Consider the following 576716-nt stretch of genomic DNA (forward strand, 5'->3'; position numbering starts at 1 on the left):
GAAAGAGAGTGAGTCTGGATCTAAATGCCTTACACACTTTTGCTTTTTAAAAAATTTATTTAAATTCAACTAATTAACATATAGTGTATTATTAGTTTCAGCGGTAGAGTTCAGTGATTCATCAGTTATATACAACAATTAGTGCTCATTACATCACATGCCCTCCTTAATGCCCATTGTCCTGTTACCCTGTTTCTCTACCCTTCTCCCCTCCTGCGACCCTCAGTTTGTTTCCTATGGTTAAGAGTCTTTCATGGTTTGTCTCCCTCTCTGATTATGTCTTGTCTTGTTTTTTCCTCCTTTCCTCTATATTCCTCTGTTTTGTTTCTTAAACTCCACATATGAGGGACACCTGGGTGGCTCAGCAGTTGAGCATCTGCCTTTGGCCCAGGGCATGACCCCAGAGTCATGGGATCAAGTCCCACATCAGGCTCCCTGCGTGGAGCCTGCTTCTCCCTCTGCCTATGTCTCTACCTTTCTTTATCTCTCTCTCTGTCTCTCATGAATAAATAAATAAAATCTTTTTAAAAAATTCCACATATGAATAAAATCATATGATAATTGTCTCCTTTGGTTAACTTATTTCACTTAGCATAATACCCTGTAGTTCCATCCATGTCATTGCACACAGTAAGATTTCATTTTTTTTGATGGCTGAGTGATATTCAATTATAAATATATACATATATATATGTATATATTTATACCACATCTTCTTTATCCATTCATCTGTTGATGGAAATCGCAGCTCATTCCATAGTTTGGCTATTGTGGACATTACTACTATAAACATTGAAGTGTGGTGCTGCTTTGGATCACTACATTTGTGTCTCTGGGGTAAATACCTAGCAGTGCAATTGCTAGGTTGTAGGGTAGTTCTGTTTTGAACTTTTTGAAGAAGCTCCATACTGTTATTTCCAGAGTGGCGGCACCAGCTTGCATTCCCACCAGAAGTGTAAGAAGGTTCCCCCTCCCCTTTCTCCACAACCTCACCAACATTTGTTGTCTCTTGACTTGTTAATTTGAGCCATTCTGACTGGTGTGAGGTGGTATCTCATTATGTTTTCTATTTATATTTCCCTTATGCTGAGTGATGTTGAGCATTTTTTTCATGTGTCTGTTAGCCATTTTTGTGTCTTCTTTGGAGGACTGTCTGTTCATGTCTTCTGCTCATTTCTTGACTGGTTTATTTGTTTTTTGGATGTTGAGTTTGGTAAGTTTTTTAATAAATTTTGGTTACTAACCCTTTATCTGATAAAACATTTGCAAAAATCGTCTCCCATTCTGTAGGTTGTCTTTTGGTTTTGTTCACTGTTTCCTTTGCTATGCAAAAGTTTTTGTCTTGATGAAGTTACAATAGCTCATTTTTGCCTTTGTTTCAAACCTTGTCTTTGGAGATATGTCTAGCCAGAAGATGCTGTGGCCGAGGTCAAAGAGGTTGCTGACCTCTTCTAGGATTTTGAATGATCCCTGTCTCACATTTACGTCTTTCATCCATTTGAGTTTATTTTTGTGTATGGTGTGAGAAAATGGTCCAGTTTCATTCTTTTGTAGGTGTCTGTCCAATTTTCCCGAAACCATTTGTTGAAGAGACTTTTTCCCATTGGATATTCTTTCTTTCTTTTCAAAGATTAGTTGACCATAGAGTTGAGAGACCATTTCTGAGTTCTCTATTCTGTTTAATGGAACAGAATAGAGAATATGTGTTTGTTTTCATGCCAGTACATACTGTCTTGATGTTGTACACTCTTTCAATGAATTGCCAGTTTTGCTTTATCCAGAAGTTGGTAGTTTAGATAACAATGTAAGAAACTTTTGCAACATCATACTTACAATGATGGTGTACATAAATATGCATGTTGCAGTTCCATAGTAGAAATTAAATCCAGAAAAAAAAAAAGAAATTAAATCCAGGAGCTAAATTCTTTGTGAATTTGCCTAGTAAAAGAGATTGGGGAGAAAAGGCCAGCTTATCAAAAAAATTGCACCACAAGGCTATGGCTCTTAAGTAGTCCCAGAGTTAAGATTATTTCTTTGAAAATGTCTAGTTGCATGTCTAGGTCCTTTCTTAGAACACCTTAAACCAATATAATAGAGAGAAAAATAACTTCTAACTTATGCTGGTAAAATACAATCAATAGCCATGAGTCCTAATATGCCTGCTAGATGCTTTCCTGAAAGCAGGGAGTAGGTATAACAACAGGCTAAGACTCAAGTTGATACCAAGATAGAACTTGACTGTGTCTAAACAGGAAGATGGGCCAGGTTCAATGTGCAACATTGTTTAAAGTTGTGCTGTCCAATATGGTAGCCACTAGCTGCATTTGGTTATTTCAATTTAAGTTAATTAAAATTAAAGATAATTGAAAAAAATAGATCCTCCCTTACACCAGCACAGTTCAAATGGTCAATAGCCACATGTGGCTAGTAGATACCACACTGAGTAGTGCAGACATAGATCAGCCTATCATTGCAGAAAGTTCTTTTGGATAGGAATGGTTTAGAGTCAGAGCTTTAACTATTAGAAAGTGGAGTTATTATACTCTAACTCATTAGAAAGTAAAGGATCATCTGGGGCATTGCTTAATTAGACTGCAGGCCAATAACTAACATTTGGCTAGGGCCACAAGAAAGAAAACCAGAACATGTTCTGGAGGATTGCTCCATCCTGCTTAGTTGTTGCCCCAAAACTGGCAGCATGTGACTTTTTGTAGCAGAAGTGGAAAGAGCTTTTTTGTTTGTTTGTTTTTTTCTAAGATTTTCTTTATTCACGATAGACACAGAGAGAGAGAAAGAGGCAGAAACAGAGACAGAGGGAGAAGAAGGCTCCATGCAGGGAGCCTGACGTGGGACTCAATCCCGGGTCTCCAGGATCAGGCCCTGGGCTGAAGGTGGTGCTAAACTGCTGAGCCACCGGGCTGCCCATGGACAGAGCTTTGATTTGTCTTTCATCTTCATTTGGAGAACCCCCCTCCTGGCTGATGTAAAGTTTAAAAATTTGCTCCCTTCTTTGGTCTTCTGCATTCTATTTTGATATGCTACCACTGATTCTAGAAATTCTCATACATAGGTTTTGTGAAAAATGGTGTGCTGCCACAAAGATCTTACGAGGAAATTTAATGCTACATGCCTCAGGCTTTTTTTGCCTGATATATCCTTTGTAGCACCTTCTGTCTGCCTCTAGTTAACTGTTTTTCAGAGAGAGAGAGAGAGTCCCCCTGAAGTCCTATACTACTTCAGTTTAGGAGACCAAGAATTGTCTTTATAGTATAAAATACCACACAATGGTTATAATGTCTATAGAAGACAAGATTTGGATGAAATGACTGCAGAAATATACATTCAGTTACTTGAATAAAAACCAAGGCAATGGGGTGGGCTTGAATTATAGGAAGGAAGATGTAGAGTGGGTTTCTTTCTTTCCTTTTTTTTTTTTTTTAAGATTTTATATATTTATTCATGAGACACACAGAGAGAGAGGCAGAGACACAGGCAGAGGGAGAAGCAGGCTCCGTGCAGGGAGCCCGATGTGGGACTTGATCCTGGATCCCAGGATCACTCCCTGAGCCCAAGGCAGACACTCAACCGCTGAGCCACCCACGCGTCCCAAGAATGGGTTTCTAAAAAGCTTATGTGGCTTGTGGGATTTTTGCCCTGGAAAATTTTTAATCAGAAAAGTTGAATACTTGTTCAATATCTCTTACCTGGCTAATTGCAATCATCTTCTAAATAGTCTCCCGACTTTAACATTGATCATGGTGGCCCCCCCAAAAGATATACTCATGTCTTGCCCCTTAGAACCTGTGAATGTGACCTTATTTGGAAAAATGACTTTTGCTGATGTAATTAAGTTGAAGATCTTGAGATGAGTTCATCCTGGATTATCTAGGTGAGCCCTAAATCCAGTGAAAACTATTCTTATGAAAAAAGAAGAGAAGACACAGACACAAAGGGGAGAAGTCATGTAAAAAGGAAGGCAGAAACTGGAGTGGCCATAGCCAAGGAAGCTGGCAACCACCAATAGCTGCAAGAGGCAAAGAATAGATTCTTCTCTGGAGCTTCCAGAGGAAATGTGGCCCTGCTGACACCTTGATTTTGGTCTTCTGGCTCAGATTTCTGGCTTCCACAACCGTGAGAGAATAAATTTCTGTTGTTTTAAGCCAACAAGTTTGTGACAATTTGTTACAACAGCCACAGGAAATGAGAATACAGATCTCTTCTGATAGATATGCCCTCGAAATCACTTTTAGAATGATAAATTTGAGACCTAAGCCTCATGCGAAATATAAAGTGCAAGTTGCGTAGGAGAGCTTCCAAGAACCCCTTGATCTGGTCACTGCCTGCCTTTCTCACCAGGTTGCTCTCCGTAGCCCTGGTACATTTAATAAGACCAGACTCCTTTGTTCCCTGGATGTACTGCCAGTTTCATCCCACTGTGTTCTTTGAACACAGTTCCTACTATCAGTAATGTCCTTCTGAAGCTTGTCCGTTTATTTTAACTCTTGATCTTTCTTTCAAAATCCTGCTCAGTGTCTGTTCCCATGAAGACATGTAAGCTGACATTACTGTGTCTTTCCCTCCTTCCCCATTGTCACCTCTGTATCATGAATAGAAACCCATTATGACAGTGCTTTTTTACATCCATCCATTCAAAAATTTTAAAAAATAATGTTAGTAGGTAATACATCTATAGGTTTTGAAAACATAAATGATTAAAGAAAATATTCCTGGAGAAGACTTGCTCCCATGCTTCTCCCCACTGGTTTTTCTCCATTCCCTAGAGGTAACCATTTTAAAATACTTTGTTTCTTTATACAAATACATAAATTTTCCTTAAAGGATGGCAGCAACTATATATGTTGTTCTGAACACTGCTTTTTTCTGCTTAGTATTATATCTTGGAGTATTTTTGCATATCATTTATGGAGCTCTTCCTCACCCCTCTCCCCTTTGGATACACGGTATTTCGCTGAATAGATGTCCCTAGGTAACTTAAGTGGACCCCAAATTCTGGACCCTTGATTTGACTCCATTATGTTTTATAATAAATATTGCTTTAATGAAAACTTATATACATATAACATTTTATATGTATGCAAGTGTAGAGTAGATTTTCAGAAGTGAGATTGCTGGGCCAAAGGTCGAGTATAAACATAATTGTGCTAGACATCACCAGATATTCCCCCACTGGCATAGAACCATCTTGTATCCTACGGACAAGGTGTAAGTGGGCTGTAGGCATGTATTAGCAAAACAGAGTGTTGCACACTTTTACATTTTTTGCCAACATGATGAGTGAATGTAATAGTTTCCTATTGTATAATAAATTACCACAAACTTAGGGTCTTGACACAATACATATTTATTATCTCACAGTTTCTGTGATCAGCAGCCCAAGTATGGTTTAGCTTGGTCCTCTGATCAAAATCTCACAAGCTGAGTGTCAGCAGGAACTGCAGTCCTATCTGAGACTCAAAGTCTTCTTCCAAATTTATGTGGTGGTTGGAAGAAGTCAGTTCCTTTGGGTTGTACAACTAAGACTCTCAGCATTTAGATGCTGCCTCTGGTTCCCAGCCATGTGACCCTCCCCACAGTTTACATACATCCGCTTGCTTCTTCAAGATCAGCAGGAGAGTCTCTTGTGATAGCCTGCTCAGATGGAGTCTTATTTTAGGTAACACAATCACAGAATGTCATCCAACCCATCTGGCATATAACATAACCTAATTAAAGGAGCGACGTCCATTAAGATTGCTGCCATAGTCTACTGGTTAGAAGTAAGTCATAGGTCTTAGCCACACTCAAAGGAAGGTTTCACACTTGGGGATGAAGATCTTTGGGGCGTCAAAGAATTCTGCCCATTGGGGTGAGAAATGTAGTTTCAGTATGAATTCCTTTTATTATGAGTATTTTTGTATGTTTAATGGCAACTTGTATTTTTTTCTTTGTGTACTATCCATTTTCCTATTCCACATTTCTCCTAGGCTTTTGTTGTTTTATTTTCCCCCCTAAATTCCTAGGAGCCCTTTTTATATTAGTAAGTGTAACTCTTTGACTGTGATATAAATTTCAAGTATTTCCCTCCAGTTGTTCTTATGCTGTTTTTTTTTTTCTTATGCTGTTTTGAATGAAAATTTATGAATTTTATGTGGTTGAACTTATGAAGTTTTTCTTTTCAGTTCTTTTTTTCTGAATCATAGCTATAAAGGCTGCTTTAATTTTGTGGCTTTAAAGGAATACAGCTTTCGATCTTATTATGACTTTGTTTTTGACACCTTAATCCTAAATGCATTTGAAATTGTCTTTGAATATGTTGTGATTGATGAATACAATAATATTTTCTAGGTGGCTATTAGGTTTTCCCTAACATCATATACTAAAGGTCATGTTTACCACCACAGATTTGAACATCACTTATATCATATACCAAATTCCCATGTAAATTAAAACTATTTCTGGAATTCTCTTCTCTTTTTTGGTCTATTGTATATGTTCCAATACCACACTGTTTTAATTATTGAAGTTTTATAATGTATTTTTGGGTTTGTAAGACTTTTCTATTTGGTAGATTTTCTGGTTATTATTATTAGTTTATTTTCCCATAAGAACTTTCAAATTAACTTATCTAGTTTCAGAACAAAGCTTATTTTTTAATATTCTTGTTGAGATTGTTAAATTTATAAATTAACTTAGGAAGAGTTGAAATTTTTATAACATTAGGGTATTTTTTTTTAATTTAAAAACTTGATATGTCTTCCAATTATTCATTTTTTTCTGTCTGGAATATATCCAGTTTTTTCTTCATATTGTTTTTGCTCATGTCTTGTTAGATTTATTACTGTGCCTGGGTGGCTCAGTTGGTCACAATCTTGGGGTCCTAGAATTGGGCCCTGCATTGGGCTCTCTGCTCAGTGGGGAGTTTGCTTCTTCCTCTCCCTCTGTGCTTTCTATCCCTCTCTCACTCTCTCTCAAATAAATAAAGTCTTTAAAAAAAAGATTTATTCCTGGGTATTTTATCCTTTTCAGAATTATTGCTCCATTTGAAATGGATCTTTTCCATTATATCTTCTAAGTGTTGCTTGTGTACATGAAAACTGTTGATTTCTATTAATGTTACATATGACTACATTACTATTTAGAAAAGATTTCTTGAGTGCCTAACATATGAAGAGATTCTGTACAAAAACTGAACACAATACACATATTGCCCTCACTGAGGAAACATAAAGTAAACAGGTAAACAAACAAATAAATATATAATGACTACTTGTGATCAATGCAATAAAGAGTTGTTTACTAATGTAGAATAATTATTTAAGTGGGTCTTACCCAATTATACAAACATTGAGGATTTGGTCCATACTTTATTTATCCTGGGTCTCTAGAGACTAGCACAATGATCAGGAGACAAAAGGCAGCAAATATTCATTGAACTGAAAAGAACTAATTTACTTTGAGTTTAGGGACAATGATGTTTAAAGTCTGTTAGCATGGTGACTGCACAGCCCGTATTTTTCAAACAATTTCATGTTTTAAATTCACTGTTTCTACAAATATATTATCACACAATGGCTCTTAAGGTTTGTTTGGGAATTGTCAACCATAGTAAAGCTTTTATCCAAAGAGTCTTTACATGTCTCAAGTCTATGATCAGAGAGGACTTTCAGTTATTGGCATCAGCATTTGGAAGATTTGAAGATAGGGATATCCTCTTTTTAAAGTTTTAATTGAGATGTCAAAGTTAAATAAGTTTATTGAGCCACATTGGAGCTTGTGTGTTCTTCCAAGCCTAGGAGTTAAGATCTACATCGTTATACTATTTGGAAAGAAACAGAATGCTATAATGAAGAAAATTCTACTTATATGTAAAAGGTTTTCATTATTTTTTTATTTTTCTTTTCCAAACATTAATAAAAGGCAAGTAAGGGGTCTAGGGTTTAGTCTGTTAGTTTTTATTTATTTATAACTTTCATAGCTCTGAAAAGGAATGCAGACAAGCTTAAAGGAATATATGGAATGCATCAAATTTACATATATTGAAAAAGTGTGAGAAAGAAATTGGGTACCAAAAAAACCCGGAGACATATGATAGACTTGCTGTCAGAAGGCTCCAGCTCATGCTCTTATCTGTTAGAAAACATATTGAGCATTAACACAATTTACAGCCCAATTAAAATTTTAAAAATTCCTAATAATAGAAAAAATATGTTTCATATTTACTCTCTTCCAGGCATCATTTTAAGCTTTTTAAAATGCACTACTTAACTTAATCCTCGCAACAAGAACCTGATGGGATATGTACTAATACTATCCTATTTTACAGGAGAGGAACAACTATTACTGATATTAAGACAAGAAAGGAAATTACTGAGAGGATTCTTATAAAGAGGATGCTGTGAAGTATAATGAGCAATATTCCCCAGAATATCTGTACAGTGGATACTGCAGTGAATTTCCTGTGTGTCTCTTGTAGCCTCCCTTGATCTCATGGCCTCATGATAAGCACAGAATGATTCTGCAAGGTGGCCAGTGCAAGCATAGCTCTGCTGATAGGGCTTCATTCAGGGGTGAATTAAGGAATATCTAGGGTTATACATTGTTTGAATATCATGTAGACAATTCTTTAAACATGTTATATCTTCTAATTAAGTGGTGGGTGGAAATAGGAAGTGTTGGCTTTGAGGTATTTTTAAAGTTGCATTAGAAACTGTAAGAGATGTGAATGTCTAAGTCTGATGGCCTTTGACCTATAAACATGACTAGCAAACTTCCTTTTTTGATTAATGGCTGTACCAGACAGGTGAAATAAGGTGTATCAGGTAGGTTATGCTATGCTATACTGTGGTAACAAATAAGTCCCTTAACTGCAGTGGCTTTGTACACAACTTTCTTTTTTTCTAAAAAAAAATATTTTATTTATTTATTAATGAGAGACACACACACACAGAGAGAGAGAGAGAGAGAGAGAGAGAGGCAGAGACATAGGCAGAGGGAGAAGCAGGCTCCCTTCAGGGAGCCTGATGCAGGACTCGATCTCCGGACCCTGGGATCACACCCCCAGCCAAAGGAAGACACTCAACCACTGAGCCACCCAGGTGCCCCTGTATACAACATTCTTATTTATCCTCATATAATGTCTAGTTTGTGTCTGACAGCTCTTCCACCTTGTAGTAATACCTCCTAGACAAAATCGCTGCCAAGAGTCAATGTAGCAGGAGAAGAGAGCAATCTCAGAAAAGGAACCATTACTACCATTACCTTTCTCATATAGAAACTAGCATATTGTTTCTATTCTTGTTCCACTGATACGAATTAATCAGATGACACCACTCTGATGTATGGGACTGGGAAACATGGAGAAGCACATGGATATTTACTGAGCATTGACCATTTACGTCACATAAGGAGCAAGTGTTTTCTTTTTTTTTCTACTAGGAACTTCTCTCCTGCTATCTTTCTTCTTACCCTTTCATATGTCTTGTTTCATGAAACCATATCCTCATGATTGCAGATTCCTTTTCTTTAAGCACTCTGTCCTGGTTGAAGGAGGTGTCTATGAGGGTGGGCAAAGAGGCTGAACAGTAGGAAGGAGAGAGACAAAGGAGGAGACATCCCTTCAACTGTCTTTCTTTCTTTCTTTCTTTCTTTCTTTCTTTCTTTCTTTCTTTCTTTCTTTCTGCTTGTACCCATTTACTTCCCTTACATCCTAGCTCTGGCTGATGGTTACAAGATTAAAATGAAGATAGAGAATCCCATTCTGCTGCCCATAAGACCTTGAGGCCTTTTATTTCTCCTCCTTTTAATCTCTTTCTTTTCAATTAATTTAATAAACACTTATCATTTTATCCCAATAAGTGAGCCAGTGATAAAAGGGCATTTGATATCCAAAAATGCACAATACATGGCATCTGTGATCCAGGGGCTCTTGGCTCACTGATGAACATCAAGAGCTCTAAAGTGGTAGAGATAGAGTGCAAAGTAGAAATAAAATAAAAAATAAAACACAAGTGAACAAATAAATGAATGATTTAATGCTCAACTGAATGGATACTCAGGATTTTCACCTTATGTGTAAAGGAGGCTTGCTGCTCATGGCACTCCTTGAGTGGAAGACCGGCACGACAAAGGGAGATATAGAAGTTACAAATCTCACTGGTGCATGGCCTCCAGTCTCTTCCTTACCTCCTCTCTAACCCTTAGCCCATTTTTCTCTTACCCCACAACATAAACCCTGACCTGGACCTCACAACCTGCTCTAGCTTCTTGTCCTCAACCCTTGGGTGACTGCACATGGGGTGGAGACAGGGAATGTCACTGTTTTTGAGTCTTGGAGATGTAGGAAATGTGTCTGTGAAGGTGGTTCCCCAAATTGGAACTATAATCTGATCCTATTTTTCCCATATAAACATTACAGCACAGTTTGGAAAGATGTGGCACCACTATGTGTTTATTGTATGTGCTAGGGTGCTTTATGATATAAACTCAAGTGTGTACTATAATCTAGAGACTTAATTGCCATTTACAGCAGTATTTGCTTGGCAGGGGTGATGTAAGAGGTGATTAAATCTCTAAGCAGTGCTTGACCTAAATGATCTTTGAGGCTCTTTCCAACCCATAGACTCTCTGATTGTGCGGGAATATGTGCCCTAAATTCTAAACAAGTGATTTCGAAATGAGCCTTTGGAATATGAATCAATGATTAAGAGAGAAATTGCCTGGAATGTAGCAAGTTCTCATTCCTCCGATTTCACTTCATTCTTAAGTTTTTACCTATAAATTATTCTCATATTTTTTCTACTCTTTCTGCATATCAACACAGAATTCCTCCTTAATCCCAAATTGCTGCTTTTTGATTATAAACATCTCTGAATCTTCATTGGTTGTTTCAATAAGTAAAAAAAATAATAAATCTCCAACAAAAGAATATACTTTCAAATGAATAGCAAGGGAATATTTCATTAATTTGTTTCTCAGTCTTTGCAATCATGTACATTAAAATGTTTAACGGATTCTTTTCCTCTAATGAAATGAGAAGTGGTTGTTAATTTTTTATCACTGCCCTAAATAAACTGTACCATTCCTAATGGATGTATAACCAGAATTAATCTCAAACAGAAATCACCAGTGACATGCAAAGAGGATTATATGAGTTTCTTACAGCATTTTATCAAGAGCTATATTTTCCTGAAGTTAATTTACATTTGCATTCAATTTTTGTGCTTTCTGCCCCATGTTTTGAATGTTTAAAAGAAAGAAAACTTGTACACAACTTGGGCACAGTAATATTGGATAAAATTAGACTTACAGAGGTCATTAACATCATTCCCTGCTTCCTTCCAGGCAAATGAGAATTCATTTTGAAATTTCATCCACTCAGGAGTAGGAACTTTGCCATCTCATTTGGTAACTAATTTTAATATCTAACGACATTTTTGGTCAGGCTTTTTTTCTCACAGACTATGGAACTGAAATGCTTCTTGTCATTTGCTACTTTTCCAAACCTGAAGGAAAAAGATAAACAACCAGTTACAGTTTTCATACAGTCATGAGTTTACAGTAAAATCATGAGTCTTATGAAAGTCATCAAACTAGTGTTGCCTTTTTCATTATTTCATCAGTTTCTTTAACCTTTTAAAGTCACTTCAAGTTTTATCATCAAGGCCATATTTATTAATATTTATATAACAAATATTTATAAAATGTTTAGGACAGATGCCATCCCAAGGGGTGAACGCAGAAGTTTAAAGCAAGGAACGTTTGAGAGTCTTACTGAAGATAATTTTATCCAGAGCTGCTATTGGGAGAAGGAGAAGGATGTCATGGATCCAGGGAAGAGACCAATAAAAAGGCCCCTGACTGAAGGTTCTAAAGTTAAGAAAAACCCATATCCCAAGATCATTGTCATTCAGAAGGGATGCATATGAGAAGTGGACTACAATACCAAAGGGAGTTTTACCCTTGTGAGTAAAGGGAAGTGTGTGGAGGTAGAAAGCAAAATAGAAAACAGCCTGTGGATGGATGACCCATTCTTGGGTGAGGGACATGAAAAAGGCCAGCCCAAGTCAGTGAGCTCAAGAATTTCTCTAATGAGCTGAATTTATGGCAGTGTGCAAGGCTGAGGGCAGTTATTAGTAAATAAACAGGGAGAGAGTAGTAGTGTCCCAATCACTGGTCCATAATCAATCAGAGCTTGGTCTCTGCATGTAATTCTCCTAGGGGATTGTTAGGAGGAAAACACTGGTAAGGCCAGGGAGAGAGTAGTAGTGTCCCAATCACTGGTCCATAATCAATCAGAGCTTGGTCTCTGCATGTAATTCTCCTAGGGGATTGTTAGGAGAAAAACACTGGTAAGGCCAGACGCTGACTCATGGGGGCCCCATTAGTTGCTTACTGGGAACGGATATCCTATTTCTGTACACGTAGAAGTTCTGTTTATTAGGGACGCAGGAGAAAGAACTGAGAGACTGTGTGTCTTTCTTTTGTGGCCTGTTTTCTAAAAGTAAATATCTCAGTGCAACTTGGTTTAATTGCAAATATTTGGAGGAGGCTAATGAGATGATATATTCTTATGTGAAAGATTTTGATGAGCACAATGCATAATAAAAGCAGGCTCCATCTGATGCATTTACAAAAATATGCATAAGGCCCTGTGTATAGAAACAGAACAATAGATTTATATATTATGAGTGGGTGGGTGGTGGGGGCTTATTTCCCAGTGTGTTAAAAAATATGAAATCATGATTTCTTCTAGCCTTGTAGCCTTAATATTTGCAATCTATTTCTGGTATCTGTTACTTATGATTTCTTTTCTTTTAATACAAAATTTAAGATATTGATAACTGATTGGCATCCAATACAGGGCAGATTTGGGCTAAATATCTGCTGCTTTCTCTACATTAAGTGAGTCTCATCTGGTTCATTGAACTTTGCATCTAGGAGACCTGTGCTTTTTGTAGTTGTTGTGGGAATCTTATTTTTTTATGCTTCTTATTCAACTCATAATGTGACAAATGCAATAAATAGAATTCAAGATACTTTGACAAACTCAGTAGTTTCTGTGGTAATTGTGTTTTTTTCTCTCTACTGTTAGCCTTTATCTTTTTTAAAGTTTTTTTTTTAATTAACTTATTTATTTTAGAGAAAGAGAGCATAAGTGGGAGAGGTAGAGGGAGAAGAAGATGGAAACTCAAGTTGACTCTGTGATGAGCTGAGTGCAGAGCCTGATGTGGGCAGGGCTCAATGAGCTCACAATCCTGAGACTGGGACCTGAGCAGAAACCAGGAGTTGGATGCTCAACTGCCTATGAGGCACCCTTTTTAAAAGTTTTCATTTAGGGCAGCTCAGGTTGCTCAGCGGTTTAGCACTGCCTTCGGCCCAGGACTTAATCCTGGAGACCTGGGATCGGGTCCCACATCAGGCTCCCTGCCTGGAGCCTGCTTCTCCCTCTGCCTGTGTTTCTGTCTCTGTCTCTGTCTCTGTCTCTGTCTCTGTCTCTCTCTCTCTCTCTCTCCTTTCTGTGTATTCTCATGAATAAATAAATAAAATCTTAAAAAAAGTTTTAAGTTCCAGTTATCTAACATACAGTGTGATATTAGTTTCAGGTGTACAATACAGTGATTCAACACTTCCATATAATACCAGGTGCTCATCACACAACAGGTACACTTGTTAATCCCCATCACCTCTTTCACTCATCCCCCTTACCTACCTCCCCTCTCGTAACTATCAGTTTGTTCTGTATAGTTAAGAGTCTGTTTTATGGTTTCTGTCTCTCTTTTTTTCCCCTTTGTTTTGTTTCTTAAAGTCCACATATGAGTGAAATCATGGTACTTGTCTTTCTCTGACAGACTTATTTCACTTAGCATTATAGTAGCTCCATCCTTGTTGCTGTAAATGGCAAGGCTTTTGCGGCTGCAAACTCAGTAGTTTGGATCAAGAGAATGCTATTGGTAGAAGTGACTCATTGAGGGGACAGCCACAAGGCTTGCTCTCATTGATCCATAGAAGTAGGAGAATCTCTATTTGTCATATAAAGGCTGACCTAGTAGGATCAATACACAATGCATGAAAGTGAAGGTTAAAAGAGAGTCTAATATATAGAAGTCAGGAGCTGCCAATATATGAATCTTCAGTCCTAGCAAAACCAGATTTCCCATGATCCATTGTGTTAATAAAATAAGCTCCTAAGTACTTTCAGGACATTGAGGATCTTTGTAACTCATGATCTAGTAGTACTTTTCTCCCTCATTATTATTTGTGTGATTGTTTGGTGTTTTGCTACACCTTCCTTCTTTTTCTAATATTAAAATATCAGCAAGTTCATGAGTTGCAAATGATAATTTAGCACCTCCTTCCGGTCATGTAGAAATGCCTGCATTAAAGAGTATTAAAAAAAAAGAGTATTTGAGGCTAAAATATATACTAAGTTGTCTACTATGTCTCTCCATCGGGAGTCAAGATGGGATGGAGGATTCTAAGAAGAGTGGCCAGAAACATGGCAAACAATGGGGCCTGCAGGTGGCTCTTTTTCTTTAGTGTCAAGATGGAGCTTGAAGGTAGTTGGTGGCGTATTTTTTGTTTCATGGCATATCATAGCTTGTTCTTTTCAATACATGAGAATGCACTCCCCTGTCAGCAACTGAAAATCTGATTGATTGGATATATATTATCTCTGGTAACAATTAATCTAGACAGATGCTTCAAGCTGTGGGCTGCAGCTCAGAAATGTCAGAAAGCTCAGAGATCGTGTTGATCCTTCTTGTTCTTCATCTCCAGTCTCCAGGCTTTTAGACCTACTGCCATCCTGCTGCAGTATTCTAGGCATTGAGATAGTAATGAAGAAAAAAGGCAGGGAAGGGTGAAATCTCCATACAGTTCTCTCTCGTTTCATCAGGGATGAGACATCTCAATGGCTAGAACAGTGTGACATGGCCACCTCTTCCTCCCAACTGCAAGAGAGGCTGGAAAAAGGAGTGTATGAATGAAGGAGACAAGACAGTCATGGCCGGTCTGACCAATTGCACTGGATTCTGATTATGTAGTGCTGCAGCTCTGTGCACCGGCTGTGCTATTTGTCAGAGTGGCTTGCACTTCTCCCGCTGGTGTGAAGTGGGTCCCTCATGCAAATGCCACAGCTCCTGCATGCCAAGCAGCTTGCCACAGTGGGCAAGACAATCCAATAGGATGGATTGTCCCAGATACAATTTGCCAGCATCTTCATATACACTATGCTTCTCACCACAGGCCCTGGTGCCAGTAGAGTAACCATGGGGGATGCTTCCTTTTTCATTTCAAACCATGAGAGAGGGTGTATTAATCAGGGCTCTCCAGAGAAATAGAACCAATAGGAGACATAAATGGAGAAAGAAAGAGAGAGAGAGAGAGAGAGACTGATTTTAGGTAATCGGCTTATTCTGTTCTGGAGGCTGAAAAGTCCAAAATCTATAGGGCAGGCTGGTAGACTAGAGACCCAAGGAATACTTGATACCCTACTCATTCTTAGGGCAGAAGTAAGAAGAGATCACAGTTGCTTTGGGATTGGCCTCTACCCCTTTTTCTTAGGACAATGAAAGCAGGAGTACTTTTCATGGAGCAGCTGTGGTCATGTCAGTGAAGACAGGCATGCTGATCTTTTCAGTCTCATCTGAGAAGGCTACCTGGAGAGCCAGAGAGATCTTTGCAGGTAGGAGCTACTAGGTAATACTGCATTCCTGGTGCTGGAGAAGGAGTATGAGACCAACCCAAATAAAGACACATTCAGCCAATGACAGTCTGCTCAGGCCCCCATACCGAAGTATCATAGACAGGGAGCTTAAACAACAGAATTTATTTTCTCACACCTCTGGAGGCTGGAAGTCTGAGATCAGTGTGCCAGCATGGTTGGGTTCTGATGAGGATCCTCTTCCTGGTTTGTAGACGGTGCCTTCCTGCTGTGTACTCACGTGGCCTGTCCTCCGGTGAACAAGCTCTCGGTCTCTCTCTCTCTCTCTTTTTACGATTTTATTTATTTATTCATGAGAGACACAGAAAGAGAGAGACAGGCAGAGACATAGGCAGAGAGAGAAGCAGGCTCCATGCAGGGAGCCTGATGTGGGACTTGGGACTCCAAGATCACACCCTGGGCTGAAGGCAGGTGCTCAACCGCTGAGCCACCCAGACATCCGTCAGGTGTCTCTTCTGATAAGGCCTCCAATCCTAGCACAAAGCCATGATCTCATCTCACCCGAATTGTCTCCCAAAGCTCCCATCTCCAAAATCATAATATTAGGGGTTAGGATTTTGAAGGGACCCAGCTCAGGATGAAGCACTCAGTCTGAGCAAATATAGGTGAGAACTCTCTGGGGGCAGTCTCTCAAGAATCCATGAAAACACCCAGGAGAGAGGCTGCTAACCAAGTTAGGACTTCTTTGACTTTGTCTTCCTTCTTGGAATCTCAGCCTTGGAGGGGTTGGAAACTAAAGTGAGAAGAATGGGGGGAAAAAACCCCCTAGAGAACACATCCTCTCCTTCCCAGTGTGTTAGCCAGCCCAACCCTGCCCAAGCTAAGGTTGGCTCACCTTTAATGATGGATAGAAATTCTGGGGGCCAACAATTTTAATGATTGAATTGCAACAATGTTTCATGTAACCGGAAGAGTCTTGGGCAGCCTGAATTTTCATCCTGGAGCAGGGAAAGAACCAGGCTCATTCAATAAATTTTAAGGGAGAGTAGGGGAACAAAAAGTTATATTTTAGGAGGCGTGCTTGTTCAACATAACTAGTAGCTTTATTTGGCCTCCAGATCAATTTTTAGGAGACAAAAAGTATAATTTGTTAGGATGATGGTTTGATAGAGTGATTAAAGAATCTTGGGGCATGACCTTCAGATTTGATGATTTTTACATTTGGTTTTTCCTGGCGCAAAATCTTGGGATTAAAACCTTTCAAGTAGCTGTACTACCCGCAGGGGCCACTCGGTGGCAGCAGTGTACGGAACTGCGTCCTGCTCGGAGACCCGGGAAATCCTGGGTTTCTGTGTGAACAGCATTTTTTGTCTTAGGCCGCCCCAGAACAGTGCCTGTTCCTACTTTCCATCGAAGCACACAGCATTTTGTGGTTGAGGCCTCGCTGGCCAACTTTTGTGATGCTTTCTGAATAGCCTATATTCTGGTTCTGTTGATAAATGCTGCAGCAGTTTGGTGGAAATTTAGCAGTTTGAAATCTCTGTTGGTTTGGAGTTTTTTCTTTGGTTCTTTCATTTAATCCAAACATGGATTGACACATTGAAAATGAAAAGCTGCTCTTACTTTTCCCTACTCAGATTTTCTCAAATAATGCATACTTCCTAAAAATCCTTATACACATCAAAAGAGAAGACCATTTTCATGCCACCGTTGTGTCTTCATTTTTCATTTTGCACATGTCATTAACAGAGTGAGTTTCCTCTAGATTTGTACGAGATGGTGATATATATATATATATAGGAAGCGGGTGTAGATAGTTCCTTCATTAAAATCTACCTAACCTTAATATCATCTAATTGGTGCATTTCTTTAATAACAAAATCTCATTTGCAAGGATCCAGAAGCCAACTGAGTCTTCAGCAGCCAGGGGGGAAAATGTGATTTTTGCAAATCAATTACCTTCCTATGGTTCTTTAGAAATGAAAGTCAACTATTGTCTGGAGGCAGGTGGTGATGTGGGGAGCTAGAAAACCATGCTGCTTGGGGTTTGAGCCAGCTGGTGTCTAAAGCTGGCCCCAATGTTTGTGGATACATTTGCTGTGTGTCCTCAGGCACAACAATGAGGTTTTCAGTGAATTTTAGATGAAATCATTCTTTCAGGCAATGGATGCTTGCCTGTCGGGCAGGCCCTGTGCTGTGGGAACCCAGTGACATGATGAGCACAAGATGTGGTTTCTGAGCTCATGGCGCATGCAATGACCAAGCATGGCTTCGAAAGAAACATGCCAAGAAGTGTATGTGTAATCACAGACTGAGGTTGGTGCTTAGTAGGTAAAGAACACATTGTAGAAATACGACAAACAACTAACAGCACAGCCGGATCCAGGCTGGAAGGTCAGGTAAGACCTCCCTAAGAAGTCAGACTTAAGGTAAAAGTTGAAAGGTACTTAACATTGACTAGGGGAAAGGTTGGGGGTGGAGAGGGAGACAGTATGGGTACAAAAGAGTATCATCCATCCATCATCAGTATGGGTGATATAATAATTGTGCTTTTCTAATGAGTGCTTTGGAGGATTAAATGAGTGAAAAGCTTGTGAAGTGCAGAAGGCAGAGGTGGGAATGAGCATGTTGTGTTCAAGGAATGGAAGGAAAGTTCTGGAAGTTGAAGCACAGAGAGTTGACGGGGAGGAAGAGGAGAGAAACAAAGGCTGACCCCGGGAGCTGGGCTGGGGTGCAGAGCTGTTGGCCATGGTGGTGACTGTGATGCACGTGGACATGAAAGCGGCCTCCTGGCTGCAGCCGCGGAGCAGGGAAGTGACGTGTGCCAGGACCCCACGGGAGCCAAAGGGCAGCCCTGCTCATCGTGCCACAGGAAGGGGCATGCAGAGCAGGGGAGAGAGGGCCAGGAGGCGAGGGACAGGTGGGGGGGCCTGGAGGGGGCTGACCGCTGAAGTGAAGTGAATGGGGAGAGAGGTTAAGGAACAGGAGAGCCCCAGGTGTTTCAGACTTGAGTAACTGAACACTTGGTGTGTCTTTGTCACTGGGGGAGGACTCACAGGCTGATGTGAGGTTGAGATAAAGCATAACCTGGACCCCTAAATGCAGGGAGTGGGAAAGGCTGAGATCTTGCTAGATCGGTATAATGGAAAGAGAAAGAGAAAGGCAATGGAGTTGTGGGGCTAGTAAGTCATGCGAGTCCAGTGTTCCTGAGAGGACACGTGGCACGTCAGAAGGACTCTTTTCATGGTCACCTCCCTGCCCTGCCTGGTGCTCTCTCCTCTGTCTCTCACTCCCTCCTTCTTCTTTGTTTCCTTTCTTCCTTTGCAGAATTATATCTAAATTTGTTCATGTTGAACTGTAGAAAGTCTCAAATTTTTCTTTCTTTTTAAAAAAAATTTATTTATTTGAGAGAGAGAGTGCGCTCAAGAGAGAACTTGAGCTGAGCGGAGGGGTAGAGGCGGGGAGGGGCAGAGGGAGGGGGAGAAGCTGACTCCCTGCTGAGCAGGGAACCTCATGCCTGCTGGATCCCAGGACCCTGAGACCATGAGCTGAGCCCAAGGCAGATGCTTAACCGACTGAGCCACCCAGGCGCCCCAAAAGTCTCAAATTTTTCTATCTTACAGATCCCGATGATCTTTTCCAGAATTTCTGGAAAAAAGTTTGTACATATTTTGGTATAACTGAGTAATTTTTCTGACCGGCTAGTCGTTGGCCAGTTTAATAACATTTTTATTTTCATATATCTTTCACTCTGTTTTGTATTTTATTGCATCTTTTAACTCTAGATAATGTATAGTGTGATTTTCAACAAGTTGCTAAACTTCCCTTCGTTTTAGTTTCTAACTCTGAAAAACAGATTAATAATCTCATGATATAATAATTGTGCTTTTCTATTGAGTGCTTTGGAGGACTGAATAAGTGAAAAGCTTGTGAAGTGCATTATGAGCTCACAATAAATGTTAGCTGTTATTCCACGCTGCCGTCATGGGATGGGGAGGAGTAATAGATTGTGAGACCCAGAGATAGAGCTAGAACTTAAGCAGGGGAGGTTGTAACTATATTTAATATACGCATGACGTGAAAGCCAGTGTTTCCTGGAGTTTACGATACACGCTGTATCATACAAAAGAAGTTTGGAAGGTTTTCCTTAGCCAGTGGAGGGTAGGGAATGGGGTTTCTTGAGCCTGTATGGTGCTGCGGAATGCTATCCTCTTGTCTCTACCCCTTTATGTCTCTGTGGATAGGCCTTCTCTTAGTGATATGAACAACATGGATGTAGCTCTCGAATAATAGTAGTAAGAACCAACATCGGTGCCGTCACAGTGTTTATCATAAGAGCCCTATCAGGTGGAGTATATTCTCATCTCTGACTTGGCAATGAGAAAACTGAGATTACACAGTGTAACACAAGGTCACACTGATCAATAAGTGGCAAAGCTGGGTTTGAATTCTAGCTTCAGAGCCAGGCAGTGCGTGAACAATCTGCATTTCTCCAGTTTCACCTCTACTCTCAAAATGTTTCCAAAGCTCCAAAGTTTTACACTCTCTTTAAGAAGAAGGCCATCATGCACACTATCCTTTCGTTCCTTTGAAAAAGAGGAATTTTAATCGGGGAAGTTGCATGTTGGTTGAAACAGTCTTTAAGGACATGCTTAATCCTGACTTTACATAGTTTCACAAATAAAGAAATGGATGAATTCAAAGAAGTTGCTATTGATGGAGGGATTAAGTCCAACTGGATCACTGACTGGTGGCTGGTCACTGGGAGTAGGGGAGACACCTGAAGGAAGGAGGACGGAATAATCAGATTCCCACCTTCCATATTTGAAAATTTATTTATTCATTCAGTATAAACATATTAAGTACCTCCTCCAATCCAGGGACTTTATCACAACAGAATCCCCATCTTTATGATGCTTACAGCTTCATGGAGGAGGGATGTAGGGGAAAAAAAAGGGCTTTTAAAGTACACTGATAATAGAGCTTTCTTCATAGAGACAGTGTATTATGGGAACAGAGAGAACTCATAGCTAGTGAAGTTCCATTAGTACAAAAAGGTGGGCCAACTGTGGTGAGGAACATGAGATGGTAGAGGTGGATTTCTGGAGCAAATAAATTATAAATGGTAGAAGTAGAGGGACCAGTTCCTGAGAAGAACGATGAGAAGGCAAATTCTGAGGGGAACGGAAGAATGGAGCCGAGCGAGTTCTGAGTGCATTGGATTGGAGATGGATGCTCAAATTTCCTCTCCTGGGTCTCTTAAGATAGAACAGATGTAGAATCATGGCAAAAACCTTGTTGCTAGACCTAACAGGGAAGACCAAGGCAGAGTTACAGACAAGAGTCATCAGGGGATGGAGACAAGAGGACGGAGGTGATGTATTTCTCACTGCTGGTGTGGGCAGCGTTCTACTGGCAACCTCTAACTCCACTTTGATTCTGCAGCCACCACAGCTGCTTCCTTTTTATTTATCCCTTTTATAACTACAGTGCTTGATGCAGAAATGTGAGCAAGATATGTCCATAAATAGACAATCGCAGGGAAGATGGTGGGGAGAGTGGGAGCCTTGGGTTGGTCACCAAGAAGGAATTCATATATCTCATGCTCAAATAGGAGAACAAAATGTCACCAAAGTCTCATATTTGTTTTCCCACGGAGTTTTGTTTGCTCATTTGTTTCAATTTACTGTGTTCCTTTGGCTGTATGAGTTTTACACTGTCTCCACGGTAAAACTCAGGACTCTGTCTTTCATTCATCAGCACTTCTGAAAATGGGCATGTTGATGAGCAACGTCTGGGTTTTCCTGCCCTCGCCTGGTGTCTGAGATGAATCTTTGGAGCCAGTTCATTTGGGCTCTATGAAGGACACTTGCTTGATAATGAGACAACTGTCCTAATCATCTAAGCTTTAAGAAGTAATTATCTCAGCCCACAGAGTGGCTACCTTTGCCCTCATTCAGAGGATGGGGCAGATGGTGGGCTCTGGGAGATTTGAGGCTGATTTTCTTTGGAGTTTCAAACAATGTTTATTGAAAGTAAAGGGTTAGCTCTAGGAAGTTCGTCCCTGTGCTTACCAAGAAGTGGGCTGCGTGGGTCATTCAGAGTAGTGGCACCCCAAGGCAGGAGAAGGTGCTGTGTTTGAGAGGGTAGGTACAGTCCTCCATTACTTGGTTTATACTCACTTGACCATCTAATGCTACTATATTGAGGAAATGAATATTCTCCTCAAGGTGATTGCTGCTTCCTGGCCTCCTCTGTGCCCCTGTGACCTCTTGGGGGTGCCTCACCATTTCCTCCTCTCTTGGCCCCCGACCCTCCATCTATTCCTGGTTGACTGCCACTGCTTTGTTGAGATTCGCAGGAAGATCCTGCACAGAGGGCAGACTCTGGAACTTTGGCATAATGGTGTTTCTCCAAACTCATTATCATTCCAGTGAAAGTTTAAATAAAAAAAAAAGTACAAACACATCTGCTGACAATCCATCGAATGTGTCTGATATGGCCTTAATACACCCGTATACATAAGATATATATAAGTGTGTACACATAAAATATGCCAGCCTGCTTTTCAGGCAAAAGTTTGGTAGATTGTAACATAAATAAAATCAAATGGCTCTAATAATCTTCTGGAATAAATTGATTTTCTCTCCCTTTGGCAAGTGGCTCTGTGTACAGCGGCCTGCCTGTGAAATAGCCACTTGGTAGGTCATTGGCCGCAAGGGCCAGCATCACTGTCTCCAGAGACCCCTTTTGCTCACTGACATATAAGAAGGGAAATGTAATAGATGCTTCAAAGCTGGTGTAATGAGGGCGACCTAGTTGGGAGAAGTGCTAAAGTATCTCCAGTGTAAAACCTTTTTAATTCTCACCAATAAGACAAATCATGTGGAGTCCTGAGTACTTCCAATTAGTAAGTGAGAGACTGATAGAAAAATCAGGCTCACTGCATGGCAGGGCGTGTTTTGGCTCTTAATTTTGATAAGTGGTTTTAAGTATTTATTATAATAATCCACAGTCTACAGACTAATGGGCTGTAGGATGTCTTTTAACAGCGATAGAGACTCGAGAGAATGGGGCCTCATTGTAAGCGCTTGCAGTTAAATCTTGCTTGGGACGCAAAATGAGTCCCCTTTTTGATCACAATGATCATGTTTTCTGATTAATGAAGTGAAAAAGTAGATCATTTTCCTATAGAGAAATTACAATACCCTGTATATCACAGTACGAACAAAAGGCATTAATTGCTATTAATGGCCTTGATGTCTATCCTGCAGCATCACATTTAATTGCTTTCTTCAGTCGCCTTATTCAATTATTTGGATTTCTCTTTCATTATGGAAGAACAATTCTCTGAATTTTATGGCTCCGTCTTCTCATGTCAGAACTGGAGTTGGATGCTCGGGGCTTCATCTTTGCTTTCATGTTTTATAATGTCAGAATTTTGTCTGCCTCCCACTCCTCTGGTGTTCCCTTCTCCACACCTCATGACTGGCTGGCTGTTGAAGCTGGCAGGGCAACGTGCTGGTGTGTTCGTGGGTTCGTACCAATCAGTGTCCCCTTGGCTAGTTTTATTTAACCTGTTGCCCTGGCACGGACTCAATACAGCAGGTGGAGGAAAGCTCTCATGTGGCAGGTGGTGAGAACTCCTCAAAGGTGTTAATAATCCACTAATGATCTTCTTAATTGGTAGACCTCGGCAGAATGAACAGGAAGGCAAATCTCTTGGCCTAGAGTTTCCTCAGACTCTACAAGGGCCTTTGTAATTGATGCTATTCGCTCCTTGTTTGGGACACCAGGGAAGTTAAAAATATCTCTGCCTTTCAGAAGTTTGCCAATTACTTGAGCCATTCTGGATGCAGCAGGTTCCTAAGTGATATTCTGCTATTATCCTTAGCTATTAAGATCCTTCCAGAATTTCTTGAGTTCCCATAAATTACTACTGGCTCTGCAAGCACTGGAGGGCCAGTTTTATTAATAGATTTTTGGGTAGAGTGTTGCTGGGAATAACAATGCCCTCTTTAGCTACAGTTGGGTCTTTGAGTATAAACTGCTTCCTTGGTTTCTGGTCCCCACTAGCATGCAGGCAGTCCTGGATTTAAGAGCCTCTTGGAACAATTTCTCTTAGTTACCTGTTTTTGCCTTCCATGCTCAACTCCCAGGTTTGTATAGCCCCTTACCTTTGAAGACACTGAAGGTAATGTAGTCTCCTGTAATCTACCAAATTGGTGAGGCTCTTACCTATCCACAGGTTCACTAGGATATAGTCAGAGGTGCCCTCCGAGACACAGCCAGCTTTCCTTTTCCCCCTATGCTGGACTCCCACCCTGTCCTCTAGCTATTTCTAGAGAAATTCACTCTAAGGGACATTCTTTGTTCCTGACTAAGACTTCTTACCTCATATTCCTCTCACTGTCCTCCTCAGTAAAGGCGACCACATCACACACAGGCTCAAACCATCTCTCTCTGATCCTATCACTTAAAGCCCACAGAGAGTCCAGCCAGGGCTTTTCTACTTTTCCATTTGGGCTTCTTTTGATCCTCTTAAGCTGAGAACTTTCTAATCTGAAAATCTAACCTGCATTGAGCTGAGAACTTTCTAATCTTAAAATCTAACCAACCTGCATTCTAAACCCTAGAGGGAGAAGACACAGGAAGTTTCCAGAATGTCTTTTATCCCAGCTTTGAGACCCACCCCACAACATTTTCCTCTGGTTGATTTTTTAATTATCAAAGCCACAGGTACTTCTTTAAGTCACACTTCATGTCTTGGGTAGACATGCTTGCAAATGAAAATGCTGCCTGCCCAAATAGGCCTTTTAATTTACCTTCAGTGGGTCCCAGGATGCCATCCTTTGCTCTTAGTCACATGGATGGTTTGTACTGTTTTGCCAGTAGTTTCTCGCCTGCTTCATCTTAGAACTCATTCTCTGCCTCTAGAACTTGGATAACTAGAGATAAGGGTGTAAAAAAGTGGTTCTGAGAACAATTCCAGCATGTGTGGAGGTGGGGGTGAGGGTGGTTCCCCACACTAACAAGAAGCAATTCTTGGCCACCAGTTGGGTGCCCTATAATTCAACTCAGCCCTGAAACTATCTATTCAGAGATAACCTCAGATTATCCAGGTAAAGAGCTTAGTCCTGCAAGACTCTCCTTCACTTCAGACAACAATCACAAGTCCAGGTTGTCACCTATGCTTCTGAATAACTGGCTATGGATTTGATGTCCCTCTCTACCCACCTTAGAGTTTAATTTGCTAGAGTGGCTCATAGAACTCAGAAAAATATTTTGCTTACTAGATCACCAGCTATTAGAAAAGGATACAGTTCAGGAACAACCAGATGGAAGAAATGCATGGGGCAAAGTATGGGGAAAGCTCAGAGCTTCCATGCCTTCTTTCCATATTTCCATGTGTTCAGTAACCCGGAGGCCATCTCACTCTCATCCTTTTTAGGGATCTTATGGAGGCTTCATGAATAGACATGATTGATTAAATTATTGGCCATTGAACTCAACCTCTGAAGCCTCTTCACTCCCCAGAGATTATGGTGGACAGGAAGGAAAGTTCCAACTCTCTAATCACAAGGTTGGTTTTCCTGGCAGTAAGCTCCACCCTTAGGTCACCTAGGGTTTTTTCAAAAGCCTCATTAACAAAACAAATGACACCTTTATTTGCTGTCATCACTTAGGATATTCCAAGGGTTTTAAGAGCTCTGTGCCAAAAGAACAAAGACCAAATAACTATTTCTTATAATAAGTCACAATATCACAGGGTGCCATTCCTGTCTGGCCAGGGAGTAGAGTGGGAGTCCTGACATTGGACTCAGAACAGGGCTCTAATCAGTTGAACCCACTAGCCATAATAAATAAATAAATAAATAAATAAATAAATAAATAAATAAAGGATTTATATATATCCTATGTAAATATCTATCTATACATATATACACACACTTGATGTGTGTGCATACACTGGAGTTTCAAAGAACAGGAATAGAAAACCAAATGCATATGATGATTAATGAAACCAGAATTTTAAGTGGCTCCTCATTATACATTTGCTGATGACATAAAATTTTCCTTTCTGGAGTAGAGTGTAAACCTCTGGACAGAGAACAACCATGAATTATTATTTTCCTTCTAACTACATAAATGAGAGATTCTAAAACTGTGCTTTCATAAGTTTACCATTCAAATGGTCACCAGAGATAGAATTGTTATAGACCCAGAATATTTATTTAATAGCAGCTGCCGCAGGACACCTGCTTTCTGAATTCAGTGGACCAGAATCTTCTCACCCTGACCACCCCCTCTCCCTCAAGGTTCATTTATGGAGAGTAGCCTACCATCTGCCTCAGAAGCATGTAAAAGGATTTATTTCAATTATGAGACATTTCACATCTCTTTCCTGCTTCTTTTAGGGACTTCTTAGAAAATTAAAAATACTCCATCTGGACTAGAGATAATAGGTATAAGTTTATGCATTATTATCTGGATGTCTTTTCATTTTTTTCCGATGGTAATATTATCAGTGTAGATTTACTTTTTTTTTTTTTTTTTAGATAAAAATGTATCCAACAGGCCCTCGCTTTCCTTTCCCTGGAGAGTTTTGTGTCATTATAGGATCTTATTTCCTAAATAAAGCACAAAGAAAAGAAAGAAAGCTTTAGCTGGTTTCCTTATCTACTAGACTCTATCCCCCTCCCACCCATAACATTTAGCTGGAACCCTGTCTGTGTCATTCGTGACCCTTCCCTTTGTTAGTCCTTTGTTACTAGAAAACGTGTAGACAAGTTAATAGACAATTTACTTTTTGTTTACAAAAACAATTCAGTTGCCCAACATAGGACTGTGTTGTAGCCGTGGTGATTAGCAGGCAGGATGGATAAAGCTTAGAACATTATTCAATGCCTAAATGAAGGTCACATTCCCCGTGCTAGTTTAAGTGTGCATGCAAATGATGGCAATTGCCTTGCTCTTTTACTCTCACAGAACAAGGCTTTGTTAAATATGATAATGAGTCAGTTGGGAAGGTAAAGTTTCCTACAAATAATATTGAAATATTTAAAATAAGTATTGTTATGGAAAAAGGGTCCACTATCATTTAGTCAAGTAGTATTTAACTAGAGACAAAATAAAACTGATTATAAAAGCTGGTGCAAATAGAAATCAGGATGAAATTCTTGATATTAATGATACTAATGAAGGACCCACTTACTGAGCTCCCTGATTTACCAAAGAAGAGCTTCCAGGTTTCCACAGCAAACTAAAGAGTTTAAAAAAGAAAATAGGTTTATGGCGATGTATTCATTCCCATGAAAGAATGTTTTAATAGCACTGAACCGTGAGATGAGGGGGAGTGGTCAGAGTTTTAACAGTCAGTTGGTTGCTTTTTTAAATCATAATGATGAATCTCTCCCTTTGTCAACATATGGCTAGTCATCTTCAGTTATCCTAATGATATCAGGCAGAGTGTGCAGTTGGTTTGTGCTTGAAAAGGAAAAACAGTTAAACAGTCAAACTGATTGAATCCTGAATTCCAGCAGCGATGGAGAGACTGCTTTCCCTACAGAAAACTGGGTGGTTTTCACATCTTGCAAAAGACTGCAATAATCCTTTATGTTTGCATTATTGCATGTATTAGTTACACCAAAAAAGTTGAACAAATAATTGCAATGTTAAAACACAAAGATTTAACTGAGTAAATGTAGAGATCTAATTGGTTTTATTCAATGATTCATGAATAGCATTCCACCTAGGAAGTAGAAAGGAGCTCCAAAGGGCTGGGCAGAAAGGCTATAGGCAGAAGGAGGTGGGACAAGGAAGTTACTCTAGCAAAGAACTGATTGTTTCAGGCAAGGTCACCTTCCATCAGGGGACAGCTGGAGTTTATCAGACAGGTTACCTCACCAGTGTTGACTAAGTAATTCCAGGCTGACTGGGTGAGATTGCATTCTTGGGAGAGGCTGAAATTGCAGTTAGGTTAGGTATTAAGTTGGGTGAAGTGAGTTTAGCACAGGTGACTCCATTTTGGGCTTGTTGTATCTTTTAAAATAGTATTTAAATTAACCCTCTAAGGATAATTCTTATGAACTCTCTATTAAACAGTGTGGAAACTTCTGGAAGAGAGCTATTTATACTCTAGTGAATGTGAGGTAAATGCCCGCACAATCTCTCACACTTTCCCAAACATATAAACACCTAAAGACCACTAACCAAAGGTCAGCAAACCAAAATTAAATCCCAAATATTTCACAGATAACATAGCTCTTTATAAGGATCCAAGTAGCTGAATCAACAGGAGGTTGATTTAAATCCTCATCATGAGTTTAGCAGCAGATTGTTAACAACTTGTGGACAGAGATGCTTCCCCCCACCCCTTCTCATTATATTTCCAGAGCCTACTAGAGTATCTTTCTTAAGATAAGAAAGTTAAGGTACACATGAATGATTGCATGAATACATGAGTGAAGCTATTCTGGGAGGATCTAGGGTTGAGGACACATCTCAAAGGAAGCCTTAGTATTTTTATGTGGGTGGGATGTGATTCTAAGGAAATATCAAATGCTCTCTCTAAAATGGAGCTAATAATAGCATCTCCACAGGGTTCTGTGAAGAATGTATATAAAGCTCTGAAAACCATGCCTTTGCATATGGTGGAAATGTAAGTACTGATGTAAGTATTGATTGGTACTATTTTATTAAACTGAAGAGGGAAAATTAATCCAAATGTAATTTGTGGCCTGATGGGATTTAGAAAGGCAGACCACACAGTTCTTACTGTCAAAGAGATGGTGTCCACCGTGCTTTGACACCTTTGGATCTGGGACACTTTTGCCCCAGAAGACCCCTTCTTCCATTAGAAGAATTATATTATATGATTATGTTGGTATAAAGGGGAACACAATCCAGGCTGGATTCATTATTATATATGTATTATTATTATATTCATATTTTTCTTCTGATTAAAAAAAATAAAACTAAAACATTTTTGTCAGCCCCTAAAATGTCATGGTCCTTAGGCATTGTGTGTACTGTATCCGATGGATTAGTGGGCCCTGTGATCAGGGTATGGCTGAGAGTGAGGTTGCTGAACCGAGTAAGGCAGACTAGGAAGACGGTCCTTACATTGTGGTGGCTCAGACCCCAGGATCTGGGATCATTTCCAGGATTTGCCATGTACTAATTTAGTGACTTTGTATAATTTATTTAATCTCTCTAAACTTTAGTTTCCTCATTATAAAATAGTTTAAAAATAATACAAGGGCACCTGGGTGGCTCAGTCAGTTAAGCTTCTGCCTTCAGCTCAGGTTGTGATCTCAGGGTCTTGGAATTGAGTTCTATGTTAGGATGCCAGTTCACTGCTCCCTCTTTCTCCCTCTGCTGCTCCCCTTGCTTGTGCTCTCTCTCTCTCTTTCTCAAATAAATAAATAAAATCTTTTTAAAAAATAAAATAAATAAAAACAATAATACATACTCAGAGGATTGTTTATAAAAATTAAAATGAGATTATTAATAGTGTAGTTGCTAGAACCTAGTGAGCATTCAATATATGTGAGCCATTTTATTTTTAGATAATGCGTTGGTATATTTTCAGCATCAGTGTCTCCTCTCTGTTCTACTCTCACTGTACCCTTTTTGAGTGATTTTCAGCCTTCTGTAGATTTGAGGTCATGGCTGAGGTTCTCAATACCCTAGTAATGGTTTTTATCATTATTTTAAAGTTTTAGAAAGTTCAAAGACATTGATGGTTTGATTCCAGAGTCCATAGGGCCTCACCCTTCTCTTCAGGCTTATAGATCTTCTTATCAATCACAAAAGTCTGACCTGTGCTTTGTACCCAAAGAATGCTTATTACATGTTTGTTTGAAAAGGCTCAGGTCAAGAAGACATTTGAATCTAAGGACAGTGTCGCCTCACAAAATCCTAGGGCAATATGGAGCAGAGCACACTTGACTAAACTAGGTAAACATTATATAGAAATAACGACCATTATTGAGATTTTGAATTCAAACCCATGATTGTGAAAGAACAGAAGAAGAATATTCCTATGATACCTCATCTTGGGGCAGAACCTCCTCTGTCAATAGGTGCAAAATGTAGAAGTTGTCTAGAGATTTTGTTCCTCATTTGCTCTTCTTAGAAGAACAGTCTTCTTTCTGGAAATGTCCATTCAAGCCATGGTTAAACTACACATGGAGGGGGAAGAAAGGAGCAATCATATAAAGTAGCTCTGGTGAAATGCAGCTGAGGGTGATTTGCCATGTTGAAATAACCTTGGAAGAGGAGTGAAGCAACTGTTCTCTTATTTCTGATGTTTTTAAAGGGAAAAATGAATGGTTCTGTCTACTAACCAGGCAAATCAACCCTGGTGGCAAATGGAGTGACAGGCATCACAGACAAGCTATTCTTTCATTCTATAGAAGATCATCTCATTGGCAAGAAGACAAATTCCCGCTGCAGGTTCATGTGAAAAAAAACAAAAAACAGAGATAATTTTAAAACATTTAATTCAATTTCACTCTTCTCTTTTGCTGAGATTTTAGCCAGAACTAGTTACAAGGAGCATAATCTCATTGGAATCATATGGTGACATGATTTACTTTCTTGAGTGAAATTGCCTAAATTAGCAAGTGTTAAAACAAAGGGTATCTATGATGATCAAACCCAAGAGTCAACTTCAGAGTAATGGAGAGTTCTTTGCAATCCTCCAGTTTTTTTTTTTTTTTTTTTTTTTTTTTTAATAAAGAGTTATATTTGTGGTCAGTGTCTTGCAATGAACCTTGTACATTTTGCTAATAGTTAAAAAATAGAGATCAACATAATCAGGATTTTACTGCAAGATGAGGCCCTATAACCACCATGTGATATTCTTTCTCTCATGACAGATTCTATCTTGCCAAAGATACAGAAATTTAGATGATTAAGGTTGATTTAAAAAGACTGTCATTATTGTGACCATGCTGTTGCGAGCATCCATGCCACCACATTGATCTTGATTTTCTCTTCCCTTCTTATGGCTTCTCCTCATCCTCTGTTGTCACTCATTCCTACAAAACTCTTATTTACTGGATTTCCCAGTCTAGGCTCTCTTATCCCCTTACTCCATATACTTTTCTCTGAGGTCTCATTCTCTTTCGTGCTTATGCTTCTGAAACTTCACCTCTAGTGCTCTCTTTGGAGTTCCGGTGAGAATATCCAATTGTCTACTTGACATCTCCATTTAGTTATTCTTTTATTTTTTAAAGTACACTCCATGTCCATTGTGGAGCCCAATGCAGGGCTTGAACTCATGACTCTGAGATCAAGATCTGAGCTGAGATCAACAGTCAGATGCTTAACTGACGGAGCCACCCAGGTGCCCCAGCATTTCCATTTGGGTTCCAGACAACTGAAATTTAACTCAGTCTAAACTTGATTAATTATCTTCTTTCCTCCCCTCCCCCTTCAAAACCTACTCACTTTCCTATTATTCCTGTCTTAGGGAATGACAATCAACATCCTTCCTAGTCAGACAGTAGGGTGTCAACATTCCCTGTCATTCATCCACATCCAAATACTACTGGGCTCTTAGCTCCCCTTCCAGATATCTCTGCCATCCATCTTATTGTCTTTCTCTTCACCACACCTTCCTGCTCCATGCTACCATTGATTCTGTCCTGGATTACTGCAATGGCCTCCTGGAAACATAGCTAGACTCCTGGTATCGTTTTTTCCTGCCCTCCTTCTCTGTCAAGGAGACCACGCTGAAGTAGAGTGATCTTTTTTTCCCCAGAACTCAGTTCTAATCACATCCTTTCCTGAACAAAGAACTTACAGTTTCTCATTACTTTTAGGAAAAGGAACAAGTTCTTGCCATAGCTCATGAGAACCGTCTACCTAATTAGACTCACTTCCTGTGGAACTTGGAATGGATAGCTTCTGTGACACTCAGCAATGTTGGGTGCTTAGTAGTCCTGCCTCACCACAACATCTACCTTCATCAAATGTTCTTCTTTTCTTTGTTCATTTGCATTAGCCATCAATCTTTTTTCAATTTTCTGAACATGCTATGGTGTTTTGCTCAAGCATAGATGCTCCCAATTAAACTACTGGTCACCTTTCACATTTTAACTTAAAGGGGATTTGGCTGGTAGAGCTTTTCTGAACTCCTTTGTTGACTTCCTGTAATATCCTGTATTTCTCTACTATGTAGAATTGTAATTGTGATTATTTGTTTGATGTAGTCTCCACAAGGAGAGAGATCATTTCTATACCCAGAACTTAGAATCAGGTGAGGCATGTTGCAGTAGCTCAGTAACTTTGTGACATGAATGAAGGAATAAATGAATATCTAACAGAAAGAAGATATATGGCATGAGTTTTGTCAAAGGCAGTTGAGCATTCTGCATTTAAATATAAGGTCATCTATCTAGCTACATATTTCTGCAGTTTATGGATGCCAAAATAACAATTTCCATTTAGGGCAAGGATATTATTGCAGTTATATTGAGTGGAATAGGTGTTTTTTAGTTATCAGGGGACCAGGGTTGTGTTTGCCTTATTATTAGGAGACATTAACTAGCTGTGATTTTGGTTAAGACACAAAACACTTTTATACTGCAATATTCTAAATATTGGAAATAGAAATAAAATAGTTAACCACCTTACTATCTGAAATAAAATTACGATTATGACAGCACTTCAAAAATGTAAAGGCATATATTAATAAAATTATCTTGGGGCAAGCCTTTCTCAACTCACAGCTGCTCTTTGAATTCCATGTTGTAAAGGATAGTAGGAAAGTCTTGCTTTTAGGCCAACATTTTTCAAAGTGTGGCTTGAGGACCATCTCTCCATTTGAGTTGTGTGAGGAATAATTTGTTAGAAATTCAGATTTCTGGAATGCACCTGAAAATTTTCTGAATTAGAATCTCTAGCAGTGGGTACCAGGGTAATCCATCCGTCCATCCATCCATCCATCCATCCATCCATCCATCCATCCTTTTATTCTCTCTCGCTCTCTCATCTATCATCTATCTTCCTCCACCCTCTATCTAATTATCTACTATTTCTATAAAAGTTCCCAAAGCAATACTTAGGCATACTAAAATTTGAGAATCACTGTTTGCCTTCCTGCATCGTGCTCCCTTTAGTTGGGAAATTCTGTTTTCCTAAGGATCAAGAACTTCTACATCTTTCAAGACTCATCTTAAGTTATTCCCTTCATCTTGAGGCTCTTCCAGATAATTCCAGGTGTTCCATGAACTTCCTTTTGATGATATTTTAAGGCCCTTGAAATTCACCAAATTTAGCACTTAACTATGCATACTGGTATGTTTTCCAGTATGCAAACTAATCGTTCCTGTGCTAGTCTTACTCCTTCAAATAGATTTGAAGTTTCCCGAAGTGCAGAAATCTGGTTTATTCCATTTCCATATGCCTCTGAGTATCTGGCAAATGTTGAGCTCAGAGTAGGTACACCAAAAATTGGAGGGAGATGCCTGGAAGAGACAGACCTTTCATAGATGTAGAATCTAGAAAATCCTTTCGTCCATTCTCCTCTCTGTTGTGGTGGTTCTTGTTTTCACTTGCATTTCTTTAGACATCCACATCATATGTAAAACTCCCTGCTTAGCTCTTTATAAATCTAAAAAAACATTAAAGAGAACACAAATTTAGCTCTTGGTGGAGGGTCTGCAAATGCAGATTTCCGGCACTTAGGAAGATTTCCAGGAGCTTTAGCAGAAGGTGCCACATCTTGGGCATCAGTTTTAGAGACTGATTACAAAAGTCATTTTCCGGTTGTGATTTTGTAATCTTACTTTCAGGAGAAGTGTGGTCATTTCTGATGGGCCTGTGTCCCACAGCCACATCGTAGTGTCTTTCTTCATCAATCATGATTTATTTTTCTTTGCTGTGAGTTTTTAAAAACACATTGAACAAGGAGGTAAAATAGGATTTGTGCTGACTTGAGAAACAGATAAAAGAATACTTTCAAAAATCTGCTCAGAAGGGATTACAAGAGGACAAAAAGTTTTCTCTTTTCTTGTTTTGAATATACTAAAATGTACCAAGGTGTTCTGTTTAGAGTTCTATAGTCTGTAATTAAACAGATGAACTGGTGACACCTATAGTGTGTGTGTGTGTGTGTGTGTGTGTGTGTGTGAATTGGCAGTATTTTGAAGGAACACAAACACTGCAATGAGGAAGTCTGGAAATCAGCAGAACCCAACTACTCTTGCCATTTGTTGTTTTGCTCTTGCAAAATCTCCACCAAGTAATAACCTGGTTATTAAAATTTTAATCAGAAACTTTCTGTGTACCTGAGGGCCAGGTCACAGAATTTGCAGCCCAAGTGTGTAGTTCCCACATAAGTTACTTTGAATTAAAAATAATAATGATAGTGTTACTTTCAATTTGTGAGATCCTGATCGTGTTTTGCTTTTTCTGATCTCATTTTGATTTTAATCCTCATAACACTCCTGGGAAGCCAGGAAGCAAGGGTTACTATCCTCAGGTAAAACCGTAATCCATGCTATCACTCACAATTTCTCCTGGGTGATTTGTTTCATAATACCTTGCTAGTGCCATCTCCTCTTTTTTATGCTACCTGGAAATATCAACAATATATATAAAATACACATCTTTCCAACTGTACTGTTATAAGTTTAATTAATATACACAAATATGTATTATGTGCATCCTATGCAATTATGTATATGATCTCTCTTGCCAGCATTGACTGATACTCATCCATGAAACTCACAGGGCCTCTAAAGATCTGGCCCAGGGCAGCCTTCTGTCCCAGATGAGTCATCTCCTATAGGGCACACAATTATGCAAATGTGATATCTATGTACTCTATGGGGCCCTTGAGAATTCTCAAGGAATCTTTGTTTGCAAACCTATTCATATCCTGCCCAGGGAGCCTTGAGGGTGTTAGCTGCTTTCCGTAGCAATCTTCCTGTTATTGTCAAGTATTCTTCATGCACCACCTTGGATTCTCTCCCAAATACACTCTGGACAACCATACATGGATCCATCTCTCTTGTCCTTGGACATCGTGTGCTCCGCTCCCTGGATGCAGGAAGAAAACTGTCCTGGATCTGCTGTGTCTCTGGCACTGCCAACAGTATTTTAGAGGCTGGTGCTGTGTTCTGTGACAAACATAGACACTACATGTGAGGCCAGTAGCAGTGGCTGCCCAGTCAGCCTCTGTCAACTCCTGATGCCTCAGCAACAAGCACTCACTGGCTCAGCCAGAGGGCAGGGGTCCTTCAGGTGCTTCCTTGGATTCCAAATCCTTCTCTCCTTTCCCTTTTCCCGGGCTTCACAGAGACTAATTTCTGCATTTATATATCTATTTTTTAAAATGAGGTATGATTGACACAGGACATATTAATTTCAGGTGTACAACATAATGAGTTGAGAGGTGTAAACGTTGTAGAATGAGCACCACAATTCACAGAGACTCATTTCTAGTCCCCAGGTGTCCCCTAAAGGCCTACCTGCCCACTCAGTCCCCCAGCCTGTCTCATCTCATTGTAGTCCTGTGCTGTAACTCTGTGACTCTTACACTTACAGAAGCAGCAAGACCTGGAGACAGCAGCATGTTAAATTGTGGAGCTGGAATTCTACTCAGGTCTATCTAAAGCCAACATCTATGCTTTTAACCATGGCCCAGAAGATTATTTTTCTTTTAAAAAGATTATCTCTTCAGGATGTGGCAGGGGGAGCGATAACTTGGGCAGGGGGGGGGGAACGTGGCGGAGGGAGAGGGTTTTGTTGTTGCTGTTCGTGTTTTAGGTTGGAAGGAATTTAAATATGTTATTGCTCCAGAGAAGAGCCTGAGAACAAAGGCTTGGTGTCAGAATGCTGAATGAATGAGGAATTCCAGGATTCTGGAAAGACCCAATGATTCTTGCTTTGGGGACTCAAACATAAGCTAGAAGGATGTGCCCTGTTCTTCTCACCTTACAGATGGTTTGTTTTGTGTGTCAGCGGGATAGAGTAAATTAAGTTGCAAAATGAGTAGTGAAATAAAAAATCTATTAATTTTGAGTAAAATCAAAGATTATCTAGCTAATTTCTATAATATTGGCAAGCAGACTCCTAAATAGTAGTCTTTAACTTTCAGGTACGTAAACAAAATGGTCATGCAAAAGCAACCAGCTCAATCCTGGGATTGTGCTTTGATAGCACTCAGACATTTGTGACTAGCGGTAATGTATTTTTACCATCCCTCACCTCCATTTCCGTTTGCCCGAGCTTTTATTTTATTTTATTATTTTATTTTATTTTATTTTATTTTATTTCATTATTTATTTATTTATTATCATTTTAATTAATTAATTAATTAATTAATTTTTGGATAAATGAGTGGAAGAACAAGTTGAGGATTCAGGAGTGGGTTGGGAACTGTATTAGTTTCCTAGGGGACCACAATAACTGCCACCTTTGTGGCTTAAGACAATAGAAATTTATTCTCTCACAGTTCTGGAATCCAGAAATCCTAACTCAAAGGGCAGGGCTCACCTCCTTCAGCTGCTGGTGGAAGCACCACTCAAATCTCTGACTGTGTTTTCACATGGACTTCTCTTCTCTCTCATCTGCAAAGACCTACAGAAGATCCATGTCTGGGATGCCTGGGTGGCTCAGTGGTTGAGCTTCTGCCTTTGGCTCAGGGCGTGATCCCAGGATCTGGGATCGAATCTCACATTGGGCTCCCTGCATGGAACCTGCTTCTCCCTCTGCCTCTGTCTCTGACTCTCTTTCTCTGTGTCTCTCATGAATAAATAAATAAAATATCTTTAAAAAAAGCAAAAATCCAGAAAATCCATGTCTAGTTCAGTTCTTTTGCATGCACACATGGAGGTAAAGACCTGGACATATCTTCTGAGGAAGACATCATTCATCCCCTTATAGGGTAAAGCCATTGGAGAGGAGAGAAGTGAGAGAGTAGGTATATGTAAGGCAGTGGTGGTGTATCCCACCCCTTTGCTAGAGTTTGTCAAAGCCAGTTCTTAACTGTTATAAGGGAACAGTTTAAGCCAGAAGGTTAAGGACTTTTTTGTGATCTGAGCATCAGCAGAGCAACTTCATGGCTCCCACAGAAAAGGCGACTGAGACATCACCCTAGTAACCTAGGCAGACTGGGACCTCAGGTGGAGGGTGTGGCACCCGGTGTTACAATGAGAGTATCTTCAACCTCTGTTCTCTCAGAGAGTCTGCAAGCCATGGAGCCATAACTCCTTAAGATACCACCTTCAGCACAGGCCGTGGATGGCAAGTGGGGCTGAAATGGGAACCCAAAGCAGATTTGTCCTTTGTGGTCATGGGAGGCAATCCTGGCATCCCTGAAAAAACTGAGGGAGTTTAAGGGGTTCTCCTTGGTCCTGCCATTAAGCAGGTGGGAACTAAGAGCTATTGTGATTTAGACATTTACTTTGATAAAGCCCCATTGCTTCTCCCATGCCTGCTGCAGCCTGGGAAGGTCAGTTTACAAGGTACAAGAAGGATTAAAAGTGCATCTTCATGAGTCTGGAAGCATGCAGTGGGTTGCTGCTGCTTGTGAACTTGAGGCTTCGTTTGCCTCATGTGAAAAATCAGGAAGAAACAGCCATGGTCCAGGCAGAGCTGTCAGGAGTCCTGGAAGAACTAAATGTTGGGAGAAGCTGGGACATTGATTGGGGGAAGAGAGGGGGGGAAAAAAGTAGTGAGAAATAATAAAAAAGAAAATGATTTTAGAAATAGTAGTATTATGTGGTCTAGAAAAAGCACACATTCCTGCAAATGATTATGCTAATGAGTTGACAGGGACCTCAGGGAGCACAGTTGGGAGGAAACACTGTGGGCTCTGTGTTCTCTGAGCTGGCACTGCCAGGAGAAAGAGAACCAGCCACAGTCTATGGCTGAGCAGCAAGTATGGCTTTGTGTGCAGCTCTTCTCAAGACAGCGATGCAGAGGTGATGACTGAGGGGAAGCCTTCCCAAACTGGGGACTAACACCCCTTATCAGGGCTCATCCTCCCTGAAGGCTATCCTCCAATTCCCCAGCATCTTTCGAGCAGGAAAGAGACAAAGGAGTAATTGGTTTTGTTCAGTAGAGAAAATAGGAAGCACCAGGACAGTGCTCTTTAAAAAAAAAAAAAAAAAAAAAAACAAAAAAACAAACAAACACTGCTCTTACTTTTCAGAAGAGATGAACAAAGGGTCTGTAGGTCCCAGTGGGGTTCAGAAAAACGTTTTGTGGGACACATGAAATGTAGGTGGTCACTTGTCAACAACCCCTGCTCAGGCCCTAGGCATAGAGGTTAGGACACACTCACGACTGGTTCACCGAGCCATTTAGGGCCCCTGCAGATCATGACTTGGGGTTACAGTCTCTGCTTCCCTCCTGTGACAGATGGATGAGTTCAGGAATTGCCTTTTAAATAATGAAGGATGTGGTGCCTGATTTTCAAGAAAATGGCCCTGGGATAAATGAGGCCATTCACAGCAGACCCTGCAGGGAGGGCAGCAGAAGCAGGCAGCGGGTAGGGCTGTCTGGGCAGCTCTGGGCCATTGCATTCCCCATCCTTGCTCACAGTGCAGGGAACATGGGCATCCATCAAAGTTGACAGTGGAGAGCAGAGCAAAGAAGCTCGGACCGACAGAGACATTGAGGTCCCTCTGTCTTTGTAGCTATTTGAAGCTACCTTCTGCCTTCTAGAGGCTCTGAGAAGTCCCGAACTCCAAAAGCACCTACGACATTTATCACAATAGTAATCACGATAATCATCATCATCATCACAAGATGTCTCATCCATCTTACTATGAGCCACCCAAAGGCAAGACCTTATTCCCCATCGTTATGTCTCCAGCTCCAAACACAATTCCAGGTATGCAGTAAGTGCTCAATAACAAGTATTTGTGGAATGAAAACAGGGCCATTTTAGCTTCTCCTGATATTTCTCTATCATTCATGATCAAAAATGCAAATATCAATTGTACAGTTAAATTGGATAGAAGGAATAAAATTGACCAACTCTAGCTATTCTGAGAAAAATGAAGTTAGACCTGAGCATTTCGATGCCTTCTCACATCTAGGTAACTGAGCAACGGTATCATATTCTGTGATACTATTGAGCAGAGAAGACCTCAGTGTGGGAAATGGGGAGAAGTTATAATAATGATATCTCATAACTTTGCTAGCCCATGTTCCTGGGGTATTGCTGATAACTGATCAAATTTTGCCCATTTAAAATGTACCCAATACATCCATGTCAGAAAGGGTTCTTTGCAAAGCTGTCAATGCCATTATTCCTTATGGAGACGAGTGGAAGATGCTGTTCCAGTGAATGTAATATTGGCTCATTACGGATTTTCACATATGGGGAGATATACCGGCAAAGATGCTAAAATATCCTACTGCAAACAAGGCTTGAATGTGAGTATGGTGAAGGTTTGTTTGGGGATGAACAATATGAGACTGTCAACTTTATATTCCATATAAAGGGTTAAACTTCATATTCCTTCCAGCAACCACGGACTTCTTCTGAGTTTTCTCTTTGTGCTGCCCTATGTGGGAGAAACACTGCATTTTGCGGAGAGAATGAGCATAAGTTATTTGAAACATCTCTCTATCTCTCATCTCTATCTCTCCAGGATAACATTAACTTAATATCCACACTGCCCTTTTGAAATTTTTATTAAATCATCAATATTTCTCCATGAAAGTAAGTTCTTCGATTCTTCATCGTTCACGAGATGATGTGACTCTTGGTGTTAAACTTTTCTTATTTTCCTATAGTTTTCTTTCCCTGAGAAAATCTATTGGCACAGAAATATTTTCTGTTACACTTGTCATTTGCAATCATCCTCCTGCACATATCTGCCTCATAGTTGCTTCATTAACTCTGCATTTCTTTTGAGAACTCAGCTTGAGATTATCTTTTGCTCTCTTGCCTAATACCAGTTTATTTTTTTCTCTGATCACTGATATTATTTGTTTAACCCAGAGTCATATTTTTAGATGCATTTTGTAGGAAAGATACTGCACTAGATGAAATATCTACTACCGTATTCAGAAATCCCAGGAAAGCAACTCTCTAGGTGATGGGTAAAACTGGAGATGCTCTTGACTTAATGTCCTCAAGGTAGAACAATAATGGGTGTGTTACACAATGCAGCCAGTTTTGCGAAGAAAATGGTGATAGCAAAATTAGACATAATGTTCTTAATAGTCTTCCAACAACGTTGAAAAGGAGAGACTGTGGCATATCCCAAGCTGTTAACATCTCTTGCTTGTAGGCTTTCTTCATTAGTCATTTATTATGTCTGTTTATCTAGGTCCCTTATTATTTATTTATTTTATGCTTTGTAATACAGCAACTGGAACCACCAAAGATTCTGTTCTTTAGAACACCAGCTGGGTTTCTTTTCTACTAAATGGGCATAGTGTTCTGGGAGATAAGGCATCTAGCATGGAAATGTGCCCTCTTTCTTTGTAGGAACTGTCTAAATTTGAAAATGACTTTTTCAAGTAGTAATTTGTCGTAGCAGGAGCAAAAGTTCACCACTGCTTACTGAGGATTGGGAGTGGGGAAAATTGTAGAGTGTTACTTAGTTAAGAGAACAGAAGACAGTAAACCTTCCTGAAGATTTGCTATGTTCTTTCTCTCTTTCATTTTCAAAGGAAGAAGGCAACTTTGTTTAGTGGATGAAGGACCACAGTGATGTCATTCCTGAAGCCTGTGGGTATCCCATACAGGCTCTTGGGGGCTTCTCAGCAATCACTTCGGATTTTCTACTCCTCAGTGAAGAAACTGAGAAGTGCGTGCTTCTTTTCTCATTAATTGGTAAGGTTGTAATACCTATCTTCTTCAGTGGAGAATCCATGCTGACAATATTCAACGTGTGGCCAGAATTGCAAGACCAGAGAGCAATATAACATAGTTTGAAGGCGGAACAACCCTTCCACCATCAGAAAGAAATAACTGCATCTTCTATTTAAAGATTAAGAAAAAGCAAATGCCATAGTGGGTTGCCCAAGAAGGGAGGAATATCACTTAAAAATCTACACACACAGACATACAGGACTATTACTCGGTCATCAAAAAGGATGACATCTTAACATTTACAATGATTTGGATGGAACTGGAGGGTATTACACCGAGTGAAAGTAGTCAGTCAGAAAAAGACAATTATCATATGGTTTCACTCATATGTAGAACTTAAGAAACAGAAGGGACAATCACGGGCGAAGGGAGAAAAATATAAAATAAGATGAAATGAGAGAAGGGGAAAACCATAAGAGACTCTTAACAATAGGAAACAAACTGAGGGTTGCTAGAGAGGACATGGGTAGGGGATGGGGTAACTGGGTGATGGGCATGAAAGAGGGCATGTGATGTACTGAGCACTGGGTGTTATATGCAATGGATGAATACTGATATCTACACCTAAAACTAATGACAAGCTGTATGTTAATTAATTGAATTTAAATAAATTAATTTAATAAATTAATAATTTATTAAATAAATTTAAATAAAATAAGTCAATAAAAATTTTTAGCCAGAGAATTGAGTTTTTATTTTTTAAAGGTTTTATTTATTTATTCATGAGAGAAAGAGAGAGAGAGGGAGAGACAGAGACATAGGCAGGGGAAAAAACAAGCTCCATGCAGGGAGCCTGATGTGGAACTTGATCCCGAGTCTCCAGGATCAGGCTCTGGGCTGAAGGCGGCGCTAAACTGAGCTACCCCAGTTAGCTCTGAGCTACCCCGGCTGCCCAGAAAATTGTGTTTTTAGGGTGGAGGTTTCTAGTGCATTTAGTTTCTGGAAATAGAAACCTGCTATCCCTTGGAGTCAAAAGCCCTTTTTGAGGCACCCTCCTAGGATGGGAGGCTTAATTCTATGAATAAGAGACTAGTGGCCATCTAGGATTCTTGGGGAAAACCTTGATGTTCCCCTTGTCTCCATCCACATTCTGCCGTTTTGCTCATGTAAATTATTTTTATTTTGTTTATGTGGTAAAGAAGACTTTTAATAGTTTTCTCCTAAAGAACAATTAACTTATTTAGTTATTACCTCCCACATGGGAATATGGATGGTAGGACAACTCACATTTTTTGATGATGGGCTCACGAAATTGAGCTGTAGTATAGAAAGTGAAGTATATTTCTTGACTGAATGGAGGGACTGGGATTGAGCCATTCCCTGTAAGGAAGGAAAGGCCCTGGGTATTCCAGCAGAGAGAATTAGGAGAGAGAGGTGGGTCTAAGCATGGAGAAAATGAAGGGGAGAGGTTTGGTTCTGGGCTCAATGTGTAGAAATGCTGACCCAGCACCAGGAACTCTGAAATGCGGTCTGGGTGATACTGGGAGTGTGTATATGTATGTGTCTACGTGTTTGCATGTATATGTATGTATATCATGTATTTGTGTGTATATGTATGATGTGTATGTATGTATCTGTGTTTGCATGTGTACATGTGCATGCATATGATGTCTATGTGCATGCGTGTAGGTGTGTATGTGTATATATGCATATGTCTACGTATGGATGTGTATATGTATCATGCATGTGTGTTTGTTTGTATGTAGATGCCTATGTGTGTATGTGTATTATGCATATATGTGTTTGTGTGTGTGTGTGTACATGTGTGTTTAGAAAGCACAGTTATTGGTTGAAATCAGTGGTAGACAATGACGGTTTGGGAAACTGATCACAGTTCCTGGTAATATTAACCAAAATGTACCCATTGGATTAGGTCAGCCAATGTGAATGCTCCTTAGAGATATCTGAGGAGAAGCAACTTTCCAAAATTTACTAAATGGTGACTCAGGATCAAAACTCACTGATGGGGCAGCCCGGGTGGCTCAGCGGTTTAGCACCTCCTTTGGCCCAGGGTGTGATCCTGGAGACCTGGGATCGAGTCCTGTGTCGGGCTCCCTGCATGGAGCCTGCTTCTCCCTCTGCCTGTGTCTCTGCCTCTCTCTCTCTGTGTCTCTCATGAATAAATAAATAAAATCTTAAAATAAAAACAAAACCAAAAACTCACTGATGTCTGGGGCCATGGCTATGACCAAGTTACATGACTGTACACACGCAAGACTAGGAATTTTTCAAAAATCATATCTGATTTTGGCTACAGAGGTAAACTGTGATGAGATGGAGATTGACAGGCTGTCAAAGTCTGTGGTCCTAAATCCTGGGCAGACAGCACATATACTTTGCAAAATCTTTTGCTTAAGGTAACAACTTTTCTTTGCTTGTTTTTTCTCTGGATACTTCATCTTCTATCTGCCACTCCCTGTAATCCAATCAGATCACTTATTGCCTGAGGGGATAGGAGGAGAGCTAAATGTTTCAAAAGCTTAATACTTTAGGGAAATTTGGAGGATTTGAAGCAAAATGTTATGAAAAACACTATCGGTTAGCCTTTGCTGCATGACAAACTGCTCCAAAATTTAATGAGTAACACAAAAAGCATTTGTTGTTGGCCTAGTTCTGCTGATCTGAGCCAGGTTGGGTTGATTGTGGCTGGGCTTGCTGATGACTTTGTAGTCAGTTGCAGTGATGGTTGTGGTGGGCTGGGGTTCCAAGAGACTTGGCTCTTTGTCTCCCGTCATCCAGTAGGCTGGCATGACAGTGGGGCACCAACAGGGAGGAGAGACATGTGCAACACCCTCTTAAACCTGCGTCACAGCTGACACAACCTCACTTTGGCCGCATTCTGTGGGCCAAAAGCAAGTCACGAGGGCATCCCAGAATCAAAGAGTGGAGAAAGAGCCTCCTCTCTTGATGGAAGGAGCCACACAGACACTTTGCAAAGGGGCTGCCTCCAGAGAGGGGGGCAGGATTGAAGCCGCCTTTGCAATTTGCCATACATGATGAAGGACTGGGGAACACTTTGACCAAAAGCAGGGTCTCACCTTTCTCTGCACCAGCTCACACAATAAAATACAGGTTTTTCTTCTCCCATTCTGGGAAAAGTAAGAAGCTAGGGTTAAGTAATGATGGTAGTGCTTGGAAAAATGCTTTTAGGGCAGAGTCCTAGGAAATCTGCAAAATCTTAGATGGATTTGTGGGACTGGAGAGGGAAAGGTGCCCTGGGGTGGAAGGTCCTAGAGAGAGGATGACTAAAATATGAGGCTAGGCTGGTGGGCTACAGATATCTAAGAAAGATCCCTAGTTCCCAGCCAGCCACATAGAGCAATGGAGTTGTGCCTGCAAATGTGGCAGGGAACCAGCACTGACTGAGCCTGAGTGAGGCATGTGGATAGGAATGAAGACATCTTGGAAGCTCCCAGATGGACTTACTACTGAAGACAGAGAGACTTCCTCTCCTGCTTTGTCCATCCCAACACTTTAGCACTAAGTAAGCCAACCCTCTCTACGTGAACATCCACAAGTAAGAGATATCCTGACATTACATTTTTGCCATTCCCAACAGAGTAGGAGCTCAAAAGAACTAAAATTAATTATAGAAAACTTTTTTTTAAAGTATGTATTTTTTCAGTAGTTGAATTTGGAGGCTGAAATTCAGCTCATTTCCTGTATAGATGAAAATGCATACGGAAGTTCCCATTAAGACATTAGGAAAAGACAATCCATGGCTAACCCTCATCTGGGGCTCTGGAGTGGTAGGAGTGGACATTCCAATATAACCACATTCTTTGGACATAATAAAAACTTCAAGGACGCATCTGATCGTTCTTCTATAGGTTAATACTTTGTGGCCAGCTACATAGAAGGCTTTCATCTTATGGTAGAAATAATGAGGTGTTTGTCATGGTTAGTTTTATGTGACTTGTTTGGGCTAAGGGATGTCTGGATAGCTGGTAAAACATTGTTTCTGGGTGTTTCTGTGAGGGTGTTTTCAAAGGAGATTAGACCCTGTTAAGTAGTAGACCCTGTAAAGAAGATACACCTTCATCAACTTGGCCAAGCGATCTAATTCACTGGGTGCCCAAATACAACAAAAAGGTGGAGGAAGGGGAAGCTCTTTTTCCTCTTCTATGCTGAGACATCCATTTCTTCTGCCCTTGGACATCAGAGCTCCTGGATCTTGAACCTTTTCACAGTGGGATTTATACTAGAAGCCCCAGCGTTCTCAGGCCTTTGTACTCAGACTGAACTTTAGCACTGGCTTTTCTGGTTCTGTAGCTTGCAGATGGTATATAGTGGCATATCTCAGCCTCTATAATTGCATGAGCCAATTCCTATAATAAGTCTCCTCTTACACATTTATATACACCCTATTGGTTCTGTTTCTCTGGAGAACTCTAAAGCTATATACAACACTGACCTTAAATACAGTTGAAGTTATTCCAACTTTGGAAAGAGGTCGTGGAATCATGGCTGAGGTCAACTATTGCAATGGGGCAGGAATGGTGAGTACCAAATGGAATTGAAGAAGGTTTTGATGAAGACTCTTGGAGGCACCATGTTTGAAGAGATTTGTACTCTCAAAATGACAAAGTTTCTCATCCGGAGGCCAAGGATTTACAGAATGTAAAACTATCACTGGAAATGTCAAGAATTTCTTGCTATTTTTCTTTGAGTGGGAGCCAAAGTGTCTGTGTTTATGTTAAGGCCTGAAATAGTGCTGCTGAAAATGGAGTAGTAGATCGAGGAAGCATTGATCAGACACTGTACAGTAGGTGTAAGATGGGGATGCACTGAAAGAAATGCTTCTGAAGGACCCCAAGACTTCCTAAAACTTTCCAGTTATTGAGTCCGATAAAGGGAGATGGTGGCTTGAATTAATGAGAAGCAGTTATTGAGTCAAATGGAATTCTTTGGCTTAGTATAAATTAAGAGTTGGTGAAAAATTGAATGCCTTACGAGGGCCCTGAAAGAATTAATGAAAGAGAGCAAAGAGGAAGAGTGGGGGAAAAGTCTAAAATAAGCACTCTTACAGATGTGGGGTGAATGGGCACATGGGGACAGTGTGTACACACAGAGAAAAATCAGCTTTAGTGTTTCATTGTCTAGTTATGAATTATTTCATCTCTTTAGGTCTCAGTTTCATTGTTTGTGTAATGGGGGTAATAATAGTACCAACCTCTCAGAGTGTTGGAGTCACACACAAAGAATTTCACATTGCACCAAGTATTTCATATATGTGATCTCTCATTGTTATTACGTGCCACACTGAATAATATCAGAAAATAGGGAAGGAGCTGGAGATTCAAGTCATCTTCCCTTCTTCCCTCTGTTGAAAATCTTCTAACTAGTTTAAGGATCTAGCCCCTACTGATGTCACAGTGGAGAGAAATAAAAGAGAAGGGGTTTGGTGCTCAGTGGTGCTAGACTGAGAATTAAACTCCCCATTGTAAAAACAGGATGTGGGACCCTAGGTAGCTCAGTCAGTTAAAGGACTGACTCTTGATTTCAGCTCAGGTTGTGATCTCAGGATCATGAGATTGAACCCCAAGTAGGGCCCCACCCTGGACATGGAGCCTGCTTGGGATTTTCTTTCTTCCTCTGTCCCTCCCCCCACTAATGCTCCCTCTCTTTTTCAAATAAATAAGTAAATAAATAAATAAATAAATAAATAAATAAATAAATAAATAAATATTTAAAAAATAAATAAAATTTAAAAAGTAAAAAATAACGGACTAGATGGTGGGGGCTCATTTTGTTGGAGATTTCTGTTCATATATCTGTTAGGTGACTGTAAGCTAGATTTCTTAGGCTGGTGGAGGTCTTGGGAGAAGTAGGTAGTAAAAATAGCTAAAGTTTGCTGAAGCACTTGGTAGGTGCTGGGCACTGCTCTAAGTACTTAGTGTGGGTTGGGGTGAATTAATACTAAGATCCACACACAAAAAAAATGCATGGTGAACAAAATACCAAAATTTTAAATGATGACAGGATCAATAAAAGTGCCATGCTGAGCCATGTTGGAACCTGAGGCAAAGGAAAAAAAATTAGTAATACTGATCTTGTCTTTATTTAAAATTGTGATATGGAGCACCCAGGTACCTCAGGTGAAGCACCTGACTACGATACAGGTCATGATCTCAGGGTCCTGGGATCAAGCTCCACCTCCGGCTCCTTCCTCAACATGGAGTCTACTTCTCCCTCTCCCCCTGCCCCTCCACTCCCCCTATCATATTCTCTGTGTCTCTCTCATATAAATAAATAAAGTCTTTTAAAAATTTTGTGGTAGTTCACTAAAGATTTTTTCTTTTTAAGAGAGAGAGAGAGAAAAAAAGCAGGAGAGCACACAGAGGCAGGAGTGAAGAGGCAGAGGGAAGGGAGAGAGAGAATCCCAAGCAGGCTCCATGTCCAGTGCGGACCCCAACTTGGGCCAGATCCCATGACCCTGAGATCATGACCTGAGCCGAAATCACAAGTTGGTTGCTTAATGAACTGAGACCCCCCAGGTGTCCTTAGTAAGGACTTTTTATATTAATTGTGATTTTTTTTTGACATCTGGTGCACTTGAATATTACTTATAGCAATTACTGACTTTCTGGCCCCCTTTAAATTTTGTGCCTCACATTCTCTCCTTCCCCCTGCTGCTCCTGTGTGTAAGAACTTATGTAACCATTCTCAAACCCACTGTGGCAGATCCTGTCATTACCACATTTTTACTTGTGAAAGAAAACGAAGCCTAAGGAAGGTGCATATTGGTTTCCTATGATTGCTTTAATGAACTACCGTAAACTTGGTGGTTTAAAACAGCACATGTTTGTTGTCTTATGCTCCTGAAGATTGGAAATCCAACATCAGTTTCACTGGCTAAAGTCAAGGCACCGCTCTGCCTCTGGAGGCTCTAAGGGAAAAGCCCTTCTCTTGTTTTGTCATATTCTAGAGCTATATTCATTGCCTTCCATAGCTCAGTGCTCCTTCTTTGGACTTCAGAGCCAATGGCACAGCACTTGCCTCGGCTGACACATGGCCTTCTTCCATTGTAGTCAAACCTTCTGCCTCCCTGTTATGAGAACTTGTGATTCCATGGAGAACCCACCCAGATAATCCAGGATCCCCACCATCCCAAGGTCTGTCCCCTTATTCACATCCATAAGTCCCTTTTGCCATATAATGTGACATTAGCAGGTTCTGATGATTAGGATGTGGACCTCTTTGAGGGCCATTAATCAGCCTCCCATGGGCTGGAGGGTAAGTGGCAATGTTCAGATCAAACTGAAGTGGACTGGCTTCTGTGCCCTTTGGCTGGAGGCAGTTGATGTGTCCACAGGTCCAGGGGGTAGTTAAGGAGGAGGCTGCATGAATGAGGATCAGTTTCAATCTCTTTAGGGGGCTGCCTTTATAGTCAGCACTAGGGGCAAGATAGTGGGAGTCCTCCTCATCCCCATTCTACACACTTAATCCTACCTGGAGTACAGAGATGGTGTTTGGAGCCATATTTATTTGATTCTTCCAGGTGATAAGACCTTATTTTACATCCTGAGCTGGAGAGGCAGGAACTTTTAATAACAAAGAGAAAATGGATGCCCAATCTTATTTCATCTCATGTTCTTTATATCTGTCAGGAAATTCTTTAATGCAACCTAAATCTTTACTGATTAAGTCCCATTTTCTTTGTTCTCTTGATGGGAAGATGGAAAAGAATCATCTTTTCTATCTGAAAGGTAACACTTATGATTTCAGTGACTAGTGGTGTTTTAGGCTATTTTGTCTTATTGTACACAAAATTAAAAGTAGCGGATCTGTGGGATAGACACTGTGATTTATTTGCTGTTGGATCTCAACATATATAGTGAGGATTATCTTTATTTTCTGCCACCAACTTTTTATTAAGTTATACACGGACATTTGAGGACTTTACCATTTAGGGCAGGGTTGGACAAATTTCTCCCGTAAAGGGTGAAATGGTAAATATTATTTAGGCTTTCCTGGTCATACTGTGCATTACAACTATTCATCTCTGCTCTTGTATCATATAAGCAGCTATAAACAATATGTAAAGGAATTTGTGTAACTGTGTTCCAATTCAACTTTATTTACAGACACTGAACTTTGAGTTTCGTATCATTTGTATGAGTCAGTAAATATTTTTAAAGATATTTTTCACCATTTACAAACCATTCTTTGTACATGGGCCATACAAAAACAGGTGGTGGGCTATAGTTTGCTGATCTGAGACCTGGCAATCCTCAATTTTTGTAGCTAATTTCTGGGTGATATCTTGAAGATAAAATGAAGTCGGCTGGCATGACATTACTCTACTTAAAGGGCCAGGTATGTATAGTGTCTCATCTGTGATCTTGCCTAATCTCCTATCCTAAAATCTGCCAGTGAATTTAAAATAATCTACTGAGAAATGCCTAGGTGGTCATGATCCCAGAGTCCTGGGGTGGAGCCCCATGTTGGGATCCTGGCTCACCCAGGAGTCTGTTTCTCCCTCTTTCTTCTGGTCTCACCCCAACTCATGTTCTTTCTCTCTCTCTCTCAAATAAATAAATAAATAAATAAATAAATAAATAATACGTCTTTATTTTTTTTTAATTTTTATTTATTTATGATAGTCACAGAGAGAGAGAGAGAGACAGAGACACAGGCAGAGGGAGAAGCAGGCTCCATGCACCGGGAGCCCGACGTGGGATTCGATCCCGGGTCTCCAGGATCGTGCCCTGGGCCAAAGGCAGGCGCCAAACTGCTGTGCCACCCAGGGATCCCAATAAATACGTCTTTAAAAGAATAAAATAAACTACCTAGATGAAATTTTTTTTTAAAAGATTTATTTATTTATTCTAGAGAGTGAGAGAGAGCAGGAGGGAGGGACAGCGGAAAAGGGGGAGAGAAACTCAACCAGGGCACTGGGTGTTATTCTGTATGTTGGTAAATTGAACACCAATAAAAAATAAATTTATTAAAAAAAAAAAAAAAGAAACTCAACCAGTCTCTGCTGAGTGCAGAGATTGATGTTGAGGCTTGATCCAATAACTCTGAGATCATGACCTGAGCTGAAACCAAGTTAGGCACTTAACTGACTGCACTAGTCAGGCACCCCAAGATAAGATTTTAAAACAGCCCTTCTTCCACCTAGTTAATCCTTCTGCTTTCAAAGGTTGATTCAACTCTGACTTCCACGCTGTTCTCAGGCCCTTCCCCCCTTTCTCCATTTATTTCATTAACCTCTATTATTTGTGTACATTTCTGCCTCTCTGTCTTCCCCATTGGAATGTAAACTCCTTGAAATGTAAGAGCAAGGACTTAATTTTTGCTTTTTTAAAAAATTTTTATTTATTTATGATAGTCACAGAGAGAGAGAGAGAGGGAGAGAGAGGCAGAGACATAGGCAGAGAGAGAAGCAGGCTCCATGCACTGGGAGCCAGACATGGGATTCGATCCCGGGTCTCCAGGATCGCACCCTGGGCCAAAGGCAGGTGCTAAGCCCCTGCGCCACCCAGGGATCCCAATTTTTGCTTTTTGAATACACTTATTACAGTGATAGCTGGAGATTCTTATTTGTTTCTTACATATAAATTCTCCAAAATGACATGTTGAAGTGGAGAGCCACTGGGAAAAAAAAAAAAAAGATAGTATGTCCTTTGTTGTGTTTTCATATGTCACACACCTTTGACCCTATTAATGATAAAAGGCAACAGAGAGAATGCCTGCATTTGCAGATACTCCTTTTGGGAAACAAGTCTTCCTTCTTTCGGCTCTGAATCACCCATCACGCTGGCTCTATACTCTGCTAATCTGAAAATAAAATAAAACAAAACAGTCAGTCTGGAGACAAACCAGAGTATAAGAGAACACACAATCAGATGGTAAAGGAAAGGTGAATCACTGTCAGGCTGCTTCATGCACTGGTGAGTTAATGGTGCCATTACATTCTGATTATAAAGATCTACTTCCGAAGAAACTACTCTTGATAAAAGATCCCCAGTCCATTGAGAAGGAAAAGATGTCTCTGAATACTTAAAATGACTTCCTTATTATTGGAAAATATTTCCCCACAATGAAGAGTCCTAGTATCAGCAAAGAATTTATTCGTTAGTGTAAGAGGATTTAGAATTTCTTTGGTGCTCCCTTTCATTCTGTTTAAGATGTCTTTGAACAATTACTGTCTGTAGGTTGTTATGGGGTTGGTTAACAATGTAAGAGCAGTTGCTACACTATTGATGGACCCAAATGTCATAAAAGTCTGGTTCGCATGGATGTAGCAATAAGACAGCTATACAGGACATTGTGTCGATGTTAGGCCAAAGATATCAATGAACAATTTAAAAATTCGGCTGCTGTGCTAAGGGCAGTCACCCTGCCATGTGAGCAGTAGTGCATGAGGGCCGGGAAATTAAAAGGCTTAACCACATGCCCAAAACTGTCCAAGGTACTTTATTGTTCAAGTGAAGTGAAAATACAAACACAAATAGCCAGAAGGGTGAAATTTAAATTAAACTTCAAAGTCATTTTGTGTTTTAACCATCTACGATGTCCTCAGCACTGCAAATAAGTCTACTTTCTTTGGAAGCCTAGAAAAATAGTTCAATATAAAAAACTCCTTCTGGCTCTACCTTCTTCCTTTGCATGCTCTGCACATGTTCACTTTGAAACAAAAGTTTGACCAGCATTCAAAGGAATGCGACATAACTACATAGGAAGAGTTGCTAAACTGTGATGGCCATTGCTGATGGCTTTCTCCAGAATGAGGTCTGGTGGGCAGCAAGATTTCAGGCCAGGATTGTGGTGCTTTCCCTTGTTAGGTGGCTGCATTGAGAATTGCTTTGCAAAACAGATGTCTGCAAGGGAATCATTAGGAATCCATTTCACTGCTTTCTGGCTTTGTGTGTTGGATAAACATTTCTGGAGACTGTTTTTTTCTTGGCTCAGTTGTGCCCCTAATCTCCAATCAGGAGATGGATGTAAATGGGCAGGATGTTTCTCTGAACAGTACAGCTTTTATCCTTCGAGTCAGAGAACACCTGCAGAAATTCTCCTCTATGGATGGAGGGAGGTTGGGACCCGTATTGGAGCCAGGCAAGAGGCTGACTGGATTGGTAATTCCATGCTTTCTCTCTGGGGCCAAGAATCTTTCTGAAAGGTTTGGGGTCATTCTCAGGATGGAAAATTCAGTTTCTAAGAGTCTGAAACTAGGGTAGTGAGCTAAATGTAAAAAGTGGAATGGGATGAGTAAAAATCAATTTTTCATGGTGGGGAATAACCAGGTCATAAATGTCATGGGCTGTGAAGTAAAGGTCTCACGTCTCTCTTCCCCAATAATCCATGTAAAAACAAGCATTTTCTTGTAAAGACATCTATCATGTTTGTTATATAGGTATTGCTTTTTTTTTATTTTATAAAAAAGGACTGATGGCACTTAAGAAAGATATTTTACAAAATTCTATACATAGGGTTTGAAGCAGGGGAAAAAAAAAAAAAAAACATGAAAAAGGAAAGAAGGGAGTCCAGTCAGTAGGTTTTACGAACAGATGAAATTCTTTCAGGCAAATCTGGTAAAAGCGACTAAGGTGGCTTCATGCCCTCCTGGGGAGCTTTCTGGTATGCCTTGTCCACACCAGGCAGCTGTGCTACATCACTCAAATAAAGCTTCTCCTCAGGCCAAGAGAAGTTTCTGTGTTTGAGCATAGACTGCATTTTTGCCTCGAAAGAAGAATTCTCTGTGTTTATTTCTTTTGACTTGAAAGCGCTTTTTCCTTAGGCAGAGGCAAAAAAGAAAAAAAGTTCTTATTAGTAGTCAGGAGAGACAGGAAGAACTTTCCCTGTGACTTTGTGGCTGAGTGGTTTTAAAATCCACCTACAAATGCTTTGATATTCCTCCCATCCTGAGGTGGAGTCTATGTCCCAACCACTTGAACATGGGCAGGCCCTCATGACTGACTTAGTGAAGAGGATGGAGCAACAGGGTTTTGCTGTATGGCTTCCACGCCTACGTTACACAGTGCCATGTGGATTCTGTGGTTTCTCTTTGAGATAGTTGTTCTGGGAGCTTCAGCCACCATGTTTAAAGTCTGGCTATTTGGAGACAATGTGGAGAGACACTGGGTAGTAAAGGATTAACTTAGCAGGTGTAGGTTGTCCAAAATCACGTTCAAAAGAAAAGTTTGACCTTTGCTTAGTTCTTGAGAGGTAAACTCTAAGCCCTTGGATTATCCCACCTGGTAAGAGTGTCTTTGCTTATCTCAGCCTTGGGCTATGCCACATAGTAAATGCTAAAAACATGATTTATGGTGGGGGCTTTGGGCTGTGGTACCAGCTTAAACTCTGAAGAGCTGTCGTCAGTCACGTAGATGGTAGGCTATGCCTACATGACCGATCCTCAATAAAACCACTGCACACCAGGGGTTAGGTGAGCTTCCCTGGTTGGCAATACTTTGCATGTATTGCCAGATGTTATTGCTGGAATTAAGTGCTGTCCACATGACTCCGCTTGTGGACGACACCTGGAAGCTTGTGTCTAATGCCTTCTGGATTCTTTTCTACACACCTTTTTCATTGTTGATTTTAGCCTACATCTCTTTGCTATAATATACCATCATTAGGGGTGTAACAGCTTTACTAAGTTCTATGAGTCCTTCCGGGAGATGCCTGAACTCTACTGGATGTAAAAGTTGGTCACAACTGCTGAAATTATTCGGTCCAAACTTCTCACCAGGGAACTGATTTAAGCCCAACAATACATTTTATAGACAAGGATACTGAGGTTTCAAACTCAGACTAGTCATTGTCTCCTCATAGGACTGTATTTGAACCTCTGCAGGAAGTCATGTGCAATGCTATTCCGATGGAGCATTTATGGGATCATCATTTTGTTCGATGCTGTGTTCAAGTGACCGGCTGGCTAATAATGAAACCAAGTAAGTTTTCAGATTTTCAGTGTAACTTTGAGACCAACATTTCCCCTCATTTTGTGGCTCTGTGATGTCAGCAAGTGCAACCGTGATATGTTGTAACTTTTCATTCTGCCCTGATGGTCAGGCATGTCATTCATTCATTCATTCATTCATTCATTCATTCATCTGTGTTTCTGACAAGGTACACTGCAAATGATTTTTTTTTGCAAATTATTTTTTTTAAAGCTACAAATGACTATGTGTGGCCCATTCTGGATACTGTGGCTCCTGCTCTTTTTCTCTATGTTCCTCAATCTGCTGTTGCCCCATCCAAGGGTCTGCCCCACAAGGGGCAGAGAGTTGTTTCTGAGAGTTTTTGAGGGGCAGCTGTGGCTTCAAAGGAACAATTAATATTTGATTTAAGAGATTTAGAACTACTTTGGTTAGTAAGTGACTCCATTCATCAGAGAAAGGGGAAGGTTTGCTGTTGAATGGATAAATGCACAGGGAGAAATTTCAGAGGCTGACAATTTTCCCCAACTCCCCTTTTCCCTTTATATAAAGTATAAAACCTCCCATATAAATTAGGAATCTAATCAGAATGGTATGCTCCACTCAACTGGGACAGGCTTAATTGGGAAATCCGCTTAATCAGGACATCTCCCAGGGAACTGATTTAAGCCCGATGATACATAATGGCTATGATTGCGGCTTAAAGGGGGTGGTAATTCTCTTTAATTGAGACACTTTCAGGTAATTTAGTGCTGCTTGAAACTAGGTGTGTGAGTGTGTATGTGCTGTGGCCTCTCGGATTTGGTTTGTTTTTTCCACAGTAAGGTGTGTAGGATTGATTCAGACAACAGTATACATCAGTTCAGCACTGCCCCATGTAGTCATTCCTACCTACGAGGTGAAGGAGGGTGGACTCCTTGGGAAAGAACTGCCATGGTTCTTTTCAGCATCTTGGAATTGGCACTTCAGTCTATTTTGGGGGTGTAATTATGGGCTAATTAGCATTTTTCCTTTTGCTGAGTTTCAGGGGGGAGTTTGTTCAGGCAGCAGAAGATACTTCCGTTCCACTATTTGATTTCTGTTCCTCCTTTTCCCCTGAGTGGCCTTCCTGCTGGGACCTTATACAAAGTCCTGGAAGTTGACCTAACTTTCGTGAAGTTGAGCTGCATTGGAGAATAATCTTTTGCAAGAAGCTATGGCCTGAATTGTGTCCCTTCAAATTCATATGTTGGAGCCCTAATCTTCAATATGATAGAGTTTGGAGACGAAGAAGCGTTTAGGTTTCAATAAAGTCATGAGAGTGGAGAGCCCATGATAGAAGTGGTGGCCTTTATAAGAAGAGACACCATGAGTGATGTCAGCATCATCACTTGCATTTGACATCAAGAAGACCTCACTCATTTTCATCTCTCCTGCAACAACAGGAGAGATTTTTGCCGTATTTCGGCATCTATCCTTAACACTGAAGTGAGTCTCTTGTCTTGACTTCCAAGCTGCAGAACTGTGAGAAAGAAATATCTGTTGCTTCAGACACTCTGTCTATGGTATTTTGTTGTGGCAGCTGGATCTAATACATGGGGCAATGGCACATGCATCAAATTATTTTTTTAAAGATGCATCTGCATAAGCGATGAAAATTGGATTGAGGGATCCCTGGGTGGCTCAGTGGTTTGGCGCCTGCCTTCGGCTCAGAGAGTGAACTGGGGTCCCTGGATTGAGTCCCGCATCGAGCTTCCTGCATGGAGCCTGCTTCTTCCTCTGCCTATGTCTCTGCCTCTCTCTTTCTCTGTGTCTCTCATGAATAAATAAATAAAATTAAAAAAAAAAAAAAAGAAAATTGGATTGAGGAAATAGGATGGTCATTATCAACATTGATCAGAGTTTTCTTCAGTTCTTTTTATTCTTATAGGAACTGTTTATTGATCACAGTCCTTACTTCATGTCATCCTGTCACTATTGGTCTATGCATAAACCCTACATTTAGGCATTTACTTATTCAGTTACACATTTACTTATTCCCTTTTATCTCATACACTCTCTCATTTTTCTGCTCTTTCTCGCCTCTATAGCCAACATTACATCAAGCTTAATATGTAAATTTGCTGGTTCATAGGCAGCCATCTTTCTGTGTTCTCACATGGTGGAAGGGACGAGAAAGCTCTCTGGGATATCTTTTATAAGGTGGTTAATCCCATTCTGACCAGTTTGCTCTCATGATATCATCACCTCCCCAAAGCACTTCCAAATACCTTCACTGGTATTTTGGGATCAGGTTTCAACCCTTGAATTCTTCAGGAGATACACATTTGGTCTATTGTATACTCAGTGGTATGTCTACCACATTTTATCTATTATATCAGTTAAGGTAACACTCTACATGTAACTGGTAAATCTAAATTTCAGAGGCTTTATAGAATATCAGGTTAGTTAATGAAGCTGAAACTAAATTAACAGTCTGAAGTGGGCGCTCCAAGTTGAGTAGTTTTCTATCAAGGAATGATTCAAGAACCCACACACCATCCATCTTGTGATTTCACAACCTTGAATACATGGATCCCATTCTGCTCCAGTGATTACTTCCACTCAAGCCTGGGCGGAAGGAAGAAAGAGCAAGGAGGTTTGCACTGGAGAAGTTCTTACAGTCAAGTCCGCAAGTGGTTTACTAAATGTCAGCCAAACATTCCTTTTTCTGGAATTCAGCCATGGGTTTACCCTAATCTCAAGAGGATTCTAAGAAATGTGTTTCTTTCCTCCTGGAAGAGGTGGGAAAAGGGGTGATGATAAGGTGACAGTTTCTTGTACATATATATCCTTTCTCAGGAATTGACAGCTGGATTGCCTCCGACTTCCTGCCACCTTAAATAATTTTGCCATTAATACCCTCTTTCTTACACTCTGTGGACCTGTGTGAAAATGTCTTTAGTTCATAACCTCAGGGAGGGAATGGCTTGGTCTTAGGATATGCACATGCTCATTGTGAGTCTTGATTGGCAACACTTGTCTGTCCTAGTCAACAGTGTGGAAGGATGCCTCTATCCCCAAATCTCCATGTATACTTCTTGCTTTGGCTTTCTTTTTGGTAGACTAGTGTGTATACAGAAATATATCATTGTAGTTTTTTTTTTTTTAGATTTTTATTTATTTATTCATGAGAGAGAGAGAGAGAGAGAGAGAGAGAGAAAGGCAGAGACACAGGCAAACGATAGAGGCAGGCTCCATGCCAGGAGCCCGACGCGGAACTTGATCCTGGGACTCCAGGATCGGGCCCCGGGCCAAAGGCAGGCACCAAACCATTGAGCCACCCAGGTATCCCCATATCATTGTAGTTTTAATTTTCATGTTTCCAATGGCTAATTTTGGATATCTCATCATGTTCCTGTTAACCCTTGGGTTCCTACCTCTGTAATTTGCCTACCTGTATTCTTTGCTCATTTTCCCATTGTGGTTCGTATCCTTTCCTTGATTTGAAGAATATTTTTGAAATTGAATTTATTTGTTTATTCTTTTTAAAAATACTTATTAAGGAGTCTTTCCTGCTCCCAAGGTCATATCTGTCACATTTAAAGTTCACTCTGGCAGTGTTGTTGGACAGGAATTCACTTTTATTTTTTCCATGCAATGAATTAATTTTGATTATATCATTTTTTTTTAGATTTTTCTTTTTTAAAAATATGTCTATTTTTTATTGGAATTCGATTTGCCAGCATAATACCCAGTGCCCATCACCCAGTCACCCCATCCCCCCCCACCTCCCCTTCCACTACCCTTTGTTCATTTCCCAGAGTTAGGAGTCTCTCATGTTTTGTCACCCTCTCTAATTTTTCCCACTCATTTTCTCTCCTTTCCCCTATAATCCCTTTCACTGTTTTTTATATTCCCCATATGCATGAAACCGTATAATGATTGTCCTTCTCCAATTGACTTACTTCGATATCCACGTCGAAGCAAATGGTGGGTATTCATCCTTTCTAATGGCTGAGTAATATTCCATTGTATACATAGACCACATCTTCTTTATCCATTCATCTTTTTTTTTTTTTTAATCCATTCATCTTTTGATGGACACTGAGGCTCCTTCCACAGTTTGGCTATTGTGGACATTGCTGCTATAAACATTGGGGTGCAGGTGTCTTGGCATTTCACTGCATCTGTATCTTTGGGGTAAATCCCCAGTAATGCAATTGCTGGGTCATAGGGTAGCTCTGTTTTTAACTCTTTGAGGAACCTCCACATAGTTTTCCAGAGTGACTGTACCAGCTCACATTCCCACCAACAGTGTAAGAGGGCTCCCCTTTCTCCACATCCTCTCCAACATTTGTTGTTTCCTGTCTTGTTAATTTTCCCCATTCTCACTGGTGTGAGGTGGTGTCTCATTGTGGTTTTGATTTGTATTTCCCTGATGGCCAGTGATGCGGATCATTTCCTCATGTACTTGTTGGCCATGTGTATGTCTTCTTTGGTGAAATTTCTGTTCATGTCTTTTGCCCATTTCATGATTGGATTGTTTGTTTTCATGCTGTTGAGTTTGATAAGTTCTTTATAGATCTTGGATACTAGCCCTCTATCTGATATGTCGTTTGCAAATATCTTCTCCTATTCTGTAGGTTGTCTTTTAGTTTTGTTGACTGTTTCCTTTGCTGTGCAGAAGCTTTTAATCTTGATTAAGTCCCAATAGTTCATTTTTGCTTTTGTTTCCCTTGACTTCATAGATGAATCTTGCAAGAAGTTGCTGTGGCCAACTTCAAAAAGGGTGTCGCCTGTGTTCTCCTCTAGGATTTTGATAGATTCTTTTCTCACATTTAGATCTTTCAACTATTTTGAGTTTATCTTTGCGTATGGTGTAAGAGAATGGTCCAGTTTCATTCTTCTAAATGTGGCTCTTCAATTGACTACATCATTTATTAAACAACTTTACCCACTAATTTATGGTTTCAGCCTTATATATCAACTTCCCACATATATTTACATTTGTCTGTGAGTTCTGTTCTGCTCTATTGGTCTTTTGTTTGTTTGTCTGTTTAAATAGGTTTCACACCCAGCATGTATCCCAATGTGAGGCTTAAACTCACAATCCTGAGATCAAGACTTGACCTGAAATCAAGAGTTGGACGCTTAACTGACTGAGCTACCCTAGAGCTCATCATTTATTTGTTTTTGTGTCAGTATCATTTTGTCTTTTTTTTTTTTTTTTTACTGTGACTGAAATATGTCAATATCAGGCATATTAGGTTTCTTCTTCCTATTTATTTATTTATTTTTAATAAGTTTTTTATTTTTAATTATTTTTATATATTTTTAAGATTTTATTTATTCATGAGAGACACAGAGAGAGGCAGAGACACAGGCAGAGGGAGAAGCAGGCTCCATGCAGGGAGCCCGATGTGGGACTCGATCCTTGGTCCCCAGGATCATGCCCTGGGCCAAAGGCAGGCACTTAACTGCTGAGCCACCCAGCAATCCCCTCTTCTTCCTTTTTAAAAGTTGATTTTGCTACATGTTGATTTTTATTCTATGTAAATACTGATGTATTTTTATTCAATTCATCAAAGAAATCTAATTTAGATTGGGATGCTTTATGTAGATTAATTCGAGGACCATTAACATCTTTATAATAATGAGTCTTCCCACTCAGAAACCTGGCTTACCTCTCCATCTATTCAACCCACTTTATATGTCCTTTATTAGCATTTTATTAACTTAGTTTGAGGGATACTTTATAGTTTTTTATTATTATTATGAATAAGATCCCATTTGATTACATGTTCTAAGTAGTTATTTCTCGTACAGGACAATGAGTTGATTTTTGTAGTTTAGCCCTGTATTTAGCAGCCATCATGAACTCACTCTAATTACTTTTAATAGTTTGTCTGTTGAGATTGCTGATTTTTCTAGGTAGATGATTACAACATTTACAAATAACATTTTATCTCTTTTCATAATACTCTATATAATTTTTACTCTCTGGTACTAAATTATATAGTAAATCTACTAGTAAACATCCTTGTTTTGTTCTTATTCTTTTTTTGTTGTTGTTGTTCTTATTCTTATAAGAAATAGACCTAAAGATTCTTATTAAGCACAATGTTTTATGCCTTTGGTTTTGGTTTTTAATCTTTATTAAACATACATTTCCTTCTATTTATCTCATATAAAAGACTCTTAAAAATATCATAATAGAAATAGAATCTTACTCAATGTTTTTATCTTGCATTACTTGGGATAATAATATATCTTTTTTTCACTAGTGTACTAATGTGGTAAGTTGTATTGATTTATTTTATATTTGAAAACTCCTTGCATTTCTGAGATAAACCCAGCTTGTTTGTGATATATTATCAACTTAAAAGATAAAGCAAGTGTTCTTGCTGCTGGATGCAGGGCTAGTATTGAAAATCAGGCTGTATAAAAAAGAAGCTTTAGTTCATCCCAAACTTTCATTTTATCCTCCATCTCCCTCCTCACACAAACACGTTTTTCTTTTTAGGCACTTACATAAACAGGTTTTGCCATTAAGAAACTTTTAAAAACACTAAGGCTCAGTTTAAAAAAATATTTTTTTTTTCATTCTGGAATATCAGAAAATTTGGAAAATATACTGAAGCAGGAAGAGAAACAATTACTTTAACCATTGTATCCAAAGAAAACCTCTTCTAACATGTGAAACCAAGTAGCTACAGCATGAAATGCTTTTACAGAACTGCATTCAGACAGCAGGTCTACTAAATACAAAAAAGCAGCCAGATCCCTATACTCACTGCATCAATGAACACTGCAGGGAAGAGGCTATTCACTGAAATCCTGCGGAAGGTGTGGGTATTACTTTAGAAAAAATAAGGTTATTTTTTATTGTACTTTATGAATGTTGCCTATACAATCTAATATTTATAAAACTCAGGCAAGAATTATAAATGACCAAGAAAGGCACAGACTAATAATCACATTTCATACCTTTGTAGTACTTTATAATTCCACATATAATCTCTTATTTGATCTTAAATTTCCTGGAGATAAGACAGAAATAATTTTCTTGATTTTACAGAAGAACAATCTGAAGATCAGTTTAATATATGGTATATCTAAGATATTAGACAGGTTGGAGTAGGTTTTGAAGCTAGGAACAGAATCCAGATATACTTTCTCTAGATATTTTTTTAATTGAGGTATAATTTGACATTATATTCATTTCAGGTGTGCAACATCATGATTTGATATTTGTATACACTGTGAAATGATCACCGCAGTAAGTCTAGTTACCATCTGTCACCATATAAAATTATAACTTTTTCGTCATGCTGAGAACTTTTAAGATTTACTCTCTTGGCAACTTTCAAGTTTGCCCTATGATGCTATTGACTATGATCACCATGCTGTTCATTACATCCTGTGGGTATCACTTTGTGTCTATTGCATGATAGAAGCAGTGAGCAGTCCTAGTTATTGGGCCAAGTGGCTAGAGAGGTTTGGGCTGAACTTCAAGTCATATATCTCTCAAGTACTTTAGTAGGAAATAAAAGAGACTTGAACCAGCTGGTGAGGCCTGGAGTGAGCTGGGGCTCTGGAATGGGCATTAAAGCTAGGCGCAGAATTTTCTGAAATATCTGCTAATGAGACAGAAGATTATGAAGTTCTTGCGGCTGGTTGGCCATGGGCTTCAACCAGCTGTATTATTATTATTTTTTTTAAGTTTTTTTTATTTATTTATGATAGTCACAGAGAGAGAGAGAGGCAGAGACACAGGCAGAGGGAGAAGCAGGCTCCATGCACCGGGAGCCCGATGTGGGATTCGATCCGGGGTCTCCAGGATCGCGCCCTGGGCCAAAGGCAGGCGCCAAACCGCTGTGCCACCCAGGGATCCCCAACCAGCTGTATTAACACATGATGGTATCTTAGTTTCTTTGTGTTCTGTCAAGAATGGGAAATAATTGTCTGGGTTTGGACATGACCTTCATCTTTTTCTTATGGACAATTTTGCATTTGGTCTTAGTTTTAGTTTGATTTCACAGACCTTGTGCTATGATGGTTATTCTTCACTATCCCTGTAGAACTGCTCTGTACAGTTCTCTGCCCTGCTCTGTGTGCTGGAAGGAGACTGTACCACTTACTCTGGCTCCATGGCTATGTGGCTTCTAGTTGGATCTATCCAAGGGGAGGTTCTGTTGCATAATATTCCATAGTACCCACGCTCCTCTACTCACAGTGGCTTATGATTGTCAACAGAGGGCTGTGCTCTTTTACTTACAGCCATAGTTCTCATTAGGTGATTTCTTTTTGTGGCCAACGCCCTGCTTGGGTTCTGGTAACATAACTCATTCTCATATCCCTTCTGGCTTAAGGATGATAATGCCGGGCCTTATCAGTTTTCCTCATTCTTGCTTTCAACCTCTATAAACAGTCCCTTTAATAGAAGCTCCTTTATTAATTCCTTGAATGTACCATCTGTTTCATACTGGGACCTTGACTAAGGCCAGTCATGTCCCACAGACTGGTATATTTCAGAGTCTGGAGGATACTACAGGTTTGGGATAAAACCTTCCTGTTCTTTGTAAGCTCTACACCCAACACGAGGCTCAAAATCATGACCCCAAGATCAAAAGTCACATGCTCTACCAACTGAACCAATCAGATATGCCATAAAACCTTCCTGTTCTTTGGAGTTGAGTCACAGCCTCTTTGGCTTTGATATGCCCCAGCAATGAATGTTGCAATTTATAGATGACAATGATCATAAGGAGTCCCTACATGAGCTTGCAGAAGCACCACTTTATGATTCTGAAATGCAGGTCCTTTGGCCATTGAATACTGCAGTTTAACTGTGAGCTGCACATGGAATCTCATGGTTGCTCATTAAATTCTCTATGATTTTGATAGAGATTTTCTAACAGAGTTTTGTTTTCCTCATCTTAACTTCAGATTTTAATAACAATAATAAAAAATAATCTAATTCTTTGTGTCAGGCATGATGTACCCACTGTTAATGGTCTCACTGCTGATATGAGGAAACTGAAGTCCATAGAAAAGCGAAGTAACTTACTCAAGCTCACACGCATAGTAAGCAGCTGAGCAGAGACTTACCCTGTCTACCTAACTCCAAATCCTGAGCCTTGAACTTATTTGTTTCCTTCCACTTCTAGAATTCCTTAGATTAATTTTATTCCACTCTCTTTTTTTTTTCTCTCCCAGAAGCAATTTGTGACATCAGATTTCCCCATGAGTAGATTTCAGGAGACATATTGAATTTCACTTTGAAATGTCTAATGATAATAATCTAGTTTGAGCGGTACTTATTACTTACTGATCTACATAAATCCAAGTATAGAAAAAAAATATTATACTGAGTAGTTTCTGTACCTCCACATCCAGGTTTCAATTTGTTCTCTAGTCTAGGAGAGTGATCAGAATCACTAGACCATCTTAGCCAGTAGGTCAAGTATGGGTTCTGGCTGATTTGAGCTAATATGAGGCATGATCAGAAGATCAGTCTTGAAAAAGAGTGAAATTCACGGTCCCATTGTCTTTGGCCCTTCTAGATCTCAGGTTTGCAGTGAATGAATTTCTCCCCTTGAGGCCACAGCCCTTATTGTATGGCCTTCTTTAAAGGGAACCTATGGGTTCTGGTAACTGCTCCTTTCCCTTATTCCCTCATACTTGGTGGTTGGAACAGCTCCCTATCATTGCTATCCTTATCTCTGCTCACTACCCAGGAAATAGACCCTCATTAAACTGCCTTCTATGCCCCCTTTGCTAGGGGGGTTCTTGTCATGATCCTCAGGTAAGAAACTTTTGAGATTTACTCAAAGCTAAGCCGGAGTATGTCAAAGAATAAAACTCGGCTTCAACATTCATCTTGGGCCCTTGAAAGAAAATTGGAAGGATCTAGTCAACCAGAAAGAAAGAATCTTGTTAGGAGGAATAAAAACAAAAATTCCACCTGAGGACCTACAGCAATTCTGTGGTGCCCTCATCAGCTTCTGAAGCATCTCCCCTCCAGTTCCTCTGAAGATGGAGAAGAAGCACCAATGTAAGCTGAGCTGATGATCTTGGAGCTCCTTTAGATAGTTACCTGTAAGGGTAACACCAAATCTTAACTATAGGAAAAAGAGAGTTTTAATACTATTTTGATAAAAAATTAGTTCCTCCTTTTCCTCTGTTCTCACTAAAACTCTCCAATGTCCTAACTATACCGTCAGTAAGACAAACAAACCAAAACAACAACAAGAAAAACAACCCAAACCCAAACCCAAAAACCAAAACTATCTTTGATTTAACAAAATTACAACCTTTTCATAATTCATAGCTATATAAATAATTTTTCACTATAAAAGCAATGGGATTTGGAATGAAAATTTTAGGGCACTGTTCAAGAGTGACAAACACATTGTCTTAGGGCCATGCTTTAGCCCTGGAACAAATATGAGGTAGAAAATGCCACTGTGTATTCTACTGATGCTGTAGTTAAAGCTAATAAATTATCTTTTGAAAGATCTAAGAGGAGAATAATATAATAAAAAATGATAGTTTGAGAGACTGTACTCATGATGAACTGTAGTCTTTCTCTGACTAAGCTCTTCATTTTGTGCATATTGCAAAATTTATCTGGTGTATCCCCATACTAAGAGTAGCAAGTTCAGAGACAGGCCCCTCTGTAGTTTTCTACTTTATCGGCTCAGAAGAGCATAGGTCATCTCAGTTAGTAACCTGCAGAAGTATCTGACAGAGGAGTGAAATGCCTGTCCTTCTTGCTTGAAGTCATCCCATCCTCTCAGATGGGTTTGCTTGGAGCCCGCTTCATGTGACATGGTCATGGCAGTGGGGACCACGTCTCTCTCTCATAGGGAAAAGGTACCACTTTCCAAGATGGATAATTTGAAACATCTCTCATGCTTTGTCCTTTGTAGATCTCTGCTTTCATAGGTTGGAGAGTAGGAAGGGGCAGCAAGAGCATGACTGGAGTGATAACTAATAGGACCCAAAAAGGATAGAAGCCCACAGGTTTTGTGGCATTGGTTATAAGGTGGACTATTTGGTGCTTTTTTTGTTCTCAGCTTTCAGCCTTAGGTGCTAATTTAGGTGTAAAAGGAGCAATCATATTTGATACATTTTAAATAGCTTTTAGTGTCATATAAAGCAATAGAACAAGCTTGCCAGTTCTGGTAGATCTTATAGCTGATCTTTCTGCTTTAAAGAACCATAGTCTGTAAAACATCTCAAACAAATTAGAACCTCTGAAATCCTTTCTGAGAGCCAGCATTTGTGTTCTTTGGTGATTGATGCTAGCATTTTATCACCTCTATTATGAGTGTCCAACTCACTTATGACCGATCTCCTTTAGATTATTAGCATAAGCCCCTCTCTGTTTTCCTCAGTGGAGGAGTAAAACCATTCATCTTCATATCCCAGTCCAACACTTTATAAATGTGAAAGTAGTTGCTCTTTAACTGAACCCAGGGACCCACCCACCTTTCTTTCTTTCTTTCTTTCTTTCTTTCTTTCTTTCTTTCTTTCTTTCTTTCTTTCCTTTCCTTTCCTTTCCTTTCCTTTCCTTTCCTTTCCTTTCCTTTCCTTTCCTTTCCTTTCCTTTCCTTTCTTTCCTTTCCTTCTTTCCTTCCTCCCCTTTCATCTATTAGTCTTAAATTTTTGAGTAAATGCATTTTATGGGTGTATAGTCAGCCTTGCTAACATGCTACATGCTTTTAGGGTCTAGGTTATACTTGTATATTTTATTTTCACAAATGACTTCTAAGGATTGCTGAGACAAATGCAAATATTTTCACCTAGGATGAATCTTTTCAACAAGGATACTTGCTTGAAAGATCTGATGTATCTTGTGAGTGTCTGGGAACCCCAATATTTTATTATATATGTGGGGACAAAATAAGATCTGGAAAACATAAAGAGAGAGGTAAGGAGAGAAAATGTGAATCCAAGTTCTCTCTAGGAAAGCTTAGGAATGGAAGAGATGAGTAAAGTTTTATATTTTGGTGGACAATGTAATGGCCTTGATGAGATTCACTTGCACATTTATTATGTACAATACCCTGTATTGTGTGAGCCAGTCCCTGGGAATGGTAATGAGAAGGCTGATTTAGGCATGAAATAAAGTGTTACACAAGTGACCAGCATGGACCAAATAATGTTAAGGTCAAATTGTTCAAGTGCAGATAAAGGTCACAGGAGAGAGATGCTAAAAAATCTGGGGAAGTTTCATGTATCTGTGGCATTTGACCTGAGTCTTTAAGTCAAGTTTGGACAGGAAGAGATGGAGGTGGAGAGAGAGGAGGAAAGTAAAAGCTTCCATATAAATGGAAAAACATGAGCCAGGCACAGGTTGTAGATGTTGGTTGGTTTTGGTTTGACGAAATTAACCTGGTGTGTGGCTTCTCTAATAGCATCATTTTCTGGAGGAAGTCAGAAGGAAATCATCCAAGAAATCTATGATGAGATCATTAAACATTTCAGTGAAAGATACCCTTGTAATTAATTTCATTTGCAATATGCATGCTTATGAATCATTATATTTGTTGGGATGTTGTGAAAAGGTCAAAACTAATTATATATTTGTTATGATGAGCTTAAAATTCTAGCTGTCATTTGTTATCTTGGTTCCCTTGAGACAATGTAGACTCAATTCCATCCCTACATTGGAGTTTTGAGTGTCATTTTATAAAGCTTTAATGAAAATGTTTCTTTCATCACTATAATTTGGTTTATTATGCTTAATGCCACCAAATTACTTTTAAATCTTGGCATGGCTTTATTAAAAATGGTCTCATTTTAATTTGTTGCTCTTGGTACAGAATTCATCATGAAGACAAGGAAAAGCAGCCTGCCTCTTCAGAAATACTCTGGAAGTAGCTTAATGACAGATCTACAAGTACTGAAGACATTATCATTGCATTTAAAATTCTCTGTGATGTTTGTTACTTGAAAATCTTTATCCTGTATGTGTGGATGTTTCCTGAAATTGTTGTATTTCTTGATCTCTTACTGAAGAATTTGCCAGCATATGTTCATTGTGGGTATATGGGAATGTAAATCCTAGAGAACTCAATGGCATTCATAGTTGCAGTCACTAAAAATCAAGTGAACCAACGAAATTTCACCTTTGAAATCTGACCTACTCAACTCTAATAGTCTCAAAGGCAAGGACTATATATTTGAAATTTGACCTGTTCATTTCTAATATTCTCAAAGGCAATGACTGTATCTTCTTTAAAATTTGTGGCAGGTGTCTCCATGGCATATGCTCAAAAGGTTGCCATTCATTATTCAGCAAGTCTTTGTTTATTCCCCACAATATGTGAGAAGATAAACAACTTCTATAGAGAGATTAATATTTAAAAGAAATAGTCCGATTCACCTTCGAGAAGTTTGTAATCAACTGGGAGTTTATGATCTAATGGTCTCCTGTGAGATTGCCGGAACATGATAAGGCTTTAGATGTTTACAGGAACTAACACATTACACCATTCATATGTTTTAATTATGACTTGAATGACTTGCCATAGGAACAAGCAATGTTCAAAGAGTTACTTCAAATCAGTAATACAACTAGTTTGCACATGTGGTGGAGAGTTCATTTTATTAACTATTAAGGGTTATTAACAATTAAGGGTTAAAATGACATTTTGCTATTTAAGTGCCTTAGCAAGGCATTAGTATCCCTAGATATTGCTTTTTGGAAAAAGTAATAGCTATCTCTCTATTTATTCTATTAAATTATAATGGAAGATGACTAATTGGCCTATGACACTCCTTTAAAAATTGAGTCAAGAATTTGTTTTTATACAAAACAAATATTTGTTTAACTGTGAATAAAACAAAAATATTAAATACATAATTCTACTTAGTGCTGTGGTTAAGAGACTCTGGACTTTGAGACTGAAATTAGAATCTTGGTTTTTCAATCCACAGACAGTTGACTTTGGGGAGCTACTTACTTTTTTTTTCTTGCAATTTCCTTTTCTAAAATAGCAATAATAATAATAGAAGTAATAATAATAATAATAATAATAATAATAATAAGAGTGCCAGCCTCATAAGGCTGCAGAGGGGATACTGTGAGATCAGGTATGTTTGGGGTGAAGCCCAAGTTTGGCCAATAGTATTCAGAGTTAGGAAGGAATGGAGTGTGGTTGTGTTGATGTGGCTGGGGTTATATTACATCATTTGCCACTTTATAGTTAAGTGACCTTGGGAAAGCTGTTTAACCCCTTTGAACTTCAGTTTTTAACTCTGTAAAAAACAATGTTTGCTTTAGGTTGCTATGACTATTTTATGAGCAACTGTTGTGAAGTACATATAGTACACCTGGATTTAGCACATCCTTATTAAATGATAGCTATTATTACAATTGTTAATATCTGATAGCATGGCCTTGATATATACTAGGAGCATAATCCAGATCAGACTAAGACAATGGGATCAATCTATAATCTCTTATATATTATCTATCTATTATATATATATATTGTCTACCATCTTTCTATCGTTTATGTATTTTTTAAAAATTTATTCATGAGAGACACAGAGAGAGGCAAAGACATAGGCAAAAGGAGAAGCAGGCTCCCTGTGAGGAGCTCGATGTGGGACTTGAGCCAAAGGCAGACACTCAACTATTGAGCCACCCAGGTGCCCCCATTTATCTATTTCTATATGTACATCTATCTATATATATGTATAATCTTTCTTATAATGTTCAAATGAAATATCAAAGTTAATCGGACTCCTTCCAGATTCCTAGATTACTTTGATGGTGGATGAGAGTCCCTTGTTTTCTATTTGGATGAGACTTCTCTATTGCCATCAGTAGAAATTTCAACTTTGTTAGTGGAACTCTATGGCTGCCAAGAAGATGAAGTCTGAGGACCAATGAGCAAAATATCCTATGATTTACTGTCCATATTGGGATGCTTTTATGAAGGCAAGAGGGCTACTTAACCTTTAAAACTTTCTGATTTCAGGCTTCATGCAGAGTTGTTTGGGGCAAACGAGGGATCTGGACATTCTATGAATGAAGAAAAAGGGATGGGAAATGATGGGGGAAAAGGGATGAAAAGGTGTATGAAATAAATAAGCAAACCAGACAATACACGCCCACAAATCCTTTTTGGAGTCTCAGTTAACTGACTAGGCTGCATAAAAATGAAGTAACTTTGCTAATTGGTTATCTTGTGGCAAAGGCAAAGCTTAGAAAGCAACTTGTCTGGTGCACTTGTGACATGGTTTGAAGCTGCTCATCTGCAAAGCCAGCCCACGTGTTTCTGGGTTTCTTTTTTTTTTTTTTTTTTTTTTTGTTTCTGGGTTTCTAAGTGTCAATTTGCCAGTATGGTTTAATGTTGGTCATTTTTCTTCCCAAGTTCTTATGGGACTTTGAGGTACTATTTGTAAATACAGCATATATGTCTCTACTCTGGTGGATTTACTGTTCCTATTTTATCCTGCTTTTTCTCTTTACACAACCACTTCTTAAGAAATGTAACTGGCAAAAATTTTGCTTCATATACAGGACTAGACATGAATGAAACTGAGACCTGGTTGTGCCTTTGAAGTTTTAGCCTTACTTTTTATTACCTCTTCCCCACCCTGACAGGCTTCTTCTCCAAGCACTCCACTATTTTAGGTGGAATGGCTTGTTTGTCCTAACCCTGTACACTCCTCTGGACATCCTTGATAGGTGAATAACTGTTCCTTTCTCCTTGCTACAAGCTGAAGGAGTCAACTAATAAATGCCTCAGGCAAGTGGATTGTAACTTGGGTCTCTTTTAGACAATGCTTCAGTTTGTTACCAAACACATTGGCCACTCTGATGTTGGAGAGAATCTGGTGGACCATATCTTTTGGGACAGGTAGACTTTATGTTTCTTGAAAAAAATCACACTACATGGAGAGCTCCTAGAAATATCTCTCCCGGAAGTCACTCTTACATTATTCCTCCTTTGAAATACAATCCGAGGAGCTTCTTGATTGAGAGAGGGAAGCAAACCATAAGAGACTCTTAACTACAGAGAACAAACTGAGGGTTCCTAGAGGGGAGGGGGGTGCGGGATGGGCTGAATGGGTGATGGGCATCAAGGAAGGCACTTGTGATGAGCACTGGGTGTTCTATGTAAGCTATGAATCACTAAAGTCTATGCCTGAAACAAAAATTTTACTGTATATTTAACTAACTAGAATTAAAGTAAAGACTTGACATGAAAAAAAACATGTTTAGTGTCTTGGTCAGGCAAAGGGTTAAATTAAAGCAGGAATTGCTGAAACAGGAAACAGAAAATGCTGGTCACATCTATTTGATCTTCCTCCAGTTTTTTGATCCACTTCCTCCTTATTTCTTTCTCTCCAGCTTCTTTTAGGCTAAGAATTGAAAACTCTGAACTCTTAGATGTGTCAACAACCCCATGAGGTCAATGCAAACAAGGAATTGTCTCTTTTTTCTCTGTACTAAAGGCAAGATGGGCTCAGATTGGAAACTTGAAAAGGGAAAATAAATCTTAGCCATGAACATTGTCTTTCAATCAACACTGACCTCCCTCTTTCTGGTTGAATATTTCACCTGGGCAATCTTTTTCTATTAGCATCAAGAAATTGCTGAAGGAAGAAATGTAAGATCCAGTTTTTAATTAACTTTCCCATTGATTTCCACATAACTGTGTATGAGTCACTGTTCTTTAGTGAAGGGGATGAGAATTTCCAAGATTAATGGTTGTTCTCAGAGATTTTTCTGGAGCAAGTTCCAGATATTCCACAATTTCTTCTTTTTATCTCCTCTGAACTCATTATTTTACTCTATGTTTTGCCCTAACACATACAGGCACACAGAAGCGTATGTATATGCATTTACTCCAAATGTGCTTACAGAATGAAAATATTGAGGGTGGGGGAAAGGAAGGTGATCATGCACATTTAGTAGTTGCCATAAAAGTCATATTCTGCATTTTTGCCTAGTTCAATATATTTTTTAACCAACTTACTCATAGCAAGTATTACATGCCTTGAATGAAAATGCAGTTATGGCTAAGTGAAAAGGAAAGTGGTTAGTGGACCCTAAAGTATCTATAAACCAGACTGAAACACAATATATTTTAGATATTAGAAGTTCAAATACTTCTTTTCCCACGAATTACTGCAACAGCCTATGAAAAGATACAGTAATATTTTCTGAAATGAAAGAAAAGTATCATACTGTCACAGTGGACAATGGAGAATAGAATACACTTGGTATAATTTTTAGTGAACTAAATAAAGTAAATGTTTCCCCTCTAACTTATTATCATTCTAGTCCATCTTCAGATGTTGCATTCACCATATTTCTGTGCTTTTCTATCTGTTCCTATCTATAAGCATATTGTTTTTAATATAAGCATCTTCATGGTTTTTATGTAAGCATCTTAATGCATTTTTTAATGAAATACATTGTCTTCTAATTCTGATTGATCCCAAATCTGAGAATTGATCATAGTCACAGTAAAATAACTGTCCAACATCTGTTATTGCTATTTAAAGGTGACTTTTTTCTTTTTATGTCCAGAATTATTTTTGTACTTAAGCTCTACAGGGACTAAATTAAATGATTCTTTTCATTATAGAATAATCCCATAGAAACTAATGGGATCTAAACCTATGACATATTGATCCAGTGCCTTCTCCTTTCTCATTGGTTCCCAAGATAATGAATGATAACTCGACTCTTCCAGTAAAGCCTCCCTCTATCCTTACGTCAATTCTTTTTAACCCTGTTCTTCTCTCTGACATGACCACTGTTTGAATCACTGGCCACGAGTGTGCCTCTAAGCCACCTCCATCATCCAGTGGTCTGTCTGTCTGCTGCTGCTCTTGGTCTGGCTGCAACGGCCTTCCCCTGGATTCCCAAAAGAGTCTTCAGGTGACCCTATCTCTTCCTCCTCAGTCTCCTTGCCTTCAATCTTTTCTTGACATTCAGCCATGATTGTTACCTGGCAAGCCCATTGCATCCCCTTGGATTTTAGCCACATCAGACTCCTTTCCCTTCACCATTCTGGCCCCATTGGCTCTTCTCTCAGGCCTTCAGATATGCTGTTTCCTCAGCCAGGAATGCTTGCCTCTCCATCTTAGGTCTCTCCCTTCACTTGATTAACTTGTCATTCTAGTTGAGCTATACTTCCTTCAGAAAGATTTCCTTGAATACTTCTGCATGTTCCTTCAGCTTCTGGCTTCCACTGAGGAAGTACTAAACCCTCTTGGAGTAATAGAATGTTTTTCTTTTTTGTTTAACTATAAACTGTGTGAGGGCAGAGACTGTATCTGTCTTCCTCACCACAGTATTCCCAGAGCTTAGAATGGTCCCCAGAATGTGGTAGACACTTATTTTTAAATGGACCCCTCCTTCTTTTTTAGAATCCTTTTATCTCACACTCATCGATGTTCCAAGTGCTATTTTAAAGTATTTATGAAATTAGTTTTTAAAGCACAAAGATGAATAGTGTTACTTTACTGTAAAACCATGTATTTGGTATGAATTAAAAGTATTTCTTTTAACTTAGCCAGAAATGATTCTGTCTGTCTGAACAGGTAAGAAGAGTCATCAAAATAGCAAACTGACAACAAATGACAGTTGGCAACCAAACATTGTGAGTGGGAGCCAAGTAAAGGGGAACAAACTGACACTTAAACTTGTTCTGGAAAAAAAAAAAACCCTGTTGTTTTATTATTATTTAGAAAGCACACACAGCAATTTATCGAGAAGAGAGAAAAGGCAAAATAAGTGAGCATACAAATTCATTTCAAAAGAACCAGTGCCACTTCCCAAGCACTATCTGTCTATGTGAGCTTCTTAAATTTTTGTATTTCTTATATCTGTATACATAACCAGAGTTATGTATATAGATACATGGAAACACATCACACACTTGTCAGGAATACTTTCTCTCAAAACCTGTAGTGAGCATATCATTTTTCTTCCTGAAAGTTGCCTGCGGGTGTTTTTTTGGATCAGGCCACAGTCTCTTTCCTCTGAGTTCGTCTCTGATGACAAGTAAGGATACTTGTGAAGGGAGATTTCCCCTTAGTTCTTGACTTTTTCTTTAGCTTTTTCTGATTTTTGAGTGAGATTCCCAGTTCTTCCATGATGGCATTGAAAGAGAGACACTAGAGAACATGAAATAATAGAGCATCAGGTTAACCAAATTAGCTCCCTCCTCCACTGATCTGTCTCTCACCTAGGTTTTTATGAATACAAGAGATTGGTCTAAGGCAATTCTGTCACAGAGTAAATTCCCGGCCAGTTCCCACACCTCCTCCTCCACCCACTGGCCATCCGCCTTTTCTATTTGGGGAAACGGAGGCAGCAAGCTAGCTGGGTCAACTTTGGGGTTTCATTCACAGATGCAATAGTATAAAACTACCCAGTTAGGCTCTCGAAATAGGCAACTTACCTTTGCTGAGACACCAAAATAGAGTTAAGTTAAATCATTTCCCCCATTGAGATGATCCAAACATTGATAGGTTTATCAAGGCATACGGACACTTCAGTAATGCTATAGAAAATGAACAAACCTTCTCTACACCAAGGCTTTGTTTTTTTCTCCCATGAAACCTTACTTTGTTCCTAAAATAAAATCTAATTCTTGATGACTTTCCTTTCTGATAAAAAAAAAGAAAAAAAACAATTTTAAATTGTATATTTTCTCCAAAAAACAGAGATCTGGCAGCAGCAATGATGCAGCTGTGGTTGAAATGAAAATAATATGGTACTGAACTGCACAGCAAAGATGATGGCATAAGACAAGGAGAAAATGGAGCAATGATTATGAAACATCACACATGTGCAGATGGCATATATACGTACAGATCTATTACAATTACACTGTATGGATTCACATGCACAGTATACAAATGCTGTAATAAAACATAATTTGCTGTCATTTCTTCCAGCCAAGATAAGATCTTTAAATGACAAATTCCTGCTTAGAGATATCTCTATAAAGTAGTATTGTTTTTGATGAGATCACCCTTAAAATATCCTTCAAACCCCAAAGCCTTTGGTAAAGTGTGTGACTACTTTGTGATTAACTCGCAATATGGATATGTTAAAAGTCAAACGACAATATGCCACCAGATGATTTCTTCAAGTTGTAAGTGCCCGATAGGAAGAAATTGGTGTTCCATGTGTGCGAAGAATGAAATCTCTCCTGTGGTCCTTGCATATCAACATGCAACATGTATTTTTGAAAATTTATTACTCCATTTTTGTTCTTTAAAAGAGTTGGTGTAGTTTAAATGAGCAATATTTTTTAAAGATTCATTTACTTATGTATTTGAGAGAAAGAGAGAGAGAGAGAAAGAGAGAGGGACAGGGAAAGAGAGAGGAAGCACCACAGGAGGAGGAGCAAAGGGAGAGGGAGAGGGAGAAAATCTCCAGTAGACTCCACGCTGAGCATGGAATGGGATGCGGGGCTCGATCTCACAACCCTGCGATCATGGACCTGAGCTGAAACCAAGAGTTGGACGCTTAACTGACTGAGCTACCCAAGAGCCCCTAAATAAACAATATTTTTAATTTTTCTACTTGATTTGAAAACTGGACAAATTTAGATCCTAGATGTAAATTACTGGCCTATCAGACATGTACTTCTAAAACAAGTAGTAGTTTTCATATGACTTTTTGGCTCTTTTACACATAAGTGTTTATAGAATTTTTTATTTCCATTTTCTTATAGTGCTGAAAATTCATGTCATGCATGTTAATTTTCTTTCAAATAGTAAGTTTTGGCTTCAGTGAATTGAGAGGGGAATCATGCCACACAAAGTAAAACTTCAGAGACGTTTTCTATGAATTACAATTCCAAAAAATGTTATAGTAAGTGTGTCACAAATGAAATTTAATGTTTTTTTTGTAGCATTATGTGATGTGAAATTTATGTGTTGCTACTAAGATGAACTGAATATTTTATAGTGCCATTGTGGTAGATGGTGTTGCACGAGGGTTTTGCAAATTTTGCTCAGGTATTTATTTCAGTGGTAGGTTACTCTTTTTTTTTTCTGCAGGACATTTTTAATTTCAGGAAGACCATTAAAATGGAAGGAAGAGAGGGAGAGAAGGAAGGAGTGCCAAAGATTTTATATATACACACAAATCTCACAGCAATCTTATAAGGTAGAAATTATTATGCCCATTATGTAGATGGGGAAATTTATTATTGGAGATATTAAGTAATTTGCCCAGGAAATGTGGTTCATAAGAGGAAGATCTTGCATTTGAACTCAGTCCATCTGAGTTCTCAGACTCAATTGCTTTCACTTAGAATCTCCAACACCTAGATTAATTAATTTTTATTAAAACACTATAAAAAGCTTTCTGTATATTCTTTTCCTATAAATATATGTTAAGAAATTGCAATGTTTTATTCGAACTCTCAACATTTGATTTCAGACATTTCTCTTTATTTTGCACTAAAACTACCAAAGCAAGTGTCCAAATGTGGCTCACCTAGAAAATACAACCAGGAGGGGATTTGAAACTCTCTCCCTTATTTTGGGTAGAGGGGCAGTCACAGATCTTACCTTGACAATATGTTTCAATTATGTTTCTCTTTAAGAACACAATCTTCTTTCAAATTTTGTATTGCCTTAAAATACAACAAATGTCTATTCTTTTGATTAACCTCAAGTATTTATTTCTTGCTGCCAGCATGAAAGTGAATATAACTTTATGAGTGGTCTGGCTTCTCTGTCTTTGGTCACAAACACTGATTTCTTTTTGATTCTCACTTTGTCTCCAACTGTCAAAAAGAAAATGGCAAGATATTGGGGCTGACCTTTCTGCTTCCAAGTTTTTGCTGTAGTCATAAGGCAAGATGACCTTTAAGGTCCCTACCAGCCATGAGCTCAAGCAAACCACACACTCTTGTATCCACAGGAAATGAAACTGTGAAGGTCATCTCTCAGCACAGAGTGGCATGGGGGGTCTCCTATTCATACATCAGTTTGCTGTTTATAATCTCAGAATTAAGGATATAGCTACATATAGATACTATATCTATATATAATAAAAATAAAAATTTAAGTAGCTTTCCAAAGCTTCTATTTCTGGACTTGGTTTTCATGAACTCCTTTGTGTTCACGGGGCCGTAGAAAAATTATGTTTACTCATGGAAGTTTAAGTTTCTAAACTAATTTCATTAGAAAGTATCAGATATATTGATGACCACCTAGCTGCCTTGTTCAGGAAGCAGGGAAATTAGGGGTAGGATGGATACCCCAGCAGTATCCTCTTGTGTTTGCAGACTGGAAATTTCCCTGTAGGTCCTCCTATTTTTCTCTGGTGGGTGGAGTTCACATTTTCAATGGATCTATATATGTGACCACGAATTAGAGATGTGAGTTGGCCTGGTCTTAGAATGCTAGAGTTTAAATTTCAGCTATGGTGCCTAGTTGCTAGGTTACACTGGGCAGAATGTTTAGTTTGTCTTTGATTTGGTTTCCTTATCTATAAAATGGAAACAATAGTAGAAGCTTTATTCATAGAGTTATTTTGTGAATGGTTGAGTGGGTACATGTAAAACACTTAGCACAATGCCTGACACATGATTAGTACTCTATTCCTTTAGAATAATATTGTATATATATCAGTGAAAATATCTTAAGTCTATGGAACTCGCTAATATGTATTTTGGTTTTGTTTTGTTTTGTTTTTGGAGGGCAGGGAGGAACAGTGAAATATTGATTCTCCCTTAATTTTAGCCATTGTATGCCCTTCTATGCACAAATTCCTCGTTTATGCCAGTGTTTTAGTTAAAGTAGGTTCTATACATGTTTAATACACAGAATTTTCAATGCTTGTTTTACTTGTTTTACCTAGTTCATAATATATTTTAGTGTTTATGTAGTGATAGGTTTTTTGACTGCTTGTGTCTTGCCTGTGAAGGATAGGTACTCAAGCATAAGAAGGAAATGAAAATTAACTGCAGTCTTTTGCCATTAAAAAAAAAAAAAAATATATATATATATATATATATATATATATATATATATATATATATCTGCTTCTGAACCCATTGACAATGAATCCCTATGATGATAAGTCCGATATGAAAATTCACATATAGGGATCCCTGGGTGGCACAGCGGTTTGGGGCCTGCCTTTGGCCCAGGGCGTGATCCTGGAGACCCGGGATCGAATCCCACGTCGGGCTCCTGGTGCATGGAGCCTGCTTCTCCCTCTGCCTGTGTCTTTGCCTCCCTCTCTCTCTCTGTGTGTGTGACTATCATAAAAAAAATAAAAATAAAAAAAAAGAAAATTCACTTATAAATAAGTGGGTTTGTAGTAATAAATTATGCTAGAGCCATTTATGCTGCTCTGGACATCGTCCAAAGATAACGTGATGTGTGTGTGTATGTGTGTGTGTGCACACATGTGTATGTGTGTGTACAAGTGCAAGTCTGTGTGCATATGTGCACACACCTATGTGCGCATGTGACTTCTCTTGTAGAGGGAAGAAAACTGACAAGTAGTCTTCTAGAAACCACAAGTGAAGCTTCAACTAGAACTGTAGCTTTTCTGGTTTTACAAGGATAGAGATTTGCTTGTTTATTTTGCAGAAAGCCATTCCTCTTCTTTTCTTCTGTGCCTGTGGTGTGTCCCTAGTGAGCCTCCTCATCCCTCTCTTCTCTTGCCTTCTTTTGCTTTCTTTTACCTTCCTCTTTGGCTTTTTTTTTTTTTTTTTTTAAATAATTGCCAACATCATGGCACCTTCTTTGGATTAATCCCCAATACTTGTTTTCTTGGTACTAGTGTGAACCTGAACATATATTATTCCTCTTTCCTGACACCTTTATCCTTATGCTACAAATATTCCTCTGAGGAGGGTGGGAGGAGCTAATCCAGTTCTTGTACTGTACTTAAAATAAACTGCCTCAAAAAAAAAGTCTAGGTTTTTTTTTTTTTTGTGAGATTTTATATTTGTGTCATTTTACAGACATAAAATCTTTCATTTTATAAAGATCTACTTTAACTTGAAAGCAAGCTCTAATCTGAGGCCTTTTTGTAAAGACAATTTTTAGTAAAATGGACCAAATTGTAGTGAAATATAGAAATCAAGGAATAGATTACTGAAAAATAATGAGATTATCATTGCTGTTATTTTCTTGATTTGGTCAAATTACTGTCATAGTTCTGTGGAGGCAGTGTCAATGATTTTTTTCGTTTTTGACAAAAAGATCTAAGCATTCACATCCTTAACATTTTTAAACTCTGAGGTTCAATGTGGGAGCAAACCTGGAATGTGCAAAATGTCAGGAAACTTTTTAGGGAATAAGGACGGAAGGATTCTATTCATACGTTTGCTACATTAAGGCTTCGGAAAGTCTGGTCACCTATCTGCATACATGTTTTATATCTTCCCAGGGTAATTGATGATCTAAGAACAGAGATCAGACTTCAATGATCTCTTACTAATTATGTTAAAAAAAGAGGGAGGGAGAGTATTGGAGATTATTGGAAGCCATGTATCTACGCTATCTTTGTGTGAAGTTCTTACATCCTAGAACTCAGGATTTGGCTGCCATTTGCTCTCATTTTATGAATTTTCTGAGTTTATTCAGAATCCTTGGGGCATTTCTCATGCCACCATCCTTGGACATAAAAAAAAGAAAAAAGAATCTGAGAGGTTGGGAGTTGGCCTTCATATTAGCTTCCAGAATAGGGGTTATGATTATTGTGCCTGAAAGCTAATGAGGAAGCTGATTCTCATCTCCTGAGTTTGTGCCCAAAATTTGAGGGTAGAGGAAATCTAGACACTGAACTAGAACTTCAAAGTATGGTCCCCTTATCCCCACCTGTGATCCAAAAAGCCACTCCTTGCCCAGCCCATTTTCTTGCAACTTCAATGTTTAAACTGGATCTCCTCTCCCTTCACTCCTGTGTTCCCTTTGGCTGCAGTTCATCAACCCCACTAACACATTTTCCTATCTCCTTTTAATTTCATGTTTTCACTATCTCTATGTCCTTTTTCCTTGCATCTCTTCTATTTTATCTTTTTTTGCACCCATACTTCGGGCTTGATGCCAACATCTTTGCTCTCTCAGATCCTCAATATAAGCTAATTCTTTGCATGGATGCATACTCCAGAATTACCCATTTTTCAACCTTCGAACCATAAACATACATCTGTGGCGGACAAAGGGTTACTCAGTGACGCCAGATACATAAGGATCATCTTCCTTGGGTTCATATTTATTAGAGATTGTATTTAGAATACTTTTATTCCATTAAAATAAATATAAGTATATAGTGGAATGGATTTATTTATTTATTTATTTATTTATTTATTTATTTATTTTTATTATTATTTTTAAGAATTCTTAAAGAAATTTTTCACTTGGGTTGGCTGCTCTGGCTCTGCATCCAAACTGTTGGAGTACCAGTTCATTCTCCTCTAACATTAGGTATAATTTCATGGAAAACTTTGAAAAGTGAGGTTAACACAGGAGCAGTGCTCCATTCTGATATTAATCCATGTGCTTTTTCCAAATCTTCTGAATCTGAACCCTTTTCCCACTTTTAAAGTTATAGCAAGAGCTTTTATATGCATTGCCCTCAGGGTAGGGATGACATAGAAAGGAAAAAAAAGTAAAATTTGCAGCTTTGAGTTCTTAAATAGATTTTTGTGGATCTATAGAAGCCACTGCAGTCTTTGAAGCTATTAATTACAACAGCCCAGGTGTTTGAAAGAAGGAAAAAGAAGGCACTTTGAATTGTAAACGTTTGCCTTGGAGCCTTCAAGGCCCAGCCAGTGAAGGGACTGGGGGTAGGGAATGAAGCTAGGATAATTCTGTGTTTTCAAGGAGAATCAGCTGTCCAGGGTCTGGGAAAGCCTAGATGCTGAGGAATACCAGAGAAGGGGCCCCCTCACTTGCCACTTTTGGAGTTAAACTCCCATGGGGTGAGATAAAGCAAGTATATGGGACAGCTTAATAGAGGGGGGATCTGAAACCACAGGGAAATAGTACCAACTCTCTGTCCCAGACTCAGAGGAAGCAGTCACTAGAGCGTAGAAATGTCATCAAAGTTGATCATCAGGCTATTTAGAGACTGTCCTCTATTTTTATGGTCTCTGAAAGGTGCTCAAGAGCAGCTGAAACTCTCCACTGCCCTAAAGTGGGCATGAACATGGCTGATAGGTATGGAGAGGTGGCTGCCAAGTGGCCCACCCAAGCATTATGACCATAGAGAAGGAAGTGTTTCTGTTATGAGAATAAGTCTAAGGTGGGCTGGACATATACAGAAGTAAGCAACTCTCCTTGCTTAAAAATGGCAGAAATGTGGGTTTGCAGTGCCAATCCAAAGTACCTTTCTCCTATCTGGAGACATCATCAGAAGACAGTGTGACTATCTCCTTTGTCCTTCTGGCTACTTTCTGGCTTCCCTACATCTTCTGAGCCTGACTCCATTCTTCTTGTAAGCTTGGAGCCTACACATTTCCTCTGAATATTGGTCTTATATGTACCTGACCAGGCCTCCATGTTGAAGGCCTGAGATTATCCTATGAGTATTGACTTTCCATTACCATACAGACAAGAGGGGACTGGTCCTTTCAGCAAATCAGAGGCTAAGTTAGGGCCATAAATAAAAGAAATTTTTTGTATGCCTCTTCTCATATAGAGAATGACCTTGGCCCTGAGGTAAATTGAGCCTGATAGACGATTTTAGTTGTTCACAGTCCATGTGTGTGCTATCATGAAGTCCTTGCAGTACCAGCTTATGCCTACATGTAGTGGACATACATTTTTCTCTAGCTATAAACTTAGATGTGCAAGAAAACTATGTGATACCATAATAAATAATAACAGATCTCATCTTAGCTTAGAGGTCCTCATCTCCCCATCTGCTAGTGGATATTATCAATTCAAAGTAATTCACTTTTGGTTTAAAACTAAATTTCCTTTGGTTAATAGCTCAGTTAAAATGAGCCTCTCCCCATCTTCCTTCTTTCCCAGGTGCATCTTGGTGTAGGAGAATTTAATAGAGGGCCTGGGCATTGGTGATAGTGGGAGCAGCTAGTCTAAGGCTGCCCTCTGTCTTTTGGCTTCCACTAGGGCATGGCATCCTGGGAACTCATGGATGCTGCTCTCTCTGTCTCTCTCTCTCTCTCTCTCTCTCTCTGTCTCTCTCTCTCTCTTTCTGATGTGTCCTCTGAGATGCTTATGGCCCCACTATGGTCTCCATGTCAGGTGCACACACTGAGTTTTTTCTACTCCAACCTCAATTCTTTCAGTCCACTGGTTTTCTCAGCTCTTCCACAGGGTTCTATTGGGAAACACCATGGAGTTTTGGGTGCTTTCCCTGAGATGCTCTGGGACTGAGCGGGACTATGAAGCTGTTCAAGGTTCATGGCCTACATGTTGTTATTCCACCATTCTGAAGACAGTTGGATGTAAAATTTCTCTCAAGTTTTGCTACCTCCTGGGCTATATATACCTTGTGAATCCCAAAATAGCATTTTCTGTTTAGGATCTCCCCAGAACTTTTCTGAGGTTTCTTTTCTCCTGTCCTCAGATGGGGACTTGGCTCAGGGATGGTCATAAGGCCTTCTCTCCATGATTTTGGTACCATGAAGCTTTAATGACTTCCTTCCCATTCTTCCTTTCTTTCCTAGTGGTCAAAAGCTGGTCAAGGATTGGAACATGAGGGAAAAAAGCATCATTTTGTGCATTTCCTCAACTTCGGGCCTCTGGGTTTTGGCTCCTGCTTATTAGAGATAAACTATTTGAGCTACAAAAACTAGCAACTAATTATAAAAACTAAACACCTGGTTCTTGAGCCTGAAAGCCATGGTTTTCAAGATTTTTGTCTATGCTATTTATATGTAAAGTCTACTTAAAACGCAAAACATGAGAATTTGATTCAAGTCTGGATTGGAAGCAATACATATAAAAACCTTGATGCTTAAGGGTGGAGGGGGGTAGGAGTAAAATCAATAGACAATAAAAGCACATCATTTTTGTTTCCCTTTGCTTTTAGCACAATTTAAGTTCCACTTACAGAATAGTTTTCCATGTGCTCCAGTCCCGTTGATCTCCCCCTTTCTTGAATTGTGATTGAGAATGGAATCAGTTCCATAGCTTCAAAAAACTTCTAGCTACATGTCTTTGTTTGGCTTGTTTGTTTTATTTTGTTTTTGTTTTTACCTACTCTGTAGGCTCATCAAAGTCAGGAATGATTCTACTTCTATAGCCGGCTTTCCTTGTGCTTGTAGTGCTTTGCTTATGATTGGTGAGAACTGCTTCACTCTTTGATGCCATGATGGCTGGTTTTCTCTACATCCAGAGCAGATCATTCCATCCTGCAGCATGGGCAGGAGAAGGCAATTCTGCTTATGGCAATAAGAATTTAATATGTTCAAAATAACTGCACAATCTTATTTAAATTTGTATTTGGCCAAGCTTCTTTTTTTGGTCTTGTTTCTATATTTTTATTTCTTTCCCACTTCTTATCAAACTTAAAAACTATTGTGGCTGTAAGAGAATTTTAAATATCACCCCCTAATTCCACAGATGGAGACTGAGAATGAGGGAAGAATAATGACTTATGCAAAGTCACGTACCCATTCAGTAACAGCAGCACAGCAACCTGCATTCTTGGCGTGTGATTCCCAGGTTACATTTCCATAAGAGCCTTTTATATCTTTTAGAGTTTGCTTGGTTTAGAAGACATTGCCATTGTACACTTGAAAAGTTATTTCTAAATGGATATTAATTGCTTCCTGGCCTATCTGTGTTTTGATGAATGTTTGGGTTTCCAGGCAAAAGAAAGCCTCTTTGCACAATTACAGAAATAACCTATTGAGACTTCTCCAAATCACTTGCTAAATAAAGTGATCAGACTACAGAAGAAATGAAGCTGAGGACACTTGGAGGCATCTGATAATGTGCCAAGCGACACTTAGGACTTAAGATAAATGCAAAATTAGGGTGGCTTATCTGTGGATGGTAGTTTCTTAGTTCTTATGGTTGATAATGACTAAGTGATCAGGGCACTATCCTTTATTTCCCAGTTGAAAAATCCAAATATTTGAAGTCTAAACACTTCAGTTAAAAAATTGTGGAAAAAGAAAATTCTAATGCTACTAGTTTAAATTTAGAGGATAAATGGAATCACAGTAACTTCATTATGTCACTCAAGTCTTACTCATTATTTTTGTTATGTATCTGGATGCGTACATTGTAACATGGAAACATGGCAGTATTTTGCAGTTTGGCCAATTAGCTCTATTTGGGTTGTCGATTACAAAGCTCAGATTCTACAGTGTGTGAAACCACACAGAACATTTGGTTTTCTATCACAAAAAAATGTTCTTATTTGTGCAAATAGAATTTCTTTGAAAATTTAAAGGAGAATCCCATTTTCCATGATATCAGTCTCTGTGGAGAGGATTTTGAAACAAAAATGATTTTAATATGCTTGTGCATCTGTGCATATAAAATTCCATAACTGTGGGAAGCATAATGAGATGGTTCCTAAAGGCAAGTTAAAACTGCAGCATCAAGCAGAAATTTTTCATTATCTATAAGAGTTAATTAATAATGCCATTTGGCACAGTCAGATGTGCAGAAAATAGTGCAAGAAGTAAGAATGCTTTGCTTTCCTTTTGCTTTTCCAGGCTGTTCAGGCTACTTTTAAATTGCTTACTGGGAAAAAGACCTTATAGTATAAAGGGTCATGGGCTTGGATACTAATTGGGATTCATTGTTGTGCTGCTTTGCCATAAATGGCTTATACAGAACATAAAATAATACTCATCAAATGCAGTAAGGTATTTGGAAATAATTTTTGGGGAAAGGTTTAACTAGATGATCCAGCTGATTTTCCTAAGGGCATGATCTATACCCACCATGTGTTGCTAGGTAATTGCAATTTTGCTAGAAAAACTCTAAAATAATTCAGCTTATAATTTTAGTCTAAGACAAAATAAGCTTAATTTTTTCCTTATTTCATTGGGTTATAAACAGGCTATCAGGAGCCAGATTAGACAACATTATGGTGCTCCATAGTTCTTGATGTACTTGTTCAATCTTTTCATATCTCTCTGCTCTCTCGCTAACTTTAAACCGTGTTCCTTATAGTATAATCCACAGATAAACTGCCAATGTTAATAAAAATCTCACTCTTACCTCTTCTGACAATAGAATACAGATTGCTGTATTCCATCTAACTTTAAAGAAAACTCATGCTTACCAACAGTTTTAAACAGCTGTATTTAAGGTTGTTGGGAAAAAACTCATTTAGGAAAAGCTATTTTAAAAACCTCTTGTACTGAAGATAGTTTTAATAGAAACTCATGTACATGATCTAATTTGAGAGAAAGCTTGTACTTAGGCTAATTTTTATGAAAACTAATCTGCACAACTGGTTTTTAAGCATTCATTTTCAGATTTTGTTAAAAATGCCAGTCCATGGATTACACTCACTGAGAGGGAATCTATGGAGGTAAAACTTTTAATGTGTATTGCAAGTAATTTCCCTGGGTGATTCTGAGGTCCACCAAAAAGTCTGAGAACTAATGATGTAAAAATCAAGTTTGGAAAACTTTCTTTCATGTTCAAGCCCTCTCCCCTTTTTTTCTAAATTTCACTTAAAATCCAATGGCTCCCAGTGGGGTCACTGTGGTGTGAGTGATCATTTACTTGACTCAAGAATTGGTTGTTTAGGGCATGTATAAAGTGAGAAAGAAGAGAGTGTAAGGGACTTACATTTCTGAAATGTATGGAGTTCCTTCAAGGGAAAAAAGGGTGCAGAGACCAATTCAACTTCTGATTTGATCATTTTGAGTAGGCCTAGCAGCTGTAACTAAATATGAAGGTTATCAATTGAATATAATGAAATATTTATAACAAAGATGTGCAGTTTCTTTTTGAATTCTCTCTAGAAAAGGTCTACTGAACATTGAATGCTAAATATGTGCTGTATCTCTTGCTTACAATTAGTGTCATACCTCTAGAATCAAGTAATATCAGTGATTTATTGAATGCCAACTATATGCATAAGGTTATGCTTTAGATCACTACTAAACAATAGAATCAACTGGTTATCTTAAAAAACAAAACAAAACAAAACTATTGTCCTGCTCCCACTTCAGACTAATCAAATTAGAATTTCTAGAGATGAGGTTCATAACTTCTAGATCCTCATGTATTGGTGGTTTGGGTCCTTCCCTTGGAGGCAATGAAATTGCCCTTGATTTTTAATGCTTGTATGAGGAAATGTGGTTTTAGAGCTAGTTTGAACTAGCATTATAGCTTTATATTGGAAAACCTCTTTTCCAAACTGATTCTGTATTAAGATGCATGATAAATTGTACTTACCATCCACTTGATTAGAGAACAATACTTAATTTCTCTATGAGGAACTGTTAACCAGTATCTGTTAACAGGATTCTTATAAATGATCTCATTTTCTATGCCATTATATTATTTCATTCAATTCTCATAGCAAATAGAGGTCAACAGATTATCTTCATTTTACAATTGAAGACACTAAATCTCAGAGAAATTAAAAAATTACCCCCAGTAATAAGAACTATGTGCCAGGCATGGCTAATGTGTTTTGTATATTATCACTGGATGAGATAAACATTATTAGGCCAGTGTTCCCTGGAGTATGATCTATAGAACAATGGTCTGTCAAGATGTTTTTGGGGAAAAATAGATTCTGTTATCTAGTAAGTTTGAGAAATACTGAATACTTTCCAATCTTGTTGAAAATTTCCAATGCATCATAGCATGTTAAACACACTGAGATATCATGCAGTAAAGGAATGTTTAGAGTAATGCTCTATAGGTCACTTACACCAGGAAAATCTTACTTGAGTAACATTTGCCGATGGGATCCATTATGAAAGAGATTCCTTCAGTACAACCTTATGACCTAGACATAATGCCCTAGTATTACATATTAAGAAACTGAGGCTCTGAGAAATGAAGTCACTTGTCTATAGTTATTCGGTATGTGAAGGTACTAGAACTTGCACCTAAGTTTGGTTGATTTTGAAAAATATCTTCTGATTCTAAAATCTAGGATTCCAGGCTGCTAACTAATATCTATTTATCTGTTAGTAAAGCTGAAATAAAATTGTTGAAAGGATTAAATGTAATACTATCATTTCAAACATTTTGAAAACTGTAAAGTAATTTATAAATATGAGAAATAGGTAGTATACAGCTTAAAGTGGCATACAAATATTAATTTTATTCAATCTCTGAATTACACTTTTAAAGGTTAGTCTCTGTAGAAAAGTGAATTTTGTTATTGCTAGCCTTGATTATCTAAACTTCATCAATCACCCTTATATTTTTTTGGTAGCATCTTTGATTTATTAAATAGCCCTTGGGAATATAAACTTAGGTAATTTGTGATTTCTGTATATAGAATCAATGAATTATGAATAATAAAATATTTATCCCAACATTGTCTCTATTGATTATGAAGATGCAACTCTGAACCAGGACAAAGTATGTTGCTTTCACTTCAATAATAATAAATCAATGTTGGTGTAATTTATAGATGTTTTCTTAAAAGTACATTTATTTAAAGAAGAAAGCAAGACTGAGAAACAATCAGGGCAAGAGTGAACTTTCCTAAACGTGCTTTACTGAAGAAATATAGTGTTGATTAAAGAGACCTGTGTTCAAAATTTGGAACCCATTTAAAGCTAAGCAAGAGAAGACAAAATGTTACATGATTGCACAGATGGCTTATCTCTACTTCTGAGAACTATGTTTTGGGGGCTAACTTCATATGTCAAAAGGTAATCCCATTAAGGAGAACAAAAACCAACTGATCCCATATTGAGGAAAGATGAAAGGCATCTTCAATTCCCCTACTCACTGCAAAGAGGAAAGAAGCTCAGAGGGACAGCAGACATCCTCCATCACAACCAATTAAGTATGCAGTTGGTTTTCTATATCACCAAGCTGAGTTAGAGTGGGAATTATTTACAGCATTTTGAATGCAGGTGGAAAATAAATCTACAGAGATCTGTAACTAATGTGCATGGAAATTCTTTCCTCTACTTATTTTCTCCTCCTTGCCCTTCTCCCCAATATACTTGGAATGAATTGATAAATGATGAAGGGTCCAGAGAAATGAGTGTGAAAGTGGTGATGCTCAGAAAGGATTGCTATGAGAACAACCACTCTATCCTGGGTGAGTAGGAAGGGAATAAAATAACATCTTGTGAAAAGATGTTCATCAGTGCGGAGTGAGAGTGAGTAAGTGGAAAATAGAAGATGTTATGCATTAGTTCCTAGTTTAGGACTTTGTCTGGAGTTTGCAAGAAATAATCTATAGCATGAAAAAAAAATAGCAGTTCCTTAGAGACTCTGAGCATACTATGATCTGAACCTACAGAGGACTGTCAAGTAAATGTTATGTGAGAACTTGATGATAATGAATTTCTACCCAGGAATCATTCTCGACTGTGTTGTGCCTTTCTGAGTGATGTTCAATTTAGCTAATGCTCTTTTGTGACGCCAGAGGTTTCAAGTTTAGTTTTCATTTTCTGGATCACATTTATCAATTTTTAAATCTAAGACATCTTTGAGTCTTTGTGTAAGTAATACATTTTAAATAGCGGAATCAATTTGAGTTGAACATCAACATTGTTACAGAGTTGCTACAAAAAGACAGGGCTTCGGGTAATTTGAACGTGTGTGGATATACAGAACATAAGGGACAGGGAGAGAGAAAGAGGAGAAAAAAGGTCCACAAAGATGAAAAGAATTCCACAATATTAGTATTTTGTTTTTATGGTTTGCACTGTTGAAAATCTGGATCTACTTTTTCATGAAGAAAGATTTATTTTTAATGCATGCATATAGAATTAAGATAACCATTGTCTTGATAATATAGCAGATTCTGGAAAATACACATATCTTGGAGTTTATATACCCTTAATAAACCTCAGTTTCAACACAGAATGCACATCTGTTCTCAGTGCATTGAATTCAATGTCTAAAGTACATGAGTTTTGCTATCTTAAAAGGATAGGGAATATGGCTATTTATGCTTAGTAGATACAGATATCATCAACAACACCAATTAGCAGAAACAATTTCTACTGGGCACACTTTTTTTTTCTTTAACTGATTACACAGTATGAACTGAGGACTGTGTCCGAATCCCTCTCTCCTCTCGAATTAATTTGCCACATTCTAAATCCGTAGATAAAGTGGTTCCAGAAGTGGAGTTGGTTGGATGGGTTTGCTTACACTGCAGTCCATAAAAGAAACAAAAAGCCTTGCATGCAAAAGAAATGAGAAAAAAATATAGAAAAAAATGAATAAATCAGAAGCAAAAATGAGTGTTTAAATGAAAATTTAAATAAAATGAAGCTGGCAATTATGAGAAGCACATTAAAGCATAACATATACAAGCTTTTATTTTTCAAATTAGTTGCATAAAACAAGACACCTCAAGAGCAAATTGAAAGTTAAAACAAAGCAGAACAGTCCATTTTCCCTTTTAAATAGATAGTTTTCTCTAACAAAATCTAAGAAAGGGGTGCTTAATGTTCTCACAATTGCCTTGTAATTGTGGGAAAATTTTCATGATAAAGCCAGGTTATAATCAACCATTCCCAGCTTTGGGAGCTTAAGGAAATGAGACTGGTATGGGATTATTAATCAGAACTGGTTGCATAATTTGTGGGATCCAGTGCACAGTGAAAATGTGGAACCCCTTGTTTAAAATAATTAATAATTTCAAGAGAGTAACAGCTGAGTATTCAACTAGCCCTGTTATTAATTGTTGTTAGTCTCAAAATTCTACTAATAATTTTAATTTGAATGGGTGGCCTAATGCACGGCAATGGGCATGAGCTTTGTACTTTGTTTATTCTAGCATGCTTATGAAGGAATAATACAATCATCTTATTCAGAATGGTGTAAGTTCCTGGTGCGATTTCTATCAAAAATAAAAGTGACATAAAAATGGTTGACTGTTAAAATCAACTATAATTCTAAATACAATTTGGAAAAATAAAGTGTCTAATAAATTTCATTGTCATTCTGTATAATTTATCATATTCCTGGTCCCCCCAAATTGGTGAATTATCCTTTTACAAATCATATTTTGAGAGAGCTAAATGCTCAGTTTCAAAATACTATATTTATATCTTTATGTAAATTGTTTTGCATTAGTACATGCGCTCAGCATCTAGACTTAAAGAAAGGATGGTAACATTTTTCTCAAAGATCTTTTTATATCTTTTCCAATTTTGGATTTATTTCTTGCTTGCTTTATCTAGGGTTTCTATCTTAAGAGCAAATAACTGTTCAAGAAATTAACTGAGTTTGGAATTTCTGCACTGCCATTCCAAATAGTGCTAATTGGATTTAGTATATAAGGCGCTTCCTTCTTCTCATTAATAAATGATGGGGTTGCAGTGCCAGCAGCACCTGGCACGGATTCAATAGCTCTTTGCTCTAACTCAGAAATGGCTCTTCTGGGCATCTAATTCAATAGACTGTTACAAAAAAAGGGCAGGCATCATTTAAACCCTCAAACTTAAGACAGATAACACAAACTAAAAACTACCTCGTCCTAGAAAGAGATGACTCACCTGTTCAACATCATTGTTCTTCCGTGATTTGTATATAAATTCTCCAATGGCTACAAATACAGAAAGGACCAGTCCAGCAGCCAGAACAATGAAGATGCCCCCAATATTTTCTACTCCCAGAGCACTGGCCTCTTTGCTGTCTTCCTCGGGGCAGCCATTCCCCCGCCACCACTTCTCTTTCATCATATGCAGTTTGCCCTCTTCTTGTAACTGAAGAATAGCAATAGTGATTTTATCCCGGTAAGGAGAACCTGTAAGTAAGATCATTTGGATATTGGTCACCAAAAGATTGAAGATGTCAAGAAGGATCATTGTCTTAAAGGTAACGCCTTCATGGCTGTTGGGCAACCCCAATGCACAAATGGACTGGCAAAGGTCATGGAAGTTGAAGTCTTTATTTTGAAGGTTCTAAATAATTGGAAACTGGATAGCTGACATTCAAGATTAACTCTTGCCAGACTGTCTGTTCCTTTTCAATAAGGAAAAGCTGAGCTGGAAATTCTACTGTATACTCCGTTTCAGGTGAGGCTTTCATAAATCCCATGTTGGGGGATTTCATTGTTTGGATTCTATTTCTTCTCAATTGTCTAATATTGTGACAGCCTGGCTAGATGATCATCAGTGTCATCTTGTCTTCTTCCTAGGGCAGAGATAGACATTTCCCAATCCCCCTCACAATTAATTCCGTGTAGTAATGTGACCAGTTTCTAGCCATTCAGGGCTAACGTGACATGACTATTTCCAGTCCTGTCTCACATTCTCCCAACATGATCTTCTACTTTCTCTCTCCATTTCCCCAAATACGCAGTAGGAAGGAAACGACTTTGAGTCACGAGGGATAGTGGAACCTTCAGTTGGGAGGAGTTTGGGTCCCTGGATGACTGCATGATGCAATCCCTCTTTCGATCCACACTGGACTATGGCAAGGTCAAGAAACAAACGTTTATGATGTAAGCCACTTGAAAATAGCAGATGTTGGGAAGTCTGGGTGGCTCAGTGGTTCAGCATCTGCCTTCAGCTCAGGTCGTGATCCCAGGATCCTGAGATCAAGTCCCCTACTTATCCCTCTGCCTATGTCTCTGCCTCTCTCTGTGTGTGTGTGTCTCATGAATAAATAAATAAACTCTTTAAAAAAAATCTCAAAATAGCAGATGTTGGTTATAGTAATTAGTCCATACTGAGTAATATACCATTAGATTAGAATTTAAATACTTCAAAGGTTCTAAAAATTCAGCTAAGTTTGGAAGATGTGCAAGGACTTCATCGATATTTTTCTATACTCAATCTTTTAGTAATGTTATTAAGCTTTTAATTATGTTACGGTTAGACAGTACTGACAAGCGTCTATAGCCATAGCTTGCTCAGTACTGGCTTTCTATGCCAATTAATGCAAAGGGAGATATTAAAAGATGGTAAGATGCATTTACACAATTTTTCATTGGATGCTGAAAATTTTTGTTAGTATTTCTTTTACTCAGTAGGGAAGTAGTATACCTTCATTCTGTTTGTAAACTTTAAAGTTCTTCTTGGTAGAAATAAAAAGGAATGCAAAAATCAAACAGCAGGTGGAAAAACGGGCCATCTTAGAACCAGAAGACATCTTAGAAATCATATACTCCAGTCCATGTATTTTAGCCTTGAAGAAATTTAGGATGTGAAAGTATGAGTAAAAGTACTAGTTACTGGCTGAGGCAAGGACTTAACTCATTTCTTCTTACTTCTCACCTAGTGTTATTTCCATGAAAGCTGCTTCCTCTACCCCACAGCCTACCTCTCTTCCTGTCTTCAGCCTCCACATACACAAACCTCATGTTCCATGGCATGTTTTATGTTGGAAAAGCAGAAGGTTAACATTGTGGCATTTGTCATTTTTCTCTTTTTCCTCCCCAAACTTCCTAAAGTCATTGTCAGTACCCAAAATCAAGTTTAAAAGAAGAGCCAAATGTTTTGGAGTTAGATTGTGGCTTGTCAATTAGAAGAATGGATTTTTGGTGAGAAAATAGCTCTTTTAAGCCAAATTAAAAGATATTGGCTGCTTCCTTAAATACCCTCAGAATAATGGTTAGTGTCAAAATTAGCACCATTAACATACACATGGCATGTGAGCAATTAGGTGAACCAGGAGAGCTTCGCTTTAATGCACAAGAAAATGCTTTCAAGAGCGTGAGAATTGTTCTTACGGTAGCGGTTGCCGCTGTAATCATAGCAGTATACACAGTGGGCACTCAATAAATGTTGACTGACGCTCTCCTTGTGCCTTCAGGCTGCACAATACCTAAAACATTTCAGACAGACGGGAATCGGATCTCTGTTTAAAGTTGTTCTCTAAGGAAGGTAATTTCCAGCCTTCTAGTAACCTGTTTAAGCTGTAACTGCTCTCATTCTTTTGAAGTTTTATTTTAAATCCCTCAGGAGGTGCATTTCCAGAGCTTCTGTCCTGAGAGTCTCAAAGAAGCAAAGTCTTCAATTTTGTGTTGTGACTGAGCCGACTTTGCCAATTTTTGACCATGGCAAAGACTTTGAAGCCTTCAGGGAGTCAGTAAGGGCAAGACCAGAATTGTGTGGAGAATTTTTGGTATCTAAATATATTTTAGCTTCAGCCTTGTTGTTGTTGCTTAAGTGGAGTGAGTGACATCGGAAGTGATTTATTACAAGTCACTTGAAAAAATATATATGTATACACACAGATCTTCCTGAATAGCAACTGAGCTTTCTTAAAGAGTCAATTCATCATAGAAGAAACATCTCACAAATTTATCCAACAGCTGTATTCCCAATGGATGTCGTCTTTCTGAGGTCTGCCATCTGTTCCAATTATTCCTTCATTGTTTTTGGTTTAAAAGCTTGACAGGTTTATAACCAGTATGAAAAATTCCTGGAGTGTAGTTCTTTTTATCTAGGGAGGGGGAAGAGCTCTTCAACTTTGGAACTTGTGTGTCAGAGTATGAATGAGGTTGGAAAAGGTAGACTGCGTTGGATCACTCATGTCCCTATGTCACATTATATATGATACAGTGGTACTCATCAGAGCCTCATTTACATGAAGGCAAAGTCATTTTCAAATTGCTGCATTGATTCAAGACTGTTGCAGAAAGAAGCCCCTTGCTTCCTTTCCATTTTCCCTACCCCCAAATTTTATCTTTAGTGTTAAATTCATTCATTAGAAGAAGTGCCCATTAAAAGTCTCCTAGTAAAACACATATATTCTCAGGAGTGATACACAGTGTTATTTTCTTTCATTATTACCAGATAAGAAACTGGGTGAGCAAGAAGTAGTGTTGAAGGTGGTCAAGATGGGCTTATGAGGTGGAAGATAAAATGAGGAAAGTACAGGATTCAACTCTATAATTTAATCTAAACATAGTTCTACTAAGAAACCAGAGTTGCTCCTCCAAGTAGATGCAGAATATAACACAATCTTAAGGTCTTGATTTTGGAAAGATTCAGGTAAAAGTACCCACTCCTGCTATTTTTGTCTAACTTAGGGCCCTTTTAAATAAATCAGCAATTGGGGGATATAAAAAAAATAGCATCTGTCTAACTCCCTCCACCTCTATTATGGAAAATGAGGTGACAAAGCTTGGTTAGGAAGATATTAGATTGTTTTACAAAAAGAATCATAGCATTTTTTAAAATTAGTGTCTAACAATCCCACTGAGCCCCCTGCAGAACATGTTCATTTAATTATAGGAGAGTTCACCATCTGGGAAAAAAATAGACACTTTGCTAGCAAAACTGGTATTTCGTCAGGGAAAGTTGTTGAAAATCAAGGGACAAGAAAGTAGTTACAGGGTTCTCTAGCTCAATCACTCTACAGATTTATTTATAATGCATTCTTGATAACAACAATAATAATAAAGTTAATTTCTCCATAGCATATATTCCTAGCACCAGATGGACAGCAGGGAGTCAAATTGATTGTGTATTCACAGTAAAAGGTAAAGGAAGATGATCTTCATCTGGTTAATTAAATTAATATTTATCAAAAGCTGAACATGGGATACATAGCCTTTTTTAAAAATGAATTTGTGGCTAAATGTCCTAACGTTGGACAGTCCACCTAAAATCTGATTTTTTAAAATGAAAGAATGGAACATCTAACAAATTTTTGTTCAAAATCCCACATGTGCAATTGACTAACCTGTCAAGCAGTTGCCCCCTTTAGATGAGTCATGTGTTCTCTAATTTTCCATAGTTGCTACCATTCCCTATTGCTTCCACAAGCAAACAAGTTTATTCAGTTATGATATCTGCTTGACCTCTGGAAGCATTTGAGTTTGTGATCTCAGGCTAATGTTGAGGGTTGGACCGAACAATCCCTTTCAAACAACAAAAATAATAATATAAGCAAGCAAATCTAATCTACCTTGAATCCCTAATGATATAATGTGTCTGTAACCAAGATTTCTGCCTTTTGGACTACTCAGTGATCTAAAGTTGCTTCTGATTCCTCTCCTTTAGAATGCCTATCACAAAATTACTAATGACTCACTTAAGAAGAGCAGATTACCACCATGCCAAACCTTATATGGTACATTTTTCTATATACAGAGAATCCATAATTGTCCCTTAAATATAGAATTTAGTTTTATATGTTAGACATGCAAGAAAACCTTGTTATATGGGTCTGTACACCTACAAGACAATAATATCTCTAGGGAAAACGGTAGCATAAAAGTAAAGAATTAAGAATATTTGGATATTTTAGATAGTTATCCTTGATGTATTTCTAGCATATTGCTAGAAAAAATTATAATTTAATCTTTATCTTTCTTCTTTTATAGATATAGTTTTGGTTTTACTTCTATTGACATGGAATTCTGACCTTTCAACTTTTATCATCCATAAGCATAATTAATTTTGTTATATTCCAATGTAATTTGAGATAGAAAAACTAGATATGCATGTAAAGGTACTGAAGAGAATAATGTCAAGAGGATTAATCAAGAAGATATTCTTTAAAGATAATTTTTGAGGGTAAAATAATAAAATTGGTTTCTTCAAACAGACACTTGGTGGTAGATCTTGAAAGAAAAAGTGGGTTGAAAGTTCATTAAGTTAAATATCTGGGAATCGTCCATTCAAAACATGGCTCTGACCTACACAGATATTTCCCTTATTGATTAGTCCACTAAAGGCATTGTAGAACTTCTCAGAGTGTGGAGTAGATATCACTGCATTCACTCTCTTTGATCCTGCATAATTGACATTGCCCATAACAGTCTTGGTTCATGCCTTGCCTCTCTTACCGATAGGTGTTCCCACTCCATAACCTTTGGAGTCAATGAGGCCCCCAATCTGAGTGAGGTTGCAGTTTCTCTGCGTCACATACTCAATGCTGGTGGACTCCATTAGCAGGGCGTAGTCAGTGGTGAGTACCCGTTGGATCCCTTCATCACTGTTTTTTACCAGGGCAGTCTGCTGCCTGCTGCTCATAAAAGCCCACATCTTCTCGTAGGTGGATATCTTTGATTTCTGCAGGGAAAGAAAGCACACCCACCAGCAGAAGAGTGCTGAGAAAATGTGTCCTAAAGCTATTCAAAATCCCAGTGGTCCAAACAGTATGGGGATTCTTTCTTTCAGGTAGGAAATCAGAAAGGATGATCCTTGGCTTTCAGTTTGGTAGTTGAGAGGAGCCCAATTTACTACAGGAAAACATTGGAAGCCCTGAGGCAGCTATTGAGGAAAAAGAGATTGTAAGACATTGGCTCAAAGTCCTGATATCAATGACAGCATCTGCCTAATGAATTGTGGCCACTAAGACTAAATTTTCAAGGCATGCTGGGCCAAGGAATAACTACCTCACTCCAGGACTCCGCTCATCGACTCCATTCCCCTTCATCCACTTAACTTCATCTGGCATCGTTGTACTGTTTCCTGCTTTGTACTTCTTGCCTGTTACAGCATGCCTTTGCTGGGGACAGCCCTGAACTAAATCACATGCTTTGGTAGCTTTGTTTATGAAAGAACTGCTATTTGCTCTTATCTTTTATGGAAAACTAAGAATACAAATGTTCTTTTCAAGTTAAAATTCAGATCAGAAAGCTCTTGTACTGTATATGCTTTTTTATGTACGTATTCAATTTTAATTACAAATATATTTTAGAGGATGAGGATGGAATATTACATTTCAAAGTGTTCTATGATGTTGTCTTTTCCCTTATTCTTCAGCTTTTTGATAGATTCAATAATAAACCATAAATATGATGCATAGGATATATGCATCTATACATTCCATTATCTCATTATCTTTCTTTGTTAAAATATACTGCCTTAGTTTTCATATTGCTTGGATATGAATTTTCTATTCTTTTGAATAATGATCTATAATTAGACATTTTACACTTTACTCTGTAATTTCCATATTTTTCCAATTTTTTTTTCTGAATTCGTCTTCATTTGCATCAACACTCCCCTCCATTTATTTTGAAAATGAAAGACATTATGGGAATTACTGATAATTCTGAGCTAACTCCAGCTCCCACACATGAGACAGCTTCTTTGGCAGGCATAGGGTGTATCATCTCAGGAGTGCAGAGAAGCTTAAAACATGATTTGGGGCCATAAGCAATAAATGGAATACCTGTGGAATCAACTCTGGTGTGGTTATTCATGCTCAAGTGTTCCTGCGGGCTCAGTTAATTCCTAACTCTATTTAGGACCTGGGTTAATGCTGTAGGCTTTATGAGTTAAGGGAGGACAGATGGCTTTATTTTGGATTGTTAGGCATTTGAAGATCCCCCTGAGAAAGGTCTTGTGAGACAAACAACAATTCAATAAACAGTACCTTATAGATACTGGTATTTTATGGAAGCCATTCTATCATGATTAGGCCCCTGTGAATTACTCCTCAACCCCAGAGATATCTGTAAATAGGAGCTCATGTCTCCATGACAAAGGCATGTTTTTTTTTGTGATCAGGGTCAATGCCTCATTTGTTGTGTGATTTCAATCTCTAAGAGATGTATAATGATAAATTTGTAATAAAGAACCACTCGAAGGAATACAAAGAGGTCAGTCTGTCTTTTGGTAGTAAATGCACAGCTGGCAAAATTATTCTTCTATCAGGAAACTAGATTCAGGGAAAATAGTTTTCTTACAAATAGGAAGTTTTAAAATTGTCATAGACATTAGAAATTGACTCATTCAAACCTCTGTTTTCACAGAGGAGGGAATATTGGTATAGAAGATTTGGAGACTTCATGCAAGTCACAGAACTCATATCAGATTTAATACCGGACCCCAGGACTCCCAACACCTAATTCACTGCTCTTTCCATTGGACCATTATGATCTTGGGGGAGTGGATGTCATTGCCAAATTTTTTCTGAGAATGATTTTTAATCTTATTTGCTTTACCTATGACAATATAGCTTAAAGTCATGGACTCATAATATTCCCTGAAGGAGTTTTCTATTTTGTGTCATGTTATCACAAACTTAGAGTCAACCATCACATAAAGAAAGTCCCATGAAACATCTATTTTTTACCATACTTAACTTTTATTAAAAATGAATGTTGTAAATAGCTAGAGAACTGGATTTTTAGTTTAGGGAAGTTGAGGACAAAACAAGGTAAATGATCAGTTCATTGATGGTAATGGACAAGTGTGGGGGGTCCAGGAATTGAAGGACCTGCAGGAAGATGAAAAGATCAACTCAAAACCTACAAGCCTATTATTGATCCCTACCAGGTAGGTTCTCAAATTATCTCAATACACGGCAGACCTATTTGTGGTCTTACCACATGTGACTAACATACAGCTTGTATAACATGTAGCTCACCAAGAGCACTCAACAATCCTCAAAGTTGTCTACACTCAAGGAGAAGTATCCACTGATCATGTACTTGGTGCTACCACAATATCCATGAACTACAAAAATTCTCAACTCCTAACTTTCAACTTCTTTTGTCTCATCATAGCTTAGTAATACAGTGTTCCCGGGGTTAGCATATTCTTTACACCACAATTTGAGTAGCACTGCTCTATAGAGCTGGAGGTTGTGGATTAATTCAATCACATCTACTTCTTTCTTTTCAGAACTCCCTGTGGTGCTAAAGGGGAAGTCTAGCTGGCATGCACTCCTTTGAAGCATGGAGGGCAGAAATGTTTCTCAGTAAGAAAACTACCACTTGGTCATGTTGAAGGTACAGAAACATTCTCAATTCCTTTGACCTCCCCCGCCCCCGCTATTCCTGATGGTGCTTAATGATGGTAAACAAAATGGAACAGGGAATGGCACCCTTCTGCTCCCATATAGAGTTCTCTTTCATCATTTAGAAATTTGCTCTTATGGGGCTCTGCTGTACTCCACATTTGGAATTATAGACTATTTGAGAAGCTAGGGAGTTTAGATATACTGGAAGACCCAAATGCGGCTATAGAATAACTTTTTATTTTATTTTTTTATTTTTTATTTTTTTTTAGAATAACTTTTTAACTGTTAGAAATACCTGTATGTGGCTCAAGCACCTTAGGACATGGTTTTCCACTATTAGAAACCTACAGGAAGAACTCCATGGTTGGGAGAGTTTCCCTTAAGGATTCTTCAACCTCTATGTTCTACTCTTTACACCAACTCCTTCATATTACTTATGTAGGTCCTGACTTTGAAGACACACAGAAGGTCACATTTGGTTAGTGAAGGTGCTAGTACAGAATTAGTATCTTTTTCTTCTTTACTCCTGAGTTCTGTCCATTGTCATGCCCTGGTCTATAACGTTTATTTTTTTTAGATCAAAAAGTCCTACTTTGGTATTAGTTAGATTTATTCCTTTTTAATAGATTTTCCATTTTTAAGACCCAAATTTTAATAATTCTTAAACAGAACTGTTTGAATGACAGATATTTTTGCACTTCTAAATCCTCTGTAGTCTCAGCCTGCTAAATCGCTTTAAATAATATATATTTAAAAAATAGAAACAGTGAATGCCTCTTATTTCAATGAATATGTCAAAGGTTAATTAGAATATTTGTAAAGTACTCCAAGCTTCTTAGCAAAAGTTACTAAAGCTGAAAAGGCTTCATTTATTAAATCTGAAATCGTCTAGGTTTTTTTTTTTTTTTTTTTCCCAAAATACCGCAGGAGAATCAGGTATAGATAATTTCATTTTGCCTGGTTAAATCTGATTACGTGGCTATTCTGTTGCTGATGAAACATTGTTGGCAAAGATTAAGCATTTTTTCATCTAAAAATCTGTTATAAGGAAGCGTTACTGTAGCTCCATTGGAGGATCATCATTTATTTCTTTTTTCTCCCCCCATAGTGCTTGCAAGTTAAATACTCACTGGGAAATGATTTATAATGTATCTGTGTGCAGTTAAAAACTACTTATTGAAAATAGTAATAATAACTAGAACATGCAGTGTTTACTGCTTGCCAAGCACTGCTCTAAGTGCTTTGCATATATTAATTCATTTAATCTTCACAGTGATCATATGAGAAAGATGCCATTATTATGCCTCTTTTATAGGTGAGGAATCAGAACACCACATGAGGAAATGATGAAGCCAGGATTTGATTCCCGCAATCTGGCTCCAGGCTCTGTGTTCTTAACCAACGGGGAATCAGCTAATTGTTTTAATACACTGAACAACAAACTCATGATTTGGTTGTTTTAACAGCTAAATTTTCTAAAGAACCAGTGGTAGTAAGTAGTGGTGGTATTTTTCTATAATAATCAGAGCTGTTGTACTTCTTTCAGTTGTCATATAATGCATGGAACTATTTACATGAACTTAGGCAGCTTACATTGGTTTAAACAAAAATTAGTAGTATTTTCAGAAGTGTGACAGTTGGAACTTAAAAGGAAGTGTGGATATTGTTTATATTTTTTCCTTTAACAGTATTTTATATTTCATATAATCCTGTTGTTTGCAGTTGCCGGGTTTCTGTAAAACAGGTGTAAATTCTGTAGTGTAAGAGGGTCTTAAGACTAATAGAACCTCTATTTTATAGACATAGCCCAGGTTATAGGGCTCCTACACTGGAGATAAAAATATTATTATTTTGTAGGATGAACAACTTTGCAATTCTACTTAAGAACAATATGTCTGAAGACTTTACGTATAGATCCATGTTTATACATGATTATTTATATATATATATATATATATATATATATATATCCATCGCCCCACATGCATATATACACACTGGGGATAAATTATATTTGATCTTTGTTATCTAATAAAAAATTCTATTTGAATGTGAATTCACTATCATCAATACAGTGACTATATGTATATTGAACAAAGAAAATGCCAAAAAACAGTTATATTTTAAAATCTTCAATTTACTTTTTCTTTAGATAAATCCTGATTTCAGATACGTCTTAAAAATCAGTCAAAGACCCGGAAATCATCTATGTAGAAATTCAAGCTTTTGAAGCAGATGTATCAGAGGTAAATAGTTTGTCTTTAAAACAATCATTTTCTTTAACTCACAATTAAATAAATTACTTAATTAAATAATATATTCTCAGGGAATTTAAAAAATATGATTAATTTACAAAAATCACTTTGAAAGAAGATCTCAGAAGAAGGCATTTATACTTATAGTGAGGGCCTCTGTCTTTCAAATGTATATAATATGATCATTGCAGTTGATCATGCTCTTATCTTGAATTGATAGAAAGTTATGACATTTGCAGAATCTCCAAGGTTTTAAAAATTCATGTGCTCCCTTTATAAAATTCCCTGAGTGGGATTTAAACACCTTTGCTAAAACATTTTTCATGTTTTTCTCCTGTCTAGAGTTAAAGATTGGTCCATTATAGGCAATATACTGGGATTTGAAAAAGGTTCACTGTAATTGACCTCATGGATTTCTTTCCAAATACATTTTTAACATATGGGAACTTAACATTTTAGGTACTGATGGTAAAATTAGCTGAATTTTTCAAACAAAAGCTAATATCTTTTTATGCAGAGAAATTTGAGAAATGTCTTTCATTTTATGTGTCCTTATATGACTATTTCTGTCTGAAACCTGTCTCTCATAATGGCTCATTGCTACAGTTCCATTGGTGTGGTGCTCAACAACTTCTCTGAAATGTCTTTAGGGTTGATGACAGCTCCTAACCACTCCCTGGAAAGAGATTATAAAGGTTAGAGAGTCCCTTATTCCCATAGCCAGTCCAAAGTCCCTAGACCATGAAAGCCAGAAATGACAAGCCTGTTATGATTTTTTTAAACCTATTTTATCCAAGTCATTTTAGACTGAATCATGATCTAATCTGTGTAATCCTCTGGCTTGGGTCTGAGAGGATAGTGATTAGTTACAAGGCAAGCTTCTACTGAGAAACATTTCTTACGTGAGTATTTTCTACCCTTTTGGCTCACGAGGACTTCTGATATTCACACCACTTCCTGTCTGCACAAGATATGCTACTAAATCACATGTTGCATTGTGTTTAACAGGTCTGTGTGTATATTGTCACTTTATTGCCATTCAGGTCTTCAAGCTTTGCACAAAATTTTATACCTGACCCCCTCCTGTCTCTTATAGTGCCAACTTCAAGTGCTAGTCATACTGGAGATCCTGGAAAACATAAATTGAATTGAATCCTTCTGAACTACCTTACTCCGCTTCTCAGTTGAATTCTAAGGGCTGCCTTACTATCTGTTGCCTATCTACCACCTGGAAATGGTTCTTCTGCAAACACCACATATGTACCTAGCAAAGCTGGCTAAAACTAAGGTTTTTGTCAGGTCTGGCTTCTGAAAGTCTTTGAGATCTTGGACATTGGCACTCCCTCTGGACTTCTCTGTCAATTAGCAGAAGGCACATCTTCCAGAGATCACTGACAGTAAGAAAGTTGAGCAAAGAGCAAAAACAGTTTTCTAAAAATTCCCAGGGACTGAAAAAGTAGGACTATTAGCTAGGGGTAAGTGTTGGATGCTAATGGTGATGATGTTGCTGGTGAAAATGATAATATCTAACTTCCTAATTGTTTACAATTTGCCAAGTAGCACTGTGAGCACATGACCTATTAAGTCATTTATTCTTTAAAATAATCTTATGAGCTAATTATTATCTTCAATAAACAGGAAGGGAAATCAAGACATGGAGTTCAAAGAATTATTAGTTCATAGCTAATAAGCAGTAAAGTCAGATTTTGAAGCTATGCTATCTGGCTCCAATATATGCAATCTGAAGCATTTCACTATAAATTGTAAATTATATCTCAGCAACTGGAGTTAGGTATATCTCCTGAGAAGACTGGTTGGTGTTCTCTGTCTCTGAACAAGGACTAGCCCCATTATCCTGTTTAGATGTTGGTATGCAAGGGGCATTGGAAAATCCTCCTTTTTCAGGCCTCAAAATGTTCTTAGATTTTTTATGACTATGCTTTCTTCAATTGGAAAAAAAAAATGTGACTTGCTAAACAGGCATCATGAGACCAAAGTTTGGGCTATTCCATTTATCCTGAAAGGTAATTAATAGAATTACCTCAAGGAGAAAGAAGATAATTTTTGCACTTTCCTTACCTTCTATGAGAGAGGGAGAAAAACAGTGTCTTAGTGTTCTATTATGAAAGGGGAAACTGTAGCTAGATGCCTTTGCTGTCAACTTTCTTGAGTATAAAAGTGAAAATTGGTCATGTCGATCTTGGGGAAGATACACCCAAGTTGTGTCCACAGCTTGGTCACGAACTGAATGATCTTTGTATTTCCTAAGATGCTGGTGGTAGTCTTAGGAGCTTGGAAGGACAAGGAAAACCTTTATTGTTCAGGCTTTGAAACAGTAGAAAGAAGCAGGTAATTCTGCAGTGGAGAGCTGAGAAACCAATGTAGTTAACATCATATTATTAATTGGTATTATCCTAGTGGAGAATAAATGGGAGTTTGTTGAAAAGTTCTCTAAAATGAAATCTCTTGAAGTTCTGAAATAGTAAGACTCTGACATAAAAAGAGTCCATTTATTAATTGACAGCCTGACAAGGAGAAATAAAAGATCCCCTTATATTTGGAGAATTTCCTTAAACATCTTCCACAGTTCCTGGATGGTTGATAAAATACTCTGCCTCTCCTTAACCTTGTCTTGATAATTGGCCTAGTGGTAAATGACACCCCTTGACCAAATGGGCATTATATCACTCGTAGTGCTTAAGACTTTAAGACTCCAAGTGCTGATGACCTTGAGAAAATGTAAAGTTTAATAAGCATTATTAACTGGGTCTCCTTGGCCACAGAACTTAGAGTTGTTCCTTTTTTTTATGGACAATATCAAATTCTAGCTCTCCATCTAGCCTAGTGAATGTATGTGGAATTCATGATTTAATTCTAGTTCTCTTGTGTAAATACAGTTCTGATGATCAATGTAATTATTCTATACACAAATGACTCAGTGAAGAAAAACTGCTTTGGCCTCTCCTGTCTCAGACACATGCTTTGATCAACACTTGTTTAATAAATGTCACTTTATTTCCTTAGCCTTATCTGAATTCACAGGTAGGTAGTGCAATTTCACCTGAGCTACTTTAAAAAATTAAATTTTGGGTTTTTTTTTTTCATGTTGAAAATCAAATAAGCCAAATATGAAATCTGGGCTTGTGCTGTCTGCAAAAATAGAAAAAGGGGAAAAAAGCCAATGGATTTTGATTGAAATTTTAGTGAGCCACTTTTGGCCACACATTTCAGAAAGAAGCTTCTTTAAAAGCTTGTGGCCCAGAGACCACGTTGAGGGATTAGGTATTTTGTGTCTTCACAGATTTTGGTGATTTCTATAGTTTTTTCCTTTTTGCAACTTCCTATTCCATACCTGTAAAAACAATTTAGAATCAACTTGAAAGCAAAGAGACAGATTTCTAATATTTGGATGCTGCCAAAGGGAAATATATATATATATATATTTTTTTCTCTGCTCCTAGGAACAAAAAAACTTTAAATTACACTGCATATGATAAGAAAATGCTTCTTATTAGAAGTTTCCTTGTGATTGCGTGAAAATGAGACCCATCTGAGAAAATGGCTTATTACCCAACAATGGATCAGAACATGCTAGATTAGACTGGGCGAAGGTGATTTTCCTTATTCATTCAACAGCCCAAGAGACAATATTGTCTTTGATTAAGAGAGAAGGGGAGGGAGGTCTGATGGCACAGCAAAGGTGAAATATTAATGAAGGCCTGGCTCAGGACTGAGTTTTTTTTTTTTACCATTAACTACTGTCACTCAGTGACTCAAGGTGGAAATACCTTGAGCGCTGAAAGCCTGGAATGTTTCTTTCCCTTGCGGAATAATCCAGTTTAAAAACCCTGAGTGTGTATCCCTCTGAAGCTTTCTGACAGCTTGCCTCCCTCAAGGGGAAAACTAAATCGGATTTAGTCCTTGTTCTCTTTTTTGCAAATAAATTCCTTCTTGATAATAGGGTTGCCAGGCTGCAAGCTAACTTGTAAATCGAGGAATATGGCAACAGTGTCTCTTCCTGTGTGGGTCTCCATTATCCCTCCCGCTGTGGTCTGGATGTGTCCCTCTCACATTCAGATGTTGGAACCTTTAACCCCAAGATACTGGTATTAGGAAGTGAGGTCTTTGGGAGGTGTTTAAGTCATGAGGATGGAGCCATTACAAATGGGATTAGTGCCTTTTTAAAGAGGCTCCAGAGAGATCACTTGCCCCTTCCTCCATGTGAGGATATAACGAAGTCTGTGACCTGAAATAGGGCCCTCACTCAACCATGCTGACACCCTGATCTAAGACTACCAGCCTCACAGAGTGTGAGAAACACATTTCTGTTTTTTTATAAGCTACCCAGTCTTTGGTATTTCACGAAAGTAGCCTGAATTGACAAAGACACGCTGTTTACCTCACTCCCTTTGTCCCTCCCTCCTCTGATGGAATTCCATCTTTCTTAGAATTCATCTGTACATTTGTTCATCTTTTAAAAACATATTTTCTGAGTGTCTACCATGTTGCAGGCATTGCTTTAGGTTCTGGAGATGTAATGGCAAACAAAACAGAGCAATTCTCTACCCTCAAGGAGCTTACCTCAAAGCACTCTCTGATATTTGGGTGAACCCCAGGTCTTCTACTCACAGATTTGCAAATTTGGGGTAAGTCATTTAACTGAGCTGTGCCTCATTTTCTTCATATAATGGGGACAATATTAATACTTGCCTCAACCAGTTTTGATAAGGAACAAATGAGATAATATATGTAGAGCATTTATAGAGTGTGTGGCTATGAGCTAGTGTCTTGTGCCTGCTGCTCTTCTCATTGCTGTTGTTGGTCCTATCCTCACGTTCTTTCTCCCTGGGATGCTTTTTGACTCATCATTTGCCTGGTGACCTGAGAGACCACTTTAATTTGGTGCCTCGTTTTCGGGGCCAAGGAGCAAGCAGGAGCCCTCTCTGAAAAGGCCTAGGAAGCAGAAGGTGTGAGTAGAACATGACTACTTTAGGGAAATGCACCATCCAACATGCTTGTAATGGGTCCTGCTGGAAAAATGGGGACCAGCACCCTTTGTATACAAGAAGCATGTGGGAAGCAGAATCAGATGAAAATGAGGCTAAGGGGTGCTTTGTGAATACACAGGCTGGTTGCATAGTAGCAAAGTCAGGTCCATTGCTTGTGCAAAGGGTAGCATCTTACTCTTCTATATTTGTTGTATACATCCAGAAGGTAGTAGACTCTTCTCTGCCTCTACTTATCTACTTCTCGAAACTTTAAAACTTTTTGACACTGGTAAGAGAGGCAAATCATTTCAGATATTTTTTCAGACATACCCAATTCTACTTTGGCAGTATCCCTTGGTCCTCTATGCCTTGCAGGTAACTTTCCTGGTTTCTGACAAGTATCGTGATGAATCACTAGCTTGAGGTAAGCTCTGTCTTTTCACACTATTGATTTTACAAAAATCCAAGCTTTCATAAACTTGGATAGCCATATATTTAATGTCATTTGTCCTTAAAACAACACTTGTCTAGGGAAGAAATAATCACCACACGTTATACATTTACTAAATCAATGATGTATTTCTTAAAGTGAAAATAATGTTTAAGAATCACCTTTTTCTAACATAGAGGATAAGCAAATCCTAACTTTTCATGTTACTCTGTTTCGGGTAAACCTCTGGGTAGACTTTACTCTTAAAATAAAGTAATTTTTATTTATCAATTGTTATTGTTAATTGGTACATAAAATTTACTGCATAAGTAGAACCTATTTTGGTGAACCAATACTGGTATACAAAGAAATGTTCCCTTTTTTTTCACCCTTAGTTTTTTTTTTTTTTTTTTTTTTTTTTTTTTTGGGGTTCTAAATTAATATTCTTCAGCAGTCTTTGTCTACTCAATCCTGGGGTGACAACTTCATTTTTGGTATCTAGGTATGAAACATTGACACAGTGTTTTTTTAGAGTTTATTTTGGTTGCACAGCTGTTTTTCTTTTTTTTCTTCACATGAACAGTTATCTTTCAAAAGAAGGCTCTAGCTTATCCCTGTCTAACTTCAAGTCTGTGACTTTGAAAGATAATTTAGCTTCTGGAGATATTGTTTTCTTCATTAGTAAAGTGAAGGGCCGACCGTCATGATCTCTAAGGTGTTTTCGCTATCTCTACAACTCCCTGGATCTATTGAAATCCATTCTCCGCACCCCCTCACCCTAACCCATGAGAGCTACTGTATCTGGGATTTCATAATAGAAATTATAGAGGCTTATTCCATAAGCAAGGCAGAAATCAGTTGCTTTATTTTAAGTAAGTAATTAAAAAGAGTTGAACAATGAAATGCACTTGACAATAAAACTGTATCACTCTAACTTAATTCTTCTTTGGTGCTTTGGAAGGCACTCTGGCTATTGGAAAGCTTCAGGCCACAATGAGGGGCACTGTCCTTACTGGTGCAAATACAATATTTGACTGATATCCCCTGGGAATTCTTTTTCATTCTAAATCTCCAAATAAATTCCCATATCAACACATTTGTTATCTTCTTCTATCTCATTAAATACAGAATATAAGAACAAAATAATGATATTCAAGTATTCTGTATTCTGATTATCAGAATTTAGATTAAGGAATCTTTATTTTATGGGTTCCATGCATGAGTGGTTAGTTAATGGTGGTTGGGCTGTGTTCAGAAAACAGCATTTTTTTCTAGTATAAAGGGAGAAGATATTGATCTGTAGATCTGAGTGTACTAAATTGGGGATAAAGGGAGCAGAGAAATTGCTTTATGCTGACTGCTGAGGGCACATGGGTTCCTTGTAATGGGAGTGTGTCATTATAAGTCTTATTTAAAAAAAAAAACAAAAAACCAAACCTGCCCACTTTCTTTTTCTTTTCTTTTTTCTTTTCTTTTCTTTTTTCTTTTTTCTTTTCTTTCATTCTTTTTTTTTTTTTGAGAGACTTTTATTCCACATTCCCCTCTCCTCAATATGAGATAACCTTTGAGAATTGTCAGTTTCTTACCTTGAAGAAGGTCATTGTCGATCCATCTCTGACTGCCCCATATTCTATCTTGGTTTGCTTTGCCAGATCATCTGCTGAATCTATGGGAGATTCCATTCTCTCTACTGTCAGGAAGGCAGCCAGATTGGCAGTGTAGGATGAAATGATGATTAAGGTGAAAAACCACCAAATCCCTCCAACTATTCTGGTCGATAGAGCTTTGGGCATCAGCTCTGATCCTGTGATGTTATCACCAGAGTAAGAGTGTTAAACAGAGTTAAGAGAAGAGGGAAGACTCATGATTTGACAGTAGTCTAGGGAGATAATGCATTTTTATGACATAAAAGTTAGAAAGCCATTAAGGACTTACTCTTTTGTGTGTAGGTAAAATAGAAGTATGTTTTTAAGAAAAAAGATCAAAATCTAAATGATCTTTTATTACTAATTGCAACTATTGCTTGAAATATAATTTATCAACATTTGATGGCATTAAAAGTTTTAACCCTGAGATATTCCATGTCTAAAATTTATAGAGTTAGTTTAATTGCTTAGATTTGGGTTTGTTTGCTTGCTTTTGTTAAAAAGTCAATTGCAAGACTACTTTGGGGGCTTTATTAAACCATATGATACAAATCTTATTGTGTGAAATAAAATTTTACAGTCTTTGTACAACTATGGAAGCTTTGAAACACTAAGTTATTTTTGTTTAGGATTAAAGAATGTGAGAAACTTTTAAAAGATTAATATTATGCCATTTGTCACGTGTGCTTTAATACAACTTTAGGATTTTACAATCAAATTAAATAAGAGAAAGCCACACTTGACAATAGATGAATAATTTTTTCATTGTTTTATGTTACTTTTAAAGTCAAAATTATTTTTTCCTAATGTATATTCTTGTGTGATTGGGAAGAATATATTTACTGAAAAGCATACTTGTGTCCTTTGAAGTGCTCATTTTTAATTATACTTCACAGACTGGCCATTTCTCAGGTGGAAAGGGGCCCTTCCTGGTAAACTACATTTTTAGATGCCATCTGATGACTATTATTTGTGAATGATAACATGGGGAAGCACTTAACCTGTTTATCAAAAGACTCTTTCTCTATAAAAGAAAGGGTATATGGGTCAAGTTTATTTACACAAAGGGTAAACATTTGTGATAACTCTCTAGCTCAAAGATGTTGGTCAGTCTGAGCTGTAGATGTCTATGAATCCAGTAGTAGGATTATAAAGGGGCAGAAGTGAGTATGCAATTCTACTTCTACTTCTACCCAATTCTACTGATTCATGGGTGGATTTTGGCTACTCTGATTGCCTGAAATTCACGAAGGATGCTGTACTTAGAATTTCCTCCATGAACTTAGAGGCATAGTGAGTTTAGATGATCAATTAAAAAGCGGAAAGTATAAAAATCCTAAAGGTGAAATATCTGGTTTCAAGGACTCTTTCACTACTCTTATTGGGTGTTTTGAAGTTTCGGAGTTAATGGCTTAAGATGGAACAGAGAATTGGAGTTTACCAGTCTACAGATAAATGAGTTTATACTCAAATTTAATCTATAAACAGACACACATATTGCTTATGAAATCAAAGCCAGCTCAGGGCTCATGATAAGCAGATCAAGGTTGGCAGAATTTCTGGGCTTTGAATTAACAGATACATTTTCCTAATGCTCTTAGGTATCTAGGAGCTTTATTCTCTTTTAATGAGGTAATTGTTTCATTGCAATTTCTATTTCCTTCTTTGGTTTGTTTGTTTGAATTTGGGTGTGTAATATTACACAGATTTATAATAGTTTCCATTAAATTGCCTCCAAGGATTTAGTGGGATAGTTTGTTGCTGTTGTTTTAATCTTGTGATTTAATGGGATTTATGTGCCTGTGGGTGTCTGTGTGTGCTTAATGCCCAAGGTTGTTTCATATCTTTGTACTTAATTGATCTAGCAGCCTTTTGGCAGTGTGATATTATTTAGATCTTTAGTCAGTTATCATTAAAATACCATTTATTTCATAAAATAGCCATGGGAAATAAGTAATACAGTTAATAGATATATTTTTGTAGCTTATAGGTATAGATTTTCTGCTGTAAATTTATCCTTATGTTATTTGGTTGCATTTGTGAAGAGATAAGGTAATATTTTATTATTTGTGTAATTATGTAGTATGTGGCAGCAAAACTAGACAGATGCATGGATAACCAACCTCTGACAGGTAGTAAGAAATAATATAAACTCACACCTATCATACTTTAAAGTAAATATACTTTTGAATGAAATTTTCTTGGAAACTAAAAAATAACAAGTAGAAATCTACTCAGATTACATTTTAAACCCTTGGTATATGGTATGAATTAGATTTCTTGACATTTCACTGTGTTTTTTATTTTCACACAGTTTTATGACTTTCCTGACTTTCAGCATTAATTGAAATATTTGGAAATGGCTTTCCTCAAATAGAGATGATTTGTTTAAGTTCAGAACCAGAGAGAATGAAGTTATGAGAGCAATAAAAGTCGAGTGAAACATCATTAGAAAATATTTGGGATGAGAGACAATACTTGCTGAAGTCTCTTTAGTGCCTTTTATGGCAGACATGACAGCCAATCCTGATCCAGACTTTGCTCACGCTCTGTAGAAAAGAGAAAGTCTGATCATCACATTAAAAAAGAAATGAAACAAAATGGTTTCCAATTGAGCACAGTGACAAGCTTCTGCTAACAAGAGAGAGCACAACATTTGATACAGAAGTTAGCTACCTGGTCCAATGCCACATGCTAAGGACAGATGCACTAAGCAGTCATCACTACCACCAATTTGTATATGACAATATTTGTCTCAGCTGACAAGTATTTTTAAACTTCTTGAAAAACAAGCAGAGTCTGGTTGGGGCTGACTGTCATGTACCCAAGGTAGTGGTAATTAGCAGACACTGCATCCCACAGTTTGCTGTGGATGATGGTAAACTCCAAACAGAATATGAAAGAAAGTTTGGGGAGGTGGGTACACTCATATGACACAAGGCAGTCATGGACGTATATACCTGCATGGATTTGCTGTATACTCTGCGAAACCCACGTCTATATCTTTCTATTTTAATGGTGCAGAGAAGCAAGCTATAGGGAAGGTGTGTGTTGAGGGGACAAGTTGATCTCCTTATTCTTTGATAGGAGTTGCTCACAAGATAAATGCTCTCAAAATTAAATGCACTGGTAAAGCACTACCTGGATTCTAGTGGGTTTTCCTGCACGACTTATAGTTCTATGCTACACTCTAAACTTATGGAGTTATTTCTAGTAAACTTGGTGCTATGTCTATACCTATTTAGCAATGACTGCATAAACTGCTGAACTGCCTAATGAACTGCCACTTTTCTCAAATATTTGGTATTTTTATTTCTCCCTCTCATTTATAGACACAGAATATAAACATTTCAAGTAGTATGATAAAAACTCCCTCATGAGAAGCTTTGGGTTCACCCCCAAGTAACAAACATGTTTAATATATATATCTTCATTGAATTTTACTTTGCCAATCTATTCTGCATCTTATTGTCAAATGAACAGATTATTCTAAATATGACAGCATCTGTGACTTATGGTTTTCTTAAATTAATGCATTTAATCTTGGGAAGTCTCTTCTAGACCATACGCCTAGAATCAAATCTGAGGAAAGTCCACAAAATACCTGGATCTCTTCCAAAGGTTAAAACAACTCCATCTTCCCTCTCCAACAAAATAACCCCCTCCCATCATAGGAAAGATATAAAATACATTACATTTCTATGGTTTGAATTTTATTTCCTCAACCTTTACAGTTTACTGTTGCTATGGCTACCAATTGAGGGATATTGTAAAAAATTACAAGCTAGGATGGGTCCCATTAGGGTCTGTCAGGGTGGTAATTAGGTGGCAATTTTAGGTACTGTCAGCTATTGGAAAAATGTAAGCTGACTTAGTTTTCAAAGAACGCAAATTCCACTCCTTTCAAACCCCTGACTTGCAGAGTTATGGCTGACAAGGAAAAGTCTGATACTTAATCTATGCAAATTTGTAAACAATTTCTAAGTTCTTTTAACCATTACTTTCTTCTAGGAAAATTTGTATTGCTTGATAGAAGTCCTATTTTAGAAATATAGGAAAGAGGTTTCATTCAGGTCACATTTTTATCTTTGCTATTTTTAGAACTGACTACGAAATCAGGTTCTATTGTTTAATTCCTGAGATGGTTTTTCAGTCTATCCTCTAGCTTTATGGTGGAGTTTACCAGCAACAAAGCTTGTCAGCAGACTGTGGGATGCACGTGACAAAGATGGGCAACCGATGTACCTTGCTGCATGAGAGCTCCAACTCCAAACCAGAAACTGTTTAGTAAAGTAAAATTGTTTTCCACCACGTCTGAGTCAGGGTTGCATGGGTGGGGGTTATACCACTCGTAGGGTGTAAACCTGCAGTAGTTAACAAAAACAGTCTGTAAACATCAGATAAATACACGTAGCACCAGCAAAACCTGCTGAACAACACAGAAAACCCAACAATTAATGGTGAAAGCATCAAACCCAAACAGTAAAGGCCATATTCAACTTACACCTTTGGTGGGCAAGGTTCAAAGGAGACATGAGACATTATATTTACCAGACTTCTTATTTCTAGGCAAAGTGCTTTGGCCGGCTGGAATTGTACTTCTCTGACCTATGTGTACTGAATTCTTCTGAACTTATTTCAGTAGGCTCCAAGCCCGACTCAGCCAACCAGGTATCCTGAAGACTTGAAGTTTAAACTTAGAAGTATCCTGGCCCAGAGACAGGCATCAATGTCAACTCCATAGTATGTCTCACTGGGGAGTTTTACACTCAAAATTCCCTTTGATTTGTTTTTAACTTATTTATAGAATGATGGACTATATTGTCATTTGATCAGCAGCCCTAATGAGTTAGGAAGTCGATCTTGAACAAGTTCCTTAAACTTTCTGGCCTCAATTTCCTTATTTGTAAACAAGAGGGAATCCAGATATCTCTGGGATGTGTGAAAAGAAAAATCTGGGAAACTGAACCCATTTTTGGTCCCTTCTGTGTTTCTAAACATCTATCTGATCTCTATAGCCCCAGGAGACACTCGCTCTGTGGTTATTTTGTAGGGCTATCTTGCCAAGGGGCACTTATTTCCCCAAAGAGACATTAGCAGATGCTCTGCAAAGTGATCTGGAAATGATTTAAAATGTAGTAGTTCTCAGCACCGCAAGCTTTGCCATTTGCCATTGGGTTCTTTTAATGCAAGCAGGAGCGTCAGGGTAATGTTAAAACCCCATAAAACCGATGGGAACATACGGAAGACTCTCCAGCCATAAGGTTTCAGCAGTAAACAATAGCAGGTTGCTGACACAATGGGGAGAATCGGGATTAAGGTGAATATATTATCTATAGCGAGAAGCAGGGCGCACTGAATCATGCACAAAGAACTGGGCAGACAGCTCCTCTTAATGAAAAAGCATTGTCTAACCCTCCCCCCCCAGACACCTTCTGGAAAGTGTACAGTGTCTCCTCATCAAGTCTTAGGGGTACCGGGATAATAGCCTCATAGTTTCCCCCACAGTAATGGTATCTAACTCATTACTGCGCCTCCTCCACAGCTGCAGGGCACATGGTGCAGCTTCCTGTGAAGCTTATGAATATAGCTGTAATCGACAATGCCATGCCAATATTTTAATTACCGTTTCAACAATATAATTAAATTTTGAATTTATACACTCTTCTAACCATAGTGGTTTGCTGAGCTGAAGAAACGAATACCAATATTAATGAACCCACTAATTGAAACAGTACGCACAGTAAAGATGCCGTTACTTAAACAATATCGTTGTCACTTGTACAATAATCCTGAAATATTAACTGCAATAAGTTAGGAGGCTCTTGCACTCAAAAGAAGGAGTTTTTCTCAACGGACTGTAAAACCGGGCAACCACTAACCCCCCCTGATGTGCAGGTATTTCTTTCTCATCTCTCCTCTGATCGGTGAGCTCCGCACTTGCCTCTCTGAAATGCTGCTTGTGGTCTTGTGTCAGTGTTTCATACTTTGCAGTTCTAAGTGAACAATTAATCTAATTTTCTAAGGCAAAAAGGAAACCCGTCTAAACAGCAACGTGATTCTTACTGCTTTGCAAAGATATTTTAGGTTCTTTCTTTCCAGGATTCTGAGTGATTTGGCGTTGGACTGAAAAATATTAAGGGTCAGTATGATGCTGTGCTGTAAGACACTGGTTTTCATAATGCAATAGACCTACCTGTTGACTGGATGTAGCTATTTCAGCTCGAATTGCCCAATGCCTGTTTAAAGATGGTCAGTGTGACAGCAGAGTCAGCATCGGGAAGGCTGGGGGAGAATTAATATATGACCTACACCGATGATGTTCTGAAGCTGCTATTCCCAATTGATACTGAACTTTAGTAAAATGATGGAGAAAGGGACAAATGTGCTTAGAATCTGTGTTAAAATTTGCATATAATAGAGTAGCATTATATTGAAATGTAAAGATTCATTTTGGGTTTATGTTTATCTATGCCAAGCTTTTACTTGAATGGAGATATAAAACAATCCTCAGACTGAAGATCTCTAATTAAGGGATTCTCTTTATGACCAAGAATGGATATTGGGCTGCCTCAAGGAGAGGGAGATCCGTTCATCTTTTAAAGGACAGCACTCTGTTGGAATTTGCGATATAGCTGTTGGGTTTGTATTATTGCTTTAGAGTTACAGTCAAAGGTTTTCTTGATTTTTTTTTTTTTTTTTTGCCAAATGCTGACTTAAAAATATTCATTTTTAACAAGACAAACATAAATCATATAATGTAAGCAGGTGTGATATCTAGATATTTTTTATTTAATTGTGCATTCATGATGGACATAATTCTTGGAAGTTATTTTTTTTTTTTTTAATTCTTGGAAGTTAAATGTTTTTCAAAAAGTAATTTAAAAAATGTTAACCACAGAACAAAAACCCTGACATGCACATTTGTAGCATTGTAACTAAACAAGTCACAGTAACTTAAATGTTTATATAGTTTTCCTTAGTTTGTCTAACTGTATGAATTCAATTCAGTTTAGCAAATGATTTTTAAACATCTATCTAGTGAAAACATTAGGCTAAATGCAGTGATGGGCTTTATTTTTTTTTTCCCTTTAAAAGAACATAAAAGGATACACTGCAAAACAAATTCAAAAGCTTCTCTAGAGCTAACAATGAGATTAACTTTTTTATTACTGCTTCACTAACTCTGAAGGCAAACCACTAATGTGGCAACAGAAAGCCGCTTCACATCTTTGCTTCTTGGTACAAAGTGACCAAGTGCATGGTCTGAACTATGATGGTGGGAAGTAAAAGTGAATTGGCACATTTATTCAACAAGGATTTTGTCTTTGGGAACCACCTCCAAAATATATTTAGGGGTTTTATAAAGTAGAAGTAGAAATGGATTCAAGGGTATAGAGATGAATGTAGTTGAACGTATGATTCCCATGACGATGCACCTGTATACTGCAGGGAGTTGTTTTCCACATTCCAGCACCTTGCTGTTTGCAAGTGTGTACTTGATGCACAGCAATTCCACTTTCCTGAGACTCAGAATGAGAGGAAAGGCAATGAGAAGGAGGCGGCAAGGAGAAAAAGCTAAATAAAGAGCTTGTTTATAAATGGTCCTGTTGGTGAGTAGGAATTTTGAGTGGATAGTATTGATTGGGGGGGGGGGGGCTGCTTTCTTAATAGAATGAGTAGAAATAGAATGAATAGAAATAGAATGAAGTCAGAAAATACAGAGCTCTGGGTCACTAAGAACTGAGAAAAACAGTCAAAATAAGGAGGGAAAAAAGCCTGAATGTCACACTATTCTGATATAGCCTGATGACAAAAAGAAAGGCAGTTTAAAGGCACAATTAGGGTCAAGTGTATAGGGGTACTTTCACCCTGTATGTTTGTGAGAACTTTTGGATGCTGCTGACATGTTTTGTCTCCCATTGGCTGTGATCAAATCAGTAGGATAAATAACCTATTTGGTCATCAACATTATCTTATTCTACTCATCAGCATCACTGCCTAGACAGACCAACAGACCCAGGGATATGGAAATTCACTTCCCTCTGCTGCTTAGATTGCTCTGCTGTCTCCAATATCACCCAACAGATGTGTGCCCCAGAGCAGAGGAATGGAACAATTTTCTTATTCGTTGTTAGAATGACAAGTAGTCATTTATTAAATAGCCATTCTACCGAGGTATTCATTTCACTTAGTGACCAGTAATAAGAAATGCACCTCCAAAGGTGAGCAACTTATCTTTTAAAACTTGATACCCCAAGCAACATCTTCTTTAGTTTTTTAAACCATGGTCTCCATCCTGGTGCTATTGACATTTTGAGGTAACTCTTGTTAGAACTGTCTGCATACTGTAGGATGTTTAGTGGCATCCATGAACTCTACCCACTTTACATTAACAGTATTTTCCACCCTCGGTTGTGGCAACCAAAATATCCAAATGTTACCTGAAAGATAAAATCTCTCCTAGTTGAGAATCACTGATTTAGAGCACTAAAGTGTCAAAGCATAATATTACTTCACATACTGTTAATATACTATCTTCTGTGGTAGGACATATGGAAAGAGAGCCTTGGCCATTATTTGAAATAGCTTAATACTTGGCCAAACTTTGGAAAATAATCTGGGATCTGGTAATGATACACTTTATAAGGTGTGAAGTATGGAGAAAATATTTATTTCATAACGAATGTATAAATACCCACATGTGAGAGAATCCATTCATTCAGTTTGACTATATGGGTGTGCCTCATGGATCTTTGAGTCTTTTCTAGCTTGGGTTATTTTCCCAAGCTTGCTTTATAATTATGACAGGGAAAGAGTCACCTGGCATTAATCAAAACCAGAGTGGACAAGGACAGAGAGCTGGCATGAAGAAATATTTCCTATAGAAATTCCTGGAGGGAAAACAAAAATTGATCAGGGGAAAAAGTTCACTGAGTTTTGTTGAAAGATGAAAAAGATTGAAAACAAGTGGGGGACATACAAAAGCAATTATTTTTTTACATGGTCTATCTAGGGATATCAAATGTTTAAGCCAACAGAAAGATAAAATAGCTGCGTTTCAAATTCAGCATCAAAGGTATTTAGAAAATATAATCTACTGAAAGGTATAAAAAGCCTTTGAAGAATTGTGTAAAGTGGAATGGTTAAATATAGAGTTATCTCAGAAAATAAAACCTAAGCTGAATCATCAGTGGTAGTATAAATATTTCATGCCTCTAGACTCTACATGTTAGTAATCTTTCTTTTCATAGTTATTTCTAGAATGTTTTTTAACTCTCTAAAGTTTTTTAAAATAAATTTTATCAAATTTTCGAAGTATTTTTCTTTGTTCCTGAGGATTACGCAATCTTGTTTCACCCCAGTATTTATTATTTGCTACAATAGTTCCTAGCTAACTTTGTTCTGTTTTGCATAATGGAATATTCCAAGAGTCAAGTATCTGGACACCATTTTACTCTTCCTGTTGAAGCATTTTAGATTTACTAGCTGAGCTGTTGCTTTTGTTGTAATATAATTCAGGAAAAACAGGTAAACAAACATTTTATGTTGTCTGAAATACTAGGAAAATTAATATAAAAATTATCTTGTTGTCTTTTAAAAGTACCTTTATAAAAAATTAGAAGATATTCGTTTGCAGTGGCTTTTTGAGGAAGAGCTCGACAGAATGGAGCACTAGGCAAAACTAAAATAATACTTTGAAGTTCTTAACCTATGTTTACCTCTAGAGCATACATGTCAATCTGAGACTGACCTAGATCTGTTGTGAATTCAGTAGTTCTCAAACTTACCTTGCAATCACAAAGAGTACACAACTGACTCCCAAGCAGGCTAAGAGCACATACATCCAAATGTCAGGAGACAGGGGGTTGAGGAAGGAGAAGACTCCTGGATTGGTACCATTGGGCTTCCTGTAGAGAATGCTGATGCCCAGTGTCATGAAGGGCTTGGAGAAGTCAATGACCTTCTCCCGAACGTAGGTAATGGTAAGAGGAGCCACTGCCAGGTCAGCCTTCTGCAAAATCAAGTTCAAAATCATTGTCTTAGTAGTCTCGCTTCTCAGCAAATGTCTGGACTATATTTCTGGTCCTTCTGATCTATATTTCTCAATTCCAAATGTTTCTCATGCAAGAAGCTTCTGTGATAATTGGCTCTAGTATGAAAACAGTTGACTTCCACAGTTATGCTTGTGAGATAGTATTTATTAGCAAAGAGAAACCAGAAAGTATGAAAACACACACACACACAGACAGATGTATATATATTCTGGCACTGAATGAAGGAAGAAATTAGAGGAAGATGTCTTTAAAAAGGGCACGTGAGCAGAACAAGGAAGGAACCATTTGGTCATAAAATCAGCTGAGAAGATGCGGCTTTTGCTCTGAGCTGCAAACTGTAGAAGTGTTTATCGAATTAAAGAATTATTCAGGTTTATTCTTCAGCTTGATGGATGGACCCATAAATTTTTGTCCTCAATTTGTGTCCTTACTTGCCCTTCTATGTAAGCAAACTCCATTTCCTTGTTGTTTTCTCAGACTTTTTAGGCCATTATTAGAATTCATAAAAAAGGTAACATTTCTTCTGACATTGACTCAATCATTTTTTTCTCTTTTACTTCTTGCTAAGCATTTTGTCAGACACTTAAAACCCATATATGAGATATATTTTTGCTTACGTGATCTATAAGTTCTTTGACCATTCCATTCCACTCTCCTTTGTCATTCTGGGCTCCGTATTTGCCATCGGGGACGAGTTTGACATCATAAATGAACCCCAAGATGTTTGACAATTCCTTCAACAGATCCAGGCAATACCCTTCAAATCTGTCATTTCCATATAAGGGCTTATCAGATTTCCTATACATAACATAGGGCTCTTCCTACAGGAAACAAACCAAATACAAAAACCCTGTTATAATGGAAGGTAGAATTTACTTATATAAGCTCCATCCAAAGTCAGAAGGTGCAAAATATTTGAAAATGATTATTAAGATTTCAGAGAAAGGAAGTTAGTTCCTCACCTTCCTGCCTTCCCTAAACTCATTTTCCCTATGCCCTCTACCAATACAGAACATTTCCTGTATTAATTTCTCTCCCTCTTCAGTGTTTTGATAAGAATGTTTTCCTCTGCTGCTAAGGGCAAGGCTGTGAGTGACTAGTATGACAGAGACACAGTCACATTTGAACTTGAGGTCCAGCAATAAAGGACCAGAAATCTGGTTTTCATCTGTCTCTACACCCAGACTTTCTTTGCATGACCTGCCACCCTCCCTCTTGGCTTTTACATAAGGGCTTTGTCTACTAAGAAAAAGGAAATTTAAATCAGCAAATATACCCTCTTGCTTTTCAAACTTCCTGTCTACTAAATATTCTCATTTCCTCATCTCACGGTTAAATTTCATCTCAGTTTCACTATTCACTTTTATCTAGATATTTTGGTTGGTTTCCTTCAGGGTATCTTATTCAAAGACTATTTCTATGTCTTCTTATATTACAAGTTCCATTTTCTTATTTGAACTCACCTCACATTTCATATTTGGTAATTCTTTGCTTATACTTTTACATAATAAATCCCTATTCTATGAATAATGGACATTTCCTTACAACCATGTATCTTTAACCTTATTCTCATTTGGCTAAATGAAAATTTATTTTATTTTATAACATTATAATAGTTACTGCATTACTGATATGTTCTTTTACTTCTCATTATACATTTTCTTCAGACATTTAAGACCCATTTAGGTTTACCCTCAAACAAACTAATAGAAATAGAAAACTCTACCTTTCTATGAGATAGTTGCTGAGGAAGTAGTCACCAGAAAAACAAAACCATTTTTATTATGGATGAACAATTCTCAAAAGTTAATGGACTGAATCAAATAAAGCAGGAATGTCTGAAAGTGAAGATTTTAGAGGTGGCCTCTCCTGTTCTTGATTCCTTGGGTTAGGATTGGAAAAGGGAAAGAATGCACAATCTGGGGATATACCATGTCTGGATAGGGATATTATCAGGGCTCTAATAGGAAGGAGGAAGTACCCTTAACTGGCCTTTTGAAAAACTTCTTAGTAAAGGCGTTATTTATAAAGGAGTGATCAGGGCAAAGGGAGCCAATAGGAATGAAGGTGGGAGGAACGGTGGGGTATAAACATCCAGGGACCAACATAATCAGGAAACTTATAGCACTTAGGGCTAAATCAGGTAGGAGGAAAGAGTGCTCCTGGAGTCCAGGACAGCAGAACTCTGGAAGCAAGATCATGGACAGAATAGGAGCTGTGGTTATGAAGGACAGAGGTTCTGAGAAAACCATTGGAGGCAGGGGAAGTAATGTTCTTATTTCTCTTTTTCTACTTCTTTAGTCCCTTGCCAGAATCTCTCCTCAGTTGAAACCAACCAGCAGCCAGTTGAAACCAACCAGCAGCCAGAGAGCAAGGGAGACTAGCTGAGTGGGGCCAGAGAGTGGGAGCAAGACAGAGCTGAGAATGGATTGAAGGTGGGAGATATTCAGAACATTGATGGAAGCTTCTAATTCAACGCAATTATGGACATATACAAACATAAATTTTTCGTGTCCTAATTAAAAATAAACATTTGCAGACAAAGTTGTTGGCATGAAAAAGATGCTGAAGAATTCTTCAAACTCTAGGGTGGGAATCTGGATAAGATACCCTGAGTTCCACATAGTCAACTTACCAAAATGGTGGTGACGATGAGCGTTCGGTTGGCTAGTGAATCAGTGATATTGTTGGACCTGTCTTTGTTGCCATCAGTCATGTTAAGCCCACTGTTGGAGTTCCAAATCCCAATCTATACAGAACACAATACATCAGAGGCTGCTGGTTGTCAGTGACCCCATTTACATTAAGGAGTAGCCCCTTCTATACCAGGAATGGACATAAAAGCTTAGAGTCTGGGGAGAAGACACCAGGGAATCACACTGAAGCTACTCACTGTGGGAAAATGAACAATGAAGGAATGAGTGTGCCCACGGGACAGGGAAAATTAGTGTCATTTGAGATACAGTAGGGAGAGGTCTTTTTCTTTGTTAATTTATTAAACTCACTATTCTTTTTTAAATTAAGAATTCTTAAATGCAGATTTTTCTTCCAATATGTGTTTGTTGAGCACCTATGCTATGCCATACCTTGCTTGAGGCCTTGGATGACATAACAATGAATAAAAGAGAAAATTTTCTTCTCTAGTGGAGCTTACATTCTAGTGATACAAAACTTATGTTGCCAAAGTGGTACCATTGGTGTTTCTAAAATTGATAAGGAATGGGACGAAAGGAGCAAGGTGGATGATGGAGAGATGGGGCATATATAAGGGAAAAAATAAATGGAAGAAAAAAAGTGTGAATAAATAGTAGACTAAGTTCTGATCCTGTCTTCATTGAGGAGCCAGTGCTGGGCAGGCGTGCCTGCCATGAACTGTAGTAGCACTGCTCAGACCTCTGTTATGGGCTTATCCTCTGTTAATCTTCTGTTTACTTGTTATGTCTGTGCACTTGACTATGAACTCCTTTAGTGAGGGTATTCTTTTTTATTGTTTATTGATCTATCACAGAACCACTCATGGTGATTAGTAGTCAGTGAAACCCAACGATATTTTAAAAAGTAATGATTTACGGTTTTCTCCAGTGGCCAAGTCACTCCTGGGTTAGATGGCCCTAAAGAAGTACATTGATTTGTTTAGCTTTTGGAGGAACTCAGGAGAAAAGCCTCAGGGAAATGAACTATTTATCTGAAGCCTTCTATAGGCATTTATTGCCAGCCTGGTGAGACAAACGGAATGCAGACATATTTCAGAGCCAGGCAAAGCCAACAACTATGTGACCTTGGGCAAGCTGGTAACCTTTCTGAGCTTTGGTTCTCTAACCATAAAGTACATCATCTGGATATTGAGAAGACCAAATGAGAAGATCCACATGAAAGTGTTGGTAATTGTTAAAAGCTACACATTGATAATAAAGGGCATTCAAATAACTGGCCCAGTAACTTCTTCAAGCTTGCCCTGTTGTGAAGGATTTTGGATTGTGAGGGAGTTATTTATTTATTTATTTATTTATTATTTATTTATTTAAATTTAGAGGCAGATGAAGTATAGGATCCATGAAGGACAGGGACAGTTGAGGAACACTAACACTTGGACAGACTCTGGGATGGATGAAGTAGACCTATACTTGATCCCTGACCACATTTTCCCAATGGGAGGAATGGGAAGAACACATTGCCCGCCTGGGCAGAAAGTCTTGCAGACAGACTTTTGTCCAGATCCTAGCTTTGCAATGTCTCAGCAATGTGATCTTGGGTAAGTTCATTAACCCTGCTGTGCCTCAATTCCTCATCAGAAAAATGGAGATAGGAGGGCTTTTTTGATGATTAAATAACACCAGTGGGAATGTTAGACCTCTTTCCTTTTCTGTTTCTTTACTTAGATTTATTGCTTAAATACAGCAGCTGGAAATTCATTTAGCTTGACAAATACTCTTTTAAGACATGTAAATTTTTTGAGGAAGTTTCAAGGACTATCACACATTCACACATCAGTGCGAACTATTTCAATGTCACTCTTTCCTTTCTATACTTAGTAAGAGTTAGTTGGCCAATGAAATAAGGAGACAGATCTAGGTAAATGGGGGCTTTGGAAGTATTTTGAGCCTGACTGTAATGAGGTTACTAGATGTAGGCTTGGGTTGTAGGACAAAAGCTCTAAGAACCATTCAGTCTTTCTACTGTCAAGGGTGATGCCTGTCATAGAACACACACAATGCACATAACATCTTTATGTTGAAGAATCTTCAGATTTCCTTGGTTGTCTTTAAACCCAGGAGAGGACAACTTTTTCTCCTCTCTCTTCTCAACCTGTACCTCTTTTTCCACTTTTTTGAGGCAAATACCCTTGTTTCTAGGAAATATAACTCAGGCTAAACACACTTGGAGTCTATTGGTTTTCATCCAAAGCTATGCTTTAGGTTGTAAGCAATTGACTTCGAACTCAATGAAGGCTGTAAGTTGGGCTCTGGCTATACTTCTAATTAAAACTTGACTTAGGCACTGGGGAGAATGGAACCTAACTTTTAATTAAGTAGAAAAGTGGAGAAAATAACTGTGTTTATAGCTAATTTGTTAAGTAATGGAAGGTGTTTTCTTTAACTAATTTCTATTAATGTCAAGGGTGTATTTAAAGGAACTCTACTAATATTTGAAAATGGCAGTGTTGTACAGCCTCACAATATCATTCTCTTTTAACATACAAACTTGAAACTGTAGACAAATGCACTCCACAGCTCAATGTCTGGCTTTTATTTCTTTTGCCAGCCCTGCCAAAAGTAAGGAGGTCAGATACCATTGCTGCAGCATTTCCGGTCAACTGAGTCCTAGAGTCCCATTTAATGTGAACTTTCTTTCATAAGAGGAGAAAATGGAGAATATTTTTTCCTACTATTTGTGTAATAGAGCTCCCTTCAAATCTGGACTAAAAGAGTATCAAACTACAGTCTTGACTGTAGTCAAGGTTATTCCCACGTTATTCCTAGGAAGTGGACAGTATACATATGCAGTTTGAATGACCACAGCCTTCGGTTTCAAATTGTTTAATTAGCAAAACAGAATTCGTGTGTGTGTGTGTGTGTGTGTGTGTGTGTGCATGTTTTGAAGCTAGTCAACTTGCTTTACCTGTTATTCAAATAGACACATCAGCTTTTCAGAAGAAGCAAGATCTTATGAGTCATGTGCGTTGGGGGACGAGGGATACAGTTTTCCAGATGCCTAGACATCTAGCATTTCAGTCTTGTTCTCTGACCTTGGAGGAGTGCCTCCAGGAAGCAGAGCCTCAATTTTCAAACCATAGAGCAAAAGCAGACAGCAGTAATTTACCAGTGAGAAGTAGCAGAGGGTGGATCAATTATTCGTGGGGAGGAACACTCAAGAGCTAAATTGTCTGGTCCTGCCTTCTTTCACTTTGTAAACGGGCATGTGGGAGCAGCCATTTATTATCTAGGACAACTAAGGGAAGCCTCTGAAAATGAGTGGCCAAATGACAGTAAGCAAACTTTTTAAAAAAAAAAGCGACACAAGAGGGTGTTCAGAGGGTGACTAGTATCCATTTTCCAAACCTACCGAGTGATTCACATAAAGTCAAAATCCAACATTGCTGAGTGAAATATCAAGTATTTAGGAAAGAAAATAAGACTCGTCTGTTTTTTGTATCATGAGACTTATGAACACATATTCACAGACTTTGCAAAGATCGCTACATCCTCTTTTGGAAAAAAATTCTGGTGGACTCTTCCACCCTCAATACGGTCAGCATGCAAAGAGCTTTCCGAATTTGAATGTGAGTCTTGTTGGAAAGGGACAGTAGGTCTTACGTGCTAGAGCTCAGGTTACTGTAAATTGTTGATAAGAAGTCATAACACAAAACAGCACATCACAGTATATGCAACTTACAGTGTGGGCAATGATAGGTCTGCAGGAAGGAAGAGGCACAAAGGCATGGAGCTGTATCCCAAGGAAGTGTGTGCGGGTAATTATTGCAGTTTAGTGACAAATAGAGGACATTCCCCTCCCCTGCATGTGATTTCAGAGCTTGGATTCCATTCCCTAGGATATTTGGTTTGAATTAATTCAACATTGCATAAAGTGCCTGGAGTCTCAAGCTGGATTAGTGGAATAAGCTTCTTTCTGGGCACCAGTTAGGTTCATCTATTTATTAGCAGTGAGGAAATGAGATTGCCTTCTTTCTCTCTGCCTTTGGTAGCCTGATTCATTGAAGATTAAATCAAGGTTATTAAACCTATGTATTTTAAACTTAAAAGGACATTTTTGAAATCATCGACTGAGTACTACCAAGAGAGAGACAAGCTTTTGGACCACAGGAACGACTGTTTACACTCTCCATGACTTACGTGATAATTTGCAAGATAAAAGTGAACCTGACAAAACCGCTCAAGTCAAACAACCTGAAATTATTCAAGGTGCATCTGTCAATCAGATATTTTAGCAATTAGGTTGAGAGAGTGAGAGAGAGAGAAAATGAAAGACAATGTTTGCGTATCACTGGGACGTTTTCCTGAACCAAATGTTTTTAATGCCTAACATTTGCTTATACAATAAATCTGTGCACATTCATTGACAACATGATACTGTACAATAAGCTATGAAATAGGAGGTGTTAGAATTTACAAGATCATCTCATTTCCCTTCCAACATCTCTAATGTTTTTGTCCTCTGGAAACTGGTTCTGAAACGAATTGCCAGACAATATGCACTGACAAAGATCCTACGCAAAACAAAGCTAGCTCCTAAGAGAATGGAATTTCTGAAAATGGCTCCTGTTTTATGGTGGTGACATTGAGGGAGATGTCTTATCCTGGCCTTTTGAGCCTTAGCCTATCTGACTAGTGTGATGGATCAAATCTACTGCTGTTTTCATGCCCCGTAGGGAAAATATTTAGTGATTTGAGAAGAAATATAAATGGACCAGTGTCTGCCTCTATTGCAGTAACCTGCTTTCAGCCCTTACTGGGATTGAGCCTGCTTGGGAGAAACAAAAATAACCGAGGGGGAAATATTTAATCCATCACTACTTAATCCATCTCAGGCTGTTTTCAATTCTTGGGTCATGTGGTTGCAAGACAACATATTCAATCACCCCGTTCTCCTTTCATATCGACTGTATCACCTCTAAACTGCAATTAGGAGATCTACAGGTCTGGCAAAACTGCAGAGGCCCAGGCCTCTTCTCTGACATTCCCCACCCCACCCCCAGGGGGCCTGCAGTTTTTGTCCGAGTACAAACCTTCTTCCACACTTTATATAAGTGTTTAGACACTTCTCCAGCAGCCTTGGTTTTCAGAGGGAAAAATAAAAATAGCACTTAATTAACATGGAGCATGGAACCCAGAAGGTATCACGGTGTGTGAGTGCTCAGCGTATGACATTCCCCACCCACCGTTTGGAACCTCACACGGTCATTCAACATGAAGCCTGAACAGAGACACAGCAAAGGGATGTACTAAGCACTTGGGTCTCACAGAAGCTACTTCCACTTGGTAGTACAGCCTGATGTTCACTTTTCCTTTCCCATACCAAAAAGAAAAAAAAAAAAAGATATAAAGATCTTTTGAATATGCACAGCTCTGCTGCAGAGTGAAAGGGTCTTCATCATTCTTTAGAAAGGCCTGTTCAAGGTATTCATAAACAGAATCAATCCTCACACGCACGCAGGCACACACACGTTATTCCTAAGCAAGAAGAAAGCACGCTACGCTTGATGACATGGTCTTTGATTATGGGCCTCCAGGCAGTAGGAACTTGAGTGGAAGTGAAAAGTGGGCTTTTTCTAACAATTTTCTCTGTGGACCCCGTGAGAGGCTGACATGAAAAGATTGGGCATCTCCTCCCGTGGCTCCTGAGAGAGATGGGCTGGCTTCCCCAATGCCTTAAGGCCCAGTCATTCCTTCCAGGAATGGAGCCCAAGTCACCTGAAGAAAGAAAAGTTATTGCAAACAATGAAGAGATAAGAAACAAATCGAGAAAACACTTTCATCTAATTTGATTTTGCCTTTGATGGAAAAACACCAATGGAGTGTGCATAATATTGCTGCGTATAAAATAGCTCTGAAGGCGGAACGATCGCTCCATCTCTTTCATCACACGTTGGAGCCAGAATGATGTTTCCTTAACAGCTTTTCTTCCCCCTTCAGTTCTATACATTAACAGGGTGGAGGGGGGAGAGAGGCATGCACAGGGGAGCAGACTTTTTTTTTTTTTTTTTAAACAGCCTTTAGAGGCTTTCAGTTCCTAAAAGTATTCTTTTCTTTGGTGGCCACAGCCAGGATGGAGGTGAGATGGGGGCCCTGTGCTTGGCCAGACACGTTAAACTAACAAACCAGCAAATCTAAGTAAAGAGAACCCAGAGAGATAGAGAGAGACAAAGAAATAGAGAGACAGGGACAGAGAGAAATACAGAGTGATGGGTAGAGAGAGCCAGGGAGAGCCAGAGAGAGACAAGTAGAGACAAGTAGAGAGAGAGAGAGAGACAGAGAACAGAGAGACAGAGAGCCAGGGAGAGACAGAGAGAGACAAAGACAGGTAGAGAGAGAGAGAGAGAAATACAGAGAGACAGAGAGCCAGGGAGAGAGAGACAAATAGAGAGAGAAGGAGAGAGAGAAGGACAGAGAAAAATTCAGAGAGACAGAGAGAGACAAAGAGAGAGAGAAAGAGAGAGACAGGAAGAGAGAGGGCATTTTCAAAAAATGGGAACCTGCTCAGATAATGTGTACCCTCAAAGCCACAAACTAATTATTTTCCTCAAACATTTCCACACCAGTGGTCACCATCTATTACATTTGGCCTAATTAATCTTTGTTTTAATTAGGCTATTTGGGGATGGGACATAGTCAGGACCTTTAAAAAAAAAATGTCTCAGTTAACAAAAGCAACAGAACAGAAATGGAAATCTTATCTCATTTTAAAAATCAACCCAACGTTTCAGTGAAGTGACTGGTTGCCAAACCCACTCTTCTATAGGAAACATACCTTCTTGTGCACTACAGTGAAAAAAAAATGTTGGATTACAGAGTTTGGATTTCAGATGATTGTTTTGGGTGTTTCAAAACCCTTTTTTTCTTTAACGTCCTAAAGGGCAAAATCTTCACAATATAAGTGTTAATTAATTCCAGCACATAACTGTGAATAATAAAATTAGTATAGTAAAATACACTGTGGAGCCAAATTCTATTATTATTATTATTATTATTATTATCATCATTATTTAAATAGTCCACATTTGCATTACTCTAAATTAGCTAACATGGAACTTAGAACTTTGAGAGATTAAGAATTGCAACTAAAATAATCCTAAAATCAGAACTCAGCTTGAAAATGCTTTTTTTTTGGTGTATTTCTTCCTAAAATCAAGGACCCAGTAAGCCCTTTCTCTTCTACTTTAGTCTATCCCTCTATCAACCTCAAGCACAAATGAAAATTCATTTCTGAGTAAACCTGGACACCATTCCATAGATAAGTCGTTGGCAAACTCTTTGTTTTCTAAGTCTGAACTCAATTTCCAAAAACCTTTGAGAGGTGGGGCTAATGACACCTCACCCATAGGGCCAGATGCCTTAATTATGCCTGCTTTATAAACCAAGCACTAGATAAATGTTAGCATTGCTATCAATGACATACAATTTCAGAATCTAGTGTGTCAGCATCTATCAGCAGAGCAGGGGGCGAGAGAGCTAGAAAACTGGAAGTAAATGGACATGCTGAGAGAATCATTTTGTCCGTCTGCTCCTTGTAGGTGCAATTAAAATGCTTGTACAGTGCTCTTTATTTTATTCTTAAATTTATTATTGAGCAGGTTACCTTTTCAGTTCCTTCCTCTTTGAGGCTAATAATGTCCAAATCAAAATCCTTCCTCAAACCATCGGTTTTATTGAAAGTGATACGCCCAGTCAGGCCATCCCAGCGAGCCTATGGACAAAAGGAACGTGGCATTACTGTTTCACACTTATCATAATCCTCGCACCATCAAAATGGTAATACCTCAAATTCATCACGGTATCCAATTATTTGGTTTCATCGTGGTGTTAGAAAGCATTGCATTGCTTCAGCAGCTCGATGGCAGGACACGTCCCCATTTTATTAGCACTCATTTATTTTGTGAGTCCAAATGTCTAAAAATCAGTCAAATCTGTGACAGTGACAGTTTAAATGGGCAGTGTGGAAGGAAAGACTGTAAAACAGTCTGCACGAGGAGTAAACAAAGTCTGGGAAGCCTAGTATTCTGTTCTCCAAGGTCAAGTCAAATCCCTTTCAAGGTATTGCCCAGGGGAAGCATCCTGTCCCCCACTTTTTTTTCACTGTGAAAAGGGTATAAATAATCCAGGGATGTATTAACGAATTTTTAGAACGTTCAGGATTTAGGTCTTCCGATGTCATTTGGCTTAGTTTCCTGTCACTGCTGTCGCAAATTATCACAAACTGGGTGACTTAAAACAACAGAAATTTATTCCAAAATCAGCAACACTGGACAAAACCAAAGTGTCAGCAGGGCCATGCTCCCTCATGGAGACTCACGGGACACTCTGTTCTTGACTCTTCATATTTCTGGTGGCTGCCAGCAGTCCTGGTCCTGTGGCTCTATCTCTCCAGTCTCTGCCTCTGTGGTCACATTGCCTTCTCTTCTCTGCAGTCTTTCTACTTGTCTCTTATACATGTGATGACACTTAGGGCTCACGTAGATAATTTAGGATAGTCGTCGTATCTCAAAACTCCTTAATTTAATTATATATGCAGGTTTTTGTTTTTGTTTTTGTTTTTGGTTTTTGCCATGAAAGATAACATTTACACATTCTAGGGATTAGGACATGGATATCTTTTTAGGGAGTCATTATTCTGCCTACCACATACATCCACATCATTTAAAAACTAAAAATCACAGCAGTCTCCCCTTCACAGAACTCACACTGGACATCTTTGGTGGTTTCATTAAATAAAAACTAGTGGCCCCGGAATTTCTTGAGCTTCGATCTCTAGGTGATTTTTGGCAATCTTGACTAATTTGAGTTGGCTTACAAATGAGGATAGAGGGGGACTCAGTCTTTTGTATCTACCTAGCTGTTTTTTTTTTTTTTTTCTCCTGACTTTACCAAAATCACTGGACATTGGTAAAATGTGAAGAAAATCCTGAAAGATATACTCTAACTGCTATGTTCACACCATGTGCACTGTTGACTCTATTTACCCATTTGGCCAAGAGTCAGAGCAAAGAGCATGAGTTTATTGCAGAGCTGGGTTTGAATTCAGGCAAGCCACTTAACCTGAACCTGGGTTGTCTCAAATCTGAGACACAAATCTGAGTGTCTGATGGGTTTCTGTGAGATTTAAGTGGCACTTCACACAATTCTTAACTCACTGAAAGCATAGAAAATGTAAACAATGATTATTTTGACAACTATCCCTTATTATACTTCCCACATTCCTCACAAACTCCAGGGTTTGACTTTTATTACCTCACCTGTGTAGTCTTTTCTGATCTCTTCGGTATTACATTTTACAAACCGACATCAGATTCATTGTCCCAAAATACAATTCTCATACTCATGCTATTTCCCCAGCATGTAAGGTACAATAACGGATTCATGCCGCCTATAAATTAGTCTACACCTTGACTTTACATTTGAGGTTGTGATGGTTAATTTTATGTGTCAACTTGACTGAGTCATGGGATATTCAGTTATCTGGCTAAATGTTATCTCTGGATATGTCTATGAGAGAGTTTCCATTTGAATCAGTAGATTGAATAAAGCAGATGTCCTCCCTAATGTGAGTGGGCATTATCTAATCCATTGAGGGCTTGACTAGAACAAAGAGGCATAGGAAGAGGAAATGTGCTCTCTCTGTCTGACTGATTGAAGCTGAGACATTGGTCTGCTATCAGGCAAGGATTTAACACCACTGGCACGGCTGGTTCTCGTCTTCTCTGTGCCAGAAACTATCTCAGAATATAGCACCTTGCAGTTTCCAGTTTAGTTGGAACCAGAACATTAATGTACTTCAATGAAGCAAAGATTAGCACATAGTGATTGAGGGAAGAAGTATGGGGAAGTAGTACTGATCCTAACTGCTCAGAAAGACAGACTCACCAAAAGACTCCTGTAGGAAAGAATGCCTAAGATCTCAAAGGATGAGAAATTGGCCGAGCAAAGATTTACAGCCTGAATAATAAAGCATGAAATACAGAAAAAGTTATGCCTGCCATGGATGGATCCATAATGCAAGGTAAGGAATGGTGAGAAATGGGCCAAGGAAAGAGGTGGGTGGAGACGACTTCTTCTTCTTCTTCTTCTTCTTCTTCTTCTTCTTCTTCTTCTTCTTCTTCTTCTTCTTCTTTTTTAAAGATTTTACTTATTTAATTGAGAGAGAGACAGAGAGGGAACATGAGCAGGGGGAGGGACAATGGGAGGAGAAGCAGGCACCCTGGTAAGCAGGGAGCCCGATGCAGGACTCGATCCCAGGACCCCGGGAGCATGACTTGAGGTGAAGGCAGACAGTTAACCAACTGAGCCACCCAGGTGGCCTGAGAAATTGCTCTTAAGGGGTCATGAATCATGTTACTTTGCTTGGACTTCGCTCAATAGACATGTGGGAATCATCAGTATGCTTTAAGCTTAGGAGTGTCATGGGCAGATCTCTAGAGAGATCATTTTAGCAGAACTAGGGGAAGATGACTCAAAGATCACAAGCAGAGGATTGACTAGCAGGTAGTTCTCACAGAACAAAATGAAGCATATTCACATACCCACATATGAACATAGGGACAGCACAGCACAATTCCTTCATCTCCCTGTCTCACCATCTTGCACACCCTTAAGTATTAATGTAAATACTTCCCTAGCAGAGTGGCCAGGTTCATGAAGAAAGTATTGCCATTAAAGTTCCTACAGAAAGAATAGTGAATGGAATCAACAAAATTATCAGGGTCCATCTTAACCCAGATGTATTTTCTGGCTACCATGCAGATGGGATGGAAATCATGTCAGAGGTAAGTTTTATCACTTGATAATGCTGGAAGTTAAATTCCTATCAGGAAATGATACATGGGCACAAGAAGCCTTCAGCTCTCATCTAAGCCATCTCTATAGCCAAACTAGATGTCAGTTAGTCAAATGCAGTATCACATAAATACTTCAGATCCTTGAACTTTGCCTCCAGAGTTTATTGCCAAGGGAGGTAATAACGCCAAACGCTAGCCCCAGCTTTGAAAAAGAAATGGCATATTTTTACAGTTGACAGTAATACCTGTTGTTGTTACACTTGCTAAAATACAGGTAATCACATTCTCTGCACTGGGACAAGAAAAAAAATCAATATTGAATGTAAGTAGAGAGAGTTCTCTCCTGTGTATATTTAGGTACACCTCCTGGCATTGCAATCTCCTTTACCGCCTCACCATATCCCAATCCTACTTTTTGTTCTCTGGTCACTTATTATTTTGCAATTCAAAGGCTTGTTTCGTGGACTGGTGAGTTAAATGAGTGTCACTAAGACGAACTACTGCATTAGTGTCATAGCATCTGTCTGAGAGTGGAAGATAATTTGTCCAAGACTTTGGTTGGGTGGAGATCTGTACTGTGTTAGGGGTTTGGACTCAATCATTTTTCAGGCCCACCCTTCACGCTTCTCAAATGTGCAGTTTAAACTCTCCTCCTGATCTGTGTGGAAGGAGGCAGTTTTCTTCATTAAAGTTCTACAGGATTTTCAGAAAGCTTTTTCCTACAGGCAACTTTTCCTTCTTGGGGGTCATGCTGTGAGTCAATTCGATACATTGTCCAGAGTTTAGGGAGCTCTCTGAAAATGGGCAGAATTGGTAGCATTTATCTCTTGATGTAGCATATTGCTCATAGCACGGTCTTAAAATCCAGTTCAGAAATCCAATTTCATTTCCACTAAATGTGTCTATTGTGTCCCTTTGTTTGGATTCTGTTGCATTGGTTTTATTCTTGAATTTAGTGTTCCAGTCACTGGTGCAGTGTAATTCCCACTTCTCGCTTCTCCTCCCTGCTCATCCAAGTGGCAAAAAAGTTCCTTTTTCATGCTCTAACAATGCTTCCTTCCTTGCCTCAAATATCTACAAAGACTCCCTGCCCGATTCTTTACTGAACTGAAATGCCTTTTGACCTTCAAAGTCAACCTTCTCTTACTGACATAATTGCCTTGTCTTTCTGCCCTTATCCCTAATGAGCATTTCTATATATGTTCTTTGTTTTGTTTTTCAAAGTAATGTTGATTAACATTTATTGATCACCAATGTATTATTGATTAGGGTGAACAGATAGTGACTAACTCCTGGGTATGAGGAATAAGATCCATAAGGAATCCATTTCCTGGGGCAAGGCTGAAGCATATACAATTTAGATAATGATATATAATTATATTAGTCATAATTACAATTTGTTTGCCTTATGTAGAAGCATTTGCACAGGGGACAATTACAGTATACTTAACTGAAAACAATACTTAAACTATTGTCCCTATTTTGGGAAATAGCTTTAATTTCTACCCTGCATAAGACTTCTTGACAACAATTGTCTAATAGCAAGTGAACCAAATGGTGTGACTTTTTTCTTTTCTCTTATCAAGCATGTTATCTGATGGCCAAGAGACAGAAATCAAGAGCTGAAAGAAGAAAAACAAAAGTTTTCATTAATGTCTTACTTTTATGCTCTTTCTCGAGATGATCTTTACTATCCAAATAAAAAATATATATATTTTAGTTTTGAGGAAGTAAGTGGCTAGTAGCTGCCTAACAATAGGCTCTTGTAATAGTCAATTTTAACTTCATTTTCTTAAAATGATTGTTATTGCTCTTTTTTTTTCCTGAAGGGGACTCAAATATATAGAAGCACATAAAGCCCCCTTTCTTAGAATTTTCCCTGATGCAGCCATTCCTGTTTACCATGGGGAATAAATTCTTTCTTATTGAAAGAGACTTCCTTTTTGAGAGCAGGAGAAAATGAGCTTTTCTAGTAGATATGATCTTTTAAGGACAATGGTTTCTAGCATTTTCATTTATGTATTAAGATATTATTCTTGTAAGAGCATTGTAAATAGAAGGTTCACAGCAAACCCAAATTCCTTTGGAATTAGATTAAGATGAGAAAGAAATTTTTAAATGACTATTCTATGTGTTATTGAAACTTATCAAAATTTGAAAATAAAGGAAAAAAATTAAAAAGACTGCATGGCCTTTGTTTGTCATAGTGGCCATTGTCTAAGAGGCTCATCCAAGGATGACTTGATTCTCTAGGGAAATGTATCTTAATTCCCAGACTCTGTAAAGTGTAAATCTCTAAGATATAAGTGATTTCTGTCTAATAGAAAAGATAACCCCTGAATTACAATTTTATTGCTCTGGTACATTAACCAGTTTGGATTTTCCAGGTACCTCTATAATTACTTTTCCTCTGCATCTTCTTGGAATGAGCTTTACCCTCAAAAATTAAATATGTCTTCAACAGTTGCTCACTTTATATTTGTATTATTTACATTTGTAACTATTTTAAAAATTATACTTTGATCACTTAGCAGATAGTTCTATCAAGATGCCCAAATAAACTCATCTGCCAGAGCCAACCTTATGGGTCATTTAGTTCTCTACCCCAGTCCTAGAGCAAATCTCAAGTAGTAATGGATTTTACCTTTGCTGACATTTAGTTTCTCTTGTTCTTTTCTGTTCATTTCTTTTCTTTTGGTTCTATATTTGATACTGATTTTGCCCAAGCCTCTCAGTCTGTAAGTATCTAACCTAACTCATAGGTTGAGCTCTTTCTATTTTTAAACTGGGTGCAAGGACCAGTAGATCTGTGTCTGGTCTCTGACCACTAGGCCATCTCTACTGCATAGTCAAGGGAACACTTTGTGTCTCAGAAGATCTTGGTTTTGGCCATGACCAAGTCTAGGAATTAGTGGTTATTTGAATGCTAGTCTAGTCTCAAGCACATAGTCAGGAGACATACTGTGTACATGCGAATCTGATTTGTATATGGCCACTAAGTCATTCTCCATTGGTGGCAAAATTGAATGGGAATCTGGCATTTTGTTCTGATTACCTGGTGGTCTGTCATATAGAGAAAGTAATCTAATTCTTTGTCAGTAGTGTGACAGATGACTGAAAATCTGGCTTATTAGCCTTTTTCTTTTTTTTTTAAGATTTTATTTATTCATTCATTATAGACACACACACACACACACACAGAGGCAGAGACACAGGCAGAGGGAGAAGCAGGCTCCATGCAGGGAGCCCAATGTGGGACATGATCCCAGGACTCCAGGATCATGCCCTGGGCTGAAGGCAGGTGCTAAACCACTGAGCCACCCAGGGATTCCCCTATTATTCTTTTTCTTTTGTCTGAGAAAGAATATAGCTCAGGTTCACTGGAAAGGAAAAATACTCCCTAGAATTCCATGCCCAAGATTTTTGGTGTTCTATATTTACTTTCAACCCATTGGCTAATATTGTGGCACTCAGGCAACCCTCAGTGACTATATCTTATGTCTAGAAATGAGAAAAGCCTATTTATCTCATTGTGTGAGTATGAAATTTATTCCCATCTCCAGAAAGTATGAATAAATTAGATTATAAAACCTTACAAATCAAAGGATCTTTTTTTTTTTTGGTTATCTCTTTGATTGCTTATATTAATATACCCAGGATTCCCATTATATAGAGAAACTAAAGTTTTGCTATATTTTATGTGTTACCCTTTAAAAAAAATCTCAAAAATTACTAGCTCAGAAGCAATTTTATGTAAAAACCCAATTTCATATAATCAAAGTGCACCTTTAATCACATTTAAGGATTTTTTTTTAAATTAGCTGAAAGAATCAATATGTGTCTTTTCCCTAATTTTATCAGTATTGAGTTATAGTTTATGTCTACCTTTTTACCCATTTGTTTCTTAACAAAGAGGCTAGTTAATGAATATGCTCTATGGGGCTGCATTATGCATGCTCATCTGTACAGGGTAAGACAAGCTAAAGAAAAAATACATACCAAATTATGATAAAAGCATAGTGAACAAAATAGCACGAATGTGTATACTATTTGAAGGAACTGAATTTTGTTTGCCTTGATGCAAACATGGTAAGTCTGAATAAAAGCAAAGATGTGCATTAAAATTTTGGCAAAGGTTGTTCAGTTTGATGGCTTTATTAATAAAATATATATTTTAAGTTTGTGAAACCTGTTGTATCAAATACTATATGCATGTGAAACTGGAGGGTTTTTTTCCCCCCTCTCTTTTAAGATGACAATAGGTCTTGGAGTACTTAGTCTGTTCCTAAGACATAAAGTTTTAAATTTTCTTTCTATGTAATATGATCAGATAGACTTTTGTACCAGCATCAGCAAGTGGTTACTTTATCCTCATGTTTATCTGAAATTTTTGCTATAAGCTATGTTCTGGAAAATGGGCCTTTGTCAAAGAATGACAGTCTCAGAGCCTCATGGGAAAATGGTGTCAGAGTCTCTTCCTATTGTTACTTTAAGAAATAGAGTTTAGGGTACAGATTTCAGAATTCAAAGTGACATCACTTAGACGACTGTGTGACTGTACTAGAGCACTGAATTGGGGCTTCTAGAAACCTTTTTAGTAGGTTCAGAGGAGACCTTATGAAAGCAGAATGCTGACCCAACATCCAGATATAAAAGACTTAAGATCAGATGAATGATGAAGAGAAACCTAAGTGTGATTATTTGGTTTTGAGTATTGCTAATATTGTTTTAAATGTTCTATTAAGGGAGTAAAGAGGTCCTTTCTTTATCTTCAAACCTCAACATGACACATTCTTTATAGGTATTTTATTCTCCTTGAAGCCTCAGAATTCAGTAACAACTCACTAGATTTTATGGTAAAGTAGTCATTTGCATAAAACAACAAATTTCTGTCTTCTGTTTCACCAGGATATAGTTTGACAAATTGGTTGTGTACATGAGGTCATAGCAGGAATGTTACATCTGAGAATAAATCCCATTTAATCAGATATATGAAACCCACCATTAAGGAACAAATGCTATCCGTTATGTGTAGACCAAGATCCAGAAACCCTTTCAGGAAACTGGTCTCTTATTTGTTCTGTGGTTTATGGAATCTCACACTTACAAATGATAAGGAAGGCCACTGCCTGACAGGTCAGGAAATCTACTAGCTATTGGACACTTCAAAGAGAAATTCACCACAATATAGATAGGTATTATAGGAATGCTGTGCAGATGAATCTCTCAGATTTAGTTTCTTATCCTTGAATGGTAGGGTGAAAAACACCCCTAACCCACCAAATGTTCCTGGTTTAATTCTCATAGTTTAAAATACTCAAAAGGGACTTTGTAGATGTGATCAAGTTAGGGATTATAAAATGGGGAGATCATATTGAATCATCTGAGTGGGCCCAATGTAATTGCAAGGGTCTTTGTAAGAGAATCCCAGGAGAAGTCAGACAGGCAGAAGCAGAGGGAAAGAAAGAAAGGGACTGAAAAATACAAAGCCATGGCTGGTTTTGAAAATAGAGATAAAGGTACATAAGACCTATTAGAGGTCTCCAGAAACTGGAAAAAACAAGGAACTGATTTTCCTATAGAGCTTCCAGGAGGAACCAGTCCTGCCAATGCCTTGATATTAGCCTACTATGTCGGACTTCAGAATACATTTTTTTAAAAAAAGATTTTATTTATTTATTCATGAGAGACAGAGAGGGAGGCAGAGGGAGAAGCAGACTCCATGCAGGGAGCCCGATGTGGGGCTTGATCCCAGGACCCCAGGATCACTCCCTGGCCTGAAGGCAGGTGCTAAACCACTGAGCCACCTGGGAATCCCCCATTTTTGTTTTTTTAAACCACCAAATTTGTGGTGATTCATTTAAGTGGCAATAATAGAAAATGAATAGACCTTGGAATAAAAGAGCCCCTAAGAGCAACAAAAACATGTCTGAAACAACAAATGTTTTTGAAATGTAATTAGAGTTTCCATAGAAATTTCCATCTAAAAGTTATTTTTCTGGCCTGAGTAGTTGCTTAAAAACAGTAGCTCTAAATTTGCTGGCCATATTCAAAGAGGCTTATGTAGTTGACTAGCACCTTACTGTATGTAAACTAATCAGGTCCAAACACAATGACAACCAGATTTTTTGTAAAATGAACAATCTCTGGAAAAGGAGACTTCTCAATAAATGATCTAAAACTTGGAAATAAAGCAAAAGGATGACTGCATATCCTTTAAAGTCCTATGGAATCATTGTCTAACAGGCCCACTCAAGAATGATTTAATTCTCCAGGTTATTGTACTTTTGCTTGTTTCACTATTTTCCATTGATTAGGGTCAAGACTATAAAATTGTATGTTAACTTGTAGATTTTTGTCCAAGGGAGATGCAAATAATTCATGTCTGGTATGAAGGATAACCTCAAAGGTTGTGGTTTTATTGTTCTGTAGGAAAATAATCAGTTTTGTCTGTAACTCAGCCTCTCCCCGTGGATTATATAATCATTGTTTTTTATAATTCTTTAAACCATCTTTACCATCCTGTTAGTTTCATCATGAAGGTAAGTGCATTTTTAAAAAAAAAGATTTATTTATTTAGTAGAGAGAGAGAGAGAGAAAGAGAGACATAGAGTGAGTGGGGAGAGGGGCAGAGGGAGAAAGAGAATCTTGGAGCAGACTCCCGGGTAGCCTAATGCAGGGCTCCATCCCAGGACCCAGAGATCATTACCTGAGCTGAAATCAAGAGTCAGATGCTTACCTGCCTGAGCCACTCAGGCACCCCAAGGGAAGTGTATTTTTGGCACATGCTTTCTTTATATTTGTATGAAAGTCATGTTGATAACTTTATAAAGTTATATGTTGACAAATGCCAAGTGGTATACGTCTATTATCTCATTTGAGCCTGAGAACAGCCAGATAAGGCAACAAGTGTTTCTACTTTACTGAAGAGGCCTGACAGTTAGTAAAATGCACTGGAGGGGTCCAGAACCAATTCTACCTCATATTCTCTCTCCTTCACCACACTGTATTCTGATGGATAAGGTCATGAGAAAGAAAAGAGGCGGGGGCCCAATTTAAATCATCATTTGCACGGTCATGAGGAATGGACATTCTCAAGCCAAGACATAAAAGGGAAAGATAAGTGAAATTTAAAATCAGCACTAAAATCTTGACTTCCCACTAACTCAGTGGCACGTCTGAAGCTCGAATCGCCCAAATTGACCCATCTTGGATCTCCTGGGTTCAGTTAGAAGGACAAAAATCTATGACCTGGGTCTAATATCCTAACTTCTCAGTTTCTTCATGGAGCTGAAGAAGGTTCCAGAGCAGCCTCTCCTGAAGACCAACATCTCATGGCCGGAAAGTGCTGTTATCTTGACTAAGACCAAAAGAAGCCATCAGGCTTTATCATGCAATCTCTCTATTAGAAGTCCTGGGGCAACTGGAATCTACCCACAGTATTCCAATGGCTGTCAGGGTGCAGAAAAAGGGGAACATCTAGAAAATGTTGAACTCATGGTATTAATGCTAGTTTGGTTGAAATGTCTCTAATTTTCCTGTCATTACATCCCTTTCCTGCCCTTCAGAACTCCATTCCACCTGCTGACCAGTGGATTGAATGGGTCCCAGGATGGTCCTACTTTCTAGGGTTTCCATTTTTGATGTACTTGGTGTGGCTGTTCATTGACTTTATACCATAAATGTTGGTAACTTTTGCTGACTTAAAATGTAACTGTAAGACTGAGGAGCATGTTTAAAGTCTTTTATCTCCAGTCACAACGAATCTCCTTTGAACCTTCTTCCTGGATTTCCCCTGGATTCCCCTCTCTTCAGTACATTGTCTTCCTCATTTTTTATCAAGCTAAAAATACCTCCTTTTCTGTTATTCTGAGATGTCATTGATGCTTTGACTTTTATAATGCACATCACATGGCAACATGACAGAACAAATTTGTAATTCAGAAAGCTGTATGGAAAATATAAAGTTTTCAAGTAAAAGAGAAAGATTTAATAAAATCATAAATTAATGTGCTTTTATGAGCCTAACCAAAAAAAAAAAAAAAAAATCACAAATTGTACTTAAAAAAAAAAAAACCCAAAACATACTGCTAATAGGCTCTTCGTTGGCCTTCACATATTGTTCACAAAAAAATTTTAGTCATAAACCTCACATTGTAAACAAGATATTTTCAGACATAATGATAGTTAATTTTAATTGTTATCTAGTTTTAACATGGTGAATTAGGAAGAGTTTGACTTTAGAATCAAATGACATAGGTTTGAATCCTGGCTTTATCTTTGATTAGCTGGGTGATTCTGGGCAAGTTACTTAAGTTCTTCAAACTCCATTTGCAGAAATCAATACTGTCTTTACCTAGTTGTTGTAAAGATTAAAAGAGATAATGCTTCAAAGCATCTAACAGTACTGTCAGATGGAAGCTCAATAAAAATTCAGTTCTTTTATTATCTTGACCTAGTTAAGAATTCCTTAACTCTTCTTACAGATACATGATTACTCACAGAGTATTTTGCGATGAAACTTACTCCATCTGAGAGCCTTTCTTTTGTTAAAAAGAAAACCACAGCCCCAAAATGCTGTTACAGGCCAAGTCACCAAACCAGAGCTCTGTGTCTAACCTAATTGTAGTTTCAACCTCTCATAAACCTTAAATGGACACTCAGGAATTTTCTGATGGATGCCAATGAATTTATAACATGGGCCCTGACCCTCCCCTAAAGGAAGATGAGGTAATTGGCATGATAAACCGCCCCTCTGCACGATCCCCCAAATGGAAAGTGACCTTGCCTGGAACAATATTTTCTTTTCTTTTGCTTATAACTTTCTTGTCCCACCCTCCTTCCTATAAAAACCATGCATTTTGTACAACTTCTTGGAGCACTCTTCTACCTGCTAGACGGGATGTTGCCTGATTCATGAATCGTTTAACAAAGCCAATTAAATCCCCAAATTTACTCTGTTAAATTTTGTATCTTAACAATATATGCTGCTTGTCAGAAAGAAAACAACTGCCTTTCTACATCATCAATTATATTAACGTAGTGGCTCTCAAGTTGTAATGAGTGCAAAATCATCAGGACACATGTTTGAAGTGGGAGCCAGGGATCAGCATTTTATTTATAAGCACTCCACTTGGTTTTGATGAAGATGGTCTTCAAACTATAATTTAAGAATTATTGATATAGGAGTCAAAGCTAGTCTACCCTACATTGCCCATGTTTGCTAAATAATCCCACCAAGCAGTATCAGTGAACCATCAATCATGAAGTTTGATTACTGTTCCAAAGGAGCTCAAATTTGTATGATTAAGGTCTCCCTCTCTCTCTCTTTTAGGGAATATATAATTAAAAAGTAAATAGGCGTGCTTTGGTGGCTCAGTTGGTTGAGTGGCTGACTCTTGATTTCAATTCAGGTCATGATCTCAGGGTCCTAGGATGGAGCCCTGCATGGAGCTACTCACTCGGTGGGGCATCTTCTTGTCTCCTCCTCCTTGTGCCCCTCTTCTGCTCTCTCTCTCTCTCTCTTAAATAAGTAAATCTTTAAAAAAAGTAAATGAGTGGCACTGATAACAGTTTCACATAATTGGGAAAAGCGAGCTGTTGATGGTATGGTCAGTACAGTCTTTAGGAGAAGATGAGGATTGAAGTCATAGGAGACAAGTAGGGTTTGAAAAACTATATTTTTACAACACTCAGTGTAGTATTGGTTTAGGAAACACAGTCATCATGTGACTAGGCATATAGTGGTTGGATCCTATACTCCTATATTCTAGGAAATTTTTGGAAATAATACAGACCCATTTGCGAGAATGCTTTTCAGTGTCTTGTGGGCAAAAGAGTTCTACTGAGTCTCTTCAATGCCTGTCTTTGCCCTGAAATAATAGATTTGCTCCCAAAGATCCTAGTTGCTAAAATTATTCTTGGGGTCACACTGATCTCATAGTTCCTCTTTTGGGATCTATGCATCAATCCCTAGAATGTCCCCAAACCAAGTTTTTAGGAATTGTTATTTGTTTGTTTGTTTTGGGCTTCTCTGAGTTTTTCTTTTTTTCCTAGTGTTTCCTCAGTAAAACACTATTCTGGTGATAGATGAGATTCCTTGGCATGACCATAGCAATCCAAAGCTCACATAGCTGTGTGGATCTGAAAGAGGCCTGGAAGTTTCAGGGCTATGCTCAGAGTCCAGGAACCCTTTCTTCCTGCCAGTCCTGGAAGCATTTACACTGATGTTCAGGTGTTTTCAAGTGCTCCTTCACAGCAACAATCATAGCAGTTATAGTCTATACTATAGTATTTCAGATTTCTCATTAGGACACTTTCCTAAAACAGTATTTTTGATTACCTAGAGAATAAAAATCCACCTTTCTAAATGTACTATTTATGGCTGTTCTCTACTGCCCTTTCCACCTCACCTTGCCATTGAAGGGGAACAGAATTTGTCACCCCAGAACATGTCTCTGTGGCATAAGGATTATTTTATGCTATTTTTTTTTTAAATAGCAGATACAGAAACCAAACGCAAAACCAAACAGAAATTACCCTTTTGTGAGAACAATTTACATTTATAAGGAAAATCTCCAAATTTGTAAGCAGATCTCCTCTATATCAGGAAGAGGAGAATGACTAAATCTGTAGAAACTTATCAACGGAGAAGACATGAATTTAACTCTGCATAACAAACCATATCCTTGCTTACTGTGTGCTTTGCTGGAAAACCTTGCTTCTTCACTCCCTCCAGAGTTACTAAGGTGTTCTGGGAATTTTCCATGTATACAGTAGGTATACATGTTACTAAACCTGTTTGTTTTTCTCTTGTTAACCTGTTGTTTTTGTTGTTTTTATTTATTTTTTATTACAAGGGCATCTCAGTCAAGAACCTAGTGAGGTAGAAAGAAATTATTCCCCCCCCCCCCATTCCACGTTTCACCCCAATTACTGCATATGAACCTTGTCTTTTAACCATGTGCATTCTTCCCCAGACTCCATGCATATTCAAAACTCATGAATTTGTTTTCTGTTACTCCCTTTACCTGGAATTCTCTCCCTGATATGTTCTTAGATATCCTGCTCATTGATAAAAGGTTAGCATCTCAAGGGTAGGGATGGTTACTTATTTTGTTCACTGATGTATCCTAATTACCAAGAATAGGGTCTGCATCTAGTACTCACTAAATACTTATTGAATGAGTAAAAGAATCAAGGTCAATTCAAATACTGTCTCCTCTCTGAAGCCATTCCCAATCCCTTCAGTTAGAATGTATGGCTTTTTCCCTGGAATTTAATGGTATTGTATTTATATTCTATGACAGCCTAGATCATAGCAGTTTTGTATTGCTATTATTGTCTTTCCCTCCAGATTATAGCTTCCTTAAGGTCAGGAGCAGTGTTGAATTCATCTTTTACTTTCACTGTTCACTATCCTCTTGGACCTAACAGTGCTACATGCATAGAATATACCTACTATGTGCTAATAAATTGCATATCTGGCTAAAATCTGTCATGAAAAAATGTTTAATAGTAAACTTTAGAAGATGCAAACATGACATACTTTGATTGGAAATTATTTTGAGATGACATGAGTGCTTTGTTAAACTTTCTAATGTCAGAGACTTTTGTGGCCCTATCTGGATTCCAAGAGGACAGCCCTATTTTTCTCAACCTCAGTCTCCTGTAACTTTGGAAAATTAAACCAGAAAAATGGCCTAATCTAAGAAGGGATGTCCAGCCCAGTTCTCTAGTGAATCCATTAAAATGTCATGCTTAGAAATCCTAACATGAAGCAAATCCCATCCTTTGTTTCTGTCCTTACTCTGTCATTCGGCTCTGGGATACTTGCTGAACTCATTTTTTTTTTTTTCTTTGAATGATATACCACTCTCTTGTCCATCAAGCAAATAAACTTAGCTTTAACAAATTATCTTGTATTTTAGGTCTCAGGGGTCTTTTGTTATTCTGTGACAGGTTCGTAGGCTCTAAATCCCAAGTGCTCATCTTCCTACAACTTCCTAACTAACCCTTTTGCAGCAGTACCCACCAGTGCACAGAGAAGCGAGTAGGACTTGCCTAAAGCAATATCATGATATTTTGGAAGAACTGCTGAGTAAGTCCGTCAGTTGTGTTTTTCTCACATCACATTAAACAATACTTTTTCAGCCCAAATACTTTGCAGCATTTGTTTCCTCGGGACTAGAATTCTGAGGTTTAGATTCTCTCAGCCTCTCAAGAACTTTCAGTCAAGTGAAGAAAAGAGTCAAATAAATCCAGTGGCATCGCATGAAATTGCCTTAAAACCACAAAAGACTTAATTAGACTATGGTTATTTGACTTAATGGGGTTTTAAAACAATATTCACAAATTGCGGGTGAGAAAAAAATCGCTGGGTGCCATACTTCAAAGATGTCGCCTTCAAAATTGCTTTAAGGGGGGAAGCAGCATACATTTTTCTGCCTATTGTAGAATAATTAAGTTGGAATGGTAAAAGTCAATTGTTTCGATACCATTACAGTTCAGTTGAATCATGTTAATTAAAATAGGTTGCATTTGTTCTCATTTAGATCAGCTTCCATTCTCTCTCTTGGTATGGAGCAAAATTTACCATCAGCCATCAGTGAATAAAACGTTTTAAAATTAAAAAAAAACCAATTATAAAAGATGGGTTTTCCTGATCTCTAATTAGCAAACTACAACTGAAAGCATAGTAATGAAAGAACACCTCTGGTTTAATTTTTAATAATCTTATTACTGCTACATTAAAAATACATAAAACACCTTTCTGAGAAGAGAACACAGTGACATAGCAATGATGGAAGTGTTGCTGTTCCTTAGCGAGAATGTAGTAGGTGAACTTGGTTCTGAACAGTGTGAAGCCTCCTCCAACCATAATGTAGCTGCCCAAAGTCCGTTTCTCTGTCGTCTGACATTTGTGACACCAGTAGAGGTACTCCTTAAGTTCTTGCCAGATTGTACCCCCAGGCAAGTTTGAGCAACTGATACTGAATCTGACTGATTTTGTGTAAAAGGCATTACACAATCAAATGGTTAATAAAGATACTCTTTAGAGGTGTGTGCCAGGTACTACCACTCTCACCTCTGCATAGCTTCTACTCACCAGCCACCCATCCTGCAGTCACCCTGGGGCAATGGCCTTACAAGCACTCCTGGACAGGCGTGCTGCCTGAAGTGGCTTGCAGAGGGGTCACACTCCAATTACTAAGACAGGCTGCTTATTTCCATTTAATGTAAATTCACTGAGCCTGGGGAATAAAAAATCATCTTACATCTGCTACCCATATTTTGCTTAGTATTAAAAGAATTACAGATAGGCAGAGGCTTGGAGTGTGGCATCAAATTCACATATTTCCTCTTGTATCCTTAACATGCTTCAAGCCAAAGTGCCTTCAGAGGAGTCTTCAGGGGCTGCTATTGGATAATCCGGTGTTGGAGAATTTGCAGCAGCTTACTTATTTTAGAATATATTTATTCAAAATCTGTTTCTTCTCTATTGCTTCATGATCATTTGAATTTGCAATTCTTCTTTATTTGAACTATGACTATTGACTCGATTCTAATGCAATTAACCAGTTAGTTCCAGTTTATTACATTTACCATATCTGGAAGTCTTGGGGTAGCCTAGTATCCTAGTATCATCTTGATAATCTCAAATTGCCCTTCAGATTTCATCCTTGATGTTCTTTCCTCCAAGAAGCCCTGAATCTTAAAGACCAGGTTAAGTATTCTTCCTAAGTGTTCCATTATTTTCCCAATAAATGTATGCATCACTCTGTATTGGATTGATTGCTTACTTGTCTGCCTCTCCTACTTAATTATTGCTTCATTGAGGACAGGGTATTAGTGCTTCAAATAACTTGTAATAATGTTCTTACTGTACCTCTTGTGAGACTGTCTGTTAAACATGCCGAGAAGAAATTTCTTCAGTGGAGGCCGTTTCAGTATATAACAAAGTAGCATGGACTTTGGCATCACAGAGCCCCAGAGTCAAATTCTCTCAGCACTATACAAGTTGGACAAGTTGATCAAACCAACTGAGTTCCATTTTTCTCATTTATCAAATGGGAATACAAAAATCTACTTTGCAGGAGGGTTATGAGGATGAGAGCTAAAATATGCTTCATATCTAAGCATCAAAGGATTGGCCAGAAAGGGTCATGATTCTCCTTATTTCTTAAAGATTTCTGTTACGTACAGAGGTTGAATTCAACCTCTGTCCTTGGGGATGCCATGTTGTCTGTAAAGACATGTGTATGAAGCATGTGTAAAGCATTTGATGTTAAGTTACCTGCCACTCTATTTCATGTGTGTCTACCTGCAAACGTGCTGGCTTGGATGTGGATAAGGACCCCAACAATAATGAGTAGACCAGTGGATAAAAGCAAGCATCACCTCTATGGTTTTCAAGCGTTGGGTATTAACTAAGAGGTAACAGGTACTTCTTCTGTTCTGAGTGGACTTTTTCTTGCGGCCAATTGCTAAGTGATCTTGTGTAAGGTTTACAGCAGTTTTAATGGGACGAGGCATCATATGTGAAACTGTTACAAGGTACAGAATTGGAACTCAATCAAGCAATTTGTTGAAAGAGATGGCTTGCTTCCACCATGGCCTTTCTTTAAACTCCCTTGAAATAGAGGACATGCTCCAGCCTTTGAGGGCAAGCACTTTGTCAGACTTGCTCTAGAGAGATCATCACCTATTCTCATTCTCTTAGGAATAGTCTAGTCTTTTCTGAACTTAAATTTTACTTGTGCTTTACTCTGAGGTCAGAGGGTTGCTGGCAGTTGCTTGGATCAGAAAAGTCTGTGAAATAAGAACCTCACTGCCCTGTGATCCAGACCCTGGGCTGGGGCTAGAAATTGGCAGTGGTCTAGAGAAACACTGAAGTTAACATAAAACCAGATGTGTTCCTTTCCTTCTTTGGTCTTAGCATAAATTACTTAAATGGTGTGAAAGTTAGCACATCATTTAAAATTCTGAGTATTTACTCCTGGCACCACACAACTATAAGCTTCATGAGGAAATCTAATTATAAATTGATTCAATCAACAATGTGGCTTCCTTGAAATTTTAGAAAGTAGAAAGCCAGCATTCAAGTTGATAGAGGATAAAATTCTAGCCTCCCAATGGCCCCAAACAGAAATTAATAGGAATAAATTTAAAAAATCACTTCTGAATCAAGATAAAGCTTTGCTCAAAAAAAAAAAAAAAAAAAAAAAAGCTTTGCTCAGTACCTGCTGAGAAAAACCAGAAATGACCTATGAATTTTTGGTTTCTGCCTCAGAATAATCAAGTGTGATACCTGACAGAAATTCTCTCACTAACTAGGAACTTGTATAAAAACAACTTTTTAAGCATTGGGCATGGGTAGGGATCAGTGAGAAGGATATAAAACCTACTACTGTTAGTTTCATCTTCAATTTAAAACGTAGAGGGAAAATATTAGGTATTTACATAATCTAAAACTAAAAAGCCAAACACACTAATTTCTCAGTTCACAGGTGTAAGGAATATTCTTGCTATAACCAGGTAGGCTGACCAGCCAGTGTTGGTTTACCCTGGATTGGGATTGTCTGGGTTTTAAAACTGAACTCTCACATCCTGAGGATACTGTTGGTACCTGGGAAACTCAGGTTGGTCAACCTAATTCCTGGATAATTCCAACACTGAATGTTTTTTTGTTTGTTTGTTTTTTGAATCTCAATAAGTGTCTTCATGGTATTAGTCAAGGCATCCTAATTTCTTTTTCCATTTTTTCCCCCTGGAAGTTGCATACACAACTCAACTAAGAAAGATTTGTCGGGTCATGTGTTTCAATAAATTTTGTTCATTTTGAAAGCTTTTTGAACAGTAATGGCAATTAAGAATTGTAAATACTTGAGGTGTACAACTTGATGATTTGATAATATGCAACATAAGGTGTCCTAATTTCTGAGTCAGTAAAATACAGTGTCCCACAATATAGCTGCAACAGTCACTCTGTGCACTTGATGGATTCACAAGACTATAGTTTTGGAGATCTTGAGAACATTAATTCTTAAAATTAGCAGGCAAATCGAATATATGTAAATCAAATGCAACGTGAAATATTCTGAGAAAACTTCCTGTTCAAAGAATCCTGCAGTAAATTTTTTCTTAAAAGTAATTGTCCTCAGTTGGTCTTGAAAAGCTGAACTGGGGCACCTGGATGGTTCAGTGGTTGAGTGTCTGTCTTTGGCTCCTTTTTTTTTTTAAGACTTTATTTATTTATTCATAGAGACACACATACACACACAGAGAGAGAGAGAGAGAGAGAGAGAAGCAGAGACACAGGCAGAGGGAGAAGCAGGCTTTATGCAGGGAGCCCGATGTGGGACTCGATTCCGGGTCTCCAGGATCAGCCCCTGGGCCGAAGGCGATGCTAAACCGCTGAGCCACCCGGGCTGCCCTGGCTCAGGTCTTAATCCCAGGGTCCAGGGAGAGTCCCTCCCCTGCAGGGAGCCTGCTTCTCCCTCTGCCTGTATCTCTGCCTCTCTCTGTGTGTCTCTCATGAATAAATAAATAAAATACTAAAAAAAAAAGGAAAACTGAATTGTCATACTGGTCCTGTTTAAGTTGGCAGTACTCTATGCTGGAGTGTGTAATTTAGAATAAAATTTATGTGATTGAAATCAGTCTTCTTCCTCCTATCTGTGGCAGTTTCAGTTGGTGCCACACTCAACCCCCCTTTACCCGCCTGGTGTACTGGATACAGGGAGTGTTGGCTGCCCTTGGCCTACAGGAGCCTGCTAGCTTGGAGATGCCTGAGGACAATGCCCCACATTCCCAGTGTGTGTGGGGGGTGGTAGCTTACAGCCAATGATGGACTAATATTGGGATGTGTTAGTCTCCTAGGGAGTGCATGCATGGTGGGGTGGAAAACATTCCAAAATCTCCTGGTGGGATAAGACTGAGGCCAGATTTCTCCTAGTTCCTTTCTCTGTCCTATTGAACTTCTCTCATTTCAACTGTGTCTTCTGAGAGCTCTCTCTCAATAAATAAACTGGTACAACAGTCTGCACCTTAGACTAAGCATTTATGGATCCTGACCTATACTATATATTATAATATATGAATACATAATTTATTAAAGCTTTATTTCAAACTGGCACCTTTGCTACTGTTTATTTGGCTTACATGTTAATAATGATAATATCTTCAAGACAACATGGAAACTTTCCATAAAGCCACAGAGGGTAGAAAGATGGGAACTAGAATATTGACTACATATTACATTACATGTCATCCCATTTAATCATGATTAAAGCCCTTCAGGGCTGGTAGTTTTAGCTCCTTTCTTTATCAATAGGAAGCTGAGTCTCAGAAAGGTTAAAGTAAGATCATTAGTTATTGGTGAAGTCAAACTTAATGGTCTCATTCCAAATATTTTGTTATTTTTGTTTGTTTTTGTATTTTACTTCTCTGCCCTCCTTTACTTCTTCCTTTTATCTTCAATTTCTCATTTTTTCATATCAACCTAAAAATGATGAAAATACCTTTATTTCACCAGCACCCAATAATCTTATCAGTAGTCAAAGTGAAAATTGTCGGATTTGAGTTTTTCAGAAAACATAGTTAATTTTAGGAGTTCATATCTAAAAAAAAAATACAACGAATAAAGAGCACTTGTATAATTTGGTGGATAAATTTGACCCTATGTAAGTCAACATACTATGCACTAGAATCTGAAATATGAATTAAATGCTAAATATATGCAGAATAATTGTTGAATGCCTAGGTAACCTTTCAGAGAAAGAATTTCATTTATTGTCTTTATTTCCAAAATGTTTTATTGGCAAATCTTGTTGACAAAACGTGGGGGCTGTGAGGATAATTGCAATTCTTGGCTAGATGTGTTGCTTGGTGTAAAGATGCTCTGGTTCCATTTCGAATAATAGCAAGATGAAAAGAAAGTGTGTTAACTCGTTGAATGGAGCAAACTTAGCTAAGTTTCAAAATTAGGTCAACAGTTTGTCACATTTACAAATCTTCATTACTTCTCTAAAACTAAGTTCCTTGCAGTTGTTAGAATTGTCTTTTAAAATATTTGACAATGACCACACACACTCCTCACCTATACTTTTTGGGAAAATGTTTATTTTTTTAATTCCTTTCTCAAAAGAATTTTAATCACAAATATTGTCATTCTCTGATGAGATACTTTTTTATGTGTTATAAATCTTGACTAGATTATTTAAGTCTTCATTATTTAGGTAATCAGATAATGTTGTTACCAGCCTGTTTGCCATTGGTTCAGAATATTTACTTTAAACAAGTATAAGATATTCAGAAGGGGAAAAGAATATGGCCCCTTTAAAAAACATTGCCTTTACTCTCATTATGCCACATAAACTTTAGCGCTGTGTTTATCATGCAATCAATAAAAAAAGGAATGAGTAAAAAAAATCTCTAACATTTATACTCCAAAGGTCAGCTCAAGTCATTAGTGTCAAAACCTGACCTTCCAAGGCAAATCTTAGGATCATTGATTTACATAAAAGCCAACAATGAACATTTTCATGCTTTTCTCTGAGTATTCCTTCACAGGCTGCACACAAAGGGAGTCAGCATTCAAATATTATTTTCAAGCTATAATTATCTTGACGTTCAAATGACTGGTTTGTAATTTCAATAATGTAGACAACTAAAGCCCTGGCCGTGGGCTGAACTTGCTGGTTGGCCCACATAGGACCAAGAAGGAAAGGTGGAAGGATGGAGCAGAGGCTTGCCCTCCTCCTCTGCAACTCCGCATTTTCCCCTCATATCCCTAACTCCCCTGCTGTTCTGAAAATTAGGGAAAAAGAAAGGCTTGATCCAGGCCTTTCTTCTTTTCTTCCTACTCCTTCCTATTCCTCAGCATGAGTTCACTGCTGCTCTGTGTTGCTCTGTTAGATCTTCACTTAGATCTGACATCTTGAGGGCAAGAGGCCATACTTATTTTGGCTAATGTCTCTTATAGCATCTTCCATATTATGAACACTGATGAAAGGAATAATGGTACAATAGAAGGCATGAATATACCTCATATCCTTGATTAGGATGAATTATACAATACACAGAGGACAGAGGATAGGCAACATAATTTAACTTCATCCGTTACCTAAAATGCAATCTTTCTCAAACTGGAACAAACATCACCTAAATTTCCGGAGGTTGACTGTGGGAAATAATTGCTTGTTTTATTTGTTTTTAGCAATTTCTTCAGATGATTTTGGCACACACTACATTTTGGCTTACAGAATTGTTCCTAACCATTAACACAGTGTAGAAAGTCCTTTGTGAACTGACCTCAGCTCATCGCCTACCATTTTGTCTCCTACCATAATTCATTTTCAGCCACCAACTAGTCTCCAAATATGGAATGCCTTTCCCCACCATGCTGCCGCCTATGTTCCAACTCACTCTTTAAAGTGTAGGCCAACATTCATTTTCTCTGAGAAGGCTTTTAAAGCAACTCACATGAAGAACACTGTTGCCCTTGTGACCCCCTCTATATCTTAAAGATGCTTCTAGCATGCCACTCAGCCCAAAGGAAGACGCATATTTGCCTTCATGTTTATCTTTATATATAAATCTACTTTCTCTGAAGTCAGGGACATCGTCCCACCTGTCTGATGGGCAGAGTTCTTGTCACAGTTCCCAGCACATAGTACACCTTGCTCAATACTGATTGCAGGATAAATGTTTCAGAGTAACCTTGGTAAATAGTATGTATGAGTATTTGTTCCTTCATCAAACAGTTCTACTCTGGAAGAATTTTCACATCTAGGTGATGCGGCTAACATCGACTTTTTTCCTGGTTATAAGGAATTCTGACTCACCCAAACTGTCACCTGAAGATCTTGCTTTCTAGCTTACTGAGAAAGCAGAAGCAACAGGTCCCACCACCATGTCCAACCCCCACATTACCAGCATGTCTGCCTGTCTTCTCCCATTTCCCTCCTATTACTAGGATGCATTGTGCTCCTACCCCATGGGTGCGCTAAACTCTCTCACCTCCACAAGGATGTTGTTTCTGCGGTTTCCCTGTCTGGCATTATCGATTTGTCCCTCTCTGACTGATCATTCTGATCAGCAGACAGATGTGCTACAAAATATCTCACTTTGGAAAACACTCTCTGAGTTCCCTATCTGATTTACTAGACATTTTGGCAAATGCTATTTTCTTTCATTGTCACTTTTGTGTGAAGAGAAGGAACTATTGGGCTCATTTTAGGAGACAAGGGTGTGTCATGCACAGACCCATATTTTCTGACTCTGAAGAAGCACTTGGCAGAAAAAATGATCAAGTATATTAGAGCAGTATCCAAAGAACACACACCAGTGCATGAGCACCCAGAAGGTTCTCTGCCATCTGTTTGTGATGCTTAGAGACTGTTACACCTACTCCTTGATTTCCGTTTCCCCAACTGGAATATGAGAGGATTGGGAAATTTGCCATATTACCATGAAACTTTAACTAACATGCTACCCTTCTACAATGCCATTTGAAGAGTAAAAAATAATTCTTCCAGAGAGGTGAAGTTGCTGAAAACTGAACTTCAGAGGAGTTATATGTTACTATATTTATAGTTTAGACATTTCAATTCTTTTGCATATGGTAAGTACAAATGAATGGAATAGGAACTATAGTGGGCACAGCCATATTTTGCATCAAAGAAGCATGAATAGAGCCAGGTGCAGTAAACCTCTGAGCATTTCATTCAACAGGGCAGATGAAAACTCTGGGTCATTGGCATCTGTGACTTTTCAGGCTGTCATGGGGTAGGAAGCACAGTTATGCCCCAGATGTCTGTGGGGAATCTTGCTGAATGTTCTGAATTCCACAAGGTAATTAGACATATTTATTAAATAAATAAAAGCAATTACAGAAAGAAGCATATTCAAGTGTTTGGGAGCATGCTGATTGTATACCACTAGGTAGAGATTAAAGCTTTAGACATTTTAATATTCTGGAATCTTAGAAAGGCAGTTGAGTACAGAGATGAAGACAATTAGCAGTGTAAGAGTGTAGCTGGCTTGTGATCGAGTGTGTTATCTTGGGCCAGTTATCCAACCTTACTAAGCCTCAAGTTCCTTATATAAAGTGAAGTAACACTTCAAGGGGTCTTGTGAAGCGAAGTGGAAAAATAGTTCTCAACCTTCCTTCCACTTGTTAGAATATTTACTATAAGGGCACAGACTCCTAGAATTTTGAGGTCACTGAGATATGTGACTTGCCTAGTAACATAGTTCATAAGTAAGAGAACCAAGATGACATTGGTCTTTTTCTTAAATTCGAGACTCACATATACATGAGTACATGTGTACACATACGTGTATTAGAAGCATACTACCTTAACACATTATGAGAAATGGTTAATGGAAAGTTGTTATATATACATACTTATGCACAATAATAAGCTTTTCCTTCTTTAGATGAATTGGTCCACTCCCAAGTCGTGGAAAGCAACTCACTTGCTTATCCAAACACACAAATATAATAATAAAGGAAAATAGTACTCCTGACTTTTGATTATCTATGTTAAAACAAATCTGAATTTAAAGTTTATTGTCAGAACCTTCTAGTCTAAAACTATCACTGCTTTAGACCGACTGCTGAGTTGTAAGTGTGAAAACTTGGCAGGCCTGAACACAACTGGAAATTGTCACCTCTTCATTTATTTGTATTTTAAATAGAATTTTTATTAGTAGGGCAATGTTTGACGATTCTCTCTTTAGTTTTGTTAATTGATTCATATACTCTGGTCATAATTTTATTGATTGATATCAATGTTTAGCACCATCAATTTTTTTAGGCATTGGTGAGCACACTATTTCTAGTCTGGGAATTCTGAAGAATAATCAAATATGCTAAATGAATCACCAAGCACATTTTCAATATGAACCTTTGGCAAGGAGTCTCCCTTTTTGCCCTGAGAGCCTGAAGAATGGGTTCCATTAGCAATGCAGTACTGTAAAAAATAAGTGCTGCATATTGAAATGGCTACTGAGTCACTTTGCAGGAGTTTTACAGCCAGAAGAGGAGTTATTCCAAAATTTATTGCTCAAATTGAAAAAAAGCAGAGTTATGGGAGGCAAATTTTTAAGAGGGAAAAACACGATCACCGATTCTGTGTTCTTGTAGGGTGCTCCATGCTAACTCTCTGGTACTTCATTAGGTCTTACATTATGTTAATTATGTAAACTATTCCCTTAACTATTTGTATTATGTCAACTATGTATTTATTATGTATTTATGCATAATAATTATATATTAACTATGTTAGCTATCTTCTCTATTGATTATTGATTCCTTGCTGGCAGGCAATGTTTTACTTCTCTTTGAATTCTATTGCTTGTATTTGATAGATATCCAAAATATTTGTAGAAAGTATGATTGAGTAAAATAGCAATGCCAAAGGTTGCTCACTTAGTAGTGGGAGAAAGTTAGAGGGAAGGTAGCAAGATCTGGGAATTAGGATCTTCTTCCACTGACCATGATACCAAGGAAAGTCTACAGGATTATGTTGAGGAGCGACAAACATCTGTGCCCTAGTCCATTCCTCTGTCCCCTTTCCTCCTCTCCTCAGAAGAGCTGGACAAACAGGCTTTACAACATGCACATCAAAAAAGTGAAGTCATTTGACTTCCTTAAGGCCATGATGCCTATGGTGGTGGGATTGAAAGGGCAGACAGATTTAGTTTATTTTCACTCCCCAAATCAGTCTTATACCTCAATCTAACTCTAAAGAGATTTTTCTTTGAATTTTGAAGGTTTACTAGTTTAGAAGTTCTCAACTGACCTGTGAATAAGAAAGGAATCGTACCTTTAAGTATTTAACTCCTTAATTACAGCCACTCATTCATTTAGCGAACTTTTGTGTTGCTAACACTTTCTCATGGAATTATTACTAACAGTAAATCCAAGAGAGAAGGGTAACTTGATGAGGAAGCAAGTGGTATTGAGAAAAGAGAACAGAGACAGAATTTTATAGATTTCAAAAATTAATCTACACTTCGTCTCCTGAATAGAAGTGTTAACGAGAGCAGTTTATTGAGGTGTTATTTCACTTGTTTTTAATTAAAGGAGGCTCACTCAGTATCTATTGTATAAACACAGCCTTGATGGACTAACTGTACAATTACTGTCCTACTCAGGTCTCCAGAATATGATATGATGACAAATCTCTGAAATTCACTCTCCATCTAAGCAATGTAAGCTCCACATAGTCACCCACAATTTTAAGCCAGTTCTCAGAAAAGCTATTTAAAAACAAATCTGAAGTATACATAATAATGGTGATGAAAATAAACATTAAGCAAAGGAAGAAATGATAAACATAACCTTTAGACCACATAACTTCCTTGGATGTCAGCTATTTCAGGAACTAAAATGATGCATTTATCATATTCTCATCTGTTCAATATATAATTATTTTAACTATTATGTGTGTTGTTTATAACCCATTATCTTGCAATAACAGCTTGCATGGATCACTGCATAATTTAAAAATATAATGGCTTTTCTTGCCAATATTTGATTTTCAACTCTAAATCTGCTGACTTTAACTATATCTAGTCCATGCACTTTGGGTAAACAAGTTTTTATTTCCTAAGGATTTATCTTAGAATATGCACCTGGATTTTTCTTTTTTCATAAACTAGATTCCTTTGGCACTGGTTCATGTGGTGGCTTATTTTCCGAAATGGAGTGAATTGGCTCTGTACTTGCAAATCAACTAACTGGGCAAGAATACAAATCTGAGGCCCAGCCGGTGTGAAGTGGGTGGGAATAGGGCACTTGTCTAATTATTTAGATAATATGATCAATAAAACCTGGAAATAAAGTCCTTCAGTCTTGAATTACTCAAATTGCTCTGGTCATATTAATAGATTATTATCTTTTTTGGATAAATACTTTTGTTATAGTTAATCAATATGTTCCTTGCCTATCAAGATAAAAATATGGATCCCATATATGTTGAAATTTCATATCTTTACCTAGTTAGCTTGGTTGGATGAGATATATTATTAAGAAAAAATTTATTTATTGAGTCACCAAGATTTATTGAGCACTTGAAATGTGGGTAATCCAAACTGAGTGCTATAAGTTTAAAATAGAAACTGAATTTAAAAGACTTACTATGAGAAAAAGTTAAATAATAATTTTTATATTGATTACATGCTGAAATGATAATATTTTGGATATACTGTATTAAATATATTATTAAAACTAATCTCACCTGTTTCTTTTAATTTCTTAATGTAGCTACTAGAAAATCTAACATCTATGTGACTCACATAATATTTCTACTGGACAGTGCTGCTTTAGGGAAAATCCTGGATTTATTTATAAAAAACTATTAGATGCTCATCATACCACTGTTTTTATATGCCAAGAATAAAAGAAAAAAGAAGAATTCAATATATCCATTCATAAGGGAATGGATAAGCCCACTGAAGTATAGTTGACCCTTGAATAAAGCAGGGGATAGAGTCACTGATTCCCTGCACAAAAATCTGCATATAATTTTTGACTCCCTCAAAACTTAGCTACTAATAGCCTACTATTGACCAGAAGCCTTACTAATAACAAAATCAGTCAAGTCATACATATTTTGTATGTTATATGTTTATGTAGCATATTCTTACAATAAAGTCAGCAAGAGAAAGGAAAATGTTGTTAAGAAAATGAGAAGGACGAGAAAATACATTTATAGTATTGTATTTATTGAAAATAATCCTCATATAAAAATCCTCCACAGTGGGCTGGGGGTGGGGGTGACTGGGTGATGGGCACTGAGGTGGGCACTTGACGGGATGAGCACTGGGTGTTATTTTATATGTTGGCAAATTGAAAACCAATAAAGAATAAATTTATAATAAAAAAAGTCCTCCACACTGTTCAAATCATGTTGTTCAATGGTCAACTGTATTTTCAATAACTGAATTTTCCCGTACTTGGTTCTTTACTCTTAGTATTTTCATGTCTGGTTCCCTCTTTTCTTTCAAGGCTTTACTCAAGTTTCATATTATCTGTGAGATGCTTTCTAACTACCCTGTATAATATAGCAATGGAAATTTTTTTTCTCTGTGGACCCTTATACACCCTACTCTCTTCTGAACTTGCTTTTCTGATACTCCTTGTCATCATTTGAAGTACTATATTTCCTTTTACATATGTCTGATTTCCCCACTATTCCATTCTTGATGTCCAAGATAGTGTCTGCCATATGCTAAGTAGATATTTGCTGAATGAATGAATGATGGAGTAGTAGATTTCAATGAAAAGGAATAAACTGGAAAAGTAATAAACATGCATTAACTTAGGTATATTTCAAAACTTATATAAGGTTGATTAGAAAAGTAAATTGCTGAGTGGAATATATAGACACACACCCCCACATCATCATATATATATATAATATTATATATATATCATTATATATATTATATCATTATATATATCATTATTATAATCATATATAATATCATTATATATATCATTATATATATGTGTATATATATATACATCATTATATATATATATAATATTCCTTTAAGTAAATTAAACACCGACATATGCATGTACCGACATGCACATATACACATACATGCAGACTGTGGTGCCAAAACAAATTCTTCAATCATTGCTGTGTAGAAGCAGGACATTGGTAGCTGAATGAGAGAAGGTGTGTAGTTAATATGAGTCTCTGAAAGAAACTCTTTGATAAATATCAATGTTATTTAGAATCATATGAACTAAGGGGAGTTTGGTAAAACTTCCTATCTTATTCCAATACCCCCTTTTCTCATTTCTGACAGGTGATTATTCACCTAGCCACTGATTGCCAATTTCAGAGATAGTTATCTTAGAACCTTAGTTATACATAAGACAGTGTACATAATTGGTAAAAACTATAAATTATGAATATTTAGGAACTGATCTCATTTCACTGTCCTAAGTTGTGTGGGAATGGAGGAAAGGACCTGGAAGATCCACTCTTTCTTTAGGTCTAAATATCTTCACTGTGAGGGGGAACCAGGGTAAAGGGCTTTCATTTACACAGTGCAAAACTAGGTGGTGGTGCTGAAGACTGAGTTGGAACGCAGGTGCTTTTCAATAGATGCAGAATGGGAACTACAAATGTAGCTTTTCCAAACAATAGAGATTTGAGTGAGTTTGCTGCCAGGTCCAATGTCGTCTAATTAATCCAAGGGACAGCTTGTCCTGGCAATCAAAATCAAATGGCATGCAATAATGGGAAGTGTTACTCAGTGGAGCCACAGCAGGATGAAAACATGTCAGAATTTTGCTTCTCCAGGGGCTTTCATTTTTTTCAACTCTGTAATTTTTCACCTAGATCCCATAAAAACAAACCAACCAAACACTCAGTACTGAACTATTAAGTAAAAATCAAAATAAATATCAAAACAAATATATAAGTGGCCTCAGTGGAGAATTTTATCTTCTATGCTTTGATTTTTAAAAGCTTAAATTCAATGATCTCATTGATAATCCCAATTAATAGTCTTCATTTCATCAAAATAGAACAAATAAATTACTATTTCATAGAGAAACAGTGACAGAAAACCATCCATATTTTCACTGGAATCCCATATATGCAGGCATTTGGAAATAGTTTTCATTCCTATATAATAAATCTATTTTGGGCCAGATCAATTAGGAACTATTTATATAGTTTAAGCATTAGCTCAGCAAAATTTATTAAGAGTTTGGTGTATTTTAACTTCCTGGGTTCTGTTCAATAGGCATCTTTTAAATGCCTGCCATGTACAGGCACAGTGTTCTGAGGACACAAAGATAAATTGACTTTGTCCTTGTTCAAGGGAAAGGTCTTACAGTGAGGGTCTGGATGAAGCACATTAAGTGCTAACATAGAGATGTAAAGTAACTATGGAGTTCAGGGGGGGCCCATCCCCAAATAGAGGTTTGGGAGAGGATCACTAGAGAAAATGAGTTCTGAATAAGAGTTAGCCCAGGTAAACAATGGGAGGTAGTGCTTTCCAGGCTGAAAGACTATGACAAAAGATGTGTCATAAGGCAGGTTTTAGTCTGGAAAAGAGAAGCCCATCTGTCTCATTGTATGAAAAAAGCATGGTGAATGAAGAAAACTACAAGTTTATGTTTGTAGAGGGTGGAATACCGACTATATGTTTAGTAGTACATCACACTTTATATGTAGATTTTATATGTGAATTTTATATGCCCATTTTATATGTGGACAATAGTTATATAAGAGTTGATCCAGGTGAGAAATGATGAGGTCAGTGGGCAAGGAAGGTTGCAAAACATTAAGGACAGGAAGTTAACAGGATTTAATTAATTAGATGAGTGTGCTGAGGTGGACAGAGAAGTTTAGACAACCTGTAGAAGTCTGGTTTGAGTGTCAAATTGTATTTTACTGTAATGTTTCAACCCAGTTACCAAAATGATAGATATCAGGATGCCAGAGTGGGTACATAAACACTTCCAAGTTGCCTATGCATAGATATAAAGGAAGTGACCCTCAGATTTTGTCCTAGATTTTTGGGCCTGACCATGAGATTTATAAAAGGGATCACGCGCATGGTAGAAATAGTTGCTGGAGAGATTTCTTTGGAGAGAGCTATTACTTCTCTTTGAGTCTATGGTCTTCTGCTTTCAGGATGCTGTTTTTCAGTCCCAGTAAGTAGGATTTCAGGGGGCCATTCAGAGAAATCTGAAACAAGTTGGCTGCAGTTGCAGAAGCAGAAGAAAAATGGCTGGCTCAAACATGAGGAAGTCAAGGTAGACTGTGGACCATGGTGTGGCTTCTAGCTGACAAAAGAGGACTATACAAGAGCTGATGCACTGAGGTGAGGGCCAACCAAGATGCACTGCCTCAAGATCAGAGGTACTCCCAGGATACCCAAGGAATGAATGAGTGGGTGCCAGATTTAGATCTAGAGTGCCCCAGGGAGAGTATAGTCAATAGGACCATCTACATGGATGAAGAGGTCTTGCTTTTTTCTGACACCCACCACTGGGTGTCATGAAGCTGTGGAAGCATGATACACTTCCATCTAAAAGAGATCCATTAGTTGGGTCAAAGAAACATCAAGAGAGACCGCCCAACAGAAAATCATAAAGAGTCAAAGAAAATTCTTCAAGAAAAAGAGTTAGGTTTAAAAATTCCCCAGGCCCACCCAGGGACACTAGCTTAGACTATTTTCTGATCCCAGAGAACAGTTCCACCAAGCAAAAGTATCCTCACTCTTTTTGAACCTGGTAGGAGGTGCAACAGCTACCGGTACAGTGAGTAAGTAAACAAGGAGAGGAGAAAGAGGGAAAACCAACCACAAACCACATTCCTTCACTTCTCTAGTCTTCCAGTGGATTGGAGCTCAAAGGGAAGGTTAATTTAATGTTAAATCAAGTTGGACTTCTGATTAATATTAGAATAGAAATTCTAATTACTAAGTTGAGATTCAACTTAAAGAGACTCTAGGATTGTCTTTGCCTTAAGTAAACACAAAAGTCATGGAAAATCTGCCCAGATTTTCACTGGGTAATTTTAAGTGGACAGTAGGAACAAAATTAAATCAGTTTTGTTGTCCTACTAGTTGTTTGTTAGACAGCCTAGTTAACATTGTTATTTGTTGACATTGGGCTTATGTACAATAACAGATTTAATAGATAAAACAGTTCTTCCTATTGGGATATTTATTGACATGAGGGTGGCAGCAGGACATCCAAGTGAATTTTTCCAACAGTTGCATGAATATAGACAGAAGGGAGAAGTCAGGGTTGTACTCAAGAAATACTTGTTTATTTCTCTTGAGCAATTTTTTCCCCTTTTAGCTCTTTATGAACGATGATTACTTCCAAACCAAGATATCTATAACTCCTCAATAACCTTTGTGGGTTTACCTGCTTTGATCAAACCTACAACAGGCTACCAAGATAAACCATCTGAAGTATATTTTTGTGCCTCAAGTACAATGCCTACCAATCAATCATCAATCAAATCTGAATTTCTCAGCTCAACAGGCAATTTTCACCAATTGTTTCTCCATATTTACTAAAAATCATTTCTCATCACTTCCACATAGGACCACTTCTTCTGACCCCAACAGAACTCTTTATGCTTCATTTATACTGTCGCTGTTCATCATACTGGAACAATCTTTCAACCAAATTCTATTTTCAACACCCAATTCAGATACTCTTACCATGGATTTCAGGGAAACCAGGGTGTTTGTAAGATCCCTAAGATAACAGATAAATTTGTATGCCTTTCATGGGAACAATGCAGCCATGATTTAAGATGGCTTTAATATAGAGTTAGTAACCCAGAAAATAGATAATTCATTTCACTATTCACTGTCCTTCCCAGCATCTGTGATTACAGACCCTCTTCTCAGATGCGTCACTGTGTTTGCTGTTGCTGCAGTTGCTCCCATCAATTGCCCCACAGTCATCTGGAACTTAACTTTGGGTCCAGAGTAATTCTGACCATAGATGGGAAGTACTTCAGCTTCCTCAGCACTCACACTCAGCTATCATTTCTCAGACTAACCTGAGATGTGATTTGCCAGCATTTTCTGGTAGCTCTATCTGGTTGCTATTTACCTAATGTTTGGGGTCTCTCTTAAACATTATGTGCTCTATGTATGTGCTGTATGTATGTATATGCTCTATGATGGAAAGTTACCTCATTCCTTGGCATCACTGGAATTGGCCTCCTGTGCCATGTCTATCTCCATGGAACTCCTGATTTTCCACTACTAGGTCCTGTCTTCCTTTCTACAAATATTGCTACTTCATCTTGGGCTCCAATGACAATAATGTTGATGCCAATAAGAACAATGATAGCAAGCATGCAGGCTTACTTATGCTAGGCAATATATTTAATGTTTTATATGAATTGCTTCATTTCTTCCTGACAATCCCCTTTCCTGATAGACATTTTTAGAAGGACATTCCACTTATGGTAGCTACTCTTTATAGAGCAACCACCACATGCCACACATTTTGCTAGGCTGTACATATGTGTAATTCCCCACAAACATAAGGAATGGGCATTTTTATCAGCAGTTTTTAGAAGAGGAAACTGAGAACAACGAGCCTCAATGACTAAGTTCTCATGGATAGCAAATTGCAGTTAAGTCCTAGGGTCTGTGCTCCCAATGCCAGAATTAAAGAGGCTGGCTTATTCCTCAGATCCCTATCTCATGGTCCCATCAGAACCTATAGTCCTAATAGACTAGTCTAGCTGGCTCTGGTTTTTGCCTCATCGGATTGTTTCTGGATATGATATTCAGGTGCCGAGTGTGTCCTACAGTACTTGCTTATAGATTACTGGGGTTCTTCAGGTCCTTTGCTTGTTCATTGAATCATTTATTGGTTCATTCACTTGTTTGGCATCTACTTATTGGGTGTTCATTCTATACTGAATCTTATGTAAGAATTAGAGAAAGGAGATGGGAAAAGCGCAGCTTGGAAATAGACCTGTAAATAGATATGATGGTCTAACAACTATAAGGAAGGTAAGGAATCAAAGTTTATGGATCAAGGGAAGCGCATAGAAGCCGGTGCTTGAGTTGAGACATACAGGCCTTTCAGTCAGAGGTAAGAGAATCTGGTAGGGGCATATGGCAAGTTCAGGGAGTCCTAGTAGGTTCAGCAAGTGCTGGAGTTGGGGCATGAGATGAGAGGGATGGCATAGGAGATCAGGAACTGGATCACTGAAGAGCCTGCAGATCCTGCTGATGAGCATAGTTTTTATCCCAGACATAGGATAGCTTCAAAGGAAACCTGCCACTCCTCTACTATGTAGAATTTATATTAGTAGATAGTAGAAACCCCATATTACTTGTGTAATGGAGTCCCGGTATACTGCTTGCTGGGCGGGAATTTATAATTTCCTAATACATTTGTTTAGCAAATGCCTGGAGACATGACACTATAACACACTCTACCAGATTTAAAATATTCTTTAATTCTTCCCCCTTGGTAGTCAGCCTGAAACACTCAAGGATGGTTAACTTGAAACACTTGTCTGAAAGGCTTCCTGATTCTAAATGATGTGTGAAGTTATCAGGGATTAGTGCACACACAACCGCCTCTGAGCTCGGAAAGTTTACCTCCTGTGACAAATTTGATCTTCACCCCATAAATTCAATCTGCTGACTTGCACTTTTACATGATTTCTGATTAGAATTTGAAAATCCTTTAGAAAGTGATAGTTACTAAAAGAAAGGACCTTGGTAAGTTTTAGGACCACATGCCTTATTTCATGTTTCTTAATCAAACCCTGATGCCTGCAAAGTTTTGTCAAATTATATACTCCTTGAAAGAAGCACCTACATTCTCTCACTTTCGCAGGTTTTAGCCTGTCTCAGAATTCCCTCTGTGCAATCTTTCAACAGTCTAAGACACTGCTCCTGGTCACCTCCTAACCCTATCCCATCTCTGCAGGTACCTGTACCCTGCCAAGAGTGGCATAAGGCATCGTGATTCAGAAGACAAAAAAGATGAGCACAACAGTGATAAAAGTTTTTAATCTATGACCCGCATCTCCTTTCAACCCCCAACTGTGGAGCCTGAGAATGGGGAATTTGCTCTTCGGAGTAAACGATCATAAAATGCTTTCTTGCTTTCAGTGTGGTCCCTCATCTTGGAGTTCATTATTTCTTTAAACATCCCTAACTGTGGCTTGGTAATTTTACCTTCTTATGCAACCTAAGTATAAGCAAAAAGGTGCTTGGGGTGCTCTGAGTGTTTGATCCTAAGCTTTCATGTGGCCTCCTGCCTCTCCCTGCACTGGCAGGAGATGAAAGGAAACCAGCTGTTTTCTTGTTAAAGATCAAGGTGATCAGGATGGCAATTCAGGACCTAACCATGATCGCTGCGGGGAGAGCAGAGACTGGGCGGTTTTTACACTAGGCACAGTATGTCAGATTTATGTAGCTGTCAGAAAGAGTATTTCATTTCATGCCTATTTGTGATTTCTTTGTTGTTGTTGTTGTTGTTGCTACCAGATTTAAATTCCTGGCATCACACTCAGTAAACTGAATGAGGCTATTATTAGTAGTCTCTCCCAATAGTAAGAGAATAGCTAATATCTAAGATTCTTACTGTGTTTTTGTGTTGTTCTTCATACTTTTATTTTTATCCTTACAATAATGCTATGAGATACAAGGTGTTATTCCCATTTTACAGAAGAGAAAATTGAGATGCAAGTATTTATGTAACTTGTGTAGATTATATTGCTCGTAAGTGTTTGTGGAGCTGCGATTTAAACCCAAGGAACCATGCCAGGACCACAGTGAGATCAGAGAGGTTCCCAGGGGCACAAAATTTAAGGAAGTACTCCCTCACAGTCTCCTGTTCAAACCTGAGAGTGAGTGCCTCCTTAAATCATACGCCCAGGATAGTCTTTGCTACTTGCCATACCCTAGATCCAGCCTTACTTTGGAGCTTGGGTGGTGCCAAGCCTCATACATACTGTCCCTCTGTTTCTCTGAGTGGTGTCAAACCTCATACATACTGTCTCTCTGGTTCATACAGACTGTTGATCAGACTCTCTGAGGAATTAGAGTCAGCTGTCAATGGGGAATTAGATGAACAACCCTTGTGAGAGTTTGTAGGTGCCAAAGAGACCAACAAAGATGATGCCCAATGTAGGATTTCTCCCTTGCTCTTGGCTAGGCATTCTTCTCTTGCACTATGTCCCTCCCATTCTTCTCTTTTATGGCTTTGTCTCATCTCAACCATCTCCAATACAGAAGGCAATAAAGATACTCTTCATTTGAGAGGCAAATTTCTGCATCCTATAGAGAAAACATTAGAGCAGCGCCATAGAGTAGGGTGTGTACTCAGTTAAGCATTATTTCACTTTGTCAAGTCCAGACACACCCTGGATGTATGTTGATGTAAAAGAAAATCCAAGGATGCATATCTATAAAGAATCTTGAGATCTTAGAATAGGATCTGATCAAGACAAGTCAAATTGCATCAGAGAAAAGGAAATTGTAGGGGACAGTCCGAGATTGTAGGGTAATCATGAAAAACTCACCTTTACCAAATACCCTGTATTCTTGAAAACCTTTAGTACACTTGGTAAGTTTTGAATAGACTAGAATTTTCTGGTTTGCTCACAAATGGTGAAATAATTATTATATCATTAGGACAACGTGGCCCTACTCAGTCCTATACCACCTGATATTTAAGAAACAACTGGGATTGTGGGCTGCTAAGGTTGGAACTATCTCTGGTAACCTTCGGTGATGCGCTAACCCACTCCCTGACTCAATGGAGCATAGAATAAGCACCTACAAACACTTATGAATGTATGTGGAAAAGAACCAGCAGCAACTGAGACATAGTTGAGATGAAGGAAGATGAGTGTTTTGATCTGATAACTTATTTGAACTTCTCAACATCAGACTGGAAAATTCCTGGTAGTTTTTCCAGACAAACTTTTACCAGTGAAATCCTAGCAGATCGGATGATGGTGGTTTCTCCTCTTTTATAGATATCATGCCAACAAAGCCATGTGGGAAGACCACATTAAATGAACAAGTCAAACAGCACTATGGCTAGGAAAGAACTGGGCCATGAATGAGTAGCACTTGCCTCTTTGATTAGGTTCATAAATCTGGGTCCAAGGCGCCACGGCTTGTGTCGATGACACTGTAAGGAGCTGACAGTCAACTGCGAAGCCCGGTGGGAGGCAATGGCCACCATGTACACAGCATCATACATCAGAGCTGCTTCAGTCTGTGGAGGAAAACACACATCACATCTTTGATTCCATCTTTGTTTCCCTTCCTTTACCTGCATAATCATTCTGCCTGTTTCCTTATCTCCTATTTGTCTGATCTCAACAGCTATTTATTCGCCAGCTGAACAGTCTTCACTCTCTGATAGCTATTTTTCTCTAAAATAATACTTCATACTCCACAGTACATTGGAATGATAGCTCTGCTTTGTTTTGAGGTTTTTCTTTAAAGATTTTATTTATTTATTCATGAGAGCCATATATATATATATATATAGAGAGAGAGAGAGAGAGAGAGAGGCAGAGACACAGGCAGAGGGAGAAGCAGGCTCCATGCAGGGAGCCTGACGTGGGACTCGATCTCGGGTCTCTAGGATCAGGTCCTGGGCTGAAGGCAATGCTAGACTGCTGAGCCACGCGGGCTGCCCTGTTTTGAGTTCTTAAAACAAAAAACAAAACAAAACAAAACAAAAAACTAAAACAAAACCAACCCTCATCTCAGCCACAAAAAACTTGATTCAGGGAACAAATATTTTTGGAGCATCTATGTTAAGCACAGTGTTAAGATCAGCTATGTTGAGTTAGAAGCTACTAAACCTCAAAATTTCAGTATCAGATTTTGTTTCTCAGGACATATATCTATTAAAATATTTACTTATTCCTATTTGGCAGAAAGAAACAGCTTCAAGCAAAACTTATAGGCAATTTCCAAATAGGGGTATTTGTGTCGGTCACTTCTATTTGCTGGAGTCAGGAAGGTTTAAGTTGTGGAATCAAATCCAATAGCAGGTTGTGGAAGACTTTTTGAAAAACACACTCATGTAAGTTGCTTGGAATATCCTACTCTTGTCAGCATTTGCTTTTTGATAGACAGTTTAAGGTAGTCCTTGCTTTTGGGGGTTGCCATCTCATTCTTCCCTTCCTTATGAAATCTCTCTCATTTGCAAAATTTCACACAAAACTGCTAGTATTTTATAAAAATATTGTCCTGTTGTTTTCTTTAAGGATAAAATTGTATAGTACTTTCACATTTTAGTTGAGAGTTTTCATCAGAACTTCATCTGAAATTCTCAACAAGCTCCCCAAATCAACAGAACAGATAGATAGAACTACTTATGTAGAAAAAATGACTCCTAGAAGAAATAACCCCTAGAGGCCTATATGTGTAGGGTCCTACGTATAGCAAATAATTGGTAGAGTTAAATCTAGAATCTAGGTCATAGATCAAAGATTATCATGTTTTTTTTTTTTTTTTTCCCCAGAAATCTGTTGATGAGCTCAACATTTACTGTGCACTTATTGAGAGCATGTCTTAATGGAAGAGGAAAGAGAGGGTTCCTACATCTCACACTTTATCCATCTACAAGTCCAAAGAATATCCCCCCTTTAAATGCTTCCTGTGCAATCTCTATCATTGCATTTTCCATTTGCATTTCCATTTCCATATTGCACTTATAGTGACATTGGTTTCTCAGTAAGAATGTGGGTTTTGTGAATGAAGAAATGTTTGACTTTAGTGTCTTTAGTGTGTAGGACAGTTACTGGCACATAAACGTTATTTAAAGTTGTTTAATAAATGATTGCTGAAGGAATTAATGTTATTTCATGCCTTAAAATAAAATACAAAAAATAAAATACATTTTTATGAGAACTGTATAATCCCAAGGTTTTAAGATGTACTTGTAAAATAAGTTGTTTTACTTATATCATTGACATATAGAAGTTAGATCAGTAGTGGTGGTGGTAGTGATTGTTAAAGCTTAAAAATGTTTTGATTATTTCAGTTCAAAACTGGTGTAATCAATTTCATAGATAAGAAAATTGAGGCTCAGAAAAATTAGTCCAAGGCTACTCTGTTAATCAGCTGCATGGCCAGAGTGTGAACCCATGACAGTCTGATTCTAGCACCCATGTTCTTCACCACTCTGCTATCCTAATTTGGTATAATTGAAGGAGAGTAATCAATTGGCAGAATGAGACTTTTTGAAATTCAATTAATAGTAGCTGACTTTTATCAAGTACTTATTGTATGTTAGGTGCTGCTCTAAATGCTTTGCAAACACTGAATCTTCATCATAACCTTTACTCTTTTATGGGTAAAGATATGACCAGGTTAAATGGCTTCCCCAAAGTAGTAGTGGGCAAACCAAGATTCAAACCCAGGAATTTGGAGCTAGGGTTTATGTTCTCAACCACGAAGTTGAGCTGCCTCTAAAACAAATATTTAATGCTGATTTAATAATTACAATAATAGCTCAATTATGGTGAATGTTCACGGACAACTTACTACACACAAGGCACTATAAGCATCCTACACATGCTGTCACCTTAAATTATTGAAACGATGACTTTGAAATAGGTATTGTCACCATTTTACCAACAGGGAAATGGAGACTTAGAGAAGTAACTTCAGGAAGTAACTAACTTACTAGGCAAGTGAGAATTTCAACTTAGGATGTAAACTTAGATTTTGGAACTCACCCCCTTAACCACTATGCTCTTGGGACCTGGACCATTTTAGCAGTGGAGTATATTTTTTTGCAAATTTGTATGCGTATTCACTAATTGACTAATTGAAAGAGTTGGTAGAGAAGTGTGAGGAGTGAAGTTTTGATCTAACTCTTCCATAAGCTGGGCTAAGGAAGGATTTTGACTTTCTTTGTCAAGGCTGCCTCCACACTGGGTTGGGTAATAACACAGCTCAAAACCATGGGCCTGATCAGTGCTTTTCAAATTCAAAGAAGAAAACCATTTATTCTAAAACCACACTTCCCTTTGATGCGCAATGCTTTCTTAGATGGAGGAGACGTGTGTCTACCTATTTTATAACACTAATAAACCACCCCTGAATTTTCTTCCCTTTTCAGTTCTGTGCTGGAGGCCAGCTTACCGAGTAGCAACTCTCGAGTTATTTTAGATAAATGTAAAAGAAATTGGCCTGTGTTTCAGATTTTATTTTTCCGAATGTGTTTATTTTCACATTTTATTTATATCGAAAGACTGAATGAGACCACATTACTCAGTGCCCCTAAGAAAATCTCTTTACCACAACATGGATCATGAAACAAGCATACAAAAAGCAGTCTCACACTGTGTTTTGGTTATCACAACAGTGTGCAATAAAGATTCAACTCAGCAGGACCGAGGTGCCCACGCTCTACACATATTTCCAAGAAAGGACTGGCTTTTGACTGGGTTCTGGGAGATAATGTCCAAAACCTGGGAATATGGGATCCCTGGGTGGCGCAGCGGTTTGGCGCCTGCCTTTGGCCCAGGGCGCGATCCTGGAGACCCGGGATCGAATCCCACATCAGGCTCCCGGTGCATGGAGCCTGCTTCTCCCTCTGCCTATGTCTCTGCCTCTCTCTCTCTCTCTCTCTCTCTCTCTCTGTGACTATCATAAATAAATAAAAATTAAAAAAAAACAAAAAACAAAACAAAAAAAAAAACAAAACAAAACCTGGGAATATCCTGCCTGACCATTGTGTTTTTGTATATTTGGCGTCTTGGGCAGTTTCAGGCAGTTTAGCAGTATGATTTATGGTGAATGCCTATTTTTGTTCATCTGGAGCCCTGGGCCATGCTGTATCTATCAGTTTGCGCTCTGGAATGGCTGGAGACTGAGCAGATGGGATCAGCTATGAGGATGCTCGATGCCTATGTGACTGACTCCCAGTAAAAACCCTGCACATCAAGGCCTGAAGGAGCTTCCCTGGTTGGCAACACTCTGTACATGTTGCCTTATGTCATTGCTGTAGAGAATGAAGCACTTGTCAAAGCAACTTTCCTGGGAGAGGACCACTAGTAGTCCCCATATAGTTTCTCCTGGACTTTGCCCTTTGCAACTTTTCCTTTGCTGATTTTAATCTGTATCCCTTTGCTGTAATAAACTGTTATCTCTGAGTTAACAGCCCTTCCGATTTCTGTGCGTTCTCCTGCCAAATGAAACCTGAATGTGGTCTTGGGGATCCCAACAAAATCCAGGGAGATGCTACTCTTTGGAAATGAGGAGTAACAACAGGATATGGCTTTATAGATTCCTTGCATTTTGCTGTCTTCCTTGTATGGCGTTATTGGAAAAAGAAAACTGCAGGAGATGGGAGTGCTGAAGGAAGACTTAGTCTTTGTGAAACAAATGGGCAAAAAGTATAGATTTCCCATCTTCTCTGCAAATTCAGAAATATTCACTGGCCTGACATGGATGGACAAGGCAGTTTTCTGTAAGAGAAGTTCTCCCAAATGACACCCTTCTCCCTCATTTCCTAAATTTATTCTCTCACTGATTCCTCTATTAAAATCCAAATATCTCACCCACAGCATAGAGCTAGCAGGAATTTGTCTCTTAGTATGAATGAGCTAGTTTCCCTTGCGGGGGCAGATGCTACTGAACAGCCAAAGTGGTGGGAGAGGCAGTGCACATCCTGAGCGTTCAGGATGCTGAGAAGAGCGACCCGCAAGTGAACTGGGGTTTGGAAATGGCCTGGAGAAGGTAGCAAAGATATAATCATATACTCACAATCTAGAAATTCAGTAATTAGGGCAGAAGTCCAGCAGATCCAGTGAGACCTGGTGCAGAGGTTGGCATATTCTAATTTCAATAAACATTTTCCAGCTTTTGGGAGAGACATGAGAAATTGGGAAAAGAGGACCATATGTGGACTTTGGAAAACACACCTGGGTGATTCCTATGGTCGGTCACACAAGGTCACACAGGTCCCAGGTAAGGGGCTATCTTGGGCTACCTGTGCAGGCCAAGAAACACATCTCCTGTAAACAAGTAAGGATTTGGTCTCTGCATTTCAGAATGTCTTTTGTTCCTATATTGACTACAAACTGGCATAATAGCAGGTACCATCAAGTAAATCCAATTCTATGTCCTGGAGGTTTTATATATATTATCTAATTTAATCTATAGAGTAACACTGTAAAATATTATTACACAGATTGACAGGTAAGCAAGCAGACTCAGAGATGCCACATAACCTAGTCAGGTCATTTAGTTATTCAGGGGACATAGCCAGTACTTAATCTAGGCTTTCCTCATCTGGAAAGATCTTGGTTTTTCCATTGAATTTCATAGCCCATTGTCTTTTGTTGCTGGAGCAGCAGCTGACATTTAGGTGACACTCAAAGGTACCTCCCTCCTGGATCACGATTACAGGAAATGCACACACGTAACATAAGGCTACTGACATAACTATATTGTGAATGCTTTTGAAGAACTGGGAAGGCCAAAGACGGATCAACATTCTTGTTTCTATGATTACTAAGCACTATTGAATCATGCACAGTTTTGGTTCACAATCAGAGAGGACTCTACCTGAAAATGGGTCACTCCATTATCTCAGTCTATTCAGAAGCCAATAGACTGAATCACCCCAAGTGCTAAGAAAAATTTAAGCGCCATAAAAGGGAATGAAGTAGATTTTGTAAAATTACTCCAAACTTCTATTGAGTTAATCAACACTTCGGTTGAGAAAACACTTTCTTTTTTTAATCTCAAGATGTTTTAAATAACGAGTTTCACTATTTTTGAACTCTATTGACTCAGTAACAGGTTTCTTAATTAACACAATTTTAACCTTATTTTCAAAGTCAATATTTTTTTTCTTTAATTACATCTATGGCTGTTAAGTCTGGAGTCAAAATTTTTCATTGGACATGATTTTCAGATTTGGATGTGTTTTGTCATATATAATAATATTCTTTGAAGATATTTTTGGTGTATGATATTCTAAGAAATTTTTAAGTTTAAAAATATTAAAGAGAAAATCAGACAAGTAGGTGGGAAGTAAAAACACATGGATATTTTTAAACATATTTTTAAAAATTTCTATATTATATATTCCTACAGGCATCTGTATATGAATGCAGCACACACAAAAATAAAACTATAAAGGCAATAGGGAAATTTGCCTTGGAGAGTAGTGGTATAATGCATATGATTTCAGTGAATGCAACTCTCTTCTAGTAATGGCATTACTTAAATATAGATAGTGGTTAGTCTAGGCTAATTTTTAAAATATTATTATTACTTTAGAATAATCACTATCTTCACTACACATGCCTAGTTCTTACTTGTAGGAACTCTCTTTGGGCTTTTACAGATTTATTTAAGGGGTATATGAATATTTTTCATTTAACATGTTGGTCTTAGCAGAAGCCCAATTTTTATTTATTTAGCATTAGCTCCCTTATTAAAGACATATTTATTGAAGGCCTGCTTTGTGCCAGACCTTTTCTATTTCTGGGCATAAAGGACATCACAAAAAGACAAAGCCTCTCTGTCCTCATGGAGTTTGTATTCTTGTAGAGGAAGGCACTGAACAAACGAATCAAAATATAGTGTGTGAAGTTGTAGGGCTACACAGCGAAAGAAAACAGGCCATGGAAGAAAGAATAACAGGCCTCTCTGGTGAAGTGGATTTGACAGGGGAAGAAGGTTTTAGGCAGTGAGAGTCACAAATGCTACAGATGTAAGAAAGAATGAACCATGAGATCTGAGGAATACAGACCCAGTGGAACTGAAACCATAGGGCTTTTTTTTTATCAGGAAGGTGGGGAAGAAAATGGTTTGAGTACAGAGGCAACATGAGAACAAAGATTTGTTAGATCTGGGCCCTGGCTTGGGGACATGAGTTTCTGCTCTCTCAACTCAGAGATTAGTCCATTGGGCTTCAAACCTGTAAATCTACTCTTTAAACTCACTGTGACTCAGTTTCCACATCCCCAAATTGGCCTCCATTACTAGAAGCCAAAATGGAGTCTTCAGGTGAATAAATGTCACTATTATACTTCATGGGATTAATTTCAAAACTATATCTAACCATTTTTTTTCTTTTTATTGTAGCTATATGAGATGATGCATGCTAATTAAACTTATTGCAATAATCATTTCACAATATATGTAAGTCAATCTGTTATGCTGTATACCTTACACTTATACGATGAAGTATATCACTTCTATTTCAGTGAAACCAGGGGAAAACCGATCTGTATGACTATGGGATCCAACTTCTAGTGGGTGCTGTGTTCTACCACTTTTTTAGACTAGTATAGACATGACTGATATATCTACTCTCCCCACTTTTGGTACCCAGGGAACCCTTCTCTTCCTTTCTGAAGATAAATTCTGATAAATCCCCTTTCTCCCCTTTCTCTTTTTTTATAGTTTCTAATAATAACAGGAGCAATAACAGAGCCTAGAAATCCCTTTCTTAAGTGAGATGACAGTAGTAAACTTTAGGCAAAACAGGACCTCTTCCATCCACTGGGACTTGGCTGCACCATGCTTCCTGCCCATGGAACTGCCATTTGCCCAGGCCACTGGCAGCAGTCCTAGCGGAATAGCTGCATCCCCTGCCTGGCCTGAGTTGGTGTGACTTGCACGGTTCTATCCTCCTTGTTCAATGATTTTCTTCATCTCAGTCAATATGTACAAACTGTCCTGTATAATTGAATGCAACAGATGCTTTTTTTTTTTTTTTGTAAATTAAGCCATACTTGTGATGAATATTTAATGTTTGGCCTGAATCCACAAGCTGTGATAACATAGCTCCAAACTGTAACTTTTTTAGTGGAATACACTGAGTGTAGGTAACAATTATTGGAGATCTCAGCCTGTGGATAGAAATCTCATTGGGAGGCAAGGTGCGAGGGCAGGGGATTTGAGACATTTGAACTCACTGGAATTATAAATCCAAGAGGAAGAAGAAAAAAGCTGTTGTATTAGCATACCCCTCTGTCTCCCTCTGTCTCTAACTCTTTTTCTCTCTAGCTTGCCCTCTTCCCTCTCAGAAGGTCTAGTACTTCCCTGGATAGTCTCTACTTGTTCCTATTCAAAGCAATGTTTCAAATCACCGAAGGCTCATTTGTATTAAAATGCTTTCTATCATTATCTCTCCGATCACTTTGTATATTTTAAGAGTTATTTCAGGTTTGAAAAACAATCAGGAAAAAAAAAAAAAAAAGAAAAAAGAAAAACAATCAGGGAGCTTGAACAAGGAATCATCCAGAACCATTTCATTTATTAATTCATTTTCCTTGGTATTCATTTGTTTCTCATGGAAAAAAAAAATGGTAGAAAAGGAAAAGAAATCCCAAGTTCATTTCTCTGCAAGATGATACCTTTCGGTTATCGGTAAATTGCATCTTAAAAGCAAGAGTGCTTCTCCCGATGATGGGAACAGAGAATGAAATACGATGCCAATTTCAAATGCTATTACCTGCCCGCATTCCTAGTATCTTTCCCTTTAGATGACATGATTCCTACATAGAAAGCTTTTTAAAAAATGTCCTGCTATTTTCTTCATCACGTAGGGAGCTTCATTAGAGAAATAAAGCTAAGGTAGGTGCATTTGACAACGAAAGACAAATGCTGTTAGCGAGGAGCTCTCTGATGAGGCAGTTTGCAATTTATCTGTTCAGCAGAGTACCTCTCCTTGTCAGGAGGTGGGCCTGGCATCTGCTTCAAGAGCAACATATGGCTGGTGTGAATCACTGTCAGTGTCTGCAGAGGTGTTCCTGTACACATCCAGGCAGGAAGAATGTGAACACACCAACTGTATGCAAATCTGGTGTCTTTCCACGTGTGCCACCGTTTGCTGAGATGTGGCAAGAAAGGAGGGCCGCATGCATGAGCACTGGGTGTTATTCTATATGTTGGCAAATTGAACACCAATAAAAAATAAATTTATTAATAAAAAAAAAAGAAAGGAGGGCCGCAAACTTGCTCTGCATCACTTTTGTAGGCAACTTGCTCTTCCTTTCCTCCCCCCTTCCCAAGGCCACATTTCCAAGGGTAAAACTCACTCTACTCACCCTCACTTTGGCTTCTGCTTTGGCTCCATTTGGCTGGCAATGGTGGCTACTCATTTAACTCTTTTTTTTTTTTTTTTTTTAAATCAGAGGGACGTACAGTCCAGAAAGCTGAAAATAGCAATTTTCGATAGTAGCCGTGCATAGACGTTCAAAATACCTAAAAATTTTACTCCTTCTCTCATTCAAGTCAAGGCACAAGTTATAATACTTTTACTTCCACTAGAGGAGGCATAGGTGATTCTTTACCTAACCCCTAAGGAGGCAAACGTCATCTCAAATGATTTTTATTTTAAGACTACTTACTGTCATCATGCCATCCAAGAGGCCAGTCTCGGGCCTGGGGGGTGCCTGCAATCTCTCCATGGACCACTTCTCAATGATGGAGGACACATGAGGGTTGTCAATATTAAGCAGCCGAAATCCAGTCATGTTTACCCCACTGTACCTATAGAGTTCCAGATCTAAAGCAAATAAGTCCTGCGCAGTATTAAAAATGATAAAAGTAGAAAGAGTTAACATTTTCAATGTCCTTTATGCAAAACAGAATAATGACTGCTGAAGCAACAGGTAGATTAAAATTAAAATAACTGCCATCCTCACTGCTTCATCAAAGAATTTCCCGTTGTTCTTTGCTTGCACGCTGCCTGAGAAACTCTAGGCAGTGAGCAGTTTTCATTTTCCACTATTTTTTGCAATGCTATTAGAATTTGGATAAACCAAGAAGAGGAATTAGTATGCCCTTGGGCACAGGATACAATATTCTGAGAAGTTAAAGTTCTGTTTCTAGAATATAGGGTTTGGGGAATTGGAAGGGATCTTTGTGCCCATTTGGTCCAATGCTCTTATTTTATAGATGAGGACACTGAAGTTCTGAGTGGTGATGTGACTAGTCCAAGGATGACCCATCACTTCCTGCTGCCTTAGATCTGGTAAAGGAGATGAAATTTGGAATTTTCTTATGCATTTGATAGGAAGATCACTTCCAGAGGAAAAAATACCATTCTCTGGTTCATTGACCCATGCCCCATACAATGAGAGCATGAAGAATTTTCACTGGATGCAAGCTCTGAGTGTTCTCCTTGGAGAACGAACCAAAGCATAGGGTTGTGTGAACATGGGTATCATAGCACTGGAACTAATTCCCTTTCAGACAATGTTTCAGGAAGAAAAGTTTAACCCACTTAAGTTTTCTCTTACAGATGAGGCTGAGTATAAACCAGATGTTTATGTTGATCCATATTTATTTTTTTAAGATTTTATTTATTTATTTATCCATTTATTTATTTATTTATGAAAGAGAGAGCACAAACAATAGGGAGGAGCAAAGGGAGACAGACTCCCCACTGAGTAGGGAGCCTGAGATGGGGCTTGATCCCAGGACCCTGAGATCATGACCTGAGCTGAAGGCAAACGGAGCCCAAGGCAAATGCTTAACTGTCTGAGCCATGCAGGTGCCCCTGTTGATTCATATTTAAAACAATACAAAAATTTCAGCTTGCTTCTTGTGAAGAAAGGTTTAACTCTATCATATGTCATTAAAGATATCTTGCATTTGGAATAAACCAAACATTCAAAATAACACTTAACAAGGAAAGAAAAAGAGAAAAATTTCCTAACAGTGTAACTGCTTTATGGAAGTGCAATGCAAGATGATCAGTGATGACCGTGGTTCCTAAGGAGAGGCAGCTTCAGAAACACCTCATGATCTGTATTTGCAGAAGAGGCACACGGATTTGTTCTTCTGAATAATTCTTCTTTATGCAGCTACCCTTTCCCAAGATAATGTTGAATTAGACCGTAGAGTTTTAAGAGGGCAGTTCTGTCCTCCTGGCTCAGTATCAGAAAAAGAGTACCGCCTTCTAAAGTGTTATATTTTTCCCCCCTTGTACTACATAACTTTCTTCTGTAAGTTTTACCAATAGTCATGGGCAAGAATGGTTAAGAATACAAAAAGCAAAGCATGGCAAATGCAGATAAAACAAGAGGGAAATGCTTAAGGAAGCAAATTTAAAGAATAAGACCTAGAAAGAAAGATTTCCTTTAGCGCGCTCAATGAATGGAAGGAAAGTTACTCAAACTACAAGACGTCAGACAGAAAATTCTAGAATGCATATGGAATCCCTCACAAACTCCACAGTAAGCAACGTGATGTGCTAAAATGAATACATTACACAAAGTTAGGTTGGCCTATAAATTGAGGATCCTATGCAATATAGAATATGGAAAGTCCAGGGTCTGATTTGTAATATCTGCTTGTGAGCAAAGGATGAAAAAAGCAAGACCGTGAGGGCAAATTGGTCCTGAAGGGTCTCTGTAAATCCCATAGGATCAAAAAAGCTAAGATACATTTTAGTGTGCCTTCTAATGTATCTAGAAAATGTAGATGATTCTTTATGACTAGTTTGCTCTTTGACGGTTTCTATTTAATGGAACTATCATTTTAATCCCTTTCCAGATGCACAGGCATTGATGCTAATTTTTTAAAAAAAGAAAGAACCTGCTGTTCAGCATTTCTGGATTTAAAGGATTCTTAGGAAAGTAAGACAAATCTCCATGACAATACCCTGCTTCTGACACTGGTGGGGCTGACTTTTGAAATAACTGGAGATGTTTTCCTACAGCACGGAATACATTTCCACTGGAAGTGCTTACCAGGGTTGTGAAAAAGTAGTGATAGTACTCAGTCATCATGCCCATGAAAAGAATCTGCAAAAGAGAAATAAGGGGAAAGAATCAGAAACAGAATTATAATAAGAAATAGATCATTAGCAGGGCAATTGCAATAGTTTGAGGATATAGAGCAGGAAGGGGCTTTGGAAATCTACATATTCAGCAGAACAGAGACCTGAGACAGATCAGTGGCTGATGGGGAGCTGATGTGGGCAGCTGAGGACCCAGGCCATTAGCCTCCATCCAATGTTTTCTCATCAGACTATGTTCAATCTTCATTGAAATGGTAGGTATAATTTAAATTAAAAAAATTTAAAGGTAGTGTATGCACAACAAATTTAGTATTTGGAACTGTTCTTAATAACAGTGTTTTGCTCTCCTCATTGCCTAGGTGTCTGAGTAACCCCATGCTTAGAAAGATATTTTATTGATCTCCTTAGCTTTAATACTTATCGTACTGCCTCAGAGTAGAACTCATTAAATGTTGAATTGCAATACTGGTATGTAGATATATTTAAATGAGGGCTTATACATATGCATATCTCTGAAGCCTTTCTCTCTGCTGCTTTCCTATCTTGTCCCACAGTATGTATGAATAGGGGAAAAGAGGATTTGTTTATAGATTGAAGGATGGGGACTGTTCTTGTACAAATGTCTCACTGTCTCTTAATTCTGATCCTGTTACCTGCATGGGATCTTGACAGTTCCAGACATCCTGTGTGCATTGTTTTTACCAGGTAGGGAAGGGGGAAAAGAGGTGAACAGAAAAGGCAAGGGTTCTAGGTAAAGGCAGTTGATTAAAATGTGATCTTACTTTTAGATTCCTGGAAATGGTGTCCATTGAGAAGAAACCAGTGCAAATGATTTGGATACCTTTCTAAATCAAGGGTATCACCTTCCTTGGGTGGGGGGAGGTCAGCAAAGGACCTTTGGGTGCCATTTTTTGGCCTTTGTATAGAAATGAATGGAGAAGACTCAGAACTCAAATTTCCAAGGCAATTTTTTCCCACAGCTCTGATAAATTCTGAATGCAAATGAGAATCCTCTCTGAAAGTTTTAGAATTAGATATTCTTAGACTCCATCACAGAGACATCCCAAGCTGGAATTCCCCAGAGCAGAGCCTTAGTTTCTGTATTTCACAGCAGTGGTTGAAAACATGTCCATTCACACCAGAGAACAGGCTTTCATAACTTCAACTGAAGAGATGGATTGACACGATCTTAGGGAAGGCAATGTGTGTTATCAGAGGTCAGAAAGTGCCTAAAATACATAAACTCAAATGATTTTACATGAGAAGGGATAAAGAATGAAGAGGGTATTCATTGACAGCACAAAACACACCAATTGATGCTTCTTTTGCCCTCTCTGTTAATTTTCCCAGAGGAAAATTTAGTGAAATCGTAACGCCATGAAGGTAAGACAAATGACAGGAAACTCGCTCTCTGAATCATGAGCCCACTGTGTATAAGTCACTCCCGGGGTGATAACAAGACCAGATGCACAAAAGAATTTTAAAAAGGGTAGAATTGCTTTAAGGCCATCAATAACATTTAAAGCCATGCATGGTGAGGTCTTATTAGCTGGTCTCTTATATCATTGGAGCATAAAGAGCTAACCTGCCGGGGTCAGTCAGGAATCCAATTTTTCACTTTCGTCATTAGATAGCATAATTGCAGCCAAGACTACCTCTTCAAAGAGGCCTGGGCAAGTTTTATGTAAAGATATGGAGCTGGACACTGAGATTTAAAATATCATTTCTGAAACTGAAAAATAAACAAAAAGGCACCCGAGGTTTTTAGCTTTTCACTTGGGTTGACTTTCCTTTTAAAATTGTATTATGGAGACATTTAAGACATTTTAAGCACTCATTCAACTAATCCTTTTTATTATTTTTTAATTCTTGGAGGCAAATATTCATTTGATATACCTCTTATTTAATGTTAGAAAAAAGTTATGAAGATGCAGTTAATATTCAGCCAACAGGTCTACTTTTATTGCAGAAAGAACCCTTGGGTCCTCCCTTCCGGGATGCCTTTTACTTGGCACACTGGAAAAATCTCCGTTTTTGACTTTCCTACCTAGTGCCTGGGTTAGTGCCTCGTGGTTTCTTCCCTTGAACATCTTAGAAATGGGAATTAAGAAATATAGTCATGAGTGAAGTCTCTGCTTCCACCTCTGTGGACTCTCTAGGACACAGGTGAATGAGAAGCTTCTGGGAAAGAAGAAGGCCAGTAGCACCGAAGGTGGTGCTTTTTAAACAAGTGTCCGTGTGAGAGTCTGTGGGACTGGTCAGGACCAGCAGCTCTGTCGTCTAATAGCAGTATACTTCATAAATAAAAGTATTGTATTCACATGACGATTTTCTCTCTGCACGTTGGTATTTCAACTAAAAGTCATTAAGGGATTAGGAAAATGTCACATCAAGATAAATGTCAGTTTTTCAAATAAAAAAGCATAATCATGATATGGGGAGTTTTCTAATCTTTGCAAAACTGACTTTTTCCTTGGAAACGCTACCTTCTTTGAATTTTGATAGTGTACTTGTCTGCTAGACTAGCCGAGTGGTGCTGACCTAGGCCGTGTATACTGTACCAAGGTAGTATTGCTAGAAACTAGTTCTGGCTATCTTTAAATCATTTCTAACAGCACAGAACACACCACATCACAAACGTAATGTGTAATAAATGTGGCTGTCTATACTATTCATATTGATGGCATATTATCCTTCATTGTTTCCACTAATATGTTCTTTTAATAGTGGTTGTTTCCTAACAGAATTATTCTTATTAAATAACCTTGACATCACATCACTGACTTAGATTGACGGCAAAATATCCAGCCCTTTCAATAACATTGTATATCTATGGAAGGGATAATACTGAGTATCTACTACTTGTCTTGTTGTTAGAAGGCCGATAGTTTAGACATCATGGGTGCCATTGCCAATTTTCCATCTGGAAGGGCAAATTGCAGGACTGCATTTCTTGCCCTCTTGTGATTGGGTGGGGCCGTGTGCTGGTTTTGGTCACCCTGACATGGGTCACCCTCCAGAGATTTCACCCTGATAGGTGCCTAACATGGTTATGAGGGCCATAGCAAGCTGTTTTTCTTCTGAATAAATGCAATGTTCTGTTTCGTGAGTACTGTAAGGCATACAAGTGCTCTTTTTTGTGACTATGTTTTGAGTGCTAGGGAATTTAGGGTGAAAATTGTGAGTTCCTCTTTAGCAGTAGATAGGAACACAAGGTATATATTCTGTGTGTGCCAATGCCATTCATCTTTGTTTTCCTTATCTAATTTCCCCCTTCATTCCAACTCCTCTCCCTTTAAAAACAAAGTATATATCACTTTGTCTCAAATGTATTTTCTAGGCTGATTTAACTTCTTATGTAATAAATATATAGCACATAATAAGTAATCATGGTTGGGACAAGCTGAAAGATTTTTTTTTCTCATAAAGAGGAATGAACTATCCAGATCTGATGCAGATGGTTTGGGTTAGAGTGAAAAAAAAAAGGCCCTCAACAAAATATTATTCATAGTTAATCATACTCTATGTCCCTGCAGAATCAATTATAAGAACTCAAAAAAGACTGTGATGGTTAATTTTTTTGTGTCAACTTGGCCAGGCCAATGCGTGCCCAGATTAAACATTGTTTCTGGGTGTGTCTGTGAGGGTGTTTCCAGATCAGAGAAACTTTTGAGTTGGTGACTCAGACCCAGCAAAGCAGATGACCCTCTCAGTGTGGTGACACCATCAAATCCACTCAGACCCCAAATGAAGCAGAAAGGCAGAGGAAGGAGTAACGCATCCTTTTTCTTCCTGCCTGACTACCTGAGCTAGAACTTTGCTTTTCCCCTGCCCTTGGAATAAGATTTTCACCACTGGCTCTTCTGGTTTGCAGGTCTCCAGACTTAAACAGGAATTATACCACACTTTCCTGGGTCTCCAGTTTTTGGAGGGCAGATTGTGAGCCTTCTCAGTGTCTATAGTCATGTGAACAAATTCCTCATATTAAATCTTTTCACATCTATCTCCTATTGGTTCTGTTTCTCTGGAGAACCCTAACACAGAGAACAGTACTAAAAAACTCAAAGTCTTGATACTTTGCATATGATATTCTATGCAATCTAGAAAACATAACCCTAAACCAGCAGGAGGAAGGGTGGTTGATACCTATTTGAAGGGTTTCTCTGGATTATATTATGATGGAAGTGCCACATGACTATTCTGTTGTTTCAGTGACTTGAAAATAATCATAAATTTCTTCCTTTTGTAGTTAAAATGAATCATCAGAAGGTAGAATTAAACTCATGGACAGGGGATCCCTGGGTGGCACAGCGGTTTGGCGCCTGCCTTTGGCCCAGGGCGCGATCCTGGAGACCCGGGATCGAGTCCCACGTCGGGCTCCCGGTGCATGGAGCCTGCTTCTCCCTCTGCCTGTGTCTCTGCCTCTCTCTCTCTCTCTGTGACTATCATGAATAAATAAAATTAAAAAAAAAATAAACTCATGGACAGTTGATTCTCAAAAGGACAGTTCTGATGGTCCCACTGTTACCATTATACCTTGAAACATAGTTATTGCTCATTAATAATGATGGCTCCAACTCAGCCCATGTGCTCTCTGGAGCTTTTATAAAGAACGTTCATGACCTTCCTCATAACAGCATTGACTTTCCTTGGTGCAGTCGTATTCTTGGCAAAGATTATCTCTTGGATTTAGATAGGTTATCACATACAACCTGAGCAACACAAAGATCATATTTTAGCTTGCCTTGAGACCCCTCATTCAAGTCCAGTTGAGGATGAGCAAGATAATTTGTGGGTTCTAAATTCTACAGTTGGTGACACAGTTGGCCTACAAGATACCTGGAAAGTCTCTGGGTTGAAGTCTTCCAACAACATGTCCTGGTATCTCAAGAAGCCTACATCGTATTTTAACTTGATCATTTTTCAGAAGGTGATGCAATGTTATGGAGGTAGTAACAAAGAAATTCTCTACAAATCTTCAACTAAGGGTGAGCCATATGTCACAAATAATTGACATGCACTGCCATCATGGTAGCAGAAACTTAAAATAGAACCTGGAGTGCTCCTGAGCAATTCTGAGGTATCCTTGTAATATTTATAAAGGTTTTTATTACTGCTTCTTTTCATTGAAAAATAGGTGTCTTAGAAGTTTATATTGACTAACCTAAAGTGTATTGCTCCATTTATAGCCTTCTCAATATCAAGATAAATTCTCAACCATCAGACATGGTTTTTAGTCAATAATTTCAAGTGAACAACTTCCAAATGTATGACATGCAATGTGGCTAAAATAATGGTTTTACTTTAAGGTAGAAATACATTATTTCAGCACAAGGATAATCTTCAGGAAATCAGTTGAATGATATCAAGTTTCAGAGCAGTGATTTTTAAGAAGAAGGCTAGGGTATAGCTCTTTCTCACCTGCCGACTGTGGTACTGTAGGCTCCATCTACACTATCCTTTGAGAAGGATACTTCTATGGCAACACACTTTTTCATGCTGACTGTCAGTAGTACAAGCGAGGTATAAGTTGGCCTTGAGATCATTTTTTTATTGTTGTACAAACAAAAAAAGCTCATGCCAAATTAAATGATCATAACCTATATCTATAAAACAGTGGAACACATAGAAAATAGCATTGGGACCCCACTAATGTACAGAACTCCTTATGGAGTAGCTGAAGAATGGTCCCATAAAAATGTCCATATTGTAATTTCTAGAATCTATTAAAATGTTACTTTACATGTTGAAAAAGAACTTTGCAGATGTGATTAAATTAAGGATTTTAATTTGGGGGGATTGCTCTGTGTGTGTGTGGAATTATCTTAGTTTATTCACGTGGGCCCAATATAATCACAAGAATCCTTATTAGATGGAAGCAGAGGGTCAGAAGGCAGAGAAGGTGATGTGAAAATAGAAGCAGAGGGAGGGGGATGCAACTGATGTGGGGCCACAAGCCAAGGAATGAGGACAGCCGTTAGCAGCTAGAAAAGGAATTGGATTCTTCTCTAAGCCCTTCAAAAGGAATGCAACCCTGGCAAACCTTGACTTCAGACTTGGGATAACTGTAAACAAATAAATTTGTATTGTTTTAAGCTACCGCATTAGTGAAATTTGTTACAGCAGCAGTAGGAAGCCAATGCACTTCATTTGCTCATCTTTCTGTGATCATGGTGCCTCAGACTTCAGAATGTTGGTATATTAAGAGCAAGTACATGTGTCAAGGGGGAAAATGTTTGAAACTGAAAACTTTCTAAATTTTTCTGTGTCCCTCCATTCACATACATGTGCTAACTATGTGCCTGTGCATGGATATAAGCCACCCACAAAGAAAATCTAGGGCTTTTCCTTCCACTGGAAGATGGTGCTATGCCATTGACAAACCCAGGCTACTTTCCTCCTGCCTCCAAGAGAAATTAGAGAAAAGCAAAGAATGTTCCACAAAGTGTTAGTGAATGAAATGGTCATACTATTTGGGAGTATCCTTCAGTCTTAATTTCTTTTAAGCTTTTCCTCTAGAAGTATGGTCAGGAGGAGAAGGGAAGCTGATGCTAATAGATATCAATAAATGGACTGAAAGCCAATGAGGTTTAGTTTCGCTTCAGGAGATAATCCTACTAGAAGAGCCAGATGGCACCACTCAGGTGCACAACAGAAGAGATTATGATATTCCAGGGATGTGGACTGCTGACAACAGAGCAGGAGAAAAGATTTCCCCTGGCAGAATGAAAGAGACAACCTGATCAAAAGGAGGGAGTGAAGATTTGGGAGGATTACATGAACCTAAAGAATAAACTCTCTGCAACATCCAGGGAACACTGGTGGAGAAATGATGTGTAAAAAAGAACACAATGGAAGAAAAGTTTGAACAGCAAAATACAGAACAAGGCTAGACAAAGTACTAAACAAATTTGGAAAGTTAACAGAAAATAAATATGTTGAATACATTGTAGCCTTTTTGTAATAAGCTACTTTCATGATGGTGGTAATAAAAACTACACCTCCAATTACCCTAAAGATAACTTTTTGAAGGAGAGATGGGCATGAAGCCATTAAATAGTGGTCTTGCTGGTTCATCAGTATCTGTAGATTAGTGAAGTCATTGTGAGTCTGGGTCCTGTTCGTCAGCTTTTTAGGCTTTTTGGTTTTTCAATTTATTTAATAACTATCCAATTTAGTAACTATTCATATGAGTTTTTCTTAATGTATTAGCATCTCCAAAGAACTTTTAAAAAACACTGTTATCTGTACCCTATCTCTAAGTATTCTGATTTATTTGGTCTGGGATATATTCTAGGCTTTGGTATCTGCTAAAACTCTCCAGGTAATGCCCACATACAGGCAGACCTGATAATCACTGATAATTACCTCTTTATATTAACCAGACTTATATTTTTAAGCTACAACAATAATGGTCATAGTGACTGTTTTGTAAGTGCTACAACATGCCCACTGCTGTAATAGGTTTTGGTTTTGCTTTAGGTTCTTTTTTTACATACTATTGAGGAGAAGGTGTTTTCTTCAATCTATAGATTTAAAAGACTGAGCATAGTTATAGCAGTTGAACCTAGGTTTGATTTCAATCCTGGGCTCTTTGTGCTATATTAACTTCTTAATTGATAATAGGAGATATATGTGGCAGGAAAGTCAATAATTTGCACAAAGTTCTTCTGGACTTTGAGAACCCAATAAAATAAAAGCATATGGCTGTTTGGTGAGACCAGAGTTAGAACCACAGAAGTTGGAGCTTTATCATAAAGAATGGATCCATCAAACCAAGAAAACTTGATAAGCTGTGCATGAATTTTCAAAAGAGATTTCTGTCCACACAGCTAGCCCTAGCTGTACAAGGTTGTGCCTTGGATGGTGTCATAGGTTCCATGAGGACCCTCACTCACTCTTCTTCCTTATGTCAGGATTTCAGACCTACATTGCTATTTTATTACAATATTTCTTTAGATAGTAGAATTAACTAGATCCTAATTTTAAATCCCTTTGGTGATGTTTGGGAAGATGATTTTTTTAAAGATTTTATTTATTTATTCATGAAAGACACACACACACACAGAGACACACACACAAGCAGAGGGAGAAGCAGGCTCCATGCAGGGAGCTCAATGTGGGACTTGATCCTGGGACTCCAGGATCATGCCCTCAGCCAAAGGCAGGCACTAAACCGCTGAGCCACCCAGGCATGGGAAGATCTTCAATGGAGTAAACTTTCATCAAAAAAGGACAGTTCGTAAACAAAATATATAAGTTTTTTTGTTGTTGTTAAAATGTGCCATAGACATTATAACAGATATTCTTGTATACTCGGTATTGTAATGGCAGTGGGTACAAGGTGTGGAAGGCTTTGTGTGACATGTGAAACAATGCATTCTTTGTATTCAAGGCAATGTGGGCATGGGAATATGGCACTCAGGAATTTCAAATGAGTGGAGTAAGGTCACATACTTTATTTGGGATGTACAGTCTTTGAGGCTACACGGATGCTGGATAGGGAAAAATGGCAGGTGCTTGTAACGTAGTGATCAATTTTTTCTAGGGTAGGAGGAAGATGATGATAGAGATGGAGAAAAGGAGGTTGAATCTGAAATATATTCAGAAGGCAGAAGCTATAACATTTGGTGACTCATAAAGAGGAAGAGTGGGGTAGAGTCAAGTGAACCCCCAGGTTTCTAGCTTGAGCAATTGGCTAGTGTTTCTATCACCAAGACAGGGGCAAGGGGAGAAAGTGGTTCGCTGGAGGAAAGAAGAGGAGGAAGATGTAGTGTGTTAAGTTTGGTGTAGAGATTTCATGACATTGGGCAAGATACGATAGGGACACTTGGGAAGTCAGGCTGAGAGGAGGTGTGGGGACCATTGTGACAAAGTGTAGGAGATAATGCCATGACAGAGTTAACAGTGGGAAGCACTATATCACTCTCGTAGTTTTGCCCAGGCACGATACCAGCAATGATATTGATGATGGTAATGTCTCACATGTGGGATATTTCATACATCAGCGTTGGGCTTAATGCCTTAAAGGCATTGTCATATTTAACTTCTCTCAAAACAATGTGAGACATGCACTATGACATTCCCATTTTACAGATGTAGCAAATAGTGAATCCCAAGATCTTTCACTAAATGACCTCAATCAATACATCAGAGTTTTTCATTGTATTTTCCTCCGCCTCTACCTTGGCATAATCTTCCACATATACAAAACATCTAATACATGCTAGCTGAATAAATGGTGAAATACATTTTACAGGGCCACTCTTATGATGGAAAGGATTTGGCTAACAGTCGTGGGGAAAGTAGGGTGGGGGAGATTCTTTCGGTAAAATCTTGCATTTATGAAGGGTTGAAGCAGCTGTTGTGGTTAACATAGAAAAGTGATTTTTAATCTACTCCAGTCTTCAGGCTTCTTTAGAGAACCTGATAGAAGCTATGGATCCTTTCTCCTGAAAAAAGCACATTGAGGGGAATGAGTATCCTTTAAGTTTTGAATAAAGCTGAGGTTCACTAATCCTGTTAAAGGTTTAACACATGCTTTGATGTACATGGTCAAATTATTTATATGATTCCTTCTACATTACCCCACTTCTATTGCAAGGATAATTTCTCTTACCATGTATTACAGCCAAATTCTGAGGCATAATATATGATTTTTATTACCTTCCAATTCAGATAGAAACAAATCTATATCCTCTTCCAAATCTACTCTTTGGAAGTTTTTGCAGGTATGCAAACAGCCATCCTGTACACTAAAAGTATGGACAAATTGCAAATTCCTTCACTGCATTGTGAGTTATCCACAGTGGTCACTCAATTCTTGTGTGTATTAAGAAACATACTCGTATCTATGAACTGCTCCTTATAACCAAAACTAATTCTATGCTCAGGAAATGTAAATAGATTTTCATATCAGCCTTTGAGAAACAATTAGGATGAGAATATGCTGCCAAAATAATTATATAATATACTACAAATGATCATCAGTTAGAATAAATTGAGAGTTATCATTATTACATTCTCAGGATTTAGCCAAAGTAATAAATTTCCCATCAATTAACTGTCTCAAAAACTACCAAAGGACTCTAAGAACTTAAAAAAATGAACTGCTTAATTATTTCCCCATTTCTTTGAAAGCCTACTAAGTACAAGGCGATATGCAAATCCCCTATGTTTAAACACTGGGAAGAGGATCTTGATCACTTGTATGCATGGAAGCTCAGAGCAGAAGAGAGTCTTAGCAAGATTAGGAGCCAACAATCCTCTTTTACAGAAGTAATGGGGTTGAAGAAGAATCAACAGACTTGCTCAAAGTAGCATATTTAAGGGATATAAGCAACTCAGGTCATAGGCATGTTAAGCCCTAGCTTGAAATCCAGCTTTGCCATTGGGTAGATGACCTGAAATTTCATTTGTCCCATCTGTAACATGAGATATTTTGAAAAGATATGAAGATATCCACGTCAAGTGCATAGAACATTCTAGAGCATAGTGAGTGACCAACGAATAGCAATTATTTTATTCTATTAGGGCAAGAGAAGACCTTGCAACTCGACCTACCAACCTTTAGTCTAAGACTCTAGTCGCAGTCCCTTTCTGCTATAGAAATGAGTTTCTCTGTCTTTCACCCATCTGTAGGCATTGGATAGCTACATTCTATGACTTTTATTTTCAAGATCTTTTGCTCAAGAGGGCAGGGACTTATTTTTTTCTTGTGCTTTTTACTGTTGTATCTTTCTCCCTTCAGTCAGTGCTCAACAAACATGTGTCAAGTGAAAGTGAATTTTTCTACTGTGTTTCTACCACATTCTCTCCTTGGTTTCAATATAATCAACATTTCTTGAGAACTTATGTAAACTAGGCAAATGACTGAATGTTGGAGAATAGAATGAAACAACTGCATTAAAGAAATATAACACTTAACTAATGTGTTCCATGTTCTATTGTGAGGAGAATCAGTTGGCACCTTGGTGTACATAAGAGTAGCAGATTAGGATTGGTTTTTTTTTGTTTGTTTGTTTGTTTTTACTTTCTAAGTCTGAGATAAGTTATGAATCCCAGCCTAGGCATTGCTGGCTCTGTGACCTTGGGCAATTTACAAAATCCCTCTGAGCTCTGTCAGTTTCTTGTATACAGAATTTTCTCCTAAAAAATTAAATGAGTGGTACATTTTATCTGCTTAGCACAGTGCCTGGCACACAGGAAGTTCCATGAAAAGTAGCTCTTGAGGTCTTTGGCCTATTTTGTGTATTATGATTAGAAATGAGAGAGTTGCATATCTGACTTAGTAGGTATGGGTTCCAAACACAGGTTTGCAACCTCTTGGCAAATCGCAGCTGTACTGCTTGACTGACAATTTTCTGTGTGAGAGATGAAGACTGGCAGTGCTTCTGTCCTCCCGTAGAAATATGAAACAAACCCCTTCTAACCACTTCTGCTTGTCCTGGTCCATGCAATAGGCACAACTTCCATGAGGGAAGAATCAATGCATAAAATTATTTGATTAATCAGCATTGCCACTGCACTGCCTAGTAGAGGGAAGCCAGACATTAAAAAAAATACATTTTCTCCCTGGCCTTGTTTTTATGCTAATTGACAGAAAGGAAAAAAATAAAATAAAAACAACACAACAGTGCACAAATGTTGACAGGAGAAAATGTGATATAATTCCACAAAATATTTTGGTACTAAAATGTTTTATGGAGACTAATGGCTCAATTATAGCTTAATACTCATTACTACAAGTGTCGTGAGGGGAAAAAAGTCTCTCTTCTAATGCACTTGTTCATGTAAACAAGACAGCAGGTTTCCTGAGTCAGAGAAAGTGTGTTCACGCTCAGTATGGCCGCTCTCCAGCTCAGGGAATTGGCCCAGCCCTGATGCAGCTTCCCTGCTGGATGGAGCATCACATTGTTCCCTCCCTTTCTATCAGGGAAGCATTAGGATTCCGGCTACTGTGCTTGAAATTGTGACTTGCTTTCTCAATCCTATTACAGGATTTGAAAGTGACTATGCATTTCTCTGAAGAGTCAAATTTATTTTCAGGAAGTGAAGTCATAGGCTGAACTGTGTTACAGTTCTTAATAATACAGGATTTCAGGGGTTGAATAAAACCCTCCTTGGAGGAAACTGAGGCATAGAAGAGTGACTTGTTCAAAAGTGCTTGGCACAGTTGAGAGTATAGCACACTGAGTCAGGTGGAAGGGAGGCAATTTTGGAGATTGCTTTTATCAAGAGCTTCTAGAACAGATTTTGGATCATTCATTCATCCATTTCCTTTACTTATTCAACAGAGCAGAATTGAATGCTATGTTTCAAGTAATGTGCATGCTTGGGATTTGGGAGAACAAGACAAAGGAGGTTTCTATCCTCTTGGGGGTTATAGTATTGTAGGGAATATGGACAACAAATGAGTCAATGCCTGGATGTTTGTGTTAAGAGCATACTCAGTGCATGATAGATAAAATTATTACTATCTCTGAGCTTTAATTTTTGTGTGCAAAAGAGGGATAATACCAATTATACCAAGAGTTATTGTGTAGATTAAAGGAGATGATTGCTTATTACCCCGCATGGCATGCCAGTGCAGTCTTCTTACTTTGTTCCTTGTCTTTAAAATCGCCTCCCATCAGCCACTACCTTGGTAGAATCACACTCAGTAGGAGGGAACAAGGGTGCAGGTAGGGTGAGCACTGAAGAGTCAGTCAGTAGGAAGAGAGTGAAACTTTTCATGTCAAACTTGATTTTCGAGGGAGTTTGTTAAAGAGAAAATTTTCATGTCACATTTTGATTTTCCCAATTCAAAATCTCCAGATTGCATAGAACATAAATTTTTTTTGTTTTGTTAATATTTTATTTATTTATTCATGAGAGACACAGAGAGAGAGAGAGAGAGAGAGAGGCAGAGACACAAGCAGGGGGAGAAGCAGGCTCCATGCAGGGAGCCCAACGCTGGACTTCATCCCAGGTCCCCAGGATCACACCCTGTGCCAAAGGCAGGGTGAGCCACCCCAGGGATCCTGGTCCTCTTGTTTTTATGTTCTCTTCCCTCGAGTTTGTGGGAAGTGAAAATGAAGAGGCGCAGAAGACTGGGGGTGTCTACACTGAAAACAGGCTGGGAGACAGAAGCACCCTTGTGGACCAGCAGGATGCTAGCTGGGAGGTGACAGATGGATAGGGAGAGAATATGACACCAAGTGATGGGATGAGTCCCATGAGTGTGCTGTTAGTTGTTGGGGACACTCTCAGACTACAGAAATTCACAAAAACAGTTCATTCATATGAAAGCCCTGTTCTTCTGTACCCTAATCAAATCTTGACATTTGAATTTCTAACTAATTTTTAGGAAATAACTTTTCAGATTCTCATCATATAGCACTTGTCCAATATGAATAGAAATAATTACTTTGCTGGAGTGATTAGAATGCTCAAGAATAACTATAGACTTTTCCCCAATTTTTACTTTTATATAAATGTCAGACATCTTCTTTAAAGTGCATTTGATTTCTTTTTCTTTCTGAAGAATCATTAAAAAGTAGTAAAATATGATGAAGGTGCAGAGAAATGCTTGAAAATAATGGGAAATGTGCTTGGAAGGAAGCCAAGTTGACCTGGTAGAGAAAATTTTGTCAGCAACGGTTTAGTCACCAAAAACGTAGGAGCTCTTCCTATTAATTTCACCTAAAGGAGCCCAGCAGCAAGTGGTTGTGTTTTTCCCATATGTTTCTGGAAGCCTTTGAAATGGAATGGCTTACCACTTTCTGAATGGGGACCCTTCATGGTAAAAGAGGCACATAGGCTCCGAGAATAGGTGGTCTGGAGACCATGTGGCAGCCTGGTTACTCAGAGACAATGATCTCATTGGGGCACTTAACCTATCTGAGCTTTAGTTTTTTCAACTCTGGACTGAGAATATCAAATTTACTCCAGGGATTATTTGAGGCTGCATGAGACAGTATATAGGATGCCAGGCACCACAGTTGGCACCTCAGTAGAAGAGGTAGGAAGAGATTGGTTGAATGGTCACCAGAATTAGGACCTGGAACTCCTGCACTCTCCAGCTTCCCTAGAGACACTCTTGGTAGACAGATACAAGGAAGGTCTCTATCTTTGTTTCTGCATGTTGTTGCCCAAAGCCAAAGGATGAAGTCAAACTGGATCACATAGAGCACTTGGGCCTCATTTTGACTAGAATAGAAAGTCCTGAGGTCTTCAATATCACTTTCCAACCACACAGCTTTTTGGAGGTCCACAAAAAACCCATAAAGCCAATGTAGATTATCTGCTGTGATTTCACAGAGTGACTGTATTTTCATATGCAGCAAAGTAGGGGTTTTATGCTGGAACCTTCTAAAAAGGCTTTCCCCCCTTCCCAACATTTGCAGCTCATTAATCTTCAACAAAAAATGGATGAATGTGCTTTTTAGTAGCTTCCCCCAATGTCTTACAGCAATCTTACCACTCACATGAAGAGGCAAAGTAAACAAGATAAAACACAATATGGCACAGGATGGAGGCAAAAGGATTTGCATCAATGGCTGGAACAAAGCTGAACTAATCCCACTCCCCCTGGGGTAACCAGGCTGACATTTCTTGGGAGTGCTTCACTTAGAGGGGTTTTTGTTTGTTTGTTTGGTTTGGTTTTTTTGGCTTGTTGTTAAAAAGAAAATCAGTCTTTGAATGATGCAATCTTTATGCTATCAGGAAAGAGCCACTTGCATCAAAGGAACATCATATCCATATTTATTGAAATAGAGGAAAAACCCTAGCAGCTCTTTCCCAGGATTACCCATTCTAAGCCTGTGCTTTGGAAGAGAGGTGGCCAGTTATGTGAGCCAAATGGATCTCTCACCAAGAGAAGCCTCCTCATCAGCAAATCATTCTCTTAAATGTAACAGAAGTCCCCAGTCGCTGTTATAACAGGCTCGTGGGAAGAGATGCTTCTTTGCATTTTGAGGGCTACACATAAAATCTGGGTGTTTTTCTCAGTTCTGGTTCACACTCCATTACACACTTTAATGAACTGTATTGAAATTCTCAAATGAAGTCTTAAGATAAAGTCCTGCTGATTATATTTATTTACCTTTAAAGTAAGCTGTTGACATCACTGCAACATGCTTGCTTTCTTTACTGAGAGATCATTATAATTATAATTATAATATCTAAAGATTTGTTAATGCAACTCAAGTCTAGAAGGAGGTAACATATATTCTCCACCTAAGTGGAGAAGCAACATTTCATAGTGGAGAAGGTGCAGGATGCTACAGAGGAGGCTGAGTTCCAGCTCCTGGCCACTCTTAAGTGAGAGGATTAGGCTTGAGGTTATCTAAGATTCTTTTTTTTTTTTTTTTCAGAATTTATGTATTTATTCATGAGAAACACAAAGACAGGTGGAGACACAGAGGGAGAAGAAGGCTCCCTGTAGGGAGCCCGATGTGGGACTCGATCCCAGAACAGAAGGCAGAAGCTCAACTGCTGAGCCACCCAGGCGTCCCCCCTTTTTTTTAAAGTAGGCTTCATGCCCCATGTGGGGGCTTGAACTCACAACCCTGAAATCAAGACCTGAGCTGAGATCAAGAGTCAGACACAAGCAACTGAGCCGCCCAGGTGCCCCCCTCCACCAAGATTGTTTTCAACTGTAGCTTTAAATATGTTCTATAACTTGAAATAGATTTTTAGTATAATCATTCAGGAGATAATAGAAACCTCTAGTCAACTTTCTTGATTGTCTACTTCCAGTGGAATTAAAAACTCAACTATGAATTCAATGTTTTCAGGGAGGTGCCCTACGAGTAGGAGATCCAGCACCGGAGAGTCAGGTGGGATGGCTGCTCCAAGAGCTCTTCCACATGATTTGGAAATCCACAGCTGTGTATTTGTGCAGAGGGGTTGGTCTACTTATGAGATTAGTGTCCATTGCCAGTCAACCACATAGCACATGCCAAGCCTTTTAAACTAGATAGTACAATAACAGTTTGTGTCATTTCAGATAAGAGCATTGCCTTATGCCACAATAACCAATTAAATTAAATACAAAGAGACACCCACTCTGGCCACGTAAATATAGCCTGGCTATTTTCCCCAAATTCCTCCAAATTCCTCCTTTGATCTTTATTAATGCTTCTATTATAATCATCTTGCTAGCCTTTTTCATTGTCTTTGTCTATGCCGAAGTTTCTCAACCTCAGCACTATTGGCATTTTAGGGTACACAGTTCTTTGTTATGACGGATGTTCTGTGCGTTATAGAATGTTTTGTAGTGTCCCTGGCCTCTAATTACGAGTTGCCCGGAGAGTGCCACTGTCTCCAGTTCGACAACCAAAAACGTCTCCAGACATGGCCAAAAGTCGTCAAGGGTACAAAATCACTTGGGGTTAACCACTAGTCTTTGTATCATCTTTTTTTTTTTTAATTCTGATTTTTCTTTTGTGGGCATAAGACCAGTGCTATATCCTGAAGTGCTCAGAAATGATTATCCTGTTGTTATCATTCCTAACATTACTAACATCTTTCATTTATATACGATTTCACAATTTATCAAGTGTTTTCACCCACATTATTCATCAAGATTAATGCAAGGCAGCTCATTGTCTGTGACAAGTTAGAAAAAAGAAGCATCTTTTCTTTGATTGTCCCTGTGCCCCCTTCTCACTATACTTAGAATTTTGCTTGTTTGACAAAAGAGGTCTAGCCCTGAGGAAGGTGCATTTAGGACAAGTCAGGCTTTATGTAAATGAAATCTGCTCAGTCTTTTCAAGATATAAAAGAAAAGATGCTTAATCACCTTGAAATGTCATCCTTCTCTGTTGACAGGATCTACAGACTCTGAATACCTAGACCTCCACATCTACAACAATATACAACAGGTGGCTTCTTTGAACTCCCTGAACCCTATGGCCCTTTAAAAGGATTCTGAAAGCTGCAATCTTCAGCCTAAACAGGACTGCTGCAGTTTTATCATGCTGCACTCAGTGAAACCAGATGGGATTTTTGAGAAAGAGAAATGAGCAAATCTCCCCCTCCCACTTCACTTCCTCCCCGCACCTCTTACCTGCTTAAGGATTTCAGCAGCTGTTCCATGTGAACAATCAAATATCACATAGAACTCCTTGCCCTTCTTCATCTCCTTGAGTAAAGGCTTGGCATCTTTATTCCCAGAGGGCAGCTGGCGGATTTTGATTTTAATGTTATATCTGGAGGGAGCTTTGATGAGCTCTTGCAGACGAATGAGACCTAGAAAATGACATCCCATCATGCAACAGACTGTTCTGTCTAAAGAGGATTTGTTTACTGCCATTTACAGTCAAACTCAGATCATTCCCAAAATGTATCAAGTGGCCACCTTCTGAAAGGTTACACTATTGACTTCTCATTTGTCATTTCCCTTTCTGTGGTAGATTATACTGTATTTTGTGGGTATGTGTAGTTGGAAACACAATTTTCCTAAGCGAATTTTGAATTTAGTTAAATGCATTTGTCCTCTCTAGCTTTTGGCCAATGGCACAAATCTTTAACAAACCAAGCCTGTAACTGTAAAACTTTTATAGACAAAAGTTGCTGGAAGTTTCCAAAGGTGTTCAATGGAATGGACAAAGCTTTAAAAAAAAAAAAAAAAAAACAGACAACAGAACACTAGAATTTCTTGGGTCTATAAACCTCTGTAAGTCTTTCATCAAGTATTTATGTATAGCATACTGCTTACCAGCTAATTAGCTGGGCTTTCTATATAATTTTCCAGTTCCTACCATATAAACCATTTAGAAATGGCTCATCACATTCTCTTTCTAATATGATTGAACAATGAATTGAAAAATCCTTTCTTAATTAAAAAAAGACCATAGAGTTTTTAGAGATTATGATAATAAAAGCAGAAACAAAATTCCTTTAAAATCCACCATTGATAATTGCAGGAAAGTGTATAGACCCAACTAACTTGACGGAGAATGTTTGATTCACCATAAGTGTGAATCTACTGAGCTGCGTCATTCTTTAATTGACATACTTTACTGGGGCAAGACAAACATCTGTATAAAGCCTGTCTTATTTCCCCTAACATTAACTTGTGATTGCTACACTGCATGATGTTGGCTCTCACTCAAGGACTCTCATCACATTGGAAAATTGAACTTTCAAAAAAATTACACCGTTCTGTATCTTTAGGATTTGTCAACTTCAAGTAATCAATAGGAAATATGAAGCTTTATCAGTATTCAGATGGAAATTTTGGTATGCACTATTACAGATGCCAGCTACCTCTGGCCTTGATACATGTCTTTCATTTTCTTGTTTTATTTCGTTATCTATCCCTTCACCCAGCCACATTTTTTTGTGGCTCAGATGTTAAAAGATTCCTCTAACATCTTGGATAGGTTGCATTCTGAAGTACATAGAATAACTTTATAATTAAGCTGCTCTTCAGAGTCAAAAGGATGCAAGCAATTGGAGGGTAGTAGTGGTTAGGATCTGTAGAACCATAACAAGATTTACTGCTCATTATTTTTTTAAAAAAATGGTTTTTTTTTACATAATAATTGAAATTGTTAGAATGAAAGCCTTTCTGGACTCTTGGTTTTCTTTTTCTTTCTTTCTTTTTTTTTTTTTTTTCAAAGCAATCGTTGTGGTTGAAGACTCCCAAATACCGGTAATGAGCTACTTATCCTCTTCATTCCTAGGATCACTAGTACTGAGCCACTGATGACTACTAAAAATGGAAGAAAATAGCACATGGGCTTGCATATTTGTTAAATCTCTGATATAATCCTGTGAAGTAAGCATTATTATCTTTGTTATCTCCAAGAAGGAAACAGAGGCTCAGAGCAGTTACATAACTTGTCAGAATAACAAAGGTAGTAGGAGCCCATGAGTTCCAATTGTTGCCTGTGAGTCCAGCACTCAATCTTTCTACTTCACAGTTCAGGATTACAAATACAGATTGCTGGTGCTGAGGGAACAGATATAGCTTTGAATTATTTGATGAAATGGGAAAAAAATAGAAACGGACCCACGCCCCTTTCTTTTTTACTCCTGGCTACTTGTATCTCTTTTGCATTTTTTTCTATTGCTTTCCTACTTTGCAATTGCATAGTTGCTATTTTTTTTTATACTTGAGCATGACTGCAAAGGGGAACCATGTGGCCTTCAAATAAAGTGAGAAAACCATTTAAAAAATGCATTTCATTTGCTGCAACAAACTGATCTTTTGTTTTTTGTTGAATGAAATGTGGATCATGAAGTGTATGTTCCTATCAGGATGACTTACCCATGTTAATGGTATTAATGATACTTGAAAGTTGAATACATTTTCTCATTTCATTCATTAATTTTTATGGGAAAACATTTCCAGGATGCTCATTATATTCCAAAACCCATGCTAAACCCAGGCCATGGGACATGAACCCATCTTGCTTTAAGGAAGGGGCTTCAGGTGTTCCTCTATGGCTAGAAACATGATAAACAATGTACTGGCAATTCATAAGATAAGTATTACAGTACATTAGTAACAACTTGCAGCCTTGTTTTCCAAGTTTGTTTTGATAAGCTCAGTGTAGTCCACTAATTATTTCAGGTGTTTTCATTGCATGAAATCTATCACGTGTCAGAGATGACTTAATCTATTTAAGTGTTGAACTGCTAGCAGAACTTGTAAATTTACAGTAATTCAGAATTAGTAGGGAAAACAGTTCACCAGTGTTTGGTTTTATATTAAGGTCCCCAGGTTGGAGAAAAGTGGTATAAAAAGCAAAATTAAAAAAAAAAAAGGCCCATAGAGGATTTCATTCAATCAACTTTTGTTGATGAACATCAATTTCTACTCAATTTTTACAAATTACAAGCTGAGGCATTTGGAGGCTGATAGAGCAACATGCTTGAGACCCTAAGGTCTTGGTAAGTCTATTATGTGACAGGTCCAGATCTTGAAGCCAGGTCTACTTTCTGACTCCCAATCTCAGACTCTTTTTACCAAATTGGTGGGCCCTCTTGACTTTTAAATTTTAGGTAAACCATCTAACTGGATGAATGAATAACTACTTAACTATACGAATAAATAACTGGATAAATAAACAGAGAAAGAAAAACTTCGGACTAGCATAAAACATTCAATCTTTAGTTGGCAAATGAGGCCATTAATGACATTTTGCTCTCTTCTCAAAAAAGGCGACCATGCATTTTCACAACTGTTTCCCAAAAGTTATTTTAATACCAATAGAGGAGAAAGAAGAACTCAGTACAAAAGACTGTTTCTAATTGGTCTAAATTTATCTTTTGGATATACTGGCTACTGAGCCCCTAATTTTCTCAGTTTTTCTGCTTGCAGGTGAATTGCCCTAGGAAGAAACTCAGCAGATTTTAAGATTACAGACCAAGTTGTGTGTGTGAGGGGGTGGGGGGTGGTGATGTGGAAAGAACAAGGGTGGAACAGTGAGGTTTACATTTCTTTTCCCAAAGCAATTGTTTGCTTGAGGAAAAAAAAAAGCCTTTCTGCCTTCATTAGAAAACATTGTAGAATTTATAATTTAAAAGCCTTCCCCCCACCCATGGGAGAAAAAAAATTAGAGAAAGAGTTCCCTTTCATTTGCATTTTGCAGCAATCCATCAATCACTTACAGTTCATTGTAAAGAATAGCTAAAAATTATTTGCTAAACAAAGGGGAAGGAAATTGATTTAGGCACAACTCCTAACTTTGCTAATGATCACCCTGTGTTTGGAAGCAAGCCTCAACATGTGACCCAGTGCTCCCAGGATGGGACTCCAGCTGCAGAGGAGGGTTAGGGTGCATGCAAATCTGGTGATGTTGGTAGTCTTTCTAGCCCACCACGGTGGAGGCATTTGAAAAATAAAATGTAGTTAAGGAGACAATCAAACCCAACTGAAGGACCTTTTATATAATATTATATATATGAGAGACAGAGAGTGATCAGTGCAGACACAGCAACCTGGATCAGCCTTTTTCTGTGAGAAGAGGCTGTGAGGTGCACCTGCGACTTGCATGAGGGTTGTGCTGGCTCGGAGTCCCTTCCATCCAGGTAAAAAGAGCCCAAAGGCCCATAAGCACCCCACAGGTTCTTGGCCAAAAGCACCCCACGGAGCTCCTTCTGTGCCTGGGAAAGAACCATATCCTAGTCACTGGGAAAGCCTCAGTTATTTAGAACAATCTGCAATGAACCCTCTGGCCAGCAAATATCTGCTCCCCTAGACTCTGTCATCTCTGCAGAGCATTAAAAAAAAAAACTATTATGCTATTTGTATACAGTAGTATGGTATTAGTGTTAAGTTTCCTGTATTTGATAATTGTAGTGTGGTTATAACAAGGAAGGCCCTAGTTCTTAGGAAATACATACTAAATGCATTTAAGGGATAAAAAGGTCATGACGTCTACCACTTACTATCAAATGGTTCAACAACACTATTACTTATTACCACTATTGTTGTTGTAATTGTTTTATATTGAGCAAATCACAGAGCATTAAGGCACACGTAGCCAAAGGATAACAACTGCTGAACTAAATGAAAGGCATACAGGAGTTCATTGTTCCTTTCCGGCATCTTTTTTTCTAAGTTCACATCTTTCTAAATAAAAAGAGTAAATATGGAGATATAAAAGAACACTGCCTCCTTCCTCCACTACCACCCCCAAGAATGTGATTGGAAACCACATCTTTGGTTTTAAAAGCACTTCAGAGCAAGAGGCTATTTATTTCACATGAGTTTGAGCTGGGCTCTGCATATGGAGATAACTTTCAAAAATGTCCAAATAGCCAATTCTAAACACTAGTTTTGGCCACCTATCCACTCTGTGCACTCAGACATGACACAGAAAAATGCTGATTTGCATGCACAGGGAGTGACTCTGGAAACAGGTGGAGCATATGGAGGAGGAAAAAAAAAAGCTGCTATTTCCAGTGAGTGTTTAAAATTTCCCATGCCTTCCCCTTAAATAATAATAAACTTTGCTATTTACATCGCTCCTTTTATGAAGGATGCTACATGCTTTATAAATATCTTAATAAACCTCAGAATATACCTTCAAGGTGAAAAGGTGTCAGTGCTATTTTACAGTAAGGAAAGTGAGACACAGTGAGGTTAATTGTTTAGATCGGCTCTGAAAATCAGTCACAGATGTCAGGAATGGAAGGGATCTTAAAGGTCAAAGCCCTACTTGATGCATGACCCCCCTCCACACAGCTGCTGCTGAACACCTTTTTAGTTGAGAAATTCTTCTCACACTGCAGCCCAGTTCATTTCTGGACAGTTTAGTTATATTTAATGAGTATTAGTTCAAAAGAAAAGTACCCAGGTTTTCTTGAGTCTTAATCCAATTCCCTGTTCATTAAACCACATTAGTGGGGTTGATGCCATAAGAATGAATGTAATAAACCATTGGGACCCACAGATAAGATTGTACATTTTAAATATTAATTTCCTCTTCATTTGTACTTAGAAACATGTAAAATGGCATTTCACAAACTTGTTGGTATATTAATACACCGAAATCTAATAGGATTCTTAAGGGGATCTATGTACCCTCCAGAGGGAAGGAAAAATCAGAACTGAGAAATGGAAAATGGGTAAGTGAGTGAATTACCTGGGGGAAATACAGCACTTTTAAGTGCAGATCTTCATACATATGATTTTTCAAAAGTGCATCAAAAAAAAAAAAAAAAAAAGCTAGAGACTTCCCAAAAGAAAAATTGTGTCCCTTGATCAAAGGACCTTAAAGAAGAACCTAGTCAAAATATTTGAGATGAACTGTGTTGCAGTTAGCTCAACCAGGGCATTTTAGTCTTGACTTTTTGCTGATATCAATGGTAACTAAAAATAATATACCTCCGTGCAATATCTAAAGATTGGTTTCCAAACAGAATTCTGAAAATTTGAATAGGGTCTGGGCAGAGGACTGGAGTGGGTGGATAGGTAGGATAGAAAAGAGTGAAGACAGAGGGGAAAAAAAAAGAGCTATGATTTATTATCTTGTTGCTACTGAGTGCCAAGGACTTCCACCCTCAGCTATTTCAGGTGGAATTGTGGGAGGGTATGTACCAGAAGTGTTCTGGCTAGCACAAATAGTCATCATAATTCAACGGGGTGAGTTGTGATTGCTGAAAAGGAAAAGATTTACTTATTGTTTTATTTGGCACTGATTACATACTGAATATCTTTCATTTTGTCTTGGTCATTTATACCAAAATGCTAATTTTCTTCACATTGAAATTTTAAGACTCTGTCAAAATTGGTTTTGGACAATATATTATTTCTGTTTTCTATGGGAAGATAGAAATGTAATAAACATAATATCTAAGTCACTATTTAAATATGACCATAAGAACAGTTATTTCACTTATTCATAGAGTGGTTGAACATATTAAATGAGTTTATTATACAAAATATTTAAAAGAATGTGTGGCACATAATCAGAACCCAAGAATTTAGGTATTGTGATATTTGTTGTTGTCATTTCTCTTGTGTTTTCTCCTTGAGTTTACTGTTTCTTCCAATCACTGTTTCAAATTAACCTTATTTCAACTTAATACTCATTGTAAAGCTTTGAGATAATGTTTCAAGTGATAGTTATCATGGCTCTAATGTGTTGAGAAAAATAACCATAGATGAAAAAAAAAAAAAAAAAAAGACCTCTTGAGGACTATGTGTTGTCAACTTGGGGCTAGAGGCATCTGGCCAGAACTCATTTCCTTGATGGCTTTATCTAGTCCCATCTATATGCTGAGGACTTTTGAATTTGTATCTCCAGCTCACACCACATTCTATATATTAGGTGCCTAATATATATTCAAGTGAAGCTGTCTTCACTTGAATGTAGTAGATATCACAAATTTAAACCCACTATGTTTATGACTGAACAAACTCTTGATATCCTATTCCTCAGGTGATGTTAACTCCTTTGATTGGCTGAGGCTAAAAAGTTTAGACTTACCCTTGACTCCTTTATTTCTCTCTCAGCCAGCCTCCACTTCTTCAGGGTATTATGCTAGTTCAACATTCAAACTATTTCTACAAACTAATGATTTTTTACTCCTCTATTACTTACCTTCCTCAGTTGCCTTGATTTCTCTAGAAGCTACCTATTTTTAAAAATATTTTATTTATTTATTCATGAGAGACACACACAGAGAGAGGTAGAGACACAGGCAGAGGGAGAAGCAGGCTCCATGCAGGGAGCCCAATGTGGGATTCGATCCCGGGACTCCAGGATCACGCCCTGGGCTGAAGGCAGGTGCTAAACTGCTGAGCCACCCAAGGATCCCTAGAAGCTACCTATTTTTACCTTTGGCTGCCTGTATTGTATTACCAATAGAAGAGCCAGAATGATCTTTCTTTGATGTAAATCTGATCATGTCGCTCCTGAAAACTTTCCAATGGTTTTCCCATTTCATGAAAGGCAGAAGCTCTCCCTATAGTCTATAAAATCCTCCATGATCTATATGGTGCTTTTCTCTGACCTACTTTCCTGTTACCCTTCCCCTGTCACTGATCTCACCACACTGGCCTCTTTGTTATAAATAAAGGTTTATTGGAACACACCATACTCATTCATTTGCATGTTGTCTATGGCTGTTTTCTTGCTACCTTGGCAGAGTTAAATAGTCGTGATCATATGACCCACAAATCATGAGCTATATACTATTTGGCCCTTTAGAGAAAGTAATTTGCTGGCCCCTGTTCTACAGGAATAGTTGTGGCTACATTTCACCGAGATTGGCCTTGAAAAAGCAGAAACTGCTGACTATCCTCCACACTGCATTTGGTGCTCAGCTTCTCAGCTCTTTTTGATGTGTGCAAAAGGATAGAAGCCAGGCGTCCACCAGGGGTCTAATGAAGCAGAGGGATGACCAATGAGCAGCAATTTCTCATTGCCTAGGGTCACCTCTGAATGTGGGAATCAGAGAGAAGTAGGTGACTGATGGGAAGAACATCCAGGCAAGAGAGAGAGAGAGAGATGAAGCGGAACAAAACTTCACTCCCCCAACAGTTCTCTAGGGTCTTTCCACATTTTCACTTCCAGAGGACAGAATTCTGCTTGCTAGTATTTAGTGAATTGAATTTTGTCCTTAGAGATAAGCACAGTGCTCCCCTTGACTTCAATGGGAGTTCTGGGCCATTTGGTCCCCCAGACATCTGTGCTGGCTTCAGGCTATTTAACAAACTCCTAAACAAATCCCAGGAAAGTGTTTTTAATGGGTACTTAATTCTGGTGTGAGGGCGGGTGGTGAGCACACCTAAGTCCTTCCTTTTCCTTCAGGTTTACTAAGTTTTCTCCTTTTATGGCTTGATAATTACTACAACCAAAATCCTGAGTCAAGCAGTATTAAACCCACTCAAAGGCAAAAGATGTCTGCTTTTATTGATCTCAGTTGACCTGTTTACTCTCGTTTACTCTCTGGGTTCCAAATTAATGGCTCAATTGATTATTCATTTACATTTTTAATTTCTTTGTGGGCAAAATAATTTTAACATGAATCATTTCTAACTTAATGGGCAACATACAAACTCATCTGGGATTTTCAACTTCAGCAAGTATTTATTGAGCAACTGGGCTCAAGTGAACTTAATAGGGATGAAAAGCAGATTTCAGTTTCTTATAAAAATTATAGAAATGATAGTTTGAGCTTCCTCCTGTGCAAAATGCCCATCACTTACAGGTGCTCACCTGAAATCAGGTTGGTTAGGACATCAACTTTTGTTATCCTTTTACAAATTGTATTTTGTCTAAATACAATTTTAAATCTATGACAGTTATGCTCACACTTTTAGTTCAGTTCTTAAGTCTAAAAGTTTTAATATTATTCACTAATTTGTTCTCCCTTTAGATGCTCCTGCTTTGCTGGAGATGGTAGAGATAGCGAGAAAAATTTGTACTATCGCGTGTACTACATGATGAGAAATAGTAGGACTTTAATTAGGTCATGCAATTCTCTATTTACAAAGGTAAACAACATGGAAGATCTGACTGTACTTACATTTATAATTGAATGGGAGTGGAATTTGCCAGCCCAAAATGTGTCTCTTTGGCATGGGGATTATTATAAGGTGTTTATTATTAAGAAACAGCAGACAGATGAAACTCTGAAATCTGAGTAGATGTTACCTTTTTATAAAAGACATTTACATGTGTAAGGGAAATCTTAATTTGTAAAGTGTCTCCAACTGTACCAGGAAGATGGGATGACTCAATCTCTAGAAATTCTACTCAATGGAGGAAGCAGGGACTTAAATATAAATAATAAGCTTACTTTTGTTCACTGTGCTTTTCCTGATAACTTTCCATAACTGACTATATCCCTAACACCTTTTGTCTTTAGCAAAGACAAAATGGCTTTGGCTATTTCAGAGAGCTACTTAGTTTTCTTGGGTGTCTCCCATGCTTACACGTGGTATACATCTTATTAAACTTTGCTTCCCTCCTGTTAATCTGCCTCATGTCAATTTAATCGCTTGACCAGCCAAAGATCCTAGAAGGAAGGAAGGAAGGAAGGAAGGAAGGAAGGAAGGAAGGAAGGAAGGAAGGAAGGAAGGGAAAACTTTTCTAGCCCTACAAATTATAATATTCAATGTCAAGTCTTTTTAAATAGTTTGTGGAATTTGTTTGATTGTATGTTTCTTACTTCCCAGCAAGCAGATGAAGATTTAAGAATATGACTGCCTATGGCTTATCCTTCCCTATAGGACTGTTTTGAATATAATATTCATAAGTTATATTTCCAATCACCTACTTCCACTTCTTTCTAAAATGAGATGAGGTATAAGAAAATACATAAATGCATATTTCTAACCAGAACAGTCACATTTATCTGACAGTTTAAAATGGAACCAGAGTTTAGTGCAAAGTGGAGGAGGCTTACTATTCATCCTCCAAGAAGTAATAAGTACTAGTGTTTGATGAAAAGGACAATGAAAAATGAAATACTATTAAAAATGTAAGTGCTTTGCTTTATTAATTTTCACAGATAATTTTCTCAATCTTATTACCAAATTTGTAGATCAAGGAAGGAGTTAATTTTAATTCTTGGAGAAACAATTCATAGAAAGTAAATAGTATTATTCCTTGCACATATAATTACTAACTACTTCCCTATATGCCATAATTGTGTTAGGTGGCAGATTAGAAAAATAAATAAGATAAAAGCCCAATGTTTAGGAATTCCTAGTCTCCTAGATGTGCGAACTGGTAATTGAAACATGTAATATAATGCTTGAATTTGCAAAGTGCCATTGAACCCTATGGTGGTCTCAGGGAGCTTTAAGGAAGAAGTGATACTTGAGTGTTATCATGTGGAATGAGACAGTTCACCATCTTAGGGGTTGTGTGGAGGATCATGCATAGTTAAGGGGCAGCTTCAGAAAGGGACATATTTATGGATACATCTCCTCAGGCAAGAGAAACAAAAGCAAAACTAAACTATTGGGACTACGCCAAAATAAAAAACTTCTGTGCAGCAAAGGAAAGCATCACCAAACAAACAAAAAAAAGCAACCTACTGAATGGGAGAGGACATTTTCAAATAAAATATTTGTGTTTTTTTTTTTTTTGCAAATAAAATATTTGATAAAGGGTCAATATCCAAAATATATGAAGGACTTATAGAGCTCAACACCAACCCCCACCCAATAATCCAATTAAAAATGGCATAGGACCTAAATAGTTTTCCAAAGATCTACCAATGGCCAACAGACATGTGAAAAGATGCTCAACATCACTCATCATCAGGGAAATGCAAGTCAAAACCACAATGAGATATCACCTTATACCACTCATAATGACTAGTATCAAAAAGAGAAAAAAGAATAATTGTTGGTGAAAATGTAGAAAAGAAGGAAACTTCATGCACTGTTGGTGGGAATGTAAATTGGTGCAGCTACTGTAGAAAACAGCATGGAGGTTCCTCAGAAAATTAAAAATAGAAATGCCATATGATTCAACAATTCCACTACTGGGTATTTACCCAAAGAAAATGAAATACTAACTAAAAAAGATATATGTACCCTTATGTTTATTGCAGCATTATTTATAATAGCTAAGATATGGAAACAACTCAAATGTTCATTGATAGATGAATGGATAAAGAAGTTATGGTGTGTGTATAAATAAAAATATATGCATATATATATTCCTGTGTGTGTGTGTGTGTGTGTGTGTGTGTAATGGAATATAACACAGCTATAAAAAGAATTAGTTTTGTAACAACTTGCATGGACCTGAAGGCTATTATGCTGAGTGAAATAGGTCAGATGGAGACAAATATTACATGATTTCACTCATATGTGGAAAAACAAAACAAATGAAGAAATGAGCAAACCAAAAGAGAAGAGAAACCCATAAATACAGAGAACAAACTGATGGTTGCCAGAAGGAAAGTGGGGTGGGAGGTGGGCAAAATGAGTGAAGGGGAGTGGGAGATACAGGCTTCTGGTTATAGAATGAATAAATTATAGGAATAAAAGGCACAACCTAAGGACTATGGTTAAGGACATTGTAATAGCATTGTGTGGTGACAGATGGTAGCTATATTTTTGGGGAGCATAGCATAAGGTATAAACTTGTTGAATCACTATGTTGTACACCTGAAACTAGTGTAACATTGTGTGTCAACTCTACTTCAATAAGAGCCAGATAAAGTATGTAAAGGATGGTGGACTCTTCATCTAAGCTGACGTGAGGTATAGGGAGTTCAGGGAAACTGGTGCTGGGGTTAATGGAGATGAAGAGGGCAAGATGGTGAACAGTTTTAAATTAGAAGGACTTGACAAAGGAGAGTCACTGGCATGGGGATTTAACTGGATAAAAGGGAGCCTAAGCTCCAACAAACTTCAAAATGTGACCAGAAGGCAGAAAGGAAAGGTGCCAGCAAAGAAACTTGAAATGAGGGCAGATTAGAGAAATTGCCTAGTGAGATGGAGGCTCTAAGCACCACAGTTCTGTTCCGCATCCTAAAATAAGCAGTGGAACAATGCAAGCTTTATTAACAGTTGGATATGAAAGGTTTTTAGTCCTTTTCCTATGAAATGGTCAGTTTCATTGATATAACCACCTACTACATTCTTCTTTGTTAACCTACTTTAGAAACTTTTCTAACATGTAACATTTACTTAGTTACTTATCAAGTTGGAAGCATATTTGATAGTCCTTTTCCAACTTTCTCTGCATTATTTGAGGAATGGAGTCATGATCACAGTCTTAATAAAGTTGTAGAGATGAAATCACATCTTTTATATTCTATTGGATTACAACCTAAATCAATAAGGTGATATCTCTTTTAGAACATCCTCCTAAGTATGATGACAGAAGGATCATCAGCAAGGATCCAAAGAAATTGGGCACAATGACACATGGCCTTCCTAAATTAGAATACTCCAGTTAGCTTCATATAGAGGAGCATTCTCATGCACCCCACCTGAGGAGTTAATGCCTTTAGAACACTTGGACTCCCTTTGTTCAGACCCAACATGGCCAGGTGAGGTCTCATGCAAATCCCATACCTGTGCTGTCCTCATACACCAACGTCACTGTTTTCCAGTTGTAGTAGAGGACCAGATCCAGGACTGCCCTGCTGATAGCTGCATAATCTGGATACAGGTTGATGTAAAACAAGTCTTTGTTGTCCACCGATGGGTGTTTCCAGCGGGTCTGTATGTGTGGAACTTCGAGAGCATTGCAAATCGACTGCACAGCACTGACAGAGGAACTGTGGGAAGGGCCAAAGAGAGCAGCCACACCAAGAGCCAGCTGGTCACAGGCTAGTGGTCACAGACAAGGAAGTGTGGAAAGGGAGGGCAGGGAAGGGGGGAGAGAAGGAGAGAGCTGTGAATTTCATCTTTCTTTTTATGATTTTTTTATTTTCGTTGTTGGAAATTCTCCTCCACTCTCCAACTGTATGTTGAGAAAAATATGCTTAATCAACTTCCAATATCCCTGAGATACTAAAATATTGAGAGACTTGAATGTGGCACTGATTAGCAACACATTACAGGGCCAACTCTTTGCAATCAAAAATGAGTGGCTGGTCTCACACCATTATTTTTAACCAGGTGGGGTCTAAATCCCCTGCTTGGTGTGGCGTATCCCAGGGGTCTTCAGAGCTGCTCTACAAGACATTTGCCAAGTGAATTTCATGTGAATGAAGTTCTGTCCTATGGCAGGGTGGCAATGAGAATATTAATGTGGTCTAAGAATTCAGAAGATTCTCTGGGTGGCTGCAAAGTACTTTAGTTCCCATCTTTCCAAAACTCAGAAAGGAATTCCAGGCTATTGAAAAACTGCTAACGAATAGTAAGTGGTACTGATACCTAATTAATTATAGAATAATAGCATAGGATAACTTAAAGAGATCTTAGAAGCCATTTGGTCCAACCCACTAATACCATAGACAACGGAGTGAGTCAGGGTTACTGGCTCTGTACCAGAGCCCAGGGACCCAGCTCAAGGTGAGGTCTCTCCCCACCTCAACATCAGCCGACATGTAGCTTGACAAAATCAAGTCAATATGTACTTAAAAATTAATTCATAACATTTATTTTTCTCAGTATAAGATTTTATACACTCATTGAGATAATTTGGAATATTTTAAAGGGTAAGGGAGAGAAAAAAAGGCCCTGTAATTTTATCATCTTGGAAAAATACCTATTCATATTTTGGCATTCCAGTTTATAAGAAAATAAATCATTTATATAGATACAGTATGATACATCACTTTCTTCGTTTAATACTGAATTTAATACTAAAAGCACACCTTCCCCCCAAGTCCCCTTACAAAGTCTTCAAAAGTATTTATTTTTCATGTCTGTAGAATAGCCCATTCCATGGATAGGTCATCATTTATTTAACTATTTCTGATGCTTTTGAACATTTAAGCTGCCCCTCATTTTTATTATTATAATTAGTATTACACTACTAATCTTAGTTCTTATATTTTTCTCTGAATTTTACGTTACTTAGAATAGATTTCAGCTATAATTTAATGGAATGATATTTTTGTGTTACTCAATACATATTAAGCAAATTTCCTTCCAGAAAGACTGGGATCAATTATCTTCTATAACCATGTAAAATAGTGTCTATTCATTTCATGCTGATATAAATTTATGCTGGCATTATTACATAAGTTTAAAAGCATTTCAAATTTATACTTGAATACTAATTTAAAAGAATTTGGAACTGCCAAGAGATAATAATTAAATATTTGGATTAAGTAATAACAAAATTTATAAGTAGTAAAACTATATAGATATAATTTGTCAAAATTATCTGACTTGATTTAGAGAGAAAAAATAATAAAGTTTTGAAAGCCATATTGTAAATATCTATGTAATTGAAAATGTTGACAGTCATTCACAAGGAAAACTTTCTGAGACTGCTCTTTGGTACCAAATTTCTACTTGAGATATGAAGACATAATTTTCTGCATTAAGTGCAGTAAGTGTAAATTGCCATTGCCTTCAGAAGCTTATTTTCTGGATATGTTTTCACTGGTAAGATAAAATGAGAGCATGAGAGTATATGAATTGTTGTTTTGTCTAACATGGGCAATGGATTGAGATTCCCGCTAATATGTAGCTCTGGGATGCTAATATGACATGACAGAAAATCAATTTTTTTGAATTCTGTTTGCCAGAAAATTACCAGTTTTAAGAAGCATTGGGGGTGTTTAATTTACAAGTATGACAGGTACTCGAGACCACAAAAAAAGCTTTCACTTCTATGTGGGTTGAAGTATCGTTGTAAATATGTTTGCCTTTCTAAGATATTTGCTCAGCAATGTTTGTGTGTGTGTGTGACGGAGAGACAGGACAGAGAGAGAAAGAGAGACAGAGACGTAGACATAGAGAAAGACAAAAATAGAAAGAGATGAGAGACAGAGAGAGGCAGAGAAAGAGATCTCACCCATAGAAATAATTCACGTAAAGATGATTTTGAAGTGCTATATGAGTACTCGTTTTTATTATTTGTTCATAGACAACTCTGACTTATGTAGTATCTGCAACTCTATCCAGCTTTAAAAAGAAAACGTACTTACACTATAGTCATACCATAGATTAAAGAAAAAAAAGAACCATTATACTATATGCTTTTCATCTGAACCCTTTGGAAAACAACTTTTACCTTTTGTTTATAAAGTACACTAAGAATCCTGCAGAAGAGTGTGTAAGGACACACATCTGATGGTCCTGAGTTAATTCTATGTGGAAACAACCAGTATTAGTTACTTGACAATTGACATAAAAATGGTGTTCATTACATTCCATTTATTTGTGTGTGTTTAATGGGCAAAACATTCCTCTATGAGGGAAAGAGCCCCCACCCCCCACACACTTGGGGGTGCGGGGCAGCGTTGGTTTCCATACAAACACCTGCATGGAGTCTCAATACCTCCTTGGTTAGAGGCTGAGTTTCAGGTGTATTGAATGTGGCTGTGCTTCAGAGTTGTCTTAGAAGTGTTCAGGGGATGTCTAAGCAAGCTTCGCAATCCCAATGGCTCTTTCATGAGAAACTTTGAAACCTGGCCTATATCTAAATTGGATTATTTCGTAGGACCTTGTCTTCTATTCAGAAGAGAAAGAGAATCAGAAAAAAAATGCAGAGATTGTTTCATTGGTTTACTTTTTATATTTCTATGATTTTGTGGAAAAGAGTAAAAAAAAAAAAAAAAGCTTAGGAGATGCTACGTAAACCCAGTAGTTTACAACCTGTTAAAATTCAGGATGTGAGTTATGCGTGCTGTGGGCATTTCCACATGCTCGGTGCATATGACCTTCCACAAAGTTTTATTTGACTGCACTGTACAATTTCATGGTGGTATCTCAGCCTCAGGAAGGAAAAACAGATCAAGCCTGACATTTTCCATTCACAGCTGAACCGGTTAATCATAGAGTAGAGGGCACTGAAGGGTGAGCTAATCAGAATGGCCCAGAAAACATAGCTAGGCAACATCCATTAGGATGGTTCAGATTGCACTGGACAGTGACATCAAGGACCGAGATTTCCTGCAACCCATTTACACAAAAATGTCCACTCTGAAAAAGGGCAGGTAGCAAAAAAGGTGACTTGTAGGGCAGACACATCACCCAAAAAAGCTTTTAAAAATGTGAAAATAGTTACCTCTCCGCGAGGCTTCAAAACTATCAAAAAGGTTAATTCTCTGGATGTCGTAGGTTAACGTAGTGTTAGGCATCAGGGTTCGATTTCTGTTAATGCTGGTGACTGCGAACTTGAATGCTAATTCTTCGACATTAACGGGTTCATTTTCCACAGTTTCAAAAATGCCTCCTGCAATAGCAAAAGGGATGCATTAGTCACATCATTGTGCCGTATTTTAAGATGAATATAAGAGATTCAAACAAAAGCCCCCCCCCCCAATAAATGGAGTGATGGTCAGAACAGATCCACAACCCAATGTTAAAATGTATCAGCGCTTGTCACCTGTGCATAAACTGGTCTTTATTTGTATGCCTAAAATTTTAAAGCCAAAGTTGGACTGTATGTTACCTCTCAGATGGCCAATGTATTCCAAATATTTAGTATCATGTCAAATAAAACTGATAACGTGGTGGAGGGTGATTTCCTGCAGTTGGGACATGAATCACACTGTGGTTGACCTCAACATAATTTGAGCTGTATCTGGCAGGACCATCCTTCCTCAGAATGAAGCTCTTTCGATTCAAAAGCAGACCTTTTCGACTCCAGAGAAATCAGTCAGAAAGTTGAGTGGGGTCAAAATGAGACACACATACACTTAAATTTTTCAAAATGAAAACATTTCTTCTTTTCTTATGGCCCAGAATTCTGGGGTCATATTCTAGTACCTTCCAAAGTGCACTGGGCAGATTTAAAGAACGGTTGTTTGTTTTGTTTTGAGAAACTGTTTGGTCTCGCCTCAAAGCCATCCTGCATCTTATCTCCAGAGAAATGTGTTGCTCCCCTAAGAGAGAACATGCACTAAACCTTTGGTATCTCAAATGGGAAGATCTCCAAACAAGCGGCAGTACAAAATACCAGGGCTCAAAGCCTCATCGGAGAATTCAGCTCTTACTTTGCTTGTATATGCCAGATTGATTTGCAAGTTCTCTCTACACTCAAAAAAGAAGAAGAAGAAGAAGAAGAAGAAGAAGAAGAAGAAGAAGAAGAAGAAGAAGAAGAGGAAGAGAAGAGAAGAAGAAAGAAAAATAAAAAACTGCAAATCCCAAATAAATGGCACAGGCACCTGTATGATCTATGTGTATTTTTAGAAAAGAACTCCAATTGGCAAACGTCTAATTCAAGGAATGACTTTGATTCTATTTTGAAAGATGGTAAACAAATACACATCTATAATTTTTATTAATTATAAAATTATTATTATTTTGCAATTTCTTGCTCAACTGGTTTTCTCTATTAAATAATCAATTACAATGTCAGGTTACAAAAGCTGAGCAAGTTTGTGCAGGATTACTGTGGCTTTCTTTGGATATGTTTCTGGCTTTTGAGCTGACGATAGGAGATATTCACGCAGAGATCATTTCCCTGTTCTCGGAGAGACCAGAGTTGAACACTGCGTGACCATGGTAGGAGACCATGTTAACTTTTACCTGCAGATTCCTACTGGACATTTTTTCTGAAATGCATGTTAGGAAAAAGTTTGCTTGTAAGTGACTTTGTTTATTTGTTTGCTTTTTCTCAGACAGGGGTAAGCAGCTCCTTTGGGGGTAGACTTGTAATTTCCCTCAGAACTGTTAAGTGGATGCTTCAGAGTGAGGTGGTAAGCTCAGATAATAGAAGAAGATAGATGTCAAGCTGACCCACAATTAGAATAGCCCAGACTTAGGTTCAGAGATTCTTTGGTGTTAGGGCTTCCACCATAATTATTAGCATTAAAAAAGTTTTGTTTATCTCCTCACGCACTGGGTGAGAACTCTTAGGAAGAGAGAATGTGTCTTATTCAGAATCACCATTCTTATGGAGATCAGTCAGTGAAGATGCTCAGCCTACAACTATTTAGGAGAAAATCAGTCATTAGCTCAAATGTAAGCACCTCTCAAATGCATAGGCAATCTGGTAGGAGGGAATACACATCAGAATGGGAATCAGAAATTCTGAACTTTGGACCTTGGCCCATCTTTTTCCTCTTTAAGAATTTTAAATATTGAGAAGAAAGTTACTATGGAAAAGCTCTTTGGTAATATTTTACTTAAGCCTTATAACATTCCATGTATAACATTCCAATTGTAAAAACAATTCTGTTTTTATACCTGAAAAGGTGAACTAAGAGATCGTACACTTTGCCTAGTTTATTCAAAGTCCCTGAAAAAGTGAACTAAGAGATCGTACACTTTGCCTACTTTATTCAAAGTCCCCAATCTTTGTTAGTGACAAACTCAGGTGTTTGATTCTCCAATCTATACATAGATTTTTAAAATACCTATTATATGATACTAACATTATCATGTAGTATATATGTTAAAAATATTTATTGTAAGGAATTAGCTCACATGATTATTTATTACATAGAGAACTATATATAACTGATTTATATATGTGTATTTTCACTTTATCAAATTATTTCTGATGTCCTTCATCTCTAAGTGTGGGTTAGTAATGCTTCCTTGCTTACCTTAGAGGATTTCGTTGTAAAGGAAATGTTATGAGAGAAGAATGGTGCCCTGAAAACTCAATCATCCCCCAGAAATGAGTTAGTATTATCACACATGGATAAAGAGGAATTAGCACTTTCCTGTTCACCTCCAAATTGTTCCTTTGATATATAGTTGTCTTTTATTTACATAAAGCTGAATGTTCCTGAGTTTACGAGAATGATATGTGTTTTTATTATGTGTGTATGTAGTGTGTAGGTGTCGTTTTGGGGCAATTTTCTTTCTTTCTGGCATCAAACAAGCGTTAAAAATGTTGTCGTTAGTTCAACACCCCATCACACTCTCCTTTTTTCCCTTAGGAAGGGCTGTTGCTGAATACCAAGAACCTGCAGCAAAGTGAGGCATATAGAGGGCTGAGAAAGTAGCAGGAAAGTGAAATCTGATAGAGACAGGACAGTTATTGATGGGAGCCATTCCAGTTCATTCTAAGGGAACAGTCTCATAAGTATTAGTCACTTCCTCTCTCCTCCTCATAGCTTCAGATTTGACAACACTGAATTGCAGAGTCTTTGATACAAGTAGAGGAAAGCATGCATGACTTTTTAAAATCTGTGGGTGTGGGCTTCTCAATGAGACATTTCAAGTCTTTGAGGCTCTCCATGTGGTCAACTTCTAGCTTCAGTCATTTGTACTCTTGGGTCCCCTGATTTCAAGAAGAGGAATTCCTACCAGGTTCCTCCTTCTGTTCCTCTTTCTTTTCTGTGGTTCCCCTCCCTCTCCCTCACCCCCTTGCCCTTTTCTTCTAAGCTCAATGCCTCTCTCTTTCTCTCTCTCACTCTTCCATAGAAGAAGACAAGATAGAAGAGAAGACAGCTGTCTACAAGCCAGGATACAGGTGCTCACCAGACACCAACTTTGCCAATCTTGACTTAGATTTCTTAGCCTCCAGAACTATGTGAAATAAGTGTCTGTTGTTTAAGCCATCAGGTCTGCGAGACTCCTATTAGCAGCCCAAGCTAAGATCTTCTTTTTCCTCTTCTTCTTTTTTACCACAAGGACTTTGAAATTGGAATGGACAATTTCAATGGAAATCATATCTATGCATGTAAAATTCTCTTCCAACAGGATTCTAAACTTATGGTACAGTGGTTTAAGGTAAGCAGAGAAAAACTCACTTGAGATTTTAATACAGAATTAGGTAGCAGAGTTCCATCACCACAAGTGTGTTTCTGTCTAGATTCTTGCACCAACAAGTTCACATCAAGACAGAAAATTTCATTTTATGACCACATAGACATAGATGGAAATCAGACATGGCTACTTCGTGCAAAGGTAACATGTTGCCTTCAATAAGGGATAGTAGTGAGTATGCGGGGGGGCGGGGGAGGAGAAAAAATGAGAACTTCTGGTTTGCATCACATAATTGCATCTAGACTTCCAAGGCAATTTTGTCATAATCACAAACCCACCTACTGTTGGGTCAAAAACATGATCGTTATAGGCAGAAGGCAGTACTTAGTCAAGGTTAAGATTGAATGCTGGGCTGTTTGCAAGAATGGTTAAGGTAAACACAAAGAAATGGTTTCCAAACTTTTCCTTGACCCTATTCCATTTGTACACAATCATAATGTCAAGGGGCAGAGTCCAGAAATCATCTGTATTTGAAAAGGACTCAGCTTGGCTCTAGGTCCCATTGATTGATTGATCGATTGATTTTTTTCAGGTTCCAAGAATACTTTCTAACCTGCTTCTTAATGTGCTTTCAAGTCACCATCTTTATCCAAAGACCTTTCCCTCACTTTATGCTGACAACATTTTAATTCAGTTCAACTAGCATTTATTTGGCATGACTCCGGAGTATGTATGTGTTTTTCCTGACAAAAGCTGTGTTTAACCTTGACAAAAGAGAACTGGGCAGTCACTAGCTTTCCATAAAGGAGGGAGGTATCACAATCAAAGTCGGTGTGAGTATAACGTGGTAGAAATTGAGGCCCTGTTACAGCCACATAATGTAAAGAAAAGCAGTTCTACTATTGCCTGCTGTTTCCACCCCTGCTCTCTCTAGGTAGAGCCTGTGCTGGATAATGGGTGGGAAATATGAGATGTACCCCCTTCTTCCCAAAAGGAATTTAAGAAAAACAAAGCTCCATTGTGCCAGGGAATCCATCTCATTTGGTGATGAAAAAGAAGAAAACCATGAAAATAATAGCATTGAATATCATTCCTGTAAACGGAATACACTGTTCTGACTTGACTTTGTAGTGGTGAATGTATTCCAATAATATATTTACAATAATACCATTCAGAAATGTAATAAAACTATGCATGTATTTAGATGTATTTTTTTTGTTTTACTTCAACTGATTGTGTATATCTATGACTTTACTGAAGAGCTCATGCGTTCATTTATTAATTCATTCACTCATTTAACTATTTATTTATAAAATGCCTGCTTCCTATAAGCCAGACACTGTACTTGGCACTGGGGATGCAACAGTAAACAGAATAGACAGAAATCTAACTTTTGGAGCTTACATGCTAGAAGGGGAGCTGATCATGAACAGGAAGAAGGGTGTTGACATGTTAGGGTAGGAGGCCAGGAGAGATTTCATGAAGAGAGTAACTTTGAAGTAAAAATCTGCAGAGAGTGAGGAAACTGCTTTGAAGATATTGAGAGAGGAGAATTCCAGTCAGAAGGGACAAATGTTCTAAGGTGGGAACTGCCTGGTGTTAATTTTGTGGAGCAATGAGGATGAAAGTGGGTGAGCCTGGTCTGGACTGGTAGAAAATGAGCTTAGGGTAGTGATGGGGGTGGATTGGAGCATATCACAGAGGACCTTATAGGCCATAATAGGACCCTGGATTTTATTCTGAGTGACATGGGCAGTCACTGGAGGGTTTCCAGTAGAGTAGGGAAATGGCATATTTCAAGAGGATCACCCTATGTGACACCAAGACTTATAAGAAGAAATATATATTGGTCTTCATGCTCTTTTTTGGTGCAGAGCTCCTAAAGCGCTTGGAATTTCCTGCTGGACTGTTTGCAAGGATACCTAAGGTAAACCCAAAGTAGTGGTTTCTAAACTTTTCCATCAAAGTTGTCTTTCGTCATGTTGGTGAGGTGATTTGGGGGTCCTAAGGATGGGGGCTGGTTGTCCAGAGAAGCAACCATGTGATCAGAGAGTTGAAAACTCTCAGTTCTACCCTCTGACCACCAAGATGGGGAGAGAAGCTAGAGGTGGAACTAACTGTTAGTGGCCAATGAGTGAATCAATCATGCTTATGTAATGAAGCATCCATAAAAGGCCGGGAGGGTGGACTTCAAAGAGCTTCCAGGTTAGTGAAAATATCCACAAATGGGGAGGCTGATGGGGTAGTGATGGGGGTGGGACCTCAACTCCATGGGAACAGAAGCTCCTGTGCTTGGTACCCTCCTAAACCTTGCCCTATGTTTCTTTTCATCTGGTTTTCATCTGTATCCTTTAATAAACTGACAAATATAAGTGTTTCCTTGAGTTCTGTGAGCTGCTCTAACAAATAATCAAACCCAAGAAGGAGGAAGTCCTGGAAACCTCTGATCTGCAACTGAATCAGACAGTAGTGGTGGGTAACCTGGGGACCTACTAGTTATTGGTATCTGAAGCAGCAGGACAGTCTCATGGGATTGAGGTCTTATCCTGTGAAATCTAACACTATCTCCAGGTAGGTAGTTTCAAAATTGAGATAAACTGTAGGACGATGTCACAGAGAATTGCTTGGTGTGGGAAAACTCCCACCCATTTGGTGACCAGTAATGTCAGAAGAGTTGTGAATATGGTAGTCGTGTGAGAGCAAAGAAGACACACATGGCACTGGGTTCTTAAAATTCACCCAGTTTTCTGTACTATGAATGGACTGAAGAGGGAGAGGAGCATGAGAGAAAGCAGAGATTTGCTACCAAAGCCTCTACAGTATAAGGTAACTATAACCATAGGCACTGTGATAATCCGGGTAACTGATGATGACAGTTTGGTATAGATTAGTAGTGTTGGGATATGGCAAAAAGTGACCAAATTTAAAAAAAAAAAATGAAGACAGAGCTGGCAGGATTTGCTGATCAATTGTAAGTGAAGAAGAAGAGAGTCAAGAGTGACATCAAGCTTTTGACATTCACTGAGATGAATAAGCGGGTGGTGCTTGATTTGGAGCATGACTACTGTGTGCTGCTTGTTACAAATCCAAGTGGAGATGTCAACTAGGAAGCCACCTTTACTAGTCTGCATTTTGTAGGAGAGGTCTGGTCTAGAGATAGAAATTTGGGAATCAACACTGAAGGTTATGCTTAGGTAGTATTTAAAGCCATAAGACTGGATTGACATCATCTAAGAGCAAGAGTAGATGGAGAGTGGCAGAAATTGGAATGATACAGTCAGAAACCAAGGACTGTCTGGAACCACCACAGATGGAGGAGGCAAAGAACTCAATCTTTCCTGGAGCCTTCAGGGGAAGCTGGACCCTGTTAACAACTTGATTTTGGACTTCTGGGCTAGAGAACTGTGAGAGAGTAGATTTCTTTTTCTTTTTCTTTTCTTTTTTCCTTTTTTTTAGAATAGATTTCTATTGTTTTAAGGCACACACTTTGTTGTCATTTGTTACAGCAGCCCTAGGAAACCAAAACGGTATCACAACTACCTCAAGAAAATCTCGGTAGTGAATGCTCTTAATTACCATTTTTTTCCCCTTTGTAAAATGTTATTTTATTTAATATTTCAATTAACAGTCTTTAGCTCTCTGATGTGATTTTGCAAATAAAGCAACAAACTACTACACAACACACTGAGTTTCTTTGTTTATTCTGTTTTTCTGTCTTAGCCTTAATATGACAGGGCCAACATTTATTATTACACAAATCCTAATAAACCTCGCTTCCTGCCTTAACTAGCAGTTGTGTGCCCATTGCGACAAAGTGTGAGGTCATACAGGAAAAAAGGGTAAAACTATTAGCTGGCAATCAAGAAATGGAAAGCTTCAGTAGTGTCGACTCCTGTTTTGCATTCCTGTGGAATAATAACCATTCCAGAAGCTATCAACAGAAAACAAGATGGCAATTTGATCTATTTGTTTGCTGATGGCTGCTCCTTAAATATACAGTATTATATTGCCTCTCTTTATTGCCACATCCATAATTCTAGTTTATTACATCATAAGCAATTTACTTTAAGCCTATATTTACTGCACCTTTAATTTCAAGGCTACCCATTTAAATTCTAAGATTCCCTTAGATAGTACTCTCTTCCCCACTCAGCTCACCTCTTCTTGTTTTACTTTTGGAGACTGATTTAGCCTTGGTAAAGATTTCATGCAAGGTGAATTTGGATGGGAAGCAGATGTACTTTGACCTAGTGGAGAATGAATGGACAAGAGGTACCCAAATTTTTACCTTTCACGACATCCTGATTAAGGACAAAGGTGAGGGTAAGGACAGCCTCAGTGGTCTGGGTGTTGGACAAACTTTATACATGTTTCTTCAGATATTGGTGTCCTTTGAAGAGGAGGGATGGGGTTTGATGTCACCCCCAATTCAATAATAATATCCAAACTCTCTGTGATGTCTCAACGAGAGCTACATAAAATCAGTAGGAATGACATTTAAGGAGGAAGAAAATATGTCTCAGAGTAAGGAATCCCTGAGATGCCTCAGATGGTAGCAGTCATGGGAAAGGTCAGTTAAGGGAAAGATTATGGGTTATGGGCAGCTTAGCACATGCTGCCAGTAGTTTTTCTTAATAAGTTGGAGTTGCACGTTAAAAAAGAAAAATAATATATCCAAAGCCAAAAGTACTCTATTCTAGTGATAGTCAATATTCAATTTAATTCAGTTCATCAAATATTTTTGGCCATCTATTAATATCTATGATTATTCTGGCAACAGCGGAGGATACAAAGATGGAAGCATGTGGTTCATGCCATCAGCAGAGCTTCCAGTCAAATGGTGAGAAGTTACAGAAAAGGAAACTATGTACAGCGGTCAATTATTTCATAACAGAATAAGAAACCCACTCTGTTCCCTCCAACATGAACTCTTTTCTGATTCTTCAAGCTCCAGAGGTGAACTCTTCCTTCTCTTCAGATAACATAATCTAGTGCATAATTGGGGGATTCATTCTGGTGTAAAATTATCGTAAGTCAGGAGCCTAACTGTTCGTTGAGGGTAGAGATGACGTTTATTAACTCTTGCCTTCTGACAGGACTAAATGTCTTGATTTGGGCATGTCCAATTCATTTGGACATGAATTCAATGTCCCCCCAAAATGACCATTCAGTTGGGTTGAGTGAGTCTCTTCCTTGTGCCTTTAAACCCTGCCTGATGAAGTAGGATGCTCTGCCAAGACAGAGAGGCTTATGAGAGCATTGAGGAGAAAGAGGAGGTTCTTGAGGCTTGTAGAGACTGCCTGACTTCCCTCTTTCTGCCCTGTTGGCAGTGATTGATCCCTTTGTCCCTTGGTCCCCAAGGTCTTTCTAAATGCTGACTCTTTCTTAAAGGCTCACTTTCCTCAGGCTGCCAGCACCTTAAAGCCTTGGAGGAATGGCTCATCTCCTATTCAACTGCAGATTTCAGGCAGGAACCAGAAATATTGCGAAAAGAGTCATGCCGAAGTTACTTTTATGAAATTCTGTGATCGCTCTCATGTCTTTGAGAGTGGTTAGATTTTAAGCTTGTAACACCTCATTTAAATGGCACATATTCATACTAAACATCATTTTCTACTTATTGAATGAATGGAATAGGCCAAGTTCACAACTTATAGTCCTAAGGAAGCCATATAATACACTTCATCACAACTGTCTAGTTTTCTTCCCCCCATTTCTACTTCTCAAGCTGAAATTTCTCCTTACTGAAAAAGGAAATATTGCTACTAAAGATGAGAACTGTTGTCTGAAGCCAGAACAAATGGAAGTTCACTGCTCTGACAGATCAGTGTTTACCAGTGTGTGTGCACAGAAGTCACCCATGAGATGCTATGCCCAAAAGGAAGTTCAGTGGTCAAGTATGATTAGGAAACATTGCTTAGGATCATTTCTTTTTGGAAATCCACACTGCACAAGAACATATGAATCTCTCAGAAATACTACAATAAAAAAGCAGTCTGACTCTGGTTAGTCCATGGTTTCTCATTCATTCAATGATAGGACAGTTTTCCTTGTAATTGGGGTATGCAGTAGAATTTCTATCCTGAGAAACACACATTTTGAAAAATTTGATCCAGTGACCTGCTTTCTTTGGGACTGACAAAAATAATTTGCAGTCTTAAATATTGTTTTGATGCTCATCGTAAGGAAAAGTTGGACCCCAGATTCTTGATCAGAAAAAAAACCTTCTGATTATGACACTGTTTTTTGAAAAATCAGTATTAGATTTATAACATCGATTTCTACTTCTTTTTCTCCATTTTAAAAAATAATATAAGCATAAAGATGGTCTGTATTTCATGAAAAAGTAATCTTTTTTTACTTACTTATTTTTAAATTTTATTTATTAGAGAGAGAAAGCACATGTGAGGGGGGAGGGGCAGAGGGAGAGAAAATCAAACAGATTCCCACTTGAATGCAGACCCCACTCCGGGCTTGCTCCCAGGACTTTGAGATCATGACCTGTCAAAATCAAGAGTCAGATGCTCAATGACTGAGCCACCCAGGTGCCCTAGGAAAAGTCATCTTTTAATCAATCATTTCAAAGATATGTTGTGGATGGAATGAAAGTCCTTGACATTTAATGTAAATATTTTATTTATTTTATTATTTTTAATGTCCATATTTTCTTTGATTTTATTTTAAGATTTTATTTATTTATTCATGAGACAGAGAGAGAGAGAGAGAGAGAGAGAGAGGCAGAGACATAGGCAGAGGGAGAAGCAGGCTCTTTATGGGAAGCCTGATGTGGGATTTGATCCCGGGATCCAGGGATCATGCCCTGAGCCAAAGGCACGATGCTCAACCACTGAACTACCCAGGTGTCCCAATGTAAATATTTTAAATGCAAAGTCCTTTGCTACATTTTTTCTTTCTTATTATTTTCTATTAGTTTTTTAACCTCTATGTATATTTATCTCAAAAATATAGACAATTTTTTGTTTACTGACTTAAAAATTGTACAAAATGGTGAACGAGGCAACAATAGTGCTTTAGAATATCACAAAAAGTTAAGGGGTCTGGTTTAAATGCTCACATGTTTTCTATGACCCCTTTCCTTTAAAAAGTCTCAAATTGAGATTCTGTATTTACTATCGTTCAAGTAGGCTAGTCCAGAAGGTATTTGAGTGGAGAATACCCTCTTAGATTTGCTCATAGTCACGTTCTAAGGTCCAACACTATAAAATAAACAGTTTGCATTGACATAGTGAGTAAAGCTCTATGAAGGTACTTCTCAGAGAAAATCTTTTTGTGAAACATCTGGGTCCCAGTTGAAGAGAGATAAACTTGACTATGACATGTATCCAGGAAAGCTACAAGTTGATTTAAAAAGTAAGGCACAGTTAAATGTTATGTCACAGAGGGATCTATGTATTGAATGCCACTAGTAGGAACTTTGGAAAGCATGCATCACTTATTTCAAAAGTATTAGGCTCTGGAAATTTTCTCTGGAAATTCTCTTTGTTACTTATTTACCTATATTTTTAAATATGTTGTACTCTGTGAACTCTCATGATGGATACCACTGCCTGCTATGCAAATAAACATTGTTTTTTTTCCTAAATAATTTTGTTTTTAAAAACATATTAATTGGGCAAAAAGTTGAAAGAAAGGGAAACACAATGAAATATAATCACTCCAATGTAAAACAATTATCATTAATACTTTGGTGATTTTTCCTCCATTCTATTCCTATGTATATCTGAATTCTCTTTGAAAAAAATTAAGATGATACTATCTTATTATCCCCTGGCATTTTCACATGACACTATACCATAGGCATCTCCCCCTGAAAACAAGTCTTATTTTTAATGGTTGTGTAATATTTCATTGGATATATCATAGCTTACTTAATCAACTTTTTTTTTTTTTTTTTTTTTTTTTAGTAAGTTGTTACTGATTCTTCACCATTATAAATCCTATTATGACTGATGTTTGGTGCTTCTGTGATTTTGCCAGTAGAAACAAAAATACTTTGAAATGTATTTATTAGGTCTTAAGTTATAAACCATGTAAACTTTTGTTTAGTGATGCTAAACCGCCATGCCATGCAGAAGAGAAAGCTGACTTGTGTAAGTACTTTGTATCCACTGTGTAGAAATGTCCAACTGAACTGCCACTTCCCAAAAATCTGTATGGTTTTATTTATTTTATTTATTTTATTTTTTTAACTATATTTTTAAAAAAGTTTTATTTATTTATTCATGAAAGACAATCTGTATAAGTTTTATTTATTTATTCATGAAAGACAATCTGTATGGTTTTAAATTTAGTTTGTAGCAGAAAGTATTTATTATTGCTTTAATATGCATGTCTTTGAATATGGATGAATTTAATTTTTAAGACTTATTTACTACCTATTTGTAGGTCTGTAATTTTAAATAACTTGTTCCTGTTCTGTGCCCTTTTTATATTTTGAGACATAATTGTTTTTTGTTATTGATGTAAGTTACTCTCTTAGTCATAAGGATTTAAGGCCTTTGACATTTTTATTGCAAATATTGTTTTTTATTTATTATTCAGCTTTTAATGCTGATTAGATTTTTAGGCAGAGAAATGTTTAAATTTTTATAATGTCAAATATATTGATTTTTTTCTCCTTGAAACATGAAACATCTGTAGCAGTTACTAATATTTCTGGTTCTTTCCCTCTGAATGTTATGAAGAAATTATAAGCCTAACTTGGGGCTGGATGGGGCTAGGTGACTAGTTCTGGCCATTGAATTGTGAGCAAAAGTTACCTATGTCACTTCCTGGACAGAGGGCTTAACTGCCACCAGGACAACTTTCAGAGCTTTTTTTCATTTCCCTCTCAGTGACTGGGACAATATAGGTAACAGTCGCTCCCGTGGCCTGGGATCCAGAGGGATGACTTGAGAGCAGAGCCTATAACAAGCTCACTATGGCCATTAGCAAGAAAGCCCCTTTGATTAGGGGTTTTGATTATTTAAAGCTTCTGTTCTGTTCGGAGGAAGTCATTTGTTACAGTAACGGAATCTAACCCAGTGGAACTGTTGGAAAATTTATGATTAGAAGTTTCTCCTCTATCCACCAAATTGATAAATATTCACATACATAATTACTCTTAGGATTTCAAAGAAGATTTTTACTTTTTTATAATTAGTTATTTCGTTCTTTTGAAATTTATTCTAGCGTGTACTATTAGGGGAAAGCTAATATAATTATGCTATATATATATAATTACCTAGTGATATATATAATTACCTACTGATGTGTTTTACCACCTTCGTCACATACTGAGTTAGTACATAATTTAGGTTCCTGACTATTCTGTTATGTTGACCTTTCTGCCTATGTACACTCCAGCATTATACTGTGTGAATACTAGTTTTAATGCTTTCAGGGCAAATGGACACGCCTTCCTAGATTACTTATATATCTCTTGTATAAATATCTCTTATATAAGATTTTATTAAAAATTTTTGCCTATTTATTTGTTGAAATTCTTTTGAGAATATCATTAAATCGACAAATTATTTTTTGGAAGTATAAAAAACCACCCATCTTTCTAAGAACATGGGCATTTATATCAAGATATTTACATATATTAGTTTTATTTTATAGTTTTCAGAAACAGGTTACACATTAATATATTTTCCTATGTATTTTAGAGGGTTTTATTCGACAGTTGAGTTTTATATTTTATGATATGTATTTTTGGTTATTAGTGATTATGTATTATTCCCCAACCTCACTGCGGAATAATTAACAGGTGTAATTGCAATTGATTGTATTTTTCTGTGTGTATCTACATCCACTAGCCTTCCTGGACTATAATTAAATACTTAATTTTATGTTTTTTGTTGAGTTTTCTCATAATGTGTTCATCTCTAAATATCCACCATCCCTGTTTCACTTTGCATTGGCCATACTTGAATTAAAGGCATAAGCCATGATATAATTATATCAGTGTTCTTTTGAGCTTACCAGTTTTTAAAATATGAGCCTGCATGTCAAGTATATTGATTTTCATACTATTTTGTCGGGCAAAATCATGAAAAATACCTAGTATAAGGCAGCAGTAACCCCTCTCTTAGGATTATGCCAAGAAATCAATTTGTTAGCCCTTTTTGAAAAATTGAAGAATATTACTGGTGTGACATTTGTGTATCTCTTCTTACACTTAAATTTTACTTTCTTTCATTTTAACTGTTGAAAATTTATAAGTGTATCTGTATTTTTTATTTATTAAAGCATTTGGTTTTGCATATTTATATCTTCACACAGCTTTGGCTGTATTTCACACATTTTAAAAGACGTTTTTGCATTTTTGTTACTTTATAGATTTTTTTAAAGTAATGCATTTTTCTTCATTGACTTAAAAATTAGTCATTTTTTAATTTTATTTTTTTAAATTTTTATTTTTTTATTATTATTTTTTTAAAATTTTTTATTTATTTATGATAGTCACACAGAGAGAGGGAGAGAGAGGCAGAGACACAGGCAGAGGGAGAAGCAGGCTCCATGCACCGGGAGCCCTACGTGGGATTCGATCCCGGGTCTCCAGGATCACGCCCTGGGCCAAAGGCAGGCACCAAACCACTGCGCCACCCAGGGATCCCTAATTTTAATTTTTTTAATTTCAAAATTTGAAGTTTCTTTATTTTTTCTAATTTAAAAGAAAGCAGCTTAATTGCATTATTAAAAATTTAGAATATACAGAAAAGGAGAAAAAACTATAATTTAAATCTCCACCACTCAGAGTTAACAATATCAAAATTTAGTTGTATTTTCTTTTAATGTTTTTTTTTTGTGTGTGTATGTGTAGTATGTGGATCTATAGTAGAACCATATTGCATATAAAATGTATTTTGTGCTTTTTCTCTTAGTGTTATTTAATATTGATTAAATATAATTTTAGTGATGCATAATGTTCCATCTCAAAAACAAAAGTTTATTTAGAAAGCTCTATTGTTAGACATCTTTATTTCCAATTCTTTACTATCAAAGATAAATGTTTCAGTAAGTATATCCTTGTGGAAAAATATTTCCTTCCGGGCAGCCCTGGTGGCACAGCGGTTTATAGCGCTGCCTGCAGCCCAGGGTGTGATCCTGGAGACCCGGGATCGAGTCCCTGATCCTGGAGACCCAAGATCGAGTCCCACGTCGGGCTCCTTGTATGGAGCCTGCTTCTCCCTCTGCCTGTATCTCTGCCTCTCTCTCTCTCTGTGTCTCTATGAATAAGTAAATAAAATCTTAAAAAAATAATAATAATATTTCCTCCTTTATCTATTTCTTCAATTCTTTTATATGAAATTCATGGTTTAGTAATATGTTAATTTTAAAGATTTTGATGTATATTACCCAATCATCCTCAAGAAAGATTGCATCGATTTTAATTTTAAAGATTTTGATGTATATTACTCAATCATCCTCAAGAAAGATTGCATCAATTTACATGCCTACCATGAGTACATAAAAGTGCACATTTCTCTGAATTTTTAGGCATTGTAAATAAAAAGAAATCAATTCCCTAGGCAAAACCTTTGCAATTGATGGTTATTTACATTCACATTTCATTGACTATTAATGAAGCTGAACATTTTCTTGAAATGTCCTGTTGTATTTCATTGTGTTTGTTCTTTTGCCCATTCTTATCCTTGCCCATTCTTAAATTTATTTTTATTTTATTTATTTTTATTTTTATTTAAAAAAATTTTTTTTTGGAGTTCAATTTGCCAACATATAGCATAACATCCAGTGCTCATCCCATCAAGTGCCCCCCTCAGTGCTCATCACACAGTCACCTCACCCCCCGCCCACCTCCCTTTCCACCATCCTTGCCCATTTTGAATGGGGTATCTATATTTATCTTTTGCATTTATGCATTAAGGAAGGAAATTATCTTCCCATAATTCTTTCTGATATTTTCTCTAGTCTACTATGCCTTTAATTTTATTTAACATTTTTTTCTAATTATGAAAGTTTTGCTATGCCTTTAATTTTATTTGGCTTCTTTTTCTGATTATGAAAGTTTTATATTTTTATGTAATTCAACCTATCTTTTTATGGTGAAAATAGTTACTCTTTCTCTTCTTTTTGGAAACTGCTTCCCACTCATGCTTCTGTACCATTCTTGTGATGAGGCAGGAGTGGCCATGTTAGTTATGCTATGGTGACAGCTGATAGCAACAGATGCTATTGTTTCTCTTGTTGGACTTTTGTCACAGGAACAAGAGAAAGTGAGTCTATCTCTTTTCAGAGACACAGAGAGAGGCAAAGACATAGGCAGGGGGAGGAGCAGGCTTCCCATGGGAAGCTTGATGTAGGACTCAATCGCAGGACCCCAGGATCACACCCTGAGCCAAAGGCAGATGCTCATCCACTGAGCCACCCAGGTTTCCTTGCAACTGATATTCTAACTGATATTTTGTCTTCATGACCTTTTTTCATGGCTGTAGTGCTTCAAAAAGTCTCCATATTAAGAAATATTGCCTATTTTTTTCTGATTTTTACATAGTTAGTACTCTAAAATGTTTATAATGTATTTTGTATGTAGTGTAAGGTAACTATCTTTCTAAAAAATATATAACAAGAGGTGCCTGAGTGCTTAAGATTCTCTCTCTCTCACACTCTCTGCCTCTCCCTAATCACATGCTCTCTCCCTCTCTCTTTCTCTCTCTCTAATAAATAAAATAATATATATACATAAATATATATAAACCCAAACATAAAAACATTCATAACTATGTTATACTAAAATAAATTTTAATTGTTGTGGAATTTTAGATAAATGGATAGTAAATCTTGACTGAAGATTGGGATATGCCTCCTGAACTTTTCCATTTGGCTATGAAGGATATGTAAAATTTTGAGATGTACAGAAACAGAGGGAGTACTTCATAGGCACAGTGTTAGAAAAGACTTTGAAATTCAGAAAGTATTGGCCAATTTGGGACAGACATTCCTGGAAATCAACTTTTCCCTTGCATTTTTGTTTTTTCCAGCTATACAGACTTTGGCTATGGCACCTCTTCATCGGTATTTCACAAATTCATTTATATTAGTCCCCCTTTCTGAGCCATAAACCTGAACTGTCTTGTCTTTATAGTCTCAACAACTGTACAGTTCATTGCACAGAAGAGATGGTCAATGAATGTGAAATGAATGAATAAATGAGTGTGAGTTTTAACCTGCAAGACAGGCAATGAGGAGAGAGCCTGCAACATTAACTGATCTAATGTATGTTTTAAGCAGATTGTTTTATAATTAGAATTTCACGATGTATATTTAGAGTGTCTTTAACTTTTTGCATCATTAATTTATTGATTGTTTTCTGACAAGTGAAGTACAAGTTACTTTTCACACCTCTCCCATTGTCTTTGGTATTTCAAAGGCCCATCACTTCTCCTAAGTCCAAAGTATTTGCCAAGAGTAATGATGATTCTGAATATCAATGCTGAAATTAAACCATTGTATTTTGTGTAAATCACTAAAAGAGTGAATTAGTCAGGAAGAACAGTAAGAAAATAAAATCAATGTGCATTTGCAATGTGGAGGATATTTCTGGTTAGTGACAAGGGTGACTAACCGCCTGGTTTCCCTGGGTTGCCTGATTTTTGGTGCTGAAACCAGGACAGTAGGTTACCCTATAAGTTGACCAGTATGAACGTCTTTGGCTTGACCAAGAGTAGATTGGTAGGACTGCAGGTAAGACTGGGTAGTGTAACCCATGCCATGTGAAAGCCTTATGATTCCCTTTATTCTTCTTAAGTTGGAAATTGGAGAGCATCTCAGGCAATATAATTGCAGAGGCTGAGAAAAGGACTAAAAAAACACAGATGTAAAAGTTAATCTCACTGTAAATGCATTTTACAGCTTTGATTTGAATTTCTATGGAAATTCTTTATAAAGAAATCTCTCTGTCTCTCATTTTTTAAAATCTTATCAAATGGGGCTGATAACATGAAATGATGGTAATCAGAATTATGACAATGCTAAGGGATTGAAAGCATTATATAAATATTGTGTAAGTTTTCTTCCAAATGTCTAATCTTCTCTGAGGACAGAATTTAGATATTTTATTACTTTTACTATCATTCTGAGTCCAGTTTTTCATAGGATATGGGATAATAATTTGTAACTTGCTATTGGATCAATTCTTCAATGTTCTGGGGAGTCAAAAATCAGTGACCCCCTTTCTTTCTCATGAATGTCCTGGAGACTTAGGTGGGAGTCCCTTTTCACTGCTACATAACTCAATAGGGTTCAGGTATGTGGGCATGGGCGGGGATACTGCCTCATACCAAGCCCATAAACTGAGCTAAAATTGCATTCAACTTCATAGCACAGGAGAATTTGCTAATTATTGCTGATGGTGAATCTGAAGAGTCAGCAATGACCCTGGGTGCTATCATAATCCACTGATGAAAGCCAGCTTGAGAGAAAAGAGGACTCCCACCATTCTAAATGTGAAGACAGAGGAGACGGAAGACTCGGGAGCCAGTATTGGCACCAAGGTGAGGTGAGAGAGGCATTAGCCTAGGAGATACAATTTAAGGAGGCACCAAAATAATCAGTAATTGAGATACATAATATTTTAATTCAGTGTTTAAAAAATCTAAAATTAATGCAAAAAACCCTTATATTGAATAAAATACCTAAATTGTGAATAAAGTCAGGATCCGTTGCTGTACATGCATGACTCAGCTCATTTGTCTTCTAATCCTGACCTGGTCTGGGTCTGTATTGAGGAGTTGTGGTCATAGTCACATCAGAGTAGCTTTCTCATCAATGTGTTGTAGCTTCAACCATCTGAGGTGTTGTATGTCTACTTCAGTGGTGAAGTAGAAAAGTTAACACCATTTCCCAGTGCATCTTCTTTCTATTGGAGAGTAGCTTAGGTACTAAAAGCAGATTTTTTTTTTTTAATATAAATTGAGTACTCTCCAAGTGCCAAGCACCGTGTTAAATGGTTTATATATGTTATTATCTTATAACCCATCCAATTACTTACCTTATGAGATAGATGCTATCATACCTATTTTCTAGAAAAGCAAACTGATGCTTAGAGATGATAAACAGTTTTCCCACTGCCACATAGCTGGTAACCATAGAGTTTGGGAATTGGGCCAGTATGGTTATGAAACCATTGCTTTCATTTATTACTCATGCATGGACACCCCCAAAAGGCACAGAATTAAGTGAAGTAACTAAAAGTGTACAAGTGAGTTTCAGTATGTATCTAAAGCATGAACATCTGAATAATAAAAGAAATATACAAAAACGTGGTTCCTTGGGAAATGCGTTCTGAGAATTAACTAAAAGGCAAGAACCAGGTGTGCTAGTAGTGTCATTGTTCAAAAGGTGATGGCAAGGGTTAGCATTGGTAATAAATGTGATGGTGAGAGACAGGATAACTCAGGATCTCAGCTTCATGGTCAGGTTTCTGACTCAACACTGGTTCAAATGGATGTCAGGTTGGGTGCCTGGGTGGCTTAGGTGGTTAAGCATCTGCCTTTGGCTCAGGGTCCTGGGATTGAGCCCTGCTTTGGGATCCCTGCTTAGCAGGGTGTCTGCTTCTGCCTCTCCCTCTCCCCTGCCCCCACTTGTGCACTCTCTCTCACTCTCAAATAAATAAATAAAATCTAAAAAAAACAACAAAGGGATATCATGTCATTTGTTTGTCATATACCTTGCAAACAAATGTATTTAAGTGATACCTTTATAATGCACAGGACAGATCTTTGAAAGCGGCAGGTGTCACTAACACTTTACAATGGCAATTGCATGTGTTAATTATTGACCACATAGACCTAAAGTGGATGGGTTGTCAGGGTCTGTTTTTTTTTTTTTTTTTTTTTTTCCCCTTAAAGGGTTATTTATTTATTTTAGAAAGAGTGTGTGAGCCAGTGCAGGAAGGTGGGCAGGGACAGAGAGAGAGAGAAACTTAAGCAGACTCTGGGCTGAGTGCAGAGCCCAGCACGGGGCTCACCACCCAGAGATTGGGACCTGAGCTTGTCACCTAACTGACTATGCCACCCAGGACTGATGTCAGAGTCTGTTCTGAGAATTAGTAATACAGTCCATGTACATGAACAGAAATGCCTCTGTTCCTGGGCATTGAGTTCTCTGAGTCTCTAGCACTCCTTATTCTGGCTCTTGTCCCCCAAAGATACCCTTTAAATTTCTGCAAGGATAAGTGGAGAAAGAGAAATTGAAAAGCCTCTTTCTGCAAAAATTATAATGTACAAAACTCACAACGACATTTCTATTGCCTTTGCACTTTGCTCCAACTTCTGTACAAGTCAAAATAGATTTGATTTGAAGAGTATGAAGTGGATACAAAATTCATGCCTTTGGGCTAGTATTTATAGTAGCAAGGTATCTAAAGCTCTTACTTTGTCCAAATGGAAAGCTTTTTTTTTTTTTCCCCCAGATCATAGTGTATTTTACAAAGTTTTTCTGCTTTATTCACTCAAGACTTTAGAAGTCATCCCCTGAGTCTATTTTGAGTCAATTGATGAAGCAAGATCCTGAAACTTCCAGGATTTTCCAAAACTAAAGTTACTGTTTTCAGCCTTAGAGAGCGGAGTTTGCATCTTCATCTCTATTAGTTTTTACATTTCTTTGTCAGAGTGTAATTTTTGTAAAATTAGAATAGTATTCTTTAGGGAGAACTTAAAATGTTTAGATTTCAAATATTCAGCTATGTCTTAAGAAGAGAGATTAGAATGTGGTTTCACAGAGACTTTTTTCTCCAGCCAGCATGGTCTTCATTCCTGTCAGAAATCGTAACTTTAAAAGATCTGTAGCATGTCCATATTCTCTTTGACAACAGCTTCTGTACTATATAAAGTTCCCATTATGCTTATTAAGCAATGAGATTCACTATTTCCCAAGGAGATCAGTTTGAACTAAGACAGATATTTCCCTAAGGACCAATTGGCATAATTCACATTTCAAGACTTCTAAGCATTTTGCCCCTCTCCCCCTTTTTTATAGAAAAAAGATTATTTATCTTGATTCACTTACATAATATATTCAATAGACCATAGAAGATTTCAGAAGTACAGGTTAAAAGCTAATTATATCGGAAAGTCATCTCTGAATTCTCTTCTCTTTCATTTTAAAAATACTTTTAAGTAGGAAAGAAACCTGAACTGCTCAAGACTTCATTAAAATTTGGACACTCTGATTTCTAATTATATTTCTTCTGATCATGTTTCTACATTTTAAAAGAAGTAGAAAAGAAAATTATTCATCCAGCTAATAAATAAAGCCTTTATTATGGTTCCCCAATACCCAAGCTATATTGATGATAATTATTATATCATTAAATGTAAATAGGTTTGTGTTTTTTGAAACAGTGTATACATACTTTTCAGATAATTATTTTACTTATTGTTTTGCTTCTTGTGTGAAATACAGCTTTCTTTACTTTGGGCCATTTAGATTCTATGGATATATTTTCTTATTTATAAACTAATGTCACTAATAGGCATATTAGCCTATTTCTGATTCAGGAAAACCCTCTTATCCCTAATGTCTGTGCTAGTTTACATGTGTTTGGGGTACAATTCTTTCCCCCCAGGCATTGAATTTTGCTTGCTCATTTGAAGTTGATAAAGCAACAAGGACATGTAAGCCACAATGATCTTTAGAGCTGAAGGAGTTCAGAACAAGTTTCCCTAAAATATGTCACTTTAGCATGGGGACTATTTTGAGCTGAAGGCAATGAGACCCTGTGGGCTCAGGAGAAATTTTTCCCCCTCCCTTCACTACCTAGAAGAATCTAAATTGCAGGTCTTTCCCTAAAAGACTTATTACCAGGGGTAAATTTTATCTGACTGACCCATCCATATGTCAAGGCAAACATTTAATTACCAAATGTCATCCTTATTGCATTGTGAATTACCCTCCTACCCTTTGAAGCCCCAGGCCCCTATCTCATTTTTTAGTTCAGGATGTCGAATATACTTCATTTTACCTGTCTTTGAACCTCTCATGTATGTCAGGTTCCCATATACACAAAATTAAATTTATTTTTCTCCTATTAATCTATCTCATGTCAATTTAATTCCTAGACTAACCAGGAGAATCTTTGAAGAGCATAGGAAAAATTTTTCTCTTCATCAGAGCTCATTCTACTAAAATGAACTACTATTCCCAGGCAGGCTCTGGAATAGCTGGTGGGCTCATGAAACTTCAAGGACCTCTCTAAAAGATAAGAATTTAGTAACTCATCTGCAAGATGGATCTCCAGACAGTTGTCCTATCTACTGTCACTGTTGGAACATTCTTATTTGGCTCAGAAACACCTCCATGAGAGATCATTGCTTCTTAAACAACAACAACAACAACAACAACAACAACAACAACAACAACAAAACACATGAGCATCCCAAAACTATTGTTATAGTTCATATTCCAATGATATTACAAGGATTTCATCATCCTTAAGTTGTACACCTTAACTTGATAGGCATTTACATAAATTTACAGACATTTACCAGAGAGAATACTTGATAAAATTCAAGGTATTGGGGGAATATTGTTGATGAAAAGAACAGAGAAAGGCTAAAAAAGATCTGCCATTTTCTCTTAAAATGTTCACAGCAGGCTGCACACATAGTGTCCAAAGTTGTAGGGAAGATCTTTAAGTCTTCCTTCCACCAAAAGAGCAATAGAAAACTGAGCTGACACTAAGCAAGAGATGCAAGTGATGAAAAAAAATCCATTTATGACAGAAAAAGAATCAGAAGGAGTAATAGGAATATACATATGAAAAAATAAGGATAGAAGACCTAAGAGAGTCACATATTACGTTTCCTGAGTGACAAATACACAAGCAAGCAAATATGCAAACAAATCAAAAACTGCTTTAGAAGCAAGGTGTTGGGCAGCCCAGGTGGCTCAATGGTTTGGTGCAGCCTTCAGCCCAGGGTGTGATCCTGGGGACCCGAGATTGAGTCCCACGTCAGGCTCCTTGCAGGGAGTCTGCTTCTCCCTCTGACTGTGTCTCTGCCGCTCTCTCTCTCTCTCTCTCTGTTTTTCTCTCTGTGTGTGTCTTATTAATAGATAAATAAAATCTTTAAAAAAATCAAGGTGTCCCAAGCTTAATAACCTATAAAACTTCTGATTGGGATAAGAAACACTGATTACTCAGGACTAGCACAATTATGAAGTGTTTAAGTCATTGCTGGGTGCCTCTTCCTTGATTTGTTCCTCCAAAGGCCCATTCCTACTCTGCATTATTGCAAGGAATGCAACAGACAAACTCAGGGCTGCATGACATGGTGAGGGGCATGGAACAGGCTACTGTATGATCGATCCAGCACTTCCACTCCTGGGTGTATATCTATCTGAAGGAATTGAAATCAATATCTCAAAGAGATATCTGCAATCTATGCTCATTACAGCATTATTCATAAGAGCCAAGATATGGAAACAACCTAAATGCCTTTGGCAAAAGAATGGATAAAATATTTTGTGACAATTTTTTTTTTTGCCACTTATGACAACATGGATGAATCTGGAAGACACGCAAGCAAGCAAAACAACAACACAAGCAAAAACAAAACACACACAAAATACCCTTCCTGATTCATAGAAACAGAATAGAATGGTGGTTTCTAGGGGCTAAGGGAAGGCAAAAATGGAATGATATAGTTCAAAGGTTTACATTTTCATTTATAAGAAGAATAAGTTCTGTACAGCTTGGTGACAATAGTTAATATGATATTTTATACTTTAAAGTTGCTGAGAGTAGATCTTAAGCATTCGCATAATACCCCCCACCCACGGTGTTAACTATGTGAGATGATGGATGTGTTAATCGTCTTGATTTTGGTAATCATTCCTCATTGTTTACGTATATCAAATCATCATGTTGTACACTATAAATATATACAAGCATATTTGCCAGTCTTTTTGTCAATAAAATTTTTAAAAGAGGCTTTTCATAATAAAATTAGTAAAGATAGTTATCTTTCCTCATTGAAAAGGTGGAAAAATGCTTATTTTCCAAGCAATTTCTGTTTCTCAGAAGGCCCATTGATAATTTGGTTTATTAAAATATATCTCTGACCCTAGAAGAGCTTTGGTGTGCTTATGCCTTACACAGTGACATGTTCAGGGGTTTGTTGATTTCTCTGGGGTCCTCATTGATAATAATTATTCCAATTAGAAGAAAGACATCGATCAAGGCAGAGATGACCAACTTTGTGGCTGCTTTATTCCATACAATAGCCTCTGTGGGGGGGTATTATCAGAAATATAAATTTTAAAAAGCAAGTGTGATCCTCTTATATTCCTTTTTAGCCATTGTAAAGATAAACTGAGATTAGCTGGTGGTTGAAACCAGGATTTAAAGAATGAAAAGTATATGTTCTTACATACATTGTATGAAAATGATGTGAAGAAGAGATAGACCACCAAAATAGTATTAATTCCCTATTTCCCATTGATTTATCCTGTTAGTAGTGAAAATACCCTTTCCCATGCTCTAATCATATGAGAAGAAAAAAAGTTGACGAGATTTGTTGAGAAACTAATTATAATCAAGATTCTATGACTACAAAATGTCTAGAAACATGTTTAAGGAAATGTTAATAGTTAATTTGAGGAAAAATGATTATAAATGACTTTTCCTTTTTTCATTATGCCTAAACTTTCTTCAAGTAATATCAATTACTTGGTAATATATTTTAAAATATATACTTGTAAAATATATATATATATATATATATATATATATATATATATATACTTGCTAAAATGAATAATTTGGAGATTTTCTCATTCAAATGAAAAAAATAAATTGCATTCCTTCTTTTAAATAGTTTGAAATGTGAGAATGCTACAGTTTTTTTCATCAAAGAAGTTGAAATATTAGCTAATGGAATTTTATCACTGTATAGAGGTGTCTAGTATAGAATCTTAATATTAAATTTAGTATGACTACTTACTTTTAAGAAAAAATTAATCATTTAAATTTTCATTGTGCTTTACAGATATTGAAAGCTATTAGCCTTCATTTTCCTCATCAGTAGCTTTGAATAACTTTGCTCAAACTTCTCAGATGGTAAGAATCATGGGGCATGGGGAAGGGGGAGCTTATTAAAACACAATAGATACACAGAGTCTGAGAATCTCCAAGTGAGTGACCCTGAAATTTGCTTTTTGTTTATTTGTTTTAATAAGCTCCCCAGTTGGTTCCTATCAGAGAAGCTGGGAAACACTATTTGGCAGTGCATATTTCCTAATATTATATAATTCTGGAAGCATATTCAAAGTTAATGCATAGGGAAACAATGGACCAGCCTTTATAAATATTTCTGGTGGTAGATAGTGGAATGATTTTACTCTTGATATTTTTAGACTTTTCTGTTTTTTTGACTAGTGTTGTTTGTACTCTGGGTATGCTTTCTAAGCTTACCCAAGCAACTCTATGCAAAGAAATTGCCCTTCCTTTCTCAGTATCAGCCTGACAGTTTCTGTGATGTGTAAACTCAAGTAGAGGTTAGAATAGCACAATTCGATTCACAGGTCTTATCCTTCACTTTTCACACATGAACCAACATAATCAACAAGAATAACTGCCCAGAAATACTGTGCCTAATTGGTTGAAAGTGCTGAGTGTTCTTTTAGAGGTATACATAGGAAATTTTCTTGAGATTCACTTGGACTATGTAAACAGCAAAAGAGAGCTTTAATATGAATATAGCCTCAACCACCATTTCAACGCTTATGGACAAGCAATTAACCAGGTACTTCCTCTAGCATGAAATCAGTAAAATGATTGTTTCAATGTCCGAAATTTTGCAACTGATTCATTTTTATGATGTGGATAATTACAATGCAATAATTCCCTGGGAAAAAAAAGCTTACATCACTCGTACTTCCTGTGTTGCAAGAGAGAGTTAGGTCAGGTGTCTGTGATTTGAGTCTTACTGGGCAATTATCAATCTGGTAGGATTCATTTCTTCATCCACTGAGGGCTGCTTATATATTTGTAGTTCCTCATTCTCCTCTTCATTAGTGAATTCTAAAGCATTGAGTGAAAACAGACTGCAACCCCCCTATTTACAGCTTTATGTATGTGTTAAAATATGCAAGAACTGGGAGTCCTTTAGATGGGAAGCCAAACAGATTCTACAACCAAATATGGACGAGATGTTTTTATGATACTGTTGACTTCTTTTTAAAGAATACATTATGTTTTTTTAGAAGGCTGCATTTTCTCAGTAATGATTTAAAAATACTTAGCTCACATTGATGAAATAAATACTTTCCCAGTGGTGTGGAACGGTTTGATAGAAGACCATATGGGCTCTAATTCCTATGCATAATAGGGTCTAAATTAAGGGGCTACAGGAGCCCTAAGTAAGTGCTTCTTCTCGTATTTTTGCTTTGTAGGGGCACATAATGTGTTAGTGCATTTTTTTTTCCTCAATTGGATTTTCTTCTTTTTTTTTTGAAGGTCATTTGAAGTGGAAACTTGGCAGTCAGTACTTAATTTCATTTTCATATTGTTATGCAATTCTAAGTCAACTTCAATGGAATTCCTTTACAATGCTATTGAAACCTTGGCTACTTTATCATCCAAAATAAGGCTCTACTGCCATATAGGATGTTTAAAATTATTAATTACACTTTATCTGAGAGTCTACTCAGCCAACACTGCAGCGGGAAAAATATATTCTCATAGAATGCTGAACTGTAGAAGATTGTGAATAAGGTGCTTATCTTCAACAGCCTTTAAATAAGAAATAAGATACCAGAAGCATAATAAATATCAGAAATATATATATATATATATATATATATATATATATATATATATAATATAATGTGAAAAACGGCCCTGGCACATGCTAACAGATCATTTCCAAAATGTAAACATATTAGAGAAAGTAAGCAACAAGATGTCGAGGCTGCTCTTCCATGTCAAAGGAGAAGGATGAGTGACTCACACTGCTTTATGTTTTCAAACTTTCAGGTGTCTTCCTTGGCAAAAAAGAACTTGAACCCACCAGAGTGATTTTTCTCTTTGATGGTTTTGTAGTTTGGTGAGGCAAAAGGCATATAAGTTATTTAAATACAAATGGATTGATAAATCTACTTGTCCTGCTGGAGCGCAGTATGAAGCAAGCAGCTGAGATTTTAAATCCCACCCTCCTCCCCACAATGGTTTATAATAGAAAAACCGAGAGACTGCATACCACCAGGTGTAGCCATAATGTAGTACTATTAGAGCCGGAGCGTCATTGTCAGAAACTTCATTTAAATGTCCATAAAACCATCCTGATACAAAGAATGAACTGTAATAGCTTATAATTATGATAGTGCATAAAGTATGCCTCACAACCCATTACAAAGCCATAATTTTAGCATAAAAACCATAAACCAGGAGAACAAAACTTGAGAACTTCAAAATAAAATTACAGCTTTTGTAACAGCCCAATAGAGCATACCTTTTTTCTCCACAATAAATGATTGTCTCATCTGCCTCCCACATGCAAAACAGAGGTGGATTTCTGATTTTTCAGACTTTACACTACAGCACTTTCCCTAAGATATCTTAGAGCCAGAGCATTAATATATTTCCAAAAGAGATTTTAATACCCATTTGAATGAGAGCTGGTTTGGGGTGGAAGGATGGTTATTATTCACTTATGTCAAAATGGGGAGATTAAGAGGAAAAGCTTTTGTGCTAGGTCTGCTAAAAAAGCCCCTTCATGAGGAAGAGGGAATGCCTGTTTTGATCATCAAACCAATGCAGGCAGGACTGAATGAGATTTATCAGTTTATGTGAACAGAGGAAAGTGAAAACTTAAAAATTGCATTTTATGAAAATAAGCAGTCTTGATGCCAGAATATTGAACTCCCTGTCAGCTTTCTTAATCCATTTTTAGTTTCTTTAAAATATCCTTATTTTTTTTTCTCATACTTTCAGATGATATACAATTTGTTAATACCAATTTGTTAATTGGTATTAACAAGCCAAAGTGCTCTTAATACCTATTGATATAGATTATACACACACACACACATATATGTGTAAATATATATGTATATATCTTCCAAAATGGAAAGTCAAAACATGTATGCCTCATAATACACTTTAAAAATATACCACTTATTATTTTTGTTGAAATACTATTGTACATAAAGAATAAAATGAAAATTCTCTATAATCTCATCACTAAGAGATAAACTTACTTAATATTTTGGAGTATTTCTCTTGAATATATATACTTAAAACACTGTTAAATTCTACATGTAGTTTTATATAAGTTATTTTTCAAAGGAACATTACATTGTGATCATTTTCATGTCATTAAAAATCTTTTAATATATCACCTAATCATTGTATAAAAACCTTATTATATAAATTTATTATAATTTATTTAATCCTTCTGTGGAGAAATATTTAGGTTAGTTACAGTTTTCTGATGTAATTTATATATGTGTACCTATTACCTGACTCTATCTAGTTCTCTAATTATTATTTTGGGATCAAATTTTCAAAGTGGAGCAAAGGATAAGAATATAGTTTTTGGTCTTAGAATAATTTGTTAAATTAAAATGACAAATTTGGATATCATTGTTTATCACATTGGTTTTTTTGAAGATGATGCTTCAGATATAGAGAACATTAGAATTTTCTCTAATTATAAAACATGTCATAATGGCATTATATGTCAACAATTAAATTAGCATCCTCTCTATTTAGGGCTATGTGAAGTAGAAACTACTGTCTTTGCACAAGCCCCTTGAGACTCAACCTGTTACATGGGTTATTTGGTCAGTAACTGAGAAGACAACCAGTCTACCCCATGTGGGAATGTAAAGCAAGGGTGTACAGAGAAAGAACTTTGTGAGGGTAGGTGAAAATAAAAAAAATCCATATCTAATAGCTTCCCTTTTCCCTTCCAGATATGAGATTAGGCATTTCCTTAAGGAAAAATGAAGAGATCAGGGAAAAGTGGGAGGTTTGATGTGTAAATATTTGTAATTGTCCATGTAGAAGAGTAGAGAACAGGAGAACATCAGGAACAAATCTGCTAAGCAGCACTGATGTCTCAGCTGAAATTCAAAGCCATAATATTGTAAGAGCATTCACACAGTCATATTTTCTCCCATGGTGACTTTTCTTAGGGGTTCAGGATAGATTCAATGATGTAGGTTTGGAAAACTACAGAACATGTGTGATAAAAAGTCTAGATTATCAGGGTTTAGTGAACTAGGGAGTGGAAATTGGACACGAAGAATTGTGAGGGGCCAAGCTGAACAAGGAAGGAAGAAAGAATATACTGGACTATTAGTTTGGAGATGAAGGAAGAATTCAAGGGGTGTGAATTGCTGGACAATATCCATGAGCAAGTGCTGTGGAAGTAAGGAAGTGAGAGTTAGCCTGTCAATCATAGTTCAATGCTGTAAATCATTACATCACAGTGTGGATGAAGAGATATATCACAATAGCTTATACATGGAGAAGGCAATTGTCAATTACATTATTTATTATTTCAGTCAATACACAATTACTGAACATTTGCCATGTGTCAGGTGCTGTTCTAGATCCTGAGTAAGAAAGCAGCAGCAGAAGCTTCATAGAGTTGGAATAGGGGAGATAATAAACAAGATAAATGCATAAAATACATATCTGACAAAAAATACCTTAGATGATGTTAAGGAAGCAGGAGAGAAGAATGGGGGCTTGCAATTTTATGCAGTATGAGAAAGGAGGAAGTATAGGAAATTGTGACTAGAATGACATGAGAGACTACTGTAAAAGCAGAATCCAGCTTATAAACAGATTGATATTGTCATCTGATTTTGACTAATTGTAACTCAGTGTTCCTTATTCCGAAGAAACGAGATGATTGACAATGATTGGGGACCCAGGTGGTCCTAACCCCTCACTTCCCCTAAAATTTTCTTTGACATAATATGTTGGAAATGCCACCCTTTGTAGTCAGAGTTTCAAGTCTCTTCAGATTCTCTGGCCTCCAAGTCTAGATGTTTTTTTTTTTTTTTTTTTTTCTAGTGCTGAGGAAAGAAAGGAGTTTTGTTGGTGATGGAGGCTGGGAAAATTTCATACATTACATGTGTGGAAAATGTGTGGAAAGCCAAGAGGTCAGAAGAGGGAAGGAGTTCTTGGGTGGAGTGGATGGAGTGAATAAAGGTCAGAAGGGAGCTCATAGGCTCTGACAACTCCTTGAGGACACCTTGTAAAGAGCTGCTAGGCACAGGGAGACGCTGGCAAGGACCTTGGCAGCAGCGGCTCCCTTTGGAAGCCTGGTGTTCAGAAAGTAGGATGACTCTCCTGCTGTATCCCCCAAAACCCACTGCTCGGGACTTTCAGTCAGGAGGGACCTAAGCCAGACCACCATTCATACTACACTGTTTGTTTGTTTTATCTGGTATCATTTACACAACAATAATTATTGAAACCCTACAGGTACCTCTTGGGATAATCAGTGAATGAATGACACACCAGATCCTGCCATGTGAGCTTACAGTCTAGCAAGGTAAATAAATAGGGCAATTTGCAATTAAAAAAAAAAAAAAAAGGTTAGTTCTGTGGGCTGAGGCTGTGGGTTAGTTAATAATGAGGCGGTGAAGACCTGAGAATCTCACCTATGAATTGCAGTCCCTGGCCTTCCTCGGTTTTCATCACTTGCAGGGATTTTTCATGCCTATAATTGTGGTAGAGAAAGATGAGGTTTTTGGAAATGTTTCCAATGTATAAGGGATGATTCTGTTTATTTTAGATGACTTTTCATTATGAGCTTAAAAAACAACTGTAAGTGTCTAAAAATTCTGGAGAGCAGTTTTGACTATTTTTAAGTGTTTGTGGGTATCTATGAAAAAAATTATGATGTTTTAATAACCCATTTTCAGTCTTTAATCATCTCCTGAAATGAGAGAAAAAGGTAAATGCCAAAATACATGGCTTTGATATTATTATACAGAGCATCTATGATAGTTTCTACATTTCTCCAATGGCCTTATTATGTGACTTTAAGTACGATCTCCTTTTCCAGGAAAGTGGAATTTGTAAGAGTTATGGTAGTACACCCAGTAATTTGTAAACGTTGTCTAAATCCCCAGTTAGCCAGTCTATATACGAAGGAGCTGTTTCACTTTACAAAGTACATAATTGGTGTTTAAATTTATTTTTCCACTTTCCACTGCTGGAATGAGTCACTTATGGTAATTATTCTATCTTTCTACCACCACTCTGAATGAATTTTTTCACATACAGTTTTAAAATACACACATGGAACAGGGCAAACAGAGGAAATGTAATTTCAACACTACTCAAAAAAATGTATGATATATGGATTTTTTTAAACAAAAGTATTTGTATCAATATTCTTAAGTATATTTTTCAATGTAAGTGAGCTTTCAAAATGAAAATTTCTTAGAAACTGCATTTAAGATTTCAAACAGATCATTACGCCAACCAAAGATACAGCTCACAGAATAACCTTTAAGTTGCCATTCACAAGATAGAACTTAACTAAAATTTTACTTATCTGTTCCCTGGTTCCTTTCTTACCTCTCTAACTTTAATTTATTAAATTAGCTTCTTTTTCTCAGCTTGCTCTGTATATATATTTTATTTATTCCTTTACCATTTTTCTACCCTGTTCACAAATATTGGGTGATCTCACTTACTGTCATGACTTTACAGCCACTGTATCCTAGTCTCCCCCTTTCTTTTATATGATCTGTATTTTAACTTCCTTTTGGATCTTTACCTAGAGTAGGGTGACCCCATCCTAGTGTATCAGGGATGATTACCAGGTACTGTCCAAGTATTAATCCTGAAAGTCTGGCATCTGGGAAAGGTCATTCCTCCTGACATAAAGAGTCCAGATTTTGGGAGATGTTGGGGAAAGGTACAAAACACACACAGCACTGCCAAAAATAGGGGCAGAAAGAAATACAATTTTTAATGTCAAGTGGATACAATTTGGATTATCTGCTTTTGATTATTGCTATCATTGTTTTTTCCCCAACCACTAAAGTTGGCAACCATGATTTGTGGTTCACAGTAATGGATCATAAATCGTTGTTTCTCTTTAACTAAGTCTTAAGTGGGCAACTTAAGTAGGCAACTTAAGTGGGTGCAATCATGAGTATTAATAATCTGTTTTTGACTTTGCTAATGGATTGTTATATTTTGTTTCAAGATAGAGAGGAGGTCTAATTTGCCAAATGTCAGATATTTTAAATGTCATCATTAGAAAGGTATACCATTGGTTTCATCCCATGGTATATCAAGGGTATATTTTAAAAAGAAAAAGGTCTTAGTGGATTGGGAGAGAATTGCTTCCATCCACTGGGAAATTCTTTGAAATATAGTATAGAAGGGGTCAGTGAAAAGGTGAATTAGTACATTTACTTCATTCCGTATTGAATCAAGACAAAATGCAGTCTGATTTATCATGAAATTAATGTAACCCTTTAAACATGTTCTCATTCTGTGTGACAAAATGTCGCAGAAGATCAAAATGGTAACAATTTGATAGGCGATATCTATGGCTGGTTTCTTGGTGAACAAAGCATGTGAAAAAACTATCATGTGATGGTGCTATGTGAATATGTTTTATGGTTTACACTGAGAAGTATTTCCATTTAAAAAGCATGTGGTATTGTGCTTAATTTATGTAGAAGAGGTGAGTGAAGCTTATATTTGCGCTTACAGTGGGTTGTATTTGGCTGAGGAGGACGCTTTTCTCAGTGTCATTCTTTGGGTGCTTGCTGCTTACCATTAAGTGAAGATTTGCCCCACATTTTGAGATTTTTCTGAATTTTGATGATCATGTATACTTTGTGTGCTTAATTTTCAAACTCCAAATGCCAACATAGGGGAGCCTTATCCAGAGATTGATTGGTACAATCAGCTCACAAAAATAATGTGTGTATATGTACACACATTTATTATAAATTAAGAATGTGTAGCAAAAAATATACAAATAATAATGAAATAAATAAACACTACTAGTTTTTATAACTTCCACACAAATAACCAATAGATTTTTGAAGAAAAATTTCCCCAAACTCATATCTGTAGCCAACCTAAAGTTGAAACTTAACGATGATTTTACATATGGAACTGCACCGAATCCACTAATTTTCCCCCAAAATATTGTAATTAAATTTGTGATTTACTGGTGAGTAAATCAAGAGTATTTGTTACTCTTGAAAAAATTATATTCATTAAACTGAAATTTCATTTAACTTCAGCACTTGACATGGCACATTTTTAAATTAAATGTGCATTATTGGGATCCCTGGGTGGCGCAGCAGTTTGGCGCCTGCCTTTGGCCCAGGGCGTGATCCTGGAGACCTGGGATCGAATCCCACGTCGGGCTCTCGGTGCATGGAGCCTGCTTCTCCCTCTGCCTGTGTCTCTGCCTCTCTCTCTCTCTTTCTCTCTCTCTCTCTCTGTGACTATCATAAATAAAACAAAACAAAAAAAAATAAATGTGCATTATTAACATTTCTCCATCACTTTGAGTTTAAACAATCAGCAAAACAATAAATCAATCTTTGATATTTAGTGTTTACATGGGGTAAATACACCCATCATGGACAGTTCTTAAAAGCACTTTATTGGCACATAAAAAAAAACTATAATTTTATTTCTTATTTTTTTTAAAGATTTAATTTATTTATTCATGAGAGACACACGCAGAGAGAGAGAGGCAGAGACACAGGCAGAGGGAGAAACAGTCCCCATGCAGGGAGCCGGATGCGGGACTTGATCCCGGGACTCCAGGATCACGCCCTGGGCCAAAGGCAGGTGCTAAACTGCTGAGCCACCCAGGGATCTCAAAAACTATAATTTTAATACATACAACTTGACAAGTTTGGAGATAAATATACACCCATGAAATCAAGACCAGAATCTACACCATAAACATATCCACCACCTGCAAAATTTCTCTTCTATCCTTTATAGTTATTATTATTATCATTATTTGTGTAATAAGAAGGCTTAACGTAAGTTCTATCCTTTTAGCAAATTTGTAGGTATACACTACAATATTGTTAACTATGGCTCTATGCTGATAGTAGATCTCTAGGGCTTATTAATCTTATATAACTGAACCTTTGTACCCTTTGACAAATACCTTTCTGTTTTTCTCTCCCCTCAGACCCGGGAAATCACTACTTACTTTCTGTTTTATGAGTATGGCTATTTAGATTCTTCCTGTAAGTGGTATAATACAATATTTGTCCTTCTATGGCTGCCTTATTTCACGTAGCATAATGCTTTCCAGGTTCATCCATATTGTTGCAAATAGCAGAACTTCCTTCTTTTTTTAAGCTAACTAATATTCCATTGTATATAAATTACCACATTTTCCTTATCGCCATGGATAATTTTAATTTACTGACATGATGTCACTCTGTACAGAGTCGGGAAGAGATGTGCAAGTAGTACACCAGCATATGGTACTTTTACCATACGGATACAATAGATTAAAAAAAAAAACCTAGGGATCCCTGGGTGGCGCAGCGGTTTGGCGCCTGCCTTTGGCCCAGGGCGCGATCCTGGAGACCCGGGATCGAATCCCACATCGGGCTCCTGGTGCGTGGAGCCTGCTTCTCCCTCTGCCTGTGTCTCTGCCTCTCTCTCTTTCTCTCTGTGTGACTATCATAAATAAATAAAAATTAAAAAAAAAAAAACAAAAACCTAAAGATATAGGTGACAGTAAATGAGAGACATAATTAGGATGTGATGCATTTTTAATATTTATTGTCTTTCTAATATAATATTTTAAACTTAAGTTTATATAATTTTTTTCATAATGGCTGTGTTTAACAGTAGACTTGTAACATTCCTGAAAAATTAAGAATTGTCTCTGGAGCTAGCTGTACAAACCAGCTCCAGCATATCACTGGTCTGATCTGAAGAGGCTTCATGGATGAGAGAAAGCAATGTAGTCTCTCCAAGCACCTCCACCAGTATTGCTCCCTTAAAATACTGACATTCCTCCCAGGATCTCTGTGTGGTCTCCACTTTGTCCTTCCTGCTGCCCTCATGCCCCATTAGTCCATTCCCCTCTATGATTCTTTCAATGGCCATATTATATCACAGAATTCCTCTTTTCAATATTCTCCAATAGGTTTTCTTCTCACTCAGAACTTAACCCAATGCTCTAACCACTATTGTCTCTTCAACTTAGCTCCAGTGACCTCTCTGTCCTGTTTCCTACCATCTTTGCCATTTTGCTCCTGCCTCACAGCCTCCTTGCAATTCTTCCCACAAACACAGAGCTCCCAGTTCAGTGTCCTCACAGTTTGCTTCCTTTACCTGGCCTGCAGAGACCCCCAACCTGGACACTCCCTAAATTGCCTGGTCTCTAACCTAATGGTACTTTCTCAAAGATACTTCCCTGACAATTTGATAATAAATAGCACACTCAAATCCCTAGACTGTCTGTTTTCTCTTTCTCTGCCCTATACCTCATTCCTCTTTATTGCATGGATGAGAACTACCATGTTATATTTATTTGTTTATTTTCCATCTCTCTTAAGAACACATGCATATCATGAATTAAAAGATTTTGCTTTATTCACATGTGCTGTATTCACAATCCCAGAGCCTAGAACACTATCTCTCTTGTAATAAGCACTGATAAATACTTATTGAAAGCAGATGTAAATTCTAATTGTTATTTATTTTGAAATGTGTTCATTTGGGGGGAGAGTCCATTACCATTTCTCCCAGAATAAGTTGTTCATTGGGTAGAGGGTACAGGAAGGGGCCAAGTTCCACAGCGCCCCTCAGAGAGGGGTCTGTTTCTAATTCTTACAAAGGTGTCCACTCATGGTAGCCCTGATTTCATCCTATTGACAAATTATGCTTCCCTGTCTTCCATTATTTCATAACCAAAAATATTTTCTCTCCTGATTCTACCCAAAATCTCCTAGTGAATTAAGACAGCTTGTATTTGTTATATGTGGATTAATTATATGTGGATATAATTAAGTAACCTGGAATATCATACTTTTGTTGAGAGTGGGTCTGTGGATAATTAAAAATTGGAAACATCTTTAAGGAGATTGTATTCTAGTTCCACAGAAAAGGTGATGAGGGAAAGGAGTTAGAGAAAGGTCATAATTGTTTACAACATTTTGGGAAGGCTAAGTTAAATAGGAAAATAAATCAAGTCAATTTTTCACCCTTACTATGGTACAGAAATGAAATTAAGTCCAAGGATCTGGAGAGCAATTACAACTCATTGGGATGATTGCATATAGAATATTTGTAAACTGCCTATTCAGATATTTACAGATCACGTTACATTTTTTAAAACATTCTTACTTATCTATAGTCAGGAAATCAAATAAAAGGATAAAAAGAGAGCAAGAAAAAAGCCATCCCATTCCTGATTCATTTATGTAATTCATTATGTAATAGCAACACGGCTTCAATGTCAAGGGAGAGTTTTATCTAAAGTTTAAATTCTAAGTTGCTGACTATAGATGTTTCCTTTAAGATCTTTGTTTCTTTATTTGTCAAGTGGATATAGTAGTATTTATCTCCCCAGAAGAAGTTATAACAATCAGGTTGTATGTGATAACTGGTATTGTTAGCCTCAAGGGTAGGTTTTAAAACTTAGTCTAAATATTTATTAAATGGGCATTCTTATGAAAGGAAAAGTTTTCTTAAGACTTTAATGTTGTTTGCATCGCTCTCAAAAGTTTTTTATTGCCCTCTTAAGGAAATGTGAGTTCTTTCAAAGAATACATATGTTCAGACCTTCAGATGTACTCCCCACTGATGATTTAGCCAATACTATAGAAAAGTCACCGATGCTTAACAATTTCAAAAGGCAGTTTCATCTTTCCAAGAAGTCCCCTTTTTAAATGTGGCCTGCCAGACCTCGCCAGGTGGCTTATCTGACGGTCTTGGCAAGACTCTGGCCTGAGTGACAATTCTGGCTCTAGCATTTCTGCCTGAAGCATAAAGAAACTGAAGGCTCATTTCCCAGAGGATGGGGGAAGTTGTAGCTCTAACTGTTTAAAATTGGATTTTATTGGGTAATGCTTCAAAGCGCTCACTTTGCATTTCTGCTAACAAAGCTGAACATTCAGCCAAAATATTGGAAAGGAAATACTCAGGCAGAATGAAACGACAGAGGAGGCCTGAGAAGTGAGGAGCCAAGCCAAGAATGACAAAATAAAAGGGGCACATTCCAGAAGGAGAAGTGAAAGAGAAAACTGTTTTTAGCACATCAGTTAGAGCCTCCTTGTCCCACAGCCATACCCAAATCTTGGAAATAACGCATTCTTTAGCCAGTTTTTAGCTTTCCCTCTCAAATACTCACTGAAAATCCTACGCTATCACATCAAAGAAGACTTTACTAGCCCTTCTGTTCAATTCAAGCTTTTTATGGGAATCAGTGCTTTTCCTTGAGTGACAAGTGCCCTCCATGGAGGTCACAGGAAAGCTTTGTACCCCAACCCATGTAAAATGGCTTTAGCATTCATGCAATGAACAAAGTAGGTGCTCTGGACAAATACTTGTCAGAAGTAATCATCAACCAAGACACAGGTCTGGGAAGTATCATAAGATCCATAACATGACAAGAGCATCTCTACTTGTTCGTCTCCTGCTAGGATAACTTTATTTATACCATATTGATTTTTCTGTAAACTCTTCTGCTCCTTGAAAAATTCTGTTTAGCTGATCATGGGAAGCCAATCCCCTTGAAACTGCCTGAGTATTTATTTAGAAATGGCTCAGGGCAATCACAGAGATGGCCCCAGAAACCAGTATAAAGGGGTAATCAGAAAACAGGACAGAACTGAGTGGAAGCTGGTTGTGCCTGGGAAACATCCAGAATCAGGCCTGGATGAACTGATTTAGGAAACTTCCCATCTTGGCAATTTTGTCAATGATGACTCTCGAATTCCTAGTCCCTCACCTTGTGTATGTGGGTTTATCCATTTATCCGGTAAAGTCATCTCTGCTAATTATAACATGTATCGCCTTTCCACCTTTGAGAAAATTCTGAATCATACAGTTCAGGATAAACAAACATGGGTCTAGGTGTTAACTTTATCTTGCCAGAGAAGGCAGACAGCAAAGCAATTTTCCTGCAACCACTTGGGGACAATTAAGTTCTTTTCCAAGTCTCTTCACCACACACAGAAATGAAACTGGCATTGGTAAAGAGCAGAAAGTGACACTTTCTACCTAAGAGATTTCTAAAAATAAGTAGCGTGGAAGAAATTAATGATGAATTTGGGGAAAAATTTCAATAGTTTTTCTTTTCATTTGAGACTTGACATCTCCAAGTGGTTTCTGTGGGGAAGATGTCTTTGAAAAAATAGAAACTCATGGATTGTACAAGGTGATTATTTTTAATGCATATGTCTGTCTTAAATTATCATAATGTCAGAGAATTTAAAGGGAATTTGATCATCTAAAGTTCTTATTCGTAACTTCGCTGCTTTTAGAAATAAAGTCACCCATTATTTGCTGACATATCTGCAGATAAGGAGACTAGACCTTGCTCTTATAAATAATAACACAGCCTTTTGTAATGTATTCGGGTCAATATACATTTGTTGCAAAATTAAACTGTGCTTGGGATCCAGAATCAAATATGATACTTTCTCATTCATGTATGCATTTATATAAAATGTTTGTTTACTTGGTGTCTATAATGTGCCCATTCAGGCAATGGGGATATAAGAATGAAAAAGTAAGACCAAGTTGCTGCCTTCATGGAAATTATAGCCTACTGGAGGAAAAAAAGGCATTTTAGAGAAAGATATTTAATATAATGACAGGCAGTGTAAAGTGCTGTGATTGATAATAAAGAAAGGTGAGTGATCAAAGGTGACAGAGACAAGGGTGCTATTTTAGATAAGATGATTTAGGAAGACCCCTCTGGAAATGTAACATTTCAACAGAGACTTGAGTAGGATGGGAATGAAGAGGATGGCATTCTAGGGGGAGGGCTCCTAATGCCAAAGGTGTAAACAGTAAGAGGAGACGATGTGTTGAAGGTCATTCCCATGGCCAGTGGCCCTGTGTGGATGAAGAAATTGCAGAAGCAAAGGCAGGAACGGGATGTGGGAGGATTTGAAGGGACTGTAAATTCTGATGAAGATTTTGACTTCCTCATAAGACAGTAAGAAATTGTAGAAGTTTCAGAAGAGGTAAGAAGGAGGCAGAGCTGTATTTTTGCCAGTTACTCTGGTGGGGTGTAGGGGTTTGGAAGGGTGGAAGATCATGCATTCTCTTTATGTAGTGTAAACCAGAGGTCTTCAAATATATTTGTTTATTTATATTTGATCAAATATATTTGACGGTTAACTTTATGTGTCAACTAGAGTGGGCCATGGGGTGCCCAGGGTGAGTGTGATTTCGGAATGTGCTCATGGGGGTGTTTCCAGATGAGGCAAGCGTTTGAATCGGTACATTGAGTGAAGTAGTTGTCCTCCCCATCATCAAATCCACTGAGGGCCTGGATAGAACAAAAGGGGGAGGATAGAAAAAATTCATTGCTTTTGCTTGAGCTGAGACATTGGTCTTTACCTGTCCCTGGTCCTCCTTGTTCTCAGGCATTCAGATCTGACCTGGAATCTATACCATGGGATCATGTGATTCTCAACACTTTGTATTCAGATTAAATTAGACCTGATGCATTCCCGGATTTTCAGGTTGCAAACAGATAGTGAGGCTTCTCAACCTTTATAATTAAGTGAGCCAATTTCTCATAATAAATCTCTTTATATTTCTTACAATGAATACCTTCATACATATCTTTTGAATACAACCTCCCTCTCCCTCAAAGATAATTTTGCAAAATAGTTTTAATGTTCATAATATGTTTAAATACTTGAAAAGTATAATTTCAAGCATACTCAAAATGTTAGCATTTAAAATAATTATTTCATTATATTTAAAGTGCCCAGTATAATATAAACTCCATGGTAATTTGACTCCTAATATCAACTGTTTAAAAAAATGTAATAAGTTGTAAGTAGTTCTACATTTACACATTTTATCCTTCATCTTACTCCACATAATTTTACTTTAAAATAATATATTATTAGGTTTGGAAATGTTTAATGGATACATGTTTCATATTTTCTGCAACACACACGTACACAATGTACACTTGTGTACATGTCACATATTTATAGCATGTATTAATTCGGTTAATATAACTAATTATAACGAATATATTTTAATTTATATATTTGGAATTTTTATAAATAGAATATTTATAATTACATATAACTCACATATTTAGTTAATATAACAGTCATAATAACAACAATCCTTTATATAGTATTTACTATATACCGTTTGCTATTCCTAGGGCTCTTCCTATTTTACCTTGATTAACTTAATCTTCATAACTACCTATGAGATAGCTCAGAAATTTTTTTCAGATAAACAAGGTGTGAGAATAGAGAGACTTTTATTATAGCAATGTCATTCAGTCCCTGGAACACCTTTGGTGTCACATGCCAAATTCATAGAGTAAGCCATTATCAAAGGGTACAGTGGTCCCCCTTTATCCACAAGGAACTTAGTCCAAAACTCCCAGTGGATGCCTGAAACTGCAGATAGTACCAAACCCTACCTACACTGTTTTCCTTTATATACACATCCCTGTGATAAAGTGTAATTTATAAACCGTGAGAGATAAACAACAATAGCTAATAGCACAATTATAACACTATATTGAATAAAAGATACATGAATGTGGCCCCTCTCAAAATATCTTAACTGTGTCCTACACACCTTTCTTCTTGTGATGATGTGAGATGGTGAAATGCCTACGTGATGAGATAAAGTGAGGTGAGTGACAGGCATTGTGACCTAGCCTGAGGCTAATATTGACCCTCTGATAATAAGTCAGAAAGAGGATCATCTGCTTCTGGACCTTGGTTGGCTGCAAGTAACTGGAACAGTGGGAAATGGAAACATGGGTGGAGAGAGACTGTTGTACTATTAGCTAATTCAATTCAGTTCAGTTCAGTTCAATTCAATTCAATTCAATTCAACCCTCCTCTAATGTTTTGGTAGCAAAATATTTAAAGGCATCTGATCTGGGATGGGATTTGTTTATCTCATCTCAGGACCTTGGTTAGCAATCCTGGGTAGTGGTTACCTGCTTAGGGAACTGCAGACAGATGAGAAGATAGGTGGATGAGAGGTTGATCTTTCCTTTGTAAGAGCAGAGAAGGTCAGTTCACAACCCAGACACTTTGAGGGCTACATTCTCAGGCAGACAGATTTTGAGTAAAGATTCCTGGGGAAGCTGAAGATCAAGAAACTAGCTCCTTGAAAATCTTACTTGTTTTATTTCCTTTGGAAGGTCTTACTGCACTATGAGGGCCAGAGTGCTGGTCAATCCTGATCTGTCTCACAGACACTTCAGTGGGGTTCTCTTGCAGGGAATGTTCAATATTGCTCTAAAATATACTTTTTGTTGTTTTTCTTGTCCTTAAGAAGCTTCTTATCCTTTTCAAGGGTTGCTTTTCGCAATTTAGGAAAATGAGTCCTCAAGGTATGAAATGGCTATCTTATGGCCATGGTTTGAAATTAAAGACCAGATTTTGTTATATTGATGAGATCTCTTTATGATGGTTACTGTTGGCAGGTTAATCTATGTTTCCTTGGAGTTCTGATCCATTTTTTTTTGTCCTTGTTAAGCAGCAAAGAATTATATTAAAACAGTACAGACCGTTGGTGGGTGATGGTGGGGGGCAACCCTGAAAGCAAAAGAATCTTTCCTATTTTTATCCTTGGAATTCTAGAATCATTTTAAAGTCATATGGATGAAAAAAAAAGTTGCTTAAATATAAACAGGCTATAGGCCTCCTAAAAGACAGACATTTCTTAAAGGATACACAAGCCATTTTGATATATTAATTTTCTGCCAGAAGTTTTCAGTGCTTGCTGGTTGAGTGATCTGTTGGGACATGACCATTTTATTAAATTGTCATATTTTCACTTATCCAACAGTTGCTTTTTTAGTGCAAAATCTCATTTTACATGTTTCCACAAGTAGAATGGTAGAAAATTGATTGCTATTGTTTCATTTGACAAATTCTTGGATCCTCATATATTTTCTTGCATTTGCCCATCACCGGGAAATGGATTGTTATCACTTTGCAGGCCTTTACTGTGGGAAGGAAACAGAGTCCTTTTGAAAGCTCTGGGTAATGTTTGTGAATATTTAATCATGGAGGTGGTACAATGGCCTCATTTACGGCGATATGTCAAAATTAATTTCATGGTATTCTGTCAAAGAAGGAATCTTACCATATGCCCTCAAATAAAAATAAATGATTTAGAAAAACTCTGACAAGGAGTTTACCCAATTCTGCAAAATCTTTGGATGCAAGTTTCCCTTAATGAAAATAGAATCATTCATGCAAACATGATTGAGTTTAATTTATTTCCGTTGTTAAAAAGGAATTAAAAAAGGGGTTTCTGTCTTCTGACGCTTCCAAATTCACACTGAATATCTTTAGCACAGAGTCCTATGTTTTTATTAGAAGTGCATTAAATGCAAAATTAAGTATGAAGATAGAGGAAAAATAGGAACCTGACAGACATACTTAGAAGGATGTTAAATACTTGGAGATATAGCGGGTGGATTCTCCAAGCACAACATCGTTCCCTGGAACCAGGACAATACTATATATTGGTGAGTCACCCAACACATGTTTAATGACAATCCCTGAGAGAAGGGCTGAGCTCTGCCTGAAAACATGGAACTTTAGTTGTCATTGAATAATAAGCCCTACTGCTTGGATCAATAAACTTATGGAATACAAGAGGGTTTTTGGATGAGTTTCTGAAGCAAAATTTCACTTTTTGGTATGAGATGTTTTCGGATTTTCAATACAGGCAAATATATCAGTTTTTGAAATTGTACCTGTTTTTTTTTTTTTTTCTTTTACAGGTAGGTTATAATGAAATTCACTAATGTTTTTTTTAAATATTGGTATTATATGTTTTCATTTTTTACATGCGGTTATCAAATATACATTTGGAGTTGACTTTTATGTGTAGAGGGAATCCAAGTTTACATTTTCCAAATAGCTATTCAGTTTTTCCTCCATACTATTAAATTGTACATTTTCTCCTCATTGTTTGGTGATGTCACATTTCTTGCTTCTAATCCATATGTACGTTAGTGTTTTCCTAGATATTCTATTCTGTTTCACTCCTCTATTGGGCTAGTAATGTTCCAGTACCGTCAACTATAATTGCAGAGGCTTTGCTGTATGATTTAATACTGGGTAAAGCTACATCTATCCCATCCTCTTCCCTGCTCTTCTTTGCTAAGGTGTTTTTTAGCTGTTTCTGCATGTTTCTTTAGGAGGACTTAGGGATAAAGTATTTTAATTTCTGCAGCTAAGTCTTAAAAGAAAATATGCATATGTATATGTACCAAGAAAAAGAGATAAAGCAAATGCAGCAAAATGTTGTCAAATGGTGAATCTTGATGAAGGGTATTTGGATGTTCTTTATAGGATTATTGCAACTTTTCTGGTAGCCTGAAGTTTTCCAAAATAAAATGTTGGGAGAAAATCAGAGATAAGTTGTAGGAAAATGAAAGAGTTTCCCATTTAACATTGGAGGAGAGTAGACTGACATGGGGGTAAGGACCAGGTTTCTCAGCATGTATTTTTTTTTTTTTAAGATTTTATGTATGGGGGATCCCTGGGTGGCGCAGCGGTTTGGCGCCTGCCTTTGGCCCAGGGCGCGATCCTGGAGATCCGGGATCGAATCCCACGTCGGGCTCCTGGTGCATGGAGCCTGCTTCTCCCTCTGCCTCTCTCTCTCTCTCTCTCTCTCTGTGACTATCATAAATAAATTTTAAAAAATTTAAAAAAAGATTTTATGTATGTATGTATTTGAGAGAGAGAGAGGGAGAGCACAAGCAGGAGGAGTGGCAGAGGGAGAGGGAGAAGTAGACTCCCCAACTAGCAGGGATCTCAATGTGGGGCTGGATCCCAGGACCCTGGGATTATAACCAGCCAAAGGCAGATGCTTAACAGACTGAGCTGCCCAGGTACCCCTCTCAGTGTGTATTATGAAATTTACTTTGAAGAAATCTTAAGAATAGATCAGCCAAGGAAGCTCTTTCTGGTGGTCTGGCTTGCCCTGGTACCTGAGACCACTGTTTAAAAGGGGCCAGGAGCAGGATGGCATCCCACTTCCAAAGGAGGCATTCCCAGAAATTCAGATCCTTTTGACTTAGACTGACAATTCTAGGTTCTCTTCCTACTCTCCTCCTTGTCTCTCTTCTTTGGATGTTTCTGTAATTATTAAAGCTCATAGGCAAGGACTGCCACTGGGTTGGAGTTTGATGGTGCATGTGCACACATGTTTGCCTACTTCTGGCATCAATTTTCCCTTCTCTCTCTGTCCGACCTTTCAGGAGGGAATGCTGAAGAGGAGAGAGGGCAATAAATTCTGCACAGACTGACATCCCTGCCGTCTCCTGCTTCCAGGGCTTTCTTTCTGTCTGGAATCCCATTCTCATACTTATCCTTCATCTGGCTATCACTGTCCTTAATTCAAGCCTCAGGATAGACTTTACTTGTTTTGAAAAGTTTGTCTCTGCTTTTCAAGATGGTGTTAAGTGTTCCTCCCACATGTTCCTATAATCTTTTGAGTAACCTGAATACAAGACATTTCACCGTGTGTTATGATTACCTAATGATAACTAACATTTACTGAGTACTCACTGTATGCTCCAGGCTCAAAGGTGCTACTTGATTTTCACATTAATCTCATGGGGTAGGAGATATTTTGACCACTATTTTAGAGAAGAGGGAAACAGGCTTAGAAAAATTTTGCTACCAAATTGCTACCATTGGCAGACTTCAAAATGGCTTGTAATATCCCACCTCCAGGTATTGAAAGCCTTGTGTAATCCCCTCCCCTTGAATATGGAGGACATAATAAGTCGTTTCTGACAAACAGAATATAGAAAAAGTGATGAGATGTTACTTTCGTGATTTGGTTATAAAAGCCTGTGATGTCAATCTTGCTAGTAGATTATCTTTATTGCCTTTTCTGGACTGTACCCTTTGATGGATCAGGAGTGTATGTTGGAGAGGCCCATATAGCAAGGAGCAGAGGGTCACCTCCAGTTATCTGCAGCTGAGGTCCTCAGTCCAACAACCCTCAAGGAATGGAATCCTGTCAACAAGTGCATGAATAAACTTGGAAGCAGATCCTTCCAGAATTGAAATTACAGATGAGATCACAGTTCTGGATATGATTGCAATTCTGTGAAAGATTCAGATGCAGAAGGCCCACCTATGCCCAGATTCCTGACACACAGAAACCATAAGATAATAGATTTGTACTGCCTTAAGCTGCTAATTTTGGGAAAAAATAGATAAATATAGATTTTTGTCAATAGACAACCAATACAAGTCCCACAGGTAGAAATGGTGAGTAAAGGGTTAAAACCTGTACTTTATCTAATGAATCTTTATGTCATACTGTCTGGTTACAGTTGGTGCCTAGCTGTTACCAACAGTTTCTTCTTCATTTAAACACTTTCTGATTTTTCCTAGCATTTAGTCCCAAGTCTGGTATTTTGTGTGTCCTCAATAATTATGGAATGAAAAATGAAACTTTGTATTGTGGATTAGCCTGTTGAAGAAAAATTTTCTCAACTTTATGTTTCTTAAATTTGGATAAAGAGAACATAATAAAGTGCTTTGAAACTATAATACACTTTTGCCTGCTAATTGTAGTGTCAACAATATCAATTTTAACATCTTTCTACCCCAGAATACGTATCAGTGAGCACACATGAGCCCTAATCTGAGGTTAATTCCTCTATCAAATGTTTTTCAAACACCTTCCGTATTTCTATCTCTGTGCCAAACCCTTGGGATACAAAGTTGGTTAGAACAATGTAGGGGGCAAGACCAAATGCAAATAACTACATTATCACCTGATGAGTGGTTTAATCAATGCTTGAACAAATAATTGTGGAATAGAGGATAAACCAATAATCAAGACAGGTGACCTTCCATTGGTGGTGCCTCTCTCTCTCTCTCTCTCTCTTTTTTTACTATTTTTGCTATCTATCTACACACCTACACACACACTTACAGATAGTCTTTGCTAATCCATAAAATCAGAAATGTTCATTCAGGAAAGTGAGAATTTTACCCCATGATTTTAATTATAAAGTGATTATAAGAAAAGGTTCAAGTGAGATGAACTACTTGGCTGATCTGAAGTAGGGCATTATTGATTTTAGTGAATCATTGAGCAACAGAGGTTAGAAACTTGACATTAGAGAAGATGACACACAAATTAAAACTAGAGAATTGTCAACTGAGGATAAACAATTGGAGATGCAATTTAAAGTGTTCTTTGATGTTCAAAGTAACTTCCAGTGGTTTTCATACACACACACACACACACACACACACACACTTATCCTTTTTTTACATCAAGATACTGCCAAACAAAACAATTAAAAAGAAAAGTATTGTTTGCAATTAGCCATTGTTTACACCCTGTTTAGTTTGAAAATCGGTCTTTCATAGGTTTACATGAAAACTGCAGTGAATTTGCATAGCTGCACCCTCAACAAGCTATTTTTTTAAGATTTTATTTATATATTCATAAAGATGCAGAGAGAGAGAATGAGGCAGAGACACAGACAGAGGGAGAAGCAGGCTCCATGCAGAGATCCTGACTTGGGACTCGATCCAGGGTCTCCAGGATCATGCCCTGGGCTGCAGGCAGCGCTAAACTGCTGCACTACCAGGGCTGCCCTCAACAAGCTATTTTATAATGGTACTTCTTGTCAGCATAGTGGAATATCATGAGGTATCACCCATCAGCTTAGAAATAAGAAATAAAATTGCTCTTTGAGAATTAAAATATAAGCCAAACAGATAATAAATAAAAGTAGACAATCACAGTTACTTTACATAGACAAGAGTTTCTATTTTTTTAATTTTTATTTATTTATGATAGTCAGAGAGAGAGAGAGAGAGAGAGAGAGAGAGAGGCAGAGACACAGGCAGAGGGAGGAGCAGGCTCCATGCACCAGGAGCCTGACGTGGGATTCAATCCCAGGTCTCCAGGATCGTGCCCTGGGCCAAAGGCAGGCGCTAAACCGCTGCGCCACCAGGGATCCCTAGACAAGAGTTTCTAGTGTGGCAAGACTTGGTTGTCACCTGCCTGGATGTATTAGTACTAAGGAACACTATATTCTCAATAGATGGTTGAACAGCTATAGGACGATAAAGGAACAGAGAATCCTAGAAGCAATATTGGCCATGCTATTTAAGCACTGCCCTAGCCAATGAGAAAAGCTATCTCTTTGAGCTGGATATATCCAGCTCTTATATATTGGATTAATCACCCCAGTTCTTGCTGTATTCTCTTTTCATGGTCAGCAAGGAGATTTCCAATTGCTATTTGACTTCCTGATACGGGTCAATGTTAGTGAGATAGACCCAGAGAAGTGGGGGAGGAAGAAATGTATTGTCAGTTAGGTGGGTAAAGAGTTGAAAAGTATGAACAGCGATTGCAGATAGTTGCAGTAGCTCTCAAAGAAAATATTCTTTGATTTATTGCTAATCTTTTCAACTCTGCATATTGGACCAACTCTTTTTGCCATTAGAATTTAAGCATTCTTAATCCTCTCTCCTCTCAAAGAAAAAAATGAAATAGACACACAGCTACCACTTTTCCAATAATAACTCCTCATTGAATTCCAAATAATATTGCGGAAGCAAGCTATATGTTTAGTAACTTTATCCATTTAACTTGGGTTTATTTACCTATTGTTTCTTGCTTGCATGGAGAAAATTCTTGTTTGAATTTCCCAGTAGGAGTTGAGTTATACTATGCAGATCAAGCTTATTTGTCTAAGCTCCTCCAAATTTAAATTTTAAAGAATTTTAAGCCTCAGTCCTTGGTGAGACCTCAGAGGAGGGAGAGTCTCAGGGATAGGTTAGCACCACAGGGTCCTGCCATCCTTTGTCATCAGGAAAGCCCCCGTTCTCACCAATCTTTGCCAGTCTTCACCCTCCTTCTCAGATTTTAGCATTTGGAACTTTTCTGAGTAACTTAAGAAAACATAAGATCCAGTGTTCCCAAATTATAGAAATAACCCAGATGGATGACTACTTTTTATTCCATAAATTTGTCCAGTGACATAATGACTTGGGCAACTTGGCAAAGCTTTACATGTAATGACCCAAATTCTACTAGATCGAGTGGTATCAGCACTTGTAATCAATACCAGAAGAATCCATCTGGTAAAAAATCCAAATTTCAGAAAACAAGTAAGATTGCATGTTGTGGGACTCCTAAGATACTTGCATACACAGGAATGCAAACGTACTGAAGCAACCAGCAGAAGCAATTACTCCTTTCTTTGCTCTAAACATGAAAGCGAGAAGCAGCAAAGACAATCAACAAATGAACACTCTTTTCATATTTCTTGTGACAGCTACCTGGAATGGGCAGGGAAGAAAAATGCAGATAAGAAAATTAAAACCACAATCTCCTGGGGGCCAACGACAGTCTTCTGATCCTGATTTGATCTGAAGTTAGGAATGCAGGGGAGTTCTGTAACCGTTTCTTCTGCATGATGGAGAGCTCCGATTTTTCGGCAACAGTGTCTCCCTGGAAGCTACACAAAGTCCCCTTTGATTGCCTGTGATCAAAGCCACGCAGGCACTTCTGCAATATCTTAGCTTCAGAAAGCCAGGAAAATCAGAATATTGAGAGTATGTTAATAATTCCTAAGCACATTTTGAAGGTGAGTGGTACTTCTGAGAAAACTTCATCATTACTAAAAATGATTTGTTTCTGCCCTTCATGCTGTATACCTGGGGGAAAAAGTTAGCCTTAATGCTCCTATTAGTAAGTTGCATGTCATGGTGGATATTAAACAATATGGTCAGTCGTTCTACTCAAAATTCATGCAGCTGATCATACTGAGCCGGAGAAGAGTCAGTGATGAAAGATGTTTGAACATCTTAATATGAATTAGTATGCAGCATCTGACTAAGAAGATTTTGTATTTTTTTAAAAAAAGGCAGCAAGCTAAATAAATACATAAATGACATACACGGGAAGGGAAACATATTTTAAAGTCAGAAAACCTGCTTATACGTCACAACTGTGCAATTTATTATTTGTGTGAATTTCATTAAATTATTCAACTTGTCTGAGTCTCAATTCCTTATGTGTATAGCAAAGTCTAATCTGTAAGATTGTAATAAAGCGAAAAAGGTGAAGTATTTATGAAAAGTATACATTTCTATTGACTATGTAAAATACATAAAGTGAATTGTGATATCATTATCACTTTTATTATTTATTTACACTTATTTATGCTTTTCATGAATATCCGTAGTAGAGGTAGCAGAGGGATATTGGTAGGAGTGGTTGTGGTGATCAGAGATACCAAATTATTTTTTAATGATGATATTTCATAAACTGTGAGGAAGCAAGGTAGAGGAGAAGATAGAGACTTTCTGGGATAATTAAAATTTATATGGCCATTCTTAGTATAATGGATAAACTAGTCATTCAGAGTATTTTTTGGTTCCTTCCTTCCTTCCTTCCTTCCTTCCTTCCTTCCTTCCTTCCTTCCTTCCTTCCTCCTGCACCTACTCTGTGTTGACAAACTCCAATCTTTGGTGCACGCAAAAGAAAAGGTAAGCCAACCACAGGGTAGTGGCACCACTCTGGAGCACAGGTCCACGTCAACAGTGACTTCAGGAGGCATCCGCTGGAGATGAAGGAAGTAGCTGTTTTATCTAGAATTATGAAGGATAGAGGCTCACACTGGGGGAGCCAGCAGGGGTGTAGAAACAAAATGTGCCACCGAGCTTGTCCTAAGCTATTGCTTAGTGAGGCAAATGATTTTCTAAACATACGACCCCAGGCAACATGGTCCAAACTTTCCCTGTTTTTCAGACTAGAGCCAAATAGTGAGAGAACAGAAGGAGAAGAGTGAGAGAACAGGAGAAGAATGAGAGAAACAAAAATTGGAGACTATTGGAGGGTCAAGGTCTTAGAAATTCTCAGAAGGAAAAGGAAAACCTTGTGTTAGTGACACAGAATTCAAATAAGTTCAGTGTGGTACGAAAGGTTTCTCTTACTACCCCACCCTAAACTCAGCCTTTTGCACATCCCTAGCCCTTATCCCACCTGTCTCTCATTCGGGAATAGAAGCAAGATGGTGAGACTGGACCTGTCTTCCAGCTCACCTCTTTCAAATTACCTCTAGGAGCCACCTCACCCCTCAAGGCTGCTCTTGAGGCTAAAGGTTAATCAGAACTTTATCTCTGTCAGCTGGAGTAGGGAATAAGCATTTCTTATTAGTGATGGTCCCGGGTCCCCTGAGAACTCTCAACTGTGTGCCCCAGATGCCTTATTCCCTCCAGCCGCACATCAGCTCTGCTAATGCCTTAGTCTAACCTACCCTGTCAACCTGTTTTGTCCCAAAAGGTTTTTACTACAAAGAGAAGGAATCTCTGGGTATAACCTGCTGGGTATTGGTACATCCTGATTTTTGCATAGGAGGCACACAATCTGACCAGTTTATTTAGTGACCTTTTAATGAGCATTTGCCTTATAATGCATTTCATTACTTCCCAAGTTTTCACTAAAGGAGCCAGCTACCTTCTCCACTTGCTGGTAACACATTTTAGAATTGATGAGCACACGTGCACAGATACTTCACCATTTTACTTGCTTCCAAACATGGCTGGCATATGTTGTCTTGGTCATAGAAAATTGGAATTAAAATGGTAAGTCTTCATAGCATTGGCAAGAGATAATAACCACTCCAGCTAGGGCTCATCTGAGAAATCCATCATACTCCAAGGTCTCTTTATATTTCAAGAAGATACCAATTTTTCTCAATCACAGCATCTTGTTATGTGGCCTTTGTTTGCTCCAACCCAAATTCAGTCCTATTAGCATATTTCTTTCTATTCGAACACCAATCCTCAGCACTTTTAAAAATCCTTTTCCTGTCTTTGTTTTCAGAGAGAATTTTCGTAACTTTTCTTTCCCATGCATTGATGTCACAAATTGGATTTCAATTACCAAAGATCCTGGTCCAGAAATGTTCAGTTCTTCCCTAATAAATTAGATAACCTCATTGTAGCAGAACGTTTCTTGCAGGGACATTTGGCTTTATTATCCTCTTGATCTTTTTGGACTTTTAATTTTTCAGTAAATTGTGATCTAGTAACTTCCATAAGACAAGGTCAGGGCTACAAGGGCTGTTACTTTGCTTTTATTAGGATATGTCTAAACGCTTGACCTGGAATCATATCCTTTCCATTAGCTTTTCCCATTTGGTCATTCTCCTCCCTAATTTAACTCTTTATAAAAATAAAGAAATTTATTTTATTGAGGTCGATAATCAGGAAATGGTACTTACTCTTTGGCTATACACTGCGAACACAAAGAACATGAAAATTTATTAAGGTCTGTTCCTTGTCTTCAAGAAGCTTACCATTTCTTGGAGGAGATAAAATACCTGCAAAAAAGAGCTTAACTATATTGTATAAAGCCAATTCAAAGAAAAAGTGTGTGTGTGTAATGCATCTATTGCTGAACAGTAACAGGAAAGGAAGTTTCTTAAATGATTGAAGAAGACTCCCCCATCAGTGTTTTAATTGCCCTCTCTGCTCTTCTCTCTGTCCCTTCTCTGTCCCCTCTCCACCAGGAGATCATCACATGTCTCTTTCCCTCCCTCCTTCCCCTCCAGGGGAGTCAGGCTGTCTGAAATCCATCAGCTTTTCTCCCTGTCCCACTCCTCCTTCTGCTGTCAGATGGATTTAGTCTTTTTTTTTTTTTTTTAACCAAGTGAACATTGAAAATGAGACTGAAAATGAGACTGTTTTTTTTTTTTTCTTTCGTTTTTGTTTTATAAACCTTTGTTGTTGGGTTTTTGAGCAACCTCATGTCCCCCTCCCAGGGAGCTGCTTTATTTACCTCTTAGAAACTGAATGGCTGGGAGGTAGAGCGTTGTATTTCAGCATGCTTTGTGTTGTGATGAGATCACGTAGTGAGGCTTTCGTGCCATTTGGGCAGGTGAGCTTCTGCACCTCTGCTGTGCCCAGCGATATTTCTTCCTCCTCTCATTTTTTTTTGTCTTCTCTTTTCCTCCTCCCCTCATGCCTCCTTCCTGCTGGCCTCCTTTTCTCTTTCTTTTCCTTTCTCAGATTATCCTTCCAGGTTTTTGTAATAAATTTATATTTTGTAAAAGGCTTTTGTTGTACAGGTTTTGCATCCTCACTGAATCTGACTGGCTTTTACTTTCCTCTCCAGAATCAGGTTTTTGTTCTCAACATCTCTCCCCATCATGTCTAGTCACTGTTTTGGTTTTGGCACCATCAATATCAAATGTACAAATGGTTCTTGCTAACCAACACCAGGTATATCTGATGTTCAGATGAGTTCCAATAAAAACATTTCTTTTCAAAAAAAAAAAAAAAAAAGAGGACTCAGCACAGGACAGCCAGACAAGTTCAGGTGTGATAAGACAGTTGGCTCTAGTTCCTCTGTGGAGAGCTTGAAATATAGTTTATGTAGAACATGCTATGTTCTTGTTAGAGGATAATATGCCAGAGGCCAGAGTTCTCTCTGGGGTGAACTTGTGCACATGTGTGTGTGTTTGTGTGTGTTTTACATTTGCGAGCTATCTTCCTTCCTTCATTCCTATTGGAAAAGACTATTGTCCCAGAGTATGAGCTATAACGATTTCATAATATAAATTGTCTAGTGCAATGTAGGAAATGAATATTTGTTTCTCCAATAATAATAAAATATATTTTGATTAAAACAAACAAATTCTTCATCTGCATTACACAAATAGGTAAGAGGTAATTAGTGGGAAGATTTTTTTCCTCCTAGGAAAATCAATTGAATACTTGGCTAGCTCAGCTCCCTGTCAAAAAGACATCTTAACTCTCCATGCGTGAAATGTCTTAGAGGCAAACAGTGTGCTCCTGACATGCAGACTACGCTGGCATCCACGTTGGTCCCTCCACAGACAGTGGGCCAGCTTAGCAAAGGCCTCTGATATAGACAAACTTTTTATTACTGCCAATTACCATAATATCGTCCCTACAAAACCACATAGTATTTTACCAAGTCCCAAATAGCTTCAGGGCAAGAAATCGAAGTGGGAATAAAAAATAGAAAGCAAATCACTCACTATTCTGAAGTGTAAAAGCTTATGTCAGCAGGCTTTTTTTTTTTTTTAAACAAGTACCTTTAAAAGTAATTCTTTTGTTTTACTAAACAAAATAGAATCTTTGATTTTGTGTACAGATATGGAGAAGTTTTTAGGTAAATGGTATGAAGAACTGAGGCAAAATTCTGTGTGCCTCAGAAGGGATACAGGTGTGCCAGATTGGGAATTAGATAATCTGTTCACTTGTGCACAGATGCATATAGATATAGTATCATGTGTACGTTAAGCAACATCCACTCAGATCTGGGCATAGAAAAAAAAATCTAAATGAACCAGAAAGTGGGGATCAGACCTTTCTTCTCAAGGAGGAAAAACCCTTCAAGGTCAAGAGCATTTTGCAGGGTAAGCTGACTCATTCTCATAAGTGTGGGATGCAGACAAATCTTAGGTATTCAGAATGTGGCCTTGATATGGTGACATCTCTATGTGCAAACTTGTCTAGATAGTAAAATATTCTGAATAAACCATCTCTCCTGTATAGTAAGATATCAACCAATTATGCAGACAGATTAAAGCTCTTAGAAATGGACTTTGTTCACATATATTACTTCACATTAATTGATTGAAATAGGGAAATGGATAGTACAAAAGTCCAAACTGACTGATGTGTGGCTTTGTAATGTGCCTACAAAGATGATCAGACTTCTGGATCATGCCTACTGTGAGAGCCTGAGGTCCTATCCAGGACACCAAGATTTTAGAAGAAAAAGCTCAACTTCTTATAGATAATGTATATAAAATAGATCTTGGAACCAACTAGGCAAGGTTTCAAATGCTGCTTCCTACTGTTTGGTCTAGTTACACAATCTTTCAGATCATAGAACCATAATTTTCCCACTTCTGAAATGGGGATAATTCCAACGTTGTGGGATTTCTCTGAGTAAGTACAAAGCACATGTCTGAGCCAGAGTAGTGAGATAGTCAACTTTATATGTCAACTTGACTAGGTTATAGTAGTACTCAGTTATTCAATCAAGTACTATTCTTAATCATTGGCCAATAGATGTTCACTTATAGGAGGTAAGAACTGTTATCATCCCCATGTTCTAGTTGGTAATGGCGGTGAGGGGGATGGTCAGGGAGCATGGAGTTTAAATTACTTGTGCTGGAATATGGTGGAGCCACAAAGGTCATGGCAGGAACACTGCTCTACAGAGCAACAAGGCTGTAGAGTAGAAGCTTCACTTTCAGGATCTCCTTATGTGGAAAGATGGGAGACAGGCAGGACACCTGGGCAGAAGAGCACAAGGCTGTAAACTATGGAATGTCCACAGATGGCTTCTGTATGGGAGGAGAACTAGAAGAGAGAAAGCAAAGGAACAGGACGAGCCAAGGGGGAAGGAATGCTGAGAACCAAAAAGCTCCACAATGTACCAGCATAGGGACCGTGTCTTGGTCTTTTCTGGGTCTCTAGAACATAGCTCAGTGCCTAGAGAGTAGTATATGCTCAGGGAGCACCTGATGACTCCGTTGGTTAAGCATCTGTTGATTTCAGCTCAGGTTACATCTCAGGGTTGTGAGTTTGAGCCCCCTATGAGGCTCTGCGCTCAGGGGGTAGTCTGCTTGAAGATTCTCTCCCTCCGCTCCTCCTTTCACACACTCTCTCTCAAATAAATAAATAAATCTTTAAAAAAGTAAAAACAATAGTAGTATATGCTCAAAATACCTGGCATGAATTGAATAGAAAGGCCAGGACAGCATTTTACCAAGAGCTGGCCCAAAGAGAAATGCAAAGCAAATCTTCACTACTGTCTATGTGATTGAGGCCATGGTTATATATGGTTGTCTGATCTATAAAAACCTCTCAAAGATCTCAGAGACATTTTTGAGTTCTTTAAGTAGAAGTCTCAAAAAACATTTAAGGAGAATCTGATTATGGAGATGAGATATTTGAAATAAATGAAAAGATGTGATCATACTTGTACTCTTCAGTTCGCCAAATCCAAGCCAGTGAGTCAAATGTATACCGTCCTGGGACAGTTCTCATACCACGAGACAGTTTCCAATCCAATTTCACTACAGAAATTGCTTTAATTGGTAAATCTGTGCAGAGAAAGGGGAAACTGAAAAGTCAGGGTGGAAGGGGTCCTTTTATTTTTCAGGTTAACTATTTTGGTAAACTGCATTATTCTTCTAATCCAGTGCTAATATTATGGTGATTAAACTTAGTATCCTAAGTATACCAGTTAACCAAACTGCCCTACTTGTGTGAATAAAAGATGTTTGTTTTCCTAAGTCTGCCAATTTTAACACAATTTCTTAAATATAGAAAATTTGAAACGTAAACGGTCACTATCTCTATGACACTGATTTTTTTTCTAACAGATTCTTATTTAAAAGATTATTGGAAAAAAATAAAAAATAATAAAAAATAAAAGATTGTTGGCATGAAAATAGTATCTTTCTTTTTTCCTAAGTTTTAGCTCAAAGGAGTCAATCAAGAAAAATGTATTACGTATTTATCAGGTAATAATTCTTTCAGAGGACTTAACTTTAAACAGGGTTTCTCGATCTTGGCTCTAGTGACATTTAGGGTGGACAATTCTTTGTTGAGAGGGTGGTCCTGGGTTTTTGGATAGTTAGCAGCATTCCTGATCTCTACCCATTAATGCCAATACCACCCTTCCCTGAATTGTCACTATTGAAAATGTCTCCAGAGATTGACATACATCTCTAAGGTGAAAAAAAAATCACTCCCAATTGAGAATCATGGCTTTAAATTCATGAAATAGATTGTATGTCACAGTGTAGACTATCTGTGACAAGCATTCTCAGCTCTTAGTGGTTTGAGACCATAAAAATTTATTTATTTTTTCTCTAATCAGAGTACCATAAGGGTCATTATGTTTGGAAAAGGGAACATGTTCCAGGTTAGGGACTTTTCTATCTTCTAGTTGCTGAGACCACATTCCATTTGGTTAGAATTTAATCCAGAGAACCCATCTAAGTGCCACGAAAGCTGGAGAACATTAGTCTTGTTTCATGCCAAGGCAGGAAAGGAAAAAGGTTGGGTAAATAAAAGCCAGTTTCTGCCAGACAGATTATAATAAATAAAACCGAATCATGACAGACAGATCAATGTGATGGCTTTGGAAGGGATCCCCACAAAATATCATTAGGATGTTTTACTTCCAATCAAAGAACCAGTATTTGCTTATATGGCGTTCAAACATCACATAAAAATATGAATGGCAACCCCAAAGGCAGAGCCTCTGCTGGGGTCATTGGTGGGGATTTAGGGGGACACTGTAGAGAGGCTCTTCTAGTCCAGTGTTCTCTTTGGAGCTTTCAAGCCCATTTCAGATCTATCAAAGTTATACCAACAGTGATGCTTCTGATCTGCTATCTCTGGGTTCACATGAAATTCAGGGAAATAACCAGGAAACAAGAACAAAATAAACTTGTGGTTCTAATTTAGGGAAGTCAGCTAGGATGGGTTTCATACCAGCACTAGGAAGGTGGTGGATAAGACTAGATTCAGATTCTGGTTTCAGAAGCCATTCTCTATGAGACTTTCAGAAATCTTAAGTTAAAAACAGCTTCAGTTTTTTGATTTATAAAAGGATAATGCTATGCTTTCAAGATTGTTCTTAAGATTACTTGAACAAATGCATGTAAAATATCTAGTCAATATAGTCCCTGGCACATCATTTTTTTTTTTTTTTTCAATTTGCTTCTTACTTCCCTGGATTATCGATGAAGCCCAATGCAGGACTCCATCTCAGGACCCTGAGATCATGATCTGACCTGAAACCAAGAGTCAGACACTTAACCAACTGAGCCACCCAGGCGTCCCATGTAGGATACATTTTTAAAGTCTGAGAAAGAATAATCTCATTAGCTTTATCTGGATTTTCTTTGGTTTGTTTATTATGTGGTGTTTCTAGTCTCTCTTTTGTTTATCCCTATGCCCCCCTAAAACACAAGCAGTTATCAAGATGCTAAAATTGGTTTCTCCTGGACCATGTTAACAAACATATTTTCTCTACAGAATTTTCTAATTCTGAATAGCCCGAAAACAAAAGTTTAAGCAATTGTTCAAACCTTTTCATAATGACAGTAATAAAGAATGCTACCATTTATTGGGTGTCTATAATAGTCTTTATTATATTATGTGTCTATTGCAGTTCTTTTAGCTCTGCATGAGAAAGGATTTTACAGATGTGGAATCTGAAACCTAAAGATATTAAGTGATTGGTCTAAGGCCAGCTTCTTGCAGTTTGAATCCAGATTTTCTGACTTCCTACCTTTCTCTCTCCCTAATGGGTTTCCTGCCTATTCCAGGGCATGTGCAGTGTTGCCTAAAGTCTGATATTGCTTTAGTGCATTATCTTTTCACTCTCCAACATGTTCATGTCCATGGTCTGGTTGTCAGATTGCATGCCCTGGAAGCCCTCCCTGATGGAGCAAGGTGGCGGGTGAATACATTGTGAGGTGGCCATTCTTTGGGAGGCTTAACTGCAACTCAGACATGCTCCCTAAAGTTTAAGCCATGAGAGCACCCGGCCTTTAAATAAGAGACACTGGGTATTTTCAGCAACTTAAATACAAGTGAACTTGGGGGATAGAGAGAGGAGTTATTTGGAGTCTGACAGTGTCTTGAAACTTTCTCATTTCAGCATTAATGGTGGCACACTATCAAATTAGCCTTTAGAGCAATCAGCACTCTGTAGGGTGGCACCATGGTGTACTGAGGTGCTTCAGAGATTTTAATTCTCCCTAACAGCTTCCTACAATAAAACAGTTACTGAATTTGAAAGTCATTGGGAGTAATTCCAGTAGGCCTTGTTTATGCACCATCTTGCAGAGGCTTCTCAAAAACTAGTGGCTACAGATTGAGTCATTCTCTGCATTTAAAGTTGTGGATATGAGCGCAGATAGAAAACTGTACATCTGTCAGTGATTCACACTTCATACAACCTCAAGATTCAAATTTCTTTTGAAAGGGCTTTTAGTAATTCGGATGGAGAAGCACCCCAGATTTCAAGTGATTATGTTTGGAAATTGCAAAGGAGGATACTCCACAATTTCATGGACTTACTGTTTTAATTTAACAACACTCACCCTTCCCCTATAGCTCTTATAAGATATTTGGGATGTCAAGGACAATGCCATGTCTTGCTGGAATCTACTGCACCTCAGTGAGGTGATTAGCAATTCCATAGTGAACAGTGAACTGTGACTTGCCCAACTTGTGGAAAACTTGTCAACTTGTCAGAAACTCGCCCTTTTTCTATAAGCTCTCTTTGTCAGGCTGATGCATTTCCCTTGGAGCCACAACCCCTTGCTGACCACACACATTTGGCCCTTTTCACTAGCTTCTTATCCGTTGTGTTTGCACTTAATTCAACCTCTGATGTGGATTTTCAGCCCAGAACCCAGGTTCTCAGACCTGTAAGAGCTTTCAGCATTTTTTGCCTTCCCAACCCACCCAAAAGAAAAGACCGCAGTCCCAGTGTAGCAGGCTTCCAGAAAGAGGGAGGCAGATGTAATGAAATACCGTTATCTCTTCAAGGTGCTAAAACACAACCTGCCATTTAGCCTTGTTAAAGGCTTAGTATGTTGAGAAAATATATGAAATCTGATTGTACTTTGTAACTTTCCATGAGAAAACCAATCCCAAAATGAAAAAAAAAAAAAAAAAAGAAACAAAACAAAATTATATAATAGGGTAAATATTCATTTCCCAAGTGTGACATCTACAATTAAGCCTTTCATATTGGGTTCCATTCTTGCCTTTACTGTTAGTGAGACTTTTAGAAGAGTGTCTATTACCTGAAATAAAGTAAAACTATGCAGTTCAACATTTCCCACATGGAGATTTTTTTTTTTTCCCAGCTGTTCTGAGTTTTCTCCATGTAATGCTCTATCACAGCCAAGGGAACATAGTTTCTCCAGTTGAACAGGTATTCTGTTTTGGGAAATGATAAATCTAAATTGACCTAAATGATTAATCTAAATCTAGATTTTCATATCTTTCCAAAAGGCCATCATCATTGTAAGGTGCCACAGTGCATAACATTCTGGGATTACCTGAAAGGCTAATTTAAAAGAAAAATCAGACACATACTAAAGTTAATATTAAAAACCACAGCTTTCCTTTCATTTTTTTTCAATTATGAATTTATCATAAAGGAAACAATGGGTCCACTGTTCCATTCTGGAAATTGCCAGGAATTACTTTTGAAGGTAAATAGGTCACTTATGGGTTATCCATCCTGTTTTCAATTATTACAGCTATTTAAGTAATAATTACTATTCTAATTCCACTAGAACTCCAACTATGCTGGAAAAAGAGACAAATAACTTTTCAGGGGCACATTTATATGTATTTCTTTGATTATGTAAAAGACCAGAAGACAATAAGTAAGTCTTCCTTACTTTCAACAACTTTTGTCTGTCTTTGCAAGAAGAATTCGAGATTACTGGCACAAGGAAGATAGGACCACCTACATTCAAATTTGAAGCCTCAACAAACTCACCTGTAGACTGTGTAGACTGCATGGTCTTGCTTTTCTCACAGAACCAGTGAGCCTCAATTTTCCTTCTGTCACCTGATTTCATGTCAAGATTGATAAATCCCTGTCAACATGGTCAGTGCCCTATTTGATGTGTGAGTACTTGCTGTGTCATGTGGATAGCTGAGATCATCTTCTGAAGTTTTAAGATTCTGATTAACAAGGAAAAGATACAAGGCCCAAGTCTTCTTCCATTTACCTCAGGCTCCTACCTGCTAAGGGGTTTGAATTGCTTCTGAACATAAAACCTTCAGGGTATTTAGCTTGTTTAGTGACAGTCAAGGTATTTGCAGGGGTCTGGGTGGGTGTGGGTTTTTTATTAGAGCTTACTCATGGACTGTCTTTGTATTTTTGTCCTGTCTTTTCTCTTGTCCTAGAAGTGTTAGAGCTAGCAAGGTAAATTGAGTGTGATGGTGGACATTCTGCTGCTACTGAAAGGGGTAATCCTTGCGTAATTGGGGTTCCAAACCCACAAACCAAGGAAAGATAAGGAGACCAGAACAGGGGGCCATGCTAGGCTCAAGCCTCCCACAACAGTGAGAACATTGCCTTGGAATGACTGGTGCTAATACAGTTGAATATATAAAACATATATTCTTATGACTAAGGTATGCACAATTTGATTTAAATTTAATTTCTGGCAGTTGCTAGTTTTCAGTTTGGAATAGTCCCTCACTGTGGGAGCTGCCAATTTGGAGAGGGATGTTGCAGAACTTATTTCTTGAATTCATTGAAGGTGCCAAATAAAATGTTGGCTAAGTGAATACATGAGTTAGTTTTCCAAGAAAGACACCGATTACTTTCAAGTTCTTCTGCTCTTTTAAACAGATGTGTGCACATTCAAGAGCATAACTGGGAGGGAGGAAGAATGGAGGGAAATATGGAGCAGCTAGGGGCTCAGCCAGAGATGCTTGAGAAGACTATGTAGGGCGTCTGGGAACTGGCAGAAAGAGATATCCAGGCTTCCTATCTTTCTGCACATTGGCAGAATGAGGATAAAAACACCAAGATTAAGTAGTGCTTTCTAGCTTAAAAACATCAGAGCACATATTATTTTTTCCAGAGGAGTTCAGAAACCTTTATTTCCTCCCTTTCGTGACCAGTACAGCAAGAGCCCTGGGACTTGGTAGGCGAGTATCATGCTAATTTCATGCAGCTGCGGGGCCTCTCTCCAGGCAGTTAATTAATATTAGTTAATAGCGTTAGTGTACCCACAGCCATAAAGAAAATAATTTCCCTATTGCGAACTCATCTAATATTTTGTGTCAGCTTAGACTACCCTATTTCCCCTGAATGTCATTCAAAGGGAACACCACCAAAAAGAGCTAATTAACTTTTATAGAAATGACTTTTGAATCCAAAATTTGATACCCACATTTCCTAAGCAAGATCAATCTTGAAGCCCTCCCCTCACCCCCTCGAATGAGGCTGATAGCTTATTTCCTCACGAGCAAATGACCTTATGATAAAGCTTTTACGGTTATAGTTTCTGGAGTTCCAACCAGTAGCTCAAACCAGGAAAACACCTGCCCTCCAGGAAGGCATCAGAATTAAAGACATTATAAGCTCACCTTTTGATAAGTTTGTAGACAAAAATTAAATTTATTCTATACTTGCATAGACTTCATTGTATCCACCTTCAATGGATTAAATAATGGAATTTTAATAAAATATATTAAAATTGTGGATTCAGAAAATCTAAGGATTTCAGTCTTCAGATCCCAGACTATTTATAAAATGTGTTCCAAGCTCTTTGAGATGTTTTACACTTGATTCCTGGCTTTAAGATATAAAGCTAATAGGTTAAAACCAAACATTATTTTCAAATGGGGAAACCAGTACTGAAATCCATGACCTCTTTGTGCTTGTGTCTCCCTTCTAAAGACCCCTGCCTCTGGCAAAGGTACACACTCTTAGAAGAGGGGAATATGCTGACGTAGTACCAAGAAGTCAAGACCTTTACTTATTTTTAAGTTATCTGAGTGCCTTGCATGTACTGTACTAGAGCTCTGGCATTTTTCCCTCTACCTTTATTTTATTATAAAGTCTAATATATATCTTTCTTGGCTTGCTTTTGGGAGTAGAGATTACACTTTCAGGTACCAGGGAAATCTCACTTCTCCATTGTGCAATTTCCTTCCAATCTTTCTTTTCTTATTTTCCTACGTTGAGAGGTCTCTTTGCTATCTTATACCCTAATAGATTGCTCAGCGCTCTATAGACAGAGCCACAAATTTATTTAAGCTTTCACATTTCTTCTCCTTTCTATTATTCAACTGTAAATTCTATAAAATTCCCCTCTTTCCAGCTCTAAATTGGCTATTTAGGATCATTTTTCCCAGTTGTAACTGAAAGGCCCTTCGTAGAAAAAAAAGATGCTCTTTGGTTGTGCTCTGGACCACCATCTGCCTGGGGTACAGTAAATTGTGCCTTGAATGGAAACTAAGAGGGAGAAGGGACAGTGGAGTAAGAATCTTGTTGGCAAATAGAGCAAATTGGGATCATATTTGAAGTGTTGTGACATAATAAGAAATATACATATTTGGTCTCCCTCCCCAGTTCCTAGCCCACACCTCCTAAAACCCTTGGTATTTCTCAAGTTGTAATGGTCCTAGGGTTATTTTTGTTATATTTGGTCTCAATCCCTGGTTCCTGTTAGAAGATTTTCTAAGCATCTAAGCGAGAATCTCTGGATTGATAAGAATGTCATTTTGTATGCTAATAAGATGCTAGGTGCCTGGGGGCTCCTAGATAGCTTCAGGGTGGTAGCCAGGAAGACCCACCGTGTGATTACAGGATTAGAAATTTCAGACCTCCCCTGAGACTTGGAAGGGGAGAGAATATGAAGATTGATTTAGTCAATCATGCCTAGGTAAGGGAACTTTCATTAAAACCCCTAAATAAAGGGATTCTGAGAGCTTCTGGGTTGAGGAACACGTTGAGGCACTGCGGGTGGTGGTGGTACACCTGAGGGCCTGGAAGCCCACCCCTCTGCCCACATTTTGGTCCTATGCATCTCTTCTCTTTGGCAGTTGCTGAGGTGTAGCCTTTTAATACGCTGGTAATAGTAAGTAAAGCACTTTCCTTAGTTCTGTGAGCTATGCTAGCAAATGATCAAACCTGCGAGGGTGTGGTGTGAATGTCCAAATTAGAGCCAATGGGTCAGAAGTCAGAGACTTGGATCTGTGATAGGCATCTCAGGTGGGGGTAGTCTTGTGGGACTGAGCCCCTAACCTGGGGGACCTGTGCTATCTCCAGGTAGTTAATGGCAGTAGAGAATTGAATTGTAGTTGCTATCCAGAAAGTTGGAGAGGAGGTTGGTGTGAAATCCCGCCCCCACCCCCACATTTGGTGTCAGAGGTGTTGTGAGTAAAAACCACCAGGCTTGGGGATCCCTGGGTGGCTCAGTGGTTTAGTGCCTGCCTTCAGCCCAGGGTGTGGTCCTGGAGTCCCCGGATCGAGTCCCACATCGGGCTCTCTGCATGGAGTCTGCTTCTCCCTCTGCCTGTGTCTCTGCCTCTCTCTCTCTTTGTGTCTCTCATGAATAAATAAATAAAAGCTTAAAAAAAGAAAAAAACCCACCAGGTTTGTATACATGTGTGAGCAAGGAGCAAGACCTTCACCACCTCCCCTCAATTCCTTTACTGCTGTTCTCGTAGGCTCTAAGTATCGTCTAAGACTATATTGTTCTTTAGGGAATTCAGTATGCTCACGGCATATCACATATCCAGACAGTCTCCTTAAAGCAGAATCCTTCCAAGAAGGATGTTATTATTGTAAAACTGTGGTTCTTCATTGGGGGTGATTTTGTCCCCTGGGGGATATTTTGCAATGTCTCGAGATGTTTTTGGTTGGGTGGGTGCTCCTGGCTACCAGGGAGTAGGAGCTAGGGATACTGCTCCACATCCTGCAATGTACATGACAGTCTCCATGACAATAGGGATGATCTGGCCTCCAATAGTGCTGACATTGAGAAACCATGACACAGAGGTTGAACTCTCATCTCTTGAAGCCAGAAATTACACAAGATCTGGTGAAGAGGCATGCAAAACTGTGGCAAACACTAAGGTTTGGATTTTGTTCTACTGACAACATCAAAACTAGCAGATCATCGAGCACTTAAGACCACAAACTAGCATTGCCTCGGTAAATAGCTACCCGTTTCTAAATATTCTTTTTCGCCCATAAAGACAGATGTGCATGGGCATGGTACTATATGCTTCAGCATAGGGACTCCTCTGAAAACTTGTTTGTATAAGAGAAAAAGATGAAATGAAGTTTATCTTATCCCCAAGGGAAGCATGTGCTTTAAAAATAGGCTCTTTGAAAATGGCTTTTTCCCCCCTTCTAAATCTTCTTGAGGCTACAGCGCAGGGTATTTTCTTGGAAGTTGCTCCCATCTGTCTCTCTTTATGCAACAAGCTCCCCAAACATGGGGAAAGCTATATCCCTGCATTGTTTCCCGAAGACGGACGGTTCTGAGGTTTTCACTGGTTTAACAGCAAAAACCGGTGTAAGAGGAGGACACCTTGCAGGGCTAACCTTCTCATAGCGCTCTCTTGGGTCTGACTAATTATAGAAAACTTCAAGGTAACTAGACAGTACCTTTTGCTCCACGCAGCTGTGTGACACTCATCTACGTTATTCGTAGGAGGCATAGAATTCAGCCCACAGAAAAGGGAGGTAGAAAATTAAAGTATTATAAACTGCATTAGAGCCACAAAACCACTGAATATTAATGAATCATCAAATTTGGGGAAATGGTCAAATAAAAGAATGGGATAATATGTTTATTTAAAAAAATAAAAAAAATAATTCTAAGTCTTGTTCTAGGTATTTCCAACACGTATATGATGTCAACCGTGGTAAAACAGGACTTTTATCTATATACTACAGCGTCATAATGGAATGTACAGTGATAATGGAATTCTTTTGAAACATCTTCCACTCTAAGTAATCTAGATAGCAATTGATTCATTCGAATTTAGCTTCTAGTGCCATTAAGAGAATACAAGCTCCTTGCATTATGGAACTTGGGGTGACCCTCACAGGAAAAGAATCTGTTCAGGAGAAATATACCTTTGTCAATTCTGAATAAAAAAAAACCCTTTGTGAATTATAATATTTTAAAATACAGGCTCCGACATTGTGGGAGGAAGCACCTCATCATGTATTTATTTCTCTAATGTAGCAAAGTCTCCAGCAATAATTGAAGAACAATTTGAGAGGTCTCAAAAGGCCCCTGTGCTTCAACTTTTAATTGGGTGGTGGCAGAGGCAATTCAAGCAGGCTTGCCTTTGAGTCAGATGTCTCTACTCTTCTTTTTCTTTTTGGTTCTAGTTAATTTCTCCGCAGTTGAAATTCTTGTTTTTTTGTATAATGGAAAGATCCTAAGAGACAGAACATTTGCATTTTACTTCTATGACTTGCTTTTTTAGTTTCACTTCAGATAAAATTATTCTTAAGCTTCTCTTAGAGAAAATTGTTCTGTGGTGCTGGCAACTGTGACCAGCTACCACCCCTCTCTGCCAAAGGTGATGGTATAGAAGGGATCGAAAACGCTTTCCTGTATGCAAGGTACTTTGAAGTGCTTATACCCGAGAGGTGGTAAGTGAGTGTTTTAGATTGGATGACCTCTAATGGCAAAGATCTTCCTGAAGCTATAAGACATAGGTGCTAATTCTGGGTATGTCCAAAGGGGCATGCCTTTGAAAAAAGTCACTTGGAAGTCAGTTATTTCCATCTCTGGAAAGAAAATAAAATCTGATACCAATTATCTTAGACTTCAAGGATTCCCTTGAAAGTAAGGCTTGAGGCCAAGGCCTTCGTTGGGATTGTGATTTTGGGATAGTAAGTAGATGACAAAAGAGTTAAATAAGGAAGGAGGAAAAGACAGTATGATGCAAGATTGAGTTGGCCAGCACTATGGTTAATTGACACTTGACTCTGGGATCCTCTGAAAGTCTTATGAATAGTGTCTCAGAACTGTCCCCCCCAGGGGATGAAAGGGGGAAGCATGATTTATTGGTTTCTGTCTCCATCAGTTAAGAATAGTAGTGGGTATGAATATCCCTTCACTTTTGGGTTACATGGGCATGAGTGCAGGGTGGATGCATCATAAATTCCATGTTGCAGATAAGAGAAACCCAAGAAGGAAGTGAGGGATGTATGTATGACATAGGCCAAGCTGAGGAATTGTCTGGTTGCCCATCTCTGTGGCCTAAAACCAGACTGGATCACTCTCTCACTCCTATACATACTCTTGCTGCCTTCATATCTGACTTGACCCATGCAATTTTCTTGGCGTGTCTTCTCCTTTGACTAAAGAATTCCTAATCTATTATTCAAGCCCAAGACAGATAAAGCTTTTCCACAGAAACATTCCAAAAGGTAGTGAAGAACCATGCTTACCTCATCTTATTGTTGTGAGAATTAAATGCGAAAACACTCGTAAAGCACTTAGAACAGGCTCAGGCATAGAGCTAGCAATCAATCCATTATCGTTGCTCTTCTAAAGTTATTTATCTCTGTGATTATTATGTCTGCTAGATCATTAAACACAATGAGGGCAGAATCTTTGGTTTAACCATTTGCAAATGTCTCCCAAAGTAACTGGCTGCTAGTAGTTGTTTGTTAAGGGTTGAATTATGTCCTCCACAAAAATACACGTAGAAGTCCCAATCCCCAGCACCTGAAAATGGGACCTTACTGGGAAACAGGGCCTTTACAGAGTTAGTCAAGGTGGAAGGAGAATATTAGGGTGGGCCCTAATCCAGCATGACTGGTGTACTTATAAAAAGGAGATATTTGGACACAGAGACAGACAGCCATGGGGGAAAGATGATATGAAGACACAAGGAGAATGCCACCAACAAGTCAAGGAATGACTGAAGTTACCAGAAGCTGGGAGAGAGGTTTGGAACAGATTCTCCTTCCCAGCCTTCAGAAGGAACCAACTTGGCTGACATCTGGATTTCAGATTTCTAGACTCCAGAATGTGAGGTAAGCAATTTTTGTCATTCTCAGCCACCCAGTTTGTGGCTATTATAGCTGCCCCAGGAAATTAATATAGCATTTAATGAATATTTGAATTAATTTGGTTGTATAGGTGAACAGCTAAGATCTGAGTAGGATTTTGTTTTTATAGTGGTTCATCCTATATATCTTTAAAGACCTGGAAAAATTCCCATGAGTTCTATAGTTCTTCCCTAATCTTTTTGATGCAGAGAGAGCTCTCCCATAAAAAAATACACCGTCCTTCTTTCACGTGACACATAAACTACTTTGTGAATTTTCTTGAATGGCTTGGTAAGTCATTTTTAAAAAATTTATGGTCCAAGTATATAAGTAACTTTTTGTCCTGAACTGGAAACACGCTGTGTCACCCACAGTGCTCAGCTTCATCTAGGGGACTTACTAAATCTTCAAGTGTGAAGTAATGCCCAAATCTGCTTCTCCAGTGGTGTCCATGTCTGGCTCTGAGGCTCTGGTCCCTTATAAAGCATTTCCAATATCAGTGGGATAAAGTGAAAGAGCTCCAGGGTGCTGATGCCCTAACAGTGACCCTTTCAGCACTTGTAGGATTGGGACAAATGATTACAATATGTGTATATACTTACATGAAACATGCACATGTAATCATACTGACTCCAGGTACGCAACTGACTACAGGGGCAGCTGGCCCACAGGGAGACATACCTATTACTTAGACACACGTGCCCATTGTCCACGACAGGATTTCTTTAAACAGCTGACTCAAAAACTCATTGGTTCATAGCTGCTGTACACACAGATTAGTATTTTTAGTACCTTTATCACTCTCTTGTCCCAACTTGCTTCATTTAAGGACAACTAAAAGAAATGCCTTATTTTAGTATTTGTTCATGGCTTGCGAAGACATTGTTTTTGGCTCAATTGTCTCAAAATGCTCTCATGAGAAATTCATGAAGGCAAAATACTCATAGGCCTAAGTCCTCATAGTGGTTGATGCAAAATTGAACAATTAATATCACTATGCCAGCATAAAGCAGAAAACAGTTATTTTCTTTCTAATAAGCCTTCTAGATTAGTAAGTGGGATGGGTCAGGAGGGAATTACTGACACCAAAGGGCAAAAATGATTTAATGAATATGGATGTATTTGAAATATTTAATTAAATATGGTTTCATATTATAATTTGTTCTGATATTTTATTAACATGTTTTCATGTGTAACTATAAAATAAGCATATGATCATGCTGTTTTTAATCATTTGAGATTTATTCCAGCAAAGCGTTTAAATTAAAAATAATGCCAACATTTTCTTTTACTTGAATTAGCATAGCTCCTGTAGTGTTGAAAAAAAGCCCAAAACTCATACTATGTCATTCTCCCAAAACAGTCACTCATTCAGTTTTCTCCCAGAGAATTTCATATAAATATTTGGGGGGGACCTATTCTTATTATACATAAATCAAGGACCCTCATATCTAGCAGAATGAAAGATATGAAATATACGCTGTGGGGTGGGGGATGAGTCTTTTAAGGGACTGATTATATTTACTTTTATTTCATTTGATGGTTATTGACTTTTGTTGCAAACTCAGCCAGATGTGTAGTCATCATACTCTTGAATTTAGGACCAGCTGAAATCTTGGTTAAAGGAGAGGGCATGCTGACTAGTGAAGCGTCATTTCTGGGCTTTGATTTTTCCTTCTATAATCAATAAACTCTAGTAATTGTTGGTACCTGAATCACGGGAAAGATGATCATACACCTGAAGTCACACTGGGTGAGAATGCTGATCTGCTGGGCTACACAAACCCAAGCCAGTAAGGGGAGAACTTCACTGAGGAGTAAGGAACATCTCCTTGGTGAGAATCATACCAGATGACGTTAACCAGTAAGCGGTTTTGGCTCTATGGTTGAAGCATCAAAATGCTCCCCTACTAGTTGGTGAGTAGCTGTTGTCTTGAGCCACTGGGAACTCTCAGTCCCCTCCAACACTGCTCCAGCCTCCCTGGGAAACTGTGAAGCCACTTATATTCCTTGAGTTCTAGCAAGTTGAAGATTAACACTTGGCTAGCAGGTAGCCTCCTGCTTTAGCTCTGGGACAGACAGATCCATTCTTATTAGCTTACACCTCCCCTTCCAATTGTTAATTATTTTGAATATCACCCCTGGAATCATATCAGCCTGATAGTTTGTTAGTTGAAACTCACTTATTCTCAAAAGGTCAGTGCATCATGTGGTTTTAAAAAAATTAATTCATTTTGGAGGACCTGTTTCTTTTCACTGGCATATTTCTTTCACTTCATTGAATCTTTCTAAATGGGAACATTTAAACACTGGATGTTTTTTATTAAAATGTGTCTTGGTCCATAAGGTAAGAAATCAATCTAATACAATTTTGTTCATTACTGAAAGAGGTCTTAGGTCATATTTTAAAAGTGTTTGTTGCCCTTTTTTATTTAAATTATGAAAAAAGGAAGATTTTAGTTAAAACTAGTTTTTGACAGTATATGATTAGTCCATAACAGCATTACCACTCTTACAAATGAACTTTTCCTGGTGCCATCTCAGAACTCACTAAGAAATTTCTAATTAGCTAGTGTATAACTTCATATATGCTGTTTTAACAGAGTCAAAAATCAATGATAAAATATCTTAAGCTACAAAGATGTAGTCTTCTATGTAACCAAGGGCAAAGCTCTATCTTTCATTTTTTTTTAGAGAGGAACACAATGAGCTATTTGTCATCCCCTCAAAGATTTAAATATTAAAAGTGTTTGAAGAGTTGTAAACAAATTAAGAAGAAGCTCATCCACTAGGTGGGCTCATTTACTTCATCACTGTAGAGTTATGTTGGCACTGTTAATTACACTAGCATAAATATCATGTTCCAGAATTATTTGTAAGTTTACATGGGTTTTGCCACTATATATTTCATATAGTCTTCTTTGTAAAAAAATATGTCCTAGATTTAAATTTTTTAGAGGACAATGATTGTATTCCTTGCTCTTTTGCTGAAACCTGTATTTCTTCATTTAGGAGTACAAGAGCAATGAACAAATATTGTTAGCAGTGGTAATGGCAATGATACTGAGGAAGGGGAGACTAATAAAGAATAGTACATATAAAATGTAGATAGTTGTGGGCATTTAGTTAAATTTCTCATTAGGAAGTTTGGGCAACCAATGCTTTATAATCTTTTACAAAAATACCTTTTTGCATTAGTTATATTAAGACTGAGCGAGAAGAAACAGGGCTTCTGTTTGCTCAGCATCAATATCAGTTCTGCTTTTGAATATTCTGCATGCAAGGGAACTGGCAAAAGATAAATGCCCAGGACACAGAGGCTCTGTTTCTTCTAGGTTTCGACTCATTTTGGCCCATGGCAGTGTATCCTGGAAATATTTCAAAATGAGCACTGGCGCATATTCATGTGACAGGGCTGGCCTCTCTTCACCTATGTTAGGTAATTAGCATTTGATATTCCCACGTTTTCCTCTTTGTCTACTGGAAGTGTGCTGGCAATTCTTTTTGGCCTATAGCTACCTGTCCTTTTGCCAAGGTAGAGTCATGAAATATTTCCTCTCACCTTCTTTATCACACTCTCCAAAGAACACACACGGGGGTTCCCATATATCTCTGCAAGTCATAACCAGTGCTTTCCAAGCTCTACACACCATCACCCATCTAGAAAGTGATACGAATGTGTACAGCACACATGGGGACGAAGGGGTGAGGGCAAAGAGGGGGCCAGGATCTCATCCCATTTACAACATAATCAGGGGGCATGCATGCCCCTGGTTGGGAATCTTGTCACATACTAAGGCACTTGGACTGCCTTCTTTCTGCTTGTAATAAAAGCAAAGCAGTATGCTTCCTCAAGTCTTGTCCATCTTCTTTTCCATCTGAAAAATTATTCATTCATCCAATCCAATTTTTATTGTCAGGTTATATATAGCCAGACTCTATTTCTCTATGCTAGATTAGGCATACAAAAATAAGAATGCCACGTTTTCTGCTACTTAGTGGATTTACATATTTCTGAATATAAGCTCTACCAGCAGGACATTCATTTTTCTTTCCTGCTTTCCCCTTCAACTCTGTCTTCTGCAGGGAATTATAATATCCTTATACCCGCTGGTTTCTGGTTTATCAACGAAAAGCATTTTTGTCCTCTTGGCTTATAAAACAGGCAGCCTGCTTCTCTTCTTTTCTAAATATATTAATACAATTTTAACATATTAACTGACATTTTAGCAACACAAACTCTGTAAGTAAAATAAAATCTTATAAATTCTAGACATAGGTTTGTGGTAAAATCCAGATATAGATACAAGACATCACAATTGGAGCAGAAGATATGAAAACCAGACATTTATTGGGTATCAATATTGTGTGTAGAGAATCATGTTCTGTTTTTTGGCCTCCCAATTTTTCAAAGCTGGAACTGATCAAGACTGCACAAGAGACCTGTGCAGTCACAGGATCCTACATTGAAAAGGAACTCAGGCTTGGTTTCCTGCTCTTCTATTACCATCCTGAATATCTTAATAATTTTTGGACAATGGGTCCACATTTTCACTTTGCACTGGTCTTGTGAATTATGTAGCAGGTCCTGCTCCTGACATACTACACTGGGGTTAGTTCAGTCTTTGCCTTTCTGCTAAACAGCACTTTGAAATCTGTAGTTGCTCTGATAATAGGCAGCCTTAAACCATTGAGGAACTGAGGAGTTTGGAATCCTGGTTTTGCAGTATTGAGGACTTGCTGCAATCCCTCTTAGAGGCACCTCTCCATGTCTCCTCTCCCCAGCCATTAACCAGCTCAGTCAATCAGCTGAGGTGGCAAGAACAACAGCCAGTACGCTTACTGGGGACTGTATTCTGTTACTCCTGGCAAAGCCCAGGGAGACTCTCACCTCTGGGTAATATTTCTCTATCAGCCCTTAGTCCTCATCCTTGAACTTTCTTCTTTTCAAAGAACACACAGAGAAAGAAAAGAAAAGAAAACAAAACAAAACAAAACAGATGATGAGGCTAGGTTTCCTGCCTCTCTGCTCTGCAGTGAGCTCTGTCCAGCTGTGTGGTATTTTACTCCCAAATAGATCCCAAGTTTACTACTGTTACCATGGTGATCAGTTGCTCTCTACAAAGTCATTTTTACCTTTCCCTTTCTTCAACAGGAAATTTTCCTCTTATAACTTTTCCTTTAAGCCTTTTCTTAATTAACATCCCAACTCTACTTCTCTCACTGGATGAACAGACTTCCTTTTTTAAATTTAAAGAAACTTAGCTTACTTTGAACAGTTTTACACTTATTTGGTATATTATTTAATGTTTTTCTTTACCTTTAGAGGAAACTGCATGAGTATTAACATAATTTGTATCAATAATACACTGATGTACTTGGCATATAATTTGACTTGCTATAAAGTTAAGACATGCAATAAAGGGATTACTAGGAAAGAGTATTCAAAAGAGGAGATATTTTTCAAATTTTATTTGTGGGGTTGCAATTTAAACCTACTCAGCTATGTATCACCCATCTTAAGATTAAAAAAACCCTGTAGAGATTACATTTATTTCCTAGTGTGGAACAGGTGGATGGTATTTTATAAATAGTGACAGTCTATTTTTAATCTTTCCACTTCCTATTGATAATAATAAATGAATCTGAAGATTAAAAGAAATTGTCAAAGATGATCTTAGCAAACAAATTTGGCTTTTCCAATGACATAGACTTTTTCTTCATGGGAGTGGCTGAGGTCACTTTAGCCAATAATCATTGGCTAGGGATCCTAGGCAGACATCCATTTAACATTCAATTTTTTAAGACATTTCAGTTGAGTGACTAATACTGAATCTGAGTTTTTGTGCTGGGAATCTTCTTGAACTGATCAGATTCAATTCCTACCCTTTTAACAAGGATGCCAAACAATAAAAAAAGAAAATAAGAGGGTAAAGTGTCAAGATAGGGAACAATAAGACTGGATCCAAATTAGCCAAAGGAAGATCTCATCCCTGATTATACATTAGAATTGTATTGAGAATCTTAAAAACAAAAGTCAAGAAAACAATCCAATTCTCAGGCCCCATCCTAGACCAAGCAAGTAAAAAACTCTGGAAGACAGCTTGAGGCATCAGTACTTTTACAAGCTCCCCAGGTGATTCTTATGAGTCAAGATTCACCTACAGGGCAGTGGTCTCAGACTTCAATCAGCAGCAGAATCACCTGGAGTATTTGTCAAAACACATTATTGAGCCCACCCTGCTCCAGGGCCTCTAATCAAGTAGGTCTTGGGCAGGGCCTAGAATTTGTCATTAACAAGTCCCCAGGTGTTGCTGAGGCTGTTAGTCAAGGGACTGCCTTTTCAGAACCATTGTTATATAAATACCAGGAAGCCATCCCAAGGATGTACTATTTCACTCAGGACTAGAAGGACATGTGGACAAAGAGAAAACAGATCACTGGGGAGGACTTTGGGCATAAAAAGATGGCTTATGAAAAGGCCTAGGTCAAGAAGGAGCAGTTGAGAAATTGGAAAAGATCTATATTATGCTCAGAACACAGAAAGCAATGTGAAATGTGTTTAGAGTTATATAGAGTTAAAGTGGCAAGCAGGGATGCTTGAGTGACGTTGTAAACCACATTAAGGAGTTTGTACCTTACCCTACAGCCCATGGTAACCTATTGAAGGACTTTAAGTAGCAATGACACAATCTTACCCTGATTTTGGAGAGTTAATTCAGGTTGTAGGGTCAGACTAAAAGCTATTGCATTAATGCTGATGGCAGAGTGGATGAAAATAAGTAAACAAATTTAAGAATGATTCCATAGAACTTTAAGACTAATTGGTGGTGGGTGAAGGTGAAGAAGTCAAGAGTGAACTTCTCTTTGGGCTTGGAAAGCTAGGTAGAGGGTAGAGCCTCCACCATGATGTGGAACAAAGAAATGGGATCAGTGAAAAACAAGATATGTGGATTTCAGGTTCCTCATGTGTAAAAGAGGAATAAACATCTAAACCATGGGGCCATTATGAGGATTAATGAGACCATGAGTAAAATACTTGACATAGAACCTACTTCCTGACTTCCCAATTTAACAACCATTACTTGTCCCAACTAAGGAAAAGTGCATATCTTCAAGTACATAATTTTGTGTTCTTAATGGTCTCCAGTGTTGTCCTACTTTTCCATTCCAGAACGTATATGCTGTTAATCCTAGTAAGATGACAGAAAACCAAGGTGGTGTTATTACCATGCTAGAATCAAGATGCAGGTAAGGCCAATTCTTTATTTCTCATTTTGCCAATTTTTGCAAAATTAAAGTGTCAAAAATGGTTTTCAGGAAATATTTGCAGCAATACTTCATTGCTTCATAATAGCAGTTTATTGTTTGTATATTGAGATCCCTTTATGAAAGGTATTTGATAGACAAGACTAATGTCTGCTTCATATGCTGACTCTTATCAGGACTTTTCTCTATGTACTTAAGCTTCGGAGGAAATTATTTGACCTAGGATAAAACAAATCCATCCAATAATCAACGATGTTTTAGTAGGGTTTTACTCTACACGTCCTATCAACAATGCAATCTGTTGACTGTTGTTCTAGCTTGTTTTTGTTTCTCAACTACAACATGATGAAAATTGAACTCCAGGTTTTCAAGTTCATTGCTGGTAGGTGAATGTGTTATTTTGAAACGGAGATGGATTCCCAGGTGGAAATCTTTGACTTAGAGCCTCAACTTCAATGAAACACCTGCTGGCTTGACCATTTCTGTGGATTTGTCAGCCCTGTGCTTTGCGTCTTGCTCCTCTAACATCTTTATTTCTTGTTAAGCAAGAGGGCTTTTCAGAGGAAGGGAATTAGAATAATTTAAATTATTTTGGAAAATATTTTAAGATCTTCCTTGAAATATTCCATTTCGAATGATTAGCTAATGCCCCCCAAGAAAATAAATCTTTCTGTTTGGCCTGAGTACCTGGTAATATCACAGATAGGCCATCTGATTGAGCAGAGAGCAAGCTGGGCTTAGGATAACTTCCTAAAAAGAAGCAGAAATGTTCTAGTTTCCTAATCCATTGAAAATTACTTTTACAAAGGTGACATATTTGTTTTCAATCCCCAAAGCAATAGCCATTTTTTTATATTTTATGCTCAGAAAAAGATGTCAAATTTCCTTGAAATGCATGTGATAGAAGAACCGTTTTCTCCTTTGTTACGAATAAAAGCATTGTCAGGGAGATAGGGAAGGGGCGTGTCAGGTCCTATGTGTTAAGGGGCTTATGGTTTTCATATTTATTTCTATTTTGATTAGGCAATCATTCTACATTTTGCTCTTTCAAACTATGTAGGCATGTATATGTATACGTATGTGAGCCCAACTAAAATGTTTCCTTTTGCTACCCATAGAAGGTAAACTTTAGGCTGATTCAAGAGGTATGCAAGGAACTACACAAATGAAGACTTGATATTCATAAATATACAACATGAGCCCAAATGAATATTCTCTACTCAATATCTTTTCTCTCACCCAATTTAGGGGCTGAAGTTCTACTAACTTGCTATGATAGTCTTTTTAAAGATGTGACCTCATAAAAAGTAGAATAACTTTTGCTGGAGGTATCTAGCTGATGGATATAGGCACTGTAATTGGTGAGAATTTGTAGCTTATATGGCTATGACCTGCACAATGCCAAGTGTAAAGAAAAAGAATGCCCATGCCTGGATTTTCTTCTTAGAGCACTAAATACTGTGAAATATCAGAATTGTGTATCAGCTGTGAAACCCATTTCCTTTGTGGTCTTGCTCTAATTGCCCAACTTCCATGACCTTAAACTTATGCATCTGTAAAACTGGGCTAATTATACCTATCTCATAGGTAGATATTACCTTTAATTAGGAGTGTTCAATGAGATGGAATGTGTAGACAGTTTATTAGGTGCTAGCTAGTATCTGTGTACTTTGAAACTAGTAAATGGTAGTTGGAACCTCTTGAAACTTACCTGTGGAGAATATCATATTTAGCGACATCAGTCTCTTCAACTATGTGATCATGAGATTATGAGGGGCCTTTATTTAAGATTTACATATTTTGGCCTTAAGCAAAACGTACCTGTCTTACATATGCTTGCTTATCCATTATTTTATAATAATGTTATTGATATACTTGCAAACAGAGTGACATAGAAAAATTCAGGGCCCAAGACAAGTCAGGAAAACACACGCATTCTTGGAAAGAAAGTGGGTGCTATCGCCTGAATTGTTCATACAGCCAAATGCCCCAGAGGTTGCCTAAGGCTTCATTTCACTTTGCTAGGGTACGCCTGCCTGAAATATTAGCGACTTTGCTAGGGTGCCCTGACTACAACAGTAGAAACAGAAGCAGCTCAATCAAAGCAGGCAGAATGAGCGGCTCAGGGGAGTTTTCTGTGTGTGTCCCTTGTGGGCTCAGCCTCCTTCTGTTACTCGGTTTCCAGCCAGGAAACTTGTTTCTGATGGTTAGATATTGTTTTTAATTATAGAAGAAGCATCTTATAGATTTCCTATCCATCTTAATGCTGCATTTCAATATTTTATAATGAAATCACCATTGCTTTTATCACATCTGCCTCACATTTGACACACTGGAGAGTGAGGGAAATGATTAGAGACCATGTTTATATGCAAGTAATACCAGGAGAGGGGATCTGCTGTGCCTGCATGCATTATTTCTTCCCATACCTGAAATTATGCTACCTCTCACTTCAGGATATAGATATAACACATCCTCAAGGAATAGCCAAGTAATACAAAAGAAGTATTAAAAAAAAAAGAAGAAAAACATAAAATCTCACTCCCAGAGGTGACATTGATGAATATTTGTGGTGAGCATTCTTTCAGATATCTCTTATAGGTACACATGTCTATATACATGTATATGTATACAGTATGTGCTCATCATTGCATATGGATGGATTCATACTATGTGCTTCTTTGTAACATGCTTCTTTCTTTTTTCCTTCCTTTCTTCCCTCCCTCTGTATATTCCTTCCTCTCTTTCTTTCTTTCTTTCTTTCTTTCTTTCTTTCTTTCTTTTCTTTCTTTCTTTCTTTTTCTGTTCAGGTACAGAGAGTTAATTGTATACCTCCTCCATGGCATATTACTATTCTTAGTCCATACAGTATTGCTCTTTATAAGTTATATATGTGTGTGCCATTGTATCCCTATTCCCCATTCCTATGACTGTCTTCCCACCCCAAGCTGGTGGCCCCACAGTAGGATTAATGCACACCTTATTAATATCTGGAAAATGTCTATAGTTGTTTTGTTTGCCTGTGTTTTAAACTTGCATGAATGATAGTGTTTTGTTTTGTAGATAGCCTTCTGTTCCTTTTTTTTTGCTCAGCGCTATCCTTGCTTTTATGTGTGCAGCAAATCTATTGTTTCTAGCTGCCTTTGGGGTCATATAACATCATCTATCCATTCCATAGGGATGGAGATTTGATTACTGCCAGCTCATTGATCTTATACAATGCTGCAGCAAATATTGTCTTAGATGCTCCTTTATGGGTTTGTGAGAAAACTTCTTTCAAGCGTCTATCAGAAGCAGAATTGCTGAGTCATGGACAGAGTTTATACTTAATTTGACTAAATGTGCCAAGTTACTCTACATTAACATTAATAATTCTGATGTTGATAAAGCCTTTGGCCTTGATTCTGGTTTCTCAGAAGGTCAGAAGGTAGTTAGCCACCTGAGATGGAGTGTCAACCCTCTGTGATGCCCTTGGGACTACAGATGAGTTACTCTAACTGGCTCATTGCATTGCCTCTTCTAGGCTGGAAGACAGGAGCCTGGGTAACCCACTTGTATTGAAAGTTTGACTTGGTTATTTCCCAAAAATGGGCAAAGATTTCCCTATAGGTAAGATCATAGATTTGAAAAACAATTTTTTTTATTTATTTTATTTTATTTTATTTTATTTTATTTCATTTTATTTATTTATTTATTTATTTATTTATTTATTTATTTATTTATTTATTTTGAAAAACAATTTTTTTTTAAATGGCTAGATTACTCTCTTAGTTAATGAATATAACTAACTTGTTTCCCTTCTAATGGCTCCAGAAAATTCCCTTGCATTTCCTTTTACTTTGCTTCATTTTATCAACTCTTTAGTATACATGTTGAGGATTAATTTTGTTTTTTCATTCTTATAAACAATGCTGCAGTGAATATTCTCACTCATAGAAATTCTTATACATTTGATTGTTTTTTTCCTTAGTGTAAGATTCTAGAGGTGAAATTGCTCTTGTAAAAGCCATTTACGTTTTACTTTTTGCATTGTCAGGTTTCCCTATAAAAAGGCTGTATATTTTTATATAGCCTTCCACACAATGCATGACGGTATCTGTTTCCTCCATTCTTAACAATGCCGAATTTATCAATTTCTAATAATCTGATTTTGGATTGCTTTTATAGTATTCTTTGATTTAAGTGAAGATGAATATTTTAAATATATTGTTGACCTTCCTATAAATTTGTGTCCTTCACAAATATTTCTATCAGTATAATTTGTATTCTTATTATTTATAAGTCTCCATGAGGGCAAAAGCTGTGCCAGTATCATTGACCTCAATTTCTCATTTTCTAGCCCTTAGTAGCTTCTTGATAAATGTTTGTTGAATAAACATTAATATTTTGTCTTATATATTTTGCAGCTTTTGTTGTTTGCTTTAAATTTTATTTTTGCTACAGAAGTGTATATCAATCTACCTATTATTTTTCCTCTGATTTTTGGCTATTATATTATTCTTAGTCCTCTTGATACCTATTTTATTATAGTACTTTTATGACTTTGTTTTTTTTAACATTAATTTTTTCTAATCCATGTGTAATGGAGTTGGTGAGATTAGTAAAATAGGGGTCTTGGTGTATATTTTCTGACAGCTTTTATTGACTCATTTGTCTTTTGCATATGATGACACATTTATCTTAAACTGAATTCTTTTTTTTTTTTTTTTTTTTTAAAGGTTCTTAAACTGAATTCTTATGCAGACTTGGGTCTAATTAAGATTTTTCTATTCACTTTCACTAATTTGTTACTTAAAGGTTACTTATAGATTATATTGCTCACAATTTTAATTTTATTTACCTTGAATAACTAATGTTCAAAATTCAGAAGATACCAGATTATATAGGAAAATGTTTCTTCTATACATTACTCTACCAATCAAGCCCTATGAGTGAATAACTGGGCCCATGAGCATCCTTTTTAAAAAGTAGTAAACTACAGGGATTATTCTGCATCTTACATTTTTTAGCTTAATAGTAAATCATGCTATGCCAGTATAAAAGGAGCTCCTTCAATCGTTTCATTACATGATGGAACATTGTATATTCAAACAGTTTCATATGGATGGATTTTAGGCTTTTTAAAACTTGGCTGTTATAACAATACTGAAATCAATAACCTTATACAAACTTCTTTTTGCACGTGTGAGTATATGTGAGGTATATTTCCTAGAAATGCAATTACTAGGTCAAGCGATAATGCATTTATATTTCTGACAGATATTTACAAATTGCCCTCCATAAAGATTGTACTAAATTTTATTTCTACCGATAATGAATGAGAATGTCTACCCTTCCTCCCCATATACATGTGCATTGTATGTTCTTCAGTAGTATTGAATCTTTTACATAGGGTATTTTAAATCCCATTAAATAATTAAGTAATAGGTTTATTTAATCAGAAATTTATGGGCTATAAAATCCTTTTTCTTTGAAAGAGAGACAGTGTGTGTGAGTAGGGAAGAGCGGAGGGAGAAGGAGAGAGACTCTCAAGTAGGCCCCATACTCAGCATGTAGCCTGACATAGGGCTGGATCTCATGACCCTGAGATCACAACCTGGGCTGAAATGAAGGGTTGGGCACTTAACTGACTGAGCCACACAGGTGCCCCTATAGTTTTAGAGGTTAGAATTCCAAAATTAAGGTGTTAATAGACGTGTCCTCCTTCTGAATGCTCTAGGGGAGGATCCTTCGTTGCCTCTTCCAGTTTCTGCTGGCTGCTGGCATTCCTTGGCTTGTGGCTGCATCCGTCCAGTCTCTATCTCCATCTCCTATGGCCTTCTTCTCCTATGTCTCTCCTCTGTGCGTCTCTTAAGTGACCCTTGTCATTGGATGTAGAGCCCATTTGGATAATCCAGGATGAGTCTCATCTCAAGAGCCTTAATTACATATGTCAAGACTCTTTTTCCAAAGGTCACATTCACAGGTTCTGGAGGTTATGATGTAGACATTGTGTGTCTACATGTGTGTGTGTGTGTGTGTGTGTGTGTTGGGGGAATCTTCAAACCTGTTTTACCTCTACTCTGAATTATATCACCACAGTTAAATTTTGCCTTTTTTGAACTTCATGTAAATGGCATTGTAACTATGTCCTAGTGTCTGGATTCTTTTATTAGAATTTGCACAGAAAAAATTTCTGGAGCATCTCTACAGTTAATTTAGTTCCCTGTAAGACCAGAGGGCCTGAGCAGAGCAGCAGTGACTATCCATGGTTGATAAAATCTGGTAGCTTCCATGATGGACTTGTCAGCTCAGCCTTCCTATGCTACAGCAAAATTCTGCATTTATTCCAGGAATTTTTATTTTATTTATTCTATTTTATTTTATTTTACTTTATTTTATTTTATTTATTTTTTATTTATTTTATTTATTCATGAAAGACAGAGAGAGAGAGGCAGAGGCACAGGCAGAGGGAGAAGTAGGCTCCATGCAGGGAGCCAACTCAGAACTCCATCCTGGATCTCCAGGATCACGCCCTGGGTGGAAGGTGGCGCCAAACTGCTGAGCCACCCAGGCTGCCCTATTCCAGCAATTTTAACCTGAGGTTTCTCAGTTCTAAGAGAATCCGTGTATGGGAATTGAACCCACTCCCACTAAACCCTCAGATAAGAGTACCTCTGAAAGAATCAATTGAAGTATAGCCTAGCTTTGAATAATAATATCCTCAAACTCACAAATATAAGAGACCTTTCACAGCTCTAAATTCAGCCCTTTTCATTTACCTGAGATTCATTGTAATGCATTTGTTTCCTCCTCTTTAATGAATGGATATTGCCTCCCTAAAATTTAAATTTTGTTTCAAATACATATTTATGATATCATTGTCTGAGCTCAAGTAGGCGATTTTAAGATGATCTATAAGTATAACCAGGCAAATTCACTATTGAAATGAGTTCTGCCAAGATATTTCTCATTAATCTTGGGAACATTGCAGGTGTGTTTATTAATACAGAGGTCTTCATGTTAGAATGCTGTGATCTTTTCTGACATATTAAGCCATTTTTGATTTGCTGTTTTCATTAAAAGCTTCTCTTTTTCAAAGATATTAGATAACTCTAGGGTATTAAGCAACAAAGTAATTTGGGAGTGCAAGGAAGAAGGGGAGGAGTTATTAATCTTATGCAAACGTCTATCTAATTTTCAAAGGATCCAGGCACCACTGCAAACAGGAAGATCCATGGACTATCTGGGGAGAAGATAATTTTCCTGTTTGTTTAATTGATCCTCTGTAACTTTTCTCTTGGCAGGTATAGCTCACTAATGGAATTTGCACAGTTCAATCATTATTAGAAATGTCAGTATGACATTTGATTAATCCTGTCTATTTAAATTTGGAACACAAATCATGTATTTATTCTAACAACATAATTAATTACTATTCTCCCTCTTTGGTTTTCAATATATATAGAGAGTCCCTTAACATTTCCATCTTTAGACAATAGTTGCCATATATCTCTCTGGAGACTGGGTCCATGCCAGTGTGATATAGACTGATGAGTAGAGCACCAGGAACTTGTATCAATTTTATTGCTGCTTTCATTTAATTGTAATACGTAACACATTTCTTTAGTGAGTTCTAGTGTTGGGAATTGAGTGCAGAGTTTTATGATCCTCTTTATTTTAAGGTCCCTCATTTTGGTCCTCCTTTTCTCTAGGCTCCTAAGAAAAATCACTTCTTTTTAAATTTTTTTAAAGGTTTTATTTATCTATTCATGAGACACACACACACACACACACACACACACACACATACACACACACACACAGGCAGAGACACAGGCAGAGGGAGAAGCAGGCTCCATGCAGGGAGTCTGACGTGGGACTCGATCCCGGGTCTCCAGGATCAGGCCCTGGGCAAAGGCGGTGCTAAAACGCTGAGCCACCCGGGCTGCCCAAAAAATCACTTCTTAAACACTATTTGATTCTTTTAGCAAAATGTTCCCAGTCTGAGACAATATTCACTTGTTCATTCAATTCATTCATTCATTCATTCATTCATTCATTCATTCATTCAATACTTTGTTAGGTTATTCAGTCATCTAACAAATAATTGTAGACAATAATGATACAGCAGTGAATAAAAGAGAGAGTCCCTTCCCTCTTGAGCTTACATTTACATTTTCCAACATGAAAATAGCCAAAGCCTATACCATTGTGACAAGTGCCATGGGGTAAAATGTAGCAGGATCAGGTGTTCGGAGGGGTGAGTTGTTATGAGAAGAGTTATTTTGTTGTAAAGTGGTCAAGATAGGCTTTGCAAAAAGATGACATTTGAGTAGACACCTAAAGGCAATGAGAGAGAAAGCTGTGAAGTTCTCCAAGATATTCAGCCAGAGGGTGAGCAAGCCCAGAAGGCTTGGAGTAGAAACCTGCCTAACATGGAAACAGGAGGCCAATGGGCATAGGTGAGATGAGATGAAGGTAACTCAGAACTGGTAAAAGTCAGATCATGTAGAGCTTTGTAGATCACAGGAAATACTAGGTTTTACTTTGACTTCACTAGAAACCCACTGGGAGTAACCATGTTAAACCTTACCTGAGCCCTGTGCTCCTGGGAATCAGTGATGGCTAAAAAAAATCCACCCACCTTTGTGTCTTATTGCAAAAAACTAACGTACCCTTCTCCCATGACTTAGATAAGACCTAGGGATGATGCCCTTGTTTACTGAGGGCAGAGCTGGACACTGACCCTCCTTTGCATTCCCATTCTTTGTCTCAAATGATCTGCTGAACTGTTGATCCCCACTGACCAATTATAACAAAATGCCTATTAATTTAACTTGAGCAAATTTTAGTTAAGTGTTACTCTTCTTCATAAGATGCTGAACTTGACTCACCTCTAAGGTTAAAATCGGAATTTAGAACATCTCCTCTATAATGACCTCTCCTGCTCTACTGTCCAATCAAACCGTGTGCTCACCCATTTCTACCACACCTGTTCCTTTCTAGTCTGGTTCACTGAGGTCCATAAAAGACAATCTCTTTTCATCTTGACTTCTGGATTTGTTTGCAGACCTTATGGTCTGAGCTTTCTACCCATTTCAGTAACTCCCTTCCATTACTGCAACAATCTTTTTGAATAGAGTGTCTCCTTAAGCCCGGATCTGTCTTTTGTTCTGTTTTAAATTTACTTATTCCTATTTGAAAAGAGGAAAAGCATGGACTGGAGGTTTATGATTAAAAGGCTCATTCTGGGTGTTAAGTGAAGAAAAGCTTGTAGAAATATGTAGAGGAACAAGGGAGAGTGTGCAAAAATTCATGTTTATTTATATGCCAACGAACTTTGAAGGATTGTTCATAAAATCTCATAGTTTGGTTAAGACTTGATCCTGCCCACAGGCTAAATTTGGTCCTTGAAAATTCAATCTTTGGGTACATGAAGATTGGCAGGAAAAGCACACAAGCTGAGTGACATGCTCACAGGAGTCTCTTTTTTGCCATACCTGAGGTAGATCTTATCAGTGGGAGGTCCTAGGCAATGACTTAAGACATCAATCATGATGAATGCCTAGTTTGGAGATTCAGCTTATTAGCCAATTTATTTACTCAACTCCTATTTATTCCATGCCTCTTGTATAGATAATATTCCAGATTCTAGGATGCTGCAGTGAAAGAAGACATATGGCTTTAGGGGATTGGCATTCTAACTGGAAGATGGATATGGATTCTAAATAATCAATTTAAAAGCGGTACAGATTATGATCAGAAGGCAGTAAATGGGGTTATAGGATAATACCCGAGGAGAATGGAAGCCAAGTTTAAATTGCATGGTCTGGGAAATCCTCTCTGAGGATGTGATACTGGATCTAAGAAACAGTGGGGACAGTTAGTGTGGAAGTCTTGAAGAGGCAAGAATTGGGCACAATCCAGGAACAGAAAGTAGGTCACTGTGGCTGGATATGGAGGAGAATGTTTGGTGTGAGCTCTGGTCAAAAGAGAATCTGCATTTAGAGCCTGTGGACCTTGTAGGACATTATAAGAAGTTAGAATTTTATTCTAAATGTTATGGAAAGCTAGAAGATTCTGTGGAACACTGATGCTATAGACTCCTCTGTCTAGAATTTTCCCTGCCTCTATCTGCTTCCAGGAGCAGAGGGGAGGGGAAAAAAGGGGGAGATTTTCTTGGTACCAAAGACTAGAAAACGACCACTACTTTAATCAAACAACCAACCGAACAAAACAAAACAACACTGCTTTACATAAACGGAGTAGTTACTGGGGTATAGCGCTGTCATTTCTATTAGGTTCCAGCATCAACCCATCAGATTCAGCTATACACATAAGAGAGGAAGAGGGAGGCAAATAAGAGAGAGAGAGAGAAAGAGAGGGAGAGAGAGAAGAAACAATGTATATAGCATAGTCTGGGGAACTTAATGAGCTTGAAAGAGTCAATGCATGATTTTGAAACTTATGAAAAAAAGAGGCAAGGACTTTAATGGATTCTCCACTTGGCAAAGAAGAGAAGTTCATTCTTCAGGTAATTGATTAGTGATGGCTTCGTAGTAGTCTAATAAAAACAGTTGGAAGCCTTAGAGAAATATTGACTACTGAAGGGTTGGAGGACTGATAAAACACAATACAGAAGAGGATGAGGATGACTATAAATAAGAATGAACAAGTTGAAAGCAGAAGATTCTAAAGTAATTTCTGAATATGAGCTCTCTCCATGGAACTATGTATTCATAACACTATAGATATGTTTATACATATATAAATGGACTAGATGATATATTGCAAACCCATATATTTGGGGATTTTGTGGTCTTCTATGGGATATATATATATATGCTTCTGTAGCCACAAATTTTGAGTTGATTAGAATAAGAAGCATTTCCCTTTGTTCCACCTGTGAAAAAAAGAAAGGATCCCTACAGTTGTCATGATTATTTGAAATACTGTAGAATTGTGAAGTCGATGTTAGATAAGTGCCCATGGCCACCATTATTTGAAATTTCTTGTGGACAAGGTGAGAAAATTACTTCCTGAAGGTCCATTTACTCTTTAAGGGTACTGGTTTGTCTTTCCCCATCATTATGAAGTAGTTTCCTAAAAGGCACAGCCCTCTCAACATGTGAGATTCTAGAGCATCACTAAAAGCAAGTTTTGTCTGAAGTACACAGTAGGCACTCCATAAATGTATGCCAGATGGACACAATTTGAGCGGCTGGTGGTGACAATTATGATTTAACTATAACCAAAATGTCCATCAGGGCTGATTAAATATGGCTGCTGTGAAATATTCCCTTTACTTGGCTCAATGCACATGACGTAGGGACTTCCAAAAGCACCGTGGAGAGTCACTGCTAAGGTTGTTTTGCACATTGCAAAGCAGATCTGTTCCTAGTCATGATGTGTCTTGATATGAAAGTGACAGTACAAATGTAAACAACCTCATTAGCAGCAGTTACTAAATTTAAATTTCTAGCATAATCATTTTACTGGCGAGGGAAAGAATGTGTACTTTTTTTATTTCTTAATGTTTTCTCAGGATATGGATGGAATAATTTCCACTTTTGTTCCAGTAGTACTTAGGTGTGATTGCACTATTTAACGTCACTGTCTCTTATCATCCTACATCTATTAACGCACCTCCATGACATGTTAGCACAGCCAATTCTCCCTCTCACACTCAGATTGGAAATGAAACCTGGCCTATGCAAACGGTGCAGAAAAGCAACCCAGAGAAGCAGAGCTGCGGGCAATTCTCTGTATACACACGTCCCACATCAGTGTACTTGGACCAGGCATGCAGTGCCACATAGGGGATTGATGAATCTTAGCCAGATGACATGAACACTAGGCTATTGCTTGTGGATATGCCTGATAGACACAATGTGTGTGTGTGTGTGTGTGTGTGTAATGTGATTGTATTACCATTTAGGGCCACAGCCTTGGACAACCCTGCAGGCAACCAATCATAGTACTGACCACATGAATGGTGGCACCTGTAGTTCCAGAGTCCACAGCTTGGAGCTAGACAGCTAGCACTGCTATCTACAGTGGGGAATCACTCTTCTCTCTCTCTCCTTTCTAAATCTTCCACTTTTCCCCTGGGTCCTCTTTCTCCTCCTACTTCCTTATCCATGTGTTCTCCTCTCTCTTTCTCAACACAGAAGAGGGCAGAGGAAAGCCAACAGAGAAGCCTGCTTCACTTTCTCATACTGGACAGGAAACATTCTAATAACATCATCGTTCACCAGATGGATAAATCAGATTAACAAGAAGGAGTGAAGGGAACGCCAGTGAATGAGCTCACTTAAAAATAAAAATAAGTTGTCCTTGCTTGAAAGCAGTAGTTTTACAACAAATGGAAGCTTAGGAAATTTTGCCTGTAGCTGTCCTCAGCGGATTTGCTTTCATGATGTATAATTCACGAGTAATCATTCCTCTATTAGATTGATGTGTGCTAGGAAATTGAAATATTCCACATCCTTTGTCAGTCTTCATCAATTCTGTTCTCATGAAAGACACAAAGTCCATTTTAGCAGGGCCCTGTTTAAATTATGACAATTATTGAAATGCACTTTTATGTACAACATAGTAAAAAAGAGCTGGTGGGAAATAGAAAGGTTGTTTGTAGTGCAAAAACAATAAAGCATTGTTTGATCCTAATTAATCATTTAATTTTTAGCTGCATTAGGCTTTTGTTTGGTAAAATAAATATAATTATATCTGCTTTTAATTTTGAACATTCTAGAGATTTCGTAAGACTCAAATGTTATGTATGAAAAAATGATTTCTTTAAAAACAGCCTGTAAATCTCTATTAGATTTTAGAGCATAGAAATCATAATTATTAAGTTAAAGGAACAACACTTGTATATTTTAAAGATCAAAAAATCTGACTCAATTGCAAGCATGTCATGCTAAAATTCAGATCTATAGATGTTATTACATTCAAGAATCATTATCTCATTTTTAAAAACCAGTGAATGTCTTCACGAACTTGAAATACTATCCGAGGAAGTCATTTTGAGTTCAGTCACAGCAATTATTGTTCTGTAATTGTCAGGCTCTGAAACCTCATCATCACTGTCAAAAGTAAGTGGAACCAAAATGTACCGAGTTCTTTGTGGATTCATGAATTGACCAATGGGAGAGACCTGCTCTCTGGGCAGTTGGATAAAATGTATCATACATAAGGAACTGGTTCTTTTGGATGTTCTGATTCTTCCAGAGATAGGAAAAGTGTGGTGGATTTACTGGGATTTGGGGTTATTAAATTAACATTTTTGATGGCAAGTAAAAAGCTCAAAGAGAACCATGTATCTAAGGGAACTAATTAACTCAGTTATTGCTAATAATTCCTTTCAAGGATTCTGTCTAGAGAATACAAGTGAAAAGAGTCTTTCTCTTCATTCACTCTCCTGGAAGGATGAATATATAATTACTCTGTCATCCAAACAAGGACATTTTTTGAGTAATGGTAAAACAGATATAACTCAGGGCTGTCCTGGACAAATGGGAGGTAAGGTCAGCCTGGGGTCTTGGGGTTCTTGATGCTTTGCTCCCCTGATGCTCCCCTGAAGCTAGGTGAGTGCCTATGTTTTTGTTTTTTTCCCTGATCCCTTACTACCAGCTTCCATGAATGTGAAACTTCTTCCTGCTGAGGTATCCTCACTGTCCACTTTCCCAATATTGCAGCTAATATCTCTACTGGCACAGGTTTCCAGGCCTCCTATCTCTCTGTGACCTTTGGTGCATTTGACAATTTTTCTTAACTTTTTCACACATTGGATCATATCCCTTATCATATTACCTGAAATCTGAATTAACATAAACTTGCTTATAATTGTTTCCCAGATGCTAAGGATTTGAACAACGTTTTCAAAACTACAGTTAGGAAATTTCTCAAACATTCCATAGCCATGCTACTTTGCACTATATATACAATAATAACCTTTGATCACCCTGTGGAAAGATAGATTTCATTACCTTCTACATTTTCTAACCATTTACTTTGTTTCCTCTTTTTTGTCTATTGGCAAGATTCTTGGATATCATCAATCTTCTGGGTATCAAATTCTTCCCTGGCCTCTAAGTTTTTGCCTAAATTTCCTTAAACTTGGAGAATAAGCTGCTAATTCTGTCCAGGATCTCCAAAATCATTCTGCCTTTAATTAATTTACCTATTCCATGTTGAATAGGAAATAGCCAAATTTGTACCATGAGTCACCCTTAAGAGGAATGTAACTTGTTCGTGTGTGTTTCCAATCTTAGATTTGTCTGTTGAAATAAAGGATAGTGCTCTCTTTACTATTCTAAACTTTGTGTGCATTTCATAATTATAATCCTATATATTAAAGAATTTTATGCAAGCGCATGCTCACACATCTATGAATTTAAAAAAATTGAAAGTAAGGATCAGATTCTTAGTGGGTTAAATAGTCTGGGAGAATTTGAGCATGAATACAATTTCCTGGTCTTCCTAATCTTTAATATATTCCCATGGCCTCGTGTGGTTGTTGGATCACTGCAGGCCTCAATTAATGTGTGTCTCATACATGGAGAACCAAGTGAACTTTGGAAAAGACAATCTCTCCAATCAGTTTAATTATAATAGATACAGATTGACTTTAATACTTGTAATCATTAATTTTTATTCTTGAGAGGATTAAAATAGATCATATAAAGTCATATGTACTCTATTAAATATCCTATAAATTATTATGTAAGCTATTTTATAATTTCAGGCACTCAGCAGTTGACTTGCTTCCTGCAATAAGTGTCTGTTAATTAGCTGTTTAGTTTGTTTTATTACATACAGCTAACAGAACGACATGCAAACCATTACTAAAGCAGAATTTAGTTTCTAATGTATTAGTACAAAAGGAAGGATTTTCAGTAGCCAGGGTAGATGGTGAGTTTCCCATTATCAGGAAGTCAGGTAGCCAGCAAGACTGTCCTCTTACCTATGAAGAAAGAAGATAGAGTGGGTCTCAGAGGTATATGGACTCTTCGTGTTGCATTTTCCTTAACCTACTGAGACACTCGGGTGCCCCTAAGCAGCCATCATTTTCCTAAGCTTGTGTGAGAAATGTAACTGGTAGACTTTGTCTTTGTCCAAGGGAGGAGGGCCTGGGGAAGCCACACACAAGGAATCTGTGGCCATAGAGTAATTGGTGCCAATCAAGCCTTTCCCGCCAAGAATTCTGAGAGGAGGGAGGACTTGTCACACATATAAATGAATTTCTGATTTGACAGACTGTCAGGAGCTGTGATATTTGCCTTTTGTCACCTGTTGATTATATTACAAATCTATTCCTGAAGTATAGAGGTAGAGTGACAGACACTGAAGTCCTGTACACAAGGAAGTGGTGCATTATATAGGCACACCTTCGCTTTTCACTCATTGATAGATTTCTGCCCAGGCAAATTTCTTCATGTGGCCTCAGGACTTTTTTAGTTAATCTATGAGATCTGTACAATTAGTTAACATTTGTCAATATAATAAAATAGATGGTTGAATTTGCAAGGCTAGTAGGCTAAATTAGTTATTAATCTTTTTTTGGATCAGTTTGAAAAGGACAGTTGCATGTAAAATTTGTAGAATTTTAAGTGAAGGCTCTGCTTGAACTGTTATCTCTCTCTCTCTCTCTCTCTTTTTTTAAGATTTATTTATTTATTTATGATAAACATAGAGAGGCAGAGACACAGGAGGAGAGAGAAACAGGCTCCATGCCAGGAGCCCGACGTGGGACTCGATCCCAGGCCTCCAGGATCGCGCCCTGGGCCAAAGGCAGGTGCTAAACCTCTGAGCCACCCAGGGATCCCCATAAACTGTTCTCTTTTTAACAGTTTCTTGCCTAGATCTCTTTTAATCAAAACAAAGTTTTCAAGGTTTTCTCCCATGGGATAAAGTTTCTTCTTTCAATGTGTAGTCACCCTTCTCTGAGTAGATCTAGACTCCTGTAATCTTCGTGAAATCCTGATCTGTCATCAGTGTGACTCAAAGCCTGTTTTCAGATCTGTTGAAGGCCTAATGACTAAGACACTGTTGTCTTATGCTTTTGTGCTCGTGAGTTCCCAAAGCATTTTAAAAACAAATTACAGAGACTAGATGGCATCTATGCACCATAATGAGTCCCGAAGGCCGACTGTAAGAAATTTACTGTACTTATTAAATATCCTTTCTATCCACTGTCTTTTAAAATATACTCAGCTCTTTGTCTTGCATTGATCCCACTTGATAATAAGCTTTATTAGGTCTCCCCTTACAACATCCAAAGATACTATTGCTAAAATTTCTTAGAAGGTCAGAAAGAAATGACTTAACTAAATTCTCAATTCAGGTTTTCCTGGTGCCTGTATAGAAAAAAGCTAATAGCAGCATTGATAAAATTGAACTCTATTAAGTATACCAAGGTTATCTTTCTTTCTTTGAATGTAAGTGATACTGAATAGTTTAACTTAAATATGCTGGTTCTTTTCCTTACAACTCTATAGCTTAGAGTTATAAAGCAACTTTTATGTTTATTTTTTTCTTTCCTTGAATTCTGCAACTTGAAAAAATGAGATCTTCAAGTAGCCCAATCTTAGTGTTGTATCACTTAAATTTGAAAGAAAAGCAGGACAGTAATCCCAATGAATCTTTTTTATTTTATTGTATTATTTCTTTAGAGAGAAAGAGAGCAAGAGCTAGTGAGATGGGGGGTGGGGGGAGAGAATGCACAAGTCCATCACTTGCACTACTGAAAGAACTTCAGAGTGACTTCAATGAACAATTCATAGAAATACTTCTAAGGCCCACTTTCCTCTCAATTTCAATTCCCTAATACAAGTTGACGTTTGCAAAGCCTCTTTGGTATTTGGAATGGTATTAATTTTACACATTCTAGAGACTATAAATATTTATTTGCTTTAAACATTCATTGGCTAAATATGTGACCATTCAGTCTAAAGTCATTATATGACTGGTTTGCTTTATTTGACGGTTGGTTTTGTTGGATATTGTGTGTTTGGTGGAAGGGAGAAGAGGACTGGAGAGGGGCTGAGAAGGACCAGTCAATTCTGTTTGCTCTTTTCTGACAATTGATGATTACCTCCAGAGAACACTATCTTTGAAAATACCTGAGTGTTATGAATGTGGCCTGAAATTGTCATATTTTGAGAACACCAGCAATCCTGGGTAAACCTCATCATGTTCAATAATAGTTATCAACCCTTTCCCCACATCCATTATATTCCATAGATATATTCATTTTTTTCCTATTCTGTATTAGATATGAATGTGCTATCAAACTATTAGATTTAAGATTCTGTCTTATTTTATTTTATAATTAGAATCTGAGATTGAAACTGAAATGGTCACTGACCACTGACCACAGTTATGGCACTGTTTTGTGCTGTATGTGCAGTATCATTTAAGCTAGAAACTAGGAGGTAAATCTCTCATTAAATGCAGAAAGTGAACAAATGTATAAAGACCTCACGTCACTTGTCCAGGCTCTTAGAAGGCTCTCGGTGGGATTTGAACACAGATGTATGTGATTCCAGAGCACAAGATTTGGCATTTCTATTTTTTTAAACATAGTTAGTACTTATATTTGGATAGAAATCCTTTTTATAAGATTAATAAGCAGGTCATTTTAAATAGTTGCTCTGCAATAAACTGTGGAAGAGCTTTTTTTCCCCCCAAGATTTTATTTATTTGAGAGAGAGAGAGAGACAGAGAATGAGAGGGAGAAAATGTGCACAAGTGTGGGTAGGGGGAGGGAGAGAAGCAGGCTCCTCCGAGCAGGGAGCCCAATATGGGGCTTGATTCCAGGACCCCAGGATCATGACCTGAACCAAAGGCAGATGCCTAACCGATTGAGCCACCCAGGAGCCCCCTCAGAAGAGTTTTGTTAAGTAGGAAATAATAAAATGTATTTAATCCTAAGAGGGCTCTCACAGTTATTTCTAGTCCTTGCCAGCTAGAAGACTGCTTTCCTCTCTTATGCCATGGCAAGACAACTTAGACAATTCCTTTTTATGCAGGTATGTGAAAGCAAATCCCTTTTAAGTTATCAAGTATAATGAAATACTCGATCTGGCTTTCTTAAAGCCTACATAGCCAACGGCATGACTCTTTTGCTATTCCCTCTAGACATGCAGTAATTCAATACTAGCAGTTGTTTCCTTTCTTAGGTGTCAGAGTTTATCTCTGAGAACAGCAGAAAGTGATTTTACAAATAGGAAGACAACCTTTTCCCACATGTGTGTGCGTGCATGCACCATCTGCCCATCCACTTTTTCTCCCCCACTCCAGCTTAAAGGATTTTAAAAAGAAGCCACCTTTCTCAAGTAAACATTAAAAATCAGTGCCACTGTATTCTCACATATATATGACAGAATGGGCTGCTTCAAGAGTATGTACTAGGGTCTTGAAACTTTAAAAAGGAAATATATGTTCTCATCATTTCCCAGTCATTTTTGTATATTGTATTTGATGAATTCTTGTTGGAATTTCTGTTGGCCTATTCGACCAAGAGTTCTTTGAGTAAAAATTAAGTGTCAATTAAACAAACCCACCTGCCCACAGACTTGGGTTCAACATCTGCTGTATGCCTGATGCTATATCACACAGTGTAGAGATGACAAGAAAATACAAGCATGGTCTCTACCTTAAAGACCTTATGATGTATTGGGAGATAAAAGGATAATAATGTAGAGAGAAAAAAGTAAGATGTGTGTGTACATGGACAGAGGAGGGCAGAGTTTAGAGACCAAGCCATAAGTGATGGCTGTCATCCTGGGGAAAAGAGGCTCCATGCATGGAAGGGGTGGGGAAAAGCACTAGCCTGTGCTCAATGGGTGCTGAAGGCTCAGGATGCTGTGACCAGGCAAAGGACTGTAATGACTTTGATTTCCCCACACCATGACTCTCATGCCAACAACTGGTTTGCAGAAGGAGGGTCAGGGTCTACCTGAGATGATAAGAATGGCTATCAGAGTTTTCTCTGTGGAGATGATCATTTTTAACTCTCCCACTCTACAAATGAGGAAAGTGAGGCAGATAGATGTGAAGTCCTCATTCACAATCCCATAGCTGATTTGCGATAGGAATGGACTTGGGAGCCCAGGGATAGTGACTCTTACACTTTTCAGTGTACCATTTCCTCCACACCACACCCAAACCCAGGCACTACTGTTACTCCTCTAAATGGTACTTATCTCTTTAAACTTAGCTGACCTAGTCTGAAGAGTAGAAAACTTGGTCAATTCTTTTTAGTCCATATTGATCAGGGGCTTGAATCAAGAAGCCAAATTGAATTCAGACTTCACTAATTTGCTGGCGCCTGAAATGCAACCAACTCATGTTTAGTGGTATCTGGATCTGATTATCATTTTGCTTGACTACTGATGTGTACTACTTGGCTGTATTTTCAATAAATTGAAATTAGCTACTTTTGATAAGACTGCATGATGATATAGGGATGCATTTGCAATTGGTTTTGATACATACATATCTACAAACATTTACAATTTATACAGTTGACCATCCAACAACATGGGTTTGAACTGAGGGGGTCCACTTATATACAGATTTTTCTGACAAATACAGTTAAATTCTATGAGTGTGTTTTTAAAATTATAATTAATAGCATTTTCTCTAGCCTAGTTTACGAATACAGTATAAATATATATAAGATATAAAGTATGTATTGATTGTTATCATTAAGGCTTCCGGCCAACAGTAGGCTTTTAGTAATTAAATTGTGGAATTAAAAGTTATATGTGGATTTTTGACAGTCCAAGGGGAATTGGTGCCCCTAACCCCCACATCGTTTAAGGGTCAACTGTACATGTATAGACAGAGATGTAAATGCTTTTTCAGAAACAAATCTGAACTTAGAAGTTATTAGTGAAAGGGAACTAATGTTCTACACAAAAGATAACGCAACGATAATTAAACCCTAGACTTCTACCAACTTTATTCCATCGAGAATTTCTATCATTTGTCTTTTTTTCCCCTAGAGCTAAGTGTTCCTTCAAGTCCCACTTCATCAGTCTTTGTGAGAGAATACAAACTGTGATCAAGAGAAGCTGGGCATGGAAATCCAAAGGTGCAGGGATTCCTCATGTATATCTTAGTATTCATTTTTCTCTGATGGAACAATGAGTAGAGCCAGTCAGAAGCTGACATATTTTTTTTCCAGTCACACTAATTATGACCAGAAACAATTTCCTTCAACTGCTGGCTATTTGGAAGGAACCAGGAGGTGCCCTAACATGAATAGAAAAGGTTGGATTTTCCACAGTGTCCCAATCCAAAATCTGTGGAATCTCTCCTTTTTATGTCTTGATGTCGTCAAGTCCCACCGTTCCCGTTTTAGAAAATATCTTTATGACCTTTACTCATTATGGCTCTGTTGTCAGCTTAACTTCAGATTTTATTACTACATACCTTCAATAAGCTTGCTACTTTTGCCTTTTGATAATTGCCTTGACACTTCCCCATCTCTCTTTTTCCTCTTTCTCTTTCATGCACACGTGTATGTGTGCACCCATACTCACACACAGTAGAATGCCTTATGTTTCGAAAAAATATTGCTTTCGTTACTTCTCTGCTCAGCAAACTATTTTACCAAGTGAAAATCTTTTTGTCCAGCTTTCATCATCCACCGCTCACCCTCCAACATGATTTACTGTGCACCATGCTCTCTACATTCCATGGGGGCTTCTGAGATCACCTCTGTGGTTTGGCTCAGGCTATTCACACTGACTGAAATGCAATTTCAACCCTATATATCTGTACCAATCACAAAAATAGAGTCTGTAAAAAATACTTTTTTGTCTGTCCATCATGAGACCCATTTCAAACCCTGTGTCTTCCAAGAAATGGATCTGGACCAATGTAGTCCACATGAAGTACATATTGACTTATTTTCTCAGTTAAAACTTAGAATTTGGTCCCTAAACTTCCTTTAATATTTTTATGTGACTCACAAGGAGTTGCATGTTCCTTTGGGAGATCTATATCATTTATAGTGTTCAGTGTCTTATAGATATGAAGGCTGCTTATTAATAGATTAACAAAGACATCTGGTATATGGTACAATTTCATCACATAATGCTAGTTATATTCAGACCCTAAGGCTCAATGAGATGTGGATGTTTGCTATTGAGGCCAGATGAATGGTAACCATACCTTTATAGACAGTGTTGCAGTCAGATGTAAGATAGTGCTAGAAGAATCTAGGGCCCCGCCTTGTAAAGAAACCATAACTTTATATCAGCTCTGGTCTTCTAGGTGAGGTTTGGCCCATAACTCCAACTTTATTTATTTTAAAAAATGATTTTATGAAATGCATAAAGGGCATTTTGACAAGTCAGAAAATGCCATAGTTATGGTTTCTGCAGGGCTAATGTATTCATCTTTCACAAGCTAAATGTTAAGGCATACATCTAAGTGCCAAACTAATCAGCAATTATATGCACCTCAGAAGCAAATGAGCATCTCTGAACTACAGGCTTCCCATTTCCTGGCTCCCCTCTTCAGGGCAGGATGCAGAAAGTGTCAACAAACTGTAGAAGAACACTCTGTTTTCAGTTGAGAGATTTTCCTGAAACTGGGCTGTTCTCTCAGCTCCGAAGGCTGAGGGAGATGTATGCTGATGAGAGGAATCCTGGTGGCGCTTCTTCCAGGCAGGCCCTTCAGTAATCTGGCTCTACTCCAAGTACTTGTGTACTCTTGCAGAACTTGAAGTGTGTGTTAGCTCCCTTCCCACCTCTATGAACATATTTTTCGGCTCTGCCAAATCCACACTTGACTCACTGCCTCAAAGAATTGGTAAACTAAGAAAAAATCTTTTATCCTCCCACTGACAAGTTCCCAGGGAGAATGCTTATAATTTTTTATACTCAGAATCTTTTTCTATCCCGTTATCAAAGCAATAGACCCTACTTGTAACCATAAGTATGTGCACATGCATGATGAAGGCTGGTCCTATAGACTCATTCTCTGGAGTCTTTCCTATCTGAAGTGGGTTAAGAAAAAAGTTCTTTCAATCATTGAATATGAGGAGGTGGGAAGAAGAACTGATTGCAGCCATGTGTTCAGCATCATGTGGCTAAAGCTGGTCTGGGAGGACAGTGCTGATACACGAAGGCAAAGGACTGGAAGGACAGATAGTTGTGTTGGCATCAGAAACCTCTGATGCCCATCATTTTAGTTTTTCCAAAGCCTTGCAGCTCAAGGCTGAATGTGGAACTTACCTCTTTATCTGATAATAACTCTTTCATACACTCATTTTCCCCCTAACAAATATTATGCATAATCAAAGAAAATGGTCTAAAATATCATCCAGGACCTATGAGAAACTTTTAAGATAAATTTTCATCTGAGAAAAGAAGAGTCTAAGGATTTGCTACTTATCCTTTTCCAATAGGTTGTCCAGTTTCCATACCTCACTGGAAAATGCACCAACATACTCTATGGAAAAAAAAAAAAAAAACTGTGCATGGGAAGGATAGGTCTTTAATTAGGCAGCAGAGTACAGCCCATTTTCAACACTGATTCAAAAATAAAAACAGAACACAAAACTTTCCTCAGTAAGAGCGATATTCTTTGAGTGGAATGAATATAGAATCTGAATCTAATTGTGAAGTTGCCCAATGATAATATCAAGATATTGAGGTCAATGAGTTGAGAGCACTATGTAATAATAAGGCCAAGTATTTGCCAGTTGGTTGTATCTTTCTCTAAAGAAAAAAAAATCACATTTTGCATTATCAATGGCTTCTACTAAGTTCTAAGACTATGAACTACTCATAGTTTGGGAACTTTCCAAAGCTCTCACCGTCGCATGAAAATCCCATTTTGTATATGTAAAAATAAAGGCATCTGAGAGAAGTTAATTATACAACGAAGCTATCAAAAATAATAACAGCCAAGAATTGTACGGTATTTACTAAATACCAGGTATTATTCTAAGTTTTCCATATATATAATTTCACTTTATTTTAACAGGCTTATAAGCTATTAGTATCCCCATTTTACAGATTAGAAAATTGAGGTGCTGAGCTAAGGAGTTTAACTCGGCCAAAATTACACTGCTAGTAAGAGGAGGAGGCAGTGGTCAGATGCAGGGATTCTTGCTCCAAAGTCTGTGATCCTAACTGATTGTACTTCTCAAAGGAAGGCTGTTAGGTCATGGAGTGGATACCTTTAGTTGCTTACCCAGATGTTATTTACCCCTTGTTTTTTTCCTACATGTTTCTAGATTTTATGAGGTTGTGTAGTCCATGAACTTTATGAGTTCAGGCTACTCTTAGCTACTGGAATGGAGCCTGGATGCAAAGGCCAGTTATCATAATACCATTCCCCCAGCTACAGAATTTAGTTCAGGAGCAGTCCTGGAATCTAAGAGAGCCCAGGGACAAATCCCCACTTTCTTGTTACAATGTTAGAGCAGACCCTCACTTTCTCAATCACACATGGAGTGGAACGTGGCTATGAAGCCTGAAACTGCTGCAGCCACTTGACCACCATGAACGAACTGGTCTCTCATGAAGCTGGCTGGTGTAAGGCAGGGGAAAGTGACAGAAACCACCAGTGCCTTCATGATGTCATTGAGCCACTGATCAAACTGACCCTGACATATGACCTCATGAACTTCCAGGGTATTAGCCCATAAATGTAGTGTTAAATAGTTAAAGCTAGTTTGAGCAGATCAAATATAGTATAATTCACTTGCTTTTTACATTTTGAGGACCATGAAGGAATTGGCCATGTTCTTCTAATGGATAAACTACCCCCACCAGAGTGAATGGGGGTGAGAGCTGGATACTTTATAAAGCCACATAAATTCTGGCCAAAAGAACAGCCAGCAACATATGTTTCTGCTTTTTTTTTCTTGTTAAGATTTTATTTATTTGATACACAGAGAGAGATTGCACAAGCAGGGGGAGCTGGAGAAGCAGACGCCCTGCTGGGCAGGGAGCCCAATGCAGGGCTCTATCCCAGGACCCTGAGATCATGACCTGAGGTGAAGGCAGATGCTTAGCCAAGTGAGCCTCCCAGGCCCCTAAGTTTATGATTTTAAAATGTTTATTAATGTAGGTCAAAGATGGCAAATATGTAGTGACACTAGTTACGGCATTGCTAATCAGCATGACAACACTTCCGTTGAGCATTCTTTCTTGTCATTGTGCTTCAGGTAAGGCCAATCAAGACATCAGAGTTTGCAAATGAAATTTGTGATCATTGATATAGGTAACCACTGATTTTACTAAAATATAAACTTGGTAATTTTAAGAAAACACTTCATTGTAAATCAGCATATCTCTGTAGGAACACTATATAATTGAGACTTGTGCTGTCATCAAAGAAGCAAATGGGATCATGGAAAATGTGATAGGAAAACACAACTTACCTTTAAACTTTTATAATAACTTAAATAAATAATAAAATCATGCTCTGGAGCCTATAAAAAAGGCCTAAATTTACTGTATGCAGTTTTTTTGGTAAGGCATCCCAATATACAATGAATGACATAGCTTATAATCATGTTATAAATATAAATATAATAAATATAAATTATATATTAAAAATATATAATAATTATAATTGTCACATCATAAATGATGTCTATATAAACATCAACCCATTCTTCTCACAATGTCAGGGACTTTCTCCAAAAAGAGTTAGTTCCAGCACCCTAATTGTGCCCCAAACTGAATTTTGTTGAAGGGCAACAAAAAACTTTCAAATTCCCTTTGGTTCGGATCTCTTGAACCTCTATTAATTAATATCACCACATTCTTTTGCATTCTGGAACAACCCAATTCTGAATCTATCTTATTATAGAGTCATCAGCTCTTCTGACCAGAAGAGTCAGTCCATGGAGGCCCTGACCACTCCTCAGAGCTAGGTGTTTCCAGAAGTAAAAGAAGAAGTAGAAAGCAGTCAGGGTAGAACTAAAGGATCCTGTAGCAATCACAGTGTCCCTTTGAAGTAGAATGGGCGCTAGGATTATTTCCACGCTACAGCTAAAGGAACTCAAGTCCTATCTATGATACAAATACTAATTGAATTTTTAATTGACTTTGATATTTTAATCTTCATAAGCCTTTTTGGTGTGATTGGATGGCCCAGGTCACTTAAAAAATAACTAATCAGCCAATAAATAAGATATCAATTATCCAATTCAATTTGAGAGCTTTTTTTCTCAGTAAAAAGAGTACAGCAAGTAGACAAATCCAAAATCATTCCTCTAATATTACAGTAAATCTCAGGTTATATTTATGTTAATGGTTGTGGCCTATTTTTCTCACTTATAATAATTTTGAAATATTTCATCTCACCCTCTCCTATCATGTTAACCGTAGATGTAGCTATTCCATATCATTCAAGTATCAACCCTATGGGGTAACATCCATGTCAATAATCACTACCCAGGAGTCTTAAACTATTTAGGGAACCATCCCATAGTCCTTCATTAAGTTGATAAAGAAGTGCAGCCTTAATTCACATGTGAGCATCTTGGGCTGGGTGCTGTTTTAGGCACTTGGGACATGTAATGATAAACAGAACACACATACTCTCTGCCCATATGAGACTTAGGCTGACTAAGTGAACCGATTTGTTCAGTGGAATAAAAGCCAGCAATAGCCAACATTCATAATTATGTCAATCTTTAATCTGAATGTTTTAAAGCTATCACAAAAAAGATATGCAGTTACTATTGTATGTGGCCAATGAAAACAAATGTATTTTAATACCCCAAACCATATTCTAGGTAGTTCTTGCCTTTTATCATTGAGAAGATTTGTATTTCCCTTTTCTGGGCTACTTGATTAAGATGCATAGCATAGCACAATCCTTGCAGGCTTTCTGGTCTTCAGGACATGTCAGCAGGGTTCGGACATAGCAGAACAACAGCAGGTCCTCAGTCGGTATGACCTCTTACTCCTGTCTCAGCAGTTCAAGATACGAATTGAAAATTCTTTTAAAAGCTCTTGCTCATGACCTGGTAATTAACTGTATTTATGGAGATCCAGTGATGTATGAAGTATTATAACAGCCTGACAGCACAGAGTCATGTCTCTGCAGCAGCTGTGGGGTATGAGAAAGAGGTACGTAACCACTTGTACAATCTTCTGGTGATAGCAGAACTTTGATCTGGTTCTCCGCTCCTAAGTAGCTGTACTTTTGTCTGTGATGAACTGGGGAGGCATGGGAGGATTGAAACTGAAACTGAAATAATACAGTGTTCCTCTTGAGTTGTTTCTGTAGGGTTAAGTTGCTAGTATCTCTTTCTTGCTCAGGTAGTAGTTCCTTCTTTCACATAGCTAGCCCAGTGGGGTATGTAGTTGATCTTTGTGGTGTTCTTATTCTAAGACACAGGACTTGTTCTATAGTGACATATATATATTTTTTAATGATTTATTTACCTATTATATAGAGAGAAAGAGTGGGGGGTGGATACAGAGGGAGAGGGGGAGAGAGTCCCAAGCAGTCAGGTCCTGTGTCTTTTCCTGCTTCTTAAAATAGGTGTGCCCATATGATTGAGTTCTAGAAAAATGTAGTGTGTTCAGAAGTGGTGTACACTATTTCCATCCATGGCCACTAAAATCTTTCCACCATGGTCTACAAGCATGGTGAGAAACACAACAGAAGGAACTGGGATCTTGAAATCATCATTTGGAGGAGAGATGTCAGGATCATCTGCTTTGAACATCTGGCAGCTAGGGAAGAAAAGACTGCATTTGGCCATTAAACATTTTGGGATTTGTTGTAACAGCTAGCATAACCTTAACTGATACACTTAGTACTTTTAATTATCAAAATCTAAAGAATAAAAGCATAGGCAATAGATTGGCTTTTAAGTGAATATGTTCTCTTTTAAAATTGTCTTCTTAAAAATAGATTTCAAAATCTACAATTACAACAAACTATAGCAATAAAGTAGAGAATTCAAGAACCAATTTGTCGATACACACTTATTACCCAACAAAGCAAATAGTCTGTTATTACAAAAGATCTTCCGTAGCTTTCTGGGACCAAGTTCATCCACCATTTTTCTTTCATGGATTTGGACGAGGTGAGAACACTGTCATTTTTATTAATTTCTCAAGATGAATCTGGAACATTAGCACAGCAGTGAGTGTCTAGGTTGAATTATAGATTCCTGACAGCCTTCTCTGTTCAAATGGGCTTCCTCCATCTGAAGGCCCAGCTAATTTCCATGATGATAAACACTCGGCACACAGCTGGGGTCTTCTCACTGAGCAGCTTGGTGGGGTTCACAAGAACTTGTGAATGTGCAAAGAGAATATGTTACAGTCTTAGGATGAAGAAAGAAAAGGATCACCGAGCACTTAGAATGGCCTCTTCCCCACTAGATTTCATGTTGTCCTACTAGGAATGATAGATGAGAACGAAAGGCAGAAAAGCCTGGATTCCTATTGTCACAGAAATTTCCAGAATAAAGAAGGGAAGTTTTATTTTTAAGTCAATGCTGAGGTGGCTGACAAGAATTTGTGAGGCCCTGAAGAAAGCCAGAGATGGATTAATTCCACTCTCCAACACTTATGGTTTTGGCTCTCAGATAGAAGAGCAGAACTCATTGGTGAATTCCAATGATCTGCTCCCGCAGTGAATAGCTCAAAATGAATCAAAAGCTGGCAAGAGCTGAAAAGTGAGTGGCCATGCCTCTGGCTCACAAGCATGATACACAATTTCTGAATACATACCCGCTGATGGTGTCAAGAATGGAACTTGGCACTGTGGGCCAGCCTTGCGGGAGATTTTTCTACCACCAATCTGATATATTATATGTATTAGAGTAATTATCAGGACAGTCAAAGAAAGAATCTGTAAACAGAAGATGGGTTGTTTTTATATTAGCAGATGAATAAGGAGTCACATAAAGCATGGCCAATTTTTCTCTGAAGTTCTAGTAGCATTCAACACTGGTGTACCTCATTCATGCTTTGGCTTCTTCCAGAAGCACTAAAGGGAATTGTGTGCTTGTAAGACATGCTACTTGTCCATAATTCCTTTTGAAAATTCTCCTTTCTGATTTTCAGCTTTCAGAATTACCAGCCCCTGCAATACCCCCTGCTGTTCAAGATGAGGTTTGTAATTTTCTTCAACCTCCCATTCTCCTGGTCCTGTAAAGTGTTGGGTGAATTAGAACAAAAATGTGGGAACACAGATTCTTTGAAACACATCAAGAAAGTGAAGGACCCTTGAAGTTCAAGGAGCCCGATGTACCCTTTGGATCTCCCAGGGTTGACTGGAGATTGCATTCTCAACTGTGTTTCCGTTTAAAATAATTAACATTTTTCCCCCTCTTGGGCCACCTTTTTCCTCAACCCCAATTTTTCTTACTGACCCTCACTTATCAACTGCATTTTTTTCTCATTCAGTATTTTCCTTTCAATGCATCATGCATCAACGGAAGCATCATGGAAAGTGGAAAGAAACATGATGAGAGGCACGGTAATTTTAATCGAATAATTAAAACCCCCAATTTTGTTATAGGTAAGGCTAGTGTAGTCAGACACAATTAGCCAGCACAGTTCCCATTTTACTTCTTCAAAGTCAGTTGGTCTTGTTTTGCTAGATTTTTGGGAATATAAGCACCTTACTCGGTTTTAATTTGTATTTCACTCCTCCATTTATTGAATCCGAGAGAGAATGAAGTTGGTAATCTCAGGAATTTAACACAGTATCCATGTGATAGCAGAAGAGTCTAGGGATCAAGTCCAAAAGATCAAGAAGTAACAATAAGGGCACTCTCTTTGGGTCCAGCCCCACCAACCTGAAGTGCTCATTGAACATCCCTTATGGTGCCTGCATATGAAGGCACCCACACTGCAGGAGTGACAGGCTCACACAGCAGCAAAGGTGATACAGCAGCTGGCTTACTCTGGGAATGGGAACACAACACGCCCCCGAAGTAATACAATTTCTTATTAAAAGAGAAGATATCTTTAACTGGCCCTTCATTTCCCCCCTGAGACTGACAGGCAATTTCTACTATTTATTTTTACTTAGCTCCAATGAATGGCTCTATTGCATTCAGCTTCCCAATGATTTGGTGGTGCGCGCTGCTGCTGGTGCCGAGTGGAAGTGGAAGTGAAGGACATCATTAGAGGCATTCCACAGCAATCTTGGTGAAATTAGATTCTTTGGAAACTAAATCAAGCCTTAGTTTCAAGGAGGAGAAGTTGGACAAGAGAAAAGTAATGTGAAATTGGTTGAATTATCCTTAGCTTTCAAGGCATTTGACAAGGTCAGAAAACCAAACTTGAAATGGTATTTTCACTCATGTGTGCACTCTGTCTATAATAACTAGTTAATAAGCATATTGATATTTACACCATGTCTGTTTACTTTCAGAGAGCACATTTTCATTAAATTGTGCTATTGTGGGTGTACAAATATAGTGCTAGTTGGTGAATTGCTTTATTCTCTTTGCTTGAACTATAAGTAGATTTTAAATACAGCCTAGCAAATACTAAATGAGGCCAAAGAAAACATTTCCTTCTGCCTACCAGCTCCTCCTTTCTATTTGGAATATGTTCAATGAGGTTTCCTAAATCTCAAGTGTTTTCGCACTTCCAGGCATTTCTCTTTGCTTTCCCCTCTACCTGGAGACCTTTTTTTTTTTTTTTTTTTTTTTTTTTGTCATAGTGCCATGAGGCTCGCTGTCTTCCTAAATCAGGTCTCTGTTGAAAGGCCCTGCACCAGATTTGGCTTCTGAAACAGTTCCATTTAAAATGGTTCATCAACCTTGTTATTCTTTACTTCCCATCTGACTTATTTTCCACCTGTCAATTACCTTAAACAATATATATCATTTCAATTACTTTTGTATTTGCAACCTCCCCCTGCACAAAATAAGCTCTCGCGGACTTTGCCTTTCTTGGTCACTGGTGTAAGCCCAGCTTCTGGAATAGCATGTGGCACATAGTAGGGTTCTTTATTTATCTGGCAGATCAATGAATAAATAAGGGGAAAAAATGTGGAGCTGCTGTTATGGGAAATTAAAATGATGCTTATCGAATTCCTAGCCCAACCTTGAACTCTGTCTTCCACCCTTTGCTATATGAAAGCAAAGCAATACATGAATAACAGTAATAGAAGAGTATCCTTGAATCTTTGATAATTTATTAAAACAAAAAACCCAACCACCTTGATCCCAATTTTATTTTTTAAGTTTCATTGGTAATGATTTGCTTCCAGTCGTGATAACAGCGTGTTCCAGCGTCTGTCTTAAAGGCCCCATGATGTGAAGACAATTGTGACTAGATCAGGGTGACATATTCGTATTCTCCTCCTCTGTGAACACTTTAATTACTTTTGGATTCTCACAAATAAAATAATCAGCATCTAACATCCACTGCCAGCTCATTTGTAAAGCCACTAGGAACCGCACAGTAGAGTGAATATGCTCCTCTGATTTTGAAGCATGCCAGCCAGGCTAGCTTGGAAGGGGTGCTATCGGTTCCCCTGCATCTCATGGAGGGGTATGCCCAGATCAGTGTGTGAGCATTTCCAAAGGTGGGAGACCTGCAGTAATATTTTGGTTGATGTGTGTGACCTCTCCTTCAGAGATTTTATACTTTGGGACTGAGTACATAGACATAATGGATAGAGTTTTAAAATTCTAAGAAAAAATTACACACAGTGGGAGATAAGATCTTCTGAGTAGAGGAGATGGCCCAATCTTTTCTGTGCACATGTGTTCATAGTGTGAATCCAGTACTTGGGTACCTGGGACAGGCTGGTCTGTAATTTCTCCAGCGGCTTTCTCGGAAGCATGCAGTATTTTCTCTTCTTATATGTCTGGCACATGCAAGTAAACATTTGCATGATTGAAAGATGTGTTGCCAAGATTCAGTGACAATAAGCACCATGGAATTGCTGGTATCACCCACCTGAAGCATGGTAAGTACTGACCCAAGAATAATTCAGACTGAAGGGCTACTAAACGGTGTGAAGCAGAGCCCTGAGAATTAATTCTTGCTGGAAGAGAGGCATTCTGTACTTTAACTAATGTGTTGGTTCACTCATGTCTGTGCACCATCAGAATTTAAGTTAAATCACTGCCTAAATAGGTAGGTCATCTCAGCTGAGGAACACAAGGGTGTACAGACTCTGAGAGGACTCTGGGAAAATCCAGTTATCATCATAGTGGGTGATAATATGCTTGTGCGTTCTCTCAAGGAACTAGGTTTTCTACACTTTTGGGTCAATATAGAAAGTTCAACGTCTATACCTGGCATTGCTGAATATGGACATTATAATAAGTAAGGGTGCGTGGCTGAGCAAATATGGGATGGGTCCTAAGCAGCTGTGTCTAAAGAATGGAATAGTCCATGTAATCTGTATATTCATATATCTCATCTAATGCAAGCTAAAAATTCCTTCCTGGAGCACAAGGCTTATGATTTAGATATTTTTTTAAAAAATATTATTTGATTTGTTCTCCTCACACAATACTTTAATGCGAACCAGACTCTCATCAGTACTGATTCTAAATGAGGCTGGAACCCAGAGAAGTGGCTTTCCTCTCCAACACAGAGTAAACATTGAGGCCACAGGTTAGACCTCAAGACTTGATATATAATTGGGTGATGTCACAGGAAAGATGCTGACAAGTTTCTACCTGGTGCTTGTGGTGTACTTTTTGGATACGATACTAACAGAAAAAAAAAAAAAAAGTAGTTATCATGTATCCTTTTGTTATGGGGAACATTTTCTAGTTCCACATATTAATATATAAGGGGGTACTCAATACAAGTGGAGGATAATCTACTTTTCAGTTCACTGATTAAAAACCAAGAACTCCTAGGGCCAAATTGCATTTGCTAAGTGATATATGTATATATTTTTTCCATTCTGGGCAGTATACTGATTTCTGGTTTCCTCACTTCCTTAATGAAGGAGAAGAAGTCTGGAAGCATTCTCTGGCCCTCATTTGCTGGCAGCACTTTGTGGTTCTTTTGTGATAAAGGAGAAACAGGCAGATGTCTGCCATGTTTTCTCCTTCCTTACTCCATGCAATGTTTTATGTAACTGAGATGCTCCTCGTGTTCTGATTTGGGGATGTTGGGTGTTGGGAGAGCCTGCATATGGATGCGAGATGTCCTACAAGGCTCCCGTGAGCCAGGAGTGCACAGCAGCAGCTGCACCATTTACAGCCTAATTGGCAGCGCTGTAGATCACAGGATGCCCAGAGTTCACCAGGAGGAGATAAAGATGTCAGGGAGGACCCCTGAAGAGACACATCAAAAGCTTCTCCCTTCTGCCTCTCTCGATAACGATTCCAACTGTGTATTGCGGGTTGCGTGTTGTTATGGTGACAGGAGGGAGAGTAACTTGGGAGGTAAAGTAGGTTGGATGGGAGCTCGTCTCTGAAATCTTTGTACCATGAGACATAGGTTTGGAATATCGGATAACCTGTGGAATGTATAGGTGGATTGCAGGATATAGGATGAGTGTGGGCATTTTGAGGTTAATAAAGCTTTCCACTCTTTTTTTTTTTTTTTTTGTCAAAGCAATAGTGCAAGGTACCTAAAAGTGTCAACTCTAACACCAGAATTTCTTATTTCAAAGCAAGTCTCTACTACTTAACTAGCTGTGCCATTTTAGCTTAGTGACTTTAACTCTGGGTCTGTAAAATGGGGATGATGATAGTATCTATTTTATAAGCATGCTTTGAGGGTTAGATGCATTAATGAACGGAACTCATGCCTTCCCCATAATAAGGGATTGATGCGTTTTGATTGTCATGATTATCCCACATTTTCATGGGAGGTAGTACAGTGTGTGGGTATCCTGAAGGCTCTGGAGTTGATGGTCTGGGTTTCAATTTTGTTCCTTCCCTTCCCAGCTGTGTAGCTTTGGACCACTTAACCTCTCCACACCTCAACTTTCTCATCTGTAAAATGAAGATATCTATAGCAGATATTTCATAAGGTACTTTTAGAATAAATAGGAATAAATTAAGTGCTCAATTTATGTGAACTGTTATTATTATTTAAGGAAGCTGATTAGTGAGGTGTCAGGATACCAGGTGGGATAGTGGTACTACCATAATACTGTTGTATAAAATAATTCAAAGTTCTGCCTGCAGTACCATTTTTCTTCTAGAAGAAGAGTTCTTACTGACTACAGAAATGTAATCCATGAATTTTCCCTTCTCCTTTTAAAAACCATGATAAATAGTACATGTAAAAAGTATTTTATAAAACGGTTTATATCACTGTATCATAGGCAGTGTCAATATTGGATGATTATTATTGCTATGAGAACAATTAAAAATGCCCAACAGCTACTGCTGGCCAGTAATTATAAAATGGAAATAATAGGGATTAAAATTGATTAAAGTATAATGTCTTTTAACTCATAATTATCACCAAAATTGAAAAAAACTTGAAATTTTATGACTCCAAGATTATTACCTCATAAAAATAAGCTATATGTGTATTGTTCTGAACTACTCACTGCCTCCTAATTGGCAAGAGCACACTTTCCTATCTTGATGACTTTGGGTTTGGCCATCTGTCTTTTTTGATTGATAGAAGATAGATGGGAGTAACAATATGTGGGCATACCTTGGAGATACCTTGTAGGTTCAGTTCCACCGTAGCAATAGAGCGAATATTGCAATGAAGTACTTTATTGCTAAAAAATGTTAACCATCATCTGAGCTTTCAGTCATAATCCCTGATCAGAGATCATCATAAGAAATATAATAATAAAAAAGAAATATAATAATAATAATAATAAAGTTTGAAATATTTATGGAATTAGCAAAATGTGACACAGAAACATGAAGTGTACAAATGCTATTAGAAAATAGTGCCTATAGACTTAACCCCTTGTGGCAGGGTTGCCACAAACCTTCAATTTATTAAAAAAACAAAACAAAATGAACAATCTGTGAAGTGCAATAAAATGAGGTATGCTGGTAGTATAACTGTAATATGCACTGGGAAACCAGAACGTTCATTTGACTCGCTTTATTGCAATATTCACTTTGTTGCAGGGGTGCAACTGAATCCGCAATATCTGAATCCGCAATATCTCTGAGCTATTCCACTGCTGGTTCTAAACAAATGCATTAAGAAGCATCTGGGATTCTTGCCACTCTCTTCACTTTCTGCCCTTCACCATGCCAACAGCATTTCCTAGAGAATGGCTGCTCATTCAGAGAAGTCACATACAGCCCAGTCGAGCCAAGCAGACTGAATCCGGCAAAATTACAGCAGACCTGTATCCATCATGAAATGGAACAATAAATTAAATATTTACTTTGTAAGTCACTGAAATTTAAGAGTTTGTCGCTGCAGCAATAGCTGAATAATACAGAACAATTTATAGAGGACTTGCTATATGTCCAGCGTTTAGGTAAGCATTAAACATCCTCTCTCATTTTATCTTCTCCCTATCTCTCTGAGCTAGACGTTATTATTCCTATTTAGCAGATGCAAAACACAGTAAATGCTGAACATTTACTATACAATTTGCTACACAACTTATCACAAACCAAGTTGAGAGTCAACTCCGGACCATCTAACTCCAAAGACTGAAGTCTTAGACAAGGAGTGTACTGCAGTGTAAGGATGGAAACTATTAGAAAACACTCTCTCTATAAAATGGATGGTATTAAAGGCGAAACATGTCCAAGTCCCAGCCATTCCATACAATTCAACCTAAGAATTCTTTATGTATGTATATATCTCTGTGAGAAACAATGCACACACTATTTTCTGAACATATTCAAAGTAAACAAATACTGAGAAACAATCAACATTTCCTAGAACTAAACCTTTTATGAAACTAGATTTACTTAGGCGATTCAGATACAACCCAAACCACACTGAATTGTACTTAAAGGATTTGTATTCTTATGGAGAAGAGAAGCTGGATTTTAGTCTAATTCTTTTAGATTCTTGGCACAGACTGTGGCCCTTTCTGTATAAACCCTGGCCTTAGGAAAGGCCCCTGGGCCTCCTGGACTTTCTCTTTCCAGCCCAGCTTTGAGGATTTCTTGCCATTTGAGAAATGAATAATTCGGAATTAGAAACTACATGGGTCCCACCACTCCTCAGCCTCCCAACTTGATCATATCCTCATTATGGGAAAAGCCATTCCAAAAGGCAAACAGCTTTTCATAATTGTTATTTAATGGATATTGCCTGCTCCAGGGATTTCTTTCTCAGTATCTATTTGTAATTCAAAGGTCAGCATAACATCACTGGCATATACAAGGATTCTGAGAGATTTGTTCCTCTTGATTGAAATTCAGATACAGTGCACAGTAGATTAGTCTAGGAGCCTCTTATGTGGTGCAGGTCACAGTTAGGATGAATCTGACCTCCTCTTAATTCTGGGTCTTCACCAGTCACTCAGAAAACTGAACTCTGAATGTGAAATGTGCCCAGCAGCATTTCACTAGCCTGGCATAAGGGAGAGGTCACTGATCACAAAGGCTTCACACTCTACTATGGTCATTATCCTTCCCCTTGACTGGCCCTAACATCACCTAAATGGGTTTCTCCTTAAGGTAATTTAAGCAGGAAGAGGTGGCCCCAGAGAGTAATTTAGGCATCATGTATGTACATATTTGCAGGATTTATATGGCAACCTACACTTAAATTAGTAATGGCAGTCTCATTTCAAGATATTATATATTGAAATATTATTCAACAAGAAGCTATTTTCCAAGTAGGCATAGATGATGATTATTTATTAGGTTAAAATTCATCCCTTCTTCCCATCTCATCACCACTTCCATTTCGAATGAGCTTGAAGCTCTCACACGCTGCAGGTTATGCATAAAGACTGGCTGCTTAGAAGCACTTGTGGCTTGAGCTCCAGGGGAAAAAATACTCCCATAAGGGTCACAGTATTTATGATAGATACTTGTTTACTTCAAAACAGAGCCAAATTAAAAATCTGAAAGGAGAAATTCTAGGACTGCCAGCATGGTTTTTGTGTTTCTGTATGTGTGTGTGAGAGTTTTCTTTTTCCTCTGTTTTTATAGCATGATATTTGGAGTTCACTGTTGAGGTTATTTCCAATCAAACTGCATTCAACCCTGGAACAATGTATATGTTGTCAGCATGGATGCTTGTGGATTATGATACACACATTCTCTAGGTCTAAATGGAGGATATAAAACTAACGTCTGTAAGGTCAACATCGTTTCTCCCGCCCCAGAGAAAATTTGGCAGTATTTTTGAGGATAGAAACTTGAAGGGAACAGCCAGTAGTACTTGAGATAAAAGCCAGGAGATATATAAGGGAAGGGAGAAGAAATGTGTGGGAAATATCAGAAAGGGAGACAGAACGTAAAGACTGCTAACTCTGGGAAACGAACTAGGGATAGTAGAAGGGGAGGAGGGCGGGGGGGTGGGGGTGAGTGGGTGACGGGCACTGGGGGTTATTCTGTATGTTAGTAAATTGAACACCAATAAAAAATAAATTAAAAAAAAAAAAAAGCCAGGAGAGGAATTAAAGCTTTTGAAGCAAGCAACCGAGGTCAAGGGATCCAGTTTCTGTATGAGACCCTGACACCAATGACAAGGACAACCCAACCCTCCAACACCCTCCTACCCCACCAGACTTTCACCTTATCAAGTTGTCAGCTGCTGATTTTTTCCAAATAGTAGTTAACACATTGAGACTAGAATGAGCCTGAAACAGAAATTGGGCATTTTTTAAAATATTAGATACACAAAACTGAAATACAATGTGAACAAGGAAAGTTATTTTTTTTTTTCTTGAGCTTTCTTTAAAGTCAAAACCAACCTCAAGCTGCCATTCAGAGTATTCACTACATGAAAGAGGCTGATGCAGGGCTTTCAGCATACCATCCCAGGTACAGAGAGCACTGGCCACAGAGAAATCAGTAGCACACATGTGCAGGACATGTGGGGGCCACAGCACTTATTATTCAGTTAGTTCTTGAAAAAGATGCCTAAGGTCATTGTTTCCAATTTTTTTTCCCTTTCTTGTTCTCACTTCCAATCGAACAAGATTTTCACCTCTGTCATTTCACCCTGCGCTGCTTTTATTTAGGCATTGGTCAAGTAAATCTAATGGTTCTTTCTCAGTATGGATCCTTCTGGACCCATCAGCAGCATCTGATGTATTATTTTTTGTAATGATAATGAACAATGGAGGGGGAGCCTGAGAAGAAGTCCTGAGAAATTTTAATTAGAATTCCCTTTCTGGAGAAAAGGAAAGATAGACTGGCAAGAGTCCATGGTGGGATAGAGAGGCAAGAAGACATGACATAGAAACCATGGGCAAGTGATGCCTTATGGCTGAGTGACACCTCCAGGAAAATCACTGCAAGATTTCAATAAGTGTTGTTATATAAGTGTATCTCATTTACTTGTTGGAAAGTTATGGGCTCTATAGGCTGTAGTCCTCCCTCTAATGCCAATTAAAGCTGTAAACACTCTTTAAAAATGTACTTATTTATTTGAGAAAGAAAGAGAGAGAGTGTGTGTGTGAGTGTGGGAGGACGGGCAGAGGGAGACGGAGAAGAAGTCTCCAAGCAGACTGTATTGGGCTCAGAATCCGATGTAGGACTCAATCTCATGATTCTGAGATCATGACCTGAGCTGAAATCAAGAGTTGGAGGCTCAACCAGTTGAGTCACCCCAGAACCCCTGAAGCTGAAAACATTTTTGAGTTGGGGGAGAATAATAGGTAAGATCATTAAATGTTTATTATCTGCAAAGCATGAATTTAAGGGAATTACAGGCATTGATTTATACCTAGGCAATCAGGATTCTTATCTTGGTTTTACAGATGACAAACAGGTCCCAAGAGGTCTAAAAGTTCATCCACCTAGTAAGTGAATGTACCAGGGTTTGAACATAGTTTTTGGAAGAGCCAGCTCAGCCATCCACCTGGGAAACTCTAAAAAACACTCTACAAAGTTGGAAACCATGAGTGTTCAAACACATGGTGCCTTTGCTGTATCAGTCAGGGTGCTATATTGGAAACATACGAGGCACTTTTCTAAGTGTTTCAAATGTGTCAACATAACCCTCACAACAACCTTATAAGGTCTATATATCATTTTATTCCCCATTTTATAAACAAGGAAACAGGGATAAATGATTTGCCCCAGTTCTTTTTTTTTTTAATTTTTATTTATTTATGATAGTCACACAGAGAGAGAGAGAGAGAGAGAGAGGCAGAGGGAGAAGCAGGCTCCATGCACCGGGAGCCCGATGTGGGATTCGATCCCGGGTCTCCAGGATCGCGCCCCGGGCCAAAGGCAGGCGCTAAACCGCTGCGCCACCCAGGGATCCCTGCCCCAGTTCTTATAGATAGTTAGTACAGAGCTATGTGGAAACTGAGGTGCATCCTATTTTATTACTGCCTTGCATGCATATGACTTATAAATTAACAAACATACATGTAATCAGGCTCTTTTTGGTGGGGGCTCTCTTTTTATACTGAGTTGGTAATTAAGAAATTTTGAGTCTTCTTAGAAATTTGAATCCACTAATCTTGAGCAGGGTTCACGAAACTTTTTCTGTAAATGGTCATATAGTAAATATAGAGTTTGTGGGCCACATAGTCTTCATTCCAACTGCTCAGCTCTGCTAAGGCAGCCATTGGTGATATATACACCAAACGGGCATGGCAGTGTTTCAGCAAAACTTTATTTACAAAACTGAATAACAGACTGGATTTGGCCCCTGGGCTGTAATTTCCAGACCCCTGACTATTCTGTTTAAAGGGAAGAGTCCCAAGCATTTTTATGAATTGCAGAAAGTGCTATTTGATCCCATCATACTTCTCATCATCATCATTTTTTTTTTTTTTTTTTTTTTTGGCTGTCCAGCATAGAAGTGACTCCATCCCTAATCTTTGACCATATGACAAGTTCTGGTCAATGGGAGTTAAGCAAATATGGTCTACTCATCTTCCAGGAAATACATGCACAGGAGAGAATCTCCTCTTTCATATGGGATGGTAGATGAATGGACTATATGGAGTTCTAGCAGTTATTTTGGCCCAGGAGATCACCTTCGGAATGAAACTATACATGATGGAACAGAAAAGGAGAAGAAACCGAAGTTCTCCATACCTTAGTGCAACAAGGTATCCTATATCCTGACTTCCTTTACATGAAAGAAACAAGCATCTTTCTTTTGTTTTTAAGATTTATTTATTTATTTGAGGGAGAGAGAACTCAAGAGGGAGCACAAGCCAGGTGAGGGGCAGAGAGAGAGAGGGAGAGAGAGATTCCTCTCTGAGCCAGGACCCCCACTCAGAGCTCTTTCCCAGGACCCCGGGACCATGACTTGAGCTGAAGACAGATGCTTAACCAACTGAGCCACCTAGGGACCCCTAAACAAGCCTCTTTCATGATTTAACTTACTATTTGGGTTTTCAATCACACTAAGCCTACTCTAATCCTACATGCTGCAGTGGTCATGTATCTTTAACTATATCAGTGTTAACTATATCCACTATATGTGGAACACTGGTTCCACAGTACTAAGGAAATGACAGGATGGGAAGGTGATGTAACATAGGAAAGAAACTTTAACTTGCAGTCAAGGACAGCCTGGGTGGCTCAGCGGTTTGGCACCGCCTTTGGCCCACGGCATGATCCTGGAGACCCGGGATTGAGTCCCATGTCGGACTCCCTGCATGGAGCCTGCTTCTCCCTCTGCCTGTGTCTCTGCCTCTCTCTCTCTGTGTCTCTCATGAATAAATAAATAAAATCTTAAAAAAAACCCTTTCAGTCAAAATCTGGCTCTGTCACTACTGTATGATTCTGGGAAAATTGTTTTAACATCACTGCCAGCTTCCTCATTTGTAAAATAGAGCTGGCTACAACTATTCACAGGGGCTTCTGTGACGCTAAAAATGAAATAAAATATGTGAAAATGATGGGGCAGTGTTTACCCAATATTTGTATTATATATATATGTATATATATATACACACACACACATATATGCACATATATATGTATATAAATATGTGTATATTGGTGTGTGTATATGATATTGGTCTAGAAGAGAGGAAGTAGGTAAGAAATGTATGTTAGGGAACCAACAAAGAATATTCTTGCAAGCAAGGCTAATCTAAACATATGCCAGCCATGCTGTATGATTCACGATTTTCTAATTGTTCCAGGCATCTTTTAGCTCTCTGTATACTAACCTATGCTGGACTTTCTAATATGCATGCTCTTCCTGTTTAATAAACTTTTGCTCATCTTCAAACACAAACATTTTTTTTCTTTCTAAAGTCTTTTCCAGCTCTCTCAAACAGAATATGCTTCTACTTGCAATTCTCTCATACACTGTGAGCATGTTCACTGTAGCATTTCATAATTATTCACTTTTATTCCAAATTGGAATGGAGCTTCAAAGACATCTTCCTCTTTTCATTCATTCACTCAAAATATGTTTTTGAGTGTCTTTAATACATCAGGTACTGTTTATTTCATTATTTTTTTTTGAGAAAAATAGAAAAATGTATGTGTGAGTGAGAGGGAGGGGAAAAGGGAAAGGGCCAAGTCCAACACAGAGCTCAATCTCATGACCCTGAGATCATGACCTGAACGAAAATCAAGAGTTGGAGGCTTAACCAACTGAGCCACCTAGCCCCCCACAAATCAGGCACTGTTTACATTTAAGAGTTACCATAGTATAAACATAGACAAGCACACTTTCTTCATGAATGAAGCTTACATTTCACTGGTGGAGACAAACTTGCAAAAGCTAAATATATAACATGTCAGATGGTAATAAGGCCCAAAAGCATGATTAGTGGATGGGAAGTGAGCCAGGAGGTGCTTTTCATTTAGATTATTCAGAAAAGGCATCTTTGATGAGATTTCATTTGCACAGAGAACTCAATAAAGAAAGGGGTGAACCTTATAGGCAAGCAAAGACCCTGAGGCAGGAACATGCTAAAAGGACAGCACATAAGCCAGCACAGATGGAGGAAAGTGAAGTGGAAGGATTATACATATGCTCAGAGGAAAAGAAGCAAGACCATGAAGGACCTATTTGACTTTTATTTGTATCTTATGAAAGGTTTTGAGAAGGCAAGTGACATCCAATCTACTTACCAGGATCCCACTGACTTCTCTGTGGAGACTAGATCAAATGAGGACAAGATCAGAAGCACTGAACCAGGGAGGAGGTAACAAGTGGTCAGGGGAGGGGTAATGGTGATCCAGGGAGAGGTGGTGAAAAGCGGTTTAAAACTGGATGTATTTTGAAGTCAACTGGAACTTAGTATCTCCAATTGCAGAACAAATATTTGATAAATGGTAAATGGTTGTGGGAAGAATGAATTATTGAAGTAAATGATTCAAGATTAGAGCTAGAGTCTTTTTTTAAAAAATATTTTTATTTATTTATTCATGAGAATACACAGAGAGGAGAGAGAGAGAGAGAGAGAGAGAGAGAGAGAGAGGCAGAGACACAGCAGAGGGAGAAGCAGGCTCCATGCAGGGAGCTGGTCGTGGGACTCGATCCTGAGTCTCCAGGATCAGGCCCTGGGCTGAAGGTGGTGCTAAGCTGAGCCACCTGGGCTGCCCTAGAGCTAAAGTTTTAATATTTAAATGAATTTTAAGGAACACAGTTAACCCTTGAACAACATGGATTTGCACTGTGCAGGTGCAAATATTTTTTACAATACAGCACAGTAAATTTTTTTCTCTTATGATTCTCTTAACTTTTTTTCTTCTAGCTTAATTCACTGTAGAATATAGTTTAGAAGACATAGAACATACAAAATAATATGTTAACTGACTGTTTATGTTATTGTTAAGGCTTCTGGTCAACAGTAGGCTATTAGTAATTCAATTTTGGGGGAGTCAAAACTTAAACACAGGTTTTTGACTACACAGGGGTTCGATGCCCCATCCCTGATTTTGTTTATTTATTTTTAAAGATTTTATTTATTTATTCATGAGAGACACACAGAGAGAGACAGAGACAGAGACACAGGCAGAAGGAAAAGCAGGCTCCATGCAGGGAGCCTCATGTGGGATTCCATCCAGGGTCTCCAGGATCATGCCTGAAGACGGCGCGAAACCAATGAGCCACCCAGGCTGCCCCCCGATTTTGTTTAAAAGTCAAATGTTAAAAAAAATAATAATAAAAAAATAAAATTCAAATGTTAATTCAGTTTCAGTTCCTAAATGGAGAGTCATCAAAGAAGGAAAAATAATTTTATGTGTTTCTTGGATCTCTGTGAAAAAGTTACAAATATTGTTTGTGTTGTAAAAGCAAAAGCTTTAGAAATCATGGAAAGAGGACTTTAGGCTATATTTCCAAGTCTTAAAACAATTGTGCATTATGTATTGAAGATATTATTAGATAATAATTCAATCCTGTCATGAAAGCAAAAACATTTTTACTTCTCATAACCTAAGACATAGCTTACATGAATAAGAAACAATCAAAAATGTTTATGAAATCTCTGATATCTGTGTGTTTTGAGAGAAAAATATTCTGGGCATTTGCATAATTTTTAGATGACATATCTTTAGATAACATATGAATATGTTAATACCATGCAAAATGATGACAAATGATATTTTCCTGGCTTTCTGCTTAGAAAGGATAATGTAGCTACGTTTAATTATTAGGGCTACCTTGTTAGTGGGACCTTTAAATTCCTGTGAATCATATTGAGAGATCACATAAAAGGAAAATATGAAAGCTGTAGGGATGACCAAAATCTTACATTGTTCTTAGAGAAAAGGAGTGCTGACTTAAAGAAGAAAACTTGAAGAATGTTTGAAATTTCTAAGTTACTTCCCAAAACAACCTTTACATAATTCGTAAATTGTAATGCACATGCAGTCATATTCTGGATGATGTATGTTTAGATTTGAAACCGGAATTGTTCTGAAACATCTTATTTGAATTCTATTTGAGGGAACAGTCCTGTCCCTTGTCACTCAAACCTCCATGATGTTTTAAAGGATGAATTTCCACATCTTCAGAATCATTTCCACAAGTAACTTGCAGCCTCCTCTTTGTCTTCACAGTCATTTCTCTTCAAGAATTGGTGGTGGCATCAGGCAGCAAGATAGAGAAAAGCATGATGCACATGAACTTTCTTCTCACACTCCACATAGTCTTTTCCCTTTTTCATGGAAAGATCTGAGTAGAGGTTATCTTTTACTAATCTTTTACTAATGTGGGAGGTTTGATAGTTGGAAGCCCATTTGGCCATTTGTCTAAATCATGACCTCTACTCAAATACCGTTACTGTTTATCTCCATCACATGTGATCCCGGAGATTGCCTCTAAATTGGCTCAGATCTCAAGGTGAGTGTTGTGGTTAATTTTATGCATCAGCTGGGTGGGCTATAGTGCCAAGATATGTGATCAAACATTATACTGATATGTCTGTGGAGTGTTTTTTATGAGATTAACATTTAATCAGTGGACTTCCAATAAAGCAGATTGCACTCCCCAATGTGGACAGGTCTTTATCAAATCCACTGATAAATCAATTGAGAATGTGAATTGAGTGAAAAACTGACCTCCCCCAAGGAAGATGGAATTCTTCAGCAGAAGTATTATACTTAAACTGAAACATTTGCTCTTCCCTGATTCTCTAGCCTGATGGCCCTTGGACTTGAACAGTTAGAATCAACCTGCTGGTCTATTCCAAAGATTTGGGATTTGCTACCTTCTATAACTGCTGAAACAATTCCTTAAAAATTTACATATATGTAATACATATAATCTATATCATTATATATTACATATATAATATAATTATATCATATAAATTATATAAAATAGCATTATATGAATATATTATGTGTATATATATATATATATATACATATATATATATATATTCATTACATATTCATTCTCTAGAGAACCCTGAATACCATAGAGTGGGAGAGGGACTTAAATAATTATTACTCCTTAAATCCCAACATGTATTACTTTCAAAATGTTAATAGAAGAAGCAATTGCTTTTATTATCATTTTTTTTTAAGAGAATGAAGACAGCGTGTGAGTGTGTGAGGGGGGAGGGGGTCAAGGGAGGTGAAGAGGAAAAGGAAGAGAGAAATTCCCCAGTAGGTTACAGGCCAAGCTCTGAGCCCATCATGGGGCTCTATCTCACCATCCTGAGATCATGACCCAAACAGAAATCAAGAGTTGGATGCTTAACCAACTGAGCCACTCAGGTGCCTCACTTGCTTATATTATAAACCTGAGTAATAATTTCTGAAGTCTTCTACATTGTACTAACATATTTGAAATTCAAGATATACTCATGGGAACTCATGCCTTCATTTCAAGGGCAAATTAAGTAGTCTTTGCCAAGACCATGTTGCTGTGCTAAAGTGATTCACTGAAATCATGAGGCTAATGAATTACCCCTTTTGATAAGCCTTCGGATTGTTCAAGCTCATCTTCTATAAAAATTCGGCAATACTTTAGGGTTACTTAGCTAGTTTAGTATAATCAGAAAAGCATGAATTAATAAAGAAATGCAGTAAGAATTAAGTTGAAGAGATGTTTTAAAATTTAGCCTCTGAAATTCTTACATTTGAGGCTTGAAGGTGCTATTTTAATTCAGAACACATCACACATTTTAAAGTGGATAGTATTTTTGACTCAACCTCCAGGTGAAAATTGTTTTCTGCAGCTTTAAAGAAAATCCAACCCTACAGAAATAGAGATTAATGGACAATGGGCATTTTATGAATACAAATATGTATCATAATATTTTACAATGCCTAAATCATGATGAGTCAACAATGGGTTATAACATTGCAAATGCATAAAAAGATTTAGATGACTGAATGTTTGTGAAGTTGATCTTACAGACTTATAAGCCTTTATTTGATATAATACTCAGCAACTACAGCTAGGTTGGACACTCAGGTTTCCTTGAATCCTACTATCTTATGATTAACATGTGTCATAAATGCTGTAAATGACTCAAGAATGATATTTTAGTTTAACTTACAAGAGATTTAGCAGACTGAGCAATGGGTGATCAGTAAAATGGGAATGTATGGGAAGAAATCTAAAAAGTTTGTGTGGCAGGGGATGGGATTGAAGAAAAGGGATTTAAATAGCCCTATCTCAGTTATCTATTGCTGAAATAAATACCCCAAGACTTAGGGTTTTATAATAAAAACTATTTCATTTGCTCACTATTTCTGCTTTGGGCTGGACTCAGCTGGATGGTTCTTCTACTGCTCTTGTCAGTGGTTGCTTACATGGTTGTGGTTCAGCTGGTGGGTCAGTTGGGGGCTTGAAGCTGGGACACCAGAATGATTGAGCCTGTCTCTTTCTATAATATAGCCTCAGGACTTTTGATCTACATTGTGTCTCCGGTTAGATAACATGATTTCTTATATGGTGGTGTGGGGCTTTTGAAAGAGCAAAAGCAGAAGCCACCAGGCTCTGGAATTGACACAGTGTCTTTTCTGTCAGCTTCTGTGAGAGGCAGGGAGTCTGCTCAGAGTCATTACACAGGACATGCCTACCAGGACTTGTAGTTCACCAAAGATCACCAACTGCCACAAACTCAAAGCCGTTTATACCTGAAAATCTTAGAAAGTGATGTGAGTATAGGTCAGCTTATGTTTTAAGTGGATTTAAACACTGCTAAATTAAATTTAACATCATAAATAGTTACTTTCCTATAAACCCTGGCATTTTTCAATACTTTATAAAAGGTAGGGATGGTACAAATCCCTACATCCCTAGGCCTTGGTGGTGTAGGGCTTATATAATTTATTCCATTATTATACCACCTAGTGAGATAAGTTTTCATCATTAGCCCTATTTTATAAATGGAAATGGGCTTAATACTGTTACAAAACTTGTCTGAGGTTACATAGTAGAGTCAGCATTCAAATCTAACCAGTTTTATTCCAAACTGAACCCTTTAAACCAGCTTCCCTTGCTGTAATCCAGTCTTGAGAAATCCAGTTTCCAAAATTCTGTGTGTCCATCACCATGAATTGACTGATTCTCTTTCCTAGGCCTAAGTTGAGCTCATTTCCAATGTGGCTTCATACAGCAAAGAGGAGGAGCCTAAATTAAATTCTTTAAGTGTGTTAAGTCTCACAAAAGTTGGTTCCTAGGTACAAATGAAGGCACAAGTTGGTAAACACAGACCCTTCCTGGCTTCCGTTGGTTCAACTGAAGATTTTTTTTTTTTACTTTACAGTGGTGTGAAAGCAATACTCATTCAGTAGAAACTGTACTTCAAATTTTGGTTGTTTTTATTTTTATTTTTTTTTCTGTACTTCAGATCTTGAATTTGGATCATTTCCAGGGATGGTGATATGTAGTATGATCCTTTCTTATGATGCTAGACAGCAGGAACCAGCTCCCAATCAGGGACATAATCATGGAAGTAAACACCTGAGATACTGAACAAGCACGTTGCGCCCAGACAGCCTTTCTGCCTTTCACTCTTATTACAGTATTCAGTAATACATGAGATATTTAACATTTTATTATAAAATAGGCTTTGCCCAACTGTAGACTCATGTAAGTGTTCTGAGCACATTGAAGATAGGCTGGTCTAAGCTATGGTATTCAGCAGGTTAGGTACATTTTCAATTTATGAGATTTTTAATTTACAGTGGGTTTCTCAGAAAATAACCTCATCGTAAGGGAGGAAGGTTTGCATGTTACCATATGTTCCAATGAACTTACTAAAATTTTGTTAAAAGATAAGCCTGGCCATTCCATTCACTAATTTTAAGAAGACCCTATTTCTGGACCATTGTTTGGTGGTGTATTCTCCATATAGTATCTTCAAACCTGCTTGTAGTGCAGGCAAAGTATCTTGGCCAACTTGTGGTCTCTTTACGACATGGACCATCATGAGATATGATTATCCTATACATCTCTACCAATGGTGGTAAGCTTTATGGAGTCAGACTGTGATAGTTTTTTTTTTTAAACTCCAGCATTGAACACCCTGCAGGAACCAAGTAGCAACTCAATGTTTGTGGAATGAATGTTTGATTGTGACAAATACCTACATATTTTTCTATCTGCGTTAGCGAGCAGTGCCCCTGAATGTCATTTCATTCATTCTAAATGATTGATTTTGCCACCCAGGCAGAAACACAATGAGCTGATGCAGATGAATTTAAGAAGCCCTTTGAGGACCTCTCTGCCATAGAATGTTGCCTGATAGAACTCAATACCTCACACTGTCAGATATGAATTATTCATTGACACTTCACTCCTACATCATTATACCTTTCATTCTGCTGTGTCTGCACAGATAGGATTGATTCACACATCATACTCTGTAACATTTATAATCAGAAAGACTGGAAACATTTTCACAGAGAAGAAAAACATGTAAGAATGTGCTTAGGATAACTACACTGGTAATTGGTTCTCCAGTTTCCAACTAAGCAAGAAAAGTGCCAGAAGAAAGAAAAAGTGTGTTGTGTTTTGTCAAAATATTCATTGTTTAAGAATTAATTCAAAAATAGAAACACCTATTTCAAAAGGTAAAAGAAGTATGGATCAGTTTGTGAAATCTTACACTACAAGTTCCCAAACAAGGTATTTTGTTGGCAATGATTGGAAAACACTGGCTTGGAAACTATAGACAAACAATCACTCCAACCATTGAGTTATGTGAATTAAGAACACTGTTATGAAATAATTATCACTGCATGTGTATGTGTGTGTGTGCATGTGTGTGCTTGCTTGAGAAATAAGCCTTTAACCTTTTCCTTGAGAAATAAGCCACGACTATTGCATTAGACAGGCAGATGCATATACACACGAACACATACATATTTACATGAGAAAGCAAAAGGAAGCAAAGCAAAGCAGAAATGAGCCTGAATTAAAAGAAAATGTAGATCCATTCTAACACTTCTTTTAATTTCCCTTCTGTTTACACAAAAAAATGAACTACTATGTGACATACATATTGTGAGGTGACCAGGAATGGAGTGATGAACAAGACAGTGCCAGTTCCATGAAGCTCATAGTCTCTCTGATGACAGCCTGTACTTCACCTAATGTATCCCCTTATAATATATTTTTTTATAGATTTCTGGAAAGAAATATTTTGCATGTAACTGAAAAGTAAATATACATTAAATGAATAAAAGGAAATTAAGAAATCTTAATGCCATAGAATAATTTCAGTTCATAAAATTTAGGTACTAGAAGTTTGTAAATGCATGTCTTGTCCATATAAGATTATTATTATGGAACATGTGATGTATCCAAGGGTCATAAGAATTCCAAAAGGAATAAAAGTGTAAGAATTCAAGGTGATTAAATAATGCAACAGTGGTGCAAAGGTATTTATGATAATAATATGAAGCTAAATCACAAAATCATAAGCATTTGGTTGGGAGGGGATATGTTATAACATAAGCAGAAAGGTAAGCTCCCACAGGTCTGTCTATGTGGGTAGGTGTTTTATTTTTTTCATTCATAAATGTTAATGGTGAAAGTCTCCTATAAGGTAAATGGGAGGAAAATCTCCTATAAGGTGTATAGTATAATATCCTATTATCACAGTTTATCACAAAAGACAAATACACTGGATACTGAACTGGTTATGAAACCCATAGTATTTGGTAGAGGCAAATGTTTTGTGCTAAATCTATGCAAATAGGGAATGGCAGAAATGCTTGACCTACTAGCCTGTTTCTGCTTGCTCCTGCTCCTCTGCTTCCCCAGCTTTTGCTCCCACAGATCTAGCGCTTGAGCCCCTTCTTCCACTCCCCTGAGTGCTTCATGCTATTGGCCACCAAAGAGCCCTTGCCAATGCCATGCCCCCTTACAGAAATGTTCTTTCTACCCTCCTTTCAACTAACATTTCCAATTATCCTTTAGGTCTCATGTCACGGAAGACTTCAGCTGGAAGCCATTCCTTAATTGCCATGGTCATGGAGAATTGCCATTGTGGACTCTCAAAACCCAGGAACTTCTCCATGAAACTTATGAGAGCCTTTATTTTATATACATAAATACAATGTTATGTATAAAATTAATTTATGTACAATTTTAGATGTACTTTTACCTACATATTAATATAGATTATTTTTTCACTACATAAGGTTTATTCCAGATCTGTCACTTTGTAAATTCTTTTTTTAAAAAAGGTTTATTTATTTATTTTAGAGAGACAGTGGGTGCATGCATGAGCAGACGGAGGGGCAGTGGGAGAAGGAGACAAGTGGACTCCCCACTGAGCAGGTGGCCAATTCAGGGCTCGATCGTAGGACTTTGAGATCATGCCCTGAGCTGAAATCAAGAGTCAGATGCTCAACTGCCTGAGTCACCCAGGCTCCCCATATTGTAAGTTCTTAATATATGTTTATTAAATAAAAAATTAATGGGAAGAAGAAAGCATTAGTAATACTTGATAGTGTTACTGTAAATTTTGAGCATCAACTATTTTTGTGGTTTTAATATTTTTTAGAGTAATGATTGGATAATTTTGCTACCTTGTTGTGAGGCAACTGTATTAATTTCTACCAAAGTGTAATCAGATATTTGGGAGGAAATTTATATTTTTGAAAACTATTCAGCAGAAATGACGCTATTCTAAAAAAATATATGTGATTGTCATTGGGATAATGGAAGAGGTTACTCATGCAGCATGATCTGTTATCACTAATGATGGCCAATGAAAATAACAATTGGAGAAATTGTGCTGGACCTGCTTTCTCCCCTACCCCTACTTGGTTCTTCACTCCTTGGTTGATTCTTGTGCTTCTTTGGGTCCTTTCCTTCTACTTGACCTTATGAGTGTTTAAGAACATGAGCTTAGACTGGGACAGACCTGGGTTTGAATGATGGCTCTACTAGGCCGGTAACTTCTCTACCTCTCAGCATCCTAATACATAAAATAGGAATAAAACCTCTGCTTTACAGTTCTTGTGAATGTTTAATGAGGTAATGTATGCAAATTGCTTAGTGCTTTTCTGGCACTAGTTAGGATTCAATAAATAGTAGGTTTTCCTGTGTTATTATTCTTACACTCATCTTAATTTCTGTTCTTTTGGTCTTGGCTATTGTTTTGGCTTTTCTGATTTTCACACTCAATCTTCCTATGGGCATAGTGTTTCTATGCTCTTTCTCATCACAATGCTCTAGGTAACGTGCTGTGCATGGTGGCATGCTCTGTTTAGGATTCTTTTGTTTTAGGTCCTCCCCTTACCCAAAATTCCCTTCTTTCTTTGCCTCACTTTTAAGCTCACTCTGTTGCTGTATTTTTGTATCTTTATCTGTTAACCTGAGGCATCTAGAAGTTTCTGCCAGTGTTGAGCTGCTCACTTAGCACACTTGCTGGTGACTGCAGCCCCCAATCCAGGACAGGTGAGACTCTTCTCGGAGAAATGACCCCAGGGGAGCTGTCTACAGGATAAAATCCTGACACACCAGGTCTTGTCTCTTTGTCTTTGGCCTTTTCTCTTTATTTCCCACATGCTTTCCTACTGCTCTGAGACTATCCATCAAATCCAAGCATCTCATTCATCACAGCCTTGTTGAGAACACAATTATGTTTTGAGAGTTCTCTAGAGCCTCTGAATCCCATAATCAGAAAATTGGTTGAGGATAATGCATATATCCAAACAGTTGATCATTTGACGAGAACATTTTGGGGTACAAAAATAGCCAGAGAAAAATTTGGCATTTAGGACTTCTCAGGAGTTTTGAAACTACATTTTATACTACATAAATATGTTTGGTCCTGGGCCTTCAATACAGGTAATATTCTTTTGCCCTAGAAATAAGTCATTAACCATTAATGAGTCATATTTAGGAATAGCCTGAGGTGGAGGAATGATTTTTTTCCCCTTTCTTTTTACTTCTTCACCGTTTTACTATCACTTCTAAAAAGCTCAATCCAGAGCCAGCAATTATCTGGTGACTTGGGTCCCATTTAGTTACATAATTCTGACTCAGGAACCTATTCCTCAAAAGCAGATGGGTTTCCCTTAACCATGTGTGTGTTCCTGCTGCACTTCATGGCAGCAGGCACGTGTGGTGAAAGAAATCTGTGGGAGAGACTGGTTCTGTTGAAAGTACTAGCATGCCTTGCCCTTCACAACCCTGGCAAACTGCTGCCCACTGTTCTGTTGCCATGCATAGTCCTGTCAGGCATTCAATGCATTGCCCTTTGCAGAGTGTAATTTCTTACAAATAAAAGCAGGAAGCACAAATCAAGCAGCAGGGAATTGAACTGAAGCACTGGGAAATTTAAGAGAGAATTGTAAGATTTCTTTGTTTTTAATATAATGAAAGAACCAATCACAAGAAATGGCATTCTTTCAGGGCCAGGCAGGGAAAAGATGGCCGTGTAAAAGTACTAAGTCAGATTATCAATCTCTAGAAATGATTGTGACACATACAGACAGACATGTGTCCCCTGGTTTATTTGAAGATGTTAATTTTAGGTTGTTTCTATGCAGTACAGCTTCTATTTTTTTTTTCCTGGCCATTTTAATCCGCTTTATGAAAAGCCCCTATGTACTGTGAACAATTATTGTGATAATTATAGTAAGACATATCATATCATAAAGTCTCTGCTAGATTCTGATTAAAAATAAGATCCGCTCTGATTTGCCATGGTTGCATGTGAAGCATAAGTGTAAAAACATGAAAATCTAATAAGTATATGTAAATAGCTAAATAATGAGTATATATATATATATATATATATATATATATATATACATGCCTGTATTCATATAGAGATCTTTACACAGATGTTAGCAGACACTCGCTAAATTTCATAATATGAGCAATAAGACAACTGTTTTGCTAACCCCCTAGTCATTTGTACATACCTTTTTCCTATGCTTCCTATGCTTTTCCTTTGCTTAACAAAAGCAAAATTGTATTAGTCATAGAGAGGACATGAAGCTTTGTTATCTTCTTTTGGAATTCACCTGGGGCTGGGTGATCACTGACAGAGTGACAGGTGGGGGTATAGAAAAGAAAATAAGCTTTATATATTTTTGTTTCAAGGACCTCAGAAAATTTAATTTTCAAAACTGCCCATCGTTTTAGAGATAGAGTCTAAAGTCTTGGACAGAAGTTTCCTCATGATCTAGTACCTGTTTCATCTCTATTCACTTTGGCAAATGGGGACCATTTGCTGTCAGCACATCCTAAAACCTGCACTCTTCAAAACCTGCAATGTTATCTCAAACCTGCAATGTTATCTCATACTCTTCCCACATGTTTTTATACATTGGGTGTTGTTTCTCCAATTGTTTGGCTAGCTAACTTGGAACTATAATTCAAAATTCCCCTTCTACTTTAAAATCCCTGATGTGTGCATATTGTATTTCCTGGTATTTTCCTTCCTTCCTAGAAGGGAAGTTCCTGGAGGTTAGGGACTGACCTCATCTATCTGTGCCTGGCCCAAGCCTGGCACAGAGAAAGGGCTCAATAAATGTTTATAGAGTGAAGGAATAAATGAGTGATTGATGTTGAACTTGCCATCATCCCTTCCGCTAGCTAGCTGTGTTCCATAACACCTGATGCTTGTTAACATAGATATATCTATTATGAATAAAGAAATAAATATGTAATTCTATTTAGTAGGGATCACTGGGGGCAGAACTATGAGAGAACTGAGAAACTGTAAAAAAGGGATATCCAGGCTGAGGTGGGCAAGCACCAACATGGGGTGGCCTGGGAAAACAGACAACTTTCCCTATGTATTCCTTCTTTTTTCCAAGTCAGCCTTACTCCTGGACATATTTAAAATCTAAATATTTCAGAATCCATAGGAATAAAAAGAAAATTAACTTGTTTATCGTTAAGTCAAACTTGAAAGTAAACTCACCCTGAGGATAAGATTTAGAGTAGCAAAAGAGCAAACCATATATAGTACACAGTACAACTGCTCCACATCAGTAGTTACTAGGAGAAAAAATACAGTAACCATAGACAGTTTGGCCTCTGATACCCTGAGTGTGTGTGTGTTTGAGGGGGTGTGGTGGGGAGCAATATTCTATACTTTACCCCAAGGAACCTCGTAATTCTGGAAAAACTAATATCTACTTTCCAATATGATGCCTAGTGGGCAAATTTAAAAATTTCAGAAATATGTGTTTGATTACATGCTTTTGGATTCTGGAATGGGAAATGGTTCAACAAGTTAAAAAGTGAAATTTGTCTGTGTGTTCTTAAATGAAGAAGAAAAGGGTGAATAGCCTAAAGTAACAAGCATGTTTGCAAAGACCTATTCAAAGAACACAGACGTTGAGCTATGAATAATAGGAAAAGAGAAAACCTAGGATCCAAGGGTGAATTAGAATTTAGAGGCTCATTGAAGGGTGTCAGAAAGTCAAAGTTCTGACCACTGGGAGCTGCAAACCTGAGTTGGATAACTAAGAAGATAGATTTTGTTTCAAAGTTTGACTAGCACCGTGGCTCTCTGAAGAACTTGGCGATGGTGCAATGAACATGGATATCACAAAGGAAAAAGAGATCCCTCCACAGCCATTTAGCTTTTCTTTTGTTTGTACTGAAGAACAAAATCAAAGGGAGAATGGTTATTAATAAGTGGGAACTCAAATCCAGGATGGGTTCAAAAGTTCTAAGTGGATTCTTGCCCCCAACACACAGATACACCCCTGCACTGCTCTCAGGGAGTTCTGAGTGCTTACTGGGGTTAAATCCCAGGGTACTGGAAAGATCTTCAGAACTGCACAAGTGCTAGAGAAATCACAATCAATGTTAGAGACATCAGAAGGCTGGGGAAGGGCAAATTGCTCCTTTAGTTTCCAACAGCATAATGTGGATTTTACAAAGCAGAGCACAGAGTTTGAATTTGAGGACAGCATAGATTCTAAGAATTGACTATTTTTTTATTTTATTTTATTTTTTAAAAAGATTTTATTCATTTATTCATGAGAAACAGAGAGAGAGAGAGAGGCACAGACACAGGCAGAGGGAGAAGCAGGCTCCATGCAGGAAGCCGGATGTGGGATTTGATCCCTCCGGGGCTGCCCTTAGAATTGATTATTAAGGGAGCACCCTGTGATATCTTAAGATGAAATAATTATTACAAAGATCTGGCATGGTTTGCCTGAATAAAAAATACACAGGAAAATAAGGCTTATCTTCTTGTCAGGAATATGAAGTGTACAGATCACAAAGGTATAGTTGACAGCATTTAAATTATATAAAGGAATATGGCATACTTTTTCACTATCATGTGAATAATATGAGAAAAAATGTATTTAGGCAAATCATTAAACAAATTTAGCCACTGTACACAGAGAACTCAAAGTAACGGATGAATATCATAGTATAGAGAATTTTCTGGTTGTGTTCTTGTATATTGCATTTATAACTGGTAAAACCGCTGTAAAAAATTGAGTATAGAGATCCCTGGGTGGCTCAGCGGTTTAGCACCTGCCTTCAGCCCAGGGTGTGATCTTGGAGTCCCGGGATCGAGTCCCACATCAAGCTCCCTGCATGGAGCCTGCTTCTCCCTCTGCCTGTGTCTCTGCCTCTCTCTCTCTGTGGGTCTCTCATGAATAAATAAATCTTTTTAAAAAAGATTTTCTTTTTAAAAAAAATTTATATATTATATTTATATTTTATATATTTATATATTTTATATATTTATATATTTATTTATTATTATTTATATTTATATATATAATTTATATATTATATATTATATATATTATATATTATATATTATATATTTATATATTTTTTAATTCATGTTTTTGTTTTCTTTGCTGGTGAGATACATCTTCTGATCTCACAGCAAAGTGGCACCACTTTAGAGTAGTACCACTACTAAATGGTAGTGGTACTCTGCCATTAGTGGTACTCTACCAAATTGGTACTGGGTCTTTAGAGTACCCAGTAGAGGCTATCGTTCAAGACCATCCATGAAGTTACCAAAAATAATTGTAAGACTTGCAGATAACATGAGATAAAATAATCTGGATCCAAAAGTTTTTGGTAGATAGTGTTAATAGTCTGTCTCTGAATGTAATTTCAATGGTAATTGTGAGATGGCATTCTTGGGTTAAAAAATAAAGAAGACAATTATAGAAGGGGAAAGAGCCCCACTGGCAACATTGTATGCCTTAGGGATTTAGGTGGGCAGTAAATTTAGTATGAATTACCAGTGAGATATTCTGGAAACATGCAAAGATCCTAGTCTAGGACATGGGAAGTGATGGTCCCAGGCAACTTTATTTGCTCAGATCATATCTGAAATACAGTTATATTCTGTATCTTTCATTCCAAGAAGCATTTAGAGTTAATTTGTAGGGATAGCAACCAAGATAGAACTCTACACCACATTTTATGAGGACTAGTTCATGAAACTTGGAATATTTGGTATAAAGAAAACTAGTCTCTCTAGTGGCAGGGCAGATTATATCTGACCTCACTTACATGAGAAGTTTTCATGTGGAAGAGAAACTAGACTATTCTATGCAGTCCCAAATGCTCAAATTAAGATGAATTGGTGGAACCTTATGGTGGGCTTGCTTTCCTTGGAAGTACCAGCTAGACTTCTAGATGCTGAGGAGTGGGAACTGGGGAACAAGAATGTGACCTTGGATTTCAGGAATCAAAGTCCCTTTTTAGCCTTGAGATTAGATGATTCTGTGATTTGGGGGAAAATACTTTGATCTTTGTCCTATATCTTACTCTAACTCACCGTTTAAGAGAAAAAAAAAAATGAGATCAGAAGATATATCTCACCAGCAATGCAAACATGACTTTTAGGAAAGGGGATGTGAAGTCTCAAAGTGTTCAAGAATATTAATACATTTGTCAGCTAGATCCTTCTGAAAGAAATCACCCTTTGCCATTTCACGTTCCAGAAAGACATCAGAAGGGAGAGTTTGAGTTTCATGTCTATAAATAGCTTTTCTTTTGTGTATGACATTTTTTTCCTATTACATCGTCTTTGAGGCTCTTTGAAACATAGGGTGGATAAGGCACAATCATAGCTATTTAAGTAACTGGAATTCCTGAGATTTACCTTCTAAGGAGATCCTTGCAATTGACTTGAGGAATCACTGCCTAGCCTGTAGAAACTATCATTTCAAAACAGTCACACAAAGGATGGATCAGGTTTGACAAGGGGCTAACAGTGGTAAAACAATGATTTTGTGCAAAATAAATTCAGTGATAGTTTTGGCTCAAAATAACATGTTTTACACTGTGTCTGAACACTTAATGACATTTTCTAGTATTCTCCTGTTGAAATATCAAGATAACTCTCAACGTAGAACAAAAAAGCATAAGGCTGAGTCTAAAAGTAATGCAGTAGAGAAAACAGCTCCCAAACACAGCCACCTTGATAGCGACAATTTTATAAAATATACACACCAGCTGGAAAAACATAGGAGATTTGGGTCGGCAAATAAATGGGAAGAGGATATGACTTAGCAAGTGGCTGATTATATTGGTTGACTGAACTTAACTTTACATCTGGATGGTTTGGCATTGTTCAGCTATCTAGTGAAAGCATAATATTTGGCTTCTTGGGATTTTTTTTTTTTTTGGGGGGTTTACCTGTACAAGCAAATAAGAAAGTTATATCAACTACATATTATTTTTTTATGAAATTATCTAATACATATCCTACCACAACTTGGACAATGAGTTATATTTAACTTGATGATGACAGTGATAATAGCTCTCCATTGTCAATTGAAAATCAATGTGTCCTTACTGAATTCAGCAGAAATAAACTGTTAACCAATGGAATACTTCCAAACTTCACAGCGTACATCAAAATTATGTAAGCTTGTATATTGCTTTTTCTGTTTGTGACAAACACTGTGATTTTAGATTCTGTGGCAGAGATTTTTGAATGCTTCGTAATTATTTTAATTTCCATCTGAGGATGGCATACTGCTTCTGATTTGAGGACAGTATTTCTGAAACCTTCTCAGGAATGAAGTAGCTATTCCTCCAATAGAGATAATAAATGTGAGTGCCCTGTTCATTCTTTTGCCCCACCTTCTTTAAAATAGAACAGCGATTCTATCTTGTTAGAGTTAACAGGTACACACATGGCCAGGACCCACAAAAATCTTTCACGAATTAACCCCAAACAAGTCATTACTGGGTATATATCTCACCTCTGACAAGTCAGGTCTTTCTCCATGCCACTCTCTGCACTAGGACCATGCCATCATTATCACAACAAGATGGATAAGCTATATCCTGATTTCTACTTACAATTTCAACAAATTTCTATTTATCCTAACATTCCTTGTTTTTTTTTTTTTTTATGATCCTTTTCTCTTGCAAGCTTTTCCTGAAAATAAAGTTGATATTTTCTCGGATCAATTGCCTCATCCTAAATTCCCATCTTCATTCCTGTTACAAAATGAGCAACACTCAATTCCGTATAAATGCATTTGACTGATTCTCAGGCTCACCTCTTCCTACTAATTATTGATTCCGTCTCATATGATCAAATTTATATTATTTCTGGGTGAATTATCGTAAGATATTCTATACCTCTAGTTGATCATTTTTTTCAAGCGCTTTGCCTTAGCAAACGTTAACAGTCTGATCTGCCAAAAACATGTAATGTATTACAAAGCCAATTACGAATAATCTTGATAAATCCACTCTCTTGGATTACCCAGATCATTGTTTGCTTTCCAAAGGGAGTATTCAAGAGATTATGTATCTTTTGGTTTTGGTTGATGGTTCAGAGAGGACATAACCAGAAATGTAATATAGTTTACCTCTCTATTTCTGTTTATTTTCATGGTGATTTGAAAGTGTGTCAAAAACAAGAAAATGCAGTATTGGTTACAAAGGATACTTATGTTCCGTCTTCTTAGGAGCATAGAGTGAAGTTAGAAATGGTGAAATAAAGAGAAGGGAGGCTTGTTCTGCTAGATCCAGATGAGTATATTTCAAATTCTGATAGCTTACTAGAAATTTCCCAAAGTTTTGGTGCACATTTTCGGAGAGTCTATGTAAGACTGTTAATTTCAGAAGAAAGATCTTGTATTTGATCTTTCAAATTTACAAAAATTTGTATTCTGCTAATGCAGAACAGTACTTAGATTTTAAATGTATATATTTTTTGATCATGGTAGAAGAATAATTTCCAATGGTAAAAGTTCATTACCTCCCAATATAATAATCAAGAGGAAGAGGGCAAAGATTAGGCAGTAATATCTCAAAGGTATGTGATGGACTAGTCAATGTTAACTTTTAATTTAATTAATTAATTAATTAATGTATTTATTTCTTTATTTATGGTTTTTCATAAAGCTTTATTCAGAGGCTCACTTCTCATAGTCTGGAAAAGAGTCTATTTATTTAGAGAGTGAGCACAAGCTAAGGAGAGGGGCAGAGGGACATGGAGGGAGAGAATCTTAAGCAGGCTCCTCACTGAGCATGGAGCCTGACTTGGGGCTCAATCTCACAACCCGGAGATCATGACCTGAGTCAAAATTAAGAGCTGGGTGCTTAACTTACTGAGCCACCCAGGTGCACCAATGTTAACTTTTTATATCATTATTATATTAAAAACTTTATCTTTGCAGTGCACCTTAGTACCTGGCAGGAGTCTTAACATTGTGGCATTGAATATAGCAGGAGTGCTTAATGGTTTCTCATTTCTATGAAATTTTATCCACAATTTAAGACCTACATAAACTTCTTAGGTGACCCTTTCTCTAGAGATCATATATCTCACTTAATGACTGATTTCAGAATAATAGTGCAGGGAGATGGTATATCAAAGATTTAAGAGCATGTTTCATATTATGTTTTTGACCTTACATTCCAATTATTTATTTACTTCCCTGTTTTCATCTGTATCCCTGGTTCTTGAGCTCCCTAACTTTATGAGTGTCAAATATGCAGGAGGGTTCAATAAATATCTACAGAATATAAGAGTGAATCATTGAACAGTTTCTTCTGAGTACATTCATGTGGTCAAAGTGTCACATTTAAAGGATTTGTTGGATTGGTTCATGAGAGGGGACAATGACGCTCTCTAGGTATCCAAGGTAATGATGTTTGGAGCTCAAATGAGTGGCACACACTCAGAATCTGAACCAGGACCCCTGAGTCCAATCTAGCTCTGCTTCCATTTGACCTTTATAATTTGACCTTTGGAGGACTTAGTTATTTTTTCTTTGATTTTTTTTTCAAAAACTATATCTGCTAGTATTTATAGTGAAGACCAAATGGATGTTCTGAAAAATATGCAGCAACATACACATAGGATCCTAAGACTTGATGCTGATGTAACTCTAATTGTGCCAATATTTTGAAATTTGTTGAAAGTGAGATTTTTTTTTCAAGTGAAAAGCATTAGATATTTTTCTTATGTGTGAGATATGGACTCGGTGTTTTAAAGGATTTCTTATTTTAGAATTCTGGTTCCTCCTGAAAGCTTCAGAGGACAGCTGGAAAAGAGAAGCCTCTATTTCTAAAGGGGGAGAAAATCCCAAGAGAAGATAGATGGATTTTAATTTAGCAGGAATAGTCCTACAAATTAATTCATTTGTCGGGGTTGGGGAAGGTGACTAACTAAGGGAGATAATTTGGAACAAGTTCTTCTTCCTTCATTAACAGAGCTCTGCTTTGCTACTGATTTAAATTTATATGCTCACTCCTTCTGGAGTGATGATTCTTCCTTTTGACTGCTTCAGTCCCCACAGACTCCTGGTTGTAGGGCTGGAAGTTGGTTATGTCACATCCAAGTTTTCACTCTATGATAGTCCGTGCATTGGGAGTAGAGCTGATACAGGCAACTGTCATTTTCTGACAGCAGAGTGACGATGGGAGTTGTCATTATGCCATTTTGAAAGGCACAGCATCTCAGGAGTAAACTCTCAATAGTTTATTGGCCTTAATTTGATGTTTGCTCTAATAGACATTTCTGTCATTCTGTTTTTTTCTTTTGTCTCGTTTCACTTTATATCTTATAAAGATGGATTTTTTTTTTAAACTTGAAGAATCTAGAGCCCTAATTTATTTTACCTTTGAACATAATATATTCTTACAGTTCTCAGACTATTTGGTCAATGCTACCAAATATATGACAGCAGTTCGTACCCAGTAGTATTGAAGCCTGAAGGTCAAAATTAACCCCACGGCTAGGGTAAGGCCTCTGGACTGGTGATTTGGCACATACTCCTCTTCTTTAAACATCTGTTAAATTTAAATTTCGATGTCTTTAAGGGAGAGATACTGAAGTGAAACTAAAGGAACTGTTTTCAAAACAAATTAATTACCAAAAGCCCCTCTTGATTTAAGGAAAATGTAATGTAAAACATGAATATTGGTTTCATTATGGATTTTTAACTACAGATTTCAACTTCAGACCATATTGTATGAAGCTATCCAGAAGAATTATGAACTATGGTGTCCCTTGTTCCTGCCCAGAAGCAGCCATAAGTGTACTTACACGTCTTCCTACCTCCTTTATTTCGCCACCTGCCGTACTCAGAAGAAATGATTCATGAATTACATAATTACTTTAACATTATTGAAGTTTATATCATTGACATAGTGTTCCCTCAGATTACTTTTTAAAGAAATTACAGGTTGGGGCAGCCTGGGTGGCCAGTGGTTTAGTGCCGCCTTCAGCCCAGGGCCTGATCCTGGAGACCTGGGATCGAGTCCCACGTCGGGCTCCCTGCATGGAGCCTGCTTCTCCCTCTGCCTGTGTCTCTGCCTCTCTCTCTCTCTCTTTCTGTGTCTCTCATGAATAAATAAATAAAATCTTTAAAAAAATAAAAAATTACAGGTTTATTGATATTTGTACTAGTATTAAAAGATTCAATGCTGATAACTAGTCTTCTTACTGTAATTTTTCAATTCCCTAGGTCTTCATTTTGATTTACCTATTTTTTGGCTGAATATTTTTATCAAGCAAATTTTTCTAGAAAGGAGCTGAGTTCTTGCATAGTCCCAAAAACATGTCTGTACTTGATGAACAAAGAAGAGAATACTAGTCTTTCTCTTACTTTCAAATTTACCCACTGTCTTTAGACATAGCATGTTAGGAAGGAAAAATCAAAGGACGCTCAATTTTTTCCTTCTTAAAATAAAGATTTTCTTTATCTTACATGATAAGATGAGCACTGTTATACCATATGCTGGAAAACTGAATTTAAATAAAATTTTAAAAAGACTTTATCTTTAAGATTAAGTAACTTTGGGGCACCTAGCTGGTTTACTTGATAGAACATGAGACTCTTGATCTCGGGGTTATAAGTTTGAGTTCCACGTTGGATGTGGATATTTTATTTTAAAAAATAAAGTCTTAAACAAATTAAGTAACTTTACTAGAATATTTTAAAGTTGATTATACTGTTCTAATTTTTTTCATGGACTTGGGATGCTGCTAGAATGATTGTTACTTTATTTCAGGAAAACATTTTTTCTCCTTATATTCTCGGAAAATTTTCCTCCTGTACTTGTTGTGATCTCTTTTCGAGGAATACTAATGAAGTAAAACATATGTTGAATATCTTTTTCTGTCTTCTGTATGTCACCTTTTTAGTGATCATTTAAAAAGCCCTGTTCTTTTCCATTTTGCTTTGTGAGATTTCTCAAGCCTGTCCACCATGTTTCTATCATTCTCACTTCTGTTAATTCTGCTTGGTTACTCTAATGTGGCCTTTTTTTTTTTTTCTAAAATCTTCATATTTCTCTTTCATTCCTTTGCTAGTTATATTAACTCATTCCCCTCCTTCTTTTTTAAATCTCTGATTTGCGTGCTTTTCTCTCCTCTTTACACGATACTTGCCCCCTTCCTTCGGGAAATCATCCTGTCTACAATTTACTGGAGAAGATGAAGAATTGTCTAAAATCTTTTGTATTGTTTTTCTTGGTGTATTTATTCTCATTTGTCTTTGTCTGATTTTTGTTTTTCTCTTTTACTTCTCTGAACAGTGTGCACCTATGTTCCATGTTGGATCCTTTCAGATCATGTTCTCTTTTCCCATAGGGTTAGCAGTTTGTTGAGGAATTGTGTGGCAGGGGGCAGCGAGATAGGAAGTGAGTGAGCATACTGTAGTCTCACTGCAGGTTGCAGCCTGGACACTCTCTTTAGCCTTGTTTCCTGCCTTGTCTCAGGGGAGCATCTCTCTTCTCTTCTTTCAAAAAGGTGTGGCTTAGAGTCAAGTTCCTTCATTCACAGGATCTTGGCTTACATATTTTAGGAACCACTCACTACTTTCCTTTCCCTCCTGTAGTTTCCTTTGCCCCTGAGCCTCTTCCCCCACTCTTGGCTGAAATACCAAGCAGAAGACAAATGACTTTCTAGCACATTGGTTCTCTGTCCTTCGCAGAATGGGGCCGAGGTTCATGGAGGACATTTGCCATTTTGTTTTTCTGTGACTTTTTTTTTTTTGAAAGGTTTTATTTATTTATTTGAGAGAGAAAGAGGGCATGAGGGGTGGGGGTTGGGGTGGGCAGAGGCCGAGGGAGAAGCAGCCTCCCTGCTGGCAGGGAGCCCAACACAGGACTCATTCCCAGGGTCCTGGCATCATGACCCAAGCCGAAGGCAGACGCTTAACCAACTGAGCCACTTCTGGTGCCCCTTTCTGTGACCTATCTTATATACTGTTGCTTTACTTGAAACCAGAGCAGGACTATGCAAGAATGTGACACACATTTTATTTACAGGGAGATCTGTGTCCTGCTTAAAGACTGAGGAGCTATGTTTTGCTTCTTGCCATCCTGGCCATTTTGGTTCAGATTTGATGGTAGTTCATATTTGGTTCAGATTTGATGGTAGTTGGCAAATATTCTTTATAGTTTCTGGGTTAGAGTTATAACTATTCCCTTGTATTTTCTTGTTTCCTTTACAATGAAATGTTTTCTCCATCCATTTTTCTCTATATGCATGTATCTATATTTAAATGATATACATTTAAATATTTTTTGAAAAATTTTTGAATAAGAGTGTCATATAATTGAAATTGTTTAATTGAAATCCTGTTGTCTCCTCAATACTCCTGTTTATCTTACTGCCTCTTTTTCATTCTACCTTTCTATTTTCTCCTTCTCTCTCTCCTTTAAGCATTTTTTAAATACTTCATGATCTTAGGGATTTCTAAAGGTGTCAATCTTAGCCCTCTATTCTACTCTTCACTCTCATTGTCCTTTTTGTTATTCTTCCCATCATTCCTCTCCTTTTCCCTTTTTTCTTTTTTTTTCCTTTTCCCTTTTTTCATTTCTCCTGTCATCTTGCCTTTCTTTCACACATTCTCTCTCAGCACTTCAACTATTGCATCTATGCAGAACATTCCCAAATTTCTATTTCTAGCCTTGGTCTCTGTAGCTCTTTGTCTGCATTGCAATGGTTTGTTGTTTTTCTATTATCCCAAATCAAACCTCCTCAAAAACAAAAACAAAAACAAAAAACAAACAAACAAACAAACAAACAAACAAACAAAAAACATGCCATCTTATGCTCTGTATTTACTCTTTAGTTGAACTCCCATTTTTCTATCAGTGCAATCTGGATACTGGATAAAAGCTTCAAGAACTATATGACGATCCCTAATAGTATGGCCATGATCCTTCCCAATTACTTGGTTTTGTTTATTCAGTTCTCAGTTCTCTCTCTCTTTTTCCTCCTCTCACTCTCTCTCACACATAGAATTCACCAGCATACTTCTTAGCCACAACTAACCAGTAGGAGGATTAATATTCTCTCAGCTACCCATGACTAAATTCAAGTTTTCTGTCTTTTCCTTTTATCTTGATCCTCAGAACCAATTAGATTTCAATACTTTGCCTGGGCAGTGATCTTATCTGTCCCTGCTTCTTATTCCACTGCTGCTGCTCTCAGACCCTAATGCCCTGTTCACTGATTATCATTGTTGACTTTTAGGGACTCACTCTAAATTCTCTATCTCTTCCAGTATATGACACATGCTGCTGCCAAATTAGACTTCCTGAACCAGAACTACACAGTATCACTCCTCAGCAGTAATACTGTGATCCCCTCATTCTCCTAATGAACCATTAATTTTTCTGCATCCTCTGTGATGTGTTCCAACCTGTACTCTCAGCTTACTATTCAACTGCCAGAGCTCTCTTGTTAGGGTTCAAAATGGACACAAAACTCATAGAGTTGCTTTTATTCAGAAGTCCTGCTTTCCATTCTCTTGCTTATCAAAACTGTATTCATCTTTCTCAAATGAGAACCTTCTTTATGAAGCCTTTTCATTCCCTGTGGCTAGATGTGCTCTGTTTTTCAGCCCCTGCTATCCCATCTGCAAGGTTCCATATTACCTGGTTCTCTGCATACCATTTATTATACTCCAGTCTTCTGGTCCTCTTTGGGTTCCTTTAATATCCCAAGCTTTTTCCTCCTTTAGGAACTTCACATTAGCTGTTTAGTGTACCTAGAATGCTCCTTCCCATCTCATTAGAAGTGTTGCTCCTATACTGACAACTCCTATGAAAATTTTTCTCTTTCCACCCTTTTAAAACAGATTTTCAAACCTCCTTGTATGGCAAATGATTATTTACCTTATTTGTCTATTGTCTTTTCCCCAACTGACTGACAATTCTATGAAGATAGAACAGGACCCAAATGTGTTGTTGTAACCTGTGTATGTACATTTACTGAGTATGTGAATGAATGAATGAGCACTTTGTTTATAAATTTTCTTATGTTCTGATTGTATTATACTTTCTAACATACCTGTCTTAACCCATTTTTATAAGGTTTTAAGGCCTTTGAAGTAAAAAAAAAAAAAAAAAACCCACAACTTTTTATTGTTCATCTTGGTATTGCCTAACCCCTAGAATGGAGCCAAGCATTTATGAGATTAATAAATGTTTGCAGAATTAAATCAATTTGAATTAAACCTTCAGAACAAAATTAAGTTATTGCCAGGACATCACAGATGGTAAATGGCAATCTCCTTTGCTAATAGCTTCCAAGGTTGATGATGAGATAAAATCAGTCAAGCATCTATCAATATGGGAAAAGCTCCTAAATATGAAATCCTCTGCTTTAAAGTCATTGTACTATTGCCTCATTTGTCATATCAAAATTCTTGGCTTCATATGCCCATTCCTCCTTAGAGCATCGAGCATAGTTTTTACGTGTCATTGTGAAGAAGATAGGTATGGGGTAATGAAAGGAAGGAGTCAGGCCATTAAAAATAGGCTGTTTGTTTTTGGCAATGTTTCTTTTGACCAAAGACTATGTGTCTATGTGGTTTTTGCTCCCTTCTCCTTACTTACCTCCCTGATTTCAATTTCTCAACCTACCTCTAATGAGACAATGTGCATTAAATTCAAGGTGAGTAACAAGGAGGGATCTTAAAAGCTTGTGCTTTCAAGCACATGTTGAAAAAGCTACTGGAGTGTTCTGTAGGTGTTAATTATGATAGAAGCTATCATAAAGGTGGAAATGTGGAGGGGCTTGCTCCTCTGGTCTCCACGCCTTCTAGTGCCCTCTAGTGCCTGTCAGGGAGAAATACTGGACCAAACAGCAGGTTGCCCCAGCTACTGCAGGTGCTCTCTATTAACCAGTGTACTTGCGGAGAAGGAGACCGCAGCTGGCCCCAATGGAAACACTTTTAGTGTGTAGAAATCTGAATAAATCCTCAAAGAGTATATTCCCATGAAGCTTATGCCTGCTTTTTTTTTCTTTTATTAAAGTCTAATTGACACTCAATGTGACATTTAGTTTCAGGTCGTACAACATAGTGATTTAACACCTCTATGTTCTCTGCTATGCTCACTACAAATGTAGTTACCATCTGTCACCGTGAAGGCTATTATAATACCATTGACTATATTCCTTATGCTGTGCCTTTCATCTCATTGCTTTAGTCATTCCATAACTGGAAGCCTGTCTCTTTCTCTCCCCTTCACCCATTTTACCCATCCCCCAACACCTTCCCTTCTGTCAACCCCAGTTTTCTGTATTTATAGATCTGTTTCTTTTTCTGTTTATTTGTTTTGTTTTTTAGATTTCACATATGAGATGAGTGAAATCATATGGTATGTGTCTTTCTCTGTCTGACTTATTTCACTTAGCACAATATCTCCTAGGTCCATCCACATTGTCACAAAGGTAAAATCTCATTCTTTTTCGCAGCTGAGGAATATTTCATTGTGCCTGTGTGTGTGTATCTACTTTATCCATTCATCTATCAATGGACACTTGGGTTGCTTCCCATCTTGGCTATTGTAAACAATGCTGTAATAAACATAAGGTACATATGTCTTTCTGAATTAGTGTTTTTGTTTTCTTTGGATAAATAATGGTAGTAGAATTACTGGATCAAATGGTATTTCCACTTCTAATTTTTGAGGGACCTCTGTACTGTCTTCCGTGCTGGTTGTACCAGTTTGCATTCCCACCAACAGGGCTCCCTTTAATCCACGTGCTTGTTAACACTTGTTATTTCCTGCCTTTTTGATACTAGCCATTCTGACTGATGTAAAGTGATAGCTTATTGTGTTTTGATTTGTATTTTCCTAATCATTAGTGATGTTGAGAATCTTTTAATGTGTCTGTTGGCTATCTGTGTGTCTTCTTTGCAAAAATGTCTATTCAGGTCCTGTGCTATTTTAAAAGCAGATTATTTGTGTGGTGTAGTGTGGTGTGTGTGTGTGTGTTGGTGTTGAGTTGTATCAATTCTTTATATTTATTTTTATATCAATCCCTTGTTGGATATGTTATTTGCAAATATCTTCTCCCATTTGGTAGGTTGCCTTTTCATTTTGTTGCTGGTTTCCTTTGTTGTGCAAAAGATTTTGATTTGTATGGAGTTTCATTTTTTATTTTCTTTCAATCACTGACCTTTAGAAGGACCACAATATTTTCTTCATTTCATTAACTTTTGCCAGTAGAAAATGCTCAAAAACTATCTCAAATATTTAAATAATCTCTTTCACCATCAAAATAATCTTCCATTTGTCATAGAATTGAATATTTATGTGGATCTTGAATAAGGCTTGCTAATTCCTGCAGATACAAACATAATTCAACAGATGTAAAATTATTCTTTAGGGATACAGATTAAACAGCTTATAGGTTTTTAAATCTCTATTTTTTAGATGTGTGGCTATGTGCGTCAACTCCTCTTAAGGTGTTCAAGGTTAAAGATAATGCTGCACAGATTTAATGTTCTAATCACATACACACCCTGGGCCCAATCTTTGGGATCCTCTTTCCTGGCTACACCTATTCAAAGCAACAATAACAACAACAACAATGGTAATGACAACAATAATAACACACAAATGAAAACCAGGAGTGGACAGTGTAATCACAGGCACCAAAAGGTTATTGATGAAAGTAATTTTTGAGTCTCTATTTTGTGCTTATAACTTCTTGTGTTCTTGCTCTCTATCTGGATGCTGATGATGCTTTCATCTGACAATGTACTGGGCACATAAATCCTGTTCATTAAGAATTGGAACCTCTGTTCTCATTTTGTGTAAACTCATCAGTCATATCCTCAAGCTCATTCCAAGGTGGAAATCACCAGTATAAGAAGGGAAGCAGTATATGTTACATGGTAACTACCAAGTAACAGTATCTGTATAAAAGCCAGGAACTATCACAAAATTCAATTTAATTAATTAATTAATTAATTAATTATTTATAGATTTTATTTATTCATGAGAGACAAAGAGAGAGAGAGAGAGAGAGGCAGAGACATAGGCAGAGGGAGAAGCCAGCTCTTCTCAGGGAGCCCAATGTGGGATAGAGTCCACGTGATCACACCCTGAGCTGAGGGCAGATGCTCAACCGCTGAGCCACCCAGGCATCCGGAAGTTTGAGATTTTAATAGAGCATACCCTGGAAGCAAAGTTTGACTTACCCTATCAATACAAGGTAATTCAGAAGATGACAATAATAAAATTCCTACTTTTTATAACTGTCAGTTTGAACAAATCCTTAGCTTATTTTAGGATCAATGAAAAAATGAATCTATGTCTAACATAATAACCCATTACAAATGATTTTCTGAGACATGACAGTGATATTCCTTGTGCCATGAAGCTTGGTTACAAATGCAATCATACAGAAAGGAAACAAATTAACAAATGTGAACAGCATATTTTTTCCATATATTGGCATCTTCCAGGATCACACATCAGCCTGTTCTTTGCCTTCGCTCCTCCTTTAACCATATAACACATTGGAAACACAGGAGTCAGCCTGACCTTAGCTTGAATCCTGGTTCTGCCTCTTACCAGCTGTGTGATTATGCATTTGTGACCAACTGCATTAATCAATGTCCCTGGGAAGTATTTTCTCTTCTGCAAAGCAAAGATCTAATAAGTAACTTACTGAGCTATGAACTTAACTAAAAAAACCATTTATATAGCACCTAAAGCAGATCAGGCTTACTAACCCGCCCTGTGGATTCAGCAATCTTAGCAGCTGGAGCACTTTCAAAAAGAGCAGCCTTAGTGCTGGCTGAGCCCTCTTCTGAACTGCAGGCCTCTATTGCAGCATCACTCTTGATATCTTCATTTGGATTAAATGTCTTGTCTTTAAATTTAACATGTTAAAAATCAAACATATTTTCTGTTTCCCCAAATCTGCCCTGATGCCTCATATCCTTTTTCTCTTAGAGGTACCATCATTCCCCCACATTTGCTTACATGTGGCATATCACAGCCATCTTTGACGCGTCTCCCTATTCCCTGAACTTCATGAAACAGTTGTCAAGTCCAACTATTTCTTCCTCCACAAAGTTTCATATATCTGTTGCCATTGTCAGCATCCTGTTTCAGACCTTGGTTACGTCTTTTCCAAACTCTTTTGGTGGGTTTCCAACTGTTCTTGCTGACTGTACCTCTGCTCATCATCTCATCTATACAGTTCTTCAAGGATTTTCCTTAACCCTTCTTATCATGTCAGTACCTCTATCTTGATCTGCATGCCAACAGCTTGCTATTTGAAGTCTTCAAGAATCTGGCCCTATTTAAATAACCAATTCTCTCCCACAAAACACCTTTTCATTTCTGTTGCATTCAAAACAAATGCAGATAGTCAGGTACAGAACCATCCCCATACTTTGGGCACTTCCATCCATTGAGGATTTGATCACCGTTACTCCGACCAGGAAGGACCTGCCTGTGGAAATTCTATTCATTCCTCAAAGCTTGGATTAAAAACCGTTTGCCCTATGCAGATTCTCTCTTCCAGCCATTCCTTGCTAAACTGTTTTTCCCATATCACTTCCATTTTGTATTTTAGTTCTCTTATGATCATCTTATTTCTGTTGGATCATAAAATATATGAGAGCACAGCTCATATTTTCTTTACAAAGGCACATAGTAGGTACTAAATAACTGTGGTCTGGAAGTTAAAGTGAATGAAGGAATATTCACATAAGTGTGGAGGTCATTTAGGAAACTTTACTTATTTTTACATTTGTCAAAATGTTTCTCAGCTGATGAATGCTTTATACAAATTGTTATGTCATTTCTTTATAATAAGAGAATACTTTTGTTAGCTTGAGAACTATTTTTTAAGTCTTAGCACTTGTGTCAAATTACTGTATTTCAACTGTAGATTTGAGATTGCAGTAGGAATATATATTTATTTTAGTGCTTCTTAATTTATAAAGCTTCTCTGATAAATATAGCATATTTATCAATAAACTATGTAGAGTGTCTAGATAAAAAACTCTTGGTAATATAATTCATGCTGATCATATATCTTAAAGCCTCACAATTTGCATAAAATCAACATATCTTCTCACTCTTAAAGTACTATTTTGTGTTATTTTAAAAGTAGTAAAAAGATTTTTTTTAATATAAAAGGAATTCTAGCCTCATTGAACAGTTTAAGTAAACCACTTTTCCTCATCCTTCCACTGGCAAAACATTTTACATTATCTTTAAAAACCCTAACAGTTCAAAGGAAATGACTGTAAAATTTGTGCCATAATGAATCTATCTTTCAAGTAAAAGTCTCAATAGTTAGAATAAGAACAGCCTTGACATTTATCTAGTAGTACAGGATTTCTCAAACTCTGCATGACTGACATCCTTGTCTGGGTTTTGCTTAGTCTTAGTTTTGCTATAGGGGCCGTCCTGTGCCCTATAGGAGGTTTAATAGCATCCCTGGCCTTTACCCACTAGATGCTACCAGCAGCTCCTATTGTGACAACCACAAATGTCTTAAGGCATCACCAAATATCTCTTGGGGGGAAAAGATGCCCCCCACTTGGGAACCATTGCAGTAGTAGAACTATTTGCTACTTTTAGTTGTGTTTTTATTAATTAACCTGTCCAACTCAGCTTTTTGAAGAAAAAAAATAATCCCACTATGCTTTTCCCTTAGTCAAATGTATATGATTCATGGAAATGTCTGATTCTCCCATCTGTTAGAGAGTTGATAGTAAGTATTCATCGAGTAAATGTGTATTGAGTATCTACTATGTACTATGCATTCTTCTAGGCACTGGAAAAATAGATTTAATAAAATCAGGCAAAATTTCTGAAACGTATTTTCTAATGGGAGAAGCAAGACAGTAAGCAAATATAATATATAGCATATCAGATAAAGATAATGGTAAGGCAAACATTAAAGAAGCAATAAATAAGGAATGGACAGTGCTGTAGTAGCAAAGGATGCCTGGGGATGGGGCTGGGGTTATAATCTTAAATGGAGTGGTGAGGGCTAGTTTCATTGTGAAGGTGATTTCAGAGCAAAAATACCTTGTCAAGGTAAGCCTTAGGACCCTTGGCAGCATAGCTTTCCAGCCAGAGAGAAAAGTAGAGCCTAGAAGAAACCACATGCTAGCAATGATTAGGGATATCGGGAAATTTTGGGTTCTTGGAGTAGGGAAAGAAGTAGAAAGTGCTTTCAGAGAATGGAGTCATGCATGAAAATCACATATACTTTGTAGGTCATTGTCAAAGATGAAGGAATGATTGTCAAGTGAGGTCATATATAAAATAATGAAAACAAGAATGTTTTCGATTTCTTATTCAATTGTATTCAGAACCCTCTACATAATGATGCAAGGGCCCCAGGAGTGGTGTCTCTATAGTTAACCTTCCCTAAATATGTTCACACTCTTGATCATTCACTTCCCTCTTCTCTGAAAGAAAATTAAACAGCCCCCTTCACTCATATGTGGAATTTAAGAAATTAAGAAACAGATGGGGAAAAAAAATGAAGAAAGAAACGAACATATGGGGTTAAAAAAGAGAGGCAAACCATAAAACAGACTCTTAACTATAGAGAATAAACTGGGGATTGCTGGAGGTGAGATGGGCAGGGGGATGGGTTAAATGGGTAATGGGTAATAAAGGAGGGCACTAGTTGTGATGAACACTGGGTGTTATACATAAACAATGAATCACTTAATTCTACACCTGAAATTAATATTACACTATATGTTAACTGACTAAAATTTAAATAAAAACTTAAAACTACAAAAAAATTAAACAGTCTAGGAGGTCAGTCCTTTAAGATCTTGCTGAGAAATTGTTTTACTTAACTGATGTAGAAATGTACATGAAGGTGTTAATGGTTTAATAATGCTTCACCCAAAGACATTTGCATCTCAAAGAAAGATCTCCTAGAGAATTGACTTTTTGAATTGATTTTTGAATGCTAAAAATAGATCCTTAGCTTGAAGCCTGAAGTCTCCTTAACTTTGGGCATTGTGAGCCTTTTCAAGACTTGAACTTGTGCCCTGGGCTTAAGGTCATAGACAGTCATCTTATGTTATCAACTGAACAAATATGAATTGGAATCCTCTGATGTACTACTTATTGTTTTTAGAGCTGGAGGGGCAGTGATGAGAAAGAGAAGTTCCAGCTTTCATCAAATTATTTTCCTATAGAGTGAAATAGATACAAAATAAAGTAGTGAAATAAAAATGTGATATGTTACTGATAAGCACTGTTGAGACAATTAACATACAGAGTTGTCCTAGACAGTCCGCTTGTAACTTCAGATGGGCAGCTAAGAAAAGCTTTTAAAAGGAGTGATATTTAAGCTGAGATCTGAATGATGATAGGAGCAGGAGGAAGAGCTTTCAAGCCAAGGAAATAACTAAATCAAAGGCAACAATAAGTTTGACAAGAGAAAGAAGTGCATTGTCTCAGGCCAAGTAAATTATGTAGTCAGAAGAAACATGCAGTCAAAAAAGTAGGCAGCGGCCAGGAAGCTCTCATGACCCATGATAAGACATTTGTTTTGTTTGTTTTTTTCCTTTCTGTAATGGGTAACCAAAGGCGAGTTTTCAGAAGGGAAATGTGGTGCTCTAATTTCTGTTCTCAAAAGAGCATGGTTAAGGTTTGAGAATAGATTGTCTGGGGGAGTAGACATAGGAAAGACTTGAAATACTGAGACCAGTAAGAGAGGATGATGGTAGTGCAGGAAAAGAAAAGTGAAGAGATTGAGGATAATTTTTGGACACAGAGTCAATAGGAAGTTTTGATTGGATTAGATGTGAGGGATGATGATGAAAAGAATGAAGACCAGTTCCTAAAGTTTTGGCTTGAAGAACTGGGTGGTTTGGGATACATTTACTGAAGTGTAGAAGAGCAGGGATAAGGAAACACATTAGGGAGGAAAGGAAGAGATCAATCTTGGAAATGTTAAGTTTCCAATTCATGTGTGAACACCAAGTAGAGATGTCAAGTTGGCCATTGGTTACACAAGTCTGAACTTTCTTGGGAGAGGTCATGTCTGAGCTGCAGGTTAAAAGTCAGCAGCAGTGATTGGTGTTTAATACCGTGGGATTGGTAAAGTCATTCAGAGAGACTACACAGCTAGAAATAAGAGATCCTCGTGCTCATGCCTGGTCTACATCCAGAGAATACATGGAGGAAATGAGCTAGCACAGGAGACTGAGAAGTGTGGGTAGTGCCATAGGAGGACAATTATTAACATGCAGTGTCAGCGAGTCCAAGAGAATGAGGTAGCCAATTATGTTGAAAACTTTGAGGGTCAAGGGAAATGGCAGCAGAGAGCAGAGAAGTGGCATTTGATATGCCTATATGACAGTTACACAGCCTCTCAAAAGTATGCAGTGACCCAGGTATGCTGTAGATACACAGTGAATTCTTGTAAAATAAATTGAAAAGATACCTATAATAGAGGGTGATCATAGTAATGCATTTTTGCTGGCCTGAAAATTGTTCATTCTGAAAATCATTCTATCCTGAAATATTTACATATTCCATCCTAAGTGCCAGACACTGCGTAAGCACGTTGATAGGGAAGTAGAAGATATGGACATAATGTTTGCCCCTCTGGAGCTCACTTTCTAGTAAAGAAAATAAGACAATAATCAAGTGACAATTTATTTTCACATAATGATACATGCTGTGATGAAAATAGAACAGGGGAAACAGAATACAGAGTTCCTGAAGTGAGGGGAGGAGCTTACAGAAATCTCTGAAGAATAGGGTCCTAAAGGATGAAGCCAAGGCAGCTATGTGACATCGAGGGGAGTGTTATGGACAGAATGAAGACAAAGTTTAAGGCCTGTGGTTGGAACAAATTTGTCGTGTTTGAAGAATTTCCAGGGGCTCAATATTGATGGAATGGGGAAACAAGGTGATTGCTATGAGGTGAGTTGAGAGCTCAGTGGAGGACAGATCATGTAGATCCATGGAAAAGACTTTGAATTTTGTCATTCAAGGTATAATTGGAAGTCATCAGAAGGCTTTATGCCTGGTGGATATAGGTACATAATCCTGTATCAGTTTCGGAAATATAACACTAAATCTGTTCTTGATAATAGATTATAAAGGACGAGTAGCAACATGGAAACAGAGAGATTAATTTGAATGTTGCTGTAGTGATCCAGGCAGAAAAAGATGGTGACTTGAAGTAGGGTGATAGAAACGAGCAAGGTGGCAAATGGCAGAGCTGGGACTCCCATGATGAGCCTGACTTCAAAACTGTGTTCTTTTTCATTATTTTACACTACTTCTGAAACCAGTGATCCACCACAATTTGGTGATAATTCAGGAGTCGGTTCTGTAGATGTGTGCCAAATCACCAAGAACTTTCTCTTACAATACATAAATGTGACAAGCTTGGAATTTGTAAAGAGGTTTATATCTATCTGAGAAATAACAATGAAAACAGTGAGTTAAAACACAAAAAGAACAACTTAATGACTTAAGTGGGCATTTATCAGACCTTTTGTTATTGGATGTTGGCTATTTCAAGAAGACCTCTATTTCTGACAATAAATTATTTTTGTTGTTAAAGTTTTGTATTGAAAACTTAAAAGAATGAGTTTTCATAGTAAAATAAAAATAAAAATTAATAGGCTATTTTAGTTATAAATTGACAAGCAATAATCCTACAATTTTATATTGAAGCATATTTCTTTTCTTTGAATCTAACCTGGTTACTTGTAGACCTAGGATTTGAATTATTGTGTCAAGACTAACCACAAACCCAAATTGCTAAATGTCCATTATGACCTAGTGTCCTGTGAAGACAATCATTTCCCAATTCTCTGAGAAAAGAAAGGCAATCGAATGACCATTTCTCTGTTTTCCGTAAGAGGCAGACAATGGAGAATGATCCCCTCTGGACTCAGAAAAGGCAACATTCTTCAACAATTTCATCCATGATGCTCTGTACATGATCCTCCTCCACCACATCTTGTTTGCAGTAGCATCTTCTGGGTCAGAGACTCACAGTGTCTTCCCAGAACCTCTTAATAGTAGCATTGAGTAGCTGTCCATGTTAGCTCTTCTTCCTGAAGGAGCTGACTTCCCAGGGGCTACTCCTGTGGGGCCCCAGGTATTTCTTATTGCAGTTAGAAAAATAGTCAAGTCTCCATGTGGTTGCTGGACTGTTTAGTTCTGAGCTACCTAAAGTGCAGCAGTGTTCTTCAGAACTGCTTCATGAGGTTTTCCCAAGAAACCTGTTTAAGAAGCCATGGAGCTGCATGAGAGAAGCAGCCAGTCATACCAGATACCAAATCATGCCAAATCATACATGCAACTCTGCTGAGGTAGAGGCTGGCCCTCAGTTGGTGTCAAATCTCATTTTCCTTATTAAGGGAGGTTTGCTTCTTTTTTAAAAGATTTTATTTGTTTATTCATGAGAGACACAAGAGAGATGCAGAGACATAGGCAGAGGGAGAAACAGGCTTCCTGAGAGGAACCCTATATGACACTTGATCCCAGGACCCCGGGATCACACCCTGAGCCAAAGGCAGATGCTCAACCAAGGAGCCACCCAGACATCCCAGGAAGGTTTGCTTCAATAGAAAAGCCCTTTATAGCATTCTGGCAATATCAGAACCCACGTAATCAAGGGACAAAACCACAATTTCTTTGTATACCTTCCCATGGCATCAAGTGGCCCTAGCCACAGCTTTGGCGATTCCAAACTGGCTCAAGAGAGTGATATGAATTAAATCCTAGAATAGTTCAAGGATCATATCCCACAGAATCTCACACCTTCTCTTCTAGCCTCAAAGTATTATAGTAAAAAGATAGAAGTCTTCCATGGAAGTGTTGAGTGTAGAAGGTACTCCTGTCCCCTTTACATTGTAAAGGTGGAAAGGAAAATTTCCTTCAAACCCAACAGTGATGATCTTTGTTAACTGATGTTGAAGGCAGACGTGGTTTTCATTTTTCAGCATTACGGGAGCATCATTGGAGGTCCTGATTCTCTGATGACATTGCATTATTGTCTTATCAGGCCTTAGGGTGCTCTTTCATAATGTTTTGGCATTTGTCATCATACAGATCAGAATTTGAATTCTGCTTCTGCTCTTCTCTGACTGGGAGAGCTCAGACATTTATTGTAACTTCTGGATATCTCGGTGCTATTTTGTGTAAGGTAAAAATAATGATACCTAACCCATGCGAGAAGGTTGTGAGAAGTAAATGAGATACCACTTATAAAGCATGATCACTCATCCTGGCACACAGCGGGTATTCAATAGGTAACAGTGATTATTATATATTGCTCTTCATTCACAAAGGAAGAAAGTGAGGTGCATAAAGGAAAGTCACTTGATGTCTCATGAAGGCATGTTGTGAATCAATAAGAATCAAGGACTTCTAATATTTGCTGTGGGCCAGGGTTTGTTAAGAGACCAATAGCATACAAGTGAGATGTGTTGGTGTCTAAAGGATCCTTCCAGTCAGCACAGAGACTCCAGGGAAGATAAGAGGCTGTTTACTCAAGTTCTTTGATTGCTGGAAACCTCCCAGCTGCAGCTTGAGAGCCTTGAGCAGAGATACAGGCTGCTGCTGTCACTGCCAACCCGAGGAAGCAGCCGCACAATTGGATCACTCTCTTGCTGTCTTTTGGCTCAAGATAAGACAGATGAGAATGCCCACCTGCTGGGACACAAAGCCAACCAGACAGTGTCTGGCTCACAGGAAACTTCTATGCCCCTCTTGCCAACCCTGCTCCCACTTTTGATGCATTACCTTTTCACCCAAGCACCCAGCAAACCACAGAGGACAACTTATGTCGACAAATGTGTCAAAGATATTGTGCTCAACACTAGGTGGTACCCATGGTCTTTGGTATTGAAATGACGCCTTGACAAAAACTGATGTTTCCGATTGTTTCAGATGTAAAGCTTGTAGCTGAGACATGAGTATGACCTGGAGGAGGGGAGTAGGTAACTATTGCAACTTAGACTCTTAAATATATATATCTTTTAGAATTTTAAAATTTTAAAGTGAGAAAAGGAGTCTCAGAAATCATCTAGACCTGGACTATCCAATATGGTAGCCACAAGCTTCATGCGGCTCTTGAGCACTTGAAATACAGCTAGTCTGAATTGAGTGCTGTGTGAGTGGAAGATGAACATTTTGAAGTCTTAATAGAAAAAAAAGAAAAATATTGATTTTTAACATTATTACACATTGAAAATGGTAATATTCTGGATATAATAGATTAATAAAACATATACAATTTATTTCACTTATTTCCTTTGACTTCTTTCAAGATGGCCACTAGAAAATTTTAAATATGTGACTTAATTTTGTGCCTTATATTAAGTTGAACGATGCTGCTCTAGAAACAAGTCCTTATTTCATAGAGGAGGAGACTGAGGCATGGAGTAGTGATATCTGGAAACATATATGGTGTTTTACAAGTGTTCTGACAGGCAAATGACCACTACCTGTGTGTTAAGTCTCATTTTCCCTAGGAGAGATTTGCTTTCTATAGAAAAGCCCTTCATTCCATTCTGGCAATATCAGAACCCATGTAATCAAGGACAAAACCACAGCTTCTTTGCACACCTTCCCATGGGATCAAACAGCCCTAGCCACAGCTTTGTGATTCCAAACTGACTCAAGAGAGTGATCTAAACGAAATAAACCAATTGAGTAATCATTAGATGTTTTCATGATCATTTTTAGTTTGTATGTATGTATTCTGTTGTGCTTGAGATTGTAATGGTTTTGGTTAGAAGCATGTAAAATGCCACCTACTCCCATCTATTAAGTTACAAGACACTTGTATTAAAATTTATATTTATCCTTTACCTTTTATCCATAATTTTGAACTCATTGGTTTTTAATTGAAAAATGTTTATGTATACAATGGAATATTACTCAGCGATTAGAAATGACAAATACCCACCATTTGCTTCAACGTGGATGGAACTGGAGGGTATTATGCTGAGTGAAGTAAGCCAGTCGGAGAAGGACAAACATTATATGTTCTCATTCATTTGGGGAATATAAATAATAGTGAAAGGGAATATAAGGGAAGGGGGAAGAAATGTGTGGGAAATATCAGAAAGGGAGACAGAACGTAAAGACTGCTAACTCTGGGAAACGAACTAGGGGTGTTGGAAGGGGAGGAGGGTGGGGGGTGGGAGTGAATGGGTGACGGGCACTGGGGGTTATTCTGTATGTTAGTAAATTGAACACCAATAAAAAAAAATAAAAATAAAAAAAAACAAAAAAAAATAAATAAATAAATTAGCCAACATATAGTAAAAAAAAAAAAAATGTTTCTTTTTGTTTTTTTAACTGAAAAATTTATTGAGCTAATTATAGTTACACATTCAGCCTAAGAAATAATATAAAGTTCCCTTGTATATTTCAGGCAATTCCCTACAACATCAACATTTTGCAAAACTATAGCATATTGTCACAACCAGGATATTGACCTTGACAAGTTGCACCAATCATAAGGTGTTCCCAGTTTTGCTTGTATTCATTTGTATAGGTTTTGTACATGTTTTTCCAAAGTCCACACTTACATATTTAATTTCTCTGAAGCCATTGTAAATGGTATTGTCTTTAATTTTAGTTCTGTATGTTCATTGTTAGAATTATACTGAAATGTGATAGATATGTGTGGGTGTTTGCTCCTGTTGCTCTGCTCACTTATTGGTTGTGGGAGGACTTTTTTTTTTCCTGCTTGGGGTAAGTTCCTTTTTGGAATTTTCTATAGCGACAAGAGTTTTATTACTTCCTTTCCAGTCTAGATGCTTCTTATTGTTCTTTGCTGTATGGCACTGGCACACCTCAAGTTAAGTTGGTTCCTCTCTTTTCCTGACTTGCTAAGAGTTTTTATCAGGAATGAATAGTGGATTTCATCAAATCCTTTTTCTGTACTCAGTGATTTGATTATACGCATTTTCTTAGTTAGCCTGTTGATATGGTGGATTACATTGATTTCTTTGTGACTATTGAACCAGCCTTGCATAGCTGGAATAAATCCCACTTGGTCATGTTGCATACTTCTTTTTATACTTTTTGAATTCATTCTAAGCTTGTGCTAAGGATTTTTGCATTGAAGCTGTTGAGAGATATTGTTCTGTAGTTTTGTTGCTTTTTTTTAATTTAAATTTTATACTGTCTTTGGCCTTGCCGTCTGGGTAATACTGGCCTCATAATTATTTGTTTTTTATATGAAAATGTGTCTTCAGATTTTTTTTCCTCAAAATTCTAGCTTTAGATGATAGTGTAACCTGCATTTTATAATAAAATCGTTTATTAATCTTTTATTTAATTCTATGCTTTTTGCAGAAATTAAAGAAAAAAACATTGTAGCAGTGTTTAGTTTATTATCTAATTTATTGTTCATCATCATCAAACAGTAAAATAGAATTAATTAGCTCCCTGTGGCCTAAATGAAATTGAAGATCAAAATCCATGGTATGTAGGGATTACCCTAGCTCCCCAAGGTCATGGTGTGTGAGTGGTATGGCTCATCTTTCTATCCTTCTACAGATTTCTTCATTTACCATGATATCTGCTGGACTTTACATCACTTGTTTTACTGTAAGAAACAAAAAATTGATATTTGGAGAGAAGCAAAAGGCAAAGATTCAGGGAATATAGGTCTTTGCTTTTAATGAGCCCCTATTTGTAAAGACAGATCAGTCAAATGGCAGCTGCACAGAGTATTTATATTTATGATGGAACTGTCTAGGGTCTGGAATTGAAGATTTATGTGTTATGCTGAGCTCAGATTAAAACTAAGTACCCAGCAGCTGAATTTTTTATGGCAACATAGACCTTAACATTTGATCCACTAGCAATAGTTTAATGATGATGGAATATATATATATATATATATATATATATATATATATATATATTCGACCAGAGTCCTCTGAAAAAGACCAAACCCACACTCAAGCCTAAAAAGCCAGGATCCAAGAAATGGGGAGCCAGGAGTGGCCTGGCTGCAGCGACTGAGGGAGATCTGGCTAGCTGTGACCCCAGGTCTCCCCCACCCAGCCTCTCTCCACCTGAGTCTGAATGGGATGGAGCTGCTGAGGCCAACACGAGAGGCCCTCGCCCCAACTCTCAAGTGTTCAGCAGGACCTGGAGCTCCAACCTCAGGGCCATTAATAAAGTTTGCTTTGCCAGGGAAAAAAAAAAAAAAAACTCCATATCTCTCTATATATGAATCTGGGTATTGAAATATTCCACACATATTGAACCATAAAATTATTTTGATATTGTTTTTGTGAATCACATTGTGAGACTTTATTTTGTTTGTTTGTTTGTTTATTTATTGGAGAGAAATCCCACACATGTGTGCAAACAGGGGAGGGGCAGAGGAGGGGCAGAAGGAGAGGTAGAGTGGAAGACAGAATCTTAAGCAGGCTCCATGTTCAGCATGGAGTGGACTCAGGGTTCCATGCAGAGCTCCACCCAGGGCTGGGTCTCATGACACTGAGATCATGACCTGAGCTGAAATCAAGAGTCAGATGCTTAACTGACTGAGCCATCCAGTCACCCCTGTATCCTGAGACTTTAATGCCTGAATATCATACTTCATATTTTCCACACATTAATCTGCACAAGCATCAATTGAGGAGTTTTATAAAAATGCTGATTTGGGGGCTCAAATGTTAGAAATTCCAATTCAATAAGTCTGGGCATAGAGAACCAAAGTCACACATCAAGTTTCACTAGCACCTGGACTTTTTGTGTGTGGTTGCCCAGAACTGCCCAAAATTATGTAAAATCAATTTGTGCTTTACGAGTTAATTAAACAAATAACAAAAGCTTATTTTATAAAAGAGAAATTTCCTATCTACCCACCAAAATCCTAGATTCTGATTCCCAGATCATCTGCTTTTAAAATTAGCTATTTCATTTGGCAGTCACGCACATTCCTAAATCTGACTTTTGTACTACTATCTTGATTCTTTCTTTGATATTGTATTCAAGAGGAGGCTATAACTCACTTAGAAACAACGGGTATATTTTTTTCTTATGTCCTCTCATTCTTCTAATGTCGTTTGTCACAATTTAAAAAGAGAATCGAAAAAAAATAAAAATAAAAATAAAAATTCAAAAAAAATTCAAAAAAATAAAAAAAACAAAAAGAGAATCGAGTCAATGTTTCCACTACCACACTTATTTAAATACCTCACCACTAAGACATGTAATGAACAATTTCATTTTTCCCACAGGTCTTTGTATTGTCGGTTTTTTTTTTCTGCAGGTAATTTTTTTTCATTTGTTTAGCTTTGTACAGATAGCGATCACATTTTCTTCCCCATCTCTCTCACAAACTTGCATCATCTTTCTCACCAAGTCGAGCATATGAAATAGTCTGCTTGATTCCATTGTTTTGCCTTGGCTATCCCATCCCTGTGTCCTTTCATCCCACTTCCCGTGTGAAAGAGTCGCTTCCTAAGTTTGCAGTATCAGGGAGGCTCCCTTATGCATGACTTTGAAGGTTGTCTTTGCTGCTCTTTGTTACTTGGATTTCCCCTTATTTTGGGGAAGTTTATTCAATGGAAGTTTCCTAAGACAGGGTGCATTTAAGGTACAATTTTGAGGCATGTATTTGTGATAATGTTTCATTTTGCCATCATGCTTGATTGATAGCTAGGCTTATTAGAAATGTCGAGTTAAATATTATTTTCTGTCAAAACTTTAAGGCATAGGATTTCATTATTTCTTCTATTTTCCTTTGCCACTAAAGCCAGATGTTATTCTGATTCCCAAGCATGGCATGCAGAACTTTTCTCATATTATTTTTGATGACTTCATTTATTTTCTCTGAATTTTGCCTTCCTAAATAGATCTCCCAATTTTGCCCTTCTTCCTTCACTTTTCACTTATTTGCTCTTTGGTGTGACTTTCTGAAAGAATTCTAAGCTTTACCTTTTAGTCCTTCTATTAAGTTTTATTTTAAGCATCATATTTGTAATAACTGAGAAGTCTTGTACTGTTAAGTAAGAACATGGATGCTATGTCTAATCTTAATAATAGCATAGCTTGAACTTTTCTTCTGTTCCTTACATTGCTTTTGTTTTCTCTGTTTTTTCCTCCTTCTTTGCTTATTTTGCTTTTTCTTTTTATTGCAGAAGTTTCTGTGAGTCTTTTTTGTGCATTGTTCTTAAACTCTGACTGGTGCTTGGTGGATGTTACTGTAGGGAAGTGCTTCTTTGCTCAAGGGGATGTGTCCTCAGGGGACATCTAGTGGAATTTAAGACATTTTTTGATTGTTGTGGTTGGGTGGGGGATGCTACTGGCATCTGGTGTGCAGAGGTCTGAGATGCTGCTAAACATCCGATAGTGCACAGGACAGTTCCCCAGCAGAGAATTGGTTTGCTCCAGTGTCAGTAGTACCACGACTGATAAACCCTAATGAAGGGAGATGAGGGGACAAGGTGCCAGCTATTCTGCTGAGTTCTTCCACATATTAATGTGTAAAGGACTTTATTTTCCTTGTGCCAGTCAATTTTTATGAAGAATCCTCCAAACTCTTGCCTACTTTAGTGGAGTAGAATGGTACTTTAGGAATGCTATTATAGGTGCAATTTCCAAAAAGCATTTAAAATTGTTATATACTATAATTCATTTCAAATATAACTGATCAGCATTGATTTATCTTCTCTACCTTCCTCTCACCCCCAAATAAAAATATCTACTCTCTGGGATTCTATTCATCTCCCATTCTACATTTCCTAAAAATATTCATAAATTCATTAAATTTGACCTTTCTCATGAAAACACTTTCACGCTACTTTCCAAAGTAAATATGTAATATTCTGGTTCCAATTTGAGAGGTAATAATCAGCCTTGTTGGTTCTATCACAGTAAACACAATGAAGAGAAGCAGATTTCAACAAGGACACTTGCTTTGCAAGTGTTGAGAACCTCAAAAATGATATAAACAAGGATTTTGTTGCCCAGATTAATGGGCATATGTGTGAGATAGTTTGTTCAGCCTTTAATAATGGAGTGTTTTTAATTAATGACATAGGAAATATGTGCCATCATAATCACTGACAATCGCAAACTAATTTTAAAGCATATTTTAGCAACAATTTTCAAAATAAAATATGCATATATCCTTTGACCCAGCTATCCCACTTATACAAATTTACAGTATGGGCATGTCCTCTCCCCCAAAATGCAAATATACGTGTATAAAGATGTTCGCTATTATTTGTGATGGATAGCAAAAGTTGGAAACAGCCAAAATGTGCATTACTAGGTGACTGGTTGCATTAAGCACACAAAGCATGATATTTGTATGCAGTGCCTTACTCTGTGGTCATTTAGTGCAAGAAAAATCAACATGTGCTGATAGGAAAGCACATTCCATGTTTGTCCTAAGGGCCAGAAGAGTTTTTTACACTTTTAATTGATTTTAATTGCACAGAAATTTCATTGAAAGGAAGTTTGTGAAACTTACCTGCTTTTATTTCTGAGGTGTAGAGTTGGGAATTAGGAGGAGACAAAATTTCTACTTTTCAATTTAATCTCTTAGGTATTTTGAAATTCTTACGTTCTTTTTTATTCCTAACAAGGAAAATCACAGCCTGGACACTTGGCCATGATGGTGACTTATGTGTTTAAAGTTTGGGAGTGGAAACAAAATCAGTGGGAAGACACTTTAAAGATTTTATTTATTTATTTTAAGGGGGGAAGGGCAGAAGGAGAGGGAGAAAGACTCTTAAGCAACTCCACACTAAGCATGGGACCCTGTGAGGGGCTCGAGCTCACAAATCTGAGATCAAAACCTGTGCCAAACCCAAGAGCTGGACACCTAGTAGTCTGTGCCAGCCAAGCAAGACACTTTGGATGAGGAGAATATGTACAAAAGAATGCAGATGTGAAAGATGATGGCATGCCGTTAAGAAGAATATTAAAATAGGAGTCTGGCGCACATGATTGAAATGGTGTTTCAAAGTATTAGTCTCGAGGAAGAAAACAAGTTTTAGCTCAGTATTCAAAATCAGTTCTGATGTTTCTTATTGCAAGAAGTCAAGAGGTGTTTAGAGTGGAGAAAAATAAAGTTCTTCAAACACGGTACACTTGAATATCTACATGTCCTTTCAAGTTCTGTGCTCATTTTGGTTCTTTCAAGTGTCTAAATCATTCAATGCATGAGCCTCATGCAGCTGTTTGAGCCCAGTGAATGGTCAATAGATTTATATTTTGTTTTTACACGATTAATAAATGGCAAACAAAGCATGTGAGAGCAAAGGGATAATGGCATTCTCAGCATATGTTCAATAACCCTTTATTAAATACTCACAATCTCTTGTTTCCAGTGCAAGGAGTGACTTTTAAGTCTGTTAGAATGTACAAGCTTTGAGGACCACTTGCTTGCTTCTTAGTGTGGAGCTGCCTTAGTGAGTTAGAATAAAGGAAACTTGAGGACAAAAGCTATAAAGTGGTTTCTCACAATCAAAGGAAAAGAGGCAATGCTAAAGACGAAGAAGTGAAACATAAGCTAAGTTTAAAAAAATAGGACAAAGTGAGGAAAAATAAGAAAGGAGAGGAAGGATGGGTTGGAGCAAGCCGGAGACCAGTGGAACTGGAGAGAGGGGGAGGGGCCAGAAACTCTTGCTGTGCACCTGATTTATCCCTCTAGAAGTGCTCCTGTAGTGGCAGCGTTCAATTACCAAAACTTCAAAAAAGGCCAGAGAGGAAATAATGAAGGACAGAGAAAGAGGCTTTAAGACAACCAGGTGTGGGGAAAGAAATGCCTGAGAGATCCCTCCACCTTATATCTGCTTTTCTATAGCTCCTTGGAGTTTTTCTCTAAATCAGATCTGAAAAGACAGTTGCTTGGTTTGTTTGCTGTTTGTGTAACTTTTATTTCTAAGGTAAGTGCATACAAACCCTAAAAATACAGTTGACCCTTGAACAATGCAGGGGAAGCCGATCCCCAACAGTCAAATATCCACATACAACTTTTGATTTTTCCCAAGCTTACCTACTAATAGTCTACTGTTGACCAGAAGCCTTTGTGATGATGTAGTCATTTAGCACAGATTTTGTGCATTATATGTATTATGTACTACATTCTAAAATAAAGTAAGCTAGAGAAAAGAAAATGGTAAGAAACTCACAAGGAAGAGAAAATATATTGGCAGTGCTGTCCTGTATTTATGAAAAAAAGTCCACGTATAAGGGGACCTACACAGTTCAAACCTCTGTTGTTCAAGGGTCAGCTGTTTAGTGGAATGAAAAGTAAATCTACTTTAAAGCAAGGCAGTCTGGTATAGCGCTGTCATCCTCTGTGTAACCAGTAAGATCCCACAGAAGTCACTTTTATTTTTTATTTTATTTATTTTAAAGATTTTATTTATTTATTCATGAGAGACAGACAGAAAGAGACAGAGATACAGAAAGAGGGAGAAGCAGGCTCCATGCAAGGAGCCCAATGTGGGACTCGATCCTGGGACTCCAGGATCACGCCCTGGGCCAAAGGCAGTTGCTAAACTGCTGAGCCACCCAGGTGCCCCAAGAAGTCACTTTTAGAGGGAAAACACTGAAATCCAATGGGGAAAGAAATCTGGAAGCTGTAAGATGCTTTGGAATCTTTTCTTCCAGTTTTGTTGTTTTCAGAGATCTTTCTGGACTCCTGGGCCCAATAAAATTTCTCTACAAACAGATTTTTTTTTTACTGATCTTTATTTTTCTTTATATCCATTTTTATGGAGCAAATGTTTCTACCGTGGTATTTGCAAAAGCAATCCTGGGCACACATTAAAGTTATAGAACTGGGACCTACTATATACCAGGTTTACCCTAATGAGAAATGCCATTAATAGTTCTGATCTTATTTCTCTCTTTTATTCATTGACTCTGTTTTACAAATGCATACTGAAGCCCTGCTAAGTGGCGTGAAAGAAGGCAAAGAGTTTGCTCTGGAATAATGGGAAGGCATTGGTGATTGATGGTGTGGTGGTGGAGGAGAATTGAGATAGGGTGCATGGAGAAGAATTTGCTAGTGGGTGATACTTCAGCTGAGAACTAATCGTAGTCCCGGTTTTATGCTAAGGGTTACTTGAAAGAGCTTTGTGTCTGACGGTAATGTGGAAATGAGTGAGTATTCTAACTTGCATTGCTCATAAACAGGGGCCACTGTCAATGCTAAAAGTGGAATAGAATTATACATGAACCTATAAAAACATACACAAATTTTTCTGCTTGTAAACATTAATTCATGCTTGTCGTAGAAAAATAGATATAAAACATACTAAATCTACAAACAAATCTGTAATTAAACACCCCCCCCCCCACTGATCCGATTTTGAAGTATTTCTTTACTATCTTTTTTTTAAGGTATATCTTCACCCCCAATCCCCATAACTGAGTAGTATATTTTTTAACTTACATTTCTAAATGGTATAAACTGTGCTTTTTGCAGATTCTTTAGTGAGTGTTGCCAGATTCGGTGAATGAAAATACGAAACATCCAGATCCATTTAAATTTCAGATAGACAATAACTTTTAAGGTTAAGTATGTCCCATGCAATATCAGGACACATTTATACTAAACAAATTATTCATTTTTTTAATCTGAAATTCAAATGCAACTGAACATCCTGTGTTTTATCTGGCAACTCTATTTAAAACACATAGTGATTATAATTTTAAATGTCCTCAAAATATTAGATTACATTGATATATCATAATTGAGCGCTTATCCATTCCCTCTTCATTGGAAATACATATTTTCAAAATTTTAATTCTGATAAGTGTTGCGGCCTTTTACATTATTTCCCAATAGAGATGCCTCAAAATGAAATTATTAGGCCCAAGGGCAAAAGCAAGCCTTTCAATTCATAACAATTGCCAAATTATACTTGCTTTCATCTTTTCTCTGCCAACATTAAAATTACTTTTTATAATCCTGACCAATTTAGGTGAACTATAGCGTACTTTTTTACACTGAATAAAATATATTTAATATAATGATTTTGTTTTAAAATATACTGCCTCATTATTTACATTTTTAAAACAGTAAATCTCTATTTAGCCACTCAGACCTGTGTTTCTTCTCTGATATGTAACTTTGTATTTAACAGAGTGCCATATTCCAATTTGTCCTGTTCATATTTCACTTATCTCTTCCCTGAATTCAGTCTTGCTTTCTACCAATCTCTATAACATAGCCAAAATTACATTTATAATATAACTGTGATCCTATTTCTCTAAGCTTTAAATGCATCATTGACCTACTTCCTCTCATCCTCTTATGAATGGGATTATGTTTGAGTGCCTTGGAGACCTAAGACCTTCAATATCTGACCCGCCTGGTTTTGTAGCTCATGACCTACACATCACATACCAGGTTCCAGTCAAGTGGACTAACTTGCAGTTTCCCAAACCATGGGAGGTCCCCTGCACATGCTCCCCCAATGCCAGCAATGACCATCTGCCTCCAGGCAGACCTTCAAGGTTTGGCTGGATTGCCACCTTCACTATGATCCCTCTCTTGCTCTCCTGGGTCTGCTGGGATAGAACTGATATCCCTCATCCATCTTGCTTGCGCTCTTTCTTTCCTGGAACTAGACCTCACCAGACAGCTTCCTGAGGGCAGAGACTGCACCATGTTCAGCTGCTTTCATGGTCTGGTGCAATGCCTGGAACATGGTGACAACCAATTTACCATAACAAAAATAGTAAATCTAACACTTTTGAAACATGTATAAAATGTGGGGTGTTCTGCAAAGCTCCCCATATCTGTATTAGCTCACTTCATATTTACACATACATGTGTCGTGATAGTGCTGGTGGTCCAAGCAATGCATGATGTATGGAGAAAAACAAGGACCATGGACTCAGAATTTTGAATGTGGTTCTTGGTGTTTATTCAAGATCTGAACACAGGAATTGATGAGGGGATGTGACTACTAGCAAAAGCCAAATCTTAACACACCAAATGTACAGCATCTCTTCAGCATATGTTCATACTCAGAATCCTTTTATGTCAGTGCCACAAAAAACTGAGGACTACTAAACTCAACATATTTTTGAGCAGTCAGGTAAAAGCTTCAGAGAGGAGGTGGGATTTCTCGGGGTACCAATAAGATTCAGATTAGAGTAAATGGAAAGAGTTCTAGAGATAGTGAGGGAGGTTAGCCCTAAAGCATATTTAGAGACATATAAACTAAAGTGTCTAAATGAAATGAAAATCATTGCATAGAGAATTGGAAGGCAAGTCCTGGAAAAGAGGAATGTTTGAGTGAGAAAGGCTGTTAGAGTCACTTGCTCAACATTTCCTAAAAAGGACTATTGGAACCTACTTATTGGTGGAGAAGAGGCATTTCATAAAATCATTTCCAATAGTAGAGTAAATTTGACTGATTTAAACAAAACCTTATAGAGCTCTGCATGTCAGGAGATTGGGAAGTTTCTCAGGGATTTTAATATGCTAAATGCCCCTGACACCCCATAGGGAAGGATTAGAGCAACCCTATGTGTAAGAGCTGAGGACCCAAAGTCTGATAGACCATGGTTCAGATTCCTGTTCTGATACTTACCTGATATCTTCCTTACCTTTCTAAGCTTTGGTTGGCCTTCTCACCTACTAATCAGCTGTGCAGAGTTGTGAGGATTAAATAATATGAAGCATATGGTGGTCCTAGTGTCTGGCACAAAGGAAATCCCTCATGAACAGTAGGTACTTCATGGTCATATTATTCAGCATCTTCTAACTTAGTTGATTGGGAAGCCCCTTTTCACTGAAATATATTGTGGAATTCTTGTTCTAGTTCAGTACTGCCCATAAGAAATTTTGGGACCAAAAAAAAAAGAAGTTTTGGGACCAGTTTTGAAGGGCCATGAGTATCTAAACAAGGATTTAGACTTTATCCTATAAAAAATGGAAAGTTTCTAGTTGACCAGGGGAATTATATTTTTTGAAGCTGTGTTTGAGTAAAGTGTCTAGAAATGGATATAGCAAGCAATTGGCAGGTAAATACAATAGCTCCTTATATGGAGTCAGGAGCCACAGCGGGGTGGAGCAACTAGTGATAAGGTTGGACGGGAGACACTCCATAGAGCTACAGATGGAGAGAACTTGGCAACTGATTATCCATGGGTTGTCGGGCTTCCATACTTTGTAAACACAACAGATATGTGATTCATGATTGCCTAGCAGAAGCCCCCTATTTCAAAGTCTCCATTTTTTCCCCTAAACTATTATTTATTAAGAAAAGGCATGCTATCGATTTTACAATTTTTCTGAGTATGTATCAGACTTCACATAGAATAGTTCCAGTTTTTAAAAGAAAAGTGTGTGTACACATAGTTTATTTTGTCAATTTTCTCTTCTTGTTTCCTTCAAAATAATTAAGCTTGCAAAGAATAAATTTATTTTTACCTCAGCTCTGCTTCATCAATACTCCTTGCTAATTATAGCCTGTTTTCCCCGGACATCTGAAGATCAGATTACTGTTTAGTGCTTCTGTAATTGGCTCAAGAAAACACTTTGAGTTTCTAAGCCATCATTTCCACCAGGTTTCCTGGTAGAAATTATTACTCTCCTTCCTCAGTCAGTGATGCATTGAAATCAATAATCACTAAACATTTCCCAGATGTCAAGGGAATCTCACTCTAGGAGAGACGGGAGAGCTGGATCTGGCTCCAGCATATCTTTGGTTTGAATCTCTGCTGTATTCAATGTTGCCATTTCTATTAGTTGTCACCTATGCTGGGAGATCCCAAATACCCTTTGCATTCAGTTGCAGTGGCACCTCCAATGGGCCACAGCCACCATAGTGGTTTCCATCAGATCTCATGGGGTGCTTTCACTTAGGGAAGATTCTAGAAACAATGAATCCCAGCCATTCCCCTTCTTTCTCACTTTTCCCCTTTTCCTTTTCCACATCTCCTAGTCCTCTGTTTCCCTTCTTCCTTGTCCTTTTTTTCTTCTTTTCCTTCATTTTTTTTTTGGCCCCTAGACACTTAGAGCCTATCATGACCCAAGTACCATCCTAGGCCCTTCATATATTTATCCTAATTGAACCCGCTTACAGCCTTCTTTTGAGATAGCAATTATTACATCCATTTTGGCGATGAACAAATGAAATCTCAGGAAATCCACTGAGATTCTGAAGGCTGGCTGATTCCAAAGCTCATATTCTGACTCCTGAGAACAGTGGTGGCAACCGCTCATATTTGAGGTTCCCTGTCATGACCTATGATGGCCTTCCTTGGGAGGAGTTTTGAGAGTCACTGTTGGAAAAGCTGGAATATCTATCTGGCCTCTCAGTCATTTAGAGAGTATAGAGTTGCCCTGGACAGCCACTCAAGTGCAGGGTCCCACCTGAGCTGCAACTGTCCATGAAACGAAAGGCTTCCTCAAGGGCACCTTTGTCAATTAGGCACATGTCACCCTTGAAGTGGTCCCAGTCTGCTTCCTGCAAGCTGGAGACCCAGGAAAGTCAGTGGTGTAATTCAGCCTAAGACTTAAGCCCTGGGCAGCCTGGGTGGCTCAGCGGTTTAGCACCTACCTTCAGCCCAGGGCGTGATCCCGGAGACCCAGGATCGAGTCCCACATTGGGCTCCCTGCATGGAGCCTGCTTCTCCCTCTGTCTGTGTTTCTGCCTCTCTCTCTCTCTCTTTCTGTGTGTGTCTCTCATGAATAAGTAAATAAAATAAAAAAAAATAAGACTTAAGCCCAGAGAACCTGAGATTTAGTCAAGTTGACATAAAATCAACCAGCATATAGATATATGTGTATACATATATATGATTATATGTAGGATATACATATATGGTTTTCCATATGTGATTTCACATTTATGGTTATATATATGTATACCCTGGCACCTGTTGACTACTAACTAGGTACATAGATGATTTGTCCAGACAGTTGAACTTGGTTTGTTACATATAAAGAATTGTTAATAATATTTAACCTCATATGGCTATTGAGTAATTTCATAAAATAGCTTATTGAAAGTGCTTAAGGTGGGACGCCTGGGTGGCTCAGTGGTTTAGAGTCTGCCTTCGGCCGAGGGCATGATCCTGGAGTCCAGGGATTGAGTCCTACATCAGGGTTCCTGCGTGGCGTCTGCTTTTCTCTCGGCCTATGTCTCTGCCTCTTTCTCTCTGTGTCTCTCCTGAATAAATAAATAAAATCTTAAAAAAACAAACAAAAAGAAAGTGCTTAAGGTGATACCTGAGATGACTAAATAATCAGTAGCTTATAGTAATCTCTTTTTCCTTTCCCATTTTCTTTTTTTTCCTTTCCCATTTTCTTTACATCAAATACATTAATTCTCCCCCAAACTATGGCAATATATTTGTATCTCAATGTTCCAAGTTCTGAACGCTGTAATTATCTTGATTCCGAGATGCTTTGATGATACCGAAATCTACCCCCTACCAGTGTGCATTTTTCATCACTTTATTCTCTTCTTTCGGGAAATTATGTTTTGTATGCATAGTTTTTATCCTGCTTTTTCTATAACTTTGCTGATATTCCCATCTTGTGATGCTTGCATTGCCCTGGGAAGGGTTATCTGTTGGAGTTATACCAATGTTTTCTCAGTGCTATTAAATTATATAGTTGTGCTTTTCTGCACTTACATCTAATACCTTTTTTGTAGTTCATTTTGGAATCAGAGTTAGAAACTCATGTAAGCATACTTTATTTTTTAAGGAATCTAACATTTTGAAAAGTCTTCACTTTTACCACATGCATGAATTGAATAACAAGATTTGATCATTCCTTTAGCTTTTGGAAAATAATTATGGTTCATCAACTATGTTTCCTAGAGGAACCACTGAACCAAGAGTATGCCCTACATGATAAATTACAACTATTTAATACCCTGCAAATTAAGAATGGTTAGCTCAAAGGAATGTAAATAAACAGGCTCTGAAAATAGTTTGGTTTGAGAACTTCTCAAAAGATGCATAGTCAAAAATTTATCTCCCATATATTTAGAATGAAAACTTGCTCAAATATCCTTAAAGTGTATCTTTTAGAAATCTGTATCTCCATATTCCATGACAAAGATCAATATTTATTTATTCATTTACATTAAAAGCAAGTTGTCTTTCTCCTCTGATGCCTACAGCAATAACATATTTTATAGCCTCTTTATATTTTATGACCCTAAGATTTCACTGATACTAGCTGAGGAACAGTATAGGGATGTGGTCCTCTTTGTGAAGGAATTTTAATTCTTAATTAATCATTTTTGCAAATCTTTTGCAGAAGGGGGCTTTTGAGGATTAATGAGAAAATATTTCAAGGAATTTTCTCATTAATTCTCAAAATATTGGATAATAGGCAAGATAAAATGCAAAGGATTATGTTACTATTATTCACAACAAGAAAGCTAGAGTATCAAGCAATTCCCTAACTATATTTTATAGGATGGGATATATAAATCTCTAGGAGTTGGATTATTAGCCCTAAATGGCCCCTAGTTCACAAAATAATATCTCATGCTATATTGCAGATTGTGGATTTGATCTTTCACAGCTTTACAATGAACTATATTGGAAATATTCACTGGCATATATGTCTCCTATTAGTATTATTGTGGTCAGTATTGTTTTGTATGTCAAGATGTTATCCTAAACACAATTGTTGGAATAAACAGAACCCAATCCAACCTAGAGCTTGTTATTTTGTGGTTGTGTCTAAGTTAAGTGAAAAACATCAAATTTTAAGAATTGTATAACAGAACACAGAGAACTTTGTACCTCGTAAATATATGGGAGACATAGAGATGAAGTCACCTTCTGTACTTTCCACATTCAAGTAGGAAAATCAAGTACGGCAAAATATTTTAGACAAGGTAACAATTAAAGATGTAACAAAAGAAGTAGGACAAATGCTCTCCAAGATAGATGGGATAGAGTATGTTCTGTCTAGAACATACCCTGGGAAGGCTTTTTGGAGAAAATATTTGAACAAACTTCTCAAGTGTAGAAGGCACTTCTGTAAGAAGATGCAGAAATAAGGATATTTACTCTTGGAACAGGTGAAAGCAGAGAGGTAGGAAAGTGCAACTTAGGGAATAGAATTAGTACAAGAATGGAAAAAGTAGTCCAACTAGTGATTAATGTCCATATTTGCTTGGACTGTGGGAAAGAGGCAGCAGGCAAGAAAGGCCACCAGAAAGCAATAAGGAAGTGACTGGGAAAGTTTGCTCAACTGGTACTTACTGAGCACCTCTTACATGCTGGGAGGTGGGGACAGGAAGGCAAAGGATGTTACACTACAATGTGAATGGTGCCATGAGGTACTCTAGAGTACCATAGTAACATTTGGGAGGAGCATGTCACCTGAAAGGGGGTTGAAGGGAGAAGTTGAAGTGAAATGGGGGATATAAGAGAAAGGAATGGAATTAGGAGACTTCAGAGGTGAAGCAACAGAATTCAATTTAGTAAAATGCTTGAAGGAAGAACAGGGAAGAATGATGAATGAAGGATGAATCTGCATGCAGTTTCACATCTGAGAGAGGAGGATCGAAGACGGCCATTGCCATGAACAGAATTAGAAATACAGAAAGAGCAACGTTGAGTGGACAACAGAGAACTCAGATGTGGTCACATGTTTAAAACTGTTGAGGTGGGGCACCTGGGTGGCTCAGTGGTTGAACGTCCGCCTTCAGCTCAGTGTGATCCCAGGAAGCTGTGAGCGAGTCCACATCGGGCTCCCTGCAGGAAGCCTGCTTCTCCCTCTCCCTCTGCCTATGTCTCTGACTCTGTGTCTCTCATGAATAAATAAATAAAATCTTTAAAAAATATCAAATAAAACAATTGAGGAAAACCTAACGGACATTCTTATAACACAGTAGGAATTGGTGGTCTAGAGTTCATGGGGAAATCAGATGTAGAGACATCTACCTGGGAGTCACCAACACAGAGAAAGCACTCAAATGATTGTATTCAGGAAAAGTTTAAGAGGAAAGCAAGCTGCCAAAAAGGAAGAAGAGCTCATGAAAGCCATTAAGAAGGCACTCTGTGGCACCGGCCATGTGGTTACTTACACAAGTCACATCGTGGAAATCTGTCAGATAGCTGGGTGTTTGTTTGGATGTATCTAGGCATATCTTGCAACTTCAAGACCAACTCTTTTCTATTTTTCTTTTAATTGGGTGTACTTAGAGTTGGTTCCAGAGTTTTATTCATCATCTTAAAAACTGATGATTCTAATGTTGATTCATAGTTCCTCTGCTACTGCTGATTTTTCTCCCTTAAGTTAAAAGTAGTAGAACCATTAGCAGTCCCAATCTTCCATCTGGAGACATTTTAGGACAAACAGTAGCTCATTAGAGAGTTATTTTATTCAAAAGAAATGGGATAATAAGGTCAAACAATTTTGCAACTGTCTTCAACTCAATTTCCCTTAGATACAATGTAACAACTTGTTCCTATACACCTACTTCTTTGAATTTTTTTTAAAATAAATGTTTGAAATCAAGCGGGGGGTGAAGGAAACCTCAAGCAAACAATCTCAAAGACCTATTAGCATTTAACCTCTTAATATTTTGTGATGAAAAGAATTTGCATAGGTAGTTGTTACAATAATGATTCCCCAAAGCCCTCGGGGCCTTTGTATTCCTGTGGGGCTACAGGTTTTTGAAATACCATTTTTATAATAACCCTAATCAGGAAACACAATTACTCATGCTTTACTGTATTTTAAATGTGGCACTATTTCACCTCTAATGTAATCAAATATTGAGGTGTTAAATATGATTATAAACTTTAATTCTATATTATTGACTATACAATTTACATTCATTCCCTAAGCATGGACAAGAAGGGAATATTCACCTTTTATTTGTCAGCAAATTAAACACACACACACACACACACACACACACACACACGACCATTATTAGAAAAAATCTTTACCAAATCATTTTATGTTACTTTGAATCAGAATGATTTTATTTCTCTGCCAAGGAAATGTAGCCAACTTCAGCTGTGCATTAAGAATAATGGTCTAGCAAGATAGCAAATTCCAATTTCCTATGATCAGAGAATCTTATTACCTTTATCCTCTCCTTCCTTCCTGTTCACATAGAAAGTTAAAAGATGTTTTTCAGTTTGAATTTGCTTAGCTCTACATTCTCCTAAGTGGAAGGTGATGTTCTGGGGACTGGCCAAGCACTAACTGCAGCTAAGAAATGCAATTCCAAAGCCCAAGTTTATTTCTAGTTGCTGTTGAATTCCCCCATTTGTTTTTAAATGTGCAGATTGCAAAGTAGCATATTGTTCATGACAACTTTGCACAATGGTGGAGATCTGCAGATGGTGTCTTTTCAAATATGATAAATGCCTAATTTAAGGCTGATTTGTGGCAATCAGGACAATGCTGCAGGCACTTTGGGCTCAGAGATGTCTTGATAGTAGATCCAGAGCAGCGGGTGGGCTCAGACACATACATGAGCTTGTGACACAACACACCAAATGTTACCCATTGTAAATTTTTAAAACACTGGAGCTGGGGGGCAGGGGACACCTGGGTGGCTCAGCGGTTGAGCATCTGCCTTGGGCTCAGGGCATGATCTCAGGATCTGGGATCGAGTCCCACATTGGGCTCCTTGCAGGGAGCCTGCTTCTCCCTCTGCCTGTGTCTCTGCCTCTCTCTCTCATGTCTCTCATGAATAAATAAATAAAATATTTTAAAACAAAACAAAACACTGGAGCTGGAAGAGATGATCAGTCACTCTTATAAATGAGCAGATGAAAGTCCAGGGAGGGTAAATGATAGGGTCAAGATCTTTGGGGCTCGTAGTGTCCCAGGGGGAGACTACTGGACAAGAGCAATGCAATTTGTTTTGAGAAGCACTGGGTAGACAATTTTAAGACTTGAATTTTGTAGAAAAGTGTAAGTTTTATCTGTCTTTGTAATCTGACATAGATTCTTATGTATGTAAATATCAATAAGTGTTTGTAGAATGGAAGTGAATTTAAATGATTTAAAGTACTCTGAGCCATCTGCACCTTTTGCTAATTTTCTACTCTAGTTAACATCCACTATATTTGCCCTGAGTGCTACCTACCTTCTTACTGATCCTAAAATGCTATTGGGTGTAGATTTATTTGTTCTTACAAAGAAAATTACACTAATTAGATTAAAAATGGCAATTTATTTTCCTAGAGATTCAACCACAGGGTGAAGTTGTTAAAAGAAAGTGGGCTCTAGACCCTGGAGTTCCTTAGTGTCCAAGGAAAGAATTAAGAATCAGAAAGGCTGAATGGCTTGCTCCAGACTATGAGTGTCTTTTTCTATGTGAGGGTTAGATTCATCTAACATATTTCTCTGAAACTCTGCTGGAAATGTTTACATGCAAAAATCTTGGTTAACAATTTCTAGGTTCTTCATTTTATAGACTAGGAAACCAATGTCCAGAGAGGGTAAAGCACAAGTAAAAAACTTGCCTGTTTTACAGAAGGTAAAACTGGAATATAAATCAAGATCATCAGATTTCCTGTCCCTTTATTTTTCTACTGCACCATGAGTCCCTTGGCTAGAGTGGAAAATCAATCCTCTTACATGACTTGAAATCATCCCTTGATGTAAAGAACTACATATAATTACTAGCTTTGGTAGTCAAGTGTTTTTCCCAATATGGTATTCAAAATATTATGCAATTTTTAATTTAGAAAAAAATTTCTGTAGAGGTGGGACATTTTCCATATTATTTGGACTACTATCCATTCATTTAGTTGTTCCATTCATTTATTGAGCCCCACAGTCAGTCACACATGGTAGGTGGGAGGGGGAGGTGGGATTTAAAAAATAAGTTTAGTCCTTAGTGTTTTGGGATTAGAGAAAGGAGAAAAAAGAACCATTGGGATAAGAATATTTGAGGGAAAGCCAGCCTTTAGGGATAAGACTAGACATAAATTAAACAACGGTAGCAATATATAATGAAATAAGAAAGAGACTTATAATGAGAATATGAAAGATTTTTAAGTAGTTTAGGAAGAGATAGGGCATTTAGGTGGTTTTACTATTTGGAAAGGGATGAAATTATGTATAATAATCCTTGGAAAATATTTTGGAAAAGATATTCAAAAGGGTAAATTGACCGTCATACAAATCTGGCATGAATTTCACTTTCTTGATTTCAGTCTTATCCCCACCGCCCCTCAATTCCATGGTTCCCTGATGACTACCATATTACGTCTAGGTAACTTTTCTGGCTTTTAAAAAAGCTTGCCCCCCCCCCCCCCCCCGTATTAAATTCCAAACATTCTCCAACTTTCAAATTCAAAACTTTCATGCACTACTTCCTTTTTTGTTCATTCCACTTCTCTTTGTCATTGAGGAAATAAATGTGTCACTGATAGAACTGTTTCATGGTTGAGAAAAATGTTGAAAGAAAAGACAGCTAGTTTGTGATGTCTCCTTCTCAATTCTGTGCTGTTGTGATAACACTTGAGTTTAGGGGGTTAGGTCGTTGGAGGAGGAGTCACATAAAAAGCCCCTTAGGCAGTGTGATGGGTTAAAGATGCCATGAATTTCTTGCCTCTCCTCCCCTTTGCTTTTAGGTTTTGGCCCATGATTTGCTTTGACTGCCATTTTGGAAGTTCTAGCCCATTTGAGCTGTTAGATGACTACAGTCCCAACAGTACCACAGGAAGCAGAACCACCCAGCTGAACTAAGTAAACCCTTAGACTCAGGAAAGAGAATGCTTTTTTTTTTTTTTTTTTTTTAAGCTGCTGAATGGTGGAAGATTCAATATACACTGATGACTGAAAACAGTTAAAACAGAAAGCACATGTATAAAGAGCATGTGAAGAGAAAAAGGTCATCCACAGAACAAAAATAAGTTTCCTTGAGGACAGAGAATTATCCTACATGCATATTTTCTGGCCAGTTACAGGTACGAGATAAAGGTGCATGAGTCACTAAATGAACCTGGAAAATTTCTTTCCATTCTTCCATTCATGTGATTCTTATTCATCCTTTAAGACTTACCTAAAACTTGGCCTCTCCATGAATTCTCTACTGCAATTTATATACACCTCTGTTTTTTTTTTATCTATTTTATACCAATAATCAATGACACAAGATGCTATGCTTTCTTGATGTCTAATTCCTGTATATGTATTATTTTTTCTTTCCAACCAGCTCCCCAAATCCTTGAAGGCAGAAGCCTATCCTTATCCTCAGTCATTATCTTCTTTTGGCTCTAACATGGTGCTGGCCTCATTAAATCACCATTTGTTGTTAATACTTAGGGGATCCAACTCAATACAAATTCAATAAAATTATGTTCACATGGAATACTCAGTATATTTGGGAGGTAGTTTGATCCATTTAATTTTCAAATATTGAGGAGTGTAGAGGGATCTCTGGGTGGCTCAGTGGTTTAGCTCCTGCCTTTGGCCAGGGTGTGATCCTGGGGTACCGGGATCGAGTCCCACATCAGGCTCCCTGCAAGGAGCCTACTTCTCCCTCTGCCTGTGTCCGTGCCTCTCTCTCTCTCTCTCTCTCTCTCTCTCACTCTCAAGAATAAATAAATAAAATCTTAAAAAAATATATATTGAGGAGTGTAGAAATAGGTGTTGGTATGTTCTGGAAGCGGTTCCAGTTACCTAACTTCAGCAACCATTTTAATTTACCTCATAAACTCCTGAGGTTCCACGAAACACTCTGAGAACCTTTAATAAGTGAAATAGAAGCCTGGTAAGTCAAATAAAAATAATAGCTTCACACTTGACCTTTAGTAAGTAAAGAATTCTCGAGTAGATAAACTTGCAGTGGTTCTATTTCATTAGGTTGACTTAGTGATGCGTTGGCTAATGGTTGTTTCAGGAAAGCAAGTCATAACTAATAAACAGGGGTTCTTAATAGTGGCCTCCAAGGTCCCAGGCTTTCCACAAAGGCAAGCAGTGCACATTTTCCTTCAAATGGAAGGAGGGAAAATAAGAAAGCTCCTTTGGCCATCTAATTCTGAATCTTGCTTAGCTACCCAGAAGACCCCCAGGAAGGTATTAGTATAATAGATAGCAGGTTATAACAAAATCAGGATATAATCCTGCAAGATAATGAATGAAAAGAGAAAGGTTGGTTCACAATAATTTAAACAAAGTATAATATTTGTGTATTTCTTCTTAAAGCATACTACTTCTCCCTCTGCCCCCCCTCCTCATTAGAAGAAAATCAGAACAGACATATATCAAAGGCCCTCAGTGTAGGATAGCTGTACTCTGCAGTGAATACCGGGGAAACCACAGAATAATTACAACGAAAATACCTAAGCCAAAGCCAATCAAAACAGCCCCTACGGGCTTCAATAGGCTTCCTTCAGGCCTGATTCTTCCTAAAGGTTGGGGGGGGGGACGCTTTATGCAATCTATTGATAAGAAGTGAGACAGACAAAAATCCTATTGACTCCCACATGCTGTTTCAGTTTAGACAGAGGAGCACCTTGTCTACTATTAAATAGGAATTTTTCTTTGTAATATGGTTCAATTATCTGTCCATTTCACTGTTCTATAAGCTGCTATGAATACAATACATTATTTCTAATGAAAGTTGGAAGAGCAGACAGATGAATGAGTTTTCAAACATACATGCTTTCACACATGGCCAGATTCTAACTTATGATGCCACCTTCTAAACATATCAGTTTGTCCATTATGAGCCCTTTCTTTCCAGGATGCTTTTTTTTTTTTCTTTTTTTTTGTAAATTTTTTAAAAAGATTTTTATTTGTTTATTCATGAGAGAGAGAGAGAGAGAGAGAGAGGGAGGCAGAGACACAGGCAGAGGGAGAAGCAGACTCCATGCAAGGAGCCCGACATGGGACTCGATCCTGGGTCTCCAGGATCAGGCCCTGAGTGGAAGGCATCGCTTAAACCACTGAGCCACTTGGCTGCCCTCCAGGATGCTTTTTGAAACAAATTTCATTTTACTATCCTATTGTGAAATGCTTTTAGACTAAGCAAGGTCTACTTATACTATTTAGCATTTCTCCTAGTATTGTAGAAGACTAGAACTGGGGTGTTCTGTTTTGTTTTGTTTAATATGAGAAATTGATTTTGATTTTCATCTCACACCCTGCTCAAACTCTTATTACAGCTTGAGAAGCAGGAAGAAAATTGACTATAGAGTCTAGGAGAGAGTTACCTGATGACTACTCTGATCTCTCAGTCTGTCATTTGATGACATAGCGTAAGAAAACATGAGAGTGGGGGTCAATTTTTCTAACCTGCCAGGTAAAGTTTTCACACTCTTGAGACAATCACCTGGGACTTCTGAGTCATGTGGTGTTAGTAATAATAACTGTAAACAGTACATTTAATGTCAGATATTTTGCAAGTTATAAGATGAAAGATAACAAAGCCTATTGCAAAGATAAGTGTATGTGCCCAGTGTAGAGATGGCTGGAACAGTTAGGAGAGGAAAGTAGTAATAATCCCTATCTTAAAGTTGGTTGGTTAAAACTGACACCAAAATGCTTGCTTTTAACACTACCATCTTCATCAAATTATGATTACTGATTTTGGGGAAGGGAACTTTAACTTTAATTGTACACGTAGGTTTCATCCATGAAGCTATCCAGAAGAAGCCTTTAATCACAGGAAGGCTGGATCTCTTCGCATCAATATTCCTCAACACTGTTGCATGAAAGCTGGTGATCATGACTGAAGAGTTTAATTGTCATTTCCATTATTGGAAAAGTCTCTCTATTCTAGGTTACACTGACTGAGTGAAAATGAGCTACATATTGACCATGGATTTGCTTTCACAGAATCCCACGTGTATGTCAGAAATACATTTTAGGGAAATGGTATTGTGGTTTAAATAGACTTGACTTTTTGTTCTTGCCTTTGCTAGATGGATTCCAACTAAACACAGGCATATTATACATTCTTTTCCCATATCACAGTGCTGACCAAGCTACAATTACTCTAGAGTAGGATTCAGATGAATGATTTTTCACTTATAAAAGAAAAATAAAGCCCTTCCCAGAGATCTCAAAAATCTTGTGATGCAGAATTAAGATGGAGGCGTGGAGACATAGAATTTAGCCCTGGATTAAATGTGATACTTTTATTTTATAATTTAGAATGTTAGTAAATAGATACTTTATCTTATAACACTTATTTCAAAGAAGATATTAATGAAAAGGTAGCATGAAGGATAAATACTGCTAAAATTTCTACTTTGACATGAATAAATTCATGAACCAATGTACTGTTGGTGGCCTGCTGTAAATGCTCTATCATTGTCAGCAAACTTTCTTTTTGGGGGGACTACTGTGTTATCTCTTATTAAGCACTAAAACTTAGGAGGTAAATGAACTTCTATCATCCATCAACAGCATTCGATAGCATCATCAGTTTGAACACCACCAATTACCTAAATTTATAAGTCATATAAATAGGAAAACCTGAATTAAACCTTTGAATTGCTGCCTCTCCACTATTCGGTCTTCTTTATCTTTCCCATTAGAATCATTGTTAGTCTAGCAGTCTTAACTAATTCAGAGAAAACGTCAGTGAGAGATCAATGTATGAATCCCTCATGGCCTATTTGGTGTTAAAATGTTCCTTTTATGAAACACTCTTCCTATAGATCTAGAATGTGTTATTGCCACAGTTTCAGAGTGACCTGCAAAAATGCTCAGTAAACAATGCAATTTCTTCCCTAATGACATGAGTCAAATGTATGCTGGATACATTTTTTTTAACTTTAATTATGACATGAGATTAGCTAAACAGAACTTAAACAGGAGATGCTTGCAAGTTCCAAGGGGTCATAATTCATATAAATCTATTTTGCTTTTATCCAGAAAGAAAAATACAATATTCATTGTCTCTTTTGCTTCACTCCCTTCACCTCTTCCTCAGGTTGACTTTGTTCTGTTTGCACATATTTACTGTGTGGAAACCAATAGCTGGAACAGTTTTGGGAACATGGAATTGAACTAATATCTCAGTATGTTCATTGCATAGGCTGACAGTAGGAGTCCAGTCAGGAAGAAAAGCATTCCAATGTACTGACTACAAAGGTACAAGAGTGGGACAGATAATTTTTTTCTATAGAATGTCTACTAGGGAACTATAGCTGCATATTAAAAATATATTCCTTTTTTTTGTGTACAACTTCAAGGGTAAATTTAAGACCTAAAATATCTTTTTGCTTCCTTTTTCTTACTTACAATGGATCCTTTTAACCCTTTTCCCTGGCTTATCCTATCCTCCCTTATCAGGTTAACAGAAAACTAGGCAAGGTTGACAGTCAATAATGGGAGTGTGTATGTATACATAAATCTCTGTATGTGCACAGATACCCAGAAACGAAGAGAAAGATCTGTGAGTTATGAGATAATAACAAGCCTATTTCAAGGATAAGTGTGTGTATCTGAGCATAGGTGTAGCTGGGGCAGTTAGGGGGAGGAAAAACATCAAATGAAAGTTGAAGAGAAATACTTTATTAGATTTATTTCAGGGGATGATTAAGGCAGAGCTCATTAAAATTATTTTAGTCTTTCTTCTCATTTATTTTTTCACCATAGGCATGTGAACTTATGCTAATTATATGGTAGTTTTATAAATATTGAGCAAGATTTTCTGGCTAAATAGTCAAAAGTACTTTGATTCTAAATTGGAACACTTTGAAGGTTACATTAACTCTTTCATGACACTGAAAGAGCCAGAGGATTATGAGATTTAAGTCCATGGAGTCATTGCTTCCACTACACATTCATATTGTTGCTTCCCAAAAACTTCATGAACGTTTCAATTTGCTTCCCAAGAAATGAATTTTACTAATTTACTTCTTGGAAAGTTTGAACATTTGGACATTCTAACTCAAAAATCCAAGTCATTCATGTAACTATGACTCCCACAGTCAACTCACTTACTTACTTACTTACTTACTTATTTATTTATTTATTTATTTATTTATTTATTTATTTATTTATTTATTTTTAAAAGCACTATAAAAAAGATTTAATTTATTATTTATTTATTTGAGAGAGTGTGTGAGCAAGAGAGAGCAGAGTACAAGACAGGGAGAGGGGTCCAGGGAGAGGGAAGAGCAGACTTCCCACTGAGCAGGAAGCCTGATGTGGGACTTGATCCCAGGACCCTGAGATCATGACCTGAGCCCAAGGCAGATGCTTAACCGACTAAGCCACTCAGGTGCCCCAGCTTCATTTTTAATTATCTGAAACAGACATTGAGCTTTCCTTAGGGACTTCACCCAAACCATCAGCTTCATGAAGTAGTCAACTGGGGAAATTAGAGATTGGTAGAATAAGATATTAGATGGTCATATTGCAATTTTGCTATTCCAGGGGTAGCAGTTAAGACTATGCTAGACTTCCAGTAACCAAATATATCATCAGTAGTTTAAACACATTTGGGGTAATTCTTCTCATATAAAAGGTCAGAATTCAGGGGTTGAATGTATGGGCTAAACTGCTCAATCAAACCAGCCTGGACCCAAGTGCTTATCATTCTCTTCTTATTGCCTCAGTGTGTTCACATTTTCCCTTACACCTAATTATCTCATATTATGAGATCACTAGAGCATCTCCAGGCATCACACCAGGTTCATGACAGCAGGAAGGAAGGGGGAGTGAAAACAATTCCCAGAAGATATCCAGTTCTGTACAATATGGTCAATCCAGGGAAGACTGTGAAATAAGTATCTCTTTAGGGCTAGGTATAGCACTTTCCTGAACAAAATCAGGATTCTGTCTACAGGGAAGAAGAGGAAAATGGGATATAGATAACTAGAAGTGTCAGGTGAGCTATGGTAAAAACCAACTCCTCAAGGGTAGAAGTGGAGTATTTCAAAGGGATTGGAGCCTCCTTCCTTGTCCCCATTTTATAATACCTCCCTTCTTAAGGTTTATTTACAGCCCAGCTGTGTATTTCTGAGAAACTGTGGTCCACCAGCTAAGAAATCCCTAAAACATCCCTAAACTCACTAATAGAACTATTCAATGATTGAAAGCTGATGAGCAGTGTTGAACAGCCTGGAGTCCTTTCACATAAACTTGTAAGCACAACAAAGCAGGTCTCAGAGGCTGGAAATCTGTACTCACCAAAGACATCTACCATCTGGTCACCCCTGTCAGGGTGTTTTAGATTAAAGGAGTTTATTTTCCAATATCCTTTGAAGAACAGGTGGTTATCCTGACCTTCCATCATAGAGAGGTTTCCCTTTTTATAAATGGCAACTCAAATGGTCCCATCCTATTTTTTTTTTTTTTGTAACTCTTTCCGAAAGTCTTCACAGAAATGCCCCAAATATGTTCCAGTTTCTGCTTCTCCTTCTCAAAATAGCTATGAGGAAGTTGATTTCTCAAGGACAGTGCTCTTTGCAAGGATCTCTTTGAAGGAGGCAACCAGACTTCTAAAATCTCATTTTGATTCAAAAGTAGATTGGCTCCTTAAAAATATATTAGAATTTTTTGACTACAGAGTTCAAAATAAGCTTCAGATGATGATTGGACTGAATAAATATGTGCACACAGGTAATAAAAAATGGAAATGTTATGATATAGTGAGACTGATTTTCTTCCTTTGAAACATTTTTAAGAATGTGTTCATATACATTTTCAACTTAAAAAAGGTAGAGAAGGGATCCCTGGGTGGCGCAGCGGTTTGGCGCCTGCCTTTGGCCCAGGGCACGATCCTGGAGACCCGGGATCGAGTCCCACGTCGGGCTCCCGGTGCATGGAGCCTGCTTCTCTCTCTGCCTGTGTCTCTGTGCCTCTCTCTCTCTCTCTCTGTGACTATCATAAATAAATAAAAAATTAAAAAAAATAGCAGAAATAGCTGCATAGTATTCTTTAAAAAAAAAAAAAAAGGTAGAGAAGATCTTTACTTTTTCTCCACTTTAAGGGTTCTCTTCATAAGGCTACAGCAGACCTTTATTTCTAAATGAAGAGTAAATACTTACCCCACTGTGGCATACTCCAGTTAGGAGAATTCCAGCATTATTAGCAAAGTCTGCATCTTTCCATAGAATTTTCCTGATTTCTTAAATGTTTGTTTTTTTCTTTTTCTTCCTTGATTTTCCTTTTCCTCTTTTTCATCTTTTTCCTTTTCCTCTTCCTCCTCCTTCTTTACCTCTTTCTTTTTTTCCTATTCCAGTTAATATCCTTCTATATCATAGGCATTTCACAATGGGCTACCCGATGACATTGCACTCTATAAATCTTTTATTAATTCAACATGAATTATGGAGATGGATGGGGGGATGGGGTAACTGGGTGATGGGCATTAGGGGAACATGATGTGAGGAGCAATGGGTGTTTATACACAACTGATAAACTGTTGAACACTATATCTGAAACTAATGATGTCCTATATGTTGGTTAATTGAATTTAAATAAAAAATTATGGAACATACATGATCTAAATTATGGCTGAATAAGGAAAATCACCCCCCATTGTCAAAACCTTCTCTAATTTCCCATGGTTTATACCATCTCTCTTTTAAGTTGAAATAGTTAGTTTCATCAAAGAGCAAATAAGAGAGTTAAAGACTTATTTACTTTATATTTTCATGTCCTATATTTTAGATGATTTTTAATGTAGTTATATAGAATTATCATCAAAGGAGATAAAATCTCAATATAATTTTATTATACATGTAAGTCATATTTATAAACATTTATTAAAATTTATTAAAATATAGTATACATTTTGAATAACTGTCCATTTTAAAACTTATTATTTTTAAACACCAACACAAGACCTATCCTATCTATGAAAATTTGTAGGCCTTTGGGCCAGAGTAATTACATTTACCTCTAAATTCAATATTTGTCTTTCATTTGGCAATTAATCACGTGATATCCCCTGTATGAATTATAGTTTAATTTCTAATATCATAAATATTTTCATGTATTCCTTATTTCCAATTAGACTGCAAAACTCACAAAGTATTCTCATTTTCCTCAGTGTCCTACATACCCACCATAGGCTATTGATTTATCACAAACTGGTTTTCCCAAAATTAAATGGTAGGTAGACTTCTGTAAAAATGACAATTCTCTTTGGTGCATTTGGAACTCACCTAATACAGGAAACCAACATCTAATGTAAATCAATTTTTGACTCACTTTCTTAAAGGATTTTTACCATGAAGTTCCTTTCAAGCTCTTGAGTTTTACTTTCTGCTGAGATTTCAAGTTTTTGAATTTTCTGCCCAGAGCTCATTGTGCATTCACTTCATCAATACTCAGTCTCAAGGAATCAAGGAACCAGCCAATAATTACAAACCAACCAACGAAAATCAGGCCCACATTTCTTGATGTCTGTGAAATTATAAGTACAGCTGTAGATCTGTGTTTCCTCCAGAAAATATGATAATGCATATTGTGTGATCCTAGTAAAATTGAAGTACAAGATGAAATGTTTCTGAAATTCTTCAGAGTTAAGATGTCCATATTTTAACCGAAAGTAGACTTCATTCCATCAATCTGGTCTTATTTATTAGGTTCTGTAGAAGTCTACAGCCAAGATTGTTATTGGCAGGCACCTGATATAAATACCACAAACACACTCATAAAAATATAAAACTATAGGAACATGTTTTTGGTACACAAACTGGCAGGAAAAAGTTGGAGATAATGAGAGCTCATATACATAATTAAGTGTCAGAAAAAAATAATACAAAAGAGGCCAGTTGATCTGTTCGTTTCTTCCAATCTGAACTCATACACCACCATCATTTGTGACGTGCCTATCTGTATCAGGAAACCATTAATGTCGAGTGACTACAATATCTTAAGCTGATACACACGAAGTTTCTGATATAACATCTCTTTTGACATTTAATTCTAAAACTAACTAAAAGTTCATGCCTCAGTGGACTGTGTGATACATTAATAACTTCTGTCAGAATGAAACTAATAATTTTTAGATCATTTTGATAAGAATGATACTTCTGTCATTCTCTTTGATCCCATTTATGAAAAAACAAAAACTGCTAAGCACTTAAATAATAAAAATTGCAATATCTCTAGTATGAATCAAACTGCTCAGTACTATCAAAAGTCTCACAAAATATCATACATAAAATATTTTCATTTTATGAGTCTAATGTGGAGAAGGGAATGGGTCTTTACTCTGTGTGGGAAGGCAGCCAAGCGTTTTATCAACATCTTTTAAAATTTGGATTTCATTCTATTATAATCACACTGATGGTCTGCGTGTTGTGCACAATGCATCTATATCTACAAAATGGTTATGTCTAAAAATTCCATCCCCTCCCCTTTCTGTGATAAAGATTTGCTTTCCACATCATCAATAGCTGAAGCAACGCTCATCTGTGACCATCTGTTCTTATTATAAAGCAGTAGATTTTGGCAGAATTTTTGAGCATTGAGCTTGTCCAAACGTTAGGACACCTGTTTGATCTTTACCAAACCAGACCCTTCAGATGCTTGAGTGTGGGTGGAAGGTTAGGCATAGGAAAGGAAGGGTTTCACATTTTTTTCTTAGAATTGGGAAATATCAAATAAATAAAATATTTTTTTCAGTTGATGATTATTTATCCTCTACTGTTAGAAAAAAGTTACTGTACCAAGCATTGAAAACTCTGATTAATATAAAAATATCTATAGTTAAATGGGAAAAATACATAAATATATTTTTGATCACCTACACATGAAGATGTTGTTATTATCAATTACTGAATAAATATCTTGTTTCTAGAGTAGTGTCAATACACAGTGGTTACTCGATATACATGTGCTTAATACAGTAAACTGTGTTTAATTTTCATAAGGTAGTGGGATTTGTATTAATGTTTCCATTTTACAGATTAGTAAGATTTAGGCTAACATAATTCTCAGCACTCAACTCAGCAATTCTTCCTAACTTGTATTTATGTAGTTTTCCATTAGACAACGTGATTAACTCAGCTTCAAATGTGTGTCTTCTACTGCTAACTTCTCACTAGACACTAGAAAGACTAGAACTACCAGGGCAGGAGGGTGTTGGTTTGGAAAAGCTAGCCAGAGGAAGTGACTTCTGAATAGTTTTGAAAGCTAGGTGTAAGCAAAGAAGGTAACGTGAACTCTTAAAACAAGTGTTCACCACAGCAGTGCTACAAGCAGGCAGTGAGAAGAGATGTTTCTATTCATACGAAGGCAGGAGTAATTGGTAGAGAGGTTTGAAACCTACAATTAGGAGCTTGGATGTGATACAAAGCAGAATTGGGAAAGGATTGATGTGATTAAAACAAGAGTGGCAGATGAGTGCTGTCGCTGAGTGAAGAGTAGCTTGGCAGGCGTGGGGCTCCTGGCTGCTGGAAGGCTGGCGTGGAAGTACCCAGCCCAGCCCCGTCACTGATGGCCCTGGATTGAGCCAAGACTGAGAAATACTACTGATGTAGAATCTACAAGTTTGAGCCATGGTCTCCTATGCCCTTCAAAAGCCCTGATAAGTGACCAAGCTCCCCATTTTGTCTTTTTCCTCAGAACATAATCTTTTTAGTGTCATCTTAGTATATCATAATTGCATACACGAACTAAAACAGAAGATTTTGTTCCTATTTTGTCATCGAAGCATCTCCAAAGCAAGCAAAAAGAGTCAGAGGTGATTTGAGAAGTAAAACTAATGTAATTGTTAGAATAGGATGGAAATTTAAAGATGATCTTGTCTAGCTGCTTCATTTTCTTTTTCAAACAAGGAAATTGGAACTTAGAAAGTTTTTTTCATACATTCATTTTAGCACGAACTCTGGAGTCAGATTCATTCATTTGCATTCTGTCTTTCCATTTGGTATCTGGGTAACTTTAGAAAAAACATTTATTTTCTCAGTTACTTTACCTATAAAATAAAGATAAATATAGTGCAATAACCATAATTTGAATAAAACATTATTTTTTCCCCAGGCACAAGAGCATGGTGGTTAATGATATATGCTCTGGAGCCAGACTACTTGGATTTAATCCTCAACACAACCACTCACAAGCAACAAAAACTTGGACCAGTTGCCTAATCTCCCTGTACCTCAGTTCTCTCCTCTTTTTTCTCTTTAATTCATGTGACTGAATAAGGATCTAATGGTGTTAGTGGCAGGAGACACAGAAAGGGGACAGGTTCAATAGATATTTGAGTAAGAAAATTGACTGGTATTGGAACTGAAGCTTGCTTGAGTTGGAGGCAAAAGGAAGAACTTAACTATGATCATCAGATTTAGAGTTTGGTCAACTCAGTGGGTGATGATAATATTCACAGAAAGTGATTACCCAGGGGTAGGTTTGCAGGTGTAGATAAGGAGTTTACTTCCAGACAGATATAACTGAAAGAAGGGTCAAATGAAGGAAGAACAAGTCTACTCTCATCTATGTAAGGCAGTTAAAAAAGCCAAACAAACCAACAACTAGTAGAATGTTGAAACAATTTGTACATACTGAGTTTTTGATGGTTATAAAATCAAGGAAATATTTTTCTCGATTGTCTGGAATGCCCTTAAACCGATCTTTGTTTCTGGAAATGATACCCATCCATGGGGTCGACAATGAACGACAAATTCTTCGAGAAGCTTTGTCACACGCCTCCAGATATAAGGAACACACACATAGAATATACTTTTACTTTGTCTTTAGCATTTGTACCAATGTATTCAAGTATTTGTATTCACCTTCCTTTAATACATGCAAGACAGTATGATGATTAATATCAAGTTTTGGAATCAGATAAATAAGGTCTTAACGTGTCAACTTCATGACTTGGGATATAAGTGATCTAGAAAAAGCAGTTTGCCTGATATGACCCTCAATTTTTCTCATGTATAAAATTCAAAGTATAAAATTCATGTATAAAATTCATGTATAAAATTCATGGTGGGCAACACCCACCATGAAGGGTTGAAACCCTCCACTGGCTTTTTCCGTCATACTCAGCATGATACTCTTAGCTCTGCTCCAGTCACATTGACTCCCTCTCTGCCCCTGCTATAACCCAGGCATGCTCTATTCCCCCAAGAGTCTTCTCCCCCCAACTATCCGCATGGCTAGCTCCTTCACTTTTTGCAAACATTTTTACAAAATCCTCTTCTGTCACAGGGCTGTAATAGAGAGGAAAACTCTGCTGAGTCTAATATGAAGCATGCATGCTTATTGACAAAGGCCAGAAGCAAATTTTTCCAAAGGAAATTGTATCAGGGAGGAGAATTATGTGTAAAATGTTCCCCTTACACATTATCACCTTTGATGTAGTTTTGACATTTGAATTGCAATTAAAAGTTCAATTTCTCGGCGAGATATTCCCTGGGTCCCCTATGTAAAATTTCAGTTCCACACAGCAATACTTTATATCTCTCATCTCTGCTTTAGTATTTTTTCTCTTTAGCATTCATTACAATCTAATGTACTATATGTTTTACTTAATTATATGTGTATTCCAAATAGGAAAGTAAACTTCTTGAAGATGGAGATTTTTTTTTTTTTTGTCTGTATCATTCGCTGTTACATCCTCAGTGCTTCAAGTAGTACCTGGCACAGAGTAAGTATTTAAAAAATATACAACTGGCCCTCAAACAACATAGGTTTAAACTGCATGGGTCTATTTATATGCAGGTTTTTTTTCAATAAACAGAGTATAATACTATAAATGTATTTTCTTCCAATTTTCTTAATAACATTTTTTTCTTCTAGCATGTTTTAATAGAGTATATAATACAGATAATATAGAAAATGTCTATTATTTATGTTATCAGCAAAGCTTCTGGTCAACAGTAGGCTGTTAGTAGCTAGGCATTTTGGGAGTCAAAATTGTACACAGATTTTCAGCTGTGATAGGAGCCAATGTCCTTAATCCTCTGGTTGTTCAAAGGTCAACTGTATTTTGCGTGGATGAATTACATATGTAAATTGCTTAGCATAGTTTCTGGCATGTACCAAGTCTTTATGAAGTTGTGAATGTTGCTAATATTTTACAAGATCTTTAGAAGGCATGAAATACACTATATTCATCATCTTATTACTTCTACTACCATAGATAATTAATGCATGAGTGAATGAATGAACTGCTCAATCTAATGTACAGATTAGCTACTTGGGTCATGATTGGTTATGTAGTAGTGTTGCCTCCAAATCAACACTCCAGGGCTGGAGAAAGGCTCAGAAGAAGAGCAGGTTCAAAAGAATGCTCTACACACCCGAGTAACTCCCGACCTTACCCCACCCAAACACTGTCACTTCTAAGAGCTAGATTATTATAAAGGGCCCTTTGCAGCTCTCACAGTTTCTGTGTCTCACAGTTTCTGTATTTTAAAAAATAAAATCTTTTACCTCTTTAACTTTCTTTTAAAATAAAATTGCCTTTCCATTAAATGAGGAATGGATTTAAAGCAATCAGATCGTACTTCTTTTGCATGCATGCACACATACACGCAATCTTGACCTGAGAACTTCTAATCTTTTTTTCATGCCTTTGTCTCAGTGATTTGTGGCAAGTGTGAAGATATTTCCAAAGTGTTATTAATGACTTGGAAAGCGGGAAGTGTGTCTGTCAAAACTAGCTTAGCTAGTCTGGTGGCAGGTAGTACCAAGAGGCAGAGTGAACTTCAGAGTTTGAATTACAAAGAACTATTGATCCTGACAGTAAAGCATGCCTGAAAATGAAATTGATATGGAACGAATCTGACACTGAAATATTATCTTAAAATCTTGAAAAGCATGATAGAGAATTCAATTACATAACCAAAGGGAATTGGAGAAAATGAATAAATTGGTAGTGATCTTTCCTTCAAACATGGATTTTTCTGTATAGGTCAAGTTCACTTTTACACATAATTAGTTATCCCGGTTTCTCACTTCTTTACTAAATCAATTTCAATAATGATCTAGTTTAATGATTGGAAAGTTTCGAATTCATGTTAAAGCCAAAACAAATAAAAAAAGCTACAGAAGCAATTTGAATCCAGGTTGCAAAAAAGAACTTTAGTACAGAACTTGGATTGAATTAATATGACACCTTAAAAGTGCTGGATGTGAATCTGGACTCTGCATCAGAGAGCCATGAACCATAGGCAAGATATTTAATCTCCACCTTTTAAGTTCTTTAGCTGTAAAACATGAGCATGATAATCCCCACTCCACTGTAGCTGCTCTGAAGCATAAAAAAGATATGTCATTGGAAAAGACACATACAAGAAGACTGGTAAAATTCATTTTGACATATGTTTGAATAAAACTGTCATGTATCTTATGGGATTGAACAATTGAGCAAAGCCAGGAGAAGAAATATTTGCAGTTTTGTTTTATAGATGAGGAAACAGGTTCAGATGGGTTAAGTAACTCACCCTGGACACCACACAGGGGTTAAAATTTATAATCTTCTGATTCTTGGCCTACTGTTCCTCTTAATTCAATAATTTCTAGGTTGTCAAGTAGTAGATTCTTGGATGATGATTATAAGTATCCTAGTAGCATTTTTCCCCCCAAAGGCCTAGCCACACACTAAACGACCTGTTGATCAGCAGATATTTTAGAAGCTGCGCCTATGCACTAGGTATTATTCTGCCAGCATTCAACAGTAGAACAAAAGTCTCTGCCCGGTGAAGTTTACATTGTGGTGGAATTGATTAATCCAGTCAACTTTCAAATGTGCTGTCATATCTTAGACATAATCTAGGAACTCAGGGTAAAATAGGTCCTTGTCCTGACCTCATGGGTGAGGAAACATACCAGAGAAGGCTGAAGGAGGCTATGGGAGGTTCAGAACTCAGCAGGCTCAGGCATGGTGAGGGGTGAGGGCGTTAGGTCAGCCCTAATATGTCCAGTCTTTCCAGGGATACTGACCAATGGGCTTGGTCTTGAAGTCTGAGAAGATAGTCTAATTATCTGAAACCAATGTGCAAGATTCCAGCTGGAGAAAGTCTTCCCCTTGCCTTGAAAGTTAGTATGTTTGGTTTAATACCTAGAGAATGGCATACCTGCTGGGTTATTAAACCACATGAGTTTTCTGGACTAATTGGATTTCTTAATAAAAAGAGAATTGATTCTACTTTTACATAGTATGCTTTTTTAGTGGGTTCAGAAATCATGTTGGTAGATTGTTGTTTGATTGTTATGGACTTAATGTTTGCATCCCCCCAAAATTCACATGGAGGACTTAACCCCCATTGTGATGGTATTTGGAGGTGGCCCTTTTGCAGATAATTAGGATGGGATCAGGATGGGATCAGGATGGGATCCTCATGAAGGCATTTGTGCCTTTATAGGAAGAGAAAGACAGAGCTCTTCACCAGCATGCACCAAGGAAAGGGACTGTGAACACACAACAAGAAGGTAGTTGTCTACAAACCAGGAAGCCGATTCTAACCAGAAGTTGAATCTGCCAGGACATTTATCTCAGATTTCCCAGACTCCTAAAACTATGAGAAATAAATGTCTGTTGTTTAAGCCACCCAGTCTCAGGGTAATTTATTATAGCAACCAGAGCAGACTAAGAAGATGACATACTTTTCTTAGGGGATTCTGTGAGAAACAAAGCATGTGAAATTGTACATTAGAGACAAAAAAGATAGGGAAACAGACAAATAATTGAAAGAATTTATACATTTGAATTAATGGTTGGCAGCAAGAAAAATATTTTTATATACAGTGAAACATTCATATAGTCTAATGGTTTCTGCCTATTCCGACTGCAAGATAACATGTTTGGGCCCTCTCTGAGGCAATTTCCAGCTGGTCCTCTTTGCAATTGAAATAAAAATTAAATTTTGAAAATCAGCTGAATACATGGAATATTTCTTAAAATGTCCTGAGACGATTCTGAAGGACTAAGCATTAGCAATGCCTAAATTTATGATGATGTCAGGTAAATCATGGCTTTGCATACTTTTGATTTTTTTTAACCTACTCAAGTTTAGCTTCAATTTAGTTTATAATTCTGGAATACCTAGGATTTCCTGATATGTTTCTGCACAAAAATCCTTCCTAAGCCTGGTTATTACAGTAGCTTTCTATGCTCAATACAGGTTTGTCTGACTGGCCTAATTTATTTTTCTAATCCCACCCTCAAAGTTTTCCACTCATGTTTTCACTCTTGCCCTCCATCCTGATACATAGTCAGTGGCATGGGGCAGTCATTTGAGGAAGCACAGTATCAGTTAGAATACAGAGGCACATTGGTTTTTGTTTGTTTGTTTTTATTTTTTGCTTGTACTGGGTCAATGTGTATATATACCATCCCCTGAGCAGGTCGCCTACCCCACTTTGTAATACCTCAGGACAAAATTTGGGACAACCTCAAAGAGCTGATTACAGATGTGTCATATTCAGGCCTAATGAAGGAGGCTATTTAAGGACATCTGGGTGGCATAGACTTCTCGCTCCTGGTGTCAGAGCTGCCCTAGTCTGAAGTAGAAGGAAATGATAAGACAGGCTTGCTCAGTTGGACCCAGGCCGGAGAGCTATTGGCAGGGCATGTTAAGAAAGAACTGTCTCCCCTCATGTCCAAACCACATGCCTAATTAAATGCATCTCCTGTGCTCAGTACAAGAATACATGGATTCATTTACTTAGTAAATATTCTTTCACTAGTTACGGCGTATTAGGCATTCTGCTGGCTACTGGGGACACAAAGATTAATAGGGCACATTCCCTACCTAAGACAGCTCCCAGCATGTGGACATTACTTTTATTAAAAAAGAGATAGGACTTAGGTAAAAACCTACCGTTGATGTTTTTGGTTTTCAACTTTATTTTATTTTATTTTTAGATTTTATTTATTTATTCATGAGAGACAGAAAGGTAGAAACAGAGGCAAGGGAGAAGCAGGCTCCCTGCAGGGAGCCCAATGGGGTACTCCATCCCAGGACCTTGGGATTACTACCAGTGCCAAAACAGATGCTCAACCACTGAGCCACCCAGGTGCCCCTTTGTTTTGTTTTGTTTGTTTTTTAACTGAAAGTGGAACTACTGTGAGCACCTAGTAGGTCAACGAAGACTGTTTGCAAGATTGGCAAGAGCTCACTTTTCTGTTCCTAGTTTCACACAATCCAGCATAGAGTATGGAGCAGCTCAGTGTTTGTGGAGTGAATTGAAGGATTGATCGCCCTATTCCTTGACTGTTCAGCCCACACTGAGCTGCACTTCTCAGAACCCTGCTTATATGGGGTTGGCATTATTTTACATGTGCTTGTCTCCTCTCATCAATTAGATTCACCCACTGAGTCGTACACTTTCTGTGCAGGATATGTGAGGGCCTTTCTGAACTCCTCCAAGCACATGGCACAACATAAGAGGCATGCTACTGAGGGCCCAAGACCAGGAAAAGTTGACCTGAGCCAGGACACTGTGATGTCCTGAGTTCTAGTTTAATGGACTAACACTTCTCATGTGTGTCTTCTGTGTTAGAACTCGGCTCCTCAGGGCACTTCTGCTGGCAGCACTTTCTTGGCCACACCCTGGGTACCTGGCAGGTAGTGTCTCTGGAGTTTCCAGGGGCTGCACTGGAACAAATGCAGTTGCAATTATTGGGCTGCCAGAGGTCCTCTCCAGCATCCCAACAACCTGACGATCTCTAGCAGCATGAGACAGATTGGAAATTCAGAATCAAAGGGTCAGAGTGCCATGTTTTAGACTAATTCATTTTAACCAGGATCAATGCCAATGGCCCAAGCAATTTAGACCTTGATGATTTACTTACTGAGTGGGGCTAACTTTTGGCTCTTTCCTTACTTGATCAGGACAAAATATTTGGGAGCTCAAAGCTTGCAATCATCCATTACCACATAACAGAGTTTCCATCTGTGGGTTAAAGAGTGGGTTAAGTTAAATTACACTATTCTGTCCCAAATTATGAAGGAGAAGAACAGGTTCTCCAAAGGTCTATAAAATGGACAGATGGCAAGATGGCTTAAGCAAAGGGCTTTTCGAAACTAATTTTTAAGAAATAAATATCTTATGTGGTGATGTGTGTGCATTCTTTGGGGGATTTAAAAAAATCAGATTCTCTAAGAAACAAAGCAATTTAGAGGAGTATCAACTGAAAAATATACTAGATACAAAGTAAGTTATTTTTCATCAACTTATGGAATATCGTTAGAAAGATGTAAGAAAAGGAAAATAATTTTAGCTCATCTTATATATTTCAGGTTCTTTGCATGCTACAATTTATTGCTGAGCACTACAACGTCAGGCTTTGTTCTAATGAAATATAATCCTCAGGTGGCTGTGAGCAATAGCTGAGGAAGCCATATATTTTATATTGAATACATGTACAAATCCAATTAAATGTTAGGAAGCAACTTCACAAATTATTTTTAAGGCACAATGTATGTAACAATGTTTCAGGAAAACTACAACTTAAGTAATAAAAATGTTTTATTTCAAAATTTTTTGTAAGTTGTTTTTCATTATAGTCACTATTTATTTTAGGTAGATTGACAGTTGTCATTTTCTCTGTTGACTAAATGATGTTCAATTCCTTGTTTACCTTTGTTTCATTTTGGTTTTCAGTTTTATATCTATTTACATAGACTCCAAGCTTTAGGTTTAAGAGGTTTAAAAATGGTTATGGTAATGGTCAAAGATGAAAACAGAGATGAGTGAGGAGGGAAAATAAAAAAGCAAAATGATGAAATTTAGGACAGAAGGGTTAACATAATATTTAGGGGAAAGTACACTTTACAAAATATTTTATCTTTGAATGTCATGTTTGATAGGGTTATGTTCTGGAATTATTTGTAAAATATACATTTCCTTTCTTCACATACTCCATTTGAGTAGCTACCATTTCTTTTCTTTTTTAAAGGAGAGGTGAGTGGGCAGAGGAAGAGGGAGAGAGAATCTTAAGTAGGCACCAGACCTAGCAGAGAACCTGACACCAGCTCAGTCTCACTGCCCTGAGATCATGATCTGAACTGAAGTCAAGAATTGGACACTTAACCAGCTAAGACACCCAGGCTGCCCTGAGTAGCTGTTATTTCTGATGAAAAATTCTTTAGGCCTGGATAACCACATGAAGCAATTGCTAGATATTTAATATTAAATGTTGTTTACTGCAGCTTAAAATTGAACCACATGAGTAAGATTTGGTGTACTCATAAAAAGAAGCTTAGTAGAGACCTGCAAATACTTTTTTTCTCCTTTACCAAAGAATAAAAAATGGAAACAAAAACAAAAAAAAGGGCAGCCTGGGTGGTTCAGTGGTTTAGCACCGCCTTCGGGCCAGGGCATGATCCTGGAGACATGGGATCAAGTCCCACGTTGGGCTCCCTGCATTGAGCCTGCTTCTCCCTCTGCCTGTGTCTCTGCCTCTCTCTCTGTTTCTCATGAATAAATAAAATCTTAAAAAAAACAAAAACAAATAAACAAACAAACAAAAAAAACAAAAACAAAAAACAGCAAAGTAAGACAAATAAATAGTACCTTGGATTTCCTGCAAAGCACACAGCATGAATGCTTCAGCAATCTACTTACTATAAATTTGCATCAATAAAATGTGGTAACTTCTGGAGGTTTTGCCTATTTTTACATAAAAAAAGAATTCACTGTGATTCACCTGAATGGAGGAATAAGAATCACAGATAAAATTCAGAGTTCCATAAAAATTTCATTGTTCATATCTGTTTCTTATCTTTTTTGATTGACTACGTAAATCTTGAAAACTGAGGTGTGTGCCATCCTGTGAAAATACCAAGTAAAATTTCTAGACTTTTATAATAGAATCTATGTTCTAAGTTCTACACAGCATTCAACTCGTTACATGGTAATTAGATGCTATCATGTTAAAGGAGTAGCAGCTATGTGCCATAAATCATAATCCAAGGCCGACTTTTTAAATGTATTTCATCATTATTTTTATATCTAATTATATTGCATTATATAAATGTAACATATTGCATTATGTAGATATTATATATAATATATAGATTATATAATAAAAGAAAACAACTGAGAATTTAAACTCATCTCATACATTTTAAATCAATTAAACAGTTAATGAAGTTTTAAAATTTTAAAACTCATTATTTATTAAAGGAAATAATCAAAATCTATATTATTAAAATAAGAATTAAAACTGGAAAAGAGGGATGCCTAGGTGGCTCAGCCGTTGAGCATCCATCTGCCTTTGGCTCAGGGTGTGATCCCTGGATCCAGGATCGAGTCCCACATCAGGCTCCTCTGATGTGTCTCTGCCTCTCTGTCTCTCATGAATAACTAAAATCTTAAAAAAAAAAAAAAAAAAACTGGAAAAGACAGGGAGCTGAAGGAGATCATACCCATGGGTGCTTCCAGATGCCAAAGACCTGCTATTGAATTAAAAAGCACAGGTTCAAAAGAGAAGAGCAATGTAATATATAATGGTGGTAATTTTTAAATTCTTACCTTATGTTAGAAACTGTGCCAGTCAATATTATGCTAAAAACCAGTAAGTTATAGTTATAACTAACATGGATATACAAGTATATTTAATTTTTGTTTTGGTGAAACCTGACTTCTATTCATTTAAAAAGATATCTTGGTGATATAAAATCTTCATCTATAAATTAAGCAAGTTCAAGCAAAAGGTCCCTTTGGCCCTGTTAAATATAATAATAAACATTTATTAGGTATTTACGGTACATCAGACATATATTAAAAGAGCATTATCACTTGTTTTTTTTTTGCATTATCACTTGTTAATCAAGTTTATATAATGCTTCTCCCACAAAAGAAAGAACAGAATTGTTTCTTGGGCTTATGAAGATTGTACTCATTTCTAATTTTACTTACATTGAAACTGAATAAAAATAATCACATATTATTTCCCTAATTCTCAAGTAACAACATTTCCTAGACATCAGCCTGCCTTTCCACTACCTTCCATTTTCTATTGTGACCTATTTCTTTTCTCATTCCTCCTCCTCAACCACCACATTCTGGCTCCTCTGGTGTCATATTGGCTGAATTTCTCTATTTCCTGCTGGTATTCTTCTCAGAGTTGGCCAAATCTGCAATATTGTGGTAAGGAAGCTGAATAGCCGGTGGTAGATTCAGGAACGATTACCTACTCTTTCCACATTAGGCAAAACTAGAAACCAAAGTATATATTATAAGTCTCCAAAATCTGTTTTTTAAACCACATGGTGCTTCACTAATTGAGCAAAGCTGCAAAGGGCGCATCTGTGTTTTATGACCCATACAATGTGATTCATTATAATAGAAAATTAAATGATACCTTTCTAGAGTGTTGCAAATAAACAAGTAACTGATATTATTTACTCATTTATTTAATGGTAAAAGCAAAAGTTAATATAGAACCTTGAGCAGTGAATAAGATTTTTTTGTTAACAGTGATATTTCATTTGACTAATGCAGATGTGGCCTCTGCTCATAAATTATTCAATGAAGTACTAAAAGCTTCTCAAGATTTACCTCTACAAAATGGCTTGGTGGATGGATTTTCTATCTAGGTGCACAAATTACATAAACTTTTAATTTGGAGGACAGAAACTATAAAAATATTTTTAACACATATAATTTTTTAACAAAAATCAATTTTCATTGCAAAACCCCCTATCTGAGTTTGTTTCACATCCTGTACCATTTTCAAACAAATCCTTTTTTGATAGGAAATCCAACTTAAGAAAGAATTGTGGCTTCTCTAGTCAACTAAGTCACAGACACTGAAACAAACTTTCTTCAAATGACAAATATGATATTTAGTAGTGATCTTTAAGTATTCTAAAGATATCTAAATGTTCTCAAGATGAAAAATAATTTTATTAGCTAGTTCATGTCATTTCTATTACTCCATAAAATATTCAGTCAAATTATCAAAGTTTTTTCATAGGTTTTATAATGGTTATTGCAACAGAAACATAAGCAAGTTTTCTGAGAGATCTTTATTGTCATTAACATATGATTATGGTACTAAACATGACTGCAAATAAGATAAAACTATACTTGTAACATTGGCATATTTTTATGTAGTGACCAAAGTCAACACATCGTAATACATTCTAACTAAAACAGCTTTCATTTAATTTGTTGAAACATAAGATAAGCAGTAATAATTAGAAAACATAAACTAATGGTTATTTTGTTAAATTAGATGGAGTCAAATAATTTAAGCCTAAAAATCTTGAACAATTGGCAAGGTGCTTAAGAAACTACTTCCTGAAAAATTGCATGGATATTTATTATTCTGTTAAGGGATCTTCAGAAAAGTGGAAAACCCAAAAGTGTTGGGAAATAGCAATATGGAGCCATCTTTTTGACATCTTTATTGGAATAATTGGGAATCACAGACCTACTAGAATAACTGTTATCACCCAAAAGATTCAGTGATGAATCATTTAATTGTCAGGCACTTGGAGGAAATAATACTATAAAGTAACAGGCTGAACACCTGTTCAAAAACACCCCAAAGAAACATGCTGGCCTTGAACAGACCTTTTCAATAAAAGATGACCTCTCACACTCAGTGCTTAAAAAGATTTAGAGCAGGATTATTGAGAATTATGATAAATTTTGATGACATGTAACAAACTTCTATTTTTCCCTTTAGGTTTGCCTAAACGTGCAGGCATCCTTAATATCTACACTTTTTCGGACTTACATCTAAGGAAGTCACTCTCTCCAGGCAAAAATAATCTTCAATTGACTTCTATCGTTTGGGAAGCTCTAAAAAGAATAGAAATAACCAATGTGCAAATTTCCCTAAACTGAGAGAGAGTGATGGTCCATATTCTTCTCTTATAGATTTCCCCTTGACCTTGTGATACTGCATGATACAGAAAATTGAATTGGTATTATAGGGAAGTTTATGTCTAAATAGCTAGAGGAAACAAAGATTTGATATTGCAAAATATTCAGTTCAATGAAAATTAGATTTTTTTCTATGTGTAAATTCTGGCATAGAGCAGGTCCTTTGCAACTAGTCATTACAAAATCTGTTGTATTATATATTATACCCATTTCCACATGAAGATTTTTATCTGGGTGTAATGATTTTATGTAGCTCTATTAGCTCTATTTATCCTGATGGTGTGAGGCTAGAGAAAAGTGCTTTTCTCTTGCCTACTGAGAAATCACAAATAAAGAAGCCAGCTAATTTTCTTCTTATAAGAATGATTTCATTGGTTGGAAGTAGGCATTATCAGGAGTCTATATCGGCAGAACCCAGACACCTCATATTCCAAATATGAATGGCTTCTATATTATTTCGATTATCATTTAAAAGCTCTATTCAAGTGACACTAGGCAATAATAATACCAACAACAATAAGCACAAACAGGACTTTCTGAGTTTCAAATATTGTTTTAAGTGCTTGGCATAGCTTCACTTATTAAATCCTTCCAGTAATCCCACGTAGTAGTTACTATGATTTTTACTGCTATTTTATGTGTGAGGAAAACCTAAAGCATAGAGAAGTTGAGTAACTTGTTCAAACTAACAAACCTAGAAAGTAGTAAAGCCAAGATTCAAAAGGAGGCAGGGAAATTTTGAAGTCTATTGCATTAACCATTATTGGTTAGTAAATACAGACTCAAAGCGTTTATTATTTCTACACAGAAGAATTCTCTACAAAATAGCTGATATATAATCTTTAAGACTATAACCGGGATGAATGATCAAAAAGCCTGAAGCACACTTTTAGATTTAGGAAGACTAAGAGATGTGTAGCCCTCTCCAGCAAAGGTCCGCTTAGAAATCATGGACTAGAGAAACATCACTATGAAGGATATTATTGGGATAATTAGGGAAATTTAAATAAGGTCTGAAGATTTGATAATATTATATCAATGTTAAATTATCTGGTTTTAAAAATCTATTATGATTATTTAATTGAATATCCTTGTTATTTAACAAATAATACTATAGTATTTGGGATTAAAGAGGCATGAGATCCTCAGCTATGATACACATATGGAGAATAAGCAATAAACTGAATGTGGCAAAATGTTACTATTGGTAAATATGAGTAAGAGGTAAATGGACTACATAGAGCTATGCTTGCAATGTTTTCCTACAAGTTATGTAGTATTTATTCTAAAGCCCAAAATACTCAGAAAGTGATAGAAAGGATTTATCCAGCATATTTTTTACACCACACTTTTACATTGTAGACTATGAGGGTGAAGTTGTACCATGGTTGAGATCTATCTTAAAAGCTATTAGACAAAAGGAGACATGTTGATGACATACTGTTTTTCAGAAAGATGTGTAAGGAAGCCCTCTTCCAAAGTTTTATTTTAGGCAAAATCAAGTATTGGCCACCAGTCTTTGCTAGTGAAACCATATCAAGTATCTTAAACCAATAAGTATTCAGGAGAAGAACTTAAAAGATATTTATTTGTTTAGGATACTTAATATGATTCTAATGGCTCAAGTATTGAGAAAAAGGATTGCCTATAATTACAGACATAGGTGTTTAATAAAATATATTTACGCCAGCAAGCCAGTCAGCGTATATGGAGCTGATGTTATGAAAGTGATTTTTCCTGTTCTTTCCACTTTGGATTCCAGTCCAAAGCACCTGTGTGGCACCGGAAGTTTGGCAAGAGCACTGACTCGAGAAAAGGACTGGATTAAGCCCTCGCCTTGCCACCAACTTGTTATGTGACTATGGAAACTGCTTTCACTATGTGCATTTCTATGAGCACACCTATGAATGGAAGTAATGAAAATCTACCTTGCTGCGCTATTGTGAAAATCTAAAGCACTTGCTATATATTAAAAGCATAAAATGTTTCAGTTTTTAAAATCATATAAATGCAATTTTAATTTAATATATATGTATAATATAGTAATTTAATAATAATTGACTTGGGAATAAGCCTAACCACAGACATGAAAGGCCTATACTCTGAAAACTATAAAACACTGATGAAAGAAATTCATATACATAATATATATGGCAGTTAAAAGAGGGAAGAGTTTTGGCAGAGTGCATAGGGTGGGCAAAATATCCACTATTTCATGGTTTTGCTAGAGCTAGCCCCTTATGTTTAATAACCTTTAATAATATTTAAATTAAATTACATTTTTCATACAAGACTATTTTTTGAAAGACTTGTAATACGATGTAAGTGTCCTTATGACAACGTAGGATAAGTGAAATATGTACAATTCAAACTGTCATAAGAAAATAGAAGATTTAAATGAATGAAATCTTGAAATGCTTTTTTTGGGGGAGGTGGCATTTATAGGCATAATTGCCCAGCCTTCCAACTAAAGCATCATTGAACACAGTTAAATCTTTTGGTAGTCTGAATATCAGAAAAAAGATAATGCTTTTTCTCCTTAATTTATTCTTTATTTCTCAGTTTTCTTTTTTTAAGTTACACATATCCACAAAACCTATAGGTGATAGCTATTGTTCAAATGAAAATATATACTCAGTACTCATAAGTACTGAGAGACACTATTGATTGTATCCCTAATTGGCATTTTTTACTTGTTCTTGCTAATAGAACTCAAATTTTGTTCTGACACAATGTATCTAGGCTCAAGGGGTGAATATTGCCTGACTTAAGGCAGGATTTCTCAACCTTGGATATTGACATTTTAGGTAGGATAATTCCTTATCATGTGGGGTTGTCCTATGTATTACAGGTCATTTAGCAGTGACCCTGGTCTCTGCTCACTAGATACATATAGTATCCTTCCCCTACTTGTATGACACCCAAAAATGTCTCCACATGTTGACAAATGTCCTGGGAAGTCATGTGCAAAATTATTTTCAGTTGAAGAACACTGTTTAAGCCAATCATAGTAGGTCCATCCCCCCATAAGAAGAATTATTCTGGGGAGTACTATATGGCCAGTGCTGACTAAGAAGACACAGGGGGCATCTGCTGGTACTTCTGGGAAAGCTTCCAAAGCAAGATATGTGAAAAGAAATTCCTTCTTTGTCTTTTTCGATTTTTCTTCTTGCTTGGTACATTGTCATGTGAGAACTTAGGGTTGGGGTAATTAATGGCAGCCCGGTTGAAGATCTGAAGGACAAGATTATCTCAGAAATGTCAACTTTGAGTCTAGATTTCATTGCTCTAATTCTGGACTATCAACCATAGTGTTTATTGACCTGGTTCACAAATAGTCCAGGTCCCTTTCCTCTGAGAACAGGAGAGCATTGCATTTCCCTGCCCCAGCTCCCTGGAAATTAGGTGTACTCAAGGGACTTGCTCTGTCCAATGCAATGTGTGCTCCTTTGGAGCAGAAACCTTTGAGAGCTTTCTCCTGCCATGTTGAGGTACAGTCTACATGTGTGTGGGCCCTTAAGCATCCATCTCCACCCATGATAAACATCCCAGGCATGGAGTAGGCTGCATGGGCAAAAATAAGTCTTTGTGATTTTAAGCCACTAAGATCTGGGGATTGTTTTTACAGCAGCATTACTAAGTCTCATCAGATTGATAACTCTACCTCTACCTCTAAATTCCTTGCTAAATTAAAAAAAATATATATATATAAATATAAAAAATATATATATATATTTTTAGCTACTTTTGAATATTTAATTTTTTATGATTTTAAGAGAACCCTAAATAATGCTGTATTTCTGCTGATTTTTTTTTTTTTTTTACCTAAATTTTCTAAAGTCTATGGGTGGTGCACCCAAAATAGTATCAAAATTTGACTGTCAATAAGATAATGAAAACTTTAGAGCAATATAAAGCTCTACATGCATACATGCTCATTTTCAATCCTTCTGTTTTGAAAACTTCCCCCCTGCTCTCTTCATGCATTCAGAAACACACACACACTTTCTGCTGGAAAGATAATCTAATGCGCAACTATTTAGGAAGAGCCTGTTTTTCTCCAGTGCACAGAGAACTGTCTATTTAAATATTGGAGCTCAAGTTATTTGCTTGTGGATAAGATTCACAGTCATTGTAAATGTTTATGTACAAACTCTTTAGTGACCAAATTTAAACCTAATATAACTAAATCATGTATTCATTCATCCAAGCATTCAACAATTATTGAATGTTCACTATGTCATAGGCATTGTGTTATACTACATTTTTATGTATACAGTCCAGCTCATCTAGTTTTTAACACTAACTCTTCCTACAGAATGTGAGCATATTCTCTGGAGATCAAGATGGCTAGTTCATATCTCAGTATTGCAGTTCTAGGATAGTGTTGACTGCCAGCATCATGTAAAATGAACAAGAGCAATAAAAGCAAATGCCACCACCATAGGCTTTGAAGCTAGACTTTGGTGAATTTAACTCATGGTCTATCCCTTATAAGCAAGATATTGAGCCTTTCTGAACTCCAATATCATCATCTCTAGAGAATCTGTGACAACTAAGTGATGTGAGGTATCTGAAGTGTGCAGTCCAAGAACCTGTCACAAAATGGAGGCTTAGCCCTTCCCTCTTTTTCTGTGGATCCCGAAAATCAGCTTTCAACTTTCTAGCATTTTTTACTCTTTTCTTGGAGAAAGAAAACACTTATTGAAAGCTCATGATAGGGCAACCTGGGTGGCTCAGCAGTTTAGTGCCTGCCTTCAGCCCAAGGCATGATCCTGGAGTCCTGGGATCAAGTCCCACATTAGGCTCCCTGCATGGAGCCTACTTCTCCCTCTGCCTGTGTCTCTGCCTATCTCTGTCTCTCTCTCTCTCTCTCTCTCTCTGTCTCTCATGAACAAATAAAATCTTAAAAAAAAAAAAAAAGAAAGTTCATGGTAACAGAAAAAAAGTTCATGAGACACTCCAAATCCACACTTTCATACTCCAAAACTGACTGAAAAATCATTTTTATGAAGTGAAACATTGCTGTCACCTCTGTGAAAGGCCCAGGTGAACCACATATCAAGTCAATATTGGCTTTCTCAAGCATTCAGGCAGTATAGTACATTCCTGGGCACAGAATAGACACTAAGTAGTGTTAGCTTATTATTTTTGCCATTAACAACTCCAAGTGAGAGTCAGAAAGATGCATGTTTAAATATATATATATTTATAAAATATAAATATATAAATATATTTATAAATATATTTATATATTTATATATAATATATATTATATATAAATATATATTTTTATATATTTTATACATTTATATATTATATTTACAAATATATTTATATATTTATATTTATATATATTTATATATATTATTTATATAAATATATATATTTATATATATATATCCTTAGTATCTACTTTAGTGCACCAGGTAACACATGTGAGAAGTCAATTAGTATCCTTATGTTTATTTAAAAATTAGTATCCTTTTGTTTATTCAAAAAATAGAGTTGAACACCCCCTAAACTTCTATCCACAAACACTGAGAGAGGTAAGGAGTGAGGGAGAAGCGGAAAGAATCTGTAAGAAAAGAAACTATTTAATAAAAGCAGTAGAATAGCAATAACAAGTGTGTGGAGACAAAGGAATAAACGGTTCTCTTGACAGTAATTTAACTTATTGGGACTAAATCACTTGTAAGAGCCCTGTTTGCACTTCACAATAAGAAAGCCAAAGTCGATTAAGATTTCAAGCCTTAAATATCACTGAGTTTAACATATGTAAACCCAGTGTTCCTGGTTTGCAGCCTTGTAAAATAAATAGACATAATTGCAGTCAGTGGCATAAAAAAAGGAGGGTAGCGCTTATGTAGTCACAGATACTGGTTTAGTGATAACACAATACATATGTGTGTACATGTTTATATATATGTATAAATTCTACATTTTTTAAAGCTGGCAACATACACGACAATCACAGTTCCTCCCAGAAAAAGTAATGATGCTTGTTTTCCTCCAAACCACATCCATTTGAGGTTTTTCTCATTACATTCAACCTAATTAAGATTTTAGACATTTTGTTTTCATTATATCATTTGGCATGTTTTTGTGTACACACCCAAATACTTAAATGCTTCAAAAATGAAGATTGAATTTTAATGTAGGGTAGCCAAGGGTATTCTTCTGGGTGCTTTTGCCATTCATTTTTCACAAAAGCCAGCACACCCAAAAGTAGACCAACATTAAAACGTGTTTCCATCCCAATTCAGTGAGATGTTAAAGTCTGTGGCAGAAATTGAAAAAAATGAATGATTAATCATGTCTAACATGCTAATCAAGTTTTCACGTCGGTATCTACGTTTTTTGTTGCCATTTTATGATGGTGCTCAAGAGAAGGAGATGCTGATTTTTGCACCACTGACATTTTTAAAATAATAGTGATTTCTGCTGTGTTTATTTTTGCTCGTGTTAGAAGAAAGAGCAAGAGAGAACAGTCTAATACCACAGCGATATGCTGTAATCCTACTGTGTGCAGTAGGATTTATAACATTCTCTCCTCTAAAACTCTTCAACTGCTTTCTGTTGAACTGCGTATAAAACCCCATCTCCTTGCTATGACTGAGGACAATGATCCGTCAGCATTTTTTTCTGACTTGTCCCTAAAATAATGCAGAAGAATTAGGTCCTATCCCCACATATTTTAAGTCAGTATTTAGAATTTTGAATGTAAGTTAAAATGCTCTCAACACATGAAATTTCTGGTTTATTATTATCACATCTGTGTTTTATCTATTTTCACCAAATTATTGGAACTGAGGACCTTTTTTCACTTTTGGGAACATATCTACAATACCACTAATTTTTAACACTCGCCCTACTTGTCAAACCAGTCAGCCAAAAAATAATTAATTCTGTTTTTAAAAAAAGGTACAATTTATTTAAAAGGCAAAGGCATAATATGGTCTCCCCAACTAAGAGATGGCTTCTGAACTGTAGCTCTAAAATAGGTAAGGATGGAATAATGAATACATGGATGGATAGATAGAAAATGATAGATGGCTAGATGGATGAGGGGGTGGTGGGGGGACCTTGTCACACATATTTCACTGGATAAAAGAAAGCAAAACTGCCTTTGGTCTCACTTTTTTTGGTTCTTCTAGGGTTCTTTCTCAGGACCACTGTGTTAACTTCTGCCCTGTGGCATTTTACTGGGAGCCAAGATGGGTGGAAGGTGTGCTTTCTTTCACTAGGTGGGGAAGGAGAGCGTGGCGCATTCTCAGCGGAATCAATTTTACGAAAGAGAGGTATACAAGTAGAGAATCTGAAAGAGATTCCCTTACATCTAGTGATACACCTTGGGAAGTCTTCGTGGACGTCTGGAAGCACACAAACCTGTCAGAGTGGTCTGTGTTAGCATGAGCTGGTCCTTGCTGACCTCAGGCCCCTCTCCTGCCACATCAGCCTTCCTTCAGGTGTTCAAACAAGCCAAGAGCATTTCTTTGCCTTGGAGCCCATGCCTTTCCAGAAGGTTATTTCCTTCACCCTTCACATTTGACTTATTGCCTATCATAGGGTGCCAACTTAAGTTGTATTTCTGGGCCATGTGGTATCCATATCAATCTCTCCCCCTCAATAACTTACTTGTTCAGTTTCTACGAATTTATTTGCTTCTTTCATAACATGTAACTCTTTGTATTTACGCTTTCTGTTTACTCCCATGTGGTGTTATTCACCACCATCCTTTGAGTCAGAAATCATGTCTACTTCTGTATGTGGGTAGCCCCAAGGCCTGGCTTAGTGTCTAGACACTGTAAGCTAAATAGATCAATGAGAAGTCCCCCCAAAAATGAGAATTTAATATTTTAAGAATAAATCTAGATAGTACACAACCCAGCTAAAACAATGATCAGAAAGAGAACATTAGGGGTAAAAAGAGGAAGATATAATCCCAGAATAGTGAATTTGCTGATATGATTTTAAAGAAGTTCCTGGGGCACTAGTGTGGTTCAGTTGGTTAAGCATCCAACTCCTGATTTTGGCCTAAGTCGTGATTTCAGAGTTGTGGGATTGAGCCCTGTGTTGGGCTTCATGCTAGTCAGGGAGTCTGCTTGGGATTCTCTCTCCCCCTCGCCCTCTGCTCTTCTCCCCACTTGCGCATGTGCTCGATCTCTCTCTAAAATAAATAAATAAATCTTTAAAAAAAAAGATGTTCTCACCAATACAATGCAAAAAATTACTAAGTTGCTTATAGTCACAAGAAGCTATTAAAATTAGAAACTGTTGATAATGAGGAAAACTTTGTATTATATTAATGTATATTATGCTAGTATAATAACCCCATGGTTGTAGATTTTTATTATTATGAATATGAAACTGGAACATGAGACAAAGGATGTAATGATTTGAAATAATTTCTTTTATCTATTTCAGATTTTTCTTTAAAAAAAAAAGATTTTATTTATTTATTCATGAGAGACACACAGAGAGAGGCAGAGATGCAGGCAGAGAGAGAAGCAGGCCCCACGCAGGGAGCCCAACGCGGGACTTGATCCCAGGACTCCAGGACCACGCCCTGGGCCGAAGGCAGGCACTAAACGGCTGAGCCATCCAGGGATACCCTATTTCAGATTTTTCATATTGATCCAAATGAAACATTTTTTTTAATTATAAAAATATTTTGCTTTTGTTTGTTGACATAGTTCTATGGGTTGATCCATTTCTTCTGAATCTTCTCTGGCTGAGGTAAACCAACATCCCTCTCTGAGAACCTACAGCAGCCTGCACCTGCCACAGAACAGAGGCACAATATGTGTTTCCTAAACACATGATTGATTCAGGGACTAAAACAAGAAAATTATTCTCAACTCAAAAGATTTTTAACTGATTAAATAAGCAGCATCTATCCCTTGTATGCCATTTAATATCCTAATGCATCATGTCAATAGAACTTCCAAGTAGTTAGGATTAAACTTTCTTTTTCTTTTTTTGGATTAAACTTTCTTATTCCAAGTTATTTTATTCCCAAATGGCTTCACAACTTCCCCCCCTAAATTAGCTTTTGTGAAAATGAAACACTTTCTAAAATGGAGTTCCCATTTCTGAGCTGTGAAGAACCTCTTTATAGAAGGTTATAGAAAACAAAAAGAACTTACAGTATATAACAAATAGAATCTCTCTGACATGAATTTAATATCTATTTCAAGTGAACAATATCTTTCTTGATGTACATTCACCTTTTTAGACATGATTTTATTGGTTATAGCAAGGATTTTCTATGAACTTGTTGCTCCAAGTTGATAGTTGATTTAGTGGAGCCAAGTCAAAGTATATATATATTTTTTCAACTTCAGATATTCAGAGACTTTAATCCTATAAACAAATAGCTTTCTGAGAATTTACATTTTTAATAAAATTTTGTAACTTTTCTGAGGAATGTAATCTTTTATAGGGTAACAATTGCCAAAAAATCATCTTTCTTGCCTTATCATAATGTGAACCATTTATTTTTTCTAATCTTAATATTTTCTCATTCCACAGATGGGCACAACACTGACAGTAGCCAGCACTTAGAATTGCTATAGGATTGTATATTTATATCTTCCAAATCTCATATGTTGAAACCCTGACCCCCAATGTGATGATATTTGAGGATGTGCCTTTTGGAAGGTAATTAGGTCTTGATGCGGTCATGAGGGTGGAGCCCTCATAATGTGATAAGTGTCCTTTTAAGAAGAGGAAGGGACCAGAATTCGCTCTCTCCCTCATGTGAGGCTGTAAGAAGGCATCCATCTGTAAACCAGGAAACAGGTTCTCATCAGACACAGAATCTGCTAGCACTTTGACTTAGACTTTCCAGCCCCCAGAACTGTGAGAAATAAATGTTTGTTATTTAAACCACCCAGTCTGTGGTATTTTGTTATAACACCTTGAGCAGATTAAGACATCAAGACGATAAAATGATACAGATTTCTTTATGAACCACGGGTAATTATGTGCAGTGAAGTACTAGTAGCGATAACAACGACAGTTCACTTTTCCTAAGCATTAACCGCTGCGCTGATCATTTTCCACTTACGGGCTCAGCTAATCTCAAAAGCCCAGTGATAAAGACATAATCATCCCCATTTTACAGACAAGAAAATTGAAACAAAAAGTCATGCAATTTGCCCAACTTCGCACCCATGGTGAGATGTGGAGCTGTGATCTAAATATGTAAAATATTAATAATCAGCCTCTTCTATCGCTTTTTATTCATTAATATATAACTTTTATTTAAGTTGAAAGCCATGGAAGGCAAAAACAGTCTATATTTTTCTGGCATCTTTCACAGCATAGAATCATTCAGAGGAGGCGTATCAATATTTATTTATCAAATACATTCATTAAAGTGCACCTGTTCTGGTAACTGACTGAAAAATAAGCAAATAAATGTCAAGAGACAATGCATATATCACTTTATGAAAATTACATTTTAAGAAAAACCTAGGTGGAATGATTGTGTGTAAATGGAAATTGTCTGAAATGCATATTAAATGGCACATTTGCTTTATCTTTATGGTTCCATTGTCCTATCAAGAGATGTTTCAGCCCGGTTGCATTAAACTGTCTAGGTCAGTGTCCTGGCAGAAAGCAGATGGCACACTCACAAGAGGTGACAGAGAGCATTTAATGAAAGTGCTCTTTAAAAGCATATGGCAGAGTAAGAGAAAAATAACAGAGAGTAAGTGGACTCCTAGGTGTTGCAAGAACCATGGATCACCATCAGCGTATGCACCCTGAGGTGGAAGGGGTGGAGGGGGTACCATGAGACTTAGAACTTTAGGAGAGAGATACCCCAAATGAGCTAAGACCTATGGAAGAGGAACTCAGATATTGACAACTCACAGAGAGTGGGAGAGAGGGAATTAAGGGAGGGAATGGATGGGACAAATAATTAAGCCACATTCTGCTCCTGCCTTTCTATCTGATGGAGTTTTCCATTGCCCCAAAGCAACACTAAGTTAGCAGGCAAGATAACCTTTTGATATAACTCCTAGAGGTCAAAGGAGAGTGGATTTGGAGGACCAAACAGAGAATATCCACATGGCCATTGGAAAGGAGGGTCTCCTATGGAGGAAATGTGGCTCCAGTGATCTTGGAAGATTATTATGTTCATGCATAGAGGATATAGTCTAGGTTCTCCACAAGAAGTATTACAGCAATCTGTAAATGAGGGTTATATCCCAAAGTATTCCATAAAGACACATGCAGACAACACGTTCAGGACACAGTATGCCTTCTTGAGCTTGGGAATGTGGGATAGGTGTTCTGGGCCCTCTTTGTCTTAATTCTTCACTGAGCAAAGGCACCATTCTCTGGAAAACTTAGAGGAGCATCAAGAATTTGCCAGAACACAGTGCTTGCTCTCTATCTAATTCCACTGAGTAGATTACATTTGAGAAACTCTTACTTGACTCATTCTTTTTTTTTTTTTAAGATTTTATTTATTCATGAAAGACTCACAGAGATAAAGGCAGAAACATAAGTAGAAGGAGAGGCAGGCTCCCCTCGGGGAGCCCGGTGTGGGACTCGATCCCTGGCCCAGGGATCACACCCTGAGCTGAAGGCAGACGCTCAACCACTGAGCCACATAGGTGTCCTTTGACTCATTCTTAAACCATATTCTCAAATGGCTTCTATATTCCTACAAAATTTCAGGTTATATAACCTACATAGTGTTTTGAAAAGGTTCAGTGTGCTAAAAACAGTCACGCTTTAGCAGGACCAACATGCTTCAGGGCAGCATCTATTTTGACTAGATGTATTAAGTAATGAGGATCTCTCTGTGCCTCAGTTTGCTTAATTTGTACAAATGTGGGAATTCTCCCTGAATCTGACATTCTCTGATTCCCTGTGTTCTTTGACCAAGGATGGAAGTGAAAAGTAGAAGAAAAAATTTACAGAGATAAGAAAGGACTCTCCCAGAAGCAGATGAGAGTCAACCAAGATTTAGGCAAAAAGAAATATTTTTCTTTAATATTTTTGGGGGGGCCAGAAATTTCCTACTCTGCTCCTTTGTTCACAGTTTCTCTGAGGATGATGAAAATATTCTATGTCATTTCTCTATGCAATCAAAGAGAGAAGATTTAAATTCTATCTTGGGGGAGATAGCTATGGGTTACATAACTGACTATGCATTGCAATTTTAACCTAAGAAATGGATGATTTTTCCCATTACCTAGAAAAAGTGACCAGAAAAAGATTATTGCACACACAGCTAAATAAAAAGTATTAATATAAAAGCTAAATTTTCAGTAAAGACACACTCCCTTCCAACTTTGAACTTGCACACATGCTGTTCTCCCACCTGGAACCCTTTCGTTTTTCCAAGTCAATTCAGACTTCTCTTACAGATCAAAATTATAATTTTTACTCTGAGAGAGCTCCTGAACCTTTTTGAACCTTGTCATTTTCTCCCATTAAAAGAGCTCATAACACCATGATCCTCTCATTCATAATTTTTACAGTTGACAATTAAAGATCTATTTGTGTGATCGTTTAGCTCAGGCCCATTTGCCTTTTCTACACCGTGAGTTCCGTGAAGACAGACTGTCTACTGTGGGTCTTCAATGTACATACCCAGTGGCCTGCATTGAAGAAATCACTGAGTGAGGGGGATTCTAATGCACAATCCGGTAACTCACTGAAGCGTCTGCTTGTGTTTCAGATGGACATGTTCTCAGAAAAGATAACATAAATGCTGGGTAGGGGAAGTGTTATTGAAAGCTCCATCCCAGACTGACAGAAAAACATTACCAAGGTATGTTGCCTCTGTCCATACCACCTGACAACATATGATTGACCATTTTATTTTATTTTATTTTTTCTGGAGCAAGATTTCCAAAGCATCTTCTCTAAACCGATACTCGATTTGTGTTAATAGTCTCTATTTTAGAACTAGATGATTTCAATACTGTTAACATCTTGTGCTGGTTAGTTTTTGTGGTGGGGACCTGTCCTGAGCGTGTTAGGACATTTAGCAACACTCCTGATCTCTACCCAACTAGATGTAAGTAGCAGCTCCCTTGTCCCCAGGTGGAAGCAAACAAAAATGTCTCCAGACATTGCCAAATGTCCCCTGGGGGACAAAAATTATTCCTGGTTTGGCATTACTGTTCTAGAGGGAAAACCTGACAGATTCAAATAAATATAGACAAGTAATGGGAAGGAGCTGTTAAAATGCTGGTGTAAAGTTTTCCCAATATACTTCGCAATAAAAGGAACGTTAGTCCTCTTTGTGTGGTCCAGTAAGAGCATTATTAATTCAGATCGCTGCTATTCTTAATGGTTTTATTTCACAGACTCAAAAATATCTTAATCTGTAATCATTCCCAAGGGGTTTTCAAGTAAAAATTGAGTCTTATAAATCAAATAAATCAAAAAATAATAGGGCAGCATAGGTCAGACTTCTAATATCTAAAATTTCACTCAGGTTCCCTAAGCCTTTAATTAAGACTTCTGAATTTGATTTTGTTTCCCAGCACATAGGCTCACTTTAATATAGCTATGCAAATTAATGTACACTGAAAGCCTGAAAAATAGAATTAGGGAAAGTTCTCAAAGAAATGCAGTAAATTGAGAATTTTAATTTAAAAACTACTACTCACAACTGCGGTTCTTGTATTCCTTTAGGTACTGGATGCATATTATTACCCTAAGGTAATGTGATTGATTTTGAAGGTAAGTGGATTTACCCTTTCTTTTGATGACACACTAAAATCGTCCTGCTGGGTTTGCTATTGTTCTGTACATGAAAGCAAATGAAGGGGGGCACCTGGGTGGCTCAGTGGTTGAGAGTCTGCCTTTGGCTCAGGTTGTGATCCTTTGGTTCAGGTCATGTTCTGGGGGTCCTGGGATGGAGTCCTGCATTGGGCTCCCCGCAGGGATCCTGCTTCTCCTTCTGCCTATGTCTCTGCCTCTCTCATAAATAAATAAATAAATAAATAAATAAATAAATAAATATCTTTTAAAAAAGCAAATAAAGGAAACCTTGGCAATTAAACAAATACAGACTATGTCGGCAATTAACTTGGACAGTGTATTCATGGACTGTATTTTCCCTTGCTGAGTTACATACAAGACTGTTCTCTTTTGACTTGATTTTGTGCGTGAAAACTGGCCTCAATTTTCATATCAGAAAAATGGTTATGTAAGGAATAACTACCTTCTACTTTGGGGTAACAATGATTTGGAACATAAATATGGAATCACATGATCTGTGTCCAAGAAATAATATTTGAATTTTAAGGTGAGTCGATAAAACCACTGGTATGTTTTAATTTTGAAATAAGGCTTCTCTATATTTATTTATTTCTTCAAAAACATTGTGGAAATAATAAACTATATCTTTAACAATGTTGAATGGATATTATGAATCTCAGGAAAAGTAATGCTAGAGAAAGAATCTACACTAGATATTAGGAGCAAACCAAATACACTCATTTTCATTTTCTTTCCTTTTTAACCAATTTTCTTCATGCTTACATGTTAAAAATTATATTACTTAAATGATCCTTTAAAAAAATTAATGGAAACAGATCTCTGTTTAAAAACAAGATGCAAACCCATAACCTGTGCTGCTTTTTCCCCACTCCTTCTTTATTTAATTTTCATTACTGGGTCCTGCATTTCCCTAAACAAATCACTTTCTTGCACAGCTTTTGGCCCTAATATGTAGAGAGGATTGTGTTTGTTTTATTTTATTTTATTTTATTTTATTTATTTATTTATTTATTTATTTATTTATTTATTTATTTATTTTTTACCAAAAAAACATTAAATATCAGTGTTTGATATTTAAGACCAGACTGCTCATATAAATTTTTTTTTTTTCCAAATACACACTAGCCAGAAGGTAATCACTTTTTGACTCCCTAAATGCACTTCTCACCTCCTGATTTATATGATTCTGTGCCATTTAGGTGTGCTTATGTGTGGATGTAAATGGGTATTTCCACGAGGAATTTTACAATTCCTTTTAACTATGACTTATGCTGTCTATAGATGTATAAAACAGAATGCTTATTTGGTTGGTCATGAATTGATTTGCAATGCGACATTTTCCTCTTTCAAAGATCCTGAGGAAGTTTTTTGTTTGTTTTGTTTTCTCTATCTTGCTTATTACTTTTCAATAGAAATGACAATTTCAAACCCTTCTCAGGTAGCTGTAATGGGTAAGTTCTATTTCTGCCTAATTTTTTATGCACTACATTCACATTAATGTTTGATAGAGAGAAAACTAGATAATGATTGTAAATTTTTTTTTGCAGTGATAAATATGTGAAATAGAAGTAAGCTATTATTAAGTCAATTTTTAGCTCACCTTGTCATTTTACAGATGTGATAGAAATCTTTATCAAGTTATTTTTCAGCTCAAAGTATAGAAGTGTGGGTTTGGAAATGAAATATATCATGAAGCTTTAATGAATGTTTCCTTTAGCCTAAAAAAAAAAAGCAAGAAAGTCTACAAAACTTAAAATTATTCTTCAGGATCCATAAAGAAAGATCAAAACCTGAAACTGTAACAATGTTTTGGGTTTTGTTTGTTTGTTTTAAAATCTGAAAATCCAAAAAAATAAAATAAAATAAATAAATAAAAATAAAAATAAAATCTGAAAATCCTTGTAGTATTCCAAAATATCGAATCTAAAGACATTTGGCTTTCAGGGAACACACTGAAAAACAAATTTAAAATTGCTTCCCATCACTTTTTACATAATCAATAGTACTGTTAAATTCAAGTGGCTTTTCTAGAAAAAGATGATTGGGATGAGGGTGGAGTTTTTGAAAGCTTTGGAGGGGAAAGAGGTAAGTTTCATCACTGACTAATATGCAAAGAAGATTCTAATAAAAACAAAAACAACAGGGCTGCCTGGGTGGCTCAGTCCATTAGGCATCAGGGCTCTTGGTTTCTCTCAGGCCACCATCTCAGGGTGGTGAGATCGAGCCCCAGGTCAGGCTCTGTGCTCAATGGGGAATCTGCTCGAGATTCTCTTTCTCTCACTCTCCCTCTGCTCCCTCTTTGAGCACTCATGCATACATGCTTTCTCTCTCTCTCAATCTCTCTAAATAAATAAATCTTTTAAAAAAAGCAAAAGCAAAAGGTAGCACAGTTAAGCAAATGTACAATACAAAATCTAAGAAAATAAGATGGTACAACAAACATCAAATTATTTTCTGAGCAGTTGGTATACATATAGTCATGAAGCCCTGACCATAAAACAATAGGTTTTATTTTGTTTGCTGTAAGAAAAAGGATTTCAGACCAACAGCTCTGAAATCCAAATTGTCATGGTGAGCAGACTACACTGAACATATTATTGGCTTATAGATGATTCTATAGGAGGAAGTCAACATATGTACTCTTCCCAATGTATCTTAGTGTTTACTTGAAAGATACATCATTTAAATTTGATATCTCAAAGAGCTCTTTATTTTTCTTCTTTATTTCTATTTTTCCCTTTCATTGGCTGTGGTCAATATTTGATATTCATAGATTTGTTCTCCAGTGCAGACAAATGTGTATTATCCATTCATGCATTTGATGTGATGACCTCAGAGAGTTTTCTGAGCAAAGCTTTGGCCAAGCTTCTCAGTGTTTTATCCACACAGAAATGGGGTGGCATTTCATTCAAGGACATATCTTGTTTGGGTTTCCTGATTTCATAGAAAGACCTCGTCCTTGTCTTCTGATGTTTTTAATCTGCCTTTAACCAGAAATGCACACTTTACTATAATCCTCTACCCATTTTAACTTTCCAGGAAGGCCCAGATTCAAGGAGCAATAGTGATGAACAATTATGAAATGATATGCAGTACATCCATTCCCCTAGAAATTATTGATTTGGGATCAAACCACATGACTTGAGAGTTCCTTACCGGCCTGTTCTGCAGAATTGCTTTAATTATTATTTGGCATCTTGTAGAGTTATATTGAGCACTTTCAGAAACAAATGTATGTGCCACATTATTTATTTCATCATCAGGATGCTGTCTACAATATCATATTATCTCTCTTCACTAAGATCACATGATGAATTTCTTTCACTTTTTTTTTTTTTCATCTAAAACTCCTGTAATTTATGTAGGCAACTAGACTCTCTGAACTTTGTGATTTGTCTTGTTTCTCCTCTTACTCCAGCTGCCTGAATGTTATGATAAAATGTTCTGGCCCACTTTTGGCCTCTTTTCTAGGACAGCACCCCTGCCTTTCTACCTTTACCTTCATTTTCATCATTGCATTTGTGTCAGGTTATAATATATGCATTTCCATAAAACTTTGAAACATTTTTTAAATAAGACAAGTCATAAATAAAAAAAAAGAATAACCAAATGATGAAGAGTCTGTGAAAACATAAATTAAAACTTCATCCTCTGAAGGGAGAAGGGAAGGTCAAATGTGATCCTCAAAACTCAGCAGTCAGTTTGAAAGATTACTTCATATGAAACAAAAGGCAGTGTAAACTTTAGGAATAGAGCAGTCAACTTAATTTGGCATGCTCTCCAGGAATTGTTTTTTATAAGCATCACACTAATCATTCATTCTGCCTCACATTGCTCTATCTGAAATAGAGGTGGGAGGGAGGATGAATCTCAGAAGTCCCATACTGTGGACTGCCTTTCTGATTTTTTATGACATTCGCAAAGAGTGAGTAACAAATGTTAGTCCTGAGCGTTCTTTCCTTGTATGCAAATGCATTTAGCCTAACTGAAGGCTAACACTCACTGGAATTAAATTAAGGTAATAAAAAACATAATGTTAGTATACACTAATCATTCTAAATTGCTAGGCTATAGCCCACTCATTTGTAATTGCTATTTTAATTAATTTTCTAAGAGTCCGTGTAGATGAAGACGTTTCTGTACACTCCAGTAACTGGAAAACAAGTTGACCAGAAATGTCTACATAACCCAAAGTTCAAAAACAATCTCCAGATATGTGCAGTTTAACACATTTTTTGTGAGGCTTTCCCTATGGATACTTTCCTCAGATGTCAGACTATCCCTGGATTTTAATCTTTCAATAATGATCAATCACCACCTGGACTGTACTTTGTCTCCATCTATCTTGTCTGCTCCTTTCTTTCTTTTAAGACATACCTCAAACCTTCTCTACAAAGGGCATCCAGACTGAACATAACCACATTGATTAGTTCTGTGATCCTTGTATTCTGAAACATTTGTGGATTTTATTAGTTGATCACAACTTCTCATCCATTCAAATATGGATTTTTAAGAATCCTCAAATGAGTTGTATAAGGAAAAAACAGTTGTAAGAAAATAACATTGAGATGCAAGTTAAGAATTGTGGCTCAGAGGCATCTGGGTGGCTCAGGAGGTTAAGCTTCAGACTCTTAATTTAGGCTCAGGTCATGATCTCAGGGTGGTGGGTTGGAGCCCCACGTTGGGCTCCATGCTCAATAGGGAATCTGCTTGAGATTCTCTCCCCTCCTTCTCTCTTTGCCTCTCCCACCACTCATTCTTTCTTTAAAGTAAATAAGTCTTAAAAAAAAAAAAAAGAATTGTGGCTCAGCTACTGAGTCTCTCAGTTTAGTTTCTGGGGCTTCAGTATTCTCATCTATCAATGAGAAAGTCAGGTGTTAAGGTCTTTGAACGCCCTACCTGGTCTTAAGCACCATTTAAAAAATATGTATGTGTTTATTGATATGAGTTTTTAATTTATATATATGATACATGAAAAGAATGTCTCTATTTTTTGTATTTTTTTAAACGTTTTTTTTTAATTTTTTTTTCAATTTTCATTTATTTATGATAGAGAGAGAGAGAGAGAGGCAGAGACATAGGCAGAGGGAGAAGCAGGCTCCATGCACCGGGAGCCCGATGTGGGATTTGATCCTGGGTCTCCAGGATCGCGCCCTGGGCCAAAGGCAGGCGCCAAACCGCTGCACCACCCAGGGATCCCTATTTTTTGTATTGATATGCATTCCATAAGCTTGTTCAAAGGGGCTTTTGGTCTCATTTCTCCCTCTTTATCATTTAGCTATATAATTCCTAAAAGAGTATACCGCATATATTAAACTAATAATGAACATTAATTTATAACACATTTTTTGTGTTTTCTGTTAAATTATGATTTCCCCTTAAGATATTTATTTTATAGCTTAATACTATTTTCTGACAAATGCTCTACAGATGTAGAGCTAAAATATGATCAACCCTTCCATGTTAATTGGGCTCTAGATGATAGTGTGTGTACCCTGCTGTTCAATCTGACCAACAGAGATATTTTCATTGGCCACAGAGCAGACGTTTCCAAAGAGCTTGTAGCCTGAGAACATTTTGGAGACACAACACGTTGTCAGGGTCTATGCAGTCCCTGTGTCATTCCTCTCCCACCCTTCCCCCTACCTCTCACACCATCAGTCACTGACAGGACATTTATCCCCATTGCCTTTCCCTAGTTCTTTGAAATGAAATAATAGTTCTATATGTGACTGTTCCCCCACATAGAATAAATAAAACAAAAACAAATTGGAGTTTTAATATATATGTTTATATATGAACATATCTATATTAAATAGTATTATCTATTATATAGTGTTATATATTGTAATGCATAAAATAATATATTTAATAACTTGTATATGCACTACATATATACTAAATGTATAATTATATAGTACATAATAATTACATATACATGTGCATATATATAAAGAGAGAGAGATGAGTCTTAAAAACCTAGGCTTTCCATTGCAAAAGCCAGAAAAATAAAATTTCAAATGTTTGTCTTTATTGTTGCTTCTGCTGTTGCTGTCTTAATTTTAAAAGCTTTGTTTAAAATACCAGCATCGTGTTTACAGGCTGAAGCAGAGTTCCGGGAAATGTGGGACACTTAACTAACCCAGCTCCCTGTTTCCCCTTCTTGTAGTTTGGGGGTGGGAGGCCAGTAGAGCTCCTCAGATCTGGGGAGGACCTATACATGCACCATGGTGTATTCTGGGACGAGACAGGGCCACAGTACACACTATTCCCTCGGGTGCATGAAAGGAGAGCTCAGTTGGAAGCTTTGTGCACTTGAACAGAAAGTGTCTGAGGTAACCACCAGGCTGGCATGTAACTTGCTGTTGTGGGAGATTCCTCCTTGATGACATCTGGGTAAATAGCCCACTTGAGAGACCAGTCTCAAAGGGTTGGTGGCCCCAGAGTGAGCCAAACTGGGCTTCCCCAGTCAGAGGTGTAAGCAGCGCATGCCATGGAGTTTGAAGCCAACACCCAGGATCAGCCAGGACAAGCTACACTAACGTGGATGTCCTGGAGGAGTGATAGCAAATGCCTCTCCCTTTAAGGGAGGATTCTTTGATCACTGTAGGGGGAAGGAAGAAAAGAGATTCCTAAAAATTTACATTTTAAATTGCAAGTGAGGACTTTGATGTAGTCCCATTGGAAAAAGGGGCTTGTGGGCATAGTTAAGTTTAATTCCAGGGAAATGAACAAAGTTCCATTTGCACACCCGTGATGCTGTGGCTATAAATGCCAAGCATTATGGGATTGCACATCTTCATGCAGCATCTCAGTTCAAATCAAAGACAATAAGCAGAGCCAATGCTGTAGAGGGAATGCAGATTTGGAAGGGGTTGGCTGGTGCACCCACGCACCCATTCACCACCAACTCCCCTCTGACAGACAAGGCAACAGATTTACTAAAAGGTTATGTGACATGGCCATGCTAAGAATTTCTGGGGCTAAAACTATTCTCATTTCAGTGCACTTCTCACTGTGCCAAACTGCACGCAAATAAATGACTGCTAAATTAATCTAGAAACTATAGAATGGTAACTTTCACCAATCATTTTTAAATTGGGCAAAGAACCTTAATAGGAATCAAAGCAAAAGAAAAAAAATCACCATAACAAATGGGCTTCCCTTTTCTACATTCATTCTCTTGTAGTTCTGATCTATAAGCAAGGATGAATTATATACCTTCTCAATCCAAAGTACAGAAAACCATGAACTATGGTCTATAAGATTTCCTAAGTATTTTCCAGTTTTAACACATGAATTTCATCATAAAATTATATTTAATAGATCTTTCTTTATTGAGTTGATTCTATTCTTTTCTCAACCATTCCCTCCTGTCGAACATTTAAATGATTCACAATTGCTAATAACGGCTCTTGCCGATTCAGTGAACAAGTATAGAAACAGCCTTAGGGTTCAAATATATACTGAGAACAAAAGAAATGCACACTACCCAGAATTCAAAAGGCAAATATTGCCTTTAGACTTGAAAGATGGCTCTATCTGACTAATTCATTTTTAGGAGATGAAGTACAATAACATCTTGTGTAATGTAAACATAGGCAGGTCACCAGAATGCAACTCCTGTTTATGGATTGCCAAAGTATGTAATCCAACATTTTGGAAGTTTAAGAATGCAAAAAAAAAAAAAAAAAAAAAAAGAAAGAAAGAAAGAAAAAGAAAAAAAAAGAAAAGAAACTCCTTAAATGTTGCCACTGAATCATCACAACAAAAAAGAAAAAAAAACAAAAACACTTGATTTTCACCATCCCCGCTCCAGTTTGAATTATGAAGTATTTTATTGGCTCTGGGAATTAAGTATTGATTTTTTAAGGGCATATTTAGGTAATTTTGCTAAGAAAAGGAATCCACACAAATAGTTTGCTATGAGTATTAATTCAAAGACATTATACTTAATGCCTCTAACAGAGTATGTTACAATGCATGAATCAATATTCAAAATTAAATTACATTTAATTAAGTACAAAAGGCATATAATAGCTGAAAACCTAGATGCTAATGGATAGAAACAGCTAATGTTTGATTTTCTACAAACTCATTGAAGAATTCTAAAGATTTACAGCCATCATATTTTATCAATAACAATCTTTATATGTAGTTTATTTATTTATTTTTAAGATTTTATTTATTTATTCATGAGACACAGAGAGAGAGAGAGGCAGAGACACAGGCAGAGGGAGAAGCAGGCTCCATGCAGGGAGCCCGATGTGGGACTCGATCCCGGGACTCCAGGATCACACCCTGGGCCGAAGGCAGGCACTAAACCGCTGAGCCACCCAGGGATCCCCTAGTTTATGTCTTTCACAATTTTTTCCAACATTATATGCTGTTACTTTTATTTTAATGATCCTCTAGAAAACTCTTTATGTAGCTATTATATGGAATTGACAGTAGTTTTTCTATTTGCCTTGATATAAGACCTTTATGTACTGCAGATCATGTAGGAACAGTAACAGCAGAAGAAATTTTGTTATGAGTTGAGTGTTTGTTTGTAATAGACTTTATTTACTTTTCAGAAAAGTTTTAGATTTGCATAAAACTTTTGAGGGTTGTACAGAGAGTTCTCATACACTTCCAGTTTCCTCTGTTAACACCTTTATATAAGTATGGTGCATTTGTTAAAATTAATGAAGCAATATTGATATATTATTAGAAGTAATATCCATCTTTAGTCAAATGTCCTTTTTAAGGTTTTACCTAATGTCTTTTTTTTCCCCGCTTTAGGATCCCACTCAAAACACCATGTTACAGCTATTTGTCAGGTCTCCATAGGCTTCTTTTGGCTGCGACAGTTTCTTAGACGTTCTTTGTTATTTTTGACCTTGGCAGTTGACAAGTATTGTCCAGGTATTTTGTAGAATGCTCCTCTATTGGTATTTGTCTGATGTTTTACTCATGATTAGAATGGGGATTTGGATTTAGGAGAATAAAACCAGGTAGATAAAGTGCCATTTGCATCTCATCACATCAAAGGTAGATGCTGTCAACATGATTTATCGCTGGTGATGCTGACCTTGGTCACCCAGCTCTTCTGCTTGGGAGATTTGTTTCTTCTTGCTTATTTATTTATTTAATCATTTATCTACAACAGTATGGATTCATGGGTATTTATTTATACTTTGGGTTATAAGCCAGTTCTACTTTTAAACATTTTACTGCTTGAATTATTACGGTTTTCACCATTGGGAGCTTGGTAATTTGGTGTCTGTCTCTTTAATGTATTCTCGTCAATGGGATTGTTTTGAATATTCCCTTACTTTTTTTGGCAGGACAAGATGCTCAGGATCATCTTGTGTATTTTTCCTAAAGTCTCCAAATTGTCCATTTCTCCAGCTGTGCCTGGGCATCAGATGTTCTCATTGCTACTGAGATGTCATTGTTCCTAGGCCCTCTCAGCTGGGACATACGTGTATGTGTACACTAACACATTTATGGCTTGTTTCAATCACTCAAATAAGCCATAGCAAAGTCTATACTCTTGGACTTGTTCAGTGCATTAAGTAATGCATTTATTACATTCCTTTGTGCATTTTAAAGGAAAATAATTAAGTGGTAATGAATTGCAAGTCTCCCAATTGGTAACAGATGATAATAATAATTAATCATTAGATTTCTATTAAACCAAAACATACATATACAGTTCCAGTATAAAAATCTGCATTGTTGAGCTCCTTTTGGAAAATTATTCAGCAGAAATTTTGAAGAGTACTAATAGATTTTGGTATGTTATTGTATTTTGTGTTTTGTTTTCTTAAGTGTGCATAGCAATAGACTAGTAATTCAGCAGAAGATATAAAATAGTATAATCTTTCAAATGTATTTAGCCAGCTAATGCACCAATGAATATATTGAAGGATTTAGAGAGCTAAAGGAAAGTGTTTTCACTATTGTAGGGTGCTTCTGTGAGATTGATTTGTGGTCAGTAGGAGTTTACTCTTCAATTAGTCAATGTCCTTTCTTCTTCATTCCACTTTGTAACTAATCTTACCTTGTATTTAATAAATATGTTAACATAGCATTATTCAAAATTACATGTTTAAAAAAATCTTACATTTTTAATAGGACCAAAAAGGACTGTTTAAGTGTCTTGGGGAAGTTACCTAAAGATTTTTATTTTTCAGTAGCTCATAAATAAAACATAAATACAAAATCAAATATTTTTACCTCTCTATTGTTTTTTGTTTGCTTGTTTTCTCCTCCAGGATAGACCATTTTTCCATTTGACTTATTATTCCTAATATTACAATGTTGATGCAATAAGATTATAGGTTTTTCCAATTTGATGTGACAACTTGATCTTAGCAGTAAATCAAGACAAACTCATGAAGTCTATGTAGCTGGTATACATTTCTTTTTATTTTAAATGTTTTCATTTCTCCACGAAAATTTATCATTGAAAAAATCAAATATTCATTTAAAAAGAAATAAGTAGGTTGAACTCCAAATATAGATACACTTTTAACTTACTACAGATTATATTCTTGGAAAATACATTACAAATCTAATATGAATTGTTCCATTTAAAATCATGCTAAGAAGCAAGTCCAGTGAAAAAAAATTAGTAAAATGACCCCATATCACATTTCACAGTAATAAAAATGATATACCTTTCAGGATAGATAATGTGGTTTTAAAAATGTTTTCAATATAACAGAGAACAAGTGTCTAAACATTTAAAATGTACAGTTGACCCTTGAACAACATGAGTTTAAACTGAACGAGTCCAGTTAAACACAGATTTTTTTCTGATAAATACAGTACCATACCGTATGTACTTTTTCTTCTTTATGATTTTCTTACTAACATTTTCTTTTACTTAGCTTACTTTATTGTAAGGATACAGTATATAATATATATATATATAACTACAAAATCTAAGCTTATCAACTATTTATGTTCTTGATAAGGCTTCCATGGACAGCAGGCAACTAGTTAGTTAAATTTGGGGGGGGTCAAAGGTTACATGAGAATTATCAACTGCACAGGGGTCGGTGCCTCTACCCTTTATATCGTCCAAAGATCAACTGTGCTCTTAAAGCTTTATAAAAAAAAAATTCTGAAGTAGAGTGCACCGAAATTTGTAGACTGAAGAAGCAGTAGGATGTGTGGTCATGTGAGTTCACGTGTGGTCGTGTGAGCTCTGATGTGTGGGCTGAAAATTTCAGTGGTTTTATTGGCAGTGTTTCCTCAGATATGTTCTGAGGAGCAAGAGTTCAGTGAGATACTAATAGCTGTGATTCAAAGAAGAGTCTTCTGATAACAGAAATGTAGGAGATACTGGATTTTAAAAAAGAAACAGATTTCTTTGTGCAGCATCACAAAGAGCCTTTAATATACAATAATATACAAACTCGCCTCATGAATCTGTAAGGGACAGTGGTTCAGTTCTCCACACTTACTTGGCCATGCAAATAAATTACTACAGAGCACAAAACTCCTACTCTATTCCTTAACAGGGAGAAAGAGAGGGAGGTACCTTGGTCAACTCTACCACCTGACATTCATTTTACAAATGAGACCACATTTCATCTTTGCAACAAACTTGTGAGTCTGTGCTTGTTTCTTCTTCTCTAGCTAACAAAACACCCCCCAAAACTCACATAGTAATCTTTTCAAGGTTAGCCAATTAGGAAAAGAGTTAGAAAAGAAAATCCCCTTCTACCTGGAGTTCTCCATCACTCTTTCTTCTAGGAGACATTACTTCTGGAAAATTTTAGGACATAGATGATACTTTCTCGGTTATATGGTTAGTTATCAGTGGAACAACAAAAAAGGATTGAGAGACTATGGGAAATCACTATCACCAGACTCTCTCCATCAGTGCTCCCTCAAAACCATTCCAATGAAGTGTAATTAAGTCTAATTAAGATCTAATTAAAAATAGTGCTTGCTAGGCATTTGGTAGCAAGGCTTTCTCTCCAACTGGATTGCCTTCCATAGCCCCCTCTTAAAGTGATATCATGGAGAATCCAATAATAATACAACTTTCCTCTTTGCTAATTGCCTAAAATATTCTCAAATATATATTGTTTTAACTTTGATTTATGTGATTATCCCTGAATCACTAAAAGAACAGTTCAGGGATCCCTGGGTGGCGCAGCGGTTTGGCGCCTGCCTTTGGCCCAGGGCGCGATCCTGGAGACTCGGGATCGAGTCCCACGTCGGGCTCCCTGCGTGGAGCCTGCTTCTCCCTCTGCCTGTGTCTCTGCCTCTCTGTCTCACTCTGTGTGACTATCATGAATAAATAAATAAGTAAAATCTTAAAAAAAAAAAAAAGAACAGTTCATCTCTCTTATATTTGATTTCAGCTTAAACAGTTATATAACTGCATAGATAAGTCCATATACAATACAGCGTACTTTAATGCAAGGAGCTTGAAACTTGAGAACAGAATAACTAGCTTCAAGTTCTGGCATTTCTACTAACTTGCACTTGAACTTAGGCAAAGCTAACAAGTTACGGTGTTTTCATCGAAAACTGGAGATTTGAAACCATATAGGAAACGTAGCCACAGTTCACGTTTACATAGTATAGACGTTGGGCTTGTAAAATTAATATTAAAGAAAAAGATAAATTATGCAGATAAAATAATATGGTAAAAGAGCTGCTCATTTGCAGTAATATGTTCACATTAGCCAGGCACTCTCTTTTCATCATGCCATAAGACAGTTTCTTTCTCAGATTTTTCAAGGACCAAAAGAAATTCTTGTTAGGACCAACGTGCTCTGTCTGGGTGAAATCTACCTGAGGCCATTGCATCTCTCTAAACAAAGGTAGGAGTTCCTGCTCCAGGTTTGGCAAGATGAACCCACTCTGTCATTTGTGCATTTGGGGGCTTGAACTTATTCCATATTGACTATGGCCATTGATGCAATAAATCAGTGGCATAAGATGAACTGAAAACTCCCCAAGAGTAACATTTGGAATGAAAAAAATAATAAAGTGTCTGCAGTGAAGTCCTGATGAATAACTTCAATGATTACATATAGCATACACCACCAGAATATAAGCTTCAAGGGGGCGGGTGTGTTTGTTTTATTCACTGTTGTGTGCTCTGCTTCTAGAATTATGTCTGGCTCACGGTAAGGGAGTAAGCATATAGTAAACATTTGTTGAGTGAAGAATAGATATTAAAATGATGAGAGAATTTGTGACTAAAAAACAAAGTTGTAAGTTTTTGTACACTGAAGCAAAAATACAAGCAAATATGTATGAAGCAGAGTTTGGAACTTTGGGGATCCTGAAGGTTAAACATTTTAATTAAAATGACGTTGTGGCCAACTTGATAATTAAAATAAAATCCACTTGGATCTCTCTTAAGGAAATAAGAGCATTTGGACAACTATATTGTCATTTAACTTTCCATGCCATTCACATAAATTTCCACAATATTTCTCTTTATATGCTATATTTACTTGCAAAATAGAATTATGTTTTTAGTACTTTGTTCACAAATGACAAAAATTGTTTACTTGATCCCCTCTCTGTGAAATAGGAAAGGCGGATACCACTATGGCTAAGTCACAGAAGAAGAGATTTGGGTTCAGAAATACTAAATGTGTAACAGAGATACACCACATTAACTACTGAGTCCCTATTCAGGAATAAAATGCCAATAATGAAAAAAAAAGTAAAAACAAAACAACAAAACAATTATAATGCAACTAATGTACCCATATACTGCTCAAAGTACTTTCATTTTCTATTTTAGGTATTCTTACCAATGTCACTATGAAGTTGCAATTGTCTTAGTTGGATTTTTCAGGTGCAGAATGAAGACTTGGTGAGACTGAAAAACTCTTGCTGACATAGCTCGTAAGTCTTGGAAAGGGGACTTGAACCTGTGCTTTGTGACACAAAATCCTGTGGCAGAAAGCCTGGCTCCCAAAACTTGACTCTTAACTCTATGCTTTTAGAGTACCACCTCTACGACTGTGTATATTGAGATGATGTGTAAAAATATAGAAATGTAAATATATTTTTCTGTTATGATCATTATTAGAAATATGATACATCTGTCTCAGAAATTGCATGTGCACATGGCATTGTTTTTTTGTTTTGTTTTCTTTTCTTTTCCACTAATGGATGGAGGTATGCCGCTGTCTATTCAGATCACCCTGACCCTGCTGTAACTATTAGTTATAGGTTGGCTGGCCATATGACTCTGAAGCTCAAGTGTGGGGAAAATAGTAGTGGGAATTAACTGATCGTTAAGGTACACTGGAGTATACAGAGAAGAAGGGAGGAACCACCATCCCCTAGAGAATTCCCAGCAGCTGGCCATATTTCTCTTCCATGAAGGATACTGGGAAGTCTCTGGAGTGTAGTAGTAATGTTTTGGGCACCTCCATCCTATAGGATCCCCTTCATGTCTCTAAAAGGTGGTGTGAGGTTGGTTAAACTTTTCAACAGATATCCACTAAAAGTGTGAGAACCATGTAGATGCACATAGTAAATGACCTCTCTGATATTTAGCGTTCATGAATTTTATCTTAAATTTTATACCTTTCATTGGCTTTCCTCAATAGCTCAAGTTGAAGCAGACACTCACAAGAAAAGTAGACTGCTAATGAGTTCATTGAAGCATTCAAGTGCCTTTTCATATAAACACAAGGCAAAGTGCTTAACATTAATGCTGTACTTCGGATATTTTAAGTTATTGGAAAACATGGAAGTCGGTAATCAAGAGTCCCTTTTTGTGGTTGGTTGGTTGGATTGCTCATGGTTTGTAGGAAATAGAAGAAAAGATGAGAGATGAAAAAGAATGCTTTTCAATTCTCTTTCCTTCCTACGCACAAGCACGCACACGCACACACACACACACTTCACACACTTGCTTGGTCTCTGACTCCTTTGATATTTTGTATTCAGTGTTGGACTTGGCTGACATAAGAAACTCCCCGTAGAGAGGTAGGTTTCCTCTGAGCTAAGGCTGGTTTCCATGGTGCTGAAATGTCCATTTAAAAGTAAGCGTAGTCCTGAGGTACACACAGGGTAGTGCTCATGCCAACCACAGGTCACTCAGAGCCAGAAGGAGTTAAGACATTTGTACTGCACATAAACAGCACCAGGCCATGCAATTTTGCTTTACGCATTTCGGCTCACATTTAGAGAATGGAAATCTCATTATCTTACACCATATATTTTAAGGTCAGTGAATCATGTTGGGTTGTTTTCACTTTGAAAACCACTTTTAAATGTATGAGTGTAATTGCTTGGATAAATACTCGGATCTGTGAACAAGTAGGTTTTAAAACATCCTTTTCCACTCCTTCTGGGAACTCCTTTAGGTTTGGGTAATGCCACCTTAAGTTTATTATAGAGGAAGGAGGACTATTGGCTGGCATAGCCCGTTCTAGTATGTCTAGATTTGTCTGTTTTAAAATATATAAGGTATAAACAAAACACCAATTAAGTCAGTAAATGGTGAAAATTGTAACACACATTCATCATTAATTTAGTATTGTTTAAAAGAACCCGTTCTTGGGTTGTGGAGGGTTGATTGCATCCGGGGGGAGGGGGGGACAAGGATATTAAGGCTGGAATATTTCTAAGATGAAGGATATTTTAGTTATGAGTGGTATTTTGTGTGTGTGTGCATGAAAGGAATACTTTGAAACTCTTTTAATGGGCAGTCTAAATTATCCAAAAATGCACATTATTATTATTATCTATAATCTAGAGAAATACATCTGCAGTAAAAAAGAGTATTAGGTATCTTTTCTTTTCTTGAAAATTAGATCACATATGCCTAAAGAAAATGCATTTCAAAGTAGAAACTTTTTTTTTTTTTTTTTCCTTTACGTGTGACAAGAACTAGTTTCTGGATCTTTGGAAAGAGGTTGGCTGATTGCAGGCCAGAATCAGTAAAGTTATTGAGAAATTTCAGCTCGTCACTTGGTGAGTGCTCTGCACTGTTCTGTGCACGCTCTGTGGGTTCCTGGAAAGGGTGTGAGTGGGAAGCCTTTTAGAGCTCAGGACATCACTCTTGCTACCTCAAGCGGGGAGACTGGAGAGGCTGGGAGACCCACGGGGTGTCTGAGCCTCACCTGTGGGTCCCTCTTTGTGTCCCTAAGAAGCACACCTGCTTGGGGAAGGAGGACAGACTAAGGGGATAGAAATCGGGTTTGGGGAGGACATTAAAAAGAAGGCAAAGAGCTTTTTGAACGCCCCCACGCCCAACAGCCTAGAAATCACTCAGTGCCTCCACTAAGCCAAGGTGGTGGGTGCTGTGCGTGTAGGCACAGGAATCCACAAGCTAGCAAAGCCCCCCCCCCACCGTCCCACCTCTTCTATTGTCCCTGCCTTTTGCTCTCCCTGGGCTGCCCCAGGGTTGCCACATTCAGCCTTCCAGTCTCTCTCTCCCGTCTGAAGCGGGAGTCCAGAGTCCTCCAGGGAGTCATCCTGGGAGTCATCCCGCTCCTGCTGCTGCTGGACGGTGCTCCCCACTCTTGAACTCTCCGCCACAGAGCCCGTCCCAGGCTCTGCCCCCCTCCCCCGTCTCGGTGGAACCCTCCAGACTTTGGAGGCTCCGCGCAGAAGTACCCAACTTAGGGATGAAAACTTGGGAGGCTCGGGGTCGCCAGGTTCGGGGAGGTCCGATCTGCAGGCGCGCGGGTCGCCCCGGTGGTTGGGCGGTGGGGGGGGGGGGATGCTGCGCCTCGGGACCGCCCGACGTCCCCCGGGGCGCGGAGGGCGCATCCCCGCGCGCAGAGCCCCCGGCCCCCCGCACGCCCGCTCCGCGTCCCCGAAGCCCGGCTTGAAAAACCCGCCAACCGGCCCCCGCGGGGAAGCCCCGCACTCGCCGGGAGGGCGGCAGTGACGCGGCTTCCCCTTCCTCGGAGCCTCGCGCGCTGCCCTCCCGCCCCGGCTGTGCCCTGCGCCCGCGCCGCCTCCCGGGCCGCGTCCCGCCGGCCCGCAGCCCCGACGCTCCCGGGCTCACTCACCGATCCTGAGCACCTGCGGGGCGGCCTGCGGGAGCACGCAGCAGAGCAAGTAGACGAGCGCCCGGCCGGCGTCCCCGGGCCCGAGCCCCGGCTGGGCGAGCGGCGCGCGGCGCTCCATCCTCCCGGCGTCTTCAGTTCGCGCCGAGCCCCAGCCGCGGCCGCACGCCCGCGAGGTGCAGCCCGCTCGGGCCGGCGCCCGGCCTCATCCTCCCCGGGATGCTCGGCGTCCGCGCCCTGCGCTCCCCGCGGACACGGCTCGTGGGAACGCGGCTCTGGCGGGCGGCGCTGGGCTGCTCGGGCTCCGGGCCGCTGCCGCTAGCCCATCACCGCTCCTCCTCCTCCTCCTCCTCCTCCTCCTCCTCCTCCTCCTCCACCGGCCGCAGACCGCGGAGGGTCGGCGCGGAGCGCAGCGGAGGAAGGTTGCTGCCCCGATTTGCGGGCACGGTCTTCCTCCCCCGTCCTCCGGTCTGATGGAAAGTGGGGAGGTGGGGGGGGTAGGCGGAGGGGGCAGCGAGACGAGGAGCGGTGAGGGCGAAGGGAGGCGAAGGAGGATGGAGAAAGGGCACCGGGTGAGTTGGCGCAGGGGCTCCGAGCGAGCAGGATGCGCTCCTGCAGGTTAACTGGGATCGCGGCCACGCTCTTGCCTCCCTCAATCCCTGCTCGCCCACCGCCCCCCCTCGCTGGCCCCACCCTCGATTTGCTGCCCGCCCCAACACCGCCGAGCCAGGCACTCACACGCGCACACGCGCACGCACATTCTCCCTTTGCATTCTCAACTTTGCGCCGCGGGAAAGTCGGCCGAGTGTTGCAGACTCGACACCGAGAGAATCTTATCTGCGGGTGGAACCGAGGCAGAGTCTGCGCTGCGGGCCGCGAGTGGCACAGGGACCTCGTCGGGAACGGCCCCGCGTGCCTCTTAGGGGGTCGTGGGGGCCACCAGCTACGCCTCCTCCCATCACTGGCTGCAGGATCGCCTTGTCGGACGCCGGCGTTTTGGAGAATAGCCGAGCTCCCGTTTCAACTCGGACAAGGAGGAGAAGGAAGAGAAGGAGAAGAGGGAGAAACCTCCAGGACTCTAAGATTAGAGTGGCTTCCTTCCTACTCAGACCCCAGATAATCTCCTGTAAAATTGCTTCCGTTTACAGATGGAGAATTGGGAAAAGGGCAGCTTCCAGCGCCACTCCTTTTCTTGATTTCTTTTGACTGTCACGTTTGAACGCTGGAAGACAGGCTATTTTAGCAATGTAGGTTTGGAGACTATTTCTCTGTAGAAGGACAAGGACACCTCCCTGGGGAAATCATCATCAGCATTTGATCATTTTTGGCTTAATTTCCTTTGAGCGTCCTGGGGGAATGTTCTATATAAATGTTTGCTAGCTGTGCTAATGTTAATGTGTTAACATTCATAAAGATCCCCCCCCCCCACTAAGTATGGATGTTAATGTGTTAACATTCATAGAGATCCCCCACACACACACTAAGTATGGATTTTGGAGGACTGGCCTAAACTGAGTCAATCTATCTGAAAAAAAGATGTCTATAGACATGCTTAGAATTGGAAGTACAAAATAAATCTAATAATATACCTTAAGTTTCACCAAATTCATTCACCAGATGCATGAGTTTCTTGTATGTGGTGCCAGAGACTGTACTTTTTTACTGAAGACCCTATATGGGCAAAAGTGCACCACCTGTCCTCAGGGGAGGTTATAGTCCCACTGCTGGAAGTGCTGTTCATACCTCTAAAGTAGGGGGCTAGTTCTGGATACCCTGGGAGGAGAGATGCCAAAACAGAACACATTCACAGATGAGAAGGAGTGCTGATCTGGATTTAGGATTGCATCTTATGCATGGATTGACAAAACTGAGAAGAATTAGGAACATATGCTGGTTATCTTCAGAAATTTGAAGAATTCTTATGTTAAAAGGAAGTAGTCTTAGTGTTAGTTGAGTGAAAAGAAATAAGAAAAATGAGAATATTGGATGGAAGTTGTAAGAAGAGTACATTTCACCCAATTTCTGTGTGTGGGGGTGGGAGCGTTGCTGTCAGGAAAGTGTCAAAACAGGGTATGGCCTGCTTCAGAAAGGAGTCAGATTCTCCATTCATTCAGTCACTCATTGGTTCACTCAGTGTATATTAAGTGCCTAGTTTGTGGGAGGCATTGTGCCAAGCCCTGGAGACACAGCCAGAATTTGGTTGTTGCCATGATGAAACTCAAAACTAATCAAGAAGTGTGATGAGTTACAGAAAAAAAAAAAAAAAAAAAAAAGGTATTTTGTGCATGAAGAAAAGAAATTCAACCTCATTATAGGAGTTTGGGAAGGACTTGATGATGGAGTGATGTTTCAAAGCTCAGAAATGGGTAGTTTACCGGGGATTGCTAAGTGCTTCCTAGAGCAAAAATAAATATAAAGATTGTTAGAGAATTTATTTTGAAACCTGAAGACTTGTGTTAAGTATGATCAGTTGTCTCTTTATTTCTTGCTATATCCAAGGCCAATTGATAGTAAAGATCGCATCACTAGATCTTGAGAACCCAAAGTCTAGAATGAGATCAGCTTTAGAACAAACAAGTGTTTGAACCCTAGTTTTACCTAATTATAGATTTTGTAGTCTTGGTTAAATTACTTTATTTCCCTGTAGTAGAGATTACTAGTGCTTATCCATATCCGTTTTTCTTCTTCCCACACATGTTAAAGTCTGTACCTTTTCAGTTAGGTGTGATCATGTGAGCATTTGTAGCTAACAAAATACGAGTGGAAGTGGTATGTGCCATTTCTCAGTGAAAGGCAAAGCAGCAAAAGATCTCACACGACCCTTCAGCATCCTCTTCTCCTGGCAGAGTAACCCTGAATGCCACAGGTTCTAGAGGACAGGATGAAAGCATCCTAGATCCCAGAGTCATCTTATGGAGAGGACTTACTCTGAATAGTTGTCAGACTGGCGACAAACTGGTGACATAGCAGTAACAAAGCAATGTTGGGTTGTAGTCGATTAAGAATTTGAGGTCTGTTTGTTACTACAGCATGACCTATTCCACACTGACTGACACGTTCTCTGAGACTTGATACCCTCATCTGTGAAATGAAAAATAGCATTAACGCTGTGGGGCCATTGGAGGATTGTATTAACTACTCCATATAATGTATTTTCCAAGGATCTTGTTCCTCAGTATAATTAGTTCGTTCGTGGTAATTACTTTTTTGGTTAAATGAATCTACACATATATTACTAGTTTAAGTATGCCTCATATGGTAGAGACTAAAATACGTAGTCTGGTGGGAAATGAGTTAATAATATTGATTCAATTAATAGTATAGTGATAGTACTTGGTTCAATACCATTTAAGGACATTTTATTACTTTTATTATTTTTATTACAGTTCATTTTGATTAGCTGGAGATCTTAGAAAGATTGCATTTCCTAAAGGAGATTTTTTAAAGGATACTTGGCACACTTAACTTACTTTTTTGTATCATTTGTAAAATTCTGTAAAGCTTAAAACTGAAATTTATTTCCTTGTTAAAATGCTTCCCTTCACTGCTCATGTACGCAGGCTCATGGTGTTGAGTTACTCATGAGTGATCAGCAGCTGCTGTTAATTTGTTTTGTGCTTTTTAGAAAAACTGTATTTTGTGTATATATGCATCTAGTTATTTTTTGCTCAAAATGACTATGTTAATCACTTTTGATTCACATGTTTATAGTGCCCTCTTAAGAATAAAAATGTACAATTGAATGCATACAGTCTTTTCCCCATCTCCCAGACTTTAAGCTTAAATTGATACAGTGTGGTTAGTAATAAAGCAGTAGAGGAACATGCAGCGTTTTGCTCCCTGTGAGAGGGGATGACATACTTAGATACTAATCCATTTAAAATTACTTAATTTTTAGAAGATAATTAGATACAAAAAGAGAAGATAACTAGATAAAAGAAAAATAGTTTAAGATAAACTAAGGAACCTAGATGAAAACTGTGTTTTCAAAATGTAATGAGTATACTTTGAATATATAGTGTTACCCAGGGCATAGAAAGCAAAAGATCAAGTGCCTTTTTGAGCCTCTTACAAATGTGTGGCTGATTTAGGATCAAAATCCACATTTTTAGCTACTTCTTTGTCTATACTTTTTTTTTTCCCTAGGTGATGTCATATGTTTCTAAGATGTTAAATGCCTTTAAGGCAAGGATTCCCAAATTTTACCTTGTGCTCAGATTTTGCCTCTGAACTTTGCCTTCAGATTCACACCTCCAATTCTAATTACTGTTTCTGGCCTGACATGTCAAACTCTTGATTCTGTGCCACAGCCTTGCCCCCTCCCCAAGTCCTCTTCCAATTGCTCTCATTTCAATATGCAAACCACCTTCCATCCTGGAAACTCAGGATAAGATTTTTGATTTCTCCCTGACTTTTCCCCCCATATCCAGTCCATTTTCATACAGTATTGATTTCACCTCCAAGATATTCCTTTAATCTTTTTTTTTATGTAGCTTCATGGCTACCACACTAGTGTGAGGTTCCTCAATCTCAAAACTTTTGATATTTGGTTGAGAAAATTATTTGTTGTGGGGGCTGTCCTGTGCATTGCATGCAGGATGTTTAGCAACTTCCCTGAACTCTATCCACTAGATGTCAGTAGTACCTTCCTCTCAAGTTGTAACAACCAAAAAATGTCTGCAGACATTGCCAAATGTCCTCTGAAATAGAAAATCATCCCAAGTTGAGAATCACTGCATCATCCAAATCACCATGATCCTCCCTCTGGTCTGTTACAGTAGATTCTTCTCTGTCTCTCTCCCCACATTGGCCTCTTTCTATCCATTTAGCCCATTAAAATCTAAATCAACTACTCCCATTGTTTTACTTCACAATGGCCTGTCTAGGTCCCTCATGTGATGAGCAACTAATTATCTATTTACTTTATCATAAACTTTATTTACTTTATTATAAACTCAATATTATAAACCACAGCACTTAGCCCTTGCCTAGCACTTAGGGGGAACTTGATAAATACTCACTGCATGAATACATGAATGAATGATGTCTCATAAGCTTTACCACCTGCAGTTTATAAATGCCTATTTGTAAGACTGAACTGAATAATGAGCCAAATTTCTCTTTTGGTTTTACTCAAATCTATGCGGATCAGCTTTTGCTTAGTGTTACACTCAGGACATTAATGCATTATGCTGTGTCTAGCAGAACCTGAGTATAAATCTTACATGTGTTTCTTCAAATTTCAGTAAAATGTGATATGGAATAGAGGTTTCTCTGACCATTTCACTTTTCAATACTGAGGCTGTCATTACGCACACCCTAACAATTTTACTACAGTTTTTATATTAACATTGGTCCATCTGTGAAAACACCACGGGAAGCAACTGTGGTGAAATCTTTGAAAGGAAAACAAAAAAGTATCTTATTTACTCATATTTTACATTGTTTTACAACAACCTGAGAGTGTAAAAGAATTCAGTCAGGTGGAAGGTCTGAACCAAGTTGGTGTTTGGCTACCTCCATGCATAAGTGAGCTTCCTCCAAGAGTAAAGGAGAAAAGATCCAGGCTGGGCACTCAGATGTCAGGAGACCTGAATGCCCACCGTGGCCTGATCACTGACCATGGCTCACTTGTTCTTGGTCAAGTCACATAACTTCTTCTGGCCTCAACCATATCAGGAAGTAGTTAGACTAATGCCTAAAAGTCAATAGGGATTAATGTTCTCCATTTTTCCTTTCAGTTCTGAAAGGCATTTTTACAAGGGAAGGGCTCACAATTCATCTCAGTTTCCCTTTTAGTTATAAATAAGATTTTTATCTAATAAACTTATAAGTTTTATCTTATAAGTTATAAATACAATTTTTCAATCTTGAAACTTAAGATTATTGAATTAGTTATTGATTAGTTATTGAACTTGTTCAAGATTAGTTATTTAATTAGTTCAATAAATCTTGAACTAATATTTATTGTTTTTATTCATTTTGCACATAGCATATATGCTAGGCTCTGTTCCTAGTATTAACATACTTAATACTTAGAGAAACCTTGGAAGGTAAGTACTCCTTTTCTGCAAATGTTACTGGTGAGGGAAATGAGATACAGAAATGTGGAGCAACATGGCAGAAATTATACAACGTGTCAGGTCAGAAATTACACAACGAAAGGACAGAGCCAGAATTTGAACTCAGTCTAGTTCTAGAGCACCCACTTTCTTTTTTAGGTGAGGTGAAATTTACATAAAAATAACCACTTAAAAGGGAATACTTCACTGACAATTAGCACCTTCACAATCTAATACAACTCCGGACTCTACCTGGTTCCAACGTGTCTGGCAAGTCCTACGTGTGACAGAAGCAAGAAGGATGAAGTCAGAGAGGTAGTGGGTATGTAGATCTGCTAAGGACTTATGGGATGTTGTAAAGGCTTTGATTTTTAGTCTGAAGGAAATGGGAAATCACTGGTGGCTTTGAATAGAAGAGTGACATGGAAGGCTTACGTTATGTTCTGTTTCAGGTTCCATACTGGGTATTAGAGACACAGTGAATAGATTTGGTTCTTTCCCTCATGGAGCCTCTGGTCAAGTAAACAGTTATATAAATAAATACAGACATACCAATTAAAACTTTTTAAAGTACAGATTGTACAAATCCTAAGTGCAGACCTCAAGAATGAATTATCACAAAACGGACACCCTCGTGTAATCAACAACCCAAAGAAGAAACAAATCACTATCAGAACCTTTATGGCAAAAAAAAAAAAAAAAAGAACCTTTATGGCATCTCTCAGCCACTTCCCATCTCTGGTCCCAAATTACCACTACCATGACTTTCAATGACAGAGATTAGTTTTGCCTGTTTTGAGACTTAATATAAACACAGTATATATTCTTTTGTACCTGACTTATTTCAAATGACAACTAACATTTACTAAGCCCTTACTGAATGCCAGGCACTACCTTTATGGGTCTACTACAGTTCAGAGACACTCTGACCCTTTGAGATGGTCACTGATTGTAATACTCTCATTCTACAGAAAAAGACACTGAATCATAGAGACAGAATGCAGATTCCATGAAGGAAAGTGAAAGGATGTGACAGATTTGAAAAGAGGAATTTGCTTTGGAGTAGAATCTTAAGAAAGTTTTAAGGAAGTAGCCTTCTTAGGTTGCTGAAGGAGAAAGAGAAGAACACTCCAGGCAGAGAGTAGGCTCCGTTGTGGGAAGCTCTCAACCAAAAAAATGTTTGAAATAAGGCCTAAGTGGGCAGATAGGAGTTGGAGAGAGGGTGGCACCAGATGAGATAAGGAATGTGAGCAGAGCCCAGATCTTCTGGAATCCTTACCAACTTCTTGAAGATTTGAGAATTTATCCTAAAGATAATAGGAAACCTTTGGGTCTGCCTTCATCTGTCCTACCTATACTCATCTGTCATTATTTACCTAGCCAGTTATGTGCTTTGTAAGACAGAGTTTTCACCACGTATCACCTTCTCCTTGTGTTTGCCTCTTGTGAGTCTCCCCATTTCTCCTTTCCAGCCACATTGTGTAGAACTTTCTCTCTTGGATCCTGTTGTGCTGGTCCTCTGCTGGTCTTCACTCATGTCTGCATCTTCACATCATAGGATATTTCCCAAAACTGCTTGATGCACCTTGAATGCTCTTTTCTTCACACTTTTCCTAATGAAGGATTATTCATGCTTCACATCTCATTACTCAGAAAGACTTCCCTTGGGTCCACAATGAAAAGTATATCCATCCATTTTGATTCTTTTATAGGACCCTGTACTTTTCCTTCTCAGCATTTGTCATAATTTTAGCTATTTACTCATCTGTTTACCTTTTCCTCCTCTTATATTGCAAGCTCCAGGGAGGCAGGATCTATGCATAGAGTGTTGGGGTTCTGGGCACATTTAGCACCTTCACCCAACTCTTGATACATAATCAGAGCTCATTTAATATTTCGATTGATTGGGTTTGACTGCTGGGAATGTCAAGAGGTCTATAAGACATGACAAGAAATGTCAGTTCAGGAAATGAGATATAAAATGACCTATCTTGTGCAGATAACTCATGTATGCAAAGCTTGCTTAAAATTTGCTCTTGCGTTGTGTTTCTTTAAAAGATTTATTTATTTATTTATTTATTTATTTATTTATTTATTTGAGAGAGAGAGAGAATGCAGGGATGGGCAGAGGGAGAGGGAGAGTATCTCAAGCAGACTCTCTGGTGAGCTGGGATCCCAACGTGGGGCTTAATCCCAGGACCCTGAGATTCTGACCTGAGCCAAAATCAAGAGTCGGATGCTTAACCAACTAAGCCACCCAGATACCCCACATTATGTGTTAATAATCATTATTTTCAGCAATCTCATGTACTCAAATTATTTCAGTTTTGGAATGATTGAATAAATGCACAGAAATCTTAAGAACCTAGGCTAGGGTGCTAGTGATTGCCTTTAAAAAGCTGAATCGGAGTTCATAACGATTACAGCATTCTAATTTTTATTCAGCCCACCCTTCATTTCAAATTTCCAGTTTATGTCTCCTGACAACAAAACACACTAAGCTTCTTTATATTTAAATCATATAAATTAAACCAAGCTTCTAATTACTACATCGTGGCTTAATTTCTCTCCTCATAATCTCCTCCTAGAAGCGTCATGTATTTTTAGACTATTATTTTTATTTATCAAAGAAACATATGTATATAATTTGAAAAGTTAGACAGTACTAAATAAAAACAATACAACAGCTTTACAAACTCCTCCTCTTCAACTTGTTCAGCTATTTTGTCCAGCATTTAGACATCCCATATTTCTACCTGATATACTTACCTAGCCTTGTTGGCTTCATCAGTTTGAAGTGTTATCTATCATTCTGTCATGGTGTATGAAATACCATCATCCCATTAGCTTCCCTTTCTCCTCTTCTTAATGTACTAAGATTTTAGATTCAATCACTATTTGGGGTTTATATTCAACTCTGCACAGTTGAGCTCTCTAGTGAGCTGTGATTACATTTTCTCTTACTTTTCATTTTTCCTATTTGTCTTGTTGTTGTTGTTGTTTTTAATTGTCTTGATTTCTTTGTATCTTCTCCTTTATATAGATTCTGATACAATTTTCACAAATGTTCTTGTTTTTCTTTATATTCCCTGGGAGACATCTTCCATGGAAACCTTCCTGCTCTTTGTTCTGGGCTCTCTTGGCCTTCAATGCAGCTGTCATTTTGGCAGTTTTCCTCCCTGTCTAGGAAGGAAATCTAAGTTATTCCTGTCTTTCCTTTCCTGGGATGCATTTTCTGTTTTCTGGAGCTCATGTGCCTGGCGTTATCCAAATTGTCAGGTTTAAGGACACAGTCCTCAAGACTTTCCTCCCTTCTGATATCAATCATAGGTTTGAGGGATTCCCCAAATCACCCTCAAACTCCATTATTTTCTAGAAAGACTCACGGAACTTACTTAAAGCCATTCTACTCACGGTTATGAGTATTATAGGGAAGGGATATAGATTAAAATCAGCCAAAGAAAATACACATAGGGCAGAGTCTGGGAGGGTTCCAAATGCAATGCTTCCGTTGTTTTCTCCCCATGGAGTTAGGGTGTGTTATTCTCCTGGCATCAACATGTGACAATATGCATAGAATATTGCCAGTCAGGAAAGCTCACCTGAGCATCGATGTCCAGAGATTTTGTTGAGGCTTTATCACATAGGCAGATTGACTGGTTGATTATCCACATGGTTGGATTTACTCTCCAGATCAAGGATACCATGTGAACCAAACTCCTCACCCTAAATCATATGGTTGGGCTTTATGCCATGGCCAGTCTCTACCCTAAGATTATAAGATAGGGCCAGTTTCTTCCCTAAATAAAGACATGCCTATCAGATAAAACATAGATAGATTCCCTCCCCAAGCCCAGGGCAAAAGCCAGACCTCTCTTTAGGCAAGGCCAAATTCTTCACTACATGCATGTAGCCCTTGGTTTATTATCTCATTTTGGTAGAACAAGTGGTCAAAAAACTTTTACATTAAATAAAAAGTATGAAAGAATATCAGAAGGGATGATAGTGACAGCTCTCTAAGTGGCCATCTCTTGAATTAACACTACTTTCATCAGGACTGGTGGCCATAGATATGCAGGTCAGTGCCCCCCGCACCCCCCCCCCGCCCCCGGATGGAATACCCCTTTATTATCACCTTGGAGATTTGTTTCTTTTTTTCTATATTTCATCTCTGGGGTTTGTTTTAGTTCTGGCTTTGAATGCAATCTATTCCTGCTCCTCCTCCTTTTCTTCTTATTCATTTTTTGTGTCTGTCTCTGCTTCTATGTCTCTTTTTCTTTTTTCATTTTTCTCAATACATACTCAAGTAACTCACCTACAAGATTTTTCTCTCTAAAATCCAATTTATTCAGATTTTGTACCTGATACATTAGTGCCTCTCTTTGTCAACTTGTATATCTTTCTGGGGTATTTTATCAACATTGTTTTTCAACAGTTCTCTGATTTTTTTCATTTATGCTATTATATTTTCATATTATGAGTGATATTTTCCTCTGAAGTTTTAAAAATATTTTTATTTCCTAGGTGCAATATCTTTTCTAACCCTCTGAGAGTTTTTGTTTTTTTAATATTTTATTTGTTCATGAGAGAAAGAGACAGACAGAGAGACAGAGACACAGGCAGAGGGAGAAGCAGGCTCCATGCAGGGAGCCGGACGTGGGACTCGATCCCAGGTCTCCAGGATCACGCCCCAGGCTGAAGGCAGGCACTAAACCGCTGAGCCACCTGAGCTGACTAACCCTCTGAGAGTTTGATTGGAGAATTATCCCCCCGAATAGTCTCTCTTACTTTCAAGATGCTTTTTTTTTTTTCTTCTGTGTTTTTTTATCCTTCAAACTCCATGGTGGAAACTTCCTCAAATATCCAATGACCCTTTGTTGTTTTTCTGTTTTTAAAGAAAGGGGACCAGAATGCTGGTTGTCACCTCTGAGTAAAACTAGGCAAAGCTTATGGGTTCCATGCTTTGCTAAAGAACAACATGCCTCTGATGTCAGTATATTTAAGAGTTTAAGAGGATATTTAAGAGTTTTCTCTTGGGTTGATTACATTCCCAAGAGAAGACTGTTTTGGTGGCCTTTCTTTTCTTAACTAAATTAAATTAAAAATTTAAAATTCCAATATAATTAATGTAGAGCATTATACTAGTTTCAGGTATACAATACAGTGATTCAATAATTCTAGGGATGCCTGGGTGGCTCAGTGGTTGAGTGTCTGGCTTTGGCTTAGGTCCTGATCCCAGGATCCTGGGATCGAGTGCTGCATCGGGGTACCTGCAGGGAGCCTGCTTATCCCTCTGCCTATTTCTCTGCTTCTCTCTCTGTGTCTCTCATGAATAAATAAATAAAATCTTTAAAAAATAATTTTATTAAGCATTACTCATCATGATAAGTATACCCTTAATACCCTTCATCTATTTCACCCATTCCCTCCACCACTTCCTCTCTGGTAAGCATCTGTTTGTTTTCTACATTTATGAGTCTGGGTTTTTTTTTTGTTTGTTTGTTTGTTTTTCTCTTTTCTCTTTGTTTGTTTTGTCTCTTAAATTCCATATATGAGTGAAATGATATGGTATTTGTCTTTCTCTGACTGACCTATTTCAGTTACAATTATACCCTGTAGATCCATCTGCATTGTTGCAAGTAGTAAGATTTCATTATTTTTTGTGGCTGAGTAATATTCCATTGTGAATATATAGCACATCTTCTTTATCCATTTATCTACCAATGGACACTTGGGTTGCTTGCATGTCTTGGCTATTGTAAATATGTTGCAATAGACGTAGGGGGTGCATATATCTTTTCAAATTAGTATTTTTTTTATTCTTTGGGTAAATACCAAGTAGTGGAATTAGTGGATCACATGGTAAATTTATTTTTAGTTTTTTGAGAAACCTCCATACTATTTTCCACAGTGGCTGCACCAAAGTGTACCTCCTTCTGGGGCCCTCTCTTAGGAGTTAGGGTTTGTCTATGGATTGAGAGACCACCGAAAGAAGAGCTGGCCAGCTTCAACTTCTGTTTGCATCTGTGTTTACTTAGTTCCATAATCCAGACTGTTTTTATTATTTTAGTTCAGTCTGGCATCCTCCTGTCCAGAGAGCCTCTGTTTTACCCTCTCCAGAGAATATGCCTCCAGTTTTACAGGAGGGTGATGAGGACAGGAAACTATCCAGTGATGTGGATGGAACTGTTTCTTGAAGAGCCCTCCAGAAATCCTGTTTCCATTAGACCTGCACATCCCCCAGGTCCCTGTGTGTGGGGGACACCAGTCTAGTGGCTCTGAGCCATATAACTTCTCTACCCTGAAGAGTAGATTGGCACTTCCTTTTTTGGCTGTTCTGATATAAGATTTAGCATTCTTGAGCTGGTCAGGTAGGCTTGCACTCCTCACTGATCGTATTTTTTTCTAGTCTCAGTATTGCAGTTTTATTGAGAATTCTGGGGGAACTGTGTTCCATCCTTCACCTTTATCCAGAAGCACTTATTTTATAACTTTTAGTGTAAATTTGCAGGAACAGATGCTCTCAATGCCCCACCCATACACTCTCAGCAGTTACCTCTGCATGGGAGCGGGACTTCCTGCAAACAGCTGTGATTCTTCCTGAGGGCTGTTTTTCTTTCTTTTTTGACTTTGGAAGATTGGCCTGTGCTCAGTACCGAGAGTCTATGCCCTTGGAAGCAGCCTCCCTCAACTGGGAGAACTCAGAGGTGTGTTCTATATTTTTCCCCAAGTTCCCCAAAGGGATTGTGTTCCAAATGCCTGCAGTTATTACATACTAGGGAATGGGTATTTTATCGGCCTCTCCTTCCTGTCACATACCACCAGTCTTTTACTGATCTTTCCTGGAATTGCTTCCCAGAGTAAATACTAACAATGAAATTCTTGTCTCTGCTTTCATCTGAGGGGACATGGAAGTATATTTTGCTAGCCATTTTTCAACCTAGTTAGATGTTTGACCTACCCTGCCATTTTTTAGCTGGTCCATAATTAGTAGATAATTACAAATTCTGAGAGTTCGGTTATTAATCTTATTTATCCTTAGTATTCTGATCACCGCAACATAGACCACAATCACAAGAATTCTATTTGGTAGTCCGTTTCTTTGTGGCAAATGAATTCCTACTTCAGGAAGGTATGTATCTCTTCATTCAGGAAGTCATGCATGTTGTGAGACATCACTTGATTAAAGTGTCCTGAGTTTATCCAGGGCCAGTCAATTTTGGATGCATCCCCAAGTCTGTGTACTAATTGCCTTTGAATCATCTGTACCATAATAGCAAGGTGAGAGTGCGGTGACCTCAGTCATAAAAAGCCACTAAATCCCAAATGAATAAAAACAGAAATGCATTACTTCTGTGCAACTCCTATATTTGGGGCAGATGAAATGATCTCTAAAAGCTTGCTACATAATGAGGAAAGATAAGAGCCCAGTTCGATGGATATTTATCCCTGGGCAAGGTAAACAAATGTTCTCCTACCACAGTACAAATTACTGAGCTGAAAATTCACACGGAAAACCGTATCGGTTTATGAACTGATTCTCTGTTTATCTTTTAAAATCCTCAAAGCTAAAGCCCTTTGTCAATTACTATTACAAAATACCTGCATTCCATAAAATTACTTAGACAAGCAACTGAAAATCTTAGAGTAATATTGATTTTTGTCATTGAATAGTTCTACAATAATCAATGGGAATATTTTTTTTTTGCCCTCACAGCAGTAGATATTATCAATGTTTAACTCTCTCAGTTTTTCTTCTCTAATGACCATAATAGGCAATTTGAAGTATTGAAGGCCTCTGCTCTCCAGTGGCAAATTCATTGCATCCTGTACCTGTACCCCCTCCTTTTATTTTAATACTCTCAACATAAAATAACTATTCTGTTGTGTCCTCTACATAACTGTCACAGACATTTGCAACCATATGTTCCTGTCTGGTGCACACCATGAAAAAGTGGAGAATGTCAAAATATGGTTTACAGAGTTTCCCTCAACAGCCACAGAAAATCCTCCATAGCGTGTTGCTGCATCCCAGCCAGCAGTAGAGATGGAAATCTCCCCAGGATGTTAGGGAAGTAGCCTACTGAGTACACACTGTGGCTTCACTTTTCTCTTTTGGAGTCACCTTAATAATGCTACTTACATCTCTGCTCATCCCTACAGAATTGGGGCAATTCTGTATCATCTTTTATAGCTAGCTCGGTGGTGAGAGCCAAATGATTGAAGTGAGATGCTTGTGGCTATACCTTTCTATTCAGTCCCAATCAGGTGATATAAAATAGAGGTAGTACCACCACAACCCTTAACCATCATTTAAAACAATTTTCATTTATTTATTTTTTTAAAGATTTTATTTATTTCTTTGAGAGACAGAGGGAAAGCACAAGTTGATAGGAGAGGTAGAGGCAGAGGGAGAAGCAGACTCCACACTGAGCAGACCCTGGGATCATGACCTATGAACTGAGCCATCCAGGTGCCTCCCCTTACCTCTCTTTAACTATTTTATTTATTTATTTATTTGAGAGAGAGAGAGACAGTGAGAGAGAGAGAGAGAGAGAGAGAGAGAGAAACAATTTTTAAAATAGATTATATTCTTCTTAGGTGGCGCAAAAGGAAATTGAGTCATTAAAAGACTTCAGTATTTTTGTTCTAAGTCACAAAGCAAGTTTACTCTGCCTACTACCTATCACCAACTACATTGTGCCTCTTTGCAACTTATAGTTTTATTCATCAATCCATTGATTTACCAATGTTTATTCTATTCTGAACAAGATATGACAACTCTTTTGGGAAATTGAGAGAATGTATATGATTGAGAAATGAACCAAAATGTATGGTCATAAACTGCTTAAGTCACATACATACATTATTTCAAAGTAAAATAAAAAATAGCAATGCAGTTAGTCTTCCTGGCAGTACAATCTTTGTTTTCCTTTTCTCTCTCTGTCTCACTCCTGAAACCACATCCTGGCCCACAGTTTCAGATATTCTTGCTTGTCTTATTCATTTTTGATTCCCAAATCATATTCACTCTACTGATCTGAATAATCTTGGTTGGCTTTAGGAAGATATAGCATGAAAACTCTTAAAAAGATATTACTGATATTTACTTACTAGTATTCTTCAATTTTCTTCATCAGAAAAAAAGAAAAGGGAGGGAGAAAGAAAGAGAGAGATCCATGGGGTGGCTGGATGGCTCAGTCAGTTAAGCATCTGGCTTTGGCTCAGGTCATGATCTCAGGGTCCTGGGATCAAACCCCCCACATCAGACTCCCTGCTCAGTGGGGAGTCTGCTTCCCCCTATCCCTCTGCCCCTTGCCCTCCTCACTGCATGTGCTCTCGCTCTTAAATAAATAAATAAATAAATAAATAAATAAATAATAAAAGAGATATCCAAACATTCAGTAAAAGACAAGTATTACATATTACCATGTGTGAATTTAGGCCATAAAAAATATAAAATGGAAGTTTTTTGTTTTGTGGCAGCAATTTGTAGGTCCCTGAATTGGCAATGACAAAACTGTCCAAAGTCACAAATACAGTACATAGTTAGTCATGGGTGGTGTTACTGGCTGAAAATAGATTTTTATTTTGCCTTTCTTTCCTTAACCATGCTCAGAATTAAAGAAAAGAGTGACAAGAACTAGCAGGAAGACAGACAAGAAGCTCACAGAATCATGGACGTGTTCAAATAGCCGGCTAAATGCATTGCACATCTCAACCACAAAAATATTTCAGGTGATTCTGTTTTTGACAAAACGTGGGAACCACAGGATCTACAACACTTACAAGCAAAGCTCAACAACTCTAATAATAGTTGCAGAAGTGAAAGCCAATTTGGATAAAATAAGACATTGACTCAAGTCCTCTGAGAGAAGATTTTTGAACACAAAGTTTACAAAAATCTCATTTTGCCTTTTGGGAAATCACATTCCTCTTTGCACCCTTGGCTCCTTTTCTAAATTTCTCTATGCCTGGGAGAATGGTCCTGCAGCATTTCTTCTCCGACATCATGAAATGTGATACTTCTTTTTTTAATCATAAAGTGATTAAAAGACTATTTCATGTTCTGGCCATGAATGAGCATTTACTTTGTGGCTGGCCTTCCCTGGGGAGGATGCAGGTGATGTTAGAGGTGTGGCATAAGTGAATTCTGTGTTTCGTGGGGTTTACTGCCTCACTGCCTATAACTTTTCACTTTTCTAATAATAAAGCCAAAAGGTACCAGATAAAAATACAACCTTAGTGTCTATCAGCTTGTTCTCTAAGAAAGGGAAACTCAGCATGGCTTATATGGAATTAATAACAAACTATTCTCTGTTTCTGTCACTTATGTTACATTATGGTTAAAGCCCATGAACTGGTTTATAGTCACCTGTAATCAAAAACTGAGTAGATTGTTTTGTGCTGATACTGTTTTCAAAATGTACAGAATGGTCCTCCTCTCCAGGTACCAACAGTCCATTTATTGGACTTCACATTTGAATCATGCTTATGTCTGTTAGTCTTCTCATGCCAATTATATGTGTCCTTTGTTAATAAATGACCAAATTTGGTTTTCAAGGGTCAGCTAAGAAGAGTGAGGGCACAATTATAGACATCAAGGGGCACAGAGTACAGAGAAGGTAAAGCTGAATACAAAATGAGAAACCTCTGCTCTGTGCCTGTTTATCTGCTGGGTAAATTGCTTTCATTGCCCTATTGGACCTCAGACTCCTACACTGTTAAACAAAGGAGCTGGAGCCAATGTTCCTTAAGTTCCTTCTGTTTCTAATTTTCTATCCGTAGTCTCCAGGTTTGCTCATTCTGTTGGCTTATTCTCCTCATCAGCTACTCAAAAGCTGACATAATCAAATTTGTGTTTTAGTAAGGTCACTATGCTCACAATATGGAAAACAGCTTGGGGAGTGTATGGGGTTGAGAGTGATGTAGGCAAGAGCGTGTGTAGTAATGCTTGCTAAATTGATGGAGGGTATGATCTCAGATACGGGAATACGCAGAGGTGAATGGAATTAAACTATCTAGTTGGGGATCCCTGGGTGACTCAGCAGTTTAGCACCTGCTGTTGGCCCAGGGCATGATTCTGGGGTCCCAGGATCGAGTCCTACAGTGGGCTTCCCGCGGGGAGCCTACTTCTTCCTCTGCCTGTGTCTCTGCCTCTCTCTCTGTGTGTCTCTCATGAATAAATAAATAAAATCTTAAAAAAAAAAAAAAAAGAGGAATTAAACTATCCGGAAGCAGCTTTCCTGATTTGGATTTGGTTAAGTGAGAAGGAAGGAGATGTCAAGGATAATGCTCAGGCTTCTGATTTGGGTAATCTGTTCAGCATCAACTCCCTTCCCTGAGATAAGGAACACAGGAAGAGTGAGCCTTAGGGAGTAGAGCTATAAGTTTGGATGTGATGATTTGAAACCTCTCTGGGACAATCTCACCTGACTGTTACCATACACATCAGGGCTATGACTTCACCCACCACATATCTAATGCCTATCTTGCCACATGTCATGGCATCTGGAAAAAAAATTCAAATCTAAAAATAATTTTGAGAGGGAGGAGCAAGATGGCGGAGGAGTAGGGTCTCCAAATCACCAGTCTCCACCAAACTACCTAGAAAACCTTCAAATTATCCTGAAAATCTATGAATTCGGCCTGAGATTTAAAGAGAGACCAGCTGGAATGCAACAGTGAGAAGAGTTCGCGCATCTATCAAGGTAGGAAGACGGGGAAAAAGAAATAAAGAAACAAAAGGCCTCCAAGGGGGAGGGGCCCGCGAGGAGCCGGGCTGAGGCCGGGGCGAGTGTCCCCAGGACAGGAGAGCCCCGTCCCGGAGGAGCAGGAGCTGCACCGACCTTCCCGGGCGGAAAGGGGCTCGCGGGGAGGTGGAGCAGGACCCAGGAGGGCGGGGATGCCCTCGGGCTCCCGGGGACACTAACAGCAACTGCGCGCCCAGGAGAGTGCGCCGAGCTCCCTAAGGGCTGCAGCGCGCACGGCGGGACCCGGCGGGACCCGGAGCAGCTGAAGGGGCTCGGGCGGCGGCTCCGCGGAGGGGGCTGCGCGGCCCCGGGATCAGCTCGGAGGGGCTCGGGCAGAGGAAGAGGCTCCGTGCGGAGGGGGCTGCGCGGTTCCAGGAGCAGCTCGGAGGGGCTCGGGCGGCAGCTCCGCGGAGGGGGTTGCGCGGCCCGGGAGCGCGAATCCACCAGCGCAGGCTCCGGAGCACAGGGCGCCGGGACACAGCCCAGGATCCCGCCTCCCCCGGGACAGGCAGAGGCCGGGAGGGCCCAGGACAGCAAGGACGCTCCTGCCCCAGCTGAGCACATCAGCGGCCCCGCCCGGAGCCTCCAGGCCCTGCAGACGGAGTTCCTGCCGGAGCTGACTCCAGGTTTCCAGAGCTGCCCCGCCACTGGGGCTGTTCCTCCTGCGGCCTCACGGGGTAAACAACCCCCACCGAGCCCTGCACCAGGCAGGGGCACAGCAGCTCCCCCAACTGCTAACACCTGAAAACCAGCACAACAGGCCCCTCCCCCAGAAGATCAGCTAGACGGACAACTTCCAGGGGAAGCCAAGGGACTTAAAGTACACAGAATCAGAAGATACTCCCCTGTGGTTCTTTTTTTTTTTTTTTTTTTTTGTTTTGTTTTTGTTTTTGTTTTGTTTTGCTTTTTGATTTGTTTCCTTCCCCCACCCCCTTTTTTTCTCCTTTCTTTTTCTTTCTCTTTTTCTTCTTTTTTTTTTCTCGTTTTTTTTTCTTTTCTTCCCTTTTTTTTCTCTTTCTCTTTTCTTTCCTTCTTTCTCTCCTCTCTTTTTCTCTTTTTCCCAATACAATTTGCTTTTGGCCACTCTGCACTGAGCAAAATGACTAGAAGGAAAACCTCACCTCAAAAGAAAGAATCAGAAACAGTCCTCTCTCCCACAGAGTTACAAAATCTGGATTACAATTCAATGTCAGAAAGCCAATTCAGAAGCACTATTATACAGCTACTGGTGGCTCTAGAAAAAAGTATAAAGGACTCAAGAGACTTCATGACTGCAGAATTTAGAGCTAATCAGGCAGAAATTAAAAATCAATTGAATGAGATGCAATCCAAACTAGAAGTCCTAACGACGAGGGTTAACGAGGTGGAAGAACGAGTGAGTGACATAGAAGACAAGTTGATAGCAAAGAGGGAAACTGAGGAAAAAAGAGACAAACAATTAAAAGACCATGAAGATAGATTAAGGGAAATAAACGACAGCCTGAGGAAGAAAAACCTACGTTTAATTGGGGTTCCCGAGGGCGCCGAAAGGGCCAGAGGGCCAGAATATGTATTTGAACAAATTCTAGCTGAAAACTTTCCTAATCTGGGAAGGGAAACAGGCATTCAGATCCAGGAAATAGAGAGATCCCCCCCTAAAATCAATAAAAACCGTTCAACACCTCGACATTTAATTGTGAAGCTTGCAAATTCCAAAGATAAGGAGAAGATCCTTAAAGCAGCAAGAGACAAGAAATCCCTGACTTTTATGGGGAGGAGTATTAGGGTAACAGCAGACCTCTCCACAGAGACCTGGCAGGCCAGAAAGGGCTGGCAGGATATATTCAGGGTCCTAAAGGAGAAGAACATGCAACCAAGAATACTTTATCCAGCAAGGCTCTCATTCAAAATGGAAGGAGAGATAAAGAGCTTCCAAGACAGGCAGCAACTAAAAGAATATGTGACCTCCAAACCAGCTCTGCAAGAAATTTTAAGGGGGACTCTTAAAATTCCCCTTTAAGAAGAAGTTCAGTGGAACAGTCCACAAAAACAAAGACTGAATAGATATCATGATGACACTAAACTCCTATCTCTCAATAGTAACTCTGAATGTGAACGGGCTTAATGACCCCATCAAAAGGCGCAGGGTTTCAGACTGGATAAAAAAGCAGGACCCATCTATTTGCTGTCTACAAGAGACTCATTTTAGACAGAAGGACACCTACAGCCTGAAAATAAAAGGTTGGAGAACCATTTACCATTCGAATGGTCCTCAAAAGAAAGCAGGGGTAGCCATCCTTATATCAGATAAACTAAAATTTACCCCAAAGACTGTAGTGAGAGATGAAGAGGGACACTATATCATACTTAAAGGATCTATTCAACAAGAGGACTTAACAATCCTCAATATATATGCTCCGAATGTGGGAGCTACCAAATATATAAATCAATTATTAACCAAAGTGAAGAAATACTTAGATAATAATACACTTATACTTGGTGACTTCAATCTAGCTCTTTCTATACTCGATAGGTCTTCTAAGCAAAACATCTCCAAAGAAACGAGAGCTTTAAATGATACACTGGACCAGATGGATTTCACAGATATCTACAGAACTTTACATCCAAACTCAACCGAATACACATTCTTCTCAAGCGCACATGGAACTTTCTCCAGAATAGACCACATATTGGGTCACAAATCGGGTCTGAACCGATACCAAAAGATTGGGATTGTCCCCTGCATATTCTCGGACCATAATGCCTTGAAATTAGAACTAAATCACAACAAGAAGTTTGGAAGGACCTCAAACACATGGAGGTTAAGGACCATCCTGCTAAAAGATAAAAGGGTCAACCAGGAAATTAAGGAAGAATTAAAAAGATTCATGGAAACTAATGAGAATGAAGATACAACCGTTCAAAATCTTTGGGATGCAGCAAAAGCAGTCCTAAGGGGGAAATACATCGCAATACAAGCATCCATTCAAAAACTGGAAAGAACTCAAATACAAAAGCTAACCTTACACATAAAGGAGCTAGAGAAAAAACAGCAAATAGATCCTACACCCAAGAGAAGAAGGGAGTTAATAAAGATTCGAGCAGAACTCAACGAAATCGAGACCAGAAGAACTGTGGAACAGATCAACAGAACCAGGAGTTGGTTCTTTGAAAGAATTAATAAGATAGATAAACCATTAGCCAGCCTTATTAAAAAGAAGAGAGAGAAGACTCAAATTAATAAAATCATGAATGAGAAAGGAGAGATCACTACCAACACCAAGGAAATACAAACGATTTTAAAAACATATTATGAACAGCTATACGCCAATAAATTAAGCAATCTAGAAGAAATGGACGCATTCCTGGAAAGCCACAAACTACCAAAACTGGAACAGGAAGAAATAGAAAACCTGAACAGGCCAATAACCAGGGAGGAAATTGAAGCAGTCATCAAAAACCTCCCAAGACACAAGAGTCCAGGGCCAGATGGCTTCCCAGGAGAATTTTATCAAACGTTTAAAGAAGAAATCATACCTATTCTCCTAAAGCTGTTTGGAAAGATAGAAAGAGATGGAGTACTTCCAAATTCGTTCTATGAAGCCAGCATCACCTTAATTCCAAAGCCAGACAAAGACCCCGCCAAAAAGGAGAATTACAGACCAATATCCCTGATGAACATGGATGCAAAAATTCTCAACAAGATACTGGCCAATAGGATCCAACAGTACATTAAGAAAATTATTCACCATGACCAAGTAGGATTTATCCCTGGGACACAAGGCTGGTTCAACACCCGTAAAACAATCAATGTGATTCATCATATCAGCAAGAGAAAAACCAAGAACCATATGATCCTCTCATTGGATGCAGAGAAAGCATTTGACAAAATACAGCATCCATTCCTGATCAAAACTCTTCAGAGTGTAGGGATAGAGGGAACATTCCTCGACATCTTAAAAGCCATCTACGAAAAGCCCACAGCAAATATCATTCTCAATGGGGAAGCACTGGGAGCCTTTCCCCTAAGATCAGGAACAAGACAGGGATGTCCACTCTCACCACTGCTATTCAACATAGTACTGGAAGTCCTAGCCTCAGCAATCAGACAACAAAAAGACATTAAAGGCATTCAAATTGGCAAAGAAGAAGTCAAACTCTCCCTCTTCGCCGATGACATGATACTGTACATAGAAAACCCAAAAGTCTCCACCCCAAGATTGCTAGAACTCATACAGCAATTCGGTAGCGTGGCAGGATACAAAATCAATGCCCAGAAGTCAGTGGCATTTCTATACACTAACAATGAGACTGAAGAAAGAGAAATTAAGGAGTCAATCCCATTTACAATTGCACCCAAAAGCATAAGATACCTAGGAATAAACCTCACCAAAGATGTAAAGGATCTATACCCTCAAAACTATAGAACACTTCTGAAAGAAATTGAGGAAGACACAAAGAGATGGAAAAATATTCCATGCTCATGGATTGGCAGAATTAATATTGTGAAAATGTCAATGTTACCCAGGGCAATATACACGTTTAATGCAATCCCTATCAAAATACCATGGACTTTCTTCAGAGAGTTAGAACAAATTATTTTAAGATTTGTGTGGAATCAGAAAAGACCCCGAATAGCCAGGGGAATTTTAAAAAAGAAAACCATATCTGGGGGCATCACAATGCCAGATTTCAGGTTGTACTACAAAGCTGTGGTCATCAAGACAGTGTGGTACTGGCACAAAAACAGACACATAGATCAGTGGAACAGAATAGAGAATCCAGAAGTGGACCCTGAACTTTATGGGCAACTAATATTCGATAAAGGAGGAAAGACTATCCATTGGAAGAAAGACAGTCTCTTCAATAAATGGTGCTGGGAAAATTGGACATCCACATGCAGAAGAATGAAACTAGACCACTCTCTTTCACCATACACAAAGATAAACTCAAAATGGATGAAAGATCTAAATGTGAGACAAGATTCCATCAAAATCCTAGAGAAGAACACAGGCAACACCCTTTTTGAACTCGGCCATAGTAACTTCTTGCAAGATACATCCACGAAGGCAAAAGAAACAAAAGCAAAAATGAACTATTGGGACTTCATCAAGATAAGAAGCTTTTGCACAGCAAAGGATACAGTCAACAAAACTCAAAGACAACCTACAGAATGGGAGAAGATATTTGCAAATGACATATCAGATAAAGGGCTAGTTTCCAAGATCTATAAAGAACTTATTAAACTCAACACCAAAGAAACAAACAATCCAATCATGAAATGGGCAAAAGACATGAACAGAAATCTCACAGAGGAAGACATAGACATGGCCAACATGCATATGAGAAAATGCTCTGCATCACTTGCCATCAGGGAAATACAAATGAAAACTACAATGAGATACCACCTCACACCAGTGAGAATGGGGAAAATTAACAAGGCAGGAAACAACAACTGTTGGAGAGGATGCGGAGAAAAGGGAACCCTCTTACACTGTTGGTGGGAATGTGAACTGGTGCAGCCACTCTGGAAAACTGTGTGGAGGTTCCTCAAACAGTTAAAAATATACCTGCCCTACGACCCAGCAATTGCACTGTTGGGGATTTACCCCAAAGATACAAATGCAATGAAACGCCGGGACACCTGCACCCCGATGTTTCTAGCAGCAATGGCCACGATAGCCAAACTGTGGAAGGAGCCTCGGTGTCCAACGAAAGATGAATGGATAAAGAAGATGTGGTTTATGTATACAATGGAATATTACTCAGCTATTAGAAATGACAAATACCCACCATTTGCTTCAACGTGGATGGAACTGGAGGGTATTATGCTGAGTGAAGTAAGTCAGTCAGAGAAGGACAAACATTATATGTTCTCATTCATTTGGGGAATATAAATAATAGTGAAAGGGAAAATAAGGGAAGGGAGAAGAAATGTGTGGGAAATATCAGAAAGGGAGACAGAACATAAAGACTGCTAACTCTGGGAAACGAACTAGGGGTGGTAGAAGGGGAGGAGGGCGGGGGGTGGGAGTGAATGGGTGACGGGCACTGGGTGTTATTCTGTATGTTAGTAAATTGAACACCAATAAAAAAATAAATTAAAAAAAAAAAAAAAAAAATAATTTTGAAAAGCAATGTAGATTTTTATGGAAGCTTCATTGGAAAGACGGGGGAATGGAGTAACATATCACACCCTTACATATTGAGCTCTTTCTCTTATGACAATTTCAAATAACGTTCTTTCCCTCCCTTAAAAAACAAAAACAAAACAAAACCTTTCTTTTCCTCTAACCACCAAACTTTCCATTCTTATTCACTTAGATGTGAACTTGAGGAGTCAGTGCTGATCTTGCTGTTTCAGTGCAGTCGCATTTACATCTCTTTTTTGTTCTAAAGCACAACATATTCTTATTCATCATGTTTCACTCTCTGTTCCTCTATTTGAGATTGATCAGGGATATCGTTAGTGCTTTTTTTTAAAAAAAAGTTATTTATTCATGAGAGACACAGAGAGAAGCAGAGACACAGGCAGAAGGGAGAAACAGGCTCCCTGTGGGGATCCTGATGCAGGACTCCATCCCTGGACCCTGGGACCACAACCTGAGCCAAAGGCAGACATTTAACCACTGAGCCACCCAGATACCCCCAATTTTTTTTATGTAATGCCAGTACTTAGGTTAGATTTCTTTTAGGTAGGAAACACATTTATTTAGTGAAAAAAAAAAACAGTTATTTTTAAGCATTAGCTAATAATTTTTCAAACTGTACTCTTTCCATGAAATTTTCCTGCACTTCCCAGGTTGATATAGTCTCCTCCATATAGGCTCCCAAAACAAATTAGTTTTACCTCTGTTTTTTTTAACTACCACTTATCACATGCTACATAATATTAAGATAATTCCATACATATTGTATCCTTGCTATGTTAATCAAAGCTTATTAGTCTTTGTATTATCAACACCCATTTTATGGTTTGATTATATCAGGTGCTCAAAAAGTATGTTTTAAGTCCACTTATAGGTATAAATGAACAAATGCATGGTCTAGTGTTTAGGTTTATGTCTGGGTACTTGTCAATGATGTCTCTATTTTCACTCTATATAAAACACCTCTGATTCTGATTGTTCATCTTGTGTTGTATTCAGTCAGTTTCATTTTGCTTGAGGACAGGGACCATTTATTTTCCTAGTTTGTGTCCTTTCATTCTATTTCCTACTTAACTATTTTGCTAATGCTAATTGCTAAAAATATATTTATTGAATGAAGCCATGCAATCAGTCCTGCAGGATAGCCAATCTGCTATTTGCAGAATGTCATTTCCAAGTTTGAAAAATAAACATCCATCAGGAATTGAATAAAATTTATGATATCTAAGTGAGGAAAAGGGGGCAAAAGCTATTGGACAGACCACTGATAGAATCTACTCCCATAGCACATTGTATATTCTCAAGAAAATATTTAAGATCTTGCATACGTTCACAAGGAATTCTCAAAATTTCAATACTTTGTTGCACTAGCCTGTATGTTTGCTTTTCGGTAATATATACATCTGAGGGTTTTCTTCACTGGATTAAGTGCTATAGCAAGTACATATGTCTTATCTTATATACCACCTGCAAATAATTTTAAGTGTTTTATTAATCTTTCAGTAAAGAAAAACTTCACCGACTTTAAAGTGCAAAACACTTCTGGAAGATTATGTAAAAATGGTTGAACTGCAGCAAAGCAGGCCTTCTGCACAGAAAATAAGAAATTTCCCTTTAATTAGAATGACAGCAGGAATTTAGGAAGACAGAATTTAATGTAATTAAAATTGGAAAATCATTATTTAACAACAGTCATGCTACATTTCTCGAAGACAACACAATGAGGATCTTTTAATTCCAGATGAGTCAATAATTTTATTTTTATATCTCTCCTGAGCCTGTTCTAATTAAAAGAGCATGGAAGATAAATTTGAGGAAGTATTCTATACTTCCCTAGTCTCAATTGCAGTCTTTTGCTTGGGAAGGATGTTCACAACATTAAGTTGAATTTCAGAAAAACCCGATACTTCAAAAACTAATAGGAATGTGGGGGAACTGAGCATTGAATAAGCAATAGAGAATCCAGGAATAAGGGATAGTACTTAAAAAATGAAAGATACAGATACACCAATTCATTCTGTATTCACTGCTGCTTGTTGGCTTATTGACATTTTTTATTAAAGAAAAAATGTTTTACCATGAGTATATCCTAAATCTACACGGTGTATTTAAACTGTAAGTTGTGCATTGCTATTACATGTCAGGTTTTGTGGCTTTGATTCTCCTAATTAAGCATAAATTTAAGATTAAGGTGTTCAGTTTATTAAGCAGAGAAAACACACATAAAACCGTTGTTCTGCTCTGTGTCAGAAAGGGGAAAAATGCTGTATTGTGTCATACTAAATAAGAAAAAACATGTTTGAAGAGAACTCATTTGTTAGCATGCTAGTAGACAGAACAGAATCTTTAATTTGTTGTGGTGATTATACCTTAGATATGGGTTTAAATGTGAGTTTCTATCACTACTGGTGATGTGTGATGCAGAATGGGGAGAGTTTGGAACCTGAAATTTACTTCACTCCTTCCATGTCCCCAACAATAATAATGGAAATGAGTGTTTGTTGGGTGTAGTACCTTCTGGTTACTTTTTGTTATCATTTTTAATCCTCACAGCAGTACTCTAAGCCAGGTCATATTATCATCATTCCCCCTTTTCAGATGAGAATGTGAAAGCACAGAAAGGTTAAGAAAATTGCCCAAAACCACTTAGCCAATGATATGTGTAGCCAGGTTTCAAATTATGTAGTTTAACTCATGAGTCTGCACTCTTCAGAACATAATGTTCTATTTTCTAGATTTCTGTTTCTATACTATTATTGATGATGTCTACATTCTCTCTGTAGCAAACATTTTTCTTTCTGTGATTCCGCATGTTGTGCTATTCCAGTCTTATTTCACTTGAAATAGAGAACCATTTCCTTTCTTATTTTGTATCTTTTTTTTTTCTATTATTTTGTATCTTTTGATTACATTTCCTACTTCCACATTTGTCTAAGGCTAACAGACATGTTAACAATAAATGCTAACATGAAGGTAGAGCCAATATCCAAACCAAGAAACCTAACTTACTTGACCTTATGTCCTTCATCATGTGGCTCCACCACCGGAGAGAAACAGGTTATCTCTCTTCTTCAATCTCCTGTTCTACAAAGCAGACTGCAGGGTGAGACTCCATGGTCCTTTAGGATTTTTCCCACTCAACAGTTAAGTCATTGTGCATGGTATGTATTTTAGGTTAACACAGAGTTGAGGAAGAAAGATCTCTGTATAGAACATAATGACAAACCTTGATTTACTAGACTGTTCATAAGTGGGACTGGTCTTGCTTCCCATTCCCAAGGACCCAACCCTGAGTTAAAGGATTAAAGTGTAAGTCATTTGGGAAGTGATCCTAGGATGTCTTCCCCTCAGAAAGACCTCCCAAGGACCCAACCCTGAGTTAAAGGATTAAAGTGTAAGTCATTTGGGAAGTGATCCTAGGATGTCTTCCCCTCAGAAAGACCTCAGGAAGGTCTGGAAAGAGGGGAAAGAGGAATGATGTGTTATTAAGCAGGTTGCTTAATCTCTAGGGGGAACTCTGAAAAAAACATAGACCACAACAATGAGGAAGTTATACTACCCCAGAGAAAGGCTGCTGGCACACTTACTGGTGCTGCCCTGCAGGCTTCTTTGGCTTCTTTGGCTAAAGACAGAATGGGTTTAAGAAACCAGTCCAAGTACCCAAGCAAAAAAAAAAAAAATGCTGATGCTAGTCATGGAGAAAGTCTGACCTGCCCATACTGTAAGAGTAAGGGCAAGTGGATATACTTGGACATTTTCAATAGGGAGAATGCAGACTAGCTTCACCTGCAGGTTAAGAGTTATCCTGAAATGTTTGTGTTTGTCTGTTGGTTCTTCCTGATAGACCTAATTTTATTTTCTGAAACAGTACAATTTTCTTCCTTGTTTTGGTAAATAAAGAGTGTAAAGAACACAACAGAATATCTTTGATGATTAAGTTTCTTGCCATAGCTCAGTGCTGTTAATATGACCAAAGTGTGAGTGATTTAATCATACTTGAAAATGGTTTCACATAGCATGATGCCTCAGAGAAATACTTCATGATGAGATCTCTGCAAATATAGTGGAGGGATTTAGAAGCCTGGATGATGGCTGTTATCTTTTGCTGCCTGAATGTGGAAGAATGGATCTATCATAACTGTAATTTTAATTCTTTCAGAGCAATGATTTCCAAACCCATTTTTGTGACATTGCAGTGCACTCTTAGGAATATCATAAATTACTCAGGAAAAAAGAAACATTAAAAACAACTAACAAAATCCCAAATCAATACAAATTTAATTTGATTCTTAAAATGTAGACATCCCATGAAATACTTTTTAGGAAGTAATTCACTTAATAAAATGGAACCAAAATAATAAGTCCTAAAATTTGCAAAGTTTGCTAGTAACTGTTTTAATAAGCCAAGAGAGAACAAAAAAATGTGGTCACTAGAATCATTATGAAGGAAATATATGTTCTGACCAAAGGTGATCACTTTTGGAACTGAAAAAGGAATTCATTGAATGAAGGAGGGGTGGAGAAATTATTGCAGATAAGAATTGGACTTTTCTAATGACTTCCAAATTTATTTTAGCAAACCATATTTATTGTGACTCTGGTACCTCTCCACTTCTCAATAAATGTATTTTGTTTTATGTGGCTCTCTCTCTCTCCCCCCTACTACTTCCCCTTCTCTTTTCTCTCTCTCTTAACCAGTATGGGGCAAGATGACAAATATTATTACAGAAGTTTCTTTCTTCTGTAATTCTAAACATTCCCTGTTGATTTCAGAAGAGAAATATAGGGAAAATTTAGAGACTTTTTTTTTGTATTTCCTGCTTGATCCTCCCAACAAATTTATGAAACGATATACATTATTTTGGTATATTGTTTTTCAGCATCTTTTCAAATGGAAGTTGATTTAATCTTTAAGTTAAATATAATATTTTGTGTGGTGCTTGGGTGAGTCAGTCAGTTGAGTGTCCAACTCTCAGTTTCAGCTCAGGTCATAATCTCAAGGTCCTGGGATCAAGCCCAAAGTCAGGCTCCATGCTCAGCAGGGAGTCTGCTTGAGGATTCTCTTTATCCCTCTGCCCTCCCCCCTGCTCACAGTCTTTTCAAAGAAATAAATCTTTAATAAATAAATAAATAAATGAAATATTTTGTTTTGAAATTGCTTAAAGAGTACCCAAAGATATCTACAAAAGATAACATGATATCTTTAATGCCAATATTATTAGAACTGGGAATTGTTTAAATGGCTTCATAGGCTCTACATAAACTAAGTCATTTAACTCCTGATGGTAAACAAATACTTTGATTTATATTGACAGCATCTCTTTGGAAGAGAATGCTACTGCCCACTGAATTTCTCTCACCTTCCTCTGTAGTATCATCCTCCACATCTTTTCCTCTGTGCATTGTAAGGAACATGGTTTTGAACATTCATTACCAGACTTCATTACCAGAAGGTAGAAAAACAACAATATGAGAAGAACCTGAGTCCTAAGTGGCTGCAGACCCGAGTCTTTGGCCAATCTACACAGCTTTCTGCAAAAGTCATATGAGTGAGAAATAAACTGCTTAAAAAAAAAAAAAAGATTTGTTTATTTTAGAGAGAGAAAAAAAGAGAGCACATGCAAGCAGGGGAGGGATAGAAGGAGAGGGAGAGAATCTCAAGCAGACCCTATGCTGAGCATGGAGCCCAATGTGAGGCCCCATCTCATGACTCTGAGATCATGACCTGAGCCAAAATCAAGTCAGATGCTCAACTGACTGAACCACCCAGGTGCCACGAAATAAAATGCTTTTTAAATACCTTTCATTTGGGGGCCTCTTTGTTGTAGCAATCTAGTCGCATACCAACTAATAATGCATTCCTCAATGGAGAGGGCTGTTTTTATTCCCTGGAACTCCACCAATTATCTCAGAGAAACTTTATTCTCCTCGCCAGGCAAAGGAGGTCAATGAGCACAGAGCTGATTAATGAAGGCTTTCAGTTTAGGGATATTGGAATGGCTTATTAAGTACAGTATTAAACTTTTGGTAGTAGACACTTAAGAAAACAGCATTGCAGCTTTTTTCTTTCCTACCAAAATGAAAAATTTTATTGATTTGAGAGTAACTTAAGATGAGCAAGTGAAATGATACTTACCTCATTTGCATGCTTGTGAATTCACCTACAAATACTTTGGTAATAGGGATGGGAGATTAACATCCTGCCATTTGGCTATAAGTCTATTTAAGGTCATGATGGCCATACAGTTTTGGAGTTACCAATTTAACACAGAATTGACAAAGATAAGACTTAACTAGGTCTTGAGACAATGAAGATGATGATGCTGTCAAATAAGGAAAGCATATGGAGAAAGGTAAAGGAAGGAAAAATAGGAAAAGATGTGTAAGGTTACCTCTACAGGAAATGAAGAAGAAGAAGAGGAAGAAGAAGAAAGAAGAAGAAGAAGAAGAAGAAGAAGAAGAAGAAGAAGAAGAAGAAGAAGAAGAAGAAATATAAACAATTGCTTATTTGATTAATGGGGTTCCCAGCCACAGAGTTGCTCGAGGATAGCTGAGGAGAAAACTCCTGGTGTCTGTGTGTTCTTGGGCTTTTATGTCAGATGTCCAAAGAATATCTTCTTGAATGGCCATATTAATAAAATTTGAAAGCTTGTCATCCTCACTGTATTAGTTTCCTAGTTTGCTATAACAAATGACTTTCAAACAATGAAAATTTGTTGTTTTATAGCTCTGGAGGCCAAAAGTCCAAAATCAAGCAGCAGGGCATGTTCTCCCCAAAATCCCTAGGAGAGGATTCTTCTTCACTTTTTCCAGCTTCTGGTAATTCCATGCATTCCTTGGCTTATGGGGTTTATGGCAGCATAGCTCCATTCTCTCCCTTCATCATCACATGGCCATCTTTTCCTGGTGTCTGGGTGTCCTGTGTCTTCACATGTGTTTCTCTGTGTTTATAAAGCCATTTCCCCTCTTTTTCCTATAGATACCAATCATAGTGGAGTAAGGCACCATCCTTCTCCGATATGACCTCATCTTAAGTCAAATAATTACATCTTCAATAGCTCTTTTTCCAAACAAGATGACATTCTGAATTACTTGGAGGTTAGGACACCAACATATCTTTTTATTGGAGATACAATTTAACCCATAACACTTATGAAAGGGACTTAATTTTCCAAAATGAAAACCAATACTCCACTAAGGTTGTTCTATTTTTTGTGGGTTTTTTTTTTTTTGGTATACTGAAGAAGAACTAAAAATTTGACTCTATATCACATTGAAAATGATCATTAAAATATGTAACTGAGAGTTAAACTGTCTTATTTTTACTTAAGATAAAAGCAAAAGTATGTAAAAATTCTACAAAATTATTTTCAATTCAGTGAACTCTGTATCTGCAAGCTTTCCTCTTTTTCTAGAAATGGCATTGAAGACTGAATGGACAAAAAATTAAAAAAAAAGATTTAGACACTCTACAATCAAATAGTACTTGGCAAATAAAACAACTCAATATGCTTTTTAAAAAGATTTTGTGTGTGGAATCATATCCATAATGTATGGACATTAAAGCTGCCAAGACCACAAATAAAACTACAATTATTGTAAGTTAAAGAGCTTATATTTCTTAATGACTCCTTCTATTGATTTATAAATAAAGAAATCCTAAATATCTCACAAAAATCTTCCAACATTTCTGAATATTAATGGCTCATGGCAGTAGATTATTTAATCTTTTTTGGTCTATTCTATTTGATTATTTATTTATTTATAGAGTTTTATTTCTTTGCAGGTGCTTTAAAGTGAAAAGATGTCCCATCTATTTTTTTTCTGTTTCACAAAAACAGCTTTATTTATGTGGGAACCAGTGAAGATTTGGGCAAACCTTCCTTTTCATGAAACTGCTGAGAGTTTTGACAGTCTGGCTGCTCGCCTGAATTTTGTGCCACATCTGTAGTTATAAATACAGAATTTCAATTATGTAAATCGCCTTGGCAATGTCTTTTTAAGAGCTAAAAAGAATACTAGTTTATACCCTGTGCACTTTAGTTATAGTTTTATGAATTAGATCTATGCTACCAAAATCAAATTAAAAGCTATATGCACGTCATTTTTTTAAGGGTGCTTTACCAAAGATTTGAGTTTTTCCAAATGAAAGAACAGACTACCTCATTCATTGTGTTAAAGGTTTAGAAAACAAAGGAAAACGATCCTATTTTGCTCCCTTCTCTAAGATTATAATCTAAGACCAGAGCAGTAACATAAGCAACACAATCAGCGGTAGAATCACAATTGTACCATGAGCAGCACCTTATTCCTTTTCCCCCTTTTTCTCTTTATACCTTATGTCAGAATTTACCAATGTATTATGTACATGAGAACAGTAATATGACTTCATTTCCTACAATTCGTTTAGAAATTTCTTATAGGGTGAGGTGTCTTTCACATCTGGATCCCCAGCATAGAACTTGGCATATATTAGATGCTCATAGATGTTCTCTGTGTAAATGAGAAGCCAGGGAGCATAAAAGAGGAAGAAACACACCAGCCAGTGAAGGAGTTTTCATTGTAGTGAACACTAGCATTCCCACAGGTCAGGTTTCTCAGTGTTACCCTACTGATCCATGCTTTAGACCTATACAATGCTATGTATTGACAAGCTGAATCTGTCTCCGAGAGGATCTCTCCTTGCAGCAACATAGATTTTTTTTTGGCCAGTAATGAAGGCCACCCCAAAGGACATTCTTCTCATTTTCAAAATTCATTTAGAAATTACCAGGTCTTCCCTAACGAGGGCAAATTGAGCTATAGCACCCTCCTCCAGCCGGACACCTTTCTAACTGTATACTTTGGCTGGTTCTGAATCTATGTTAGTAAAATCTTCTTTTGTAGCCTGAGCCATGTGCACAGAGCCCTAGGCCTTCTGTTTTGTGGACTGTTGATTTCTCCCCCCCACCCCTTTGTAATCCTTGACTTCTGCCTAATTCACATTCTGTCCACTCTATTATGTTGCTGCATGAATGCCTTGCCTTCCACTAGCTGATGACTTTTCTGTTGCTTGACCCTGCAGAAACACTTTACTGCCTTTTTGCTACAAGGCAGGAAGGGATAATATATCTCAGTCAAAATATCTCATTTCTCTCTGCTGAATGTGTCTGAAAATTCATGTTTCCATCAACAGCTGCTGAAACACCCACTTGGAGAAATACTGAAAATGTCCTTACCGAGAAGACACTAGTGTCTCTAACTGTACTTCCCTTCCCCAAATATAGGTCACTGGGGAGGGCTTCAAGGCCAAGGGACTTCCCGTGTCCCAAATCTCTCCCAGTAGGGTTTTCTTTGACACATCCTCTAAGTAACATCTTGGATTGCCTCTGTTTTGTTACAATAACTAAATCACCCATTTGCTAATGAGTAACTCCCATATTGCAATTTGGACATATATTGCAGTGTTTTTAATGATAATAATGTGCCTTTAAAGCTGAGAAAGTAGACAGCATGGGTATGTCACCTTTTGCACACCCAATACAGTTTTACCCTGAACCCTGATATCAAAAATCCTTAATTTACTCCAGGAAACTTTCAAAACAAAAAAGGAAAGTGCTATTTTGTCACTTTTAATGAGTACATCATTTCCTTTAATTGTGCCTTATGGTTTTTCGTTTTGAGGTAGAAAATGCCCTGTTGATAGTATGTTATCAAGAAATAAACCTATTTTGACATTTTAAAGAAATGTTCAGGTAATTTTGGTAATTAATATTCTTTTTCTCTTTTAAATTATAGAATTATTTAAAACTGGCAAATTCTTTCTTACTTGGAGTGAAAAACTGTCATGCTCAAAACATTCTCAATAAATTAGAAATTCTTCCTTGGATCACTATAAGAAATTGTGTTTAAAAAAAAAAAAAGAAATTGTGTTTTTATCAATTGCCTGAGGTAAATATTGAGTACTACCTCATTATTTAAAACAAATAACTTTTGATCAGAATTCAATTATTTCTGTTTTTGGTTTTCAATTATTTTTTTTTATGATATAGAGCCATCTTTTAGCCAGTGGTAGCCACTGAAAAAGAAATCATGCTATGAAATAGTTTGAAAGATGATAATTATTCACATCCCACATCCAAGAATAACAAAATCTTGGTGCCAAACCAAAAGAGCTCAATATCCACTATATGATATCTCTTAATAGGGAACAGATTTCTTTCTAAGATCTGCCAATGCCTGAATATCTTGGCTTCAAGTGAATCTATGGAGATACAGTTCTATGTCAAATTACTTTAATGGATAATGTTTACATTCTGATCTTCAGTTGTGTCCCTTCTGCAACCTTTATAATGATCAATAATTGAAGAATGAAATAGCTTAATGTATGAGTTCACACCCTGCATTGGACTCTCTCTCCATGGAGCATCAAGGTCTTAGCCAAAATCATCCTACGGTCTTTAAATAAGCGTGCAGTCCAAAGAATGTCGGGGAGGCCCAATTTGAACTCCCACTCTTGTCCAACATGATAAAAATGGGCTACCTACTTCGATCTCTGAGGCTGACTGTGGCCTGAAAGAACTTTAACAATCATTAGAGTACCACATTGTGTAAGAGTCACCAGCCCACACGCTCTGGGCTGAGTCCTTTACGTAGATTATCCTTAGTTCTTCCAACAACCTAATGAAGTTAATGTCATTCCATTTTAGGAAGGAGTAAACTCAGATTTGGAAAACTAAAGTAATAGCTCAGTGTGATCATGCAAGGGAACGTGCAAACCATTATTTGATTCCAGAGCCTGCTCTTAAAACATCTAGCTCAACTCTGTGAGCCCTCACTCAATTTTTGGGGAGTTTGTTGCTCTGGGCTTGCAGCCACATGGGAAGGACTTTATTGTCTCAGTTCCTGAGGACTAGGACTTATCAAACTCCTTCAAGTTCATCTTCCTCCAAGACCTTGTCTTGTGTTGTTGCTATATTTTGACCTTCCACATAAGACCAAGTGGCCTACAGAGATGTCCTTGACGTTTTGTCACTGCCTTCTTCTCAGGGACTGTTGATGTCACTCACTTAATGCCCTTAATGTTTCTCATCTGCTCATTACTTGTATCAGAACTATGTAGTACCACGGGCTTTGTGGACCTACACTTCATTTTCTGAACACTTATCACCTAAATACTGTTTCCTGATTGCCCAGATAGACTTCTTTCTATGACCCATCCTCCATATGTCCTACTCCGATCATCCCAATTGGAGAAACTATAAAGTAAAATATTGTAATAACTTATGAGAACAACTCTAATTATCAGTTATAATTAATTTTCATGTGCAATCATAAAATGAGGACTGAAAAACATGTAGTAGTAATTAAGCAAAAGGAAAACGATGATTACTGCCATGTTCTGGTCCTTTTTACTCTTGTCCATGAGTTGGAACTCATCTTCTCTTTTACCTCCCTGATAACAATGGTATATCCATTTCACAACTGAGCAAATGGTCATCGAGTCTTTTCTTCTTGTCAGGGACTGTTTTGAATGCAGATATAAAGGTGAACAACAGAACAAGATCTTGCCTTCAAGGATTGAACATTTCCTTTGAATATAGGATGGGGCTGAAGACTAGTGACTATATATAACTATATAAGGAAGGAAGGAAGCCAACAAACAAGAACACTATTGAGTAATGGTAAATTCCATGTAGAGGGTTAGAATGAAGAGATGTTATAGAGAATGACTACTTGAGCTTGGCAATTTGAAAAAGCTCTTTTTGAGAAGTTAGATTTAAGCTAATTTCTGAATGACAGAGAGATGCCTGTTGTACAAACATCATAGGCACCCCAGTGCCATCTATACAACCAGATTTTAGTAAGTCTGCAAAGAGGTCTGAGTAGGTCTCTTAAATGTTCTGTAAAATTTCTGTGCAAAGGAAATTTCCTGTGGGAATTCCATAGGAAATATCAGACCTACCTCCTTGTTGATTCTGAGAGAGTTGTTCTTCCAGATTGGGTAATGTTAATGATAGATTATTTGTATAGAATGCCATGTGTCACTGAAATAATGTGATAAATAAATCCATTAAAAAAAGGAAATGGATACCTATTTATGGGGCTCTTGAAACCATATCACTTAAAACTACATTTGTAGAAGTGATCCTTATGTTTTATTTGGCAACAATACCTGACTCTAGACTTTGGCCACTCTCCCTCTTCTTAGGCCTGCTGCCTTTAGGCCATAGCCAGCTTATTTAGAGGTATGAGAAAGGGTGTGAGTACTCAAGCATAGACGATAAAATTATTTTACAAAAACAAATTCCAATTATTTTAGACTTATATAATTAAAATACTGCGTGTGACTTTTATTTGAAAAGATGCCTTTTCTTATTAAGCTTGGCAATAATAATGTTTTACCATTTCTGTGACAGTAAAATCACAGGAGAGTTCAAAATTTGTTGAATACTTTACAGTTAAAGAATCGCAACACTAGAAAGTACCCTCCTGTTTTGAGGTAAATGAATATCTAAGCATTTGATGTCTATTTCCTTCTTAGAAGCTCCAAGGGAAGCTGACTCTAAAAGTTCCATGAAGATACCTTTAATATTTTCTCATCTAAAAAAAATAAGAAATTGTCTTTTTGTCAAGCCTGAGCTCTTAAAGGAATTAAAACACAAGTAGTCACCAAATAGTTTATGGAAGTTAAGGAATAATTAAAAGTTCTTATATAGGCCTCCTGGGTGGCTCAGTGGTTGAATGTCTGCCTTCGGCTCAGGGTGTGATCCCAGGGTCCTGGGATCGAGTCCCCCATTGGGTTCCCTGAAGGGAGCCTGCTTCTCCCTCTGCCTATACCTCTTCCTTTCTCTCTGTGTCTCTGATGAATAAAAAAGTAAATTTTTTTAAAAAGCTGTTATATCTCTGGGTAGAAAATACGTTTTTCCATTTTCTTAGAATATTTTTATGAATTCATATAGATTCTATATACTTGTATTCCAAAACAATGTGGCCTAGTTTAAATGATTAAATATAGTATAACTAGAGAAATTATAACAATAAAACACACTGTTGACTTCCACACCGACCATGACAGACTAATTGGTAGCTGACTTGCCCTCTTGCTGAAAAACAGCTAGAAAATTGGACAGGATGAATGCAACAACTGTTTTTAGATACTCTTCAACAGACAGCATGGGACTCTGGTCTCTAAAAAAAGAGTAACAAATACCGTGACTTTCTGCCTGGAAGTGTGTTTTGGTTCATAGTGCAAGGAGAAGAACCCAACCCAAACATGAATTCTGACAGACAACAAGACAGAAATTAGTGCGTAGGGGGCTGATGCTGTGGGGATGTCAGGGAGATGGCAGAGGGAGCTATATAGAAATGGCACCCCAGAAATCTGCATTGTCTCTTTGAGTCTGTTGTTGAATATTAATTTATGTATGTGCGGGGAAACTCCATGAAACAAGACCAACTACCAGGAGCTACATGTGGAACAAATTCGAGAGTTCGTCTAGGACTGAGTGATGTGTGAGTTCTGACCAAACACACTTAACAATCAAGTTTATTCAGTGGAGATCCTAGAAATGTAACACAGTGGTAGTAACACCTGGCTTTAATGTCAAGAATATTTTAGTTCTACCCTAATAAAATTTAAAAACAAATTTTAAAATAATCAAGATGAACTTCAAGTAGTTTAACTGGGGCAAAACAAAAATTCAGTATTCTTTGAAGAAGAAAACAATATCTAGACACTTAACATATACAATGTGCAGAATTGAGGGTAGCCAGGGTGGCTCAGCGGTTTAGTGCTGCCTTCAACCCAGGGCATGATCCTGGAGTCTCGGGATCGAGTCCCACGTCAGGTTCCCTGCATGGAGCCTGCTTCTCCCTCTGCCTGTGTCTCTGCCTCTCTCTTTCTCTCTGTGTCTCTCATGAATAAATAAATAAAATCTTTAAAAAACATCTACAAGGTGCAGAATTGAATACAAATTGCCAGAGGTATGAAGAACAAGGAGACTATAACTCATAACCAGGAGAAATAATTTGTCTATTGAAAGACTCCTAGAAATGCAGAGAAGTAGGTATGAACAGGCAAGTTGCCAAGAATGTAAAGAAAGATATGAATGCAAGGAAGAACCACGTAGAATTGTTGGGGGGGGGGGTGCATAAGGCAGAGGGGAGGAGCAAATTAAATTTCTAAAGGAGAAAGTCATGATATCTGAAATAAATATTTTTCTGGCTGAGATAAATAGCAGATTAGAGAGTGCAATGAAAAGACAGGCAGACTTTTAACCACAGCAATAAAAAACAGCAACTCAAGCAGAGAGAGAGAGAAAAAAGACTAAAAGAAAGTTTAATAGAGCTTTAGTAAGATGACCTATGGGAAATAATATGCAGAAAATAAGAATCCCATGGTATAAAGTAAAAAAAAAAAAAAACCATTAAATAAATAATAACTAAAGTTTTCTTTAAAACAAAACAAAACAAAACAAACTATAAACTCACAGAACCAAAACTGATGAACCTAAACAGGATAAAGATGAAGAAAACCACACCAATGCATATCATATCAAAGTTGTGAAAAGTAGTAATAAGGAAAAAAAATCATAAAAGCCAGCCACCCCCTCCCACACACAAAAGATTCATTACATACAGAGGACTACATTTAAGAAAAAATCACAGACATTTAACTTGGAAAAAATCAAAGCAATATGGTTCAAATTTTTAAAATATGATTCTAAGAAAAAGAAGCCTGTATATTTCTACATATATGAAATTCTAGAACCGGCAAAATAAAATTTAGGGACAGGAAACAGATTGGTTGCACTTGAGGTAGGACAAATGAACATAATGGTGCACAAAACTAATTGTTGAGATAATGTGGATGTTCTTTTTTTAAAAAATGATTTTATTTATTTATTCATGTAAGACACAATGAGAAAGAGAGGCAGAGACACAGGCAGAGGGAGAAGCAGGCTCCATGCAGGGAGCCCCATGTGGGACTCGATCCCACAACCCCAGGATCATGCCCTGGGCCGAAGGCAGATGCTCAACCACTGAGCCACCCGGCCCCTAATGTTGATGTTCTATGTGATCATAGGGTCGTATACATTTGTCAAAAATATCAAATTGTACCCTTGAAGGTGAGTACATTTTGTTGTATTTAAAGTATTTCTTAACAAATGGGTTTCAAAAACAGACTAGAGGTCATTTTTTTGTTGTTATTGTTTCATTTTTTGAAAGATTTTATTTATTGATTTGAGAGAGTGTATGAGAGAGCACGAACAGGGGAAAGGCTGAGGGAGAGGGTTCCAATCCCAGGACCCCAGGATTATGACTTGAACCAAACATGGACCCTTAGCTGACTGATCCCTGCTAGGTACCCCTAGAGATCATGTTAGGAGGAAGAAAGATGAAGGCAAACCTATGCTGGGCATGAGCAGATTACAATTAGACACGAAATTAGCTTGTAACTCTTTTTGGAAGCCAGGGTTAAGAGAGAACACATTGACTTCTGTCATTAAATTGGATTTATTGAGATACAGTTTTTTGGTTTTTGGTTTTTGTTTTCCATAAAAAACTAACTGAGGTAAGGAGGCTGGTGATTATCTGAGAGGCCTGTGATAACACAGTAGCTAATGTTTTCAATTCTAGTTTTCACAAAGACACAAATGCTATTCAAATAAATAATGCATGTACCAAACGTTTTTATAAGAAGTACGGACATTTTTGTAGCAGTTGAAACAACATGGTTCAGGAACACTTTGATTTCTTTGTGTCTCCTTGAATTCACTAATGGTGTTGAATACGTAGCTAATATAGCCATTAGATTGACTCTTAAATGTCTCATTTCTTAAATGAACGTGTGAAAAAAGCTAGATCGTAATTAATTAATAATTGGATATTCTGAGGAGAGCTTTTAGTACAGATACTCTAAAATTGTTGGTTGAAGAGAAAGCCATGCACCTTTTAATTTTTTTTTAAGATTTTATTTATTTATTCATGTGAGATGCAATGAGAAACAGAGGCAGAGACACAGGCAGAGGGAGAAGCAGGCTCCACGCAGGGAGCCCTATGCGGGACTCGATCCCAGGACTCCCGGATCACGCCCTGGGCCAAAGGCAGACGCTCAACTGCTGAGCCACCCAGGCGTCTCAACCCCCTGCACCTTTTAAATACCGATGTAGAGGAAGCAAATTTGTATGCTGCGTGAACTTTAAAATTCTGTATTTTCAAGTGAACTTGTATTTTCACACAAACAGAAGACTATCACCTATGAACTCAAATGTATATGATAAAAACAGGTAGGTATTGAATCTTCCCCCCCCCCCGAAAAAGAAAAAGAAGCGTGGAATGTCTCAATGGTACAAACTGCAATTGGTTCATATCCCAGTGTTTTGTACCATGTGATTTTTTTAATCACTTGGCATCTCTGTGGGCTCCTAACACTTCTGAAGTTTACCCAATCTTTTTAAAAATTCACTGAAGCATTAGGTCCTGGCCAATTCCACTAAAGCCCAACTTTTCCCCTGCTCACACTAGAAACAGGATAAAGAATGCGGAAGTGGGTTATTTCATCAAAAACACATAAGTTAATTAGAGGTTCTTTGGACATTTTTTTTTTTTTTTTTACAGAAAAGATTCCAGAATAGCTACATTTGTTAACTTTGTTTACTGTCATATAGTTTTCCTTTTGAACCAGAGGGTCAGCCCATTGCCCCCTTGATGACACTCCTGCTTTTAGCCTTCATCCTATGTTGAATTAGTTTGCATTTCATATACTCCGAAAATGCTAAATAAATTTACTTTAAAATTAGCATTTTAAGCATTCAAAACCACTTGAAAGGCACTTTGCTGAAAAAACAATTATCTAATATATTTCATCCCTAAATATTAACTATTATTCTTAATTTTGTACAATGTTGGCATTGTCTAAATCTGTCATTCTCCAGTAGAACATTAAGTTAAAATTTCCCTCCTACTCATTTATGATTTTCTTTTTTTCTTTTTTTTTCTTTTTTTTAAAAGGAAATTACGCCTTTGTCTCTTGAGTAGAGTATCAAAAGGAGAGAGTTGAATTGACTCGGGACATTTCTTTAATCACTAAAGAAAAATACCCAGATATCATTTTAGCACCTTTTACACAATATGTGATTATTTATCCCTAAGGCTTATATTAGTTTTGAGTTGACCCTATGATTAATCCAATGTTCAATAGAAATAGGCCACACTGCTTTGAGTTTCATTAGCCTCATGTTGATGTGTTCCAATATGGAGCAGTAAAGATTGTGTTGTTGGCCTCTCTGTAGGAGACATCACATTTTAACATAACTCCCTGGTCTGTTTTGTCAGAACATATCAAGGAAGGTCCAAGGAGGGCCTGCCATCTTCCTCTCCCATTTTAATGGAGGTCTTTCCTGCTCCAAAGGTCAGGGAGTTTTTCACACTCCCATCTCCAGAAGCTCATCAAATGAACTGGTGACATTGTAATAAATAAGCTTCAAAACACCCATAGGAAAAATTGATTAATAAAAAGCCGAATGTTTGCTAAGCTTTGCATATGGCTCTAACATTCTTTGCTTTTAATACAAGTAGTATGTGTTAGACTATCTTTATAGGGACATGAAGATGCTTCTCTCTTGAAAAGAACTTATTCCAAAGCAAGAGACTAATTTTTCTTAGAGCCACCAAAGGAGCAAAGAATGAACCGCAACCTCAGTTTCTTTTTCTGGAAGGGATAACTTGCTTGCCTGTTGAGAATTGGGGATGAGTGGAGACTTTCACTTTGTCAGTTAAAATTAATTCCTACTGAAGTGAAAACTATCTGGGTGGTATTCAGAATGTCTTTAAACAAATATAGAGAGGCTGAAGTGCTTATGAGGAACTTTTGTCGGGGAGCAGTTGGCAATTTTATACTGATTCCCCTCTCTGCTTTTTTTTTTTTTTTTAACCCTCTAGAAATTTCATGTATTTACTTTGCTTGGCAAGAGTGTGTGGCTGAAGTAATACTCATTTTCTTCCTTTTCTCCTTGCTGGGGAGGTGGAGAAGGAGAAGGGAGGCGGAAGAAAACATTTAATACCTAGGATTATGATACTGCAATCCTACACAATAAGAATAGTTTAATCAAATGAATAAAACTCTCTTTCTTTAAATATACAGGGACATAACTATTTAATAAGGCTCTTCAAATGCAGAGGCTGAGGTAATTTAAGCAAAGTTGCACTGGTTGCATAATTAATGTGACTATTCTGGCCTCGAAAACAGTATTTTTATTATAAAGCTCCTTTTATTTCCCTGGTTTTTGGGATTTTTCCCACATGCAGTACAGTGTTTCGCATTGAACTTGGGGTGAATGGATTCATCAGGATTGGAATAATTTTATCTGTAAGGGTGTTTATATTTTTAGGCAACCCATAGGAATACCTAACTAGAGGTTTAATGGATATTAAGGTAAAGCATTTGAGTCCCAGTTTAGCCTCTTATTTTTATCGGGGTCTGTAACCATATGGGCCATCAACTGAAAAATGAGCACTTTTGTAACAAACAGATTGCTGTATATATTGGATACAACAGAATTTTAAACAACAGTCATAAGCTTTGTCCTTCAGCCAACTAAGAACAAAAATGATTCGTTCTCTCACTGTGAAATTCTGTAATTCCTTTGACCTCGGAAAATAACAAAATCATTCTCCCTCAAAAGGGGAGGCAGCTATGAAAACTCTGTAATGAACTTGACTCTCACTGCTCTTACTGGGATTGAGCCAGCAAGGGTGGGGAAGTGACAAGGACTAAGGTGCCTTAAGCTGTCCTTGACAAAGGTAATGAGGTGGAGTGCAAGGTTGGAACATAGCTGGAGAATCCCCCTTTCACTCCAACATAGGTTTGAAGGGGATTCCATGTGCCATCCCACTGTCTTGCTGGGAGGTGGCATGTCTTAGTTAGGGGGCTTGAAATAGCTTGGCCAATCAAGCAATTTGCAGATACTCTACTAACAACCGCACAACTATTTCATATTCTTTTAATTAGGTAAGATAATGGTGTTACTGGAGGATCCATAGAAGGTTCTCTAATTTCTATGTAGGGGAAATTTAGGCACGACAGTCTGGTTTGAGAAGTGACTAATAAAAGCATGCCTCAGAAGTTGTATACAATTTTTACTCAGTGTATGTAAATTCAGAGTTGCCGTTGGTGGCTGGAGTGGTGTATGTTACAGGTTCTACCTGGAAGGCAAATTTACAGATCAAGTACAGGCATTTGTTTAGAATGTGTGTCTCAGCGGAGCAGGCTGTGTTGAACTGCCACTTCCATGCTGACATCCAGGCTCGCCCTTGGCGATGCCACTGTATGAGCGCACCTCTTCTCTGCACCTCACAGTCAGGAGTTCATGTGTAGTAGCTCCGGGCTCTCCCCAATTCTAATTTCCATCTTGGCTCTTGTATCACTAAATAACAGGCTATATGGCAATCTGTGCTGTTGAATCCCTTGGAAATGTTTTAGGGCTCTCTGAAATATCCCTGTTGCCATTACTTTTATTTAGCCAGTCGGGAAACTGGGGAAATGAAGTGTTTTGTCCAGAGAACTAAAACTTGCAAGCTTACAACTGAGTCTACTAAATTGCATTCATACATTCCTGAGAGAACAATGTATATGTTTCCTCCAAAGGGATTTTTTAAAGAAGTAAATGTTTATCATTTATTTATATATATGAGAAACTTAAAACTATTTTATAGAAGTTTTGCATCTTTATTACTCTCCCAAATATGAGCAGCAGCTCTTATTAATGTAAATTACTACAAAGGGAACTTTCCAAAGTCTAAAATATTAAAATATTTAAATGTTATTCAACAAAGAAAAGAAATCTTGAATGTAAAAAAAAAAAAAAAGAAAAAGAAATCTTGAATGTGTGCAGAAAGTTTATTTTTATTATGAGGACACGTATGTTGATAACCGATCTTATCGTTCGGAAGTTCTCATTAGGATTTCTTCAAGGTAAGTTTTCTTTGTCTTTTTTTGGCACTTTAATTTCTTAAGGGCTGAAGGATTTATATTACATTTAAGGGAAAGTTCTTGGAGATGGCTGGTTATCACTGAACCGTAGCATCCGAGTACTTCTGTCTGCTTTGTACACTTCAATTACTTTAATTTGAAGTTAGGAGGTGGAGGCGCCTAATGCTATCATTACTGAGATGTTAGTAGAAAACTACTTAATCAGTGCCCTACATTAAAGGCAAACAGAAGTGAACTCACTCTCATCCATTAAAATAAGTTTTATCTACCAGTCATATTTTCTTACTTTCAGCTCAGTAATAACCTTCTTTACATAACAAAATAACAGTCGTACTCTGTGGAGCATTTGTGAACTTTGATTGCAACCAAAATGGCACTTGTAAAGTACCTTGGAGAAGGATTTATTTCCTTGAGATTCTGACTGGCAATGGTACCACATATCTGGTCCACAGCATTGTATCTCACATCTGAGCTTTACAATTGTAAACTTCAACGGTGAGTGGTGTGTTACAGGAATCATGGAATATATCAGCGTTCTGTGATCATCTCACAGTTTTAAAGCAGAATTTTTCAACCTCAGCACTGTTGAAATTTTAGAATGAGTCACTTCTTATCTGGGGTGGGGGAATGAGGCTGAGAAGTATCCTGAGCATGCATCATAAGATGTTTAGGAACACTCTGGGCATCTGTACACTAGAAACTAGTACACTTATCCCCTTTTGATAACCAAAAGTATCTCTAGACATTGCCAAATGTTCCCTGGCCTTCAAAGTTGATCCTGGAGTTAAGAGTGCTAAAAGACGGTGGATCCCTGAGAAGGCTTGTTGCACTCCTCATGCGGTAGAACTGGAGAGCATTGTGGCACCCGCAGATAGGGCTGAGGTTCCAAGGGGAGAAAATACCCCTGACTTCCATCTGCAATGGTAACTGGGAAGACAGCAAACTTCATGGAGAGCCCTGACTCAGTGTGGTTTTGGAGGAATAGACAAAAAAAAAAAAAAAAAAAAAAAATGCCTGGGCACTTTACTAGTGAAGGGTTCAAACCGGCCTCAGGATCCCTGAGCATTTCAGTATAGCATTGAAAAGAAAAGCACCAGGATGTCTGGGTGGCTCGGCGGTTGAGCATCTGCCTTCTGCCCAGGGCATGATCCTGGAGACCCAGGATCGAGTCCCACATCGGGCTCCACGTATGGAGCCTGCTTCTCCCTCTGCCTGTGTCTCTGCCTCTCTCTCTCCCTGTGTGTCTCTCATGAATAAATAAATAAAATCTTTAAAAGAAAAGGAAAAAACCTGGGATCTCAGAGTGTGCAAACTGATGCCAAGAGTAGGAATCTTGTGGCCAGGGGAAGATGAGCAAAGCATGGATCTCCAGGGACTTGGAATGCCAATAGTAATGGGTAATGATGATCGGGATTAGTTTACATTCATTCCATCACTACAGAGCTGCTATACTATATGCAATTCATAAAATAGGATAAATCTAGTACCCTAAAATGAGTGAATATTGATTATCATCATCTAGATGAGATTACACTTTAAACAACCCAGTGTACTGGGGACTCCAAATGAAATTAAACTGAATGACACCAAAAAGCTATCCCTTTGCATACATTTATGCCTTGAGGTTCATATCTGCTATTTGCTGATATGATATGGGGAGGTGTTGAGACACCTTCGAGGGCTGCCAGCACATAAATGTCCTCTTTCTCTGTGATTCTGTTCTCCAGCTGCTTCCATCAGGCAACTTTGTATGTGTGTGTCTCTATTCTCTCAAAATAATTGTTTAACTCTTCAGCTCATCAGGGTTTCAAAAGTCAAGATTTTGACTACTTTAATCCTCCATATCTCATTTATAACCTGAGATAATATATATTTCCATGGAAGAAGGGACAAAAAAGTAGAAAGAAGACATGTATAGGGAATAAAAAATATATATATATGTATGTAATATATAGAATATATTATTTTTATATGTTACATATAATATATATTACATTATATATAATATATTATATATTATATGTGTTATATATATGGAATATTACAATACTCTATATCCTTATAAGCCTTTTAGCAGGGCAATAACTGGAAGGACAAGACTTGACATATCAAGCCAGCTCAAAGCACTAAGCTCTCTGGACTGGATCTACATAAGATAGTAACCAAGACAGGTGAAGTCTTAGAGTAGGGGTGACAGATGCAGCAGATAAAAAAAAAATATAGGATGCCCAATTAAACTTGATTTTCAGATAAACAACCTGTGATTGTTTGGTGTAACTATGTCCCCCAAAACATTTGAGACACACTTAGAGAAAAAAAAAATGCCTTTTACCTAAACTTTAAATTGAATTGAAAAGTCTGTACTTTATCTGACAACCCTAGTCTCAGAGAGATTGAGGTGGGACTGGAAGGATAGGGCAATTTGGCCCTTTGCTTGCATAAACCAGAAATCTTTTCACGTTCTTGTCTTCTCTCTCTCTCTCTCTCTCTGACTTCCTTTCACTTCTGAAGCCTCCCAGTATCAGACCCTGTGATCTATCTATTCCTTCTTTGCTTGGCTTATTATGATCCAGACAGTCTCATAGATTTTTCTACATTCTAGACTCTGAAGCAAGTGCAACAGGTCACTTGAGGACTTAGAAGGGTTTTATCTACTATCACTACCACTACGAAAAGATAAATAGGTAAAAAAAAAAAAAAAAAAATCTTTCCCCTTATCTGCTTCTTTTACTCTCTCTTTCTGCCCCTGTCTCCCTCTCACAAAGCCTTTAGGAAAACTGAGGCAGTGAAGGTTATAATGACTGATAGTGGATATTCTGAATATATTCTACTTATGTTGTAGTAGAAATACAAGATTTTAGGTGTTTTCTCTATGTGTTAAGTGACACACACACACTTAAATTATTTTTAAAGATTTATTTATTTTAAAGAGGGGGAGAGAGAGAGTGAGAGAGAGAGCAAGTCAAGCAGGGGGAGGAGCAGAGAGAGAAGGAGGGAGAGAGAGAGAATTCTCAAGCAGGCTGTCCATGGAGCACAGAGTCCAATGCTGGGGCTCCATCCCAGGACCCTGACATCCTGACCTGAGCTAAAATCAAGAATAAGCTATTTAACCAACTAAGCCACCCAGGTGCCCAGTTTGGTCACTTTAGATAAGCACTCTTGTGGGCCGAGGGAAGGTGGGCAAGATGCAGAAATCTAGTGAGGGTAAGTGGTGCTGCTTCTGGGCCTTGTGGAACAGGATGATGTCTCAGAGGAAAGGACTCTGATGAGAGCAGAAGGCTCTCTGCCCTCTGCCCCTACCCATTCTTCCTTCCACCTTCTGCAGCAAAGGGGTGGACTAGGGTCTCTAGATGGTTATAGCATGGAGAATAGTTAGTGTGGGCAAAGGGAAGTGTAAGCCGTGAGAGCAACGAGTGGGGAGGCATCTGTGTCTGTCCATAGCTGGTGTCCCTCCAGAGCATTCGTGGACAAGGTATGTCATTGTATAGAAAGATAAGACACTACAGTATTTTATGTGCATTTCAACATTTGAACTTGTCCTTTCTGGGTGGTGACTTGCCCTCTCCTATATGCCATTGGTTTCTATTTTTATTCACTAGATCTACATCATGTCAACTGCTTTACTTTTCACCCAGTTCAAGCATACGGAAAATATTTCAAGAAAAAAAAAATCTCTTTTTAATATCTTCAATTAACAAAATAATAAAAGCCCCTATTACTAAAAGCCAACTAGGCTGTCTAGGTGTAACATGTGGCCCTGGGCAATAGGGCTGGTGGGGACTAAGATTTTTCTAAAAAGTAGTAAAAGTGGAAAGATAGCATATAACCAGAAGGATTGCTACTTCTATCCCTGCCTTACAGTTTGTTTGCTAGTTGAAGTGACCCTGGCTAGCTCGCATGACTGCATTATCGCCAGTAATACTAATGCTCAATTCATCTTTACAAACTTTAAATGAACAAAACTTCACATGCGCCAAAGACAACAGGAGAAATTAAGTTTCAAAAATTGGAAGGCATTTCCTTAAGTGACATAGTAGACAGCAGATTTGCAGAAAGCGTTTCATGTTTCAGCCCCTGTAGACCCTGTCTGAGCCAATGCCAAAATAAAGACAGCACTTGGAGGGCTTTGAGTTATATCAGCTCTCTATGAAATATGGTGAATGGCTTGCTTTGCACTATGTCAGGAATGGAGATAACATTTCTAAAAATGTACTGGCGGAAGGGGGGGGATGCAGTTGGATTCTGGGGCAGAATAAGAAATTTCAAGTTTAATTGGAAGGGCAGAGAGAGGAACGAAACAAATAAGCTCAAGATGTACACTTACAGAGCTGCATTGACTATCTTATAGACATCACCAATTCATCCCAGGCTTTCATTAAGGTAACATAAAACATATTGATTAAATTAATGAGAAAGATCGAGCAGTTAAGCCAAGTTTCAATGTAAGACCAAAGCATGAAAAGTATACAAAGCTGAGATTCTTGTAGCACAGATGTAATTTTTTTCCAGTACTCGCATAGGAGGATATGTAACAATATGTCAGAAGAACCAGTTGAAATAAACAGAAATTGAATTAAGTAAGAAAAGAATCAAAGATTCTCAGAAAAGTAGAAAACCAAGAACGAATGTAGGAGTGCTCAGCGAAGCCTTCCTTCTCATCAAGGCAATTGGTTTACTGATCCCATAGTACTTTATGCACTTGCCCTCCTCAGAAAACCTTGTTCATGCTATGAAGCACTGAGCACTAGGCCTTGGCCATTACTGCTTTAGATCTGTGAGATGTTTCATTTTAAAATGACTAGAGGTGATTGCTGTCTTCTATCCTGACTTACTCATAAAATCCACGAAGAGTTTTCCTCACTTGCAAAACACCACCATAAACTAGGATTGCAAATTAACCCATTGCCAGAATTCGGGAGGAATTTCAAATACTTCAACAATAATGGATTACTCAAGTAAAAGCAACAGAAGTGGATGCAGAACAGAAGAGTGGCCCATACCCACTCCGCTTTTCTCCTAGTCTGTCCTTTGGGTTAGAAAATTGGACAGTCTACCATTACTATATAGCTGTGGTGGTGGGAATGAATCAGAATATTTCTTCTGTCCTCACACCACAGCACCTTTCTTCAGACACAGAGACAGTGTGTTCCAATCATCATCTGTGCCAGAAATAAGATTAAATGCTAGTGGGAAAGGATGACTGCAACAGAAAAGAAGGTATCACTCTGAAAATTAAGGCTTGAGTGGAATAGAAAAAGTGCTATCAACAATGCATTCTGAAGATTATAGTTTTACAAATTCTTATGCTAGAAACCAGTTCAGCCAAATGGATTCATATTCAATAAAAGTTTAGTGGACAGTGGGAAGCATACATACAGATTCATATTCAAGTAGAGAAAGAGTGGTGTCAATGAAAACCACACATTCTGCTTGTTGACAAACACTCGTACAAATAAATCTCCCCTTGGCTTGGTAACTAGTGAAGATGTAAAAAAAAAAAAAAAAAAAAAAAAAAAAGCAAAACATTTATAAATCTAAATTGAAGCCTAAGAACAATGCAGCAGAATAAGTGCAAACACAGAAATAGGATCTGGGATGAATCTGCTGGCTCGGTGTGCTCCAGGATCAGAAGAAGATAGGACTTGTTGAAGCTTCTGTAGTTAATATTCCTTACAAGAATTCTGCGCAGGACAGAGCCAGAGACAAGATCACTGCCTGATGTGAGATCCTAGAAAGTGCTCGTCTACCTCTGAGAGGAGGCCTGAAAAAGCAAAAAGGAGGCTTCCTGTGTCTGGACACACAGTTTATAGAATTCTCAGGGCTTAAGTAATAAGTGGGAGAACGAAGAGCCTCCCAAAGGATTTAATTTGCCTTATCCCAATACCACACCACTGAAGGCAAAACAGGAAGTCAGGGAGAGCCCAAATCAGGGGAAACAAACCTCCTCTTCCACATGATCTTGAAAGCCAAAGAAAGAAAAATCTATCAATAAGAATGCCATCTAACAGTGGCACCTGCATGGCTCAGTCAGTTAAGAATCTGCCTTCAGCTCAGGTCATGACCCCAGAGTCCTGGGATCAAGCCCTGTATCCTCCTCCTTGCTTCTCAAGGAGCCTGCTTCTCCCTCTCCCTCTGCCTGCTGCTCCCCCTGCTTGTGCTCTCTCTCTGTCAAATAAAAAATAAAAATATTTTAAAAAGTGGCATCTAATAAAATGAAGGATCAAAAAATGAATTTACTTGAGTAGAAATTGATTCCCTGGGAACAGTTTGACATAAACTTTATGTGTATTTAGGAAACTTAATGAAGGAAAAGTGTGTGTTATAAGTGAACAAGGAAATAGATGAACAAAGGGTAAGTATGAATGAAACAAATACGTGTGAACATAAAAAAATAATCAATTTTAAGTTGTCAATAAAATAAAAGAGACTTATTGAAAATTTAAAAAGCATGGAGAGTAAATTTAGAATATCTGAGATGTACTGAGAAAAATTCCAGAAACAGAGTAGAAGAAATGGCCAGGAGGCCTGGCTTGAAAATAAAAGTGGTTTCATTTCTGAGTTTGAAATACAGAAGTACTTGAATCCTCAGATGAGCCACTATGAGTACTGAGCAGGATGGAAACAAATATATTACCGCGTTTGTAGATAAGAAGACTTAAAATAATAAAAATAGGAAATGTCCCCAAATAGATCTTTCAATTTAATATATTTCCAATGAAAATCCCAGCAAGCATCTTTATGGAGCTTGATAATTCTAAAAATTCTATGTGTATTGAATCACACCATTTTTAACGTGTTTATGTTGGGAATCATGTTTGCTCTACCTCCTCCCTGTAGGGTTCACTAAGAGTTGGCCCAAAAAGGAACTTGTGAAGAATTTGAGAAGCAGAAGTAAAGCAGCAGCCACTACGTTCTGAAGCACCATGGTTAGATGTGGCGGCAAACACAAAAGTGCTTGTCTTTTTTCTCCTATGCTTTGTGTCCAGCTCTTTTTTTTTTTTTTTTTTTGGAGACTCGTAGCCCTGGCAACCAGATGTGATGTTGGGCTCATCCCTAGATACTTAATGTGGACCCAAAGAAATAATAGCTTCTCATAGAATTCTCTACCAGCTTCCCCTTTACATTCCAATTTTGGCAGGTAGACATGCTTGGCTTCTCCCTGGATGGACTGGAAACCTCTCTCTCTTTACCTTTCCTACTTCAGTTATTTATTGTTGCTTAAGTAGCTTTTCCAAAAGAACGATTTTGTTTTGCTATAATTGTATGGACAAGGAATTCAAGAAGGGCTCAGGTGGACAGTTCTGTCATTTTCATGGTGTCAGCTGGAGCGTCCAGGGCTGGAGGACCCACTTTCAAGGCTGTGTCTCATACTCTCCTATCTCAGGTTCCTTGGCTTTTCTTTATCCATGTGGCATCTCATCATCCAAGGATCCTCCATGAGGCTTGAACTTCTCACAACATGACTTTTTCATGATACTCACTTTTTATGTAGCTGCTGGATTCTAGAAGGCAGGAAGCAGAAGCTACCACATGCTTTCCCCGCTCCACATTTTCTCTGGAAAACATTTCCTCTAAGACTGTCTTGCATGTCTCATCTTGTCTTAGCATCTGTTTCAAGAGGGTCCAGGTCTGTACAGACTTTATGCCAACAAATTCAATAATTTCGATAAAATGGACATAGTCCTGGAAATACACAAAGCACATGTAAAACATAGATGCCTTGAATGGTCTTAGAGGAATGAAAGAAATTAAATTTATCATTGAAATTTTTCAAACAAAAATACAGACACAGACAGATTCACTAGTAAATGCTACCAAACATAAGTCATAAATAATACTGACTCCACTCATAAGAGGAAAGAACAATTCCCAACTCATTGCAGAAGGTCAGTGTAACCTTGTTATCAAAAACAGACAAAACCAGACCAATTCCTAATGAACATATACATAAAAGTTCTTAACAAATTTTTAGCAAATTCGGTCTCACAATATATAAAGAAGATAATACACGTGAGGGTTAATTTTATGTGTCACCTTGACTGGGCCAGGAGGTCTCCAGGTATTTGGTTAAACATTATTCTGGATGTTCTTGTTGAAGATGTTTTTGCATGAAATTAACCTTTAAATTTGTCAGCTGAAGCCGCTGATGGCCCTGGCAGTTTGACCATCAAATTCATTTTTGCTTTTTTTCATTAAGAACACAGTGAACTTTTGGGGCATCTGGGTGGCTCAGTTGATTACGAGTCTGCCTTGGGCTCAGGTCATGATCCCAGGGTCCTGAGGTCAATCTCTGCATTAGGCTCCCTGCTCTGTGGGAAGCCTGCTTTTCCCTCTCCCTCTGCCTCTCCCCCAATCTCTCTCTGTTGAATAAATAAATATATAAATAAAATCTTTTTAAAAAAGACACAGTAAACTTTTGATAATTGGGAAAATATTTAAAATGCTAAGCTTCAAACTTTTATGCTTTTCAGTAGAGCTAAGTCCTATGAAAGATAAAACAATTATTTTGACATTGTTGAAATCAGTGCTCATTTTCTCAGTTAAAATACATAATCTGAGGGACGCCTGGGTGGCTCAGTGGTTGAGCATCTATCTGCCTTTGGCCCAGGGCGTGATCCTGGAGACCCGGGATTGAATCCCACATCCGGCTTCCTGCATGGAGCCTGCTTCTTCCTCTGTCTGAATCTCTGCCTCTCTGTGTCTTTCATGAATAAATAAAATCTTAAAAAAAAAAAAAACACATAATCTGATAAAAAAAAATGAATCACTTCTTTGCAGTATTGTTTCTTTGACTCCTTTCCAGAATGTGCTTCCCTAAATTCACTTGTGAATTTAATTACATGGCTCTACAATCCAGTTTTTGAATTTGAACCACTTGCTTTTAAAACAGTCTTTAGAGCGTCACCCCATTTTATAATTGTGATTTATCTCCTAGTTTGACGTCTTTGAGGAAACACAGCTTTTGAAAGGCATGATGATGAATGGAGACCACCAATGTCATCAGAATCCGCATTAGGATCAGGAGTAATTAATGGTAATTCTGCAGTTGTTGACACCAGCACAAATATTTGCATGATAGGAAGAACTTACAAATTAATATATGAAACCACTTGCTCTAATTGTTCTGTACTTCACCAGGCACCCCCCGTGGATAAACCAACTTATTTTCTTCATTGGTTCTAAGAATCAGTCAGACCTGCCATGCCTTCAGTTTCCTCTCTCCCGAAAGCATCACAGTCGTGACACATGGGATGGCAGTGAATGTTGGTCATCCTTGCCATGGACACCTGCCTGATTTGTTTTATTTATTTCTCAGTATACTTGGATTCTGCTACGTACTCCTAAGTGGTAGAGCCAATGTTTGGATAACAGCAATATGCAGTGTTTTCTTGGTACTTTTGTTGTTCCGAATACCTGTGATAGTCCTTTGTCAAATACATTTTTCAACACTGGGCATAAAAATTATATCTTGAATTTCTCCCATTGGATGTAAAAGTTTACGATGTGCACAATAATGTAATATTGATTAAAGATTTCACTTTTTATTGAGATAATTTGAAATCACTATTAAGCTTGTGTCATCCAAAGCATCAATTGCTTTAATATAATGACTTATTGAAGTATAGAAATTTCATATTACATGATTTTTGCATAAGAAATCTCCTGTTTGGAAAGCTAAAAGAGGGACGCCTGGGTGGCTCAGCGGTTGAGTGTCTGCCTTTGGTCCAGGGTGGGATCCCAGAGTTGCAGGATCGAGTCCCACCTTGGGCTCCCTGCAGGGAGCCTGCTTCTCCCTCTGCCTACTCTCTGCCTCTTTGTGCGTCTCTTCTCATGAATAAATAAATAAAATCTTAAAAAAACAAAACAAAAGCAAAGCTAAAAGAACAGCCTGCTCAGCTATCTAGAGTAAGGCTTCAATTCATTTTTTTCTCGTGATTTTGACTTCCAAAAAGTTTACCTGATGTGTATATCAGCATCTTTGTTACTATCACTTTTTTTTTGTTCTTATTTGAACACTGGCAATTTACACATTCAAATTTCAGTAATGTATTATTTTGTGAGATAGTGCCTGTAATCTATTTTTGTATTTTAAGAAAGCATAGCAAACTCATTGTAACTTTTTGTCACTCTAAAACTTTTCCCCCAATGCCTGTGAAATTGCGCCCAAGTATTGCAAAATACTCAATGAAATATTAAAGATTTGTAAAACATACAGAAATCGTGTTTATGATTAGCATATTCATCTAGATGTAAGAGAAGCTTTATAAGAGTTGATAACAAGGTACAATGATCACATTAGTCAGGATCTGAAGGACCAGGGGTAAGGCTGCTATTTGTGTTTGAAGTTCAGCTCTCAAACTAGAATCTCAGAAAACTGAAATTTCTTTTGGAAACTATTGCATGTTTTCATCTGTTTTTTCCATGTAGTATAGTTAGCCTCAAGCCTGTGTCATGGTATAGCAGATGACCACTCTGTCCTTCCAAAAGCACGAAAACAAGGCCATTACCTCTGGAAGCAAGATCTGATTTTTTAAAAACTAAATGCTTTAAAAGTATTAAGGTGCTAACCAGTTCTGTGCTGGGCTGTTTTCTCTTGGCCGGTAAGAGGGACTGTGTACATCTATCTCAAGTCCAGGTTCAATGGCACCCCGTTGGTAGCTTGAAATCAGTCATGTGGGAACACTGAACTCAGAAACATTGCAGATTAGGGTTTTTAAAAACATAAACACATCACTGCCCTGATTCAAACTGTTTAGGGTATTTTTAAAAGTTGGACCATTCACAAAAAATAAAGAGAACTTACAAGTGCTTGATTATACAACGCAGGTTCAACCAACCTTATAAAGAGAAATGATATGGTATGAGAAAGCATAAGTTCTTTGGTTTTAGAGATTATATCACACAATTGTCCATGTGGCGATTCAAGGATTGATTTTATTTTTTTAAAGCTTTTATTTATTTTTTGAGAGAGAGAAACGGAGAGAGCATGAGCAACCACGAGTGGGGAGGAGAGGAGAAGCAGGCTCTCCAGTGAGCAGGGATCCCCGATGCGGGGCTCGATCTCAGGACCTGGGATGATGACCTGAGACAAGGGCAGATGCTTAATCGATTAAGCCACCCAGACACCCCTGAAGATTGATTTTATATATAGCTTTGTATATTTCAGAATGGTTAGGTGCCATATATATCACAGTAGTGTTCAGTGATTTTTCAGTAGAATGGGCCATGTAATCGATTTCTGTAGTTAAAATTTAAAAATTAAGGGAAGAAATATTAAAGAAACTCCTTACTAATGCTCAGGTAATTAAAGAGGAAGGGTGGTATTTTAATTAGGATTTATTGAATTTACAAAAGCGTTAAATTCCATGGGCTTGTGTGTTTCTCTAGTGGAGATTTTTTAATACATTCTTGTTCACAAGCAAAAACTTTGGTTTCTGCTCTGTATAGTATACACTCACCATTTTCTGTTGCAGAAACAGAAAATGGTGAGTGTATACCAAAGTGTTTAAACCGAAGTATTTAAAGTGCAGTGTTTAAAAGTGCAGTGTTCTCCAACAAGGGAAAAAAATAGAAAAACAGACATGTAATCATGATCTGACTTCTCATAAACCACCATAATGTCTTGAAAACCTTCCTTTATTTCTTGACCACTTTTTACATCATTTTTTTTCGTCTCCTAGTCTAGAGGTTGACAAATAGTTTCTGTACAGAGCCAGGCAGTAAATATGTGAAACTGTGCAGGTATCATAAAGTCACATGCATATTCTCTTGTTGTGCTTTCTTTATACTTTCCTTATACTTTTTTTTGTTGTTGTTTTACGACACTTATAGTCTTAGCTCACTGGCAGGATTTGACCTGCAGACTATACTTTGGCTGCCCTGTGAAATCTACTCCCTTGTGCCCTGTTTGCTCTCTCACGTGTATTTTCCCACCACCATACTGCCACACCTGCCATGAGTTGTGCTCACTACCCCTGCTGTGGCTGTCCCAGACACCCACACTCTCCTTGCTCATCAACGCTGCACACGCTCAACAGTTTTATTTTGGCCAAATCATATATTACTTACTTTTCTCTTTTGCTTTTAGTATATCTGTAATCACTCTTTTGCTTTTGTTCTCCTCCTCCCCCATTTTAGATATTAGATATTTTATCTAATTAGATTGTAGACGTTAGAAAGTAACCTAATTTCTGTTTCTTAGTGACTCATTCTCACTTATTTAGTGCAGAGTGTAGGATTTCTTTCTTCTCTCTCTCTCTCTCTTTATCCTTTGTCTTTCTCGACTTACTTTTTATTAGTTTCCTCTCTTCTTGGAGACGTCTATCTTGTTTCCTCTTCCTTGATCGTGTTCTTTATTTTTGATGATCCTTACACACCCCATACAATGTTATTTGCTGACAGCTATGAAACAATTCTTTCAAAAGAAGGGTGTTCGCAATAATAATTTCATTTATTATCAGTGCTTTACATCTGATTTCTTTTATCTTGTTTTCTTTCCAAGTTTTTATTTAAATTCCAGTTAGTTAACATGCACTGTAATATTAGTTTCAGGTGCAGAGTTTAGTGATTCATCACTTCCATACAACCACTGGGTCTAATCACGAGTGCTTTGTTGTGATTTCTTTTATCTTGTGGAAAGAAAACACAAACAATCCCCTTTTCCTTAAATGACTTATTTTTCTCATAAGCACTCATGAGAAATTTGATAAGTGCTTAGCAAATTGTATATTTAAAAAGTGAGGATGAGAATCTGCTGTTGAAGCTTTAGGGTTTTCTTTTGGAGATATTTTTCTGGAGGGTCTCTGAACATTTATTTTAAGGGAGGCTATGATAATAAGAAAGAAAGGCCACCTAACCAAAACTAGAAAATAAAAGTGATTTTTTTACATTAATTTATAAAAGCAAAAAAGGCTGTAACTTTAAAAACTTAAATAGTATGTTTTTTAATTCTCCACCTTATTCCTAGGTATGGATATAGATTAAGATAATATGATACAGTATTCTCATAGTTTGAAAAGTTTACAAATGGGTTAGAAATATTTTATTGATTTATATATGCATTTCCCCATTTTCTGCATATATATATATATATATATATATATATATATATATATGTATCTTTAAGATGTTTTCTTTAGCAAATATTTCCATCCAATTTGGATAGGATTTTACTGAATAAATCAAAATGACTTTGCTTCAGACATGTTACCTGAAGCTAATTCCAGCAAATTCAAGACCACTTTTTATGAAATGCTTTCAAATAGGAATCCATTATGTTATCAGAGTGCCCTTTGAGCTCATTTTAAAGTTGGTGAAAAGTACCTATGTTACCATTCTTCTCTTTCCCAGTCTTTGAGGTAGCATGTATTCTGACACATTTTAAAAAGTAATCATAACATGAAAAATATTGAAGAATTGCCTGCTTCTCAACAACATAGCTGTTTATTGGTCTAGATAAGAATTGGATTTTAAGCTTGTTACAATGTTTAAACCTAGGGGATTCATATATAACTCCTCTTCTCCTCCTCCTCTTCTTCTTCCTCCTCCTCCTCCTCCTCCTCCTCCTCCTCCTCCTCCTCCTTCTTCTTCTTCTTCTTCTTCTTCTTCTTCTTCTTCTTCTTCTTCTTCTTCTTCTTCTTCTTCTTCTTCTTCCTTTTTTAAAGACTGATTTATTTATTTATTTGAAAGAGAAAGTATGAGCTGGAAGAGTAGAGGGAGAGGGCGAGACAATCTCAAGTGGACTCCCGGCTGAGCACAGAGCCCAATGAGGGGCTGGATCTTGTGACCCTGAGATCATAACCTGAGCTGGACACTTACCTAACTGTGCCACCGAGGCACCCTTTAATATATAATTCCCTAATGGACTTCTGTTACACTGTCAGTGAAATCTTTCTTCAACACCTTTATCTGATGTGGTACAGATAATCTCCAAGTGGTACAGATTTTCTCAAATTCTGGTTCAGGTAGCACAAATTATTTTTCCTTTAGTAAAAAATAAAACTTCATTTTTCAAGTTATTTCAGCTAGTTTATAAAAGGGAACTTCCTGGATATTACTAAGGCCATATGTTACAAAATGGCTCCAAAGTAGATTAATAGATTATGTAATGCACAGGTCTAAATCACATTGATTTTAATTATTTTCACTTGATAAATATTCCCTCTTTTAATAGTCTAATATTTCCTCTAAAATTAGATATTGAGTAATTCATATTTACTTGCTTTCTATTATAGTTAAGATACTTTAAAATGAACAGTATGGAATAATTTTCTTAAATAACTTATTTTGTTTCACTCTTTTAAGCAACTTTATCCAAAGTAATTTCCTAAGTCTCTTCTGAATAAAATTGTCTACTTAGGCTTATTCTGGAATTATAGAAAATTGCAGATGGGAGAAAATTAAAAAAAGAAGATTAAAAGATTAAACAGGAGAAGGATCTGGAAAGAAGGGAGGTTGAAGATATGATAATGATGGTAATACTATGTGATATCAACATGATGGTGCAGGGATACGAGTTTTGAAGCATGCAGGTTGACTTTAGCACAGGATGCTGCATTCAGACCGCAACAGAGAGATACAAATCATTGACCATTATTATGTCGTTAAGTGAAATGTACATTGCCATAAGAATACATCTAAGATACCAACACATTTTTTAGTGTTTTCCCCTCAGATTTTATTTATTTAAATTTAATTAACATACACTGTATTATTAGATTCAGAGGTAGAATTTAGTGATTCATCAGTTGCATGCAACACCCAATGAGCATTACATCACCTGCCCTCCTTAATGCCCATCACCCAGTTACCCAATCTTTCCACCCACCTCTCCTCCAGCAACCCTCAGTTTGTCTCATATAGTTTCTCTCTCTCTCTGATTTCATCTTATTTTATTTTTTTCTCCCTTCAACTATGATCCTCTGTCTTGTTTCTTAAATTCCACATATGAGTGAAATCATATGATAATTGTCTTTCTCTGATCGACTTACCTCACTTAACATAATACCTTCTAGTTCCATCCATGCCACTACAAATGGTAAGAGTTCAAATTTCTCTCCTTTTCCATTGTCGAACCTCCTCCTTATACCTATATCTAAATTTTTAACCATCAATTTATTTTTAAAAATATATTTTAAATGTCTTCTCCTATTCCTATATTTTTATAGCTGATCCAATCCTTAGGTTTTAATTTCCCATCCATAAGATGGACAGCTATGGACTCCTCCAATCTGACTGAAGGCAAGGGATCTTTCTTTTTCTTCTGGGACATCTCTAAATAAATATTCATCTCCAATCAAATGTTTATGGAATAACCTTTGTCCACATCCTATGACTTTATTATCCTATGATTTTCCAGACTTGGAAAATGCTTCCATATGTAATTCTCTTCCAACTCTACTCAGTATAAACAGCCAGCTTGAGTCACAGTTAACTCTATCAAAGCCTTTCTATGACTACTCTTTAGTCTCTAATGTTTGACATCTAATTCATATTATCATGTCACCTAAAAATAGTTTAGCCCACATTGCTTTGTGTAGTAGTTAACTACGGTGTGGTCAGGTATCTTTGATGCATTTATACAAAGGGTTGTAAATTCAAATGCCTCCGGTGATCAGGGTAATATTAGTGCCTGAATTAGCCCAGCATGAGTGCAATATGTGGACATTGTAGCAGCTGAGAAAGCAGTTGTGACCTATAGCATCTCCCACCCCATCCAAGAGAGCAGCCATTCTTCAGCTCCAAACAACTAGTGCTCTGTTGAGATGCAGGGCTCAGTGTTGCCAGATATTAAAAATATTATTAAAAATAAACAAATAAATAAATGGAAATTGGATTTAATAAATAAGTTGGAAAACTGAATTTTAATGTAAAATCTCCAGCATTTTAGAAGCTGTTTCAAGATTTTATTTTTTTTTAAGATTTTATTTACTTATTCATGATAGACACAGAAAGAGGGAGAGAGAGAGGCAGAGACACAGGCAGAGGGAGAAGCAGGCTCCATGCAGGGAGCCTGACTCGATCCTGGATCTCCTGGATTAGGCCCTGGGCTGAAGGTGGTGCTAAACCACTGAGCCACCCGGGCTGCCCCTTTCAAGATTTTAAAACATAGTATGGATTTCCTTCAGCCGAAAGTCTCAAGTGTGTGAGCAAATTCTAACTCATATCCCTACTGAATCCATTTGTTTACACACTTAACAAACATATATGGAATATTTTCTATGTATTAGGCACTGTGCCCATCACTGGAAGCAATGGTGCATAAGATCAAGCTCTTGCTCTTAAATGGTTATCATCAAATGGGCATATACGTCATAGTGTTTTCCAGATTCATATATCCTGATACATAGTATTTTGATTTAATTGAACAATCATACCTATAGTTAATAGTGAATATTTGCTATGCTACAATAAAAATGGAACAAACTAGGAAAACAAAAGTTCCATGTAAACTAATGAAGATCAATAAAATAATCAACAACCATCCTCTTTCCACACATACAAGTATGTGCCTGCATGTGGACTTGGGCAAAATAGACCAGAAAGAACTATATTCTGACACTATCACATCTTCTGTCATGCTTGACTGCAACTGAGAAATATATCGAAGCTCCAAAGCAATATTCTGTAGGAACATTATTGTATGCTCTCACTTGAGCACTGATTTCAACAAACAGCATCTTTATGACGCTCACGAAGAATCTGTGATCTTTTACAAAATCTCAGATAAGGCAATAGCATTAAAACACTGAGTAGCTTTGCTAAAGAGATAAAAGGTGTGCAGTAAAAAATAACCAATAATTCTAAACTCTGTTAAAACAAAAAAATCAGAACCAGTCACCTGCAGGGTATGGAAGTGAGTAAAATTCTCCAGAGAGTTTTAAGGCTATTTCTGGACTGGTTCTTTTCTGAAAATAAGGGACGTATTTGTGAAGCATTTAGGAATCTTTTGCTTAAAAAAAGGAATCTTTTGCTTCTACAAATCTATGCAATCTATTTTAATATTGCCTTTTACTGTTTGTCTGTTTGTTCTCATTTCAGAGTGTCCCACAAACCTCCCTTGTGAGGTCGCTGGGTAGGAATGGCTAGTAAAGACAATGAAAAATAATGAAAGGAGGGAACAAAAAGGAACATTGAATGTATCCTGGAGACAGTCCTTCTTTCTCCTCCCCCTCCTACTCCTCCTCATCTTCTGTCCCCAGTACACCATAATAAACAAAGAAAGGGTTATAGGAAAACATAGAATTGATCTCTTCCACTTAAGCACGGGAAGTACAATGGTTTATGAATTTGGTTGATACAGATTATTTTAAAAAGTAATCAATAGCCAAGTGGGTTCCTTTATAGATTGCTATAAAATCGAATATAAAGTGCAACAAATTATAAAGACTGTATTTATTACACAACAAATCATGAGAGAGGAAAATGCTTCCCTCTCCTTTAGATCAGCTACATGCAACTGGATTAGAGTTGGAAGGTCAGCGTCTCCTCCCCAGTGGAAGCACATCAGTTCTGATATGAAGAGCTGGAAACAGACAAGATTAAACTCTGATTACTTCTTTGAGGATGAGATGTTTTTAAATCAGAGTTGGCAAATGTTGCCACAAGTGCATCTGTCAGGGATCAAACTCCATTGACACTAGAGGTTCATTCTAAAATCCAAAATGTACTTCATTAACTATTTCTTTTTAGGGCGGTCATACACACTTCCGTTCACAGGGGGTGCATGGGGTTTTGAAGGGCTTTAATAATCACTTTTAAAAGAAATTCTTTGATGCTAGAAATTTCTTGAAATAAAATCATTTAAGCTTAATTGAAAGTGAAATGTACTAATGGCAGTGTTCATACAAATCAATTAGTTCAGGTTTAATCCAAAAAGCCAAATTCATAATTTCTAAATGGAGTCTAAACTTGGAAAAAGAGTTCTCCTTTCTTTCCATAGAATGAATAATGAATAACTTGGGATACATATTTATATAAATTATATAATATATTATTGATAATTATAAATACTTATTTATAATACATATTTATAGTACACAGATTATATTATGTATTATTTATACTGTATATTATATGTAATACTTATACATATTATATATTATGTATAAATAATTATTTTTGTGTATGTGTGAATATATATTCCATATACACATATCCCATATACATATACACACATGCATATGTATATAAATGGGATAATGTAAATAGGCTTAAAATTCCAAATAGTAATATTCATGAAGTGTTCCTGTTTGCTAAATTCTCCTAGCCTGTGAAACAGAAATGCTCATCAAAAGTGAGTTTGATATGCAGACACAAGATTTTAAGAACTTTAAAGTGAAAAAGGTCATCTAAACAAGCTAAAGCTGGAAATAAATAGAGATCAAGAGAAGGATGTGGTGGCGGGCTGAACAGGGGGCATTTGCAGAGGCTTGCCACAGCTCTGCAGTTGAGATTGTTGGAATCCACAGGAAGATCAGGGATTAAGTCTATTTACTATGGGGAGAGAACCATGAAGAAAAACCATAAAAATGAGTTGCAGAAGTGAGAAGGACAATTTTATAGGTACAGTTTAATACACTGCCAAGGATTGTTTTCAATATTTGCTATATTCCAGACACTTCGAAAGGCTATACGAATACTGAGGTATTCAATTTGATAACCCCTAGAAGGAGGGAACAGAGGGTCAGAGAGATGAGGTATTTGCTCAAGATTATGCACCACAAGGTCTAGCTCTGGACTGAGTTCTAACTCAACAACCACTACTGCATTTTGTGGAAACATTCCTCTGCAAAATTGCATGTCAAACCCAGAAATAAGTTAAAGAGAACAGACAGCCATGGATTACTTCTACCAATATCACCAAGTCATTTTGTACCTTAGGGCTTTTTGTGACTTGGATTCCACACATGTCCTATTGTTTTGCATCTAGGGCATAGAGGATGTATTTCATGTCTTCTAACTTCTACAACAGTAAACATATCTTTTCCAACCACTGTTTTGCCTCTGCTGGAATCCTGTATTTTCTGAATAGATCTTTTCACGAGAAGATTCCCTAGCAGAGCTTCTGAAGCAGGAATGGATATCTTTCAGTTTAGAATGCTCTAAACTGGATGAACAGAGGCCTCTGAAAATGAGATTTATTTTTCATACTAATTATTAGAAAAGATCTCAGTTGTCCAGGGCTACCTAAAAAGAAGCTGACGCCTGTCCACAATGTGTAGAGACAGTCTCCTCATCTCTGCAAAGGGCCCTTTTGTGGATCTCTGCCCATGGCTCACACAGTGTAGCTGTCAATAAATATCAGGAGTTCCCAGGGTTCTCCATGGCTTTCAATAAACAAAAAATTAGTTATAATTTCAGTTCTTTAGTATTCAGAAGAGAAGGGGATGGAGAGAAGTGACAATTCAGCAGACCTCAAATTTGAAAAGGGAGATGGTTTTTTAGGCAATAATTTCCTTCAAATTAAATTTCTTTCTGTCAGAGGGCCCAGCAAAATATGAGCACTTAGAATTGATTTATTTCTAGATTGAACCGTCAAACAGGACCAGTTTGCCTTTCAGTGGAAGAGTTGACACAAACAGAAGGGGATGTGAACTCTTTATCCACGCTAATGTCCTTCTTGTGGACTCCATTTACTTTGCCAGAAAATCACTCTCAAAAATTACCATTGTACAAAATTAGAAATACTCGAAGACTCACTAAAGATTACTAAGATTTAGCTCACCAAAAAGTAAACTTAAAACGTACCTGTCCAATTAAAAGCTAAAAAAAAAAAAAAAACCCAAAAACAAAGCAAATGAGGTATAGTTTTTCTGTCTCAAACTAACATTTGAACACATCACCCACTGGTTCTAAATGTTTTGAGCTTTTGTGGAAAGTATGGACTCAGAATTTTAAAATGACTTGATTATTTACTAAAAACTGCCTTTGAGAAGAAAGGAAGCACCACTTGAAAGCAGACAGCTTCCAGTTCTTCAGCTCTTTAAACACAACAAAAGTACGGTCTTCCTTTTATACAGGAATGAAATCTAAGATCATTTCTAATAATCTGTGACCAGCAGGGAGGGGGAAGATTTGTGACACTCAAGGGTTATGACACCTTATGACACTCAGGTAAGGGAAACCTTAAAGCATTCATTTAGCAAGAGACAGCAAAAAGTAAAATATTAGTTGGCTGAAATTGTAACTGTTTCTCTAACTGGCATCATCCATGATACACACCTGTTTCTATTATGAGGCCTGCTTTCTTATTCTGCATCACTTGTTCTCCCTCCTAGGTACTGGTAATTTCAAAATGAAAACAATATATATATCCTGTTATCTTCCAGGGGCAAGAAAACAAGGAATTCTAGGAAGGAAGATTCCTTCCTGATCGAGATCATTCATCCCTCCTGAACCCCTAGACAGTATCACAGATGGAATCAGAATGCTCTGGAAAATATCAGACACCTATTGATGGACTATATGTTATTCATGCTAATCAGTTAAAAAAAAAGGCAATATGACTGCACTCTTAACTTCTATCTCACAAAGGCTTTGGGCATACATTACTTATTTGGTTGTTTGATTTTTCCTTCCAAATATGAAAGATGTAATCTCTGTGGGCCTGGCTCAGTTTATGTACTGTGTTCGCCTTGCTTCAAATGAATACAGACTCTTCTATTGATACTCAATTTACCTGCTAAGGCTGAAATGCAGAAGGTGCATGGATTGTAAAGATGCTTTGCTTCTTAACATCCCAAGTTAAGGACCATAATCTAATATTGCTTTTCTGTTATAAGTCATCTGTATTTAAGGGCTACAGGTTCCCAACATTTCATGTAGCTTCCTCACTATATAATATAAATAATTAGAGAATATACATCTTATTTTACTTTTTTAAAGATTTTACTTATTTATTCATGAGAGACACAGAGAGAGAGGCTGGCAGAGACACAGGTAGAGGAAGAAGCAGGCTCCATGCAGACAGCCTGATATGGGACTTGATCCCGGGACCGTGGGATCAAGCCCTGAACCGAAGGCAGACACTCAACTGCTGAGCCACCCAGATGTCCCTATACATCTTATTTTAATCTAGTATGCTGTTTATTGACCATGTCACCAGTGGTGGGTTTCTCACAGTTTGCTCTAAAGAAAAAGAATGCCAGTAATTGTTAATTTTGCCAGAATTTGCTTTCCACTTGCTAAGACCTGACTTAGGGGCATAGGATGGGGATGGCTTTTTAAGTGTCAAGACTTACGTAAAGAGCCACACAGAAGTCAAGGAGGTATTTTAAAATTGTTTCAGAAGAGTATGATTTTTTTGGGCAAGAATTGCAAAGATTGTAAAAAGTTATTCTCTGTTTGCCCTCACCAGAACAGCAGTGAGAGAAATTTATCAGAAAATCCGGGATCGATTGGCTTGCCCCAGTCACACAATCCTTTGTCCCCAGAGAAAAGCTTCTAGCTTCTTGCAGTTCTCTGCATATAACAACTAAAGAATGCAGTTTTTATCTATTTAGAAAGGTATAAATATTTCAAAGCAAAGAATACTTGTCACTGGTTAGCTTCTTTAATTGATAATAAAATGTGGTCTATGAAATTTTCTCATTTGTTGATCCTGGAGTGAAATTAAGTCTGGAAGTTTGATGCCTAAGTGGAGAACCAACATTTACCCAATTCTTACTTAAAGTACCTTAACAGTTAGTCAAAGATTTTATTTGTTGTATATTCCTGACTAGACTAAATATAACAGTTCAATTTTCCATGGAAGAAAGAAATATTAGAGCTTATTGAAAATACAAGCAATAGAACTTTTTTTTATAATGTCTTTTGTCATTTTCAGGATTTGACTACATATTAATAATAATTAATAATAATAATAAAAACATGTAGTACCTACTATGTTCCAAGCACTCTTTCAGATGCTTTGAATATACTGTATTAACTTATTTTCTCACAATAATTCTGTGAGATTGGTACTATTATAATCCCCACTTTTAAGGATACTGAAACACAGGTAAAATGATATGCCCAAGTTCACATAGTTATTAAATAACATAGCCTGAATTTGAACCCAGGCAGTGTGATTCTTGAGTCTAGGTCCCTAGCAGAACATTGTTACTATGTCCTTCTCTATTTTTGCCATTTACCAACATCTGTCCCCTGACTTAAAACAACCTGACAGACTCCAGATTGGACATCATTATTCTAAAGGATTTCTTCTAAAGTTAACCCCTTTTAGAATCAGAATCTATTTAATAAAAGCTAAGTATTTACTGAATTAACAATTAGTAAGGCATATGTAAATGTTCGATGTTTTACTCTATTGACAAATGATAATACCAATTATGATAGATCTTGAAAAAGTGATCTATAATATGTCTTGGGTTTCCATTTATTTATCCATTGTGTTGATGATTTCAAACAAAGTGATGACTATCATTCATAGTTAATCTGGTTTTGAATAGTGACAAATATGTATACATCCATAGAAGCTTCAGGTCAAAATTTGTTCCCCTAATGATTAGGTCAACACACTAACCTTTGTGCAAAATTCAAGCCTCATGTCTCCTCTTTGTATCTTAAAGTTCTTTCTCTAACCCTTAATGATCCATATAAGTTTCTTTTTTTTTCTTTAAAATTTCATTTATTTTTTTAAGATTTGATTTATTTATTCATGAGAGACACAGAGAAAGAGGCAGAGACACAGTCAGAGTGAGAAGCAGACTCCCTGCAGGGAAGCCTGATGCGGGACTCAATCTTAGGACCTGGGGATCATGACATGAGCCAGAGGCAGAGGCTCAACCACTGACCAACCCAGGTGCCCAAGATTTCATTTATCTATTTGGTATGGAGAGAGAGAGAGTACAAGCAGGGGGAGAAGCAGGCAGAGGGAAAGGGAGAAGCAGGCTCCCCAGAGAGTCTGACATGGGGTTTGATCCTGGGACCCTGAGATCATGACCTGAGCAAAAACCAGTAGTCAGATGCTTAACTGACTGGGCCACCCAGATGTCCCTATTAGTGAGATATTTTTATGAAATTAATTCTGTGTATACAAGATTTTTTTAAATTTGTGATTATCTTGGTTAATTTTAATTAATCATATTTTTCTCCTTGCTCTTACCCTAAAATTATTTTTATTTGGTATGTCCAGTCATCATCTCCATCAGCAAATGAGTAGATACAATGAGTTTTTGGCAATTTTAAGAATGGCCTTTATCCATCTGTGTGTGTTTTGGAATTTTACTTCTTTTAAAGATGAAACTATAATGGAAATTTTAGTTCCCCTTTAATAGATAAAACCATATGTATGCTTAAAAATTCAAATTTTATGAAATATACATATTATCAAATGAAGACTCAAATGCAAAAGTGTTTAGAAAATAAAATTAATTAATTCAGGATACAGAAGGAATGACTCCATATTTAAAAATAGAATTATATGTAAAAGAAAACAAAAACATGAGATTATTAACATTACTGAGTTTACAGTTAGTCTGTTCAACTTGGAAACCAGAATATTTGCCTTCCTCTTCAGATTGGGTTGTAGAGAGACATGAAATACCTTGGATCCTATGGCACCAACAATAGAAATAAAGGGATAAAATAAAAACTATAATTTTCTATGGAATGAGAGAAGAAGGATAGATGCAAAGACACCTTGGGAGACTGAATTCCAGAGAAAGCAAACTCCTGATAGATGTGTAGAGAGCCATGAAAGCTTCTGTGCCTGGAAACAGTTATGGGGAGAAGCTAGCATGTCTTGGACTAGTATACTTTACAGGGATGCAGAAAAACTGGCCAAGTCTTCGATGATAGAGTAGGCTAACAGGATATATTTGGCTCTAGAAAGGCTCTAAATAAAAAATAAATCTCTTAGTCCTGGAGTTCTCTGGCCAGCTCCACACCACTGCAGAATTTTGTCAAAACAATAGTTCAGAAGAGACTGAAAGTGAATTCAGAGCCACAGTGCTTGGATTTAAGGTCCTAAAAGAGTTGATTAAAAAAAGAAGAGGGATCCCTGGGTGGCGCAGTGGTTTGGCGCCTGCCTTTGGCCCAGGGCGCGATCCTGGAGACCTGGGATCGAATCCCACATCGGGCTCCCGGTGCATGGGGCCTGCTTCTCCCTCTGCCTGTGTCTCTGCCTCTCTCCCTCTCTCTCTCTCTCTCTCTCTCTCTGTGACTATCATAAATAAATAAAAATTAAAAAAAAAAAGAAGAAGAACCAAACAACTTGAAATGGTAGCTAAAACCCTTTTCAGTTAAAAAAAATCAAAATGTTCCATCCCTCAGTGACAGCAATGAGAAGAACTTAATCCAAATAAAACTGGCAGGGAGATGAAATCCATATACTGAAAGCTGCAACTGAGCACTATTTCTCCTCATATTGAGGAGAAAACTGAATGACTATTACCTCACCCTACCCAATATATATGCATTCTTTGGGAAAATAATAAACCAAACCAAACCAATTTTATTTTCCCTGCACTGTTCTTTTGTACACAATATCTGGAATACAATAAAACTTGAGCATGTGAAGAAGCAGGAAATTCTCACCCATAATCAAGAGTTAAAAAACTTGATTGAAGTAAACCTACATATGACCCATATTTTAGAAATATGTGACTAGAAATTTAAAACAATCACCACAAATAAATATGTTAAAGAACAAGAAAGCATGCATGTAACAAGAGAAAGGATGAGTGTTTCAAAAAATAAAATTGGAGCTGTGAAAATAACCAGGTGGAAATACTGGAATTGAAAAATATAATAAATGAAATAAAAAAAATATTAATTGAAAAGCTAATCAGAAAATTGAATACCATAGAAGAATTCAAAGGCAAATCAATATAAATTCTTCAAATGAAAGCATTTGGAGATAAATAAGGCTGATGGGAAAAAAAATGATCAGAGTATCAGTGACCTGTGATACTATAGTAAGTGGGTGACTATATGGGTAATTGAGATGAAAAAAAATTTTTTAAGAGGTTAAAGGATAAAAATATGTAAAGAAATTATGGCCAAAATTTTCTAAATTTGGGGGAAAAAAATCGAACCATAGATCCTAGAAAGATCTCAACCACCAATCAGAATAAATACAAACAAAACTAAAATTGGGAACATCATAGTTAAACTTTGAAAACAAAGACAAATACACTATCTTAAAAACAACCTGAAAGGATGAAAACAGCAACACCAACAGTAAAACAACTACAAGAAATATTATTGATGTCACATCAGAAATTATGGAAACTGGAAGACAATGGAACAAAAAATTTGGAAATTGAAGAAAAGAAAAAAAATAAGGAAAAATAGAAAGGAAAACTTATATCACAGAATTCTATTTCAGAGAAAAATTCTTACAAAAATGAGAGCATACTTTTACCACAAAAAATGCTAAATGAAATAATTTGAATTGAATAAAAATTATAACTGATTTAAACTCCAATCCACAGTATTGAATTAAGATAATTGGAAATGTTAATTATGTGTGTAAATATAACCGATATAATTCTCTTAATGTCGTTAAAAGACAATTGGCATTTAAAATATAATGCTGTCGGGTTGCATCATTGTTACAAGTATAATATGTGAATAAAATCATGAAGAGACAAATAATAGGAGATAAAATTACACACTTCTAAGATTCTAACATTGTATGTAAAGGTATATCGTATTAAGGTAAACCAGGGTTAAATGAGGATGTGTATTGAAATCCTTAGAACAATCATTTTTCTAAAAATATATGCATAAAGGCAAGCCCTGTAAATGTAAAACCAAGGCTATAAATATAAAACAGATAGCAGTCTGGTAGGCTTCAATTATGTCAATTACTACATTAAATGCAAATGGACTAGATACTCCAACTACAAGGCAGAGATCATTGAGCTGGGTAGAAACCCAAGATTCAAATTTGGGTTCTAGTCTGTGCTCTGGAAAAAGGAGCTTCCTGATACTTTTTGACTCCCAGTTCCTTTATCTGTGACAAAGAGGAAGGCAAATCTGTGTCACAGAAAAAGAGGAAGGTGCTTGTCATATAATAGGTGTTCAATAAACTTATTGAACAAATGAAAGTAAATATAAAGATGAAAACATTTATCGTGGATACAAAAATTAAAGTCAAAATCATGGTGAGCTTTTTTGTTTGTTGTTTTACTTGCAAACAGATTGCTTTTAACCAAGAATTGTAGCTACAGAGATTTTAATAGTAGCATTTGGAAAATAACCAAAAGAGAAAAAGGCTTTTTCTGACATGGCAGCAAGTCTTGATGCTGGATTTAGTGGAGAAGAGATTATTTTCCCATCACGAACTGCAGAGGGCTATAAAAATATCCTGTGGTGGCTTTCAGAGGCACAGGCATTTATGGAGTCGGACTCTAGTCAAAGAAAGCAGTACTTCCATCAGTGCACATATTTGCAATTCAGGAGGAAATCACAGTGTCCCCTGGAGAAGATAAGTTGACACAATGGACTTGACCTACAACTTTCAGGATTTATTGCAGGTAACTATGCTTACTTAGTCACCACTTCCTACTTGGATAGCTGAATTCCATAGTCCGAAGGCAAAGAACTAATATGAAATGCTTGAAAATTTTGAATTGGCTCATTAAAGAGTAACATACTTCTTTTCTGAAAGATCATACCTATAATTATTACCTTAGGAACATGTAAAAAAATAGTCTTCATTTTTCTATTACTGAATTGTTGATGGTTGGTAGCAATAATTTTGTCAAGCTTTTTGCCTAAACATTTGGCCTCCATAGACTCTAAACAATAAGGCATTTTCTTTTTCTTTTTTAAATTATTTTTTAAAGATTTATTTATTTGAGAGAGAGAGTACACATGAGCAGGGTGAAGGGCAGAGGGAGTGAGAGAATCCCAAGCAGACTCCGTGCTGAGCACAGAACTCAACAATCCTGAGGTTATGACCTGATCCAAAACCAAGAATCAGATGCTTAACTGACTGGGCCACCCAGGCACTCTAGGAATTTTTTAAATCATTTTGATAAAATCTGGTAAAAAACCAGATGAATCAATGAAACAAAATACATTTTGATACCAATTTTTTCTCCTACTTTCTTCAATTCACTAAACTCTATATATTTTTTAAAGACTCTATTTATTTGTTCATGAGAGACACAGAGAGGGAGAGAAGCACAGACACAGGCAGAGATAGAAGCAGGCTCCATGCAGAGAGCCTAATGTGGCACTCGATCCTGGGTCTCCAGGATCACACTCTGGACTGAAGTTGGTACTAAACTGCTGAACCACCCAGGCTGCCCTAAACTCTATGTTTTTAGTGACATTTACATAGAAGATGATTTATCATGAGTGATATTTACTTATAATTTTGGAGTTTTTTCTTTTGTAAAAATTTCAGATAACAAAATTGTTTTTCTGCCTCTATAGTATCTTTATGGGATGTGAAAATTTTCCTATAGGGCTTTTAACAGTCATGATCTATATAACATGAAATAAATTTTAAAATAAAAAGAATCCTTAAAATTTATTTTGTTTAACATGAATACTAGTGAACCAAGCAAATTCATAAGACTAGGATATGTTTATACCAAATCTCTGTAATTCTGTCTTGTATTATTATTTATATTTTATATTTGTTAGCTCAAAAATAATATATTATTCTTAAAGTTATGTAGCTTATTATATTTTCTCTTATTTTTGTAATAGTTTTTTTATTTTGATATTTAACTATTCTAATGTTTTTCATTTAATGTTATTTAAACAGCAGTATTCACAAAAATCGTTAATTTTCTCATGTAGTAATATTCATTTTACTTTATGAAGAGGAGGCTTGAAACATAAAAACAAATAAGATTTTTTTAGGCTGGATCATAACTAGAATATTTACTAAATTTATTTCAGAAGAATCAGATATTACTAAGAAATCCAAATAAAATAACTTATTCATATTTTTAATGCTTTCTCTGATTATGATTTGGTGATCCCATATGCTATCATGGATCATTAATCATACAAAAATCAGATCAAGTAAGCAGAAATGGCACTGAAATAGGCATCCAGATCTTCAAACTTCTGAAGCCTGAGACTAGAAGTGAATCTAAAGAGCAGATTTTGGCCAAGTGTGGACCAACGTCAAATCTGTGTACTTCTGGTATAATAAACACTGAGAAAACATTAATGAAGAACGTACTTTAAAATTTGTGTTCAGAAACATCTAATTCAACCCAGCAACTAAATACGTATGCTCCTATATCAGAAGCATTGCAAAATTAGTAATTCCCCTGGGTCAAGACTTAATCTGAATCTAGTGTACTTCTGGATAGACTAGGTATATGTACTAAGACCATGTGTATGTATTAGAAAGTTTGCTTGCATTATTGAATGTAGTTTGAGTTAGATTTTCTGCTACTTGAATAGCCAAAAGAATCAAAATAGGAGGGAAGATTTTGCAAATGTAAAACATTATGATAATAAAAAGAATATAGGAAACAGAACCTATAATTAAAGTCAAATGGGAATTTGTACTTTAATTAAGATATTTTATTCATAAAGTTACAGGAGCATATTCACTCTCCAAGGAAAGTAAAGCTAAATGAACATTCTTGTCTATAAGGGAGAGTAACACATTTTCTTTAGGATTTGGAGGGATGGTAAAGTAAAGCCTAGATTGCTGATTAATTGATACTTTTTTTTAAAAAAAAGAATTTCATGTAGGTAAAATCTTTCTAATACATTAGCAGTTTGAAGGTAGACCATGAGGAATGGTGAGCTATACCATGTCAAAGCAAGAATAAGAAACCACCATCACTTCAGTTCTGAAGGACAAGAAAGAGGTGGGAATAGTTAATAGAACCTAATGAAACCTATAGGCTAAAAGAGGATTGCCTGACAAGAGCTAAGGTTTTAGCTGGAGGAACGTAGCCGCTGCCAAACTAAAGAGGGGATCTAGACAAACAGGGATGCCAAACTGTCCAGTGAAATGGCCTCTAATCAGCACAGCACGGTGATGTCCAGTAGAAGAGAAAGGCAATAAGTTCCCTGCACACTAAACTATAAATAAGGCTGGAGAGTTGATAGAGCCTTGAGGTGGGATTGTGAAGGTATATTGCTAGTCCTGCTAGAAGAATGCAAACTGGTTCCAATGACTTTTTACCAACAGAAAAATCATTAAACAGATTCATAGGCTCCAGTCAGATGCTGGGGCCATGTTCATTTGGTCCATTAACAATGACAACAACACATATTTGGAACAGCAGCTGCATTGGAATCACAACCTGATAAAATTTACACTAATCCATTTTATTCTGCAAGATCTCTCTGTCTTCTGTGCAGGCCAGTTTGCCAAGTTGAATACAGATGTAATAGGAAGTATCATCTCTGAATCCTTCAAGTTCTTGATGGGGGACTTAATCTTGGAAATGCAGTGTTGCTTTCAGTTTACTCTCTTGGTAAGTAGAGGCAGTTCCAGGGGCTTCCACCTCGCTTTTCTAATTATAATACCCTCTCTCGATAGGTCAAGAAACCAACATAGACATTCTGTCAGTTGTTCAATATATCTGCTTCAACTATGCAATCTAGAACTAGAAAATAACCATGGGATTGGTGTGGGATCCCCTTTGTTTATAGATATAACTAAGTGCAAACTCCACTATCAATTCACTTCCATATATCCCTGTCCTGATCAGTAGACCACAATGACATTTTAGATCTCTAGGTGTTAGGTGATTCAAAGTCAGTGCCCAATAATCACTGAAATCCTAGTTCTTCTCTCTCTACTCCTGGGCACAGTCACCCTGCTAAATGTCTGAAGTTCCTTTTGGAAAATGCTAGTAAAAGTATTTATAGCCTAACATTTCAGTCATATAGCAGGGCCCTTCTTTAGGGTGACACAGTTTCTCCTTCATTCAAGGGACTCTAGAACCAGGTGCAACTGAAGACTGAGAATTGTTTGAGGGCATGTGACTCCCTATTCTGCTGATTTAAATAAATCTTCTGTTCCTCAGACCTAAAGCTCTTGCACTTATACAAATCAAGTAAGATTCTAAATAGTTTCCTTCCGATTACATTCTTAAGGACACAATCACCAATTAGCTAACATCAATATTCTCTGCAGGTCAAGCCATTCTGATTATTGATTTTTCTCTGATGTTCAATAAGGTAACTATGTCTGCCTTTGCCCTGTCAACCAGATGCCAATACTTGCCCTCTACTATGCCAAGACACATTATACCCATTGAATTTAGAAAACTTGGTTTGGTGGTAGCAATTTACTCTCTTATTCTTTTTTTAAAATTTTATTTAATTTTATTTTTTAATTTATTTTTTTTTTGGTGTTCAATTTGCCAACATATAGAATAACACCCAGTGCTCATCCCATCAAGTGCCCCACTCAGTGCCCGTCACCCAGTCACCCCCACCCCCGCCCACCTCCCTTTCTACCACCCCTTGTTTGTTTCCCAGAGTTAGGAGTCTCTCATGTTCTGTCTCCCTTTCTGATATTTCCCACTCATTTTTTCTCCTTTCCCCTTTATTCCCTTTCACTATTTTTATATTCCCCAAATGAATGAGACCGTATAAGGTTTGTCCTTCTCCGATTGACTTATTTCACTCAGCATAATACCCTCCAGTTCTATCCACATCAAAGCAAATGGTGGGTATTTGTCGTCAGGGATCATTTCTATTCTCTCATTCTTGACTAGCAGAGAATAATTACTACAGAATCCTTCAAAGTGGTTACCAATGTATTTCTTGAAGCCAGAGTAAAGACAGTATTCTCTGGAAACTCTTACAGAACATGGTTAAAGGATGAGTGAGTAGATCTCACAGTAAACCAGCTTGAGCATTCTCATTTCCCTAAGCCTGTGGATATTGTATGAGCTAGCAATTTCACTCTTAGGTACATATCCAAAGAAAATGGAGACATATATCCACACAAAATGCAGTGCCTACATATATATAGCAGCATTATTCATAACAGCCAATAAGTTGAAATAATCCAAATGTCTGTTAATTGATGAGTGCTTAAATAAAATGTGCTATAGCCATGCAAGGGAATATTACTCAGCAACAGACAGAAATGAAGACCTGATACATGCTACTACATGAAGGAGCCTTAGAAACATACTAAGTGAATGAATCAGTCAAAAAAGATCATGTATTCTATGATTCCATTTATATGAAATGTTCAGAATAGGTAAATCTATAGTGATAGAGAGTAATTTATTGGCTGCCTAGTGCTGACGGGAGAGGGAAAGAAGGATGAAGGAATTGGAGAGATGGTAGCTTAGGAGCTGGAGTTTCATTCTGGAATCATGCTGATCTTTTAAAATCTATTATGGGGGCACCTGGGTGGCTCAGTAGTTGAGCTTCTCCTTTTGGCTCAGGTCGTGATCCCCAAGTCCTGGGATCAAGTCCCGCATCGGGCTCCCTGCAGGGAGCCTACTTTTCCCTCTGCCTATGTCTCCTCCTCTCTCTGTGTCTCTCATGGATAAATAAATAAAATCTTAAAAGAAAATCTATTATGGTAATAGTTGCACAACTCTGTAAATATACTAAAAATCACTGAAGTCCACATACTTTGAGTGAACTGTATGTTATGTGGGCTATTCCTCAATTTATCTGTTAAGCAAAACAGGTGGTGAGGATGGGTCTTAAGGAAAACATTTCCCCACCAGGAAATTACCTCATTGGAGATCACTATCGGTTTTTCAGACAAGGGGACACTAATTTCATCAAATAGGAATGAAAAGCCTGCTTCTGCTGGAAAAGAGGCTCTACCAAATAGAGGTTAAAGTCTTCAATCTCATTAGAAACTGTGTCTATGACTCCTTTCCATTTTCTTCAATGGTCCCACTTTTTTAATGCCCTAAATTTAACATAAGAGACACTGTGAGGTTTTTTTTTTTTTTTTAAGTTTTTAAAAAATCTTAGTCTTGGAGCTCCAGGAAATAGGATTACTTTTAAGGTAGTCACAGAAGCTTTATGATTTATAATTGGACTTTTATCTAGGCAATTAAAGCCCCGAGCTCATCATTTTCTTTTTCTTAGGTGTCTAGCATATTTAAAAGCAACCAACCAAACCCAAAGTTTTTATACTCTTTAACGCCCCTGCTATTCCATTGCAGCAGCTACTTTGTCACACAGAGATTTGCCTTCTAAAGACACAAGATCGTAAGTGACTATGGGTGACAATTTGCATATTGCTTGCCACTGTATGCCATGGACTACCAGTTTACTATTTACAATGGCAATAAAGGAATTAATATCTTTATATGTAGTCAGATGAGAAAACCAATTCCAGATTCCCATCTTTAAGGTTCTATTATCCTGGAACCACTTCTGGAACCAATCACTGTTACAATCACAATTGGTTAGAATTCAATAAGGATGTCAGTGCCATTATTAGTGTAATGGGATAGTGATTTATTATATAAATTAGACCTTTTGCAATTGTGAACAGAGCAGATAAGTGAAAGTTCAGAAAGGGAATTTGCAGAACCAAATAAAAGCCACCAGACATTCCTCTTGAGGTTCTGGATAGGAAACAAGGTGGAGGGGGATGCTAAAACACCAAGATATACAGTGACCAAAGAGGAACTGCAAGGGGGAAATTCATATAGAGGTCCATGGGAAACTTGCATCTGTGTGGTTATTGCCTTTGTGTTTGTAGCCAAAATTTTCACAGTGACCCCTGGTGTTGCTATTATTCAGCTGGGACAGCAGTTGGGACAAATATCTAAAAAAAAAAAAAGAATAGAAGAGAAAGAAGCAGCAGTTGGAAAATGTCATTTCATGATTAGTCAAGTTGACTTTAATACAATCTAGGACATTGTTCAGATTCATTAGCTATAGTGGTTTCTAGAGGAATGAAGGGGGCTGGTGAATGAAAAGAGAGAAACAGAAAGAACAAACATCTTGGCTTTATGAATGAATTAATGATGTGTGGATACTAAGGATTTGTTTTTCAAAGCCCTCTTTCTGCTTTCTAATTTCACGTTTGTGCTTTTTCTGCATCCTGTACTGGTCACAGCCCCTTGCCCCTGATGTGAGGAGCTCAGGGACACTGTGGTGCTGTGTGATGAAAAAAGAAAGGAAGAATCAAGCATTTCATAATTGGGGTGGAGATTCAGCAGACTGTACAGATTAAAGACAGCACTTTTATCCAAGGGAAAAAGTCGCAAGCTTCCTATTGAAGGAAAATATGTCCTCTCTGACCCACAGCGGAGAAGTGCCCACCAGAAGTCATGGTTGTGCATAGGGGAGGAGAAAATTAAGGAATGGATGGTCTGTGAACTAGCCTCCTCCTTTTTTACTTTGTAGAGTACCTTTGAGGAAAAATCTTTTGTCTTAAAAACGGTTTCCCTGTGGTCTGAGACTAAAATGGGTAATAGTCTGAAATGTGCAAATATGGACTAAAGCTGCAAGAATTCTCAGAATCCAGATAGGATCCAAATTTTTGTAGAACTTAATAATTAAACAATATGATGGGACGCCTGGGTGGCTCAGGGGTTGAGCATCCGCCTTCAGCCCAGGGCCTGTTCCTGGGGTCCCGGGATTGAGTCCCACATCGGGCTCCCTGCATGGAGCCTGCTTCTTCCTCTGCCTATGCCTCTGCCTCTCTCTCTGTGTGTCTTTCATGAATAAATAAATAAATAAATCTTTAAAAAATAATTAAACAATATGCAGATCTCTCTTTAAGAAAAATAATGCAAAATCAGGAGTAAACTTACATGCTTTCCTGAAACAAGATAATCAACGAATCACGTTTGCAAAGATAGTAGTTACCAAAAATATACCTGATACCCCCTCCAAGAAAACACATTATGTTTCATTAATAAGTATCCTGACTCACCTGTTTAATACTTTTTCTACATAATTTTTCTACTATACATTTTGATTCCCTCTTCATATGTCAGTAATCACAACAGGTTTTCTATGGAGACAATGGATAAATTCTCTTTAGCCTGATTGATTGACCCTGGTTTTGTATTACTTATGATTTAGGAAGTTTTATTTCATTTTCACCATTTGTTACTGGTAACATCATTTAAATTTTTTAGATTTTTGTCACTTTTGCAAAAAGTTCCGACAAGCCTTCTTCTTCCAGGAACTGCATCATTTCATGGCATTCCATGTCTTCTTGAACATTGACTTGTGTTTTGAGTTAATGACATACATGAAATCTCATCGATAGGATTTTATTGCAATTGTTTTCATCAATGTTCTCATGGCAATGTCAATGATAATGTCAATATTTCATGGTAATCAGCAGTGTTCATTAATTGGCTTATGAAATAATTCAAGAGCTACTCCTTACTTCTGTTTACAACTTTTCATTATTACTTTTTTATATGGTCTGAATATTCTTGCTCACTTTTTTTTATTATATCCACAAAGTTTATATTAATTACATGACTCATCTTAGCTCTTTCATTTCATATTTGACTCATTTTACAAATTTTTCCCAATGCTTTAATAAACAAATAGAAAGAAGGTATTCTTCATATGAATCCAAATTAGGACCCTATAATGTCTCATTTGTTTTATCAAAATATTCCAAAATAACTTTCCAAATTTAAATAATGTCATTGAGCTTCATCCACTCTTGAATTAACTTTTGCATATTAGAGTGTTCAGTCTGCTTTCGAGTATTCAAACCATATCTTAGAGTCCTTTATATTTTACAACAGCTTTATCAAATGCAGGCCATCTTATCACAGACTCTTAAAACAGACAAACTAACAAGACTCTAAAAAGCTAACAAGGGTTTTAAAATGTTCCATTGACAAGACAGACCTGTAGAGACAACATATAAAGTTTTCAAAATGATGAAGTAATAAACTACTTTGGGCACTTTGAGGGCAGGTCTTTCCCCAAAGTTTATGTCCCACAAACTTTAAAATGTTGTTCAATGGCACAGTATACTTGTCCAGAACTAGTTTCCTCTTATTGAGTAACATCACAGATATACTGTCTTAAGTTGGTATAAAGGTTAAAATCACATACAGGGTTTTCTGCTATAACAGATACATCCAATAATTACCAGTAATCTGCATTTATAACATCTGTAGCATCTGACATAATTCAGTGACATTTGATGTCTATTTATTTGATCTGCTACTTCAGAAGGATATCGAATTATTTTGATCAAATATTATGGGTAAAAAGTTGCATTTTATCCCTTTTGACATTTTCTCAGGGCTTGTGCAAAAAAAAAAAAAATCCATTCAGCAATTAACTTGAAGTCATCCATGAAGTTTTTCATTGTTTAAAGATTGCAACTGTGTATGTAATTTCTGAAGGATATATCTCTTTCACTTAAAAACATAGTAATGGCAACTACTCACTTAAAAGAGATGCTATTCTTTCTTGCCTTTAAGACATTGTCTTGGCCCATTTTAATTTATTTACTTGCAATCCGAGTAAACAGGTATGTGATCTTTGTAGTCCTGAAGGCTTTCAATATACTCATCCAGAAAATCTGAGTTTTCTTTTAAAAATATATTTATTTATTATAGAGAGAGGCAGCATGAACAACAGGGGCAGAGGGAGAGGGAGAGAGAGAAACTGAAGCAGAGTCCATGTTGAACGTGGAGTTCATGAGATCCTAAGATCATGACCTGAGCTGAGCCCAAGAGTCAGATGCTTAACTATGACACCAAGGTGCCCCAGAAAATCTGAGTTATCAAGTGTTATCGGTCTTGTTAAGAGTACTTTACAAACATTATATGGTCTCATTCATTTGGGGAATATAAAAAATAGTGAAAGGAAATAAAGAGGAAAGGAGAAAAAAATGAGTGGGAGATATCAGAAAGGGAGACAGAACATGAGAGACTCCTAACTCTGGGAAATGAACTAGGGGTGGTGGAAGGGGAGGTGGGCGGGGGGTGGAGGTGACTGGGTGACAGGCACTGAGGTGGGCACTTGACGGGTTAGCACTGGGTGTTATTCTATATGTTGGCAAATTGAACACCAATAAAAAATAAATTTATTAAAAAAACGTACTTTACAAATAAAATGATATATGCAACTTCCAGTCTTGCTTTGGGGTAGCCAGGGTCACATGGAAATTTGGCTAGTCTCAATTTTCTTAATTTTTTTGATTAAGAAGCATCTCTTTTGAACATGATAAATTCTGTTTGACTCACTATAAATAGTACTGGGATCTAGTTTTAGAAAAACATCTGATTTCTTTTAAACAGGGTTGAATGACATTATTTATCATTGTAACAGGCCAAAATAAAAAATCATGGTGCTTTTTTTAAGTCAATGGATTCATCAAAATGAAGAAGTCATTGACCTCTTAAATGCTCTGATGTCTGATGTCCATACAAACTGACTTTATGACAATTTCATCTTTCTTTTTTTTTTTTTTTTTATTTATGATAGTCACAGAGAGAGAGAGAGAGAGAGGCAGAGACATAGGCAGAGGGAGAAGCAGGCTCCATGCACCGGGAGCCCGACGTGGGATTCGATCCCGGGTCTCCAGGATCGCGCCCTGGGCCAAAGGCAGGCGCTAAACCGCTGCGCCACCCAGGGATCCCCAATTTCATCTTTCTTCTGCTGTTTGTTTTCTATTGACAGTGTCCTGATTCTCTTGATCTTCCTTATTGCTTCTTGTCATGTTCATGATTTATATTTTCTAGACTACTGTGATTCTACTTTTTATTCTCATGACTTTTACCATTTTTTCTTTCAGTACTTATGTATGTAGTAAGGGTCTTTGATATGTAAAATTTTAATTCCTTTTTCTTTCAAGTTATGTTTTTGGCTTCCACAAGGATATTTTCTTCCTGACATATTCGAATTTGGATTAAAAAATCAATAACTCTGAAGAAATACAAAATTAGGTGGAAATGAAAACATATACAAGAGCAATTTAAATGATTTTTAATTATCTATTGTCTTGGGATACATAGTTGCATACTCGCATCATTCTCACCTAACACACTGCTTATTATTTATGTAGGTAGCATTTTATTATTCTCACACTTGCTTCTTTAGCCAGTTTTATTGTGTCAGTGGTAAATTTACATGCTGTTCCACTAAGAAGCACCTGACGGTCAGGATAAGATGAACCAGAGATTCTAAAAAAACACAAGGCAGAATTCTTAAAATTTGTAAAATGTGACTTTACATACTGTCATATTTGTGGGAGTGTTTTTTTTTTTTTTTTTTTTTCCGGTATTCCGTAAGTTTGTGACTTACAAACACAGAGATTCTGACAAATGTTAGTTTTGTACTTCCGTTCAAAGAAGAAAACAAAGTATGGTGAATTTATAATTGCACGCACTGTTGTTTGTTGAGAATATTTCCTATATGCAAGAAGTTCTATTTTGACTACATACCAATGAGAAACAATTCCTACAGTTACATTTTTATGTTTGTTGTGAAAGAATTGTCCACAGACTATCTTCTGGCATGGTGCATTTCAAAATTTTGCTTCTCCTCTGCCACCCACATACTATTAGTTGTGTGCATCATGGGATATATTAATATCACAAAAGAATTCATGACTCTGATCTTTATGAAGGGAAACCAGGAGAATCAGTAGTGGGTGACAGAAATATTTGTGGAGACCATCCCTGTTCTGGGTTCACCGGCAATAGCTTCACTCTACATGTATATGACTGCACGACAGAAATATATATCACAGTAACCCAAACTAAATATATTCCCAAATGAATGTCCCTTTGTAGACTAACTAGGAAAACATTGGTTGCTATTCTCGTGTCATGAAACACTGTCTTACTTTTTAAAAATAGACAAAGACTGGTGACCGAAGAGCACACTACTAGGGCTTCTGCAGGCCCTGGCTGGTGCTATGGAGGCAAAGGTTCCTACAAGTGAAGCTTCCCTGACTTCATGGTGTCTCCACCTCTGCTCAAAATCCTTTCAGCTTTAGGTTTCAGCTTTCATCTGAGTAGTAACATTAAATGATGTCTCATGAACCAGTGTGAACCAGTTCTAACCACGGAGATCCAAGGACATAGTCCTGACAACTGTTATGAGGAATACCAAAGCAGCTTTGGTCACAGGGGTGTCCAAGGTTTCCAGCAAAGCAGCAATTCTTTCAGATGCCATCCTCTGCTGCCCTCTCTCAATGTCTCTCTCCCTTTTTTTAACCACACTAAAGTGAAGTGGGGGTCCTGGGTCCCTCTTGCCCTTAGAAGAGCATGTTGTAAATAAACAGATTTTACACCTCCTTATATTCAATGCAAGGAAGTGGAGGAGTGAGACAACGGGAAAAAAAAACAAAGCAAAAAGCAGGATTCTGGGGAAAGGACAAATGCTCGGTATTTTATTATAAAAAAATTAACCTATTATACATGTTTCCTTACTCAATGTGAAATAACGTTTGCCCATTTCTCCTGGAAACAACTCCTTTAGGCTAAGGCATGACTCCAAATATCAGCTCACAGAGGCAGGGTGATTACTCCGTAGATAGGTAGTGACTCAAAGCCACTTGATACAATTCTAGAAAGTGACACCAACTCACTGACCCAGCTGGAAGTCTCTACAAATATTGTCATTCCTTGGATCTAAGATTTAGTCTTCTAGAACATTCTCTTTGAAGCACTTCTAAAAGCAGAGAGAGCATCTTTGTTAACAAACCTCTCTGCACATACCTCAAACCCACCAGCAGTATGGACTGGGACCTTTGAGTAAAATAGACCCACTTCACTTCAAATGATTGTTTTTTTTTTTTAATTAATCTAAATTTTATAACGTATTGAATAATTTTTATACACAAGTGTTTCCTCCTCACATATCCAAGTTTAGTATTATTAGTATTACCTCTCCACTCCCAAGTAGACGTAAGCCCCACAAGGTAAAGGATACTTACTAGTGTTTTACTGAGACACCCAAAGTACCTAACCCAGTGCTTGGGTCAAAGCAGACACTTTTGTTGAGGGAATACAATATTCAAGTAAGGTTCATGCTCCAGAGAGATATATTATGTTTACTCTGTGGATTGTCAGGCCTGTGGTTCTAACCCTCTGTATCTGTACAAGCCTAGGGCAGCTAAGCCACGTCTCTAGGAGGCATCAATTAAAATATTTTCCCGTTGCTAGTGAGATAAGATTTTAATACAGATTAACCTAAGCTAGCTGTCAACTGGCAGGACCTTGAAGGCATATGACACAGAGGAGCTATTAATATGGAAGTCAGGAGTGAGAAAAGAGACTATCTGTGTCACTCAGGCCCAAAGTAGGGATGGACGTGTTCAAATAAACTACAGTGACCTCCCAATTGTTTGTCTGTTTGTTTAAACATTTCAGGCAATAGTTCTGCTTTGGTATGATTACAGTATTCGCCACAATTCATAATTTCATTTTGGAAGCTGGAAGCTTATCTTCTTGAGTCCATCCATATCTTTGAAGCTGAAATTGGAAATTCTGACTGTGATCTGAACAAAGTTCCACAGCTGATTTGTCTTTTTCTCTGAAGCAAAGCCAGTTGAGAAATCCCGTGCCGCAGACCTTGTCTTTTCTTCCTAATTTATTAACCATTTTGAGTCCATCTGCAAAAGTCTGCTCTGTGGTTCATCCCTAACATTTAAATGCTTATGCGTCAACTGAAACTTTAAATACCTTCCTTATAGTAAAACGATGTTACCCAATTTGGAAAATTTTAAACTCTGGTTATAAAGGAAACTCTAAATTTGACTATAGCTAGTCTCTTGATTCAGGAAAGCAGGATACAAAGGATCTTGTCCCTTCACTGAGGACCAAATGCCTTTGTGGTCTGCCCTCAACATGTATAAGAATTTCTGCTTATTTGTCCGCAAGACTGGCACCAAGAATATCCCATACTAATAGTTAAATTTTATCCACACAGAAACATTATATTTCAAGTCTCACGTGTTTCAGAAACATGCCTATTATGTTTTGTTATGTTCCAACTTGATTATTGGCACGCTGATTTTTAGGTTAAACATACCATTAATTAGAGAGAAGGCTAATTGGTCCAATTTGGAGAAATGCTGATAATCAAATTGTATAACTTCTTGTATTACAAATGACATTCTGAAACACTTTCCAACTTTTAATTACGGTGAGCTTGCATTTCAAAAAAACTAATTAAGGTTTTTTATTGTTTCCTTTGTAACTGAAAGTTTTACCTCAAGGCTACCTAGGAAGAAAAAAGATCAGCAGATTTTCTTTCTTTTTTTTTTTTTAGTTTTTTATTCCTTTCTTTCTCTATTTACCAAAAAAGGATATGTGTTCAGGATGGAGAGGGCTTGGACTGGGGTGACACAAGACCACTCCTTCTGTTCCTGGCACTCCTAGAGTGATTTAATGATGGTTTGATAAGTCACAGTAATTTTCCTTGGTAGATGAATGAACAGTAAGGATGAATGTCCATTCATTTGCTCATTCCAGTGAATTTTTATCAAGTGCCAACCAGAGATCAGGATGTGTTCTATGTACTAGTGGTAGCAGTAATTAATACACAAATACATCATTGCCCTTCTGTGATTTGCAAAATAGTGGAAGCAGAAAGCATGTATGTAGATAAATGCCTAGAAAAAATATGCGTGTAGGGGCACCTGGGTAGCTCAGTGGTTGAGCATCTGCCTTTGACTCAGATCATGATCCCGGTCCCAGGATCTAGTCCTGTATCAGGCTCCCCGCATGGAGCCTGCTTCTCCCTCTGCCTATGTCTCTGCCTCTCTCTGTGTCTCTCATGAATAAATAAATAAAAGCTTAAAAAATAATTTTTAAAAAATCCTTAGAAAAAGAAAACATTCATGTAGAAAGTGCACATGTACATAAACGTGAAGAGAAAATACACATGTAGCTTATTTATTATTACATGATTTCAAAATTGTGAGGCGAAAGCAATTTGTGACTTTGCTAAAAGATTTATGCCTCTGTTGGAGAAGCAAAGAGAGGTCTAGATCAGTCTGACACAATTGAAATAAAATATGAGCCCTGAAGGTGAGACACATATGGAATATTACATTTTCTTGTAGCTGCATTAGAACAAAGTAAGCAGCAGGTGGAATTAATTTTAAGATTATATTTTATTAATCCAATAAATCCAAAATATCATTCCAGCAGGTCAATATATTTAAAGCGTATGAAATATTTAATGTTCTCTCTTTGTACTAAGTCTTCAAAATCCAGTGTGTATTTTACACTCACAACACATCTCAATTCAGAGTAGTCACATTTCAAGTACTCAACAGCCATAAGTGCCTTCTGGCTGCTGTACCACACAGTACAGATCTCTCGACAAGTAGTCCAGGTTGCAAGAGCCCATCCCCTATCTGTCTAGATTTTCTCTATACTATGGGTTCCTTGTCATGACAGATGCTTCATCTTTATTATTCATTTACTCCACATATACTAAGCATTTATTAAGCACCTGATACTTGCTAGGTATAATTCTAGGTGCTAGAGGCCTTGTAGTGAATAAACACAAAAACATTATATGGTCTCATTCATTTGGGGAATATAAAAAATAGTGAAAGGGTATAAAGGGGAAAGGAGAAAAAATGAGTGGGAAATATCAGAAAGGGAGACAGACATGAGAGACTCCTAACTCTGGGAAACGAACTAGGGGTAGTGGAAGGGGAGGGGGGTGGAGGGTGAGGGTGACTGGGTAGCAGGCACCGAGGGGGGCACTTAATGGGATGAGCACTGGGTGTTATTCTATATGTTGGCAAATTGAACACCAATAAAAAATAAATTTATAAAAAAACAAAACACACAAACAAACAAAAAAACCCACCAGTTCTCGGGCACCCAGAGAGCTCAGTTAGTTAAGCATTGGGCTCTTGACTTCAGCAGGGATCACGACCTCAGGGTCCTGAGATCAAGGCCCACACCAGCTCAATGCTCAGTAGGGATTCTGCTTGAGATAATCTCTGTCTCTCTAGTCCCCTCCACTCCATTGTTCTCTCCTTCTCTCCCCCAAATAAATAAATAAATAAATAAATCTTAAATGAAACAAAAACAAGAACATTTGTCCTTAATAAGATCCTACCTTCTAGTGGTCATTGTTATCTGGGACAATCTCAGATCCCAAATTATAGTTAAGAGTTCTAGCCCTTCTCTGCTAGTTTATTAGACAGATGTCACAAAGTAAATCTGTGACACGTATTTTTACTAAAGCCAGAACCTCACTTTACGTTTCAGAATTTTCATATATAAAAACCCAATAATTATTTTTTTCCGTCTCCTATCACTCTGAATCAGAAGGTACTTGTTGCAAATAGTGGTGATTGGAGAAAAGTCAAAAGGGGATTGAAAAAGTGAGGCCTATTGCCCCAAATTTTCTCTGCTATTCTTGTAGCAAATTGACATTTTCAATGTATCTTCTCTTTATTAAAAAGTGATTGAAGAAACCATGGCCATGTTCTTGCTCTGGGAATCTGATTTTTCATGTTCTTTCCTACTCACAATCACCTTTGTTATCCTAAATACTCAACTAAATAATCAAGAAAAAAAAGTTCTCCAAATTCACTCACCAACTAGCAACTCAGTAATGGAGGAAAGAAACAGATGTTCAATCATAGTTTCTTTTTCCATTTGCTTTCATTTGAAAGTTGTCCTTCTCATGGTGCCTGCATCGTTCAATGTCATGATCCTGGGGTCCTGGAATTAAGCTCCATGTCCTGATGGGCTCCTGGGGAGTCTGCTTCTTCCTCTCCCTTTGCGCCCCCCGCCCCGGCTCCCCTGCTCATGTGCACACCCTCTCTTGCTCTCTCTCTCTCTCATAAATAAGTAAAATCTGAAAAAAACAATTGTCCTTCTCTAAAGAAAATTTGCTGATATAACTTGAAGAAAACTGATGAGGCTGGGCTTTTTTCTGTTTCCTTACAGTGATGTCAACCTTGGCCAAAACTGGAAATCATCTGGTTGTAATTGAAAAATTCTGGCAGTTTTAAAATGTATGTGTTTGTATTATTTAGGTATAGCAAGGTCAACAGATCAAGAGATGACAGCCATTGAAAATGAAGTTTGTTATACCTCACAGATTTGAAGAACAGTGGGCATGCAATGGAGAGCAAAATGAGGAGGCAACAGGGTTGGTCAGGAGGCAGAGAGAGAGGAAGAATGTGGCAAGAGCCTTTAAGGTGGTTTCTATAGAAAGCAATGGGTGAAGTAGGGTAAGCAGGCATAAGATTGGCTCCTTTGAATAATTTCAGCATTCTCTGGAGATAGGCGCTATCCCTAGTTCCTGGCCCTGGAGTGATTTGGGGAGGTAGATAGTAGCCCAGATTATGTCCACCAGGGAGGAATTAGCTAGCCCTGGGAATGGCAGTCCCTCCACAGTCATCAAGACTTCACGAGGTCAAACCACCAGAATACAGAAAATACAATGCATGGTTAATACAGATGCCCAGGCAAGAGCTATTACATCAGTATATGCCTGGAAGCGGGTCCAGGGATCCAGGGATTGATAATTTTAAAGATCCCCAGATGATTTTAATATCCAGAAGAGGCTGAACAGGAATGGTTCAGGTATCTCCAGGCATATGCAGCACTGATTTCTCTAGGTATTGTTTTTTTTTAATGATTTCTTCCTTACAAAGTGAATCTAAGAACTTCCTTGTGTTGATGTGATGTTAATGTAAGTTGACTTTCTTGATTAATTTGAGGGTCTTCTTTTCAATTCCTGAAAACTTCTTCAGTCCCGACCAAATGCCACTTCAAAATAAACTTGTGTCCACCTATGACACTGGATGTCAGCAATAAGTTCATTTTGATGTAGCATTTAATTATAATGCGAACCTCTTCGGGAAATCGGGGAGATAGCCTGAACCTTAGTTGTAAAATCCCCTGGATTTCCAAACCATTTAGAGCCTGGCTACCCACAGTATGGCCTTGAAACCAGCAGCATCAGCATTCCTTGGAAGTTCATTACAAATGCAGATTCCCTGGCCTCACCCAAGACCCACTGAACCAGATTCTGAATTTTATCAAAATCCTCAGGACGGTAGTGTGATTCTGCCAGTTAGAGAGACTCAGGTTTAGTGCCAATTAGAGAAAGGTTGTCACAGACTTAATTGGACATGCATTTATTGCCCACACTAAATTCAGATGACTCCTCGGTTTCCACGGATTTCTGCTCAGCCACGACAAAGCCTAAGGCACACACCTTGCAGACCTCCAACAGTCTTTCTGCTGAAGAATCTCTGTGGAAGCAACCAATAAAAGAGATTTTTTGTTTTTCTTAAAGAGTAACTGAGGTCAGAGCACCTCAGCATGAGCTTACCAGTGGGTAAGGGTTCTTTATATTAGTCTCCAGGTCTGTTCTAATCCATTCCTGCAGACTCGTTTGAAAATTTTCCCCCACCTTTTTTTTCTTTCATCCAAATTTCTTAACCAACTATGCTTCTCACCAAGAGGTTAGCAATTATATTTTTCTTTTCTTCAATATAGGCCTGAACTTCAGCAAGGATCATCTTGACCCCTCTTCTAGACAGAGCTTCTCCCATTTATCAGCTCCTCCATTTTAGAGCAGATATCTCCCTTTTATTTTGCTTGGCCTCACTTACCTGAATTTGTGAAATGCAGAAAAGCACACAAAGAGAGCTGCAATTTTATATTCCAAATAATGAATTATGAGCTCACTTTTAAGAACATTTTCTCCTTCCAAAAAAGATTATTTAATTTTTCCTGCCTTAGCACTGCTTTTCTGCCTCTAAAATTATCAAATGAAAAAAAGTGTGATTAATCAGCCTAAAAATATCTTAACTTGTGTGTGGGGGATTAAACCTCCAAAATTTTCTTTTGCTGAATCTCTCTTTCCATCTTCTTTTCTTCTCCCATACCTTCCCTCCCCTCTCCTCTGTATGTATGTGTGTACGTGTGTGTATATACAGATATAAATACACAAGTATATAACATAATAACACTCTTTCCTCACCACATCCCACAGACTGGTATGATGCTCTTTGTGGCAATAATTTTGATTATTTTTCTTTCTGACCAGTATGCTAACTCATTCTAAGTTCTCTGTTTCTAGCCTCTGACCAATCATTATGGATTTGGGGCAGAGGTGCACCAGGCCTCATCCCGCTTCACACTGTATTCACATATCATCCAGGCAACAGTGTTAGGGCCAATGGATGATCATACAATTCAAGCAGAGCCAATCAGAGGTCTTCCCTGAAACTGATATCTTTTCTTCACTGGGGTTTCAAGATGAGGCTTTTCCCTGCAGTGATTGGCAATGGAAGCAAACAAACAAACAAACAAACAAGAAACACAAACCAATCAGGAGCAGCTTAAGCAGAGATGAAAGTGAATAATAGAAAATCCCTGAGGCACACATTCCTATAGCTCCTATCGTCTCATCCCAAATTCTAAATTAGATTAGAATGAGGGAGGAAATCTCTCATTAAATAAAGTTCTATTTTCTCTTTTGAATTACTTTAAATCATTGCTAGTCAGAGTCTGTGCTGACCAGCAGCAGCAGCATCGCCTGGGAGCCTAGGAGCCATGCAGATTCATGGATCCCAGTCCTAGGGTAACAGATTGTCTTTGTTTGCCCAGGCCTATCTCAGTCTTTGAACTAAGAGTCCTCTATCCTGAAAATTGCTATAGTCCTGGACAAACCACATTTCTGACCATCTTACTCCAGACTTGGTGATTCTGAGGCTCTAGGGGTAGATCAGGAATCTAGGATTTAGCAAGTTGTCTAGGTGATTTTTATGTGTCTTAAAGTCTGAGATGTGCCACTTTATTTTTTTAAAGATTTTATTTATTTATTCATGAGAGGCACACAGAGGCAGGGACATAGACAGAGGGAGAAGCAGGCTCCTCACAAGAAACCCGACATAGGACTTTATCCCAGGACCAGGATCACTCCCTGAACCAAAGGCAGACACTCAACAGCTGAGCCACCCAGGTGATCCGTGAGAAGTGCCACTTTAGATATCTGCTCAATGTATGGAGAATGGAGCCTCCATGGACACAGTAGTCACCTTGTTTCTCTCATCTCAGCTCATCTACTTTCTAGTGATAGGTAGCATATCTGACAATACTAATTAAGATATAGCAAGACTACCCTCATCTTCAAAGCCTGTACTATGGTCCAGCCACCAAGCCCCAACATTGGATTTTAGATCCACTGCCTGCATTGTTTAAGAAAATGAATGTAGGGATGCCTGGGTGACTCAGTGGCTGAGTGTCTGCCTTTGGCCTAGGGCATAATCCTGTAGTTCTGGGATTGAGTCCCACATCAGGCTCCCTGCAGGGAGCCTGCTTCTCCCTCTGCCTGTGTCTCTGCCTCTCTCTCTCTCTCTCTATCATGAATGAATAAATTTTAAAAATCTTAAAAATAAATAAATAAAATCTTTAAAAAAGAAAGAAAAAAAAGAAAAGAAAGAAAAAAAAGAAAGAAAGAAAAAAAAAAGAAAAGAAAAGAAAGAAAAGAAAAGAAAAGAAAAGAAAAAAAGAAAAAAGAAAAGAAAGAAAAGAAAAGAAAAGAGAAGAAAAGAAAAGAAAAAAAGAAAAGAAAAGAAAAGAGAAAAGAAAACGAATGTATTCATTCCCTGTTAGGCAGGGCAGGATGCCAGGCTAGCTTCTTATTCCCTCATGGGATTATCTTCATCATTTTAACAGAATCACTTATGGGAACAGCTCCGCTGGCTGGACTTGGTGCTTTTCCTTTGGCTTTCTTGTTCTCCTTTCACATTTTTATTTATGAGCATTGCATGTGCCTCATGGTGCAGTGACTTCTCACATGGTTTCTCAACTACCCTTTTTGGTATGAACGTATGACTTCAGTTTCATTGCATATACCTAGAGGCAGGCTTTCACCCCATGTTCTCTGGAGCCCTGCTTTGGTAGACTTCAGTAGATGTGGTGGGTTTTCCCCATGTTGCCATCCCCAAATAAAAATGTGAGTTGGGCCAAGATTGACTTTGTCACCTACTAGTTTACCTTCTTTTCTCCCTGAGTGTCTTCTCACTCCAATCTCCAACTCAGTAATTTGTTCTACGTTATCTCTCTTAACTATCAAGAAATCTCTGCTAAGCACTGGTAAATAAGAGTTCCCTTGGAATATAACGTATGACATTTCTTTTTCCAACTCAAATAAAAAACAATGTGGAGATATTGAGAAAGGTGACTCAGAAAATTAGACAGTTTAGCCAGCATATTGAGGGTAGAGGTCATCTGCTCTGTACTAGTCTCAGGATGGCTCAGAGTCTGGTAGATGTAACCATAGAAGCAAGTGACAAGGAGCTTATACTCAAGGAGGGAGCTTTGCTCAAATGTTCTTCACTTCTCTTAGATGGCTGTGTCTGAATACTGGCCTCATTAAAGATATCCATGATTGAATCCCTGGAACCTGTGAGTATTATCTTACATGACAAAAGAGACTTTGCATATGTGATTAAGTTAAGGATTTTGAGATGGGGAGATTATCTTGGATTACAAAAGGTAGGCCCTAGGGGAATCCCTGGGTGGCTCAGCTGTTTAGCACCTGCCTTTGGTCCAGGGTGTGATCCTGGAGTCCTGGGATCGAGTCCCACATCAGGCTCCCGGCATGGAGCCTGCTTCTCTCTCTGCCTGTGTCTCTGCCTCTCTCTCTCTCTCTCTCTCTCTCTGTGTGTGTGTGTCTATCATGAATGAATAAATAAAAAAATCTTAAAAAAAAAAGGTAGACCCTAAATGTAATCGCCAGTGTCTTTATAAGAGGGAAGTGGGGATATTTGGCAGCAGAATAAGAAGGCAAGGAAATAAAACTCTTTTCAAGAACCTCCCCCACATTGAGGAAGGTGATCTGTTTTATTCCTCTAACAAATCAAAAGTTAATCTCATACAGCAACTTCAAATGTGATAATGCTGCATCCATGTAGATTCATCATTGTGACAAATTACTATTCTGGTGTCGGATGTTGATGGTCAGGGAGTCTTGTGCATGTGTCTGGGGAGGAGTAGGTGTATGGGAAATCTCTGTACTTTCTGCTTGACTTTGTTATGAAACTAAAACTGCTCTAAAAGTAGGCTATAAAAAACAATAACACCCAAAACTATCAAATGAAATACAAATCTCCAGAGTGGCAGAAATAAATTTTGATACAACAAGTGTCTTTTATGGGCAATGGGGTAAGTAGCAATTGCAGGAAAAGCCAAAGGTCCATTTGCCCCCTAATGTCTACTCTCTTTCTGCACAAATGCTTATTCCTTCACAATTTCTTAAAATGTATAGGGTTGTTTGTTCCTTTGTTTGTTCACTAAGAGCCACCAGCATAAACTATTGATCAGAATTCACAGAAGTACTTATGATCAGGATAGCTCTCAACTCATGATATTGCTTCAGTCTCTCACCTGGAATATTTGCTCTGCCTTAAGAACATTATAACATCTGTATAGCATGTTAAAAAATCACAGTTTGTTCATTGCTCTCGTTCTTAAGAAAATTCACCCAGCATTCTTTCTTATTAATATTTAACTTCAAGGAAAAGATAACGTAAGAAATATATGGAGAGAATATTATTTCCTCTCATTATTAGGGGAACACATTTCTAAAGGAGAGTTTTTAATAATATTGGGTTCTGAGACATGTTGATAACCTCCGTTTAAGTCAGAGATTTTCTCTCAAGGGTCAGAAAGTAAGTATTTTAGGTTTAGTGGGTGATACAGTTTTTGTCACACTACTGAGCTCTGCTTTGGTGGCACAAAATTTGTCATAGACAATATGTAAACCAATAAGGGTGCCTCTGCCACAATAAAAACAGGTTTATGGCCAGATTTGAACTATGGTCCATAGTTTGCTTATCTTTGGTTTAATTCCTTGTACCGTCCAGCACCATGCTACACACTATGCATCATCATCAAACCAAACAAACAAAGATGTAAGGAAACTCCCTCATAACCTAAATATCTCCAATATTTTGCAGGCACCAGATATCTCCAAATTCTTCTTCAGAGTCTTATAACTTCTTGGCATCATGGTAGATCTCCAAATTAAAGGAATTCAGAAAACATTCACAAAGTTCCAGTTGTGCCCAGAACTGTGCAAAATGTCTTTTTATTCCCTCTTTTCATTCAGAATCTTCTATTGTCACTGCTAACCGTCATTTGGACCACATTTCTCTTTCTAGATCTCCTTCAGACTCTCTCGGCAGCCCTGAGATCCTGACTTAATCATCTTTACCAGAAGCTTAATAACTAACAGAATACATTTAAGAAGATTTTGGAATGTTTTTTTTTGTTCTCTGTAGACAGATATAACTTTCTGTTACAAGCATGATGCTTTATAAATAACAGAGTAAAAGATTAAAAAAGAAAATATGGAAATGTATGATGAGCACAGGAAACAACTGTACTTCTACCACTAGATCTTAGATTTTTTAACTTTGTTAGCTGAAATTTGTAATAAGAAAGTAGACATTGCCTCTCAGCTCCTAGAATATCAATGTTTATGAATGTCTGAGAAGTTGAGAAATGGAAGCAACGTTCTAAGTTTTCATCCTCAAAGAAGACCACAAATTGTGTGGGTGGAACTGCGTAGTTGGTATGTGGGCAAGTATGGTTAATACCTTCTCTAAAGCAAAATGAGGTGAGTCACAACTTCTTTCTTATCGGCAGTCACTTATCTCTTCATATCCATTTAACTTGCTTGCTCTTAAACATCACATTGGCATCCTTACCCTATCCATTTGTTTGTTTGTTTGTTTGTTTATTATTTAAATTCAATTCTAAGACCAAGACCACATGAAGAATTTGTATGACTAGTTAGACTGGAAAGTATGATGTCAAAACACTTTATTTCACTTGGAAAAATAACACTTAAAAATGAACAGAATTCAAAATCTATTATGTCCAGGAAAGCTTTTGGTGACTTTCCAAGATCTGGCAAATATAGAATAATTGACAAATGAAGCTTGTTTTTCCATGGAGTGCAGCAGAATGACTGATTTAATAAATCATAGACTGAAATGTATTTTCATAAGCAACTTCCTAATTCAACTCAGCATTTTAATGTCTTGTTGCTTACTTTGATTTGAGCTGTGAAATGTCCAAATCCTTTCCTAGTGTTTCACACAAATAAACTTCCACCATGTAGGTCACCCTGTGCTTCGTTAATGAACTCTCCTTTGGTCAAAAGGCAAGTAGAAGTGACTTCTGGCAATTCTCTCACATGGACAAGAAGGTGCCAATTATCTCATGTTAACTAATCAAAAGATCAAAGACACAAGACACACTGGGCTCAGGGATGCTAGTGAGGGAAGCTGGACAAAAAAAAAGACTGAAATGAAGTTATTGGTGAAATTGACAGATTTTCTTCCTTTTCTTCTGATGACAGTACATAATTCAGAATCTTCTACTTGCACTCATCCACCCACTCCCAAATATGATTTGGGGAGTAAGTGTTAGGTGATCTCACTCTCTGCTTGTCATGTATCCATCACATGGACATATACATCTGCATCCCTCTGATCCTTAGAAGACTGAGGAAGTCCATTTGATATAGATATAGGAATTCTATGATGAAACAGAAAGAAAAAGAGAAAGAAAGAAAGAAAGAAAGAAAGAAAGAAAGAAAGAAAGAAAGAAAGAAGAAAGAAAGAGAGAAAGAAAGAAGAAAGAAAGAGAGAAAGAAAGAAAGAAAGAAAGAAAGAAAGAAAGAAAGAAAGAAGAAAGAAATGAAAGAAAGAAGAAAGAAAGAAAGAAAGAAAGAAAGAAAAAGAAAAGAAAGAAGAAAGAAAGAAGAAGAAAGAAAGAAAGAAAGAAAGAAAGAAAGAAAGAAAGAAAGAAAGAAAGAAGAAGAAAGAAAGAAAGAAAGAAAGAAAGAAAGAAAGAAAGAAAGAAAGAAAGAAAGGAAGGAAGGAAGGAAGAAGAAAGCCACCTGGGATCAACTCAAATACAAAATTTACACAGACAGGGCTGAGATAAGACAAATTCTCCTTTTCAAAAAAGTTAATATATATATATATATATATTTTTTTTTTTTTTTTGGCACGGATAATGTAATTTGCAGGTAGTTTGATTTTCAACTTTCCATATACTGCAGATAGTCTAACTTTTGTTATTGTTGTGTTTCCCCTCAATATGCTGAGACATGCTTTCATGATTTATAAAAAATAATATTCTTTATTCTTTAGTTGATAATAAAAGCTCAGTTTAGAGGAGTCATAACCACAGCAGGCAGATATAGAGCCCTTTCCTGCTACAAGGTAAAAGAGGAAAGGCAGATGCATCAGGTCCTATTATTAATGTTATTAATTATAAATGATCCAGTCTCCCTTCTTCTTTATTTTCTTTTTCTTTCTCTCTCCTTTTTTTTCCTTCATTGATTTCTCTCCTTCTTCAGTTATTTAATCTTTAATATTTCAGTACAAAGCTATTACATGGGGATGTGCAAAATAAGCATCTGCACAGGTGGGAAGTTCCAACAATTGGGACACGATTAGAGCAAAACGGGCATCTTTGCAAAGTTGGGGTACAGGATGCGGGTAATGGCAGTGGCCAAATGAGCCTGTGTGGAAGTAAGAGAGCATCTATAGAAAGGCAAGGGCATGGGTGGCTTTGGCCCAGAGTGGGGTGAGCATTCAAAGAAGTTTGAGGAGGACATGTGCACGGAGGGGTGGCAATCACCCACTCAGGGTTATTCAAGCCCAATGTGATAAGAAGGACATTGAGTAGGGGTACCAGCAGCAGGTTGGCACAAGGAGAGTAGGATGAGGCAGCCTTGGGTGGAAGATTGGGCACAGGATATGGAAACTTAAGCAGAGTAAGGGAGGTATCCAATTAGAGAGCTACTGATGGTTCAGAGCAAGGTATCAGAGTCTGAGCAAGGACTGGAGGGCTTCAGTTAGGGGTTAAGGGCATAACAGACTGATGGTAAAGTGGTTGTATACAAAGTTGGCTTTTTTTTTTAATTTATTTTTTATTGGTGTTCAATTTACTAACATACAGAATAACCCCCAGTGCCCGTCACCCATTCACTCCCACCCCCCGCCCTCCTCCCCTTCTACCACCCCTAGTTCGTTTCCCAGTTAGCAGTCTTTACGTTCTGTCTCCCTTTCTGATATTTCCCACACATTTCTTCTCCCTATTCCCCAAATGAATGAGAACATATAATGTTTGTCCTTCTCCGACTGATTTACTTCACTCAGCCAAAGTTGGCATTTAAGGTTAATTGGAGCCAGTTTCTCAATTGAGAGAATGTTTTTAAACATATGAAAAGAAGCAAAATTAGAATGACCCTTTGGAGTTGACTTTGGAGTGATCAGTGTGAACTGGTCAGGTTTTCAATATATATATATATAGAAACAAACAATGATTCAGTATGCTCATTTTTAATTAACTTGTCTTTTTATTGTAAGAGTTCTTTGTATATGCTAGATACAAATCCCTTCTCAGTTATGTCATTTGCAGCTATTTTCTTTCAATTCTTGAGTTGTCTTCTTTCTTGATTGTGTCTTTTGAAGCATAATGCTTTTAATTTTGATGAATTCCAATTTACCAGTGACATTTGTAGTTTTGTGTCTTATCTAAGGAACCATTTCCTAATCCAAGATCACAAATATTTACTCCTGTTATCTTGCAAGAATTGTGTCATTTTTAGCTCTTATACCCAGCTGTATGATCATTTTTGAACTAAACTTAGTCCTGCTGTGAGGTAAGGTTCCAATTTCATTTTTGTGTCAAAAATGTTTTGACATTCCTGCTATCACTTTACTAACTAGAGGAGGATTGGCTACAGCGGACCTGTGAGTGAAAGGGAAGACTCCGATCCCACTTCTACCATCAATGACTCCCATAATAGTGAATAAATTGTTGGTGACCAAGAGAGAGATGGTATAACAAACACTGACAGCATGGGGAAGGGCACAATTCTATCGCATTGCATATTGTAGTCTTGTCTTGCTTTTTTTAATATATTCTGCTAACCTCTGCTTTATAATCCAAGTATTTAACCCTTTCACAGTTAAATATCAATATTGATAAAATAGGATTTACGCCTATCATATTGCCATTTGGTGTCTATATGTCTTAAGTCATTTTACATTCCTTTATTCCTTCATTATTCATTTTTTGTAAGGAAATATTTTCTAGAATTCTTTTTAAATTACCTTATTCTATTATACTTTTGAGTAATTATTTTCTTAATGATTTTCCTATAATAAATATATGCTTTTACTCTCTTCTATATTTACTTATATAGTTATTTATATAAATGTAATATATTTCTTCATGTGGGTTAATGTTGCTATCTACTATCCTTTCATTTCATCCTAAAAGACTTTTTAAATATTTTTTTATAGGATAGGTCTCCTAGAAACATATTTTCAGTTTCTACTTTTGTTGGGATGTCTTAATTTCTCCTACATTTTTGAAGGATACCTTTGCTGGATATAGTTGATAGGGTTTTCATTTGTTTGTTTTTAGCATTTTCAATACATCACTTAATTGCCTTCTGGCCTCCATAGTTTGTGATTAGATGAGCTACTAATCGTATTAAGATCCCTTATATGTGATGAGTCACTTTGTCTAGCTTTCAAAGTTCTCTTTGTCTATCATTAATTTGACTATGATGTGTCTAGGTGCAGATTTAAGTTTATCCTATTTGATGTTTGTTGAGCTTCTTGAAGTGTAGATCAATGTTTTTCAGAAAATTCAGGAAGTTTTTGATCACTATGTCTTCAAATGTCTTTTCTTCCTCTTCCTCTCAATCTCTCCTCTTCTTCTGAGACTTTCAGTATGTGTATTTTGGTAAAATCAATGGTATCCTACAGGTCCGCAAGGATCTTTTCATTAGCCTTTATTCTTTTTCTTTCTGTGTCTCCCACTGGACAATTTTAATTGATCCATCATTTGATTCTTTTTTCTGTCAGTTCAAATATGCTATTGGGTTCCTCTAAAAAATTTTTCAGTTTTGCTATTTTACTTTTTAACTCAAGATTTTCTATTTGGTTCTTTTTCTGTATGTCTATCTTTTTATTAATACTCTCTCTTTGATGGACATTATATTCATACTTTTTAAGTTATTTAGACATTCCTTTCTTTAGTCTTTGGACATATTTATAATATTTCATTTAAAGACTTTGTTTCCTATTTCCACAATATGAATGTCCTCAGCACAGTTTCCACGGACTGCTTTTTTAATCCATGGATTGTATGGACCTTACCATCTCATTTCTTTGTGAGTCTCATAATATTTTTTTGTTGAAAGCTGGGCTGTTTTTTTTTTTTTTTTTTTTAAGATTTTATTTATTCATAAGAGACACAGAGAGAGATTCAGAGACATAGGCAAAGGGATATGCAGGCTCCACACAGGAAGCCTGATATTGTACAGGTTCCCAGGCCCCCAGGATCATGACTTGAGCCAAAGGCAGACACTTAACCACTGCCACCCAGGTGCCCCTAAAACTGGACTGTTTTAATAGTATAAAGTGGTAACTCTAGAAACCAAGGTTGTTATTTTTGCTGTTTGTTTGCTTAGTCACATTCCTGGGCTAATTTTGAAAAGTCTGTTTGCTTATCATGTGCAGCTACTGACGACTCCGCTCAGCATAGTGGCCAGATGATTGGAGAGACATTCCCTAAATGCCTTGAACCAATATGTTTCCTATGCTTTGCTGAGGCACCCATGTGCTGAAAGTGTTTGAACGCCTTTTCACACTTTTATTATTTTCCCACTCTATCTTAATCTTTACTTCCTATTTTATACAATACCTCAAGGTCAGCCAGAGGTAAGCAATTAGGGCTTGCTCAGGTCTTACTTGGGTATATGCATAACTCTGCATATGTGTATGGCTTCCCAGATTTCCATGAATGTGTAAGAAGTCAAAATTAAAAAATTAAAATTCAAGATCCCCTATGGGCATCTCATTCCTCCAGTTTCTCTTTTAAGTATTTTGTCCAGCCTCTGGTTGTCCAACTGACTTCAATGCATTAGGCAGTGCAACAACTTTAAACAATTGTTGCTGGATCTTTTTGTTTGTTTGTTTGTTTTGTTTTGTTTTGTTTTTTGTTTTTTGCAAATGCCTTCTAACAGGGCTTTCACTGAACAACCTTTAATCAGTTCAACTAAAGGCAAGCTCTGTAAATGAGATCTTTGCTAGAAGCTCCCAAATTGTGTCAATTCTCTGGGGAAGGAGCTTTATAGGGAGATACAAGCCCATTCTAGTCCCTCTCTGGTCACTGATAGACCACTGTTTTTCACAGCTCCCACAATTGTGAGTCTTCTGGTTTCCGAGAGAAAGCAGGGTGAGAATAGAACAAGTGAAAAAGTGGGGAACAAAACCACCAAACACAAAGCTGTTATTTATAATATTTCTCTGTTTTCTTTGAACAAAGCTTCTCATGTAGTTGCAAACATTTGGATAATTTTAAAAGTTCCAAAGAAGATTTGATCAATGTTCTTGTTTTTATGCAGTGAGTTTTCAGAGGTCCTTATCCCACCATTCTAGAAAAGTTTTCTCTATACTTTTCATGTAATTTTTCTTTTAATTTTGCATTATTTATAAATAAAATAAAAAAATATTAGTTTAATTGTTTACCCTTTCTCTCATGTTTAGTTCTTATATTTTTCCCCTTTCTTTCACCACATTTAGCTCACTTAGTTGCATGAGCATTGATACTTCATTAGTCAAGTTGCAGTGGTGTTTGAAACTATGCATATTTCTACAGCAACAATCAACAAAGCATTAGTTTCTTCTTTTCTCCTTTGTCCATTGATTTCTTACCAGCCAACCTTGTCTTTCCTTTAGTACCCATCAATGGTATGACCTTATTGGGAATAAGAGACTCTCTTCTCTTTTAAATTCACATCCTGTCCTTCTCATTAGCAGTTATTTTTTTAATGTAAACTACATTTCAAATATATTCTCAGCAATTCACACTGTAGAGAGATCTTCATTATTTTTTCATTTCAATAGAAATAGCTATTGCCACTAATTTACAGAACAGAATACTCCCCAGACATATTTTTGACACAAGTTAATCAAGGGTAAACTAATTTTTGAACAAATAGCTGAAGACATTGTCATTGACGTGACATCAGAATCTTGAAATAAAGTACAAATAATGTGGATAATAGTTTTTATGATGAACCACTATATTTTTTTGGATCTTCTTCTTTAAATTGTCCATTATAAGATGTTGCAAACATTTTTATTTTCCAACAGTTGCCTAAAATAAATATTCTTCATCTTCCTTGTTCTCCATTTTTCTTGTGTCTCAGCCTCCTTTATTTACTTTCCTATATGATACTTCTAGCTAGGAAGACTAAAGTCACCATCCTACTTCAATTACTGCAGTGCTTCTTTATTCCACAAGAGGGCACTCAAATGGCTTTCTTTTTCTGGTTCCCTGTTTTCTCAGTTGTTGACCACTTTGGATTCTAGGACATATTTATCCCAAAATCCTTTACTAAAACAAGATGATACATATATACATGCAACAGTAATTAAGTTATTATAAAATATGAAGACTCATATGTTCTACATATAGGAAAATAAAGAAACTAAGATCTCCCAATATTATACCCATGACAATTTTACTTGCCTTCCTAGGGAAGGCTTTGGATATGTAAACATGATTCCTGAAAAGGAGACAAGGCACTTGGAAAAACTTATGTATTCTTCACTGATCAAATATGAATGATATTTAATTATTCCCAAACTAAGTGGAACAGGTAAAGCCTGTTCTTTCTTTCTTCCTTTCTTCCTTTCTCTTTCTTTCCTTCTTTTTTCTCTTTCTTTCTTTTTTCTTCCTTCTTTCTTTCTTTCTTTCTTTCTTTCTTTCTTTCTTTCTTTCTTTCTTTCTTTCTTCTTTCTTCCTTCCTTCCTTCCTTCCTTCCTTCCTTCCTTCCTTCCTTCTTTCTTTTCTTTTCTTTTTTTCTTTTCTTTTGAAATAGAGCTAAAATAATAAGTCCAAATAAGCACACCTGAGAAAATTGCAGATAAAGACATTATAAAAAAACAATACTTGAATTTTGTCATAATAACAAGTAGGAAATATTTGCTTTACTGGCATTAGGATGGCAGACACATAAAGAAATTAATGTAGTTATTAATTTTAAATCACAGCATATTGGTACCCTTGGAAAGTATCTAAGCAAACCTTAATCCATTTAAGGACTATTAACATTATCTTTTTCTGTAATGTTAGACTGGTGTGAGAAGTGGGTGGCAGGATGAGTGGTGAAGGGATGAGAGACATTATTTGGGCATTCTGGAAACTCTGCATTATTCTAGCTTTATGGTAATTTTTCCTGGCTTGCCTGGTAAAAGATCCAACACTAGAAATGTCCTTAGAAAAGATCATTGCCTAGCTCAAGATTACCAGGATTCACCATCAGAAGAAAGATGCTTCTTTCAAGGGAATATTGCAGAAGAGAAGGGTACTCTTTTATATGCTACCCAAAGAACCATAGAGTCATGATGACAAGCACTTTCCCCAAGTTGTGAATAAATTTGAGTAGCACTAGAATCAACAACTGTTTGATAACTCTTTAACCATCAGGGGGCAAAAGGGCACGATCATAATCTCAGCATGATAATCATGCAAAGCAAACACAATTTTTAGATTTTGTTTATTAGATATTGTTTTGGGCTCTTTTAAATTTTATTTCATTGTTATCTTGGTCCATAGCCATTGGATAGTAGCTTTCTAAAACAATTGTTTTAATTACTACCATTGGTAGCTCTCAAATAATTAGCTATCATTTTAATAAAGAGAATTCTTTTTCCAAGTAGAAACAATTAGTGAAAGATAAAATTATTCATGCCTGACTGAGTTAGAAATCACTATAATTTGGTAGATTGCCTTTGGATGTTTTATCTTTGCTATTTTTTTTTTTAACTGGATATCCCTTTCTGAGCAGTGGAATTGATACTTTTATTAACTTGCATGTCTTTTTTTTAAAACTTACATGTCTTTGTATCAATTTCTAAACAGGAAAAAAGTGAGTAACATGATCACCTTATACATAATTTTGACTTATGCTTTCTTTAAAATGTAGGAAAAACTTGAGGAAAGTAGACATATTTTCTTTACTACACATTTTATTACTTAGAATCCTAAAGACCTGTTTCACATCTGTTATGTGTTAGTTATCTATGCTTCCCATTTGAGTTTTCCTAGCAGCATCTGGAGGGGTAGAGAGCCCGAACATGGTCTCCTTGGTAGCTGATAACCCCTGCTATTGCACATTGGCAAATTCTGCGCATTAAGCCCAACGCAAAACCAATTATGAAGTCTGCAGATATTGAATTTCCAGCTGTTGGAAACACAAATGGCATTCATCCCATTTACCCTGAATACTTGGTTTACTTGATAAATATGTGGAAATTGATGGCAATCAGAAGCACATTTTCAAATCTCTATATTCTTGGAGGCAATTTCTAATATATTAACCAGTTCTGAAGTTAATTAGTGAGAAGGCAAAATAACCTCAGAGACATCTAAGTCACTGGGTGTGCATCTATGTGTGTGTGTGTGTGCGTGTATGTGTATGTAGGTATGTTTCTGATTTAATGAAAACACTACTCTTCCATGATTTTTTTTTATTTTTTAAAGATTTTATTTATTTATTCATGAGAGATAAGAGAGGCAGATGCATCTCTGCCTCTCTCTCTCTTTCTCTCTTTCTCTCTCTGAATAAATAAATAAATAAATAAATAAATAAATAAATAAATCTTTAAAAGAGAGATAGAGAGAGGCAGAGACATAGGCAGAGGGAAAAGCAGCCTTCTTGCAGGAAGCCCAATGTGGGAATCAATCCCAGGACCCCAGGATCACTCCCTGAGCCAAAGGCAGATGCTAGACCACTGAACCACCCAGGCGTCCATGATTATTATTTTTTTAAATGTCCACATCCTTCTCTCTAAAATATATATATATATATATATATTTAGACACCACTCAAGGCTAAGTGGGAATTTAGGATTATCTCTATGTCTTCAAGTTCCAGTATAATTTAAGAGAGAGGAAAGTAGTCTTTGGGGCTGTTTACTTGCCATTCGATTGTCAGTGTTGTGCTAGAAGAGCAAAATTAATGGGAAGGAGTGTAGCACTGCAGGAATAAGCTACTGGGGGACAAGGTTAATTTGAGTGTTAAAGGTTATCAGTTTGAGATTACGCATCACAAGTTGAAATGACAAGTCTTTATGAAAACAGGCACAGCTCTTCTTTTGTAGAGAGTCAACCACTGCATCCAACTACCTCTCATTCAAATTCGAAACATGACATCTGTCACATACAAGGGGATTTTTTTTCCGAATAGAAGACATTACATTAAGGTGCTTTGCTAATCTTAGAGATAGATCTAAAGTCTCTCCCATCATTTTGAATGAAAACATATGCATATTCTATTTGCAGATGAATAAAATGCAATTTAGCCATGCATAATCAACTGAAACCTACCCCTCCATTTAATTTCTCAGTTGTTTATATTTACAGGAAGCCATTCCCTTCAAGGATAAATTTAATAAGGACAGTTTAGAAGGTTATAGAAGTGGTGTGTGAAATGGGAAATGTAAGGCGATTTCAATTTAGATATGTACTTAGCTGGGTCTGTGATTATGAAAGGTTCCAGAAGGCAGCCCTTCTTACAAAACAAAAGAAGACATTTGTTTTCCAGTTCTCTAGCCATGGCTTTCATGGACATATGCATACCATGGATTTGCTTATTGTGCAGTGAAGTAGCTACTCTTTTGGTCAGCAACACAAAATTCCCCACTGGGGAAAAATATTACTCTGTGCTTGATAAATGAATACCTTCCAGACTAGTAACCTGCATCAGTGTGAAGAACGCAGTGTATACAAACGGTTTCAATTTCATCAAGATAGAACATATGTCAGAGCTTGAGGAATCTTGCTTTTTCATATTAGGGTTGGTTTAGATCTCTTATAGATAGTTATAGGAGAACTCAAGAAAGTCTTGAAAAACTGCAGAAATTAGACTACAGATACAGGCAAATCCTTCATTCACTGAGGACGTCAATGCACTCAATACCAATGTACCAGCAATAATTATAAAGTGTAGGAAAACAATCTTTCCATAACATTTCATTCTCTACTTGCTGCAAGTCAAATCACAGACATATGCATTCAATATTGAATTACTTTTGTAAAGTGCTTTCCTCTTTGACACACCATTTAGAGTTTCTTAAGGTGACAGCTTAACTGTTTTGAAATATTATTTTTACTGCTGCCTCATTCAGCTCTCTAAGCTATCAAAATACGTCCTTCTCACCTACCTCTGCTCTGTTATACTAGAATATTATCCCCAAAAGGAACATCAATAAATTCTTCCTCCAGAATAGCAGGTATTAAAAGGAGAAACTATGAAGGAATAAAAACCTATGTAGGCAAACCCATAATAGTAAGACCTGTACTTGAAGGAGTGTCCCATACCAATAGATACATGATAGATAGGTGACAGGTAAATTCGTGGACAGATAAATGGATAGATGAGAAAGAAAGAAAGAAAGAAAGAAAGAAAGAAAGAAAGAAAGAAAGAAAAAAAGAACCTATAGAACCAAGACTTTCTATCAGAAAGAAAAAAAGAAAAACCTACAGAACCAAGACTTTCTGTCAGAATTCAACAACTTTCCTGAGGTAACTGGCTAAATATTTCTTAGAAGTAATGACTGAAGAGAAGTGCACAGAGTGGGCATAGTAGAGAGAAAAGTAAAAGGACAAAGTCTAGGTCACTGCAAACCTCCACACACACAGATCTTTGGGGATCTTGCTAAAACGCAGATTCTGATGAAGTTGGTCTGGGATGAGGTGACCTGAGATTCTGCATTTCTAAAAGGCTCCCAGGCGGTGTTGGCACTATTCATCCTTGGACAATATGATGTGGCAAAGATGTATGGTAGACAGTTTCCAAACAGAGTCAGAGGACTGGAAAGGCCTGGCGATAGTATAATCAATGGGGAATAAATGAAAATACAGATGCCTAGGACTTATGCCAGATGGTCCACATGAGTAGAGCTTGATGGGTCTGGATTTTTTAAACATTTCTTAGAAACTATGATATAGGTCTGGGTTTGAGATCGGAATAAGATGAGATTTTCTCCAGTGAGCAGCTGGTAAATGAGATAGTAGATGATCTATCTATAACAGTGACAACTGACTTTTGAAAAAAGCAGTGGAGAAGTATTTGGCTAATTTACATCTATCATCCTCCATGCCTTTAAGACAGCATTGTAGAGCATGGTGTCAATAGAGAATAGGTTCTAGAAACTATCAGAAGGGGAAACTGATAAGTTTAAACTCTTAATTCAGAAATAAAATGGCATGAATCAAACCCAGCATATTTTAGATACTTTATGTTCATGTTCTCATTAAATCCTTACATCATCCTAAGAGGTAGGTAATATTATCTTCATTTGACAATTAAGAAACCAAGAGGAAGGAATATTAAGTCAGTTGCAGAAGGTCATAAATGGAAGGTGCAAGAGAATAGAGATATGTACACAGGCTTCTCTATTAACAGTCTCAGGCTTGTGCCCTGAGGTCCTTGCAAACTCCAAGGTATTGGTGATCCAGGATGGCACAAAGTCTAATTCAGTATTTTTTGAAACTTCGCAAATTACCCCCATGTTATTTTTGGCACTCCATGCTATCATTCCCATAATGGTAATGATGACATCTTTAGCAATGGTTCACATGCTGATATAAACACATAACTTTGGATACAAAATGATTAAGGAAAAATATCCCCCAAGGTGTCTCAATTTATTTGAGGTGGTGGTGGTGATAGTAAAGGTGTTTCATGGAAATCACATGATTGTTGAATATCTTCACTTCTCCACTCAGCACTATGCAAGTCATTAGTCTCCAAATTGCTGAAACATTATTTAAACAAATAAAATCCATGTGTCAGAGAGCATTCATAACGATAAAGCAAAACGTTCAAAAGTATGCCATTCTGGCATCAACAAGTATATCTGCAGCCATTTTGAAGAGTACACTAGGAGAGCAAGCCTTTATGTAAATCAGTAAATCAGAAAAGCTTGGTACAGTGATCTTTGCATGCTAATATGCATATTAGTTGAAATTTTTTTGCAAATCTCAGGATGAATCTTAGTACGAATTAAGGATGTCTTGGAACACAGCAATGGATCCCAGTGGCTAGATGCTCATTCAATGGAAGGCCCTCATGATTCCTCCATCTGAGGTGAGAGGAGAAAAAGAAACTTCATACATTCAGTGTGGGCTATACAGTATAACAACCAACCAAAGAAACCAAAATCATCTTTCCTTTTACTATCACAGGGCATGCTTCTCATTTCAAATTTAATTCAAGTGTCTATGCCAGTGGTGAGGAGTGAGATTTCAGTCATATTATAGTTGATAACCCAAATAAATGTCATTCACCTTTTGAAAATGAGTATTTATAATACAATAATAGTGAATATATGTATTTTATAGGAAAGAGTTAAATATTTTATTATCCAGTAAGATGCTACCTGTAGTGCAGAAAAGGAGTATTGGCAGGTAATAGAGGACAAACTCAAAGTTACTGTTTTAGTAAATCTCTAAGTCCTATCAAGTCCTGTCAAGTCAAGTCAACAAAATAATTTAACACAGAAGTGGATGATTTGACATCATTAGTGGTCCTGTTGTCTGAGCTAATGCACAATTCCTGCCCACTTTATTTAGAAGAGGCATTTTAGCCTGGAATGCACACCTGCCCTGTAGGCTAGCACTACAGTCATCTCCGCTAAGAACAACCTGAAAACAATTTAAGTCATTGTGACATTGACCTTTTCTTACCGATCTTTGGAAAGTCTCAGTGGTTTCTCTGGAAAATAGGAATACAAATAACTGCTTATTTCAAAGATTTGTGAAGATAAATTACCTGCTTTTGCAAATGTCTTTGAAGATTAAGTGCTTTCCCAAATTAAATAGTGTTATAAGACATTCTTGAAATATTCCCCTAAAATACTCAGACTCACAACCACCAATTATAAAACACATGACCCTCAAATACCTATAGGCCAGATGGCATTCTTTCCCATCTTTGGGACACAGTAATCTCCAGAACACAATTTTTCAATGTGTGGGTATGACTTGCAAAAACAGGGGAAAATGGCTACTTGAAAAACTTATTTAAATGTTACCAGTATTATAGTCATTCAGCAGAAACACTGTGCTCTGATGTTTGGCACAAAATGGAGAATAATACTGTAATCTGATCTTCAAGAATTTTAAAACCTAGTTTGTAAGGTGAAGTATCAAAGTTTTGACTTCCACAATATGTATGCTCAATCGGTGACATTCCAAAATTTTCATTCCTTAGAATTGTTTCTTAAATGAAATCTTAAGAGAAAGCCCAATATGTAAAAGAGATACATTTATAGCGGTCCCATTAGGAGCTTTGGGAGCTGAAACTATCTAATTCTCTCACTTGTTAACATCCTCCATCTGAAAAAACTCCAAAAAAGTACAGTTTGAAAGTGAATGATTTCATTAATAATTCAAGACACCACAGTAGAAATGCAGTGATACTGTAGAGGCTTTTAGCAAATATTGTTGTTTGCCTTCTCAACATCCATTCTCCCTTCTTCCACCTTTCTAACACCTTTCCAAACTCCTCCAGGCATTCATGGTCTCCAGAGTAGTTGCTCTATCTCTTGTCCCAAAGGCTAAATTCTGATTGGACCAAACCATAGGTTCTCAAATGTTTGTCTCAGAATTCCATTATACTCACGGAGATTGAGAACTGCAGAGAGTGTTTTGGTTATTTTCTAAAATGTAACATGCTATAAATTAAAACTAAGAAATGTTGAGAATTTTCATTAAGTGTTTATTAGAAACAAAAATAAGTCTGTTATTATGACATTAACATAAATAACATTTATGAAAAATTGCTATACTTTTGAAAAAAAGTTTAAAAAGTAGCATTGTTTTATATTTTTGCAAATCTCTTTAATCTCTTCCTTAAGAGAGGATAGCTAGATTCTCATATCTACCTTGTATTCAATTTGTTGAATTATGTTATTTTAGTTGAAAAAATGAAAAACAAAACAAAACAACAACGCTGAAGCCTATACAGTTAGATTGTTAGAAAGGGAAAAGTATTTCAATAGGCTTTTCATACAATTGTGGATATTCTTTTCTGGTAGCACTCTAAAACTTAATAAGTAGTCATTTCCTAACAATAATGTTGTGGAATTTGAAAATAAATTGATAAGCTTTTTGGTCTTGGTTAAATTAAAATCTTTGATCTATATTGCAGTAATAATGGGTCCTTTATCTATTCATAGTTTTTTTTAAGACTTTATTTATTTATTTGACAGAGTAAGAGAGAACAGAAGTGGGGGATGTGAGCAGAGGGAGAGAGAGAAACAGATTCCCCACTAGGCAGGGAGCTCAACCCAGGTCTAGATGCCAGGACCTCAGGATCATAACTGAGCCAAAGGCAGACGCTTAACCCATGGAGCCACCCAGGTGCCACACCCATGCATAGTTTTATAAGAAAATGCATTGGTCATTTAGAAAATCTTGGTTCAGTGAGTATGCTGATCCTTCAAATTTTGACACATTTAATTTTACAACATAAAAATACCACATTTATTAATATCATCATCAATTTCAGCAGAAAAGTCTTTAAGTATTAGATGGCTGTCCAGCTCATTGTGACAGATAAAAATTCTCTCAAATTACAATTTTTGCTTAGAAGCTCACATTTTATTCCTGGCGACAAAGAGCATCAGTTGTTTTCCTTGAAGCCACAGAGTCACATTGTTATTTTTTGAGATGATGTCTGCCAAATGTCCAAATATGAATAACTATAATTTATCCATCAGCTTTCGTTCAAGGAAAAATTGTGGTCTATGAAAATAGTGGGTGGTTCATCTCATAACTCAAACAACTGCATGAGAATTTTTCTTAAACATAATCATCATAATGTGGACTATAACAGACATATGTTAAGGATATTTTCCATTTTGTCACACAAAATAATGAGAAGACATAAACCCAAGAGTAATTTTTACTGCTTCATCAAGGACATTCTTAGTGAACAAGCTTTTAACTTAGTTACTTAATTAAACTTTTTGTGAACATGGGTGGTGATGAATACAGTGACTGCTAGTATCGTTTGGTACCACTGCTTGAATGGTACTAAGGGCCCGGCTGTTTGACCGACCATTGCCTTTGCCTTATCATTGGGAGTCTAAACAAAGCAGAAAGAGACACCATAGTACTATTTTGATACTTATTTTACTTTGCCAATATCCTGAAATAGTTTGGGAAGATAGCCAAGAGCCCACAGACCACACATAGTCTAAGTTAATTGTGATTAACCAGTGATTGGTGTAGGATTCAATTCTGGCCAGTGACATATAAAGACATAGACTTGGAGTTTCCTGGGAAAAATCTCCTTGTTCATAGAAAGACACATTGGAAAAAAAAAAAAAAATAAAAAAATAAAAAAAAAAAAAAAAAAAAAAAAAAAAAAAAAAGAAAGACACATTGGCAAAGGGAGCTCTCTTCAAACTGTGGAATGAATTAGGCTGTGAGGACATCATCATGGAAAGAATGGTAGAGCTTAAAATATGGAAAGAACCTTAAGCCTTAGTCATGTGTGAAGCCGGTGAAATAACTAGCCCCAGAGTCATCCTATCTCTGAACTTCTTGCTTCAGAATTTACCAAATTTATTTTTTTTCTCATTACTCGTGATTAAAACAATCCCAACTGGTTCTAAGATATATTTTATTTTCCATTTGGCTGGGACTACATTATGAATGAAAAAGAGCTAATCCACTAACCAGCAAGGAAAAAATGTCAGGATTTATATAATTCTTCCATCAGTATTATGTAAGCAAAGAAATAAACGATAGTTACAACATTTTGAAGTTTAAAAGTGGAGCTTATTTGAGCAGATGGCCTCACTTACAACACCCAGCTGGCTAGAGTTTCTTTAGAGGGCACCATGTTCTCTCCACTGAACAAATTAAAGATGTCATAAGAGCATCAAGACAAAAATAAAAATTACAAACCTATAAAAAACCAGATTTCACTGACCTGAGTCATAGGTATTTAGGAACTCCCTTCCTGAAAGTAAATGAAATCACTTCATGTGGTACTCTTATGTCACATATTAAAATTGGAGGGGGTCCAGTCAAATTGTGGAAGAAAGCAAGTATGTGAATGTGAAAATGTGTTTTAAAGTGAAAATATCACTTGAGTAAAAATATTATAGATCATAACTTCCAAACTGTCTGTCATTATTCAGTAATTTATTCCAAATATTTATCTAAAAATCTGAGAAGTAAAATTATATCACAAATTATGAAACAGGCAAATGGTGACATTTAGAATCATTACTATAGTATTGATTCCATCTTTCAAGAAAAGGAAGAGCAATCAGCAAACCATGCCACTGAATTGATGAGTTTCCTTTTCTTATGTTTTCCAGAGGCCAAAATTACTGCATGGAAATGAAAGAGAAAATGCTTTTAAAGTAATATTCAACTTTGTTATTAAACATGGCTCATTAAATGTCATTGTTAATTACCCAAGGATTTAATATCTGAATCACCCTTGAACATACTTTGTAGCTACAGCATTCTCAAAAAAGTTTCCTTTTCTTTTATTGCCTATATATTTTTTAATTTTAATTTTTTGCCTATATATATATTTTTAAAGAACATACGGTCATTTTCTATGGGAATAATCACAAAGTTATGGAATTACATTTGATAAAAAATAAAAATACATTTTTAAATTGAATATATCTTGAGGAAATTGATCATTACTGTATTTAGTATAGATTCTAACTCTTGGAGACTTTTACATTTTTCATCTATAAAATGAGAGAATCGGTTGATCATTAGAACCCGGTCCAGCTTAAGAATTTTTTTTTATTTCACTAGTAAGCTCATTGAAAGCTAATTCTCACTTTAAGATTCAGTTCTTCCTACAAAAATCTAACAAAATAGTATGTGTTAAGATAAAATTAGGTGATCAAAGCATGAGGGTATTATCTACACAGGACATCTAATGAACAAAATTACAGATAATTCTTTATATTAGCCTCAATGCTTTCTGAGGGGATTACCCACAGTGTCAATCAAGCTACTTAGGATTGTGTTCAGCTCCAAGCTCATCTCTCAAAGTTCTGAAAAGGGAGAGGAAGAAGCTGACACTTACACAGAATTTACCATCCATAAGGAACTCTACAGAGACTCCCTAACTTATTCCCCAAAATAACCCTCTGAGGCCAACATAATTTCTGATAGATTCTTTGATGTAAGCCATGATGAAAGACACTGAAGAGGAAAAGTCCATTGCTCTAAGTATAAAAGAGTAAAATAACTTTGAAAAAGGCAAGGATAGGGAGCTCAAGGTAAGAAGAATCAAAAGAAGCTGCTATGGCTTCTAAATGATTAAAATTATCCTGTTTTCTTCTGCTTCCTACTATAAAAACATCTGTTGTATGAGATAAAATAATACTCCTCTAATGCAAGGAGATCTACTAAAACAAAACACCCTCACCTCCTTCAAAAAAAAAAAAAAGAAAAGAAAAGATATATTTTGAGTACAGCAGGACCTAAAAATGACACTAATAACTTGGAATAAGTTATTTTTCCTTGTGGCTCGAATATGTTCAAAGACTTTGATTCTCTTCCTATTGCACAAAAACAACCCCATTGAAAATGTCATGCACCTCTTTTGATTTTGCATACTGCAAAAAAAAAAAAAAAAGAACCTAGATATTACTCAAGCAGGGTTTACCTGAATCACTTTTGTACTTAACAATCTATTCAGACTGTAAGATCAGTGGGTCTGGAGCAAGGAAGGAAACCCCACTGGTGTTATGTCCTGGTTTTTGAAGGTTCTAATGTGCTTTTCCCTCACTTCTGGGAGATGGGAGATTACAACGTTCTACTCAGAGCCAGCAAAACTCTGTAATGAACTAGTAGCCCAATTATTTGAAAATTAATTTCTTCTTACATCTGATTACTGATACTTTGCTACATCTATTTTCAAAATGTAGTCATTGTCCCCCCCAAAAAATATGAAAGTAGTTCCTGCAAATTTTGCAAACTCTATATGGTTTGTGGTCTTCCTTTTACCATGTGATCTTTCTCCCCTTCCCACATCAACATTGTTCTGTAAATACTACAGCTAATTATCAGCCTAGCTCCTTCAATTATCCCTCACAATATTTGTACAATTGCCTTTTGATAATTTCAGTGCACACACACAATATTTCTCACGAAAAATGTGTGACTTTCTTAGTCTTATCATTAAAGCAACCTCCATCAGGATCCTCTTTTATTCCAGCCTTGTCTTTTAATATTTTGCCTCCAACCTTTAATACCTCTACCTCCAAACTTGTTTGGAGGCTTACTCTTCACTTACTATTTGTGGAATAAACACTGTGTTCTTTTGCTTCTAAGCCCTTCATCCAGAGCCCTTTTTTACATGCCTACCTGTCCTTTGAAGACCAATTCGAATTCCACCTCTGCCAAGAAGCTTCATCCCAGCTGTCCTGAGGGGGCATGGATCTCTGTTTCCCATAATATGATACTTTATCAATATCTCTAATACAGGATTTGTAGCAGTCTTCATTGAGACTAAGTTGTTTTTGAGTGTCTTCTCCTATGATGAAGTACAAGAGCATTTAGAAGTTACCTGGGAAAACCCAGGATAATGCTAGGCATTATCCTTTGCCTAGAGTGCTCATGAATAATAGTTTGTTGAAATGAATTGAGTTGAATTGAGAGTACTTTTAAATTTGAACTAACTTTACATTCAATTTCAAGAACAAGGAAAAGAATTTGAAAAGTCAAATATACTTTTGATTTCTTTTGCAGTAATGTCAAGTAATATGTTCTCAAAATTACTTGTCAAAGAATTGTGGTCAAAATAGATTTGGAGGCCTAACTTGTTCACATTTCCACTTAGTTTCCATTCACATTCTCATGAAAGTAGGTGGAATTTTGTTTTCCCTAATTTTCCTCAGACTGCTCATTGCTTAATACCTCAATATTCCAAATCCATGAATTAGTACTGATGACATCACTTGCATTATTTGTTAGAAATGCATAATCTCAGGTGCCTGGGGGGCTCAGATGGTTAAGCATCAGCCTTTGGCTCAGGTCATGATCCCAAGGTCCTTGGATAGAGTCCCATGTTGGGTTCCCTGGTCAGTGGGGAGTCTGCTTTTCACCTTCCCTCTGCCCCCACCCCAGGTCATGCATACTTGGCATGTTCTCTCTCTCTCTCAAATAAATAAAATCTTAAACAAAAATGCAGAATCTCAGTCCAAATCAAGATCTACTGAATGATGGTTTTTGTGCACATGGAGTTTGAATAACACTACCATCATATATTCTCCCTAAGAATTGACCCTCACTCAACACACACACACACACACACACACTCACACAACTGGGTTGCCTTTTAGGCAATTTCTGCTTTCTAAAACCTTGAAAGAGTTAGTAAACAGTTTTTATTTCGGTTTCTATTAAAAGATCTTCACTTGGGTGAGGACCAAAGGGTTCTTTCATGTTATTGAACCTAATCCTTTGTTTTCAGTGTTATGATTACTTATTTTAATTTCCAGATCCAGCACAGAATTAAGTACCTTGTCTATGAAACAAGAGTAATCTAGATGCTTAAACTTATGTTATACATCTTGTTTTTTATTTTTATTTTTTATTTTATTTTTTTTATTTTTTTATTACATCTTGTTTTTTAATCCCTCAAGGATTATTTATACTTTTCTAGGCATCATGCCTATAATTTTCATATCTGATCAAGTAAGTGGTCAAACTTACACTTCTTTGGTTGTTGCACTGCAGTTATAATAACCAACAGGCTAAACGTCTCACACTCTATGTTATAGCAAATAAATTATTCACTGACCAACTATGTATCAAGAATTCAGCGCAAAACTATTCTCATCATTGCACAGATATCATTATTTCTATTTTATCGGTGGAGAAAGTGAGGTCCTGATGGAATGAAGATTACTTTTGAATTCACATATTTAACTTCAAAATTTATGATCTTTCTGGCAAACTTATTCATCCAGTGAATATGTATTTCTCAAATACTTAGTATTTCCCACATATTGTCCTAGGATTATAGAATAAAGTAAGATAGACATAGACTTTGTGTTCATAAAACCTATATGACACTAGGAAAGCTAGAAAAAATCAAAAACATTTAATGAACTAATTACATCGATGATAAGTGTTCAAAGGAGAGTTTCTTCAGAAGCCAATGAAAGCATCCTACCTTGGAACCTGACTTAGTTGGAGAAACACTGAGACTTTTGGGAATAGGCATGCAGGAGTTCCAGAAAATGAATAGCTGGTCAATATGGGTGGGAAGAATGAAAATGAAGAGAGTGGCCAAACCACATTAGGTATAACTAGAGTGAGGTAAGAAGGACATCAGTATTTTAGAACTTACTATAGTTTTAATGAAGCCCCAGAGTTGATGTCAAATGACTAGAGCCACAAATAATTCCAGAAATTTAGTTCTCAAATTTTACCCCAATTCTAAAGAAACTTGGTTGCTTAGCAATTCTTATATTTTTCCATAAAATCTATGTAGTAATACTGACTGATTTTTAAAAAAGTTTCCATGTAACTTTAAACAAATATCAATTCATTAAGCTAAAATAATTGGAGAAAATCTAAACATCTAGTTAGCTATGCCTGATTCAAGTACCGTAGGTCAGGATGTTGCTACTCCTAGTTTTTCAGATAATAACAGAATGTCCTTCAGAACACCTTTTGGTAAAATTTCTAGCTTTTCCTCAATCTATCATCAGAAAGACTGTTATAAGTTATCAGAGAGAAGCTATTCTTCTAATTCATGGAATGACTATACTACTTGACATTTTGTCCTATGCCATGTATACATAAACATGTATATATACAGGATTGTTTTCAATCAGCAGCATTTCTACCTAACAGTTACCTAAAGAGTCCTACCTAAACTCTTTGCTCCTTGGAAAATGATTAATCACTTTTCTGCTGGTTAAGACTTCTTGTAAATCACCAGTAAACATGACAGTTCTTCAGCTATTTCCATGTATTTCAAATGAAAGATGTCCCATTTTCTTCTCAACATTAAAATACAAAAATAAAACAAACAAAAACCATGACTAGAATACTAGGTTTTTTTGTTTTGTTTTGTTTTGTTTTTAGGCTACTGGGTGTTTTGTTGTTGTTGTTGTTTATTTAAAATTTTATTTATTTATTTATTTATTTAGTTAGTTAGTTAGTTAGTTAGTTAGTTAGTTATTTGAGAGACAGCATGAAAGTGGCAGGGAGGCAGAGGGATAAGCAGACTCTGCCCTAAGTGCAGAGCCCCACAAGGGGCTTAATCTCAGGTCCATGAGATCATGACCTGAACCAAAATCAAGAGTTGGATACTTAACTGACTGAGCCACCTAGGCATTCCTAGACTATTAGGTTTTAAAACAGTAATTTATGAAAATGTTTTCTCAATAGGCTAAATATTTCAACTTGAGTATAAAGTGAGAAAGGAAATGCGCTCTTGATATTATTGTTCCCATATTAAGTAGATTCCTTTTTATAAAAATAACTTTGCTACTGATAATACAGTTTTCTATAATTATATCATTTTTATTAGGTAAGTCAAAATTAATTAATTGATTTAGATATTTCCTATAGCATTCAGTGCTTGGAATATAAAAATAAAGACTAATGTACTTATATATTTTCTAATTTACCTATGTAATGTAAATATCCCTAAGACTTTTTACTAGGAAGGACAATAATGAGGATCTTATATTAACTCATTTTTGCCACATATGCAATAGTGAAGTAGATTAGTAATTGGGAAAAAAATATTGCTTATAGTGTGAATGACTTAATGTTCTGCTTTATGTGTCTTTGATTCCATTAGAGTCATGCAAAATTCATGCAACAGTATGAATATAAGCTACAGATGATTATTCTACAATTTCACATGCATTATTCCATATCCTGTTCTCACTTCTTAAACCATGACCCATATGTTGGATCTGGGGTAGTACAAACTTGGAGTTTCACATTCAGACTTACAAAGTTTGAAGGAGTTTGAAGTATTAAAAGCTATGATGTGAAAAGAAGGTATTGCTTCATCGTTTTCGAAAATTCTTGCCAAAAGAAAAAATTAAGCTTGATTCTGGTTCTGATTTGCCCTCTACATCTAGCTTCCTATTTATAGGCAATGGAGAGAACAGATGAACATGTTGAAATGCACTGTGAGAATGCAAAGACAATTTTAAAAGAGAAAGAACCAACATTGCTACTGTTATTACCTGAAACTCTAATCATCTTATTTAAGAGCATGTGTTAAATATGTAAAGTTATATAGTCATTATTCCAAGACTATATGTGAAGTACAATATTTATATCTAGATACATACATTGAAAGGGATTCCTTTAAAAAAAAAAACAAAAGAAAAGAAAAGATACTTGAACAGCAGCAGCAACAACAAAAATAGTCATGTAAAAAAATGAAAAAGAGGGTTGTCCCCGTATCTCAATGAGTCAAGCACCTATCTTTAGCTCAGATCATGATCTCAGGGTCCTGGGATCAAGCCCTTCCTCAGGTTCCATGCCCAGCAGGGTGCCTGTTTCTACTTCTCCTTCTGCCACTTCCCCTGCTTGTACTCTCTGTCTCTGGTGCTCTCTCTCTCTCTCTCTTTCTCTATCTCTATCTCTAAATCTTATTTTAAAGATTTAAATAAAATCTTTTTAAAAATTAAAAATAAAAGCAAAAAAAAAAAGACTATTGTATCTGACTAGGGTATGCCATGTGGGTGTAAAACAATAAGAAATGAAATAGTAACTATAAAAGTCGGGATAATAGTTAATCTTTGGAATTCAGGGGATTATAGTTAGGTGAGTGAATGTGGGCATCTTTGGGAATGACTTTCAATCTTTTATTTCTGGAGAAGAGTGATTGTAATAAGTGCCATTGCTGCATAATAATCATTAAGCTGTGCATTTGCTTTACTATGTTTTCTTTATTTATATAGTATTTAACAACATAAGGGGTTTTTTTATTCAAAGTACCATTTTTCCTTGAAGAGTTGTGACTTATTAATGCATTTCAAATAAGAAGTTTATAAACAAGCAGTTTCAGGATGGAATAATTCTGTAATTCAATGAAATTGGATTTAGAGTCAGCTTCTCTGCTGTGCTCTGAGATTTCCCCTCTTTCATGCAGGACGAGTGACCTAACACCAAAAGACACATACATAAATCTGTTCAAAGTATAAGAAAAGAAGCATGGAAGTAAAGACATTTTTTTATATACCTTTTATGATTTATTTATTAAAAGTGTTATTGTAAGGTTATTTGATTTCTTCACTTAACATTTGAAAAAAAAGTGTGGAACATCTAGACCTTGAGTTCTTTTTGTGGAAAGATCTTTATTTAAAACATTCTGGGTTTTTTTTGGTGGCAAAAATGGTTGTCACCCACTGGGTGGCTCAGTGGTTGAGCATTTGTCTTTGGCTTGGGTCATGATCCCAGGGTCCTGGGATTGAGTCCCTCATCAGGCTTTCCTGGAGGGGGCCTGCTTCTCCCTCTGCTACATCTCTGCCTCTCTCTCTGTGTCTCTCATGAATAAATAAGTAAAATCTTTAAAAAATAAAATGTTTCACTTAGTAGAGAGAGCTATTCTGATTTTTTTTGTTTTGTTTTCAAAAACTTTTCAATCCACTTCTTATAGTTACTGAATTGTTAGTACAATGTTGTACATAACATTCTATTTGAATCCTTATTCATAGATAAGATCAGCAACAATATTGGGATTTCATTTTTTTTTCATTTTGAAAATTAAGATAGCTAGAGGTTAATCAATTTTGTAAGTCTTTACAAAGAAGCCAACTTTGTCTTCTGTTAACATTCTCTTAACATTTGTTTGCCATTTTATTGATTTTGGCTTTGTCATTTTTCTACCTTCCACTAACTTTGAATTTACTTTTGTTTTCTATCTTCTTAAGAGGTATTCTTAATTCCTTAATTTTAGACTTTCTCTGTTTGATACAAGAAATGTCTTTTCTTAAGACATTATTTTATTTATGAAGCATTTACTTAGTTATTTTTCATGCCTTCTGTTTCTCTGTTTTACTATCATTTTATTTGTTGCAAACATATTTTCTTTTATCTCCTTGTTTGTTTAGGTTAGCTACTTCAGCATTCTTGTGTGCTAATTAAAAATGGATTGGATTGTTCTATATTTATTGTTTTTTTCTTTTTTGGAACCACATATTTTACTGATTCTTTGTATATTCTGCACTTTTGGCTTATATCATGAATTTGTGACTTACATTGTGAAGGCTCTGAATCTTGTTTTATTACTCCAGAAAATGTTTTTATTGTTGTTGCTACCATTTTTTGTTGTTATTGTTGCTTTTGTTGTTGTTCATTTTGCCTGGTTGAACTCCAACTACAAACTCTGTATTTCCAGCAACAGTTAAAATTTCAGTTCAGTTATTTTAGTTTTGGCTGAACTTTTTGAGATTTTATTTTTAAGTAATCTCTACACCAACATGGGGGCTGAATTTACAACCTGGAGATCAACAGTCACATGCTCTACAGACTGAGCAAGCCAGGTTCCCCAAGCTGAGCTTCTTTGAATATAAGCCATGCATGTATGGTTCATTTGAGGAGAGTTCATCATCAGAACTTAGATCAAACTTTTTCCATGCTTCTATTCTAACTTAGATTTCCTCTGCACATTCTAACAGTTGTGGTTGCCTTGAATTCTGCTCTCTAGTTTTTTAGGCCATGAAAACTAAATTTTCTATGAGTTTTAGCTACCCCAGGCAGTACTAACTGTGGCTTGCCAGCAGGTTAAAAGGCTAAAATTGAAAGCTCACACTATGTCATTTTCTTTTTCTCTGGGTCCATTCCTGTTCAGATTCTTTCTGTTCTATTTACTTTCCAGTGGCTTAGGGTAGTTGCTTTTGGTATTTTATCTGGAGTTAATAGTTGCTATCTGTTGGAGAGCTGGTGGAGAAGGAGCTTAATTGGCAATGCCAGAAACAAAACTAAGACTTATTTTCAATCAAGTAAGTAGCTCTAGTGATCTACTTTTTACTTGTAATTGATCAGAATTTGGCCACATGTCCATCTCTTAACCAATAATGATTCCTCTTTGGGTTTAAAAGATGATCCTGACTTCCATAAATGCTTCCTTTTCTGTAAAATATGGTATTTAGCTTAAAAACAAAGATTAAAGGAGAAATTGTTGTTAGAGAAACAATCAATGCCCTCTGAGAGTCACTTTCTCATAGATATAGGAGTTTGTTTTTCTGGACCTTTATTTAATTGGGAAAAAAAAGTGCCTTGAATCAGATCTTGGATGATTTGAAGGAATCATTAAACAGATAAATAAGTACTAAATTAAATTTTCATATCAGTTTCTTTTTTTTTTTCATATCAGTTTCTATTTAGAATAGACCTCAGTGGCATCCTAACTGACAGAAAATAAGACAATTCATTTTGATGCTCAACTTAAATACATTGCTCAGCAAGGCATGAGACATTAAGCATTTACCTCACAGAGGAACTGTTCACTTTGACTTTATAGACATGGTAAAGAATAAGGATTCTTATTAGTGATCATATAAAAGAAGACTTGATAGATAAACCTTTCATGCTCAAGATTTTTTGAAAATAACAAAATGTGTAAGAGAAATATTGTGTCCCCAAATTGCTTATAATCCTTCAAAAAAGAAAGAAAAAATCTCAAACAAGGCTGACTAACGTTATTGTAGAAAGCTAAATGCAATGTAATAATATGTACACAGAAGAAATAGTAATTCTGACAGAGAGACTTGAAGGATATTTTTAATCTATAGTCTTTGAGATGGATCTTAAAAAAATAAAAAGATTGTGGGGCACCTAGGTGGCTCTGTTCGTTAAGTGTCTGCTTTCAGCTCAGGTCATGATCTCAGGGTTCTGGGATAGAGCCCCATGTAGCAGTCAGGGTCCCTGCTCAGTGGGGAGCCTGCTTCTCCCTCTCCCTGTGCTACTCCTCCTGCTTGTGCTCTCTCACTTCCTCTCTCTCCATCAAATAAATGAATAAAATATTTTTTAAAAAAGATTGTGATAAAGGTATTGGGAAAAGCTATTACAGATTGAGGAAGCATCATGAACGAATCATGGAAACATTGAAGTATTGAGTATTAAAAGAACATTAACTAGTTCACTGTGACAACTGCACCACAAAAATCTTAATGGACTAGTGAAAGGTGAGAGTGCACAATTGTTTGGGGACCAGATCATTCAAAGCCATGAATGCAAGATTAAGGATTTGGATACCATAGACATTATCTCTGAGATGAAAAGGTGTGCAATCCAGCTGAAAAGATACACAAATACACACACACATTCAATGTGAGACAGCATATGGAAAGTGCTATAGCTATAATTCAGAAAAGAGAAGTCATAGTTTACAGTTCATAGATGCCATATTTGGCTGGAATAACCAAGGAGAGCTTTTAGGAAGACATAGCAGTTGAAACCTATCATGAACAGAATATTGAGAACGCTGGGTGACCAAGAAGGATGAACTTCAAAGGAGGACTACAAGAAAAGCACAGAGAAATTCATACCTCAAAGTCCAAATGAATTGAACTGGTAGATAAAAAGATCATACAACTTGAATTTAGAGAGATCCTTATTATACCAGCCATTTATCATAGTAAAGTTACTGTATTTTATCTAAACTTAGATGCTATTGACAATTGGCACAATTATTGCATATTTCAGTAAGGAAGAACTGTCAATTATAATATTTCACAGCATTAATTATAAGATACTACCTGACTTCAGAGATATTAGAATATGAAAATAAGCAGGAAATGTTGAAATATCAAAACAAAAGATCATATTCTTTACATTTGCCATGCAAATATTCAGCTTCCCCCCCTTTTTTTGTTACCTCTAAATGAGCAATTCATTTGAGATGTACAAAAATGCCAACATACATAAAAATTTAATCGCTATCCAGGTAGTTATTAAAATATTTTTTGCCAAAACCTAGCTGGGGTTGGATATAACACAAGTTTATCAAACAGCAGGCAAGAACAAAATGTTAACATTATTGTGTGCTTCAGAAATGATGAGGGAACAAAAGCCATCAGTTCAACTCATTTGTGTGATGCTTATATCAGAGTATAAGAGATCTTTTTGTACCTCTACTGAATTTCAACAATTCTATTAACTGGGCAGTGCTACATGGCCAGGAAACTGCCAGAAAACCAGCTACATTTTTTTTTCTTTTTAAAATTACTCTATTTCCCTCCATCCACTCAGAACATAACAACCTTGGGAAACTAAAATTGTACACTGTAAGAGCAAATTTCCAATTAAAAGTCATTCCCCTTTATGACTCTGACATGTTTTTCTTTGTTTTCCCCATAAATTAGTGCACTTGTGGGCTTAACTTTTACATAGTAACTCCAAGGGCCATACCATATGCCATTTGTCAGACATTTGGGGAAAGAAAAGCAGTTTTATTATTTTTCTATCAAAATAAAAAGGCAAAACCACCATTATATTTCTGGAAACAACAGAGACTGCAAAGCTTGTAATGCAGCCTCAGTGAGTTGAATAGCTTTTAGGTAGTTATTACTTTGGTTTGTCTTTGCATTCATCCACAAATTTATTACAGAGTGATCTAATAGATTAGGTTTTACCTTTCTCCTTTGGAAAATAACAAACATGCACTTTCCAAATAGGTACAAATAAAAAAAAGTTCAGCTAATGGAAAATTAACAGCTGACAAATTATAAATAGATTCATTTATTAATTAGTTTCTGTCCAGGATATGCATACAGTCATGTGAATAAATACGCATATTGAAACTAAGAAGCTATGGAAGGCAGTGCCATCTAGCACATGGAACTGTTCAGGGAATTAGGAAATGCAGACAAACTCCCAATTCCTTGATGATATGACTATTTGACACTAAATCAATTGTAAAAGAATATTGAATATCAGATAGTTGATCTACATAACATGAAATGAATAATGTGCTTACTTTTTTCTTTGAAATGTTTAAGACTGAAAAAAAACCTATGCCACAGATACATGACTCTATTTTGAGGTTAACATTACAAAATATCCCTCATTAAAATATAATGTGGGATTATTTATGCACTTAAAAAATTTCAGCCTTCTTTCTCCTTATAAATTATAAAAACTCTATGTATATATTCTGAGATTTTAGAATCAAATATGTGTTCTGATTTAGGTAACTTGTAAGGGAAATGTCAAATGCCACATTTATATCACCTGATAGGATTCCAGTTGAAGACATTTTTGTGAATTTTTAAAATAACAAATGAAAGAGATGTATTATGACTATTTGCAGTCATATATAATCTCTAAAAATATTTTTGGTTTAGTGTCAGCCTTCTAGTCTATCAACTCTTTGAATAAATAGTTAAATGTATTAACCTAATTTCCAAGGAGTTTCATTTCCCCAGTGTGTCACCATATAACATTCTTAATGAAGCATAAAGTTGCCAAATGACAAGTTAGAGGATATACTAATTTGGATGTATTTGGATGCATGTAATAAAAAACTCAACTCAAAGTATTTTATATTGTGAAGAAAATCTATTACTGTACACTGAAGGTCCATCAAAAGAGAGCAGCTCCCAGGTGGGTGAATTTAGTGGTTCAGTAACTTCATCAATGATTCCAGTTCTTTCTCATCCTTATTCTCTGCCATAGTTTGTGGATTGACTTTATTTTCAGGGGAGCTCTACTTGTGGATTTTATCTACAGTTCTGTGGAGACCTTACAAATTACATGACAAGAAGAGGGATGACTTTATCCAGTCTCCCTTTTAGGGGAATTGAAGAGGCGGGAGGTAGATATTTTCCCAGAAGCCTCCAGAATTCTTCTCTATGTCTTTATTGACCAGACTTGCTTATGTGCTCATTCTAAAGCTGAGTACTGACAAGCAAGAGGAGACTATCATGGCTTCCCAAGGAAGCACATGGTCATATGGAAGATGTTGGGTTGTTGAACAAAATGGCTGTTCTGTAAGTAAGAAAGAGTAGGCTGATTATTTGTTGAGTGGACACGATATTGCATATGAGGCAGAGAAAGAAAATGGGGAATAAACTTCAAACAGTGCAATTTGACAGTCTGACTTCCAAAAGGTATATGTAATTCATGCAATATGTCTTGTGGACCAGAGTCACTTGGCCTCCTTATTGGCTTGGCTACTATTCCAAACTTCCATCAGCCTTACTCTACTTCATCCTACCTCACTTTATTTGGTGCTATATTGCTGTAACTTATTTATTTGCTTCAATTTATGTCTTATCTCACCAATTAGATCTTGAGCCTCTTAAGCTTGGAACATTATCTTCCTTGCCCTTCTCTTCTCCTTGACTCTCTCTCTCTCTCTCTCTTACCCACTCATCCCCTTCTTTATATTTCTTATAGGCAATTTGTATATTTTTATACCTTAAGATTCTGATGGATACCAAGGTTTTGGGTACCATTCTCAAAGGATGGGAGTAAGTCCTTTCCCATGTGCCTACTCTGTGTTTAGCACAGTGCCGAGTTCAATGTAGGTCCTCAGATGTTTATTGAAGATCACATACATGAAAGAGGCTGGAGAGTAGTGCTGTAGAGCATCAAGCTGGGTGGTGCCCCTAGGATGCAGCAATGAAGAAGCCTACTTATTCACTTTTCTAGTGAGACCAAATTTTAGTATTTTATGGTTTAAAATTATCATGAAAATATATCTTTATCTAAACTAAAGCACTCTTTACTACAAAATATACAACCCCGGTATTTTAGTTATCCTGGTTTTCAATAGTCCACAGAATACCTATTCTTGTCACCATTTAGACTTATCCCTGTCAAAGAAGTTATATTACATATTAAAATAGGATAAGTAAGTCATTTGTGTGACATAGTGATAAGAAGCAAACTCCCTGGTCACTTAATCTGAGAAGCTAAAATCTTTGTTCTTGACTTATGGAGGGCAAGGAGCTTCACTTATCCTGAAAATATTGATCAATAAACAAATAGAATAAAGACTCTTGAGATTCTTTAATCAGATTAAATATGAGATATGAAAAACTGAACTTTTCCTGTAAGGGAAAGCATATTGCTGGCTAGGTGTAGAGGAAACAAGCATTTTGCCTAAAGTTACCTAGCAGCAGAGTACAATCCAGTAATAGAGAGACTTGTGAGTCCGGTTTGCTGTCAGATCTTATAAGTTTAAGCTGTTGGGTAACATCATCCCTGTTGACAGATATTGCCATCTTCAAACACCCAGGACAATGACACTTCTTAGAGCTAACTCTATTCCTCTGTTCCATCTCTTAGAACCTGCTCATGCTCAGGCCTTTTGCATCAATATGTGTACTGGAGATCCTTTCAAATAAGATCAGGATGTAGAAATTGAGGGCAAGATCGTTTGAGTTAACATTTCCATATAAATGGAATTTAAAAATGAACAGTATTGGCAGGCTATACCTTCAGCTCGGGTACCAAAATCTTCCTAGGGAGACTCTGGAATTTAAATATGAGCAAAGCTCTTTAAGCATTATGTTTCTTTAACTTAATTCTCTCATCATCTCACTCCTCAGTTCTAACCAGGATAGGAAAAAAAAAAAAAAAAAAAACAGTCAGAAAATGTAACTGCTGTATCTTGGATATACAAGAAACCCAAGGTCAGGAAGTCTTAGAAGTTGGTATTTGAAATCCATAATATATTTCCCTTAAACAAGAGGTAATGTTTTCTGAATGAATGTTTTTATAGAACATCTTTTCTTCATATGGCTTATGGATATAATAATTTTGTTCTTGGGGAACACGTATTATTTGTAGAATTGATGTTTTCCAAAGGCTTAAATTCTAGAAGATATTATATTCCAATTTATACATCGGAAGTCTAAACATCTAGAATTGATGTTTTCCAAAGGCTTAAATTCTAGAAGATATTATATGCCAATTTATACATGGAAGTCAAAAATATTGTTCAGATTTATGCTCTCTTGAGTAAATCTTATAACATATCTTAGACACCCATTCATCTGGGGTTGATACTCAAGAAAATTTTGCTCTTAAGTCATAGGTCTACTCAAGTCAAAACATTAGTAGGAAAAAGTGTTCTGATTATATTAATGACTTTTCAAATAATATTGAACTTTTATAAGATTTTTTTAAAGTTTCCTAAAATAAAAAATTATCCTAAAATAGACATTTGAATGATCAATTTTTAATTTAAAAATTTACACAAGTATAGAAGTATTCTTATGAGAGCTTTAGTTCTGCCAAGTAAAATATAGTAATAATTTATTTAACTTTCTATAAAGGGCAAAGCAATCCATTTCTCACTGAGCTCTATAAAGATTTGAATAGTGTATGGGAAAGTACTGAAAATTGCCTAATGTGTAGTTCATGCTCAAAAAATTACTCAGAATATATTATGCTGATTACTCCTCTTTGGTAGGCAGACTAATGACCCCTACAGAGGTCCACAACCTGATTCCTGGAATTTGACAATGTTACCTTATGTGGCAGAAGAGACTGCAGATGTCATTAAGTTAAAGACCTTATGATGAAGAGACTATACGGGATTGCTGAAGTGGACCCAACGTAGTCACAATGCTCTATACAAGAGAGAAAGAAGATGATCAGAGTCAGAAACAAATCAAAATGATGACAAAGCAGAAGGAAGCAGAGTCAGAGAGAAAAGATACTTTGTCGCTGGATTTAAAGATTAGGAAAGGGCCATGAGCCAAAGACTGCAGGTAACCTTTAGACTCTAGAAACTGGAAAAGGCAGAAAATCACTTCGTCCCTAGAAACTCTTTGTTGGCACATTGATTTTAGCCCTATAAGACCCATTATGAATTCTGATCTTCAGAACTAGAAAAAAATCTTCATTGCTTTAAGCCACAGAATTGTGGTAAATTGCTATAGCATCAATAGGAAACTAATATATTCCTTTCTGTCAAAAGTCTATGATTTCTATGACAGTTTCTCAGTTCTTCACTATTAGGTTTCAATCTGCTCTGTCTGTGAGTCTATACTCAGTAGCTTTATTAGAAAATGGAAGACAGTTTTGTTTCACTACTTATTCAATGCAAAAAAAAAAAGAGAGAGAGAGAAAGTATGGGAAGAAAGGAAGGAAAGAGAGAGGGAGAAGGAGGGAGGGATGGAGGAAAGAATGAGCTAGATAGAATGAAAACTACAATATAAAGGTAAAATAAGCTGATGAGACATTTTAAGGGAGAAAAGGCAAACTTTATTGCTACTTGTAAGAAAGATGAATTTCTGTAGAAATAGCTACTTCAATATCAAGTGTAATTAAGTTTTAAGTTGTGTAAATACCATCCAGCATGACTTTAAGGAAAGAATGAAAGAAATAAAACACCTGTGTTCTTGACCTTCTGGGAAGAGTGATGTTAGCAAGCAAGATCTATCATTTCCAAGAAGTAATAGGCATTCTTCTAGAAAGCAGGTGGAAATTTTACTTTTGTTTTCCAGAGAAACTCTACCAGTGTTGAATGTTATGAATTCTCTTATTTTTGTTTTAAGAAAAATAATCCTTCTAAATCTCAAGGCAGGGAGTTGAGACAGATTAAGGAAATACTATCGGAAATAAAGTCCTTCAAAAGATCAAAGAGCAATGGATGGCTGGCTTTAGGCTGTGTTGCTTTACCAGCCTCAGGACAGACAAGTCTTCCATCCTCTAGCAGGAGGCACCCTTCAGAGCCCTCTGTCGTGCAGGGACAGACTGGTTCGAATCCAAGTGAGTTACAGCCTACATACTTCCGTTTCCCACTGAAAAATCATGTGTCTGCCATCTCCTTTCTGATTGATTCCACGTAGTGTTTGATTTTGCTTCCCCTTAACAGAGAAATCTGTAGGAAAAGCGATAACTTACTGTAAATGAGTTCCCTTAATTTTTTACTCTTTCTCATAAGCAACTTCTTATCAGGAGAAATTGGATACACAAACTAACACAAACCAACTGAAGATAAATATGCTTTGAGAACCTAGAAAAGGAATCTGGAGTCACAGAAGACATAACCTCGAAGCCCTATATAAAGATTAAGGTAGAGACATGTTGCTAAACATGAGGAACTTGATAATGAAATTTTGTTTTGAAACAGAAAGAGAAGACAACTCCTTTTCTTTACTCTCCTTATGGAGAATTACTGACCATTCCTATAGAGTTATGCCTTAGAGGACTGTGATTGCTGAATCAGTCTACTTTTTGCACTTTTAATTTGTTCTTTTCTCCTCCAATATGTAACCACCAGGATGATAGTAGACAACTTGGTTCCCTTTAGGAGATGCATCTTGTCACAGAACAGCTCTGTCTTATCAGCACGATTCCCAAGGATGAACTTGCAGTGGCTCTTTATATATATATATATTTTCATAATTTGGAAAACTTACAGTGGGTTTGGCTACATACATTTAAAGATAATTAAATCTTATCCCAATAGTTTTGTGTCTGAATGTACCACTGCTTTCCTAATGTGGATGAGCTATTGCTGTGCAACAAAACAAGTAACTTCCAGTGAGCTTAAAACCAAAAGTATTTGTCATTGCTTATGAATCTAAGGGTCAGCTGGATGGTTCTTCTAGTCCACACTGGACTCAGGTACACACTTATGGTCAGCTGTCAGTGGGGAATCAGCAGCTCTGCTTGGCTGAGTTCTCTCACATGTTGCAGAATCAAGTGGGTACAGACAGTTTTGAGATGACCTCAGCTTAACTGGAACTTCTTCCAGTTTATCTGGCTAGGCTGGGTGTGTTCACAGGGCAGGGGCAGAGCTCCAAGAGAGAGTGGAAGCACCCAAAGCCAAAGAAGTGTAGCTTGGACCTGGCACAGCCTTATGTTTACTGCATTCTATTGGTCAAAATAAGTCACAAGGTTGGCCTGAGCTAGGAAAAATCGATTCCACCTCTTGAAGAGAGGAGCTGAATGGGGCCTCTGAGGGAGGGCTAAAGCCCTGGAAATACTTTTACAATTAAATTGACACATCTCCCTATGTGGAAAAGCTAGTTCGTACCCTGTTGTTGCCTTTAACAAAGAAACCTTTTCTAAACCTGGACTCTGGCTTTGAACCCTGGATTTCAATGGCTTTCGCAATACAGATATAAATCTTTGAAAACATGGCTCATTACTTAACTCATGTTGCTCAGATTTTCCCCCAAAACATACTGGATTAGCTGCTGCCAAATAGAATAATAAATAAAAGAAGTTTGATATGTGGATTCTAATACTTCAAGTTCATTAGAATATACCTTTGCCTCTGTAATGCCTTTTATTTAAAACAGATAAAACAGCTGGTTCTTCTTTTTCTTTTTCTTTTTCTTTCTTTCTTTCTTTTTTTTTTTTTTTTTTTAAGAAAGAGAAAATACTAGAGCAATGGAGGTAGGTCCAGTAGGGGCAGAGGGAGATGGAGAGAGAGAATCTTAAGCAGGTTCAAGTCCCAGCACAGAGCCTGAAGCAGGGCTCAGTCTCATGACCATGAGATCATGACCCTGAGATCACAACCTGAGCTGAAATCAAGAGTTGGACACTTAACTGATTGAGCCACTCAGGTACCCCAAACCTCTGGTTCTTCAAATTAGCCAAGAAGTGCATTCCTTGCTTGTTTTCATCAATAGGCTTTCTACTAATATTCACTATTAATATTCTTATTATTAGTTCTTTCATCTGTGGTCTATTCTCAATGGAAAAGTTTCATTACCTCATGAAGTAACCACGCTGCTTCAATTAATAAAGCAAGAACATTTTGTAAGAAGAATCATGGATGATTTTCCACCCTCAGGGCCAAGAGACATTATTTAGTACCTAGAATACCTCCCCTCTGGAAGTCGGCAATTTCTTCATGTTTCATAATGAAATTGCCATTGTTCCTTTTGAATGAATATAATTTTTTTTTCTCAGAGACCTCAGATATGCACTCTTCATTTGCTATTTCAGGGCATCTTTCCTAATAAAGACATCAGCCAGGGTCTGTCGGGCCCCAGTTTCTGTCTCTAGCTTCCATAGGCTTTCCGTGACTCTCTGTGTAATTTTCAAATGAACAATTTCTAAAGGAGCCAACAAGTGTACATAACTCTTGCACACTCAATTCTCCAGAAATCTGCCATCTGTCTCTTAGGAGAAAATCTGCTTCTTTCAGTGAGGCCCCACATAGGCTGCTGAGCAAGGAATTTTTATGTAACGACGAGATTAAAACTTCCACCTAAGGGATATGTAAATAGTTCATAAAGCCATTCTTTGCCTTCTCCCTTTTCTATGTTTTTAAAAATATACATTTAGTTACTAAAGTCTAATTTTCAAATATTTATGCAAAAAAAACTGCAGGAGAAGGCTTAGTTTAATTACAATGCATTCTTGTTAATAGCTTGTAAAGGGCCACTGGCCCCCCTGGGCTTTTCTTTAGTGTTGATTAATTATGGATGCGCTAGACGGATTCAGTTAACCAATGGGGATATTTTTGATAAAGGCTCTTAATCTTAAAAACCTCACTTCTGAATTTCCCTTAAGTGGTAAAAGGGCTCTTGCTCTTTTATGAGGCAATAATCCTGTACCGTGGTAGATAAACAATAAAAACAGCAGCAATATGTGTTAGACTCCCTTGCCCCTCCCCCCCACCTTCCTGCCCCAGAACTTTAATTTCTTAAGAGATCAAACACTGGAGTTCTTTCAGCTGAAGGCTCACACCTTCTTCAGTGTAACTTCCACTGTGAATCCCTGCTTGCTTTTGTCTTCTAGAAAAGCCAGTCTGATCAACCTCCATTTTCTTTGTTGAATGACCACCGAGAAATACTCATATAGCATTTTCTCCACTGGGCCTGAGTTACTGCTCTGGTGTTAAGAAGTCTCTTCCTCATCATTATTAGAGCTACCCTTTTCTGAGCTCTTACTGTGTAGGGGGGGGAGAAAGGTTGAATCAGATCTCCGAGGATGTGACTCCTCAAAGACCTTGCTTTAGGGGGAGATTTGAGAAATCAGTTCCCAGTCAAAGGCGACCACTCCCTAATCGCTGCCTTATTTCTTCCAAACAGTCCTTCCAGTGTCTTCGGGAAAGGCTCATTCTTGTGATTTTTGTTATATTGCCAGGTGTGAAAGTTTTGCTGTCTTCCGTTCTAAAGGGGTGCTGGGAGTGATGGAACATTAGGTCTTCAGACTTTCTCTATGAATTGCTTCCACACCCCTTGGACCAGACCTTCCCTGGGTGGTGCCAGACTGGCTGGCTGCCTTCTTCATTATGGCTCTTTCTCAGGCATACTAGGTTGCAACGCTCTAAAATTTACCTTGCCAATATATCTCATCCATTTCCTTTCAAGTGGAGTTTTGTTTAACTTTCTTCCTCTCCTGATACCTCCAACAGCCACCCAGCCAACACATGCTCTTTTGGCCACTGTGCATTTTTACCTTTGAATTCTCTCCTCTGAAATTTTAAAAGAACCAAGAAAGAGGGGGTAGGGTTGTCCCATGTAGTGAATAAATATACAGGACACCCAGTTGCATTCCAGTTTCAGATAAACAACTTTAACAACAACAAAAGATGCTTAGCATACGTATGTCCCATGTGGTGTTAGGGATATACTTATATTGGAAAAATTTTTGTTTATCTGAAATTAAAATGCAACCGGTGTGTAAGAAGATTCAAATGGAGTAAGTATGGCTGCAAGAGTCTTTTAAAAAGAGATTCGGGGGCCATATGGCAAGTGGGACCTAGGCACATCTTCTTTCTCTAATTCTCAGATTTGTTGCTGAACTCAGCTAAAAGCCAAGGCATCTGCTGCATATTAGAACGGGCATAAATGGACCTTCTGCTTAGCACCAGCCCTAGCAACCAATCATCTATTGACTGTTATAACTGTTGATATACCAACACCAATCACATTTTGTTCAGAACAGTTTATGTAAATTCCCCCCCGTCCTCTTTAAATAACCTTAACCCTCTTTGTCTCTCCAGAGCACTCTTTGGATTTCCCTCAACTCTGGGTCTCCCAGATTGCAATCTCTAAGACTCCAAATATGCACACATATTTTATCTTGCCACTTGCAGTTTTGTCTTTCAAGGGTCAACATGGGACATCATGCAGTATATCTGGACACCTTAAGAGGGTGTCTCACCTACTTGCACCTTCATCTTTAAGTAGAAATTTCTCCTAGGTTTATGATGCTTCCTTTCCTTTCTCTGGCAGGTCCTGGCCAGCAAGAATATACATATATGGGAGAAGGCTCAAGGTAATTTTCAACATCTTCATAATCTTTTCAGTTCTGTGGTAGCTCTTCCGTTAGATTCCTTATCATCCTGTTCAAATAAAATATAATGTGGTTATTCTGAGTGACCTTTCTCCAGCCTTTTCCTGAGACAGTAATCACCTCAAGGCTAAAATTCGTGAGCTTATAGAATGACATCTTTTAATGTTTATACAGAACACTTTTTGAAGTTCAAACTCAGGGAACACAACACTTTCATACATAGTTCAGACAATTGTACCAGAAGGGCAAAATAGGGTTGCAGTTTCTTTTTCACTTATTTTAATTACTCTGGATCACTCTCATTAAGCTCATGCACACATGCTTTTTTGGTGAAATTAGTCGAAAAAGAACATAGCTACACAGTTATATATGCAGATGGCATGGCTTTTTTGTCATGAAATAGAATGGACTTAATTGACAACTAGTCATGTTATTCAATTACAGCCAGAAAAAAAAAAAAAAGCAATCAAGTATTCTAGAAATTTTCAGTAGATACTACACATCATTTATCCAATTTATATACCTAACTGCTTTGAACAACTAATTAATGATTTCATTTATCTTTGAATTAATTGTGCAAACCTTTTAATTAGAAAGGACACCTTAAATTTACATTGCTTACTATTTGGCAGGCTCTGGTTGTTAATAAGTTGTGTGTATAGGTGTGTGCATGTGTGTTTAATAATCTAAAATGATTGGTTACATTAACTTTACAATCTTTCTAGAGTCAAATTATTGCCAAAAGCACTATGATGCTGAAAGGTGGGGGTCTTGATTGGTCATTAGTTTGTTTTTTGAATGCAGATCCAGATATAGTTATAGATGACATTTCGCAGTGTATCCACAAGTCCTTCCTGGGACTTGTGTGGAAGCAGGTGAATTCTGTTTTAGCATCTGTCCGCATCAGGTTCTTCACAGCTCAGCAGTTTTCTGTATGGGATAGCTGAATTTCAGGTTCTCACAGGAGAATAGGACCTACAACTTGTTGTTACTTTTTTTTTTTTTAAGTAGGTTCCATGCCCATTGTGGAGCCCAATATGGGGCTTGAACTCATGACCCTGACTGAGGTCAAGACCTGAGGTAAAATCAAGAGTCTCACAGTTAACCAACTGTCATTATGTAATACTTTGTCCAGGTACTGCCAACTGTGATTATGTAATACTTTGTCAAATTTCAGGCGAGAAAAGCACTGTAAATGGACAAATACCAGGTGGATTTGCCATCCATCTACTCCTTTATGCTAAAAACTCAATCTACAGTGTAGACCAGAACACTATGGAACTTGGAATTGATTTGGGCCATATTATATTAGTTAGCTTAAATTTGTAACCTTACCCCATCAAAAAAGAAATTTAGGGATCCCTGGGTGGCGCAGCGGTTTGGCACCTGCCTTTGGCCCAGGGCGCGATCCTGGAGACCCGGGATCGAGTCCCACGTCGGGCTCCCGGTGCATGGAGCCTGCTTCTCCCTCGGCCTGTGTCTCTGCCTCTCTCTCTCTCTCTCTCTCTCTCTCTGTGACTATCATAATAAATAAATAATAAATAAATAAATAAATAAATAAATAAAAAAGAAATTTACTTTTCTTTTTTTCTCTCATGCAAATAACTCCCAAAGAAAAAGACTTGTGGAAATCATGTTTGTATTTACTGCCAGGATATTGTTGAGGATGTTGTGCACTCCATTACCCGCTGTCCTTTTTTTTTTTTTGCAAAGACTCAGAGATATCTTTAGAACCCTAACATCAAATTAAATATATTTGTTCTTGGATATCTATTGCTTCCTATTTTTGAAGACTAATGAATCTCATGACATGTTTACATATTTTAATGTTTGCTGGAAAGCTACGAGCAAAATTTAGCTCAGTAATAAAATCATTTTCAGCTTTAAGTTCAGTACCCAAGACAATTTATTTTTGCACTAATCTCATCCCAGAGTTCTTTTTACTTTCATTTTCTTTTTCTTCTTATTTCCTCATCTATTTTTCCTTAAAGATTTTTTTTTTTTGGTGTCTTCTTAGATTCACAACAAAATGAAAAGTAAGGAACAGAGATTTCACATAAACCTCCTCCCCAACATATGCATAACCTCCCCTCTTGTTAACATCCCCCTCAGAATGTACATTGCTATACTTGTTGAACCTTCATTAGGGTTCATTCCTGGTGTTATACATTCTGTGGGTTTAGACAACTGTATAACGACATGTATCCATTATTATAGTATCACACAGAGTCATTATACTGCCCTAAAAATCCTCTGTGCTCCACCTATTGTTCATCCCTCCCCAAACATTGACCTTTTTACTGCTCCATGGTTTTACCTTTTCCAGAATGTCACATAGTGAGAATCATTCACTTAGTAGCATGCATTTAAGTTTCCCCTGTGGCTTTGCATGGCTTGATAGCTCATTTCTTTTTATCACTGAATAATATTTCATTGTCTGGATGGATCAAAGTTTATTTATCCATTCACCTACTGAAGGACATCTTGGTTGCTTCCAAGCTTTGGCTGTGTTACTAAAGCTACTCTGAACACTATAGGTAGGTATTTGAGTGGACATAAGTTTCCAACTGCTTTGGGTAAATACCAGAGAATGTGTTTGCTAGATAGTATGATAAGATTATATTTAATTTTGTAAGAAATCACCAAATCTTCTTCCAAAGTGTCTGCACTTTTCCATTACCACCATTCATGAACTAGAGTTTTTGCTCCATATCCTCACAGGCATTTGTGTTCATTCTCACCTATTTTTAATATCTTTCATTTTTTTATTTTTTTATAGATTTTACTTTTTTAAGTAATCTTTACACCCAGTGTGGGGCACGAACTTACAACCTGAGATCAAGAGTTGCATGCTCTACTGACTAAGCCAGCCTGGTTCTCCACTTTTCATTTTTTTAGACATTGAAATTAAAGACATTATATATATATGATATTAAAAATACAACATTTAAAGAAATTGGATCCATTAAAATAAAAATTTTAAATTTGAAAATATCAATAGCTGAAAAACCTTCAACATGTTTGTTGTGGATCTCTCTCTACATATGTGCATGCATGTGTATACACGTATATATGTAATTTAAACCATGCATATTGTGTACATATTTATCTTGTACATATTTTTGTGTTTTTTTTAAAGATTTTATTTATCTTTTTAAAAAAATATTTTGTTTATTTATTCATGAGAGACAGACAGAGAGAGAGAGAGAGAGGCAGAGACACAGGCAGAGGGAGAAGCAGGCTCCATGTAGGAAGCCTGATGTGGGACTCGATCACAGGACTCCAGGATCACACCCTGGGCCGAAGGCCAATGCTCAACTGCTGAGCCACCTAGGCATCCCTTTGTACATATTTTTGTAAAATCCTTTTTTTTAAATTTAAAAATCAGTTACATTTCCTAAATATGGCTACATGCATTGTATTTAATGAATATGCTTTAATTTATTTAAATATTCTTTTGTACTGTTGGACATTTGGGTAGTTTCCAGATTTTTGTTGTTAAAAATAACTGTCAAATTCTCTTTCTTACAAATCTTTGTGCACTTTATCCATGAATATGCCCTTATCTCAATGGTCTTAAATGTGACTGTGCATCAAAATTATTCTGCCTAGTAAACTCTTTGTTTTTTGAGACAAACAAATTTCATCTGTTCTAAAGAAAATTTCTTGGGAAGCCTAAGCCCCCTATTCTAAAGAGAATTAAATATGTTTTCTAGTATGTTTCCATCAAGTGTTTATATATACTTAAGAGATGTTAAATTGTTTTTAATATATCTTTTTCAATAACTATGTATTATACTAAAAATGACATTTAACCTGTAATGTACATCAGAACACTAACCTGTGGAATTAGAAAATACACTCCAAATATTGCCTCATCTAAGGATGTAGAAAACCCCAAGACAACATCACTGTCCACTGGAAAATGAGAAAATTCTGGATAATCTACTAAGTCATAACTGTATTTTTTGTTTGTTTGTTTGTTTATTTTGTTTTGTTTTGTTCTGAGCTCATCAGAGAAATGATGTATCATGGCAACCAAATGTGGTAAATTCCAAAGAGCAACAAGCCATTCCAAGGTATTATTGACACATGACTTTACCTCAAAAGCATGAGAGGAAGAAATGGCCAATATAGAATCTAATGAAAAGAAATTAGCTAAAATTTTAATAAATTCCTAAGGGACAACTGTGAGCTAGTATTTCCCGTTGGAATAGCTGGAAGTCCCAGGTACAAGGGAGTTTGTATCCACTTTCAAGCTCCTTTCAAGGGCTTCCACCAGGTACTCAAAATTGGAGCAAGGAGCCCCTCAGTGGCACAGGTCTGCAAGATGTGATTAGTGGCCACTGAAGGGCAGACATGGAAACAACTCACTTCTCCATATCCTTCTCTCAAGGAAAGGACATGAAACACTCTCCAAAATTCAGACAAAAGATTCATTGCTTCTGTGCAAGGGCTGGAAGCAAAACATCTCTAGAAGGCAGGAACCTCTCATAGAACCTGTACTTTACAGGTATACAAGCCGAATTCTGCTCCCTCTGGAAAGTGATGGGAAAGTCTCTCTTGCCCAAAATCTACCATAGAAATAACAAAGAGTTTGGTTGGCATGAGGAGAAGAGGTAGCGATGAGAAAGACCCATACCTAAGGCCCAGGTGCAGAAGTTAGACCAGAAAAATCAAGAACTTCCCTGTTTCCATTCCAAGGCCAGTACCGGATAGCAAGCAACAGGATGTAGTGTATCACTGGGGAAGGAGCAAAAGTTAGAGAGCCCCTATGCAGTGCATTCAAGACTGCTCAAGTGAAGGAGAAGAGGAACACCAAGAAAATCCCTCTTGCACATCCAGTATAACAGTAGTTCACACTACAAAAGGACTACAAAGTGTGTGGTGCATCAAAGGCAACAGTAGCAATGACAATGCACCAACCCTGCTCAGCCTCTGAACAGATTGACTCACATGCCATTCTCCAGAATACCTTCCTTCAAGTATAAATACTAGTTCCTTCAGTCTCCACTCATATTTTACACACAAAATTTGGCACTCAATAAAATATTAGGACACAAAAAAGCAAGATAAAAATCAGACTCAGAGATGTTGGAACAATGAGTCAGGAACTTTATAATTGAGATATTATAGAATCTAGTAGAAAGTGTTGACAAAATGCATCAATACTTGGAAAATTTTATAGTAAAGATGAGAGTCACAGGAAAATTCTAGAAACATAGTATCCAAGGTGACAAATTTCTTTGATGGGTTTTTTAGCTGACTGGAACTGCTAAGTGAATTAGTGGATCTGAAGAACAGGTCAACAGAAATTAACCAAACTAAAACACAGTGAGAAAAAATAAATAAACACTAAAACAACAACAAGGAGTGCCTGGGTAGCTCAACTGGTTAAACAGCCAACTCTTGATTTTCACTCAGGTCATGATCTCAGGGTCCTAAGATCAAACCCTGTGTCAGGATCCATGCTCAGTGGAGAATCTGCTTGGGATTCTCTGTCTTCTTCTCCCTCGAACCCTCTCCCTGCTCATATGCTCTCTCTCTCTCTCTCTCAAAGAAAAATACAAACAAAACAAAAATAACAAGACTGAACAAAGCATTCAAATATCAATATCAAATATTTTAATGTATGCATATCCAGAGTCCCAGAATGGGAAGACAGAGAGAATAGGACCAAAGGAATAATTGCAGACATGACTGACAAGCATTTTTCCAAGGTAAAGAAAGCCCACAAGCCACAGACCTATGAATTGTAAAGAAAACCTTAGCAGGATAAAATATTAAGCAAATCAAACTTGAGTATATTATATCTTAGCTGCTGTAACCCAGAGAGAGAAAGGAAGTCTTGCAGGCATAAGAGAAAAAGACACATTATGTATAGAGGAACAAAGATACAAATTTACTCAGACTTCTTTTTGGAAACCCTGTGTGTTAGTTTCCTGGGTCCACTTCAATAACCACCAACTAGGCAGCTCAAAACCAAAGAAGTGCATTCTCTTGCAGTGCAGGAGGTTAGAAGTCTGAAAGCAAGGTGACAACTGGGTGAGGCTCTGTCCCTGGGAGAGATGTACAGAAGAATGCTTCTTCTGGCTTTTGGTGGCTGCTGGACTCCTTGGCATTCCTTGGCTTGTGGCTACATGTCTTCAATTTCTGCATCTGTCTTCATGTGACCATCTTCCTCCTGAATGCTTCTGTGTCTCCATGTCTCCCTCTCCTTATAAAGTCATTACATCAGGGCTCAGCCTCATCCCGTATAATCTTGTCTGAACTTGACTGCATTTGCTACAGCCTCATTTACAAATATGGTCCCATTTACAAGGAACTGCGCAAAGGATTTTCACATATTTGGTGACTGGGGGGGGTGTTGTGCACAATTGAATCCACAACGGATGTCCCAAGGAAATTTTAATACAGTGAGTTTGTGATAAATGTTTAGAAATTAGGGGAATTAATTTATTAAATCCCTAAATTTTGATTAATTGGTTACACAAATCTTACATGAATATTGAACAGCGTATACAAACAAGTTCTTGGGGCATCTGGGTGGCTCAGTGGTTGAGCATCTGCCTTCACCTCAGGTGTGATCCAGGGATAGAGTCCTGCATCGGGCTCCCCGCAGGGAGCCTGCTTCTCTCTCTGCCTATGTCTCTGCCTCTTTCTCTGTCTCTCATAAATAAATAAATAAAATCTTTTGAAAATTAAAAAATAAAAACAAGCTCTTTGATACAAGAGAAATTTTCATTACATTGAACAAAACTACAAAATGTACAACTCAAATGTCTTGAATGTGAATCTTCAAGAGTGGGACCTACTGTGCGTAATCTTAATGTCTTCAGAGGATGTTGATAGACGCACAGGGTTAAGAACTGCTGCGCCAGGCTGTAGGCCCATAGGAGGCAAGGACCTGATTTGGTATTCTTGAAGCCTGACGTCCTACTTACTAGTTTTTTTTTGGTGAATGAATTAATGAAAGAAGGAAAGGCTTTTGGAAAAAAAAAAAAAAAACTTCAGTCATTTTATTTTATTTTAATTTTTATTTTATTTTTTTAATAATAAATTTATTTTTTATTGGTGTTCAATTTGCCAACATACAGAATAACACCCAGTGCTCATCCTGTCAAGTGCCCCCCTCAGTGCCCGTCACCCATTCACCCCCACTCCCCACCCTCCTCCCCTTCCACCACCCCTAATTCGTTTCCCAGAGTTAGGAGTCTTTATGTTCTGTCTCCCTTTCTGATATTTCCTAAATACAAATAATTGACACCAATCTGTCCCAACTTTTAGAATACTTATATTCTGGTTTTGTTTTGTTATTATTTCATGGACTCATAGTCTGAACTCTAAATTTTCAGTTCTGATGACTACCTTATCTTTTTTAATGTGCTGTTTGAAAAGCAGCGTGTGTGTGTGAGCATGGCTATTAGTTGTATGTATGTTAAAGATGACCTGTAGGTGGATAAAAAACGTATTGGTGAATCGATCCCTGTTTCTGAGCTTATGAGCAGCTAGTGCAATATATGAAAAATGACCATAATTAAGACTTTCTTTTCCAGGGGCCCTGTATGTGATGTCATGGCCCAAGGTGAGGGTGTCTTCATTTTAATGCCTCCTTTTGTTCCAGAGGCAAATTTTTGCTTTAGTTACCCCAACTGACATTGGAATAGATTCAGTGATGTTTTATTCATGAAAGTAGATCTTGCAAATATAGCTCCCAATACACCAGAGAGACAAAAATATCACTACGATTGCACCTAAACTAATCTGTAGTTGTGTAACAAATTGACACATAAATTAAATTTTCACCACTAATGTCTGCTTAACTCCATACTCCAGTTTGGAAATCTGCTAGAGTAATTAGTTTAGCTGAGATATGATCATCAAAGATCACTGGAAATTAGAAGACATCAGGCCTTTTATTCTTAAACAATATCCATCACAGCTAGGGAGCTTTAAGGTTAAACCAACAACCCTGTGTCCCTCCATTCTTTTACATTTTATTAAGATTTAATGAATTACTAGATACTTAATTCATTTTCTTGAGACTTGAATTATCCCACTGTGGACGTGTCTCTATCACAATTTTTTTCATTCTTTATTGAGCAGTCATTGTTGTGCTGAAAAACTTTCTGCTTTTCATGTGATTGATCTTTTAGGTGGTGGGGGAGTCCTCACGAAACAGCGGTTGGAAAAAAATCACACCCTTTCATCTTTGGCTTCATCTTCTGAAAGAAGAATTGAGCTATTTTACCAGCTGTTGTGAACTGTTCAAATTTCCTCTGGGGAGAAAAATCAGTTGCTTTCAAAGCTCTGAGGGGTATCCAAAATGCTCCCGGGCTCAAGAAAGTAAATAAAAGGCAATGCAGACTTTTCAAAGACTGCTCCGGGTGCCTAAAATAAAGTTTTAGTTACTGCGAGAATAATTGAAACAAAAGCCTGTGGAAAATGTAGCCAAAATCAAGAAGACTATCTGTTCATTTAGCTTAAGTGTAGTGATACCATTTGTGGTCTTGATGAGGTAAAAGACTAAAAGAAGACATGTGTGATCTCTTTTCAGAATTTGTGAGCTTGCAAGCTAAAAATAGGATTTACTGATTCTTGTGCTAGACTCTAATTAATGGACTCCATAGTATAGTTGCTCTTTACTCTCTGTTTACAGGTTCTTATTTTTTACAAGTTCCTACTATTTATTTATTTATTTATTTATTTATTTATTTATTTATTTCTACCTTGTCTTCTTAATTCTGCACTTGCCACTCCAAATCTATCCTGCATGCTCACACAGACAATTAAAAAGAAAAAAAAGTGTTATGAAAGATATTGTTTTCATGATTACATTCTGTTATACTCAGCCTTCAAGGTGGCCTCCAATTATCCTCTTATTCCGGGAATCACACCCTTGTGTAGAATTTTCTTACACTGACCTGGGTTTGCTCTGTGTAATCAGTAGAATATAGCAGCTATGGTATATCACCTATCAGATTAGATTTTAAAAGATTATTGCTTTCCTTTTGGGTGAGATCCCTTGGTAGCTCTCTCAGTTTCTGTTTCTGTCTCTGTCTCTGTCTCTTCTCTTTCTCTTTCTGCTTCCTCTGGGGGAAGCTAGTTACCATGTGGTGAAGATATTCAGGCAGTTTACAGAGAAGCCCATGTATCAAATTACTGAGACTTCCAACCAGCACACAAGTGAACGTGGAAACAACACTTTCTTTAATTCCAGTAGTGCTTTGACCTGAAACTGCAACCCAGCTGTTGGCTTGGGTGCAACCCAAGAGTTCCTGATCTAGAACCATCCAGCTGAGGCACTCCTAGATTCCTCACCCACAGAAACTCTGTGATAACAAATACATTTTTTTTTAAACTGCTGATTTGGAGTAATTTGTAATATATAACTAATACAGATTTCTGTAAAAAAACAAAACAAAACAAAAAAACAAAACAAAAACAACTCCAATAAGGGTCTCATTATTTCCAAATCTCTCAACATTAAACTTCTCTGCCTATTGTCCTATACTTCCACATTATGCCATTATGCCTCACCCACCCTTTTTAATCTTTTATTATTCACCACATGGGAGTGCTATAAACTTGCCAGACCAGAATACTTTCCCTTCAACTGTTGCAGCTTTTCTTCTCTTTAATTGTGTCTGTATCCCTCCTTCAATTATACCTTTTTCTTCTCATTTCTTCTTACTACTTAGGTAGTGTCTATCTTTTAAAGTCAACATCTTTCTTGAATCCTTCCAGAACAAACCTGATCACTCTAAGCATCTTTTTGTCAGACTATGATAGTTAGAAATTAATAGCATATTGTTAGTCTTAAGACCATGTATTATATTGCTTATTAAAACTTTGTCATAATATATTCTACAATATGGGTTGACTGAGAGTAAGGAAAGACCAACTGTTTGTATTAATATTGAAGTCCATCAGGAATACAGAAAATTTCTAATAAATGCCCTGAACTTTATATACAAATTTAATTGTCTTTATCATAAAATATTTTCACTAGAATTTGCAAAAAAAAAAAATAATTACAGACTAGCATAGTAGCAGATGAGATCCTTCAATTAAGAAATTATCTTACATATCTTTGTATTTCCCAAGTCTAAGACAGTGTCCGGTATGGAACATTAATAACTTTATCGAAATGGAATGATTTAATCTCTATTGTCATTTCTCTTCCTACTTGCTCATTAGTGGAGATAATAGCAATTTGTGAAGTGACGGAAAGGAAAGGAAAGGAAAGAAGGAAAGGAAAGGAAAGGAAAGGAAAGGAAAGGAAAGGAAAGGAAAGGAAAGGAAAGGAGGCAAATTAGGAGTGCATTTAATCTACAAATTGGATAATCTGTAACTGCAGAGTGAAGAATAAAATATGTTGTATGTCAATATACTTGCCACTGATCTTAAAAGCTGATTGATTGATGTCATATAGGCCCTGAAGTTGTTGAGAGGCATTCATGTGCTTATCACTCGACAAGTAAAGCACAGGAAGTGTAAAGTTACATGGAATTATTCACTAAGCCTCCAAACCAATACTTACAAGAACTGAAATATCAGCCATTAGAAACGACAAATACCCACCATTTGCTTCAACGTGGATGGAACTGGAAGGTATTATGCTGAGTGAAGTAAGTCAATCGGAGAAGGACAAACATTGTATGTTCTCATTCATTTGGGGAATATAAATAATAGTGAAAGGGAATATAAGGGAAGGGAGAAGAAACGTGTGGGAAATATCAGAAAGGGAGACAGAACGTAAAGACTCCTAACTCTGGGAAACGAACTAGGGGTGGTAGAAGGGGAGGAGGGCGGGGGGTGAGGGTGAATGGGTGACGGGCACTGAGGGGGGCACTTAACGGGATGAGCACTGGGTGTTATTCTATATGTTGGTAAATTGAACACCAATAAAAAATAAATTTATTGTTAAAAAAACAAGAACTGAAATAAAGCTCTCTCTCTTCTGGGTGTGCTGCTTCATTCTTACACTCTTGCCTCTATTGGAAATATCACTGGTGACATCGTTTTTAATTCCTTTAAAATCTTTGCTGTGATTTTCAAGGCCTTTCAAGTATGGATTCATACCTACCTTCCAGTGAAACTGGACTTCAGATTTAATAACATGCTTCACAAATAGGATTGTCAGATTTAACAAACAAAAATATAGGAAATTCAGTTAAATGTGAATTTCATGTGGACAATAGATAGTTTTTCTTTAGTGTAAGTATGTCTCATATATGGAATATACTCATACGTATAAGTATATGGAATATACTTATTCAATATATATTTTGTTTTGTTTGTCTGAAATATAATTTTAACTGAGCATGCTGTATTTTATCTGGCAATGCTACCATTACTCTTACCCTTCTCCTTGTCTTTCATAATTTTCTCCATTTCTACATTGAAATTTTACCTATCATTTAATGCCAAACTCAAATGATGTTTTCATTATGAAGAGTTTATTATTGTCTCAGAACAAATAAATGTTCTCCTATCTCCCTACTTTCATGGAATTTATATATTTTGAGAACTTAGAAATAGCAGAATATAATTTTCCTTTGAGTGTTAACCCATAAAAATAGTACATATAAGAAAATTTGGCTGACTGAAATATCACCTAAATAGTCAAATGCAAGTCTTGATAATCAATTTTTTAATAATATTGTAATAAAGCAATCTGTAGTCCCTCAGTGAAATATTTGATTAGGTGACCAAGTCCTTCGTGCACTGTGGAATGGCAGTTCTCACCCTTAGCTATCGCTCACCAACGGTTAGTTGTATTCTTTTCTCCAACTTTTCTGTTATCATGTGATTAATTAAACACTGTAAATCAGTGAAACTTGAGAATGAGATTTGTTCTTTCCAAGAAAACTAAAGTATATGCTTTTAAAAGACTCCAAAAAGGCAAGTTGCTAAAAATATTGAATTGGTTATGAAACTAAGAACAAAACTGTACAAGATTGAGATAACAACACAACAACAAAATCCTGAATGATTTTATATGCAGCTTGCCTTAAATGTATTTAAGTTCTTGATTCACTTTAAAGGAGCCCATTACTGGGCACCTGGGTGCCTGAGTCAGTTAAGTGTCTCACTCTTGATTTCAGATCAGGTTGAGATCTCAGGGGTGTGGGATGCAGCCCTGTGTTGGGCTCTACATGCAGATGGAGTCAGCTTCTCTCTCTCTCTCTCTCTCTCTTTCTCCCTGTGCCCCTTCCCCCACTTGCACATTCTCTCTCTCTCTCAAATAAATAAACAAATTTTAAAATAAAGGAGCCATTACTGGAAATTGTCAGTAACATGTTATTAATTAATATGGTTTATGTGAGAAAAAGAGAAGGAGCTCTAA

At 37.5% G+C, this 576716-nt stretch overlaps 1 protein-coding gene across 5 annotated transcripts; it reads right to left on the reverse strand.

Moving 5' to 3' along the window:
• Positions 1-72066: 72066 nt before the first annotated feature.
• Positions 72067-433428, reverse strand: GRIK1 (glutamate ionotropic receptor kainate type subunit 1). Of its 5 annotated transcripts, XM_025449798.3 has the most exons (18): positions 433262-433427; positions 208449-208616; positions 204833-205090; positions 192392-192573; positions 175289-175342; positions 172940-173113; positions 163672-163815; positions 126848-126955; positions 124278-124322; positions 119169-119282; positions 117151-117354; positions 116267-116490; positions 110721-110839; positions 106416-106633; positions 94248-94473; positions 88999-89249; positions 72938-73024; positions 72067-72529 (listed from the first exon to the last, which is right to left on the reverse strand). In XM_025449798.3, the coding sequence occupies exons 1-18, from the start codon at positions 433377-433379 to the stop codon at positions 72374-72376; spliced, it is 2850 nt and encodes a 949-aa protein (XP_025305583.1). In that variant the 5' UTR covers positions 433380-433427; the 3' UTR covers positions 72067-72373. The 5 variants fall into 5 exon arrangements, with proteins under 5 accessions (XP_025305583.1, XP_025305584.1, XP_025305585.1 ...); XM_025449799.3 differs by lacking the exon at positions 124278-124322; XM_025449800.3 differs by lacking the exon at positions 72938-73024 and having other exon boundaries at positions 433262-433423.
• Between the last annotated feature and the right edge of the window lie 143288 nt (positions 433429-576716).

This window comes from Canis lupus, chromosome 31 (assembly GCF_003254725.2).
Source record: "Canis lupus dingo isolate Sandy chromosome 31, ASM325472v2, whole genome shotgun sequence".
NCBI classification, from domain to species: Eukaryota; Metazoa; Chordata; class Mammalia; order Carnivora; family Canidae; genus Canis; species Canis lupus.

What these genes read in the sequence shown, in the direction of transcription:
- GRIK1 (XM_025449798.3), bottom strand. Translation starts at nt 433,379, where the DNA reads ATGGAGCGCCGCGCGCCGCTCGCCCAGCCGGGGCTCGGGCCCGGGGAC. An exon ending in CTGCTGAAATCCTTAAGCAG is followed by an intron (nt 175,343 to 192,391) that starts GTAAGAGGTGCG and finishes TCTCTTTTGCAG; the next exon opens with ATTCTTTTCATGGGCATGAT. An exon ending in TGGAGCTCTCATGCAGCAAG is followed by an intron (nt 106,634 to 110,720) that starts GTACATCGGTTG and finishes ATAACATCACAG; the next exon opens with GATCAGAGCTGATGCCCAAA.